Raw genomic sequence first — 563,630 nt, forward strand, 5'->3', positions numbered from 1 at the left:
TGTGTTCTGGTGCAGTTCCAGTGGAAGATGTGGGGTCCTCATCAGGCAATACCAAGCTGGGGAGAATCCGTCCTTTCTTCTCCACCTCACTGTTGCGTTCCCGCTCCCCGAGCTGCCTCCCTCACCTGGAAAACTGGCCGGCTCTGGACATTGGCGGGCTGAAGACAATTACTGTTTTGCCTCCAGCAAGGAACAGAACTGTTGTAACCCTGACTCCTCCTCCAAATAAAGAAAGAGTGAACAAGTGCACTTGGGCTTCTTCTCACAGAGCCGCCGGGCTGCCGGAGCCCGGGCTGACATTCCCAGACTCGCGGCCTCCGGGCTGGGCTCCGCGCACCCCCGCCCCCCACGGTCCCCCGCCCACCCCCACCCCCGCCCCCGCCCCCGCCCCCTTCCCCTTCCCCTTTGGTCTTACGGGCTCCTTTCCGGCTTTCTGGATTTTACCGGCTGTTCGCGAAACCGCGCTACACGCGATGGAGCTCCACGTCCTTTGGCAGGAAGTGCCCACGGACTGATACGGCAGACTTAGTCCCCCGGCAGAAGTGAGTACCCAGCGCGGGCTGAGCCGAGCGGCCAGGGGCGGCGCGGCGCGGCGCGGGGGCTGCGGGGTCGAGGCCGCGGGCGGGCGCGAGCGGAGCGCGGGCGGCTCTGGAAAACGCCAGAAACCCGCCGGAGCCGCCCGGAGGCGGCAGCCTGCCGAAGAGCCGGGGCTCTGACTGCACGGATGTCCCTTTTCAGAGGAACTGAAAATACTCTATCCGCCCTCCGTTCCCCTCCACCCGCTGTGGCTTTTACAACTGCACACATTAGTGGTTCTAAAAGACATCTTCAGATGCACCCTTGAGAATGAGTTTCGGCGGAGTTGTGGGATTCTCGGAAGGTACATTGCGTCGAATTGAAAAGAGGAAAATAGCGGGGAGAGGGAAGGGGCTCAGACAGGTGATGTGCAGACAGCGGGCTGGAGGACTCGCCCAGCAGCAGCGGTGCCGGCGGCAGCGGCCGCCGCCTGCCGGGTATCCGGCGTGCAAAGTTGAGTGGTACCCGCGCTGACCCGAAGGCGCGGCGCTCCCTCCCCTAAGGCAGTGGGGGTAGTGGCAGGTAAGCAGACTCCTGGCTCTAACCCGCAACCTGGAGCCGAACGGAGGCGCCTTGACCTCAGCAGAGCAATTCCAGCTGGAGAGGAAGGAAGCCGGGAGAATCCTCTGGAGAGGAGCAGAGGGGAAAGGAGGGGGAAGTCGGGCAAACTCAGGTAACCGGGGAGCCAGAGCGCTGCCAAGCGAGGGCTGGAGTTCTAGCTCTTTGAGTGGAGAGTATCCTTTTAGTGACCTCTACCTGTGTCCCGGAGAAGCAGCCCACGTTGCCCTAATAACAAACAAGTGAGGATTTTCGATGGTTGGACTTGAAAAATGGTTGCAAAACCTTATTATGAATCTGGAGGGTTTCATTTGTTTTCATTCATCAAGTTGGCTGGCGTAGATTTACCACCAGAGTCTCATGCTTCTCAGTCAGTGGAGTGCTGCTAATCCCAGCCCTGCCTCTGGCTGTGCAAATTTGGGCAAGACATTTACCCTCTCTGGGCCTCAGTTTTCCTTGCAACATTTAGGAGATGTGTGTGTGTGTGTGTGTGTGTATCCCATTAAACATTATATGTGTGTATACCTACACATACACTATATATATTTAGATCACTATATATATGATTCATATGAATATATATAATTAATGGGGTAAAAGTGTTGCTGAATAGTGTAAGGAAGAAGCTGATGATAATTTTAATTTTAGTGGTTCTTAAAAATTGGGGATCATACATCCTTTTGAGAATTAGCTGAGTCCTCCCCCAAGAGGGGAGGGAAATGTCCTTATGGAATGTACATAAAGTTTTGCAAGCAGTCCCCGAAGGCTTGCAGACACCTCCTGAAGACCTGAACCCCAGGTGAACATCCCTTGTCTTCCTTTTGAGGACCTGCATCAGCTATCCAGCCAAACCTCTGCTGGCAGCTGGGCTGGCTGGGGGAGTAGTCTGCAGCCTTCCCCAGGGGTCTGGAGTCAGTCATGCTGCCAAAGGAAAGAGCCCTCCTTTCCTGAGTGAGCTCCTGGGACACTGTGTCCCAAGGGCTTCACCAGTCTGTCTCGCTGGGAACCCTCCATACAAACTCTGTTAATGACTTTCCTATGGTGATAGTCCTCACCCCTGGAGTTTTCAATCCTACAAACAGTACAGGAGAGCCACCTGTAGAGGGTGATAGTCTCAAAGGGAGCTCTTCAGGTCCCCTAGCTGAATGTCAGACAGTGGGACCAAGCCTTGGCTTTGAAACTAAGTACTGTTCGCTCCCCAGTGCATAATAGGAATAGTAATGGCCTCTGCACTTTTCCTTTAAGATACTAGGGACTCACACCGTGTGGGACGTGAGTCTTCCATTGGTAATGCCAACAAGGTGTGGCAGAGAACACAGGGAGCTTTGGAGCCCAACAAACTGGACTTCAGATCTTGGCTCCCACACATTGGCAAGTCGCTGAACTTTGCTGAGCCTCACTTTTCCTGTTGGTAAAATGGGAAACACTACTGGCCTTCTTGCACGGTTGTTAGGAAAATGCAAAATGGAAATGCCTAGTCTATAGTCAATGATGAACTGCTATTATTGATATTAATACGAGATTATAACTAAGTGTTAAATAGTCTCCTGTTTTTTAGAGCAATTTCTTCTCTCTCTTATGGGGCTTTTGTCAACAAAAGAATGAGTGAAATCAGTTCTGGACTAGTTATTCTAAAAGATGAGTGGTGGGTTCAGAATACAGGGTTAGCTTTACTGTCTCACCTTTGTCAGGCAGAGCACTCTGTTATGCCAGCAGGTGAAATGTGTCCAGACTAGCATGGAGTCTCGACCTTTTCTCTCAATTCTCTTTTGGCCCATAACTTAGAGTACAAAACAGCTAGACCTGTGCCTGTAGCTACAAGCATCTTGGCGTGGAAACTGGAGAGGTCTGATGGCTGCATCCATCTCCAGATATGCCAGAAACTCTCTGTAAAGGGAAATGTCTCCATTGTCATCTTTCAGAGCTTGACACAAATTTATTTGACTCAGCTAATACCTGCAATCTTGATCTCTCCCTCTCTCTCCCTCTCTCTCCCTCTCTCTCCCTCTCTCTCCCTCTCTCTCCCTCTCTCTCTCTCTCTCTCTCTCTCTCTCTCTCTCTCTCTCTCTCTCTCTCTCTCGGAAATACTTCTCAAAGAAATATCAGAACCTTAAAAGGAAATGGGATTCCCTCAAAGTAGCCATTCCAAAGATAGATCAGGATATCCCAGCATCCTTGCATACAAAGATGACAATGTTGATACCTACTATTCATCAAGCCTTCAAGATGTACTGAGCACTTTCCTGCAATCCTTCAGTTAGTTCTCATAGCAACACTGTGGGGTACAGGTTATCACTTAAAGCTTTGCAGATAAGAAAACAGAGGATTAGAGACACTGACATGACTTGCCTGGTCTGCATAGCTGATAAAAGGCAGAACCAGGATCCAAGCCCTGGTTTGTCTGACTTTGACACTCACTCTTGTTCCACTGCCCAGTGCTGCCAGGCTCCCTGGGGTCATACATTTGCATACTGACAGCTGGGTCCCAACCCAGTTCTTCTCCTAAAGGGCAGGAATAACCAAAGCTTCTGGATGATTTAAGTGTCAGGAACACATACTTTGCATGTGATACACATCACCAGACAGCAGCAATGAAATCTCCTGTGAAGAATGATTTTCCCACCCCTTCCCAAGTCCAGCCCTTAGACTCAGAGATAAGTAATACTCATCCTCAGCAGGTGAGGCTGCTCTCGGCCACTGACTTCCTGAGCGATGCTTTTAAGTTCAAAAGAACTCTGGAATTTTCATTGTCTGTTACCTTTAGAATCAGGACACTGTTTCCATTTGCCTCCCTGTGTTAAGTGTTCCTTCGTTCATTCATTTAGTCCACAAATTCCTGCTGAGCTCTGAATAAGACAAGGTCGGGGCTTTCATGGAGCTTCTATGCTGGAGACGGTGACAAAGAGGCAGGTGAGCAAATACATAAATCAGATAATCTCAGGTATTGATAAATGTTATAAAGGAAGTAAAGAGGCTAGGGGCTAGAGAGTAACAGGGTTTGGGGACAACTTTAAATAGGGCAGCCACAGCGGTAGAGTGCATGCTTAGTCTGCTCGAGTCGGTCCTGGGTTCAATCCCTAGTACCCCATTAAAAAAAATAAATACAATAAATAAATAAACCTAATTACCTCTGCCCCCCCAAAAAAACTAAAAACCAAAACAAAAATTTGAAGAGTTATTTAAAAATTCAGTAAACTCATAAATAAATAAATAAATAAATAAATAAATAAATAAATAAGGCAAGCAGAGAAGATTTGCATAAGAAGGTCACCCTTAAACTTAATCCTGCCTAATAAGAGGGTACCAGCCCTGTGAAAGACTGGTGACAGGGCTGCCTGAGCAGAAGAAACTCTCCCTGGAGGGAAAGTTCTGGAAGCAGTAGAGCCTCCAATACAATGAGATGTCCCCTTACAAACCAAGCCGGGTTTTATAAAGGGGAATCATTGTTTGAATCCTGTTACACTCTTCTAGGCAGTTCTGTGTACTTGATACCCATCTTATTTAGTATTTCCCACAATCTGGTGAGTTAGCTATGTTGTCTTGATTTGATAAATGAAGAAGCATCTAGCCCAAAGTTATAAAGCTGGTGTTTGAATCCCATTGTCTGTTTTGCTCCAAGGGCCAAAACTGTTTGCTAATACAGCATGTGGCCAGTGAGACCATCTCTTCTAAGGGATAGCGAAAGAGCTACCAGAAAGACAATATTAAAAGTGTATTAGGCAGCTAGATGCGAGCAGTGATTCCTGCCTGGCGTCCCGGTTTCTGGTGAGCTTGTCCAGACCTGTTCTGTGCGGCGCAGTAGCACTTGCGCCGTGTGGCTGCTGCACGCTTGAAATGTGACCAGTCCAAACTGAGATGTGCCCTTATGTGTAAAATACACCCTAGATTTCAAGGACCTAGTACCAAAAAATACATCTCTATCTCAGTTTTTATACTGATTATAAGTTAGAGTGGTAATATTTTAGCTGTATTGGTTTAGACGAACTATTATGAAAATTAATCTTATGTGCTTCCTTTTAATTAATTTTAATGTTATTAATAAACCATTTTAAATCACACATGCGACTGGCATATTTCCATCAAACAGGACTGGGATAGACTAATCAGGTGAAAGAGATACAATAGGAAATTTTTCTTCCTTCTTCCTTACATAACTCTTCCTTTATTCTTATCTCAGACTCCTTCTCCAATCTGTCCCCAAATTCAGTTACTTGGTTAAGCAGTAGACAAGAGAGAAAGAGGTCCATCTGTGGCCTCCCTCACCCTTCTTTTTCTGCGGAGTGGGTGATCATTTGAAGTCTAGTACATCATGCCACTGTTGGATTTGATGAAATAGATGACTGAATGGTGCCTTTCATCACCAGGACCCATCCCCTCACTCATGCAAATCTCAAGAAGCTTTCAAACATTGTATGACCAAAGTGTCATTTTTGAATCTGGATTTAGTTTTATTTTAAAATCACTTCCCAGGACAATATTTTTGTCATTCTGGTACTTTGTAAATCAGCCTAGGAGACAGCCAGAGTTTCATGTCTGTGGGCAAAGCTCATTAAATAAATCATCTCACTGTGGTGATAAATGTTTCTCCATTTCTGTCCTTTGCTTAAAACAGCTTGAATAAGATACAGTCCAAGTTTCCAGAAGGACATTCCAAGGACATGACAGAAGGCCGCTTTGGTTTCTTTTGTCCACTAGTTAAAGTGGCCCTTGGATATATCAAAGAAGTAAAAATATGATTTTGTCTTGAAATTTCATTTATTCCAAAAGGAAGAACAGTCAGGTTCTGGTGTTGTTAGAGGAAGCCTCTGGCCGGAGAGATCAGAGGCCTGAATTCTACTTTTTTCTACTGGTTTGTTTGTGTGTGTCAGAGTTGATGAGCTAATACCACATAAATGGTGATGGGAAAATATACTATAAAAAGGTTGACTGTGAACTATAGACCTTTGCCCGCAGGGGAGTCTCCTTTCTGGGCTTGAACAAGGTATACAGGCATTCCTCAGAGAGCGTGGGTTTGGTTCCAGACAACTGCAGTAAAGCAGATAATCGCAATAGAATAAATCACAACTTTCTTGGTTTTCCAGTGTAAATAAAAGTTATGTTTACACTATACTGTAGTCTCTCAAGTGTGCAGTAGCATTATGTCTAAATGTACCTATCTTAAATTTAAAAACTTACTGCTAAAAAAAAAGGCTAACCATCATCTGACAACACAATTTGTAAAAACAAAATATCTGCAAAGTGCAATAAAGTCCAGTCCAATAGAATGAGGTCTGCCTGTACAAGATGCTCTCTGAGACAGACAAGTAGCATTTGTTCATTTCCACTCGAAATCTAAATCTGGGGGGAAATGGCAGTAAGAAGGTGCCAGGAATGAATTTTGGTGTGTCTACATCAACAGTAATACATATTTTTCAACATCTTCTAAGCCAAGAAGTCTGTGCCAGACTCCATGGGGAAAATGTAAAAATCCTAAAACAAGGATTTTAGGGGGAGCGTATTATCTAGTTGGGAAGATGAGCATAAACATGAAATGCCAGGAGCAACGTAAAATAACACTCTCTAAGCGTTACACGATCGGACGTTTATAGACTTGGGGGTTCCAGAGGGCAGTGAGCGTGTAAGCCCGAAAGTACATTGAAAAAGACCAGGGTAAGAGATGGACATTGTGGGTTGTAAGGCTAAGCTACAGACAAATGCAGAGGGGAAGAAAAGACGCCCCAAGTAAGGAAATTTGTACAACTGGTCTTGGTGATGGAAATGTGCATGGAGTATGTGGAGATGTGAAAAAGAGCAGCTGGAATCACCAGGGAAGCTTTTAAGAAGTCCTGATTTTTATTCATTTTCATTTAATTAATTTAGAAATGGGGCCTGAGGGCCAGTGTTATGGTCATCTTTGTTGTTTTTAATTCCCTTGGATATTCTAACGTGAAGCCAGAATTGAAAATTTACTGAGCAAGATCTTTGTCTTATAATAAAGGGAAATGAAATTAAAAGGGTAGTACTTTAAAGGAAGTGAAATGGACAGTCAAGAAGTATGGTCTTTATTTTGCGGAAATTTTATAATCATGTGTATTTCTATGTAGTCTTTTGAATTCACAGACAGTCGTTGTTTGTAGTCATTGTTTGCTGTTGACTTGGACTAGCTGAAACACGTAACCAGCTGCCCATTCCCGTACTCTGTGTGCTTTTGGGGTTCCCTGTAGTCAACCCTGGCTAAGCGTGGGCCAACTGGTATCTCATAGCTCCTTGTATTCACCAGGCTTTATGTAATCATTGCAAAGGGCTTCATTATCATACCCATTAGTGCCCACAGTAGCTATTTTATAACGATCTGTAACCTTCCCTCACCTCTCCAACTTTACAAATCGGGAAATGGAGTTTAATTACTTGCCTTGAGCCTGGAGGCTTGCTGTTGACAGAAGTGAAATTAGGATTCTCAGCCACTGAATTCCCTGTCATCTTTTTGGACTCCTAAAATGTGTGTGCCCAGTCTCCCATTGGTGTTAGAATGCTCTGTACCTAGCCATGTTATTTCTTCAATGAATGAATGAGTGTGACAGGTCAGTAGGTAAAAGATGACTCGTCCACTGGAGCTGCCAATGCTGTGATTCTGAGTGTTTGTGACCCACAGGCAGCCACTGAAGTCCCATCCCTACCATCTCAGAGTTTCCATTGGAATGAAAGCTTGGTCGTGCGTTCTTACAGCTCCCCCAGTCTTACCTCTGGATAGTGAAGTCTCCCTCGCCCCAGAGCTTTCAGGCTGTTCTGATTTCTCTCCTCTGAAGCTTCTTTTCACTGAAAGGATATTGATTTTTGCTACACACCCAAAAATAGAGACGAAAGCCCAGCGATTTTCACAGCTGCATTTTTAAAGAATTCTTTGTTTGTCTTAAGAACTTCTGAATTTATTGCCAATGATGAAGCTGGCAGGTCTTTATGAAGGGCAGTGGAAAAAGGCTCGGTCTTGCCACTACAGCCTCATTACGACAAGAAGATGTCAGTTTTGTTCCTTTCTACAGTGGTTATTTTCTTTTTCCCTGTCTTGAACTCCATTACTGATTTAAGAACAATTTCTAGTGTCTTTCAGCTATAGCCCAAATCAAGCCTCTAAAACAGTGGTCCTCAATTCTGACTGCACATGAAAATCATCTTGGGAGCTTTAAAAAATCCGGAGGCCCAGGCCCCCACTCATAAACCCATTAAATCAAGATTCTGGAAATGAAGCCTGGATTTCCTATTTATTTACAGTTCTCCACATGAGCTTCACTAAGAGCTGACCTAACTTCTCAGCTAAGATCCAGATCTTAATTATTTATTTCTGTTTCTTCTTTTGCCTTGTTTTAGATCTCATGGACCCAAGAGAACCATTCAAACATTATTTTCATGGGGTAGCAACTTCATCATTCTGCTCTTAGGAAAGGAGAATTTCTAGCATAATGTTAAGATTTCTTCCTACATAAACTACTTCATAGTCAGAGTGGCCCTGCATAACCTAGTGACTACAATTTCTGTATGTGCAGTTGGGAAAGCAAGTTGCCAGAAGCTTTGTAATTATGAGATTGAAAGATAAAAGTTAAACTTCCCTGCTACCGTGTACTAAATTTCCCAATTGCTATGTTGATCTTTAGTCAATCAACACTTGCTTTTGTGTCTCAGCCATTTTAAAGCCAATTAACTCTGTTCCTGTCCACACCCTTATTAAAAATATAATTATGGCAGTATTCTCTGTCACTGGGTAGACTTTACAAGGTGAATTAGCCAAGAACTAACTAGGTTGTGTAAAACCCTCTCAGTCTCAGGGAATGATTTGGTTGCGGAGGCCACCAGCATCAGACTGGGCTAGGGCAGTCAGGACTTTTGGTTTGGAAAGAGCTGATTACAGGTTGCCCCAATATGGAAGAACTTAGGATATGGAACATGATTCCAAAATCAATCTGAGAATGATTATCCAGGATCTGGTTAAGTCTAAAATGCCAACCCTTCTCAGGAGATTGTATTATTTTTTTTATTGAAATATAGCCGGTTTACAATGTTATGTCAATTTCTGACATACAGCATAATATTTCAGTCATACACATACATACATGTATTTCTTTTCATATTCTTTTTCATTATAGGTTACGACAAGATATTGAATAAAGTTCGCTGTGCTGTACTGTAGAAACTTTTTGTTTATCTATTTTATATATAGTAGTTAGTATCTGCAAATCTCAAACTCTAAATTTATTCCCTACCACTCCCTTTCTCCCCAGTAACCATAAGTTTGTTTTCTATGTCTGTGAGTTTGTTTCTGTTTTGTAAATAAATTCATTTGTGTCATTTAGGTTCTACATGTAAGTGATAACATACGGCATTTTTCTTTCTCTTTGGCTTACTTCACTTAGAATGACAATCTCCAGGGCCATCCATGTTGCTGCAAATGGCGTTATTTATTTTTTATGGCTGAGTAGTATTCCATTGTATAAATGTACCACAACTTCTCTATCCAGTCATCTGTCGATGGACATTTAGGTTGCTTCCATGTCTTGGCTGTTGTATATAGTGCTGCTGTGAACATTAGGGTGCATGTGTCTTTTCAAACTAGAGTTTCCTCCAGATATGTGCCCAGGAGTGGGATTGCTGGATCATATGGTAGGTCTATTTTCAGATTTTTAAGGAATCTCCATACTGTTTTCCATAATTGCTGCACCAAACTATATTCCCACCAAAAGTGTAGGAGGGTTCCCTTTTCCACACACCCTCTCCAGCATTTAGCATTTGTGGACCTTTTAGTGATGGTCATTCTGACTGGTGTGGGGTGATACCTCACTGTAGTTTTGATTTACATTTCTCTGATAATTAATGATATTGAGAATTTTTTCATGTGCCTATTGGCCATTTGTATGTCTTCATTGGAGAAATGCTTGTTTAGGTCTTCTGCCCATTTTTGGATTTGATTGTTTATTTTTTTGATATTGAGCTGTATGAACTGTTTTTATATTCTGGAAATTAAGCTGACAAGGAAGATTTTATTAATATTAAAAATCAACCAATTTTTGTACTAGGTTTTGGGTGGGAGAGGGGAAGGATAGACCACTGAAATTTTCTGGAGTGCTGAGATTGCAAGATTAGAAGATAAGCAATTATTAAGGAGATTGCAGGGAGATGGATGGGCAAAGGTCTAGCATTAGCCAAGCACTGGCCATTTTTATTCATTCAACTAATATTCATGGAGGGTCTGCTCTGCACCAGGGACCATTCCAGGAGCTAGAGATGGACTGATGTTCTTGCTCATGTGGAGTTTACATTCCAGTGAGAGGAAAGAGATATTCATAGTGAGAAACAAATACATACAATCAAATAAGGTAGTGCTATGGAGAAAAATGTAGTGAGGAAAGAGACTGATAAGAGCTGCTTTCGATAGACTCACAGGAGTTATCCTCTCTGAAGAGGTGGCGTGTGAGCTAGCTGATCGATGCTAAAGAGAGAGCCACACAGAGATCAGGAAGAAAGAAGACCAGCCGGAGGGAACAGCAAGAGCAAAGGCCCTGAGGTTGGAAAAAGTTTGACATGTTTAAGAAACAGAAAGGAGACCACTGTGGTTGGACCTTAGGAAGGAAGGGACAGAGTCAAGGAGGAAAACAGCCCAGAGGGCCCGCGATCATGGGATGGAGTTAGGATTAAGTGCTTTAAGGAAATCACTGGGAGGTTTTAAGTAGGGGAGTAATGTGTCTTACCCTGCATTTTAGAGCTTTCTTGGACTTCTGTGTGCAGAGTGGATTGTAGACTGGGAGCAGAGGGAGAACTTGGAAGGCTGATCAGGAGTCCATCAAGAGGTGATGATGGGTCAGCTAAGGGGTAGCAGTGGGTAGAAGTATTGGGTTCAGGAGTGAATGTGGAGGTGGGCCCAGCAGGACTTGCAGATGGATGGGGCCAGGAAAAGTGATGCCAGACCTAGTCCTGTCTGAGATCGCTGCTCCTGCCCTATCTCAACTTGGACCACTGGTTTTGAACCAAAATGGAAAAACATCTAGTGCTATTTGGAAACATTGGGGATTTTGACCTTAGCTTATTCAAGCTGGGGAAAAAACAAATTCCTGTCCAAGGAGAAATTTCTCTTTACTGGTTTGGGGTTTTTTTTTAATCTCTAATCATAAAAATTTCATCCTATCTCTTAAGACCATTCTGATGGGTTTTGATGTTTTTCATTACTGTGCTTTTCATAAGTGCTGGAAATGTCACAGTCATGTTGCTAGTTTATGTCTTTTCTGATTATTTTGACACTTGGGATGTGTTTACTGAGTGCTTGCTGTCAGACGTTTACATGTGGCCTTTCGTAGTTGGTTGGTTTTGCCATATAAACACTAACATCATAATAGCAAGCATTTAATAAGCATTTACTGTATCCAAGACATTGTTTTAACAATTTCACATTTTAATGCTTTATTCCTCCCAACCACCCTTTAATGAATAATCTTACCTATTATTGACTTATAAATAAAGAAACCAAGGCAAAAAAATAAAAGAGGGTAAGTCATTTGCCCAAGATCACACAGCTGGTGAGTAGCAAAGCCAGGTTTTGAAGAATCTGGCTGAGAGCACAGCTCCTAATCATTAAGCTGTGCCTCTTTCAACCCTTTCTTCCATCACTGAAGCTGCAAGTTCAGTGTTGAACTTGTTTCTCCTGCAAAAATCTCAAGGTATCGCTAGGAGTCCCTTCAGCTGGGCCAAGAATGCAGCAGAGGAAATGGAGAGGAAATGGCATAATTCAGAGGCTGGATGATCCCACCCCCTCCAGGAGGGCATCGCATCTAAGCCACCTGCCATCTGCTAGGTGGGAGGACAAACCCCCACCCAGGGAGCAGACTGGAAAAGATGCCAACACCAGAGGACTCTCAAGGAAATGCTCCCTCTTCTCCTCACCCCCCTTCTGCCCACCACACATAGTTCCTGTAGTTGAGCCCACCTGCCTGTCCCTTCTTAAAGGACTGAAAATATCCAAGTTACTCAATAAGCTGTGTAGCAAATTCTGGTTGTTCTCCAGGTCATCTGAGGCTGGCCTTTAGAAACTAACACAAGAAGAATCATTAATTCATGTTATCACATTTTTGCTTTAAAAAGATTGAAGATTCTCCTGAGTTTTTTTTTTTAATTCTTATTTTTATTGAAGTGTAGTTGACTTTCAATTTAGTTTCATGTGTACAACAAAGGGATTCAGTTATACATATACATACATATTTTTCTTTCAGATTCTTTATTATTAGAAGTTAAATGAGTCTGGGGAACACAATATGTCATGCTGTCTCCTCTACATTCTACTGCAGATCTTCTTCCAGAAAGTTCTCCTCTCAAGTGACTTGTTTTTCCAATAATTAGCATGAAAGTAACAGACTTTCCCCTCTTCCTAATGGTGGTAGCGATAATGCATTTAGCAGAATTAAGGCTTATACAAAGAAATTCATGAAAATTTCTTTAACTCCATTAGTGAATTCTCCAGCAATGACTGTAAAGGCAGTAATTGTGGTGATTCATCTTCTGTGCTATAAGTTTTAACTTGTTATGTATTTTCAATCAAGTAGAAGGCAATCTGTTTTGCTCCAGTTGCCCTGGGGTAATTTTCCACTGAGATTGATGTGCATTCATTGAAATTGTTGAATTTATCTAATCAAATCATCAATCTCTTCATTCAACACTTAGATTTTCAATAAGAGTGTTATTTTTAAATGTTATGCATGTCAGGGATTTCCTATGATTATATTAACTCCCAGATTCAGAACTACAAAAGAAACAAAGAACTATAGTTATACATGCATTAGATTATCATCTCATGGAAGTTAGGAAGATTGCAGTGGAACATCAATTAATTAAAGAAAGCTTGAAAGCCATTTCAAGTCTTTGAATATCCTCCACATAGCTCAGAATCCTATAAGTAGCTTAATTTAAAAAATTCATCTTCAAACCAGTAAGGTCAATTCCTCCTTTATTAGACGATTTTGATTAAATACTCAGCAGAGAGCAAGGGTGAGTACATATCAAATGTAGATACATCCAGAAACAAAGTCATTCAAACATCAGAGCAGTGTGATGGCAGCTGTTCGATCGCAGGGGTGACTCCATTTCTTCATTTGGAGTTTGACCAGAGGAGTTTTATTTTTCTTTCAGCAAAGTTTTCTGATTTTACTTTTCAAAGGACATCGCTGAAACCATAACACTGTTCCTATCTGTGACTTTTAAATGTTGATTTATCTTTGTACATGGTTTAAAATTCAAGGTACAAAAGAGAGTTCAACAAAAAATAGGTCTTCCCTCTCCTGTCCCACAGCCCCCCATTACCCCTAGGGGCCATCACTCTTATCAGATTATCATAAAAAATATCCTACACCTTTACAAAAATACACTATATGTGTAAATATGGGCTGGATGTCTTTTTTTAGTTCTTTCACATCTGAGATGCTGCGACTCTGGGAAAGCAGAGACTCTATTCTGTTGCTGACCTCCCAGTCTTACTAGCACCAATTCTTTATGGGTCCTGGAGCTCCCAGTCTCAACTCAAGTGTACTATTGAGGATGAACAGCAGTATGTTTAGAGAGGGGCTCATCTGCCAAGTACAAAGGAGAAGAGGAAATTACATGAGATGCCCACCTCTGGATATTGGTAGACATGAGCTTTCTTTTCAGTGGTGATTTTACAAATAATGCAGATGGAGGTAAGTATCAGGGTGAGGACCTGGGATCTAGGCCTCTTTGGGCTCAGACTTATGCAGGGATGTAGGGGTGTTGGGGTTCACTTGGACCCTAAAAGCTGCTGCATATACCCACTTTCAGGAGACCAGAGGTATTAGCTCCTCCCAGCATTCACTGAGGCTCAGCACCATCATGGGTCTCAGAAGTATGTCAGCAGGAGGGGGTTGCCCGGGTTGGATGTCCAGAAGGTTGGGTGGAGTGGAATATCAGTCAGTGGAGCTAGCTGCCTGTCAAGATTTGGGAGGAGTATGAGGGAGGACAAAACCTGTGACCCAAAGGAGAATTTGAGAATTCACTCATTCTACCTGCAACGTTACCCCCAGCACCTTTATTCATCACCTGGTGTAAGCTAGCCGTAGGTTTATTACTGATGGGCAGCACTATGTGATTCACCTTTGCTTCCCCTGCCTCAGAGCCTAGCAGTGTCTTTCAGATTGCAACATTCCACACTGCAAATCATCACAGATGACAGATGGTCAGAAACTGAATCCTTGCCTACTCCTATCAGTTGTAACTAAATTGCTGTCTATGTAGCCTGAAGAGATGGAAGTTTGGGGATTACCTGGTTAGGTCTGGACTCCAAGGATGTTAAGGTTAAGACTGTCTGGTGTTGACCTATGTCAGAGGTCGCCCATGGTCATCACGCACTAATGACCAGTTCTACGCATATCTCCTCTAGGGGTCACACAGGATAGCACGTAAGGGCTAAGAAATAAGTTCACCTCCTCCACTATCATTTTACTGTGTTCCGGAAAGGATTCCCTTTTGTCTCCTCTTACCACACTAAGATGTCCCACGTAAGACCCCAGATCCTTTTCTTGGCCCCACTCCCATTCTGTTGTCTGCTTTCTTCTGCCAAACACCTTCATCCTCTGAACTGAATGTGCCTAAGAAAGTGTTAAAGAACTTGATAAGCCATTCAGGCGCTCATAGTTCAAGAAATGAACACTCCCAGCATTTGCATTTTAATGACAATGGTTCAAACTAAGGTCTCTCCTGGTGGGAATCACCAGCAGCTAGGTAGGGAAAACATTACTGGGGCAAGCGAAGACCTCCAATCACATCTTACAGTGCCTTCTTCTGCTGCCGATGTATAAATCCCACCATTACAATCATGAGAAGCCTTGTTGGTATCCAGCTGAGTTAAAAGTAAGCCTTCACTGCCAGGGCCCTTACTCTTATTTCTGAACATCAATGAATTAGGGTCTTTTAAAGACCTGGAACTTGCCGTCAGGGTAAGAGTCATTGTGTGTCTTGCAAATGAGAGCATCACTGGGTTCAGACAGACTCAGCACAGATCTCAGCCATAACTTTTTAGGGGTGAAGCTGTGGAGCGAGTCAGTTACCTCTTGGTGCCTTATTTTCTCATCTGGACAATGTGGACATGAAAACATACATTGTAGGGTTGCTGGTAGAATAAGACAAAATGAGGTATGTAGAACACTGGCACCAAGGAAGCACTCAGTTCATGGGAGCTAGTGTCATCTTCATCAAAGAATTCATGACTTGGTGGGAAACCAACAAATGTACAGTCAGCAAGGCAAAATTCCAAGGGCATGGAGTAAGTGTTGAGTCTGAGCTTAGCGTGAATTGATAAGCCTGCAAGCCCCTCAGAAACCCTCTTACGGGCCACTTGTTTCAGCCCCTGCCCTAATTGTTGTGCTTTGCCAGCCAACCAAGGTGGCACCTGTGGTTGACAATCCTTATGAATGGGTTCTCTCTGAGCGTCTTCTTTTCTGCTGAATGTGCTTAGAGGCTGTGCCACTGAGGAGGTGCGTGACCCATGGAAAGTTTGCTTCACTTCTTTTGAGCCTTAGCCTCTCTATTCATAAAAACAAGATAATGAAGAAAATGCCTTTATTTCAGAATAATTTTGAGGATGGAGTAAGATAATGGATGAGAAGCACCTCATCTATAGTTGCCCTTAAAATGAGCTTGCTCCTTTCTCCCGTGACCCCGTATACTCGGATGGTTTGAGCAGTGTGTCACACATGGAGGGAAGGCTCTGGAATGATAACAAATAGTTTGTTGATTTGGTGCTTTGTAAACCCAGCCACACAAATGGCACACTTTCAAGGTCATCGTTCTTGCCAAATACTTAACTGGAAAGCCAGGTTATGAGTCTTTGGAACCCAGATCTGATAAGTATTCAGGGAAACTAGGGAAACTTCTCAAGAGAGATGAAGCAGGAAGATTCGCTGAATAGACCTTCTGCATTTGCCCTACATTCGACGCCACAGGCAAATCAGAGCCGGTTGGGCAGTGTGCAATTCTAAGAAATGAGGAGAAGGCAGAAACACCTGTTCTTCCTCTAGTAAAGCCAAGGCAAGTGGAAGTGCTCGAAAACACATCAGCACCTGGCAAGCACAATGGAGAAGGCAGGAAATGTGCTGCAAAAAATCACATTGCCGGTGAAGGCGCTGCTTCCTGCTGGTGCAAGAAAGCTTGTCATGCTGGCCTCCAACTGGGCAAAGACTTGGGTGGCCAGAGGCTGGGCTGTGCCCGAACTGGGCCCTGGGCACCGAGGATTGAAAACCAACCTCACAAAGCATGCCTACTTCCATTTTTGTGCAATGTAATTATACAGGATTTGTGACTCACTAATCTGCCTGGAAGGCCAAACAATTCCAAAAGCAAAATGCCTGGCTTCTTTTGGCCAAGAGGAGGGGGCTTTGGACTTGGTTGGCTGTGTGACACCACTCCTTGGTGACTATACCAGGAGAAACTGTCAGGTTTAGATGCTTGCTCTTATTCACTATCTAATTTTGGTTCTTGCCATTTATTTCTAATTTCTTAGACGTAATTGCAGTGAGTGATATAAAAAGGTAACTTGCATTTGTGAGCAATGTGTATAGGAAGAATCCAATAGTGAAAATCTGTAGGAGACTAAGATAGATATTGGAACTACAGAAATATGTGCTCCAAATATCCTGCATTAGGTCGTTAAGGTAAACATCAACAATGTACAGGGAATGGTTGGAAATCTAAGGCATAATCAAAATGTAATAACTTAAAAGGTTGTGGACTTCTTTTAAAACAGAAACCACATGTGGCTGAGGGGAATCTTCAACCAGAGCATAAGCAATGCATGTGGATTCTCACCAAAGTAATCAGGAGACTGAGTATGTAAGAACTTGACAGATGCATATTCAAATGTGAAACAACTTCTCCCAACAATGGTATTTCATGACGACCTACTTTACAGAGCAGCCAGTAATTGGGACCTTTTTAATGGTATTCTTTTGGGAGCAGACAGTGAATTTCAGATAGGACTGATTATTGTACAACGTGATTGGTAGCTCTGATTATCCAAGCAGCTAGGGTGTTATTCCTGGCAAAGCATCGAGCTTCTCTGGGAATCTTTCTTCTGTGTAGGTAGATGGCTGCTAGTGAGACTTCCTTTTTGTGGATGAATTGGCCCAACAAATGGCAAACATTCAATAGGAGTGGGAGAGTGACACTGATTATTACTGATGACAGTTGAAAACGAAATACCTCAATGAATCTCGTACTTGGACTTGGTGACTGAGTCAGCACCCTGTGCTTGAAGAGCTTAATCATGATGTCTCAAAATTAGATCTTCATCAACTGCTGTGGCTCTCTCCCCTTCTCTTTTGACAGGTAGCTTAAATGCTCTAGGGGACTCAATGTTTTAGAATATAGAAAAGCTCTTAGTAGTGCCAACACCAAAACAGCAACTCCCTGCCTTCTAGTTGATACCAACTTGTCAAGTATGAACTAGATTCAACTGTGAACTCCGCCTTTAACAATGGTCTCTATATTCTGAGCACTACTATCAGAAGAGGGGTCCCTGAGTGAAAATCTGTCCCCAGATGCGTTTTATTATGCAAAATGAGAACAAAAGAGCCCAAACCATGGAGTCGTTTTCCTAAGTTGTCCTCATATAACCGTTTTTGGGGGCAGTAGAACTATTGTGATTACCAAACTCATGTCGTAATGCACGTACACAAATTGACTTCATACTGGGGAACTTCACCAGAGAAAGGAAGTCACTATTTCTGAAGACTATGAGTTTAGTTTCTTTTGGGGTAAAATGCTGCTAATATATCTGGTGTACAGGAAAGTGCAATTTTCTTATCTCAAAATCAGAAGCCCTAATATTAGTTTCAGCTAACTTTATGACCTTACTTCTGTGACATTACTTCTATGGCATTTCTGTGTTTTGTTTCCAAACAATTGCATGATTCTTTGTGGATGAAGGGTCCAAAATTGAAAAGCATCAAAACAGCTAAATGTAGTCAGAAGCCTGTTTGCCCACCATATCCCTCAAATTCAGGAAGCATCCTTAACTTGGTTACTCCAAAGTTATGATGATCAGATGATTGGCAAATATGCATTTTTTTCAGACTCTTCATATAATTGTCAGAAATTTCTGTCCTAGCCAAAATTCTGCACCTACCAGGGGATGTTATCTCTAAGAATTTCTTTCATCCTGCTTAACATGGACCTCAGATATGAAAAATACCAGTATATTCCTAATACGTCCTAGACTGGAATCAGCAAAGTTTTTCTGTAAAGAGTCAGAGTGTAAATATTTAGAATTTGTGAATCATACAGCCTTTGTCACAATTACTCAACTCTGCCCTCTTCACACAAAAACAGCCATAGTCAATGCATAAATAAATATGTGGCTGTGTTCCAACAAAACTTTATTATCAAAAGCAGTCAATGGGTCAGATCTGGCCCATGGGCTATATTTTGCTGACCCCTGTTCTGTACTCTTAATGCCACTGTATCCGTCTGCTGTCGTAACACAGATTTAATTTATCCTAAATTCTGTTTAACCTATTACTATTTTAGTCCCAATTATATAATACATTGTGAATCTGTTGTCATACCACTAGTGAATTTATCTACCCATTGTTTGATCTATTAATATTTAGACATTATTACTATTACATCATGAATCTGTTGTCATGTCATGTATGAATTTTTTTAAATCTTTGTTTACACTATCAGTATCTATAGTCAACAACAAACATCCCTTGAGATAGCAAGTGTTTTAAGTGAACCACCTGTTGGCTATTATAGCAAATCCTTTCCCCAGTCCTTAACTTTTTCTGATGCAAAGGGATTTTACATAATTACAGTATTGGGAATAAGTCCATTTATCCTATCCCTTTCATGATATTAACCATGTCCTATGATAGCTTTTGTCTTTGCAGACTAAATAGTTCAGATCTTCATGTTATATCCTTAAATAACGCCCCCTCCCTCGTCTCCTTAATCATTTTAGGCATCACTGAGTCTCTTTGGGCTTTGTGAGTTCTTGAAATTTAGACACTAGACTGGAACACAGTGTTCCAGATTGGTCACATCCTCTCTTGCTAATGATGCCCAGCCACAGCTTTTGACTGCTGCAAGCAAAAAACAAAGTAAAAAGTGTGAAAGTAAGGAAGAAACTGAGAAAGCCCAGAGGATTTTTGGAAGAGCAAAAGGGACTACAAACAGAAAACATTGACTCTTGCAAAACACTCTGAACTGACTACTCGTGCGTTCCATAATTCATTTAAATCTTCCTTGTGACCACAATAAGCTTTCTGGAATTTTGAAAAGAGTAAGAACAAAGCCAACATCCTGCCTTGCCTGGGAATGATTCTATTGTAATTTGGAGTGAAGAGCTCTGGTGAGAATTTGCCTCTGATGGATACCAACAGTCAGAAGAGGTTACACAAACCACACTTCTAATGTGAGTTGAGAAAATCTGGAACCTAATTTAGCACAATGAAATGAGCTCTGCTGCTCAGACAGGACTCCACTACTAATCTGGAAAGTTCTCTCTTGGCGTTGAATTCTCTCCTCTGCCCTGACCTCATGGAAAAAGTTTACCTGAATCTAGTGAGATCAGTTATAGGGGGACTGTGTCATCATTGAAAGTCCTATGCAGAAGTTCCAATTAAAATTTATCATAATCGTCATTGGGCGTGATCCTGCAAAATTCACTAAACAAACACTGATCAAACTGTGCTAGGTATGCTAGGAAATAACAGTGAGCAGAGAGGTCTCTGCTTTGCAGAGAACAGGGAACAGATGTCAGTCAAATTCACGTACATTTGGGAATATGGAAGGACAGAAAAGGGGAGGCCTATTACTGTCTAAGAGAGCAACCCTGAGAAAGTGATCACTGACCTAAGGTCAAAATGGAAAGGAAGAGATTTCTCAGCAAAAGAAACAGCACATGCAAAGACACAGGAGAGAGCATGCCGAATATGGGGAATAGAAGAAACACGGTGTATCTGAGCCAAGTTGAAAAAAATGAGAAAGAGAGAAAAGCCAGATCACACAGAATCTCAAGGAGCCATAGGAAGCCTTTGAGGTGTTTGAAGAAGGATAGCATGACCTGATGTGTATTTTTTAAAAGAACCACACAGACTACACTATGGAGAATATTGTGGGAGGCAAGAGTAAATGCCTATGGACTTACTCAGAGGTTAAGGCAGTTGGTAAGAAAGATGAGCCATGATGGTGACTTGCCAGGTATGATTTTTATTTTATTTTATTTTTTTACATTTTTTTATTGAGTTATAGTTATGATTTTTAAATTATAGACTGGAAGGTGGCCCAAACCCATGGACCATTACACAGTTAAGATGTTTTCCTCTGGGAACATGTACAGGTGAATGTTGTGCCACACAGCTTAACTGACAGCTTCCTGTGAGTATTAATACTTTGGCACCTCAGGATGATATGATTTTTCTCAGAGTCTCTTTCTGCTTAGGATTTCCGTCTCAGCTAATCATTTCCAGCAATAAACCAACTAACTGATTTATCCTTCAAGTTTGGTCACTTCTGAACCATGGGACTTAATTACCCTCTTGGTCTTTGAAAGTTTGTTTGTTTGTTTGTTTGTTTGCTTACCTCTAGACACTCATTTTGCCCAGGAGAAGAATGTTTTTTTAGATGAATGGATTCTAAGAAAGTTTGATATTATTTGATACCTTAAAGAAATGGAAGAAAGTAATTTTGCATAAGAATATAAACGCTTGCTGTTCATATATTATAGAGTGATTTCCTGAAGTTGGTGAGAGGTTAGCTTAAAATATATGGGCTTAAAATGTTTATAACATTTTTCTGGCATTATAGAATGGAAAAATAGAATCATCCATAATTACACCACCTAGAAAGGAAATCCCTGTTTGTATATGGTGAAATTTTTTCCTCTCTTGTTCTTTGACAAATTAGGAATATATTGTGTATACATTTTTAAAACCTCTTTTTAAAACTTAATGTTATATGATAGTCTTATACCAGTAAATAGTTTCTGAAAACACATTTTTAAGCCTACATAATGTTCCCTCAAGTCAATGTACTATTTTTCCAATATAAGTCTAAAATAACATTAATTTTCATGTTTTTGAGTAGCAGGTGTAATTAATTTTTGATACATTTACCACCAAAAAATATTTCTTATTTTTTTTCTTATACTTTCATGTTGATTTATCAAAATTTGTATTTGATTCAATATTTTCTTCATTTTTCTTAATATTTCTTAATTTAAAAAAAAGAACTCTTTATATTTTGGGGATATCAATCTGTTTTCTATAATATTTGTTATAAGTATTTCCCCAAAGTTGGTGATTGTCTGTTAATTCTGTTTAAAATATGTTTGACAAATTCATAAGTTTTTGTGGCTCGAAGTCTGTCAGAACTCTTCCTTTATGATTACTTTTTAGCTGTTCATTCAATAGATATAGAGTGTCTAGTCACTGAGCAAGGTAGTAGGGATAAAACAGAAAACAAGACAGAGATGGCTTTTGGAGAGTTTACAGCCTAATGAGGCAGACAAGACAAACAAAATTCAAGCCATTATACTATAGCTCATTATAAGCTATGGGAGAGGAAGTATGGGGTGGCATGAGACACCTAATCTAGGCTTTAGGGCTAATGGACGGCTTCTGGAAGAAAGCAATTTCCTAGCTGGGCATGAAGAGATAAGGGTGATGTGAACTGAGGGAGAGGAAAGAGTATGTGCAAAGGTTCACTTACCTAAATGCTAAATGTGCTCTGTGCCTAGAACGTGGAGTGTATGTGTTTGTGCCATGGGATGGGGTCAGCAGTTTGAGCAGAAGACCCTTGAAGGGGGGCTGTTGCTGTGGTCCAAAGAGAGAGGTACTGATGATGGGCAGGAAATAGGCTTTGTGACTCATGCCTTTTCATTCGGTAAGCACTGCTTCAGTTATGGATTAAGTCCTTAGGCATAGCATGCTGTCTATTGCAGAATAGTTTATTTAGGTTTATTGTTAGGTCAGTTCTTGGCCCAACATCATGCTGGTTTTGAGTTTTGTGAAGCGTTAAACTGGTAGGGCATGCACCCTCTGATCCCTTTTTACTTTCAAATTGCTTTATCTACTCTTGCCAGTGTGTTCTCTTTGGATAAACTAAAATGATTTTGAAAAGTTAGAAAAGTATATGCATGTATATAATAATATGTGTGTAAATTCATGTGTGTGTGTGTATATATATATATATACTCATGTGTATGTGTGTGTGTATATATAGATATACACATTTGTATACATATACACACACAAGTATAATATCTCCCATTGGTAATTGGATTGGGACTGTGATAAACCTATAGGTCAGCTGTGGAAGAAATGGCATTCTTTTTACTTTTGAATCAGCCCGTCAAGAAGCATTGAACTTATTTGAATTTTCTCTTATATTTCTTGTTAAAACGTTGTAGTTTTTTTCATATGAGTCCTGCATATTTCTTTTTATTTATTCTACATATTTTATCATTTTAGTTTTTCATCATGAATGGATCTTTTTTCTGTATCTTCCGATGTTGCTGAAATACAGGAAAAAAATACTGAAATGTATGTTTTCTGTCTGACTATATAACTCATTGTAATTAATTATAAGAGTTTTAAGTTGATTCTAAGAGTTTATAACTGTGGTGTCTGTGAATAGTGATAATTTTCCTCTTTCCAATAGTTGCATCTAATCTATTTGATATCTACATTATTGATTATAATTTCTATTAAATAATGATGGTGAGTGAGTGTCCTATTCTAATATCAGTTTTAAGAAGAATACCTCTGTTTAACATTTTTCAAAAGTATTCTGTGAAAGCTAATAAATAAACTTGCGAAATGCTCCAAATAAAATGCTTTCTCCCCAGGATTCATAATTTATATTAATATATTAGGAGATCGCAATAAAAAAAGTGTTCCATTGAGTTTAGCTGAGCATTTCTAAAATTCATTTGACCACAGAAGCATTTTTCTCCCATTTGGAAATTTGTATCAGTTGTGACAGTCAAAATTATATTCATGTGATCTTTCTCTTTTGATACTGTGTGCATCCTCGTCTCTCTCTTTAGCCATATGGACTGTGGTTTGGTTTTGCTGTTATTTTTTTCCAATAATTTAGAAGGCAGTCATCTTTTTAAATTTTTTACAAGTTATTGTAATTAAAATTTTTCAACACACTCCTACCTGTACTTTGTATTTACCAAAGTCAAAGACATGACCGTCCACGTTTCTAATTAAGTTCAGTACAGATGTGAAATTTAATTCATTTTCTACCTCCTCCCAATCTTTTTCTCAGTATTTATAAGGATAATTTAACATTTTTATTCAGGTTACCATCAGTCAGTATTTTATATTAATTTTATATTACATGACTTCTTGTTCATGAATTATTTATCTACTCAGCAACTAACCATATTTACGATCCATTCCTGGACAGGTCAGTGGTTATCTGACTTCTGTGTCCATAGTAAATATCCTTTTATACCACAGATTTTTTACTTTTGACTTCTTATTTTAATTCATCTCTCCTGCAGCTAAAAGATGTCTTTGAGAACTGTCATAAGTAGGGCAAGTAGGTCATATATTTTTAATCTTGAATAAGCTTCTGTCTGATTTCAACATAATGATTTGTCTGGACTTAAAATTGTCTCACCGTGTTTCTTGCTTTTCGTATTTAGTCATATGATAGAAAAATCTGAGATCATCTATATTTTTGTTTCCTGGTAATCTGTTTTTCTTCCCAGATTTTTATAGGTTTTACTCTGACATTCAAATATCTTATCATAATGTATCTAGGTGTGAACACTTTCTACAGATTTTGCGTAGTAGTTGCTGAGTCATTTCAGTTTCCAGAGTCAGATCTTTCATTAGCACTGGGAAGGTTTTTAAAATTCTTTTATAATTTTGAATGTTTCTTTGGTTATATTTTCTTCATTCTCTTTTTTAAAGTATATTTTTAAAAATCTGAATTTTTTTAAGTTATTTTTTATTGAAGTACCATCAGTTACAATGTGTCAATTTTTGGTGTACAGCACAATGTCCCAGTCATGCGTGTATATACATATATTCATTTTCATATTGAATGGTTTTTTATGGGGATGTAATTTACATCTGATAAAATACAAAGACTCTAAAGTGTGTATGTAGTTGGAGCAGTTTTGCCAGCCAAATGCATATATCTGAGTAACCCACATCTCTATCAAGATATAGAACATTTCCATCACTCCAGAAAATACCCTCATGTTCCTTTCCAGGCAATTCCACTACCAGAAGCAACCACTGATCCGATTTCTATCACCATAGATTAGTTTTGCCTATTCTGAGTAGCATATAAATGGAATCTTACATTATTATGTATAAGAATTCTTTCACTTCTTTCTCATCTTTTTTGAGATTTGTCCATGTCGTTGCTTATATCAGTAGTTCATTTCACTTATTGCTGAGTCGAATTCTATTACTTGAGTACACTTCAGGTTGTTTATTGATTTTCCTTTATGTGGCTACCTGGACTGTTTCCAATTGGGGCTATCAAGGATAAAGCTGCTACTAATATTCTTGTAAGGTTTGTTGTGGACATATTTTTCATTCCTTTTGGATAACTAATTACCTAGGGGTGGAATTCTGAGGTCAAAGGATGGGAATATGTTGAACTGTTAAGAAACTACCTGCAGTTTTCCAAAGTGGTGGTGCCATTTGACACCCCTACCAGCAATGTGTGAATTTCAGTTGTCCTGTATACCCAGTAAATGGTGTGGTTACTCTCATTTGGGTCATCGTAGTTGGGTTGTAGTGCTGTCTCATTGTGATGACTGTTCTCTTTTTCATGAGTACAAATTAATGTTAATTTGATTCTGTTCCCCATTTTATGTATCTACCATCTCTTATGTCTTGTATTTCTTTCAGGGAGCACAATGTGGGGCTTCTGTGTTTTAGGGAGTGTCTGATTCTGTTTCCTATAGTGTCAGTTTTACCTCTTACTACCTTCAGTGGACATATTATTATTATTATTAATACAGTTCTTTTTTTGCTTCCCTACAATTTCTCCTTCTTACCCAGCACCTTTTATTTCTTCCTTCCTTTTACCTTATAATGGGTGTCTGTTCTTTTTCACAATATCCTCTATCTACATCAGTTGAGGATGAGAAACAGTTTTCTACAATTATCTTTGAGATGATGTTTAACTTGCCTTGTTAGGCACTTTTTCCGCTGGCTCTGCTGTTTATTTTTCATGTTTATGCAGCCTGGAATGAAAATCAATCTACTTAGACCCAGTATTTGTGAACACATAGCCTATGTGATATGTCAGGCGCATTCTACAAATGAGCCCTGTAGAGATGCGTAAGACATGGTCTCCTGCACTGCATAATTCAAGTTCTTCCTTTGATCTCTACTATTGCCATTTTGGGGACTAGTGAGTTCCAGTCCTTGGAGTTGTGAAGAGTCTCTTATATTGTTTAAAAATCGTTTGATTCTCATACAGATTTTTTTTTTAATCTCTTAGAATTATATCCTTCATGTTTACCAGGAAAGCTTTTGACTCTGGAATTATATTGCATTGTTCCATGGGGGCACTGAGACTGGGGAGGTGAAAGTCTTTGAAGAATAACACTAAAAAGCCCAGAAACTTAAGGCTGACCTCAGCACAGTTCTTAAGGCACTTTGTAGGTACCCTTTGCTATGTACAGTGAAAAATCCCTAAACCTGCTCCCTCAGGAAGTAAGTCTTCCCTCGCTGTAAGATTGAAAACATAGCTAAACATTTCATCGTCACTTATGAGTATGTATTATATACTCTCAGCCCAGAATACTTTTCCAATCCAGAAGTAATACAACAAAGCTAAATTCCAATCTTCTTTTGAGAGAAGAAGGTTCATATGATTAGCCTTTGAAGTACATATTCCCTAAAATACCATGAAAACATTGTTTCATAAAACGGTGATCCTAAGAAGCACGTATGTCCTCACCTTAATGATTTTTCTTATCACAAGCAATAAAAATAAGACCTGTGTTGTTCTTTTCATAACCCTCAAAAAATAAATCAATCTTGACTTTCTCAATATTGGCTTGCAACACCAAGGTTACCAAACAAAGAGAAAGGTTCAAGGAAAGAAAGATTAACTACCTACCCAAAATATTTAGTATAACAATTCTGAGCTTCTGAGAAAGGCTCCAAATGCCTATGTTTGAACACTCAATGAAAAGAGGATCTTTGTTATTAGGAGACTGTATTCAAAAAATTAGCCCCACTAATACTTTGTATGAATTATTGCTCTCTTGATGCAGATATTTACACATTATTAGCAAAGCTGCAGTAGACTAGCACAGAGCCCCCATCAGATCTATATTAACACCTCCAGCCACTGGTCTATCAACTTTACAAGAATGGTGGACAGTACTTCCCACCACTAATGGATAGAATAGTGTTGGATCCAAAGTTTTGGTACAACAGGATGCTCTCTGCCTCCTTTTGATGATTTTAGACCCAACATAATGACTCTTTTCCATGGTAGGACCTCAAGAAATCTTGGTTCCTCATCTCTTTTCTCCCATTAAGTGGGTCTTGCTAGTTACATACTCAGCAAAATGTCCTGCTGTTCAGGGCTTCTAACGTGGCCACTATCACCTTTGGCATAACCAGATATTTGATGGTACCTCAAGATGTTTTTAAACCATAGTTTGCCAAAAGCCCAAGCTCTATAGCACAAGAATCCATTTTCAGTGTTCTGCTGCCTGTAGAAAAGGACAGCTTAATCTTTCTGAAAGGATTGTTCTCAAACAAGGGAGCATGTGAGGTAATATGTCAACAAGGTAGCCTGGAAGATGTGGTTGACTCAGATCCTCTCCTGTCCCCAGTGCCATTTGGGAGCAGGATCTACCCAGGACACAGCTGACAATGAGAAGTCATCAAGGATTTAGAACATGTTTAAGAAGGCCAAGAATGGGATCATTGTACAACGCCCCCCATTCGATTGTCAGAGAACAGATGCTCCATTAACAGAGGAATTTCCACTGATACTTTCAAGTACACAAAGTAATTGCCACTTGAATGGCTTTTCAGGCCTTCAGAGGAGTGTAGGAGTAGCCTAAGGCTCTGCTGCATTCATGTCTTTAGTCAAGGTTTTATTCTTAGTACATCTTGTATTATTAGTTTATTTTCAAACAGATGCCCTCACATATTTTTCTAACATAGAACAGAGCCGTATTATAGTCACCATTCTTAAGAGCTTACATAAAATATATTCATTTATCCTCTCAGTCATTTTGCAATCAATTCTTGCTTGCCCACAATATTGGATACTGTGCTAGGCTCCAGTATGAACCAGATGACCATTCTCTGCCTTCAAAAAGCACACAGTTTAGTGGAGGAGAGAGTCATAATATGGTAACTGGCGGGAGTAGGGGCAGTTTTTTCAACCAGGAGGAAGAGAGTAAGGAGGAGATTCTGTAGAGGAAATAGCACACACAAACTGACAGTGATTCACATGTCCTTGATATTTTGGGCAATTGCAAACAGTCAGACAGGTATAACATACAGAAAAGAAGTAGGAAGTGACAGTAAATGTAGTTAAAAAACTAGATTGGGGTCAGATTGTAATGGACTTTGAATACTGTGCTAAGTGGTTTGATCTACAATTTGGAGTCACAGTTAGTAGAAGACTTGTAGTCAGGTCTCTTGATGCAGAGGCTTGGTGTTCTCTGCTAGATAACACTCATCTCTCCAAATGCTAGTGACCACCACACCAGATTTGGCTAGTGATCACCCAATGGAAATACATAAATTACCTTCTAGAAGCAATAGGTGAATTCTCTTATTATTATCTCCCTCTTACAGATGAGGAAACTAAAGCAAAAGAAGCTAAGTAACGCATCCAGGGTCACACAACTAGTTAGGTGATCCCAGAGTCTGAAGTATTAGCTCCAACACTTCATCTTCTCTTGATCTAGAGATCTTTATGCCTTTGTCTCTGGTCTGCTGATGCTAATGTCTGCAAGTAAAGGCTGCCTTCCAGAACAGAATTGATAACTGACCAATTGTGAAATAAAAAGGATGATGAATATACAGGTCATGGGGTCAAGGAATGAAGGATAATCCCTCATTGTGTCCCCAAACATCTTTTTCTTTACCCTCTCATGGCTGTTTGATACCAGATATCTGAAACTGGGCCACCTTGTTCTGTTAAGGGCAAAGAAGTAACAGAAAAGTCTTAAAGGAATGTAAACAGATTTGAGGAGACCCCTAAGCTGCTACAAATACTGAAATTATATTTGCTACCCAAAACACTGTAAAAGGCTGAAAATCTAAGAGACATATTATGTGCCAGATAGATTTTGGTTGTTTGGTTTTGTTTAAATATTCAGGGAATGAATAGAAGAGACATTGGAGTATAAGCTGAAGTCAGAGCAGGACAGACAGGTCCTGCAAGTATTTCTCTTTATGCATCGATATTACTAATATCCAGACAGGCCTTAGGGCTGTCTTCTTACTTTGCACTTACCAAAAGAGTAGAAGATCATTTTCCTTGGAAGCCCAGATGTAAAATATACTCTTATAACATGACTCAAACTTTATGATTTTACAGATCATCGACTGTATTCCCAAGATCTATAGGTTTTCATTACCTTACTAACAATTAGTATTTGCTGGAAGTTCATCATCAAAGATTTCTTGTGTGGGAGGAGGTCAAATTACTTTAAAGGCTAGAACCAGAACAATGGGAATTGTCTCAGCAGGACACATCTAGCAACATAAAGAAGAGCTTTCAGATTAACTAGTAGTGTGATACGTTGCAACTACTACGCGAAACCCTGATGTCCCTTTCCCCAGAAGTGTTTGAGCAGAGGTTGGATAATTATTGGAAGTCGGTGCTAAGGTGGAGTAAGAGCATGATGTCTGAGGCTAGACTGGAATGCTCTCTGAAGGTTTCTCTAGCTCTGAAGTATGAAAAAATTTACAAGCACTGGCCAGCCCCAAGACCTTCATGTTCTGTTTTAGCATGCTCACCCATATGGGAAAGAATATTCAGTCCACTTTTTAGAAGTAGTTGTCATCTTCATGTTTATTTTTATATTTCTGAAATTTTAGTACTTTGAATTACATGTGTATGTTATTTATATATCTGTATTTGTATGTGGCAAACACCTTTAATAGAATTTCATTAATCCTCTGATCATGTTTACAGAGTAGAACATGGAGAGGTATTTCTGTGGATTATACTGTAGATAAAGAACCTGGTGTGCAACATCCTTCCACATCCTCTTGTCTCTAGTGCTTGTTGCTAATGGCCCTTTGGATAGAGTCCTTTATTTTAGATGTGGACATTGTGTTCCCAGTTTTAAATATAATAAAAATTCCTTAAGGAAGGGGGCCATGGGGCATTTGGGTAGCTTTCATGGAGAGATTTGCTCTTTTGTTTTGTTACCCTAGAATGCATTGTTGATAATCCAGGATCCCCCTTCCTTGCATGTGGCTAACGTTTAAGAAGCACATGTGAAATTGAGTTTTTATACTAGGAGTCTCCCAATTTCTTGGGTCAGAGCAAAAGGAGACTATGCATTGTTTACATTTGATGAAGCAGCCACAAGTCCGAGTGTCCCAATAGCAAGACAAATTTCAGACAACGTGATGTTACTAGTAGTAACATGACGAAAACAACAAAATAAATGTGCGTGGGTGACTAAATAGCACTTCTCGCCATGAATCAGCTCTCACCTGGGTCGAATGAGATATTTCTTAGAAGTATGTGCCAAACTGAATCAGTACTTGTTGCCTTAGGGAGGCTGTATAAAGCAGAGATAACTGGTAGATTAAAAAGAGGGTTGGTTTTCTCTTTGCCATGTTGAGAGGTAGTAATGATGGTTTGGCTAGACCCTGCTGGAGAGCCTAAAAAAAGATTTGATGCCTTCTACTTGGAAATGAGCTCAACTGAAGAGTCAGCTTCTTTCTGTTTTGGCTTCTCTTCTACAGGAAATCTCGCTTGAGGATCAATTACACATTTTGGGGGATCATGGTTTTGCAAGAGAGTGGGCCATGTTCTCCCAAGTCAATGACTTCCCCAAGATCTGAATATCTTCTTACAACTGCCAAAATTCCTGACGCATCTTGGTAGACACGAGATCAAGTAAGCCCACTCCCTAGGGCCTGTCTGTGTTTCATGCCAGCACAGGTCTTATCTCTTGCCATAAAGTTTCTTTGGCAGGACTCATTAGTCATTCTTCAGGCTATTAACTTAGGCGAACACACAGCAGTACCAGCTGCCCTTCTGTTTCACTGCTGAGATGACCCCCACAACATTGGCCAAAAAATGTGCCAACTCTGCAGAAAATTCCACCCCTTTTTTTTGAATCCAGCCAGTTATCACTTCTGCCCTTTCATCTTACTCCCTTGCTCCAAAGCAGTGCTTCGTGTGCTTATGCCACTCTCTGACCTTCTCAAGATGGCACCAGGAGAGTGAGCGATTGAATGCCTGTCTCTGTTCTATGCAGCTTCCCTGAGTCACAAAAGATGGGTCCAAGTTTTCAGCTCCTCTTGTGAGACAGAAGGTTCTTCAACGACATACTTCATTGTTAACACATGGAGAAGAAGTAGAGAAGGTTTGCAGCAGGTGGATTGCTGCTCACTTCTACACACTGCTTTTCTCTGCAGAGGACTTCCAGGGGGTTTTATTTTTCATTCCATTCTCCCAGTGACTCAAGGGGACCTACATTATTAGCCTCATTTTTCGTACATGAAGAGACTAAGTCACAGCAGTGATGTGGCATGCCATGGCCACGTGGCTGAGAAACAGCCAGGCCAGGGCTCGGACTCTGGTCTTCTGACAGAGCCGCGTCCTGGGCTCTGTATTCTACTCCACGACTGCCTTCCCAGTTGCAGGAAGGGAATCAAAGCCTGCAAGGATAAATAATGACAGCAATAGTCGTAAAATGATTCATTGATATTTTTAGCACTTGCTCTGTGCTAGGTAGCACATGCATTACTTTATATGCATTATTACTTCTCCTCTTCATCGTTTCTCAGGGCTATCATTATTATCCCCACTGAAAGAGAAAACTGGGTTTCAGAGAACATAAGCGACTTGGTCAAAGTTATATATTGGTACAGACTGAGTCTATCTCCAGACCTGGGTGTTAAGCCATGGAATTTGCTAGTATCAAAAAGCTAAACCCTGAGAGAAGCAGCAGGACTTCGAGAAGGGCGAAAGGTCTGAGTTTGAGTTCTAACTGCTTCTGTACATCTGTGTGATCTTAGGCATGTCTGTTCATCCTTCAGGCTCTTGGCTTCTTGTTATAAAATAGGGCTGCGGTTATTTGGCCTGATATCTCACCACAGAGGATCCATCAGACTGGATATGCCTGGGGTCTCCCTAAACTGAACAGCATGAAGGCAAGGTGTTGTCCTTAGTGTCAGAGCTGAGACTGCAGCCCTGGTGTCCTGACACCTCACAGCAGTGCCCAGAAGGTTTGGGCTCTTCCCTCAGACCCGGGCTCCCTCCACAGCTGCCAGACCAGCTTAGTGAAGAAAACAGCTTTGTTCTTAGAGAATGTGTCCGTAAGAGTTATCTCCCTTTCCTTAGAGTATAAAAACCTCATGTCAAGTGTATTTTTGAGCATCCTCTCATTGGCTGCTGGGCATAGCAGTTGTCAGTCAGCAAACCAAGTGGACAGAGTCACTGCCCTGAGGATTTTTATCTTCTGAGAATGACTAGCCCTAGAGTAAACAGGGCTTTCAGAGGGAAGGTCCTGGGGCAGCCTGTGGCTGAGACAGAATTGATTTGTTCTTATGTTCAAGGTCATTGACTGTCACGAGAGCTGCCATCTACCATGTGCCTCCTGTGGGATGTGTGCACTAAGTGTATAATTTCTAAACCTCACCACAGCCCCATGAAGGATGTTTATTTCCATTTCACAAAAGGAGAAAGCGAGACTCTGGGAGACCTGCCCAGGACCGCAGAGCTAGCCAGTTTCACACTGGTCTCCCTCCTCTGTCCTCCGTTCCATGTCACCTACACAACCAACTGTTTTCAGAGCGCCACCCTCTCCTCATCCAGTGCCACCATTCCTTTCTCACTGATCGTGAGAACCACTCAGGGCTTGGAGGACCGAGCAGACAGGAAAGAAAGTCTGCCTTTTATAAAACTCATATCCCCACTTCGGGCCAAGACTGGGCTATGACCAACCCCAACTCTTGCTTTTTTTGGAGGGAGGGGGCTGGTTTATCAAAGCCTTCACTTCTCTTATATTCATTTAGCCTTGGGTTTCTATTTAGTTATGGTAATAGATACATTTTTGGAAATTTTAATGCCTCAGAGTACAAATTTGGAATTTATAGGGGAGAAGGAAGCTACAAAATGTAGCCTGGGAATTGAAATACACAAAATATTCATTTTAAGTCTCATTTGCAGGTCTACAATCACCTTCTTTTGGAATTTCAAAATGGGTTACATGGCTAGCGCATTGCTCATGTAATAGCCAGGTTTTATTTAGAGAATTATAATAGGTAAAATGTAAAGGAGGAGAACGTGTCTTAAGTGACTTGTCTTTTTTCAATTTTTTCAATTTTTGAAGGAAAGTTGTCAGAAGACACTTTTTAAAAATTTCCCTAAAATTCCATCTCCTTTAAGGTAAATTTATAGCTGTAAAAATGACACCTGAAACCCTTTCTGTCATAACTCTAATCACAGGAGATTAGTGGGAATGGTGATTATTTCTAGCCATTTGGTCTTCCTTTCAGACAATTTTTCAACCAAACACGTTGTCTCTCTCACAGTCATAACCACTGTCACATCTCTGATATCGGAAACTGAAAATGTCCACAAATGACACAGCCTGGCTTAGGGGAGAAAAGGAAGAGGATCTGTAGCAAATTCTGTCTTTTGGCTGGTCTTGCATTTGTCCTGTAGAATTGCTTTACACCGAAGAAAAAGCCCATTGACTTGTGAACCGTATGAACCTCTGTAAGGTTTTGGTGAGGTTAAGGGGCCTGAGGGCTACTTGTCTAGGCATCTTCTCTTACTTCTCCTGCTTCTGAGAAAAAGAAGCTCTATTCCAGGGCTGGAGCTTCCTGCCAAGGGACCCTGCTTTCTTTGTGGCCGGCTCTGGGGAGAACCAGGAACCCAGCCTGGAGGGGACAACCAAGGGCACAGGCGGATGACACGTAGTCAGCTCCATTGAACTTAGCTGTTGTTTTTGTGATGCTGGTTGTGATGTAGGGCACAGGCTTCAAAGGGGACAGATCGGCTGGCTGTAGCGAAGGTTGTAGGCTTCTTATCATAGGCAGATCGTCGCACTAACAAGTTACCTGTGGAGTGTGTCTGCAGTTCCCTGAGGACACCACGCTTGGAGCTGCTGTAAACACAGTCCATGTGACTGATTTTATAACCCAAACCACGTAGGTGTTACATACTTTTCAATGGCAAAGAAGAGGCAGGGAAGAAAGAGGGAAAAAAAGACCACATGGTGGAGTTTAGTAACGAAAGCAAAGCAGGAAACCAAAAGAATATTTCTTTCAGCAACCAAAATAGTTTTCTTTTTAGAGAACCACTGTCTCCTACTTAACCACAAATAACCAAAATGAAATTAAGATTAAAAGGCCAGTTTACTAAAGAGCAGGGGCAAGGAAATTAGAGTCAGGAATCCGGGCTCTAATCTTTGGGAAGGAGAGTGGCAAAGAGCAGTTGAAAAGGCCAGCGTCCGCTGGATGAAATAAAAAGAAACTGTCGTAAGCATCCTGCAGAAACACGCCTTTTGTCCGATGCCAGGGAAACCCATTGAAGGGCATCAGCTTTGCAGCTTCACTAGGGCCTGGAAGAATACGCCGTAGAGTCAAGGGCATAATATCACAGTGTTCTGTTCGCTTACTTTGGCAGGTGTAAGACAGCTTTACAAAGCCATTCTCTGATAGGGCCTGGGGCTGGCACCCTTTGAGCAGGAGAAGGAAATCCTTCTCTAGGACAAGATTATCTCAAGCTACCTGCTCTCAGGGGAGCCCTGAGATGTCTGCCGGAGGAGTATAAAATGTGTCAGCATCATTGCCCAGTTCCCCAGAGAGCTGGGCTACAAATAGGTCGCTCTGTCATCGGGGGATCTGAAGGGAGGGTGAAGAATGTTGTAAGAGGGACTGACGGGCTGCCTAGAGAAATGGTCCCATCAGCATCTATAGCAGAACAGCCCAGACTGCTCCACTGTCCTCAGGGCAGGTCTCAGAGGCTGCTTTTCCCGCTTGCCAGGACGGGCATTGCTCCTTCAGCTCACAAGCTCAGGCCTCACACCCTTTCCTGCCTGAGGAGCACCCTCGGGGAATGATACAGATGCGAGGTGGCAAACCACATGGTCAGGGACCCCTGAACGTGGCCTCTGAGGAGCTTTTCTCTGGTCCACACACCAAGTAAGGCTGCGTGCTGTGAGCAGCACTCCCTGGTGACGGAGGCTTCCCAGAGTGGGTGGGTCTCCACTGCTGGCGAGCGTGCTCTCTCAGGGATGCTGCCAGGTTAGTTGGCTGGTCTACCTTGAGTCTCCACCCAGACTTACACCCTGTAGGGCCTTCTCTCCAGCCTCAAAGACTGAAAGTACATGAGGAGGGGCCAGGCAGCTGTGGTTACAAGTGACAGACAGAAAAAGCTGAGCGGATAAGGGCAAGACCTATGTAGACTCAGCGAGGGGGACATGGGCTGAGTCTTAATCAATCACCTGCGCCCTCATCATTCACCGGAGTTGATGGCTCCCAGATCTGAGCCATGAGGGAACCCCCCTGCCAAGGGGAAGCCAGGCAGTTGGATAGACCTGGGGAAGCAGCCAGAAGGGGAGGAGTCAGCCCCACAGCTGATGAATGTACAAAGCAAGAAAAAAAGAAAACCCAAAACGGTTGTAGCTTCCAACACTTCTGAATGAGCCTGTGAATCCCTACAGGTGCTGGAGCAAAGCTCACGGGGAGAACTGGCCTCAGCCTTTTCCCTTCCCACTTGGGACAGTTTAGTTCTCACCATGGCTGAAGTTCTTGGCAAATGGATCAATCTTGGATATTAAAAAAAAAATGTTGAGGTCAAAGGAAAGTGGTTCCCAGAATTCTACACGCCTGACCCCAAGACCCATTCCCTCCAGGGAGGTCCTGACCAGCCTTCAGTTGGTCTGTTTGCAGATGCACTCGAGTGTCCTTCCCTGGCCTTTGGGCCACTGCCCAGGCTCCCAGGCAGGAGCTGCGAGCCTCCCTCCTGCACTGCGGTGCTCCTGGGTAGCCTGGGAGACCGAGGATCATCTCAGCAGAAACCATCTTCACGAGGAAGTGAGCCCCACTAGCTACAGCTTTGTCCTGCTTGTGTTCTCTGAGGTCCCAGCCTTCCCCCTGCCCTACATGTCCTTCTAACCCACCTCCAGAGAGCATTTCTCTCTTCCGTGCAAGACTCTTTCACCTTCAGGCAAAATAGGCCAAGCCCAAACCAGTTTCACATTTCAGAGTGTGGTTTTGTAAGAACCTCCAACTAGGGGAGTCATCAGCAACCTTTCCAAAGGAACAAAGGACCTCTCTCCTCCCAAATGCCATCACGAGGCCTTCCTTTGGTGGCCAGAGCCATGAACACAACCAGAACACACTGGGCATTTCTACTCTGATGAGCAAAACCCAGTTACTGCTTTTTTCTGTTTTTCCTTCAAGGATCCAGGGACTGGCCGCTGCTCACGCCCACTGCGGGGGGCCTGCTCCCTTGGCTGACTTCTGCTGGTGGGAGGAAGGAATAAGGCTCAAGGGTGCAAGGAGATGTTTCTCCTCAGGGGAGCTGGTCTTAAGAGAATTCCTTCAAGAGTCTCAGTTGGCCATAAACATCCCTAAATGTGCTTGCTCATTAAAGAAGCCCCCTTTGTCCATGTGTGTCCAGTCTCTGAGCAGGCAGACGGCCTGTGAATGAGAACTTCTAAGAAAGTAAGACTGTTCATTCCTTCACCCACTTTGGTTTTTTCTCCATTTAATTTCCTCTCTTCACTTCCTTCCTTTTATCCTGCCACATTCCCGTCACCTCCCAGAAAACGTCTTGCCTCCTCCCTGCCTTCAGGATTGGATTGAGCTCAGACTTCTCCACTTGGCCTGCCTTGGAGCGTGGGCTCAGTTTCGAACCGCTGAATGTAGTGTCAGAATGAGCCATTCTCTTGGTCTTTCTCCGTGCCCGTATTTCACAGGAGTGGATGGACTGCTTTTTCTGGAAACTCGAGGCTTAGTGCTTTCCTTCAAAATCAGCGTGTACTTTTCGCTCAGAACCTGTTAAAGCATAGGGTCCTCTCCCCGACCCCACACCCCCAGCCAGACCCAGCAGACGCACGTGAGCAAGCCTTCCCCTGACCCCAAGCTCTGACCCTTGGAACCTGCAGAAGCAAAGTGTGCTCTCGTGTTTTTCAGCAGAGATTGTCTTGTCCGCCTTATCCCCACAACTGAATAATGATTAACAACCCTCCGTACTTTAATATGGAGATAAATTATTAACAGTGAGCTGTGCCTTGTCCCAGGTTGTAAAAAGATGACTGTTAGAGTCCCCGTATTCTCCTTGTCAAGGCAGGAAACGTGGAGGACAACGTCATCTCAGGCCACTGGCCTCTAAGACTCAAAGATGTGGCGGGCTCCAGTCAGGAGTGGGAGCGGGGTAACAGACAGCAGCAAGGCCACAGGTGAGAGACTTGCCATTTTCTTTGTCAGTTTTGTTTCTTCCCTTTGGCTTTTCTCTTCTGGACTGGGAACAGGCAGGAGGCACGGACTATGATTACGATCTCAACGGCTGCATAGAAGTCTTAGGGAAAGGTCCGTGTTTTAAGAAGAGATGGACAAGGAGATGGGAATGGGACCATAATGACCAATGTGAGGGCCCACTCGAGACCTCCGGGGTTCCAGGGAGAAAATGTGGGCCTGGCCTGGGGGCGGAGATGAAGAGACCAGCAAGATGACACGGCAGCAGAGTCATGTGACAGACCAGTCCCGGGAGTGTGGGAAGGGGGAGCCACAGATGGTGGAGGCAAGGATGCATTGTATCAATGTTGTGTTAGTTTCTGGTGAACAGCAATGTGATTCAGTTATATGTGTATGTGTGTGTGTGTGTGTATATATATATATATATATATATATATTTACATACATATTCTTTTTCATATTCTTTTCTATTATAGGTTATTACAAAATATTGAATACAGTTCCCTATGCTATACAGGAGGTCCTTGCTGATTATCTGTTTTACGTAAAGTAGTGTGTATACGTTAATCCCAAACTCCTAACTTATCAGTGCCCCCTCTTTCCCCTTTGGTAAATGTAAGGTTGTTTTCTATATCTGTGAGTCTATTTTCTGTTTTATAAATAAGTTCATTTGTCTCTTTTTTTAGATTCCACATGTAAGCAATATCATATGATGTCTGTCTTTCTCTGTCTGACTTATTTCACTTAGTATGATAATCTCTAGGTCCATCCATGTTGCTGCAAATGGCATTGTTTTCTTTTTCGTGGCTGAGTAATATTCCATTGTCTGTATATAGAACATCTTCTTTATCTAATAATCTATCGATGGACATTTAGGTTGCCTGAAGGCTGTTTTGAACAGCATAACTCATCCAGAGACATAGATTTTACTCCTTGTCTTTCCTGTTACATAACTAGGGCAGTTGAGGGTCACAGAACAGTCAGTTAGATGCAGAGGGCAGAGGTAAGGGCAAGGAGGGCCTTCCCATTGAAGCCCCCTAAATGGCAGTCCCTGAAGAAGGGGGCATATCCATGGGGTGGATGACCCAGTGTTGGTTCTGTGTGTTCCCAGGGTGCTGGCCTCAGAACTCCTTCAACTACAGGAGTAGCCCTAACACCTCCATGTAACCAGGAAAGCAAGCAGAGCCAGGCTTTGATTCCAGAATAGCATCAGCTTTGGGACAGCTGGCCTCTCCTAACACATCAGCATCTGGCCACTTCTCCTGCTCCTGGCTGGTCTCTGGGGCATTTCTTGCACATATGGGCCTCAAAGAACTACCACTCTGTAGCCAGAATTTTCTGTGAGAAAGACCACACGTGCATCTCATCACGGTCTGTTTTCTCAGGGCGTCTGCTCTGTGGATGCTCACCAGCACAGAACTGTCACTTCGTTTTCTTGCTTAATGTGTTTGCCTTCATCAGGAGGACTGCTTGAGGAAATTCAGGGCAAAGTCTGACATTTGGTAACAGTGGAGAGAAAAAGAGGAGACAGCCCTGGGCTGGGTTACTCTGCCCTGGGAGTAAGAATCATTCACGACACAAATCCTCCCCACCCTCTTCTCCTCCTGCTCATGCTTTTTCTCCCTTCCTTTCAACAACACTCTTTTGACTTACCTCCTTCTCTCTTAGTCTACATCCTTTCTCCCCATCCACCCTGTGTTTCTCAGTCATTGGAATACATTTAAATTCCCACCCATAACAAAGGTAAAACCTCAACCAGTGGTCCCGGCTCCCCAGGAAACAGGGAGCTGGGGAGAGAGGAGGGCCCAGAGTTGTGAATGGCATGCAGAAGTCAGCACTAGCACCTTAACAAGGGGCCCTGAATTGCAGGGACACAGCAGAACAGACACTCATGACAGAGCCCAGGGCTGTTTCCTCACTATTTATAATAGTAAACCTTGGGTCTTTCATTTATTCATTTCTCAACAAATTACTCATTCTCTCAACCTTGATTGAGCATCAGTTATATAGCAGGAGAGGTCTTAACACAAAGATAGATGAAATACAGTCCTTGTCCCCAGGAAGCTGGTGGGTGACATGGCACATGGACCAGTAATGGCCATAACACGGGTGATGAAATTTGTGGTCCTGAAAGACCCGAGGGCAGGGGGTCTGCATGAGAAGACCTGGGACCCAACTGGGCTGATCAGGGAAGAATTCGTAAGGACTAAATGCCTGACTTGAGTCTTGAAGGTAAAGTCAGCAGGAGGGGGCCCTGGATAGCGTGTTCCTGGCAGAAGAAGATGCCCAGTGCAAGAGCAGAGGCACTGAGAAGGCAGGTGGAATTGGAAACTAGTGTGTAAAGTGGATGGAACACTGAGGGTTCAGCCTGGAGACAGGTGAGACCTGAGGCCAGAAGGCAGAGCCAGCTCAAGATGGACTTTGAGGCCAGTAAGAAGGCTGAGGCCACAGAAAATTACAGGAGGACTGTGGACAGGAGAGACGTGCCATCAGACTTACTGTTGTAGAAGGAAAGTCCTGGCTGAAATGTGGACAACAGCCTGGAAGGAACAAGGCCAGAGACACGGAGAACACTTAGGAGGCTGTTACGGTAAAATCACCTGGAAATGGTGTTCCTCGGAAGTCCCTTTCTCCGCAGCTGTGCACCTCGGGCTTCCTGCTGTGGGGGGGAAGGCAAGCTGGTAAAACAGCTGTCAGGAAAGTAACTCACTCGTTAATTGCGTCGTTTCTGTGCTGTCGGTGACTCTACTGCTTTGTTTTACAGTCTCCGTCGTGTAAAATCACCTTCGTGTAAATATTTCCTTCTGGTAAAAGCTAGCCTCCGGAACTGTTAGACAATACATTTCTGTTGTTTAAACTATTCCATTTGTAATACTTTGTTACAGCCACCCCAGCAAATGAATTCAGGTGGGCAGTGCAACGATCCTATGTTCCATTTGGAAACTGAGGCACAGAGAAAGTGAGTGAGACGCAGTTAATACATGGTGGACAGTTTGTTCCAGAATCTGCCTTTTTTAACTATAGTATTTAAAACAAATTCCGTTTTCGTCTAAACAATCAACTGCCTTTCCTTTGAAAGGAAGCTTACTCTGGGCATACTCCAGTAGTGAAGAGAAGGAGGTAAATGAACTCCTTGGCAGTCCATAAGCCCACCCATCTCATGCTGCCATCTTGTGCTAGAACAGGAGTCTTGACAATTGTGTCCCTGCTTATAATCCAGGAGGAGACTTCCTCCCAACAGAGGCTGTGAGAATATGCCAGGCAGCTGAGTCTCTGAGCCTGGCATGGACAAAGAACTTCTTCCAATGTAGGTAGGAAGACAGATTCTGGAACAAATTGCCCTCCGCGTGTGAGCTGTGTGGCATTAGGGAAGCACTTACCCTCTCTGTGCCTCAATTTCCACAAGTAACGTAGGATCATTGTATTGCCCACCTGTGTTACGGCAGCTGGGGCTGCCGTAACAAAAGTACCACAAGCTGAAAGGCTTCAGCAACAGAAATGTATTGTCTCACAGTTCTGGGGCCTCAGAACCTGAGATCAAGGTGTTGGCAGGGTTGGTTCCTTCTGAGGGCTGTGAGGGAGACCCTGTTCCATGCCTGTCACTTAGTTTCGGGTGACTTGCTGGCCATCTCTGGTGTTCCTTGGCTTCTAGATGCATGACTCCAATCTCTGCCTTCCTTTTCATGTGGCATCCTCTCCGAATGAGTCTCTGTGCCCAGACTTCCCCACCTTGTAAGGACGCCAGTCACACTGGATGAGGGTCTGCCTAATGACCTCATTGTGACTGGATTGCCTCTGTGATGAACCCATCTCCAAATACAGTCACCTTCAGAGGCACTGGGGGTTAGGACTTCAACATATGAATTTTGGGGGAGGAGACAATTTAGCCCATAACACCACCTAAATAGAATTTTCAAAGAAAATTAAATGAATTAATGCCTGTAAAACAGTGCCTGGCACTTAGAGACTCTCAATAATGTTAGATTATGCTAGATATAAATGAAAAGCCTCCCGGTTAGTGGATGGCAGTGTTGAAATTCAGCTGATTTGCACCAGTAAGGCCTCGCCAATTATTTATGACCTGTGTCTTTTTTATTTGTCCGGGCTGATACTGTACCAGATGAACATTCTGGATAATACTCCCAGCTAACAGATCCACAATGAAAAGGCGTAGATCGAGTAAGGTCTGTGATTTTTCTTCCCTGGTCTCTAAGCTGTGGATACTGAGCAATGCAACTAGCACAGAGGGGAAAAGAGCACCTGCCACTTCTTTTAAAAAAGAACCAGTGAAGCCCTCTCTTCCTGATGAGCCCACAAAGGCAAACTCCCCACTGTCGGTGGCTCCCTGCTGTGGGCTAGGGCAGGGCCAGCATGCTGGGCTCTGGAGATGAAGCTGATTGAAGTGTGTCCCAGATGGGCTGAACCCAGGCCACCAGGGGAGAGCGACTGACGTGAAGAACAGTGTTTGCTCACCTCAGTTCCCTTTAGAATCAGCTCTTTAAAAAATAAATAAGACTTGTTGATCTTTTGTGTGGGTGGTTAAACAAATCAGGTGGCCCCAAATGAATTCCAGGTAAAGACGAGTAAGAGGAACTATGAGAAAGCAAGCTGCTGTAACCAGCCAGGGCTGGACCTGGGGGACCCAGTGGCCTCTTTGTAGAGCTTTCTGGGCACTGCAAGGGTCTTCTTCTTAGCAAGCCCCCCGACCCATCTTGGTGGCTGCCCCATGACTGCAGTGGCAGGAGATTAAGGAGATAGCGTGGGCCTGAGAGAGGGGCAGCTGACACCTAGGCCAAAGTCAAACAGAGCTGCCAACGCAAAAGATCAGGGTTGTGTAGCTTCATTTGAAGGAGATACAGAAAGGTTGTTGTCCACAGGGAGGTTTTCAGGGGATGAACCTTACTGACTGACACCTATAACCAGCCCTCATCTGGGAAACGTGGACTCCCTGACCGCCAAGGCCAAGGCAAGGTCATTCTCTCCCCTTGGCCCCTCAAATTCCTCCCTTTTTTTCACTAGGTAAACAGGAAGGCTTCTGCGCTCCAGTAGGAAAACCCTACACTGGGATGTAGGATGCCTGCTGATTCTGCTGCCCTTCAAGCTGTGTGACCTTGGACAACTGGTTTAACCTTTCTGGGCTCAGTTTCATCATCTTTTATTTGAGGGGCTTGGAGACATGGAGGTCAGGGACTCTTCAAGTTAAAGGGATCTTGGGAATCCAGTGTGATCCATTTGGTAGATAAGGAACATAAGGCTACAAAGTTAAGTGACTGGCTCACAGTTACTGAATTTGTGAGGGGACAGGACCGTAGGAGTCAGGTGTCCCACCTGGGGCTCATTCCATTAACAACAGTGACCCCGCCTCTACTTATTGTGTCAGAGTGCTTACATTTCCCCCTGTAACAAACTTCTGAAATAGATCTTCTTATACCTATTTTACAGGTAGGGAAAGTGGCTTGCCCAAGATCTCCAGCTACTGAGTAGAAGAGCCAGGACTTTTACTGCTGGTTTGGTGTACTTCCTGCTGCCCACCAGTTGCCTCCAATTGCCCTTAGAAAATCCAGCCATGGGCCACCTCGGGTGCCCAGCCAGAGTGAGGGTCTGATTCTTGAGGGCAGATGGATCCATCCCAGGGTTGGGAACAGGCAAGCAAGAATATTTCTTCTAAACAGCTGCAGAAAAGCCATATTCATCTTCCCAGTGTGAATGACTCTGCAATGGATAAATGAGATTTTAAGTAAGAAAATGTTACAAATGTGACATTAGAAATAAACTTATCAAAGGCTGAAGCAAAATGGGTCAGCCAGGTCCACCCTCGGGTAGTGGGGTGGCAGCTGCCTCTCTACTCCACGGTGAGGTTTTTACACTGGCTCTCCTGCCCTCCCCACCTCCCTCACAGGTCCAGGTGCACCAGAATGCTGGTGTCCCAGGTAGTGCCAGCACCTCTCAGGTGCCCACTTCCTCAATTGAGGCATCACTGCTCCTCTGGGCGGAGAAGAGACACCCTCTAAGATCACTGAGGTCTCTAAGATCTCCCCAGGGCACGTCTGGATTTAGCTCGGTCCTGATGCTCGGCAGCACTAGCCAGCATCACGGCAAGTCTTGACGAGCATCAGGTCGGTACCGCGCTGGAAGAGAAGCTGGAGGTGAGGTTGTTTGTGCTCAGTACCCCCGCACCACCCAGCATAGATACATACACTGTACCAGTGTGGCTGGGAAGACTTTCCTCCTGCTCCCAGTGTTCTGAACAGAAACAGATGCTGCAGACATAGTCCCGACTCCCCTCGTCCCCCACCCGGCCTCTCAGAGGGGTCAACAGGCTGGTCTTAAGGGCACAAAGACACCTGGTCAAAGCGGAGACAGCTGTTCTTGTCCCTTGATAAGCCTTCACCTCAAGTTCTCAGCAGTGTGGACGTATAAACAGAATTTCTGCCTTCCACCACTGTGACTGCCCCCACTCAGAGTTCCAGAGTTAATTATTAACAGCCAGACAACTTCGCAGTGAGCCAGGACTTGTGCCTTTTCTAGAAGCACGTTTCCAAGAGGACTTCACCCCCACTGGATTCCTCCTCGGGGCCCAGGGTGGACAGAGAGACAAACAATTGGGCCTGTAATTTCAATTAGGATAGACCCAAGCCGAAAACCTCAGGGAACTCCTTTGGAAGATTTTTCTAGGAAAGTGGACTTCTTAATTTGACATCTCAAGCACACAAGGGTTTTGGGAGAATAAAATCACACGACCTTAGAAGGGCCTGCGGTCGTCTGGCCTGACTTGCAGGGTGTCCAAAGAGAACTTACTTCATCGTTCGAAGTAACTCTCAGTGATGAGATGCTCTCAGGAAATGTGATTTATTGGCTGCATATACCCGCCATGAAAGTAACACATCCTGGAATTTAGGTTGGAAGGGACGTGGGAATTCATTGTGTCTTTTCTTACTATGTGGAGGAGGCGTCTGAAATGAAAGGAAGTCCTAAATCTAGAGAGCAAGGCTAATGGCTCATACGCAGGTCAGTTTGCTTCCTTCCCGAGGAGATCTGAAAGCCAAGGCTACTGGATAATGTCTTATATAACAGTTGTTTCTCTAAAGTCCTTCAAACAGTCCCCTGAATTTTTTTTTATGTGAAACAAAACTTTCCTTTATTGATGTAATACCAAGGTGGACCTTGGCCTAATTCATACCAAAATATCATCCTTCTGAGTTATTAATAATACCTATGTTTGCTGAGTGTTTCCTATATGTGTAGCACCGTGCTGACAATATACAATAACAGTCAAGTGACTTACCCCAGAGGAGCCTCAGGGATCCCGTGTTATTCGGAAGACTAGATAAATACATGCAAAGTGCTTAGAACACCGCCATCCCCCATCTCACCTGCAGCAGGTAGGACCACTCCCTGCAAGGAAGGGAAGGAGATGATGTGCAGGCAGGCGGGATTGACCTTACAGGTAGACCCTGATAGGTGAGGGCTGTATGGTGGGACGGCCCCCATGCCCGTGCCTAATTCATTCTTGCCCACCAGGTTCAACTTTACGCTTAAGGGCGCCTCACTTTAAAAGCAGATTGTCTTTGGAGGCATAAGCTTTGAATCAGCCAACCATTATCAGAAGTTCTTTTACATCTTCCCAGGAATCGGAAAGAGGAAGGCCATATAGGTATAGGCAGAGAAAAGGCCAACCTTCGGAGGTGGCCTCAAATGGGATGCTGAGAATTCAGACCATAAGAGATGGTCCTTTGACATGACCTACTAGTCAGATCTGCTCCAGAGTGACTTTTTCTGTAAGAATAAATTCAGATCTTCTTGGGTTGCCTTCTTTCAGGTAGGAAAAATATTTTGAAAAACTCTTACGGCCCTGAGTGAGTGACTTGGCAAAAGAAGATGGTGGGGTCCTTCAAATACCATGTCTGTGTCATTTTTCTCAGAGACATATCAGTTCATAACCCCAAGATTTCAACACTCCACTCAGTTCTGGGCTCTCTATCTGAATCAGAACTATCCCATGCCCACTGCATGTGTGTCTGCAGCTGCCGTAGACTAACCAGCTCAGGACCAGGACTTCATTTACGCCCTGTGGCCCTTCTCTGTGTGTCAAATGAAAACACATGGTGTCTAAGGGACCTTGTTTTCTGTGTCTTGGAGACCCTTGGCCTAAATTAAGCAAATGTGATGGGATCCTCAGAGAGAGACGCAGGACCTGGGATAAGCCACACCTTCTGGCCGTTGGGAGGCATGCCATAGACCTGCCAGGTTCATTGGAGAACCCAAGGCTGAGAATCCTACACCCTATATGATACACTTTTGACAAGAGGTATTGGCAATACAATGTGTGTCCAGTAGGGGGCGACAAGGAAACAGATGGATGAGACCAGTGAAATGTGAGAAAGAATTGGGATGTTGTTTCCTGTAGAAGAGGAAGGCCTGGAGGAATGAGACGGCTGTCCACTCTTTAAAGCACTCAAAGAGAAGAGGACGGAGTACTCCTCTTTGTTCCAAATGTTAAAAATAGAAGCAGTGGAAGGGGAGTGTTGGACAACCAGGCTTTTCCGGCGATCAGTGCTGTCTGCAGGGAACTAACACTGTGCAGGCAGGTCGAGGGCTTTCTTGGTGTTTGATGTGTTGGTCCAGTGGTTGGGGGAAAAGGAGACACCAGTAGGGGAGGTTAAAGAGGGGTTGCCTTCCCTTGGGTGGGAGATTGAACTAGAGACTTACTCAGGCTGTTGTAGTTGTGAAGAGCATGGTTTTGTGATTTTTTTTAATGGATGAGCAATAAAGGGGTGTTTATGGTCTCTGTACTCCAGAAACAATGATTACCATCTTAACTATTCTGTGCATGGAAAACTTGTGAATCTGGAAAGCTAAGAAGTTTTCAGGGTAATTTAAACATACTTTCTGGGACACCCTTGGATCACACAAGGCACCGTGTGGTCATGTAAGAGCATGGCTGTGGGGCAGAACCCACAGGGGTCCAAATCCTGCCTCTGCCCTCCTGAAGCTCCACACCTGTGGACAGGTTACCTGACTTAGTTGTGCCTTCACTTTTGCAGCTGCAAGATGGAAACAATAACACTTGCCTTGTACTCCTGTTGTGAGCCTGAGGTCTGGGAACGCATCTAGAACATGAGAACTCTGCCCGGTACGCAGTGAGCACTCAGTCCGGATTAGTGATGCTGTTAGAGAAGGAGACGCCAGTATCATTTCCTAAGTCCATGAGAGAATTTAAGCAGCATGGCATCAGCTTGCAGCAAAAACGTGTATGTTTCTTTGATCTGTGCTATCACACAGAGGAGACGTTAAATATGGCTGCCTTTTTGGTAATAATGTACATTTTTTAGTGGCCAGTACAGGAGTGATAAATCCTATTGGTGGAGTGAACGACAGCTGAGTCCCATGAAGCAAAGGAAAAAATAGAGTCCAGTGATTTTTTTTTTTTTGAGTAGTGGATCCCGAAGAGAATGGGAGTGTAGCCAGGTACCTGGGATTTCCACTGTTTCTTGTGGCTGCGTCTTGGCTTCTTGGTTCCCCAAGAGAAATAAAAATCATGGCTTCCTCTAGACTACGCCTCTGCCCTCGTGTTGACAATGCAGGGACATCTGGTTGACAACCTAATTATCTCTACCCTACATTTTTTTTCTTATCCTAAGAGCACCTGTATGAGGAGGGGGGAAGGAGGAGAAAATGACACAAGAGGGCTTAGTTTCTCATCTTGATAATTGCCTGATAATTTGCACTGAGAGGTCTTGTTGGGGTATAGGAGCCATTCATTCCTCCTCCAGTCCTTTGAATTTCCCAGGCTCTCATCGCTGTATTAGGCTGGCAGCTAATGAAAGGGAGGGGAGAAAGATTTTAAATGTCCCTCTCAGGACAAATTATGCAGCTCTTGAGTTTCTGCCGGCTCATTTGTCCAAATGAAACAGATCTCTGGGGAAACAGCAGAGTCTGCTGTTGAGCAACGCGCTTTTCAGTCCTGGGAGTTACACCACTTTGTTTCTACGTGAAATCAGGCAGCCCTGTCCTGACTTTAAATGATCAATCGCGTATGGCAGAGTGAGATTATTTTTCATGCTCTCAGTAGATACAACAGCGAGAGTGCAGACAACTCCATATGGTCTCTTTGGAAACTGGATGGTGCCAAGCAGGAGCGCTTACGCTGGTTCCCTTTTTCTTGAATTGTCTATTAAACCAACATTATCGTAAGATGTTAAGAACTATTATGCTGCATTAGTGTGCTCCGGGGCAGCATCAGCGCTTGGGTAGCACGGGCTCATCCCCCACATAAGCACATCTCCTAGGACTCACCCAACTTGCAGGTTCATTCCTATCCTCAAATGTTGAGTGGGGATGAAACATGAGCTAGAATCAAATGTGAGATGAAAGGTGTTTCTCCTGTTTGCTTTGTTCTTTATTATTTCTTTCCCTTTTATTGCTTATGACACTAGCCATAAACATCTATCCACATGGAAATCTGTCTACTGTATGAGACATGACATCACTTAATCTACAGAGGAAACAATATCTCTGGCAATAACATTTAACTTCAAGAGGCACTGTTTGACCGGCTAACTTAGTGACTTAGAATCGGTGCCCTCGTTTCTTTAGGTCAGCCAATATTAGTTGTTCTGTTTGTTTGTTTGTTGTTTGTTTTCTTAAATTGAAGTATGCTTGATGTGCAATATTGTGTAAGTTATAGCTGTACAATATAGTGATTCACAATTTTTAAAGGTTATGCTCCATTTATAGTTATTATAAAATATTGGCTATGTTCCCCATGTTGTGCAGTATATCTTTGTAGCTTATTTTATACATAACAGGTCACACCTCTTCATCCGTTACCCCAAGTTGCCCCTCCTCCCTACCCTCGCCCCACTGGTAAACACTAGTTTGTTCTCTGTATCTGTGAGTCTGCTGCTTTTTTGTTCTATTCACTAGTTTGTTGTATTTTTTAGACTCCACGTGTAAGTGATATCATACAGAATTTGTCTTTCTCTGTTTGACTTATTTCGCTTAGTTCACTATTTGACCGAGCACTTATATAGATGGTGGTTAAACTCGGCAGAATTTTAATCTTCAGAAAGGTTTCACCTGTCCAGAAGATGCTGCATACTGATCTGTAAAGAATGCCCACAGAGCCTGTTGGCATGAGGTTGTAAACCAGCATGTTATGTTCTCCCAGGTAGAAAAATACATCGTCCAAACATGCAGGGGGTGACAGTAAACATGGGTCATATGTGGTGTGACATCTTCAAAATCCTCTCTCAGCCACATGTGATCGCTTGTCACCCCTGCCTAACAATAGTTGAAGACCTTAAAACAGCTGTCAGGAGCCCTTGGAAGAAGACCTCAGAAATAAGAGCCCAGAGGAAGATTCCAATGTGTGTGGACAGAGGAGGAGAGCAGTGGAGCCGATTAACTTCTTGCACACGCGGAACCTGTCGTGGCCACAGTGTTCTCTCCCTCCTCAGAGCCTTTCCCACTTAGGAAAGCTTTCAGATCTATTCCTTCTAATCATTAAAAAAAAAGGAGTTTACTGGGTCAAATTATTTTAGCCTCCACTTTATTCCTTACCTCACAAAGAATTGCACTTAATCTGTAGATGAGGTCTGATGCGTCGGGAATTGAGTACCGCAGATTGGGATTATTAAACTTATTAAGAGAGAGAGAAGGGCTCCTTTAGAAGAATAACACAGCCTGAGTGGAATCTCTCATTTAACAGGCATAGAAATGCCTATTAAGAAATTTTCTGTCTAGAAATGTGTCTGCAGTTAATGGTTACATTAAATAATTCAAAATTAATATACACGCACAGTATCTCTCCCTCACAACTTTACTGAATTTAAGGGAGCTAAATCATTCTTTCCTCACTGATACTACACCAGCTGGAAGGTCTGGGCTCACCCTTCTATTAGAGTAACTAGTAGCTGGACTCTGACACCTGACTAATTAGTGTACAGCAATGCCGGGGTTAGTAATCATGACTTTGATAAATTGCAGCTCCTAATGAGATCACTCTTGGTTAAACAGCTAGAATGTCTGGTGGAATTCCAATGTAAAAATGGTCAGCAGAGCTTAGCTGGTTGTTGGATTCAACTGCATATCCCAGTAAAGGTCCTAGGACAAATTGTCATTCCTGTGGACTCTCAAGACGTGAACATTTTAGGGCTTAGCTGAATGTGCTGCTCAGTACTTTTGCCCAAGGCCATCCAATCAACGGCACATTCTGAGTGCCTACCATCGGCCACTGCTCTCAAGCTTGAATTGATGTAGGAGGTATATATTTTCATTAAAAAAATTGAACAGCTGGACAGAATGATATGCAGCGTGTATCCAAATGAGAAGGGCAGAGGAGTGCCGGATGAGGTCACAGTGTGACACCCCGCACTCCCCAAGCACTGACAGTGACAGATAGCGCTTTACCTGCTCTCGAGTGTTCTTGTTCCACCACTCAAGCCTGGAAGCTCCATGAGGGCAAGGCTCGTATCTCTGCTGTTATACATCTGTTCTATTCACCTGGCCTGTAACCAGCAATCAGTGAAAGGCTGTAGCCTGATGAAGCTACATAGTGGAAGTCAGTATTGAAAGATGGGCAAATTTTTAACACACAAGGAAGTTTAATGGCGGGATGAACAGATGAGCCAAAATAAGTAGCAAGTATTACATGTCAAATATAGCTGTTCATTTTCCCAGCAGACATTCACAGATCCCTCACCACTGTGGATTACCGATACATACTATGACGTAGATGATCGCCAAAAACATTGTGCAGAACGAAAGAATACAACCACAAAAGACCATGTATTTGATCATTCTGTGTATATAAAATATCCCGAATAGGTAAATCCATAGAGACAAAAAGTAGATTACTGGTTCCCAGGGCCTGATGGGGGCGGGTAGTGGTGAGTGACTATTGATGTTACAGAGTTTCTTTTGGTTGTCATAAAAATATTCTGAAACTGATTGTGGTGCTCAACCTTGAGAACATATCAAAAAAAAAATGAATCGTGTGCTTTAAAGGGGTGAATTTTGCGGTATGTGAATTATTTCTTCATTATAAAAATCAAAAAAGGAGATTAAAAAATTAAACTTGGAATTGTTGATGATGTTTTGAAGCAGATTGCCACATAGTGAAATTAGTTCTTGGTTTGGGGGAAAGCCATGAAAAAATTATAATTGGGAGAAATTATAAGCAAAGAAAGGAATGTGTCAGAGAAGACTGGGGGAGAATTAGATGATAACAAGAGACAGTACAGAGAGACTAGGTTGAGGTTTATGAGAATGATCAATCAGATGTACATGAGGGTGTGTATGTATTTGCAATATATATGTACACATATAATATACTTTATATATCATAATATATAATAAATATATATATTCACATGAGAAAAATTCTCAAAGAATATACCACTAAATGTTAACATCAGTTGTCCTTGTTCAGTGGGATTTCTGGTGCTCTAAATCCTCTTCCTTTTGTTTCTTAATATTCTCTTACTTTGTGTGCAGTGATCACATAGTTATAGTTAAATCGAAAGGAGAAAAAAGTGAGGGTGGAAGGACATTGCTGAAGAAAGTGTACTCTCTGATCAGACCAAGAAAGTAGGGGTCTTTGTCAGTCTTACTAACAAGTAATGTCCTGCTGGAGGAGATCTGTCTTCACTTTGAGAGAAAACACATAGACTATGGTGAGCATCACTACAGAAAACCTGAGCATGGCTTAGCCTCTAAAATGCTAATGCTTGGAGGGCTTGTTCTAAAAAACACTGGAGGCAAAGCATACAAAGGCCTTTTCTCCTTGTGCAACAGATTCTCCCTCAAGTTGAGGCAACCACATGTATACTCTGTGTAAGTAACTAGGTATTAGGCATATTACAGATCAATATCTGTCTGTCTGTCTGTCTGCCTATCTATCTATTTATCAATCTTTAATCTGATTATGTCTACAAGACAGTTGACACCTAAAAGTAATGAAAATTGATTTGCTAAGTCACGAAATAACTTTAAAGTCACCCTTAAGATTAAACCAGTGCCAGGGGAGCAGGGGGAGGGTATAGCTTAGTGGTAGAGTCTGTGCTTAGCATGCAAGAGGTCCTGTGTTCAATCCCCAGTACCTTCACTAATAAATAAATAAGTAAAAATAAGTGAACCTAATTACCTCCCCACAAAGCTAACAAAAAATTAAATAAAAAAAAAAGAACCAGCTTTAAAGAAAGATTATACCAGTACTGGGCTTTGAGCCTGAGCCGAGCATCTATCACTGATGAAGCCAGACCCCTTCTTGCTTCCCTGGGCTTACAGTCTAGTCAGGCAGGAGCCAGGAGGGGGCTGGCCCAGGTATGATGAGCCCCACAGGCCCTGTGGTGCTCAGGTGGGGCCCTTACCCATCATTTTCAGCCTGAAGCTGGAGGGCAGAGACAAGAGCCCCAGCCTGGAGGAGACCTCAAGGGTACAGTTAAGTTGTCAGGTCCCAAAACAGGTTATGGAAGCAAGAGCCTGTCCAGCAACAGGAGCCAGGAGATGGAGCCCAAACAGAGTGGCTTGAACATGGGGCAGAAGAAGGGGATTCCCTGGAAAAGAAGGTGAAGGAAGGGAGTGACGGTGGAGGGGGCAAGGTGACGATGGAGGGAGCAAAGTGGCGGCGTCTCCGCGTTTGTGCCTGGCGTTGGGCTCGACAGTGTTCACAGCAGCAATGTCTGTAAGAAGAAAGTGTGGGAAACAGTTACCCATCACCAGGAATGGACAAGTTAATTGGGGGTTTTCAAATCATCAGATTTTCAGCAAAGAAAATTAATAAACCCGAGCAGCATGTGTCAACGTAGAAAATGAAGAACAACAAAAAACTACTTGCAAAAGGAACACATGCTGACAGTCATTCCCTCCTTTCCCATTTCTTTCACAAGTTGTTTGCTGAAACATCAGTTGAAATGTCTTGCAGTTGAGTGTGACTTGTCTTTTTAAAGAGGTGAGAGGCTGAAAAGTTTCAATTGCTTATTTTCAGTTGAAAATAAAAGATTAACAGGGCAGAATTTAACTTCTGAACTAGAAGGTGACTCTTGCCAGCGGCCTTTGAGGAAAGCAAGGTTCTGCGTTTTGTTTCCCAATTTTCTTCCTTAAATAAATGGACACAGATGTCAGGCCAGGCTTGCCCCTTGAGTTCTTAAATGATTCTTCCAGATCCTTTAGTACTGAGCTGTGCAGGGTCCTGCAGGCCTGCTTTGGCTATTTCTCCTCCACTGGAATGACACTCCCTAGAGAACCAGATCAAAGCTAAGGAAGAGAGAAGACAGGTAATGCATGGATCCTGTGCCCAAAATAATCATTTCATTTTCTCTGCCGGCCAGCCCATCACCACAGAGAAGGATTTCTAGATTGTAAGAGGCCCTCATAAAATGAACTCACCCCTGAAAGATAGTGAATTTTATAACATCCAACATCCTCTGTGGAATAGATCCTCCATTCTCTGGAGATCAAACCACGTAAGTAAACCAAAGATGGGATTGGGGGCGTGGGGAATGGAGAAGAAGGGTAGGAGCTGGTTAGAAGAAGGACAAAATGGCCAAAAAGTGTAGGGGCTCAGAGTGGAAATAAGAACTGCTTTGTCCACCAGTCAAGTTTTTTCAAGGCCCATTTTTCTGGAGACCAGCTTGAAAACAATCATAGCAACAAACCAAAACCAAACAAACTCCCCCCAAAATTTTAGGAAGCAAAATTGAAATTCTAAACCCAAAGCAGGAACTTTCCTCTTATCCATGAGGCTGAAGCAAAAATTGAACTTGTTACATTTTTCACAGAACCATTTCCTGAACCAGAACTCATTTCTGCTTAAATAAAAATACAAAATTAGCTTTTCCTCAGAATAAATCAAGCCTTATCCATCACCCTAGAAGAGAAAGTGCCTCCTGGAGTGAAAACAGACACCAAGTCTCCACAATTGGTCAGGGTTAGTGGGATCTGTCCTCTGTGAGGAGGGACCTCTTGCTGCTGCAGAAACTGTGGGGAGACTGGAGTTGTCCCCACAGTGCAGGGTCCCTGCAGGAAACAGCAGTTTGAGAAGGGCCTGATGAATGAGAAGGGTACTCAGAACCACATGGAGTATCAGGGGTGGGAAAGTCCCACCTCAACTCCCAGAGGGACAGTTGCGTTGAAGGGACCACCTTGCGGGAGGCAGTGACCTTCAGACAGCCCAAGGTGACCTCACAGCAAGGTGGCAGGTGGAGAAATGCCCCATCCACACTCCCTCTCTCCCTCCCTCTCCTGCCAAGCCTCCCTGTGGGCCAAATTCATCCCAGAAGCCAGAAGGCAGGAAATACTTGAAATAAGGGGGTGGATATAGCTCAGTGGTAGAGCTTTGTGCTGGAGATCAAACCACGTAAGTAAACCACCGATGGGATTAGGGGCGTGGGGAATGGAGAAGAGAGGTAGGAGCTGGTTAAAAGGACACTTTTCATGTTTCACAAAATAGTAATCCATTTGGGATTTTTTTTTCACATATTCAAAAAATATGAAAAGCATTCTTAGATCACCGTGGGCTAGATTTGGCCCAAGGGCCAGGATGTGTATCCATATTGCAGAGTAAGGTATCCCAGCCCAGGAGAGAACTGATTCCGAGTAGTCATCCTCTCTGGCTCTATTCCGCACCCCAGAACCTCAGATCTCACTCACTTTTCCTCTGCACGGATGCCGTCACGTTAGACACTACGGTCAGGTCACTTTTGCATTTTGTCTCTAAAGTGCCTTATTTAATAAAAGTCATTGTAGGTAAGACTGAAGTCATGGGACTCACTTAGAAAAAGGGCCAGGGGAAAGAAATCCTTCTGACACAGACCCAGCCACAAATGCCAGTTACATCCTTGGTGCGTGTTGGTGGCTTGGGTTACACTTAAAAACACAGGGTGAGAGAGAGTATGAATGTTGCTGGTTAACATGGCTTTAGTGAGAAATACAGAAAATGCCCCAAATTCCTTGCTCAGATCACTAACTCTGTATTTACCATGGAAGGAAATACTTGGGTTTGTGTATAAACTAGAGCCTCAGGAATTTGCCACATTCCTTGGATCAGAAGGAGCTCTGGTGGCCTATTCCCTGGACGGGCCTCCTTTGTTTGCTTACTTAACATAACAGCCAAACATCCCCTTGAAATCCAAGGGCTTTCTCTCCTGCTGACACTGTTTATTTATATCACTAGGGTGGACAGCCCTCTGGTAACACAGTCCAGTTTTTTCTGGGTTGAAAAGAAGCAGATGCGGGTCTGTGGTTTTTCTGCCCTGAATGAGGGTGATAGGTCTGAGCTAGGAATGAATGCTTTGTGCCCTTTTTCTTTTCTTGAATGGAGAGCCCTCTGAGGAAAAGAGTGGGCCATGAAGGTTTTCTGGAGGCAAGAGAAGGATGAAGGATGCCAAAGCAGATAGTTGCCACTGTAACTCCACTTCTGGCTGGAACCACCACAGAATGAAGGGACTGTAGGTGAACTACAATCTAGAACAGCAATTCAGATGCCTTCCATGGGCATCAGGCTCTGAGGACCACTCACTCACATTGCCTGTACAGTATTGTGGACCACAGTACGTCCCTGGAATCACTTATACTGGTACAATGTTGCCTGTTACAACATTCGTAGTTATCAAGACTTTCTGGTTGCAAGTGGTGGAATCTAAAGCAAACTGAACCAAAGAAAATTAAATACATTTAAAAAAATAAGTATCATTACTCAAAATCTGAAAAGAACTCTAGATTGATCTCCAGACATCACTGCATCCTGTATTCAAGCAGCAAGCATCATCTCGCTTCCCTTTCTTTCTCTTACCTAAGCTTCCGTCTGTGTTGGTTTTGTGCTCTGACAAACTTTCTCCACATGGCAGAGAAGACAGGCTGCAGCCTTTCCAGACTCAGAGGGTCCTTGCAGCTCATGATCTCAAAAGGAGAAAGCTCTCCACACACACGCACTTCAGCACCTGTTTCTGTCTCTGTGAGAAGACCTCGGTGTCCCCGCTTGAGTTGCATGCTCACCTTTGAACTTCTCAGTGAATCCGGGAGGCAGGATTACATTGACTGACTCGCTTGGGCCAGATGTCCACTGTTTGGTCTTACTAGAGGCATGAGGGGTGAGTGGGAGGCAGTTCTAAAAATGAAAGAAAGTGGGACAGATACAAAACTGAAAGCTGTGTGCTTCAGGTAAATTACCACACTGGTAAATTACTCATTTGTATTCAGTAAGAATGCGGTTTTCATAAACAGCAAATCAGAAAGACGCCTGGTGAATCATCAGTTATCTCTAGACCTTTCTTTACTCTTTCTTCCTTTCACTGGGTTATGAGCTGAAGTAACACAAATGAAAAAGACCCCATCCTTGCTCTCGATATTCCCATGGTCTAGTTCAGGAAGGTATCCCAGAAATAGCACACATCCAAGGAGTGGCAGGAGATTATGGTTATTTGCCCAAGGTGCTGATGATCCGCTCTGCCGTGGGTCAGAGACAGCAGAAATAGGATGGTCCATCTTCCTCTGCTGGTGTGAGGATTCAGACAGTGCAAAGACTTTGATGCCAGTGCTGAGGTCAGTGCCTTATGGAAGCCAGCACGAGTTCAGATGACTGGACTGTCATTTTCAGCACCACACATAGGGTCTCTGAATACCCAAAGCGTGGCACTAGCAAACAGTTGGTTTACAGAGGGAGCCTCATGTCATGGCAAGAACACAGCAAGAAAATAATGAATTTTCAGTCAGTGTTTTAATGGAAAATGAAGAATCAGTAGATTCCCCAACTGGGAAGGAGGTAGCAGATAAGACACACAATAAAAAAGTATTTTCCAGATATTGTTTGTGCTAAAACTCACCATAAGCAATGTGAAAATATGAAGATAGATGCCTTTTCAAGAAGGGAAATTATAGTCTGCAAGGGGAAAAGTGGTAAACTCATCAGGATGTCACTTCTTTGGGTCTTCTCTTAACCTTCTTCAGGCTTTCCAATGGCTTTATGTCCTCAAGAAGCCTGGGGGTTTTGGAACCTCAGACACTCATGAGTAGAATGAGGTGTTCGGATGAATGAAGGCCCACAGTTTTGTCCCGTGTGGATACTCTGTGATCCTGTGTCCACCTTCCTGATCTGTGTTCACCTTCCTGATCTGTGTTCTGAGCTTACACTGGATTCAGCATGAGAGTCACCAAGCTCTGCTCTGTTCAGGAAAGAGGTCAAGTCCTCTCCTGGACGAGACATCTCATCAACCAGGTAGTGGTTATTCAGACTGGCTATGATGACATCTACACCACAGCCCTCTGGAAGTGTCCATGAGGCTCCCTAAAATTCCATGCCTTGCATAGAAAGTCAAGCTATTGTGCTGTTAGAAATTTGGGCTGCCAGTGAGTTCTGTCCCCAGACCGGGTAGGAAGTGCATACTTCGGATCCAAGATTTTGCCTGTATGCCAGCCACATAAAGTCCCATTTACAGAAGGAAAAAGGAATTCGGTTTTTGACATTTTCAGGAAAGCTGAGTCTTAAGTAGCCTTCCATATCATTTCTTTTGCATCAGAAAGCCCAATTAATCTATCATGGTCCCTCCATAACGGTTGTTTTTTTGTCCATGTTAAGTCTGTTTTAAACACTGTGAATGTAGTGATTACAATTTATTTCAGGTTTTTGTTCCAGCCAGAACACATAGCACACGCTCAGTACATATACATAGAATGAATGAATACTCAGGCAGAGAGGCAAAGTTTTAAAAAATGGTAGGGAAGGTTGTTATTATACTATATACTATATATATGTATACACACACACACACACACATATACATATATAATGCTATATAATATAATAAACAAATATGGCATGGAAGGACTCGAAATAAAATAAGATCTTCTTTGAATCCAGAGAAAATTTGTGATTTCCAAAATTAGTCCAAAGGGCTGTGATTCAAAAGGAAAGCTTTAAAGGACAGTCTGTAAGAAAGGGGCAGCCTGGTGTCGATGTATCCAGGGGCAAGACCCTCAGGCAGAACATTTCTTGGATTATTTCCTGGAATGTGAGATTGGCTTTGAATTAGGAGCCAGATTGAGGATGTAATGAGACATCCAGTTTCTGCCTCTGTTCCAAAGAGCAGGCTATTTTACAGACCACTGACAATTGCCCTGCCACCACCTTGAATCGCTATGTAAGAACTCCATCTTGAACACACCTGACTAGTAGAAAACAGTTATTCTCCTTCTGAATATTTTCAGTCCAAGCACATTTTTGTGAATTTCCCCAACTAAATAAACATCATCACTACTTGTCCAGGCTGAACAAAGAAAGTAAATTAAATTCAAATTGTTGAGAGAAAAATTTTTCCATTTTCAAGTTCTCTGGTCAATTCAGTGCTCTCTTAAGTTTAAAGAGAGAGTCAGCTAGCCAGGCAAGTGGGATAGAAATCCTTGCATCACAAATCTTCTAAATCTAATATTGGCCTATCCGAAGACAATATGGTGGAGAAAACATGAGCTTTGGAGGTGGAGACCAGTGATCACATTCTAGCTCTTTTATTTGGAAACTGTGTGACCTCAGGGAAGTTATTTCAACCCTCTAAAAACTACACTGGAGAATGGAGATAATAATGGGGTTTATTATAATAGGCTCAGAGGGTTAGTTAGTCTGAAATGATGTAACACGTGTAAAATGGTAGGGTAGGTGCTCATTAGAAGATAACCATCAACCACTCATTCTCAAACCTTTACTGAGTGTCTACCATGTGGTAAGAGCTGTTCTTGGTGCTCGGGAAACAGCAATGAACAAAACAGGGAATAACTCCTGTCCTCGGCGGAGCTAACAGTCTCCGTGTGGGAGACAAACTAAACAAATAGCATGTCAGGTGGTGATAAGTGCTAAGGAGATAAACAAAAAGAAGAGAGGAATGATTTGGAGTGTCCAAGAGAAGGGAAGCGACTACAAATAGAGCAGTCATGAGAAGCCAGAATGCCCCTAATGTTTGCAGGGCTTGGGAGAAAAGCACAAATGAAGGACTGTGGGCCAAATGTCTGTGTAGTTGATAAACTGTGAAATCACTTATGGACCATCCTCCTACCTTAATAATAAACCTTCATTACACCGTACAAGGCCATGCTCTGACTTGGCATTCTCACACGCCTCCGAGTACTGCCCTGGAAAGTGAAGAGTTCTGCCCATGGCCAGGCTCCCTCCCTCCCTCTTGTTTTTTCCCCTCCCTACCACAAGGGCCCTCAAAAAATGCATGTGGAGAGGCAGGGAGTTGAGCCAGGAGGTGAATGCAGTACTCCAGGCAAATGGTGATCGCTTAGTCCAAGACGGTGGCCAGGTCGAACATAAGAGAAGTTGCCTTTTCTGTGTCCTGTAAAGGCAGAGTCAACAGGCTTTGCCAATGGACTGGTTGTGGCATAAAAGAGAGAGAGCAGAGGAGTGAAGAATGACTCCCAAGGCTTTTTAGCTTGAGCAACAGGAGACAGAAAGCCAATATTTTCATTTACTTTGCTATTCAGGAAAACATAAGGGTGAACGTAATGATAAACTATATTACTGAAGGCAGTTTAAAAAAAAAAAGCACCTGGATGATTTGAAGTACAGTAAAAATAAAAGTTTCTGAAAAAGAAGAGAGACCAATCTGTATTGCTCTGTCTGTGCAAGCAACGTGCAAAATGTGCATGTGTGTATCTTTCAAGACACTAATATTCACAGCCGGAAAGAATGATTTGCAAAAACATGAATAACCTTTTGTTCAAACTTCATTTTGTGCCTTTAATGAAAAGCTCAGCACCTAAAATTACTATGGTTCAGTAGGATGAGTCCTTGGTCTTAGCTTCAAGTCCTGGGCATAGCCCTTATTAAAGCTTTGGGATCTCCAGCAAGTTCTTTAATTCTTTTAAGCCTCAGTTCCTCCCACATCTTAAAAATGAGGATGATGGTTGCCCATTTTGTCAGCTCGGAAACAGCATCCAAACCCCAGGTGTCATTAAATACTAATGGCCTCTATTTAAGCAGAAGTTAGTTAAACAAATATTTGGACTTACCCTTATTATAATTTATACTCTCGTTCATTGTTCTTCCTTGTCATAAGCAATTAATGATGTTTTTCTTTTTTTTTTTTTTTGCTGCGGTTTATGTGAGCAAAGAGGTGAAACCAGTTAGCTCAATTGGTTATATTCTGAAATTAATGAGGTGCCCTTTTTGTGTGTTCACAAATTAGCTCACTCTATTTCCTGGCCACACATCTCACTCAGCGCCACAAATGAGTGGAACGGATTCCATATGAGTCAGACAAGAGAGTGTAAATCCATCACTGCTACTGAGGAAACAGCTCGGAAAACAAGCATCCCTGCTGATAGAAATACTTTCTTCCTCTTGGAAGGACGCAGCCTTGCATGCTTTGTGATGATGCCAAAGAAGAAATAAATACATTTAAAAAAAATGAGTAAAATGGAGGAAGGTGTGAGACTAAATAGCTATGAAGTTGAAAATGTGTCATGGGGTATTTAGGCACTGCGAAAGTTGAGACATGATTTTCATGGCCTCCAACAGTCTCTACACCTTAGATTATTTGAGTTTCCAGGTCTGGCTTCCAGAATCTTTGCCTCCTCAAACATCAGCCAAGAAGTTGGATTCTTTTACTTCAAAGAGATCTTCCAGCTAAAGGGGTCTGTAATTCTATCAGTCTTCTATCTGGAAACTGCTCCTTCCATTTGGCGTAGAAAATATATTCACATATATTTTATTTAATCCTAAATTTTAGAATCCAGTTTTGGTGAACTACAGCAATTTGTCAACAAATCCTCTGGGATCTGAGAAAATTATTATCAAACCCAGTGAAAGGAATCATCAATTCTGTGTGATGGATTTTGAAATCTGTCAGCAAGGCTCTCTCTGGAGACAAGGGATCTCACCATCAACAGGCTCTGCAGTAAATAAAACAAAGTAGGAGGGCACCTGGGACTTAGATACTGTTTCAGATGTAACCAAAAGGACAGCCATCACCCTTGGGTCCAGAAGACTGCATGAGGACAGGCAGCTGGCTTCCCGCAGTCTTGCAGAAATAATGACGTGTGTGTGTGTGTGTGTGTGTGTGTGTGTGTGTGTGTGTGTTGGGATAAAAGGATGGGAGACAGCTGGCAGAGAGATGAGGAAGAGATAGGAAAAGGAAAGACAATCACAGGAGCAGCAACCCACCCTGAGCAAATCAAAGAATTTCTTGGAAGGCAGCACTGGCTGTGTGTGAACAACTGGCTTGCAAATCACTTCCTGCCTTTGTTATATAATAATAATCATTTCGGTGTCACTGATGAAAGCCCAGAACAGAAGGGAATCACAGCGTACTGGCCAGTTTCCCATATGGCTTTTGTGTCGAATAAGGCTTCAAATGTGGGGGTCTGTATGTCTGACTCCACCGACCTGAAGAGGCAGATTTAAGACTGGTCATAACATAGCTTTTCGAGAGAGGAAGTCCCAGATGAGTTTGCCTTGGCAACAAAAGGAAAGGACAAAACAAGAGGACAATCCAAAACCTTTGCCTAAATTCAAATTGCAGCTCTCTTAGCAAATTACCAAGAAGCAAACTGACTGCTGGATTTTGTAATCCAAGGGACGACAAAACCCTTTTGTGCTGGAGAGATGGCTACTGATTATCTTTCCTATTGAAATCTGATCAGGATAACCACCCTTTACTAAGTGCTCACAATATATCAGGCATGGTATTTTATACGCATGATTTCTCCTCCTTAAAATAACCCTTTGTGATGGAAATTATTACCCCTATGTAAAAGATAAGGAAACTGAGACATAAAAAATTTATTTGCTCAAGCTTAAACAGCAAATTAAAGCAGAGCTACAATTTAATCTCAGGTCTTGCCAACAGCAAGCCCCATGCCCCTTCCAGTACCCTAATTCAACTTTATTTAATTGTGTGAGACTCAGCGAATGTGTACACGGCCCTAACGTGTAGGCCTTTATGTGCTTCTCATTCTGCCTGTCTTACTGCTCTGAGTGAGATACAAATGACACGAAGTCGTCATGTACATCAGCGTCTTCTGTGTGTAGTTGGTTCCTTGCTCTGGATTGGTCTGCTCCTGGGTTGAGACATTTCTTTTGCCTTCTCCACAAGCTAGTAATGTACATTTCCTGTTTCCTCTGGGACACGTCTCCCAGCACATCATGAATACTGAAAATCGGCTCGCAGGGTTTAATTAAGAAGCTGTGAAACAGACCTTACTCAGACAATGCTTGCAGTGGTGTGGATTTGTGATGTCCATTTGTCCCTGGAACTGTAGAATCTTAAAATTACGCTTATCAATCAGTGTAATTGTCGTGTGCAATGTTGGCGATTTTCTTCAATACTTTTCATTCCTAGTGTCCATGCTCCCTAATATATGATATAAATTCCTAAGTTATTTTAGTTGTTTTATTAAAATTTTTTGTACTAATACCAACAATTTGAAGGGGAGGAGCAAGATTTACTAAGTCTCCCAAACTTACATGGCAGTATTTGAAACTTACATATACCATGGTTGGCTTAGGTGACAACTGTTTCTGAAATGTCAACCAATCATCCCACAAATGAGCTTACCAGTTTCCTTCATAGCATTTTATCATGTGTACATATTTTTAATGTATCCTCTGTTTCCTTGAGGCACAGAAGGATATGGTTATTTGCAGAATAAATCTTGCCTGGATGAAGCAATAAAAATTGTTACTGTGTACCAGTAACTTCAGATTATTAAACCTTGCATACATAAATAAAGTACTGGGGATGTGACTTATAGTGAAGGAGAATGGATCCCAGATTAAGCGTGTATGACTCCCCTATTATGGTGGTACCATACAGGGCACTACTACCAAAAAACTGAAAATATTATTGTTCATCTTACTTTGTTATTTTGTGTCGTTTGACTTTCCAGAAAACATCTTTGTATTAGAATGGGCTAAATTATGGTTTGGTAGCAAATTCCATTGGTATGCTCCAGATACCGGTTATTTTATAACACAGCACATCAACTTAGCAGTGTAAAGTGACAATCTTATTATTATGCTCACAAATTCTGTACATCAGGAAATTAGACCCAACCCAGAGATGATGACTTGTATCTGGGGTCTCACATGAGAACTCTCAAATGGCTTAGGAGCTGAAATCACCTGGAAGCTTCTTCACTCACATGTTTGGTGCCTAGCTGAGATGACTCAGACTAGCTGGGACTCTTGACAAGAGCACCTATCTGTGAAGTGGGCTTGGGCTCACTGGCAGCTAGATTCTGACACGTGCAGAGAGCAGGTCTTCCAAGAGAGCAGATGCTCCAAGAGAAGCTGCCTGGCCCTGTCTGACCTCTCTTAGCCACCGTGCAGCATCACTTCCGCCACCCAAGTCGAAGGGAAGAGGAGACACAGTCTACCTCGTGCTGGGAGATTGGCAAATTCACACTGGAGCACGTTGGATGGGAGATGCTGTGGGCTATCTTGATCATCTTTGGAATACCCTAGTGGCCATGCATTGACTTATAACAACAAGGGTTTATTTTGTGCTCAAAGTCTGCTGTGGATACAGGCAATTCTGCAGAGCAGATGTCCTCCTGTTGGCATGGCTGCTGCTCCTCCATATCAACTCGGGATTCCACAACCACTGCTGCCAGGCATGAGCAGCGTGCGTGATCACACACCAACTCTTCGATACCACCACCTGGAAGGAGCAGAAGTCACTTCTACTCACATTTCACCGCTCGCATAGTCATTCTTAAATTCAGTGGAGCCCTGCTGTGTTCCCAGAAAGAAAAGAGAGCTCAAAATGTTGGCAAATGGCCGTGGTGTTCATCACCGCCTCGGAGATACTGCTCAAGTGGTGAAACCCCGTAATTCCCTTCAGGGCTGGTTTTTGTACTTTGTCCAGTCACTTCATTCGTCACTTCATCCAGCTAACACATCTGTTTTAAATGCCTATGTGCAACACATCAGTAGCTAGCTCCTGAAAGTAATTCAGCTGCCCCCACCAAAAGCATATAATTTTACATCAGAAAACTAACTGAAATTTCAGTTGCTTTGTCATTGACACCTATGGGAGGTGGGGAGGCGGTGGGGGGTCTCTCTCAAATCCCCTCCAAGGCATATGAAATCAGACTTTTTTTCTCTCCTGACCTCCCATGGTCATCAATTTTATCATTTTCATATACTAATGTAGTCAAAACCCTTTTTCTTTCAATATTCATCATCTTTCTTCCCCTTTTCAGGCCTTAATTTCATGACAGACTATTGAGGATGCAGCTGTATTTCCAGAAAATGCAGATGATAACTATTAATCAGACACTGCCATGGCAATAAACTGTATGATAAATTAAACGGCTGTAATCCAGTTTGGAGCTATCGCCCATCATTAATCTAACAGCATGAGTCCATTTGTTGTTGTTTTAAAGGAAATTTAGATATCAAGGCTGTGAGCGATGGATAACTCTGGCCAGAAGTCTCCTGCTTTCCAAAAGCAGATCTCATAAGCTGCATTTCAACAATGAAAGGAACAAAAACCATCAGGAGCTCTGTTTGGGGCTGGTTTGTGTTTCAGTCTTCAATTAGAAACTGTGTGTTTCTAGTGGAAAACCACAGTCCTCACTCTCTGGTGAGAAAGAATAAGAGGAAGAAATGAGCTCTGTAATAGACTGAAGTGAGGATGTCGTGTTTTAGCCTGGCTGGCTGTCTTCCTGGGTGACTTTGAGTATGTAGAAAATCTCTCATAGCCTTGGTTTATCCCTGCAGCAAATCATCCTATGGAATCTCCCACTGAAATTTTCTAATTCATCGAGAACTTAGGGCTGTTAAACTTATTTAACAGCAAGTAATAGGAAATGCAAACAGTGGAAATCGTTGGAGGTACACATGAAAAATGTCTCCAAGACATGTTTAAATAAATGTGTAGATAGTAAAATTAAAAATTAGGATTGCTAAAGCGTTTCAGTAGAGACTCCTCTTTTGAAGTGCACCCACAATAACAAGAACCCTTGTAGAAATGATAGAAGAAACTTAGTTGTCTGCTAGTCTATCCCAGTATCTTAGGTGTAAGCTAGGTTAAAACTGGTAATTTATAGGATTATTATCATAGGTTTTAATTTGCTGAAACTACGTGGCTTCCTTAAGTCTTCCAAACTAGGTCAACCAGTTAGCCCTCAGATCTAGCATGCCATATCTGGCTGAGCCAAAAGGAATAAACAGAGATATCATCAAAACCAAAAGCAAAACCAATAGGTAGCCTGTTGATGAACTTGCCTTTTAATGAAATCTCAGGTCTCTTAAGGTCAGTCAGGTGTAAGCTAAGTTAGATGATGATGATTATACTAAAAGGAAATTACTAAGCAGCTCAACATTTTGAATTCTAAGAATTTGAGTTACATCATGTTAGATACAGATCACCAACTTCATTTATTCTATGTTTTGGAAACCACTCTTTTACAGCCCACAGCTATACTTTTAAAGGTCACCTTCTTGTACTTTTCTAAAACTTTTGAAGGCTTACTTATTCTCAAACATTAAAGGAACTATCTACATGTGTATATTTGATGTATATGTCTTCCATCTGTAAAACTCTACATGTATGTATGTATACTTTGTAAAATTCCCAAACATACATGCTGCCTGTAATTTCTTTCTTTTCTATACTTAAATACTAATAATGGCATTTTAAAATCTGAAATTAGGATCTCCTTTGTTGGCAATATCAAATTCCCAGTAAAATGCTGAGTTTAAAAATTGTCTCCTTTAAAATCAAGATCTGAGCTAAATGGCTTCTAAGATCTGCCGCTTCTCTGAGAGAAGGAAAGGATCTAGTATTTATCGGGGATGCACGGTGCGCCCCATGCCACCTACAGCACCTTATTTAATACTCACAACAGTGCTCTCAGGTAGATGTTGTTGTTTGTCTCTTACAAATGAAAAACCCAAACCTCCTAAAGATGAAAGCTGGTTCAAGTTCACATGACCAGTCAGCAGGGAACCTGGAATTCCACCCCGAATCTGTCCGGTGTCCTTGCCCCTCCTCAGCTCACCTGGTAATTTGCAGTAAGCAGTGGCCATCTCCACCACAAAACATTAAGCCTTTTTTTTTTTTCTTATCAAGCGGGGCCAGCAGCCAAACATACTCCTTTTATTGGCATCACAAAAAGTATCACTAATTCCCAAAAACCCATACACAGGAAATTCAACCCAAATTGAAAAGTTGGAATATTGTTAGTGTGTAGAGGGTAGTTGTTCCACATCTGAAGATTGATTGCAACAATCTTCTAGATAATGAAGGTCAAAATAACTGCTATTCAGGAAAAGACAGTTTGAAATATTTGAGAGTGGGTTGTAAAATTGTCCAACTTAAGTCAGTACTGTATATTTAGAGAATTTAGCCAAAACGGCTTCCCAAGTTAATTCTTGAAAATGAGTGAAAAAATTAAACCTGTTGTTCCCTATCTGTATTACAAACATGAATATATCTTACATATTGTTCTCATAAAGTTTTAAAAAGCGTTTTCCCTCCAGTGCTACCATAGTAAATGCACTGACATGCCCCATCTATGATAATCTTTTTATCAAGTCGGTTCCATGAGAAGCACTATGTATGTTTGACAAATCTTTTTTGTTTTTCCTTTTCCACATTTCGTTGTCCTTTATTTTTTGAGCATTAAAATATATCTGTCTAAGAATAAACCAAGAGTTCTTTAATCGTGCTTTAAATTTCTTCTATATTCTGATTCTTCTAAATGTGGTTGTTTTAAGTTTGCCTCTCCTGATTTGGAATTTATCCTTTATTTTGGTTTTGAGTTTTACAAAAGCATTTTTCTCAAGAAACCCTGAGGATGTCAATCACAGCTTTAACTGCTGTGAGTCCCATTACCACTCAGCCTCCGGTAAATTCTGCGTCCCAAGACGTACATTCTGATTGGCAACATCTACTTTGAGTGAAAAGTGGCTGAACTGTCTCTCTGTTTCATTTCAACATAGGAAAGAAAGCTGCCTTTTAACACTGCACTTTAATCATTTCTGAAATGGGACGCTAGCGGACTCGTGTGAACCTTGAGGAAGCATTTTATCTTCCAGAGATGAGGGCAGAAGTGAAGCAATGATGCTGTCCAGGAGCGATCGAGGCAGCACTACTAGAGCGAGTGATAAATCTCTCGGGGAAGGGAAGGTTGAGCCACACAGGAACTGGCAGCAGGAAAGTGAGTCTCGTGGAGCAGGAACAGTCACAAGCCTGACCAGTCAGTTTCCCAGCTGTGGCTGGCCCCCGCCATGACTGCATGAAACCTTTGCTGTGCTTTCTAGCTGGGTTGATATAAGATACTGTGAGACAGAAAACTGTATGAAAAATCAATTACCTATGGTGAGAAAAAAGCTTGGCAGATGGGGTCGTGTTGGAAGGAGGGCTGGGGCTCACTTTAGCATCCTACTCTTCTCCGCAGCATCCATGCCTGTTCTGGGTCCCCAGAAGTTTAGGGACAGGAGTAGGGGTTTGGGGAGTGGGGAGCAGGGGTGAGGTGGTTGTAGGTTCTTTTTTGCTCCCAGGCTAGTTGGAAGCTCCACCTCCCTCTTCTTCTTTTCTTCTCAAATTCCTTTCCAAAGGAGTGAAAGAAGTCTTGGCTTCAGAAAGATTTAGGGAGACTAAATGTATAACCTAATTTTTCTTTTAAAAAAGAGCTGACTTGATTGCCCTGGTTAATTAAACAGTAGCTTTGGCTGCAGCACTATTCTTGAAAAAGCACTGGGGGTATCTTTCATCGCTCAAAGCCTATATATTCTGAGACCTCCATCCTTCCTGCAGAAAGAGGGAGTAAATTTCCACATTCTAAACCATTGACAGCATGTGTGGTGTCCCACCCTGGGCATGCGTCCCTGACTTCATAGTCTCACGAGGAGTTATCGTGATGATACACACATGGGGAAGACATTGAGGTGTTCCCCAAACCTCAATTAGGAAAGAAAGTTGCCATGCATATACTGAAAACTGTTGTGTTTAAGAAAGTGTATCTCTTCTTAGGAATGTAAAGGCCTTTATGGGAGGAATTTAACCCCCAATGTAATAAAATAATGTGCACATGGCCAAGAGATGCATGTTATTAAAAAAAAACTATAGGCAGAAACATACTTACAAACCTGTATTGCAAATGATTTGTTTACATGCCTGTTTCCCACTATTGTGTAGGCTCCTTGAAGGAGAGCACAATATTAATTACATCTGTATGTGCTCCTTGGTATGGCCCCCAACCAGTGGCCAGGGTAGTCCATTTTAAATGATTGGTACTAAACATGTCATGTTGATCACCTACATTGACTGACTGGTAGGTTGATAGAACCAGACTCTGTCAGTGACTTGGCACATGTAGCTTGGTGAGACTTCCATCATCCTAGGTGTGCAGATCATGATGAAGGATTTGTGGAGGCTCTGTTAACCAGTTCATACCATCAAAATAGCTTAAGGAAATTTTATGTGGTCTATTGTGAACAACCATGCTTGAAGCAATAAGTATCACCTAATTAATTTGAAGGAAATTCTCCCTCCACTAGACAGCATGTAACAACCATCTGCATTGGCTATATTTTGAAAAATATTTCAGTATGGAACCCAGCGTTTCTAACTCTCACTGAGCATGCTGGTTTGAGCATGACTTTTCCTCCTCTAGGCTCCACCTTCTGATAATTATTATCATGAGACGTTTAGTCAACATGTGTAGTACTTAGGACTAATTAGAGTTGGGAAGAATGAGTGATGAAGTAACCAGCCCACGGCAACTACTATTTCCTCCTTCTTTTTTGTTGTTTTATTTCACCGTGAACGTTTTCCTCAACCAGTCAGTGAGTCAACCAGACTCCAGTAGAACTCACCAAGAGCCTGGGCTACAAAACTTAAAATATCTGGGCTCTCTAACTCCCTTAGCAATGAGTTAACTGCACTGAGCATTGAATATAACCAAATTTGTTTTCAAAATTGAAGTGACTTCAAGACTGTTAAGACCTTTATGGGAGGAACTTAGTCTCCAATGTATTAAAACAATATGCACTTTACAAGGAGATGTAATTGTGAAGAAAATAAGTGTACTCAAAACACTATGAAGATTTTGAAGCCAGTCTTTACTAATGCTTCTTCTCTTTTATTGATGAATCAGAAATGAATGAACCTTAAACTAACAAGAAAGAAACAAAAGAAAGCTCAGATTTATTATGCCACTGTGTCCCAGGAAAAGCTAAAGGCAGTTGAAAAAGCTAACCTCATCAGGGAGGGTGTAGCTCAAATGGTAGAGTGCATGCTTATCATCTACGAGGTCCTGGGTTCAATCCTCAATACCTCCATTAAAAAAGTAATTAAATAAATAAACCTAATTACCTCCCCCCACCAGGAAAAAAAAAAAACCAACCTAGCATTGCAAGGCTACCATTGCATGATCAGACTTTTGGAACATAAAAATCCATGTAAATAACGAGTATGCTATAAGAGGGAAATTTTTGCAGTAAACTCCTATGTTAAAAAAAGAAGAAATCTCAAATGAACCACCTAATTTTACACCTCAAAGATCTATAAAAAAGAAGAACAAACTAAACACAAACTTAGCAGAAGAAAGGAAATAACAAAGATAAGAGCAGAAATAAATGAAATATAACATACCAAAATAATAGATAAAAATCAATGAAACTAAGAGTTGCTCTCTGGAAAAAATGAACAGAACTGACAAACCCATACCTAGACTGATTTTTTTAAAACAGAGAGAGAGAAGCTTTAAATAAATAAAATAAGAAATGAGAGATGATGGTACCACAGAAATGCAAAGGAGCATAAGAGAATACAGTGAGCAATTATACAGCAACTACTGGATAACCTGAAAGAAACTGATAAATTTCTGGAAACATACAATCTACCAAGATGAATCATGAAGAAATAGAAAGTCTGAACACAGATATAACTAGCATGGAGATTGAATCAGTAATCAAAAAACACCCAACAAAGAAAAGCCCAGGACCAAGTAGCTTCATTGGTAAATTCTACCAAACATTTAAAGATTAATGTCAATTCTCACAGTCCTCTTAAAAAGTGAAGAGAAGGGAACACTTCCAAACTCATGTTATGAGGCCAGCATTACCCTAATACCAAAGCCACCCGAAGACATCATAAGAAAATACTACAGGCCAATATCCCTGATGAATATGGGTGTAAAAATCCTCAACAAAAAAAAAGCAAACAGAATCCAACAGCACACTAAATGGATCATGCACCATGACCAAATGGGATTGATCACTTGGATGCAATGATGGCTCAATGTATGCAAATCAATTAACATGATACACTACATTGATAAAATAAAGGATAAAAACCACATGAGTTTTATCTCAATAGGTGTAATAAAAGTAGTTGACAAAATTCAACGTCCCTTCATGATAAAAACTCTCAAAAAACTGGAAATAGAAAGAAAGTACCTCAGCATAACTAAATCCATATATGAAAAACCTGCAGCTAACATCATAGTCAAAGGTGAAAAACTGAAAGCTTTTCCTCTAAGATCAAAGCTAGGACGCCCATTCTCACCACTTCTATTTAACATAGTACTGGAAGTCCTATGCAGAACAGTTAGGCAAGAAAAAGTAATAAAAGGCATCCAGGTTGGAAAGGAAGATGTGAAATTGCCCTTATTTGCAGATGACATGATCTTGCACATGGAAAAACCCTAAAAATTCTGTTGGAACTAGAAAGTGAATTCTGTACAGCTGCAGAATACAAATCAACACACAAAAAAATCAGTTGTATTTCTATATGCAAACAACAGACTATCTGTAAAGAAAATTAGGAAAATGATCCCATTCACAATAGCACCAAAAAGAATAAAATATGAGGAATGAACCTAAGCAAGAAGTAAAAGACTCATATATTGAAAACTACAAAACACTGATGAAAGAAATTAAAGAATACACAAACAAATGGTTTATGAGTTGGAAGATTTAATAGTATTAAAAATGTCCATACTACAGAAGCAAATCTATAGACTCAATGTAACCCTATCAAAATCCCAATAGCATTTTTAGAGAAATAGGAAAAAAAAACAGTTCTACAAAAATATGGAGCCACTAAAGACCATGAATAGCCAGATAAATCTTAAGAAGAATAAAGCTAAAGGTATCACACTTGTTGATTCCAAAATATATTACAAAGATAACAGTAATCAAAAGAGTATGGTACTGGCATAAAGATAGATATATAAACCAAAGAAACTGAATAGAGAGCCCAGAAGTAAATCCACACATACATAGTCAATCAGTCTTTGACAAGGGTCCCAAGAATACACACCAAGGCAAGGATAGTCTTCTTCAGCAAATGGGGTTGAGAAAAGTGGATATCCACATGCAAAAGAATGAAACTGGACCCTTATCTTATAGCATACACAAAACTCAACTCAAAATGGATTAAAGACTTATATGTAAGACGTGCAACTATAAAACTCCTGAAAGAACACATATGGGAAATGCTTCACGACATTGGTCTTGTCAGTGATTTCATGAATATGACATCAAAAGCACAGACAACAAAAATAAAAATAAACAAGTGGTACTACATCAAACTAAACACTTCTGTGCAGCAAAGGAAACAATTAACAGAATAAAAGAAGAAACTATGGAATAGGAGAAAATATTCCCATATATCTGGTAAGGAAATAATATCCAAAATTTGGAAGGAACTCCTACAATTCAAGAGCAAAAAAAACAAACAAACAAAAAAAAAACAACAGAACAGCTAGTAACAGATTTTAAAATGGGCTGAGGATTTGAATAGACATTTCTCCAAAGAAGACTTACAAATGGCCAAAAGATATATGAAAAAATGCTCAATGTCTCTAGTCGTCAGGGAAATGTAAATCAAAACCACAGTGAGATACCGTCTCACACCTGTCAGGATGGCTATTACCAAAAGCGGTGGGGGAGACAGGTATTGTTGAGAACGTGGAGAAATTGGTACCCCTGCAGACTATTGGTGGGAATGCCAAATGTTAACAGCTGCAATAGGAAATAGTATGAAGATTCCTCAAAAAAATTAAAAATAGAACTACTGTATAGATCCAAGGATCCCACTCCTGGGTATATATCCTGAAGAATGGAAATCCAGATCTTGAAGAGATATTAGCACTTCCATGTTGCTTGCAGCACTGTTCACAATATCCAAGACATGCAAACAACCTAAATGTTCATCAACAGATGAATGGCTAAAGAAAATGTTGTATATACACACAACGGAGTGCTATTCAGCCATCAAAAAGAGCCTGCAATATGCTACAATGCTGATAAACCTGGGCGACATTACATTAAGTGAAATAAGCCAGTCACAGGAAGATAAATACTGCATGAATCCCCTTATTTGAGGTATCTAAAACAATCTAATTCATAGAATCAAAAAATGGAAGTTAGTCCCTTGTCGGTTGTATCATTTGCAAATATTTTCTCCCATTCTGTAGGTTCTCTTTTTGTTTTGTTTATGGCATCCTTAGATGTGCAAAAGTTTTTAAGTTTAATTAGGTCCCATTTGTTAATTTTTGCTTTTATTTCAATTATTCTAGGAGCTGGTTCAAAAAAATATTGCTGCCATTTATGTCAAAGAGTGTTCTGCCTATGGTTTCCTCTAGGAGTTTTACAGCATCTGGGGTTAAAAAATGGCATGATGGTTGCCAGTACCTGGGTAGGGAGGAGGACTGGGGAGTCACTAATAAATGGGCATAAAGTTTCAGTTAAAGAAGATTAATAAATTCTAGAGGTCTGCTGTACAGCATTGTACTTACAGTTAGCAATAATGTATTGTACACTTAAAAAATTTTAAGAGGGTAAATCTCACATTAAGTGTTCGTACACAAAGTAAAATTTTTAAAAAATAACAAGTATGCTATGGTGAGGCTTAACTTTATTTTTCTATCTCAACTCTAGTTGCCTTAGTCACTGATAAATAGAAATGTAGTCTATTTCTTGTATTTTTATACCATTTTACTAAGAAGAAGTTTCCAAGCAGAGAAATGAATTTTGTGTTCAAATGGTAAGCTTTCATTTCTTGTTTTATTCAGTCAGCAAACATTTGTTGTGAGACTGCCATGAGCCAGGCACTCAGCAAAGTATTGGAGACACAAAAGTGGTGTAAGAACCCTGTCTTCAAGATACTCATGACCCTCAAGGCAAACTTTATCTTAGTTGCAATAATGCAATAATAACAACGTGTACAAAATAGAGTAGATGCGTAGAGAAAGTGATTGAAATGCTCAAGCAGAATTCAAAAACCCTCTAATATATGGGGTACCACCAAAAAGATGCTTTCAGGGTGCATTTGATAGGAACAGGCAACTTCCAAAGATTCATCCAACCCTGAGGTTCTAAGAGCTTTGTAAAGTGGGGACTTCTCCCCTTAACCACAAAGGAAGGCAACCAGTTAGTGTGCAGGTGACATAAGTGAGGTGTTGTCCACTTTTTCTTGCCATGAATTCTATCAGAGCAGATCCTGAAGACCAACATTTCTCTTCTTTATTTGGATTTTTCACTAAATTATCCTCAGATCAACTGGATGTTCCAGCAATAGGTGTCAGAAAAAAACAGATGGCTATTTCTGTGCAGTCGGAGAGAGCTTGTGCTCTGTCATCAGCATAATGTTTATGAAGTCGATTTTCAGTACCTGCTGGATGAGGCTAATGTGAGCACTAGCTTTCCGCAGCCCATCGGCGTCGTTCCTGGGTGGTTTGACAGGGGTGATATTTTATCACAAACACGAAGAAGGTGAGCTCTGTTCTCCTTGTGTATTCATTACTTGCTTCATCATGCTGGTAAATAATATGCATATGGTAATCTGAGAAACACAGTGTTCCCATTGCTCTTTTTTTAATCCCGGAGTACTGTCTTTCTTTTGTAAATACTACAAAAAAACTCAAAGGCAAGATTACCTCAAATTTGGATTTTACATTCCTCCTATTCTTACTTTCTGGTGCCCACACAACACATAGAGGATATTCCTCTATTGGACCAGTGTTTTTAGCCAGTAGATCCCCTTCTGCTCAGACTCTTACTGTAGAGTGTTCTGGAATAACTCAATAACTCATTCATTTGTTGATTTACAAGTACACATTAAGCACCCACTGTGTGCCTGGCACTACGCTCTGTCTTCAACACAGAACAATGAGAAGGATGAAAGCATCTGATACAGAGACTGTTTTTATTTTTTTTCCCCTAAACTTTTCCAAAAACTGTGACATCATCTAGAGACAATAAAAGACCATGAAATAAATGCCATCAATAGAAGTGGATTAATAATGAATGAGAGAACTCAAAAGCTCTCCAGATCACATATTTCAATCAACAGCCATGAGTAAACTGATAAGCTGAAAACAGCACGATCGCGCCCATGCATTTGGGGAAGAAAGCCTCATTTATAGACTTGGAATATTGAAACCAGAGGCACAGATCAGTTTACTTAGAATTGAGTTTAGTTACATAAGGGTGTTTTACTGAGAGTAGCACTTAATTTACATCAGTTTAAACTGTCAGAATGTTTTAGTCTTTTATGGCCAGGAACTCTTCCATTTATTGATTTATTAAACAAACATGTATTGATCTGCTTCTGTGGATCGATCAGTTGTTGTTCTAGGCACTGGAAATCAAGGGTCCTGAATCCTTAAGTTTATGCTTGGATAAGAGGATAATGAAAACAAACAAATAGACCAAAATTATGCCAGATATTAGAACTTGTGATATGTGATGTGCAAAAAAACAAATGGTAGGTGTGTGCGTGTGTGCGTGCATGTGTAAAAGTGTGCATTACATAAGGTGATCAGGTGGAGCCAATCATGCAAATCGGGGAGGAAAATAATTTCAGGCAGAAAACAGAATATTTACCTACTCTTTTCCAAAGATGGCTCTGCCTGGACAAAAGCAGTATGCAATTATCTAAATCAAGTGTTGGCAAATCCTCTTCTGCCATCTGTTTCCATTTTTTAAAAATTTAACCGTTTTTTTGTAAATAAAGTGTTTCTGGAACACAGCCAGGACTGTTTTATGTACTGTCTGTGGCTGTTTTCACACCACAACACTGGAGCTTTACGGTTGTAGGAAAGACCCTGCGGCCCACAAAGTTGAAAATATTTATCTGGCTCTTTACAGAAAAAATTTGCCAACACCTGATCTCAGTCACCAACTTGAATAATCATTATATACGGCCTTTTTTTATTCTTTAACTCTGTGAGCTCAAACCAACCATTTAGAGAAACTCTGATAAAATGCACCTAGTGATGATAGTTGACATTTATTGAGTGAAATTACATCCCTGGCACTGTTTTAAGCACTTCATGTGAATTGCATTACACTTAATGTTCACAGCAGCAGTATGTGGTGGGTAGGAGTATCACTCCAGGGTATGGATGAGGCAATTGAGACACAGAGAAGTTAAGTGATTCACTTGATTACACAGCAAGCAAGTGGTGGCACCAAGATTCAAAACCAGACAGCTTGGGTCATAAATACTGTCCTGAATTACCTTCATGATTTAGCATTCTGCGACTCCACCACCATAACAGACCCCATTGCTTAAAACTGCCTCTCTATTCCTAATTTGCACAAGTAAGCAAATATCTTGCTCCAGAGAATTTAGAACTTGCTTTAGAGCCAAATTTTACCACTCTTACTTGCTTAGCATTCAGAATAAAAAGACGGCTTCCGAGTGATTTCCTCTCAAGATTCATTGAGAAGCCCTGGAGAAATAATTTAGAAACATCCATACTGGAAATCCAGTCTGTTTCTTTAATTACCCAAATGAGCTCATTACTAAATGTACTAGATAATTCTGCAGCCTCTCCCTTGTTTTGACTGTAAGATGTTCATTAGAGCCATTGTCACTCTTCGTTTTCTAAGGATCCAACGTAACTTCAGCATCTCTTCCCTGGATTTCTGGATGATTTCCACTAAAATCCTACATATACTTGGTACAACTATGTGTAAACTCACCTGAAAAATCTATTTTGGAAAGTTCAAATTCTGCGATGTTTAGTCCAGTCTAGGCTCCTAACAGCCTTAACCCTGAAACTATATGTGTTCATCTCTATTAAAGATATCTATATCTCTATATCTATTTTTTGGCAGCCTAGTCACTTCTTAAGAGATTTCCCATAGGTTAATAAAAGCTTCCAAAAATCACTTGAACTTAAACTTACACATCTAATGAAAACACTAAACTTAACAGAATTCCCATTTTTCCCAAGTTCGAGTATGGGCTATGAATAGTTATTGAATAACCATAAAGTGCTAACCAGTACCTTATCACACAGGTGGTGATGGTTTCTGTCCTCATGGAACAGTGGGAAGAGGGAAAGTGGATATACAATGTAGTGAGTGTTACGTTGAACAATGAACAGGATGACAGAGCAGTCCAGACCCATGGCACCTAACTAGGAGTTGGGGGTGGAGAGCATAGTCAAGGAAGGCTTCCTAAAAGACAAAATTTAGAAGATATAGTTGATCAGAGTTGGAGTATAGAAAGAGAGAGGATTGGAAATAAAGGAGTCAAGGGTGACATCTGGTTTCATCACCAGCATTTTGTTGAATTATTAGCCTTTTCTCAGTATATATTTCTCCACACATCCAAAGCTGATACTCATCCATTCAAATCAGGACACCTTCTGCAATGTTTCATGGATGCTTTTTCTGCCTCAAGATAGTAAGAGAATCGATCCAGCCTCATTTTGCTAGTAACCAGTTGTGGGATTTTGGACAAGGAACTTAACTTTGCTCAGCCTGTCTTTTCATCCTTATAAGGAAATTGAACAAAATGATTTTTGTGGTTCCTTCTACCTCTAAAATTCTACCTTTTAAAGTCATGTCCTTTTCATAATGCTTCCCTAATCTCTGCGGCTTCGTGTGGAGTTTCCCAATTTTGGATCATAGGATGGTGTATCTGTTAGAATTGTATTACACTGTCTGTCATCCCAAACCTGACTAACCAGGAACTAAGCCAAGTGGGGTTTATTTTTCTCAATTATTAAGGAGTCCAGAGGCAGGCAGCCTATGGTTGATGAAATAGGTACATAAGGGCATCTGGGATTCAGGCTCCCTCAAAGTTTCTTCTTAGCCATCTGTGGTTCCAAGACAGCTGCTCCGTCTATAGCTTCAAGTCTGACATCCAGGCAAGAACAAGGGCTATCAAGAAGGGCAAGTCAGGGGCTGGCTGAATATGCTTTCTTTGAAAGAGCTTGCCCCATTGGCGTCTGCTTAAATCTCATTGGTCAGAACTGTGTCATATGGCCATGCCTAGGGGTAAGGAGGTCTGGGAAATGGTCTTTTTTTTTGACTACGGACATTGATGCACTAAACAGAATGAGGGTTGTGCTGATAAGGAGGAAAAGGAGAAAGGATATTGGATAGGCAGCTCACATCATTTGCTGAAGGTTATTCAGATGTAATATTCAAAATATTTTTAAACAGATCTGGGGTAGCCACGGAGCAATCAGAACAGATGCTGGCCAGCACCCTGGAGCAGCTCCTACAAGCTGAACAGCTGCCCTCGAGTTTTTCTACTTGGCATTATAGTCATTGCATCCCCCCTCCCCCCATGTAATAACCTGAAGTCCATCAAAGACTGGATTATATTTTTCATATATTCTTTCCGTTCTCCAGAAGAGTGACATTTACATAGAGGAAGTGTTCACTTTTGTTGAAAGGAGTTGAATTATTCATATTATAATCTAAGGATGAGACAACTAGGCAAAGAAATATTCAAGTTATTATCTGTTCAGTTTCTTCTCCTCTGCATGGTGACTGTATATCCTAAATGCCACAGTACAGTTGATTATAAAGGTGACAGATGAATATGGGCTTTGAAGGTTGTTTAGATCTCTTACAACTATTCAAAAGGATTATTATAGACTTAAAAAAAGGAGAGAAAAAAAATTGCCTGAAGCTTTTCACTTCAGAGATTCAGAAGACCTTTCCCTTCATTTATTAGGTTGAATAGAATTAATAAGGAGCCACCCCCACCCTGTTACAATAAAGAATTTTAAAAAATCATTTCCTTAAAGAATTACATCTGGTTCTTCCAGCCTGTAATAATCCTAATAGTGTATTATTTCTTTTCACTTGAATTTTGAGTAACTGGAATGCTGAGAGGTACAGATGGAGTGTTTTACTTAATTTTCTTATAAACTTGAGATTAACTCAGAAATTCATGTATCAATTCTTATTCTTGAAAAAAAGAGTTACGTATTTTTAATGTTCATAGTTTAATTTTCACTAATCAAATCTTTCCAAGTGCCTGTATTTCCTCTGCTACACTATATTTAAATGCTATTTCAGTTTCTGCTATACTTTTTTCATTTGCTCTTCTTCTCCAGTTTATTCTCGATTCTGTGTTTTTTTATGAAATACAAGTATAACCGAAATTATTTGAAAAAATCAATGGGCTACTAAGAAAAATATACATATGCAATATCCACTTTCCAGATTAGCTTGGCAAGACCTACCTTTGAATCATAATTTCCACTAAAACATCTCTGAAATGCAAATTATTCTATGAGGTAATAAAGGTTAGAATATAGTGGGTGCTTCGTTTCATTCCTTTATCTTTAATCTCTTGCTTTGGCGCCTTTTAATATTTGAGCTACATACTTACATCTTTTTTGGTCCTTTCAGGAAATCTCTTTACATTTTGCCTGGCTGATTTTTTAAATTAATAAAGTATGGTGGGTTATCTTCTTTATATCCTACACCTTCAATTCTGAGATGAACTTTTTTTGCACACACTTTATTATCTTTGAAATTGGGATACATCCTTAATTTTGGAAGGGGGCTGCATATTATGATTTAATCAGAAGGCTTTTTCCCCTTGGCAGTACATAAATTAACAGTAGGAAATAAAACAATTGATGGCTTCTCACATGCGTTGAAGTAAAATAATCTCTAACAGTAACAGTCTACTTTGAAGAACTTCTGAATGATCCAGGAACCTGCTCTGAACCATACAATTGTTTCTGACTTGTGCCGTCTTATTATATCCTAACCAGAATGAGGTTTAAGTCTTTGAAAATAGGAAATGCAAGTAAGGGTATAGATACTCGTCCTTATGAGTCTCTACATAGTATTTTTTCTCAACTGCAGTTTTTGAACCTTACTGACTATGCCTTGCAAGTGACTAACAAAACCAAAATGTAAAGCATGTCCTATTTTCTGTAAATTTCCAGTCCGCCTTCCACTCCTCCCCCACCACAATAGCAGACAAATCACTAAGTAACTTCCTGGTCACCTATCTACTCAATGAGAATATTGTAGTTATTGTGATACCTTCTTTTTTTAAAATTCTGATTAAATATACATAACATGAAGTTTACCATCTTAACCGTTTTTAGGAGTACAGTTCAGGAGTGTTAAGTAATTCACGTAGTTATGCAACCAATCTCTAGAACTCTCCCCATCTTGAAAAACTGGAATTCCTGTGATATCTTTTAAAAGGCAATTCTCTAATCTCCAGCTTTTAGCTACACAGCCCTTACAATTTTTGACAGAACAGTTTCAGATAATTCTAAGCCTCAACCCAGAGGGTTAGCCCCAGCCCAAGCCAGATTAGACCATTAAGACTTTTTTTCAAAGTTTCAAACTTTACTATCTTTAGATATGTGTGTGTAAGTTTGTTTGAATGACTATATCAGTCTATAAAGTGGAATTAAACATTTTAATATTTTAGCACTTTCATACTTCAAAACATTTCCTGCTGATTGGCTCCCACCAAAAAGGAATGTGTCCTTCCATTAAAGGACCTGACGCATTACAGTAATTGTTCCCAGATCTCTTTTCTTGTCTTACCTTGTTATTTAATGATAGTGTGCTTCTTTGAAGTCAGAAAATAGTCTTTCATGATCTGCACTCAAAGGTATGGTTGAATCAGATAACTGTATCCTTGTTGAAGGAGATTGTTTTGAAACATATGAACTAATGAGAAGGCAAATTGGTTCTCCTACTGAATTTCTAGGAGCCCTAGACCTCGGTGCTGGTGCCTCCAGAGGGAACACAGGGTACAAATAGGAGGCTAAATGAATGGAGCTGGCCACATGCTCGCTCTTCTCTGCTTTCAAATATTCCTATTTGGTGTATATATATATATAATATTATATATTTATACACACACAAAAATATCTATCTATATTTATACACACACACACACACACACACACACACACACGTGTATGTTTTAATCCTTCCCCACCTCTTTTCCCCTCTGATAACCGTAAGTTTGTTTCCTATGTCGGTGAGTCTCTCTGTTTTGTAGTGTTTTGAGATCTTGTATAGATTTTTCAGGATTTCCATAAAGAAAAGAAAGTCATGCTGCTTTAAAAAAATTCCTTGAAAAGTGGAGAAAATAGACACTTTTTATTTAAACAGATCTGGGTTCAAATTATAACTCAGACCTGTGCGGTCTTTAGACCAATCGCTAACCTCCAAGCTTCATTTTCTTTATGAGTAAAATGTTAGGTATTGTCATCACCAACCTGGTGAGAGGATTGTAAAATAGAGTATTAAGCATGTCTCGCATGAAGTTCACGTCCTCAGTGAATTCAGCTGGCTGATGGCAGCCAGCATCAGAAATTGCAGGGCATCAAGCATCGTTGGTTCACAATCATTGATGGGATGTCCCTTTTTTTCAGTCTGTCTCCTACCCACCTGCCTCTTCTATAAGAGGTCAAGAAAGAGTTTTAGATAAGTGCTTTATTCCCCCTGTAAGGCAAGTTCTCAAGGGTGGGCTTTGGGCGAGCAGCTTCAGCACCACCAGTGACTTTATCAGAATTATAAAATCTCAAGCCTCACCGCAAACCTATGAGTCAGAAACTCTGGGGGTGGATTTTAGCAATCTGTATTTTAATAAGCCTTCGAAGTGATTCTGATGCACACTGAAGTTTGAGTAAAGAAGCGACTCACATGGACTAACCAGCTAAAGTGGGAACAGGAGAGGTATGGGGTAGGCCAGTTTGTAGCAGAGACAGGAGTCTAATAATAACTGGTCTCTCAAGGACTGGAAACCAGATCCAGGGACCTTGGGAGCTGACGTTAGTAGGTCTTTACCCTGGTGCTGCCTTTCCCATCAGTCAGTCAACTTCTAGGGCAATAATTCTCAACCAGGGACAATTTTGCTTCCCAAAGCTATTTCCCACTATCTGGAGACATTTTTACTGTCATGACTGGGGAGGTGGTACCCGCATCTAGTGAGTAGAGTCCAGGGATGCTATTAAACATCCTACGATGCACAGGACAGCCCCACAACAAAAAACATCCAGCCCCAAATGTCAATAGTGCTGAAACTGAGAGACCCCACTCTCTGGAGGTCTTCCTCCTAATCTACTTGCATCTCTCCCCGCAACCAACTAACTTCTCTCCTTGTCACCTACAAGCTCTTAAACTGGCTTCTGTGAGCCCTCAGGGGGGTCCATGAATAGAACTCAGAAAGTCCATAAACTCCCACAAATGTTTACAAAATATTGTCTTTTTCTTTCTTTATTCATTAATTTATTTGTGTGTGTGTGTGGCAAGCTTTGGGAAGGCTGCAGTGCATGGTTTTCATGAAATTCTTAAGAGGCTTTTTCTACGTTAATTCTGTGTATTATTTCTCTGCCTCAGAGTTCTGCTCATTCACCACTTCAGTTTGCTGGTCGTTTCAGCTCACTCTAGGCTCACGGCCATTCTGCTGTCTCTACTTCATAACTTCTCAACTTCTACCCCTACTGCTGCTTCCTTTTTCTTGATTCATTTCCCAGCTCAAATCCCCAAGATGAGGCATCTGATTGACACTGCTGTTTCTTCTTTGGGAGGAGCTTTTCACACCAGACGCCCTCGTGGGCCCCTGACAATCCAGTGCAGTAGCTGCCCCGATCCTGGTCAGACCCACCGTGAGATGGAGAAAGCCGGAGGGGAGTCACGTCAGCTGGTCCTTGTATGACCGTTCAAGGCAGGCTCCCTCAGAACAGGCGCTGACTGGGGCAAGCATCAAGATGGTCCTAACTAAGATGATGAGGAGAAAATCCAGGGGTTGAGCTCTGGCTGGAGAAGCCACAGGTCGTCTGGAAAAGGGAAGAGCATGGAATCAACCTTCAACAGAAAGCAGGGTGCAGTAAGGACCAGCAAGTTCAGAAGCCTGTGATGAGGGTGGAGTCGAGCAGGGGAGGTAATCTGGGGTCCAGGAAGAAGGGACAGGGCTCAAGGGGTCCACATGATCAAAGAAAAAGCTCAGATGCAGAAGCAGGAACAAACCAATGCTATCGAACGATCAGCAAAAGTAAGGCACTTCTGTCTCTCTTGCTTTTACTCGCCACCTTCCTCAGCGGAAGCTAATCCACTTAACAGCTCAGTGAGGAGGCTTGTAGGACGAAACAGTGGAAATGCTGCATTTGCTGAGGAAGTCAAGGCACCACAGAGAGATTTGATTTGCCCTTTGTGCCACTCATCCCTTCACTCTCTGACCCCCTTCTAGCTCCTTTGCTTTTCTTTTAGTTCGTTTCATGACATCAGAATTTTGTTTGTCTAACTGAATAGAAAAGAAGTATTTATTTCCTACTTTTTAATTTTAAAAAGCAACAGAGTTAACTCTCTAAGGAAAATAACTCAAAACTCTAAACCGCATTAAATTAGATTTGTATTTAAGTAGACTTGAATGAACCATTCTTCTTTGGGTTAGTAGATCCAAAGGGGGAAAAAAATGTTCCTCCATCCAATGTTATTTGGTTTAGGTGACAGAGATGCATCCTACCAACCCCAAGAAATACCTTAAAACCAGGGAAGGGTATAGCTCAAGTGGTAGAGTGCTTGCTTAGCATGAATGAGGTCCTGGGTTCAATCCCCAGTACCTCCTTTAAAAATAAACCTAGTTACCTCTTCCCACCAAAATAAAGTAATTAAATAATATTATAATAAATAAAAGATAAGGTTTTTTTTAATTTAAAAAAAAAGAAACACCTTAGAACCATGGTTCACAAGCTTCGTCATCTATGAGAATTCCAAAAGTTCAAGTGTCACCCCACATCATTACATCAGAATGTTTGGTGGCAGGGAAGCCAAGAAGTCAATATGTTTTTAAGGTTTCCTAGGGAGTCCAATGTGCAACAGATTTGAGGAACCACGACTTTAGAGGATGTTTCACTAAAGTCCTGATATTGGATTGCTGTCTTGCCACTTTTTACCAAAAAGTGGAACGTGAAAGAGAATACGTTGTTTTTCAACTAATTGAATTAAATCTCAGTTAATCGAGGCTGTGCTCTAATTTATTCCCAGAAGTCAACTAGCTGAGATCAAATTAGCTGTCAGGCTAGCATTTTGGCCTCCTATAGTCAAAACAATCAACTTCACTGATTTGGGGTTGTTAGTTTAATCTTCAGCTTCATAACTTGGTGTTTTAACTTATCCAGACACAACTTGGGACCCTGGGGATTTTCTGACTTATTCACCACCGTGTTCCCAGAGTCAGTCGGGAGCACTAACATCTCCAAGGTACCGCATCCGGGTGTGATCATGTAAGGAGAAAGTAGCCATCAGAATCCCTCAAGCCGCAGCTCACCATCTCAGCCCGCACTTCCAGAGGCCTCCCAGTTCCGGCTCTGTCTCAGCTCCGTGGTTTCTGTTTCGTCTTCAAATGTGAAGAGTTGTGTTGTTTTTCAGTAAGCATAGCTGGAAAGACTCCAGGGCCTGTTTCAGAGGGCATTCTACTGTGATGGCCTGTTCTCATGACCATTTGTGGGACCTCGTTTGAGCGAGACCACTTTGTGCTCCTAGCAGCGGTGTCCTTTGCTAGTCCGGGCGCCTCATCTGCAGGTTCACAGCCTTTAAGGACAGAAAGCGAACCCTGTGAGGAAGGGATCAGACTCAGGGCTGCTCAGTCCCATAGGAAGAGCCCAAAACATCACTTAATGATGATCTCTGAAAGCATGACAGATGAGCAGAAAGAAAACTCAGGCTAAGAAAGAGAAAGAAAAATACCATATGAGATCACTCATATGTGGAATCTAAAAAAAAAACACAAATATAGAACAGAAACAGACTCATAGACATAGAATACAAACCTGCAGTTACCAAGGGGGAGCGGGTTGGGAAGGGACAGACTGGGAGTTCGAAATTTGTAGATACTGACAGGCATATGTAGAATAGATAAACAAGATTATACTGTATAGCACAGGGAAATATGTACAAGATCTTGTGGTAGCTCACAATGAAAAAAATGCAACAATAAATGTATGTATGTTCATGTATAACGGAAAAGTTGTGCTCTACACCGGAAATTGACACAACATTGTAAAATGACTATAACTCAAAAAAAAAAAACTGTTAAAAAAAATAAAAAAAGAAAACTCAGGCTGGTTGGTCACTATTTCCACAGAGGAAACAAGCTTAAAGTGCAGTTAATTGTCAGTTTAGTGAAACAGAGACAGTAACTTCAGGATTAAATAATAAATTTGACCATTGGAAGAAGCCAGTGGTATTTATTGCTAAAGAGACAGTCTGCTGTGAAACAGAGATCGAAGGACTGGGTCTCAATCCTACCTTGACCTCTAACTTGCCACGTGACCATGCCTGTAACATGAGTTTTCAGGCCCTCAGTGCCCTCGTCAGTCAGGTGAGAGGCCGAGCTGGGTAATCATCGAAGTCCCTTATTACACACTAACACACTGTGATATTTAAAAACAGGACATGGAGCCTTCTGCCTTGAGTGGGTATTAATAGAATCTTGATTAGATGAGGTTCCTGCTCAAGAATTGGCAGACTAATTCACTAATTTGTTTCCTATTTTGAATTGCAAAAATTTCAGGACCACATTAGATAACAAGAAACTATTATTACTTCTATTAGACAAGGAAAATAACACCATGGCTGTGTAAGAACACAGTCATGACTGCTCGATATACATACTGAAATAGGTAGTGGTCAAATAGCAGGATGTCTGGGATTTGCTTTTTTAAAAAATAATAAAATGAAGTAATATATCCAATAATATATCTAGATCTCACAAGATGCCTTTTGGTCTGGCACCTTTTCTGAATATGGAATCTAGGTTCTAGAAAAAGGAGTCAGGAGCCTGAAGAAGTAAGCAAATGGTCTTGAATGTTGTGGACAAAGAGCCAAGCTTTCGAGGCCACACAAAACTTTTCCTGAAAATCTGGAATATGAAGGTTGAATTAATTTACCTTTCCTTCTGGGTTATATGGATAGGATGGTAAGCTGAAAGCTTACCCTGGTGGGGGCGGGGGAAGAACGGAATGGAAGCCCTGAGAAGTTTTAGTGACTTTGCTGGGGACGCATACTAATTGCACCATCAAAGCCAGAACGAGGACTGCAGGGTGAGGTTCCTTGACTACCTCTCTTCTGTACCTCCTCCCCCTCCTGCTGGGGAAGTACCAAAAGTAGCAATATGCTTTGGGCACCATTTCCCCATTTTTTAATTTGTCCAGTATCCCAGTCTCCTTAATTGTTCTTGAAGCTCCTTCTAGTGGTTCAAGCTCTCCTTTAAATAAAAATTAACAAGACCTGAAAGCAGTGAATGCAGAACACCATCCTGGCTTCTTATGAGATATTAGCAACTCCCCACTGGAAGGGGCTTGGGTGCTGCCCTGGAATAGGATGTGGGCTGTGCCCACATTAGTCAGGCTGACCAAATGCTACACATTCCAGCTATTTTCACTTTTTAAAAATGCAATCAAAGTTTAAATTATTCATAAAAGAAGTGTGAATTGTTCACAGAGAAGGTCTTTACATAAGCACACCAGCTCACTCAGACACAAACCATCTGTATTAGTGTCTCAGGGCTTCTGTAACAAAGTGCCACAACTGAATGGCTTAAAATAACAAATTTATTTTCTCACACTTACGGAGAACGAAGGTTTCACCAGAGCCACATTCCCTCTGAGACTCTAGATAGACTCCTTCCGTGCCTCTTCCTGGCTCCCAGTGATGGCTAGCACGTCTTGGCATCCTCTGGCTTACAACTGCATCACTTCCGTCTCTGTTCTGTTACCACACGTCCTTTTCCTTGTGTGTCTCTTCTCCGCTTCTTACCAATGTGACCTCATCTTAACTAATTACATCTCCTGTGACCCTATTTCCAAATAAGGTCACATTCTGAGCTACTGGGGGATGGTAACATCTCTTTTGGGGGGGGACACGATTCAATCAACGAAACCACCCAAACCGATGACACTGTGAGGCTTCCACTTGCATTTACTGTTGTGGCTGGGCTCCTGACTTGACACATATCAGAGTGAAAAATCCAATTCCATCTGGAAAGTGATTTTTGGCAAGAAGGATTGAGAGAACAGCCCAAGCTCCGTGGCCAACGCCAGCCGCATGAGAAACACACGTCCCAACCTGCGTAACACACTCCACAGAACCCAAGTAGTGCTGCCAACGCAGTGATGGTAGAGGAGACGCAAGCTTGCAGTGGAAAGGGCCCCGAGGATTGATGACCTGCCCCCTGCTGCTTGCCATGCTGTCTTGGCCCTTACCCCTCTCAGTGCTTCCTCCCTCTGCCTGAGCTCATCCTCTCTGCTTGGCTGGGAAACAACAGCTGCTTTGAATCTAGCCATTTTGATTTGGTGGTGAGTGAGCTGTAAACCAAATCAAGCCAAACTGAGCAAATCCAGCCACTGTCACAAGCAAGTTATCCAGTTATTGCCTTTTTTTTTTCTTTTTGCAGTGAGGGGAGGGGCAGTAAGGGCCTTATGTATCACGAGGCAAATATTAATCTGCCTGAAGAGTCAGCTTGACAAGGGGTAATCAGCAAACAGGTTGGTGCTCATCAGAGCTGCACAGACCGGTCATTGAGGATGTTCAGAGCCAGGAACGAACCTACCAGGCACCTTGGCCAAATCTAGCAAATTTTGTGCCTTCGCCCTCTGCCTTCTGAAGCAAGGGTCCAAACTTCGCCTGGCTTGTGGCATGCCCAAGGTAAGTCACTGGACTTCTTGGATTCTGGCCAGATTTCCTGGTGCCACAAGCTCTCTTTCTCTCTGTCTCTGTCTCTCTCTCTCTCTCCCCCTCTCTCTGTTGGTGAGTATCAGGTCTTCTAGGGGTGGAGAGACAGTGAAAGTGTGTTTCCAGAATGCAAACCCTCCCACCCTTCTGCTTGGTATTTGACCAGCTTTCTGAGGTAGGGTAAACTACTCTGCCACTTACAGAGGATGGAAGGAGAAGGCAAGAGGAAAAAAAAAGAAGAAGAAGAAGAAAGGGGAAATATGTTTCAAAGAGGAAAGAAAACATTACCAGTGGGTAAAATGATCAGGACCTATCATGATACAATATAATGATCTCTGAATGATAGAGGAAGTGGATTTGGCCAAGATACTGGAATCTGTCCAGATTTCAGGACTTCCTCGTGTCTTAAAACCAGTTGAGCCCCGACTCCGCATTTGCCATGGTTAGTCCCTTGACCTTTGTGTAAGTCCTCCCTAACCTCCTTGGACCTGAGATGTGGAAGGCAGAGGAAGGGTTCTGTCAGACCGGCACAAATCCACATGGCCCATCTGCCGGCAGCTCCGCCAGGCACACGGGAAAGCTGAGTGGAGGACAGGATGCTCAAAATTTAGAAACTGGACTGGGAATTCAATCCATAGGGTAGGATTTTGCTGTTGCCTTAGTTGTTTGTACAGTAAATGGAACAAATCAAGAACACTAAGGCGAGAACTTTCTTCTCTTGATGCCTAAACGCCAATCATGATTTTTTGGATTTCTCTCAGTTGGCATCTCAGTTCCTATCCAGCTCCTGTAATAAAAGCTGCGTACATTTCCACCACCACCATTCAAAAGGATGAGACGTTATGGGTTTTGTTTTTTGTTTTTTGTTTTTTTTTTTTTGCTTCTTTCTTTCCCCACTGGATTCTATCTCTATGGCTTTGTATTGATTAACAATTGGTTCTGTTCCCTTTGCAATCTGGAGGCCCTGTTCTGGCTCAGCTCTGACTTGGAATACTGGATCCTCAGCAGCAAGGTTTTGGAAAGGAAGGAAAGAGAACACAGGGAAGGGGCAAAAGATGGAGGTAGATTTGAAGGTTCGGCCTGAAAGTTGTATTTAAATACAGGGCCAGTTATCTCTAGAACTCCGACTTCCCAGCTGTCAAATACTTGATGGACAGGTTAAAAGTGAGGACAAGACTAATTGTCAAGGCTCTTGGGGGGGAGGTGGACAGGATAACTGCTTTCATGTTCATCACTGTTTATTCAAAAAGAGTGTGGCTAATAATGAGTGTTGCTGAACATGAAAGGATATCTATTATCATTCTTTCAAGGAAGTAGGGGAACCAACACACTAACATTTCTTTTAAACAGCTTCATTTTAATATCATTTACATACCATAAACTTTCCCTCTTTAAAGTATACAACTCAGTGGTTTTTAGTGTATTTCCAGACCATTTTACCACCCCAAGAAGGAACTTTACACATCGGCAGTCATTCCCCATTCCCCTAGCTCCCCTACCCCCAGCCCCTGGCAACCGAAAATCTATTTTCCATCTCTGTAGATTTGCTTTTTCTAGATAATTCGTATAAATGGAATCATATTTTGTGCAGTCTTTTGTGACTGGCTTCTTTCACTTAAGATGATGTTTTTGAGGTTTGTCCATGTTGTAGTATGTATCAGTACTTCATTTTCTTTTTATTGCTAAATAAGATCTCATAAGGATATACCAAATTTTGTTTGATGGATAGATTTTATTTATTTTATTTTCATTAAAATATATTAGTATTTTAATACACTAGTATTTTAATGAACAGAGGAAATTTTGTCACAGTCTCTGCGATCTGAGTTAAACACCTTTTTAGCTGTAAGTATGAGCTCATAAAACCAATGCTGATCCTACTATCTTAGATTTCAGGGAATTTCATATTGATTGCAAAAATTATTTTTATTTTAATTTGTGGAGAGCGGATGTTTGCAGGATGACCTAATGATAATAATACAATAAGGTCATGATATTTATATTTGTGCTTCTCAATTATCTTAGTAGAATAGGTCTGTATTGAAGAGTGTTCGCTCCTCCCTTCTAACAAAATAACTTTGGAATGTGTGAAATCTTTTTACTGACATGCACAGGAAATAGAGCACTTTCCTTTGTGTTCAGCCAGCAAATTAACAGCTGAGTTTGAGGCTCAGCTCCATGGCTGGGCTGCCAGGGGTCTACTGGTCACACTGGACCATTGTGTCAGTTTCTGTCTGTCTCTGCTTCTGGCTCAGGGAAGAATGAGGAAACATGGAAAAGTGGAGAGAGAGGGAACAAATACGGTTGCACAGGTCTGAGAAGTTGCTCTGGGATCCATATTCAGACAGTCCTTTCTCAATGTGGCAAAATGCTTGCTGCCCACTCTCCTTATGTGGTCAGACCGAGAGCTATGGAATCCTGTCGTGGTCATTTCACATCTCTGTGACATTGGGCAAGTATTTAACCTGTCTCTTTTATCCTCTCAGCAAAGCGAAGATAATAATTGTTTTTATTTCCCAGAGATGCATTGGGGATTCCCTTAATTTCTGGCACATAGCAAATGTGCAGTTGATGTTAACTGTTAATATCATTAACATGTATTCATTACTTGCTAGTTCCTGGATACTGTACATCGAACTCTCACAACAATCCAAAAGTAGCTAAAGGTATTCCCACTTTACAGATGAAGAAACTGAGATTCCAGGAAGTTTTATGTCTTCCTCAAGGTCACGTGGCTAAAAAACGGCACAAGTCACTTTTATATACCTTTTGGTCCGGTTCAAGTTCTTCACCCATCCATTGAACCCAGGTGTCTATACGTAATGAACCATGTGCTGCATACTGGGATACAGCTATGCTAACACACACAAATTTGTTTTAATAAAAATAAAAGTGTAATGCCATTGCCCCTTTGGAAAATGATGTTACCAAAACCTATGGAGAGAAAACAGAAGTAAGAGCCTGAGATGAAGCTGTTGGAACAAACATGGAGCTAAGGAACCTCAGAGTAAAGCAAACTGTCTGGCTAGATGCTAATCCTCCTGACTCTGGGGAGCCAGGTCCCAGGTTTATGGGAAATAAAAGAACACTGAACATGGCACTCTTTGTACTAAAGAAGGTGTGTTGCCTTATTTCCATCGGCTGGGGAATAAGTCTGTTGTGCCCATGTTGATACTTGAGTTCTCAGCTTAATGATTTAAGATGTTCCCATTACCATCACCATTCACCCACCAACAGCACTTTTCAATTAGCCTTGGGAACAAAAGAGTAAACAGAAGCATAATTTATCATTCTGCCATGGTCAACTGCCTAAAAAAAGCATCAAGCCAATAACTAGACTGAAAAGCAGAAGTGTCAGCATTGACACATGCTAGTTATTTGTTGTAACACAAGGGTCATTAGCTGTGGTGCTCCAAGAGTCAGCGAGAAAACAGTTCAAGAGCCAGATGGCATTTAGATGGTCCCCAACTGGCTAGAGTAGCAGAAAAGCAAAAACAGATTTTCCTCCTAACATTCCCCTCTAAACAGCCTTCCTGATTACACAGTGTCAAATAGGAACGATTTTGGCTACTAATCCTAAATAATCCTGAACTTTGGATACTAAATCCAGGAAATATTTATTCTCTCCTATTTCTAGGTAAGAAGATGTTCTCAGTTCAGATTACCACAATCATAACAATATGCTATTTTAATTAAAAGAGTATGTTCTTTTCCCAATTATAGTATTAGTGGCTTCAGATGCATAAAGAACATTTTCGTGAACCCCTTCATGGGGATTTAAGCATCAGGACAAAGGTAACATTCCAAAAATGTTCTTAACGTTGCAATCAATTGGGGATTATCTTTTAAGCCAATTTCTTGAGAATTCTGGATAAGGTCTTTTCAGCACTGAGAGTTTGTTTTTTATTGTCCTTTTAATGAGGAGTGTAACCCTAGCTTATAGATGCTACAAGCTTCATTGGGAAGGTGGATTTACACTCGTGGCCTCTGAACTAAGATAAGCAGAAAGCTCTTTCGTTCAGATCCACTGCTGGTGGCCACCTCATCCAACCCATGGCCGCCCCAGTCAAAGTGACCATTGGCTGATTTATGCAGACTCACATTCATGCCGTGGCTACTCACCAGACTGGAACCCCCACCCTGCTTTTAAGTGATCCTGAGTTACTGCTATCAGGCTTGTAAAATCTAGCTCTAAACTCTACCCTTCCCTGCTAGTCAGTCAAGGAGATCTGGACTTTGGTTTTTGTTTGTTTGTTTGTTTGTTTGTTTTAAGTATTGCTAGTACTCTTTATTTACTTTACACTCATTCCCAAAAACTATTTAAGTAGCCTGTTTTACATACGGCTCTGCTGTACTGTGACCTGGGGCACATTATAACAATAATAAGACATCCAACCTTTCACAGTGTTTCACTCGTGAACAAAGAATACTGCAAACCATATCAGTAAACAAAGATTGCTGAAACCATCAAGTCATCAGCCACTGTAGGGCCCCGCCCCAGTGAAGACAAGCCTGCAGCCCAGTCTCTGCAGCCACTCACAATGGTGCACCCTGAGGGGACTCAGAATAAGAAAGGACAGAATATTGGCCCTAGATAGCTAGGTGCTTGTCAAAGGAATGAATTCAATGAACCCAAATGTTTGCCTCCTCCCTTGCATAGAAAAGCACTAAATTCTTTAACTTGAGATGCCTGGTTTTCTTTAGATAACAAGTAATCTTTTATTGTTCCAACTGTCTGGTCTTTGTTGTAAAGCTCCTATATATTCTAGCTCCTCCCCTACTTCTTTGGAGCAGTCCCTCAGAGTGATCTGAGAGGCTGTCATCCCGGCTCAAGTCCTCCCACCAAATAAAACATAACTGTCAACTTTTAGGCTGCGCATTTATTTCAGTCAACAAATTCTTCCAAAGCCCTTCCATGTACCTTCTCTTGTTAAAGTGATTACCCTCAGAATCCCGATTGCCTGATATGCTTCTGATAAAGCTAGCAGATGGAAAACATCTCGGAAAATAAGAGTATGGGACAAATGCAAGGGTCACCTTGTTAATCTGTGGACTGGTAGGACTAGCATTTCAATATGTTGGTCCAACACAGTGGTGTTTGGTTTCAACTCTGGCCTCCAGAGAAGTTCCCATCTTGGCTATTTCTTAAGAATGGGAGGTCAGTAACACCAAGACCAGGAGGTTATGCTGCCAAGGAGTCATGCAAGGAACTTCTTAGAAAGAAATGAATTGAGGAATTTGTCCTGAATGTTAGTAGCTGGAAAAGTGTCTCAGATTTTCCCCACAGATGACTGCAGGAAAGTCTATACTCTGGAGTAGGGATTATAGACTACAGCTTGAATTGTAAGAGTCCAGTCTCCAGAATCATAGCATTTCAGAGTTGGAAGACTGGTCTTCCAGGCCTGATCCAAGTCACTAACCCTTTTAGGGTCTCATGTGGTCTCTGTCTGAGCATCCGCAGTGACGAGGAGCTGGCCTCCTACCAAGGGGTCCATTTCATCGTTGGGGCATAATTTTCATTAAAAAGCTGTTTTTCCTCTTGAGTCCAGGGCTTTTACCCTATGACTTGACCCATTTATTGTAGTTCTGCTCAATGATGGACAAGTGGATTGTCCAGGGAGGCACTTCACTACCCTGTTGTTGAACTTAAACCTACCTCCATGTAATTTCCTCCAGTTAAAGAATTTCTCTTCTTGTGCCTTTGGATCCCTTCCTCAGCGATCATAGAGGCCCTAGATGGTTTCAGAGACAACACACAAAGCCCCACAGTGTTGGCACATCTTCCTGCTTGCAGCATCTCCTTGTCCTCTGTGTCTCCCAAATCTCTTCCTTTTCTTCTGATATCTGCACCCAGCTCTCTTACAATTCTTCTGGAAACTAAGCGTGAACTCACACACAGAAGGCAGCAAGTTCTTGTGAAAAGGGGAGAAGAACTTGGTTCAAGCCCTGACAAATTTCTCTAAAGCTTCATCATATTATTATTTACCTGATCAGGGGTTGGGGGGAGAGTATAATGATAGACTGTAAGTGGATGTTTATTATAAATTGCAATGTATATTATAATGCTACTGAATATTTGAACATTAAATTCTAAAAGACCTCAAGCATCATGTAGTCCTAGCTCCTCGTTTTAGACTTGACATTAAACAGAGAAGGAAACTGACATGTCCAGGGACCACAGGAACAATTAGAGGCAGGACTAAAACAGACCTGATATTTTCCCACTCACAATCCCTGGCTTCCTGTACCGCCTCTCTGTTGAACAATGAAGGGAATCAGTGAAATCACCCATACACAGACCAGACCCTAAACGGTACCCAGCATGTGTTAGATGCTCCATCACTAGTGGCTGAAGAAATATGCCAGTAAATGACTGGTACAATGACTAGTGCTTGTTTCTGATGACATGTTATGGTTGCCTCCAAATGTCACTTATATCTTTAATCATTTTTTAATTAAGTTTCTAATAAGGAGCTTGGTTCTCCAAATGTCTTGTGAAGATTAAAATGAGACAATGCATTAAGGTGCTTAAAAGCTGCGTCTGGCAGTCAATTAACGTTAACTAATTATTATCATTCTCTGTTTGCGTGCCATGTTTCTAAATAACAGTTTGCTGATGCTGTAAGGACTCACTAAACTGAAAATCACTTTGTAGTCTACTAACAAGAGGAATTTTGGAACTGCAGAAGTCTGACTGCTATTTGTCAGTTCCCATCCTATGCCTTTAACTAGGCCATCCATGCCCACCTCTGGTTGTTTGTACCAAAAAGACACAAACAAGGTCCTGAATTCTTTCACTTCCTCCTCTGGGCTTGTGTTTATTCAGCCCCTGACCTTCGGCTCTGTCTCCCACTCTAGTCAGCACTGGCCTATTGGACCTGACAGTCTGTTTGGCTTTGCGCTGTTTGAAGTTTCGCACTCTTGGTCCCTCTCCCAATCTCCATCTCCATCAAGGTTTTGGAATTTCCCTTTGGTTTCCCTCCACTCCCAGGCACCCTGGGAGCTTTACTCCTTCTGAATAAGCCCCATCCCCTTGACTCCAGTTGGTGTGTTTTCCTCTCCATATTATTGGGGGTCAGACATTCTCCATGTTGTAGCATTTGTTATAAGTATGGATTTCTTGATCCCTGGGGCTGGGCATTAGAATTTAGACTTTTCCTATTTCTGTGTTTCAGGAAAGGGAAAAAATAGAACATAGCCAAGAGTTATTTTTTTCTTCTTTATTTTTGTGTCAACTGAACTGGCTTTTTCATCTCTATTTTTTTTCTTTTTTTTTCTTTTTTTTCTTTTTTTCTTTTTGTTCTTTTTTCTCTTTTTTTTTTCTTTTTTTTCAGAATTTTTTTTTTGGAAACTTCTTTTTTGAAGTAGAGTCGGTTTACAATGTGCCAATTTCTGGTGTACAGCATGATGTTTCAGTCATACATATACATACATATATTCTTTTTCATATTCTTTTTCATTATAGGTTACTACAAATATTGAATATAGTTCCCTGAGCTATACAGACAAAACTTGTTGTTTATCTGTCTTATATATAGTAGTTAGTGTCTGCATTCACCTCTTTTCATCTGTTGCCTTTGGTCTCCCAGTTTGATGATGCTCAGATTTGACCTGCCCTTAAAGACTCCTAAGTGCTTTATCAGGTTATTTTCCCTTCAAGGGCTCCCTGCACATATCTACAGATGGCCGTAGGCATCTTATCAATTGCCAGAATGCTTGAATCTTCCTTCTGAATCTCTGAGTGCATCTGTTAATTTGACAAGACTAAAGACCAAACTTGAGCCAATGTCAGTAAATAAGAAAGAGCTTGGATAAACTCGTCAGTTGGGATAAACTTGTCAGTTCTGGTGTGGAAAGAAATATTGATTATCTTTTTAATCTTTGTGTCTTGTGATGAATTACCACTTAATATCTTCTCCTTTGCCAGTGCTGTGTCTGCCCTCAACATATCCCACCAAGAATTAAGTTCCTTCAGAGCCTGAACTTGATCTGATTATGATCACAACTCAGTCCTCAGCATCTAAAACAGTGCTTAGCCAGTAGCAGACAACCAGTCGATGTTTGTTGAATATTGAATGAATGAATGAATGAATGAGAAGCAGGATAGAGTTGTGGTTGGACCATAGCCTTTGACATCAAAGAGATCCCAGGTGACTTACTCGGTATGCCACTTTCCAGCTATGAGACTTCTCTGAATTTCAGTTTCTTCATCAATAAAATGAAGATGATGATAATATCCATCTCATAGATTTGGGGAGAATTAAATAAGATAATGCATGTAAAGTTCTTTGCACAGTAGCTGGCATGTTCTCAGAAGTTGATAAATGTTGACTATTATGTCTGTTCTTTTCAGTGAAAATCCTCAAGGTTTGAGGCTTATTTGAGTTAATTGAATGAATTTAATGCAACTAGTAGTGATAACTGCTAAAGACAAATTAGTTTAATTAATCTGTCAGCCAGATTTCACTCAAAGAGCCAAGTTGACAAAACATGTGTTGGTCACACCCACCATGTTTAAGGCAGGGTAGCAGTCTTTCAGGAGTGGGCAGGATGCAAAGATGGGTATGACACAGTATCTTCCTTCCAGGAATATAAAATCTAGAAACTAACTACCTGCATAGTGCTGTGCAGAGTATATATATATTTGAGGTGTTGCTGTCTCCCACATCATCTGATTTAGCCTCCATGCTTTGCAGAGCATTAGTCTACAACACTTGGCTCCTCCTTTGAATACTTTCAGTGACAAGAAACCCCTCACCTCATGAATGAGCTCATCCTATCCAGAACAGTCATCTCTTCGAAAGATCTGCTTCCCTATGATGTTTACACATTGATCTAACTTCTGCCTTCTGGATACATCCAGAATAAATCCATTTTCCCCTTTTTAACAGAAGTCAGCAAAGGAAGGCCTGCAGGCCAAATCTAGCCCACCATTTACTTCGTAAATCAAGTTTTATTAGAACATAGTCAGGACTGTTCATTCACACACTGTCTGTGACCACTTTTGCACGATAGCAGAGTAGTTGCAACAGAAATTGTATGGTCCACAGAGTCAAAATTATTTACTGTTTGGCCCTTAGAGAAAAAAATTGTTCAGCCTCTGCCCTACATGACAGACCTTAAACACTTAAAGACAACTAACATATCTCCTCTTGAAGTAGGGAGCCCAGAAGTGAGCCCAGAACTGTAAGTGGGAGCTAATGGAGGCAGAATGAAATAGTACTATCACCTCCCTTATTCTGGAGATCATACTTCCAATTATGTGGCCAGAGAGCAGGTCAGGCTTCAACTGACACACAACACTGGAGTCAAAAAGGACTAAACCTCTGGCTTGTTTTTCCCAGAGGCTTCTGTTAAGTTATGCCTCCCCACCCTACACTGGTGTAGCCTAGCGTCTGCAAAACTGTCTACAAAACTTTACATCTTTCTGGCCTGTCTAAAGCCATCAGAAAACAACTCAGCACGTAGTCGAAGGCTGTATCAGTCAGGGCCAGACAGGAGAAAGGTGAACTACTCAGCTAGGATTTTTAAGAGAATGTTATGTTACAGTTTACGTACCTGTGGGCAGAGTTGAGGAAACTAGCAAGGGAATTTGTCGCACTCTCTCTGCAGAAAGGGGAATGGGGAGGGAAGGGTTTACTGGCACCCAGTGATAGCTGGAGCCATGGAGAGAGGCTCCCCACTTGGAGCTGTGGCAGTGGAGACATAACCCCTGCCAGAACCCAGCTAGGAGGAAGGCAGAGAGATGGGGAAACAGATACCGTGATGGGCTCCTCTCCCATCCTCTGCCTACTGTGTGTGGGACCCAACCAGAAACTGGAGAAATTTGTGAGTCACAGGAGTCAGCCCCCAGGGCACAGAGCAGGACCGAGAGTAGGTGTGGGAGTTGGGGCAGAAAGTTCCAGGTGCTTTTTAAAAATTCTGAATGAATAAACAGATGAATGAATGAAGTGAGTGCAAGCCCTGGCACTCAGTCAATGTTTGTTCACCTGCAGAAATGAGTGAAAGGACCACGATGTCCTTTATGCGCTTTTGCCCCAAAGCCCCGACCACTGCTGTTAGCTAGTTGTTCCAGAGTTTCCACCCTCAGCACAGCCCTCCTCCCGTGTGCCCCTCCCCCCCAGCCTCTGCTGACCCCTCAGGGTTTCCCGCAAGGATGTAAAAAGAGTTGAGGTTTCACTTGGGAGGTAATAGAGCAGAGCAGAAATTGTTCTAAACAGAGTTAAAACATGATCAAAAGAGAGGGCTTTTAGTCCTGAAATGATTCCCAGAATCTGAAATACATTCTAGAATGTTTAGCATTTTAAAATGAAAAATTCAGCATCACAGGACCCTGTGAAGAAGAATTGGTGGCTTCTGAGAAAGCCCCCGGACAGTTGTGTTAGGAACTCTGGATTCACCAGACACCTCACTACCGCATGCCTTGGGGCTGGCCGCTTTATGCTCAGATGGCCCTTGTCACTTCACGCGCTTTTATTGCAAAGATGTCGGGGTCTCTGTTCATTATGCCAGTAGCCGTGATGTGGAGAAAGTGGGGTGTATGAGAGAGGTTCGGGGTGGCAGGAAGCCACGGTAGTAGTCCGCAGCTTCCCACCTGCCACTTCCTCCTCTGTGGGTTGAGTCAGTGTGGAGTATATTCAGCACTGGATTCCTCGAAGGATAATCCCCAGGATTCTGGATTTTGAAGACATAGAAATAATTTGAAAATATTGTGTGGTCTGCTACTCTGGTTAGACTGTTTTTTCATGGAATGTGCAAGAGAAAATTGAGCACTAAATTAGGAATTGTTGCCTGTATATCAAAGCACATTTTAAAAAGTGACTGCAGACACATAGCCTAATTTCCTGAATTCGTGTATTCAGGAATTTCCTGTATTCAAGTCCTGAGATCATTTTTGTTCTAACTCAGATCCATACTCTTAGCAGTTGTCACCCCACGCCTCACAGACCCAGGCCAGTCAGTCCCCAGAGTTTAGAATGTTTTAGACAAGACCTAGAGCCAGATCTGTTGGAAGGAACCAGGTGGAAACCACAAGCCCTGATGGGCACAGCCCAGCAGATGTAAGCGCATACCTGGCAGTCCAGGTCCCGTCACAACCAAAAATTATTCACATTTCCAAAAGCAGTCTTCTGCCAGTGCTCAGATGAACCCATGAGATAGAATCAAACTCCAGCTTGCAGTTGGAGTGGCCAAATTCTCAAGTCAGCCATGGCTATGACAGGATATGTCAGTAAATTTCATTCCAGGTCTCCAGGGCCAAATTCATAAAATCTAATCCCAATTAAGATAACTGGCAACATTTGAGTAAGATCTTTAGATTACATAATAGTACTGTAACAGTAATTTTCTGATTTTAATCATCGCACTGTGGTTATGTAAGACAATGCTCTCGTTCTTAGGGAGACACATTGAAATAATGAATGACGCAGAGGCATCATGATTTCTCAAATGATTCAGAGAAAAATAATAATTTGTGGATACAGAAAAGAAAAGGAATCATAAATCAAAGTTGCTATAAAACTAATTCAAAAAACAAAAACAAAACTAGCGCTGTCATATGCCTGTCACTGAAGCGCAGTAATTTCAGTCATGCTGTTGCTGTGAAGTGAGTCAGAAAGAGCATCTCTTGTTTCATCATCATTGAGCTAAACCAAGTCATTTCCTCTTTCAGCTACAGAACTCTTCTGTGCATGGAGATGAACACTAAGGATGCTTTCCACATGAACCTTGAAGGTAAGGGGAACTTGATGGCGAGCTCCCTTGCTTGTCACACCGCCCGTCTGTCCTGCTATCCGTTTCATCGAGGCACCGGCAAGGACTCAACTCTTTTGACTCATAGAGAGAATAAATCCAAACCAGTCAACATCCACTTTGTTGCATTGTGCTATTCTCAGAGACCTTTTCTAGCTCCCCCGCCTGTCCTACCTAGAAAACCCTTCTCTGTTTTTCTCAAAGAAAAATACCAAAACTATCTTTTTTATTGAAGTATAGTTGATCTACAATGTTGCACTGGTTTCTGGTGTACAGCAAAATGATTCAGTTATACATACATATACATACACATATTCTTTTTCAGATTCTTTTCAATTTAGGTTATTACAAGATAATGAATATAGTTCCATGTGCTATACAGTAGGACCTTGTTGCTGATTTTATATGAAGTAGTGTGTATATGTTAATCCCAAGCTTCTAATTTATCCCTCCTCCCCTTTCCCCTGATATTGGTAACCATAAATTTGTTTTCTATGTCTGTGTGCCTGTTTCTGTTTTGTAAATACGTTCATTTGTATCATTTTTTTTAGATTTCACATGTAAGTGATATTGTATGATATTTGTCTTTCTCTCTCTGACTTACTTCACTTAGTATGATAAACTCTAGATCCATCCAAGTTGCTGCAAATGGCATTATTTCATTCTTTTTTTATGGTTGAGTAATAAATAGATGTATCTTCTTTATCCATTCATCTGTCAACAGACACTTAGGTTGCTTCCATGTCTTGGCTGTTATAAATAGTGCTGCTATGAACACTGGGATGCACATATCTTTTCGCTTTAAAGTTTCCGTCTTTTCTGGATATTTGCCCAGGAGTGGGATTGCTGGATCATACAGTAATTCCATTTTTAGTTCTTTAAGGAACCTCCATACTGTTCTTCATAGTGGCTGTACCAATTTATATTCCCACCACTAGTATAGGAGGGTTCCCTTTTCTCCACACCCCCTCAAGCATTTATTATTTGTAGACTTTTTGATGATGGCCATTCTGACTGATGTAAGGCTATACCTCATTGTAGTTCTGATTTGCACTTCTCTAGTAATTAGCAGTGTTGAGCATCTTTTCATTTGCCTGTTGGCCATCTGTATGTCTTCTTTGGAGAAATTTCTATTTAGGTCTTCTGCCCTTTTCTTGATTGGACTCTTTGGTTTTTTTGATGTTGAGCTGTGTAAGCTGTTTGTATACTTTAGAAATCAGTCTCTTGTTGGTCACATCATTTGCAAATATTTTCTCCCATTCCATAGGTTGTCTTCATTTTGTTTATGGTTTCCTTTACTGTGCAAAACTTGTAAGTTAAGTAGGTTCTATTTGTTTATTTTTGCTTTTATTCCCTTTGCCTTGGGAGACTGACCTAAGAAAACATTGCTACATCTTATGTCAGAGAATGTTTTGCCTATGTTCTCTTCTAGGAGTTTTATGGTGTCCTGGCTTATATTTAAGTCTTTAAGCCATTTTGAGTTTATTTTTGTGTATGTTGTGAAGGAGCGTTCTAACTTCATTGATTTACATGTGGCTGTCCAGCTTTCCCAACACTGCTTGCTGAAGAGACCATCTTTTCTCCATTGTATATTCTTGCCTGCTTTGTCAAAGATTAATTGACTGTAAGTGTGTGGGTTTATTTCTGGGCTCTCTACTCTGTTCCACTGATCCATGTCTGTTTTTGTGACAATACCATGCTGTTTTGATTAATGTAGCTTTGTTGTATTGTCTGAAGTCTAAGAGGGTTGTGCCTCCAGCTTTGTTGTTTCCTCTGGATTGCTTTGGCAGTTCTGAGTCTTTTAAGTTTCTGTATAAATTTTAGGGTTATTTGTTCTAGTTCTTTGAAAAATGTCCTGGGTAATTTGATAGGAATCACATTAAATCTGTAGATTTCTTTGGGTAGTTGGGCCATTTTAACATTAATTCTTCTACTCCAAGAGCATGAGATATCTTTCCATTTTTTAAATCATCCTCAGTTTCCTTTATCAATGTTTTATATTTCTTAGCATATAAGTCTTTCACTTTCTTGGTCAAGTTTATTTCTAAGTATTTTATTTTTCTGATGCAATTTTAAAAGAAATTGTTTTTTCACTCTCTCTTTCTGATATTTTATTATTAAAGAAATGCAACAGATTTCTGTATGTTAATCTTGTATCCTGCTACCTTGCTGAATTTCATTATCAGTTCTAGTAGTTTTTGTGTGGAGTCTTTAGGGTTTTCTATATATAGCATCATGTTATCTGCATATAATGACAATTTTTCTTTGTTTCCAATTTGTATACCTTTTGGGTTTTTTTTTCCTTGTCTGATTGCTGTGGCTAGGACTTCCTATACTATGTTGAATAGAAGTAGTGAGAGTGGGTATCGTTGTCTTCTTCCAGATTTTAATAGGGCTGTTTTCAGCTTCTCATTGTTGAGTATTATGTTGGCTGTGGGTTTGTTATAAATAGCTTCTATTATGTTGAAATATTTTCCCTCTATACCTACTTTGGTAAGAGCTTTTATCACAAATGGATGTTGAATTTTATCAAATGCTTTTTCTGCAACTAGTGAGTGATCATGTGGTTTTCGTCTTTTCTTTTGTTGATGTGGTGTATCGCATTGATTGATTTGCATCTGTTGAACCAACCTTGTGACCCTGGGATGAATCTGACGTAATCATGTGTATGATTCTTTTTGTATGTTGTTGGATTCAGTTTGCTAATATTTTGTTGAGGATTTTTGATCTATATTCATCAAAGATATTGGCCTGTGATTTTCTTTTCTGGTGGTGTCTTTATCTGGTTTTTGTACCAGGGTGTTGGTGCTGCATAGAATGACTTTGAGGATGTTCCTTCCTCTTCAGTCTTTTGAAAAAGTTTGAGAAGGACTGATACAAGTTCTTCTTTATATGTTTCATACAGTTCTCCAGTGAAGCCATCTGGTCCTGGACTTTTGTTTGCATGGAGTTTTTTTTTTATTATAGATTCTGTCATACTTCTAGTGATCAGTCTGTTCAAATTATCTATTTCTTCTTGATTCAGTTTTGACAGTAGCAAAACTATTAACAGCTGACATCTTAGTAGTGAAATTATGGGAGATTTCAATTTTCTCCTTTTTTTTGTGCTTGAGAGTTTTTCAACAATGACTGTATTTTTTAATCAGAAAAAGAAACATTATGTTTGCTTTTATTTTCTTAAGCAGCTCTGCATAAATTCTTGCCAAAGCTTTCTGGCTGCTTCAGCCCCCAATATTGTCACTACTACACACCCCCTCCCTCCCAGCCCACTGACAGTCCTTATAGAACGGCTCATATATGGTGGGCTCTGCATCTTCCCCATCTACTATCGGCAAGGAAAATCACTTCATGGCCCCATGACCTACTGAGCCCCAGGCACAATCTCCTGGCTTGGCTCTCACACTTTGTTGATTACTTTTCCCCACCTACAATATTCTATTACTCTTTGGAGTTAAAGTTGTATGGAAGCACTTAACTCACATATTCCCCCTTTATGCCAACTCAAGTATCACGCCCCAATTTCATCTTCTTAGGATACTAGGCCCAGCTGATAACTAGGTCATGAAGTATTAAGAGTCAGCTTGACAGATGGAGAAACCAAGCCTCAGGGCTTGCCTCTGTATATACTACACAGTAAAATGGGATCTAGACCCTCTGAAACCAACTTGACACATGTAACCCTGAAGGTGAGCTCTTTCTTTCAGAGGAAGTTAAGGACTCATGAAGACATGAAACTAACTGGGTCATGGGTGGAAGAGAATTCTGGCCAAAATTACTTGAGGATTTCCTGAGGTCACTCCAGGGTACTTACTAGTCTTTCAACATTGAAAAGTGATAGTTCTTTGAGGACCATCTGACACTTCAGTGTCAAGAACCAAGCCTGAGCTTTCCCTCTGGGACAGAGTTTCTCAACTTCAGCACTGTTGGCATTCTAGAACAGATAACTCTTTGTTGTGGGGGCTGTTTTGTGCATTGTAGGAGTCTTAGCAGCACCCCTGGTCTCTACCCACTGAATGCCAGTAGTCCACCACCCCGCCCAACTTGTAACAGCCAACAGTGTCTTCAGATGTTGGCTACAGATCCAGGGAGGACAAAATCTCCTCCTACCCCAAGTAGTGACAATAAAATTATGTTTTCAGACATTGCCAAATGTCTCCTTGGTTGGGGAAGGCAAAATCACCCCCAAAGAAAATCCCTGCTCCAAAATTACCTCAACCCAGCAAGAACTTTTATTTTTCATGCAAATGTAATGTATAGTGTCCAGAGTAAACATTAGCAAGGACTGGCAGAAGGGGTGCCATAAATTGTCAAAATGCTTTGGCATGGCAGGGCCCTGTGGCTTAAAGCTCAGAAGTATTTGGTAATACTACCATCAAACCAGACCACCAGCTCCTCTGAGTTTCTTTCTTCTTCCTGGGTTTCTGCCCTTTCCTGGGTTTCTTCCTGGGCATGCCAAATGCCTCATGAGATTTGCTTGAATGAAAGGCAAATGAGAGAGAACAGGGCAACACTGAACACTCAAGCAGTCTTTTCCTTCATGAGGTCCAGAAAAGTACAGTGTGGTCGGAACTGCATTGCAAAGCCCCAGAGGGACTTGGCTACTCTTTTTTTAAAATTTATATGTGTACTTATTTATAAACTACATTGTTGCATGAAAGATTTGTGACTTAATTGTCTCATTTCCTTCATAAAATTGGATATTGTTTAAACAAATATGTGTGGGTTGTGGGCAGTGGCTTAACTGGAAATCCTTTTTCTATCCCTCAAAGAGTGTATGGTAAGTGAGGTGGCGGTAGCAGCTTTACCTGGGGACCAGTTGGCAAACCACAGCCCCGAAGGTAAATTCCAGAGCACCAGAATTGATCTTCACTCTTCCTGCTCATCTCCAAGTGTGCCTCTTCTGTCCCCAGCTGATCTTCCCCTGCATTCACACCTACTATCTTCCTCCCTTTACCCAACTTAGTATTTGGTGTGAAAGTATTTGCTTCTGATGCCAGTATGTATCTGTGAAAATACAGGCAAGAACTTGAGAGCAGTCTTGTGGTCATCCAAGAGAAGCAGAAACACCGCTCAGTGTCAGGGTAAAAGGAATATTCAGAGAGCAGTGTTCATAAAAGAATTCAGAGGGAAAATCTCTCCCTTAAAGGGGGGATTAGAATTAAGAATAGAATTGCAGTTCCTATCTGGGACCCTGCAACAGTGCCACAGTCCATGGTGTGGCTTCCAGTCTGGCTTCTGGTGTCTTTAAACTGTTAACCCTCCTATCCTGTCCCAGTGGTAATGATCTCTCCCTAACAACCACTCCCTGGCACCTCTTCCCCAGGGCGGAACAGAATGCCAGTCTGAATAGCATGCCAGGTTCTTTTGCAAGAGCTTGATATCCTTTGGGCTCTGCCCATTCCAACCCTCCTACCTCCAGCTCTTTCCCAGGCTCCCATCTGCATATCTTAGACCTTAACTCTCCCCAGATTGCAAGAAGCTAGGAGGAACTTTGAAGCAGCCCAGGGCACTGGGAAAGATGTGCCCATCCAGAGAGCATGTTTTGATGTGAATCTAAAGCTCCAAGCCCGTAATCTTTTCACCCACCATGCTGGCCTGTCAGAATCCTTCAGATGCCTATCATTTGAGCCTTTGCATTGACTGAACTATGGCATTGTTCAAAATCTGCATTTACCTAAGGGGGGAAGACCTTAATTTACAGATAGGAATTTGTTTATCAGATTAGCTTGTTGGTACTTCTCTAAGAAGAGGGCCTTGGAATTGGGGGCACAAGACAAGTTAATTTTGACTGGAGTGGAAAGACTAAAACAAGTGAGATACTGAGCTTGCTCTAGACTTGTGTTGTCCAATACACTGGCTACATGTGGCAATTTTAATGTAAATTCATTGAAATTAAATGATATTAAAAACTCAGTCTCAACCACATAAGTGGCTATGGCTGCCATATTGGACAGAGCAGACATAGACCATTTCCATCACTGTAGAAAGTTCTTCTGTGTGGCACTCATCTCGATGGAGGTGGTACTGCCAATGGAGAGTTCTGGGACACAGAGAGAGCCTAAAATCACCAGCTGTGTTGGGAAGGACAGAGAAGAGCAAGAGAGAGAAGAGAATTCCAAAGAGATAGCGAAAGGGCATCAAAGGCAAACTTCGTGTGCTTTGTCAAGGACCCAACCTTGAGCAAACGTGCATCAACCCCACCGCAAAACTTTTGATGTTGACATCTGCAAACACAGAAGCAACCGGGGTTGGCTTTGGGCTCCACTTCCTCCATTGTATGGCCCCTGGGATCTGTGGGCTCCTTGTGAAGAAGCAGGAGACCCTGTCCTGAACCCTGAGCTGAAAGAAGGGCAAAGGAGTCACTGGGCGACCAGCCAAAGGGAAATCATCACTCCGGTGGCACATGGCGGCCCCTCAGTATCCAAGAGTCTCCCCTTGGGAGTTCCTAAATTAAAAGACATTGGAGGGGAAAGGAGCACCTTCTCCATCTGGAATTCGACCTCTGCTCAGAGTCTGGGGGCATGGAGGATCTGAGGAGCTTTGCCCCCACTGCTGACTCTTTCTCACTCGCGTAGCACCTGCAGTCCCATGGAGCATTTTCACAGTATTAATTCATCTTGCCCTTACAATAGTTGGCTGAGGAAAGCAGGACAGATGGACCCTCTCAACAGTTTCTAGTAGAAGAAATGCATCTCAGAAAGAGGAAGAGAGGATCCAAAGTCATTCTGACTCAGAAATGGCAGAATGGGCTCTAGAAACCACCGTCCGATTCTTTCTGCAGCTTGCATTGCCTCTCAGGTAATGAGGGTTGCTTTGTACCCCTCCAGATCCCCAAGCATGCCAGCCCCAAAGGGTGTGACCTCCATCCGGATCATGCTGCAACTTCATTTCACATCCAGTCCCAAGCCCTGACTGTCTCCTGGATGCTTTGTTACCCAATGACCCTTGCAAGTGGCCAAGCAGAGGGCAAAGTGGACTCCTGGCTGGAATGAGAACACCGATGTGACTTTTCCCGGAAGACGCCGCCCAGAAAAATACTGATGGCACTAATGCACCAGAGCTGCTGAGTCTGTTTTCCAGTGCACAAGACACCAGAAGATACAGTTTTCCTGGCCCCCAAAACTCTAAGTCTGCAGTGGGAGACCTCGGAACGTGCCAACGGCTTTTGTTGGCTAGAAAAGGATCCAGTAAACTGAATTAGATTAGTCCATCTGTAGGACTTTCAAATAGTTTGTGGCCAAATGTTTATGACTTTTCTCAAATTTAAGAGGATTTCTCACTGTATGAGAACCATTTATATACATGGCTAAACAGCCAATCAGATTCCATGTTTCCTTTGACACAACAGGCATATAAATCAACAGATGTGCCGAGTAACCTTTGACTTCCACTCTTAGTGAGCTCTAGCACTAAATCAGAACTAAAAAGAAAAAATCTACAAGCTAATCAAATAGATAAAGCAATAGTGAGGATAGTGACAAAAACAAGATGGTTACTATGCATGTGCCTAATAAAGCAATCCCCCTGGCCACTCGCTACTTTGTGCCTTCCTTTTACACCAGCATCTTGATTCTTCTCAGTCAGTGCCCACTTTCTCCATCTCTAAGCCACTAGAGTTGAAAACATAACTATTTCATCGGTTAGACCAGGGAGCTGTCCAATCTTTGATGAAATCATCCCCCAAAGCCAGACGCCCGGCTAAAAATGAATTGAACAGTCGGCGTGTTACACTCACCATCCTGAGAAAACCAGTTCCAGGTTGCTGGCACCAGCTCCCAGTACCAGCAAGAACCCAGACTCTTTCCATTTGAGGAGATGTCTCCTCCCCACTCTCTCTTTCAACCGTGGACAAAAATCTTTCCCAGCAGACCCCAGAAGATTTCTGCCATATTTCAGTGGCCAAACTGGGTGGGATAACCACTCCCAAACCAATCACAGACAAACCAGAAATGAGATTACCACGGTTACCTTAGACTGATGACTCTTTATCCCCCAGACCAAGTAGCTGATAGCAGACAAAACTGTTTTGCTCTGTGCAAAAAAAAAGAGGGTGTGTGTGTAATAGTTGTTGGAAAAGCAACCAGCAGTGTCTACCATACCCAGTTCTACGCAGGGCAGTGAATGGAGAAAGAAGAGGGGCTTTGTACTCCTCATCCCTGAGGCAGACCCCCAGGGGAGCCCCGAACCACCCTGAGCAGGTCAGGTCTGCCCACTGTTGACTCTCCTGGCCCCTGAAGAGCCCCTTTTGGCCACTGCATCAAAATGCTCAAAATCAACATGCTATAAGTCACACCTTTCAGGCGAGATCATGTGCTATCCAGACAGCTCTGCCAAATCAGGGTCTCATAAGCTTATGCGTTTTTTACAAGTTTCTCTCTCCTCTACCAGACGAAGTACTAACGGGGTTGCTTTAGAGCAATGCTAGATTCTCAGGGCCCTGTCCGTGCCTGCTGCTCAGTGGACATTTGTTAAAAGTTGGATGGGTGAATGGATAGGTGTTTCAGCCACCAAACTAGGTCGACCCTGAATTTTTCTGAAAATGCATTAAAAGTAGGTAAATCCTAGTTTCTGTTCCTCTTACCATTTTCACTCTGCACTGGGAGTATTTATTGCTTTACTCCCAGGTCCAGCTTACCTGTGGTCCCTGGCCATTACGTCTTTGATTGGACAGGTTGCTTTTCTGCTAAGAGAGGGCTCCTGAGAGAAGCTGAGTAAAGGAGAAGGAAGAAAAAAAAAGAGTGAATATAAGCCAGTAAGAGAGACAAGTAATTATCTTGCTGGATAAGTAGCCCAGATGATTTGAATGAAGAAGGAATTTTGAAAGAACATATTGTAAATGAGTGAGAACAAGTAACTAAATCAGGTAGAGGCAGGCTGTGCTGGTACAAGATGGAGCAAGATGAGGGGAGAGAGAGGGGCTTGGCACTGATGTGGGTTCAAGATGGCACAGAGATGGGCAGACCTCCAGGCCATAGGCAAGGGGGTGGGGCTTTCCGCCAGCTGCCCTTCTTCCCCACCACCCTTTGGACTTTCAGATTTTCCCACTTTATCCACCCTTTTCCCCTCTTTTCCTCGCTTTAAACTTCCAGATCCTCTTGCTTTGTGTTTGAAGGATGAACAGAAACTGAGGGGCCAGGGCGAAGCAAGTCCCCAGCTTCCATGAGAGAATCCTACTGAACTTCTTAAACTCTCTTTAAAAAGATGACCCCCACCCTTCTCTGAGGCTCTGTAAGAGTTTTTCCATGAAATTGGCTTTCATCCACTTGTCAGAAGCTTAATGACAAATAATGGCTCATGGGCCCTGGGTATTTTAAATAACCCTAAAGTGGACATAGTAATGGAATTCGGAGAAGTGGAGGGAGGTCTTAAAGACATGTGAGCAGGACATCAAAAACTTGAAATCTTTATTGCTCGAGAGATGGGGCCCACTCTCAGCCACACACAGATGAACATTGGAGGCTGACTGTCAACAGCTGAAAATTTTGCCGTGACCCATATAAGCAATTTCTGTAACCCACCCTAATGGGGACTTTTTCCATGTATTTACACCACAAAAGTCCAGGTTTTCATTAAGGGATTGTTTTTATGGTGTTAACATTTTTGTTGAGAATTTTCCCCCTCAATTACAAAAGTAATAACTTTTTATTTTATTTAGGTATTTTAGTAATATTTTATTTTATTACAAAAGTAATTTTTTTAATTTTACAATCATCCTCCCAGAGATAATTGCTGCTAATACATTGGGGTAGGGTGTGTGTGTGTATATATATTCCGGTATATATATATGTCAACATATTTTATAAGTGTGTATATATACATATATATATATATATATATATTTATTTCCTTCCAGTGTATATATATTTCTTCTGTGCACATGTGGAGTTACCTATATTGGAATTGAAGTCAAACACATCCACTTTCTCTACCCAGTTATCATTTTTCTTTCATGTTTTCATATCTTTAAAATTTTTTATCACATTAGTTTAAAGATTAAATAATATTTTGTTGTAGATTTGTACCGTGATCTAGTTAAATAAGCCTTTATGATTCGATATTTAGATTTTTTACAATATTCTCTTTTTTTAAAGTAGCACTGGGGGGAATTTTGTGTGTGCACAGGATTCTTTTTGCACATCTCTGTTCTTTTGGGATAAATTTCTAGAAGTGTATTTTCTGATTCAAAGTGTGTCTACAGTCTTAAGGCTTTTAGTATGTATTACCAGGAAGATTGTATCCATTTACACTTAAACAGCAAGGTGCTGTTCCCGCCTCCACCTTCGAACAACAAGACACATTTGCAAACTCAGTGATACCATTGTGAAATCTCAAAGGGTTGGGAAAAGACTAAAATAAAATATTTTAATAAGAAAATACTTTGAAAATTGGAAATCCTATTAAAACCCACATTGCCCTTACTATCAGTTCTTAGACTACCCAAGATAGGTAAGATACCATCTGTCTCAACCACATGCACCAATGATTTACAGCCCATTAGAGACTATAATCCTTACCAGCTTTCCCCTAAATATGGCTGATACCCAACAAATGTCATTTATTTAAAATCATGTATTGAGTACTTTCTATGCATTGAGCTTTCTATTAAGTATGAGGAATATAGAGAAAAAAATAATCAACACAGATCGTGACATCACTGAGCTACTAGCCTGGGTGGGGTTTGGGAAGAAAGATAAGTAGGGATTCACTATCAGTTCTATGATAGGGTCAGGTCCTGGGTTCTCTGTAGACAAGCATCCCTCACTTTGGGGAAACCCAGGGAAGTTCCTGCCTGAGGGAAGGAAGCTGAAACTGAGGATAGGAGGCAGCGGGCTTCGGAGTGAGCAGCCATGTGCCAATCCTCATTGCTTCTGAAACAACATCTTCCCAGCATGTATACGTCTGCGTAGAAAGGGAGCCATTTCTGTGGGGCAAAGACTTTCACAAGCCACATGGTGGGGAGGACAAGACCCCCGAGGGGCATACTTTGAGAAACACTCGATGGTGTTAATTTCTTTAGCTATCAGCCTGGCGTTTTTAATCAACGAGACACACAAGCTGAGGCTGAGAGCAGGATGGTGTGGGACTGAAGAGGGGATTTGAGTGCAGGGTGGAAAGGAGATAAAGGGGCAAGACAAGGCAACTGGCAGGGAGAGGAACTACAGAGGAGAAGACAGAGACTCTTAACAAGGAATTTGGCCAAGTGTCTGCTTTGAAATGTGGTACCCGTCTACCCGCAAAATCCTTTCTCTTGTTAATACATGAAGTGATGAGGAGTTAAACGTGACCTCCCGATGGGTGAAGAGTGAGAACTAAGACTGCCTGTTGGAGGCTACACACTTGCTTTCCTCGTCCCTCATTCTGTAAGCATCTAAGTGCTACTGGAGACTTCTCTTAAGCAGGAATCCTCTCTTCTGAACTGCACAGGATATTAAAGTGAACATTATCTGCTATTCTTTCCATATTGGCTCACTGACCCCACTTGAGCTCTGCATGCCTGGTACATGCACACCGTTTGAAAGAAAAGGCAGGATTATAATGGGTCTTTTAAGCAATCAAGGACATTCAGAAATGCAGCTGAGAAATCCAGGTGTGATCAGACCCTCTGCTTAGGTACTCCTAGGAGAAACAGCCCAAGCCACTTACGTTTTGACCTGTAAACAAGCTGACAATTGGCAGAACTGGAGGAATCAGCAAAGCAGCAAACTTCCCTTCCAAATTATATTGTTCTTGTTGTAAAATTAAAGTTAATTTCTATCTCTGAAGCTGAGTTGAGAAGCATGGGAATGCAACAGTGGGATGTCTGCCACACCAAAAAATGAAAATTCCTTATGGGTAATATTCCAAGAAGATTGTTTACAAAGATAAGGAGAAATTGACTAAGATTCTAGATATTGACTTCCTAATCTTTTTTTTCCTTTGGTCTCAGATAGGGTTCTCTGGAAGACACACCATCAACTATATGTTGTGCAAAGAGGTGACATTATTACTGTAAAGCAGTGAGTCAACATGATTTACTGGGTTCTGCCAGGCCAGTGTTATGGTAGCCAAATATGTAGACATTTGCATAGACCTACTCCATTTGCCGTGTGCAGATAGATTGGCACAGGAGCCTAGCAGCCAGTTGGGAGCTAGGCCTACTGCTTGCTTATGTACACTAATGGGACGGTGGGCTTATTAAGAAATATGTGGAGGGATTCTTTGGTAATTGACAGTAGCACTTCCCTTTTGAAATGTTAAGCATAGGGTACCCTATTTTCCTAAGTGCAATTGTCTTGCTTTGGGTTACAGAAATGCTTCATTCTTCAAAGCTCACTTTTCCTGCAACCACATCTCAGTGGGCTTTGTCACTCATCTGTCCTCAAGTTCAAATTAATGAACACAAACAGCTTTATTGGAGGAGTCCATATAAGGTCTCAAGATATATCTTGCATGAATATGGTGGGCCTACTGATTAATGGGAAGAATATGTTGTAGAGTTCAAGGTCAAGTGCTTTTTCAGCAGATCTGTGAATCAAAATAATGTGTAATATATGGCTTTATTAAAATCTTCAGTTAGCCATCCGACAATTGGTGTTGAACACCTGCAGGCAAGTATAATTGTGACTGTTGTGTCGGGGCTGAAAATATAGGGAAAGCAAGGCAGGGGTGACTCCCAGACTTTGGTGATAGTATTCAATTTGGAACAGTAGGCTGGATGTCAGAGGCTTCCTTCTTATTAACAGCTCTTCTACTTGGTTAAAGATAGTAGTACCATCTAAACTAAGCTACACTGATTGTCCTAGAGTATCTGGATTAGTCGTGTTATATAAAGCTGGTCATTATAACATCCAAACTCTGTCTCAGAAGCTTAACAACCAAAGGTTTGTTTCTCACCCATTACAATCCAGTGGCATCAGCAGGGGATGCAGGATCCTTCCGTCCATGGGCTGTACTAAGCCTTTAAGACTGACATGCTCAATTTCATCTTCCTCTGGACAATAACGGATCAGAGAGACAGAGAGAATCTGAGAATGTGTGAATGTTTTAAAAACCAGAACTAGACAAGAAGTGTATCATTTCTGCCTACTTTCAGAGGCCCCAACTCAACACCTGATCCTGTCTAACCACAGGACAGTCAGTGAGGTAAACTACAGCTCTTGTGCCCAGAAAGAAAAGGAGAAGCAAATTCTGATGGACTCTAGAAGCTTCTGCTATGCCTGTGAATGGTCTCCCAGAGTTGTAGCTGAGGTGGTCCTGCAGGAAGCAGGAGTTAGAGAGGAAAAACGCTTTTGACACATTCTTGAGAATTTCTTCTTAGACACTGCAGCTTTCTCAGATGTGCACACAGCCACCCTCAAAGCTCTAAAGAGCCTCCCATCTGGTACTTGGCCAAAAAGCACCTCATCTCTTGAGGCTCCAGTTGCCCCACATGAAAAAGAGACGGGTTGGATCAGAATTCTTTCAAGTCTTTTGGCTCTTTTTATATATAAAATGCTATGATTCTAGAACTGTTGCTGTTCATTTCCTCCTGAGACAAATAAACAAAGAGCCAGGAAGCAATGCCAGTTGGTCAATAATTTTTTTATTTCATTTTTTAACTTTCCAAGCCCACATTTCTAAAATTGAAATATACATAATAGACAAGATTGTCACCAATATAATAGTGATTATTTTTATGGCAAAGCTGTTTTGCATTTGGATGAACAGCACATACACACACATATATAACACACACAGAGCTTCCTCTGTGAAATACAGTCTTGTTTTAACAGTCTTGCAAAACATATGTTCTCCTCCTCCTGCTCTTGCCCTGTGTTAGTCAGTTCTGCAGTGGTAACAAATGGTGCCATCTCAGTGGCTTACAACACATTTCCTTTTTGCGCCCTTTACATAAGGATTATGGATCAGCTGTAGGTTGACCATGGCTTTGCTGGGATTGGCTGGACTCAGCTGGTTCCACCTGTTTTCTCATTCTGGAGCCCTGACAGAGGGAATAGCCATTGTCTGGGATATCCCGAGGGCATACGGAGAATAAGAGCAAGAAGCCTTCAGGCAGTAAATACAGTCCCATGCAATTGTTCTTAAGGCTTCATTTGGACAGAAAAAACAGTCACACCCACTCATATTCCATTAACTAGAATTTTTCACATGGCAAGTTCAAAGTCACTGAGATGGCATGTAAACTCCTCACACAGGGTCCATGTGGTGACTTAAAGAAAAACACACAGTGTAAGAGTAGTGAGTTTTAGTTTTATTTGTGGACCCTACTGAGGACTATAGCCCAAAAGACAGGCTCTCAGTAGCTCGGAGGGAACTGTGCTGAAGAGGTAGGGGAGGAGACAGTTTATATATGATTTTTGGCTGGGGTACACATGCAATGGAGCATACCTCTTGTGAAAGATTACTGCTGGTCACAAAGAATGGCTATCTCAAGTTAATGATTTTAGTGCTTTCCTATGAATGCGAAGATGCACGAATCCGAGGCTATTAAAATTTTTCATGAGATATGCATCTTATTATCTGAGGGAACTGTTTTTCCAAGGCAGAGCGTCTCACCCTCTTTTTCATCCTAAATTCCTCTCAGGGTGCACTGTTAGTGAATACAGGCCGACTTAATCCTTGTAGAGTTGGGTGGTGAGCAAGCTCTTTGTTCTTCTTTGTTTACACATGAGTGTGTCCCATGACAGAAGGTGGTGGTTCGTAATCCTATGACTGGGAGGGAGTAAATCATTGGGGACTGTCATCCAGTCTACTCACACCTCCATTGCCTCCATTGAAATCCTAATTGCAACATTCCTCACGAGAGGAAGCCACTCTACCTTGGCTCTTAGTCCTTGTGCTGTGGGAAGTTCTTTGACTAGAGAGAGTTAGGACGGAGACGCAGTGAACAATGGGGGAGTGGAGGGATTTTAGCAAATGTTTATGTAGTCCTCATCGTAGACAGGGCAGTGTTTTAAGCGCATCACAAATACCAATTCATTAAATTCTCATCATAGCTCTGAGAGGTACACAGAGGCAGCAGGGCAGATGGAGCCTGACCAGGGCCCCCAGGAGGGCCAGGCTAGGGTAGCACAGGAGAGGGAGACAGATGAGAAGAAAAGGAGGAAGGAGGGGAGCCTGGGTTCACAGGTCCCCTCCCAGGTCTCTCCCAGTTGAAAAAGGCTCCCTGCAGACCTGCCTTCAGCTGGCCTGGAAGTTTCAATATCCCTCGTCTTCCTCTTACATGTGGGGACACTGAGCCCAGAGAGATGGAGCTAAGGATGTGCTGGTAAATGTTGAACAACTGCTCTCTCCAAAGAGGGGGAAAGGAAAGAAGAAGAAATTCCCGCTTACAGCATTTGCCAGTTCCCGTGGCATAAATACTCCCGCTATGGCTGATTTCAAGCCACCAACACCAAGCCAGCGGGCTTCCAGCTTCCTGCAAAGGTAACAGTTACTCCCCGTTGTGAGCCTGCACCCCTGGAGAGAGAGTCCCCTTGACCTCACAGCTCCTGAAGCGCAGAGCCCTCCGCACAAGAAATGCCCAGGTCAGGTCGGTCCTTTTAGGAAAACGCCCTTTCCAGGCCCAGAGGGTGGAGGAGCACCCCAGATTCTTGCATCTTCCCATTCATAGGAAAGCTGGGCTTTCAAACGTCAGCTTGCATAAGAATCACCTGAATGCTTGTTAGAAATGCCCCTTTAGGTACAGGCTTGCAACCAGTAGATAAGTAAGTCTTGGAGAGCTTAATGCACAGCGTAATGATTATAGACAACAGTGTATTATAAACATCAAAGTTTCTTAAAGACTAGATCCTAACTGTTCCCATCTCGAAAAAGAAATGATCATTATGTGACTTGATAGAGGTGTTAGCTAATGTAGTAATGTAGTAATATAATATATAAATATATCAAATCAACATGATGTGCACCTTAATCTTATGTAATTATGTCCCAATAATTGTTTTTAATTTTCTAATTAAAAGAATGCCTCTTCCTAGGCCCCACTCTCTAAGAATTTTGACCTGTTTTATCTGGGATGGGCAGTAGTGCCCAGAACATGCTCTGGAAGCAGTGCCTCAAGATATTCACTGCTGCTGAAGGACCGTCCTGGATTCCCCACAGCACCCTGCCTCAGAGCCACCCTTGGGAAAGGGGAGTGTGCTGAGAGAGCCCTTGATCAGAAAGACAGATGCCCTAGATGGCTCAGAAACCATGGTCTCAAGGTCCCTTGACGTGTCCACCAAGCCATGGGGTTCTGTATGTTGAAGCTTCCTGAAGGTAGGAGCCAGCCATGAGAAGTCAAAAGCATGGTGTTTAACGACACTGACAGTGGAGCCCAGCTGCAAAGTTTCTCCCCCTCCAGGCGCTGCTCGCTAGCTGTGGGACCTCGGACCACTCAGGGAGCCTCTCTGGTTCCCAGTCTCATCTGTAAAATGGACATATTCATGGTACTTACATCTCAGTGCCTGGCATGTAGTACGTCCTATACAAAGGTTTGCTGGCTTCATCACCAGACAGTTCTGAGCACACAGGAGGCTTTTAAGATAAGGTTGTTGGTTTAAACCACCTATCCCTTTGAGCTTCCATTTTCTCACCTTTGAAATGGGCGCAATGGTATAGTACTAGTGACAGTAATAGCTTTCCCGTCCACTGCACATGATTATTACAAGAGTCACGTGCGATCTGAAGACTGAGTTCCCATTGCTGCTTTGTTGCCTGTGCTGTGTGATAGTGGACAAAGCCAGTTACCTCTCTGAGCCTCCGTTTCCTCTCCCACCAAGGGGAGCCCCCCCACAGAGGTGGGATAGCATATGTATCAGGTGACCTCAGTGGATTCCAACGCTGGCTTTACACTGGTATCATCCAGAGAGCTTTTTTAAAATTCTCATGTGCCAGCGAGTCCAATTCTGAACCAATTAATCAGAATCTCTAGGGACTTAAGAGGTTCCCTGTGTGATTCTAATGTGAATTCTGGATTGAAAACCACTGACGTCTGTGGGACAGCTTGGTAAACTGCAAAACACAACGTCCAATTTATGGATGTTTTTTGTTCTTAATTGATAATCTTACAATGAACTAGTTCTTCTGAAATCAGGCCAAAGGGTACTTTCCACCATCTGTCTGAAGTGTGCATTGACTGGAGAGAATTAAAACTCACTCAGTTCCCATTCTGGCCTTCAGGCCAAGCAGGCTGAGTGAAAACAAGTGTCCCTCAGATCAAAGATGTTGCTGGCATGCTGTGGCCAGTGAGTGGAGTTGGCGTCATTGGCTTTGGAAGCCCTGCCTCCAGCCACAGGGAAGCATTCAGTGTTCTGTTTTATTAAGGTGACTCCAGTGCAAAGGCACACACATCACCGTGTGGTGATTTACCCCAGCTAGGTTAGGGGCCAGGAGATCTTTCTACTTAAGTCCCCACGTGGAATACCAACCCTGATTCAGCTCCAGTTTGGGCAAATGCAATCTCTGCTAACTGTCTACCTCTTAGAACACACAGCCTTCATCATGCACAGCACACTCCCTCCCCTTGGACACATCGTCACATAGCAGAGTCTTCAAGAAGTTCTTCCCTCTGTGAAATATCTGGGATTCACAAGAGAGAGGGAAGGGGCGTCCTGAATCAGAGGTAGATGTTTTCTATCAGGCTCTCTACTCTAATAACATCCACACAGCCATGGTGTTCTGATTAAACTGCTGGCTCTAAGGCGATGGTCGTTTTACATAGAAGTGATTCCCTTGTGGAAGGTGCCAGATGTTTCCCACTGAAGGATATCTCAAAACAAGGAATGAGGTGGAAACCTGTTTGAGAAGCAATAATATGTAAACTTGATCATTGCAATGGTTAAAAAAAATAGCAACAATGGATGACATATGAGCAAGTGTCCTGCTGTGAAATTCTGGACTATGCCTATGGACAGATAAAGATTTCGTGTCAGGTAAATATGTCTGCATGCAACACAGGAAGAGCTAGAACCTTCACTCCCCACCCTCGGGCCAGGGTTCTCCTCGCCCTGGGTCCCCAGCAGTCAAGGTCTACATTCAAGAGCAGCTGCCATGTCACTCATTCTTTCTGCAAACAGTCATCGACCATTGACCTTGGGCAGAGCTTGTACAGCAGTGAATGAAACAGCTCGTTCCCGCCGCTGCTCTGCCCACCCTGAGCAGATTAAGCCCTCTGTTTTCCAGACTAAATGTTGGCACTCTGTGTTGGAAAGACAAGCCAGATTCTTGGAAATCCAAGGGAACCTGTGGGGTTCTCTCCCTGTTGTTTTAGCCTCAGGCCATCTAACAGGTGGAGGAACAGGTAAGGAGACCCAGGCGACAGAGGACCCAACCCAGTAGACCCCAAAAGAAGCAGCCGACACAGGTCCTAACATTGAAAACAATGGGTGAATGTATTTAAAATCTGTTTGCAAGAAATGAGATTGTTCGCATTTTTAGGATGAGAAAGGCATTAGAAGTTTAATTTGCATTTACAGTCAGGAGCTATGGCAGGCAGTGTCCTAATCATTTATGGTAGAAATTGGGCAGAGGCATCAAGTGGGTGTGAGGCGTGCAGGGCTCTCCTGCCACCTGAGACTCGATCAGTCTTGGCCAAATCCAAGGTTTACCAAAACCTGGAAAACATAAATGTTCATCAAGGGGGTTGACTAGGTAAATAAATTATGATCTTTCATTCAATGTAGTATAAATGAAGATGAATGAGGTGACATGAAAAGGAATTCTGTAAAGGAACGTGTAGCAACAAGGATAAATCATCCAGCAACGTGAAGTGAAAGAAGCCAGGCACGCACACTCAGATGCCCGTTGTGTGATTCTATTTCTGTCAAGTCCAAAAGTAAACAAAACTAATCTGCTTAAGTGTTAGAGGTCAGAAGATGGCTTCTATTGGGAAGAGGTGGGCAGAGCCTGGGGGCAGATCCCCGGGGCCTTTCTGGGATGCCATTAGTGTTCTGCTTCTTGACCTGGTTGAAATGTAGACATATTCACTTTGTGATAATTCATTGATCAGAATACTTAGGATTTGTGCTTTTCACCCAGGTGACAATCTTTAAAGAAATCCAAGTCTTGGATGGGGTCCTGCTTGTCCATGGAAATTGGGTTTGCGAAAGCTAGGTAGGGTCCTGCCCAGCATGCTAGGTCCATTTCTAGACTCTGGGGAACTGAGTAAAAAAAATCTGAGCCAAGCATTGGGGCAGTCATAGCAGATGAGGCTACACCAGGTGAGGACTGCATTCGCTTCAGGACCACCTGATCCCAGGTCTTGGGAGCAAGTCCCACAAAATCATCGCACTGAGATTTCTGGCATTTGAGATTGGCTCAGGAGTGGGTGAGCCGGAATGTGCAGATGGAGTCTACCAGAGGAAGCTCAGATCTGTTCTTTTTAATTGTCAAGAGACCGCACTGCCCCCTCTCCTATGACGCGCCATCCCTACTAGGGACAGTGGGATCAGCCCAGGCTCTGGGACTGTGGCCCTGCTTTGGCATCCAGAGAGAGTGGCTCTTGTTTCTCAGAAGAGCAAGCTACTAGGACAAAACTTGCTAGAGTTCCTTCTCAACTGTTGGCCTGTGTAGAAGAGACTTGGTTTTAATAGAAGGGGATGATGAAGGGAAGTTTTTGGAGAGAATCTGAACAGAAACTACACTGATGAAAGGAGGAAGAAGGGGGCTTTGTGGGGTCACACCACAGTGGGACACAGCTCCGTGGGAAGGCATATTTGAATAGGATAATGGGAGGCGCACAAAGATGGGAGAGTCCCTGAGGGTGCAGAAGCAAAGAAGCCAAGACAGCTGGTCCTGGGCCAGGTGCGGGGGCTGCTGGCTTGCTAGAGACCTGCTCTTTAGTTTTAAGTCTTGCATTTTTAAACCACAGTCACACTCAGAGAGCTATTGAGGAATGAAGCCAAGATCATTGTCCTTCGATGGGGGTGTGGGGCTGACGTTTTCCTAATTGGTCTCCAAACATTTGGAGCCATTTACCACTATAAGCATCACTAAAAGCAGTCTGTGGATGCTCTTTGAAACCAGCCCCAGGTGGAGCAAGTACTCTTGATTAAGATCCTGCTTAGGAGTGGACTCAGAGAGACAGAAACCAAATTTATCCCCAGCTTAGTGTCCACTAGCCATAAAAAATGATCAGTGGACAGCAGGAAGGGTGCCTAGTGCTGGGAGAAACCACGGCAGATGACCAGGTTAGCATGCAGTGTAGCATCCTTAGGCGTGGGCAGCTGGGATTACCTTCCTCTCTGAAAGTTTACTTGCCCCACTGTGTTTGTCCTACTGGAGGGTAAGACGTAGTGTGAGGTGGGAATCATTATCAAAACACAGCAGTGAGACCACTATGAGTGTGTCCGGTGCTCTGACACAGGAGTTTCAAGGCATCAGAAAGTGCACATGGCTAGTTACCAGATTCTGGGATATCTCAGGACATCCAAGAGGAACTTATTTCTTTTTAGTTTATAAAATGCTTCCTGACAGCATTTTTATTGGAAAACTTAATGTAGGAGAGTTTCTTTGAGCCTGGACCAGGGTACCGGGAAGCATAAGTGATGGCAAAATCTGCTCCTGTCTGCCCCACCCTGCTCCCCATCCGGGTGTTTCTTTTGCAAAACACGCGGAACCCTTACTTGGCAGAGCTGTCTGGATAGCACATGACCTCACCCGGAAGGTATGATTTATAACATAAGGATCTCGAGCATTTCAGTCCAATGCCCAAAAGAGCAGGGACATCTCAGTAAAGGATATTACAGAACTTCAGCCAGTGGGTAAAATTCTCTTCCCCAAGCCAGGCTGAGATCACCAGATCTCCAGGACGAAGAACTCTTTCAGGCTTATATGGACCTAGTGAAGCGGGGTTAGAACAGCGGAGCTGAGTTCCTCGGGCACAAGTCTGGCGGGTGATCTCGCTGAGCCCCGGCTCTGCCTCCTTCACACCTGCTCAAGGCTGGGCGTGCTGCTCACCCCGGCTCCGCTGCTGCTGTCTCCCCCACGTCCCCCACAGAAGGGGGAGTAATCGCACATTCATCACACTGTCCACATAGCAGGATGATTTATCAGACGCTCGCAGATTTGCCAGATTTCTCTCCCCGAGTGTCACGCGGCTGATAATTTTCTAAACCTCTCTGCACTTTAATTTCCCTGTCTGTAAAAGGAGTTGGTAATAATCCATGCTACTCACCGGGCTATTGTGAGGGCTCAATGCAACTTTTTGGTATTGAAGTGTAGTCAGTTTACAATGTTGTGTCAGTCTCTGGTGTACAGCACGATGTTTCAGTTATACATGTACAGACATGCATTCCTTTTCATATTCTTTTTCACTATAGGTTACTACAAAATATTGAATATAGTTCCCTGTGCTATACAGTAGAAACTTGTTACCTATTTTATACATCGTAGTTAGTATCTGCACATTTCCAGCTCCTAATTTATCCCTTAACCACCCGCTAGGTGGTTAAGACACTCAGCACAGGGCCTGGCCTCTAGTAAGTGTTCCATACGTAGTAGAAGTGACTCGAAACCCAGTATGAGCCCTTAACCACTTGATTTAAGTTAGATTACCCTGAGCTTAGTATGTGCCACCTGGAAGGGCCTATGGAAGGAATCCGGGAAAAGCAACTGTAAGGTTCCCAAAGGACAACATCCTGGCTGCCACCCAGGAGCCCCAGTATAAGGGAGTCACTTGATGGTACCTTATACCCCAAATCTCTACTGCCACTAAGATTTTTATTTCCAAGAGGGAGTAGTAGCAGGTGGAGAAGCTTCAAGAAGTTCTCTGTTAGGTGGTGTCCGGCTGTCAGATGGAGACCTGCCCTCCGGCTGGTCTTTTCAGGGCTCATCAAACAACACTCAGTCATTTCAGAAGTCCCAAGATGGGCAGCCGTGCCACTGAATGCCCTTCCCCTGATTTAAAAAAACCATAACATTTAGAGGGAAAATGTAAGCCATGTGTTTCCTAGAATTTATCACATCTTTTGTTTTCAGAGAGGTGTTTGGAGTCCAACTAGACTAATGAACCTTTTTCAAGTGTCTTGAGGGGGAGGGCATAACTCAGTGGTACAGTGCATGCCTAGCATGCATGAGGTCCTGGGTTCAATTCCCAGTACCTCTACTAAATAAATAAACCCAATTACCTCCCTCCATTAAAAAAAATGTGTCTTGAAAAATCCTTTTTTCTTAGAAAGACATTTAGAGGCTTTGAAAGTTGCTCCAAGGGCAAAAAATAATCATATTAATAATAAATTGCTCAAAATGCTCAACCCCTGCAGGTTCAGAATTTGCTTAATACTCCAAACCCAAAGGACTTGAATTATTACCAGGATTTGTCATTTCTTGCTTATGGGGTTTTTCCAAAGAGGAGAAAAAAACTACATGGAGGTTCACTAGAGTTGACTGTGTGGTTCACGGCCGTGCCCATCGCCCAGAAGACTTCCAGCATCTTCTCAGCCTGAACCTTCAGGGGAAGCGCCCCCTTACTTGTGGCATCCGTGAGACCAGGCTGGAGTTAAACTGAACGCACTGACTTTTCAGCCTGGTTTATTTTTGGCTGGTGGATCATAGCTGCCCCAGAACAGTTCTCTTGTAGGGCGTACAATCTGCGTCACATAAAACGGGTGATATATTGTTAGGTGACTGAGATGTAGAGAGAGCAATTTTCCCTTGGGATGTGTGCAAAGAAGCCAGCAGCGGCCAGCTGCCCTTGAACGTGGTCATCTGGTGACCTCTAGTGGTGGAATTTTTCCCAGCATGTGTGCAGCTATGCTTCTGAGCCAAGCCATCCTTGTTACATTTTCCTGCATTCCTTTCCTCCTGTTTTGTTATTCACGTTCAGCAAGGAGCAAGAATCAGTTGCAAACACCCAGAATAAAGGGATGCATGTGCCTAATCAGACTTTCATTTCAAAAAAGTGCCTTCTCTTTCAGTGAATCTCTGATACGGTTCCTGTGGAAAGAGAAGGGAGCCAACATGAAGGAAAATGTGGCATCCACCCTGGTTTTCATTTTGCTACTTTTTCTCAACACCAACCTTCTGAATGGTAAGTACCAGCCCGTCCTGCTCTCTTTCATTCCCTTAGGTGTTTGTTGAGAGGAGGGGAGAATCCATCACAGTCCTCTTGCAATGCAGTTATGACAAAGGAAAATGCCCGTGTCATTTGCTGCTATTAAATTCGTGACAATATTTTGGCATTAAAATTAATGCAAAAATTAATGTAAGTTAATGAATGCAATTAATGCAGAATCCTGTCACTATCCTCTGACTTCCATCCTCGTTCTGGGAGTGCAAGGAAACAGCTCTATCAATGACAGACCAGAGTTTCAGTCCAGGTTCCTTCCCTTACTAGTTGTGCAATCTTCAGCCAATTACCTAACCTCTCTGGGTTTCCACATTTTCAAAGTGAAGATAGTGATGTTTCCTCCACCTTCAATGAAAATCTTTGACAAATCTATAGAGACAGTGGATTGCAGTTACCTGGTGGGAAACAGGTCCAGCCAACCCTGTTCTCTGTGCTAATGAAGGAAATGAAATTCACAGCTGAAGTGCAGTGTGTGAGCCTGTGTGTGTATGTTTCTGTGTATCTATCCTACGTATTTCTGGTTGTGTGTACTTGTGTGTTTTAACTTTCCTATGTACGTGCCTGATTGCAGATGCTTCTCTGTGTGTACCTATGTGCGTATACGTTTGTGTGTGTGTGTTTCTGTGTGTATACCTGTGTGGGGACCAGTGTGGACTTCTATAAGTATGCACCTGTCTATATTATTCCTCTGGTGTGTAGATGTGTTTCTGATATAGCTATATTTGAGCATGTGTGTGTGTGTATGTGTGTGTGTGTACCTGTGTGTGTAGTACCTATGTGTTCGTCTCTGTGTGTATTTTACAGAGATAAAGACACAGTTCATTAATTGTAACTGTCCAAAGTGGGTGAAAGGAACGTTCTACTAATTATAATTTCACAACTTTACCCTCCTCTCTTGAGTGTCCAAGAGATACTATTAATAACCAGCGATATGTGAAAAAGATAAGCTTTCAGGGAGAGAAGAGGGAAAGCAGACATCAGTCTAATCCACAGGGAACCTTTACTCAAATAATCAACTTGCCTTAATTAGCATCTGAATATGTTCATTATTGAGCGATAAGGTTTTTTGCTTTTTTTTTTAAATGAACTTTTCTTTCAACTTCACACACTCCTCCCCAGCCACAACAAAAAATAAACAAACAAACAAACAAAAATAACTTCACTCTGTGCAATTATCCTAAAGAAATGTTCCCTAGAGGATGAGCAATGGTACAAATATTGGCAGAGCTGGCCCCAGGCTGGCTGGCGTGGACGGTTTTAGGGGCCGGGAGCTGGCGTGGCTCCAGCTGACACTCAGCCTGCACACTGCATCATACTGTCATGCTGTTCCAATACATTCTTCTTTCTGGCCAGTTTCGCCCAATGCCCCCTCCTCCCATCTGTGTTCTCCTCCAAACTTGCTCTTTCTGATCTGTAGTTCAAGCCAGGAGCCAGCATAAGGGATGAAGGACAGTGTGGGAGAAAACAGAGAAGCCCCTGAGGTTTCGAGCCTGCCTCCTGGAAGCTCTCCTCTCTGCTCCCAACTTTCTGAACTAAATGTTGGGTGTCCAGCTCAGCCAGCAGGAGCGTCACCTGGGGTTACAGGGCTGGGCATGGTTGGGCCCCCCCCCCCCCGTCCCAGCAGCATCAGGACAAACTCAGGACCACTCTTTCCCTCCTTGGACCTAACAGATAAGGAACAAAAGGGAGGGCCAGTTCACTAAGAGTTCTGGGGATTAGGCAACTCAAAACTCCATCCACTCGACACTGGATTTTCCACATCACCTCTTGCAGCCCTTCTAGCTTCCAGCTGCAACTGGATACAGCTCACAGATAACGATGGTAGCTCGTAACCAGAAAGCGGCTACCGACTTCCCCACCTCTAGGCGCTCCCATGCCTCCTACCCCAAAAAGAGCCAAGAATTACAAGTGGGCCTTTGCCTCTTCACCACATAAAGACCCAAAGTGATGGGGGTTGGAAATATAAGAGAAAGTGGACTAAAAACCAAGATTCAGAAATGGAGACAGGAAAGATGGGGAGACATTGTGAGACTGAATCGTAGGCCAAAGCTGAATGGAATCAAGGAAGAGTGAAGAGCAGAGGGAAGGGATGGGGAAGATGGGGGAGGCAGCAGCTGAAGTAGGAGCATCAGTGATACAGTGAGAGAACAAAAGAGCAGAGATTGGGTTCACAGTGTGGGGAAGGCAGAACGATGGTGATTAGAGAGCAGACTAGAGTGGTCCAGAGAGCATTGTATCAACAAATGCCCACCAGGTGCTTGGGAAAAATTCTTTTTAGGGTCACTCTGATACTGTGGGGGGCAGGGGTATCAACTCTATAGACTCTGTAGGATTATGGAAGGGCCACGCCCTCGTTAGTCCATATGTATCCCTCATTTTAATGCTCACCGTTGTTAGAATTTTACAGCTAGTCACTGATCCTAGGTGGCTGGTATCTCTATCTTAAGGTCCACACTCACACACACACGCCCCACTGCAAAGCTCTCTCTGAATCCTGCCAACCTGAAGGCAGCCTTCAGAGGAGAGTGGCTGGATGTTGACACCTTGACACTTCTGAGTCCCCCCAACCCCTAAGCTTACTCACCCCAAGACCTCATCACTGGGCTGGTCCCATCAATCTTCTTCTGTCACCAGCAGAATGGTCAAGTGTGTGAATGAACCTTAACGTTGATTCCAGCGGCTTCTGGCTTTTTCTAGGACAGTCACCTCCAGAAAAACCTGAGATCTTTAAATGTCGTTCTCCTGAAAAGGAAACATTCACCTGCTGGTGGAAGCCCGGGGCAGATGGAGGACTTCCTACCAATTACACACTGACTTACCACAAGGAAGGGTAAATGTTCTCTTCTCTCCTGTCAAACCCTACGTGAGTGTTCTCACTCTCCGGACCAAAGGAACACTGATTCTGGGTTAGAGTTGCCACACTTCCCTGGATTGACACTGATAAGGCTCGTATTTTGGGAGAGAGGAGTCAAACATCCACGTCCATGTGTTCCTGTTAGTGTCCCTGCCACACTTTCAATGCACAGAAGCTTGGCCACCACCATGGCCACACAATATAGTCATGTTCCCATTGCCTGTCGTAAGCTTAGGTTGTAGCCCAAGATCACGTATAAGTGTTTCCTAAGTGCCTGTTAATTCTAGGTGCTTAGCTATCCACCTTGTGCCATTTATCATTTTTCCGTAATCATTACTTTTGCAACATAAGAGGATTATCTTGTAATCCTTGACCACCATGGTATGCTAGCTTCTCGAACTTGTTTCATGTGCAAGAAAGTATAAAGAGCCCTATGAGAAAGAGAAGGTGAGGACCTTTGCCTTAGGAAATTGCTGACCCAGGACCCATGATTTCCAGAAGGTGTATGTGGAGGTAAATTGTAGTGCAGACTAAAGAGGGTCATCTGTGGGCAAGGATTTTGTCACAGTTACAGTGCGACCCTCCTGGAAGTCCAGGACCAGGGAAGTCCTGCCCCAGGGAAGAAAGCTTGTAGTGAGAGGAACAGCTGGCCCACGTCCCAGGGACTGCTCTCTGTGTACACAAAGCTGTCATCCCTTCTGGGACCCAAAGGGGTGTCAAGCAGACAGATTGCAGGAACTCAAACTGGCAACCAAAGTGGAAAAAGCCTCCACACCTGTGTGGTGAATCTTGCCCTGGGGCCCCTGAATCTCAAAATGAGCAGCCTAATGAGCGCCTTGGGCCTGAAATAGCTCCCTTCACCGCCACTTTACTCTGTGGCTAACTTAGTGCGATCGAAAACATATTGACATCAGTTTTTATTCTCTTTAATCTTTCTTAATGACATGCAATTCAGCTCATTTGTGCAATGAATGCTGCACTGTGTATGGCCCCTCCCGGGTGTGTATGTATAGAGGAAAGTCCCAGTGACCTGAGATGACCCAGTGGTGGTTCCCTGGGCATGGCCGATGCCTGGGCCATGGAAAACTCAAGTGTTTATTGATGGGGGTACATATCCCCAAGTCCACAACAACATGTAGAAAGGACAGGTTGATGTGTTACAGTCACTGAGGCTCTGAAGTGACCCACCCCCTTCTCCAACACTCTCCTCCCTGTCTCACTCCCAGCTGACGTGCGCAGAGCGTAGGAGCTTGGGGAGCCCGTCTTCAGCTCTGGGTTTTGCATTTGAAATGCCTGTTTCCCCAAATCCAGTGGTATTGATCTGTTAAGAGAAAACCAGACCCTTTTTTTCTATCATTTTCTTACTCACTCCTAATATGTTACTCACTGCAGAGAGACAGTCACCCACGAATGTCCAGACTACAGAACTGGTGGCCCCAACTCCTGCTACTTTAACAAGAAGCACACCTCCATATGGACAATATACATCATCACAGTAAACGCCACCAACCAGATGGGAAGCAGTTCCTCGGAGCCACGCTACGTGGACGTGACTTACATAGGTAAGGGGAAGGGCGATGGGTGAGGAATTTGTTACTCCAGTATGAATCCGCCAATAGTCAAACTCAGTTCGACTCTTCCTGGCCTATGGATGAATCTCCAAAAAGAAAGGTGAGAAAATTCGCAATATCCTTGTCAACTGGATATTTTAAACCAATTTTTATTCATGACAGTAAGACAGTGAGATCCCTGTGCTCTTGTGCCTTCCTTTGACTCTTCTTCCCAATGTCTTGCACCCAACGGGAACGTACTATTTACGTTTCCCTTACCAACCTTCCCTACAGCCCTCCTCCTGCAATCAGTGTTGCCTTCCCCCTCGGCAAGCTGGAATTTCTTCTCTGAGATTTCTCTCCTTGGAAGACAGAGCTGCTTCACGGAGCAGCAACTCTTAAAGAAGCTTATCTGCTTCTTCTATACCTACAGGAATTGCTCCAACTGCTTTGCTGCAGATTCAGTTCTCAATATGCATATGTTTCTTAGCGACTGGAGCTATTCTTTTAGAATTAAAGAATTAGGGGAGTAAATAATGCTACTTGAACAGAAGGCTGAAGGCCAAGGTCACAACCACAGTGTTTGGAGAAGTCATTAGCAAAGTGAAACCAGTCAACCTGAGAGCTGCTTCTTGCTTTGCATGGTCAACATTGACCTGCAGGGCAATGAGCCATAAGTGCAGTGGCCTGGATGGTGTCACAGAGCAGAGATGGCAAAGGTTATCGCGGGACAAAAGATGGTTTGGCCAGGACGGGGTTCAGTCTTCCTAGTGGGTAGTAACTGAAGGAGTAACTAATTCGGTTCAAGGTCAGCCAAGTCTTTCTGATGCACCTAACACCAACCAACAAAGAAAAGCAGGCTAAGACTCAGAAGTATTCACTTGTCTTTCATCCCATTGGCACGTTATAGGTGACTGATCTTTAAAAACTAGAAAAGCTTCCAACATCAACTGGTACACATTTGAATATTTTCTCCCCTCAGCAAATCATTGTGGTGAGCATGGGAGTGGAAACAGAATGTGATCTTAGTTTAAGAAAATCAGAAAGGTAACCCCACTGACAAGTAGGCATAAGATAAATTTCCAGTCATATAAATTTACTTAAGATATGTAGTCTTTCAATGCCAAATACCAAATAATTCTGTTTTCATGGGCTCTTTCTTGAATTGCCTTGCCTTCAAATGATCTGCCCTCAAATGTTAAAATATTTAATACTTAAGGTGAAGACAGTAAAAGAAAGAGAAGTTAAAAATGTGCAACTACTATAATGAAGGGTATCTGCCAAAAGAAAAAAAATAGGATCGGTAAAGAAAAGTGGTATGTTTAAAAAGTGAAATCAATGAAGGTATCAAATTCATATTGACTCTGGTGAAAACAAATTCTCTAGTGAATGAATGTGTTGGACCAGACTTTTAAAAATAATAAAAGAAAGGTTCATAGAATTTTCACATGACCCTACAGCATATGGTGTTGGTGACAAGCCACAGAAGTTCATTCAAAACTCATTTTTAACCACAGCAAGGTCTACCAGCTTGACTCGCATCCAGTAATAACCTGCAGTGCAGAATCTTGGCAGATAACCTCCCAGAAATTAGATTTCATTGTTGTTGCTGTCCCTGAGAAATATTTCACTATGTTAAAGACACTTGAAAGCAGTGATTCTCATCTGGGTGCTCTTTTGCCTCCTGCAGGATATTTGGCAATGGCAGGGAATATTTTTGATGGTTGCAATTCAGGGAGGGTAGAGGCCGGAGATGCTGCTTAAAAACATCCTGCAAGGCCCAGCATGGCCCCCGCAACGAAGAGTTATCTGGTCCAAAATACACAGAAGGCTGAGGTTGAGAAACATTGCTTTCAAGGATTCATCTTGAACATTTTAGTTGCACTTTTGTACAAAGATTTCTTGATCAGAGGCATTTCTCGGTCTTCTGTTTAACTTGAAACTTTGCAGATACTAACTACAATATGTAAAATAGATATACAACAAGTTCCTTCTGAATAGCACAGAGAACTATATTGAAATCTTGTAGTAACCTATAATGAAAAAGAATGTGAAAATGAATATATGTATGTTCATGTATGACTGAATCACCATGCTGTACACCAGAAATTGACACAACATGGTAAACTGACTGTACTTAAATTTTTTTTAAACTTGCATTAAATAACTGATGTTTAGTTAGTAAGTTCATAGAAAATAATCTTTCTTAGTTATTTACTTACTAACATAGAAGCTTTAGAATTAGTGGCAAATTTTCTAAAGTTTGCTTTTTAGACAGCTGTAGGTTATAATGCCAAGTACACATAGTTAGCACACACTCTTCTCTTACCTGGAATGGACACTGACATGAGGAGGTAAGGAATGAACAGACAAAGTGTTACTGGCCAGCAAGACTGAGACCAGAGTCAGGCAAGCCAGCGCCCTAGGTATCTCCCTTTTAAGGAGATGCTCACGGACCTGTACTTGAAGGAACCTGAGAGTAAGTGCCTCTTCTGTTTGTTTGTGTGTGGTAAAATACATATAACATAAAATTTACTATTTTAACTATCTTAAAGCTCGCAGTTCAGTGGTCTGAGTTCATTCACAACATTATGCAACCATCACCACTTGTCTAGTTCCAGAACATCTTCATCGCTCATTCCCATTCATACCCATTCAGCAGCTTCTCTGGATTCTGCCCATTACCCCAGCCCCAGAGCAACCCTCATCTGCTTTCTGTCTCTACAGACTTGCCTGTTCTGGATATTTCATATACATGGAATCATATAGTATGTGGCGTTTTGTGTCTGGCTTCTCTCACTTAGCATAATGTTCTCAAGATTCCTCCATGTTGGAGCATGTAGCAGTACTTTCTTCTTTTTTATGGCTGAATAATGTTCCATTATGTGTATATTGTGTATCCATTCAGCAGTTGATGGGCATTTGGCTTGTTTTCACCCGTTGGCAATTGTGCTGCTATGAACATTCTTGTATGAGTTTTTGTTTGAACACCTGGTCTCAGTTCTTTTGGGTGTATACCTAGGAGTGAAATTGATGGGTGACATGATAATTTTAAGTTTCACTTTTTGAGCAACTGCTAGACTTTTTCCCACTGTGCCTGCATCATTTTACATTCCCACCAGCAATATATGAGGGTTCCAATTTCTCCAACATCCTTGCCAAAATGTTATTTTTTCCTTTTTTGAATTCTAGCCATCTTAGTGGGTGTGAAATGGTACCTCATTGTGGTTTTGATTTGTGTTCCTGAATGGCTGATGACACTGAGCATCTTTCATGTGCTTTCTGGACATTTGTGCCCCTTAAATTTTGCATCCTAGGTGTCTCATTTGCTTTGACCTAATTCTAATTCTGCTGACCAGCATCTGACATCAAATGCCAGGTGTCTCATAACCACAGTAGAGTGAAAAGGTAGAGATATGTGCCTTCAAGTCATATAGTTCTGGGTTCAGATACCACTTGGACTAAATATATAGTTTCTTTCATATCTACAGTTGAACCAGACCCACCTGTGAACCTGACTTTGGAATTAAAACAGCCAGAAGACAGAAAATCATATCTGTGGATGAAATGGTTTCCACCCACCCTGGTTGACGTCAGATCTGGTTGGCTCACACTCCAGTATGAAATTCGATTAAAACCTGAGAAAGCAGCTGAGTGGGAGGTGAGTCAACAGAAAGCTTTTGGAAGGAACCATGTCCTTCGGCAAAGATGAAGCCCTGTAACTGAGAACAGGCCATGCCTTCTAATTATGGGGCCACCATGTTGCTTCCCTGATGCTGATGTGACCCACCCTCATGTGGAAGGGCCTTCTCCCCTCCACTGGGATGGGTGGGGGCTCGTATCCACAGCTGTCCCACGGCCAGCTCCCTGGTACTGAGCCAGCTTCCAACCCACCTCCCTCAGGAGATCTTAGATCTAAATATCTATGAGAGTACATAAAAGACACCAGTGGGAGGAAAAGATCTCAGTGTAACCAGTCCCTGGCCAATGGCATTTTTATTTACTTTAAAATATTTCATTGTAAAGAAATAATGCAGTAAATTATAGGCATCATGATATTCTACTCTTAAATACTTTAGTATGTCTCTTTTAAACAGGGAATATTTCCAAACATAGCCAAAATAATAGGATCACATGTAGAAAATTAATTAAAATTCCTTAATATCATTTTTTAGTTCCTTAATATTATTTAACAGGCAGTCCATATTTTACTTCCCCTAATTACTTTGAAAAATATCTTTAACAGCTAGTTAGTGCAATCCAGAATCCACTTCAGGATCGCATACTGTGGCTGGCTGAGCTATCCCCTTACTCTCAATATGTTTGGGAGACTGGGCCACTTGTCCCAGAGAATGTCCCACCTTCTGCATTTGTCTGGTTAGTTCTTTGTGCGATCATTTAGCTAATTTCTCTGTCCCCATATTTTTCTGTAACCAGATATTAGATCTAAAGACTTGCTTAGATTCAGGTTGAACCATTTGGGTTAAAAATACTTCAGAGGTGATATTATATGCTTCATATTGCATCATAGTAAATCTGGTTGATATTACCATTAAACAATCTGGTTGACCTACCATAAATGATACTAAAATTGACTCCTGGATCAGAGAGGTCCCAACCTGATCCCTTGGTTGTAAAGTCATGTTTAATTTGTGCAGAGTTGCTTCAGTGTTCTGTGTCCTGTTCTCTTCCACCTAATGGCTTTACACCAATGAATAATCCTTGAATCAATTTATTATAGTTTACAAAATAATACAGTATTTAGAAGGCAGAATGTAGGAAGCAGAATATTTGTCTTTCTGAAATAGAGTTCCAAATGCAGAGATAGGAAACCTGTTGTTTTTGTGTGAGCTATGTTTTAGAGGAGGAAGGGATGGGCTGAGAGGGTAGAATGGTGTGAACAGGGGTATTTACTAAGTGTGATCATTTGGTCATACTCCTTCAATAGTTTATTATCTTAGGGAAGAGTCTCTTTCTTCTTAACACAAATCAAAGTGACTTCTGTTTCCCTTATTCCTCCTTAGACTCATTTCGCTGGGCAGCAGACTCAGTTTAAGATTCTCAGCTTATATCCAGGACAGAAATACCTTGTCCAGGTTCGCTGCAAGCCAGACCATGGATTCTGGAGTGAGTGGAGCCCAGAGAGCTCCATCCAGATACCTAACGGTGAGTATCTTGGCTACCTTTTGCTTATATTCCTAAATATTTTTCAAATGGAATGAGTTTAGTAAAATTGTATGTAGTAACTACTTAACGAGAAACTGTCTTGAGCCTTTGCCAGAAGAATGAGTAGAGGTGGGTTTATCAACTCTCCACTCAGCACAAAGGCATTTGGAAGTGTCGCGTTGCTCCCTGGGTCACTGTTGGTGAGGACCAGTTTCTAGGATAAGTCTGCAGACACGGGCTTGGAGTGTCTCACGTGGCTAGATGCTCAGTCATTCTGTGCCCCCCCACCATCTGCCCCATCCCTATCATTTAGTCAAGGCCATCATCTAGTTCTCCCAGAGTTTGTAAGGTTTTCTCTCATCTAAAAGGCGTGAACTAATTTTCAGTCCCTAATGTTAGTATATGTTGGGGTCTCTTAGTCGAGGCACAGAATGTAAAAGGCACTCAATTGTTTAAGTGCCGTTACACATGGTGGCTTGTCTTCTCTGCAAGAGAATGATTCATCTCGCTTTTCTAAAGTACTTTACAAAGTCTTTACCTTGCTTGGTCCTCTTGACCATCTCAGCTCTTCAGAGAGAATAGAATGGCCATTAGGAACTGAAAGTGAGGAAACTAAAGCTCAGTGGAGTTAGAAGTCTTGCCCAGAACTACATGGTGAAGCCTAGCTCGTGTGAAAACTTGCTGGCCAAAGTGTCAGGACTTGCGTTGGCATACTGGAGAGATCCCTGAACTACGGGTCCTAAGACTGTGCGTCTAGTCCAGCCCCGGCTCTTACTGAATAAAAGTACAGGGTCTCGAGGCAGAAGGCCTGGGTTCAAATCCCAGACTGCAATTGTATAGCGACATGCCTCTAGGTAAACCACTCTGTGAGTCTCAGTTCCTCATCTTTACATATGGGCCATATCTGTAAAGAGCTTAACACCATGTGGCTTTTACTAAAAACTTAATAAATATTAGATTTTTTAAGATGGTTAATGCAATGACCATGTACCCTTGAATTTCCTCTATTAAGTATCAAATAAAATATTATTTAAAAGGATTCTGAAAATTTTAGAGTATCATAAAATATATGCCACATATTGAAATTTAATAATATTGGAAAAGAACTAAACTCCTCATTAAGGCTACTCTGTTTGGATTGCTGTTCAACTCAGAAGAGGTGTAGGGAGGGGGAGAAAAACTTACGTTCAAAAGTTTTGTTTGTTTGTTTGTTTTTAATGATGCTGTGTGTGATCAGAGCTTTCTGGCTGTTTGCTTTTTAGACTTCTCAACAAAAGATACAACCGTGTGGATCTTTGTGGCCGTTCTTTCTGCTGTCGTCTGTTTGATTATGGTCTGGGCAGTGGCTTTGAAGGGCTATAGGTACTTCACTGTCTATCAACTCTCCTCCCAATCATGGTTGTCAGGCATAATGGCTAAAAAACATAATACAAAAATGATGGAAACCTACAGATAATTCAGGCACCTCATTTTAACCATTAGTCATAGTGTGTTCCATGAAGAACCTTTTATCGGTGCTATTGAGAGTAGAATAGACTCATTTGAAACTGAAGCTCTTTCCATCCAGTGGAGGCTCACAATTGTGAAACAGTAAAACTCTGGCAAGAGCAGCAAATAATCCACTAGCAATTTCAGAATCAGCCTCCTCCATGAGCCAGAGTTATTTTGATGTCGGCCTCTGTAATTAGTAATTGTCTTCACCACGGCTTGTTGGTTTCACGTAGCCTCGGAGCTCTAACTCCGTGGGGCAGCTATTAGAAGATAATGCTGATCTTTCAAACATTACAAAGTGGCAACGTGTGTCATTTGTCTTCTCTCTCAAATTATTTTGTAGCATGGTGACCTGCATCCTTCCACCGGTTCCTGGGCCAAAAATAAAAGGCTTTGATACCCATCTGCTGGAGGTAGGTGCCAGAGATGAAGGAGGTATTGTGATTCGCTGGTCTGCAGTCATTATCCTTCCCTGTGTACACACAGTCCCTATAAGTTCAGCCTGGCCAGCTCGGCCATCCCTGACCAGCTTCTCTTCAGCATGTATGTTTACGGAAAGATGTGGGTGGCTCAGGGGTGCTTCCTACCAGATACCAGATACTAGTGTCAGATGGCAGTGGAAAAAAGCCAAGAGGCCAGGAACACACATGGTCTGTTCATAAGCACAGTCATAAATATTTTGTACAAATAATCAATTTAGAAAGAGGGTGAATATTTTGATTAATACGAAAAAGGGAGCTCCCACCAGCCCCTCCATCATACTTTGGTGTAAGCTCCCAATGGAATGTTCTTTACATAAGGCCATAGTAACCAAATATGCTGTTGTGATTTTTGGTCAATTTGAATGCTCAGTTGAGACTAGATCAGTACAGGGCCCACTTAGACAGATTCGAGTGGGAATTAAACTAAAGTGTTTTGAATGAAAAGAGAGGTTAGAACAGTTTAAATTTTTCTGCAGGTTGACATACAGAGTTTCAACTTGACCTTCAGCTTAACACTGATGTGTATAAAAAGCAGTTACCTGCACGTGTTGTCACTTGGCCCAGCCACTAGGAGGCCAAAAGCATGAGAATGTGAAACAGGAGTCCCAGGGGATTTGGCTGGACTGCCTTCACCTTGATTGCAGATAGCAGAGCAAGAACTGGAGCCCCAGAATTTGAGTTCCTGCTCCAGTGCTCTTACCACCACTGTCCAGTCTCTCGCACTGACTTTTGTAGACTCAGTATGAACATCTTAACTGACAAAATTAATGATTGTCCAGCTGGCAGTTTGACCTTTTAGCCACAGAAACTTCATGAGAGAATAACTGCTTTTTGTGTTTAAAAAAAAAAAGTTCTTGGATTTTTAATGGCATTACCTCTGATCCACAAAGGAAATTTCCTAGATGGGGCTAGTATTCCCATTTGACAAATGGAGACACTGAGGATCACAGAGCAGCTTGTCCAAAGTCATAAACCCTTTAATAAGTGCTAGAGCCAAGATGTAGGCACCAGTCCCTGACCTAAGTCAGAGGATGGGATGAGGGAGAAGAGCTGAATGTAAGAAGAGGAGGCAGGAGAAGGAGGGGGAGGGGGAGGGAAGGATAGAGAGGAGGAGGAGGAGGGAGAGGAACAGAAGGAGAGGGGAGAATCTGGGTTGGTGGGAAGGGAGGGAAGGGGAGGGGAAATGGAGTAGGAAGAGAGAACAAGCAGGCCAGGAGGAGCAGGGAGGATGGGGGCAGCCAGAAGAGGAGAAGGAAAAGTCCAGGATCAACAAACCACTGCCAGGCTTTGGGGTGGGGGGACAGGGTTAGGAGGCTAACAGCCAGACCTCAGAGCCAGTGAGTCCCAGAGTGCCCAGTGCACACATGAGCACAGCGGTTTTAGATGCTTCCCAAGCTTTTCTATTTAATAGTTAGATTTTTTATTACGTGGGTATATACTACTGGCCCATTAAACTCATGATCATTACTGCTTAGAGAAAGACTAAGTTAAAATCATGAATTGACTTTAAAAAATTAGATGACTTGTCATCCAGGAGGTGATTATAGATGGCCTGGGACACAAAGGTTTGGGAAATTCTGCTAGGCCGTGACCACATCCCACCTGCCCACAGTCATGAACACAGGCTTGACTGTGATGTTGCTGCGGAGTCATACAAAGCTAAGCTAACAGCCTTTTCTGTCCTTGGGTCTGTGTTTTCATAGAAGGGCAAGTCCGAAGAGCTTCTGAGCGCCCTGGGATGCCAGGACTTTCCTCCCACTTCGGACTGCGAGGACTTGCTGGTGGAGTTCCTGGAAGTGGACGACAGCGAGGACCAGCAGCTGATGCCAGCGCACTCAAAGGAGCACCCAGGTCCAGGCACCAAGCCCACACACCTGGATCCGGACAGTGACTCGGGCCGGGGCAGCTGCGATAGCCCTTCCCTTTTGTCTGAAAAGTGTGATGAACCTCGAGCCCCTCCCCCCAAGTTCCACCCTCCTGAGGGCATGGAGAAGCCAGAGAATCCGGGAACGAACGTGACCCGCACCCGAGACCCTCAGAGCACAAGCGTGGAAGGCAAAATCCCCTACTTTCATGCCGATGGATCCAAATCTTCAACATGGCCTTTCTCTCAGCCCCCCGGCATGCACAACCCCAGATCTTCTTACCACAACCTTGCTGATGTGTGTAAGCTGTCCCTGGGCACGGCAGGTGCCTCAGCCACTTTGTGGGACAAAACAGACAAATATGCTTTAAAACCCTCGAAAACCACTGAGGCTGGTGGGGAAGGAAAGGCCGCCGAGCCGAGGGAGCTGGAAAGCTTCCATTCCAAGACTGATCAAGACGTGGTGTGGCTGCTGCCCCAGGACAAAACCCCCTTTATCTCTGCCAAGCCCTTGGAGTACGTGGAGATCCACAAGATCAGCAAAGACGGAGCGCTGTCCTTGCTCCCCAAACAGAACGAGAACAGCAACCAGGCGGACAAAGCTGGCGCTCCTGAAACCGGCAAGGAGTACTCGAAGGTGTCCCAGGTGATGGATGACAATATCCTGGTGTTAGTGCAGGATCCTCGAGCTCAAAACCTGGCTTTGTTTGAAGAGCCAGCCAAGGAGGTCCCGCACTCCCTGCCACAGAATGCAGCTGAGAAAGACCTGGCCCCCTTTCCCGTGGGGCCAGGCCACCGCAGACTCCAGCTGGGCGGCTTGGATTACCTGGATCCCGCGTGTTTTACGCACTCTTTTCAGTGATAGCTTGATTCACGAAAGGGTGGGTTAGAATGTGATTTCTCTTCAGGTAACACTACAGAGTCCGTGAAATGCACTCTACCAGAGAATGCTCCAGCATGGGGTTAGAAGGACACTACCAAAACTCAGAGTTCACTCCTTTTCACGCTCCATTTTCAACCGGTTGCCTTTCTCCAACAGCTGATTCCAGAACAAATCATTTTCGTTTCCTGTGATTTGTAGATTTACTTTTTGCTCTTAGTAACAAAATTATGTGTTCAGTGAAATACAAGCACATTGTCTAGTACTGTTTAGAGACAGTACCAATAGGTATAGCCTCTGAAACAGGCTTTCATGGTTCAGTACGTTGCAGAAGGAAATGAAATCGTCAAAATTGTTTACCACAGGAAGATGGTAGATACGAGGAAAACGCCATGAAAACTGCTTTTGAAAACCAGTTGCTCAACCTTTGCACTCCTCCTTCATTTTATTAGTTAACTAAATACGATCCATTTAAAGGAAGAGTGCATTCCAGAACACCTGACAAATTGTTTAATCAGTTCCTATTATCACAATGATGCATTGCCAATTTGTAAGTAAAAAGGATGCCTCCAATTTTTTCTTAAAATAGTTTGAATTTGTTGAGCATGGATTTCCCCCCTAAATTACATTCCATTCTAGAGCTTCTAGAGATTATAGTTTTAGAAAGTGAAATATCCTTACACAAGAGGCAAATGAGTTTCATGTGAAAAATCTTTCCAAAATATTTTCTTGCTTCATTTTAGCATGATAGATAATTTATTATACCCCCCTAGTCTTCTGTTAGTAAAAAAAAAAAAAATCCCAAAAGACTAACCTTAATTTAAAGAAGAATCACAGCAGGATCCTGATGGAAGTACTGCCTTACTGTATATACAAACTGCGCTTTAATATAAACCCGTAAGTTTAACAGTGTATTTTTGAAGACTATTTTTCTATCACTTAGGTAAAATAAAAGACTATTTTCTATCTTCCCAGTACAGCTGTTTACGTTTTCAGTGGGGGCAGGATTTTCTGCTACAAGGTGATAATGAGTATTTCCAGGACACAGTAGTATATGCAGTCCCTGTTTGTGGAATAAGATGCCATATCAACCCAAAGGCCACAGAGGAATAGGAAGTGGGTGACAATATTTAATTTCCTGCACAGTGCAGTTAGCTTATCTGAGTCTTACTCTTCAGGATACTTTAAGCAACAATCACCGACCCAGAGTTTCAGGGCTCTCCACAGACCACAAAATTACTTCTCCTGTGATTTGGGGCTTCTTGGGGCTTCTGCTCTTCTCTAGGTAGATACACATAAAGCTCCCATGAAAAGGGGGAGTGGTGACATCTAACATACTGTTTTAGAGAGAGGGATTTTGTTTTGTTTTTCTGAGCAATCTGGAGCAACAAAGACATTTTAAGTAAAGCCAGGAGTTTGTATCTCTTGGGAGCAGATCCATTTGCAGAATTTTGGCAGAAGCAGAGACAGCACTCATGTCAGAAGTGTCCAAATACAAGTTCCAAGAAACCAGGCATTTGTGGAACAGTGAGAACAGCTGCAAAGACCAGGGTCTGGTAGTTAGAACCTCCAAGTCAATTCCAAGGGCAGGCTCTCCAAGAGCAATCAAAAGCCTGGATCTCCATTTTAAAGAGAACATCCATGACTCATCCAGCTGTCCGCCTCTGTCTTTGATTTCACCTGATGTCAAGTCCATTTCGATGTCCACTCACTAGCTGGGACGTAGAGAATTTGAACTCTCTCTGTGAGTTAAATATTCCACCCCAATAAGTCCATGTTGATACAAGCTGGACTCAGAGGTAGCCTGATGTTTGAAAGTGAACACATTGCCAGGGCTTCCAGAGTTGCAGAAGTAGTAACTCTGAGCTCTAGTCTCCCAATATACAAACAACATGTGAAGAGTGACAGGAATATTTGTGAAAGTTGTCCAAGTTTATTCAGTCCCCAAGACCCTTGCTACTCAAAATATAGTCCAAGGGCCAGCTTTGTCACATCCCCTGGATGCTGCTTGGAAATGCAGAATCTCGGTCCCGTTGCCCCAAACCTACAGAATCAGGATCAGAATTTTCCTAAGATCCCCAGATGATTCATGTGCACAATGAAGTTTGAGAAGCATTGCCTAAATGATCAGTTCCACTACAGGTTTTTTAGTGTGTGGAGCGATCCTCTCCCAGAAAGTACAGGTCGAGTCTACATGATTTGCATTGAACAATACTGTGTGTTAGGAGAAGGCATGATTTTTTAAAAAATCTATTGGTGGTTTAGGATTCACATAATAGTAGAGAGTGATCCACAAAAGTACACATAACTTCAAAGAGGGGTGGGAAATATATTCCACCTTGAGAAGCATTGACCAAAGATTCTGCCCTTCAAAGCCAGGACAGCCTAAACCTTTCCCAGAATAGTCCAATCTCCTCCAGGATGTAAATCAATGACTCTGATAGTACAAACATTCAAAAATAATCTTCTCTTCACATATAATTTGGTATATATGGGGAAAAAATGTTATGGCTAAAAATTCACCTTGAACTGAATCCTTAAAAAAATGCCAATTAGCAAGTAAATTACTACCACTCATTCAGTAAAGCCAAGACCATAATTCTATGGTCAATTAGCACTCTTTATTAAATTATGATCTATTTTCGATTAAGGAGTCCTGTAGTCGGATGGAAGGATGCAGAGACCCAGATTCTAGTCCTAACTGTGTTGCCTCAGAGCAACTCCTTTCTCTGGGCCTCAGTTTCCTCTGAGGAAATGTTAGACCAAATAATCTCCAATGTCTTTTTAAACTCTGACTCTTTGATTCCACGACTCACTGAATAGTTTCCAACAGCGATTATTAACCGATGCTTTGTATCTTAATTCAGCTAACAAATTATCTCCCTTTGTTAAAGAAATACAAGTCCTCTTCAGTGGTGTGCTCATTTTATTTCACTTTTAAATCATCAGTTCCAATTGTTCCTAACATACTGCACATGCATTTGATCAATATTTTAGGTACAGACTCAAAGTCCGTTAGTAAATCCAGGCTATGTTGAAGACTTGGTCGTGGAGGTCTTAAGTAGAAACTTAGAAAGACAAAAAAGATTGCTTATGAGCTTATGATCTAACCAGAAGTTCTGTGTATAGTAATGGTCTGGACTTATGCTCAGCACATATATCGTATGCAAATCAAATAGGAGTTGTCTCCCTAGCTTTGAGTCTTTCAGGAAGGTGAATTTTGGTCTGAGACCATTATGGCATCTATTTCAATGAAAGGAAAAGAAAGAACGAAAGAAAAGATGTTTGCAGAGGTTTGAGCATCTCAGGAGTCCACAAAATGCTGAGAGTAGCCTGTTACCCCCAAATCTGATTGGAAGTAGTGACTCTAATCTGCTCGGTGTTTGAGTTTATGGCTAAGAGGTGTCCATAACTCACAGTGCCGTGTGCCCACCACCATTTGTCCACATCGATTCCTTTGATATATGCTCTGATCTCATGTCAGGAAGCACTTTGATGTGTAAAGTGGAAAAGCATACACTGTTCATGTGGTTGTGGTCAATGAAGAGAAAGACTTCTAGATAAGCAGAGTCTGTTAGTTAACTTTTTACCTGCTGCTGATTAAAAAGAAAAAATAACTCTATACACTTCAGTTACTGAAATAGTACTATGAAAAATAACCTTTAATGGTGATGGTCAAATTATACTTCACTTCCAAATACAGTCTTGAGTTTTTCCACGCAAATTTCACAAATCTTGAGGGGGGAGAATCTTGCCGTTAGGTTATTTGAAATTGAAAAACTATAGGGCCAGGATGCTCCTGAAGAAGAATTTGTTTTATAAAAATTTCTGATAAAATGATTTTGAAGTTTGAAAAGTAACTACCTCCCCATCTCATCTTAATGTCCTTCCTTCAAAGCTGCTGACCGTTTAGAAATGAAAGACGTCGCGCCTCACACTTTGACTATTTTCTGTGACAGAGTTTTGGTGTATTTGCCATGTAACATTTAAAGTAACTGCTCTAGAATTTTACATTGTCTTGCTTTCTGTGGTTCAAAAACTGTATGACACATTGAAATATCTAATCCTCGTATTGTGATACCCACCAAGTAATACAAAGGAAAATAATTGTTTAATGACTTAGAATCTATCCATGTGTATTTCATTGTGTCTGTGTCTGGAAAACAAAACTGACAAAAATATGTAATCATATATTTCTATTGAAATAGTGAATGTACTCATTTTTTTCACAATTTCTGTCTAGAGGTCAGTGTAATTTACCATCGTACAGCTGATCTGGGGGTAAATGTTTAAATTACAATCCAACAATTGTTTATATTCAGCAACCCCTCAGCTTTGCTTCATGTGACCTGTGATACTTCTTGGGTATTATTTGCACCATGAGGCTCGTTTAGGGGCTTCATCAGTCATTTCAGATAACTTCAGAATCTCACGTGGAAACCAAAGCAATCTAGAACCAGCCTGTTAGGAGAGCTGTGTCTTCTGTAAAGCCATATGGAAGTGAAGGCCATGGAATAGCAAGTTTCCATATTTTCAAAGCTATCACTACCTCTGCTTTTTTTCTCTCCCTAGAAAATGCCAAGCAAAACTCTTTAACATTATATGAGAGATTAGAAGTGAGTGTTACAGTAATTTGCGGGGGTTTGGTTTTGTTTTGTATTTACATGAGAAGACATCTTCTAATTCACCAGTTTGTAGGTTTACGCTAGATTTTCTCAGTAGCCATTTTTACATTTTCTAAAAACTGACTGACAAATAAGGGTCAGAAAATACATAGGAAGTCACCAGATGAAAAACCAGTAAAGCCATAGATGCAGATTTTTTCCTAACCATGAGTCACCGCAAGGTGGTCATCCAAAGCCATGAAAATGGTATTTCTCACAATTTGATTTCCCTAAAGGCCCTAGAAATCAATCTTTTCCTCATTTGATTTTAATCATCAAATATATTATGAGGTGGGAAAAGTCGGCCCTACATGAGAAATAACCTTGTCTTGATTTTAAAAACTCATTTCTACATGAACTTACTGTATTTTTTTTTTAGCCTTAAATAATCATAGACGACAATGGTCATCTGATTTATCTTGCATCTTTAATTCTGTAAATCTTTGGTTATTGCACATTATGCTTTCTGGTTTTCATGGATTTATTCATTTGTCTCCTCCGATTTTGATGGGACAACGTGGACACTTAAATCCTTACCAGCAGTATGGGAAATAATGCTAATTGCTATTACCACACATCTTCATTTTTACTGCACGCCAAAAACAATGCTTGCCAAACAAAATCATCCCAATATAATATGATCATTATATTTCTCTTCATGTTATTGAAAATAACCAAGCTCAGTGCCTGGCTCAATAAACTTTTATTCCCCTCGCCTTCCCTTCCTCCATTTATTTTTATTTGATATGTAAATAAGCAGAATAACACATATGTGTGGCCGGAAACAATTTTCTTGATGGCTTTTTGCTGCTAAAGGATCTATAAATCTAGAAATTGTTGTATAAATTGGACCAAAACAGTTTTCCTCCTTTATCTTCACCCCTCCATATGATTGCAAAACAGAATTTCCCTCCTTCATCCCACCCCTCACACAAGAAGCTGCTAAAAATTAAATGAGAGGGAACCAGGAACACAGGGATCAGATCAGAGAAGCTCATTTAAATGTGAAATAAAGGAAAGGCAAGCCATCAAAAATGCGGAATGCTTTTGAATAGTATGATTCATCCATATGACTAACAGCATTTTTTTGGACAAAATTCATCGGATTAAATGTAAAAGGATAACCCTTTACTTTTAATGGCTCTAGATCTAGAAATCTTTACCTACTGTTGATGCTTGTGTGACAGAATTATGAGGTGGTGTGGGGTTGGCTTTACAAATTCTTCTCTGCCTCCTAAATTCTCCTCTGCCTCCTAAATTCTCTACATGCCATGTCTTACAGGGGAATGAGAAATGTCTTATGTGAGCATAACGCCCTAAAACTTGGCTTCTGTCAAAGAAGCAATAACTCCTCCATGATTATGTTGGTGCCATCTGCCTTTAATTATTGGACACACTCTTTTGCTTTTAAACTGGAAAAATTGGACTGTCATTCACCAGACACAGCATTCATGTAATTCATGATGAGCTGGAAAAGTCAGATGTAGCTAATTTTCCAAATGGCTGCATGTACTTTCCTAAAAGAAAACCGAAATTTTACATTGCCATATCGTGCCAGAACTGTATCTGAAAACTTCAGCCCACCCAACTTTCTACAACTTACTAACCAAGTTTTACACATTCTAAACTCCCCGATTTTAAGGGACTGGGAAATATAGTATCCATTTAGTAGAAATCTTAAAACCTTGGGGATGGGGGTAAGGTGGGACTATAGGAAATGGGGTTATTGCGAAGCACCTAATAGGACCTTACCAGCCAGGGAAGCAGATTCTTGCCAGATTTTCCTGTGAAAATCCTTCCAAATGACGCAGGTGAGACTATAGCCATTCTTGATATTGTGAAGCATATTCTGCTTTGGAGGTCTTGACACCTAGATTGGAATTCTTTTGTCTACAACCTCGCCTACTCACCCCACCCTGCAGCTTCTGCTGCCCATACAAGTGTTAAGTATTTTTCTCTTGTTACGATCAGGTTCACAGTAAAACATATGCTTACAAATGGACTTGAAGCACAGATATTTTTATGAATGTGATAAAATATTTTTTTAAGTAAAGGCTAGAGGATGTCGGTCAAATAAAACACCTGGATGTCAGTTGGGGAACACTGGTATAAGAAAAAGGAGCTCAGGAATTTTTATTACTGTATTTATAAATGTGTTTGAAAGAATTTGTAAATGTCACAGGCACATTTTTAAGGTGACACACATTCGCTCCATAAATTATTAAAAATTACAAGATGAGCTTAAATGACATTTTCCAGTCGTTTTACTTCACATAATCAATATTGATATTGTTACTGAACTGTGTAAATTCATGATGTATTTTTCAATCCTTTTTCAGACCAACTGCTTTTGCAATGGTAGCAATGCTTAATTTAATTTGAATCAATAAATTACTTCCTAAGCAATGATTTTTGGTCTTTATATATATATATACATGAAACACATTATTTTATGAATAATGTAAGTTTGGGAAGTTTTTATTTGTTTTGATGAAATTTATTAGGACATATTTTTTGAAAGAAGAAAAGAACGGCATTCTAAGTTTCTCTGGAAATAAAACACGCAGACACATGCTAAAATATTTGGCTTAGAACACTCATCCCAGGCATTTTTTTTTCCAGGAACCCATTTTTATGCTCCCCTTTCAATGTATTCTCTGATTTTATTTTCCTACTAATTCTAAATCAAAACTGACATCTTGCTTCCAACCCAGCTAAACTCTACATCTTCTCTTTCCACTGCCCTCAAGTTCCCCCAAGTTTTAGCCATTTACCAGATCCAAGCCTTAAAAATGCTAACGTGCTTGGAAGGCACACAGATGTTCCCTGAGCCTTCTGGGAATAACCAAGATCAATCACAATGAGAGTTTCCAAATCTGATACACAACCAGCTTTCCCAGATGACGCTTAAGCCACAAATCTCAGCACCGAGGATGCACAATTTTTTTTTTGTTTGCTTCTTCCTACCTAGAATTATCCTATGACTTCACCTAAAATTCCAGCTGTAATTTAATCTTCCATTTATGATCTTTTATTTGTTACATAAAATATTTCGACACACTTGAAAATTATTATAGAGGATGGTAACAACAAAGATCCACTTACCAACACCAAAACTTCACAAATATTGACTTTTTACCATACCTGTTCTGTAATGAAACACGACAAACGCAGTCATTTGCATTCCTTAATAACCAATTCTCTAGCTCCCTCTCCAGTGGTAACCACAACCCTACAGCTGTTGAATAGCCTTCCTGGCCATTTAAAAAATGCATTTACTTCATATATATGTATCTATAAACAATATATAATTATTCTGGTATTTATGAATTTTACATAGATAATAGCATATATCATTAAGCATCTTGATATTTTCTTCAACCAGCTTTGGGCTTTTTAGACCCAAACAGCTCCAGGTTATTGGTTTTATCTGCTGTATGCAATTGTGCACATATATGCAATCTATTTGTTAACCCCTGTGTTAATCAATCTCCATTTCCACTATTATAAATGACTCTGTAATGAACATTTTTAAGCAAGTCTCACATTTTAAGTATTTGCAACACTTTCTCCAGGATACACATCTAGAGGGGAAATTATTGGATCATAGGGAACACATATCTCAACATCTTCTTGATACTGATAACTTGTTTTCCAAAGTGGTTGCACCAATGCATACCCCAGTCAGCAGTGTAATAGTTTTCATTCCCTTCTTAATCATTGCCAAGTGTTGTCAGATATTTAATTTTTGACAATTTGATGGACATAAAAGACTTCATCGCTGTTATTTCCATTTTCATTGTCCTAATGAATCTGCTCTGTATCTGAACAACTCACCCTTGACTTGCATATCTTTGATGCCATCTTTGTCATCTTCTGAGTTTCTACATAAGCCTTGAGACCACATCTGGGCTTCTGTTCCAGTCCAGTGGTCAGTTTGTCTGTCCCTGCTCTGATGTTTCTGTGTTTTATTACCCTAGTTTTATGCAGTCTTACTATCTAGTAAATTAATTCTTACACCCCCACAACTTCTTCAAATTTATTCTGACAATTCTGGGCCATTTATTCATTAGATGAATTTTGAGATAAGCCTATCAACTTTCCCAAAAACTTGTGCTGGTAATTAAATTGTTGTTAATAGAACTTATGTGTTAATTCTGGGAGAAGTTACATTTTTATGAGTGTGTCTTCCTAATCATGAACGTGGTATCACTTCATTTACTTTTGTCTTTAATAAAGCTTTATGCTATTCTTCATAAATGTTTACATGTGTTTTATTAGATTCATCCCTAGGCACCAAAAAGATCTCATTGCTACTGTAAATGGTATCTTTTTAAAAATTATCTTATTCTACTAAGCAGTTGTCTCTTATATATAGAAATCACTGATTTTTTTAATATTGATCCCATATCCTGGAACCTTATTGAAATCTAATTATTAGTACTTATAATCTGTAGGTTTTCTCAGATTTTCCATTTTTACAACTGTATCATCAGAATGTAACAACTTTGTTTCTTCTTTTCTGGTCCTTAGACCTCATTTCTTTTTTCTGATCTATTTCTTGGGGTTGGATTTCCAGTACAAGGTTGAATAGAAGCAGAATAGTGGACATTCTTTTTGTTCCTGACTTTAAAGAAAATACTACTAAAATGTCACCATTAAGTAAGTCTCCTGTAGGTTTTTACAGATACCCTTGGTTGTGTTAAGAAAACTTCTTTCCATTCCTTGTCTGTTAATAATTTTTTTATCTTGAATTGGTGTTAAAGGCTCTCAAAATTTTTTTCTACATCTATTGATATGTTAATGTGGCTCTTCTCCGTTATTCAGTTAATACACAAATTATTACAGAGAATTTATTGAGAGAAAATACTTCAATGTTAAGTTACCCTCGCATTCTTAGGGTGAATTCTACTTGGTCATGATGTGTTTTTGCAAACATTGCTGCATTCAATTTGCTAACATTTTATTTAAGAATTTTACATTTATGAGATTCATCTTTTGTGCTGCTTAAGATAGAGCTTTCTGAGGTGATTTGTAAACAAGGTAAACTCTTCTAAGATTATGGAAATTCCTCTTTCTCCTTGAAATTCTACCCATTTTTGCTTTATATATTTTGTGACTGTATTATTAGATATATATATACATTTAAATATTCAGTCTTCCTAACAAACTACTCCTTTCATCATTGAATACAATCCCCTTTACCCTTAATGATTCTCTTTGTCTTAAAACATTTTTTTTTCCTGGTGCCAATATTGCTACACTAGCTTGCTTTCAGGTGGTAGTTCTCTGATGAATCTCTTTTCATTCTTTTGCTTCAGTTGTTTTAAGTTATTGTTTTAAGTGTTTCTTTTATGAACAGGGTATAGCTAGATTTTGTTTTCTCATACGAATGGAGAATTTTTTTCTGTTAGGTGATAAATCAGTTCCCTTTTCCTCATTGGGAGCACCTTTTCTTCATTCTTTTGCAATCTGAATCTATTTGCAATTTAAATCAACCAACTCTGTGATAATCACTGTAGGAACAGGATATAATTAGAGGTCCTAGTCAGAGAATTCACTGTATCTGAGGGCCCGAGCTTAGGGGCAGCTCTTCTCCCATCCCTGTTTCAACCCTGGCCATAGGGAGCCAGATTCTAATGACTCTCCTCCTGATGCAACTGGAAGAGACAGTGAGCTTAGGTTGTGAAGTTCAAGGGAATGAACAACTGGAGAAATCCAACTGCTGAAGACCCTATACACAGAACTATTTCTGCCATACATTCTACCAAAAAGAAATTAATTTGGATGTTCAAGGCCTTCCTTTTAACTCTTCCTCAATTAAGTGATCTGTCAGTCACTCGACCACGCGCATTACTGAACAACACTTGACGAACACTGTGTTCCAGGCTCGGTGCTAGGATTCAGGAAGAATTAGGTACATGCTTTTTGTTCCCTTGGGAACTACAGTCTAGTGGGAAGGCTGAGATAGCCATTGTGTCTGGTCTCACTAGACCGACTTTTTATTTAAAAACTATTGTCTAATAATTCCAGGTGAGACTTGACCAAAGAGTTCACCATAATACACAAAGAACTTTGACTCTACACCATTTTTCAAGAAAATCAGTACTGCCCCAAAGTCTAAGAGTGTCTGAGCCACATCTCCTTGCAGATCTTCTCCCCAACACAACTGCCATTTCTGCACCTCAGTCCGAGCAGCCGCACACGCTCCCCTTCCGAATCCACTCACTGTGAAATAGAACACCTGTACAAGGCAGGCTCACATAAGCTGGGTTTTATCTGGAATCCTTACAAACTGTTTTCCTTTCCTTCAATCCATCACTCCTAAATGAGTTAGAAGAGGGGAAGAGTCACTTTGGAAAAGCTTTTATTTATCCTTAGTAACTCTTACAGACCCTGCTCTGTTATTGGCAGAAGGTTTGGGTCAAAGAGTAAAGTTCACTCAGGATTTAACTGATAAATCATTAGTGAAACTGTGTGCAAATAAAACCTCCCTATAATTATTAACATGATGACAGAATTTCCATCTCTCCTCGTTTGCCAATTATCTTTTTCAAGGAGAAATACCAATACTTTCCTGGCTAGTGAAATATATCTGTATCTTCAAAGTCATTCATTATCTGGGAAATAGAGAAAGCAAGTCTCTTAACTGACATCCTGTCCCTCCTATTTACCAGTCATCGGGTAGTGCTAGATAAAATGAAGAACATTACATCTGGCCTGCTTAAAGGAGAGAGAACAAAAAGAACCAGATGTTTCTTAAAGTCCCTGTAACTCAGAGATAATTTCTGTTTAATAGTAATTTTACCTGTGACCCTAGAGGAAGATCTTGGATTGCTATTTCAAATGACTCCTAGACCTGGGGGATCTATGTTTCCTCTTCATCCTAGTTTTCAGATTCAGTGGATATCACCGTAATTCTAAAAAGATCAAAAGACCCAACATCTTGAAAAAAAATTGTGTGCCATGTTAGTTGAATTATGAATTGATGCCATCTTATTAGAGTGCATTTAAAATACACATACTTTTTTATTGAAGTATAGCTGATTTATGTTGTGTTAGTTTTAATATACAGCATAGTGATACAGTTATATGTATACATTTATTCTTTTTCATATTCTTTTTCATTATAGGTTATTACAAACTATTGAATATAGTTCCTTATGTTAAACAGTAGATAAAATGTACATACATTTTGACTTAGAAATCCCTCTTCAAGGACTTGTCCAAGGAAAAGATCCAGTGCACAAAATTCTGTGTTCTAAGATGTTGGAGAAAATATTACTGTCCATCAATGAGGACTTACTAAATAAAATATATGGGCTTGTTAAATAAAATATATGGAGACTTCTGGCTTCTTCAATATGTAAAGAGCTTGGAAGATGTCACTCCCATTGAGGAAGATGGACAAACTGAAAACAAATGACTTTTCTTGAACCCAGCAAAGAAGTGAGGTTGCAGAGTGAAACATCACTCTGAAATCTAGAAATACAGGCAAATATTAAAATTCCCAGCCAAGATTTTCTTAACCTGGAGCCATAACTGGTAGAAATACTTAAATAGGAACTTTTGATAAACTGCTAGAGGCTGAGTGTAGACTAGCATGAGAAAGAGAAGCTCCCTGGTTGCCAGAATTTTAGGAGGTCCCTAAACTTTTATGGCATTACCTACAGGAACATCACCAGGTTGTCATGGTGATGATCCCTTTATTGCTCTGGCTGGGGAAGGGGGAGGGGAATCATCATGAAACAAACAGACTTCGCGTGAACAAAGATCTGTTCTCCAGGGAGACGACTCTGCCAGAGCCCTGTATCAGCTGTGTTTCATTCACACACCAGCCACCTATATGATTCCCACCTCACCTAAGGGAGAAAAAAGAACATACTCAAAAGGCATAAGGGCTTCAAAGAAACAGACTGGCAAACTGAAGCCAGGGGAGGGAATAGAAGCAGAAATTTTTTCAGTTTGTACTCATAGAGAATCACAGCCCAGTCCAGAGACATAGGCCCAATTAGACACTGAGATCTAATCATAAGATTTCAGGGCTCCACTCCTACACTGTGGGTGGAATGTAATTTGGAACAGCCTCTATGGAAAACAATATGAAGATTCCTTTAAAAAATAAAAATAGAATACCATATGATCCAGCAATCCCACTCCTGGGTGTGTACCTGGGAGAAACCCTAATTTGAAAAGATACATGCACCCCTATGTTCACAGCAGCACTATATACAATAGCCGAGACATGGAAGCAACCTAAATGTCCATCGACAGATGACTGAATAAATTAAGATGTGGTGTATATATATATATATATATAATGGAATACTACTCAGCCATAACAATGAATAAAATAATGTCATTTGCAGCAACATGAATGGACCTAGATATTATCATACTAAGTGAAGTAAGTCAAAGAAAGACAAACATCATATGATATCACTTATATATGGAATCTTAAAAAAATGATATAAATGAATTTATTTACAAAATAGAAACAGACTCATAGACACAGAAAACATAGTTACCAAAGGGGAAAGTGGAGGGGAGGGATAAGTTAGGAGTTTGGGGTTAGCAGATACACACTACTATGTATAAAATAGATAAACAACAAGGACCTATTGAATAGCACAGGAAACTATATTCAATATCTTGAAATAACCTATAATGGAAAAGAATATATGTACACATATAAAACGGAATCACTATGCTGTACACCAGAAACTAACACAACATTGTAAATCAAGTGTACTTCAACTTTTAAAAAAGGATTTTAGGGCTCCAGTATAATAATAGTGGGTTGCAGATCAAAGTGCTGCTCTGGCTCTATTTAAAGAGAAATCCTTAGGGAAGCCCTAAGATAACAGGAAACAAAAATAAGAACACTAGGGGAATTTGAATCCTCTGGCACCTACAACTACAGAAAACATTAAACACAACCCAGCTTCTAACCAGATTAACGTAAGACCTCACACTGAAGGCTTATTTACCTCAGGTCTTATTACCCAATATATCACGTGCAGCTTTCATCAAAAAGTTGCCAGAGATGCTAAAATGATAGGGAAAAAATCACAGTCTGAAGAGACAAAGTAAGCACCAGAATCAGACTCAAATACAGCACAAATATTGGAATTATCAGACAATTTAAAACAACTATGATCAATACATTAAGGGCCCTAATGGAAAAGGCAGGCATTATATAGTATCAAATGAGTCATGTAAAGAGAGAGATAAGAGACTCTCAGAAAGAACTGAAAGGAAATGCTAGAAATCAAAAACACGTAATAACAACAAAACATAAGAGAAATGAAAAATGTCTTTGATGGGCTCATGAGTAGACCGAATAAGGCTGAGGAAATAATTGGTGAACTCCAAAGACAGGTAATAGAAATTTCCCAGATTAAAATGCAGTGAGAAAATAAAGTGGAGGGAAAAAAACATACAGAATCTCCAAGAACTGTGGGACAGTTTCAACAGGTGTAATAAATGTGTAATTGAAATACAAGAGGAGAAGAAAGAACCGGGAAGATATAATCGCCAAGAATTTTCTAAAATTAAACATATCATGGAATACTATGAAAGAATTAAGAATGATAACTCAGATCTCTATATTTTGAATGAAAAGCTATATTATTGACTATAAGTAGTTTAGGAAACAGCCTGTATATATGCAGGCATACACAAGTATAAAAATTTTTCTGAAAAAATCTTTACAAAAATATAGGTTAGATTTGCTCTGATTTTTATTTTCTTCCTTATGTTTTTCTAAGCTTGAGTTTGTTATTTACACAAAAAGCATCTATTGTATTGTGGTAATCAAAATAAATGTTTTTCCTTTGAAATAAAGAAGGTACAACTTCTCGCTTTGAAGGTATTCAGATGCTGTGTTTGCTCCCTGACCCTAGTCAGCCCCTGATGCTGTGGGCTGCCTCTCACCATAACAATCTTTAAGCTTTCAGGCCAAGAAAAATCTCACATCAAAGGAGTTTATAACCTACAGTGTTCACAGAGACAAAACGGAGCCCAGTCCATTGGAGTTGAAGAAGGTATGCTAGACTCTAGGAACTCAACATTTTCTCACCCCAGTCCAACAGTGTGACAAACTGGCCACCCCCGGGGGGGGGCCGTGTCACCACTGGCCTCATTGATGTCGGTCACTCCCACAGTGGTTGACCAGCCATATCACAGACCCCAAGACATAAGGGGCTGGGAGCTGGAAGCCCATGCCAAAGGGGACAATTTACATTGAATTTAAAATACTTTTTGCACTTATCTGATGCCCTCACTACTTGTGGGAAGGTGGGGTAGAAGGTGGTTTCCCTGATGTTGATGGAGGATGTGGCCAAGCCAACTGTCCTCCCTGAAGGGTGATATAAGATGTCCACTTTGTACAGTGCTCACCCAAGCCCACGCTTGTTGGAGGAGATCATTGAAAGGATGTGACCCCTGGTTGACCCATGAGCTGCATCCAGACACTCAGAGGCTCCTCACCTCCTTTTCTGTCCTTGGAATATATGTTCTGCCCATCATTCCCACAATGGGAGCTGTTCCAAGGATTCAGCCTTGAGCAAGTAATGTGGACATTACTGGATGGTGTAGATGACTGAACCCAGCTCATCAGGGTTCAGTGTACATGGCTGACCCAGTTAAGCCCTCTATATAAAATTTTAAGAGTCCAGTGGGCAGGTGCAGACATTTACTTGCCCAATGCTCATATGTAAATTTCCATTTGTTAAATCTGCCCCCTACTCATCTGGAGTGGCCTGCCTCTTTCTTCTGTCTCTCCTCGCCCTCCATGTATGGGAGCCAGCTCTCAAACCAACATCCCCCAGTCTCCTAGCTCCAACTGTCTTTGTCACTGTCCCCTCTTAGGCACTGCCATGCGAGGGCACATGGACGCCCACTCCGGAGCAGTGGGAAACCCAGCAGAGATATAATCACAGCAACCTGGATGGATTTTAAAAACATGGCTCTGAGTTGGGAAAAAAAAAAAAGTACATATATTTACATAAAACAAGAATGCATTGGCCACAAACAATACACATACCAACAAAAAGTTATATATTCAACACACAAAATAGTTCCTGTGGAGATGAGGGATATCAGGGAGGCAGGAGTGACAAACGGTAATTTAAGAAATTAAAATGTAATAAAAATAAAGCACCCGAACTCCTCAGCTCTCAATGTCTTGCCCTGTTTGGACACCTAAGGGGATGCATAGCTTCCAGAGCAATCCCTAGCTGTTTGGTGCCCCTTCTCCTTCCCCAAGGACTACCTCCTTTGTCTGTCCCACTTCTTTTCCTCCAGGACCCCCAATGTCAATACCAATGCCTTTATCCGTTCACTCCACGCATATCCTCCTTCTCACTCTTACTCACACCTCTGGTTTCTCAGTCTCTGACTCCTTCAGTGGGATCTTGACCCCCCCCCCCCACACACACACACACACCTCCATCACCATCCTGATGAGACCCTGATAGGACAGAAAACTAACAATATAGCCCAAAGACTCCTTTGCCTGCTCGCCTGCCTTCTCTTTTTTTGTCTCCTCGCCTGCCTTGTCTTTTTTTGTCTACCACTCTCCTTCCCTCTCCCGGAGTCCTTTCCTCTTTCTCTCCCTTTAAGGCACTGTTGCCAGCCCTGGAAGCTCTGGGGCCTGCCGGAAGTGGAGGCAGTAACCACTCCAGGACGCCCCCCGGGAGCTCCTCCCCTTCCGTCCTAATCTCAAAGTCCAGCTGGTCAGTGAGCAGTGGAGCCCTTCCTCCGAATGGCTTCCGCAGGGATTTGCCTCCTGCCTGGGAGACATGACTCTAGCCTGGAGACATGTGCTCAGAGCTTTGCACCTGGAGACCTCATCGTCCAAGACCCCCAAGACGTGCCCTTCTCTGAGCCGTGAGTGGAAACCAGGGGGACATGGGTCAGCAAAGAGACAGTGGGAGGGCAAGGGCTGAGCTCTGGAGCCCAGAGCTCTGGAATGTTAGACCTGGATGGGGTCGTAGAGACAGGTCATCTAAGACCTGTGGGCTAGACCTCACCCTGTCAGACCCAGTGCCCCCTTCTCACGTCCAGTGTTTTGTAATGCTTTCTTTTGTCCTAAAATGAAATTTATGGGTAATAAAACCCAACTATACACAATTTCAAAGCAAAAACAGTCACTGTAATATAAAAAAGAAATAAAAGGAAAGCAATTCAAAATAAAGAATTAGCTGTAGTACGTGGATGCTTGAGGATAACTACTTTAAAAGCCATGAAGCATCCTCACAAATTTCCACCATGCCCTCAGGGGGTGGCACCACCCCCTCGATTACTGACAAGGAGATGGAGCCCCACAGAAGTACGGTCATTTGCCCAAAGTCACCCAAGTCAGGACTAGACCCCGAGCCCTCTTCTCCCACTCAGACTCTTCCTTTTTCTCCAGCAGGAACAGAAAATATGAGGAGACCTCTGTAGCCAGTCATTGGTGACTTCATATATTATTCATATATATATGTATACATGCATCCTACATGCTCGAGGTTTTCACATGTATCTGGTTTCACTAGCAGCCCCCGCCTCCTCACCAGCTACCCTGGTGCAGACACGAGCATCAGCATCTCCACGCTGATGTGCTGTCATGGGACCCTGTGCCCCACAGGCCCTAAACACACAGAGAGGACCCTTTTCCGTTCCTCAGCGTGATCAATTCTATCTTGATTTTTCTCCTCATCTTTCCTTTTCCTCTCTCCTTCCTTCCTCTTCCTTTTTTTTTTCTTAACATTTGCAATTCTTTGGAACCAAATACATATCTGATGCTTTCAATGCATTATCTCCTTTCATCTTCAACCAAACTTCTCAGGGAGTACTACTGTCTCATTTCACAGATGAGGAGACAGAAGAATAAAGGATAATTAAGAAATCTGCAGACTCATAGACATAGAATACAAACTTGTGGTTGCCAGGGGGATGGGGGGTGGGAAAGACTGGGATTTCAAAATGTAGAATAGATAAGCAAGATTGTACTGTATAGCACAGGGAAGTATATACAGGATCTTGTGGTGGCTCACAGCGAAAGAGAATGTGACAATTAATGTATGTATGTTCATGTATAACTGAAAAATTGGAATTTGGAATTTGACACAACATTGGAAAATGACTATAACTCAATTAAAAAAAATGTTTATATAATCTGGTCAAAGGCAGAAACAGAAGTGACAACTTGGAATTCAAAGCCAGTCTGTCTGACTCCGAAGTCAGCATGATTCCGCCAGGCCCTTTCTTACCTGCTCTTCTTCCAGTTCTGTTTGGACTTTTTTTTCCCCTCGGTCATGGGTCTTTTGCCAGAACATCATTAATTCTAACATTTTCTGAGAAGGAGCTAGAATTATACCCAGAGTCTTGTGCTCAGTAAGGAGGATGCTGCACTGAAAGTAACAGCTGTTGACAAAGCAAGATGAATATCCTCTCTGCTGGCCCTTTCCCCTTCCTACCCCAGCCCCAGGGGTTGTGGAGCTGGGCTGATGGTGGGAGTAGGTGTCTTAGAAATCTTAGAAATGGCACATGAGGTGCTTAGAGATCTTGATCGACTCACTGGGGCCCAGGCAGTTGTGGTGTGTGCATAAACACACCGTTTTGCTCTCATTTGCCTTCTCCCCTACAAGGGCTGCAGAGGCAGGCAGATTGATAGCAAATCCTGCCCATTTCCAGCTGAGAAACTTTCCAAGCCTCCTGCAAAGTCTCTTCTAAGAAAAACATTCAAATTAGCCCTAAAGGCAGGTGTTCCTTCTGTACCGCCAGGCCATCCTTGCTGATCTAAGCCCAGGGGGCCAGGAGGGGCTCAGGGAAGGCCTGCTCCCAAAAGTGCCAAAAGGAAGGATGGAGCCACCAGCCTTGGAATCAGGCAGAGCTCTTGCTTGTGAACAATGGCAACTGGCCCTGGGTTACTTAAGCAAAAGGACAGTCCTTGGAAGGAGATGTAGGGAGGGAGAGGGGGTGCTGTGAGAATCAGCAGGAAGGGGAAGGGGTGGGCAGGACTGGACGTGGAAATACACCCGGGAAGACCCTGCAGGAGTAGCAGGAACTCCAGGCAGGAACAGCCTCAGAAGGTCCTCATGGCTCTGATCAGAGCCTCCAGCTAGTCCCCTGATCCGGGACCTCTGCTCAAGACTGCAGATTCAAAGAGAGGACATCTGATTCACCCTTCAGAGGTCTCATGTCCATCTCTTGGCTTCCCTGGCGGGAGACAGGCACCTAGTATTATTATCCTATTGATGCAGGAAAAATGGATGTGAGGCGAGAGGAGGGCCATGTCCCAGGCTTCAGTTGAGCCCCCGGGACGTGCCCCGCCAAGTGTGGGTCCTTGGCTTCGTGCAGGAAAGAATTCAAGAGCGAGCCACAGTTGAATAAAGGTAGATTTATTTAGAAAGATACATCGAAAGGCAAGAGAAAGGCCACGAGATGTGGGGGTTCGGTGCTCAGATTAGAGTAAAAGTAAGTGCACACTCCATAGACAGAGAGTGGGCTGTCTCTGAAGGGGTAAGAGAGAGAAAGAGAGCTCGGCAGCCAGGAGGCGCCAGTTTTTGTGCTCAGTGGCTTCATATGCTAATAAATGGAACGGCCAGTCTAACTAGCCTGGGGAAGGGGCTGAGATTCCTAGGAAGTCAGCCACTTCCCACTCTTTGACCTTTTCTGACTAGCCTTGGGACTGTGGTGGTGCCTGTGGGCATGTTATTCACCGTGCTAACAGGTTACAGTGAGCATACAATGGAGCTCAAGGAAGTCAAATCTCCCACCATCTTGAGCCTCAAGGCCTACTGGGGGTTGAATCTTTTGCCATTCTGGTGTTAATTGTTGTGTTGTTCCTTGAATGGCTGTGCCCTGCCCTCTTCCTGTCTCACTATCACTCAGAGCACACAGTTCAATCAAGAACTAGCTTCCTCTGTGACTCCCTGCAGACTGTGGGACAGTTGATGAAGGGACAAAGGAGGTGGCTCTCAACCCTATTGGGGGGAGGGCGTTGAGGGGTGCTTGAAACTGCGAACTCCTCCCATTTAACCACAGCCTCGGCTCTAAGGTGAATGATAAAATTGTCATAAAAGGAAACCTTTCTTTCCTAATTCACTGGCTATCCTAGGTATCAAATGAGATACCCAAAGTGACAGGTTTTATTTAAGTTACCTAATACGCTGTGCAGAAATAAGGCATAATTAGCATTTTAATAAATCACCTTAATGTTCTACCTAGTATGTCCATTGTGTATTTTCAACTATTTTATAACTTTTTTTTTAATTTGAAAGAGTAAGCAAGCTCTTGATAAATACCCAGTCTCTGTTGAAAGCTGGTTGTGGATATTAGAAAAATCTTTATCGTTACAGAGACAATTTCCCCTAAAATTTTCAAATGCCCACAAAAGTGGATTTCTTTCACTTACTTTGCCCAACAGGTTTTCACTTTTCGATACTATGGTTTTGAGGGAAAGAAAACAAAGTTAAGGTTGTTGCCGGTGGATACAACTGGTGTTCCAGGTTCTTGTCCCATCCCAGAAAGAATGCAGAGACAAGATGTAGTGGTTTACAAAAGTAGAGTGAGGATTTATTAAAGGATGGATAGTACACTCTCAGGGGAGAGCGGTCAGGCTCAGGTGAGCAGCTGCCCTGTGTTTCTTTGGCAAGTTAGTTACATAGGGTATAAAAATGAATGGGCAGAATATTCACTGGGGAGGTAAGGGCTTGGGGTCGTATTCCCTGATTATCATTCCAACTCCACCTTCCCAAAGTGGGGAGGGATTTTTGTCCTTATTTAGTCTGGATCAGCAGTGTCATGGCATCGGTGCATGATAGGTCCTTCTGATCTGCAAGGCTAATTTTATTGAAATGAGGACAAAATGAGCAAAAGATTACATTTGGTCAGTAGAAACTCCTGCCTTTTCTCACCTTTCTTTATTGGTCTCCAGGCCACTTATCACCCCAAAAGGTGTGGCCCCTTATCAGCCCAAAGGTTCCTGCTTTTCTTTATCTGCCCAGGGACCCCTGCTGCTTACATGATGTGTGGTTTTCCTGCATTTGGTTTGTGCCCCTCCTTTCTGCCCAATTCCTGCCATTTGATCTGTGTCCCCTTTTCTCTGCTCCTATCTACGTATCTGCCTGCTCTAACAAGGTGACTTGTCTGTTGGTGAACATTAGGCAGCTGTTAAATCTAGTTACCCACTTGGCAAGAGTGGTGGTGGTCTCCAAATTGAATGCCATCTTTTTTTTTTTTTTGAAGAATAGTAGGCTTACAATATTGTCTTAGCTTCAAATGTACAGCAAAGAGATTCAGTTATACATATTTTTTCAGATTCTTTTCCATTATAGGTTATTGCAAGATATTGAATATATTTCCTGTGCTATGTATAGGTCTTTGTTGTGTATCTATTTCATATCTAGTTGTGTATCTGTTAATCCCATATTCCTAATTTATCCCTCCCCCGATGCCTTCTTTAAATGTCATGAGTTGTTTACATGAATTGAGTGGAAATTGTTAAATTTAATGAATTTAATGAAAATTATTAGCTGTCATCCATGTTTAGCATCAGGCTTAAAAAGGGAACATCAGACCAGCTAAAATGATAAAAGAAGAAATTTAAAAATGCCTATACAGGGGGAAGGGTATAGCTCAAGTGGTAGAGTGCATGCTTAGCATACACAAGGTCCTGGGTTCAATCCCCAGTACCTCCCCTAAGAATAAATAAATAAATTAACCTAATTGCCTCCTCCCCACAAAAAAACCCAAAACAAACAAACAAAAAAAACCTAAATAAATAAATGTTCACTGTTCAAAAAATTTTTAAATAAATAATAAATGTTTTTTAAATACCTATACAGAAATAGACTTCGGATTCAGTTTTATTAATCCAGAGCTCAGTTTTCCCTTCCCCAACCCCTCTTGGATATGTCTTCCCCCATACACACACACAGCCCCCACGCACACACAAACAGGCTTGTGCACGCATGCACACACACTATTTCCAGGAGCCCAAGAGAAGCTTTATGGACCCTCAACTTTTATGTCATCCTCAACATGCAGACTATTTTGAATAAAGAATGCAAGCAACTATGTACATCTTTAGATTTTGATTTTTTTTTCCTAAGCAAATCATGGAAACCAAAGCATTTTTGTTTCTTTTTATCCATCACTTATTGTTTTTACTGTTATTTTTGAGTTTGGGTTGTTTAGTGAGAGGATTTTCTAGATGTTTTGAGATGTAATCTGGACTTTTGTTTCTTTTTTTCTTATAGTTGATTTACAAAACTATATTAGTTTCAGGTGAACAACATAGTGATTCAGTATTTTTATAGATCATACTCCATTTAAAGTTATTATAAAATAATGCTACATGCCCTGTGCTGTACAATATATCCCTGTGTCTTATTTATTGTATACATAGCAGTTTGTACCTCTTAAACCCCTACCCTATCTTCTTGCCCCTCCTCCATTCCTCTCCCCACTGATAACCATGAGATTGTTCTGTGAGTCTGTTTCTGTTTTGTTATTTTTATTCATTTGTTTTATTTTTTAGATTCTCTATATAAGGATGAGATGTTATCTAGATTTATTTCACTTATTAAATAATTATATTTCCTACTTACTCACCAATCTTCCTTCCTCCCTTCCTTCCTTCCTTTGAGCAGAATTTTATGTATTTCATTTTGAGCCCTCCTTTCACTACCATATTCCCATCTGTTTGATGAATAAACGAATGAAAAAATGAATATACCTAACTTAACTATTTAAAATCCAGACTCTTCCTTTATCGAATCTTTCCAACTTTCTTTCTTACCCCTCCAACTTACTTTCATAATTCCTATAATTTTGGAGTCAAGAAGCTTTTCAGCCTCTTCAATGGGTAAGTCTAATTTTGCAGATAGGAAAGTGAGACTGAATGAGTAAAGAGAATTTGAATTCTCAGAAAAACTAGGAGATTTTTTCCCCATCTCAGAAGAGTAACTAATGTAAAGAGACACAATGAAAAGCTTTTCAAAGGGTGAAATTCTCAGAAAACTTAAGCTATCATTTTTTTGTCATTTCTATGCATGGATAGCCAAAAGCCACTTACTTTTAAAGTAAGAGCAAATTAATGACATTCGTGATTATTTAGAGCAGAAAAGTAAATGAGATCTCTCTGAAAGAAAACATACTCAGAGCTGTCACTTTCCAGCTTCATTTAAAAACACAATCGTTCATTGTGTTTCTCAGGACGGTGATTTCATAGTCACACAAAACACCAACATTAAGTCCGTGGATTCAAACCTTCATGCTCAACAAGAGACATCATTTCCTCAGCTCTCTCCACCTGTAAAAATTGTTTCAACACTGACCTTGAATCTTCAAAATTAGCAGCATTCTTTTCCAAGAGTACTTGTATAAGGTTTTTAGACACTCTTCCAGTTCTGTTGTTCTCTGTTTCCATTAGTCATCCCAGTGCTACAGAGGAGTCAAAATCTGTGCTGGAAAGGGGGTTGGGTGGAGGTGGCCAGTGAAGGAGCAAAAGGGTACCAGGCTGGGAACCAGAAATTCAGAGTTTCCCTCTTGTTCTGCCGCTAACTGGCTTGGTGACCCCGAACAAATTAATTTACCGCTTTAGGCTGGTTTCCTCATCTATAAAATGAGCATTTTGACAAAAAAAAAAAAAAATGTTTCCTTCTAGTTCCAAATTTTTTTTTCTAAACTTTGCTTTATGGGGTACTGGGGATTGAACCCAGGACCTTGTGCAAGCTAAGCTAAGCTAAGCTAAAGGCTGTACCACTGAGTTATACCCACCCCACATCTCCAAATATTTAATGATTCCTCCGGCTCAGCTTGTCTTGGCTTTGTTGTGGTCTTGTGCTGTCCTGGAGTTTGCATTGTGTTCTGCAGGAAGCTTTGTCTTCCAGATCTGTTTGCATATATTGATTATTACCTTGCGTTATCTAGCACCCATCTCTCCTCGTTCCCTATGAAAATAGTCAACAGCCATTCATACCTTTTTCACTGGAGCCAACCCAGTACCGGGAACCAGGATAGGTGCTGGGATTCAGGCACTAGACAGCTCACAGCTTAGAGAGCATCTCTATTAACACAGAGGATATAAGCCAGCAACACCTTGCGCTAGCAGAGTTTGGTCAACTGAACAGAGAATTGTAGTCGACATGTGGTGGAGAGGGGTGGGAGTGGGGGTTGGGGGGCGTGTTGAAGGAGGAGCTTCCCAAGATTGTGAGGGACCAAAAGGGGAGAATCCATAACTTCTCCCAACGTCCTCCATACCTTTCCTGACTAGATTCAAGATTCTCTCTTTCCTCCAGAAAATTCATTATTGCAGTATCTCAGTTTTTAAATCCAAGCTAAAGGCTGGTTTAAATGAATTTCTCAAAACTAAGAAATAAAGAAGATTGCCTGAGGACCTTGATTCAGGTTAACTGTAAGTTATTTTTACCAACGGGCCTGTGTGATGTTTAGTTGAGGATCCTAACCCACTTCACTCTTAGCAGGTGCTTTCTGGACGTCTGTAACCAAGCTCGGTCTTCATACTAAACCCAGCATGCCTCCGTGTGACTTCACACCTGAAAGATACCAGGTAAGAGTCAAAGGTTTAGGAAAAACCCAGGGAAGTGGTTCTTCCTGAGAAGGCTAAAGTAATTGTTTCCCCAAGAAAGACCCACAACAAATGGTCCTGCCTTCCACAGAGCCATCCACCTCAGATACCCTGTCCTTTAAATCACTGGGAGCATCTGAACTCTCTGACTCCATTCAGTGCTGTTGTGAGAGACGGTGTGTGAGAGAGATGGAGACAGAGGCAGAGATGGAGAGACACAACAGAGGGAGATGGAGAGTTCAAGGAACAGACTCTCCATGAAAATACATGTATCATAGGGACATAGGTATAGACACACACACGCAAATACACATATCACAAATTTGACGGCACACGTTTGCTTTAAAATGTTGTTTTTACTCTACCTCATATAACAATGCATGAGCTGACCTTCCTGAGTGCTCCACCAGAAAATATAAAGTTATCATTTTGTTCGCAGGCTAATAAATACTGAAATTGTTCCCCCCGCCAACTATGTCTCTCTCTCCAACCCCTTTATTCTATGAGATATTCGTAATTTAGAAATTGTAGAATCAGTAGAGTCAAGAGGGATCCATGACGAAGAGAGCTATAGGGCAGAGCTTAATAATTAAAGACACAAACACCACCAGTACTTTTTTTTAATTCTCAGAAAAAGCTACAGAGGAGAAAAAAAAAACATTACTTCAGGTATTGACTTTCAAAGTCTTTTTTTTTCCACAGCTAAAATCAGCTCAAAGCCAAGACTTTCCACGGAGAGGTGGAAAATTCCAGCCCCCTTCTTCATGTTTGATCTAGAAAGCGACTGAAGGGCCACATTAGTAACTCCCCCACTTGACAGGAAGGCCTCGGTGTCTGTCCTGCTAGAAGGTCACCGGGCAAATAGCCACCCCAGTGAGCGAGGGCAGCAGCCCTGGGCTGGGTCGGTGGAAAGGCCAGGCCCTGCCTTGTAGACCTGCTGTGGATTTTGTATGAAATGGTAGGATAAGGAAAAGGAAGACTTTAAATCCTTCAATCTTGCCTACCAACAGTCCCTTGCCTACAGCCGAGTCCTGGAGATCCACAAGCAACATCTTTCTCCTGTGCCGACAGCATATTTCCCAACACCTCTGTTGCTCTCCCAGGGTCACATGGAGTGGCTCTTTGACTATGAGGGAAACAGATACCTGGATTTCTTTTCTGGGATCGTCACTGTCAGTGTTGGTCACTGCCACCCGTGAGTATCCTTAAAATTCTGAGATTTTGCACTCCAGAAGAATCTATGGAAAACAGGCTAATGACCACGTTAGTGATTCTAAATTTCTATTAAAAACTGTCTCTCCTTAGGCACATCCCAGTTTATGGTTGACACGCTCCCTGCTATTTTCCTGGGTGACAAAAAACAAAAATCCTTGACATTATCCTTTTCCTTCTCTTGACAATGCAAGATTTCATCATTCTCATTGCACATGCAGTGGGGTGTGTACCATGTGACGGGAGTGTTGGCTCTGTGTGTTCTTCTCAGTAGTAACATCTTCCAAAGAGGAAACGCACTGAGGGACAGGCAGAGAGGAAGGGAAAGGCTAGCGGTTCTCAGAGAGCACAGGGCGGGTGTGTGGGGTGGGGGGCAATGAGAGATGAGAAATCACTTCTAGACTGAGGGTCTTCTTCATCGACTCAGTGATGGAGAGGATAGAAAGGATGATAGCAGATGTAACTCCAGCTGGAAATTTACATCGGAAATGGATGACTCCGTTAGTCTTGAGATTTCCTGCAACCTTGATCATCAATCCACAGATGCCCTGGGCAGATGCTTCTGGGGTCCTTTCTGTTTTGGTGCAGCCACCTCATTTTAACATCTATTCTCACTTGCCTTCAGCAGTCTGGCCAGGAAAGCTCACATTAAGTGGGACAAAAATAAAGCAACAAGTCTAAATAAATGGAGTAGGTTCGGGCTCTTCTGTCAAAGCAGGTGCAAAGGGTCTTCTCTGCAAGCAGCTGTCAGGTGGTGAGGAGGGAGTTGTACCCGGGTCCAGCCCTCGCCTGTTCCTCCCATAGCCTTCTCCTTCCCATTTCCATCTTCAGGAGGCACTAGTCCCATATGAAGTCGTGAGGAGCATGCAATGTAAATTTTAAATGCAATTTAAAGCATACGACAAACATGCATGAAAGAAGTAAAGAAAAATGAAGGACAGAAATTTTTTTAAATATTCACAATGATTCCTCCCAATAACATACCACTCTCACGACTTTGGTGCTTCTCCTGATCTCCCTTTGACCTTCCAGTCTGTCCCTCTGACCCTCTAACTCTGGGAGCCTCAGACTCTTTCCTGAGCCCCCCGCTTTTCTCTCTATACTCCCTTCATCTCTTATTATTCCCCCCCAGAATGGTCCCACCGCATCTCCCCACCTCTGCCCAGTTAACGGCTGCATTTTCGGCAGCCTTACCCAGCAGCCTTGGCCTCTCACCAAGCTGTGATAGTAGCTCTAAGACACCCGGGGTGGACACTAAAATGCCCCATATCGCTCACAGCCTCCGGGACACACCCTGCCCCATGATATTCCACCATCAGGAGAAATTCAGCATTACAGAGACCAAATCCACCATGCTCTCACAGTACTATTTCTATTCACGTATTCAAGGAGCACATATGAGCCACCTACTCTGTGAAAGTCCTTGCTAGGAGCTGAGGAGTTAACACAACTGGCTGTCCTTCTCAACCAATCCTGAGAGTTCCCCAGTATTACAGTCAAGAATATTGAAGTCATCTGTGACTCTTTTCTGCCTTTCGTTCCATATAACCAACCTGATACTAAGGTCTACTTCTCCCTCCATTGAAATGCCTCTTCTACCAGGCCCTCCCACTAATTCTCACTAACCCCAGTCTCCTAGCGTTACAAGGAAAAGGCAAATAAGAGTGACCTCAGTTCTTAGTCACCCGAAAAAAAAGAATTTTTAATGAGAGACAGAAAGCGTGACATAAGATTTTTATTAGTAAAGTAAAAAGATAATAAAAGATAGTACACTCCTGAGAACTGGAAACAGGCCAATCCGAGAGAGGAAAAATGGCAGCACTCCTTTGTTTTTCCTGTTTTTATATCCTGGCTTAGGGGCATTTTTACGATTGATTGATTGATTAATGGCTCAGGTTCTTTGAGTGATCAGGCTGATTGATAGCTCAGGTTCCTTGTGCTCAGGTTGACTGACAACTCAGATTCCTTGTGCCCTGGCACGCCCATCCCCTTTCGGGCAGGTTCATGGGTCAAGTTACCCCGGATCCTTCTCTTAGGTGCAGCTGCAGCGTTTTGATTTTAACTGGCTTCTTTTGCTGGCCCTCATTTAGGGAAAGTAAAAGTTTCTGGAGTCCCTTATCCTGAATGTAGACGTACTGTTATTTTCTTGGTTGGTTCCTCTCCCTCTGCCCAGTGCTCATTTCTTTCTAACTGCCTAACACTAGGAGCTCTTCTCTTCCCACACCCAGAAGCTACCATGCCCTCCTCGCTGTCCTCACTGTTACCAGTATCCCCGCTTCCATTCTACCCTCATGTGGCTCTCAGGTTTATTTTGCTAAACAATGCTCTTGTCAAGTGTCTCATCCACTTGAGAGCTTATTGATACTCCACAGTTCTAAAGTGAGTTCCATGGGACACCAAGCGCAGGAGAGGTTCATTGTTAAGGGTCTCACTAGAAAATAAGATTGGGAAACACTTTAAATTATCCTTCCTGGGGAAATACAGTATACGTTAACCTATTAAAGGTACTGACAAGTCCTGCAGTAAAGAAATCTGTTTGATCTGGTATTCCTCAAAATTGTTTAACCACTGAACTGATTTTGGGGGAGGGGGTGACAGCTATTAATAAATTAAATTAAATTAAATTAAACAGAATTGGTGTGTAACAGACTTTAGCAATTGCTGTCCTTTAGATTAAGTTCAAACACCATGGCCTGTCTTTTCAAGGCATGCCAAGTCAGGTCCCACGTACTTAGCTACACTTAGCTCTTTCCCTCCCTCAATGTGAACCTTTGGCTCTTTCACAGAATGTGGTTACAGAATCTTCACCAACACTGACCACTTATTATACTGGACCCAAATATTGGAATCTTCTTTAAAGAAAAAAACTGTTCATCGTATATGAATGTATTTGATGGATCTATAATTCTTTAGAATAAAATGGGAAGGCACCCAAGCTTACGTTTAGTCGTCTCTATTTCCCTAACTGTTCAAAAGGTAGTTAGTAAGAAAACCTAGTTAGAAGAGATTGTAAATTCGAACTTCCTCCTACACTAAGAATGTCTTTTCTGAAGTCTCCAGCAGAGAATCATTTAGTCTCCTTGTGAACACTTCCTTTGGTAAGGAATTCATGACCTTTTGAGGCAACTCATCCCATTGCCAGATACTTCTGGCAGTTAGAGAAACTTTTTCTTGTGTATGGATGAAATCAGCTTCTTGAAACTCTTGGAGAAACAGCCGTAGGTTTGAGCTCAATGGCCAGTGATGTGTTGGGAGGGACACGCCCGCTGCATGTGTGGTTAACTCGGCTCTCCCGTTCACCCAGGAAGGTGAACGCAGCGGCACAAAAGCAGATTGGCCGTCTGTGGCACACAAGTACCGTCTTCTTCCATCCTCCAATCCACGAATACGCAGAGAAGCTTTCAGCACTTCTTCCTGAGCCTCTGAAGGTATGATGCTCCCAGCTCACAGGGACAGGAGGCTCATGTTCCCCGGAAGCTGGCCTAGGAAGGGGGAGTATGGGCGGGGAATCTGGTCTGTGCATTGAACATCTGAAATGAGTGAGCTAGTAGCCATACTGAAAGCAACCAAGGAGAAGAAATAATTGAGGAACTGCTGGTGAAACCAGCCAGTGCGTACCTCATCAGCTCTAAGTGGCTGCCCCTCCTTGGTCACTCTCCTCGCCATCACGTCTTTGCAGAAATCACTCAGTGGGAGTCCCAGGCCTCCTGATCCTCCCCTCTCTGTTCCTCAGGAAGTTTCTGTCTCTTTGCTCCACAGCCCCTCTGCAAAGTCATCAGCATTTCTTCTTTAACAAAGATTGGAGCCATTTTTTAATAAAATTAATATACCATTCAGTTTATTTGGTCTGAGATGCAGTTAAATATTTTTGCCAAATGAGATGTTTTTCTGGATCTGAAATGACTGAATTTTTTTAACTGAATTGAGATGCAAAAATGTTGGCCAACGTTTGCGTTTCGGGATTCAGTGAGTTCATACATATATAGAGCAGTGTGCCGTACCCGGATCAGCTCTTACCATTATTTCACCATATTACTAGATGCATTATTTACTACATTATCTACAAGAGATGAAGGAAGTTGAAAGAGCTGCAACCCAAGTTCAGGGCAGGCAGGTTCAGGGAAGAGCTGATTCAGGGATGGCAGCCGGGGCACAAGGCAGCCGGGGCACAGCTCCTGCCCCTGGTCCCCGAGCCTGGTACCCTTTTCTTTCAGCCAGGATAAGCTGCATTTTTGGTTTGCTTGCTTGTTTTTTCAGCATTCACACATGCTGAAGAGGCAGGCTGGGGTACACTCTGGGGCTCCAGGATTAGGGAGGCTGCTTGGTCCAAGCTTTCAAGATCAGGTGGGGTGGTTCAGGTTCAGGTTCAGGTTCAGGAGACAAGAGACCCAGTCCTCAGAGCCACTCAACCACTAACCACCGGATATCTCAGCAAGTCTCCCATCTTAGCATTCTGCAGGGCATCAAGCAAAGCCAATGAACATCCAGAATGTTTCACAACTGGGACAATCCCTTTGCCGTATTTGTATCTCTAGTGTTTAGCATCTGCTCAATAAAAAGCTGTAGAATTAATAGTAATTAAAAGATGGGACTGCTGGTCAGAAGGGAACTTCTTAATAATCAGAGGCTGGGACACACTGTCTTCAGCCATTTTGAATTAATTGGATAATAATGCATCTCACGGCCATGTCTTCTTTTTTTCTCCAGGTCATTTTCTTGGTAAACAGTGGCTCAGAAGCCAATGACCTAGCCATGCTGATGGCCAGAGCACATTCAAATAACACAGACATCATTTCTTTCAGGTAATCAATCGCATCTTGGAATGTTTAACTTTAGTAACATGGATTCATCCTGACATTAAAGGTTTATCTTTAAAATACAGCCTACAGAAGGTGAGGGGCTTCCCCAGGGTTTTTTGTTTTGTTTTGGTTTGGTTTTGGTTTTGGGTTTTTTTTTTCTAATTTTAGGTTTTAGGGTAAGATCAGCCAAATGAATTTTATGGCTGAATAATGCAATCCAAATTGGCCTGATCCAGCATGGGGTCCCTGACTAAGATAACCAAGAGTTTGGAGTCCTAGTTATGTCATAGATCCTCTTATGGAATTCAAGAGAAGGTCATAAGATAGTTTTTAAACTTTTTTTTAATTGAAATATAGTCAGTTACAATGTGTCGATTTCTGGTGTAGAGAACAACATCTCAGTCATGCATACATATGTATTTGTTTTCATATTCTTTTTTATTAAAGGTTATTACAAGATATTGAATATAGTTCCCTGTGCTATACAGAAGAAATTTTGGGGTTTTTTAATCTATTTTTATATATAGTGGCTAACATTTGCAAATCTCAAACTCCCAAATTCACCCCTTCCCACTCCCTTTCTCCCAGTAACCGTAAGATTATTTACTATGGCTGCGAATCTGTTTCTGTTTTGTAGATGAGAGCTTTTTAACTTTGAAGATGTGGTATTGACTACAACATACACCAGGTGGTGAATTCTAGACCCCCAGAAGCTCATCACTTTGCCATGTGACGCTGGACCCACTTTAATCTCTCTTTATGATAAGGAGACATGTACTTATCTCATGGTGCTGGCTGCACCATTTTTCACCTTTTTTTTTTTTTTAAGTTCAGAGGATGCAGATCTAACCCTGTATATTTCTACTCCTTTGGGTGACTGTTGAGAATCAAATACATACACTTGATTTGGAAAGTTGCCAAAACTTATCTAAAACCAAGACTGGAGATTAGGATGACTTATATTAAATATGACTGTTTCAGGTTCAAAAGAAAACAAAACCTGTGTTTATTAGATTCAAGTAGGGTGGCTTATGAGACATGAAGAGAAGTCCGCAAAGATGGTGAGCAACAGCTGCATCACAGGAACAAATATTTGGCTTCTTAAAGGCAAACTGCTTTGCAGATTAATACTCATTGAATATGTGATTTCTAGCATGTTGCTATGAGTCGCACTGCTTTGGAGTAACAGAGTAGAGCAAACCTAAAGTCAGAGTCCTTGGCCAGATGGTCTCCAAAATGTCTTTCACAATTTCAGACCAATGACACCAGTAGGGAAGATAAATAAGTAAACTCATTTGACACAGGCTTAGAAGATTTCTTAGCGATCGTTGGAGTCGCATATCAATAATGTTCTCTTTCACCTCTGTAGCCTTTGTGGATTTTCTTTTTCGTCCTACCCAGTGTTCCACAGACCAGGGATCGAAGGAAAATAAACATAACTTAGTCCTACCACCATTTTCTCCCTGCAGAGGCGCCTACCACGGGTGCAGTCCTTACACACTTGGCTTGACAAACGTGGGGCTCTTCAAGATGGAACTCCCCAGTGGGATGGGCTGCCAATCAGTAGGTCTTGAGATTTTGTCTTATTTCTCTGAGGTCTGCTGGGTGTGTGGAATCACTGATCAGATTTCCCAGGCATTAGGATTAGAAACTAATATAGAGCCTATAATTAATCAGGGGCTCAATTTGATATAATTGAATTAAAGACCATTTAAAAGAAATGTTTCTTAGACCTTCAGAGCCTGAGTAATAGTTAATGATAGAGATTTTTGTTGTTGTTTTGTTTCTAAGTAAAATCAGGTAAACTGCAAATAAATGCGTTGAAATAAGTTCTCGGAGCCTTGAATGCATAAAATTTCCATAGGGTCATCCTTGTTCTCACCTTCTGTTCTCACTCGCTATGGTCACCTTTCAGCATTAAAATCAGATACCTAATTATTCTTATTCTTTCAGATGCCCTTACTCACCAAACTCTTGAGCAAATTGTTTCCAGGCTGATACTGAAATCAGTTTCCTTTGTAGAGTGCCCACATAATTGATTTCCAAGAAAAGAATTCTCTCTTCAAAGCAGAATATTAGTTTTTTGTTCTAAGTCGAGGAAGAGTAGAGGAGGAATCTCAGTATCAAATTAAGAAGCCCTCTTGTCTTGATTGGTACCATATGCTGCCCCAAATTGACTGTCTTGGGTTCACATCTTGCCAAACTCCCTCTTTTGTCATTTGCAGACAATGTGCCCAGATGTTTTCCGTGGGCCCTGGGGAGGAAGCCACTGCCGAGATTCTCCAGTGCAAACCACTCGGAAATGCAGCTGTGCACCAGGTCCAACTGGGCAGGGAGGGAGGCACAGGGCCGAAGGTCAGGAGGGGTAAGGAATGTGGAGAAAGACAGAACTGTTCCTGAGTGAACAGATTTGAAAAAGTGGGAAAGGGAGAAGCCGAGAGAAACACAACTAGGAAGTCACCCCTCATTGAACCAACATCTCTTATGCCTTCAGCCACCATGTGGTCAGAGCGTCCATCTCCTAGTAGGAAATGCACCCCGTGCTATCAGGGCTAAGCCAAAACCAGACTATCACCTGGTCCTTCATTAAAAGGGCTCTCTTACCTCTCTCAGCAATAACTCTGCTACCAATTTTAAAAGAAAACAAGTTTGGTGGGGATTATTTATCAAGTCCCAATGGAAGAAGGGGAAAGGGGAAAGAATGCTTTTAGCAATGTCAAAGCTGCAGCCGAGAAGCCCCCCTAGGGACTCAGAATACCAGCCAAGATGAGAGCACTTGTCAAAACATAAGTCCTTTCTTGAAGGCTGCTGACATCCCTTCAAAAGTTGTGAAGACATTCTCACAAGGAAAGCATCTCTTTATCAGCCGCATTGTCATTTGCAGTCTTGACCACTTCTCACCCTGAGGGAGAGGAGGCACGGAGACAGCATCTGTTCTTTGCTTATCAGCAAGTCCCACCTCGTGCTTGTCATCACAGTGCAGGGCCCTTTGAAGGAAAGGACTAAATGCTCCAGCCAAAAAACTTTAATGGAACAGGGTGAGTCACGGAGCTGAATGCAAATGGAAACCTGAAAACTCAGCCCTGAAGGGAAAGACTTTCACAGTCATCTGAAAATTCAGATGGGATAATGGCAAAACGGAGGTAGCAGGATGAAAGAATGAGCTTTAGAACAAGATGTCAGTCTCACAGAACCTAAAACCGTCAGGAAGTTTAGAGCTGTCTTTCAAACTCTCCATTTTAAAGATGAAGAAACAGAGGTCCACACCTAGGAAGCTGAGAGCTAGGACTTGACCCCAAGTCTTCTGACCCCAAAGCGCATGCCCCCTACCCAGGACCACCGTTGCTCACACTGGGGTGCCAGCCGGATGAACCCCAGCTTCAAAACGATTCCTGATCTGCTGGCCGGGATTGAGGAGACACACGAAGTCAGGAGACCTGGGTTGGACTCTCAGCCCTACCGTGGCTCAGCTGTGAGCAAAAGCCGCATCTTTTGCTTCTGTGTCTCTTCTGTGAAATGGAGACAGCAGTACCTACCCTCCCCGCACCCCACAGCTCCTGAATCCAGGCTCCCATGAGACCAAGGGAGAGAGCTCTTTGTAGGGAGGGGCAGGCAGGAAACAGCAACACCAAGGACAGCCACGCCTGCGTTTCATTCCCACGCGGCATCGAGAACCAAACTCAGGTGGGTGCACCTCACAGACATCGACCGGACTGCAAAACCACCAGTGCAGAGCCTTGGAGGCAGGAGCCTCAAGCCCTGGTCATGTCCTTCCCTCCCGGCTCTTGTCCCTCTCTGCCTCCATCCTCCCTGCCTCCTCCCTCTTTGAGGCCTTCTCCCCAGCATCAGGCCGACATGAAAGTACCAGAACCCCAGTGTCATCTCTCTAGTGGCATCTGGAGGCTAAATGATCACGACAGACATCCCTGCTTCTTGGAGCCATGGTCTTTGGCACAACTGAATTCAGCTGTTTTCTTAACTCGTATCTTCAAGAGACAAGACAAATAGCCTATCTTTATACAAACAGGGACTCCAGCCTCCTCTAGTGCTGTTAGGGCCTGAGAAGAGTTTGGCCTTTGTTGTAAAAAGGCACATTCATATCTGTTTACAAATGCATCCCCATGTGTAAATTACTCTGAGTGTGGAAGTTTCTGGTTCTCAATTCCTCTTAGAGGTCATTCACTGGGCACAAACAAGTGCCATTTTTGGTAAGGGGCTCTTTTTTCACCTCAGAAGTAAGTCATCACCCCCTCAGAGGGTCCATTTTTGAGCAAGGATCCATTTTTGAGCCAAATATAGATGTTTATGTGGTAGATTTCATTCTCTTCCTCCACCCCCTTCTTGGAATTTTTTTCTTTCCAAGTGTTCATTGCAGTGCCTGAATTTCAGATGTAACCTGTGATGAAACGCACTTCTCAACACCCACTGCCCCCACAATGTCCCAAACCTGGTGCTGATCATGTCATTTCTTTTCTTCCTTTTGCAAGACAAGTTGCCTTTTCCTTAAAAAAATTTTTCTTCTTGGCTCCTCAGTCTGCTTAACTCTTGCTATACGACCAGCTGGAGTAAAAGTGCTTCCATCTCTACTCTGTTGTTTGGAGAGCATCCAGGAGAGCATCTTTGCCCCCATGAAGTTGTCATGGTAACACCACTGCACCAAGTCTCTCCCCAGAGGTGGCCTGATCTGGAGTTACAGCAATGAGCTAATGAAAGAAATGAAGGAAAAAGCCGATGACAGTTGATGACCTCTCTCACCACTGAACTTGTGGGAAGTAGGGGGGAAATCCTGAAAGGTCTAGCACAGGTCCAAGCAAAACCTTCTTCATGGTTCAGTTTTGTCCAAATGTAAGTCATCAGGGTTGATTTGGCTCCACCTTTGATTTCTCTAGTTACAAATGAGTTTGCTAAATTCCCAAATTATGTCTTTTGAACATATGTCTCATCTATCCCTTAGGGTCATTTTACGTTTTTTTTCTCGTCCCTTCTTAATAAAAATAGGACATTTCAGTCTCTAGGGGCATAGGTTTATTTGTCTACCATATCCTGCCCATCAAACAACGTGAGTGATGCTAAAAAACAAAATGCACCTTCTGGGGTTGGTATTCAGTTCATTACTTCCTTCTTCAAACCCCCAATCCTCAGTTTCAACTAAGATCAGCTACCACTGTCAATCAAGCTTTCCCAAACATCACATGTAGCTTAAAAGTATGTTCAGGGCTAGGTAGTGTTTTTCCCACTTTTTAATGAAGATCCAAAGTATAAAATATATTTACACTTCCTTTTTTATGGTGATGACTGAAAGATTCTATTCCTTATGTCCAGCCTTCAGGTGACAGGGCTACATCCTTACCTCTAAGGTAAGGCATCATGATGGTAGACGCTTTCACTGTCACTGGGGCCAGGGACCCCCATCATCTCTCGCTCAGCATCCCTTCTGCCGTCCATGGATATGGGTGTGGTGCTGTTTAGAACCCAGTTACAGGTGTGGAGACCACTTCTGAAGCTTCAGTCATATGCGGATGCAGTAGATCTGGGACCTTGGGTATTCCAGAGGAGAAAGCTTCCTCTCCCTGGCTACAATGGGTGAAAGTTATCTGACTGTAATCCATTTTAGACTGAGTTCCAATTTTTCTATAAACATATTTACTAATTATAAAGACTGAGATACTTTGTAGCTTTAAAATTGTACATCAGATTAAGTGGCAATAAAACGTAAGTAGAGTTGTCTCTGAATAGATTAAATCCACACACCAATTACATCTGAATTAAATCTACCCAGTGGAGAGGATCCGTATCCTTAAGTGAAACAGCTGTCTATACACCAGCCTCAGTGGTACTTTGGGGCATGGCTTCTGGATGGAAACGACTGAAGTGGTTTGTTTATCCCTTTATGGCTACACGAGTCTTGCTGCTCGAACCAAAGTACAGGCCCTCCTGACAGAACGTTCCTCCTTCAGAAACGTACATCCTCATGTCCTGGTTTACTGTATCCTGAGGGACTGGTCAATTTATTATCGTGTTTTCTCTTTTTTTCCCATGTTTTCCCTCGTTCTTCCGAATGCCATTCTCAAATCTTCAAATGCTGTGTTCTGTTTGTTTGTTTTGTTGTTTGTTGCAGGCTGCTGCCAAGCTAAAGACCAGTACATTGAACAATTCAAAGATACTCTGAGCACTTCTGTGGCCAAATCAATTGCTGGATTTTTTGCGGAGCCGATTCAAGTGAGTGTATTAACTTCAAACACTGAGCTCAGTTTAAAGTGATCAGAGAGTTTTAACCCATACGTGCTAGAGAATTCCAAACTATCTGAGTGACCTTGCTAAGTCCCTCATCAAACTCAGTTCATTCTCTTGGTCTCCTTGGAAAAAGAGAGCCTCTGATTTTTAATTGAAAATTGAATGGCTTTAAAAAACCATCCCCTGTTTTCCCAGATCAAACAGAGAGACAGAGGGACCTACTGAATTCCTAAAATTCTATAAGAAAAGAAAACCCCAGTGGTATTTAGTTGTCTAGCATACACACTGTCACAGGGAGCCTTTCTATAATCACACTAAATCCCCTTAACCTGCTTTTTTCCTAATCTCAGGAAAGAATACATTTGCAACCATCCAGAAGATGTAAGAGTAATGGCCTCTGTTTTCACCCGTAGCTGAAACAGTTCTAGCGACTGTTTTAAAAATTGCTAGTGTTACTAATGATGAGCATGAGCTAGCTTCCTTTTTTTTTTTAATACTTTCAAGGGTTGTGCTGTTATCATAGGGCTTCTTGGTTTGGTCTTTTACAGGGGGTGAATGGAGTTGTTCAGTACCCCAAGGGATTTCTAACGGAAGCCTTCGAGCTGGTGCGAGAGCGGGGAGGCGTGTGCATTGCGGATGAAGTGAGTGGTCATGGAATAGGTGCCGTGTAGTGAGGCCGGGACAGGAAAAGTACAGGGAGAAACTGCTTTAAACCCTCCTCTGTGGTCCAGGCAGAAAGCATCCACAGTGGAAATTCCAAGACGTGGGTGTAAGTTAATGAAGCTTTTCCTAGTTGACTGGTTAGTTTGTTAGTGGATTAGTTGGTCCATTTAAACAAGGACAACAGAACTTAAACATCCACAATGAAGACCATCAGATAAGTTGCAAACAGGCATCGGTAAATGCTGCCATTACTCCACATGGAAAATTCCTACTTGGGGAGTGCATCAGGGACAGCTTAAATGTTATCAAATCTCATAACCAATATTCATCCTAATTTTTGCCAGAATAATATTAACCAGCTTGGTGGCATTCATTTTACCTTAATAACAAAACTTGTTTGGAAATGACAGTAAAAAGGAAGAAAAAAAATCCAGCCTCTACGTTAGAAGTGGGTCACCATCACAGATATTCAAAAACTAGTTCCAAAAAAAAAAAAATTATAAAATAGCTTGAGTTAAGGTAACATTTTTGGATATAGCACCTCTAGGGGACACTGAAGGGAATAAAATCCCTGGCTCCGTCAACTCCAGCCTGTGTCTTTCCTAAAGGGATTAATTTCCATTATAATCACACCTTGTACTGGAGTGCGTCAAAGAAAGCAGTCGTTTACCTCCTAAGAATAGCAATGGAGATGGAAAGACGGGAGGCTGGCCACCAGGGCCTCCGAAGTGGTCCCGGCTCATTTCTGGGTGGCCCACCATGAGTCTACTAACCGGTGGTTAGACCCCCAAGAACAGGTAGAGACCTTGTATGATTTATATCCATTTCAGTCCTGCCAGCTTTGCCTGGACAGTTTTTCTCAACTAAAACTTTCCTCAGAGAGGACATTGGGCTGTCCCCTTAGCAGAATTCTTTCGCAGTTTCTTTCACATGCAGCCAGGTGTCTGTGATCCCCACGATGGCTGGACGGCCCCTGGTGCCCTGCACGTGGAAGCGTGTGTGGTCCAGCTCCTCCTCCCTTCCCCCACCTGCCCGTACCAGTTTAGGGAATGTGAACCAATCGAAGTCCTGACAAAAGTTAACCTGCTGTTAAAACAAGAAAAAAAGTATATTCAGCCAGTCAGTTTACAATCAGCCCCATTGGTGAAGAGAATAAACTCTAACTTTTGGAAGCAGCACAGAATGAAGCTGCCACCGTTGGATTAATTAGGGGGAAGGTGGACTGAATTCAAAGAAAATAATGGATCTCAGAATTTCCTGTGATATGTGTTTTTACCATTTTCAAGAACCTAAATGGAAACTAACAAAGGGTGACCTTCAGAAGGACTGTCCTAATGACTAGATAAAGAACAGCTAGAACCTTCTGGTGTGCAGGCATTGTTTATAATGCTTAGTCTGTGTTAACTCAGTCAGTGCTCATAGCAATTCTATAAGGTTTGTCCTGTTGTCACCATGCCCATTTTACAGATGAGTGAATTTAAGTCCCAGATGGTTAATTTACCTGTCAAGATCATGCAGTGTATAGGGACAGAGCCAGAACTCAAACCCAGACTCCAACACCACACTAACCACTGGGAAAACTTGCCTCTCAAGAATGAGGGAACAGTGGTGCAGAAAGACAAAGGATGGCAGAAAATGCTGGAGCAGATGAAGAACTTGAGTGCGGGGCCAGTGCTGCCACCCAGTGATCATACATGTCATCTTAGTGAGCTAGCCTTGGCTTCCTCTTCCTTATTTTTTAAATTTTTTTTTAACTGAAACACAGTCAATTACAACGTGTCAGTCTCTGGCGTACAGCACACAATGTCCCAGTCATGCATATACATACATATATTCGTTTTCATATTTTTTTCCATTAAAGGTTATTACAAGATATTGAGCATAGTTCCCTGTGCTATACAAAAGGAACTTTTTAAAATCTATTTTTATATATAGTGGCTAACATTTATAAATCTCAAACTTCCAAATGTATCCCTTCCCACCCCCTTTCCCCGGTAACCATAAGATTGTTTACTACATCTGAGAGTCTGTTTCTGTTTTGTAGATGAGTTCATAGTATTCTGGCTCAGCTGGGCCCTCCTCATGACTAATTCTCAGGAAGAAAGGGACATCAAAGGGAAGAGAGTAACCAGCCTATCTGGCCCGGGTGGCGGGTGCCCCAGCGCCAATCTGCTTGCTGTAACCCTGGATTCATCCAGCCTGAGGCAAACGTAGCTTCCCCACCCTTCACCCCTATACACAGGAGATCCTTATTAAGGATTATTAATCATCATGATCTTTTTCACATGCATTGTCTATATAGCCCTCGCAGCAGCCCTGGGACATACTGCTTTTAGTGTTTCCATTCAACAGAGTTAACATAGGTCCAGAGAACTTAAGAAATGTGTCTATAGTCACACAATGCTAGTAAATGGCTCCTGGTGCCTAAAAGCTCAGGCACAGATTAAGTGGTTTGTTTGGAACAGTACAAGGATTAAGTGATGAAGATGGCTGGTGATAATGATATTAAGGAGGAGGAGGAGATGGAAGAGGAAAGAGAAGAGACCAAGGAGCCAGGAAAACCAACACTTCTTGAAACGTTTCCAGTGACTTTGGATTTGTTCCCATCAGGTGCAGACAGGATTTGGAAGGTTGGGCTCTCACTTCTGGGGCTTCCAAACCCATGACGTCCTGCCGGATATTGTCACCATGGCCAAAGGGATCGGGAATGGCTTTCCCATGGCAGCAGTTGTGACAACTCCAGGTGGGAACTACGGGCAGCTTGTGCCTGCTTCTGGGTCTCCTACATCAGCAATGGTAGAAAGCATGTGTACTGGGACTTGTGTGCGTTGGAGACAGTGATGGGAACTACACACGCACTTCCTAAGCAGTGGAAAGGGGAAACTGTCTGTCTGCCAGAGTGTGGAAGACGTGGAAGAAAAGTAGCCCTTTTTGCTCTTGCTGCAGGGAAGACTAATTCTCCCACCCCCATGATGAAACGCAGGGTTCTTCCACACCGACAGGGTCTAGGAAAACGTGCCGCAAAGACAAAACCAACAGGAGAGATCCTCGTTAACCAACCAGAAGCCAGCCCTCAAGTTTCCGAGGGAGTCATATCCTTGAAGGAGACTCTGACTTGGTCTTGCCACACTGATAAGCTATGAACACAAGGTCCGGAGTGACAGTTTTCTCTGTTGATCATCCACAGAACAGCTAAATACAGTACAATCTCACTTAACCAGAACATTCTATAAATTGAACATTAGAATTAGCTGTATTTCCCATTTCAGGGAGGTTTTACAGAAAACAATTTTATGAAATGTTTATTGTTGAAAACCTTAAAATTACTTCGTTTGTTTTCCCCACCATAGCAGGCACACTTCAGAGGCTCTAAAGGGTAATTAAGTGCCTGGTACTATCTCAGTGTTTTAATTGAATGCATAAAGGTGCTAAAATGTGGATGTAGAAGGTGAAGTATAATGAATATAACATAATGAAGAATATATTCATATACTCACCCTGAAACAGTCCAGAAATTATGTTACTAAACCCTCGAGATGATATTTTTCAAAAATATTTCCTTCTTAGTCTCAAGAGTGGAATACAGGAAAAAGGTTTAGCTAATGAAGGTTCCATGTAAATTCCCATGAATCAAGTTTTAAGGTACTTTTCAATTCACACAACACATTAAAGATTTTGTTATCAAACGTCTCACTGAGTAAATAGGCAATTTTTCCTTAGTCACTGTATTAGTCAGATTGGGCTACCATAACAAGATATCACAGGCTGGATGACTTACTTAAACAACAGACATTTATTTTCTCAGCGTTCTGGAGGCTGGAAGTCCAAGACCAAGGTTCCAGCAGGGCTGGGTTCTGGTGAGACCTCTCTTGTAGATGACCACCTTCTTCCTGTGTCCCCACAAGTCTTTTTCCACCGAGAAAGGCTCTGGTGTCTCTTCTTCTTATGAGGACACCAATCCTATTAGATTAGGGCCCCACCCTTATGACCTTATTGATTATTTTCCTCCCTAAATGTGCTATCTCCAATTACACTGACATCTCCAATTATACTCACATAACATTCACTATCTGGAGAGTGAAGAACGAATTGGATGTGATGCCATGAAATATATTAAACATACATGCACAACATGAAAGTAAATATAGTCCAGATGACATGATGGGAGATTATAGATAGGGGTGTGTCACTCTATATCCATCTTTTATTTTCTCCCCTAGAGATTGCCAAGTCTTTGGCTAGACGCCTGCATCATTTCAACACCTTTGGCGGGAACCCCATGGCCTGTGCCATTGGATCAGCAGTGCTTGAGGTAATTCCATCACTCATTCCACAAAAAGACTGCTCCAAAGCTACACACCCATTGGCAGAACTCTATCACATCGAATTATTAAAGTGAAGTCTTAATTACTAGTCTGTGAATTTAAGTTAGATTTCCAGTTATTATTCTGCCCTTTCCCCCTCTTTTTAAGATCTACTGTGAGAGCTTAACGTCTTGGATATGAAGTAATATATAATAAACCTCACAGACACAGGAAATATAAGAATTCCCCTGGCTAGCTGGTAGCACTGAAATTTCTTTGTGAGTTGAGTGGTATTTTATGGATGGTTACCAATGGCTGTCCTTGATTTCAGTTGAATTTTGGCCCTGACTTGTCTAGTCTTCCTTACTTTTGCTGTACCGTCATAAATTAAAGGACTAGAGAGCAAGTGAGTTCCATGCAATTACTCTCAGGTGATTCAGCTGTTTTTCAGCCCCAGGCCACTGATTTTGCCTGGGGTCTCAGCTGTTGAAAAAGATTTAAATGCCTTTGCTAACATGCATAATAGCATTTGCTTAAATGAGCACAACTATTTCTGGAAGAATGTTTGAGAAATTCATCACAGTGGTTGTTTGTAAAGAGGGAAACTTGGTGGCTAGGGGACAGGGGTCAGCGAGGCTCTTTCTTCTCTACACTTCCGTACTTTCTGATGTTTGAAATAGGTACATGATTCATTTATTCAAAAAATTAAATTTAAAAGTAAGGAAAGGCTGCCCTTGCTAGTTAAAAAGTATTTTCAAATATGATAAAATCTTGAAATGAGAAAACGTGGGTAGGGATGTGTTATTTATTTCATTTTCTAGACATTGCCAGCTTACTTTTTTTAAGTGCTGTGTCACCTCAACCAATTTAGAAGATAGAGAGGATTTAGATAAACAAATAATTCTTAAAAACATGAAGTTCTGTCTGGAGTCATGCAACCATTATCAGCTAGATATAAATGTAGGACACTGCACGAATCTGTCAAGAGTCACAAGGCTCTGCTGTGGGTGGAAGTAGGTGAAAATCCTTTTGTATCTTCAGGTGCCCTGACTCTGGGCCCACACAGAGCTCAACACTGAGAACTGTCTCCTGTTTTTCCTCAGTTTTTACCCAACCCTCAAGATAAGGGAGATACAGAGGAAGCATCCCCTCTGCCAAGACTTAGGACCACACTAGACTTTGAGTTCTATTGGTCTGGTACCGATTTTGTAAAGAGGGTCACGTGCATTTATTTCTCTCTGTTTCTGTCAAGTTTAAAACTTTTTTTAATGCAAGGTCATTTGGGGCTTCCTCTTAACAGGTGATTAAAGAAGAAAACCTGCAAGAAAACAGCCAAGAAGTGGGCACCTATATGCTACTGAAGTTTGCTAAGCTGCGGGATGAATTTGAAATTGTTGGAGATGTCCGAGGCAAAGGGCTCATGGTAGGAATAGAAATGGTGAAGGACAAGGTAGGTTCTGACCTGCTGCTCTCTCTGCCACTTCTTGGGGGCAGCAAGAGTTAAAGCAGGACCCCTCGGTCATTCTTTCTCAGCGAGAGAGCACACAAGGACTGCAAGGCTCAGCCAGGAGGAGTTAGGGATGAGCAGAGACGGGTGGGTATGAAGCAAAGGCTAGCATGCCATCAAGAGTTCTAGAGGAGTGAGGAAGAGCATTGGGAAGAGGGAGCTGATGCCATGCCTGCCAGACTAGGCAAAGGGCATCGGTGATGACTGAATATTTTGAGTTAGAAACATTAGGAAGGGAGGAAGTTGTCTGAGGAGGAGCAGGTGATCCAGAGAGCTCATGGAAGTAAGAGAGAAGGGCCAGGAGAAGGTTGTGGTGATGGTTCGGGGTGAGGATGATAAAAATCTATAGGGTTTTCTATTTGTTTGTTTGTGAATGGACTTCAGTCTCCCAAGTAGCCAGGGAGGAACGTGACCTCCTGATGACGTCACCACTGTGATGTCAGACTGAAATGACCACAGGTGAATTTAGCATTTTCCCTCAAGCCAGTTATTCTTCCCAAGTTCACTGTTTGTGTTACACCCTCCACCCTCCTCCCAATTCCTCAGCCTCAAAAGCACAAAATAATCTGTGGCTCCTTCTCTCCCCTTATTTCTAATGTCAAGTCCTGTTGAGTCTTTCCTTGCCATGTTTCTCAGATCTTTTCCACTGCTTCTACTGCTGCCCCTGAGGTCCACGGTAGTAGGAAATTGCCCCAATCCTCTGTCAAAACAAAGCCAAGATCCTCTGGGGAGAGTGACAGAGAGGGATCTCGGCACAGGGAGAGGTAGTCAGACCAGCCGCTTTACCCTAACTCCTGTGCGGGGAGACCCCGCTTTCCCTTTGGTGACTGCTTGCTGTTTGATCTCACCACATCACCCTAGTTTAGAAGGACTGATGCTCAATTCTTTCAATACTCAGACCAGACCATGGATATAAGACTCTCCTATTAATACCACACAGCACAGTCAGTACAAAGCTGGGATGCTTTAAACAAGACTTAAAAAATCAGGGATAGAGTGCATGCCTAGTATGCCTGAGGTCCTGGGTTCATTAAAAAAATGAATAACCTAATTACCTGCCCCCCAAAAAGATGAAATAAATAAATAAATAAAAATATAAAGGTTTTTTTAAAAATTAAAAAATCAGGGAAAACAATAGGAAAATAAGAGTGTTATGAGACTAGACCCTCTGGCTAGTAACAGCCGTAACATAGTTATCCTCAGCTTGAGGCCCCATCCAGGGCTGTTTTAAGGCTCAGAAGAGTCCATCCTAGTCCCCCGACCCAGGAGATCCCTCGAGGACATCTAGACTCCTCAGAGTCCAGACTCCTCCAAGGAAAGCCCACAAGAGAAGAGAGGGTCCTCCCTTCCCACTAATCCAGACCCAACCTCCGTGTGCTCGAAGACATATGAACAGAGATGTCCATCGAACTTGATTTGTCATGGTGAAACATCAGAATCCTCCTGTATGGCCGTGGATGTAGAACAAGCTAGACCGTGATACGTTCATACTACATGGCGTAGAAATATATGTGACACGGAAAGATGTGCAAAGTGTATGGTGGGAAAAATGAAACAGGCTATGAACTGATACGTGTAGAATGAGCTGTTTCCTCTTCCCGCTGCCCTCTGGTGGCTGCGGGCATGGGCTCTGAAGGAGCGTCCCCATCCCTTACTTCTATGCATTGTCCCTCAAGGCTGTTCACTTTCCCACTTCCAACTATTGCTCAGACTTTTCTCCAAGCAGGGGACACAGCCTCTCCTCTCTGTGTCTACCTACCTACAGGAATCCTCTCCTTTTTCAGGATCCAGCTCTTCATCACACCTCCTGTCTAAAGCTGGCCTTTCCTTCTCCCCTGGGGCTCCAGCCTTCAAAGAGTCCCTCCAGCACTCACTGTCTAAAGAGCTCCTTTGAAAGGATCATTCAAATAAGTCATGTATTTGCTGACTCAGTTTTCATGTATAAACATCTTCTCCTAAATAAATCGTACACTTTTGAGGCCAGGAAATATGCAGGTGGTGAGTGCTTTATAAGTGTTCATGTTGATTGACTTCAGGCCCCTGCAGCACTTCAGACCACGTTCATATAATTATAACAGCTCAAAACTTGGGTCTAATGCTGCCCAGCATAGCCCAAAATCAAAACTCCATGTGCTGTTGGTGAGGATGTGAATTGGTACAGCTCTTTGGAAAGAAATTTGTCTGTATCTACCAAAAAAATTTTTTTTCCTTTTTTGGGAGCAAATGTGTACATTGAATTTGCATAAATTAAATGCACTTAGAGATGTAACTTCAGTGTCAACAGCAGCTTTTTCCACCATCACAAGGGAACCAAATTCTTCCCATCTAGAACTGTCACGGAGGGTTTCTGAGGCGTGTCCTGTAAGGAGCGAATGCCCCATGGCCACCCTTCCCACAGGAGTAGGACATGGAGACATTTTGACCTAACAATTCTACTTCTAGAGATGTGTCCTAAGGAAATGCTCACAGAAGTGTGTAAAGATAGATGTGAGCAGGGATGTTTGCACCATTATTTATAATCACAAACAAAAACTTGAAAACAACATAAATGCCCAACAATAAGAGATTAAACAAATCTCTACCAACAAACAACAAAATACTGAGTAATCTTTAAGAAGGCACTGACATGGAAAGATGTTTGAGACACATTATAAATTTTTCAAAGCAAATTGCAAAAGATTATAAAGTACCACTTATTTTTTAAATATGCGTATAAGTGTATTTGCATACACAGAAAAGGTGTCTAGTGCACACCAAATTACCAACAGGCAGTGTCCCTAGAAGTGGGATCCAAGGAGGGGAAATTTTCCGTCTTTACTTCGTGTATTTCCATATTGCTTTAAGAGGTTTTCCCCAGTATCTGTAGATTATTTTTATAATTGTTTAAATGCAGGCTTACCCCTTCAAAAAAAGCCAAGAAACAAAATACGTAAACACAAAAGTACATTATACCCACAAGAAGAGGTCAATTACACACAGGACCTGGGTAGGCTGTCCTGTGGTTTTGCCTCGTTTGATTTCCCATGAGATGCATACAAGATGCTCAGTTAGAGCAGTGGAGGCCAGGGAGTGATAAGATAGCCAAAGGGGCAGGGAGGATGCTGGATCAGACCAGGGTAGGGCCGAGCAAGTCCACCTCTCCAAACCCTTGATATCCACCAAGACCCCACCAATCCCACCGGCCCTCGAGCACCCTTTCCGGACAGTGCTGGGACCCCTCTGACCCTCTGACCTCTTGTCCCCCAAACCATATCTGCGTTCTTCCCAGATCTCACAGCTTAGCCCCGGGTGATTTTGCTGTATTTTCATCTTCTCTCTCTAACGGATGAGAAGCCCGGGGGCAGGCAGGAGTGCGTGATGACATTTTATCCTCAGTGAGAAGACTGTAGTCTTCCGCGCCATCCCAGTTCCTCCCTTTGCTAGTAGTCTGAAAGTTTGAGTAGTATTTTCCTTATCTTAAAGCTTCTCAGCAGGTAAAGAACGCAAACATCTCTGGCGGTCCAGTTTGATTCTGTGCCGGTACACTGACACCTAACCAGGAATGAAGGATTGGGGGCTGGTGGGGGAGGGGCGTGGGTACCACAGCCCAGAGAGAGGGCAGGTAGGAAGCCCTGAGCAGAAGAATGAAGCTGGGAGCACCAGAGGGAGCCCTCCTCCACCTCACAAGGATCGCCGGGACTGGCCGTGAGCCAGGATCAGGCCTCATGTGTTTGAAACCAGAGAGCCAGGCCGGGCGCTGCTGCTCACAGACGTGCTGCAGAGAGACCAGCTGCCGCGATGGCACCCAGCGCTCACTGCTCACTGGTGCTCAGCCCGCTCACCTGAAGAGCATTTTACAAACCCATATGCCCAAGCCCTGCCCCAAATATTCTAATGCCATTGGCCTGTCACAGGGCCCAAATATCTGTAGTTGAAAAAGGCTTCCAAGTAACACAGACACTAAGTCAGACTTGCAACGCTAGGAGGAGTGTTTGTCACAGACTCAGAAGTCCCCGGGGCCAGTGTCATCAGAGCAGTCTTAAGTAGAGAACAGCTCCTGATGCCTAGCGACCCAAAACACCCTCTGGGCTCCAGAAACGCCTACCTTTCCTGATCCTGGGGGACTAAGTCTCGGGTGAGAAAGAGCAAATTCCACAAGCAGAGAAGGTGAGGACAAACAGTCCCACGCCTGGGACATGCTGTAGCCCAGGGAAAGCTTGGCCCATTCATGCCTTTGTGCAACTTCTGAGCCATTTCCTGGACTTTAAAATGAGCTCTTTACACGAACAAAACAAAGTGAAGAGTTGAGGACACTTTCCATATAAATAAAGCAGATTCCAAAGACGGCCATTCAAGAACCAAGTTCCCAGGGTAACCATTGGCAGGGCCAAGATTCACTGGCGATCTGCATTCAAATTCATCTTGTCTTTGGGAATTTGGGATGAACTGGAATAAAAACAAATATTTTTAATAACACCCACCCCCAACAAAAAAAAAACCTGATCCAGCAATTAGCAGCTTTATTCAATTACGGGGGAGAGAGAGATTGAGAGAGAAGAGCATTGATTGCTTGAGTTGCTTTTTATTTCTCTTGGAAATAATGTCTTTAATCATTCAAATGCCAAATATAAAAAAAAATTTTAATATATATACAGGCGAGCCGCCAGCCTCTTCCCTGTGAAGAAGTAAATCAAATCCACCAGGACTGCAAATACATGGGGCTTCTCATTGGCAGAGGCGGCATTTTTTCTCAGGTAAGAAAAAGGCTGATCTTTACCTATCACTTTAAGTAGGTGCCTCCCTGTTGTCCTAATGCTGGTCCTTTTACTTCGCCACTATGCTAGGGGACCCAGTTCCACCTCGTTTCGGTTTTAGTGCGCAGGTATTAAAAAAAGAAAAAGAAAAAGATAGTGATGCCATTAGGCCACGAGGGGGCGCTGTGTCTAAATAGTTTGGTTACTGCGGTTCTGTGGGGAATAAACACAGATTAACAGTCTAACAAGGTAGAAATCGGCCGTACAGACAAGCTAAAGGGTTTACAGGATAGGTCATAATAGTGTCATAACGGTCATGCCTAAGAAGTTTGTCTCATGTATGAATTAGCTTTAACCTCTGTAAGAGCGAGCCTGGTCGTTTTTAATTCAGCCCTGGGCTCTGACCTCATGAACCCCAAGCCTGCTAAGCCTTAGTGGCCCCCGTGGCCAGGAGCAACGTAATAGCGCTGGCAGGCCCGGGGGACTGCAGGAGAGGTGGGGGCTGAGTCCCACATGCAGAACTCAAAGTCAGCCACTCCCAGTGCTCTGCACCCTCGGGCGGGGAGAGGCGGAGATCAATCTCTCCCTGCCCCACTCCTGGGAAAACCAAGTCCAGCTCCACCATCGGGGCCCAGCGTGGCCCTGCCCCTGGGCACGGGCTGCTACTGCTTCTATAAGGAGATCTGCTTCTCAACCCCTTACACCAGCAGGACCCTCTCCAGGGATTAGCCCCGGGGCAGAGATTTAAGATTTAGGGTGACATCTGCTCCTCCCCTGATTTGTTTTTTGGCCTTTGTCATCTTTTTTTCTCATTTTAAACATAAGTCATTCTCCCCAGTTCCTCGGTTCCAGCCCTGCCTCTCCCTCTATGTCAGTGAACACTCTTGCCTCATTCTTCTCAGAGAAAGTGGAAGCTACTAGCTAAGGTATCTCATGAGCTCATCTGTCCCCAGAGCCACTTCTTACCTCTTTTCCTAAAGGTTCAGAGAGTTAGACATCTCTCCTGTTCAGACCTACATCTTCCACCCACACTCCTGACCCTCGACCCTCCCTCCCTTTAAGAAAACAGACCTGTGTCCTCTCGTATCTGCAGCTTTTCCTCAGCTTCCCCTCAGCCTGTAAACAGGTAGACTTAAAGTTCTCCCAGCCCAAACCAAACCACAGTAAACAAAACCAGAATGGGCACTTTTGCTGGGACATACTCGATGAGTCTTTTCTAGTCCTGGTCACAGATACTTTTCTGCACAGATCAGACAGAGTAATTTAATGATGAAAAATCCGGAGACAGGCAACTTAAAAAGACAGAAAATAATGAATTGTTTACTTGCTTAGTTATTCCTTAGTTCTCTGGCGGCACACACTCAAGTACTAAGCAGCAGTTGCTAAGCTGGGTCCTAGATAAATAAGATCTGTCCCTCTCTTCCTGGAGCTGGCAGAAGAGAGAGACATAAACAGAAAATCATAATACAAAATAGGAAGCTTATCTATAGCCATAAAAAGGGATATTAGAGGAGGAAAGAACAGGGACTCCTAGACCAGTCTTTCTGGCTAAGCTAAGCCTTAAAGAATGAGGTAAATACTCAAAGCACGTGCAGAAACACAGCAGCGTGCAAAGGGCTACACGCACACTGATTGGCTGGACCAGGAGCCTGGGGGCACTGAGTGGTAATGGTAAGAAGCCTTACTACTTGTCAGACTCTGTTCTAAACACTTTGCATGTATTGACAAATTTAATGCTCTCAACAAGCCTATGAAATAAGTACTATTATTATCCTTGTTTTACACATGGAAAAAAAAGGCACAGAGAGGTTAAGTGAATTGCCCAAGTCACACAGCTAGTAAGTGGCAAAGCCAGGATCAAACTCAGGCAGTCTGATTTCTGAATCTGTCCTCTGACAAGGATAAGCCTGAAGACACAAGACTGGAGGCTGGGGGTCCCAGTGGGGGCTGCTGATGCTCTATGAACTCGAACAGCAGCAGTAGAGAGAGAGGAGACTCTGGAAGTGAAATGCACAGGACTTGGGTGCGAAGGAAGAGGGAACATCGCGGATGAGCCCCTCATGCCTAATTTGGCTTAGGGAACTCGAGGGTGAGTTCAGCTTTGAACTTGCTCCGTTTGAGGTGTTTCTGGACATTTCTTTCTCTAGATAAGTTTGTAGCTCAGAGGAAAGGATTGAGGATCACAATTTGGGAGTCATCGGCTTAGAAGGGGTGAGAGGAGATCTCCCAGGAAGGGAGTCTAGATGTGAAACTCAGTGAGATGAGGCTAGACACCTGGGTCACGTCCACATTCAAAGGGCAGGTGGAATAAGAAGTGTCTGGATGGAGACAAAAAACAGGTGGAGACGTGAGGAGAGCGAGAAGAGGGTGGAGTCATGGAAGCAAGAGAGTGGAGAGACTCAGGAGGAGGGAGGGACCAGAGAGGCAAATGCAGCAGAGAAGGCCAGGCAACATAAGGGCTGGGACAAGCCCATTGGATTCCCGACTTAGCAGGTGACCAGCAGCTTTAGGCAGAGTGGGGTCAGTAGGTTGATGGGACGGAAGCCAGCCTGCACTGGGTTGAAATGTGAAGAGAGGGAGAGCAGAGTGAAAAATAATGGCCAATGCGCATCAACCAGTCTTTTTAGTTTTAGTAAGTTTGGTGAAAGGCAGGATAGCATTTGTATGGTGGCTAGAAGGGACCAGGAAGGTCGACACAGTTTTATTTGGTGCGGTTTGGATTTGGGTCACAAGAGCTTTAAGCCTGCTTGTTTATAAGTTGAGGGGAGGTGGAAGAGAAAGTGAAGATGCAAGAGAACACAGGATGTCTCCTGGAGGGAAGGTGATGGGATCTTCAAAGGCCAAGGGCACAGGAGGAAAATCTGGAGGTGACTAGTAGAGACACCTCATTCTCCGAGCCTTCAGGCAAGAAATTAAGAATGGCTGTGGGAGCAAGCAAAGTCTTACCTGACAGCTTTTGAGAAACATGAGGCAAGATTGTCTATGAAGTAATGTGAGGGGTGTAGGAGTTGAGTGAGGAATTTGAGAAGAAGAGAAATTAGAACAGGAAAGGAAGCTGACAGAGGACAAGATTTAGGGCACCAGAAGTTAGGACCCTGCGTTTCTGGCGGTGTCAGTCTGCCCAGCAGTGTGATTCTTTACCACTTCTCAGCTCTGTGGGTTGGAGCACAGCAGTTCAATTATAGTTTCAATCGGAACTAGGACTTCACTGTATGGGTGCAGCAGCAGAAGGGTAGAATTGCAAGCAAAGTGAGGGGGCAGGTGAGAGAGTGGTTCAGACAATCACCCATGTGCTCCAAGCTGGGCAGGAAAGGGAGGAAGAGATCTGAGTGGGGTGATAGACCAGAAGATAATGGAGAAACGAGGAGACTGAAGTTTTGGTAAAAAGGCAGATATAATGGGACTCAGAAATCAAAACATTCCTAGTGAAGAGGAGGCTCATGGCACCAGCCTCGGGTGTGCACAGATGCGGAGGAGCACAGATGAAGGTTCTGGGGATTGTGGCCATCAAGAAACTGAGACGTGAGTTTGTCACCCTGGGTGATGGTGGAAGTGGAGTGTAGATAGAAGCCTAAGAGCTCAGTGGAGGTGGTGGAAGGACCGGAAGGTCAGCAGATGACAAAGAGGAAAAGGGCCAGAGCAGATGGTGCCAGAATTTTTACAGGACTGGAGGATGAATGGCCTGGACACAGCACTGGGGAGGGAGGAGACCAACCCAAGAGGGAAATGTAAGGAATGTCATGAAAACAAGATTTTGGATTCTTAGTCTAGCGCATTTCCTTGAAGTCACATTTGATTCCCTGACGATCCATTGCTCTGTTCTCCTTTGTCTCCTCAGACATTCCGCATTGCACCCTCGATGTGCATCACTAAACCAGAAGTTGATTTTGCAGTGGAAGTATTCCGTTCTGCCTTAATCCAACACATGGAGAGAAGAGCTAAATAAATATATTTTTAATTAAAAAAAACAACCCAGAGCCTCAAGAACTTCCCACTCATGTTTAAGCAATAGTTTGAGAAATTCCAGAGCCCCTGGTATATGTTATAAAAGACATGGTTGACTGCCTACCAGCCATGTTTGTAAATGGAGCCCCTATTATCTTGAAAAATCCATCTTTGAGGAAAAGATCTCCATCCCTAGCTCAGAGAATAAATCCTAATTAGCCTAGGTTAGTTATGGTCATTTGATTCCCCTATGATATGTGACATGATTCCTGAAGGAAGCCCCTTTGGTGGAGATGTTTCAGGGGAAGGTTTCTTCATCTTTCCCTCTCAGTCTCCTAAAGTGATGTCTTCTTCTTGCACTGAAACATCCTGCGTCATGATAGAACTGCTCCAACCATGCCAGCCACTTTGCAGCCATGAAGACAAAGCTTATTTGCTGAAGCTGGAAGATGGAAGGAAGCCAAGTCCTTAGTGATGTCAATGTGCCACTGACTTAATCAATCCTGGAGCTACCATACCTTGGGGCTTCTTGTTAAATGAGATAATAAATTCAATGTATTGCACAAGCCTTTTTGATTTCAGTTTTCTATTACTACAGCCACAAGCATCCTGAGGAACGGTGCAGAAAATACCCCAGGTAGATAACTGTCCTCTTCTTTAACTCCCTTTAGATGTCTATCAGAGCCTTCTCTGTGTTCACTGCCATCAACCCAGCCTGGACTAAACCCTCCTTACTCCTATTGCAATAGTTTCCAAGACCAGAATTTCCCAAACTTTAGTCATTAGAATGCACATGTATAGTGTTTTTCCCCATTAGTGTACACCACCTGTATTAAAATTGACTTAATATTTTCCCTCAATTTGACTTTTTTTACTTCGATGTATTTGATAGTAACATTACTATAATTATAATAAATGAGAAATCAGTGCCACTTGTCACAACTGAAAAGTGATCAAAAAATAGAGCTAACACAAAGCAATGTAATTCAGTTCTAGCAAGATACAGTTGCTGGCAGATATTCTGAACCTAAGGCTTATTCTTTGTTCAAAAGGGAGCTTAGAGACTATTTGAAGAGTGGTAAAAGATACTGGCCCAGCCACTGTGTAAAACAGTATGGAGATTCCTCAAAAGACTAGGAATAGTCTTACCATATGACCCAGGAATTCCACTCCTGGGCATATATCCAGAAGGAACCCTACTTCAAAAAGCCACCTGCACCCCAATGTTCATAGCAGCACTATTTACAGTAGCCAAGACATGGAAACAGCCTAAATGTCCATCAACAGATGACTGGATAAAGAATAGGTGGTATATTTATACAATGGAATACTATTCAGCCATAAAAATGACAACATAACGCCATTTGCAGCAACATGGATGTCCCTGGAGAATGTCATTCTAAGTGAAGTAAGCCAAAAAGAGAAAGAAAAATACCATATGAGATCACTTATATGTGGAATCTTAAAAAAAGAACATAAGTACAAAACAGAAACAGACTCATAGACATAGAATATACACTTGTGATTGCCAAGGGGGCAGTGGGGTGGGAAGGGACAGACTGGGAGTACAAAATTTGTAGATACTGACCGGCATATGTAGAATAAATAAACAAGATTATACTGTATAGCACAGGGAAATATATACAAGATCTTGTGGTAACTCACAGTGAAAAAAAAAGTGACAATGAATATATGTATGTTCATGTGTAACTGAAAAATTGCGCTCTACACTGGAATTTGACACAACATTGTAAAATGACTATAACTCAATAAAGTACGTTTGAAAAAAAAAGATACTGGCCAACCAAGACCAGAACTGATTGGGAAGGAACTTTCTCAACATATATTTGATGTTTATTTAAGCTGTGCCCTTGTGCGAAGCGGTGTCCTAACGGCCTACCCCTGAGGTGTGTCTGTTCTGCTTAGACATCCTACACCTTCCTGATAAATTTCTCCCTCAGGAGTTGACTTGAACATGGCAGTCCCTTGTGCAAAAGCTTCCAGTGGCTCCTCAGTGTCCCCTGGATAAGATCAAAATCCTTTTAACAGGGAGCTCAATGCCCTTCAGGAGCAAACATTTTAGAAATGCTCTGTTTTGGCACAATAGAGAGATGATTGGATTAAGAGCCAAGTAACCTGAGTTCTAAACTCAGTTCTTCCATTTATTTGCTATAGAGGACCTTGGGCAAGACTTTTAACCTCGTTTTGTCCCCAGGTACATCAATACTTGCCCTTTCTACCTCCTGAATTGTCTTGGGAGTCAAGTAAGCTAGCAGATATAAAAGTGCTTGCAAACTGATTAACTATACAAATAGACATTTCTACCTTCAAGCTACATTTCCCTTCTTTCTTTCAGTACAAAATCTTCCAAGAGCAGCTTTTGTGCTCCAGTGTCCTTGCTGGCCTCCCACCCATGCTTCAACAACCAGAGTTTTGTTCTGGCCTCTCACTCCTTGGCAACTGTCTTCTCAAAAGGCCACCAGTGATTTCCTTATGGCCCAAACTTAATGTTTACTTAGGTTTTTCTTTCTAAACAATGGCTCCTTCTTGAAAACGATTTATTTGGCTTCTGCAATATGCTCTTTCTTTCTTAGATGGTACCTTCTCGGCCTTCCCTGGCAACTCCTCCACTACAAGGTTCTGTCCTGGGCCATCTCTTCCTCCATGCTATACTCTCTCCCTGTTGTCAACCTCATCTACTTTGGAAATTTCCCCTATCTTGACTATACTGATGATTTCCAAATATTTATCTTCCATTGCAACCTTTTTGCTGAGTCCCAACCCCAAGATGCTAGCTATCTGGACACCTTCATCTGGATGTCACAAGGACACTTCCACATTTCTAACACAAGACACACTAAAGCTCTCTCTTACAATGAATTCCTTCTTGATTAATACCCCTCTTGTTCAGGCTCATAATTTAGGGCATTATTTTTCCCCAAGTTATCTTTTTTCCTTTCACATGGCTAAGTCTATAAATACTTTCTCCAACATAAATTTTCAGATATGGCTCATTTATACCAAAACTGCTTTAATGTGGGCCATCATCTTCTCCCTTAAATTATTTAAAGTGCCCTCTTACCTGGTATTCTGGACTTTTCCCCAATCCATTCTCAACATTGATTCCAAAGTCACTTAATTCAAGGATAAGTGTGATCACATCTCTCATCTCTTGAAGCCTTTGAGGGCTCCCTGTTGCCCATGGAACAAAGCCCAACTCCAACTATCATGGCATTCAAGAGCCTTCACGATTCGTCCCCAGACCAAGTGTTCAAGCTTTACTCCATTGTTCTCTCCATGTCGTGCATGTTGATTCTTTGCTCCTATAGTTCACTCTACCTGGAACACTCGTCCTCTCTTCTTTGTCAGTGGAAATTATGGAATCAAGGAGACTGGACAGGAAAACCAACACTTACTTCTTTGTCATTCTTCAAAGTCTTCCCATTTTCAATAGTTCTTTTCTTTCAAGATAAAGTAAAAGGGGAAAACATTGAAAATTACATTTATGATAATCATTTAGAAATGTAGTAAAATGTGAAGAGAAAACAATAAAACACAAATTTGTTTTGCATTGTATTGCATTTTTTATTTTTTCAAAGCCCTTTACAACCATTATGCTGATTTATTCCTACAATTGCAAATGAGAGGGATGAAGAGTCCTTGGGCAGTTCCTTAGAATGGAGACAATGATGGGGATAAGGTACCAACATAGGAAAGTCTTACAGGAACAGATCCAGATAAATGTGTGTGTCAAGCTTAAACATGTGGATCTAAAGATGCTTCTGGCATTTAGCAGAGATTGCCCAGTAACTAGCTGTCTGTGCTAAACTCTAATAAAACAAAATTTGATACAATACAGAGACAAAAACAAAAGTTTTCATGTTCAGGCCAAGGTTCCTGCTAGGACATCCTCTCCAGGAAGAAGGGGCCTGAGGGATTTAATCATTCAGATGAATTCATAGAACACATTCCTCATGGCTTCCTGAGTCCTAGAGAATCTTGCGTACATCTATATATATCCTGTCCGTCTCCCATCACCAGGGTCATTGCAGAGTAAAAGCCAGCAATGGAACTCGGAAACGTAGCCAGGTCCCGGGTCTCACTTCTTAACTGTGAAGTTTGCATGGCTCTACCCAAGTGCCTGCTGATCAGAATAAACTCTTCCTCCTTGTTAACTAGCATTTGGGGATTAAGATGCATAAGCTATCAGAGGCACGGAGTAGGAAGGGCAAACACTGTGGCCTTGAGCATGTATTCGCTTCTTTCATTAGTTTATGCACATGATGGATTCCTACTTCTCTCTCCATTTGGAACTACGGGTAGGAGTTTGGCACCACCATTTCTTGCCCTTCCATTTTCTGCTCTACCCACAGGAGGTGGGCTGTAAGCCAGCTTACATAAGGCAAGAAGCCCACATGGTTGCCAAGCTCTTTTTTATTTCCTTTCTTGTTAAAACTGCCTAAAGTGAAGATAATGAACATTCTGCCCAAGTAAACTTTTTTCCACACAAGGAACATATTGACAGTTAATCATGTGATTAGAACATAACATTAAAATGTTGGCAACTCTTTAAAAACCCTTGAAATGACAATCTACTCAGGAGGGGATAATTTTTTTAAAAAAGTATCAAGCTTTGGTTATATGATTAATAATAATTATTATAAAGAGATGCAATGTAACACTGATAAATTGGTAATACTGTCATAAAGTATGCACTTATTTGTGTTCTAAAGCTGTCTTTTACAATCAGTGTAGTTTCTAACTTTTCAGTAATTCAACGTAACCTCAAAAGGTATCTTTAAACTATAGAAGGACTTGATTTTTCTTCTACTTTTAAATCCCACTTAAATCTCATCGACATTGGCCACTTCATCATCACTTAATGCCAGAGCATCGTAGTCATGGTTCAGAGGCAAGTCTGCGGGCTCTGGACCCTGCACGCAGCAGCAGGTTGCTCGGGGTAATTACAGCTGAGGCACAAACTGTAAAAATGGCGCAGCTTTGCCCATAGTAGAGTCCAACACCACAAAGTGTCTCAACAAAGACAAGAGGACCACCTACCTCAGTAAGAACAAAGACACAGAACCAAAGGCTCAGTTACAGCGATCCCTTCAGGTTTCATTCAGATAAAGGTGGGCCACTCTGATCTGATTGGTGGCAGATGTTAGGGAGGGTTCGGTAGAAGTGAAGGGGTTGTTAGTGCTAGTAATCCAGGACAGAGAACATAAAGAGACATCAAGAACACATTGGGGAGGGGAGGTATAGCTCACTGGTAAAGTGAGTGTTTAACATATACAAGGTCCTGGGTTCAATCCCATTAAACAAACAAACAAACCAAATCCTCCCTCCAAAAAAAGAATAAAAAAAAAACTTAAAAAAAAAAAAACAGAACACATTTAATCAAGAGCTAGTTGGGGAGGGTCACTGCTGACAGTAACTAAGGAAAACACAAACTTTTAATTAGATGCAGCAAAACAATGAAACGGAAGGAGCCCGCCCAAGCTCTCCACTTGATTTGGGCAAATGAACCTCTCTGAGCTGAAAGTTCCTTGGGTCCAAAGAGAGGATCGTATAACCCCATGGACCCCTTGGGAGGATTTAAATAAACAAATACACTGGCAGCTGCTTAATTAATATTAACTCTTTCCTTAGCGTCACTTTCCTTTTGATACAGGACTTCCTCAGCTGGCCCTTGGCTCTCACCATCGTGGGATAATGTTGACTTCTGTGTCTTACCTCCTAACCAGACTCTGAGCTCCTGGCAGGGTTACCTTGTCTTCTCCATCCTCATGTGCATCAGGCCTAATACAGTGCTCCCCATAGAAAGGCAAAAACTAACTCCCAGTGGTGCCGTGTGCATTTTATCCACAGACACATCCACAGGCTACGGTGTCACCGGCAGTTTAACACGGCAGTTAGCCCACCTGAAGTAGACGAACACATGGTATACACTGACAAGCACACACAATGAGAAATATATAATACATAAAGAAATATGTATTTACAAATTGAATGCTTCGTATATATACAATTTTGGTAATACAATACCACAGATAACTTTAGAAAGAAAAGGAAAGCACTCTTGGATGGATGATGAGGCCATAATAACCACAGAAGGAACCGAGCGTGTTCTCAGGAGTCAGAACCAATAGCTCCTATTGGTTCTCTCTTTCTCTGGAAACTCTGACTAATATAATCCCCCAGCTGCCAAATCCAACAGCCCTCCCCTTACTTGGCATCTCTGTGGCAGCTGACTCGGCCATCTTCTCCGTTTTTTTAACGGCTCCGCAGTCATTGTCTTACTACCCTTTTAGTCCTTCGCATTCTCATGCATTGGTCTTTGATTGGTTTGCTCCTTAAGGCTGGTTCCCCCCAGGAATTTTTATCTCAGCCTCTTTTTTTTCTTCCTCCTTCTCCCTATACTTAATCTGGGGGGGGGGGGTTCATCCATTATCCATGATGGCTTTACTATCTAAACGCATCTCCAGGGCCACCTCCTTCAGGCCTATACACTCACATTGTCAGCACCTCCTTGACCGTTTTCTGCTGGGTACCGAATGCGTTCTCTCCCTCCTCCCCAGAACACAAATGCTTTCCTGGCCTCAGGAGGTATTGATTGAGCCAACTACCTTCTTTCTGTAAGTGCCTAGTACTAAATCGCCTCCCCGCACAAGCCAGTCTTACCCAAACCTCTGCTTCTTGCTTGCCTCCCTGCCATCCTTTTGAGCTACCCTATCCCCCAGCACAGCTTTCCTGCCTCCTCTAACTGCCCCAGCCCTGGCTGTCATGGCTGAATGGGAGTTTCACCGCTGGCCCTTGGCACAGTCTTGGCCTTCCTTGTCCTACTCACTGCTCTGTTCCCTTCCCTGTCACGTTGCCCACGCTGACAGTCATCAACACATCCTTATCCATGCAAGAGTTAAGCAGTGAGCTGTTCCTGTTATCTCTTTCTCTGCTCCAGCTCAAAGTCCCAACTTGCAGGCATCACTGATTGGCACTTGCAGCAATTTTTTAAAAAGCAAAGAAGTAGGAGGAGACAGTGAAAAGTATGCCAGAAATAAAATATTTTAGAGACTTTTTTCTTCCTGTGATGGTACTGGGGACGAGGGATGTCACTGTAGGGAGTGAGCTCTAGCAGAGGGGTCATTAAAAACCACTGTCTGGCTGAGCGGGCCTCCAGCTAGCTTCATTTGGCACTGCCACGCACCGGGACCTGGCACAGGGGCCTGGCCCATGCTTCTCAGTGGTCCTGTGCTGATGCCACCAATCTGGGCAGGAGGGTCCTCTTTATTCTTGGTAACATCCCTAGAGTCAACTCCTAGACCCTGGGAGCCATCTCCGGTAAACCCCCTTCTTCCTTCTTTTCAGCAATATCCTCCCCTCCATCCTTTTTTCAGCAAGGAGCCCCTTCCCTTCCCAGGAGCATTGCCTTCCTCTACCCGTTCACCTCTTCTCGTGCTTCTTCAAGCGGCATCTTTACACCCAGAATCAACTCCTCCCTTACTCCTCTAACCCTTCCAGAGAGGCCGTAGGAAGAGGAGGTAGGTTTTGGTACAAAGAAGCAAGATGTATTTTCATTCAATCTTTTAGTGGGGCAAAGAAAGGTAGACCAAAAAGGTTAGTATCTGCTTCCAAGTTTTAAAGATTCAGATTTTGCCATTCTTGAAATATCTTTCAGAAATGCATACAACATAGGTGAGCAATTTTTTAAAAATATATTTGAAAAGGAAGAACAAAATTGGAGGACTCACATTTCTGGATTTCAAAACTTACTAGGAGGGAAACTACCATAATCAAAACAGTTGGTACTAGCATAAGGACAGACATTTAGACCAACAGAACACAACAGAGAGCTGAGCCAACAGTAAACCCATCCAAATATGGTCAATTAATTTTTGACAAGACCACTCAATGGAGAAAGAATCTTTTCAACACATTGTGCTGGAAAAACTGGTTATGCACATGCAAAAGAATGAAGTTGGACACTTCCCTTACAATATATACAAAAATTCACCCAATATGAATTAAAGACTTAAGCCTAAGAGAGAAATCTATAAAACTCTTGGAAGAAAATATAGGTAAACATCTTCATGACAGAGTTGGTAATAATTTCTTGGATAAGGCGAGGGAAGAAAAAGTAAGTAAGTTGGGTCTATTCAAAATTAAAACATTTTGTGCATCTCAGGGCACTGTCAAGAAAGTAAAAAATAGCCCACAGTAGGGGAGAATATGTTTGCAAACCATTTATCTGATAAGAGCTAAATATCCAGAATATATGAAGAACTCCTACAATTCAACAACAATTTAAAAAAAAAAAAACTTGGTGCAAAAATGGGCAAAGGTCTTGAATAGACATTTCTCCAAACATGATATACAAATGGCCAATAAGCACATGAAAAAATGTTCAACATCACTAGTCATTAGGGAAATGCAAATCAAAACCACAATGAGACACCACTTATACCCATTAGGATGGCTATTATATTAAAAAAATATATAGAAAGAATAATACCAGAAAATAACAAGTGTTGGCGAGGATATGTAAAGATTAGATATCTTATGCATTGCTGGTGGGAATGCTTCCATTGTGGAAAACATTCTGACAGTACTCCCAAAAGGTAAACATAGAAATACCTTATGAATCAGCAATTCCACCTTAGGGTATATATCCAAAAGAATTGGAAGCAGGAATTCAAAGAGATATCTGCACGAACACGTTGATAGCAGCGTAATACAGAAAAATCAAAAGATGGAAACAACACAAATGTTGTCAGTGGATTGATGGATAAATAAAATGTGGTCTACGGACACAATGAAATAGTATTCCATCTTAAAAAGGAAGGAAATTCGATACAAGCTGTCACATGGATGAACCGTGAAAACACCATGCTAACTGAAACAAGCCAGTCACGAAAGGATAACTGTTGTACAATATTGTATGCTTCCACTTACACGAGGCCCCTAGAGTAGGCAAACTCATAGAGACAGAAAATATAATAAAGGTTACCAAGAGTTGAGGGGAGGAGAGAATGGGAAATTATTGTGTAACAGATACAGTTGCTGTCTGGGATGATGAAAAAGTTCTGAAAGTGGGCTAGTGGTGACGACCACGCAACTTTGTGGATGTGCTTAATGCTAGTGAATTGTATACTTAAAAATGGTTAAGTTGGTAACTCTTACGACAATTTTCCAAAGATTTTTAAAGAACATAGTTATGTATGAGAATATTTCTTCCATTGAGGACAGAGTGAAGAATTAATAGGGATTTAGATTGCATAAATGAATGAATGACAAAGATTCAGTCGCATGAAAGCAAATAGGCCTCACTTACATAACTAGGTGAGAAAAATGTTCCCTGTAGCACAGAGAACTCATGTCTTTCCTTCATGGATGGGTTTCTTAATACCAGACATTTCTCAGATCCCTTCTTGGAACAAAGGAAGGAACAAAGCCCGCTCTCTCATCTGTAAAATGAGTACGTTGCACTGAATGGATGAGCTCGAAGGTCCCCATCAGCCCCAGCTTTCTGCTACTCTCCGAAATTGTGAAGGAGCAGCAGGGCGCTGTAAGACGGCTTTTGTGTATTTTTTCCCTGGAAACAGAGTGGAAGAAAGTGCGTTCTCAGAGAGTCTGAGCTCTGTGGCTTTGGGAGTTTGCAGACTCGTTCAGCCCCGGCTTCCAAGGTCTTCTGGCAGACAGGTTATGTTCCTAAGTGCCCGTAAGGATGCCAGAGTGTTGCTAACGATGTAGGAAATTGGAAAGCAAGTCTCACAGACCTTCATCCTATAGTGAAGTGTTTGGCACAGAAGTTGAACCCCAGACACAAATGACACATGATTCAGATGAAGGGGAAATTCTGCTTAATAAGGTAACTATACATTAAAAATAAATAATAAAGCTTTAGGCATTAAGGTTTCCATAGGGGTAATGAATCAATTCATAAACTTCCAAAATAAATTCATTTTTAAAATGTATAATGCTTTTATTAGGGCCCCCCTCTCCAAAAGGGTGATCACTTTGTGGGGAAGGCATCACTGCATTCTCTCCCGAGGTAGAGCAGAGCTAATACGGATAGGATGATAAAGAATTAAACTTGAGATCCATTACATTTTAAAGCAAATAAGACACTGGGACTAAGAAGCTGAAGGTTCCATTTGAAAATGGATCATGGGGTCAAAACAGATACCAGGCTTGACTAAGTATTTCCGTTTGCCTCTGGCTTTCCAGGGCAGAGTGGCTTCAGAGGCAGGCCCCCCCGCAATCAGGAATGGGGTGTATCTTCTAAAAGCTCCATTGATTTTCTTTTGAGGTAGCATATAGTATCAAATGTTGGAGGAGGTCAGAGGAAGAAAAACTTATTAAGACTGAGGAGACAGTGGGAAAACTTCATGGACAAGGAGTCAAATAATATTGCTCTAAAGCTCAGGCAATAGGGGCCCCTGCTCTGGGCCCTCCCATTCTGGCCTTCCTGTGGCCATGCCTTTCTCAAAGGAGTAAGGAATCCACAAGACCCTAAGGTCCAGATCATAATCCAGATACCCAGGCCCCCAGAATTCCAGCATCACCTGCCCAAATGGCTCCAAGCTCAGTTGCAGGGCCTACATGGATCTCCTCCTGATGCAGCTGGTGGCTGAGGTTTAGCTGGAGCTCGGAACATGAGAGCTGGGAGACCTACATGGATGCACACAAAGCGGAGTGGAGCTGAGGGGGGAAGTAGGGGGGTGAGAGTGCAGGTGTCAGTTCTTGCCATGCCACCACCCCTTTCTGGTAGGACAGGCAAGGAATCTGAGAACTCAAAAGTTCGCACCCGCCTGTCGGGTCCTTTGAGTTATAATGACCAAAGTAGGAGGATAAAGCAAGTTTAACTCAATCGCTTGTTAGCTTGCTTTATAACTCTGAAACATTTCAACATATGGTGCGTGGGTCTGCATTTGCTCTCCTCCCCCAGGCCCCAGGAATTCTAGGGGTGTGCCTGCACTTCGAGTGTGACTTGAAGGAAGGGTAGGATTTGGAGAAACAGATAGAAGGAGAGATCTCAGGCTGGTGAGGTGCAGCGAACAAAGCAGACTCCTACTTTGACTCCCCCGGGATGTCGTTTCTCCAGCCAAACATTGCGAAGTATCTTTGATCAATTTCCATCATATTCTGGAGTCAGTGTTCCTAAACCTTCCAATAATTCCTGCCGCGCCTGCTTGCAGTGCTCCTACCCAGAGTGCCTTCCTCTCAGTGCAGTGCCCAGAACTGAGCACGGCTGGGCAGAGCAGGACCTCCTGCACCCTGCGCTCTGCCCAGCTATGGACCCGTCCTAAGGCCAGCGGACGTTCCTCTTCACCCAGACTCGCATCGATGCTGCGGTCAACTCCCAGCCCCGCTTCATTTCCACATCTTGTGGTTAAGCCACCTCTTCCCTGTTCTGTTTTGCTCCAGTTGTATTTTTAATGTAAGTCATATATCTTTCATTTACCTTTTTATTTCTAGAACTCATCTGTGAGCACTTCTTTTGAATCCTGAGTCATCTCATAAAGTATGAGAGGGTCTGAGAAAAATATAAGGAAGCTAGTACATTTCAAATTTCCTTTAAAAGAAAACCATTATCAGATGCTTCCCTAACCTCAAAGCTGCGTGATTTCACTTTACAAGGGGCATCCCGTTTGCAGATGCTAACCACTGCTATGTAAAATAGATAAACAACAAGGTCCTACTGTCTAGCACAGGGAACTATATTCAATACCTATAATGAAAAATAATATGAAAAGAAATACATATATATGTGTGTATAAATGAACCACTATGCTGTACACCAGAAATTAACACAATATTGTAAACTGACTATACTTCAATTTAAAAAAAAATCAGAAAAGAAAAACAGAAGGGCCATCGATGGAGAACACTAGGCTAGCACAAAGCTCATGGGCTGGATACTCAGGAGGTTTTCCCAGTTCAGCTTCATCTCAAGTGTGCGTGGAGCGAGTGGAGGGGGTCTGTCTTTTGCTGTTGGAGAGGAGAGTGCTCTCATTAGATGCCTGTGTTGTTTCAACAGAGCCAGGACTTGGCTCCACGGAATGAGACTGCCTATCAGATCCGCCCCACCAGCACAGCGGCAAGTGGAACCACACTAGGATTCTGCATTTAAAACTGCCAAGTGGTTGGCCAGCTGATGCCCGTTTACTTTCCATGGAACACAACACAATGAGTGGCCAGAGCGCTCCGACCACAGCCTGCTTTCTCTGTGCCTACTCTGAGTTTGGCTTGGAATTCAGTTCAGGAAGCATTTCTTAAGCGTGGGCCATGGCTGCAGCACCAGACTCAGTTCGGTGGAAGACAGAAAAGGAGGCCAGAGCCCCTCTCTGCCCTCGGGAAGTTCACAGTCTAGCTGAAGCCCCAAGACTTGTCAGCACGCGGCTGTGCACCTGGCTGAGTGCTGCGTGTTCAAAGGCATCATCACTCAGTCCCTGCAACAGCCCCTTGAGTTAGGGGCTCTGGTAGGCAGCATAATGCACCTCCTGCCCCAAGGATGCCTACGCTCTCATCCCTGCGACCTGTGTTTCCTCATGTGGCAAAAAAGCCTTTGCAGAGTGATTAAGTTAAGGATCTTGGGAGGATTGTCCTGGATGGTCCAGGTGGGCCCAGTGTAAACTGCCAGGGTCTTTCTAAGTGGAAGAAGGAGATCAGAGTCCGAAGAGACACCACAGCCAACCACTGCTGGCTCTGAACATGGTAGAGCCCGCAAGCCAAGGAATGCAGGTGGCCTCTAGTGGCTGGAAAAGGCAAGGAAACAGATTCTCCCCTCAAGTCTCCAGAGGGAACCAGCCCCGCTGACTGACACCTGGACTTTAATCCAGTGAGACCTATTTCAGACTCCTGACCTGTAACATCTGTGTTGTTTCCAGTCGCCAAGTTTGTGGTCAGCAGCAATAGGAAATTAATACACTACCATTACCCTCATTTTCTCAGTGAGGTTAAGTAACTGCTTAAGGTCACACAGCTGGTGAGGGGAGAGCTGGGGTTCAAACCCAGATCCACTTACTTCCAAAGCTCAGGTCCTTCTCCCCGAAGTACCCAGCCCTCCCATCAATAGAGAACAGCTCAATGGACTACAGGATACACAAGGCAGCCTTACAGCAAATATTAAAGTAAAATGGACATTTCTTGGCTTTTCGATTTCTATTCTTGGCTGAGGATCTCGGGGAGTTGGTGACATTTCCAACAGCAAAAGAGCTTCCAAGTTCCTAGTGGAAGAAGCTCCCCATTCTCACACATTTCTCTCACTCCTGGCTCCTTCCACCCACGTTCCCCTTCCCTGGGGGCTACTGAGGCAGCTGCAGGTCTGGGGACTGGAGGTGGCCGTGTCTGCCTCTTACAGTTTCCCCAAGACAAGAGAACTCTCGAAATCCAGGAAGGTCACTGTTCCGGGTCCCCACAAAATGGTGAAGAAATTGAGACCCAGAGAGGAGAGCGCTCTGTACAGGGAGATCTGGGTGAAGATGGGCTGGCAACTAGATCCATGTTCCTCAGGGCACTTCCGGGGGAAAAGGAACAGAACGGGATGGGAACTAGGATTTACTAGGCATTTGTGTGGCAAGCACTCTGCAAGGCTCTTTGTATATATTTCGTCATTTTTTATGTTTTAACCACTGACATGAAATAGGTATTATCTCCATTTCACATTAAGGAAACAGGCTCAAGGCTTTGGCATGATAAATTTGAAGCTGGGATTTGAACCTAGGTAGCTCTAAGTACAAGACCTATACAAACTCTCTCCACACTGATCTTCTGAATAAGTGGAGGAAATACCTTCTCTGCCTTTTGGTTTTGAGGCACCTTAAAAGGCTCCCTCACATACCTACCTTGATTCTCACCATCTCTGAGGATTCACTCACTGTTGTCCAGGACCTCAGGAGGGCAGGGTCCTTGGGCAGCAGGACTAGGAAGGACCCCTCAGGAAGGAGCGACTGGATCTCTCTGGGCCCACCTGAGGGCACTGAACGCCAGAAGCCCAGGGGGCCTGAGTTAAAGGCATTTCCAGAGCAGGGAGTGTAGACCATCCAGCTGCACAGCGTTCTCTCAGGATGACCCAGGTCGCAGAACATGCCTATCTCAGCTAAAAATGTGCCTGCAGCTGGGCCAGCCCACTTCAGATAAGTTTTCTCCTCAAATCTTGCAGGGATTTGCTATCTGCATCCGCACTACCCTTTCAAATCCCAGCTCAGGTTTGGAGAGAAAGCATACACGTGCGGTGGTTTTCTAAGAGGCTGTTTGGTGAGACAGAGGGGACTTTGTTTCTGACTATCCCCTCCTCTCCACCCAGCTGGCAGCATCTCCAACCTCTCTGGGGGGAAAGCTCTTCGTGATGGCTCCATTTCACACAGACCACTAAAGGCAAACCGGGGCCAGGCCCCCAAGAGACGTCTCCAACGTTAGCTGAGGCTGACTTGTTTTTTGTTCAGCGAAGGTACTAAGTAGGACCAAAAGAGACCAAATCAAAACTTGAAATCATGAAGATGCTTCATCTTCTGAGTTAATAAAATATTCAGGAGTTACACTAAATGCCTAACTATGTGGCTGGTCTTGGAAATGGTGTTGAAAATTGTGTGAGGCAGCGGTGAGGCTCCCACGCTGTCAGAGTGCGGGACAGAACATGTCACAGCCCGTCCCCGACCAAAGTCCAACTGCGGCTGTCCTAGGGCGTGCGTCCTGATGTCGCTGGCAGATAAGCAACGACAAGCCTATTTGTTCAGAGGAAAATGGTGTCACTCAAAACTATTTTCATTTCTATCAAGTTTAAATCTAGGTGTATGTTTCTTTAAGCTGTGTTGTAGACAGTTTTATGGTGGCCTTGACGCACTGACATAAGCTGTTCTCTCATGCACTGTGAATAGAATATTAGCAGGTACACTTTTTGAGGAGGGCAGTCTGGCCACTGCAGATCAAAATTATACATAGGGCATCCCTTTGACTCAACACACTCCTGCTTCTAGAAATTTATCCTAAGGGGGAAAAATAAAATACAAGCATCATAAAGGTAAGGAAAAGGTCATCTATCAGAATGTCTGGTGAAAAATCAGAAAACCTAAATGACCATCAATTATATCGACCATACATATGATCATATATTATGCAGACTTTAAAATGATGTTGATACACGACAGTTGACGGAGAACCTGCGTACACTAGGTGGAAAGGCAAGTTGAAAAACACTATCTTATCTAGAGGACAAGTTCAGTTTTTTTAAAAAGTATCTCTGACTAGAAATAGTCTTGGGAGTACACGTTAAAATGCCGGTACGTGGGATTCCAGGTGATGCTTGTCTTCTTTGTATTATTCTGAATGTTTTGCAAAGAGAATTTTATAATTTCATTATTAAAACACACACAATTTTCAAACAAACATGAAATCAGTTTTCGAAAACCTGCTGTTCAGTGGGGAGGGTATAGCTCAGTGGTAGAGCACATGCTTAGCATGCACGAGGTGCTGGGTTCAATTCCCAGTATCTTCATTAAAAAAAAATAAACATAATTACTTCCCCCAAAATTAAAAAGAAAGAAAAAGGAAGGAAGGAAGAAAGAAAGAAAAAACAGAAAAACTGCTGTTCCTTTCTGGAAAATGGAGATTAAACTCAAAAGCAAAAATATGACAAATGGTCCCTGACGATCTTGCCAGCAACCTGGAGAATGACTTCTAAAACATGCAGAAAGCACTTCCCACCTGCTCAATCCAGCACAAGTGTCACTGCAGGAATTAAGAACAATGAAATCAGTACAGACACAGGTGTCCTAAAATCAATAAAGAGCTTCGAAGTGAGCCTGAGTGGCCAGGACAGGTGGAGAGTGGTGCGAGCTTGCTTGTCAGAGGCCTCACCAAGCTGCTGGGCTTCTCTGGAGCAGCAGGTAGCGAATCCCAGCCTGAGATGTTGCTGTCAGCCTGCGAACCCCTACCCACCCCTCCGGCATCTCTGACGGACAACCTGCCTGGATAGTCACGGGGACAGGGGGCTCGCCACATCGTAAGAGGCAGATTCCACTACTGGACAAAGTATTGGAAATTCTGCTTCACGTGTGCTGAGACTACTTACCTCACACACAACAGCTTGAGTCCTTCTTAAATCTGAAAATAACTATCTGAAGAGATGTATTAACTATATACCATCTTATCTAAATGCTGAGTGATACCATGATCTTTTCATTTTTAGGAATTATTAGAAACTTTCTCTAAGTGACATTCTAATGATTTATAGTGCAAAGGATAACTTACACCTTTTCTATTTTCAGAAGGTACTTTGTATCTGAAAGGACATCGATGATGCTGGGGCCCTGACTCATTTTAATGGCAAAGTAATTATCTGTACAAATACACTGAGTCAACATAATTAAAATCACTGATCGTCAAGACAGTGTCCGTTGAAGTCACAACCACATTGAAATCGTGTATTTTTAGCTTTAGCCTATACAAATTTTGTTCCATTTGGGCCAGAAAGAATTTCAATATATACAATAGTACTTTAATAAAAATATGCCACAGGATCAATATAATCATGGATTTCTCTCCAAATTACCACTCCACTGACTTATCTCAGAAATCAAAGGAAGAAGTTGAATAAAGCAAGGCGGTTATAAGCAGATGAGATGACTGCAAATAAGTAAAAGCTAACAGTTACTGAATGCCTACCATGTGCCAGGCTCAGTGCTCACATCTGAAAGCTTTCATCTTTACAGTTCTGCAAGGTTGATTTCACCTCTGTTTTACAGAGTGAAAAACAAAAAGGGCTTAAAGAGTTTAAATGACTTGCCCAAGACCGCAGTTACTGCTGCCATTGCAGCTTGGTCTCAGGTCTCAGGCAAGAGCCCAGTCCCCGCCAGCCGCTGTGTAGCTTCGCCTCCCACACGGGGAGGGAACGGACCCGTGCTGGGAGCAGCAGCAGTCGGGACCGGAGTCACCTGGACAGGATGCGCAAGACAACAGAGGCTTCGGGAACGCAGTTTTATTTCTCTCGAGTGCAGAGGCAGGTAGTGGGGGCTCGGGGCTCACAGGGTCCCTCTGAGTGGCAAGGGCTGACGCTCCTGTGCTTTTTTGTTGCTCTGCCCTGCGAGGATTCAGGCCCCAGGTCAGGGATAGAGCCCCGACCACTGCCGGTTCACTTAAGCTGGCGGAGGAAGGAGTAGGGCATTCCACATCTTCAAGGACATGTCCAGAATGGTGCTCAAGTCACTGGCCAGAACTTACTGGCATCTGGCTGCAAGGGAGGCTGGGAAGGTAATCTTAATAGTCTAGGTAGCTTTGTGCACAACTACAAATCAGAATTAGAAGGAAGGAGAGAATGAATACTGAGACAAGCAATAGCGTTTGCTGCAGTGAGCTTATGGAATACACCAAGAAGAAAATGAAGACCTGAAATCATTTATTTTGTGCAAGTGTATTTTCTGCTAGCAAGAAGTGGAACGTTAATTTGTATTCTCTGGATGTTTGAAGTATTTCATGAAAACCAGAGTAACAAACTCTCATTACCCACCACCCAGAATTAACAGACGCTAGCATCTTCCTTCAGATCTTAAAAAGAAGTCTTGACTCAGACAAGGCCCTTCACAACCACGCCCCCATTCCATTCCTCTCTTTCCAGAGGCAGCTACTCTTCTGAATGACATGTTTCCCACTGATGTTTGTTTTTCTCTCCATAAATAACAGTACTTAAAAAACTGTGTAAGTGGCATACATGCCACCTTCTGACAGCTTGTTTTTACTCAGTATTTTATCAGGGGCTGGCCCCTGATACTACATACCAAGTTCACTCATTTTACCTGCTTGTTTGCCACCTTCTAAGGTACAGTTTATCCATGTTCTTGTTCATGGACATTTAGGGCATCTCTGACTTTTCCTAAGTACAAGCAATTCACTTGTGAACTCCACTAAGTCTCCTCGTACACACGTGCATGTGTTATAGAGAGTTCTGCTTCTCAAGTATGAGGAGGGTGTGAGTCACCTGAGGGATCTTGTCAACCGCCAAGTTCTCATTCAGCAGACCCTGGGTGGGACCTGGGTGACAGTCCCCAGGGGGAGCCCAAGCTGTTGTTCTGCCAACACTGACAAGTGAGACTCCAGGTTTACACCTGGACTTGTCAGGTCATGGGGTACACACATCTTCAAACTTTCACAGACATTGTCAAATTGAATCAATTTGACTCCAGAACAAAAGCAATCATGTCTCCATCCTCACCAACACTTGGTCTTGTGAGACTTTCTGCCTTCTGCCAACCTGAAAGCATGAAACAATAAAGTTGTGCTTCCCTGATAATCTATGACAGTGATTAACTTTTCACGTTGTTTGACTATTCAAGCTTTTTCTGTTCGTGTATTTTATCCATTTCCCTGATGCAGCAGTCCTCAGTGTGGTCTGAAGACCCTGGGGGAGCCAGGAGGGTGCGTGAGGTCCTTCCTCTTCCAATTTCCTATCTGCGTGAGGCTCAGTTTTCTCCTCATACTTTAACCAAAACATACAGCGATAGACTGCTTGCAGACGCAGCTATGAGAATCCAGCTGTCTAATATTTAGCCAGACATTAGAGTTGCAAAAATGTAAAACAATGCCTCTCTTATCACTAAACTTTTATTTTGAAAGTTATTTTCCATAATTGTTATTTAGCATGTATCATCCTAAATAAATTAATACTTTAAAAATTCCTCTAATTTCTAATAGAGTAAATATCACTAGAAGAGAGTAAAGGGGTCTTGATACCAAAAAAGTCTGAGAACTGCTGTATTAATGCATGGCTGTCATTTGCTCACTTGACTGACAGGAAGTTGTTTTGCCTTTAATGTATTCTGGATATTAATCCTTTGTCAGTTGTATGTACTGTAAACGTTTTCTCCGAGGCTCATCTTTTTACTTACGGTGCCTGCTGTTCTACAGAAGTTTTCACCTTGATGCAGCCCTGTTTTCCTATAGCGTCGTCCTTTTGCTAAGGATACTGCTCCTATTCTGAAACAGACAAAATCTCACTGGACTTCATGGCGAACTCTAGCTTTGGTGCCACTGAATGAATTATGGAGGGATTTCCCCTAACCGTCTCCTCCCAGAACCCTCAAGCTATGCACCTTCCACACCTGAGCTAACTGCAATCAAGCTGGTAGTTACCACTGACCTCTGAGATCAGTGCAAAATATGTGCTCGTATATTTTCGAATATTCTGTTCTGCCTCAGACAAGCAAAATCGAATGTCCGTGATTCACCAAAAAAGAATATTTTACCCTCGGCATAATACATGTTTCTGTTTTCCTCTTCAGAAGTAGATTAGGAAGGAAATTCCCATGAAACTTAAAATTAAAGCATATTTAATTCAGCATGTACACTCTATCTGCAAATGCTTTAACGAAAGGATTTAACTCATTTAAATTCAACATTTTGTGTAAAGCTTTTGTATTTAAAAAGTACTTTCATATATACTATTTTATTTGATCTTCATAATAATCCTGTATGACAAACGGAGACAATACTACCACACTAAGAACCATGTCAGAGACAAGGAAAGTAAGTTCAGAGAAGTTAAATTTTGACTCATCACCATCGCACACACAGGATTAGAAATGAGATCTAACTTCCAATCACAACTGAAGATCTCTTAAAAACTACGGAAAACTTTTATCTACCAGAATAAAAGTGACAACCCCAATCAATCCTCACGTGAAGCAGGAATAGATTAAATACACCTGCATGGTTAGTACAAGGAGGGGCAAGGAAGGTCTGAAGGGCATTTGCAGGACACTCTCTGCCTTTCAAGACGACTTCCTGTTTTTTACTGGACAATAGAAGACATGTGACTGATATGCCCTCCTGTTCATAATGATGGCTAATACATCTAGTTCCAATTAGAGGAAGGGGGCGAGTGTTCAGATGAAGTCTGGGAGGAAGAGACCAAGGACAGAAATCTGGTATTTCCCCTGAAGGGACCAAGAAAGTGGGGAAAACGATTAGGAGGAATTAGCAACAGAAATCAGATGGAAATAGAATGGGAAGAAGGTAGAGAAAATATCCATCTCTTTAAAAGAAAAAAGTTAAAGATTAACGTATAAATGTATATTTTCAAGTCCATCATACAGAACGATCTCCCTCTTCAATACTGTCCATGCAGCTTTCAGAACAGACCCTGCCGTCGGGGACTCATGTTTCAGAACTGATGCACAACAATGAAGACTGCTTCATTTGACGATTCAAGGGTATAAGGAGAGAAACCACTTCAATGAATAGAAAGTATGCATCTCAAGCTGGTGAATTCAAAGTTACTTTCAAAACTAAAAGCTTTGCCTATTAAATCCGTCCTGAAAATGGACTCACCACTGATCCATATACTTGCACACTCACGTACAAAGATTCTCCATATTTCCTTTGATTTAACATTCATCTTTGTTACAGAATAGATGGCATAAACATCAGCCCTACTGAAAAAAATCTTTCATTAAAAAAGTTTCTCTCCACTGAATGATGGAAAAAACAAAATTAAAAATTTTCTGAAAATAGTGGGGAGGGAGAAAAAAAAAACCAAGGCAGAATATCCCTTGTTAAAGAGTCAGAATAAATTCTGCACCATCTGCTACCTTGATCCATCATGCTTTACAGCTGTCACCATGCCAAAGGAGGAAGCACCATGCGAATTAATTTGTTCCACCTCCACAATTCAAAAACCAGGAAGTTACATCTTATTGATAACTGCCAGTAAAATCGCAACTCTAATCAGTAAGTATACCTTGAAGGGATACTATTCTTGAAACACAACCATGTATGTTCACCTAGTTCCTACCTATCATTGTCCTTGAGGGGAAAAAAAATGCAGTAATCAACAATAGGTTATTTAGAAATAATTTTAAAATCAGAACTGGAGTCATGCTATCAGGTGGGAAAAAAAATCTATGACAATTTTAAAACATTCTGAGTCTTCAACAGACCATGAAGCATAATAAAACATAAAAGCACTGAATCATATAAAAATAAAGTGAAATTGACAAAATAAAACAGAAAGGAGCTTTTGTATGTGTTAAAATAATTTAATTCTCCCTGTACATTTCTGTCCACGTGAGGCAACAGAATCAAGAATGCATACTTTACAATATTTACCTGTTTGAGACATTCAAGTCAATTCAGATGGCAAAAGTAGAATTCAATCACTAATGAAATGTTTAAAAAATATATATTAAACAAAAAAAATGTTTTACAAGATAAAAAATAATCTTCCACAATGCAGTAAATTGCAGATCACTGAAATTTTAACTCTTTAGATGATTTCAGTTCGGTTTTTGGTTTCAAAATTTAGAGACAATCAAAAAGAAAAACCACTGGCAGAATTTCTATCTGTTTTTACGTTTGTCTTTCTTGCTTCTGCTACTGGTTACACTGTTTAAAGAAGATGATGAAGGTGCTCTTGCATGACCTGTGGCCTTTAGATGGTCAAAAAGCTTATTCCGGGACGGGAATTCACTATGGCAGGTTGTGCAGCTGATAAGAACATCACTCTGAGAAGGGAAAAAAAAAAATCATAAATAAGAACAAGTATTATTATTTGATAGAGGTGTTCTTATGTTGAGATTAAATATCAAATAATTGCAAAATAAAGACCTTTCAACAAAATGGACAGCTACCAAGACAGGCTCAACAGAGGCAGCTGTTCTTGGAAGCCTAGTGTCATTAACCAACATCATCACCTTAAAGGTCCTGAGACATTCAAGAGCTTGTACCACATGGACAAGGCTTTGGATTTCAGAGTAATGGAAAACAGAGTAGTAAATATTCTGGTACAATCGCATATGTCCAATATGCTTCTTTTTACTTTAAAGAAAACAAATATCAGTGGCACATATATAAATTCTGTTTTCAAGGAAAACCGCTGATGGATCTGCACCTATGGAGCAGGTGCAGAAGGGCTCACCAAACACACACATCTTTAGAATTAGAATTAAGAATTCAGATTACAGTGCTTAAACCACAAGGTCCACTGAAGAGCTGTCAATATAATTTTGACCTACCACTGTCTGTGGTTCAGCATGTACTTTGACAGATTTTTTCACATCTTTGGCTTTCTTTCCTTTGGGTTTAGGAACACTGGAAAATAAATAAAAGAATTCAGCATAATCCAATAATAATGCACCTCTTAACTGTCATCTTGCTCCCAAGAAGACTCAAAAGAGTAACATGCATTTTAAAGGCTAATCCATTCATTTTAATGGCCAAGTTAATACATTTTCATATCATAAATGAAGAGCTTTAGAAAGTAACTTTAGAGATCACATTAGATACCAAATTTAACACAAAAATTCAGGAATTTATTTAAAACAGTGAAAACACAAGCAAAAATAAGACTCCTAAAATATCTCTGAACTTTAATACAGTGTATTTTCATAAAAAGCAAAGCACTTAATGCTCCATTTACTGATGCAAACCATCTTGAGAGCCACCCAGCAACACTCACAAATAATCCACATGAACTGTGGTTCCCCAAAGGCAGTTCGCTGAACCTTTTCTGACAAACATTTCAACAGTTCCACAGTGAAAGGAGAAAACTAAAGACACTATAATGTGTTTTTCATAAAATTAAATTTGTCCAATGTAAAGTATTTTCCTACATTAGAAGATTATGTCCTTCCTGCTGATCTGGCAGGTTTTTCCCCCATATTCTTTAACCCAGAAACTGTCAGCCAGCACAGGCAGTTGCCTCCTATTCTGCTTTAACACCAGAACATTCCTCTCCTTAATCTTCTGTATGAATTTTCATTTTCCTTTGTCACTTCATACTTCTCATTTGTGCTAACCAAATTTTCAGGGTAAAATCTGAGTGCAACTACATCTGCAGAACAGATGGGATGGGTTACAACCAACAAGTCACAATGTGGCCAAGCGCCTCGTGAGGGTGCTTCTCTTCAAGCAGGACCCCAGAGTTTGCTTTCAGTTACGCGGCCTCTACATTTAAGGATGCTGACTACAACATTACGCCAGGGTTCAGCCAGCTTTGAAAGAAACAAGAAAAGGACACAACGGCATAAAAGGCAACAAATTAACATTTACTAACTTATAAAATATCATCACAGTTGTGCCACAAATATATCCAAGAAAATTTAGGATAATATTCCCAGAGAACAATTTACCATATTATGAAAGACAGCAGCTCTATCTCTGAAGTTATCATCTAAGCCCTTATTTTTAAAAAGAACTCTAGAGAGGGTGTAACGTACAGCATAGGAATATACCCATAATCCTGCAGTAACTTTGTACAGAGAAAGACAGTTACTAAACTTATTCTGATTGATGAGTAATGTAAATAAAAGTTGAACTGCTATGTTATACCCTTGAAACTAAAATAGCATCATACATCAACTCTACTTCAATTTAAAAAAAAAAAACTGTACCCTGCACATACACACACTTTTTAAGGAAGAGCCTCTCACTAGGTGGCTGGTGTCCATGCGCTCAGAGAAGGCAGAAAGGCCGGGGCATCAGGACACCTGGGAGGGGTGTCGACCCCAGCCTGCCACTCCTCAGCAGCGAAGAGGTCACTTGAGTTCTGGTTCTTTTCCTCACATCAGTAAAATGAGAAAGCTGGACTTTATCAATGGTAGCCAGTGTTTGACTGTGAGCAGTGAGAACCCTTTTTCTTCCCCAAATACACTCCCACGCCGAGGGAAGATGACTAATGAATGAAAACCTTTTTAGCTCTAGATGAAGGAGATGGTCAAGGGCCTGGAGACCCACTTTTCAGCCCACCCCTCATGTACCCAAGAAGCCCCCAAGAGGCCTGTGCAGGACACTGGGGCTACATAGAATGAGCTGAGCTGGGTCCTTCAAGTAGTCAGGCAGATGGGATTAAGTGACAGCTTTGGTTCTGGAGCAAGTCATTTAACCTGAGACTCAGTTTCCTCATGTGTAAACTGGGAACACACAGCGAGCAGCAGAGTAGTGTGTAACTTCCCCTTCCAGCCTTCCACTCTCCAGGCTTCAAGGCCTCCACATGGCCAGTTTGTGGAGGTCCTTGTCCTCACTTTCCTATAGCCGCAGGCCTCCTCCGGGCCTCCATGGCGTCTCTTCCCTCATTTATGCCACCTAAATGCCGCCACCCCTCACTGCTGCTCCAGTGCTGGGCATTTTCAACTCAGGCTCGCACCTTACTCTGTCATTTGAACTCTTTTTTCATAGTCCTGTGACAGGAACCCTTAGACCACCTACTGTTTAGATCTTTCCTCAAGGAGTAGGAAACCATTCTGCTCTAGAGGAACAGAGGAGGCTGGGGGCAAAGAGCCAGACCAGGAGAGGAAGGCAGGGGAAAAGAATGCCGCCTCCCCTGAGCGAGACCCTCCCCCGGCCAACGGTGGTGGCACATGCAGCTCCAGGACTCCAGGGCCCCTTCGAGCAGTAGGGCCCCAAGCTGCACACATGCACCCTGATGACCGCACTGGGGCTGACACAGGAGGACTGGCCCGAGCACGGAGGTTCGGTTAGTGATGCTCAGGCGAGTGGGGCATGGCCTCATCAGCAGCCTTGATCTCAGCTGAGGGCAAGGATTACTGATCCAGAGCAAAACAAGAATGTCAGCACGATGAGGGGAACAAGAACGGGTCCGAGCGACTTCTTTCCGCTTTGGGTCGCACTGCTGAAACGTCTGTGAGCACGTCATCCAGCATTCTCCCTCCAACACTGTCCTCTGCAGATGCATGTATGTTACGTAAGTCACAGGTGCATCTAACTCATGGTGTCAGTCATGGGAAAGGAGGCTTTATTCACTACACGAAGAGCCATCCTCACCACCAGTATTAAGTAAACAGGAAACAGCACGCGACTGACTTACCTTTTCGCTTCACTTTTGGTGTCATCACATAGTTTGACAGTCTCTGTGAGAGCCACATTTTCTTGGGGACCATCTCCCAATTCTTTGGCACTGTCCTGATTTAGTTTGTTATCTTCCAAATCAATCTTTACTCCTTCTCCAGTTCCATTTTCATTAAAATTATCATCATAACTCTAGGTAAGAAAACATACATGCCATTACAAAATAAATATCCTAGTAATACTGGCTTCTTATGTTCTGTTGCCAAATAGCTGTAATAAACAATGGTGATGTCCTGCACACTCTGGTAGGAGGGTATCCTCAGGAAACAAAAAGGACAGGCAGGGAATAATTTAAGAACATGAATATCCACTGCAGAAATATTAAATTGGGGGAACACTGGAAACAATCCCAATATTCAGTAAATGAATGGTTGGATATATGAAGAGAAATTATAAAACTCCCTAAAAATCATGTTTCCAAAGATATTGATTGAAATATGTGGAAAAATACAACATATCAGCAAAAATGGAGGAGAGAAAATGATATATAACATCTGATTACAATTTAATTCAACATTAAGTAATATCCAGAAGTGAAATTAGGGATGGTATTTATTATATTCTTCCATATTTTCCAGAGGATCTGCAATGAGCAACTATTTCGTAGTCAGGAAAAACAACACAACAACAGACATAAAAGAAACAACAACAGGCATTATGAAAGAAAAAACACCTGGCAAACACATCTTCACTACGTGCAACTGGTTTGTTTCCGTTTGGGGTAACATTTTGCCACACCTGCTTCTCCCTCTCTTCTTCCTTCCTGCCCTCTCTCTGCACAACACTCCCCACCACGAGCTGACAGTAAGCGGCAGGCAGATATTGCATCTCCTGAGAACAGAAACATTCTCCCACAGATCCGCAATACCCTCTTCGTGCTCAAGAATTTAACACTGACATTATTGTTACACAATCCATATTCATGTTCCAATAATGTCCTTTTTTGTAACCCCGACAGTGGATATAACCAAGCATCACACGTTGCATTTAGCTGTCGTATCTCTCTTATCTCCTTTATTTCAGAACAGTACTCCTCCATTTTTTTGTCTTTCATGATACTGACAATTTGATGGTGGTTTTGTAGAATGTCCCAGAGTTTGGCTTTGTCTGACTGTTTCCTTGCAATTAGATGCAGATTAAACATTTCTAAGCAGGAATACTGTAAAGATAATGCTGTGTCCTTCTCAGTGCGTTTTATCAGGAAACAAAATGTCAGGGCCCACTTTTCAGTGATTAAAGTCTCATCATTTGGTTAGGATGGTACTGCCAAATTTTTCTACTATAAAGTAACTTTCTCCTTTTTTAACTAATAAGTAATGTACAGAGTGATACTCTGAAATTGTGTCAATATCCAGTTCCCTAATAACTGTTTACCCAATGGACCTGGCATCTACTGATGATCCTCACGGGAACTAGTTATTACATTGGTGGATGCAGAACAGTGATTTTTCTGCTTCTGTCAGTCCAGTCACTTGCTTTTGTAGTAATCCACATTTTTGTAATGAAGCTTTTCTGTCTGCCTCCTTTCTCCAACTCTCTCTTTTTTTAGGCTCAATATAGATACTTTTTTTTTAATAAAGTCAATGCGTAAAACTCTATCATCACTATTCTTCCTGATGATTCAAACTTTCCCATATTTGACAAGCCCCTAGGCTGACTCCTGGGTACTTCTGACTTAACCCCATCAATTTTTGAATTACTCCCTTAATTTCTGGCATAGATAATCCGGGCTCATCTTGTACCTTTCCTGCCTCAGCCCTAGAATCAGCCATTTCTCCAAGGACCAAACCCTGCCTCCTTTTCCCAGGGAAGGAGATTTAGAAACAAAGATGCTCATTTGCTTCCAGGCCCTCAGTGTACTTTGCTCATGCATATATTATTTATTTTTTTATATTATGAGCTCAGACTGATACCTCCAATTCCACCCAACATCAGTGTTTTCCCTCTTTCCCTCAATCTAGTCTGTATTTCCTTTCTCCCACCAGAGAATCTGGTTCCCCAAAACGCTAATAGATCTATTCATTTGCTCTAGCTTACAATACATATAGAACAGTTTCAGAAATACTACTCCAATATCACCAAAATATCTACTAAGTTCAAGATTTTTTCTTTTGCAGTTAATTTTGTCTTTAGAGTATGTCGCATGGATGTTGTTCAGAATACTACGTTCAAAAGTTTCTGGGATTAATTCTTCCTTGCTGTCAGCCAGTGTGTTTTGTTTGTTTACCCTCAATTTTAGTTTTTTGGGTTTCCTTTCACGATCTTTGTTGGTTTAATGTAATTTTTTTTTGACAATACAAACAACTCCCAGCCTGAAGTTTCACGGCTCTCGGTATCTGCTGCTTCCTGCTCTTTAATCTACTCGTACATGTCTTCACACTACCGTCCCCTTCAAAGACAGCCTAGAAAATGTCAGGAAAAGTGCTATGTAACCCTAGGTCTGAAGTGGGGCTTTCCTCCTGATATAATCAGAAACCATAAAGAAGAGGCATCATCAAGGAACACATATGGTTCTGGAGGGGAAGAATGGGCTGGTAAACTGCAGCATTTTCACTGGTAAGAAAGACAAACACATGTGTTTGCTGTTGCCATCTTGGGGCCTATCCTGCATGACTGAGATGAGATGGGCTGGGTTAGGTATAGAACCCTCTCCGTTCTATTTTGTCTTCATCCTGGTGGTTCCGGCGCACACAGAAAAGAGAATGTGTTCTAAACTAATGACTGGAGAGTCTCTGGGTGGAAGGTGCTATGAGTCATTTTATAAAAGGAACATACAATTTGCTATGTGGTCTTACAGTTGAGGCAGAAAGTTCCAGTCACAGTTTTAATAGTGTCATGTGTCATGGATCATTTTTGGAATTGAAACAGATAAAAATTATCTAGTATATTATAACCATTTGCATAAATAAGTCAAACCTAAAGTTTTATGAAAAATTATTAGTGTTACCTAAGTTTTCTTAAAAACATTTCAATTAAAAACCAGTACACTTAGCATTTAATACTTAATCTAATAAACTGAGATTAAATTATTAAAATAGGGCAGAAATCAATTCCATTCCCTGTAGAACCACCAAATATCCTTAGTAAAATGGACAAGCTCATTTTGTTTTATAGGTTAAAAAAATCCTAAAGATTGTGTTACACATGTAGCAACATAAAACTTTACATTTAAAAATAATTCTTAAGATAGAAATTAAATTTGAACCCCCATGTGAAATATTTAAACTACTTAAATTTCTGAGTAATATAAACGTATTTTTCAAGAATCACAATCATTACAAGCTTCTAAACAAATGTTCCTTTTCCAAAATTTCATTTATGTGACTGGCAGAATAAACTTGGATACACAACGAGCAATCCCCAAAGTTTTATATCTGATTTTAATTGTTGTCTTGATTTCATCAAGAAATCTTGACAATCTTGTCATCACATGCATCCAGATTCTTTTTTTTAAATATGGGCCCTCAGCTAGTTTGTATTATGGGAATTCCACATACAAAATTTTTAAACACACAGACAATAGTAATTAGGTAAATCAGCCACATACAAATAACAGGGTAAAGCACTGAAAGACCAGAATATTTTCAACTCACTGTAATCTGTTTTACAATCAACATGAAATTAGGGAGCAAAAGTCCCTCTCCTTAATACAGATTATACTGAATAAACAGGAGCATCCAACTTTATACTTGATACTGAATGTTAATAAAACTTTCCCAACGTACCTGTGCTGGTTTCTGTTTCTTCTTCTTCTGTTTTTTAGAAAGCCTAAGAACAAATATAAATCAAAATGTCAAACACCTAAGTAAAAAGAAAAAAATACTGAAATATTAGTGATAAAAGAGAAGTAAAATATTAAAAAATAGTAATTCCATAAAGCATTAAAAGAAAAGGAAAGTATCCACATTATCACTTTAGAAAAATATAACTGGCTCAGTTAGTAGTAATTAACATGTCTGTTACCCAGGTGAAAAACGGCTTTTAATACAGGCATAATATATTCTGTAAAAACCGTATTTGACATTATCTCTTTACTCCCTTCAATACTATAAAGTTCCCTTAATTAGAAGAAATGCAGACAATATTAACATAACAGAAGAGCTTCTCTGAGATAACAGAGCATTTAAATGAAATCTCTGAATGTGCTAAACAGGTCTAGAGACATTTTTGGAAGTACTTTTGTTTTAGTGCATCCTCCATTTCTTCCTCCGAATTGGCATTCAGACTATTTTCATCGGTTTGAGGTCCTGAAAAATTTGCTTCCTCCTCCTCCAACTGTTGTTTTAACAGGGCAACCATCTCCCGGTGCTTCTTCGATTTCTCGTGATTCCTCAAGCTGAAAGGACAAGCTGGTGTGAGCAGCTGCAATGGGATTAATTCACGTGTCCAACTATGTTGCTGGGTGAGTGCAGCTAAGCTAAAATGAACTTTTTCCCATTAACTAAGCAAAACGTTAGTGACACTACGGGGCGGCCCAGAACCCTGTTGGGATTTCTGCAGCATCACGTGCAGCGGAAGCCCATGACTGTGCTCCTTCCTGTACCCCAGCACTCTCCACTTCTTCTGTCCTTTCATCTCCGTATTTTCTTCCTTTTTTTTGGTCAAATTCTCTATTATCTTTCTTTTCCAATTCTTAGAATTCAAGTCTTCCCCACTGTTTCCTCTTAATTCACTGAGTATTTGCTCCCTGGGAAATCACAAGACAAGATCCTAGCATTAAAAGGAAGAAGACCCCTTGGATCTGAGAACTGGTGAGCTGGGGCCTTGAAGCACAAGGGGAGTTTACTTCCTTTTGCTTTTTTCAAGAGGGGTCTCCCTTCTCACTCCCGCCACCCTAAATGTGAATTCAGACACATCTCTACCCTCTGTCTAAAACTCCATCAGCAGTGTCCCCATGGGCAACTAATTAACACCTCACAGAACAGAGCTGACAACAGTTCAGCTTTGAGGGTTAGATACACGAGAAAGCAGGAAACGTGTGTCTCTGTCCCCTTTGTCTCATCCTGCTCAGGTCTGGGTTTTCTAGTTGGGATTACTACTCCTCCTTCTACTAAAATTCTCCCTAAGGCCAAGGCTCCTTGGAGAAATTGGAACATCTTATGGCAGAAAGTAAGTAATTATAACAAAAGGACACAGGAGCCAGGATCAAGGAATTCTCATTCTCACTAACCATGTCTGGAAAACTCTGAGCACGAGAAGGGCAACAATGAATTATAAAACACAGAAAAGAGATTCATAAATTCGCACTGACAACAGGTAGATAAACGCTCCTGTGAACAGCAGAGGCCAACTGATGACCAGTGAGTGATGTCGGAGCTCTGGCACCAGAAAAGCCACATTTTCAGACAATTTCAGTGAAGACTGGTACAAGCTGAAATCATCTATGGATACTAAATCTAGGAAGGAAATTTTGATGAAGACCAAGATATCTGCATGGCTTTAAAGCGTCTCCCCACACATTAAACATGTTGCAAGGAAAAAAATACTAACTGTACAGTGGAAAAATTAAGATAACACCTTGACTTGGATGATCAAAACGATCACCACCAGTGAGGGGCAGACAGACGTCTGTGCCTCCAGATATGAAATCTCAAGAGCAACACGTGTTTATACAGTATTCCAGCAAGGAACACACAACCTGAATCTAACCACGAGGAAACGGACAAACCCAAAATGAGACATATTCTATTAAAAAAAATTTTAAAGGTCAGTATTCTTCCAAAATGTCAGCGGCAAAGACAAGGGAACTGGTCCAGATTAAATGAGATTAAATAAATAAACACAGTACATGATTCCAGACTAGATCCTGTATTGAAGTGGTGGAAAATGCCACGTAGGACATTAACAAGGGACTGACTGACAAAAGTGAATGAAGGGCAGTAACTGGAATAAAAGCACCGTATCAATGCTACACATTTCCGCAAGTGACAGCTGCACTGTGATTATGTAAGAGAAAGTCCTGATTCTTAAGGAATGCACACTGCAGTGTTTAGAGGTAAAGGAGCATTATGTATGTAACTTACTCTTAGACTGTTCCAGAAGAATCTTATCTGTGCATGAGAATGAGTGTACACAAATGGGGCAAAATGAGAGCAACAAGTGGACCTCTATATTCTATTCATGCAGCCTGTCTGTAAGTTTGACATTATTTCCAAATAAAAAATAATTTTAAAAAGCTCCTCCACTGTTGCTCCATCTCCTTGCTTGTTTCTCACCTGCCTGCCTCGCACCACCTCTCCCGCTGCCCCGCCGCCTTCCCCGGATTACACAGTAACACCACTTAGGACTCCACAGCCCATTTCACCCTTTCATCTCCTGTTCTTTACTGCACGTGTCCTGCTCCCTCTTCCCTTGCTAACTCTACTCTCATTCTCTCTTGTATCCCGCCCCCCCCACCACCACTTTATGACAGTATCCTTTTTAATGCTTCCCCTGTGGTCACTGCAGGCAGGGCAGGTGTGACGTTCTCGGGTGGGCGGCAGCAGCCTGCACGGGAGCGCGACAGCTGGCAGTGAGCTTGCCCCCAGCAGCGGAGAGAGATGACCAGCTAGCACTGGTTTAGCCTCCCTGCCGGTGTGACTCTGCCTTCCTCACCAAAACAAGTAACAGTTCTTTCTGGAGACAGCGTGCACGTTTAAAAAGCAGCTATTACACAGGAACATTGCATGAATGAAGATCAGCACGACAGGTTTTGCTGCTGGTACAGATCCTTCTCTCTCCCCTGCTGGGAAGCTATTCCCCCAAGATGACATGTGAGGGCTAGGGACCAACTGCTACAAGCCTTTCTTTCTTTCTTTCTTCTTTCCTTCCTTCCTTCCTTCCTCCTTCCTTCCTTCCTTCATTTCTTTCAGAACTTTAGAAGTGTTACACTTTGCCTCAAAAGAAGAGGTGAGTTCAGAGATATTAAACTTACGCCTTTTCCGTCTTGAAAGATTTATCACACGCTGGGCAGTACAGGTCATCGTAAAGCTCTGTGTCCTCTCCCTCATCACTCTCTTTACCTACGAGATGGAAGCTACAATCAGAATCCTGTCTGATTAGAACATAAATCTAAACATGGTAACCAGTTACATCTCCCTAGTAAGGATCAAAAATTGCACATAAATTAGAAACTAAAATTTTTGTTATTTCCTCACCCAAAAAACCCCAATGTTATCAGGATTTGAGTTGGCCTTTAAAAGCAGCACTGACTTACAATGGAAGGCATCTAAACAGATCACTTTACTTTTCACGTATTTTCACAAGTCTGCTTAGAAAAAGACTCAAAACATTCTCAGAGTCCGGGGTGTGAGCCCAGTTCAAAAACTCAAACGTCACTTTCACAGTTCCACTACAAAGTAGTTTTTTCCAACAAAGGTTTTTTAGTTTACTCGAACAAGATTTGGTGTAAACACATTTATAATTTGTTCTACTTTTAAATGCTTAAATAAACTTAGCTTATAACATTCCATCATTAGAAAGGTCATAAAATAGCATATTACATGTAAAGTTTAAAATTGCCTTTACAGACTTTTTATAAGCCTGAAGCTTTATTACAATGAAATAATTATCAACATAGACTATAAAATCTTAACAACTAAAAAGCTCAACTGAAAGTCCTTGCATAATCCCACATTCTACCTCTACACGAAATGAACAAACTGATTGCCACTGGGAATTTATTATGGATCAATAAAGATCCCAAGGCATTTCTTCTATATTCTACATTTTTTTCTAATAATAAGTAATGGTAATACAATTCTGAGGAACATTCTCATCTGAAATCATAAATGATCAAAATACATCCAATTTAGTATAAGACATTATTTTCCAATTATTTGTATACTTTCAAATAGTTTGATTAAACAGTTAATACAGAATGCTGGATTTGAAGTCAAAACCTGGATCTAAAACGCTCTCACACATTCTCAGACATCTCCCATAACTTCTCAGAGTCTTAGTTTCTTCATCAGTAAGATGGGGATGACTATATGAGCAAAAACCCACATTTAAGAAGCATTGTGTAAGGATTGTACAAGATCTTGTACGTAAAAGCACCTTATAAATTGTAAAACTACATAATTATGCCACCTCATGTTTATACAGCACTTTATAATTTTCAAAGCACCTTCACACATACTACTTCTAATTCATTAATACAACATTTCATTTCCTAATCATCTGGAAAAAATAAAAGTTTGTTATTCTATCATTTGGGCTATTCGTCTGAAAAACCACATTTGTTGATAAGGTAAAATTGATTAAATTATGTTTAGATCATTTAATTCTATTTCTCATGGAACAGCAAGAGACAGCGGGGGAAACTGGTGTATTGCTCTCCTCAATAATGCCCAGTCCTCGCCTGTTCAGGTAGTCACATGCCTGTGCTCTAGTGATAGAGGCAGAGGAAAGACACAGCCCGGTACACCAAGAGGAGCCCCTCTACAAGTCAGAAATGAGAGGAAGAATTTATATATACCACATAGACTCCTGCACAGTATCAGCTTTTCTGGAAAGAGTTGCTATTAAAACTTGACCTACTGCAGAACTGTATTTTTAAATAATAACCGGTTACACCTGACAACATGCCCACTTCTCAATATATTCATGCAGCCAGAAGCACAAATGGTTTAAAACATGGCCTGAAAAGAATCTGTTAATGAAATTACTGCAATCTTACTACTTCTACAGACTACTTTTGTTTGGCCATGCAAAATTGTTTTTCATTTCAATTATCTGCTATATTTAAAAGTTGGGAGACTGCATATAAAAATCCAGATTTCCAGCTTCACTTAAAAAACAAGCAAACGAACAAAACAAACGTGAGACTGGCAACAATCGGCTGGAACCTAGGTGATCTCCAGGTTTTCACCCTCTCCCATTCCTTGTTGTCTCTCACCTGAGCCCTTTAAAGTTTCCTGTAAGCACCGTGAGTGAACAACTCTTGCTCACAAAACACATTTATTTTCTACAGTTTCTTAAGGAATGGAAGAAATTACCATCCAGTCCATCTTTGAGCTCATGTTCTTCCATTTCGTCTTCACCTGATCCATCTCCAAACTCCTTTTCATACTGCGCCTCCATCTCCTTGAGCTCCTTCTCCAGATCGGCCACGGTCATCCAGCTCTGCTCTTTGTACTGCTCGGCCAGTCTAGACACACACAGCACAGTCTCTGTATTTGTTTTATTTACTTTTGGGACTTAAAAATCCATCCCCTAGAGAGCTTCTTCCTCACACATTGTCAGTGCTTACAAACTTAAAACCTGTGCTTGGTTGAAATGGGCAAAGTCACTTAAATCTGTTATTTGTTCTGTGGCTGATTTTAATTGCTCCACTAGATAATGAGTTTCCAAACATATAACTCTCAGTAACTTATTAAAAAGTCTTCAGGTGGTTTAAAATCATATGTATCAAGTAAAGTGCTAATATTCCAAAGATGAGGTGGGCAGAATTCTCAAGAAGTGAACAGTTTTTTTTAAAGAATGCTGTAATGCTCTGGACACAATGCTTTTACAGTGACTCACAACAACAATACTTTAAAGGCACTAAGATGAACTAAGTATCTAAGAGTACACTGACAAAGTGGAGTACTACAGGGTGCTGGACTGACTTCTTGGGTCCAGTTTCCACTTCTGCAGTTTACTAGCTATGTGACCCCGGGCCTGTCTGCCTCATTTCCTCAAAAGAAAGAGGATAAAAACCAGAACTTGCTTCACAGATTACTGTGAGAAAGGCACTCAGAACAGGGCCTTGTACAGAGTAAGAGTTCAATTAACATTAGTTATTATTAAATGTTAGAAGAGTCTGTAAAGAATCTCAAGTATAAAAAGCCTCTGAAAGAAAACACCCAAGTCAAAAGAAAAATCTTTTCATAGTAGATGAAGGTCTCATCCAATGCCAGGATGTAAAACAGAAGGATGGAGCCAGGATGAGACCTGAAGCCCCCACGCCAGGTACTCACTGATGCTCCCTGGGACGCACACCCCGTCAGGGCAGGGCCCAGCCGTGCACCCCATACCTGGCCTGCTTTAGCTTCTGCTGCCGCCTCATCTCCTCGGCCTTCCTCGCCTTCTCTGCGTTCTGTTCTTCCACCAGTTTCCGATGAGCCTGCACTCTTTTATCTCTTTTACGAATGAAAGCGACCAGCTGGCGGACAAGCTCGTTCTTCTCTTTCCTTGCTTTGTCTCGAATCTTTTTGTTCTCTTTTTCCATGGCTCGTTTCTCCCAGCGGTTTGAAGCTTGTCGTGTATCATATTCTTCTTTCCAAGCAAAGTTCTTCTGAGTGCAGAAACTCTGCCAGTAAGCGTAGAAAGGATGGACTACCTAGTGACAGAGAAAATGGGCATACTGCTGGGGTTTTTATTTAGTTTTTTTGGTAAGGCAGAGATACTGGTGCTGCAAACTATCTAACCTCCTTTTTTCAAATATATATTGAACATTACCATTTATCAACAAAGAAGACAGCCCTCTGAAGGCTTTCCAAAATAAATCGCTCTTCAGAATAAATCTGATGAAGAAATTAGTGGAATGGAACCATGATCAATAAATAAGGAAAAGCAAATAGGGGAGGCGACCAGGAAGGAAGAAAGAGGAGGAGAGTCCCAGGATAGGACCAAGATCTAGAATCCATTTTTTTAAATAAAGAAAAGGGGGGAAACGACACAGTGATGAATGCTAATCACAACGTGGCAACGCAGTTTTCTTTTACCGTGTCATAGTCACTCTGGGAGTCTCCAAAAGTTGGGAAGTCCTCGACATCCTCTTCTAAAGCACATTCTAGCTCTTCCTTCGCAATCATTTCAAAAACGTTACGATACACTGTATAAAAGCCCTAAAAAAAAGTAACAGAAACACGAAGTCTTAATACTTCTGTAGTCTAATCACAGAATAAGAGTTTAAAATGTAACATGGAAACCTCTGATGTTGAAGAATTGCAGCCCCAAGCTCTGTCCCTGCAAGAACGTTTAATTTCAACTCGTGGTTTTCACACGCTGACAGTTTAAACACAAAGGCGATGGGTTTTCAGTTTTCAAAATGAACACTGTTTCACTTTCTATTACAGAATAATTTTAAGAATCTCTTTGTATTTGAGAGTCTTACTTAAGCATTTGATTGGAAATTATGAGTGAGTTCATGTCTTACCTTTTCATCATCTCCATAACCAGAGTAACAGGTCACAGTGAAATAGTGAAGCAAGTCTAAGCTGTCATCTTGATATTCCCCGTCAAGCCCACCTTTAAGCAGAGCCTCTCTGTGATTATCATACCTAAACACAAACAATTAGCAACAAGAGGGAAGGCTGAATAAATGAGAATTCCAAAGAACTCCTTACTCTGAAACAGCCAAAAGATCATTATTGCACATTTTAATTGTGGCCAAGCCACAATCAAAACATTTTAAGAAAAATAACAATATGAAAAGACTCAGTCATCTTTCACAGGCTGCTGATTAAAAAGCTATGACTGCAACCTCTAATACAACACAGGCGTTACACAGGACTAGGCCGCACGGAGAGGGAAGTTTCATCAGCCAGGGAACTGCCCCGACTCTCCCAGAAAGGAGCTGCACTTTCACAGGGAAGAAACTGTACTGAGTGGGACAGCAGTGAACGTCATCTAGTCCACAGACCAGTTACACATTTGAGATCTGAAAATTTACCAACATGTACCACGATAAAGAAAGGCAGGGAAAATTTTCAAAGTTTCCAAAGGAAGGCAAAAGCATTTCTAAGGCCAGATCTCCAAATTTCTTAGGAGGAGAAAAACTGAGGATTCTCTGATTTTCATGTAAAAGACAATTTAATAAGAATCTTCTTTACAGCCTCTCTCTCTCGTCGGCCAGCCATGCTGTAGACTAACACGCAGAAGATGCGCATGGTTGATCTGAACACCCACCTGCTCCTTGTAACAGCAGGATCTCACACAGTTATGTCAGGGCTTAAAGCCTATTCCTTTGTAGCAAAAGTTCATCAAGAATCTGGAAACTCAGAACTCCAAATGTAGAAATGTTTGTGTCGAAATGTATTAAACGATCAGGTCATTATTAGTTAAAGTATCTGTCATAATGGAGAAGCTTAACTCAAATTCTTCATATAAAATAGTTCTTGGGAAAATATTACAATTCTTGATGAAAATAGTTTTTTCAAGGACAAGTCAACATTTTTCCTTTTCTGACATCAGTAAATTTGTCAGGCATCAAAGAGAACTTACTTAATGAGAAGTCACTTCATAAGTATCAAAATTAAAACTATCTAATATTGCCAAACTTCCTGTTTCATCATCTATAAAGCCAGAGTTGGAGTAATCATCTCTAAGGTACCCTCCTACCTAAATATTGCATTTTGTATAGTGAACAGGTGACTGGTGCTTCAGAACACACCCAAAACCATTTAACATATTTAAAAAATTTTTTTTAAAAACCCTACTGACAATTCCTTCCACCAAGACACACCGGGAGGGGCAGCGTGATGCTCACCATGCTCTCTCCTGAGGGTCACTCAACACATCATATGCTGCTTGGATTAGTTTAAATTGTTCAGCTGCTTCTGCGGCATTATCCAGATTTTTATCTGTTAAAATAAGGGCACAGAAATTCAGTCATCCAGAAAGTAGAGGACAGAATCTAAAAGGGACCTCTTTCATCACAACCTCCATAAATAGATGAGTGTACTAAACGAAGAAAAACCACCAGAGAAAAGCAGAGATAACAGATGACAGCTGATAATCAGATCTGCTATAAGTGTCAACTTGAGCAGAAATTTCATGTTTTTCCCTAAACCTCAGTGCATCACTGAACACTCAATCTGGATATCCACAAACAGAAAACTCTTGAGTAGTACACATTTTATTTCTAAAAGGATCGAAATATATACATTAAGTCAGTTATAGAAAAGCTGTTATTATGCAGTGCTAGACTGTGTTTGATCTGTCTTTACCGCTGTCCTTAAGGTTTTCTTTCTTATCAACACATCCCAAAAGCTCATAAATTTTTAAAAATATACACTACTGCCCCATAGCTGTGCTTCCTTAACCGTGGAATTCAGAGAGCATCTCTGCCTCAAAGTGGTAGCCAGCTTCCAAGATGGCCCCAAGGCCCTCACCTCGTGGCATTCACACCCTTGTGGGGTCCCCTCCCATGTCACTAGGGCTGGTCTGTGTGATCAAAAGCAGGCGGCAGAAGTGATGATGGTACAGGACATTATTTCCAAGATTACGTTATGTAAGACTGCAGTTTCCATCCTAGGTGCCCGCTCTCTCCCGGCTCACCCTGGGAGCAGCAGGCGCCACAGCAGGAGGACACCCCACGGTGAAGAACGGAGGCCTCTGGTCCACAGCTGACAAGCAGCAAGGCCTGCCATGCCCATGTGAGCGAGCTTGAAGACAGTGATGGTTCAGCTCTGTGAGGAACCTTGAGCCTAACCACCCAGCTATACTGTTCTGATTCTCATCCTCAGAAACTGTGTGAGTCCATACAGTGAATATATTTGCTGTTTATTTTAAGCCCTAAGTTTTTGGCAATTTGTTACACAGCAATAGATAACTCATACACTCAGAAGGTAAAATATCTTAAATCTACTATGGAATATATCAATGTTCCTTAAGCTACAACTCAATACTTGCCTTCTAAGAGGCAAGAATATATGACAGAAACAGCCTTAAAACAAGGCCTTCAGGGGCACCCTACCTCCTCTTTTCAGATACCATTATAACGTTCCAAGTCCTTCAAGTGGCCTTCTGCTCAAAAACTGACACTGACAACACCTTCTCAAATGTAGCAATTTGTACAGCTCTTTTTTTTTTGCCATATTTCATATTTTATTCAATTTTAATATGCCTTTCATTAACTTTTAAAACAAAATGAGTTTAGAAAACAATGCACTGACCACATAACTCCTTTTTTATTTTATACAGTTATATAAATATTCTAAATACACATTTCATGTTCAAGATGATGGCAAATAGGATTAACTGTATAGTACATAAGAAAATATTTTAAGCATTATATAGAAGAGAAATATCTATACAAAACAAGCAAACATGGGATAAAACTTTTTATTTTAAAAGTATTGCAACAGGTCCACAGGTTTGTAACAAAAATATCTTTGCACAGTTCCTCACAATGCTGCATTAATAGCAGCAGCAAGACAGCGGTTTTAGAAAATGTTTCAAAATGCTACACATGGTACTTTTGTTTGCACAGCTTAACCAAAATGACAACTTTATACTGAGTCAAGCAAAACCTAGAGGAAATATATCAAACAACTTGAAAATCATTTATATAAAATTCATTGCATATTATCTTACTCTGTTATTTAAAAAGTAAAAAAGTGTATTTACAAAATATTTCACAGTCAAAATTATAAAGCGATCAGATATCTCTAAGTAACAACTCTTGAAACAGACTGTTCAAGGAAAACACAAATGGTTTTTTTTTAAAGAGGTTTTCAGTGCTCCTTCCACAGGGAAATAAATATGATCTCCTCAATACAGCTGTTTTTGCTAAGATGCTTTTAACACAAAAAGCTCTAGGTATTTTAGAATCATGGTCCCTTGGAATTGAAAAGGGTAAAAACAACAACACTCCATCACAGGAGCCCAGCTGTATGTGAGGTAGTACAATGCAGGTCTGACTCCCCTTCCACAGAGCAGCCCATCTGAAGACAGCCAGTGGGTCATCTTCTAGCCTACCTCTTCTCTGGCCCAAAGCTCCCCTTTCTTACCGCACACCATGATACCTCTACTTCAAATGTAGTCAAGACACAAGCCTACGATCAAGGGGCCATTTATTAACTCCTCAACACTCTACTTCCATGCACTATAGCTAATTACATTAGCTTTAGCAACAGCAACACATTAAGTCATACTGAATTCACAGCTGGCGAAGTTTCAAGTATTTTTCATATTAATTACTGACAAGCTAATTAATGACTATATAACAAAACTTTAACTCAAATACAACACTTAATCCATTCTGCAGCAGACACTAAAGGTTATTAGATCATCCAACACCTCCCCCTCCTTTTTCTCTCATAGCCTTTACTGTGGAGGCTGGATAAGCTATAAAATAAGCAAGTATTTTAGCTCATCCAGCCTCCTTTGCTGCTAGAAATGGGCATGTGACACAGTTCTGACCAATGATATGAAAGCAGACGTCTATTGATGTATTTTCCTTCTTTCCTCTTCCTTCTTGTCTTGTATGTGGACATGACAGCTGGAGCCTCAGTAGCCATCTTGAGACTATGAAGGAAAAGTCAAGACCCTCACAGTGACATTACTTGGCCACTGAAACAATGTCAACAGGCACCACCTCCAGGACTTCTTGTGGTTGAGAAAAATAAATTCTTAATTTACTTAACCCACTGTAGCTAGGTCTTCTGCTATTTCCAACAAATATTATCAAATTCCACCCTGTGTCAGCCCTGCTGCGACTGGGTTCTAGGAACAAGACACCAGTATCCTACTGTAATTACATATTTTAGATTTTGCCTACCACTCTGTAACATATACTACTAATTGTATACCCGACATCTATCCTCCTCTTCTTCCTAACAAAACTCTGTTAATAGTGGTAATGTACCCAGTTAAAAATATTCATCTCCCCTTAGCTCATCCCTTGTGTCCTGCTCAAACCCAGGATATACTGCCTGCCGGCAGATTATGAAGACTGAGGCAGACACTGCTAGTTTATCCCCTTCTTCCAGTAACAACGGAATCCTAATTTTATGGGGGCATCTGGTCCCCAAATGAAGTTTCCATTCCCAGTCTCCTTTGAAGCTTGGCATGACCATGTGACTAAGCGCTGGTCAATAAAATCTACAAAAGTACTATGGCGGCTTTTAAGACTCTCCCTTAAAAGGCTACCAGCAAACACTGTGTCCCTGCTTTACCCTTTCCTCCTCCGCCCTGCTGCCTGGGATCCTGGGCTGCCATTTCAGAAGAGGAGGCCCCATGTGACAGGTGCTGAGCAGAGTCCAAGGACCTCACGGAGCAGAGCTGCTACACTGGGGCTCACCTGCCTCTCTGCACCTCGACATGACAGCAACAAACTTCTTTGAGGCTTAACTGCTTACACTTGATGTAAGGACTCGCCTTATGGCCAGGATGATGAAGCAGGTCTTTGACGGCTTTATCAAGCAGCTGGAGTGACCAAGATGGGCCACTTCTGGATTTCTTGTTAGAAAAATAAAATGACTATTTGGTTTGGCCACTATAGTTAGCTTCCTGTCACCTGCAGCTGAACACAATCGCGATTCACCTTCAAAGTGACAATCTAACTCATTATTTCTATATCTTCATCAAATCATTAATAACAGTTTTGTCAGATAAACAAACAAACAAAAAAACCCCACAGTTCAAATTCAATCAGAATGGCAGAAAAAGCCAGTAACAAGATCTTCTGCCACGAAACAAAGAAAAGGTGACTGTCTCGGGGTGGCAGGTGGGTGGTTCTTCTTCACCTTTTAATCTGTGCTGTACTTTGTCGTACTGTTTCTTCCCACTTCATTCCTCCCTCAAAGAAATCTGGAGAAAGCTAAAGCTTTACACATAAAATGCATCAACGTACCATGTGAAAGTAAGATCTAATCTCTTACTGAAACTTCTTTTTTACATAATTGTTTCAATCTGTCATATGGCTTTTTATTTCACTTAAATACGCCTATACCTGGTTGACAAGGAGGTTGAACTGAGATCTAAAAAGCCTGAGTGTAATAAACTAAAAATCAATCCCAAAAAATGGGAAGCCCACCTTAATTAGTAGCCACATGCAAAAGCCACAGGTATTGCAAATCCAGTCATTAGAGTTTAAAAGACATTCTTATACTATCTTTCGTACTTTTCTCTTGATCCACTCACGCCCTCTTCCAATTTCTCCCAAATCTTTTCACAGTACCTTCTAGAACATTTCATGGATCATGTCATTTAAGCCCTGCCTTGACTGAGACCAGGCTACCTGAGAACACCACTTCCCTGCAGGCCTCCTGGGCTCCTCCTGCTATAGTTTTCACAGGTCCGGTGGTAGAAATGACATCCTCCTGGTCACCAATCACTTACTCATCCTGAGTACAAACCAGCATTCTGTCCAGATGCAGACCTTTTGGCCATCCCACCTTCCTCCCCTCCTTTTCACTGTCCACAGACCTCCCAACCACTCCCCCTGCTCACTGAGGATTTTGGCACATGACTCAGAGTCTCCACCCCCAGGTCCTATCGTCGTCCTGGGTGACATCAGTGTCCCTGGACTTGCTGGTCTCCCCACCTCCAGCCTTGCCACTAATCAATTCAGTCTCCCCGTCATAGCCAGAGAAATACTTGAAAAACACAAACCTGTCATTTCCCCTGCTTCCAGCTCTTCAATGGGTTCTCAAAGCCCTTAAATTAAAATCCAGTCTACCTAATCCGGCTGACCACAACCTTCAGGACCTGGCTGGGCTCACCTCTTTCTGGTTCCTGGGCTCTGCCATGCTTCCTCTTGCCTCCCACGTCCTACATTCCCTGCATTCCCCCTTTGGCCTCAACTCAGATGTCACTTCTTCATGGATGCACATCTATCCCACCCACACAAAAACCCAGTCCAGGCTGGTACCTGTGTTCATAAGCACCTTGTGTTTGCCCTCACATAGCCCTGTCTTACCGGATTGAAACTGCCTAGTTTCCTCTCTGTGTCTTGCAGAAGACAGCTCAGGCCAGCAAGGCAGGGACCATTCTTGTCCCATTCACACAGCAAAGCTTTCGGGGAAGAGTCATCAGGTGCATTACTGAAAGCCTGACTTTCACAAGGAGCGACCTCGCTAGGCAGTGCTATTGACTCTACTGGAAATTATCCTCAGTCCCTCAATAAAAGAAATAAAGATCATTTCTTTCTTTTTTAACAATGAAACTAGGTAGCCTTTCTATTTGAGATACATATTAGCCTTAGAAGCCCAACCCACGTTAACCTTGGAAACTTCTAGTGCAGTACATTGCACACAGAATGAAATGAAACATTTGCTGAGTGACAGCCTTAAATTAATGAGCCAGCAAAGTATATCAAAATCAAGTGTCTCCTGGGAGAGTATTTATCCCTCAGATGTAGAGGCATCTTCAAACCAAGGTGTTTAGGATGCTATCAATTCTGATGAAATTCAAAGAAGTTATACACATTTAGCTCCTAACACGTTTGGTTTCAAAGTAGTTAACTGATATTTTAGCAACACTTGAACACTTCCTTTCTTCCCTGCACTGGTTTCCAATTAATCACCAAATCTGGTAATTTTCCTTTATAACATCTCTTCAACCCAGGCCTTACTCCTCCCACTGATCCCAAGCCTGATTTCAGCCCTTACTTTCCCACGGTGGGCTCTACCTGACTTTTGTCTCCATCCCTCCTCAATCCATGCAGCTGCCTTCATAGTTTTTCCCCAAAATATCTTAATAAAACCAGCCTCAACTCTTCATTATTAGAAAAATAAATTTCACAGTCCTTAGCCTAACATTCAAAGCCCTTTACAATCTAACCCCAAACTACCACTCAAAAAACGTTTTAATTTGGTCATCAAAATGATATCATTTGGTCACAAGCATTAATCCTCTTCCTCACCCTTTCCCACCCAGAGAGTCAAAGAATTCCTAACTCGTTTCTAACAGTAACCCCTATTACTCAAAAACATGCTTCTAAATGATTTTTGGATTTATTAATTTTGGATATAGCTAATGACTTTCTGCTGTGATGAACATTTAGCTCATTTACCTCTTCTGTTTCAGTATATACCAGATTTTTTTCAGTTCCTCGGTTGGTAATCATTGTAACTTTAAGCAACAAACTCATACCTTTATTTCCCTTTCCATTAACTACTTTAGGCCCAGTGCCCTTCCTTCGGCACTTCTCTCAAACCGTATTTTCAGACTTCCAATAAACACTGTCTTCAGTCAAACTGTCCCCTGGACCACCTGTCGTCCACCACGGTGCTCTTTCCCATACGGTTAAATTCTCTTCTTCCAATTCCATTCCTCCAGGACCCACCTAAAGTCCAGGTTCTTCTGCCAAAGGGAAGCCTCACTGCCTCTCAGTCCGTAGTGAAAATCCCCTCCCCTGAATTCCTGGGCGCATTTATTAGTTGTTCTGTTAATCCAACTACTAATTAGTATATGTCGTGCTATTTTGTTTGCACTCATATTTAACTTTATGTGTGTGTAAAGGAGTGTTTTCCAAGCAAGACGCTGAGGTCTCCGTCTTAGCATTTCAGAATCCACAGGGTGCTGATGGTACATATACTGGAGACTATAAACATGCTTATGGATTAGTACTAATATGAAAGCCCCTTAGAAACCTCAAAAAGCTGAGATTCAAATACTGTCTTAGTTTCCCTGTCCAGATGATCAGAATACTTCACCAAAGTCACACAGGCCTGGACTACAACCAAACAAAACACCCAAAGGAAGCACACTTCTAAGTAAACACATAAACTTCACTAGGGAAGACACTTAATGAAAACGCTTAATCTGCCGAACTCCCGAAGCGAAGTACAGGGTCACTTGGCCTACCAAAAGAGAAAGAAAGAAAGTACAGCTATTTAAAAGAATTTTTACTTGCTCTTTTGTCTTAATTACACTTAAGTGGATGGGATCCCTTGATGAAGTTAAGGGTAGCCGAGGAAAAGTTCGGCGAAGCCGAGCTGTAGGGGACTCAAACAAGGGACAAACCGGAGGCAGGACTGGGTTAAGAGCGCGAGACTCCTCCTTCCTCGGGGCTGTCTGCGATGGGGTGGGAGGAGCAGGTGAAGTCGCTGGGAGGTTATCTTTCCCCATCCAGTGGCAATGCGGGAAGCCGGGTGCGTTTGGGAAGGAATGGGGTGCTCGGGGCTGACTGAAGCCTAGGGGTGGAGGGCTGCGTCCGGCGAGGGGTGCAGAGGACGCTCGCCGCCAGGGCTGCGCAGGAGCCACCTGGCCAGGCGCCGGGAGGGGCGCGGGCACGGTGTCCAGGGGCGAGGGGAGTTACAGGGCCGGTAGGTCGGGGCACAGCCGGGTTCCCCGAGTTCCTCCGGGGAGAGGGGTGAGAAAGGTCGGGAGGGCCGAGGCTTTTGCCGGGGCCGCAGCGGTTCGGAGTACTTACCCGGGTGCCATTTCAGGGCCAGCTTCCGATAGGCCTTCTTGAGCTCCTCCTCGCTGGCGTCGCGCCGCACCCCCAGCGCCTCGTAGTGACACTTCATCGCCCGGCCGGGCGGGGGGCTCGGGCCGGGGCCCGGGGCGGGGCCGGTACCTGGGCCCGGGCCGAAGTGGTGGTGGCGGCGTGGACGATCCTCTCCTGCGGCGGGAGCCCGGCGCCCGCACCGGGCCAGCCAGCGAGCGCGGCGGCGGCGACGGCGGCGCGGGGCGACGGCGGCGCGCGGCGGCGAAAGGCGGCGCGGGTTGCGGCACGCGGCAGCGCGAAGGGGGCGGCGCCGGCGCCGGCGGCTCTGCATGGGCGGGGGGAGGGCTCTGTTCCGGAAATAGCCGCGCGGGAGGGAGGCGGGGCCGCGGCGGGGAGGAGGGGGGCACCGCGGCGGGGAGGAGGCGGGGCCGCGGCGGGAGGGGCGGGGCCTCGTGGGTATCATTGTGAGGAGTACAGATGGCAGTCAGGGTGACACCAAATGGGCAGGCAACCTGAGAGCTGAGATAGAAGTCTGATGGGATAAGATTCTGGAAAACATCTTGTAAGGTTTTGAAGAGAACTTCTCATTTTGAGCCCTGCCTTTACAGATGAGAAAACTCAGGCTTGAAGCAGTCAAGTGGTTTGCTCAAGCCTCCCTAACTAATCAATGGCAGGATTCGGCTGGATGAAACCAGGTTTTAAACTCTTTTCAGTTACCTTCAGTTACCACTTAATGAGATCTCTAATATTGCTTATCCTGGCCAGTTTGCATGAGAAATAACAGAAAATAAGATGACTTAAACTGAAACAATTTAAGAGGGAAGCATCAACACGCTTTAAAAAACACAGTACTAAATGTTTTACCACCAATGTGGATGAAATTGTGCTGACCCATCCATCCATTGCTCTTTAATCCTAACTTTGTGGCCTATAAACCTTCATATCCAAGATTGATTTAGGTTAAGAATGCAGTTAAGGGATTATATTTTAGCAGCAGGTTTTGGTTGATCTAAGTGATACATTGTATTATGGGAGGCAAAATCTGTACAACTGTTCCAAACAATTTGATAAGGTGTCAAAATTGTATCCTAGTTATTATTAAAATGCCTCGATACATCAATTTATTTCACTGTAATGTGAAATGTATATATATATCAGTTATTAGTTGTAGTTTATATTTGTCAACCACATATGGTTAGGTTTGGTTCTGTTGCTAACAAAATTTATCGTACAGGGTTAGGGTACCCAAAGTTTAGGAAGGTTGTCCCTTTCTTCTCTAGTAACCTGCCCCCTGCACAATCAAACCAACTCTAAACCTCATCAAGTTTCTAGGCACACAACACTGTCTAATCAACTCATTACTCAAAATTCAAACACCTGTCTCTTTTCCAAAGAGGGACGATACCATATGGCCTTGGCTTGTAAACTGGTAATGGGTGGGAATTGAGAAGTTTTGAGTGTAAGGAGAAACAGGACTTTGCACCATGAGAATGGAACTGGGGTAGTGGGGAGGGTGTTGAACAGAGTTAAAAAAAAAAATTGTTTTCTTCCTCCATCTGGTTTTGCTCCCTCTGAGATTTGCCTCTTTTTCCTCCTAGGGAAGAGGGATCTGTTTTTGCCTATAACATTGTATCAAAATTTAAACAGAAGTACACTGGATTTAAATTGTAGTCTAAAGGAAGATCTTTATGAAAACAGGTTGACTTTTTCCCCTTAATTTTTTAACTTTTTGGGGGGAGGGGGTAATTAGGTTTATTTATTTATTTATTCTTAGAGGAGATACTCAGGATTGAGCCCAGGACCTCATGCATGTTAAGTATGTGCTCTAGCACTTGAGCTATATCCTCCCCTGCAAAACAAGTTGACTTCTAAATGAATATGGACTTGGGAGATGAGGAATTCTCATTCAAATGAGGTATCTACATAAATGACTGTGAAAGTGAAATAACTGGGGACAAAAAAAAATCTTTACATGGAAACTGACAATTGTTAAATTATAAGTTCCATTAAAACTCTACAACAGACACTCAAAAAATACTAACTTTGGGTCTTCAAACTCACTTGTTGATCCAGTTTACGTTTACAACCTGTAATTAACTTCTTGAGATATGGGTGTTTAGCAATGAATTCTGAATACAGCTGTCTTATTTTCATCCTATATTCAATTGCTTAAATTGCCATTTTTTTCCTGGATTTAACCAGATTTGCCCTTCATTAGCCACATAAAAGTATTTACAGTGAACCTCTGATTTGAATTACCTACATAATCTGGATTTCAAGATAATTAGCCTAACAGGGTATTTCAAGATGAAGTAACCTAATTGTACACTCAAGAAATTCTTAGCAGAAAATTGAGAAAAACTGAAATGGAAAAACTGATCATTCTGCCTGCAGATGGATCTAAAGACAAAATTAAAATTCAAGTGACAAACTAGAAAAGATGTCTAGAAAAACTTTACTATATAAAAGAACTCACAAATTCATGTAACTACCACACAAAAACAAAAACCATTACCTAGCTCCCCCAAAAAGTATTCCTTTTTTTATCTATCAAATTGACAAAGATTATCTCAGTATTAGCAAGAGTACAAGGAAATGAAAATCAACCTCTGATGAAGTACAGTATTTAGGGGGACAATTAAAATGTCTTAATGTTCATAACCTTTGACCTGAGTCCTACTTATAGGAAACCACAAATACTGTACAAAATATAGGAATTGATGAAGTACAGTATTTAGGGGGACAATTAAAATGTCTTAATGTTCATAACTTTTGACCTGAGTCCTACTTATAGGAAACCACAAATACTGTACAAAATATAGGAATAGAAATGTTTGCTGCAAACACCTATACCAGAGAAAAACATAAAACTGAAAATACTCAAATATCCAACAATAGGGGACTGTTTAGATAGCTGTGACAGGGTAGAATGCCATGTAATTACTAATCATGTTGCAGAACAAAAGACATGGGGAAATGATCAGCCTGAAATAAAAATAAGGTGACAAAACACCACATGCATGACCCAATCCTGTCTAGGGCCACTTGGACCCAGAATTTTTTCTTTCTGTTACTAACCTAACCCAGGGTGGTAAGGCAAGTGCTCTCTTTGCTTCAAATAAAGTTCTTTCATAAGGGGAGAAATTCAAATGTTTTGGTGCACTCTTACAACTGTCCCATTTTTCTTCGTTTTAGTGTTAATTTGATAAGTAATTTACACCTGCTTCTAAATTAAATTTGTAATCTACAGAAAGCTTTCAACACATGTATTAACTTATTTGATTTGTAAAACCTAAGTATTTTTACACATTCTTTTTCAAGAGAAGAAACCAAGATAAGAAGTTGGCTTTTCCAGGGCCTCACTGACTTGTGACTCAGGGATTCAAACCTCAGTAACACGTTTTCCTTTCTACTAGGCTATCCCAACTTTACCATCTGAAACTAGGCTCTCAGAGTGTCTAATGCTGTTTTACAAGTAGTAATGACCCAAAAAATTTGTTGGAATTTCAGTCTTGCTAACCTCAAAATTTTAATCCAAGAGAACAGGCCTAAAACTTAAGTGTGCTAAGTTTTTAATAATACCAAACAAGCTTTGAAAAGAAAAACAGAAATTAACTGATGAGTTCTGGTGATATTTTATTTAGAAAAACACAGATGCCACTGAAGCCACAAGATCTTAATTTTCATTTTTCTTTTAAATGCCACACTAATTAGATATAAGACAGCCCTGGATAATAAAAGTATTTACACACTGAATAGAAAATAAATATAAAAACAACTGAAAACAAATTAGTTATCCATTGATTCACTTTGCATTCCCACTGTTCACCTTCTGTTTCATTTTTCTTTGCCTTTTGTAAATCCTTTTCTTTCTTGCTTTCAAATCGACTTTTGGCTCTGGTTTTACCCACTGTATTTCTATCGGCTTTTCCTCAGCTGGTGTAACAAAAACATCTGCAGTGGGATCGTGGGGAAGAATAGTCTTTGGTTCCTTCTTTCTCAGTTTCTGCACGTCTTTCACTTGCTGTTTCTCTTTGTATTTTGCAGCTGTGATGGATCTTATGATACGCCGATGCTAGAAACAAAACATTACAGGCATTTTTGAAATGAAAATAAGCATTTTATGTATGGCAAGGATATTCACTTATGAACCCTATTTCCCTTCACATCGTGTCATTAAAGAAAAAAAAAGTAATTTGCAAGACTCTATGCAGCAAAATCCAAATTCAGTTTCATAGCTCACAGAACAGTAATTCCTTGACAGAATTATCTTGGCCAAGAGTTCTGAGACATTGAGGGGGGACTGAACAACAGAAACAGCTTACCATGTTTGGTGACTGGTAGTGAGGATTTTCATACAAAGTTGGTCCTCCAAAACTTCCCTGGAAAATCTTTATGAGATTTAAGACAAAACGAGGTCCTATTTCTACCAGAGCAGCATCTTCTTCTATGATCTTTAATAAAAAGGAAACATTTCATTTTGGTTTGATTATACCATTCCTAAAAGGTATATATATCGATTATGACCTCATTACAAACGTGCCTAAAAGAACTGATAACCAATAAAATTTTTGTGGAAGTGAAACTTGGCAAGTGCAAAATCATCAATATTTTCTGAAATATAGTAGCTGTCATGGAAAAATATACATTTTTTTTTCAGTGTGTTCTTTCAAAATTGAGTCATTTCAATTTGGTCTGTATCTTGCTTCTACAATGCAAGTCTTCTTGAAAAAAACTGTGGTTAAGTGAATATTTAGAACTGCAACCACGATAACAAAATGTGATTTGCCTACGGGGCCCCCTTTCAAAATTTAAATCAACCCCTAAGTTGCTTTTATAAATCTAATTCAAATTAGATTAAAAGGTATATAAAAGAATACATGGTAAAATTTATTTTTGAATGGCTACTGATTGTGGAATTAAGAGGCAACTTCTGAACTACAAATATTAATACTGTTGGTTAAGGTATGCCTGCCCTCAGAGGTTAAGGGGGTATGTTTAACTCCCACCGCAAGGTATCCAACATAACAGCACATGCAGCACTTCACAAGCTGTCTGAAATTTTGTCCTGCTGTTCTCCTCCACCTCACCACCTCTCTGCGCTTATTATCTTGCCAAACTCCTGCTTCACGATTTCCAGAATCACCTCTCCTCCTGAATGAGTCACTGTATGACTCACCTAATAGTTCTCACTGAATGCTTTCTCCGGGTTATGTTTTTCTACATCTTAACCTCACCCCTCCCCCAGTAGATTCTAACCTCTTGGGAGAGAAACTTCTATTTTACTGAACATATAGTGGCTTGTTAGAAAACCCATACTCCACATCCGCTGATAGTCATGAACTTAAGCAGTAGTTATTTACTACAAGTCTGTGGGGGAAAGAAACCCATTTAAAAGAAAGGATTTATCGTTTGCATTTTCTATGTCTATAAACATCACATACCCTAACTTATTTCAAAGTACAGTTAAAAGTTAATAAAGCTAACCTGAAAGTTCCGAAACCATATCCTGTTATCCAAAATGCTGAAAGTAAACACATGGTCCACAAATGGTTGGCTTTTGGGGTGATAGCGTGGTGTACTGAAGATCTAGTGAGAAAAAGGACACGTCAGTTCTGTATTCTATGACATTCCATGTGCGTTCTGATAGCTAAGTTTAAAGGAAGACATTCATTTATAGTATTTTACTAAAAACTGTTTCTAGGAAAGATATTTACCTGAATTAAGAGTTCTTTTAACAAAGCATAATGTGGTAATTCATCAAAAGCCTGTAAAAAGAGAGTGAACGTGTTATTTGAAAATAGCAGTGTTTTGCTTAAAATTATTTTTGTGGGTTTTTTTATGTTAACTAAATTGAATTATACAACTATATACACTAAAAAACAACCATGCAGAGTAAGAAAATGAGACCTTATACACTAAATTAGAAACTTACAGGGTCAAAAGACAAGAGGGGCCGAGAACCTTTCAAACAGTTTCCAGTCATCTTCAGCTCAGCTAGAGTATGAACTAGAAAAATTATAACAACAAAAATAGTTATACTTTGGCACAATTATCTGAAAAGATTACTTTCAATTTTCTCACAAAAAAATTTAAATTGAATCAACTTACTATTTTGAACAAGGAATTTAGCAGATGGTCCATGAGGTGAATTTGAAAGCCTAAAAAATATAAACGGTTTTCCAACTAATTAGAATTTAGAATGCAGTAAATGCTTACTATCGATGCAGTTTAAAAGGCACCATAATGTGCTCACACATTCCCAAATATTACTACATTCTCTTACCACATATAGAGATCTTGTTTTTTCTTAGCTTCAAAATAGATACATTTATTGCAGTTTTTCATTTCACAAACCTAAATGGAGCAAAGTACAGAAAACTGAAGTAGATGAGAAAAATAACTAAAGCAATTCAATGCAATTAATATTTAGATGCCTCCAAAAATACTTGAGCAGGCTAACAGGCGACAAAGGTCTAAATATAGGTAAATTTATTCACAGAAAGAAACGTTTAAGTTCCTCTTAGGTTTTCTGCCCAAGGTAAACTAGATGCTCTGCCCGCCTCTTTGGTGAAAGCAGCCACTCTTTTTGGCTAGCATTTCAAAGCCAACTGGCCTCACTTCTGATTACTGGGAGCCTCTTCTCACCATAGTCCTGTATATCGCACAAAGGACTACGAAGCAGTACCAAAAAAACTACAAAGACTAAAAACTGATGCCCCAGGGATAAAGCAGACTACAAATAGCCTGACCAAGGCAGGAAAATACAGTCCTTAGAGAACCTAAAACATCCTTTACAATACTTACTCTGATTTTTAACTCTCTAGCTTTTTGACTTTAAGCTCAAGAAATTGACATTTCCCCCTCTTATCTGTACTACCATTTCTGCAATTGGTTCTGTAAAATTACTAAGGGATTGGTGAAAGGTTGAAGTATATAAAACCTATTTCAAGTTGAATTAAACTTCAACATCTTGAGGGTTTACAAAGTCACAACTGAGAAATACACAAAAGCAACAAAGAAACTATGTCCTGTATTATTATAGGATTCACAAACTAATACATATAGTAATTATAAACTCTAAACTACTAAGACTTAAAAAATTCTTCAGTCCAATGCTCTATTTCTTACTATTTCTTAGAATAAACATAACAATGCTAAGTTGGCTGTTTTCCAATTCAGTTTCAGTTGCTGGAAACCCATACCCTGTTTATTTCTCATACCTTCATTTGAAATTATACTACTTGTCTAGGGACTGTCACCCCCATTAGAATGTAGTCTTCACGACAACAGGGACATTGTTATTTAAGCAGTTTCCATATAATAACGCCACAACACAGCAGAGCTTCAAAATTTTTTGCTAAAAGAATAATAGAAGCTTTCTAACAGCTACAGAGTTTTTTTTTTTAAACAATTCTTCTAGGTTTTAAAAAATCTGCTTAAAATGTAAGCTTAATCTTCAACAATACTTTGCAAATTTAACCCACTACTAGTTTGCAACAACTTAAGAGCAACTATCACATACATCACTTTCAATACTGGCAAATACTATTCAATTTGAGCTTTTTAAAATAATGAGCTTTCAATATGCTTTTTGAGAGAAGACAAACATAAGGATGATCAAGAAATAATATATCCTGAAGCCCTAAACTGTGAGAGATAGACAATGAGTTCTATAAAAATTTGGAAGGCAAATTATTAAAGTTAATAAAATTTGTCTGAGTATGTTAAAACAACTTAACTCATGGAACAACATTTTTTTAAACATTTTTTATTGATTTATAATCATTTTAGATTTTTCAAATGATTTTTAGTGTTCCAAAATATTTTGTTCCTAAATACAATGTCGCTAGAATATTTTACTTTAATTACTTTCTAAAATTACCTCATTAATCACAAATAACTTATCTTTACGATCCATTTTAGTATCTAAAAAAAGAGAAAAAAGGCAAGTAAACAAAAGATTTCAAAGCTACTTCAATCAAATCACACATGTTCTAGGAAATTATATTAAGTATTTTTATAATCTTCAGTTTAAATGAGATGTTACTATTCTTCAAAATGATTAGACCTAAAAACACATGACTTCTTTAAAAAATCTTGTTTTTTCAAATGTGAAAGTGAGTGATTAAATAACAGTTCTCAGGAATTATTAAGCTGTCAGCAGTGTTCCTCAGACTTTGTGTACAGGCCTCAGAGATACTGCCAGGTCAGGTCCCCAGACCACCACAATAAAGCAAATATCTTAATAAAGTAAGTCACATGAATTTTTTGGTTTCCCAGTGCATATGAAAGTTATGTTTACACTATACCGTAGTCTATTAAGTGTGCAACAGCATTATGTCAAAAAAATGTAATACCTTAATTAAAAAATACTTTATTGCTAGAAAATGCTAACCATCATCTGAGCCCCAGGTGAGTCACAGTGGCTAACATCAAAAATCATTGATTGCAGATCACAACAACAAATAAAACAATAATAAAAGTTTGAAATATTCCAAGAATTACCAAAATGTGACACACACACAAAAAGTAAGCAAATGTCATTCGAAAAATGGCGCCAATAGACTTGTTCCATGTAGGGTTGCCATGAGCCTTCAATTTGTTTTAAAACGCAGTAACTAAAGTGCAATAAAATGGGCTTTGCCTGCATTCTATGAATCCTTTCCAAAAACAGAAAAATTTTCACAAACCACAAACTACGTTCTAGGACTCTGGTTCAAGGAGCACTCACTTAAGAAACAAAATAAATTAAAATTCTCTTAGTTTGTTTCAGAGATCTGAAGATGCAATAGCAGACCTCAATTTGAGGAACATTGGTCTAAAGAACTAAGTTATCACCTACAACTAAAATCAAAAGCACCTCCTAACACAGGCACAAAAACAGTCTCATGACAGCACTGCCATGGTTCTAAACCCCATGACTTTCAGTTGCCTCTAAGATACCACATTGCTAAAAAGAATAGGCTGGCATTTAGGAGTAGGCTGAGCCCCAACTTAAAGGTGCTTGAAATCCTACTCCAGGTCCATTAAATTTTTAATAAGAACACGTTTTTTTTCTTTTTTCTTTTTTTTTAAATGCAGAAAGTAATTCATAGCAGTCCTGAAATATTTAGTTGGACAAACAAGTTCTCTGAGAACATTACAATGAAGGCATTCCTGGACCTTCAAGAAATGTTTTGCTAATTAGGATATCTGTTTAAGAAAGTGAAGAGAATGTTTAATGAGTTTTGCAAAAGATCCTAAAAAATATTAATTGGAAAAATCTTGGCACTGAACAGAGAAATGTCTGAGAAGTCATGGCTCTTTACCTGACAAGGCTGAACAAATAAAGTGTGACACAAAGTGAAAACACATCAGTAAGCAAGTTTATAAACACTAATTTTTAAGTATATACATATATATACGCACCTGCTTTAGAATGAGGCATTAACATTCTCAAGTCTTGCATTAAATGTCTTGTTCTGAAATTTATTCCTCTGGAAGAAAAGATAAGAATCCGTTCCTTATTTTTCCACTTGCCCTAAAGGGGAAAAAAAAAAGAAGACTTCAAAATCTCATAGTGAAGCTACCTTGTTTATTTGTTTAAAGATAAAGCTTCCGAGTAGCGAGCCAAACAGTCCTGATTTTAACCTTTAAGTCAATCTCTCAGCAGCATTCTCTGACCCCATTTGCAAGCCAAAAATGCTTTCCTTGTTTTCTTATCTTTTCGGTTTTTTCCCTTAATCTCTCCAATTCTTTCTCTTGATTCTAAAGATTCGTTCTTAGCCCTGTTTTACTTCTGATCTTTCCAGAACAGTTCTCACAACCATTTCCACAGCTTCAACTGCCAACTCTATAGAAAGGTAAGGAACTTTTTCTAGCCTAATTTAACTTACCTCAAATTCAACTCTAGAATGCTAAAGCTTAAAATCCAGTAAATTTCCCTGCTGTTTATACTTCTGATGTCACCATCATTTCAGTCCCCCATGCTCTGAATCTTCCACTTGCCCTTATCCTCTCATATCATAAGCACTAGGAAATGTCAATTTCTTTTCAACAACTCTTAATCCTTTCCTAGTGATACTGCCTTCTTTCAGATTCTTATAATCTCGTATCAATTGCCGATCTCCTAAATTTTAGTCTTCCCAGCTAGGAGCTCCTACCGTAGGTAAAGCAGACTAGCACCTGCTTAACTTTTTAAAGCATTGCTCCAATCACATCTTTACCTTCCAGGCTTTTCTAAACAAGGTCCAAAATGACACAGCTTAACACTGAATTCTAAAATATTTATATTTCTACCTCACTATTGTCCCAAATCGACCCCACACTTTAGCCAATTTGGCTGTATTTTTTTAAACTTTCAGCATTTCCTCTACTTCAGCACCTTTGTTCAGTTTTGTTTTGTTTTTCTCTCTCTCCCTTGTATTGTTCTCTCTCATTTCTGAATATTGGAATTTTGCCCTTACCTTGGGATGCAGCTCAAAGGCTACATAAATTCTTCCTGATCTCTTACTTGGGTATCCCAGAGTAAAAGCAATCTTCATTTTCTGTACTTAAGTAGAATTTTTTATATTATGACTCAGATCATAAACACTATCATATTTCTATCCTTCTAGTTCCTAAGGGGAAAAGTGAGAGCAGTAACATCCACTGAAAATCTACTGGAAGTCCAGCTTATTCGTCACAAAAAGTAAATCACATTTTCTTCCTCTTAATTTGCAGAAAAAAGCTCAAAAAACATTTCCCTATTAATTAACAGCAGGGCTAGCATTCAAGCTCATCTTTCATTCCTCAGAGCTAACTCCTTTCCCAGTGCTTGCCACCCCACCACAGCACAAAGGGTCATTTATCTATCACTCACTACGTAGTAGAGATCTACTCTAAGCTGGGGAGATACAGAAATTAGTCAAACGCAGTTCTTGTCTCCACAGTCTTTGATCTAGCTTAACGAGCTCTCAGTTGAATGAAAGATCCAACAACTTGGGTTCACCTTCTTTTGAATAAAAACCATCAACTTATATATGAGTAGTTTCCTTCTAAAAGCCAACCATTTTAAGAGGCAGTGATCAAGTTCTAGTTTTGCAATTCCAAAACAGGGGAAACCTAACCTTTTACAGTGACTGGCACGATAAAACTTTGTCGAATACAAGTAAAGCTCATACTGTCTACTTCAGCTTTCGTTATCCCATGACAGTTAAAGATCAAACAAGTCAAAATCACAGTCCCAAGACCAGCAACTTTTTAAAGGACCGCATTACAAGCTTCAGTATCCCTAACTGACCTTAGCTAACTATGGCTGAATATGGGAATATTAATACCTGGAAGGGGTATAGTCAATAGCTAGAAGTAACTTTAGGGAAACGAACTTCTCTCCAACAACCACCCAACAAAACGTGGAACGACTAGAAGACGAAACACTGGAACTAGTCCCCTTAATTCCCTTCTCTGTGAGCCGCGTAAGAGCTCTGACGACCGGCCAGTTGCTCAGCCGACCGCCTCCAGGAGGGCGGCCACGTGCACGAGGAGAAGATGTAAACGCAGCACGGGTCCCGCCGGGAGAGCTGAGACTGAGCTCCCACAACAACCCAGCATCTCGGGAACCCGCAGAGCCGTTATCAGGTAGGTAGTCCCAAAGAAGGCCCGTGGAGCCGAGGCCGCAGAGCCCCCTCTACCTTGCAAACCGGGCCTGGGATACGATCTCTCTCTTCCCCTTCCGCCTTCTCTGCTACGTCGCTGGCCTTAGCAGGCGGCTTGGCATCTTTTTCGGTTCTTTTTAGCTTTTTTGCCTGACCCGCTGGGCCTCCACGCCGTTTCCTCTTGGTCGCCGCCATCTTGCTGCGCGCCTACGCTCTGGGCCTTCCTTCCGGCTCTGCCGCTCGCTCCGCATTCCCATCTCTATGGTCCCGGGGCTTCGCTCGGCGGTCCTCCTACAGCTCTATGGTGCCTGTTTCCCGTCTCTGTGGTACTGCACGCTCGACTCTCTAGGCCTCGTCTATCTCAGTGGTGACGGGGGCGGAGGTGGCCGGCCGATCTGAAAAGAGTGGCGGGAGTCTCCCACTTTCTCTCCAATTTCCCGGGAGCTGTTTCCGGGACGCGGCGTAGAGGTAGGGTTTGGGCTCGGGCTCTCCGGATCCCGAGACTAGTAACGCGTGCGGTCCCGCGGCGGGCTGGTGAGCCGTGCTGTCGGGGAGGACTGGGGCCTGCCTCCCATCGGCTGTTCTGTTAGGGGCAAATTTGGTGACAAAGGACAACTCCAAGCCGTCTCCTGGGATGCGTAGCCTCAGTTTGGCGTGAGGAACTGGCCCGAGTGAATGGCCGTGTTAGGAGCGTATTTTCATCCTTCACATCCTTTAGTGTGTTACTATTCCCATACTAGCGACGAGGAAACCGCAGCTTAGAGACATCAGTAGTTTCCCCCAGAGTTAGACAGTTACGTGGCAGAGGTGGAGTTCGGTCCCTGGTCGGCCGGGTTCTACCATCATCGTCCAGGCCTTTTGCACTTGGCTCCGCGCGGGTTGAGATCGCGGGCCTCGCCGGCATTGACGCGGAGTTTTATTGTCAAATCTCAGGTGTTTCGCGACCCGCGGGCGCGGGTGTTGGCACCGGGAGCATCCCCGGGAGCCGAATGCGCCGTGGACCATGCCCCTCCTAACCCAGCCGATCCCAGATGAGAGTGATTACAGTTTAGTGGCCAGCCTTGACAACGTCAGGAATCTCTCCACTATCTTGAAGGCCATTCATTTCCGAGAACATGCCACGTGTTTCGCTACTAAGAATGGAATCAAGGTGACAGTGGAAAACGCAAAATGTGTGCAAGCAAATGCTTTTATTCAGGTACGGAAGTAAGGCACCTTTAAGCCTGTGACATGTGATATTTTCACCGAGGTCAGTGAATAACGAACGTTTTACCAAACGTCATTTAAGTTGTAGAACATAATGTCATTATTTGAATTCTTTTCCCATCTTGTTTTACAGAGATAATGGTTAATAATAATGTCTAAAATATATTAAGCCAATGTATAGGCCAGTGTGAGGTCTGCGCAGGTCCCAACCTGTCTGTTAGAGGGTTTGTCTTCTGGGAGGATAAGGTCGTCTTCTCCTTTGATAAAACCTCTCATATAGTTGGCTTTGGCATCTTCCAGGAGGGAGGAGTTCAGAGATTGAGGCCTCCTGTGTTTGGGTTTTCAGCTGAGATAGAGAAGACAGTGGTTATGACCAGGAAGTCCAGAGTAGGGTAGAGCTCCCTTCAGGGCTTGCCACTGTTACCCAAGCCTGGGCTTCATAGAAGTCATAGAAGTGGATTCCTTAATAATAGTAAAATAATAACTCCCCCTCCAAATAAAAATAAAGTATAGGTCTGGCACTCACTCTGCTGAGTGTTTTATATGTTTATATATTTAATTCATTTAATCATCACAGTAGTCTTACAAGGTGGGTTCTGTTATTATTCCCACTTTACATACGTGAAAACGAAGACAGTTTTAGTGGATTTGTCAGTGGTCCTACAGCTGGCAAGTGGCTAAGTTGGGATGAAGACCTCAGAATATTTGTTTCCATAATAACACTTTCCCACTATCTCCCTATTATTAAAAAATTTTTCCTTGCATTGGTTATAATCTACTTGTTCTTACAATGTATTATTTGTATGATTCAGATAGGATTTCAGATTAATTCAGCATTTTTGGGGAACACCTAAGTGCACTGTATGACCTTAGGTATAGAGGGATAACTAAGACATGGTTCCTATCCTCAGAAGAAATTGAAAACCAGTATCACTCATTTATTGTCTAATTGTTTGGCTATTTTCCAAATGACTTTAGCTGAAGTGATGGGCACGAAAAGGAGACAAGAGAGTCACGTGGGGGATAGTTTAGATCCAAGCTAGATGAAGGATCCTTATAAAGTTTGGCATGGAATCGAAATCACTCTTACACCTTTAACTATTGAGTAGTGTTCTAATGGATCACAGTTGGAAAAGCGTAAGATGTTTTGATTGGTAATCAGAAATTACTTTAATGGGTTTAGCACAATATTGTTATTTTAAAACCATTTAAAAGGGAACTCTAGAGCCTTAGTGCTAAGTTTTCATTCTTTCATGTACGTACATTTTCACATTTACTTTTTTTCATAGGCTGGAATATTTCAAGAATTTACAGTTCAAGAAGAGTCTGTTACTTTTCGAATTAATTTAACCGTCCTCTTAGACTGTTTATCTATTTTTGGATCAAGTCCTACTCCAGGTGAACCATTTTATTATTATTATAACAACATAAAAGCATTATACAGAATGGTCAGAAAAATACAGGAAAAGTTATTAGAATATAAGTAATATAAACATTTCTTTAGAAAATTAATTGCTGATTCATTTTTCATTTGCCACAGTCATGGATTCTGATTTTTCATAATATTAACAGAACATATGCTTGTGGTTCTTTTCATATTTGCAAAAGTATTTACACCATCCATTTTTTTAAATTTACAAAGCTTTTAAGATTTTAAATTTAAACTAATCAAAAGAAGACTTTGAACATGTCTTAAATATCTTTAACATTGGGAAATATATTTTAATTGCTTCTTTTTTCTGACTTGTCCAGAATTACAGTTGGCGGCAGAGAAAAATGGAAACCAATTCTCCTGACTCCCAGTTTACTGTGTTCAAAATTTGTTTGCTTTTTTTCTTTAAGCCCTGTTTATGAATTATGTTTATTTTCCTAAATGCTTTCCTTTAAAATATTGATGTATTTTTAGGAATAGTGACTTTGGTTGCTATGGGTATAAAACTACAAGGAATCCCAAGACAAATGATTTCTTTTTCACAGGAAAGGAATCTGGATATTACTAGGGTAAATTCAGTTATGGTTCTCTAGAAAATATACTTTAATTTTGTACTGACAATTCCATTATTATTAGAATTGGCTAAAATTATAAATTTTTTTAATGCCGTGTTCCCCAGCTGGTTTTTCATAAAAGCCTCTGCCTTCCCTCATTCCTCACTGTGGTTCTCCATCCAGTAAGAGACAGGAGCTGGAAGGTCCTGTCATATTACTCCTCTAACGGCTTGCAGTGGTAAAACCCTGCCCACCATTAACCACTCTTTTTCTCCCAATTAGATCTTAAAATTTGAGGCAATGTAAAGACTGTCTCCCAATAGAAAAGGTTGGAGGGATCCTTATCACAGTGAATACAGTGAGGTTATAGGAAGACAGTATCGAAGCAATCCACTGTTGCACAAACTGAACCTTCAGCCATGGCAGAGCCTACTCTGCAGCAGTTCTATGACACACAGTATTGGACCACGTAGATTGTCCAGCCTGACGTTGTATATATAGAATCAACAAGCTATTTCGCAGGTGGTTTTTGGCAACCTGGAAAATGAGTTTCAAAGAGTTACATTACGTTTTGTTCTGGTTCCCCAATTTCTTAAAGTTATTTTTGGAATTGTCGACACACAGCTGTCATCAGGGAAGATGTGATCCCTTCTTATAAGGAGCTACATACATACATGCTAGAAATTGGACAGAATAAAATACTCTTGAGGAGGGAGTTTTTTGCATTATTTGAGGAGGAGCTGAACCCAGAGCTATAAAGCCAGGCCCAAAGTGTGATTTCTTTCCGTCGCAGGGACTTTAACTGCACTTCGGATGTGTTACCAAGGCTACGGTTACCCTTTGATGCTATTTCTGGAAGAAGGTGGAGTGGTGACAGTCTGTAAAATCAATACACAGGAGCCTGAGGAGACCCTGGACTTTGATTTCTGCAGCACCAATGTTATTAATAAAATTATTCTGCAGTCAGAGGGGCTCCGTGAAGCATTTTCCGAATTGGATATGACGAGCGAGGTCCTACAGATCACCATGTCTCCAGATAAGCCTTATTTCAGGTACTTGACAGCAGTTGATTCCATCTCCCTACTTACACATTTGCTTAAGATGCAGACCTTTTATTATCCAGGTTATTAGAATCTTGAGAACTTTAGAGAGCTTTTACCTTAGCTCGTACTAAGGTCAGGACCCTTAGGACCCAGGAAGATTAGCTCACTCTCCAAAGCTTCACAGGTAGTGTTGGTTATTCTGCAGTCAGAGGGGCTCCGTGAAGCATTTTCCGAATTGGATATGACGAGCGAGGTCCTACAGATCACCATGTCTCCAGATAAGCCTTATTTCAGGTACTTGACAGCAGTTGATTCCGTCTCCCTACTTACACATTTGCTTAAGATGCAGACCTTTTATTATCCAGGTTATTAGAATCTTGAGAACTTTAGAGAGCTTTTACCTTAGCTCATACTAAGGTCAGGACCCTTAGGACCCAGAAAGATTAGCTCACTCTCCAAAGCTTCACAGGTAGTGTTGGTTTCTAGGAGAGTAGCCTCGTCTCCAAATTCGCAAACTAGTGGTCTTTTCATTGTTGTCCTCCTTACTATTGTGGGTCAGGGGGCATCGTGAGGAAAACTGGGCTTAAACTTTTGGAAAAGGTGTTCATGTTACATGGCATCTCTTTCTTTCCTTTCAAGTTAGTACAGAATACCAAAGGAAGTAGGTATTTTCTAGACATGGTTCATTCACTAAGTATTTACTGATCACCTCCTGTGTGCATATTTGCCTTATTAAGCACAACAGGAAGGAACAGCTTAAAATCAAGGTGAAGAGGAAATATGTGAAACACCTCAGAGGGAACAAAATTACACGCCGTCAAATTCTAAAATAATATACATAGATCCCCTCAGGAACCAATAGATGAGTCCTTAGGGAGGAATGGTCAGGATGAGCATCCTAGGAGAGGGCAGTTTTCTGCAGGAATACATGTTAAAAGCTGTCAAGCTGCTTCTCATATTTTGGCCCAATAAATTATGAAGGGGCAGAACTCTTTTCAGGATTAGAATCAATTTGGAGAGAGAATTTAAATATTTCTTCTCTTTTGAAATATTTCATAATATTAAAGAGTAGGAAGTTAAATACACATGATATGAGAGGTGTAACTGTTCTTTTTGTATGTGCTATGGAAGAACGGCAGGCCCTTCTCATGGCTTAGGCAGTTAAAAATTTGGCTCAAGATTGGTTAAAATGTTAACCAAAAATAGAAATCAATGGAACCCTGCTTAAGCAGTGATATGAATTAAGATTCACTGAAACAAGAGTGTTCCAGAGGATCCCCATATTAAAGATCTCAGCATGGGTAACCAGTTGGGTCATGGTATCTGTCATCTCCCCTGTGGGAAACTGGTGGTGGGGAACTGGAAGTTGAAATACTGTTTCTGGATGTGTTAAATGTGAGGCACCTGTGACACTAGGCAGTAGCTGGACATACAGATCTAGAGCTCAGGAGAGAGTCTAGCCCAGAAATTTAGATTTGGGAACCATCGTCATGGCTGGGCATGGACGACTTGGCTCAGAGAAATAGGTTACGTTGTAAGAGAGAAAAGATGGGTCCTAGGGGAAATCAGCACAGAGGTCTTCTCTCTTGTGCGAGTAGAGTGCTCATCTGCCTCTTACCCCTATAGCAAGTGGTGAGTGCTTGCACGTTAAGTAAACATACAAACATTTATAAATTGCCTACAAACTGCTGGTATTACCAAGTGAGGAAAACCATAAAACAGCCTGATTGCAGTCTGGGATACAGAAAAGCCGTAACTGCTTAGTGTGGCAGTAAAGATAGGGAACAGGACCCCAGGCTGGCAGCTGACTTAGACCAGGGTCTTCGTCACTCGTCAGCTCTCCTGTTACATACTTCTCATTTAAGGGTGAGGAAAGGACAATGTCAGAGAAGAATTAAGGTAATGAAATTGAAGCAGCCCACCCCTCACCAATTCCTTTTGTGACTGATTTTTTTTCAAAGCTGTTTACTAGTTGCCAGCTCTCCTATACTCCCACAGCATCCTACAGGTATCTTCATTATGTAATTGTTACAGTGCATTTTCAGCATGTGTTTACATACCTGTTTCATTCAACAGAATGAGCTTTATTAAGCAAGTGTTGTCTTTATTTGGATTCTAATGTGGCTTATTGTTGGACCAATGAATAAATGAGTTGCTCGTTTTCTACTACAGGTTATCTACTTTTGGGAATGCAGGAAGCTCACACCTTGACTATCCCAAAGATTCTGATTTGATGGAATCATTTCAGTGTACTCAGACCCAGGTCAACAGGTCAGTTCTTACTATAAAGGCTGTCATTGGTGATGAAGGGGAGGTTAACTACCACATTTCTGTTAAATTTTTTAAAACTTTCAATGTGTTGATAAAAGTGTAGCATTTAAAAAGTAAATAGTGGACCAGAAATAGACACAACATTGTAAACTGATTATAATTCAGTCAATCAATCAACCAATCAATCAGTAAACAGTAGGTTGCTGGTTTACTTGGGGATTTTGGATTGTAATAAGGGATGAAATTTTTAAAATGAGAAAATACTAGTAAATTAGACAAGGATTTGATTTTATTCTTATATTTGCTACTTGGTAGTTGTTGGCTAATTTTTGTCCTTTCTTTGGAATTATGAGCACTGCTTAAAGTGTGTCCAAATAACAGCCTTTTATTTATTCTTCTACAGATACAAGATTTCTTTACTGAAGCCCTCTACAAAGGCATTAGTCCTGTCTTGTAAGGTGTCTATTCGCACAGATAACCGAGGATTCCTCTCATTACAGTATATGATTAGAAATGAAGACGGACAGATATGTTTTGTGGAATATTACTGCTGTCCTGATGAAGAAGTTCCTGAGTCTGAGTCTTAAGTCTGGCCGTTCCATGTGTGTGTTTACATACACGTTCCTGATAGGTCGTGTTCCTGCTCTGAGTGTGGTGCTCTTCATGATTTCTTACTGGATTTTCTAAGGCAAAGAAGCCTGGAAGAGACTGGAGCAAAGTCCCTGTCCCCTAACAGTTGTATTTTGTAAGTAATGTTTTCATGTGGTCACAGGTTTATCCAGTCCTGGACTGCCCTGTGGTTCTGTCTCTTGAACTCATGGGAATCGTTAAGGGCCAAGATGAGGAAGTTTTATGTTTTATTCTATTTACATTGGACCTTCCAAGAGTCTAAAAATTTAAAGTTTGATGAAGCCATATCTGAAATGTTCTTTTATGTATTTACTGTTAGAGAAAGCAATGGCAAAGGGGCATTGCTTATTAGTTGGAATTCTGGAGAATCTATCTTAGGGCAGTGGTTCTCAAAGTGCCTAGATCACCTGGAAACTTGTCAGGATCTCTAGGGGCAGGCCAGCAATCTGTAGTTTAAAAAACTTCCCTCCTGGAGATTCTGATGGATGCTAAAGTTTGAGAACCACTGTTTTAAAGAATCCGTTTTTAAAAATAGCATTTAATTGCATTGAAGTGACTACTTTTACATGTGATTTCTTCACAAATGTTAGGAAACTTAGGCATCACCAAACAAATCTGGATAATTATATGATTTATTTTTGAAGTGTGTATTTTGAAGACATCTATGTACAAGATATAACATAGTCTTCAGAGTTAGATTTTCATCTTGTTCTGAAAACTGTTCAGTGTAGTAAATACTTATTAGATACCTTCTGTTTGCCTATAGAAGTTTCTCAACCAAACTAAGGTGTACAAAACCAGTTACTGTTTTTACACTTTCTTGGATAGTTTTCAATGAAATAATGTTTGTGGTGTGCAGATATTTGATAAAATATAATGCTAAAATTATCTACCTTTTTTCTAGTAGAAAAAAATACGTAACTAAAATGAAGTTTCTGTACCAGGTGACAACAGCTCAGTGTGTCTCAGTGGGCAGGCACTGTTGGCCTTTGGAGAGTATTTCAGCCAAGCACTGAGGGAAAAGCTCCCCCACAACAGATGCAGGCGCTGCTCCCAGGCATGCGTCCAACTCGAGCAGTTCTGGGTATCTCGCCCAGGTTGAGTACCTGATAACTAGTAAGTTTCCCAGGCAATCTCAGGATGCCCAGCAAGTACAAAAGAGACTGGAGTTTTGTAGAGTATGTGTTTAAGGAGGAAATGATCGAATCTACTAAATGTCAGATTTCTTTTTTTGCCTAAATAAACACTAAGAACAGAACAAATCTAAAACAATTATGAAAATATTTAATCAGTAAACATTTCAAGGACTACATTTTTCTTTAAATTTAAAATAGGGCAGTTATTTTTGGTTTTTGTTCATTGGTATGTCTGGTACCTAGAACAGTGCCTAGGATACAAAAAATATTTGTTAGATGAAAGAACCTCTACTTACAGATTATTATTCACTATTTTATTCCAATTATTTAGTTATGAATTTATTTTGAATTTTGTATTTCTTAAGAGCTGAACCTATGAAGAATTTAAAATATGTATCGATTTGACTGACATTTTTGCACATTTAAGACTTGTTTTAGCTGCACATATCTTGAGTTATTTATAATTCAGAAGCTAATGAATTTAATTCTTTCTAAGTCTCCCTAACATCAAGGTATGATTTAATAAAGTTTTCTATTTATGTGCCATCCTATTTGACCTAGGAATTCGCTGGGTTTTGTTCAAGTGCCTATGAAAGGTCAGACCACTAGGGGGAGCACTTCCCCAGGCTAAGTTCATTTCCTGTGTCACAGAGAAGACTACAATCTTATTTTTAAGATTTTGCTTTGCCGTTTTGAAGTTTATCTCATATTCTTTCCAGTAAATTTGTGCTTACCACGACTGGGTAGGTAATCTTTTTTCGTTTTTAATTAGTTTACTCCCTTCTTGATGATGAGGTACTTCCACTTAGAATTAATGAGATGATTCAAAATAAATAAAAATAAAATGACTTGTTAAATTCTCCTGTTCTAATCAAAATAAGTCTTGTAATACAATCATTTTCGTAAGAATTAAGTAGTGCTGTGAAGAATCAGTGACAGGTGCCAAAAGGGCAGCATGGGCGTTCGCTACAGTTTAGGGCAGGGGGGTTTCCGAACGTGTAGTCTCCCTTCTCCCCCTGTCTTCACACTGCTGGCCCTTGTCCCCACCTGAAATAAAATCTGTGGGTCCTGCGAAACTGGGGACATTATATAGTATTTTCTCTTCCCCCAACCGTGCGTGAGTAGTGTTTTTATACGCACGTCAGGTTACACACATCCCTGCGGCAGCTGGCAGCTTTCACAGGGGTTTCCCGCTCCAGCAGCGGACAGCCAGTGCTCTAATCAGAAGTGCCACAGCACCGTTACAAGTGTGTCTGGCATCCATATCTCCGTCACCACCAGAGGTTTTGATAACTAGCAGAGCAAATGTTTGAAGGTTTTCTTTTTGAAATTAATAGCTCACCGATCAGTATAATAGTTAGAGTAGTGGCTTTCACTGGTAAAACTAGAGCTATTCAAGATATGTGAACTAAATTATTTCATAGTAGTTAGTTTCCCATCCTTGCATGGAAAGGATATAAGCACCTAGTGAGGCCGGTAGCCTGTACCCTTAGGCCTGGTGCCTGAGACTTAACCCCTAAGTGGTCTGTCTTCCTGCCATTTTGTCCAAGCATTTGCTGACTGGATTAGGGCAGTCCCATCTCTGGAATATTGTCAGGTTTGCCTTCAGTGGACCTTTCATGGAAAGTGGTGGGTGAGCAGCCAGGACAGAGACATGAGGCTTCACTAAGCCTGCAGAACAGGCCGCATAGATGTCCTGCGCGCTCACTAATGAGTGCTCATTCAAATTTGTATGTGGGACAGTTTGATCTGGGCTTGATTTTTTTCTAACGTGGTATATAGAGATTGAAAGAAAATAGCCAACCCTCATCCACCTCAGAAATTTCAGTGGACAATAGCTAATTTAAAAGAATTTAAAAGTGGGGATGACCTTGGTAGCTATGTCTGCTGGAAACATCAGGTGTTTGATTGGATTGATACCCAGATTGCTGCTTCCCACTGAATGATTTAGAAAGCAGCTTAGTTCTCGTCTACAGTTTTCCAAGAGTGAAGCTTCATATTAAGTCGTATTGTCCTGAACTTTTCAATGTGGTTTCATAAAACTTGGGAACTTTACAAAATAGTCAAATTTTTAAACTTTTGAGACCAACATAAGTAGTAACTTTCTATTTTGTCAGATATGAGGATATTAAAACTATAACTACCATTCATTCTCACTGCTGTTTCATAAGACATTTTAACATCAAAACCTCAGACAACTTTATAGCAATGTTAGCTTACTTAGCAACTATACTATCAATAAAGAAGAACTGGAAATACTAAAAATAATTGCAAGTGAAATAACAGGGTTACACCATAACATTTTATTTTACTATGTTATACTTTATGCTATTGTTTTCTTGATACAGATTTGTCGGTTTGGAGATCTCAAGATTTTGGGGTCTCACAAAATCATAAAATTTTTAAAATTTTAGGGCCACCCAAGACAGAGTCTGAAAGACCACTTCTTTCTGATACTTTGTTTTTATCACAGTCATTGTTGAAAATCTCTTTTCAACTGGATATGAGAAAATGAAAGCAAGTCTGAGGCTGCTTTGGTCAATTTAGAATATTCTGGGCAAGAACAGCAGTCCCATCTCCAGACGGGGTGACCGGTTCACACACACTGCAGAGAAGGTCAGCAGCATACCGCAGCCTTCAGCCAGGGCCGAAGCCCGAGACCCTGGTCCTGAGTGCCGTGCTTAAAGTGCTCTGCGAGTCAGCTAAGGGAGAGCGGCAGCTGCGGGGAGGAAGTCTGCGGGCCAACCGCTGGATTAATTGGTAATATGCGGAGCCCTGCTCGCTGCTACACCTCGGGTACTGGTTGATGTTTAGATTTTACAAACTGAACAAATGACTGAAATGAAAAAAGAACTTCCTGAATCAAGAACCAAAATGTGGTTCTAGAAGCACTGAGTGTCAGAGACACACTTGGCTCTCCAAAGATAGGTCTTTGAGCTTCGTTAAATGAGCTCAGGTAACTGAGGAACGATGAAAAGGAAAACTAAAAGTGCAAACTTGAATCTGATTTCTCCTCTGTCCCTGAATATACAAAGAGGAAAAGGAGGAATATAATTCAAGATTGTCAGTTTCCTAGATACACACTTGTTCAGGGCCTCAGGATTTAACAGCCTCAGCGAGCATGAGCGTTCCTCTCCTAAAAAAGCCTTTATCGTCCGGTTTGGTGGGGATGGCATGGGGGGATGGAAAGTAACTGTCCGGGATTCGGGAGGTCTGCTTTATTATCACCAGGCTGACCTTGAGTAGATCAGTTCCTCTTGTCCCTGGTTTCTTCACTTACAAGAATCAAACAGGCCTTTCTGACTCTAACACGCATGACTTCAGTAAGCCAGATAAGGCCAGTGTTTCACCAGATCAGACATTTCCTCACAAAGCAGTTGTAGTGAACTCTAACAGGTTATGACTAAAGATACTTACAAGTAGTATATTAAAATGTTCACCAATAAACTACTTAGGCATTGCAGAATTTTTCTAAAAGGTCAGAATTGAAAAGAATGGAATCGGAGTTAGAAGAAGGGAAATGGAGGGTAAAGGGAGTCCCAGTGGCATGAGAGACTAACTTAACGCACGTGCCTAAAAGATTTCTTCCTCTCAGGTAACGGGATCTTGGTTTCTAATGGCTCTCGGGTCTTTTACCTGTAATGCTGCTGCTGAGTGGACCTGTTCCCCCCAGAATTCTTGGTTCTGCTTCCGATTTGTCACTGCTGTGAGTGTTGGTGAATATATTTTGTGGTACAGAATTTTTGTTATCAACAAATTTGGCTTTATTGTTGGCTATCTTGTATAGAGGTTTTCTCTTTACTGATAACAGAAGACCTAGAGAAAAGGAGAAAACCATTTGTGCATTTGTGGGTTCGAGCCTTCTCTTCCTCCTTCTAGCCCTAAATCACTGCCTTATTAAGCCGGAAGGCTAAACTCAAGACTGAGGCAGCTATTTCCCCATGTGACCATCCCCCTAAAATGTGACTCCTCTAGTAGCCCTCCAAAATGGTACTAGAGTCTTGGGTTTTCTCCCTAAAGAGCAGGGAGGCCAAGGATACCTGGATTGCTTTTAACCACAGCTAAAAAAATTTATCTAATTTGGGGCCTTTTATACGGTTTGTGATTTTCAGGTGATTTCTCACGAGCAGAGAGATTTAGAGCCCAGAGGCACTATACAGTCCTAAAAAGAGGATTTATCTTCCCTGTTTCCAGCCATTAAGAGTTCCATTCTCTGGTTTCTTAATACTGGAGAGGTTGGGCTGGCGTTAGAGGTAATCTGGTCCAAAAGAATGTGATCCAGAAACCCGGTTTCTATTAAGTGTTCTTCAGTTACCTCCCATTTAGACCTCAAGCCCGCAACAAGTGTGGTTTTCATAGCCCCTGTTTGCCTGGAAAAAATTTTTTGTGTTCCACAGAAACATGAGATACAAAATTTTATGGGCAACTTGAGGTTTTTTTATATGCAAATCCCACCAAAGACTGATTAATCCTCCGTCTACTACTGGGCCATATAAAATACAGAAAGCTATCTGGCACTTTAACTTCCTTGTCAGTAAACCAAGAGATAATATGATTCCACATTTGAAGGAAAAATAGAAACAAATTAAGTCATTTGCTCAGGGGTCTCATGAAATCAGGGGTGGGCAAAGATCTGAGGGATGTCTGCCAGGGACCAGCTAGAAGTCAGCCTGCTTGCCCACCACAAGGTGGCGGCTCCCCAGCCTGAAGTCCTCAGGCCCCTGGAAGGACGTGAGTTCCACGGTGTGTGTATCATCTTCTTGGGATTTATGTAACTGTATCGGACTGTCTTGTCTATAACACTGTCCTTCCACAGGGTGAGAAGCTCTAGCACACTTTTGAGATGTTAACCAGGAAATGTTTTCCCCACACCAGCGGAGTGGTCGCTTTTCACAGTTACTAGCCCCTGTCTCATCTGGCTTCACTGCCAATGGTGCAGCTAGAAGGTAATAGTGAAAGCCGAGGTTTCAGTACAAATAAAAATAGCTGTTATTTATTACCTGTTACTGTGGGGCCAGGCACCCTGCTCACCACGTTACAGACGTGATCTCATTTATTGTCACAGCAACACTAAGAGATAAGTACTGTTCTCATCCCCATCCTGTGGACGAGACCAGGATGACACACAGCCAGGAGCGGTGGTTCTGGGGTTTGAGCCCAGGCTTGTCTGTCTGCAGACCCAGAGCTCTTAACCTCCATGAATCATAAAGAAAAAGTAGTTCATAAGGACGTGTTGACGTCATGTTTCCATGATCAGATAAAATAGTTCATTGGTGAGATAGTCATTGCTCATGAAGAATTTATTATGTCCTAAAGTGGGGCTCACATTCTTTACCAAACTACAAAAGTGTTCTTGTATCCTCGGTTCAGGCATGTGCTGTATATTCTTTTTGCTTTAAAGAAAACCAAGCCTAAGGTATTTTCTCTTTGGTTTTAAAGATAGTATAAGGTTTTATTTGCCAAAATGTAAATCACTATTTCAAAAATAATTCAAGTATATATAAATACAGTGACTTTTAAAAAACTAATTTGTTTCCAACATGCCAATAGGGAGGTTTAGTATCTAAAAAGTCCTGATGAGGGCAGGGTGTAGTTCAGTGGTAGAGCATGTGCTTAGCATTCATGAGGTCATGGGTTCAATCCCCAGTACCTCCACTAAAAAAATGAATACACTTAATTACCTCCTGCTACAAAAAAAAAGTCCTGAGAAGTCTCAGGAAATCAGCCTGTGTCACTTCGTTTAATCTATTTTTTTTTCCCTGAATTGAGTTCTGCCACAGAGTCTTTCTCATTCCTCCATCCCTTGAAATCAGCATTGATTGCAATACCTGTTAGGAAACGCTACCCCATCCAGCAGCCAGAGACCACTTACCATTCCTTCCATACGCTGCCCCCGTCACGCGCCTGTGCCTTTGCATAGAGAGTATCTTCCTGGAATGGCCTCTCTTCTCCATCTGGATGAACCGTTACTCACCCTTCAAGAAACAACTCAAGTGTAACCCTCTCTGTGAAGTCTTCCCCAGCATTCTTAGGTTTTCTCTCCTTTCTGCTTTTACTGCACTGAGACTTCTACAGAACTTACATTTCACATTTTCATTATTTTTCATGTTGGTCTCTTGCACTAGATTGTGGTCCCCTTAAGAGTAATGACCATGTTTGTTTATCTTATTTTATTACCACCTGCAGCTCTAACTACCTAGCACTTAGTAGGTGCTCACCAGATAAATTTGTTGAAGGAATGTTGAAGATGAGGAAAGAGAGGCTCAGAATGGTAAGCAACTTATGGTCACATAGCTACATCATAGCAGAATTGGGACTCACACACAGGTGCCTTGACTCCAAGTATCCTGCCCTTTGCACTATGCCTGAATAGCAAATTCATGGCAGAATTTAACTACTTCCCCACCCTACCCACGGCAGACAGTACTAATAAGTCAGGCTCCACCAAGCCCAGGCTTTTGCTCTGGAAACTCAAGCATCACTGAAGGAAACCACTAACAGAGCGGGCCCGTGAGATGAAATATACTTGCTCTCCTTGCACTATTCCGTGCTGTTCCCTCCTATCGATACATTTTGCGGGCACGGCAGAGAGGCTGTTGATTATAGAGTCCCCCCACCCACTGCTCTGCTAAAGACAAGGTGCCCTGAGCTGGCTCTGTGTGGCTTAGCAGCCTCTGTTCCCCTTCAGGGAGACCCTAGGGTGGAGAGCTAAAGGCAAGAATTGGGGCTTCTGGCACTGAACGTCCAGGGAGTGTTGTCACTGGGTTTCTGGAGGAGGCGGGGTAGGAAGCACGAGAGCACGTCGGGCAGCCAGCAGAGTTCCAGGACATCTGGGACTGATTATTCCAGTGAGATGCTCCAGCAAAGAGGACAACTTTTGTACTGGGTTTTTTGTGGGTTTGGGAGTATTTTTTTGTTTGTTTGTTTGTTTTTTAACATCCGGGCTTTGGCAGTTGCTGAGGGATAAGGTAAGGACTAGTTTCAGGGAAAGGAAAACCTTTAGTGACTCAACTTCTACAGCAGAGTCTCATCAAAACTCTTCCCCTTACGCGTACTTCCTTGGCAGGTCTAGGTCTCACTGCCATTTACAGAGAGAAGGACGTCTCCGAGAACCAGAAGAAACTCCCACGACCCAGGGTCTGAACTGGGTTATGCCAGCGTCTCCCAACTCCTCTCTTTCTTCCCCGATTCTTTTCAAATCAGGAACAAGGAACAGTAAAAGACTGAGAGGGAAAAGCAGCCTCAGGCTACTGAGGAAATGGATACACTCCAGCTATTCTGAAGTGTCTCTTTTAAATACAAGCTGAGTGGAAATTTTGTTCCACTTTTGAGGAAGCATGCATTTCTTGTCTGAAATTACATGTTTTGTTCTTTTAGTTTCACTGCTATTACCTTCAGAGTACAAAATGTACTTTAGATGTATTCAGAGATTCAAATTCTCAATCTAATTCTCGAACAAACATACTGTAATATTGCCTAACAATTATCCCTGATTTCAAATATTCTGACCTGCTGCCCTGGAAGCAAAGGGCCATGTGCTGCAGAAGAGGGCAGGAAGGGTGTTTTGCTAGCATTTTTTGAGTACTCTGCCAGGCATGGTCCTATGCATGTTATATACATTATTTTATTTAAAACTCACAAAAACTCCATGTGATACACTATTTGTCTGCATTTTAGTGATGAAGAAACCAAGACTCAGAGGTTAAGTGATTTTCCCAAGGTCACATATTTAGTAAGTGGCAGAGGTAGGTTAAGATGACAGGGCTGACTCCAGCAATACATACTTTTTACCCATCACTCTTAATATAAAATAATAATAGTCGGGGTGATATACAGAGCTTCTTATCTAAACATTCTGGCCTATTACCTCCAGCATCTCAGAAAGATAAGTCTTTCTGTTATTTTATTCTTATGCCAACATTCACTGAGTACAGAAGACCTGCCAGGCCCTGATCTAATGTGTATGTACGCTCATTAATTCTCAGAAAACCCACTTTTTGAGGAAGGTCCTGTTATTTTACTGATGAATAAACAGAGGCTTAGGGAGGTTAAGGGAACTTCACCTCAGTCAGAGAGCTGAGTGTTGGAGCCTGATTTAAAATCCACAGTCTGCCTTCAGAGGGTAAGCTGCGTAGCCTATAGCAAGCACATTCTGGAGTTAGGGAGCCCTGGGTTCAAGTCCCAGCTCTGCCTCCTCTTGGGTAATCTGACTTGAACATGTTAGTCCTGAGTTCCCCTGTATGTCAGATGAGGCGCTGGGGACCTGCCTGCTGACAGGTGTCCCTATAAAAGTTCTCAAATTCACCAATGTCAGAATCCCTATTATATCGTGAAAAGCAGTGCATTTTTAAACTATGACAGATCTGGGATCAGATTTATCACACTTACCAGCTAGATGTTAAACAAGATACTTAACCTTTCTGAGTCTCTGTTTCATCACCTGAACATGAAAGATAAGAACACCTACCAAATAATGTTATTTGTGAGTCAGAAGTAGTATATGTGCTGTAAAGTGCCAGGGAACTGGAAGGAGTTCTACATTATAGTTACCATTAATATTGTCATGGTTATTGAGTAAGAAAATACGCTTTCATGTTTGCCAGTAGGCAGGGAGCAGAGTTCCCCATATACCTCCTACCGTGGGCATCACAGAGAGAGACTTGAGAATGTGCTCTCCTGGATGAGGATGGAACAGGAGACCGTCTTCTGCTGGGCCCACCCTAGGTGTGACTCAGATTGAGGCGGGTGGGGACAGGGTGGGCTGAATGTATTCTCTGTGCTCATCTTGTCCCCCGCCTGTCCAGCCTGGTGAGAAAGTAGCAGTTTTGAGCCACCTCCCGGGAAATGCAGAGTCCTGACTCAGCCCATGATGATGCCCCTCTTCATTACAGCGGGAAAGCCTGTGGCCTTTAGAGTCACACTGGCTTGGGGCCAGACTTCCAAGACTAAGCGAGTTTAGACAGTTTCTCCTATACAGAACATCAGGCTCCCTTCTGTCAAATAAGAGCTATCATGCAGCATATTTGTGGGGACTAAACACTTCATAAGTAGGAGTTAGCTCGGTTTTAGGGATTTAGTATACACTCGACAGAAGAGATCAGCATCAACATTATTCTGAGATGAACAAACAGCAATAATGTGCCAAGGTTAGGACAAGGGCAGGTCTGCACGGAGCACTCTCTTTTGCTGAAATTCTTAACATTTTTTTTTAAAGACTCTGAAGAAGCTCTTTTATTGCTAACTATGGAAACTATTTCTCCCCAAAGTTTGCCATATGTTTAGGGACTTAGCTTTTGTATATTCAGCAGAAAAATAAATTTACTGTGTTCACTTACTTTGTTATAAATCTATATTATATCACAGGCTGTTACCCGAGACACTGCCTTGTAGGATTCGGTTATAATGCTCAGCATTGAAAGAGATATAAGTACTAAATATTGTTTCAGCAGACCTCTGTTGGGTTCTGAGAGACTACTAGAGATTGACTAGGTATCTCCAGTGCAGGATTTGGCCAAATCCATAGTACAAGTTGGTGTTTAGCCTCACTAGCAAGAACAACAGAGGTGAATCACCCCTAAATGAATGCATCTGGGAGAGGCCATGCTGCCCGCATATCCACACTGATAACCTGGTTGGTGACCAGAGTCAGAACTCACCTCTGCAGTAGGGTAAGGAGGTTTTCTGTATCTCTGCTTTTACTGTGCTCACTTCCATGTATAACGATCTGAATCATCAGACACTGTAGGTGAGTTGAGAAACAAAACAGGTTAAAGAAAACCAGATAGCAAGGCCCTTAATTACAAACCAAACTCAGGAGAGCACCTATGGACCCGAGATGTCACAGGTTTACAATTCTCGTGCCTGTGCTACACTGACATTTCCTCCCGGTTCCCCACCAAGGAGAAAGGAGTCTGAATTGAAGGCTCTGTCGCCCTCGTGCTGTACGTCTGTCACTCCACTGCAATGAAGCTTCCGCTACCACACGTGGCTGTGGGTAACCAAATTAAGGGCTGGGAATTGACAGCATTCCTGTTGAAAACACAGCTGCAGTACTAGTTTCCATCAGGATTTTCCAAATAACTGTAACCAAATGGATGGATATGAGTGAAATCAGTGTACGTGTACCAAATTTGCAGTGCATTCTCATGCCACATCAGTTTACTCGTAGGCAGTTTTCTGTTTTCAGTTCTACTGCTGACCTCTCTTTCCAGTCAAGGTGGAATGATAGGCACCAGATTTACCCTCCCACCTGAAACAACCAAAAAAGAAAAAGCAGGCAAAATATATTTGAAATAATCTTCAAGACACTGACCATCAGGCAACAAAGGACAATGTTCACTGAGAGAGGAAAATCAAGGGAAATAAACGCTATGATTGCCCCTGGTTACTGCTTTGAGAGCATCTCCAGGCTGTGATGCAGGGAAGTGGAGCTCAGCAGACTCCCTGAATTGAGGATATGGATCTGAGAGCCTCAGGAAACTCTCAGGCCTTAGTAACAGAGAGGAGACAGCTGCACAGCAAAAGAACAGGAATATCTATATCTGCAGTGCGTCCCCTTCAAGTACAGTTGGCCTTCAGTGTGGAAACCTGTGGATACAGAAAGCCAACTGTACTGTAGCATTTTATACTAGAGACTTCAGCATCTGCAGATCTGGTGTTGGCAGGGGGTCAGGGGAGTTGGTCCTGGAACCAATCCCCTGCAGATACTGAGGACAACTGTATTCAGCAGAGTACTGATTAACACAAACATGAACAAAAACTGCCCAAGGCTTGAGGAAAGAATCACCTGAAGGTACTGGAGGGAACAGTGCTTGGTGTTTACACAGAGCCAGATACAGTGCCTGGTCTCACCAGCCAAACTGGAAAGCCTCATTGTTGTGGAGCTTTGGGTGGGGTACTCAGAGGTACTGAGACCTTTGCTTCAGTAGTAGGGGATAATTGGCCCATGACTAAATGCTGCACTAGTCCCATCTAACAAACCTGAAAAACAAGACCAAAAAGGACCAAACTGTAATTTAACTGAGTTCCACAAAAAAGTAATTGAACTGAGTTCCAGAACAAAGTTCAAGAATACTTACAGGAACACAAAAATATCCAACACCCAGAAAAGTAACATACATGCCTAGCATCCAAACAAAGATTACAAAGCATCCAAAAAATAGAAAAGTGTGATCCATAATGGGAAAAATCTTCAATCAAAACCAATCTAGACCCGACAAAGACGTTAGTTAGAATTAGCAGAGAAGTATATTGAAATTACTGTACACCAGAAATTGACACAACATTGTAAACTGACTACACTTCAATTTTTTTAAATGTGCACATTAAAAAAAGAGAAAAGTAAACAAAAACAAAAAACCAAAAACCTTGTAACTTTATTCCATGTGTTAAAAAAGTTAACTGGGGACATGGAAAAAATATAGCTTGTTTTCAAGGAACCAAATCAAACTTCTGGAAATGAAAACTACAATGTCTGATAGGAAAAAGACTCTGGATGGGATTAATAGCAATTTTGACATTGGAGGAACAAAATGAGTGTAGCTGAAGACACAACGATAGGAACTATCCATAAAGAAAAACCACAGATCATCCCAACAGGAACAGAAAAAGAATTGTATGATATCCAACCTCCAGTTTTAAAAAATTGAACATCTATTCCTGGTTTAAAACAAAACAGAACAACAAAAACACCTCTCAGCAAACCAGAATTACAAGGGAGCTTCCTCAACCTGATAAAGGGTATCTATGAAAAGTCTACAGCTAACATCAAGCCAAATTATGAAAGACCAAATTCTTTTCACCTGAGATGAGGAACTAGACAAGGGTACCTGTCCTCACCACTTCTGTTCAACACTGTACTAGATATTCTAGCCAGTGCAATAAAGCAATAAAATGAAATAAAAAATATACAAATTAGAATGAAAGAAGTAAAACTGCAAAATTCACAAAAGAACTAACTGTTAAATTCAAATTTATTAAATTTTAAAACTGCTTTTCAAAAGACACTTAAGAAAATGAAAAGACAAACTACACACTGGGAGAAAAATATTTTCAAATCATACTTTATACAGAACTTGTATATAGAATATATTAACAATTTTAAATGTCAATTATAAGAAAAAACTAATAAAATATGCACAAAAGATCTGGACAAACACCTCACCAAAGAAAATATACAGATGAAAAATAAGTATATGAAAAGATGCTCAAGGAAAACACAAATTAAAACCACAATGAGATACCACTGCATACCTATTAGGATGGCTAAAACTAAGAACACTGGCCAAACCAAACATTGGTGAGAAAGTGGAAGAAACAGAGTTCTCATACCCTGCTGGTGGGAACATATAACATGATAAGAAGATTTTGGGAAACTGGCAGTTTCTTCTATAGGTAAACATACACCTATCATCTGATTCAGCCATTTTACTCCTAAATATTTACCCAAGGGGAAAAAAGCATACATCTATAGCCGTTTTATCTATAATAAACCCAAGCTGAAAACAGCCAAATATCCATCATCAGGTTAATGGATTAACAAATTGTGGTGTCCATATAATGTAATACTTAGCAATAAAAAGGAATGAACCACTGATAAACACAGTAACATGGATGAATCACAAGATAATTATGTTGAGTAAAACAGCCATTCAAAAATATGTAACTATATGATCCCACTTACACAAAATTGTAGAAAATGCAAATGTATCTATAGTAAAAAAAAAAAAAAGCAGATCTGTTGTTGCCTGGGAAGGGGGTAGAACTGATTAATTACAAAAAAGCATGAATAAACTTTTGGGGGTGACCGATATATTCATTATCCTGATTGTGGTTTCACAGGTGAATAGGGATGTCAAAACTGATCAAATTGTACATTTCAAAATGTGCGGTTTTTTGTAAGCCAATAAAAATAATTCCATCACAAGATCATCACTGTTTAATAACTGTCTTTCCTGTATCTTCTCACCTACACCCTACTACATCTAACTCTGATTCCTTTTACATGAAACCTGAACTGCCCAAGAGAAAAAGTTAGCCAGAAGCGTCACTAGGATTATGCCTGCATGACCCTCTTTCTACTGTATTGTGTCTGCCAAAGGGGCTTCCTCTCAGTGTCAAGTTTTGCTGAGGTCTCCTACTTTCTTTTTAGTTCCAGGAGCAGTTTCCAGCCCCCAGAGTGGCATCCATTACCATAGTCTATTTCAGAAACTTCATCACTAACATCTCATTGTTACTGAATATTCAGCATGAGGATGGATTTCAAACTCAAAAGGGCAGCTCTACCATCAGAATATCTTCCTATTCTTCTCCTTTCTTCTGGGCTAGGACATTGCAGTAGGAACGTATCTAAAGCCCTCAGGATAAAAGCTGATATCAAAGATGCAGACCTTCCCCACACTTACAGTATCCTAAATCTCCACGTTGAATCCCTATTCCAGATGGAGGATGTAGCCATTCCACCAAACATTCATTGCTAGGTGAAGTCTAGATGGGACTCTCCTTTCACTGATTTTGTGTGGAACATGGTAATAAGCCCTTATAATGTTTTTGCTGGGGCCTTTCTTCACTTCAGAAAAGTTATCTTCAATGAGTTCTATTCCAAGTATTACAGTCCCTCTTCAGAAATACATAGAATTCTTTGGCTGAACATCTACTTTGTCCTCCACATCAACTACTTTCTCACTATACCTGTCTCTCCTTTTCCCCTGAATTATGGGAGGGCTTTTGAAGTTTGTCATATAAATCAACAATTCTTTAAACTGACAGGATATTATACCTCTAGAAGTATTAAAAATACAGATTCTGGACACAACTGTTAGAACATCTGATTTGATGGTCTAGGGTGGGACTCAGGAATCTGTTTTCTGTTTGATTTTTGTTTTGTTTTTTACTGACTCCGTTGCAATTCTAGATTTGGGAAATATGGCTCAGCATCACTATGACATGTTAAAACTCTCTTCACTATTTTCAGTGTGGGTTTGAATTTTTTTAGATTTGTTGTTTCCCTGAAATTTCTTCTTATTTCTTCCTAATTCAACCTTACTAATCTCACCTCATCTTTTGGCCTCAAATTGTCATCCTTTTATTTTAAAATTTTCTCTCCTTATTTTACAGTTTTCTCTCCCATTACACAGCTGCCATCATGTGTCCTGCTTTCCTTGAAGAAGCGATTCTCATCCTTACAACTTATTTTCATAAAGTTTTCTTTTTCTCTGAAATCTTCAGAATGGAGTCCCCTTTCTCCTATTATTTACTATTTTCATACTTGTTTTCTGATTACGTTTAGTTAACCTGAAATGAGATAAAATCTCTCCAGACCTGATGTTTGCCAATGTACATGTGTAGACTGCTTTTGACTCCACCCTCTTGAAGATCAGTTGATCTTTACCAACTTTTCTTCTGATGTTGAGCAAATTTGGGTTTTATGTAGAGACATCACTACCAATCTCACCAAGTCTTTAGCTTGGTCTATTAGTACACTGACTGATTGAACAACTGCCACTCACACCTCTTGCCATGTCCTACTACTAGGGAGTGCACTTCCAGGGTCGTCTGAGCTCCTTGAAAGGGGACCTAGTACTTGGGTAAGGATAGTTATACAAGGTGTTCCTTGTCCTTGGGTGCTTTCACAAGACTCTGCCACTGCCACACCACGATTCCAGGATTAGGATGTTTCCCTCTTAAGACTGGTCCAGGCATGGACACAACAAAAATTTCTGTAGCCGTGTTCTCCCTCAGCACATCTAAGAATGTGAAGAGCTTTCAAAAGAGAACACTTTTTAAAAAAAGGAAAAAAGAGAGAAGGAAGGAAAGAGAAAGGGAAAGGAAGGGAAAACATACACATACATCACCCATCCATCCACCCATCCATCCATCCATCCATCCACCTATCCATCCATCAATACACACACACACACACACACACACACACACAGCTCTTCTCACACTGTGTTTACAGGCCCAGGAGCAAATGTAACAATACAAGCCGGTATTCACCTTCCTTAGCAGCTGAATTGCCTTTCTGAGCTCTCCTTTGGCAAAGCAGATCCTGCCCATGTTAAAAAAAGTTTCAGCCACTTTTTCACTATAGTCACCATAACTGATGACCTGAGACTTCAGGGACGCCTTTAGCAGTCTGTAAGCCTCCTAAGGGGATAAAAAATACATAGTTTTAAAATTAGCCTGGCAACTGTGAAGGAGCGTGCGGGCTGCTTTCTGTAGGAGGCATTCTACCCCACACTGGCGTAACCCACTAAGATCAGTGGTGATGCATAACCTAAGTAATGTGCCCACGAAGAGTTAAAGCTCCAAGCCTATAATTAATACAAATGAATTAGCTATTATTATGAATTAACTTTATGACTACCCTAAGAGAGAGGGATATTATTATAGTCTTCCTATAGAAGAAGGAATGGAGACTAATAAAGGGTAGGGATCTTCCTTAAGGTCACACAGCCTATAGTTAGCAGGTCAGGATTCAAACCAGTCTCAATTCCATAGAACTTGCACTCTTTTTTTTTTTTTTAATTATTATGTTTTAAAATTTCAAACCTGCAGAAAAACTGAAATAGAAGAATGAATACATATATTTTTACCTAAATTCACCAATGGCTACTAGCATTTTGCCACATTTACTTTATTGCATTTTCTCTTTAAAAAGTTACATACATATATAAAATATATATATTATACAGATAACATTTTTATATATATACATAAATGTATATACATATGTTCTTATTGAAAATAATCTGTACTTAAGATACTTTACCACTAAATATTTAAGCATGCTATCTTCTTAGAACAAGAACATCTTTCCATGTAACTACAAGAACATTATCACTCTCAAAAATTTATATATTGATGTCATATTAATATATCCTCTGTATTAGAATTTCTCAATTATCCAATAATGTTCTTTATAACTTAAAAAAACTAATATCCAATCAAGAGTCATATATTGAATTTAGTTTTCACAATTCTTTAGTCTTTTAAAATCTGTAACAGTTCTTCCCTTTGTGTCTTTCATAATATTGGTATTTTTTTTAAGTCCAGGCCAGTTGTCTTTCAGCGCAGCTCTGACTCCTAACTACTTACTATATCGCATGTGAGTCAGAGAAAAATTGAGTATACGTTGGAAGTTATTCCTGGAACAACACTGCTTGTAATTCATTGGATTTCCCAATGTGCTACCTTTAGAGAGAGTGAAGAGATGTAGTGACTGCTGGCACCCTCACCCTCTGCCTGCATCAGCTGTGCTGACATTTATAAACAGAACATTTCTCTGGAGCTGGGTGAACATGCAAGCAGCATCCTTCATATGTGGCACGTCAGCACAAACATAAAAACGATGTCAACTGTTGCTTTCCAGGAAACATTGCCAGTAATTGCCAATAACCTGGATTCAGACCCAGTCCAGCTGGCCCTAGAGGCTGAGTGCTTTACACTGTGCTGTACATTCTGAGTGACTTTACTCTGAAATAACTGAACAGGGTTTGCCCTGCCAAAGGTGGCAGCATTGGAGAGCTGCAGGACTTCCCTCTCTGGCTTCAGATTGTGTCTCCTGACATGGAACATGCCATTTATTGGTGCTGAGTAAATATGGACAAATTCAAACAACAACAAAAACCTTGCATTTTTCAAAATAGGAAAACATTCATATAATTAAATTATTTTCCTATTTTTTTCAGTGTACAAGCCTTTTGCCTCCTTGGTTAAGTTTATTTAGAAGTATTTTTTTTTGATACTACTGTAAATGGGAGGGTTTTCTTAATTTTGTTTTCAGATTGTTCATTGTTAGTGTATAGAAATGCAACTGATTCTTTTGTATGTTGATTTTGTATCCTAAATTTTGTTTTGTATCTTGCAATTTGTTTATTAGTTTTAGCAGGTTTGTTTGTTTGTTTTGGTATGGAATCTTTAGGGTTTTCTACATATAACATCATGTAATCTGCAAAGAGAATTAATTATATTTCTTCTTTTCCTATTTGGATGCCTTTTTGCATTCATGCTGAACTCAGTACACGACGTTCAGGTCAGAAGTTTTTTGCGTTTTTTTTAATATTTTTTTTTCTGAGGGAAGGTAATTAGGTTTATTATCATTTATTTTTTTTTTAATGGAGGTACCAGGGATTGAACCCATGACCTCATGCACCCTAAGCATATACTCTACCACTGAGCTATACACCCTCCCCGCTCAGGTCACAAGTTTTTGAGTAAAAGCTTAGACTCACGTGACTTCTAAGTAAAAAGGTCAGCAATCAAAAGCATTTTCTGGATTTTTTGCAAACAAAAAATTGGCTAATAAAGAACTGGAGACCAGAAGCTGAGAAGGAAAAAATATATCAAGAGAAAAAGGAAACCACCAGCTATATCCAAAGGTGAAAGCCCATTCTGACTTAAAATATTAAATTTACAGAACCAGAGATTGTATGTGTCCTGGATTTGAAGAACCTCATGTTTCAAGATACAAGGAAAATACTTTTTTCTTTTTTCACTAATATTGCAAGTGGCAGCAGCCCTATTTTTATCGCTGGCTTTACCTGAACCGTCTCTGAGCTCCAATTTCTGAATTATGAGATGAAAAAGATGTCCTGATCTAATAAACAATCTAGCAATTAGATTTATGAATCGATGATATTTACCTGTTTTCCCCCATTTTCGATAAGCCATTTACAAAAGTCTTCAATGGTCGTCAGTGTTTCATAACCCTCTGGGCCCAATGTTGTTTGATACGCAGTGATACTTTTTCTAAAATATATCTCAACAGCACCTGCAAAAAAGTGAAACAATTATTGCAGGCAAGCTGTAATTACTTAGACATTTTTTCATGCTTAAAGCTCCTGGAATTCAAGCTGGCTTGAGAGAACAGTGGAATGCCTTTTGAAGACTCAGTTACAGTGCCAGCTAGGTGGCAATACTTTGCAAGGCTGGGTCAAGATTCTCCAAAAGGCTATATATACTCTGAATCAGCATCCAATATATGGTGCTGTTTCTCCAATAGTCAAGATACACAGGTCTAGGAATGAAGGGGTGTAAATATGAGTAGCATCAGAATAGCATCAAATACACCTAGTGATCCACTAGCAAAATTTTTGCTTCCTGTTCCTGTAACTTTATGCTCTGCTGGGCTGGAGGTCTTAGTTCCAGAGGGAGGAGGGCTTCTACCAGGAGACACAACAATGATTCCATTGAACTGGAAGTTAATTAAGGCTGCCACCTGGCCATTTTGGGTTCCTCATGCCTTTGAATCAACAAGACAAGGAACGGAGTCATTGTGCTGACTAGGGTGATTGATCCTGACCACTAAGGGGAAACTGGAGTACTAATCCACAATGGAGGTAAGGAAGAGTATGCCTGGAAAACAGGAGATCCCACAGGGCTTCTCTCAGTATGGCCATGCCCTGTGATTAACATCCCAATCCAGGCCACATTAGTAATGGCCCAGAACATTCAGGAATAAAAATTTGGGTCATCCCACTAGGTAAAAAATCACTACAAACTGAGATGCTAGTTGAAGGGAAAAGGAATACAGAATGGGTAGTAGAAAAAGGTCGTTATAAATACCAGTTATGACCACATAACCAGTTACAGAAATATAATTTGAGTATTTCCTTATTTTGTTATGAATACGTTAGTGTGTGTGTGTGTGTGTGTGTGTGTGTGTGTGTATATGTGCATGCATATATATATACATATAGCAAATATCTTTGTTTTCTTTCCTCTTTTATTCCCTTATCATGTTATATAAGATGTACTGACTTTATGTCAGTATTTAAGTATCATTAATTTTACATCATAGCTTTCAAGTTATCGGATACCTGGAGATGAGTAACATCCTTGAAGACTTTTACCTCATCTTCTGGGGAAGGGATTGGTGCATTTTCAGTTGTATGCAGGATAGTTCTATCACATCAGGTGGAATTATGACCTTGTTATTTTCTTTATTTGGAGAGTATGTTTAAGGAGATGTGTATAGGTATCAAGTTGACAAGGAGTGGGTTTGTGATGGTTACTTCTGTGTCAGCTCGACTGGGCTAAAGGTTGCCCAAATAGCTGGTAAAACATTATTTCTGAGTATGTCTGTGAGGGTGTCTCTGGGAGAGATTAGCATCTGAATCAGCAGACTGAGTAAAGAAGATCCACCCTCACCAGTGTGGGTGGGCATCATCCAATCCACTGAGGGCCTAAATAGAACAAGTAGCAAAAAGAAAAAAAAAAGGTAGAGGAAGGGAGAATTCTCTCTTTCTCTCTTCTTGAGCTGTGCAGTCTATCTCTCTCCTGCCCTTGGACATCACACAGTTGTTTTAAATTCCCAGTCTGATAATTCTAACATCCTTGCCATATCTGAGTATGGTTCTGATGCTTGCGATTTCTCTTCAAACTGTGCTTTTGCCTTTTAGTATTCCTTGTAATTTTTTCCTGATAGCTGGGCATGATGAATTGGATAAAAGGATAAAAGGAATTGCTCTAAATAGGCCTTTAGTAATGTGGTGAGGCACTGGGGGAAGGGAAGCATTTTACAGTCCTATCATTAGGTCTCAGTCCTTTAGTGAGCCTATGCCTCTGGGCTATGAACTTCACAAGTGCTCCTCAGTCCCCGTCTCCCTTTGGTGGGGCAGGATGGAGGCGGCTGGAGTTGGGTGTTTCCATTTCTCCAGGCTGGTTCAGCTCAGGAAAAAAAACTCCAATAGTTAGGGCCTGGTAAAAAGTTTCTCTTGAGGACAGGCGTTGTTAAGCAGAATGCTCTGGTGTATTTTTAAATGGTTACTTATCCCCCCCTCTACCTGCTGGAAGTAAGGGGGATTTTTCTCCAATATTCACCTTAAGAACCTAGCCAAGCTCCCGGAGGTAAAACTCACAAAAATGTGGGGGCTCCCCTATGACTGAGTACCCTTGGAATTTTTAACTCTCAGACTTGCCCACACTGAGCTTCCAGAAATTCATCAACTACAGATCAGGTTTTCCTATCCCAGTACTGGTCCCTGTGAAGATGGGCATGTGTTCTGGTCAATTGTGAATCTCTGTATTCACCTGCCTCTTCAATTTCAGGGCCATCAGTATGCCCTGTGACCTCACTCCTCTGACAGGTCTAAGAAGAGTTGTCAATTTTTCAGTTTGTTCAGCTTTTTTCTTGTTGTTAGGATGGAGTGATGACTTCCAAGTCCCTGCATACTGGGCCAGAACTGAAAGTCTCTGCTCAGGTTTTAATGCTTATTTTTATTTTCAGTCTGGATTCTTGGGGGTGACCCTGTGCCTGCATAGCTTTGTGTTGACCCACTGGCTTGGGAAGAAGTTGTGCTCAAATACCTCCGGACTTTACGTCTTTCTTTCATCCTCCGTTGAGTAACCTGTATGTAGACTGGGGAGCGCATTCAAAGCTCTGCCGCACTTCGAGTCTCCTTCGGTTGTTACTTTCCACTGGACTCTCCAGTGTCCCCTGCATGTGTACGCAGTTTCCCAGTTGGCTAGGGATGCTGGGAGAGCTTCTCTAGCCTTTCTGTGGCTCTCTCAATTCCAGGTTCTTCTGGTTAAAATTTATGACCGGCCTGCAACTGACAACAACCAGGGCAGCAACTTCAGGCTAAAAGTTTCAGGCTTTCCCCAGTTCATTTCCTACTAAGTTGGCCACTCTTATCTGATAAATCTGCAGGTTTCTGCCCCTTGCTGTGAACTGAGTCAGCCTCCTCTGCCAGCAAAGCTGTTTCTCTTGGCTAGCCCCAGGCTGATAAAATTGCTTTCCTCCTGGACTGAGCTGGGGCAGTGGATGGATGGGAGCAGCCCCAGGCAAGATGGCCAAGATGACAGTCTTTACCTAAAGCTCTAACAGTATTTTGAAAATGAGTGCTCTTTGTTGTCAGCCTATCTATTTCCAGTGCCCTGAGATTTTTTTTTTAATTCAGTTTGAGTGTGTGTGTCTGTGTGTGTGTGTGTGTGTGTGCGCGCGCGCGCGCGCACGTGCGTGCGCGCACGCACTGTGTTTTGAGAGGGTTCACAGACCTATTCACAAAGCCATGGTCAGATGTCTCTGCCTCTGTTTACATATTGATGTACATTTTGATGCACTTTCACTTACTTGCAGTTCATTTTTCATGTTTACATATACATAACTATAAATAATAGTATTTTCTGTGTCCTAAAAATGCAAGTTATTTTTTTCTTAATGCTCTTTTTAAAAATTAACCTTTTCATTTATAAAATCTAGCCCTTTTAAACACTACAGAATTCTATCTAGGTAATACACCAAATTTTCCTCTCATTTATTGATGTTTGTTTCTAATTTTTCACGATTACAAACATTGCCACAGTGAACATCCTTATACATGTTTCCCCTCCAATTTTACTAGATATCAAATTGGCCCCAAATTTCATATCAATTTACACTATCACTCCCACCAGCTATGAATGAGCAGACCTGTTTATTCACAATCTGGCAAATGCTAGGTATTTTCAAATTTTTTAAATTTTCATATAGGATGGGTGAAGACTTGATCTCATTATAGTTGTAAAATATGTAGTTTTAAGATGTGTGACATCCTGCCAAATTGCTTTTCAGGGCATTTGTAATTCTAATTGCTCTCATCAATCCTAAGTGTTATCTTTTTAAAAATGTTGACAGTTTGACAGGAGAAAATTGGTCTCTTTGCTGTTTTATATTATTTCTTAATTATTGTAAAGTAAGTGTAAATTTTAGCTCTTACATTTAGAACAGTGATTCATTTTGAGTTAATGTTTATGTATGGTATGAGAGTGTTTGGGTTTTGCGTTTTTTTTGGCACGTGGATACCAACTGTTCCAATACTATTTGTTGAAAAGACTATCATTTAAATGTTGAATTGCTTGTGTACTTCTGTCAAAAATTGGCCAATAATTAATTAAGTCTATTTCTGGACTCTCTGTTGTGTTCCAATGATTCTGATCCTGTCTAGCCCTCCAACAATACCTCTCTCTTGGTAACTATTGCTTTACAGTAAATCTTAAAATCAAGTAGTGTGATTCCTCCAACTGTACTATTTTTAAAAAACGTTTTAGCTTCTTAGTTTGTTTGCTTTTCCACGTAAAGTTTAGAGTCAGCTTGTCTATATTTACAAAAATTCCTGCTGGAATTTTGACTGTAATTGAGTGAAATCCATAAATCAATTTGGGAAGAAGTGACACTGAGTCTTCCAATTCATGAACACAGTATGTCTTCATTTATTTAGGTCATCTCTGACATCTTTCAGGATTTTGTAGTTTTCAGTACACAGATCCTCTGTATATTTTGTTAGATTTATACCTAAGTGTTTCATTTGGGAGGAGAGGGCTATTATAAGTGATTTTTAAAAAAATTTTGGTTTCCTCTTGTACCTTGCTAATATAGAAATATGACTGGTTTTTGTGTGTTGATCTTGTACCCTTTGACTTTGCTAAGCTTAAACTCACTGACTAGTTCTCACAGCGTTACAGATTCCTTGGAATTGTAGATTCCTTGGACAGTCATGTTGTCTGCAAATAGAAACCATTTTATTTCTTCTAAGCTGTGTGTCTTTTTCTTGTCTATTGCACTGGCTAAGACTTCCAGCATTGTGTTGAATAAGAGTAGTGAGTGAACATCCTTCCCTTGTTCTTGATCTTAAGAGGAAACCATTCAGTCTTAAACCATTAAACATAATGTTAGCTGTAGGTTTTTTGTACATGCTTTTTTATCAGATTGAGGAAGTTCCCCTTCCATCATAAAAGGATGTTGAATTTTGTCACATGCTTTTTCTGCATCAATTGATAAGATTATTCGCTTTTTGTCTGTGGATTGTTTATACAGTAGAGTACACTGATTCAGGTTTTAATATTGAACCAGCCTGACATTCTCAAGGGAAAAATCTCACTTGATCAGGGTATATTATTCTTTTTTATACACTGCTATATATTTTGCTGAGAATTTTTTTACATCTATGCTCATGAAAGGTATTGGTCTATAGAGGCTTTTTTGTTTTGGTTTGGTTTTTTTCTTCTCATGTTTTTGCCCAATTTTAGTATCAGGGTAACGCTGGCCTCCTAAGATGAGTTGGGAAGTATTCTCATCTCTTCAATTTTCTGGAAAATATTATGTAGAATGGGTGTTATTCCTTCTTTAAATGTGAAGTAGAATTACCCAGTGAAATCATCTGGGCTTGGAGATTTCGTTCTCGGAATGCTAACTATATTTTTTTAAAAAATAATTAGGGCTTATTCAAATTATCTGTTCATCTTGGTTGAGTTTTTTATTTTATTTATGGTATTTCATGACAGGCACAAGTTTTAGATCTTTTTATAATTAAACCTATCAATCTCTTCTTTTCTGGTATATCCTTGTGAGCTCAAGAGTTCTTCTTTCCTCTAATTTTTAATTTTAGTATATTTTATTCCAGTACTATATTTTCTTCTAGCTAATTTATATTTTTTAGCTTTGATATAAAAATATTAATCCACCTGGCATTTAGTGGATGATATGAGGTGAAGATTCAGATTTTCTTTAATGTTAAAAATGAGTATTTAAGAAAAGAAGGTGGCCTTGGAATCTCCCAACTCTATAATCATAAACTTTTTCTCACTAAAAACAAATTTTACATAGCCACAGACTAAATTTCTTAACAACTATGAAGACTATTTTTAAAAACTCAAATATATAGATTGAATACAAGTACTGTGAGCATACACAAGGAAATTTTTTAAAGGAGCAAGATAATTAGCTAGAGAATACAGAAAATGAGTCTGCAATGAACATTCATGCTAAAGAAAACAATATTCAAAGTATCCAAATAACTTCTGAAAACTGAAAAAATGTTTAATCACATGGGGAAATACAAGAGTGGAAAAGAGTAGGATAAAAACTTGCCCTGTAATATCTCCCCTCTCTTTCTCTCTCTCATGTATGACTGGAAAATAATGTCCACCAAAATGGATTGCTTTTATAAGCAGAGAAAATCAACATTTTAAAAAGCTTTAAATTACATTCTTCATAAATTCCTCCTAATAAGCCACTAAATCCATTAGTGTCCATTAATCGGATCAAGCCAGCTGAGCATCAGTCACCAGCTCCTCTGTGTCTCCCCTAAAGCAGCCGCTATGGAAAGGATGACCCTGCCTGAGAAAGGACTGCTGCTGAAGGATGAGTTCATCACCTGGCTTTCCTCTAGAACCCCCAGTACCTCACTTATGAATACAGGTCAAGACAATTCTAGCTGCTACAAACATTCTCTCTCATAAGCCAGAGGAAGAGTCAAGGAGGTTGAGGGGGGAGGAGCCCATGTTTCCTCTTTTATCTCTGGATTTCCTCATCAACTGATACAACACAGGTCACATTCACAGCGGGTACCATCTCTACTCTTTATGCAGGTGAGTTTTTCTGAGACTCTAAGGGAATAAAGGAAACAGAAATCAAATGATCTTATTGGTTTTGATTTCCAACTAATCTGGGGAGATATTATTGTGCCTAAATTCACATGTAAATGATTTTGTACAAAATGGTATCCAGTCTTCTCTCTCCCTCACAGGCATGAATAGCTAGTTATAATCTCTCCATACTGACAGGTAGACCATTCACCAATGTGCTTCCCTCCTCTGACCGGGAAGCGATGATTTCTGCAAGGCCATCTCTTTTACCTACCCCTGTGCTGAGCCTCTCCAGACATGGCATACGCCTTGGCCAGTAACGCGCTTGCCTCTGCAGCTTGGGGGCTGACTTCAGTGAACAAAGAAACACAGATAGAATGAGCCTGGAATGGAGAAAATCATGACAAAGTAAGTACCCAAATGACAGTGTTTCACTGTGGACTGTATACCAGCTCTCGTAGAATTGCTAGCCGATTGAGAGCTGATATATATGTAATCATGGAGTTCCAAGAGAGATGAGTCTGCGTCCCCGCTCAGCTACTTCCTAGCCATGAGTCTTCAAGTAGTTTTACCTTCATATGTAGATGGAACAGTTTCCACCAATCAAGGTGTCGGGAAGATTAAATTAGATGGCATGTAAAGCACTGAGCATAGTACCCATCACTAGGTAAGTGCTCAACAAATGTTATCTATTACAATTTTTTATTAGGTTTCATAGCAAAAATAAAATTGTAACCTTAACTCAGCCTCTCAAAATTTCAGTATCAAAAAAAGTCTAGTAAAGCATGTATTCCAGAGTCACATTGCCTGGGTTCCCATCCTCGCTCAGCCATTTACTATGACATGAGGCAAATCACTAATTTCTTTGAATATAAAACAGGGGTGACGAAAATAGTATTTGTCACAAACAGCTATTGAAAAGACTGAATACACGTAAAGTGTTTAGAATATCACCTGGAGTGTAGTAAGTCCTAGAAAAGTGTAGATTTTATTATTATTATTACTATTATTATTATTATTATTATTATTATTATTATTATTATTATTATCTGAACTAGAGGAGGAACACTTTGGAAAGAGAAAGAAGAGAGTAAGTCCTGGACACAAAAACCAGGCTGGCTCTCTCTGCAAGCAGCAGACTCCCTGTCTTCAGAGCAGCATTCTTCAACATTCCTGCATTGTGTGAAGTTAACAGCCTAGGACTTCCGATTTACTGCAGTGCCTTTTCTTCAGTATCAGGCTGTTCTTACATACACTGCTGGATGGCACGGCACCTATGCTGTGACATAGGAAATCCAATATTGTCGTGGTTTTGACTTTGGAAGATTCCTGAAGGCCAGGCATGGTTCTCATTTGAGGAGGGAAAAGGTGAATTTAACTAGCAGTTTGAGAGAAGTTTCAAGTACCTGATACATAAAAGTGCCTACACTGTTTTCATTATGAGAGACTTAACATTCCTTTGTTTGTTTTGTTCTCCTCAGACATGTGTCAAGCGAAACACCCTCTTGTTAGTTTAACCTTAGACTTGGAAATACAACCAGCTAGACTAGTTCAAAGGACGAGTGACAGCATTACACCAAAATACCATAAATTTTCATTTAAAAAGCCCTTTGCGTTTGCTAAAACTTAAGTTCAGTTGCCCCTATGGCTTTTCTCGCTCAGAGTGGACTCACTCAGCTAGCCACCTCTTCCCAGCACAGTCAGGGTGAGGGAGGCTGGGGGTGTGGGTGGGGGGTGTTGCCTTAGGTCATGCAGCACAGCAGACATGCGCCCCTAAGAAGCATCCTCTGTCTGGGTCGTTTGAGGTTGAGGAAGGTCTCTTGTGTGGGTCTGGAGGAAAACCGATCCCACCTTCTGTTCTGAGGGAACTGGTCCTGGGGCCAAACAAGGCCACCTGGCCGGGGCTCCAGCCAGCCCACTTACCTGCTGCAGGTACTGGATGGCCTGCTCATGGTTCCTCCTCAGCTGCTCAATCTGAGCCATTTCCTCGTATAGAATGACCAAATCTGACGTCCTATCACCCTTGGCAGCAATAACATTGCCAATGGCCTTTTCAAAGTACGCCAGGGCTAGGTTTAGCCTGCGGTTGACCAAGGAGGCTCTGGAAAAAAAGGGATGAGGACCGAAAGTCACAGAGAAGTCACTTGCTTTGCAGACACAAAAGGAACTGATTCTAAGAACTAAACAATTTGGACTTCATAGGTCAATCATCTGAGTGGCTGGCTCAAAATCCAGCCTTGCTGAAAACGAAATCCTATTAACTTGTATTTTACCAACCAGATTCCACTGACAACCATTCATCAAGCCCATTAGTATATCATGCTATAGTCTAAATTTTATAAGAAAGCAAATGGAAAAAAAAAGGCTTCTAGTAATTCATAAGATGGGATAATTTACCCATAAAACAGATTTTTCTAAAATTAAAATAAAATTTTATTACCTCTGTCTCCTCTTTTAGGCCAAAGCAAAGGTTTTCCTTTATTTTGTTTGATTAAGTTTAGTTTTTCCCTCCTCAGTTAAAAATAAGAGAGGATAGACAAGACAATGTGAATATCTCCCCCAAAGGGGTGGTTAAATAAATTACGGCATGTCACATGATGAAATACTTCAGACATTAAACATCATGTTTTCTTTTTAGACTAACTCATATGGGGAGAAACTTAAAATGTGCTAAGTTTTATCTAGATTTGTATTTTCTGCGTGTGGTGGCAGGGAGGTGATTAGGTTTATTGAATTATGTTTTTAATGGATGTACTGGTCTTGAACCCAGGACCTCACGCATGCTGAGCACGCACTCTACCACTGAGCTATCCTTTCCCAAACAAAATGTGCTCAGCTTTAAAAATGTTATATAACTGTATTTAAAATATGATCCTGGCACGTATATATTATGTGTGTATGTGTGTATGTGTGTGTGTGTGTGTGTGTGTGTATATGTAGAAAGAGACAGAAGGATAACTCAACTGTTCACAGCAGTTACGTTTGGGTGGCAATATCACAACTGACTTTTATTTTCTTCTTCATATATGTTTGTATTTTCATATTTCCAAAACAAAATGGGGAATATAAATTTTTAATGATAATAAAATAGGATTCATTAAGGTTTATCTTTCTAGAGATAGCAAGACACAAGGAGAAGAACATGGCTAGTGCAAAGCTGGCTCTCAGTTATTAGCTTTATGGGCAAACTCCAGGAACCTATATTTCCTTCCAAATAAAACAAGGTTAAGAATACCTAAACTACAAGGTTGTTGTGAAGATTAGATTAAAATTATACATAAAATCGCCTATCATTTAGTAGATACACAATCAATATTTCTCCCCCCTCACACCTAGTCCCCACCTTTGTATTTCCAAGTTGAATTAAAAATATAAGTGTGTGTATAAAATTACTTTATATAAGGCATTATGCAGTAGTTACAATTTATTTTAAGCTGTTAAGATTTATTCCTCCTCTGAAGATTAGGATTTTCAATCAAAATAATATATAAAGCATGTTATCTGATAATCCTTTACAAAAAAAATTGGGGGGGTCAGTTAGACCACTATTTCCCTTGAATATACGAGCAGAAGTTACAGAATGATGCCTTTCATCTAGAGCTTATAGACAGATATTAGCCAAGTTGTCTGGCCTGAAGAATCTTGCCTCATTTTCTCCACCTTTAAAATGGGAAAAAACATTTGCCCTTACTAGGTATCTGGTTGGTATCAGACATAACTCAGTGTGGCATAGAAGTTATGCATTCAGATGACCCAGTGCTGGCTCTCTTATTAGTTGTGTCTCCTTGAGTTATTTAATCTTCCTGTGCCTTAATTTCCTTATCTGTAAGTTAAAAATAAAAATACCTACTTGTGGTAGAAAACTGAGTGAAATAAATTATGGAAAGCACTTAGAACAGCGTCTAGGATGTAGTTATACTTGGATGACCATTCCAACACTTAGAACAGTGCACGCACAAAGCAGGTACTCAACAGTGTGGATGGATGAATGAAACGTGCACTAGAATTTATTCTGAAAGTGGAACAAGGCCACCTTTCGCACAAACATGAAAACCTTAGTCACTGCCCCACGTGACAGCAGTAGACACTCACTAGACTCTAATTTACCTCCCCGTGGACTGAAGTCAATAGTCTGACTTAACTCTGGACTTTGGGACATCTCCCCATCATTTCCCATGTGACTTCTAGATTCATGGTTGTCTAGAGGAGATAGGCATGGCTCACATATTTCATTTACTTCCCATTCAGTTGTTTACACTATCAAGCCAAGTGCTTACAGTTCCGGAAATAGCCTGCTTTCAAGGATGTGAAGATGTCTGAAAAATCTAGGGAACTATAAGACCTTTTATTACTCTTTTTTTCTTCTGATAATCTGATGGGCCCACTCTCATAACTAAACGTTCTGATTCTCAGAGGATCCCTAACCCATCTGTAAAACAGCCAAGTCTTGTCCTGGCTTGAACCAACTACATGAACTTTGTTTCCATACGGAACAGAACTTTAAAAATGCTTGTGCTATGCGTAACTCCTGGACCGCCAATAAACTAACTGTCTTGATTAAGCGTTCCTTCTTCATCTTTTAAGTTGTCATACATATGTAATGACAAAAGTAGGTGGCAATTCGGGGAAAAAAAGGTAATTTTAGAAAAAGTATGAGTACCACAGGAGGGGCTAAGGGTCCCTAAGTTCAGATCAAGTTCAGATCCAACGCTTAAAGCTCGTCTCCTTGGACGGTCTGTTTAACCTCAGCCCAGTCCTTGCCCTCTCTCTGCTGAGATAATAATTGCGCCAATGCCCTGAGTGGTGGCTGTGACGACTAACTGGGGCAGAGCACACGAAGCTTAGACCACAGTGGATGCATATGGTAAATAGAGGCCTCTCTATCATTTGAGTCTCTGGTCCCTTTGCTCTGAATGTTTTTCTCCCCCTCTACAGAGACTACAGAACAACCATGTGCTTCCAGGCCTTATTCATAAAAGTCCAAGCTTCTCTAGGCACAGAGCTTACCTGCCCAAGGCAATCATTAGGTCTTTCTCTGAGACCTGTAATCCACAAACGCCTCCCTTGTATGATTCTTTCAGCTCCTTCATGTTTCTGTCTGACTTCTGCAGATTGAAATAAGCCTCCCTGCCAGTGAAACAGTCAAGGAAAATGCTGGGTACACACCCCACTCTATGAAGCAAGGACAGCAGCTAGTAAGCAAACAGAAGGGCCCCTTGGGAAAAGGAAGCAGTATTTGAAAACGGGCACTTCCCTGTGTTCTCTGTTTTCCATCTGTATATGTCATGTAGAAGGGATGCTTTAGAAAAGGAACAGGGCCCTGGGTGTCCTGTGGTGGTGTCTGAATCCAGGGCTGGGGTGGGTGGGGAGCATTCGGAGTGAACGGAAACCATAAATTAACACTAGATTTCCTTGGAGGCCTCTACTGCGTGACAACAGTTACTCATTTTTTCCCAAGTTGGTTTCTATGAATGGTAAAAGAGAGGAACTAATTCTGCTGAAAGGGACTTTCTGGGCCATTTAGAAAGTCCAAGCAAAGCAGGTTTTTGGCAAGAGGCAAATAGCAGCAAAGAAAATCCCCTTAATTCCCAAATATCCTTCTATTTCCCACATTTTTAATAGCCCTCTGCTAAGGGCAAAAGAGAGGAAGGAAACATACCAGATTTTGCAAGCTGAGCATCAAGAGGGGGAAAGCTTAGAGAGGAGAGACTGGGGACACATGGGCTCAAAGAGGGCTCAGGATTATTCATGAATAGTTTTCAAGTGCAGATGGTACCAAAAGGCTGTCAAAATCACAGCTTTTTGAGGAGAGGCATATATAACAGTTCCCCCTCTGGAAATACGGAGAACTCTTTCTTTTGTCTGTTTTGCTTGGCCTCCAGTTTCATGGGCAGTGTTTTCAACAGCATTTCAGAAAAACTAAAATGATCAAGAGTATATTAAATCAGAGGTTTTGGCTGTGTGCTACAATCACCTGGGGCTTTTAAAAATCTCAAGGAACAGATGCACCCCAGATCTACTAAATCAAACTCTCTGGGGTGGGACCCAAAGAGCAGTAATTCTTCAAACTCCCCAGGGGAATAGAACGTGCCTTGTTGGACAAACAGGGCTTTACATTTCCACCCATTCTCTGTCTTCCTACACTCCCCCGACTATCACCCATGTCCTCCTTGCTAATACTGATCAGCTTGAGTGTCCAATGAAGAGCAAGACAGACTCCAAAAATGAATTTCAACTGGCCAGAGGATGGATGTGTCCCCAGTGAGATCCCTCCCATGGCTCAAATCAGAGCTTACAGGAATAGACACAGGAGGAACACTCATACTTTTCTAGAAGGAGACTGGAGGCTCATGAAGGGCCTGGATGTTGGGACGGAACTATAGGGCCTTGGGTGCCTCTCCCGCCCCGTGTGGGACGACCCATCCGGCTTGGGCAGCCCCTGGCCTTGCTCACCAGACCCAGCTGGGAAGGGAAGGATATTGGTTCTGTAGGAGCCAGGCCACCCCCAGCGTGTAGTAGAGCACGACCAGAGCTTCCACGATTTCCTTTTTCTCCTTGTCTGAGGTCGTGTTTTCCTTCCAGGTCAGCAGTGTATTCTTGGCGGAATCAGCATGTTTCTTGGCCTGAGCTGGGAGGCCTGGGGAAGTTTGAGGGTGGGTGGGTAAGAAGAAAAACATTAAGAAGGCATGTTTCTGTCAAAGGCCTTCCTAGGGTGGGCTCGGAGGGCAGTGTGGCTGTCATACGGTCTTCAGATCGGTTTCCCAACTTGACAGTGCATCAGAATTATCTGGAGTGCTCATAAAGAATATAGGTTCTTGGGTCACGAATTATTGAGTTAAAAATCTCTAGAGGAATGGGGTCCAAGACTCTACATTTTGAATTAATCCCACAAGTGCTTCTTGAGCAGCCATTCTGGCCTCCGTCTGTGGACTCTGGAAATCACTGATACAGAAGGGGTGGAAGCTGAGTTACCACGCCCAACTCTACCACCAACGCCAGGTGACCTTTCCAACCCACAACTTCTCTATCCTCCAGATGGAGAACAACAACAAAATTAAAGAAGCTGCCCCTTTGTTAAACACATGGAGATCGTCCAGGAACAAACTAGGTTATGCTACAGAGTGCTAAGCTTTGAGCTTCTTGGACAAGGCGCTCTATAAAGACCAGGGCTTGTGGAAACAATTACTTCCATCTGGGGATTTTTCCAATCCAGGATGAAGCTAGTGACTGGTCACTCACACACACACACACACACACACACACACACACACACAGGATCCAATTGCTAAATGCAGTGAGGCCCCTCTCTTAGAAGATGAAGAGAATGCCAAACCCCCACTAGACAGAACCCAGGGGCATGTTTCCCCTCGTTTTCTAACTAAAAGATGGCATTCCTGGGCACTTCCTTGAACTGCTATTTGTCCAGTTAACAGAGGGAGACTAGAGAGAATTCAGTTTATAGAACTGTTTCTCATATCTAGTGATCCCTGATGGGAAAGGGAAGCCCTGGAGAAGAGAAAGGCCGGCAGAGAACAAGGTACCCTAGGAGTTCTCCTCCAGTCTGGTGTTCACGGCTCGTGTCCACTTTCATTACTCCTCTCTGCACACCCAGGGTCTGGGAAACATACTCACCCCCGCCAAGTAGGCCCACCGTGCCCCTGACTCTCACCTCACACTCACGCCCTTAGCGTGCTCTCCCTTTGACCCTTAGAGCCTGGTTTCACAGGCTGGCTGCAGTCAGTGGCAGCAGAGATGCTTGGAAAGGATACCTGCAGCCCTCCTGTGTGCCAGGTGTGCAGGTCCTTCTTCAGGAGTTCAACAATGAGAACAGTTTCTCTGGAAGAGCCCTAAAAGTGACCCAGAAGCCAAGAGGTCTCTGTAGAATACTCAGAGATGCCTGCTCTACAGGTCTCCACTGAAGAGAAAAACGGACTCTGGTGTGAGAGAGGGCTGCATCCTAAGTTCCCAGAGAACAGTGGTACTGACGCTGCACTGTGCCTCATAAGTCCCCTGTTAAATGCAGATTCCCGGGCCTCCAGTAGTACTGGCTCACAAGCTCTAAGGTGAGAACCAAGGATTCAGATTTATAGCACCCATCCTAGGTGATAGTGATGTAGGCCGTCTGAGGACCCCACTTGGAGAAACACTGAATTAGTGACGTCTTTATACAGGAGGCGGGACTCATCTCCTTTCTGAAGAGTAGGTGGAGTTTTGACTGATGGAGAAGAATGGAAAATGAGTTTTCACTTGGAGTAAACAGCTGAAGGTCATAAAGACAGAATAAGCATGTGTGTGGGCGCACATGTGCCCATGTGCACTGGTGGGGTGGGCTGAGAGGTGGGTGTCAGAGTATTAGGGAAGGCGGTAAGACGACCAGGCTGACTGAAGGGGGGTTTCAACTGCAAGACATGTAAGGAAAATGGAGTCTTGGATGCCAAGATGAGCAAGTTGGATTTGATCTGTTAGGTTAACAGGTTAGGTCAGGAAGAAGGCAGCAGCCACAAAAAAAAAACTCTACCAGCGATGGACAGTGGAAACGGAAAGAGTCTTTTTATCAAATAGGTTGTTATCCACCACTGGGTGGGCCCTTGGGAGTGTGTCAACAAGGAGTACAGGAGACACAACATTGCAAACTGACCATAACTCAATAGAAAAAAATAAATGAGGAGCACAGGAACCCCACTTAGATGCTTCTCCGGGTCTACAGGAATGAGAAAAGAAGGAAACTGGATGAGCTATTGAAAACCACCCCTGGGTCAGCACAGCACTGCTTCTGGGCTCCTGAATGGAAAACAAATCCAAAACTTGTTCTGAGGCTTTGCAAGTCTGCCCACTCCCCCCACTCCCCATCTCTAGGGGCCCGTGCTGGTTGTGAAATCCCCAAGAGGAATACTTTTCCTCTAAACTCAGCAGCTAATTCATTCCATAGTGCTTTGCCTCCACTTGACCATGCCCCACACTGTGGTCCTTCTGATGAAAAAGCTGAGCTGGTGACCACTTAAGTAAACTGAACAAGGATCTTGACTTAAAATAGCTTAGTAAACTTTAAAGACAATCCTAAAGACAAAATGACTTCTTTACCCTTCCCAGAATCCACTCTGGTCTCCAAAGTGGAGTGCGTGTACTTCTACAGGTGTGCAGATACCATGAGGGTGTGGGGAAAAAATCAAAACCCCACTGCTCTAAAAAAAAATCGTTTTTGTTTTCTATTTTTATGAATATTTATAATATTTCATAATATTTAATACTATTATATATAATTTATAATAAATGCATATTTATGTAGAGTGCTTAAAATTTTTTTAGTGATAAGGGAGCTAATTCTCAAGAATTTAGAAACCACTGCTCTGGACAAGTATTTTCCAACGTTTTCCAGTAAGAAAGAGCTCTTTTTATGTTTTAAAAAACTTCACTGTGTGATAATATTTTTGTAGCATGAGAAAAAATCAAAGATGACAAAAAGTATGATGAATCAGAATCAGGAATACTCTGAAATGTACTTGCTTTTTATTAATTGCAAGAACACTCTCTTTTATGTAAAAACAACACTCTGCCTATATGTATATGTACAAGACTTACTTTCTCTCTCTATGGAGGCTGCTCACAGATCAGTGATCTTGCTCCCTAACTCCAAGTTCCACCTCCCCAATTCCAATGTCTGCTCCGAGACCAAATCATTTTCCTTTACTTGCCCTTCCAAGGGCATCAGCCTTTTCCCTGCACCAACAGTGCAGCAACTACAAAAGAAAATCAGAGTGGCTGTAAGAGTCACTTCTGGAGCCTGAGAATCAGAAATCACATGGACATACTGATGAGCTGGAAATGGGGTCCAGAGATTGTCCACCAAATGTATCAATGATTTTGCTTTAGTTGGGATAAGATTTCACCACTGACGTCTGTTACTCTGACTCAGGTTACAGAGAATCTGCTCAGAGCTACTCAGTCTTTGGAGGCTGCTGCTGTCACCTTTGGTCATCGCCTCTAGTTAGGAAGCTCTCGTGGCACCGTGATTAAGAGAGTAGGATGGGGAGTAGGCTTCCAGGTACAGAACTGGCTTAGCCACTTACTGCTTGCCTGAGGTACGATTTCATCTATCTGTGCCTCAGTTTATTTACCTATCAAACTGAAACGAAAATACCCACCGCCTTTGTAGGATTGTTGCAAGGATCAACTTAATTAACTCATGAAAAAGATTAAATACTACCTGGCACACAGGAATGAAATCAGTTTGAATAAATATGAGCCAACATTATTATCATTACTACCAGAGTCTATTCCTCTTAAGCATTTTATTATACTTGTCCTTATGCACTTCAGGCATTTCTCAAAAAGCTGCTCACAGAATTTCTATAAAAGGCTGCCTTTTCAAATGCATACTCACTTCACGTAAGTACTAGGCTTCCTGCAGGTCAGATCACCTGGTTTTTATCATTCCCTGCTGTTCCTATACCGGATTTTTTTTTTTAACCAATTAGACAGAGAAGGTAGGGTTCATGACTGATGCTTCTCTTCCTATATTTTCCAACACTAATAATAGAGCCCCAGATACCTGGAAAGTTCCTGGTAGTAACAGGCTAACTGATTAATTCAATGCTTCATTAATAGCAGACAAAATATCATGAACCTGCTTGTCCACATTATGTCTTCTCCTTCCTGAACTCGTGGAGACAGTGTGCCCGAGGTGGCTTCTGCTTTGCAAAAGCCTTGTGCTCTCTCGTTAACTGCCTCCTGACCCTCATTCCATCAATTGCTCCATCTTTTTTAAACTCAAACTCTCTAACTAGCTCTCTCCTCGCTGCCTAAAATCTTCCTGAGTCTCCTCCTCTTAGGAAGTTCTCTTCAGGTGACTTTTCTGCCTTCCCTAGCAACCCTCCTCTTTGCCCTCCTTCCATCCAATATGCAGCACGTAGCTCACATAGCCTGGTCTACTGGCCCGCTCCCTCCCCTCATCCCTGGGATCTGGCGTCTGCTCCCACCATTCTGCAAAACAGTTCTTCTGAGCTGAGGTCCCCAAAGACCCACTACCCAGTAATGCAGTCATGGTTGCTTGCACCCCCACCTCGCGGCAGCATCAGACACCTTAGCTGCTTGGCTTCTCTTGGTGCCCAAGGCACTGCACCAACTCAGTTCTCTTTGATAAACCTTCTCTCATCGATTCTCTGCCCTCTCTTTACCAGGGCCCTCTGCTCCCTTCCATTAACATGTCCGGTCTCCAAGGGTCTGCCTTTCAGTTTCTTCCTTTCCTTCTCTTTCCTCCACGAACCTTTATCAACTCCTATAACTTTAACTTTGGCCAACAAGCTTACAATTGTCCATGTCCCCTCCCTAGTTCGGGTCTCAGCTATTCCCCTAGGCTCGTGACTCCCCTTCTCTCCCAAGTCCTGGTCCCAGCTTCCCGGCACCAAGCGAAAATATACTAGCAGACTTCTCTATCACAATTCAGACTCAGTATCTCAAAGCCAGACCCACCACTCCCCTCCTGCTCTGCTTCCTGCCCTGACCTGCTCATCTCTCACAATGGCACCTTGAAGGGCCTGAACTTCACAGTCATTTTGGGGCCTCATTTTCCCTCAACCACAAATCCAATACCACATCCTGCCAATTCTTCCTTCACAGTCTTTTTCCAACGATCATTTTTGAATAGGTAATACATTCCCAGAGTTCAAAACTTAAAACTATTTGAAAAGGAAAACGTCGAGGGGTCTCACTTCGAATGCTATTCCCTGTTGCCGCAAGCAACCTCCAGGTAACTTTCGTTTTCTTTCTTGTGTTTCCTTCAGTGTTTCTTTATGTGAATACAAGCACATATTCTCCTTTCTCTCCCCTCCTTCACACAAAAGGAGACGGGACAAACACTGTCCTACAGCGTGTGTTTTCTTTTGCCTGAAGCTGCGTCCAGGGGATCCTTCCCTCGTGGTTAGTATACAGCGCTTCCTCACGCTGTTTGTAAAGCTGCATGTACCCCCATTGTGTGTATTAGTCCTTCAGTGACGAGTACACTTGGTTGTTGCCAATCTTTTACCATCATAAACAAGGCTGCAAATACTAACCTCACCCATATGTTATTTTGTAAGTGTGTATTTAGGAAAGAGTCCCAGCAGCGGAATTTCTGGCTTAAAAGATAAATGCATCTGTCCTTCATAGACTCTTACATCCTTACCTTCCCACTCATGCCCCCGTCACCAGCCTGGCTTCGCACCCAGATGACTGAGAGCGCTCCCATTCACTGCTAGACTGACCTTGCCCAAAGCACACCTTGACGTGTTCACCCCCCTGCTGGAGAATCTCCAATTGTCCTCCTTGCCGACCAGCCAATGACAAATGCCTTAGCCCACGCAATGTGCCCCCTTCCAGGTTCACCTGAGCGGTCCCCACCTCAGCTAGACAAGGGCCGCCGACTGCTTTCTGAACACACACTGCACTTTCTTCCCTCCTGGCCTCTGCCCAGGCCTCCTTGTTCTTCATCAGAAATGTGCGCCCCTTCTTCTGCCTGCTCAACCCTACTCATTTTAAAGGGCCCTGCTGTATAGTACCTCTTCCTGAATCTGTCACTTACAAGCTTCAGCCAGAAATGATTTCACCCAGCTTCCCCAGGGCCCTGCACTCAGTCAGTTAACCGGCTTTTGCCTTCTGGTACCTTTATCAGAACTGTCTGTGCGGAGGTCACCTTCCACACAAGGCTGTAAGATCTTTGAAGGCAAAGACTGTGCCTTCTGTACTGATGGCTCCCAAAGCCCTCTTCACGGTACTTGGCATATACAAGTGTCTCGTTAAATACTTACTGGAAGACCGTTTATTGAGAGAAATTAGCCCTTTGGCTTGACCTCCCATCCCCCAATGAGGGAAAAGGCTCCCAGGGAAGTGAGGCAGGCAGGCAGGTCTGATGGCGGTAAAACACGCACGTGTGCAGCGAGGCATGAACACACCCAGACGCCTATGTCCTGCCTACACAGAAGCCTGGCTCATGAATTCTGTCCATTTTAAAGCATTTGCAGGATTCTTGACAACAAAACTGAGTGGAGTTCAGCAAGCACTTCATCCCTCTTGAAGGTCTGTGATTTTTCAAAGTTTTAGTTGTTTTATTCCAAGGACCACAGACTTTAAAAAAAGAGTTAAAATGAAGGCCTATCCCTGAAATAAGAGACCTTGGGCTATTCTCACGGAAAGGTCATGATCATAAACTATTCTAGAAAAACGCTAGGCTCGGCTTCAGGAAGGCTGGATTCAAGGCTGGGTATTCCATCTAATCAGGAAACGGTTTTTCCCATCTAGGGGATACAAGGACACAAAAAACCTTCCTTTACAGGAACCCTTTCTCCCCCTCCAACCTACTAACTGAACGTGGTTCTCTGTTCAGGTGGCAGGGAGGACTGTGAGTTAGAGAAAAGAGGGTGGTGTTGCTGTTTCCCTGTCTTGACTCAGCTTGGAATCTAACTGGAGAAGTAAAATTCAAAATCTGTTTGTGGCTATTCACAGAAAGGGTTGATTTCAGAAGATGAAGGCCAACCTCCTTCCACAGACCCACCACAGTCATCCTCCAAGGAAAGGGAGGCGGCATTTGGCCTGCCCCCGGTTCAGACAAATGTCCCCCTCAAATACTTCCAGTATCTTCCTCTCAGGTTCCAGCGGCCATCGCCTCCAGCCTGAATTTCAGAGAAAGTTTCCAGAGTTGTCTCCCTCATTCTAGGCTCTCCCAGGGCCCAAGAGGTATACTTGTTGGTGTCAAACCAAGTGTCAGTGACTTGCCAGTTGCCAAATCCATGGGTAGCTCTTCAGCCTTCACTGCATTTGACCTCTCCCCGCCATCTGCACCTGCTGGAACCATGCTGCACCTCTTTTTGAAACCCTTTCCCCTCCCTTGGCTTCCCTGACCCGGTGCCTCCTGATTCCTCTATTTTCGCGCTGCCTCGGCTTCTCCTAACGCTCCTGGTCCCAGTCCTCTGTCCTCTGCCCTCTTTCCCTCATTATTAGTTCTACTTCTAACATCCCTGTTTCACTGCCTGCCTCACCCATGGATTTTGCCTCCTCCTGACAAGGTGCGAGCTGGGGACAGGATGGACTGTGGCTGTGTGTGGGCTCAGTGTGGCCCTCCCAGGCTGGCCCGCCCAGACCCAGCCGGGAAAAACAAGTACCTCTCAGTGTCAGGTAGCCGTACGCCAGGCTGGCCAGAGCCTGTGCACACTTCCAGTGTTCTTCCCCAAAAATGATCCGAGACAGGATGACACAGCGAATCAGCTCCTTGTTTGCTTGGGTATTCTGTGGAGAGCGAACAAGTCATAACGCTTTTTGGAAAGGAAGAAAATTTCCAGCCCAGACTTCTCACTGGGCTGCTGGACTGAATCCAGTCATCGTTTTCTCTCCTCTTCCCTCCCCATCCCACATCCAATCTGACAAGTCCTGCCGGCTCCACCTTATTCCAAAACTAAAGCCAAGCTCTCCTCTTTCCTGCCACGTGTACCCGGTCCAAGACCCCCTCACCTTTTACCTGGGTGACAACAGCCCCTCCTAACTGCCACCACTCTTGGCCCCATGGTCTACTTTCTATATCACAGTCAGAGTGACTTCTTTTAACCTTTTATTGTGAAAAACTTTTAACAATATACAAAAATTGCATGGAGAATGACTCACTTAGCTTCACTGGGTTGACTCCTCACGGTCAATCTTGTTTCACATCTGTGCTCCTCACTCACCCACCCTCTCCCTCCATGATTCTGAAGCAAATCAAAGATGCTAAGCCATCTCCTATTTCCTAAGTAGCTCCAAAAAATACGGACTTAGAAATAAAACCACAAAATCATTCTCTCACCAAAATATTACCAATGATTCCTTACTATCAAATATCTAGTCTCATAAATCAAATAATTACTTTATAAATCTAATCTTTCTTTTGCAGTTGGATCCATGCACTGAGATCAGTCTCCTGAGTCTAGAGGTTCCACCTGCATTTCTAATTCTTTTTATTGCAATTTGTTGCAGAAATGGAATTACTTGGTTTACAGGATGTCCCAAAGGTGTATGTTTTGTTGATTGTCTCCTTATGGTGTCACTTGACATGTCCCTCCCTTTTCCGTTCTGCCTTTATACTGGTATTTGGATTGAGAAGTTTAGTTACCTTTAGCTTTCTTTTTTTAAGCAAAACTACTTCATGTGTTCTTTCATCAGAAGACACCCACCCTCTGTTTGTCTCTTTCTGATAAAAGCACAACTACATGAATTAATAAAAGATTATAAAGTGGTGATATCCTAATTCTACCATTTGTTCCTTATCTGTTAGCTAACTTTATAAAAAGAAATCTCTCCTGATCTACTTTCTGGTTACCCAATAGTACAGTTCATTTCAGAAAGACAGGCTACGTGATTTACCCTTTCCCTTTATTTACCAGCTTCCAAAGTAGCAAGTTCATACACAAGCATCCTCCCATGGTGGCCAAATAGCTGGTTTCTTATTATTATAAACTTAATGGATTTTTAAACACATCTGATGTTCCTGAACATGGCAAACTAACTTCTAACTCAGCGTTTACATCTACTATTCTCCCAGCTTGGCAACCTCTTACACACCACTCACTCTCTCATTTCATTTCCATTTTGTTCCTCTTGGAGAGAACTTCCTGGGCCACCTTATCTAAAGCAGCCTCTCACCCCATCATTTACTGTCCCATTATATATCTGATTTCTTTCTTCATGGCACTTACCTCTCTCTGATAGTGAATTAAGTATTTGTTTGTTTGTTTGTCTATTATCTGTCTCCCCAATTAGAAAGTAAATTCCTCAAGAACAGAAGTTTCTTTCTCATGTTCACTACTGTATGCCCAGTGCACAGAGGAGGGCCTCATTATTCATTAAGTATATCACTTCTCTATTGGCAAGGATAAAGATGGGGTGGGAAAAGAGCCCCCTGCCCCTGTAGAACTGACAGGGAGAGCTCTCTAAGAAATCACAGAATGGCATCTTCAAGTCATAGGTGTCAGTGGCTTTACAAACACAGTCATCAGCTGGCTGCACTAACTGACAAAGACAGGCATTTATCTCCTGGTGAGGGGAAAACGGCACTTCCCAGATTCAAAAGCCTGGCGCTTCAGCCCTGGTTCTATTGTTCACTAATTGCGGTATTTGGGGCAAGATTATCCTGAGTTCCAGCTTCCTTTTCTATTTGGAAATCTACACCGTCCACCTCATGGGAGTTACTGTAAGGGAAGTGAGTCAGCATCAGAGTGATCCAAATTTGTTACGTGCCGACCCATTTACACAGTTACACACAGACACAGTATCCAAGAACGCCTCCTCCCTAACCTGATGCTTCACCTGTTCCCAGCTCAAATACACACATGCAAACAATGTTAGAGGGACATTTCCCCTCACGCTTTAAAAACATCCACTCAGTCCGAATTTCTGAGGGTTCTCCCTGGGCTGACCACAGTAAATGCTGAGCTCTATTCTGAGGGAGGAGCAGAACACCATGGAAGATCGCTGGAATGGGGGTCCAAAGCCTTGAGTTGTGTCCTGGCTGGACGTTCTGTCCTCACCCATCCCCAGACTCCCTGCCCTGGGGAAACAGAGACAGTCCACGTGGGCTCCAGAGGTCAACCCAGCACTGCCACTGCCAACCCTCCTGCCCTTCGGGGCTGCCAGCACTGGGCTGGGCTAGATTCACTTGAACTCTGAATCTTTGTCGGTATCCAAGCTGGTCAAGTCATTGTCACGCCTCAAAAGCCCACCCCTGCACTCCACGGCAGTTGGTACTCGTCTTTGTAGAAGTGATCATTCTAGCCTGGATTCATGAAATCCTAGTGGGTCCAGGCCAGGATGACTGTCCTTTTCAAGTTTCTGGGTGATTTACAGAGATAAATTCAGAGATACATCCATTTAAGGGGGTATCAGCTTCTCTTATCTCCCTCTGAGGTGCCTCTCAGGCTTTCCTAAGCCATCTGCAGACTGTTCTTCACACATGTGCTTTAAGATCATGTTTTCCCCGTGGCCAGGAATGGCCGGCAAGTCAGTGTATGAGCTCCTCTGTTGGTGAAGTATGCTCTGGGTGCAGGCTAGTGTCTGTGTTTTAATAATGAGGGTCACTGTCATGCTGCTGCAGGTCCCTGGATTTTGAACCCTCTTGTAAACCCTTGCTCTGAGGTCCTAGTTCCCAAGTCCTTGCTGTGCTCTTACGGATGGATGCCCGGACTCTCTGAGCCCTGCTGCTACTGCCCACTTTCGGTCCTTTGCTTTGCTTATGATTCCACTGTCCCCGCAGGCATCTTACCACATCCTTGCCAGGCCTGAGCCTACACTCTGCCTGGCTCCCCTTGTTCCCAGCTTCCTGCCTCACTATTCTGGCCTTTTTGTTACCCAAAAGATATTACCCTGAAACCTTTCAGGAGGAATCAAAAACTGTTCTTTAATTAAAGGTAATCAAACAGCAACAGGAAGAACCAAATGTTAATGCTGAGTTTAAATCTCAGAGGGCAAATACTCAAGGAAGCACATGCGCAGTGCCCCAGTGTGGAGCCCGAAGGCGGGCTGGCTCCCCAGCTCTGCTCTGCTTGGTTTCTTCCCACTTACTAAGAAATAACACCTTCCTCTCCCTCATGTGCTGTAGTCTACAGTTAAGGAAGAGCTTCTCTAGTCATGGACATATTTTCAAATGGAAAAATCCAGTGAGTTTTTTGTTTTACCATTTTTCCCTTAATCAGTTGAGCTATTTTCCTCTGGGATTGAGCCAGTTGCTCTTTGGGAAGAGACATACAGTCTATGGCCTTCTTCGCCTTGGCGTTAGTGTCTTCTTCGCTCTCTCCAGACCCACTAATGGGACACAACCCATCTGTTCGCTGATGTGCTGGGATCTTGGTTTGCTTTGGCCTGTGGGTACCAGAGAGTGACAATGGAGTCAGATTTGACCTTTGCAGATCTCAAATAAGGTAGAACTGAAGGACAGAGCCCTCCCAACTAGGGGCTAGGGATATGATCTCTAAAACAAACCTGAGGAATAAAGCTAGGTGGTAAACCTATGTCACTCACAAAGCCCAGAATTCAGACAGCAATGTGGTGGTCCAAGTGAAACAGATGTGGTGAAACATCCACCTACAGCAGAGACACAGCTGTGCTGCCTTCTAACTACGTGACCTGAAACAAGTTATTAATTTGCTTTTCTGTAAAATCAAGTCAATATGAATTCCTACCTGATGAGGTCATGGGATTAAATCAGATAATACATATAAATCACTTAGCATAGTGCCTGCTATTTAGTAAGTGCTCTTTAACATTAGCTATTCTTATTTTATTAGCTCTATGACTTGAGGGTACTGAATTGGAAGATCTCAAAGATTCCTGATGTTCTAAAATTCTGGACCAAATCGGGGATGGGGGGGATGGATATAATGAAATAAGGTAAAGGGAAGCAACACTTTGCGGTCAGAACTTCACATGTCCTTGTTCATATTTCTTGACAGCTTCAACATATATAGTAACTAAAGAGGATGTGGTCCCACCACGGAGAGGAGAGGGAACCCACACTGGGTCAAGTGCAGATTCAGAAGAGAAATGTCCTTCGCAATTATGTTAGGAAAAAATGTGTTTGAAAAACAGCTGAGTGGTTGAAAATCTTCCCTCTCCTTCCCCAGCGCTCCCCACCACCCCCAATACACACACATACACACACACACACAATGTAGATCTCACACTTCAATGCTGAGCATAATTATGAATGGGTAATTGGTATGACACTGATAAAAGTCAAAAGAGCTAATACTATATAACAAAGGAGATAATCGATATCCTAACTCTACCAGAAAAATCAAAATAAAGTGAGCTAGAAGAAATAGAATTTTAAGATCTTAAGGGCAACCACAGAAATTTTAACTATAATCTAATCCCTGAAAGAATCGCCTTTGTATTCACAATAGCTTTTAAAAGTCCAACCATTGCATAGTTTTTAACATAAATGTATCTTCCTTTTCCACCTATTAGATAAGTCATAAATGTTCACTGTTAACAAAAAAAAAGAAAGGAAAATTCAGAAAGGAAAATAAATGTCAAGTGTAAACTTTTACACCAGGTTTGAAAAAATGACATGATTAATATCTATCCAGAGTCCTGTTCTAAATAACTGATATTTACTTAGGCACGTGGACAAACCAGGTTCTGTGGGTAGGAGAGCAACATTTCTTCAGGCTCAGACGCAGGCCCTGGCAGGATTGCCTTCTGCCCACCAACAAAGTGTGCTTTCAGAAGACACGCAAACTCCATAGAAGAGCCAGGGAAAGCAGATGACGCTGGCTGGTGATCAGGAGACTGGTGCTAACCTTGCCTCTTCTCTACCTGGTGAATTCCGTACTCCTCCTCCAAGACCCAACTTGAATGTCACCTCTGCTGGAAGTCTCACACTAGAGTAGCAGTAGCGACACCCTCCAAAGGGCTTGCAAAAATTTCCTCCAACATCTACTATGGTGTGAATCATATTATAGTCTCCTTTTCAAAATCTGTTTTGTTTCCGAGTCTTCTTTGCTTCCTAGCAAGTAAACTCCACCAGGGCTGGGGCTGCTAATTTGTGTCTGAAACCCTGATTCCTGGCTCACAGTCAAGGCAAATAAAGGCTTGTTAAATGATGAACAAATGAATGGAAAAAGAAAGTGTAAGGTCTTTAGAATGCCTGAAAAAGACTGAAGAGAGAGGAAATTTGTAGCAAGAGATCATAATTCAAGAAAACTAACTGAAAGAAAACTTAGCCCCTCAATAGAAGATTTTGTTTAGGCTGCATATTTCACAGACCCGGAGCAGAAGCTTAATCTACCAGGGTCACCAAGGAGATGGCTAATTATGGATATAAAAAATTATAAGCCCTAAATACTTAAAATTCAGCCTTGAATGAAATTAAGCTGATACCAAAGGCAGCAAGCTTCAACAGTAGGGCCTCAAAGAAGAAAAAACACTGAAGTCTTGACAAAGAACTTGAGACTGCAAAGCCCTGAACCAGCTTTGAACATCTTGCTATGAAAGGTAAGAAAGATACCTGGAGAATACTGACCAGTCAGATATCAGATCTAATAGTCAGAATAAAAAGACGAGGCTGGTTGAATGAAAGGTCTGCCTTGCCAGGTTTATGACTTAATCTATACATTGCCATCATACATAGGCATTCTGACTGGTAACAATAAATATGAATTATCTGATTATTTCCAAGACAGTCCACTGTGAACTTTACATTTTTAACTTCAATTGTTATGGTTATATAACCCTTAACCTTCAGATATTTTATGAGATGGTACAGAATTACACGAATAGTTTAACCACCAGTCACATGTGGTTACTAAGCACATGAAATGTAGCTAGCCTGAATTGAGATGTGTTGCAAGTGTAAATTACACACTGAATTTCCAAGACTTATTGTGAAGAAAAAAAATAAAATATGTCATCAATTATTCCATATAATATTTTAGATATCTTGAGATAAATATACTACTAAAATTAAATTTACCTGTTTCTTCTTACTTTTTAATATGGCTACTAAAAAATGTAATATTACGTACATAGCTCTCGTCTGTGGCCTGCATTATATTTCTATTCGACAGCACTGGTATAGAGCAATGGTTCTCAACCCAGGGTGATACTACCCCCAGGGGACATCTGGCAACGTCTGGAGACATTTTTGCTTGTCACAGCTGGGGCAGTGCTACTGACATCCAGCGGGTAGAGGCCAAGGATGTTGCTAAACATCCTACAATGCTCAGGACAGCCCCCTACCATAAAGAATTATCTGATCCAAAATGTCAACAGTGTCGAGGTTGAGAAACCCTGGTACAAAAGATGTGGTTAAAGAATGGACTCTGGAGTCAGACTGCCCAGTGTGGATAGGACTTACCAGCTGTGTGACTTTGGGCAAACTCCCTAACCTCTCTGATTCACATTTATTTTAAAAAAACAGGTAATAACGTACCTCCCTCAGGGATGTTGGGGGAATTAACTGAGTTAATATGTGTAAGTACTTAGAGCAGTGCCTGGCATAGAGGATTTGCTCAATCAGCATTAGCTATTAGAATGTGAATTTTTAATTAACTATTGTCTCTTTATTTCAGGAAACAATTTAAATTTGCTCATCAACTTTGTTATATTTAATTCTCTATGACTTTACCAATTTTGTTATAATTAACCTATCTTTATTAAAAAATTCAAATTTCCCTTAAGTTAGGAAAAAACATTTGTTTTCCACCTTGCATAGGTTACACTAGTACAAATGGATATGACAGAATCATTATTAGAACACATCACAGAAGCTCAACCTTCTCTTCAATATTATATGCCTGCAAAGCTTCTCACCAAGGTTTGCCTTAAGTGGTGGTCCCAGTGTTTCAGGGCAGTGAGTGAGTATGATGTCAAGGTTCTGTGATACTTACAGATGGAAGCAGAAGTTCCAGTCAGTGTCGTTGCTGACAGCTGGGATGCGGATGGGGCTGGCCCGCATCTTCTTCCTACCAAGAATCACATGTAAGGTCAGCTTTGGAAGTCTATTCTATTTTCTCTCTGTTGGATGCTAGTAGCATTAAACTGAAACTGCCCAAATACATAATCTTTCCTAAATCCACAAATACACTATACACACCCACTCATGTATGGAGACTCTGGAAAGCAGAAATTAAAGACATTTGCCAAATTAAATCTCTGAATTAAATTTCTTCAATTTTTACTCCCCATTACCTCCAAAATCGTTTATGGCTCCTGAATCATTAAAATTGTCATCTCCCACTCAAGTCAGATATTGTTTTTGCAGATAAGAGAGCAAGATGGATCCAAGCAAAGTAACCAGCTCTCACTACTAACTGTGTGTTGGTTAATTCTTGTCCATATCCCTAAGGCCATCTCATTATTTAGTAGGTGATCCTAGTTAAGGAGCTAACACGTGTCTATTTTAGTTGTGCCATTAACTTATGGCAGAGGAAATGGTTGAAACTCATGGCAAAAAAAACTGACTTACAACTGCTTGCTAAATTCAACCCTCACAGCTATTCCTGTCGCTTAAATCAAAACCAAATCAAACGCAGGTTTTGTTTGTTTGTTTGTTTTTAATTGAACACAAACACCCACCAGGTCGCTCCTCATTTCACCCTACAGGATGTCTCTCATTCCCACCTGAGCCTTCAGTAGCTCTCTGACTCAGGCTCCACAACATCCACAATCCAAAGACCAGAAGGGAAGATACACTCTTTCTAACCACTACTTTCAAATCTATGGCCAGGGCGAGGGCGTTTGCCTTCTTAACCTCCTAAATTCTGTTTCTATGAGGTTCCACATGGCCCTGAATTGTAACACCAAACGTTGGCCTCTCTCTCAAAGACTAATCGTTTCCTTCTTTTCTGCAGTTGTTTCGCCGTAATTTAGTAAGCCCGGATGCCACTTCCCAAGCAACCTGCGAGCTTCCCCCGGCTTCTTTCGTGCGGGCAGTGCCCAGCTCCAGAAGCTCTGGCCCGAAAAGCGGGCGGGGACGGCCGACACGCAAGCGTCGCGCGGCGTACCTGGCCGAGGTCAGAGGAGCCACGGCCAGGAACTAGCCTTCGCGGCTCCCTCAGCCTGGCAGCTCGGCTTCCTCGGGCGGCTTCAGTGTCCCGGTGTCGGTGGACCTCGTTCAGGGCGCCGCAGGGACACCTCACGGAAGCGAGACACCGTGAAGTCGATCTTTCCCGCCTGCCGCCGGAGTTCTGGCTCGGGAGACAATGGGGTTGCCGTGGGAACGGAACGCCGCGGGTGGCGCAGGGAGCGTGGGCGCCTGTAGCCATGGCGACGCGGCTCACTTCCGGCCCAGCAGAATCCCCGAGCAGCTCCCGCCCACCGCAGCTGACACCGCACCCGCGGGTTTCCGGTCCCCGCAGGCGACGTTAGGCTCGTCTCCACACTTTCCTCTGCGGCGGCTGAACCGTCCACGATTGTTTTTCTCAAAGGGACTTCGCCTTTCGGAGATACAGGAAGAGGAAATAAATCCCATCAAAGGATGGGAAGGAGCGCCCGGCTCCACGACCCTATTTATTTAAATTACGAGTACCCGGCTGTAATCAGGGATACGCCCGCGTGCCTCTCCGCTCTCCCTGCGTCCCCGCAGTTCCCGGGGTGTTCGGGCTCTCCGGACCCAGGAGGAAAGGCTCAGATAGAACTATTGATGGTGCTGGCACCGTCTGTGATACCTCTCCCGGTAAGATTTGAGCAATGCATGACTAAGGAGGCGGAGTGCAGGAAATGAGTAGTTTAAGAAATGGACCACTAATTCTGCTAATGATTAGCAGTTCAGAGAATATTTTTCGAGGGCAGAGGGCACATTCGGCAAACACCGCGAAGCCCTAAGTTATGCACCACGTATTTTTATCCTGTCCATCTTCAGTGGCCTGAAATACAGCGGTAACAGTAACACAGATCTGACAGGTTCAAGGGCAATTGCGGTCGATACCCAAACGAACAGCACAAGTACAGCAGCCTTGTGTTTAAGGGTGTTGACATGAACGCTGCCATGATTTGGGCGGGGGTGGGGGGTATGACAGGTCAAGTTGGAACTGGTATGTATGTCCCTCTTGTTTTCAAAAAAAAAAAAAATGCAGGCTCGGAAGACAGAGCAGGAAAATATTTACCAAGAACTTGACAGGTGGTGTTTACAGCTAGTTTGTTCTTTCCACTTGTAAGGTTGAAGTTTAATTGCTATTGATCCAAGACTGCCAAGACAGCCTTCCTGGAGTTAGGTTGGAGGAGCTATTTAAATGAGTTTGCTTTAATATCGCTTAAATAAAACTTGGATGACCTATTAAAAATTTAAATCTGTACCCTCAAGCTCCTGAGCAGAAATTTTAGAAAGACCCCACCCCCTTTATTCTCTTATTTCCTTTAAGAACCCTCAGCATGGACCAATGATGAGAGCCCTGAGCTGGGCTTCAGGATAACAGGGCCTGGTTTGGACTCTGTGTGCCCTGGGGCAAGTCACAGCCTAGGGGACCCAATTTTGCTTGTACAGTGAGAGTATTTGTACCACTTTCTAAAATCCTATTTCTAGTTCTAGGATTCTATGAGAGTAAACCACAGATTTGTGTGATTCTATAAACTGTATTTAACATGTATGGGGATGAAAAAGAACTGGTCTCCTGTTTATAACGCTTGTCTCCTTTACCCTTGTTACAAGTTTGTCTTCATCAAATTGAAAAGTTTTAACATTCTGTCATTCTAAGAAATGGCTAGGAGGGTGTTTCTGAGCGTATTAAATGTAGCTTCTCTTTTCTGAACACTTGCTTTGCTGATGACTGCAAAGGGAGGTGTGGTCCCAGAACAGGCACGGAATTCCCATTCCTAAAGTGTACACTCTAGTTCCATCTCCATTTAATTAGCTCTGACGGGAAGCATGTGGCCCTCATCTGTAAAATTAGAAAGCAAATTAAAAGAACTTCAAAGACTGTTAGAGTTCTACACCTCTGTGATATTTTTTTCTTTCCTTGCATCTTAACCTTGTCTGCCAATGTAAACTTAGTTACAGTAGGTGTGCTTTAGTTTTGTTCTCTAACTCTGGAATGGAATGCCAGTCATCTGGTTTTAAAGTGTGTTCATGCACACTCCCTCCCTGGGTCCCGAGGTAAGCATCACCGCTGCGGAAATCACACAGAGGAACCACTTGTAGAGGGCACTTCTGGACTCTTCCATCCCCTCATCAAATGTGATTATCTCCAAATTATTCCAAACCCAGGAACTGTGAGACTTAAGAACAAGGAAATCCAAATAAACTTTCTCTTGGACTGTGTAATTTCTTAAAACATGTTTTCCGGCCTGTCAAGGCAAGAGTAGATGCCTGCTTTCTGAGCTCCCACAATCCACAGTCTCATCATGACACAAGTCTATTGGCACTGTTTACTTGTGAGTTTCTCACACTCTCCATGCATCTGTCCATCCATCCAGGCAAAAATATCTATTGAATACTTACTATGTGCCCAACATTGTTCTAAGCATTAGGGAAGTGAAGGTGAACAAATCCACAAAGATTTTGCTCTCCTGGAGCTTCTGTTCTAGCAGGTGAAGAAAAACTTAGGGCTGCTAGTAAACAATGTGATCTCTCTGCAAGTTAGAAAAAGGCGTGTGGCTTAGGGAATAGACAGCACTTTTTGTGTATTAGGAAGAAGCCTCTTCCTCCAGCCAGACTCAGTCCCTGGCTAAGGGGTTTAGCTTTGGGAAGAGACAGTAGGCTAGATTGCTGGACTCCTTCCTTCCCTCTATCCCTCAGCTTGGTAAACCACCTTACATGGAAGTGACAAGTTCTATGGAGAAAAGTAAAGTCAAGTAAAGGATCTAGAAAGTGATGTGGGCACGTGGGGAGGGGTGTGCCAGCTTATACAGTGTAGTTAAGGAGGATGTCTCTGACAAGGTGGCATTCAAGAAAATAAAGGAAAAAATCATGCAAATATCGAGACCATTTTAAAACATCAATGGCAAATGCAAAGGCCCTGAAGCAGGAGCAAGTTTAATGGGTTCAAGGAACAGCAAAAGGACAGCAAAAGGTTCAATTAAAAATGAGAAGAAAGACCTAAACAAGCATTCTCCAATGAAGACATATAAATGGTCAATAGGCACATGGAAAAATACTCAATATTGCTAATTATTAGAGAAATGCACATCAAAAACTACAATGAGGTACCACCTCACACCAGTCAGAACAGCCATCATTCAAAAGTCCACATCAATAAATGCTGGAGAGGATGTGGAGAAAAGGGAACCCTCCTACACTATTGTTGGGAATGTAGTTAGTGTAGCCATTATGGAAAACAGTATGGAGATTCCTCAAAAGACTAAAAATAGACTTATTATATGACCCAGCAATCCCACTCTTGGGCATATATCCAGAGGGAACCTTAATTCAAAAAGATACATGCACTTAATGTTCACAGCAGCACTATTTACAATAGTCAAGACATGGAAACAAAGTAAATGTCCATTGACAGGTGACTGGATAAAGAACTTCTGGTATATTTATACAATAGAATACTACTCAGCCATAAAAAAGAATAAAATAATGCTGTTTGCAGCAACATGGATGGACCTGGAGAATGTGATTCTAGGTGAAGTAAGCCAGAAAGAGAAAAATACCACATGATATCACTTATATGTGGAATAAAAAAAAAGACAAAAAAACTCATTTACAAAACAGAAACAGACTCATAGGGATAAACTGGGAGTTCGAGATTTGCAGATACTAATATATATAAAATAGATAAACAACAAGTTCATACTGTATAGCCCAGGGGAATGTATTTAATATCCTGTAGTAACTTATGGTGAAAAAGAATATGAAAATGAATATATGTATTTTCACATATGACTGAAGCATTATGCTGTACACCAGAAATTGACACATTGTAAAGTGACTACACTTCAATAAAAAATATATATGTATGCCCCCCCCCAAAAAAAAGAATGAGAAGAAAGACCAGAGAATGGGTCAGCAAAAGAGCAGGTCGTTCAGGGTCTTATCAGCAATCATTCTAAGTCTCCACCCACCCACCAGTGATGCTGAGTGTCTGCTGGGTGGCGGGCCCTGTGTGATCAGCTCTGAGGTCTTGTGAACCGCAGCTCTACACTCACTACCAAGCCTTTAGCCTTCAGCACAGTGCCTGGCTTATTACTAATGTTCAGTAACAGTAAGCTGAGTTGTCTTCAGGAACTCACCAATAGTAGAGATTCTGGCCTCTCTCTGGATGTTGGTTTCCTATTGCTGCTGTAACGAGTCACCACAAACTTAGAGGCTTAAAACAACAGAAATTTATTATCTCCTCGTTCTGGAGATCAGAAGTCTAGAAACACGATGTTGGCAAGGCTGGTTCTTTCTGCAGGCTCTTGGGAAGAATTGTTTTCTGGCCCTTGCCAGATTCTAGAAACCACCTGTTTTCCTTAGTTCTCGGAAACATGTTCAAATCTCTGACTACTTCCACTTGAAAAGACCCTTCTGATTACATCAAGCCTCACCCAAGAAACCCACGATGAGCTTATTTTTTAAAAACAACTTTACTGTGGTATTTCTGTACACTACACATATTTCAGGTGTACAATCTGATGAATTTTGTTAGATGTATACACCTATGAAACGACCACCACAATCAAGATAGCTAACATTTCCATCACTCTCAAGAGGTGTAAATTTTCTAACTCCCAATTTATCCCTTCCCACCCCCTTTAACTCCTGGTAACCATAAGTTTGTTCTCTATGTGAGTCTGTTTCTGTTTTGTAAATAAGTTCATTTGTGTCTTTCTTTTTTTTTTTTTTTAGATTCCACATATGAGTAATATCATACGGCATTTTTCTTTCTGGATTATTTCACTTAGAATGACCATCTTCAGGTCCATGAGCTCCTTATTTTAAGGTCAGCTGATTAACAACCTTAATCTATCTGCTAATTTAATTCTCCTTTGCCACATAAAATATTTAAATTCCCTGGAATCAGGGCATGAACCTCTTTGAGGGGAGGGGAAGTATTCTTCTGCCTACCAGAGGGTGTTTAAGCTAATTTAAATGTACAGGTTTAGTGGGGGAGGATATAGCTCAGTGGTAGAGCACATGCTTAGCATGCATGAGGTCCTGGGTTCAATCCCCAGTACCTCCTCCAAGAATAAAAAAATTAACCTAATTACTTCCCCTCCACATTTAAAAACATCTGGAGGTGACACATAGGTAACTCTTACTACCACCTCCCTCCTTTGTTAAAAACGTACACTGACTATATCCTGCTCCTGTCTCCCCCTACACATCCTCCACTAACAGTCTGGTACATCCAGTCACAGTTCTGGAAATACTGTTTCTTCCCACTTTCAGGGCCTGGCTTATAGTGCAGAAATGTCTCTTCCCTTCCACTCACCTCCATCTCTGGGGAATTTACTCAAGGAAGCCTTTCCATCTGCTGGAACTCGCATCACTTGCTCCCTCAACCAGCTCTGATGGCCCTGATGGCCCTCTTACAGTGACCATCCTAGTTGAGCTATTATCCTTTGATTTTCACAAATACGCCACACACTCCCAAAATGTTTGACAGTTCTCTGCCCTCAGCTGGTGAACAGAAATTGCTACTCTGAATGCCTTGGTCTGTTGCTTTTCCCAGCTTTTTCTGCCTTGCAGTCTGCCTTTTAACCGTGCTCAGAAGGCATCACCCCCATCTTTGCTGGATGGTGTTTCTACTGCTGTCAGCACCCAGCATTCCGCAGTTATGCTGCACTGCAGAAGGTTGTGTCAACATGTTTTGGGAGCATTTTTCCCACATAGTATATCATGTGTCTATAGATGAGTGAGTTTAATTATTAAAGGCTTTGGAGTCTATCTGAAAGTTTACGTAAGAAAAACAAATTGATGACTCATGTAAACAGTGTGAAGTTCATTCTCATTCACTGTGATGATCAATAAATGATTTTTTTTCTCTCTGCATTCTTGCATCACATGATGGAAGCTAGTGTGAAAATGGGCAATCTGAAAATTATCCAAATAATCCTCATACATATGCATAAAGACATTTATACGTAGGATAGTCATATCATTTTGAGGGCTGTAAAATTCTGGAAGCAAATTAAATGCCCATCAATGAGGAACTAGGTTAATAAAATACAGCACAATCATACTATGAAATATTATGCAGCCATGGAAAAGGTTGAGATGTGTGTACTGACACCGGTCTCCTAGATTATTTTAAGTGGAAAAAGTATGATCAAGAAGAGTGTATACAGAGGGAGGGTATAGCTCAGTGGCAAACTGCATGCTTAGCATACACGAGGTCCTGAGTTTGATCCCCAGTACCTCCATTAAAATAAACAAACAAACCTAATTACCTATCCCCCAAAACAATAAAGTTTTAAAAATCACTAAGATAAGGAAAATTTAAAAAGTGTATCATTTCTATATTTAAAGGGGAATGTGAAATACATGCCTACATGTACATAGACACTGAATATCCTAGGGTCCCTCAAGACACTTAATAGCTGTTACCTCTGGGGAGTTAAAATAAGGATCTGGACCAGGAGATATTTTTTTTCAGTTTATTTATTCATACCCTGTGAGAATCTAATCATTGAGGTGTGACAGTTTCTTTTCATACTCCAACTTCGGCACTTGAGGCATTTCTTTCCATTTGAAGAAACTGGTTTGGATTTATCTAGGTTATGTGCTCAGTTGAATGTCCCTAAAGAAACCATCTTCTGAGTTGAATGGTTGCCTTCTGTGGAGGTAAGTTCTCTTTTCAGGGTGCGCGCACTTGATAATTTAAAAGAGTAATAACCTCATACACCATTTGCATTATTTTCATTGATTCCTTGTCCTTTTTGAGGGACTGAGGAGACTAAAGGTTCAAATAAGTACGTATGGTATGTAATGGCAGTGGGAGCTGAAGTCAAGGCACCAAAAACCGTGTTGTGAGTGAAGGGAAACGTCCTCAATGCGGGGAGATGACCTTTTTATGCGTTATGAAGAATAACGTGAGCTACTTAAATAACTGCACCCATTTCATTGTCATTTGGTGTTTTAATTATGATTTCAACCTGCAAGAATTCACCCTACAGGAGTTTTCTCAGGAATGAATTGTCCTTGTGGTAAGAGCATTATTTGATTTTTTTTTAAACCATGTGTATTACTGTTTCAAAAAAGAAAGAAAAAAATCTAATGGAGGCTTTTACATAGTTAAAAAGACTACAGATCAACTGAGAGGCAATTTTGAATGAAAAGAATTATGATGCAACTGCCCCAAAGTGGCTGATGCTTGGGGCAGAGTTCAAAATGGCCCCGGGAGCTAGAGTACAGAAATGACAGGACACATCACGTGAGTACCTGCAAACAGCTGGCACCACTGAGCTGAACACAGGGTATAAAAACCCTTGCTCCGAAAGGCTGCTGAGCCAATCTTCAGAAGCCATACCGGCGCACTGACGAAGATGCTTAAAATCCACACCAGAGATGCAAAATGAAACAGAAGTTTATTTTCTGCAATCCTGTCTGTAAATTACAAAGGCAAAAATGCTAAACTACAGCATTTTTTTTTTAACCAGAGTACTTGTAATAAATATGCATTCTGAAACAAGATAAAAGGCTACACTCTGTCAGGCATCCTATAAAATGTCTCAAGTTTTACCCTCTGCAGCATTTCGGTGGGGGGAGGGGGGCAGGTGGAGGGTGGCTATGTGTTTTCTTAAGTGCTGTGACAAAAGGTCCTTTCACATTTCTTTGGAGCATTGTCGAGAAGTTGCTGAACTCTAAACAACTTAAGGACAGTAACACCCAGCTCAAAAGCCATTTTTTGCTTCGCTGTCATTCCTCATCCAACACAGATGAACACGCCATCCACCGCTGCCAAGTGGCCCATGGGTCCTCTCAGAGCTGGCCTCCACTTTCGGTTATACACTTTAGAGATTTCTGTATTCCGTTTACACCCCTCAGTAAGATCAATGCCATAAGGGAAGGGAAGCTGCAAGCAAGTTAGAAACATTTTTCACCTGAAAGTAAAGTGAACAGAAATGTTTTCTGCCAAGACCTCGGCTAGGCACCATAATGCTTACCAGGATTTTTTTGTTTTAAAGTTGAAAAACAGTCCTTCCAGAGATAATTTACGAGTGCTGGTATTGCTGGGGCATTCAAAAATATTCAACAGGTTAAAGAGGACTTACTCCATTCAGAGATGTGCTACAGTTCTGAGCAAGAACATGACGGCAGAAAAATCTAGGAGTATCGGTGGCAGTTCATGAGTTTGGAGTATATAACCACCGTTTTCTATAGCTGAAAACTCTGAGGAAAAAGTTATATTAAAAAAAAAAGTCTTTAAGCATGACTACCTAAAAAAAATTTTGTTAATACAGTCTAATGTAAATTTCACCTATTTAGGGATTTAGATATGAAAACCTCTTTAAGAGCCAATAAAAATATGGTAGAGAAAAAAACACTTTAAAAAAACTGAGGTTAAAAACTATGAGGCATTTCTTTTGGCTGTAAACACGCAGTTTACTGTCCCTTGTTGAAACACAAATGTTTGGATTTCCTGAGCTTCGTGGGTAACAAACAGCAGGAGGCAAGTTTGCATAGAAAATTTGCAATATGTCAGCGATTTACTTAAAAAGAACTTTCAAGGGCAACTTGCTTTTGTTTTTTTAAACTTCATGTTTTAGTTAATAGTGCTCATCAAGCTAGGAGACTGACAAGCACAGTGATGAGATATCTAAGGCAGATTGAGGGGGAAAAGGATGGAACTAGAGATTTTAAATCCACAGGATATCACGATAAAGGGTCTTAGGCACGCACCAGTGCTGTACGTAGCACAACCAGTGCTGTACTAATTTGGTTAGAAATCAAATCATGTTTGGGGATTGGAAACCAAAGGCAAAAAGAGCCCTGCTGTGCTGAACGGCAGAGCCTGAGTGTGCGAATGGAGGCAGCCTTCACTGCGTGGCAGCGTCAGTATCACTCAGTGATGGGGAAGCCCCTCAGTTGGGCAGGTAGGGGAGGATTCCCACTGCCAGCACCAGGACCGGACTCCTGGGCATTGCCGATCCCAGCTCTGGAATCTGAAGGGCTGGCTTCACCTCTGCTGCTCTGAAGTCTCTAAGCAGTTCTCAGATCGACGGTCTTCTGGAACCAGTCTTCAGAAAGAAGCCTTTGGAAAGGAAGCAAGTCTATTATCAAGGTCACAGTGATACCACGAATGAGAACAATGGCAGTGGTTGCCAACAACTCTGGATCGAACACAAAGGTGGACAACAAGGGGCCAGCGTCCTGCCAAGGGATCTGCTTTACTTCTTCTGGGACTGGTTCTTACACATGGTAAGGATTTGCTTCAGTACTTTTTGGACATCTTCATCCATCTGGCCCTAGGAAATTCAAACAAAAGACACTGATCAGAACCTGAGTCCTGACACTGTCTCACCTAGGGAAGGAGATGGCTGGCTGGAATGAGCCCTTGGCTTCTCCCCAGTGATCTTCTAAAGGAATGTCAGCGCTGCCCATTCCCACATTTCTAGCAGGAACTGAGCCCAGGAGCGGGCCCTGCTCTTTTCCCTCTGGAGGATGGTGAGGCTGGGTTGCTTAGTACCTTCAGGTTTAGGCCTTACTTCTCACAGCTAGTTCTCTAAGACAGATTTTGTTTCTACCGCAGCCTGCACTGAAAGGAAAGCATGAAGCAGTGCATTTTGCAGGGATTCTTATTCATCCTTTTTGAGGGAAGAGATGTCCTTTTTTTGCATTAAAAATTCATATAGAGTGGGAAAAGTGTAGTTCAGTGGTAGAGCACATACTTAGCATGTGAAAGGTCCTGGGTTCAATCTTCAGTACCTCCATTAAAAATAAAATATAAATAAAAATAAATAAACCTAATTGCCTCTCCCCCCAAAAATCATATAGACTCAATATATTTTTAATGTCTTCTAGCCTTTAAACTACTGTTGTCTTAATACTCTTAAAATGAAATAATTATATCCATCAGTGATAATTGATGAAATATTTTTTTCTAAAGGGGAAAATAAAGTAAAAGGTTTCTAGTTTCTGCAAATGTGAGCCCAGCCAACCACAGCAGCCAACAGTCCCAGGAGTGACAGTGCTGATGGCTCTGAGAATACCGTGATGCCTGGAAAATAAATCTAGACTCCTCCTCTATTAGGAGGAGGAAGGGGTGGCGGGTGGCAGTCACATCCTCCTTCAGTTCTCAGCAAACGAGGCTGCTCCCGACACAAAATCCAAAGCAAAGCAAAAGGCATTTTTAAGCTTTCCAGTGAGAAGTTGTCTCTTCGAATCCTCATTGGTTCTGCTACCTTAATGAAGGGAGTCTTGGCAACACCTGCTGTGGAATTTCTTCAGGCTCCCCAGGTACCATACCTGCACAGCATACAGAAGGTGCATTCTGTACACCGATATGACTTCCTGGTGTTGTTTCTTGCATTCCTAGAAAGAGACAATCGGACATTGTTCAAGAGTTTAGGAGACCTTGAAAAAACAAAACCAACAAACTCAGAAAGCTGCGGCCAAAAGCGACCAAAGCAATCCCTTCCACCAACCAGTATAGGAAGCCTTTAAAATTGTCGTGGACTCAGTGGGTGTGCAATTTGGAACGCCTGTCAATCTTCTTAGGGGGAAAAAAAATCTACCTATTTCATACCTTGGTATGTAAACTCTCAAAGAAAATTCATGTAAAAAGTAGTTATTATACTTCAAAATGTGTTTTAAAACTATATGCACACATGTAAGTGTGGATTTATTCACACAGTCAATAGTGCAAGGAACTATATGAAACTATATGAAATGTAGACAGTTACTGTCTCTGAGTGGTGGGATTATAGGCCATTTTTCTTTATAGTAGCTTTTCCAGAGTTCTCTGTATCTTCCAGCTCTTCTACTGTGACCAAATATTTATTAATTTAAAATTCAAAATGTACTCTTTTATAGAGTGTGACTGATGACCTAGTGTTGTGTAACCCCTGGGGAATTCAATTATTTAGCTGTCTGTGTACCAAGGAGGTGAACAGGGTGACGGCACCAGTCTCAAATGGTTCCTCAGCACAGCTGTTAATGCTGTGATTTCTCCTTGTTGAGCTGTTAGTCCAGTTCCTCTCAGTGACTGTTTCAAGGATCTCAGCTCTTAAACTCTTCTAAAAAGAGGCCTTGCTTCCTACTTCATGATGCAAATTGAGACTCATACGGACCACTTGAAAAATTGATAAAAGTTCAGCAATACTCATTCACACCTCCTTCCCATCAGTGTCAGAATATGAAGTGTCTCCCCCATTCTAGGACAGCCTTTGGAACCTCTGTCTTTGAAGTTCATGCCATTAGAAGGTACGCTTGGCAGCTCTCAATCTGTGCTTGAGTTTCCTCCACCCTTTTGGTGACCTCCACGCCATCATTTATAACTGTGTCTCCTGATCACTGTCTTCTCTGCCATTCCCGCTTCTGTCATCACTTGGTTGATTCCAGTCTCCACATGGATGAGTCACTGACCAACCTGGCCTCAGTCCTTCAACCTCAGCTTCTTGACTTATTCCTCCTCCTTCCAGCCACTCGCTTATTGTCATAGCCCTGCCTCAGTCATCACCTCTGAAATCTCATCTGAAAGCAGCCCACTCCCTCACCACCACCTCCTATCTTTCCAGTAAACAGACTTGAGGCTTCCCCTGCCTCCTTCTGTGACCCTTCAGCCCCATCAGATACCCCAGCTCCTTAGTCACTTCTCCAGCAGTCAGCCCACTGCAGTCCACATCCCACCCCACACTCCACTGGAGCTGTGCTAGCCAAGGATAGCAGGAGCCATCAAAATGCCACATCTCAGTCCTTGCTGCCTCCTGCTTATCTCTTAGAGATTCAGCACAACCATCGCTTCCTGCAGGAAGCCCTCTGAGATTCACCCAGACTGGGTAAGCACATTGCCTCTCTACGCCCACAGCATGATAGTCATCTATCAGTGGACGCTTACTACACTGAGTCCATGGTAAGCCATTCTACTAAGTGTAAATTATGTGAGGACAGGGACTGTGTCTCATTCATTTTGCATCATCAGCACCTTGTACATCACTGATGCACAGGAGCTCATTAAACATATGATGAATAACTGTAAGAATGACTGTATAAACCATTAGTACTTTATCTCCAAGTCTGTGATGACCACTTTATCAGAAAAATGACCTGAAAAACACAGTCAAAAACATCTTCTCCTTCCTTGATTATTCCTCAACTGCTATAGCTGGGAACACACAGAAAGCTGGCTTTGTACTTTGCGGCCAGCTGGAGGAAGGACTGTAGAAACCTGAATTCACCAGTGTCGAATCTGCACGGAAGAAACCACAAAGTCCAGGTCCTGTTTATACATGGAAGCTAGACACAGTCCACGACAGATTGACCCTTGACTTCACGTGGAAAATGTAATCACACCCTTGTCAACTAAAACCTTAACGGATATTGTGGTGGCCAAAAATGGCCCTCCAAAGATGCCCACATCTGAATCCTTAGAACCTGGGAATGTTATCTCTAAGGCAAAGGGGACCTTCCAGACTAAGTTAAGGATCTTGAGCAGGAAAGAAAGATTATCTTGATTATCTGGGTAGACCTTAAATATAAACACCAGGGTCCTATAAAAGGGAGGCAAGAAGGTCAAAGGTGGGAGGAGACGGGAGGACAGAACCAGAGGCTGGAGTGACGTGCTTTGGAGATGGAGGAAGGGGTCACGAGCCAAGGAATTCAGGTGGTCTCTAAAAACTAGAAAAGACAAGGAAATGGATTCTTCCCTAGACCCTTGAGAAGGAAGCAGCCCTGCTGACACCTCGACTTTAGTCTTGTGAAACTGATTTCTTCAGACTTATGATCTCCTGAACTGTAGATAATAAATTCGTGTTGCTTAAAACCAAGTTTGTGGTGCTGTATTATGAAAGCCGTTGGAAACGCATACAGACATGCAATATGGCTTTTCTGGGTGAAATCACGAGAGGGGCCAAGGAACAGCTTCCGACGTGTAGATACACAACTCCCAGAGACCCTGGCCCCAAATAAGAGACAGCTCTTGCCACAGTCAGAGACTGCAGACGAATGGAGGAAGGGTAAGAAGTGAGTGGATGAGCAAACAAGAACAAAGGCCTCCGCCCACTGTCCCGTGGACTCCTCCCTTCCCAGCGCTACGTCTAACCCATCTCCTTGCAGGTAGTGACGGGAATTCCACCAGCTCCCTCTCTGGGCTTCACCCAAGATGTCTTTAGTCAAGCGCTCGCTGAGGTTCCCTCAGCCTGGGCGGCTTTTTGCTCGCGCCAACCTGCCCCAGCAGCGGGGCTGGGGCGCGAGCTGCCCGGCCCCCACCCCAGCCGGGCGGCGGGAACTCGCCCACTCACAGCCAGCTGGTTCTGCAGCTGTTTGACCTGCTGCTGCAGCGCGTCCAGCTGCTGGCTCTGCCGCTTGGACGAGCTGGCGGAGTAGGAGAGCTGCGAGAGGCTGTTCAGGGCCTCCTTCAACTTGGTGACTTCCTTCGACATCTCGTTTATCTAGTGAGAAAGGAAACGTCTATCAATAGGTTGGAACGTCCCTGAAGAAGCAGAACTCCCAGCCATCTCTCAACCTGGAAGGCAGCCTCTACTGGCCTCCGGGACTCGAGACTTTGAAGCAATCCCTTGTTTATTTTAAAAAGAAAACCCATAAAATGAAACAGATAAAAAACAGATAAAATCAGGCAAGCGAACAAAGCCCTCTAAGGCCATTACATGCAAACAAGAGCCCCTGAATTATAGACTGTGTTTAGGGGCATGAAGGTAACAAAAGCTGTGACGTTGACTTCCTTCTTTTACCCTTAAAAGGGGTACTGTCAAAAAAATAAATCAGAAACAGGATTTTGGGTTTTCTTTGTTTGGAGACAGCCATGCCTTGTTCAATGTTGCTGACATGGGTAACCAGGAATACATTGGAGGAGCCATGGTATCTCCGACATCTTGCTCTGTAGTGAAGGCAGTACCCTACCCTACCCCTACCCACTCTTGACCCCTGCCCCCCTGGCTTTAGAAGCTTGTTTGAAATATTCATTATAATAAAGGAATAAAAGATAAACAGTGCTCTAATGAATGCCATTCAGAACATCTGATCCAGAGGACCAGGGGTGCAGAGCAGATCCAGGTACGGGACCATCCTCCCCTCCCTTTCCTTTCCTCCTCCCTCCATGCCCCACCCCCAACATTCCTCTTTTCCTCTCCCACACACCTTTGAAAATGAGGGCCAGGGAGGGTTTTTATATGGACTCAGGGGAAAGCTTATGGAGTTGAGGAAATCTGTATCAAGTCTGGGAGTGCTGAGGTCTCCACATGACAGACGCATCTGTCTGCATTCCAAAAGAGCTCAAGTTTGAGATGGGTCACAAAGGCTTCTCAGTTGGTGGGCTCACTCCTGATCCCTGACCCTTGGCAGAGCTTCTGTAAAATTACTTTTAAAGGGAAAATGTGTACCACACATGTGAAAATGCTTCAGTATGAGGGAAGTGGTAGAAGATCAGTGTCTTTTTTTAAAAAATAAATGTCCAACCTTCTATTCTCAGTGTGCCCTTGGGGACAGATGGAGTCATGTGTGGAGCCTCTGAGCATTCCCAATAGGTTAGAGTTAACAAATGCTAAAAATGTTAATGATAGTAAATAAAAGTTGACGGCCTTAGGGTTTACTAGCTTGAAATCCATCAGCAACAGAGTCTCACCAACCTTCTTGTCTTTATCCTCCTCCAGTTTCGAAGAGCTCTCGGAGTATCTCTTCATTTCCGCGAGCTCTTCCTGAGCGTGCTGGAATTTTTGCAGGAGTTCATTTACTTCTTGCTCTTTGGATTTCAAGACAGTCTGAACGTTTTCCTTTTCCCTTTTCATCTGTGAGACCTCACTTCTAATCTGGGCCATCTCTGAATGGGCCTTCTCTTTCTCTTTTACGGAATCCTTTAACTTTGAAGCCAGCACACTCACTTCGCTTTCCAAAGACGACTGGAGCTTCTCATATGCAGACCTGGGCACCATCGCATCGGTCACGGCCGCCTTCTCTGCTAGGAGTTGTTTCTCCAGTTTGGCCACTTCCCCCTCCTTGCTTGCGAGGTGCTCTTTAAGACTGCTCATTTTCTCCTCCATCTCTTTGGCAGTGGTCCTCAGCGTGGTTATCACTTGCAAATGTTCTGAGATGGAGACAGAGTTCTCTTTCTGCGCATCCACCGACTGTTTGAGCTGGGTCAGCTCGCTCAGCACCTTGGCGTACTGCGACTTCATCTCAGACAGCGCCTCTTCTGCCTTAGCTCTGGATATATCCGTCACCTGCATCAGCTTCTCATGCTCTGCCTTGTGGATATATTCAGCTGTCACGTCTTCCAGAGATTTCCTCTTGCGGTAGTCCTCCAGCTCGGCCTGGGCTTCTTTGTACAGCTGGGACAGCTCACTCACCTGCTTGTTGAGTTCATCTATCATCCTGTTCATGGCCTCTTTCATGTCCTCAGCTTCGTCGCCGGCTTCCTGGGTCATCTGACTCTTGAGGGTATCCTTTAATTTCATGATTTCTTCTTGGGCCTCTTGGTATTTCTCAAACAAAAATGCCTTCTCCTTATTCATGTTCTCAATAACAGAGCAGTACGAGCTTTTCATCTCCTCGTACTCTTCCACGGGTGGCTTAAGAACCACACTTCTCTCCCTCTCCACAAGCTTTTCCTCTAACTCTCGCACTTTCTCCTTATTTCGTTCACTTTCTTCCAAGGCATCCTGGAGTTCCCGCCTTAGCACATCCATTTCCTCCTCAGTGACCCTTAGCTCACGGAGATGTGAGTAAGTATCCACGCTTTCCGGTGAGACCAGGCCCAGTTTCATCTGCTTCTGCACACTCAGGACTTCTTTCATAGCTTCCTCGTACTTGCTCTGCGTTTCTTTAAGTTTCTGGCTGAGGTCGGAGCCGTTCTCTGAAATCTCCGCGCTGTTTAAGCACACGGACTCCATCCTTCTGGCCTGGAGCTGTTTCCTTTCTGCTTCGGAGCTCTCCAGTCTCTTCTGCAAGTCCTGTACAACCTCCTGCAGCTGCTGGATTCTGACATCGCTGTCGATAGGAGATTTACTCAGGGAATGTGTAAGAACAGATGGAGATGATCTGGCGTCTGGGGGAGAGGTCTCACTAGGTTTGCCTGGGGATGGGGCCAAGTCTGTTTGAGTGGAATGGTAAGAGTCAAAGCTCAGGTCTGCTTCTGCCTCCTTGGGTGTTCTGGCCTAGGGGAAAGGCAAGAATGAAATGGCACCAAAAGTGTGGTTAGGTGAGCCAGCAACTGGACTGAGAGAACAATCCACACGTTACATACAGGAGAGCAGACGAATCTCTCTGCATGTGTCCTCCTGCCCCATGAAAAAATATGGTCTGGGACATGGGAGTCGCATTAAAGACACTAAGCTTATTCTGTGCTCTATTAGGGCAGATTATGTGAGCCTCTTTAAAAACACGAGATTTGTTTTGGCAGTAAAGCCTCTGACTCAAATTGTTCCTTTGTTTCTCATATTATTGTAGCTGCCAAGAGGGACAATGGGCTTTAGAACAGCAACTCCTTATCAAGTTCTTAAATCTGCTGAATGAACAACTTTACTGAATGAGTGACTAATCATATGTGTGTGTCATATTATACATATATTACTATGTATATTATATATTTACCAATTTAATTTTTATTTTAATTTTTAATTTATATAATTTACCAATTTGCCATTCTACAGAAATAGAGTTAATGAATAACTCAAGAGACAAATGATTTGAATCTATAAAATGCTTAAGGCTGATTATATTTTAAAAAGAAGAAGAAACTAATGTAGAGGTTTAAAACAAAATGCCACCTGGCTAACCCTGAAAAACCCAATAGCTTGACTCTACAGATTAGATGGTGGTAGCAACCTATTTACCTACCTGTAATTTATCTTGTAATTCCTTATTGTGTAAGGTAAGAGAAGCAACTTTTGCTTGCAGTAGGGCAAGAAGATCTTGCTGGTCAGCTTCAGAACTTATGTCCAATAAGCTATCGGCACCTTGGTAAGGAGAGGCAATTTAAATTATTTTAAAAATTAAGCTGTTAATTCTCTGACCTCTAACAAACTCACTTTCTACCCAATCCAGTTCTTCTTCCTAATTGGGACTATGAATGAAAGCACCCCCCCCCACAGCGGGACAGATGACCAGCAATTCTCAAGCACCGGGCTCTCCTTATTGGGGCATCCCAAGCACAATACTAGATGCCTGGATACAAATAAGCTCAACTGAAAACTGACGGACTTGGATACACATTTTCCATTCACTTAAATTAAGTGTCATAAAAACCTTGGCTGGTTTTTGTTCCTCCCATGCCTACTATATCCCATCATATGAATCCCTTTAGAAATATCTCTGGAATCTGGTTCACTTCTTACCCCCACCTCCATCACTCTAGTTCAAACTTTATCGCCATACTTGGTAACTCTGCAAACAGCCTTCAAATAAATCTCTCTTTCTCTCCTCTAGTGAAAATGTAGCCTGTACAATGCTGTCAGATTAATCTTCCTAAAACACACTTTGATAGGGTCATTCCTTTGGTTCAAGTGCTTTAATTGCTCTTCCTCCAAAAATCTCCAAATTCCTTTATCTGGAGTAGTAGGGTCCCTATGGTCTGGTTCCAATCCACTTTTTTTCCACCCAGGTTTATAACTCATGACTTCTTTCTCTAGAATTCCATTTTCATCAGATTCAAGATTTCCATGACACCCTCTATATTCTCAACACAGGGCTGCTGCTTTAATTCTTTATCCATACAACTGCTCTCGTTGCATCTCTGTGGCTAGATAATTCTTAAGCATTCTTCAAGACCGATGTCAAACTCTGCCTCTTCCTTAAAGCACTCGCTGACCATCCTGGCATGAAATAGCCTTTTCTCAATCCCACAGTAAACACTATTGGTAAACCACAATTGTTTGACATTCTACTGATTATCATGCTACAATAACATCTAAAGCTACGCTACTCAAAGTTCTCACTGAGACGAGACAAGAAACTTGTTCCTGGATGTAATTTAAAGTATTGCTTCCTTCATCCAGAAAGTTTTTCTATGAGAAAAAACAATGTCAGATGGACAAAACAGTGTACTTGACTGGATGACTTTCTGGTGCAAACTCCTTACCTACTGCAGACTGCCAGTAGTTCAGAGACCACACTCTGAATAGCACTGAGGCAAATTTTTACTGTTATTTAAAAATTTTTCCTCACAGCCATTTACTGCAAAGGTGAAAACTTTAATCTTAATTTGCAAGGATGCAAGATGATATTTCTTCATAGAAATGCTTACTTCTGAAGTCTGGTCTGGTCAGCTTGGAATGAACCAGGGGATTGGAAGCACGAGGGCAATTCTAAAGCAATAAAAATGACTTCTAAGACACAATGGATGGCTTTTAAAGTATCCAATGTAACAACTGTCAATTATCTCAATCAACATTGTTCCCTGCCAGGACTATATCTTAATATTTTAAAATTTTGTAAGGTGAGGGCTCCAAACATACATGAAATGATTAACAGACTAAGAACTGAATGCTGGAGCAACAAAGGGGCCTTTGAAATCATCTACTCTACATTTGGAGGAGGTGGAGATGATTAGGTTTATTTTTTTTTAATTAAAAAAAATTTTTTTAATGGAGGTAGTGGGGATTGAACCCAGGACCTCATGCATGCTAAGCACACACTCTACCACTGAGCTGTACCCTTTCCTACTCTACATTTTAAATTGATTCTGAAGATACTCTACTATATTCTTAGAGGGCAAAGGCAACAGGATGGACTCCCTACAACAAATTAAACCCTGTCTTGGTGAAGAAAACGTGATCACATGTGATGTCATTAACACTCTTTGCATGTGTCTTTAAAATCCAAAGCAGGAAAGTTCTATTGTGGCAGCCACGGAAGGGCTCATTTGGCTCTCCCTCCAGGAAATAGCCAGCTGCTCAGCTGCAAGGAGGGCCACTAATCCATATCCAAGATTGCAGTCTAAGGACCTCATCTCAAAACAATGTTTTAAAATGCATAAAATAGAATGTAGAGGCTACAGTCACTACAGAGCTTACTTTGTAACATGCCAAATAACAGGATCTGGCAGCAGCTCTAATAACTGCCATAATTTCTAGCAGAGATGCTCTAAATGATATTTCAAGATATCTGTAATAACAGTAAGGGGGTATGAGATCATCTGTGAATCCTCTTGGTGTCAAAACCACTGGTCTGCTAATACCACTGGGGCTAATTGCCTATATTCATAACTGGAGGAAGTGTTAACATTTAGTTAGGGACAGACGGAAACAGATATATTTTCACATCCAAGCTCAGGGACCCCTTAATCCAGGTGAAAGGCCCCTGAAGGAGAGAGTGCATCAGCCTATGCAGTACTGGTGGCGTTAGAGGGGCACACCAGGGTTCTACAACCCCCTCTACCCAGGGTAGCCCCACGTGACCTCTGCTCTCTTAAAGGGACATGAGAGGGAGATAAAAACAGGTGCCCCTTCATCTTACCCGTAGTACTGTCACTTAGTCTGTCTTTGTTCTCCCGTATAGAACTGATCTCAGCCTGTTGGAACACAAAAATGACTTCAAAGAATATTCCCAAATGTAAAGAATCAAGCAAGTTTTCCTCCTTGTATGTACACAGAACAGAGTTGCTGTTATCTTATTAGAAAACCAGAAAATCTCAAGGAAAGAAGATATTTGAAAACATAAGTGACAATTATCTCCTGAGGTATAATTTTTAAATCACTTAGAGGTTCCAGAGGGTATATTTGCAAAATATTTTCCAGAAATTTCTCTTAGTAAGTATAGTACAAGTATCTTTTAAGATTATAATAATTTTACATAATAGCTAATTTAGTGGGCTATATGCTCAACTTGAGATGATAAATGCTACTTTCATAATAAAGGCAAATAGAAGTTTTACCTATCTGGGTAATACACTGATTAAAGTACATGGATTAAAATACTTCTTAGCGTTATCATTTTATAAATTAACTTCTATTAATATATTGTTATTAATATTTCTAAGAGAAATGGTAGTAAATAAGACCTGTCAGGGAAGATAAAGTTAATTTTATAAAGGAATAAAAATTCTTATGGCCATATATTGACACTCTCCTTAAAGATTTATCTCTCAGCCTGCATCCCTGAATATGATGAAAAAAATTCTTATAACTTCAAAGCCAGAATCTCATTCCAAAACAAAATACAGTCACTTGCCAGAAATTACTATGTTTCACCTAGATAGGCCACAAACCATGGTAAGAGAGATTATTTTTCAGCAAAGGAACCTTTGTAAAGGCCCAAATACTAAAACTGGAGTGCCTCATTTTTGGCAAGTGCTTATCTTTACAAAAGCTGTACTTTCACTTAAAAATATATGCTTATTTTTATTTTTCAACTCTGTTAAGGTACAATACACTACATTCAATGAAAGGTTACAATTTGAAGAGCTTTGACAGATACACACCCACGGAACCACCACTATAATCAAGGTACGAAATATTCCCATTACCTCTTAAAGTTTCCTTATGCCTCACCACAGCCAATCCCTGCTCACCCCATTCCCAGGCAACCACTACTCTTCTTTCAGCATTTTGCAGCATTCTTATAAATGGAATGTCATAAGGGATGAATTTCTTTGAGTCTGGCTTCTTTCATTCAGCATGATGGATTTCAGATTGCTCTATAATGCTGCTTGGACAGCACTTCATTCTTTTTTATGGCTGAGTAATATTCCATTATAGCCATCTCATTACCTTTATCCATTCACTTGTTGGAGGACATCTGGATTGTTTCTAGTTTGGGAATATTTGAATAAAGCTGCTATAAACATTTGTGTATAAAATATTTTGAGACATATTTTAATTTAATCTTGGGTAAACATCAGTGAATGTAGGGCTAGATCATATGTCAGGTGTGTGTTGAACTTTTAAAGAAACTGTCAGACTGTTTTCCAAAGTAGTTATACCATTTTACATCCTCCCAATGGGGTATGAAAGTTCTAGTTCTTCCACATCACAGCCAACAATTGGTATTTTTAATCTTTTTAAATGTTAGCCATTCTAAATGGTGTCCTTTTAATCTTTTTATGATTTTTTTGAAAGAAATAAAAGTCTATTTACACTGTTTCTGAAAAACATTAATTTGTGCTATTACTCTTTGAAATGCATTGCCTCCTTTGAGCCATAACTGTATTAGAAGATACTAGGGTGCTAATTATAAGAGCATAACTTCCTTTCCCTGCCTTGTTTAGGTATTTATTAATAAAATCTCATTAGAGCAAGGAAAATGATAGATTGATAGAATCTTTTTCAGATTAATGTGCATCCAAGTTAAAAGAAAATTTATTTTTAGTAATTCTTAGATGAGGAAAAAAATATACAATTATACCACTGAAATTTCATTTTAACAATTAGAAATTTTACTTTCTTTCCAAGTATAATTTCCTAGTGATTATTACGTAAACAGATATTCAATTGAAATAGCCTTCCATTCCTTAAAATACTTTCCAACCACAAACTTAAAGAATCAGATGGAATAAGACCCAAAGGATTTCTTTTTTAATTTCTAAAATAAATACATATTTTATGGTGAGGAAAAAGTTTAATTAAAAATACACAATTACTTCTCAGTACAACATCAGAGAAAAACCAACATTTCTTTCAATTTGCTTGGTACTACATCAACTCAATTTGGCAAGATGCTTGACTGGTTATTAGGTAAGTTCTTATCCTTGTCCCTTTTTTCAAATGAATAAAATTAAATATTAGTGACTGTAATTTATTCACTCTACTCTTTTAGTATGGAGTCTATGCTAGCAAAAGTAATCAAAGGGTGTTTCATGATGAAAGAGCTGTGAACCAATCACTAAGAAGTATTTTCTATTTGCCTAGTGTTATCTAACTGAATCAAATCTATTATGTATCTTAAAATTCAACAGTAAGTTAGAAACAGAAAGGAAATACCTTGAACGGTGCTTCAGAAAAAAATACTGATTCTTTTCCCGAAAGAGGTGTTGAAGTTATTGATCTTGGGGAAGACACATCACTCGACTAAAAAAACAAAGTGAAACCCATAAATAAAGAATTCTTTTTCAAAGTCTAATATTTTCTGGTGCCAAAGAATTAGCCTATTTAACCCATGCAAAGAAATCTAACAGTGATTATCCTTCGTTTCAACTAAAATTCAAGGGTAACATATTTTCAGTGTAATTCAGCTACTTCAAATACTTCTTGAAAGTTTGCAGAGTACTATTAACTAAGGAACTTGACTCCTATATTCACTGGAATTAACTTAAAAGATCTATAAAACTTCTATTGCAGATTGAGAGTATTATTAATGAATATGCTAACATATTTATTAACATTGCTTACTGGATGAGATATTCCTCTCAAATATTTGGTATGGATTATTCTTTTTAAGGCCTATCATTCTTTTAATAGCAAACCCTGGCTTATTTTTATTTAACATTTCACGTCTGTTTAGTAATCACTATAAGCTCAGAAATGAAAGCTGCTTTTAACATTGGTCAACCTTAAATATAATTAGAAAGGCAAATATACTTTAACAATGTTTAATAAACCAACTAAAATTCATTTTCAACTCATGCCTCACCAGCTACGCATTCTATCCCCGCTTTGGTGTAGAGCTGTTAATGTGAGCTCTAAAAATAGACGAGCTTATTATCTTAAGGAAAAAGTTTCTGTCAGATTTTGAGAATTTTCTTTGAGGCTTTTAAAAAAGATATTATTTAATTTTTTAGTTTTGAAATATGTATGAATCAACATTATTTCCATACCATTAATCAAAATTCTTCATACCACTATTTGTAATTTAAATCCACTAAAGAAAATTTTAAATATGCATTTAAGGGTCAATTTTAAAATAGTTCTTTTTGGCCTAAACACAAAATGACAAAATTACAGCTTTGCTGTTATGTGTTTGTTCATTGTTGGTTTGCTTTTATTTTTACCTGGGTAGGACTGATAGGAGGTGGTGGAGCTTTGCGTTTTTTTGGAGTTCCACTTCTCTCTGAGCTTATTTTAGAGACTTGATCATGCTGAAAGTTATCACAGTCCAAAGAATGGAGGTGGGTTAGTTAGGTTAGTAAAGTCTGAGCAAATAGCTTCATCAAACAAATGAGAAAAACCTCAACAGTTCATGCATTTCTTACTTTGTCAAGATCTGAAATCTGCTACCAACATAAAAATAAGTAATATGCATGCTCCAAGTTTTCTTCTAGCAGCCCATGCTTTAATAGCAAGAAAAAAAAAAAAAAACACAAGACAAAACCAGATTAAGTTGGTGTGGAGAACTGGGAAAGTAGAGGATGAGGAGTTGTTTACACAATTTAGAACCCAGAATACATTCACAGTCTAGCTTCCATCTTAATGCAAAGCAGTGGTATCTCCCCAACCTTTTCATTATTTCCATTCCTTTTCTTAAAGAATGCACAATTGGCTTTCCATATCTGCAGGTTCCACATCCACAGATTCAACCACCTGCATATCCCAGAACCACAGATACAGAGAGCCAACTATACTACACAATTTTATATAAGAGACTTGAGCATCTGCAGGTTTTGGTTATCCCCTGCAGATATCAAGGAATGAAAAAAGGTAAACTTCATCTCTGAACGTTATGGAGAAATAAGTAACAGAATTAGTACAAAATAAATTAGGTAGTATTTGCTGTTTCTGATAATTTTTTTCAAGAATCTTGGCATATAAATAAATAAAACAGCCAAATATATACCTCATTAATAAATAATAGTGATTATATTTTTAGGGAAAATTCCAAAAATAACAGAGCAAACTTCTCAATTTCTACCTGTGTAACACTAATGACATTTTTAAAAAGCTCTAACTAAAATGAAAGAAAATGCCAAATCTCTTATTTTCATTAAATATCTAACATGAATAGAGTTCTATAATTTCATGTGATAGCAGTTAAGATACTGTTGTTCATTCTCAGAGTCAAAATCATATCAAATAGTTTCACACCAGTAGGAAATATTAGTACATTTCAGGAAAAGATGAATATATAAGTAGCAAGTTTAAAACTACATGCTTTGGAAATTGGGTAAATCATTATGAAAACATTTACCACCTTAACAGCAAATCATTTACTCCAAAGATATTTTACTCTTTTAGTAGTTTCAACATAAGTCTTTATCGCTAATGGACCACTGAACATTTTGAAATTCCCACAAGCAATGACGAAAAAAATCTCCTTCCCCAAAGATAAATACCTGCTTTGGTTTTGTTGGTGTCTTTAAATCTATAGAGAAAAAAGTGGGGGGAAAAAAAACAACATTATAAGAACCATAATGACTCATATCTCCACTTTGGGTCAGGGGATACAAACACACACACACACAACATACACACTATTTAACACTTCATTTTTCTTCAAGAGTATGTTTAAAAGAATAATAAAATATATTGCACAAATTCCTTTATCCTTTGGGGAAAATGGGGTGGATAACTTTAAAACAACACTGGCTATTTTCTTTCACATACCAGCATCCTGAGAGATTTTTGATAACAGAAGGCTTTGAATTCCTGCATTTTCTGAGAGTTTGGAATAATGTAAGGCATTGTGTCCAAGAGAATCTACAGGGTTTAGGTCTGCACCCTTTTTAATTAAGGCTTCCACGATGTTAGAGCTGCCGATCTCACAAGCCAGCATGAGAGCAGTTCTAAAAAAGGAGACAACAAATTAGTACTAACAAAATGTGAAAACTTTTTGCTAGAAAATCACTTCACTTGTCTTAGAAACAGAGATTAAATGTACTTAAACCTGTACTACACTTAGTCTTCTAGGAAATTTGAAATAAATGCTATCAAAATAAAATTGGATAGTTGTTTTATAAAACTTCAGATCAAATCAAAACATTAAACAATATTACATCAAAAAACATAGACATAATCTTCTAAACGTAATGGAATTTAATACGATTGGCACAAATCTTGTCTTTCAAATCAAGTATTTTGAAGAATCTACACCATGGTTAAAACAATTTTTTACAAAGCAACCCATATGTTTACTTTCATTTTGCATAAAAAGTCAAAGGAAATGGTCTATTCATTGTAGCATCTAATCTCATCACAGACACAGTCAGCAATGATACTCCCAGAGGTCTGGGGAAAATATTTTTTTAAGTCAAAACAGATTCTTAATTATCCAAAAAGGCAGAAAACAGTAAAGGAAAGAAGTTAAAACCACTTTAGAACCAATGATCCAAAATACAGCTATGGTATTTTGAAAGCTTCTCAGAATATGGGTATCATTGAAATCACATGATTTCTAATTCTGTGGTACCTTCCGTTCTTGTCCCTGGAATTTACATCTGCTCCGTGATCCAGGAGAAAGCGACTGACCTCGCTGTGGCCATTTTGTGCTGCAAGAAGCAGTGGTATATTCCCATCCTAGGAGACAAATTCAGATTAAGATTTTAACTTTGATGCCAAAGACTAGAATTGCAAAGGTCCTTATTCCATCTTCATTTACTCCAGAATTATCCTGCTGGTATTATATTTGACCCATCAGGACAGTCTGTGCCCCAACAGGGCAACATCACATTCCAGCACAATCTTCTCATGGAATTTCACTGACAGTTAGCTTTTCCTTAGGAGCCAGCCTCTTGAGCTGCCTGTCCCCTCAACTATCACTCACTCTGGTGATGATGTGAGAGAGTGGGACACAAAGTATGACAAGGCTCAAGGCAAGTCTACCAGGTTTACCGAGAAATGGTTCTCCACAGTTCTGGAGAAATGAGGATTGTTTCCGCTTGGCGTTCATAGGTCCCACTGCTCTCTAAGCAGTTCCTTTTGAGTGAACCCCACGTATCCTATATTCTACATCCACTGTCTTCTCAGAAAGCAGACCCTTCCATAATCTTACTAGGCACCAAAACATAACACAAAACTAAGAGTTTGTGTCTGTTACTGACACATGACTAGATAAAGAGACTGATGGAAAGAAGGGTTTAATATGTTATAATTGGCAATTCCTTTAGGAAAAAAATTAGCTTCCCAACTCACACAAACTATGTCAGATGAATTAAGAACCCTGACATTACAATATAAAACAAATGAAAAAAAAAATACTGGGAACACCACGTAGGTGACAATTTCCACAATCTTGTGATTTTCAAATTATGCCAGCCATAAAGAGAAGCATTCTTTCTGCTCTTTCCTTGAACATTCCCCACAAATGGGGTCTACAGTAATTTTAAGGTAGACGTAGCCAAGTAGGCAAAGGAAAAAAATAAGTTAAGAATACGTCCAATTATTTTAACATGGGTTTTTAAAACAATACAATGGCTGCTTAAAGATTAAGTATACACTTAAAGTAGAATTTCAGACACATTTCTAAAAAATTATCTTTGTGATGTTATAATACTTTCTGGGTATAAAGTACTGAGATTCAGGGAGTATGAATTCATTTATAGATTCGAAATAGTCACTTCACAATATCCACATCAGGGATAAGGTATACATACAAAGTCCCATGCTACAGCAGGAAATTGAAGCCTGTAACCAGGAGCAACAGGCATGTCAATTTATTCTCAAAATAGCCCAGCAAGGCTAAAATTGGCTAGAAGTGGTCTTTAAAGTTGAGAAACTCTATCCCGGAGTACTGAAGGTGATAAATAGGGTACAGAAAGAAAATAACAGGACGTCTACTTAGACTTACTTTTTATTTATAAAAAAAAAATCAAGAAATTAAGCCTTATTAATAATTAGGTTGATGACAGACCACATGTCTATTCCTAGAAACAAGTACAGGAAGTGCATGCTATAAAATGTTTTATTAATGGTTTAAGGACTGATGGGAATAATACTTAAAATCTGTTCTGCATAAGAGGATCCAGGTCAGAAAGCAACAGACTTCTGCCAAATGCCTGGGTCTCTAAGGTCTTAGTGACTCCCAGAAGAAGCCCATGGGGCTCCAGAAACCAGTGTCCATCTCCACCTCTGGGGCCACCTGGTACTTACCAAATCCTTGAGGTTTATGGGGCTTTTGTGCTCGCATAGAACCTGCACAGCTTGAAGGCAGCCTTGGGCCGCTGAGGAAAGACACAGAAACCACAGCCAATCACAAAGCAACTCTCACAACCCGGGGCACCAAACACTTCCAGGAAGGAAAAGTTCACGTTCTGCCCAGTTTGCCCACGTTACTCAGTTGTACTGAAGAGACATGGACTCAGGAAGGCTAGGTAAGCGGTGTTTTAAACTCCTGTTTAATTTCAGTGTCATCCAGACCTGACCTAAAGCCAGTGCCCGCCAGCTGCCTTTAGGCAAATTTGGTTTAGCTTTTTGTAGGACTTAGCTTTGCCACAACCAACTCTAAAAGAAATTTGTAAACCTAATCACCCCAGAGTTCCGTGTCCACGTGCTGTCGCTTGCAACGGTGTAAAGCCAAATGCTGATAAATAAAATTGACTGATGTTCCTTTTGATCCCCAAGTAAAAAAAAAGTATCACATGTTACCTGAAATCTACCAATGCTTATCAATCTCTCTTCAACAGGAAACTCACATAAATTAAAATACAATAACCATAACAATTTTTACTAGTTGTTTGGCAGGTGACTGATGACTTCCTCGGTAAAACCTGACGCATTTTGCCAACTGAGGAAAAGGGGAATGATGGCTAGGAGGGATGGCAGAAAACAGCACCAGGAATAACGTGGTAAGGCTAATGCCTTAAATGAGGAAAGTGAAAACTCTGCGTTTCTTGTGGCAGAAGAAGACAAATAGGAGAATGAAAATTACCTGCATAATGTAAAGCTGTTTTCCCAGAGCTGTCGACACTTTCCGCTGGGCATTTAGACTGTAAGACAAAAATCCATAAATACGTATGATAAAATTCAGTTCTATTCAGTTCGTCCTTTCCCTGCAAGGTACGATGCGACTTACTAGTTAGCGTCCTTTCTCTAAGCTCTCTTCCTCCGTCATCTCATCCACACCCACACCTTGAAATTCCATCCAGAAGCTAATGACCCCCCGATGCATATCTTAACAATGACAACGGTACCGCTGTGTGGATATTAGCTATGATGTGCCAGACACTGTTCAGGGAGTTGTTTTAAAGGCTCCTAACAACCTAGCTGGGGACTATGATTACCACCATTTACAGATGAGGAAACTGAAGCTCCAAAAGGTTAGTAATTTGCTAGGGTCACAGTGGCAAAGCCAGGATTCAAAACCAGAAGGGCTGGGCTAGAGCCCATATTCCTATCTATACCTGGACACAGCAGACGGCAGCTCTGAGCCCCAGGCTTGACAATTCACTGCCTGTCTCACATTTCCGTCCGATGTCTCACAAGCACCTGGAAGGTCGCACAGCCAAACTTCTGGGTTCCCCTCCCCGATTCTTCCCTATTTATCGTCAGTCTAGTCAGCCAGCCAGCAACCATCACATCATCCTTGATTTCTTCTCCTCTTCCCCCTCACACATCTAATCTACCACTGTGTCCTGTCAGTTCTGTCTCCAAAACACACCCCCATCTACCCTCTCCTCTTTCTCCATCACCACCACCTGGTCTCAGCCAGCACTTGCTCACCTGGACAGCTGCGACAGCCTCCCAGTAGGTCTCCACAGTTTGCTTTTTCCTTTTTCAATCGATTCTCTGTCAGAGTGATCTTTAAACTGGGGAGGTCACTCTTTACTTAAAAGCCCTTCACAGCTCCATGCTGTACTTGGATGAATCACGGTCTGCCTGTCAGGGCACACAGGCTGCACTCTGTGCCCTTCCCTATCGCTCTGCCCCAGGCCCACTCACTGGCTTTCCTCCTCCCTGACTAGTGCCTTTCTTCCCTCAGGTCTTTTGTACCTGCTGTTCTGTCTGCCTGGAGCGCTTTCCCCCTGGCTCTTTGTGTCACTGAGTTCTCAGCTTAAATATCACCTCCTCCAGGAAGCCTTCCCTGACCATACACCCCTCGCTCCAATCTCACAGTTCTCTGTTAGTTTCCTTCTTAGTGATGTGCAGTTTGTCATGTGTATTTGTGTCTTTGTTGACCACGTGGCAAGCCAGCGGGATGGGGGCTGCTCTGTTCGTGGGTAAATACTCACTGCTTGACACAGTGCACTGTGCCCAGGAACACTTGCTGGGAGAGAATGGGGGAATGGTGGGCTATCAGGGAAGGGAGAGAGCTCATCTGAATTTGAAGCATCTCACGAACCTCTTTTGGTGCTCACTGCCTTGAGGAGGGAGAACTTTGAAACGGAGCCACTGGCAGTCTCCCCAGTGGACGGACAGTATGAGCAAAGTCCCAGAGAGAGGAGTAAACGCAGAGGGTGCGGGGTGAGGGCTGGCAGGAGACGACAGGGGCCCCAACACAGACAGCAAACACAGTGAACGCAGAGGGTGTGGGATGCTCAGACGAGAAGTGAAGACCTGACCAGAGAGGTGCAGGACCCCAGGAGAGCGGCTCATGAGGAGGACATGAAAACCTCAGGTTTTAACAACTATCCAGAAAGGAGAACGGCCCTCAGACAATCTGCAGAGAACAGGCAGCGTCAGAGGGAAATGTCTGTCTGCCCCACGGCGGTGAGAAGAATGGAGATCAACTTACGACTTACCAGGCTTTGGCCTAATTTTAGAACAGCACAAGGAACTGTTTAAAGGCTTCAAAGATTCCAGAGAAAAACCAATCTATTTGCATAACCAGATATAAAATTACATGAGAGGCTAGAATATCTGCTCCTAGCCCATGAGGATTGCCAGCTTGTCAAGTTCATTCTTCCTTAAAGCCAGAGCCAGATGCAAAGTCTGGCTAGCCAAGCCAGGATGGGAATGAAGATTTAAAATAGAAAGAAGTTAACAAAAATGAAGGTCTAAGACCAAGGGTGTGGAAACAGGGCACTTGGGCAAGTCAGTGATTTTCATTTATGTCCAGAGTGCCCTGCACCAGAGGAGACAGGTAAGAAAAGTTCTATTGTAACTGTCTTTAGAGTGAAGCCTCATAATAAAAATCATCATCATCACCACCACAGATGTTGATCTATTTTTCTTGAATTTCACTTCAAAGATCTGTTAAGGGTAAGCATTCCTGGCATTAGTGGGAGTTTACATCATGTCATGCAAGACAAGAAGCTGTGTGATCAACAGAGCAGGACAAGTTGAAGAATGTGACCACATTTCTGCATTAGAATTGCAAAGCCAAATGAAAGCAAGATGCCGGGTCCCAAACAGTGCTCAGGAAGGCCAAGACAACAGCTCGGTAGAACAGACAGTACTCCAAGCACGTATTTTATTGCTCTGTGCTGTTCCTGAAAACAGCCAGCTTGCATTTTGTCTGGCAACAGCTGGAAGTTACTGTACAAACTGCCATTGGGATTTTATTAAATATTCATCTTAAGTGATTTACAGACGTTGTCACCCGAAGTGATCCTTATACACTTCCTGGCAAGGTGATCAAACCAGTGAGCTGACTTAAAATTATAAAGCAGAATAAAACCAAGAACTTGAACAAAAGCTACGAACTAAGAGCTCATCAAATCGTATACAAGGAAATAGTGGTTGAAACGCTGCTTCTCAAGACAAGCTGTGTCCTAATGACTGAGAGAGAACAAATACCAGAATACTGGAGATCTTGTGTTGTAAGGATCTCTAACAGCATGGAAAATAATTTTTTTAATCTGACTATTTAAAGGGTACAACTCTTTCAGATAAGAAAAGAAGAACTGAATAAAGAGAAAAAGGCTGCATCCCAGGATCCAAATTTTTATTAGGACCTTCTTCTCTACCTGCGTAATTGCTATGGAAGTAGCTGCATCCCAGGATCCAAATTTTTATTAGGACCCTCTTCTCTACCTGCGTAATTGCTATGGAAGTAGCTGCATCCCAGGATCCAAATTTTTATTAGGACCCTCTTCTCTACCTGCGTAATTGCTATGGAAGAAGCTCTCCTGGGCTGTCATTTTGATAATGAAGCTGCTTAGGAAAACCAGGTTCTGGGATAACATTTAAAGGGGAGAGAGAGAGCGAGGGGGAGAGAGAGAGCGAGGGGGTGAGAGAGAGAGAGCGAGGGGGAGGGAGAGAGAGAGAGAGAGAGAATGAATGTGTTCTTTCACAGATAAGTTACTTTTCGATGTTTAAAAAAAAGGCACATTTGTCATTTTAAGTGGTTCCGTTTTACCTGAAGGAGCTTCTTGATGCATTCGTGGTGGCTGTTCTTGGCTGCAAGGTGCAAAGCACTGTGCCCTAAATGGGTTTAAAAAAAAAAATTGTAAGAAAAAGACCACACGTTTAAAATCTCTTATCTCTGTAATGAAGGCAACTATGAGGAAATAAACTGTTCTCCAACAGAGACAGGATTGTTACTCTTGAGAGTCAGGCCTCAGCTTCTTATCTGCAAAGTTCAGGCTGACAAAAGCAGGGCGGACACAGAGCATCCTGTCCCCTGGATAACGTTCAGGGGCCCCGCCAGCCGCTGTCCTCTTAGGGTAAACTCCTGGCGAGCAGCTGGCGGGGGACCCAGGTCTGTGGCCCGGAAGTTCTGCTTTCAGCCGTCAGCCTGTGGGCCAAATGCCCCGCGTCCACAGCAGCCACCCGAGGCCACGACTGCCACCGGCCTAGGAACCCAGCAAAGGCGGTCAGCAAGCCTGCAGAGAACATACTGAACACCCACATGAAACCCTCACTCTGACCTCTCGTTTCTCTCTCCTCCAAACGTGCACCAGATCTGTGTGGAAGTTACCTGGAGTTCTCAGGTAGTCAGCGTTCTTACACAGAAGAAGGGAACGAGTAATAAAAACAATGCGCTGTCCAAGCAGCATCTCTTCACATTTCCTTCACAGAACACGAGGCTGACATGAGACTCTGACGTTTCTGTGGTCAGAGAACTTGAGGCATATACCCTGCCCTCCGTCCCCACCCCCACCTAGACGGCCTATAGCGTTCCTTAGGGAAGCTTAGGGGAGCCGCGGTGTGGCTACCAGACCAGCCGGCTCCCAGCCCAGGGCCTTGACAAATGGCTCTTTGCTCAGCCTGGGTTCTCTTCCTGCAGGATAACCATCCAGCTTGCCCTTCACCTCCCTCAGATGTCATAGAAACACTGCCTTCTAGATGAGGCCTTTCCTGACTTCTCCCCTTAAAACTCCAGTTCCTCCCCCATCCTATTTATCCCCACTCCCTGCTTCATTTCTTTGTCCTTCTTAGCAGCCAGCAGCTCCCAATACCTTTCCCACCCCACTCTCCACACACACACACACACACACACACACACACACACACACACACACACACACGGAGCTGGCTGTTCTTCTTTCTCCACTAGAATGTAAACCCCATGAGGACAGGAATTTGTCTTGTTCCCTGCTGTGTCCCAAGTACCTACAAGCACCGATCTCATTATGTACTTTTGTTAATTTGAATTAGAGGGTATGTTTATTACAAATGTTTGGAGAGAGGGGCTTGGAGGGAAAGAACCAAAGTTACCACTGCCAGCCAACCCAATTCACCTAGTAAACTCTTAAATCCTGCATTTCACAAATGATTTAGCCAAGACACCCCCAATGTTAACACCTGTAAGCAACCCACATTTTGGAACAGGCTTAAAGCGCGTTTCTCAGCCGCAGGGCTACTGACGTTTTAAGCTGTAGGGGGCTGTCCTACGCACTGGAGAATGCTGAGGGTCATCTCTGGTCTCCACCCAACGCATGTCCAGTTGGGATAGTCAGAAATGTCTCCAGACATTGCCAAGTAACTCCTGGGTAGGTGGGAGTCACCCTTAGTTGTGAACCACTGGCTAAGAGGAACAATTTCTTTTGTATGGTGGTTCGGTCTCCAAATACTGTTTGTCTTTTCTGAATTTGTCTTTACTGTATACACTGACCGGAAATCTACTAATCATTAAAGAATCATAAGGCTAGGAAATGCCACATTTAAAATTAGAGGGTTTGAGGACCACAGTGAGCTGCACAAAAGCATGTGTAAGGTCAAAAGATCAGAGTCCTCCTTTTCTGAGATCAGACGGACTGAGTGAGGGCGAGTTGTGTAATGGGAGAAGAACACTGAGAGGCAGGAGTTCCTTGACCGCCTCCCAAATGGATGAGGATGAGGAAGATCAGGAAATGAAGGAAAGAGACCCTTGGGAGTAGGAAGACAAAGATCTCTTCCTTTTCCTCCTTGTACTGCAGGAGACCCCCCTCCTTTCAGGATGTATAACACGTAACAGTGAGTTCAGTTACACTATGCATTAAACTGGCCTTGGCGCATTAGCCTGGCCCTCAACCATCATTTATACCAGTGTTTCTAAGGACAAGCACATTCTGTGTTTTAAACAAATGCCTTACAGATGAACTTTTGGAACCCATCCTGATTGTAAGTAGAAGACTGTTTATGTCGTGTGTGTGACTCATTAACTTTTGTCTATAATGTGGACAAAACTCTTCTACATAAACAGCACCCACTGGAAAAAGGCACTGTTCTCCAAAGACAAGAGGGGAGGGAGGTTTAAACAACTCATCATAAAACAAACTACAGGCTTTCATTTTCACTCCAAGAGTTCTATTCATACCTGGAAGTGAGAGCTGTGTTTCTAGAGAAACAAAATTCTTTTCTTTCTTGGCCTTATAATGTGTTTTCCTAACCAGGAGCACAAAAGTATTTTTCACTTAAAATAGCTCCCAAATCCAAATGATGCATCAGTCCCTGGACATTACACTGGAGTGAGATGTCCCTCACTGCTACCATTAAAACAAAATTCTCTTTCCAAATGCAACATTTTCCAGAGAGAATATATTATGTTAGTGACAGAACCTCACTGTAACGAGACAGTGCTTGAGTCTGGCCCCCATTTGGCTATGGATCTGTCTGGAATATCAGGAAGTAATTTCCCTACAGGCAAATAACAGGGCAAGCCTAATTCAAGTGCATTCCGGCATAACTTTGCCTGTTAAGTAAAACGACCTGTGCTATTTATAAGTCAAGAGCTGTGGGCTATTTCAAGTGGTTTAAGGATCCACAATCCTGTTATTGAAAGGACTCGAAGAAGGATGGCCCAGCCACTGAAGCCACGGAACACCTTCCTCTGAACTACCTCGGACAATAACCATTTATCCAACGACTGAAAATGACTGGAGAAACAGAGAAGAACTAACTCACATGGTAAAGGAATTACTGATGGGACTGGGGACATGGGGACATACTCTTCAAGTGCAGGTGATCAACTGTTAAACCAATGAGGTCGCAGGACACAAAGACATGGCTAACAACCACCAAAAGGCTAAACTTCGAGCATCTGTAGTTTCAGATCATAATATAGAGACATTTAGAAAAATAAAGAGAATTAAATGATACTCAAGTAGGTAAGTTTTAAAATATATCTACTAAAAAACCAAAGTTTCAGAATGCTGAATATAAACAATGAAAGTATAAATTAATTTGGTTCTCATTCAGAACTTTAAATACATTTAAATAACAGTGTTCTTAGAAATCCTCATCTTTACATCAACTTTTTATCACTGAATCACAAGACTGTTTATCCAGTTATAGTCCCAGGAGGAAGAAGATGAGAGTATAAAAGATGTTATTTCTAATAACTATTCTTACTATTAAATAAGGTTCTGAAATTATCCCATAATCTCCACAAAATAGATCTGCATAGTTTTTTTTACAGAGAATCAAAAGGGTTTTTTTGTGAGCTCATGTGTATATTTTCATGGTTTCAGGTTCTGCTGGTCATTGTATACAGTTGGCCCATCCGACGTCCCATACACATGCAGTAACAGTAAGTAAAGGGCTATAAATCATATGGTCGTTTTGGGTTTTCTTTATTCCAAAATAAAATACAAAATCCACTTAATGGGCTATAATCTGCAGTTACATTTTAAATGACCCATTCTCTACAGTGCCTGAGCTTTCAGATGAACAGCACCTTCTGCATCCTCACATGGTGTCGTATCTGAGTGGGATTAGGGGCACAATGGAACAGAGGGCCACCCAGAAATCCAAACAAAAGCTAAACAAGCACCTGAAACCCTAGAAAAGAAACAGGGTTCTCAAGTTCCCCCTCCTCAGGACTCTGCATTATAACATTTTTGTAGCTCAGTTCTCACTCTCCTAGGCCTCTCTTCTTCTATGAGAAAAGCAGCTTTGGATGCAAAGGGATCAGAGAAAATCTAAGATCTGAGAGTGTGACAGAAACCGCGCATCAGCCTTCCATCTGTTTCCACCTCCTTCAACAGCACAACCTTCTACGTTTTTAACATCAGTGAGATCGGAGTGTCTGTCGTGGGCTGGGATCGCTCTTCTGCTCACTAGTCCGGGGATGCGGGCGCAGGGGGCCGTCCTAGGCCATCAGGACCAAGGCCACACACCCCCTGGATGGTGGAGCAATAGGAGGCCGGGTCCCTCAGTGTGGACTCAGAGCTACAAACCGATTTGGGACTTTCAACTGAGAGAGAGAGAAAAGTCAATCTCATTCAAGCTGCCGTGTCACACTGTGTCAAATGCAACAAGTTCATTAATAAAAGGAGTGTGAAAACGAATGTTTGAGGCAAGCACTGATAACAAGCAGAAGATTCTGTGCTCTTCTTCAATCTTCTGTTAATGCTTCTGTTTACTCTTCTCTTGTTCTCCTGGGTGCTAACAGCTGGCATCCCCCCTGCCCCCTAAAAAAGCCTAGGAATCTGGAGAAGTGATTTCTAAAGAAACGGACAGAAATGCCACATCTCACATCAGTGAAACACAAGAGCAAACAGCAATGAGAAGTGCTGGACAAATAACGCTGGTCCGACTCAGAGAAGGCACCACAGGCTTAGGCGCGGCCTTCCCGGGCCGGCTGTCCACGTGCCTCCCGCACTGTCCGGCAGGCGGGGCATAGGGAAGGGGGGGAACCCCTAAATCAAAACAGAAGTCCAGTTTGGGGGTTTCTTTTTCTCATTTGTACTATGAGAAGAGTTGGCGTGGTGATGGTCAAAGCTTATTTCTTTTTTTTTTTTAATGTTTATTTTTAAAGGCGTGAAACCTTTTCACAAGCCTCATGTGGAAAAGAGAATAAAGGTGATGTGGACGAAGTAGCAATAATGGTGGTAACAAGGAGCCAAACGCAGCGGGCACTCAGCGTGCTGGACGCTCCTAAGGTGCCCGCACACGTCATCTCGCTCGAGCCTCCCAGGCCATCCAAAATGCCAATTACTGAGATGCTGTATTGTTACTACACCCAAGGCCTTATCTTCTGACACTGTTCTGCTCCCAAGGCTGTAAAGCATGCACGAAGAGTCTCTGGTCAGACTGCCAAGCAATTATGTGGGAGGAGAGTTGTTAAAAAGAGACTGATGCTAAAACTCCTTTGCTTCTTTAACTTAAATCCAATCAACAGTTTTAAAAGTAGAAAATTGTACCAATCTGACCATCCTATAGACTTTGTGGATAAAAAGAATAAAAAGGGTCACTGTAATAATATATTTTGGAAGCCGGTTTTGTTTTTCATTTTTTTTCCCAGAAACTCTGCAGGGCAGTTAGATTTATTGTGGATTTTTGTGCGAGCTCTCGGTGGGTGTTGGGGTTGAGGTGACTGTATCTTAGCAATGACGTGGCAATACTTAAGGTAGGGTTACTGAAAAGACAACCTCTGTAGGAGCTGCATCATTTAATTCATCCATTCATCAAATGGTTTGGACTGAGGATGACCTCTAAAGCATGGTGACTAATGTCCTTGCCCTTTCCTTGCATTCTCGGGAGGGAGAGATGGGAGTAGGTGATACAGCCAACAGGAAGGACATGAGCAATAAAGACATCACGTTTATCTTGCTTGTTGTGACAGAAAAAAGCTTGAGAAGCGTTGTTCTAGATAACACAACAGACTTGCCACGCCTTTTTATCCAGGCTGCTTTTCCTTCTTTTGTTCTTGCATTCTCTTTGCCTGCTTTCAAGAAATCTTGAGAAGTTAGTGCCTCACTCAGAGCGAAGTGAAACAATAAGCCCGAGGACCAGAGTGCTGACCTCACCGCTAAAAATATCAGGTGAGAGGGAACTGACCGACAGCTCTGAGATGTTCTCAGCTCATGGAATGTCTGGACAATATTCTGGGGCTAGAGAGCTGTGGATTCCACCAAATTCAATCTGGGCTGAAAAAAACAGACTGCAGCAGTTCCCACTGACCAGCACGGAGAAGCACCCAGGATGTGTCTGCAGGGTCCCCTCCAGTGTTGCGTCTGGGAGAGCATGGTCATCTCAGCCCACAAGGAAGCGGGCACAGCGCTGGGGTGTCCAGGTCTCACTGCCCAATGCACCAGGTTGTCAGAAGCTGAGTTAGGGCTCTGATGGTAAACACAAACTCTACCCACATGGTGTTAGATGGCCACAAAAAAGCTGCTTCTTAAGAGCTTTTAGTGAAGGAAATGATAATGGTAATGTTTTGGTGTGTGTGTTTTTTTTTTAAAGGCAGAATGTAAAATTTATGATATAATGTGATCTCAACTATACAAAAACGTGTCAGAAAAATCTGGTAGGAAATATAGCGAAACAGTAAAATTGTTTTCTTCTTGGTAGGAGTAGAAGCAGTCTTCGGTATTTCCCAAATTTTCTACAGTTGAGTGCGTATTAAAGAAACATTTTTTTCTCTTTAACAAAAACACAGTGGGGGGGAGAGACGTTTGGTTACGATGGAAATAACTAGGCTCCTGTCCAATCTATTTTTTAACATCAAATGCAGTGAAATAAAACTGTACTACAGCTCCAGTTTATTCATTCTAAGCAAATTCTTTTAGTTTATGATTTTCTTAGAAAAGAAGCTGTCTACTTAAAAGGATGTACATCTCATCAAGGGGACTTCAGCTAATCACGCTGCTCTATGTATATGCGGTATGGCTTTAAAAGTATTAACAATAAACTTTAAAAACAAAATAACTGGGTCTCGGGATTAAAGATGACTTTAATTAGCAGCATAAATCAGTGTTTTCCTCAAGGCAGTCATTTAAGGAAACCATTCATTCTTCTGTTGGTATTCATGTCTCAAAGTATTTTTTTTGGAGCTTTATGTGGCACTGCTTGGGAAAATCATCCTGTTACTTCAGTCACTCCCTATTTTTTTTTCACCAAAAATGGTTTTACCAGTTTGACACCTCATTTACCTGACCTGACTTCAAGTGGTTCTTGGCCTGTCCTAAAAAAAACAAATCTATTCTCAAAGAATAAAGATTCCCAAACACTGAGATGATTTTTTTTTAAAAAGTGCCATAGAGTTTTTGAAAACAGTTCTGAAACACAAGTTTTCCAGCCATATTTCGAGTAATAATTGCATTTGTCAATATCTGATTGATCAGTCTGCCCCCAAGATGACTGCTCTAAGGTGCCAGTATTTTGGGGGAAAGGGATAGGAATCCATTAACGGACTAACGAGAAGCCTCAAGAAAGCTATGGAGTAGGCTGATTTCACATTCCAGTAAAAACTGACAAAAGCCTATCGGAAGACAAAGATTTTTAAGCACAATAGAGAAAAGCAATCAGCAGTTGCTGTGGTCTCTCAGTGTGGTCAACAGGGGCAGAATCCCAGGCTGGAGACCCTGCAGTCCCAGGGGTTCCTTCCTGGAGAACAAGGTTCACAAAAGATAACACTGCATTTCTGTCTTGATCATCATTTGTTAACACTGGCTTCCGATCAGAATCACCCAGGGAGCTTCACAAAAGAAAACAACTGGTTGGAAATCTTCAGACAATAGAATTGGAATTTCTAACGGAAGAGCTTGGATATGTATGTGTGGAGCTGGCGTGTGTGTGTACTGTGTATTTTTTCCTTTCCCCTCTTTTCCCCCTCCCTTTCTCCCCACCAGTTCCCATGTGATTCAGGTGCACTAAGCGCACCGTAAGGGGTGTGAACCCTGGGAAGCTGGTCCACGTGAGGATCACGGCTCCTGTCATCTCAGCCAGTTGACAAAATGAGCACCTACACAACTCACTCCATTCATCAATTCATAGCATGACTTGTAAAATCAAAAATTAGGGAAGATGCGTGATCCACACATATAATCTTAGAAAATAAAATTTTAAATGGGGGATAAGAAGCATCTAGTTTCCAGGTGACTAACCACAGTACAAGATGAAAACACCTGGAAAGGCACAAAGGGTGAATCCATGTCAAAGCCTAGTCACTGGAGGAGATGCCATGTTCTTCTTTGGCTTATCTGTAGATTGGAAATTTTCCACAATGAATACGGATCACCTTTGTGATAGCAACTCCTGTGATGACCCGTTGACTTAAAAAGAGATAAAGACCACCTACCGGCAGTATCTTGGGCTGTCACATCCACGCCATGTGCGACCATGACCCTGAGGCATTCCACATGTCCTTTCGTAGCAGCAAGATGAAAACTGGAAAAGAAGTAACAGAGTCTCCTTAAGATTTCCACTCTGCACAGTTCACCTCCCACAATGTTTCTGTCTCTTCACATACAGCTTTCTCTCACTTGAGCTCCACAGCCACCTAGTGAGTAGCCATCATTATCAACCTCATTTTAAAGATGTGAAAACTGAGGCTCAAAGTGGTCTGATGATTTGCTCACTGACACTTTTTATTAAGTAATGAAGCAGGAGCCAGATCTTTGATCTTCCAAGTTAAAGACCAGGTTTGAGAAAAGTCATATCAAACTCATTGTCCCTTTAGGAAAAGAACATCCAAAGACTCCCAACTAGATTCGATTCCCAAATAACGAGTAACTTAGCAACTTTTCTGGTGTTGTCTAGTGCTTTCACCAAAGTCGTTATTTTTAAGTAATATGTTCTATAAAGAGAAATTTGTCAAAGCCAAACAATGGTCAAGGTTCTTGGACAGTATCAAGGTCAAACCCATTGTTGTGTTCTAACTGAATCACAATGGTTATACGCAACTATTGTTAAGTGACTAATGTGTGCCAAGCACTTTACTACCCACTTTAGTACGTTCTCTTTTCATTCTCATGACAGCCTTTTGGGGCGAGTCCCAGGACTGTCTCCATTAAATGGCAGGTGTCTACCCTCAGTCAGGTGCAAACAGCAGTAAGGCAAGCCCACAGTTAGGCTCCAGGACTGAAGGACACTTGGGATTACAAACCACGCTCGGCGTGCTTGGGCTTGCCATTAATAAGGGATAACATTCAAATGCCAAACCTATCATCCCGATAGCACCCAGGGGCGAAGGGCACTCTGCAGGCAGAAGGAAAGCACAATTCTACTGGCCGTTCAGACTCAAGAGGCTGAGAAGTGAAAACCATAGGAAGATCTCCACTAGGGAGGTCTTCCCTCTTCTGAGTCTCCTTCCTAGAGACGGAAGTTCATGAGCCTTCTCCTCCTGCCTTGGTTCCGTCTTAGGGCATTATCTTCTCAGGACACTTGCCGTGCAGGACCTCAGTGTTGGTCCCTGTGAACTAATACCTAGACAGTATTTTTTCACAGGACAGGACCTTTCACTGGGGCCCAGGGTCACCCACACCCAAGCAGCAAATCCAAGAGCTAAAGCCATTCAAACCCAAGTCAGCTAGACCCCACACCTCTGCTCCGGAGAACTAGGCTGAGTGAAGGTGGGCAGGTCAGCAAATGAGGATACTTCAGTTCTGGCTGCAAGTCAGCCATCCATTGGCTGTGTGTCTTTGGGAAGTCAGTTTGACCTCTCTGAGCCTAGATTTCCTCCATGGTAAAGCGTGGGGATTGAATCAGGCAATATCCGATGTTCCCTCCAGTGCTAACATTCTACTTTTTTTAGCTTAGCTGGCTCTTGTCCCACCAACTATTTCTGCATTTGTACAGCAATTTGTGTGCAATGTTTCTTCACAGTCAAAGTCCACTTGGTAGGTGATTACACATTACGGTGAAACTTCAATCACATAGAATAACTCGGGAATGTGGGGTCTTATAAATGGAATCCCCGATCAAATACGGCTTAACCAAAAGAACCACCCTAAAAGACAGTACAATAATACCTCTGTTTTTGGCATCATTGGGATAACTTCATTGTACAGTAAGTAAAGTTCGTCTTTAAATAGTCAATCGTTGGGTTGTAGTGGAAGATTTCTAAAATTTCCCCAGCCTTAGTTAAGTACGTGTCATGTAATTTAATTGTTCTTGAGGATGTGAAGTCACCACTAAGAGCCCCAGTGACTGAACTGTGCTTTCAAGGCTATTAACCTAAATCTCCCGGATGACTGAGGGCTAACGTTTATTAATATCGGTCTTCTTTTCTTCATGTCTATGTGTTTGCTTCCAAGCTGTTCACTCTGCTGCCTCCTGTGACCAGGGGGAACTCAATCAAAACGATCTGAACAAGAGGACAGCCACATCCTCTGCTAGAGAGAACAGCACCGGGATGGGAAATCAGCACGCGCACGTGCACATAGCGTATGAGTGTGTACAGAGGACTCTTGACTGGTGTTAAACACATATAAAACAGCTACATGTATCGTAATTGTAGAGCCTGCTAAAGCTTCCCAGATGGAACGTGCCCCTTTCACTTTTGTGCTAAAGAAACACAACACGACCAGAGGCCCCAAAGCCTCCTCCTGTCCTGCTAGCCCCTCAGAAGCTCTCCAGCTGCCCCTTCTGCTTACGGTTCGTAACCCTCCCCACGTGATATTTATATGTTTCCTTCTCTGAGGCTTCTCAGATTAACTCTGGAGTGCACACTATATTTACAGAGGACTGAAACTGCAGACTCATGTGACAATGAAGCATTCCTATAGGCTACTCCTGCACACTGATAAATCTGGTCTGGTGAACTTGACATGCTAGTCATGAACGACTTGGGAGCTGGAGGATTTCTGGGTCATTATTTGGAAGGTCAGTGATCACTACGGGGCAAGAGAAGTGAGGTGTTAGGAAGTTGGACTCAATATCCAGCCCAATCCAGTGAAAGTTTCTTAAACATTGCTTTTTAAAATGAAATCCCTCAAATCAACCTATATCAACCCATTTTTGATGGCTATAACACACTTCAATTATGGCCTTGCTGCATGTTTTAACAATTTGTGTGTGTGTGTGTGCGCGCGCACGCATGAGACTTTATTTTGCCGTCTCTCGAGTTTAGATAAGGAAGTGGGAAGTGATTTTTCCTTTATTCTGAGAACTAACTTTTCTCCTGCAGAGTATTGTATTCTGCTGAGAAGAGAGAAGGAGGGTCTTTTCCCATTTCATAGTTTTATCCTCTTATATTTTACCTAAAACTTCAGCACTCACTGCTTTTAAAGATAAAATGAACAAGCATAAATACAAGTAATTAGAAACAGCCGATTGTAAGGACAGCTATTCATGCCTGTAATTTTACACTGCATATCTAATATCCTATTGTTACCTAACAAAATCACTCTTAGTTGATGTGATTCAATTAAACATATTATTATTTCAAGATGTTTTTCAAAGATGATTCACGTCCAGGTGTTTGCTACATTCTAAAGTCACATAAAAGTTGCTGTTCTATTGTCTAAGCTATGTGAGCATGAAGATGGGCCAAAAGAGCAGGAAAGAGAAGATCTGATCATTTTACCCAGAAGTTTCTCATTCATTTTTCCAGACAGACAAAGAACTCCACTCTGCATCATCATTCTTTCTCTCCAAGTATGCATTTCCAGGAAACAGGAGCAAAGCCAAGAAAGATGATGTGTCAAGTCTGCTCTCAGGGGATATGATTCACTACGCTGTACATCTGTGCATCGTCTGTTTGCCCTGCCACCTTGACCTCTGGGTCTGTGGCCCTGGAGGCAGACTGGACAGGCAGACTGGGCTGCATCCATGAGCTGCCTTGTCCTTTGGCTTCTGGTTGGGTTCGACCAATGGGAGGCACTTACGCGAGATAGGAGAGGAGTATAAAGAGGTCGGGGCATTATCCCCTCCGCTCCCTCCCTGCCGGCCACACGTTGCCCACGGCTGCCTTCCTCCCTCTGCTTCCGCGGTGAAGTTCACAGCTCTGTGGGCCAGCTCCTCCAGAGCCACAGCTGCCGCTCTTTCTGGGTTTTGGTAACTGATCTCTCTCCTGGTTTCTTCAGGTGTGGGTGGTGCTGGTGGTGAAATACATTCCCCTTGTTACTAGCCAGGGCTGCTTTCCCAGCCTTGCTGGTTTACTCTGCCCACAAGTTTGTAAATAGTTCCTTTCTTAAGTGCTCATCAATTATCCTCTTTGAGAGTGCTACCTGCTGGGAACTTGGATGACATCAGAGTTAGGTATTTTGTGTGTGATCATCCACAGATGAACTCATAGGTTCCTGTGGATATTGTCTGACTGAATCACCAAAAGGCCAAATTCAGCCTTTAAAAATTTTTTTGATTAGAGAAGATGGTGGAGGAGGAAGACCCTGAGCTCACCTCCTCCCACAGGCACATGCAAATTACAACTATTTACAGAACAGCTATCAATGAAAGACGAGAAGACTAATAGAAAAGATCTTCTACAGCCAAAGATATAAAGATGGAACCACAACGAGACAGGAAGGGCAGAGATCGGTATAGTCAAGACCCACACCCCAGGTGGGCAACCCACAAATGGCAGGATAATTACAATTGCAAAGGTTCTCACCAAGGAGTGAGGGGTCCAAGCCCCAGATTGGGTTCCCCAGCTCAGAGGCCCTGCACCAGGAAGACAAGCCCCCAGAATGTTTGACTTTGAAGGCCAGTGGGGCTTAGTTTCAGGAGAGCCAGAGGGCTGTGGGAAAGACAGATTCCAGTCTTAAAGGGTACACACAAAATCCCCCATGCTCTGGGACCCAGGGCAGAAGTAGTCATTTGAAAGAAGCCTGGGTCAGAGACCCACTGCTGATCTTGGGGAGCCCCCTGGAGAAGCAGGAGGTGATGAGCTTATCCCGGGGACAGACACTGGCCATTTATACCCATATTTATATGGTCAATTAATTACTCTATGAGAAAGGAGGCAATATACACTGGGGAAAGACAGACTCTTCAACAAATGGTGCTGGGGAAATTGGACAGCTACAAGCAAAAGAATCAGTCTAGACGACTTGTCCACACCACATACAAAATGCAGCTCAAACTGGATTAAACACTTAAATATAAGACCTGACACTATAAAACTTCTAGAAGAAAACATAGGCGTGCTCTTTGATGTCCATCTTAGCAATATTTTTTGGATATGTCTCTTCAGGCAAGGGAAACAAAAGCAAAAATAAACAAATGGGACCTCATCAAACTAAAAAAACTTTTGTGGAGCAAAGAGAGCTATCAGCAAAACAAAAAGGCCATCTATGGAATGAAAGAAGATATTTGCCAACAATATATCTGACAAGGGGTTAATATTCAAAATATAAAAAGAACTCATACAATTCAATTTAAAAAAAAAACCATGAAAAATGGGCAGAGGATCTGAATAGACATTTTTCCAAAGAAGATATACAGGTGGCCAATAAGCACATGAAAAGATGTTCAACATTACTCATTAGGAAAATGCAAATGAAGCCCACAATGTGATATCACCTCACACCTGTCAGAATGGCTATTATCAAAATGACAACAAACAACAAATATTGGCAAGGATGTGGAACAAAGGAAACCCTAGTACGCTGTTGGTGGGAATATAAATTGGTGCAGCCTCTATGTAAAACAGTATGGTGATTCCTCAAAAAATTAAAAATATAACTACCATTCCTGGGTATTTATCCGAAGAAAATAAAAATACTAATTAGAAAAGATACATGTAGCCTTATGTTCATTGCAGCATTATCTGTAATAGCCAAGATATGGAAGCATCATCAGTGCCCATCAATAGATGAATGTGATATATATACATAAATATACACACAATGGAATATTACTCAGCCATAAAAGGATGACTGCTTGCCATTTGCTTCAACATGCACGAACCTACAGGGTATTATGCTAAGTTAAGTCAGAGGGAGACAAATGCTGTATGATTTCACTTATATATGAAATCTAAAAAAACAAATGAACAAACAAAACAGGAAGAGAGTTACAGATACAGAGAACAAACAGGGGGTTGCCAGAGGGGAGGGGGTGGAGGAGGAAAGAAATAGGTGAGGGAGATTGAGGTACAAATTTCCAGTTGTAAAATAAAAGATGAGTTATGGATATGAAATGTACAGTGTAGGGAATATAGTCAATAACTATGTAATATCTCTGGTGACATATTGTAATAGATTTATCATTGTGATCATTTTGGAATGTATACAAATATCAAATCACTATGTTGTATAACAAGAACTAACACAGTGTTGTAGGTATAATATACTTCAAAAACAAATGAACAAACAAATTCATAGAAAAAGAGATCAGATGTGTGGTTACCAGAGGCAGGGGGTTCGGGGGAAGGGGAACTGGATGAAGGCCATTAAAAGGTACAAACTTCCAGTTTAAAAAAAGTATCAGACAACTAGATATTTTGACTTCTTAGTTGTTCTATTCCTATGATTTTTTTAAAAGTTAATTCAGGCCACGAGTAATAACATTACAAAGAAGTGTATTAAAATATTGGCCAAGGGAAAAGAACCATTTAGGAGTAGAGGATAAAGAATTAAACACGGTCTTTTTTTAGTTTAAAGGAAAAAAAAAAAACCAACAACAACAACTCAAGGTCACAGATTTTATCTATAAACTCACCCTCTCTACCCTTCCCCACCACAGCTGGATTATTTTGAGGCAAACCTCACGTATCATATTTCATCTCTAAATTTTTCTACATGTATATTTAAAGGATAAGCACTTTAAAAAGTAGAGATAAGAGTGCAATGAAATGCTTTGTATCCAACCATGTCTAACTTCAATATGAACAACCTTGTTTCATCTACAACCTTACCAACCCTTACTATTTTGAAGCAAATCTCGTGTCCTATCATTCCATTCATAAATATTTCAATATGTGTTTCTAAAATAAAATCACTCTCTAGAAAAATGTAATAACAATACCATTATCACACCTGAAAAATTTTAACAATTCTTCAATAGTGCCAAATATTCAGGCATCGGTATTCATGTTTCCAACTGTTTCATAAATGTCATCACTTTTAAATAGTTTACGTGAATCAAAATTTCCAAAAGGTCAGTTAATAATGTTCCCTCTTTCTTTTTTGGTGCCTGTAATTTCTTTTCTGAAAAAGCCACGTGTCTGGGCCTGTAGCATCTTCAGTATCTGTATTTTTCTGTATCTCCCTCCCCACAGTATCTTTTAACATGTTCCTCGTGCCTCTATGTGTCCTGCAAACTTGTAGTTAGACCTAGAGCCTTGGTTTGATACAGGTTCCATTTTTTGGCAGGGCTGCTTCGTAAGTGGCACCGTGTACTTCCACTGGAGACACACAATATCAGCTGGCTCTCTTTTCAGTGATGTTCACCACCACTGAGCATCACCACTTGGATTCATCCTTCCACCTGGGGTTTGAAAATGGTGACATTCTAATCTATTATTTCTTTTCTATTCATTGGCTGGAATTCTTCTAGAGGAAAATAAAAAATTCCTTCAATGACAATTTAGTTTTCCTGAAATATAGTTCATACAGGAAAGAGAAATATTTGACCTTTTACTTTTGTGCAAATTTTTGTAAGATTGAGTTGGTTCCTTTGCACCCTCTAAAGGAGGGAGACCCATGTGAGGGAAGGAGGATTAATACATGTAAGTTAAATATATGTAAATGTATGCATGATACTCAACCAGTTCTATATATTTTTTTTTGCAGACAAATTTAAGCAGTTTCACCACTGTACATCCTAGTAACAAGCACACATCATATCCACTGCGATAAAAAAAAAGTTTCAACGCTGCTTTCAGTTGGCTTGTCTGCTTAAGATATTTGGGCATTTTGGCTAAAATGCTTTCATGGCAGAATGTGTCAAATTCCTTTAATTATACAGAATATGATAAGTGACTTCAAACGAGTTTTCTGATATAGTGTTAGGCCAAGGTAAGAGCCAGTTGGAAAGGTTTAAGATACACCACTCCAAAGATAAGAAAAACAACTGACAAATAAGAGCCGGCACTCAGTCTCCAATGCCCCATGATGCAAAAAAGAAATGTGATAATTCCGATTTTAAACAGTGAATTTGGTCTTGAAGAAAATAACAAATACCCCATCCACAACACATATGGGAACACACAGCTGTACACACTATAACACACTCAGCTGTTTAAAACTGGGAAACACACAGCTGTACACACTATAACACACTCAGCTGTTTAAAACTGGGAAAGCCTTTAAAAGCTCTATGGACACATGCTGTGGAATAACACAGGTTCTTCAGTAATAAAGCAGAAGTAAAAGAAGGTCCAGTAAAATCTTCAGTACCACCGACTATATTCTATATAAATACTGTGAACTACTCTATGCAATATATAAATATACCACCCTATACTGTGTTCTACTATTAAAAAAATCTGTAGGCTAACTGTGAAAAACAGTATGGAAGCTTCTCAAAAAACTAAAAATAGAACCACCATATGACCCAGCAATTCCACTCCTTGGTACCTATCCAAAAAAACAAAAACGAAAATTTAATTAGAAAAGATACAAGCATCCTAATGTTCATAGCAGCATTACTTCCAATTGCTCACATATGGAAGCAACCCAAGTGTCTATCAACAGATGAATGGATTAAGGAGATGTAGTATATACACTTACAACAGAAACTACTCAGACATAAAAAAGAATGAAATTTTGCCATTTGCAGTAACATGGATAAACATTTGGAGGGTATTATCCTAAGTGAAACAAGTCAGAGAAAAATACTGTATGATTATTCCCTCATTTGCGGAATCTAAAAAACATAACAAACTAGTGAATGTAACAAAAAAGAGCAGACTCACCAACAGAGAACAAATTAATGGTTACCAGCGGGGAGAGGAAAGGGGGATAGGGCAATATAAGGGTAGAGGATAAAGAGGTACAAATTATTATGTCTAAAATAAGCCTCAAGGATATATTATACAACATGGGGAATATAGACAATACTTTATAACAACTATAAGTGGAATATAACCTTTAAAAATTGTGAATCACTATATTGTACACCTGTAACTTATATAATATTGTACAGCAACTATACTTCAATAAAAAATTAATTTAAAAATTAGCATAAAGTGGCTAGTGAACAAAATCTGTGGGCTAGACTTAGAGAAAATATAAAGTAAGAAAATAACTATCAAGACATCCAGTTACTTTGGTGACTGTTGATCACTCTGATACTCAGAGTATCCTATCTTTTATTTAATAATCTATCATCGCTATAGAATTTTAGTCAGAAAATCATTTTACTGCTTAGGACAAAACATCTATTACCTGAGTTTGCTCAACCAGTTACCACATAAAAGAAAACCCAAAGGGTCAGTGTACTGTTTCAGCTTTGCCTTATTTTTAAGAAAGCTGTATAAAGTGGAAGAAATAAGGCACAAACCGGAAAAGGAGACAACTCCGTCAGCAAGTCCCTAACAAGCCATCTCCTTCCCAGCACAGCGGCACTTTTACAGTCAATCTACTGACCTTGCACATGAACTCAACCAACCACCACCGAACAAGCTGGGTCATTTTGTCAGTTCTCCTTCGGCTGCTGGAAGATAAAGGCCCATCTTTTCTTTCTCATCCCCTAGCCCTGCGCCTGGAGGAAACTCTTAATCAGGAGTGGAGTAAATTCCATTTAGCAGAAGGGCAAGGTGGGAAAATTAAATTGTTATTTTTTGTGTGCGTATTTAATTTGGATATCCAGTCATTTTAAGGCTTTAACATCAGCAAATCTGGTCCTTATTCCAAATTTCCATGATTTTGAAAAATTAAGCAAAACTCCCAACCTTGCATTTTATTAAAGCTTAGAGGAAGGACAAACACACGTAGTCAGATGAGAAAGTGTAACAAGAAGCAAGATACTGGGGAGGCAATACATATAATTTTTTAAGGGCTCAGACTAACCGTGTTTGAATCTGCACTTTGCCGCTTACACAACAAAGTACTGAATATAACAAACAAACAAACAAAAAGAGCAGACTCACAGAGAACAAAGTAGTGGTTACCAGCAGGGAGAGGGAAGGGGGAAGGGGCAAAACAGGGGTAAGGAATAAAGAAGTGCAAACTATTATTAGGTATAAAAAAACTATAAGGATATATTGGACAACATGGGGAATATAGCCAATATTTTATAATCATTTTAAATGGAACATAACCTTTAAAAATTTTGAATCACTATATTGTACACCTGTAACTTACATAACATTGTACAGCAATTATACTTCAGTTTAAAAAATTAATTAATTAAATGCAATCTTGGGCAAGAGCTCTCTGCACCTCAGTTTCCACATCTGTAAAATGGGCTGTGAGGGATAAATGAGCTATGTGTAAAAGCACTTAGCAACATGTGAAGCATGTAGTAAATACCCGAGAAAATTATTAGAGCCTCACCAACACAAGGCAAGGCACAGTCCCCGACATGCTGCTTAATAAAGGGATTTGTCTCAAGTGTTCAGAAGAGACAGGCTAGCAGAAGTTAGGTAAGAACCACCACTGCTTAAGACATGAAGAAAGAAGGAAAGAAAAGAGGAGGAGGAAAGCAAGAAGAAAGCAAGAAAGTTGACGACAGCAGCAGATGATAAAAAAAAAACAACAAAAAACCCCCCATCCAACCATCCAAGACCAGCCTTGTCAATTGCTCACACTTGAGCTGCTAACATTCTGGCACCTTTCAAGACGTGATAATCCCCAAAGCAGGGTTTGGCAGCAACAAGTCATTAGCATTTAGCCTCTGAATGTGAAAGAGCAGCAGAGCCAACTTGAATAAGATACTCAAGTGGAAAGTTGGCCTTGGTCGAGTGGGAAAGCAGGATTAGTCACTGACAGGACCTGGGTTTGTAAGTGACAGTGAGTAGGTCCTTTCTTATGTAGTGACTGAGAAACGAAGGCATCCTCAGGGCGGCAGTCCAGGTGACTGATGGGTGCTGGTCTGCACTGCAGGTGGGCACCTGTAGGGGGGAGGGGGCTCAGGCTCAGAGAGCAGACAGCGCCCAAGGTCACCACACAAGTAACTGAAGAGCATGGTTGGTGACTTCTAATGGCCTGTGTCCTGGGGAGCTGGTAAAAGAACACACCTCCAGATAAAGACAGTTTGCAGATGGGGGTGAGGTGAGCAGGCAAAGCAGTAGGCTGATTAACCACCCCCTCGCCCCAAAACATAAAGATTATTTTAACAACGTTAATTCTAGGGCACTGGAACTAACCCAAGTATGGGAAAATTTGGATATTTCTATAGTTGTATTTTTATACACTGTTGTAGCTAAATATATTAATTCACTCTTATTTACTATGATACAGACACTGTTCTAAGCACTGAGAAACACATGGCGAGTAAAACAAAGCCCTCCTGGATCTTGGCTTTTAGTAAGAAGACTAAAGATGAAACAGTGGTTCTCAACTGGGGGTGTTTTGCCCCACCAAGGGGACAGCTGGCAACATCTGGAGACATTTTTGATTATCCACGAGGTGGAGGTTGAGCAGATTCTACTGGCGTCTAATGTGTAGAGACCAGAGACCGCTGAACATCCTACAATGCACAGGACAGCTCCCCCAACAACAGAAATCCTCTGACGAGTCGACAATGTCAATAATATCAACATGTCAAAACAGCAATAGTGCCCAGGTTGAGAACTTGAGATAAACCATCAAAAACAAATGCACGACATAATTCTATTAAAACAAATTAAAGGCTGAAGAAACAAAGTGAGCAGATTCCAACCTTTTTATTGAGATATATTTTATGGCATGTGAGGTTACCGTTTTCAAATGGGTAACTCCGTTGTCTTTAGTATATTCACAAAGTTCTGCAACCACACATCACTAATTTCAGGACATTTCCATTGACTTAAAAAAATCCTCATCCCCATTAGTATCCACTCCCCATTCCCATGCCTGCCCTCGGCAATCACTAATTTACCTTCTGTCTCTATGGATTTGCCTATTCTGGACATTTCATCAAGATGGAATCATACATATGTGGTCTTCTGTGTTTGGCTTCTTTTATGTGGCATTTATGTGAACAAGGTTCATCCATGTTGTAGGAGGTACCAGGATATCATTCCTGCCACTGGGTGAACAGATCACATTTCATCTCTCCGTTCATCGGTTATGGGCACTGGTTTGTTTGTACTTTTTGGCTATTATGAATAATGCTGCTTAAACATTTGTGGCTGAACGCTTGTGCGCACACCTGTTTTCAATTCTAGTGGGTACAGACCTGGAAGTGAAATTGCCAAGCACTAATGTAAGCATGCTTAATTCTTTAAGGAAATGCTAAATTCTTTTCTAAAGCTCCTGTTCCATTTTACATGCCCAGCAACAACACGAAGGCTCCAACTTGTCCACATCCTAGCCAAGACTTGTTACTGTCTGGCAAATTTTAATTTAAGAGGTGAGAATTTTAATTACACCTAAATTTCCCACAGAAGAAACATGTAAGTCTTTCTTAATGAACCCTTTGAGGTAGTTATTTCAGTTAATTATAAGCTGAAAGCTCCCCTCAGAGGAATACAAGCGTGAATGCAAAATAAATTCAGAACATCCTTTGGCTTTGTCTCTTTTTGGGCTTTTCATCCCAATTAAACAGTGCGGCTTCTCCTTTTAAAGACAAGAAATGTCATTCGAGAGTCTACAGCAATATATTCTAGGAGAGATTCTATGGGCTTGTTTATATCTCCACTTAGACAGGTCAAGAATTCGGTGGAGGAGGGACGGGTATAAAAACCTTTATCCACGCCTCTACCAGGCCCAGTGACAGGGACTCTCTTCACTGCCCAGGGAAACAGCAGGATGTCTGGATTCTAGTGCAGACAAAGAGGCAGCACTTCACCAGCCCAAGTCTCGGATACTCAGAGTGGTCCAGGGTCCAGGAGCCCGTGAGAAAGGCAGGCTCTCAGACTCTGCTCCACATCTACTGAATCAGAAGCTGTGTTTTACAAGTTTCCCAGCTGATTCACATGCATGTTAAAGTTTGAGAAGCACAGCTCTAAACACAGGATGAGGTGAGAGCCTCACACTGTCATTTTCACCAAGGTACCTCTTGTTTCAAAGTTCTTCTGCGAACACAGTCCCCTTAGCCTTGAGAGCAGTCCTGTGGGTGTGCTCCACAAAAAAGGACTCTGCGCTGTTTTAAGTTTCACTATGATGGGAAGTGTTTCTCTTTGCTTATGAAACTCAGCTGGGCCCTTTCACAGAGGGGTAACTAAAAGGCACCCATACAGCAGCCTGAAGATTTACATCAGGCTCCTTTGATCCCTCTGCTGCTGATGGAGATTTGGAATTTCTCTGCTTTTATCGCTTGGAAAGTTCCCAAGGTTTCTGTGATTAAGTTTTGTGGCTCCCAAACTCCCCTCCCCCTTTCTTATTCCCCCTCCTCTTCCCTCCATCCCTCCCCTGCCCTCCTCCTCCCTCTCTTTGTGCCCTGCCCTCCAGCCCCTAAGAAAAGACCAACTCAGTGAGGGTCCCCAGACAGTAGCAGGGAAGCAGCCTGAAGGCGCAGAGGAAGAACCCGCATAAAGAGAGCAGGGAGCCCGGGAGGCCAGGGTACCACAGCTGGGTTTGCTGCCTTGCTGCTGTTCCATCCTGGCTGGGGTGCTTAACTTCACTTCCCTCACCTCTAAACCAAGTTTGGGCAACTAAAAAACATCCACATCCTTCAAATGCCAGCTTTATCTGCTGAAACACAACGCACCAGATATGTTTCAATTCATTACGTCCCCCAGCCAGCCTCTGGGAGGGGTCATTAGTATCAACCCCATGTTACAGCAGAGAAAGCGGAGGCACAGAGAAGTTGAAATAAGCCTGCCCAAAGTCCCAGAACTATTAAGCAGGGGAGCCTGGATTCTGACCGAGGCTTTCTGCCTGCAGAGTTGACACTTCACCACTGCGCTGAGAAATTGCACCGTTTGTTAAAATCACTCTGCAAAGTGTGGAACGCTGTATAATATAAGGTACTGGCTGTGCCGCTTTTTAAGAAATAAAGTTTACACTAAAAGAATGGAAGTATTTAGCCAAAAAGCAAATACAGGCTTCTCACAGGGGCAGATTAGGGTTGCCAGTGGTCTCAAGCGGAGAGGAATGCAATCTGAGCAGGAAAGCAAACGGAGCCTACAACAGAGGTTTCATTCCCTACCAAACCGCTCAGCGAAGTTGTGCAAACCTTCCCTTGGGACAAGGTCAGGATATTACTCAAGGCTGTCAACCCTACGGGCATTTGAACTGTTGCTGTTCAAAAGCCCATGAGTGATGGCCTGGAAAGTTCTCCAATCTTTCGAAGTAATAACAAACACAATTCTTCTGGTTTCTGATTGCCAGCTGAAATATACATAGGGAGGAAATACAAACTCACAAGGCTACATTAAGAAGCTTGGATTTTTGAGGTGTATTCATTCATAGAAACCTTCACTCAAACCAAACTTTCTTGCGCCTCCATGAGCATCCCAGGTCCTGACACCAACAGCCTCGTGGGGTCAGGATGCGACAGGGTGGCTATCAACTCTCCAGTCCCTTCCATTGCCCCTGCAACCAATTTCCACCCCACCCAAATCAAGCAAGCCACAGAGAGAAGACTGTCCATCAAATCCTACAGGCAGTAGAGTTTTAGAAGGTTCCAGAAGGATAAACTGGCCTGACATCCTCCTTTCACAGATGAAGACACTGAGGCCCAGAGAGGTCAGGAAATGTGTAAAACATCAGGACTTGAATTCACTGCCCTGACTCTAAGAGTAGTTCCTCCCGGCTAAACCCACCTCTCCCTTCTTTCCTCTTAAAGCCCTTTACTTCCAAGAGAGGGGTCACGATGGACTGAGAGACTCAAATACTTCCTGATAATAACCAGCTTCAGCATTTCCCAGACACCTAACACCGCCTATGCTTTAACTGCATTCCTTTTGTAAGCCTCTTTCTGGAGGAGGGGGAAATGACACTAAATCATATTAAGACAAATCAGGGAAATTAAGTATTTATTATTAGGATTGAATCCAAAATCCTCCCCATGCCCTCCAGGCTCTACATGAGGATGTCCTGGCTCCCGTTCTGACCTCAGCTTCTAGCTCTTCCCAGTTCACTGAGCACATCAGGGACCCTTCCACCTCGGGGCACCTGCCCCGCTGGTCCCTCCACCAGGACAGCAGTTCAAGAAAAGTGCGCAGCTCGACCCCTCAATTCCATTCAAGAATCTGCTCACCTAAAGGGCGCTGCTCAGAGAGGCCTTTCTTTCCTAGGTTCATTCAAAGTGGCCCCTGGCTTTTTCATTTTCTTCAGTGCACCTGATGTTACATTAGAGAGGTATGTGGTTATTGTCCGTCTGTCCACTAGGCTATACCTTCCATGAGGGCAGAGACCTTGTCTTGCCTACTGCAAGTTTCCTAGGACACACAACTGAATTTTTTTTTTTTGGATAATGCAAATCTTTAGTTTTGAATTTGTTCTTTTCACCTGAAGTTTCTATTTTGAGTTTCCATAAACTGGGACATGCCCACCAACTGGCAATAACCAGGCTTTTCTCAGGTTGTAATGTAAGTTCTTAAGAGAGACACTGGGGCCTCTTTGTTATTTATAGGTTTGATTTCGCTTCCCAGCATCATGTCATTCAGTGGTTCTCAAAGTGTGGTCCCCAGACCACCAGCAGCAGCAGCAGCAGAGCTGGTAAGAAATGCAGACTCAAGATCCTGCCAAGACTCAGGGAAGGAGCCCAGCAATCTGCGTCTTAACAAGCCTCCTACGTGATTCTGATGCATGTCCAATTTTTAGGACCACTGGCAGTAGTAGGAAGAAGCACGATCTCTAAGCCAGTATTCTTTGGTTTTGGTTAACTCCGCCATCCCCAAGGATGGGACAATAAAGTCACTCACATCCATTGGCCTTCATCTGGTCCATACGATCACTGATGCCTTGTTCAGCCCTAAACATCTATGATTCCAACCCAGCCTATCAGTGGTTTCATGGCACTCATCTGCTGCAACATCTAAATTCTAACGAGGCCACGAAGCTCAAATGAGGCTCAGCCACACTGAGTATTTCAGCGGGGCAATCCTTAATCCAAAAAGATCTAGATTCCCATTTCAGATTATCACCTGAGGGTAGGGAAGGCATCATTGTCTAGTTCTAGTCAAAAAAGCCTTGAAAAACTGAATTCTGCTTTACCAGCAGGGATGAGCTCCCTGCGCCCAGGAGAAACTGCCTCAGGTAGGGTAGTGCCGCCTGGCTTTCAGCTATTTCAAAGGCAGCTGCAACAGGGTCTCTGATCATGCTTCTATTAGGAGCTGAGGTGGCAGTCTGAGAAATGGAGACACTGGTTGCCTTCTCCTGCTCAACTTTCTAGGTAGATATAATTAAAGATGACCAGCATAAAAGAAAGACTTAAAAACAGGATTACTGTCCTTTAAGTGCCCACAATGTGCTAATGGAATCAGCCGTGTTCCTTCTGGGGACAGAGACCTCCTGGGGATGGGAGGGAGGAAACGCCAAGAAGAAAGATCGCATGCTCAGAGCTACGAAGCCCCGTGGCATGTAAGCTGAGCATCCACTCTTGTCTTTCAGGATGGTTTGGTTTCACAAATGCAGTGTGGATGGAGCACTTGGCGTTATAAGATCTCCTTTAGGGCAAATGACTGGTCTCATATTTACGATAGACCCCCAGATTCTAGTACCTAGAGCCTAGAACAGCTGAACCTTCCTGACCCACACTTCCCTCTTCACGAACTACTCCAGGGTGATTGACAGCACCAGATGAGAAAGACCTGGAGGAAACAGACAGTCTTTAAAATGGGTGGGAAAATGAACTATCTGTTGAATGAATAACACACGTGAAAGCCCCAGCCCAGTGCTGGGCAGGCACTCAACAGAACATGATTAATAACAATTCCTTTCTTATTTAATTGGGTAAGATTGAGCCCTAACTCCTAATAGTCTGAAAAAAGGGATAAGTACATAGGTAACCAAGACCCATGAAATCCTAAGTGGTTAAAGAGAGGCAGTGGTGAGAGCAAGCTCACCCACTTCGGAAATTAGAAAAGGCTTCATTAACTGGGCCTTGCATGACCCCCAAAACTCGGCAGCATGAGAGGTGGTAGTGGCATTTGAGAAGGTGTGAATTTCAGGGATGCAGGAAAGGAAGCAGAATGTTTTGAAGGGACAGACACGTGCTGAGTGATCTAAGGGGCCTCAGCCCTTGAACTGTCGGGCTGCTGCCAGCGTGAGAACCTTCCGCCCCAGGTGCCCCCTGTCGTGGGGTTAGGCTGGGTGGAGGTCACTGCCCGTGTGTGTGCTGACAGCCACGCCCATCCGCCCCTGTCCTCTCTCCGTCACAGTGAGGTCCATTTCCCAGGCTCTCCTGACCTCTGCGTGTGGGGGCAGGTCCAGCAGGTCTGGCCGGTGGAGGGCCCGGCCAGAGGCCCAGAGGGTGGGACAAAGCCAGACTGCTTCAACCCTGAGCAGCAAGAAGCGGTCTGAGTTTCTAAAATCCCTCCTTTGCAATATACTTAATTAAGCTTTGCAAACAGTTTTAAAATGAAAAAGCCTGTGAGCCCACCAATATTTTTTATCAATGTGGTTCTCTATCCCCAAATCTCTTCTCATCAATGTGCACCACTTCCCTGGTTCCAAGTCTTCCTCGTAAAGCACAGTTTTGCAACACGATCTGTTGAGCTTTAACCTACAACGCTATTTCCCCTTTAAGAAAATGCTTGTGCACAAGCATTACATGTACACATATGTACATGCACATGTGCTAGAAAAAAACCCACCTGACTCCATGGGCCTTCCTCGGCCCGTATGTAGCCTGTCATGGGGTAAACTCTGCCAGGAAGCTTGCAGCTAAGAAACCTGGGGTCTCACTGTGCAGTGTCCAGTGCCGTGATTCTTGGTTTGGGCTGAATATTCAAATCACCTGGGTGTTTTAAACAGCCCCATGCCCAGACTGCACCCCATACCAACTAAACAGGTACCTCTGAGGGTGACACCCAGCACTTGGCAAAGCTGTCCGGGTGATTCGAAAGGGAGTTAAGTTGCAAACCACTAATCTAGCATCCAGCAGGCCCCTGAACCTGAACTGTTATGATGAGCTCTGGAGGAAGGAAAGGAAACAATGACCAGTGTCGTTTCTTCTTCTCAGTTTGGGATGGCCTCCATCCACACTGTTACGAACACCCACTCTGTCCTCCGCTGCCCGTTCCCCGCCCAAATCCTCCCCTCCATTCTTTCAGGCCCAGCTGACAGAACACCTCAAGCAGGAAGCATTCCTTTGCTACTCCAGTGCTTTCCCATCTCTTCCCACCTTGAACCCCTTACAGTTAGTACTTTATGATTTAACAATTGTTCTCCAGTACTTCCACTGGTCTTGTCTTCTTGGCCAGATGCTATGCATCTTGTAGGTGAGGACCGTATCTTCTTCTTTTATATGTGCTTACGATAGAGTCTGGAACATTTTAGACACAAGGAGTACCTCCTGACTAGAAGCAAACATTTGGGCACATTTACAAGGTAGGAACAGATGTGACATCACCTTCAAAAATCTACCTGACCAGTGGGGAAGGGTATAGCTCCACGGTAGAGTGCACGCCTAGCATGCATGAGGTCCTGGGTTCAATCTCCCTTACCTCCATTAAATAAAGTAAAGAAATAAATAGATAGATAGATAAAGCTGATTACCTCCCTTTCTCCAAACAAAACAAAAAAGACCTACCTGACCAAAAGCAGAACAGATATGCATTACAGCAATTATATTCTTCAATTTATCCCTCCACCAAACTAACAGGCTTTAGACAAGACATAGGGAGATTTTGCCTGGAAGGGGATTTTGCTGGCAAGAAGGCTGTAATTATGCATAAAGCATATAGCAGTTTTAGGTAAATGAGTTTGGCAGCCAAGCGTGAGAGGGACTGGAGGAAGGCAGCCAGGTGGTATGATTTGAGTTCCAAGAGTGAACCGCTTCATCCCTATTCCGAGAAAACAGGAAGAGACAGGATGCAACAAGCCACCAGGCAGGGAAGTCCCTTCTCATACTGACTCGCAGAATTCAAGGACCACTGCCACCATCTTATATGTAAGCTCCACCGAGTCATCTAAAAATACTCACACAAGTTCTTTTCAAAGCCAAAAAGATCAGGTTTCTGAAACGTGGGTTATGGATGCAGACAATATACACATACATCCACACATGCCTGGGTGGTATTTCTTCAAATACGAAAGCCCCAGCCGTGATTTTATTTAGTCTGGTTGTTCCTAAAACAAACACACATAACTTTAATTAAATGCACATCCAACCGTAGGGGAAACCATCTTGAAACAATTAGACTGTTCCATGGTGAGAGGTTTCGGGGCGGCAGCACCCTCCCTCTTCCTCACCTCCGTCTCGGAAAGAGAACAGAGGGCTGAGGGAGGCCAGGCTTGACTCCATAAACACAGCCTGCAGCTAGAACTCTCTGCCCTGCTCTATTTCGTTCTCTTGTGACCCTAGATGCCACCCTTCTTTTACCCTTTCCTAAATGAATTCCAGTCATTCCATTGCTTTCACTTTTTTAACTCTTCTTTGATCAGCTTTAGAGGGAGGAGATTTTCCAACAAGGTTCTTATCTCTCCCTGAAGGAATCATTCCCAGGAGAAACTGAAAAGCCTGAAGAGCTACCAAACCACCCATCTGGTTATTGACCTTGGGTTATGGAGGCTCTGGAGAATGTCTGCCGAGATGGCTGCCTCATTCTTGGGATGTTCTGGGTTGTCTGGTTCTCTAGGTAAGAAGGCTGAGTATTTCTCTACTTAAATTGCACGAGAAGCTAGGAGAGACAAGTGTTGTGATGTTTACCAGGATAGCCTTTTCCCCCTTGAACCTCAAGTTAATCCACCCCTAATTACTTTACCCATGAAGTATTACCAGCAACGAGAGTGTGCTTTCCCCATGAGTACCACGCTGAAAAGTCACTTTCAGATACCAGCCAAATGCCCCCCGATGCCTGGAACAGGGGGAGAGACCAACAAAGCCACCAAAATCAGAGGACCCCTTTCCTCAGGGAGCTTCTGTGTTGTGAAGGATTCAAGTCTTTCAGAAGACAAAGATCCCACTTAAGCTGCAGAGATTTTTCTGTGTTGTAACAACATCAAGTTCTAAGTCAAGATTCTAGTATTTCAAAGAGAAGCGAAATTAAAAAAGAAAGGATTGGGATATCAGGGAGGAAGGCATTCTGGACCACAGAACTTGGGGCAAACATGTGGATGGTCTTATGGGGGTGGGGGTGGGGGGGTGGGGGGCAGACAGTGCAACCTCCAGCAGAAGGGAGTGTGACTTACAGTTAGCTAAGTAAGGGCTGGGCCACCGAAAGGCCCTTGAAAGCCAAAATCAGGACTCCAGGCTGTCAGGCAATAGGAAAACACTGTGCATCACTGAGCACAATGACAAAAGTGGGTTATCATAAAAGCTCGCTGGAAAAGAGGCCTCCAGATTAATTTTGATATGGAGGTGCATATAAATCAAAGGGTAAACCCTAATGAGCAGGGCAGAGAATGAGACCAAGTGCTCCCAAGGATTTTTCAAGTGTGTGAGCTTGTGTTACCCTTTGGAGATAAATGCAAAGCATTACCTACACCCCCACGAACAAATGCTGACCCTGCAAGCTCCACGGGGCTGGAGGCACCAAGAGCTCCAGCAGGAAGGACACCCTGCACTGGTCTGTTATGAATTCAGAATTGCTCCTTGGGAGTTCCCCGTTCACATGCTCCCAAACCAAATGCACGTGGAAGGAGCAGGAACAAGAAAAGCCAAGTGTCCACAGCTCGAGGGAGACACATACACACTCAGGCAGAAAGGCACAAATCAGGCTCACCCAAATCCAGAAATGCAGACTTCCAAGGTAGGCAGGCTGACGCCAAGGGACCAGTGCTGCTCGGGGCTCACTGTTACAACAGAAACACCTGGTCCTGCAGAATTACATGGTACCAAGGGGACAGGAGAGACAGTTTCCAACCCCACAGCATCCCACCTCAATTTCAAGACAAAGACCATTAGATTTGAAGGCATATACAAAGCCAGACACATTTAATTCTATGGTGCCTCTGACAATTAAATTCTTAGAGTGATCAGTTAATAACTTCAGACATCAACAAGAATAGTCCAGGCGGCAAAGTTAAATGTCAGCAGATGATTCCTTACGGAAAATCTTGCACTGAAAGAAGAATTACTTCCTCTCTTCCTTTCCCATATAGTTCCTCCAACTTTCTACCTAAGAGTCACTGAAGGGGAAGACGGTAGACTTGCGAGCGCAGAGGTAGACGTGTTAGAAATGGTTCTCGAGATAATTCAGGGAGAGCTGTATATCATGTGAGTCTTAGTTTTATCATCTTCCAAATGGAGGGAGTGGGTTGTTCTTGTTTTTTTTTTTTATTAATAACTGCTGGGTGCATTTCTACAGGATAGAATGATTCAGGCTACAGTAAGGATGAACCTGCAAAACATTACACTAAGTGAAAGAAGCCAGAGACAAAGAGCCCCAGATAGTATGATTCTATGCACATGAAACATCCAGAATAGGCAAATTCAGAGACAGAAAGCAGATTAGTGACTGCCAGGGAGAGTGGGAGGGGAAGGTGAGGAGTGTCTCTTTTTAAAGGGTACGGGTTTCCTCTTGGGGATGATGAAAAATTTCTAGAAGGAGATGACGACAATGGTTGCACAACATCATGAATGTACTTACTGCCACTGAAATGTACATGTTAAAATGGTTCAAATGGTCAATTGTATATGTGTATTTTACAATTGAAAAAGAGAGACTAGAAAGTAACAATCTGGCCTTCTATTCCATACATAATAAATGTCTTATTAACGAAAGGCACAAAAGGATGAAGGTGATCACAACTGTGGCGAAGTTGCTCATCTAAATTTTCTGTCTTCTGAGTGAGTACTATCTTGGACAAAATAATCACCAACAGTTCCTTCCCCTTTCCCTGGGTTGGCTCAACAAAGGTGTCTTGTCCAGACACCTGCAAAGCCAGGCTGGGAAGAAGAGGAGCCAGGAAAGCTGCAGAGTGGGACATGAAGTAATGCAAAAGCACCATGTCTACCACCAGAAATCTCAGAACAGGCTTAGAAGCATGACCTCGGCCAGCAGAGCTCAGACAGCACTGACTCTCAGTGTGGCACATGGGAAAAGGTTAACCGACTCATTCAACAAATATTTATTGAATATCTACTACAAACTGAGCCGCCGGCTAAGAGGATATAATCATAGCAGCGAACTAGAAGGTCACGGTCCCTTCCATCAAGGAAATTACCATCTAGAGTGCAAGAGAGATAAGAACTGAAACTTGCATAAGGCTGAGTGGGCCACTGACGCCACAAAATATGAACCAATGACCAAAGCCCGCCTACTATGGGGCGTCCCGGCTACCGAGCCAGAGCTCACGGGGATGTGGCTCTGGGCCCCACACCTAAGAGACAGGCTTCTGCAAAGGAGGAAGTCCTCCCGAGGCTGTGAGGTGGAGCTTAACCTGGGGTAACTGGCAGAGAGGGCAAGCCCTGCCCCTAGAGAACCAGACTCTGACGCGGGAAGGCTTCCCTCTTCTCTGTGTACCAGTCAGCCTAGTCCCCATAAAACTCAGCCCCTTAAGCTGTCCTGTGGCTCCCAAGACAACAGGGTTGGTGTCTGTGCCATGGGAGTCTGTGGATGCTCGGGAGAGAGTTTAACTGGCAAAATATGCTAAAATGTGACACTCTTCTGATAACTGCCTTTTATGCCTGATACCTATCCTTCAATCTCGAGTCCAGCTAGGTCTAGAGGATGGTTCTCTCTGGTTGAACCTACATAACATACTTCGAAAAAATAATGATTCCTGGGCCTCTGCCGAGACCAAATGATCCAGAACATCTGGAGTGGGTGGAGCGTCAGCATTTTTTCAAAGCACTCCGGGAGAGGCTCATGCAGGAGCTGCCAGGGCTGAGAACCACTAACCCAGGACAAGGAGGGCAGGGCAGGGGGTTTGCTTTATAAGGATGCCTACTGTGGGCTGGGTACCGTGCTAGCTCTTTACATACGGGATCTATAGCAGTAGGTGCCCCTCCCTCATCGCCCTGGATGTGTTCTGGCCAGGAGCATTATGGCCCCTACGAATAGCACTCAACTTTGGAGGGACAGGAGATTAGGAATAGATACCCCGAGCGCCTGACCCCTTGGGCGGGCTAGTGGCGAGGCGTACTTTAAACCTGGGGTAGTGAACTTGTCCTGTGAGCAAACTAGTTAATACATTAGGCTCTGTGGGCCAGTCCCCGTCTTACTACTCAAATCTACCTCTGTGGTGCAGAAGCAGTCAGGGACATTACTAAATGAATAGGTGTGGCCGAATTCCAATAAAACTTTATTTACAAAGATAGACAGTGGGCCATAGGTGGCCATCCCTGGTCTAAGGCTAAACAGACTCCCAGAGGTCCTCAGTGGGAATGTTGCCCATAGCAGTAACCTGTCAACACCATGCTACGTAGGCTTCATTCTCTTACTGTGCACTTCCTGGGATCGTGGGCTATAAAAAACTACTGGCACCCAAATCCTCAACTCACAGCCTGCTTCTGGGGACACTCAACCAATGTCAGGATCTCGTTTTGGTCTCATAACTACCCTAGTAGTTGAATTCTGTCATCTCCACTGCACAGTGAAGAAACTGAGATTCAAGGACTACACAGCTCCTAAGTGACAGAGTCCAGATTAGAAGTCTAAAGTCAGAGGTCTCTCTACAATAGGACCAGAGTATCCTTACATGGATACAAACAAACAGGCAAACACACACACACACACAAATACTTAAATATATAGTTTTCACTACGGCTGGCAAGAGTACCACATATGGCAAATCATAAAGCAAAATTCATACTACTTATGTGATTACAGATCTATGTTAAGAAAGGGGTTTTAAAAGGACTAACACTATAAACAATAAGGTTTGAGAGTTATGGAAAAAATTACTTTCTCTTTTATGCTGTTTCTAATCCGGGATAGAATTCATTTCCCGCCTCTCAATGAAGGGGTTGCAAGCCTGCTGCTACCTCTTCTCCGGCCAAATCTTTGGTCGTACCTGGGAGCAAATGGTGCCATTCAAGGTAACGCCCAAATGTGTAATTTGGAACTGGAAGAGGAAGGATCTAGATTAAAATATCCTCTTATGTATTTTAACATGGCTGGGGTGGGGGGACAAGTAGGCAGGCAGTAATTTCACAAAGTCCCCAGAGAGGCGCTTGCAAAGTTCCCCTCGGGATGCTGAGAACTGCAGAGAGCACGGTGAGAACCCAGAACTGGCAGTCAGAAGCCAGTCTCCTTTGCTTACGCAGTCTTGCCCTCGCTGTCCTGCTTGGTGGCACTGGTCCCCTTCTTGCCCAGCAGCGAGGCCACCTTCTCGGCATCTCCGTTCTCCACGGCCTGCAGCAGCCGGTCATCATTCTTGTTCCACTCGTTGGTCTGCAGAGCAAAGGCGAGATGCAGAGCTAGTGAGTGACAGTGGCCTCGGCCACCAACCAGCAGGACCATGGTCCTCCCATTCCCCCCGCCCCCATCAGAACCTGCCCCCAAATGGGCAACTTTAAAGATACCTTTCCTTTCACCATGGAGACACCCAAAGAGACTGGTTTCCCAAAAGAAAACATCCACAGGTCAATCAAATAGCAGCCGGTCATGCAACTCTGAAATAGAGCCACTTCTTTTAACTGAAATGGGGAAGATGAAGCAACTTAAAAAGACCAAGAGGTCAGTTTACACATTAGCTTATTTCCAGCTAAACCTGATGGCTGGCTCCCCGGAACACTGACCTTTGACCTGGTCCATAGCTCACTAGGCTCATGATGTTACAGAACCAACCAGCCACCAGCCTAAGGTTACCTGCATGTTTACACACGTGCAATTCTCCACCTGCATTTGTTGCCGCTTCCTCTGGCCTGTTTACTGGACTCGGATTTTTGAGCTGGACACTGATTTTATGTAGTTGTCTAGGCTTCTGACTCAATAGAGTGTCACCAGAAACCAAATTTCCTCCTGAACAAGCTATTACACATCAAGTGGCCCTGAGCAAATCGTCCCCCACCATGAACCTCCGCCCCAGCAGAGTAACTCTGCAAGCCACAGTAACAGGAAAGCTTTCAGAGGCACAAAAACTAGTTTCCACTCTCACGAAGGAAAGAGAGGCTCTCAATAGAGGAGCAGAAAGAGCCTTGAGTACTAAGAAGTGTCCAATGTGAAGAGGCAGCAGTGAGCCACTGACGATTTTAGAGCAGAGGGGAGAAAAAAATCAGTGATGGCAGAGGAGTCATCGGGAGATGTCTCCTGCATGTGGGGTCGATGGAGGGAGAAAAGATGCTGGGACCCATCAGAGCCCTGGGAGACTGCAGGCCCCGCCTGCCCTCCAGACACACCCCAACCCCTTGCTAAGCCTCCTCTCTGGCCCCTCCAGCTGTGGACACCACCCCCCTGAAGGAGAATCTTCCTCCTTCCCCAACACTTTCTACAGACAGGTCTCCAGGGATGGCTGCTTCCTTGAGATCCCAAAGATAAGGATCTCCAGGCAATTCATATGCAAGGCTTCTCCATGGACCACTTCCGGGAAGATGCAGAGGGGAGACTGTAGACTTAAAAGCTAACAGGAGGGACTCTTTAAAAAACGATAGTCTTCCATGGGTGCAGGGTTGTGTTCCCATCCCTCTGCACTGGTAGAACTGGGAAACCCCACAGGACTGTGCCCTCTCATAGAGCAAGGAGACGGGGGCACCAGACGTCCCCAGCACCCCTCCAACCCTGGCTTAAGAGGCTTTAGAGAAAGCCACAGGCCACGGAGGAGTAAAACACCTGTACTCAGGGCTCAAGTAAGGACTTTGCTTCTCTGAGAGTCTCAGGACTGGACCTCTCCCATTTCTTAGGACCCCCTTCGTCCCCCATGGCCATCATTGAGTGCAAGCACTCAGTAAGAATGAGGCAGGTTTCAATGAAAATCAGAAGTCTGTCCTCTAGGCTACGGGAAGCCCAGAACACCAGACAGACACTTACATGCTACAGACCTTATGTCACACAAAACCTCTCTGTGCTGCCGATTCCCAAGGCTTTGAACGGGATGACCACTGCAATTCTTCTAAACCTTAAAAGGTTTAATCTATAAAATGCCCTAAACCAAACTTTGTTAAGAATTACTCTAGAACAGTATTGTCTGCAATCGTGGAAAAGTTCTGTTATCTGCATTGTCCAAAACTGTGGTCACCGGGCCACTGGTTGTCAACCGGGGGCGAAACTACCCCTCAGGGGACGTTCGGCCATCTCTACTGACAGTTCTGACGGTCATGACCAGCGAATGCTAATGACATCTAGCAGGTAGAGGCCGGGGTGCTACTAAAGTCTACAATGCATAAGACAGGCTCCTCCCTTCAACAAAGAATTATCTGGCCCCAAATACCAATCTCAGATTAGATACATGTGGCCACCGAGCGCTGGAAATGTGGCTAGTGTGACTTAGGAACTGAATTAACAAAACTAATTAATTATTTATTTAACTGAAATATAGTCAGTTCTAATGTGTCAATTTCTAGTGTCCCATGTCCCAGTCATGCATATACATGCATATATTTGTTTTCATATTTTTTCATTAAAGGTTATTACAAGATATTAAATACAGTTGTCTGTGCTATACAGAAGAAATTTGTTTTTTTAATCTATTTTTATATGAATTAATTTTAATTTTAGACTTCAAAGGCCAGCAGCTAGTGGCTGTCATACAGAACAGTGCAGCTCTACATTAAGGCTCTCAAAATATTTACCAAAGACAGAATGTGTCTGGGCCAAATCATCCACAATTTTCCTACAACAATCAATTTACTCATAAAGACGACATCAGGTTTTACCTTCAATTATAAATCAAGCCTCCTACAGAAGGGGACTGAAATACATATACTATCCAAGGCTCAAGCATTTGTTAGTGGAACAGCAAGCTTCGCTTAATAACAAAACGTCGCACACACCAAGAAAGACTGCAGCTTATTTCCCCCAGGCTGCATTTTACAAGCCACAACAAAACAAAAAAAGTTACTGAAGCACATTTAGGACCAGTTATTCCTAGCAAATTACCCCAAATGCTGCATTATTAGCGTTGCCTAAAATCCTCCCCTAACTTAAACTAACCAAATTAAAACTGGATTGGGAAGATCAAAAGAGTATTAAATCTCCAAAGACAGGATTCAAAGTACTTAAGCAAAGAAAGGCCACATGAAAGGATTTTCCTTTTCAGTGCTGGTAAGGCACTCAATCGGGTAGATAAAAATCTGATTGTAGGGGCTCCTAAAATTGGTTACATGTGTATCCTCAGGGAGTTCAGTTTCCATAGGACACAGGAAGAATGATGTCCCCCCACCCCCACCCCCTGTACTCTTCAGAAGACAAGGTCAACAAACACATCCCTTGAGGTCTAAAATTCCCTTTTAGTCATGTTGTCAAACTCAAATCCTGTGCCCAACACAGAATGAGGCCAAACAAGCCGAAACATCAAAATATTGGAGTTTAGAGCAGAGAAAGGTTTATTGCAGGGCCAAGCAAGGAGACTGGGCAGCTCATGCTCAAAAGCCCTGAACTCCCAATGGCTTTCAGGGAAGTTTTTATAGGTAACATTTGGGGTGAGGGCTGCAGAGGGGCATGACTTTCCTCTGATTTGTTGGTGGGGAGGTAACAGGGGGGTGCTCCAGGAAACTCAATCATCAACCTTCTAGTTCCAACCAGTCTGGGTTCTCAGCAGGTGATCACCGTCCTCCACGTGGGTGGGTGGGGGGCCTTAGTTCCTGCAGAGCAACTCAGAGACACATATCAGACTGCTCTGTATGTCCCATGAGGCGGAACTAAGACTGTTTTATCGCTGAACTATTTCTTGACTGCTTTTCCTTCGTTTCTGCATTCCCTCACTTCCTTAATTAGTAACTGCTTGAGTCTGCTCTTTGGGACTCAGGAAAGGTCTAGGAGACTGTGAATGAAAAATACTGCCAGCCATATGAGTAAACAGAGGATGCTGTAGCCAGCAAGTCATCAGCCGCTACCACCACCCTGGACAGTGAGAGGAGGGAACTCAGGATGCGAACAGGCAGGCAGCCTCTGCTGCCACCCACAATGGTGTCCCCTGAGGGGACTCAGGATGTGAAAGAACAGGATACTGGCCCTAGACAGCTAGGTGCATATCAAAGGAATGATTTCAATGAGCCCATACCATTGCGCCTTCCCATACACAGAAAAGCACTGAATTCCTTTAGCTCAGATATTTTATCTTATTATTCTTTAAATAAACAGTAATCTTTTGATGTTCTGACTACCTGGTTTTTGTTGCAAAAACTATATATCCAGGCTCCTCCCTTGTCTGGGTGGAACAGTCTCTCAGAGGGATCTGAGAGGCTGCCTCCAGGGTTCGAGTCCTCAGAAGGTCCGCTGAATAAAACTTAACTCTCAACGTGTAGGTTGTTCATTTTATTGTGCAACGAGACAAGCCTTTTTCTACAAACAGGAACAGTGACCTTGTGGAAGGGCTTTGGTACACGGGAGGGCCCACAGGGTCCTGCTCGGTTTCAATCCCTGGCCTTTGATAGTCCCCAATCCTCAGGGGAACAGCAGTGGGACAAGAAAGAGGATAAAGTTTTGGATAGAGAAGTTAATCATAAACTCAGCAGAGGACCTCGGTTTTAGGGGGACTCAATTTCATCTAGAGTCTCTCCAGAGCGCAGGCCAGAAGTTACTTTTCTCTTAGAGCAGATGAGGCAAAGAGAACATGGCAGCCCACACACAAATATTCAGTAAAGAAAGTAAATTTACTCAAGTAATAGATGTATTAAGCCCAAATCTGTCCATGAAGATATTCTCTATGTCTTCTCCTAGATAACTCTTCTATCTAGCACTGCATTCGATACCAAAAGTGCTATGGCCAGTCACAAAGTGAGACAAGACATGCATTTAATAAACACTTTGAATGTCATGGCTCTTGGGAATCCAGAAGCAGATTCCTCTCCCACCAGCTCCATCAAGCATCAGAAGGAATTGCTTAAAATGTTATCTTGGTCAATCTACTATCTAAAGGTAGTGCTGGTCAGTGAAATAGGTTGTGTTGTTGTGATACATGTATTTGGTCTTTGTCCCAGGTTCCTGGCACAAAAGCTCCTAAACCCATGGAATGCCCTGAGTGACAGGGGTGAGAAGGATCCTTTGTTATAATAAGCCCCTTTCAACCTTACCTGAGTTTAGGTTAATGAGGAGATGACTGGTGGCTGGAAGGTTGCCAGAGGAACCAACCACGTGATTAGAGGGTATGAACTCTCAGCTCCCCCCCATCTTCGGGGGGGGAAAGTGGGGCCAGAGATTGAGCCAGTCACCAATGGCCAATGATTTAATGAATCACCCCTAATGGAACCTGAATAAAAACGCCTAGAGCACATGGTTCCAAGAACACATCAAGCTTCTAGGAGGGTGGTGTTGCTAGAGAGGGCATGAAAGCTTTACACTCACACTCGGGTGTACACACACACACCCCATTCCTTGCCCTATGCATTTATTTGAAACTGTCTTCTGAAGTAGGGGCAATCTTGTGGCACCGAGACCTTAACCTGTGGGGCCTGATGCTAACTCCAGGATGTTAGTGTCAAAACTGAAACACTGGACACTGAATTTTTGTTGTGAGAGTTGGATTATTGGTTGTTGGTATGAAGGAAATCACCCCACATCTGGTGTCAAAAGGGTTTTGTGTCAGACGTAGATCACACAATGGGTAAAGTATGAGATTTCGCCATAACATTCCAAAGTAATTCACTTATACTCCGGAATCAAGGAAGGCTGCTGGAGACCACCATCACACCAACATCCCCTCTCACCTCTTCCCATGGGAACCCCCTCCTCTTATTGGCACTCCCTCCACGTGTGGGGCAGGCTCAGCTCTACCACCACCCTGGGCTCCTGAGCCCCTTAGAACAGTGCTTTCAACCTATTAGTGGGTTAATCCAACATTGAAAAATAAAGTAAAATAGAAAAAAATTTAAGCATCAGATGCATAATATTTAATAAGGTTATACAAGCTATGAAACTTTGGTTTGTGTGTACTGGCTGGTGATATGAAATACATTTCTTACTGGGGAATCACAATAAAAAGCGATGGACCCACTGCTTCAGAATGCCATTATCCCACCTGCCTTGGGAAAGGCTGCCTTCTAAAGCCCGGCTCAAACCCTGCAGGCTCTTCAAGCCTTTCCTGGTGACCTCCCCTCCCCTCCATCGGTCCCGGAGGGCCCGCCCACTCATCTCCACTGAAGCCCACAGTCTAGACTTGATGAAATACCACGTCCCAGCGTTTGTTCATCAGCTCAGTGTGTGCTCCTTTTGTCTCTCTGTCTTCAGCTCCTCAAGGCACTGCCAACAGCCTTTATTTCTTACTCCTGTGGTGCCTAGTAAATGCTCACTGTCTGCTGATTTAGCAGAAGTTTTTTCTTCTCGATGAGCCTAGATCTCTGACTTGGCAAATATTTCTTTTTTCATTTCTAAAACTTTTTCATCCTTTTGCACACAACTATTTAATCATGTTTCAGTTTTTTTTTAAAGCAGGCTAAACGAATCCCACTCCCTTAACTTCTCTACTCCATTAACTTTCCCAAGATCAATGTGTCAAGATTTTAATCATATGTACACCTTCTCCAAATCTCTTCCCAACACCAAGGATCCATGCCTTACCAATTTATCAGGGTGAACCCACCGTCTCCCAGTCAGGGGACCTGCCTGGATACTTGTGACATACACAGACTCCCAGGCCCCTTCCTGGAGATTCCAATCCCAGGGATCTGGGGTGGGGAGAGGGTGCAGGACTCATCCAGGTTCAACAGGTGTTCCCTTGGATTCTTATTGCACATTTGGGGACAACTGAAAACTATGCTAAGGATAAGCATATAACTGAAAGAATCTTCTTCCTCCATGAGGCGTTATTAAGGACAGGGATGGGAAATGAGAAAAATTCTTCACTTTTTCCATATGGAACTAGGTATTTTGCCTCTTACAAAAGCTTCATAAATATTTGGCTTCCACGAGGAGTTGCATGTGCAGCCTACATATAAGACATGGATAAAGGTGTTAACGAGGAGGGTATAGCTCAGTGGTAGAGCATGTGCTTTGGTATGCATGAGGTCCCAGGTTCAAGCCCCAGTTCCTCCATTAAAAAAAAAAGTTAACAAAAGCATTGCTCATCATAGGCAAAAATTACAGATAATTAAAGATCCAATAATAGAAGGTGGATAAATAAACTACAATATAATCAAGCAATGGAAAACCACACAGCAGTGAAAATGAACAAACTACAACTGCATGCAACAACACAGACAAATACATAAAACAACACTGGTGAAAGCAGCAGGACACAAAAGAACAGTATGACCACACGTACATAAAGATGAAAACAGGCAAGGTGGATCCATATTGCTTAGGGGTGCATACACAGACGGTAAAACCATAAAGAAAAGGACAGTGGTTAGGGGTGGGGGTGTGGCACTTGACCAGGAAGGGACACTTGGGTACATTCTAGAGTCCTGCTCAATTTCATGACCTGGTTAGTGGCTCCACAGATGTTCATGAGTTAAAGGTGACACTTGATTTGTGCACTCTTCTCTATATGTGATTTATTTCACACATGCATACAAGCAGTTTTGAAAGAATTCTTGTGGTTCATTTTCAGGTCAAATCAATTCCAGGCCAAGTGCCTTGATGGTTTGCATTTACACTTGCTGTTTCCTTGTCTCTAAAACGAAGGCAGCGTGATGCCAAAATATGGTTCTCAGGAGGCCTCACAAACCCCCTGCAGAATCTGATGAACTTACATTACAGACTTTCCTTAGAATAATGCACAAATACACAAAAGCTTGTATACAAAAGAGGTTCGTATCAGCCTGTACCCCCAACCCATCCATAAGCCCAAGTGAAGAATTCCTGGTGTAGAAAAAGAGACCGGCGTCAGATCTTAGGGCTTCCTAGCTGAAATTCCAGCTCCGCTGCCTCCCACTGAGGTAGTCTCAGGCAGGTCACCCTGCTCCGAGTCCATTTCCTCATCCGTGAAGTGGGAGAAATCCTACCTACTTGCAAATTACCCTGGGAATTAAGTGTGATGCACATAAAGGGCCAGGCACACATTAGGCACCCACAAATGGTGATTATGATTAGGCTTGAATTAGATGATCTGCACGGTTCCTTTTTTTGATTCATCCTCTATGAGTCTTTGAATATTTACAATTTAGGACGGATGGTCCACTACCCTTTCAGAGGCAGATAATGTGTTAAACTGGCAAATTTTCTACTATGCTCCTTCAAAATCACATTTTAAAGGGCTCCAGAGAAAACATTCACAGACATGAAATTACCCATTTTAGTGAATATGGCTCACTTTTCCAGGAGACTGTTTAAACAGACGCTATTTCAACAGAGCACATTCGGCCACATTCGCAAGTTCAGGAAGCCATATGTTATGCTCCGGAGACATGTGTAATGTGTCAGCTATGAAGGGCAGCATGTGGGAAAGGCAGACCTTACCTTCCATGTGGGCTCCAAACATTCCTGCTAATATATCACAAATGGGATTTTCAATGGCTGGCCTGTAAGTGTCTTATTCATCAAATCATTTCCAAATGACACTCACTTGCTTCAGAGCTTTCCCATGAAGCTTGGCCTTTGGAAGGACCTGCCCGCCTCCTGCAAGGGTAACAGACATCATGTCCACTGTGTGATGAACGCTGCGGCTTTGGCAACTGGCAACGTCTGCCCTTGGCCAGACGTGGCATCACCTTCTTTTATTTTGGTTTTAATCACCAGCACTTAAAAAACCAGTGGAAACTCAGTGGTCACAGACATCTGGCTAGTGGGCAGGTTTGAGTTCTGGAATATACCAACCCAACCAAAATAATCCAGTGGCACAGAACAACCCAGGAAGAGAAAGAGTTTTCTTTGACCTTTTTTTTTAGGAGAGATGCTAAAAGCCTAAGGATCAAAACCTCGCACAGCTCCTGCTGGATGGAGGCTGGGCAGTCCGCGGGAGGAGTCTGAGACATTATCTTTGGAAAGACTGCATCGCTCTCTCTAGTTTACAGAGAGTGGGCTGTTTTGCCAAGATAATCAGTAAGGCTAAAATGAAAGTTAGACAGAGTAGACAGTGTTTTCACCACTGGGAAGGTTTCAGAGTCATACCATCCAGAAAAAAAAAAAAAAAAAAGAGCACACACCTCATGTTTTAAGACAGAGGACAGGAAACCAACAAGATTTGGGCCAGATGGCATTTTCCCCTGTTGACTGTACCAGCAGTACTTATTAGATATTCATCTATAGGTACAAAGTAATTTTAAATTCTATAGATATGCCATTCATGTATTTGTTCGTTCATTCATTCAAATATATACTTACTGCCTTTTACATGATTGGCATAGTTTTTACTGAATTTTCTAGGTAGGTGAGATCAAACAGAGCAATGTGAGAAGTATGCCAACAAGACCAGACCTCAGAGTGCTCAACAGAGTAAAACAGGGAATCAGCACAATAAAAGGGAGGGACACCTCTCACGGGGGCAGGCAGGGAAGGCTCTCGACTGGATCATGAACTAGGCCTTAACAATGCATAATATTTAGATTAATGGAGAGAAGACACAACAGTTGAAAAATGCAGGATGTATTTAGTAAGAGTGTTAATAGTCAGTAGATCCAAGTGAGGTCTTATAAGACTGTTCTCTTTAGCATCCATAGTAAACCCAGGAAATTGCCATCACATTAGGACTTAAAAATCTGACAATTCTCGTTTTAAACAAGCCCCGCACTTCAGAAAGAGCTTTCCATATAATGCCAGTAACTTACATATACATATAATGTCAGAACACACAAGTTCACCTAAAATGCGTCCCCCCCCCATGTTTTTATGTCAGATTATCCACACACACAGGTTACAGTGTCTCTGCGAATCACCCCAGAATCAACCTGCCAGCCTCCCTTTAGTGGACTGTGCCCGAGATCGCTGAGGTCTTTTCCACATCAATGCCGACTGCTGTGTCACAGGCATAAGCCATAATTATAAACACCTCCATCCAGACACAGGCTGTTTCCGCTGCTCGACCCACCAAGAAAACACCCTACCCACTGCTGCCTGCCCCCCTCCCCTCACTGCTAATCACCTGGACCAGGTTCCTTCTCCCGGCCAGGCTCTCCCCTGCTTTTCTTCCACAGCATTTGGCACCCCTGTATTTCTAAACCATCTTTTTAAAGGTCTGTCAACCTCTCACTGGCCTAGGAGTCCCAGGGCATGGCCAATGGCCAATGGCCAGCATCTGCCTTGTTCATTATAAAGCCTTGGCCCCTGGCCCACAGCCTGCCAGATGGCAGGAGCTCGATTCGGAGCTGTGCACGAACAACTTTGTTTTTCTTCCTTCTCCCTTGGGAGCCAGTGCTAATTAACCCCTTCTCCATTGATGACTTCGTCTCAGTCTACAAATGTAGGTACAGGCTCCATAATGCTATCCAATTCCTTCCTCTGACTATGCTGATCAGCATTAAAACATCACTCTAGATCTAAAAACCATGTCAAATGAGGTTAGAAAAAAAAAAAAACAGTCTCATGGGAGCAGAAGTAAGTCTGGGAATAGGTCCAGCCAACTTTACCCTACAGGTTCCATCCAACTCAACTGGGCTCAAGCACCCATTTATTTATCTGTATCAACTAGGTGTATGTGATACATACAAATATCAGGCACCATGCAAAGTCCTAGGAATAAAAAGATGGATATGAAGTAATGTTGACCCTTAAGGAGTTCACTTACTTCTGAAGACAGAAACACACCCAATACCTACTTACATTAGCATTTGTCAGTGCTCGGCCAGTGTTGTGAACGAAGTCCCATCAAAGCCCAGAGAGGGTACAATTACTACCAAAGATAACTAAAAATGTTATCATTCTAGGAAGTATACTACAGTTCCTATTTAAAATTACACAACTGTGATTACACAGATGTAACAACATTACATAATAATATAAACACAATTTTATAGTAATGTTAGTCTACGTGTTAAGTACCATCATTGGTTTATTTTACAGATGAGGAAACTGAGGCACAGAGAAGTTAAGAAACACTGAAAGTTACTCTTGGTTCTCTCAAGAGAAGAAAGCTAAAGCAGTTCAATTTCAAGAAGATGAAGGGACTTCCTAGGATGCGCAAGATGTAAGTGTGTTTATAGACTGAGGCAAGAAAGGAGTCAGCGGAGAAAGGAGGAGGGAAAAATAAAAGGGGGGCGGGGGGAAGAAGTGGGCATTCAACCCAGACAGAAAGCTGATCTTTGTAAATGAGCCAAGTTCTGCCTGGGATATGGTACGAAGGAAGAGGAGCGTGAGCAGAGATCTGGTGGTAGAGAGGTCAGTTCATGTTTTAAGGCTTCTGTTTCCCCGGGAAAAGCAGGAGGTAAAGTAGGCAGGGTCCGTGGTGGGCTGAGGAGCTTGAAAAATGTTCCCAGTAGCTAACGTTCCCAACAGCTCCTGGGGGAATGGAGAAAGGAAACCCACTTGGAATGAGTAAAGGGGTTTTCAAGCAGCCCTGAACGCCCAGCTGAGAGTAGGAATTATAACTCCATAAAGAAACCATTTAGTGGTGTCGTGTGATTTTTCACTAGAAGCATTAGTAGGATGGGGGCAAGGGGTGGTAGCTTGACCCACGACTGGGGATGAAAAGACAAGTAGAGCAGAGATTCCAGGGTCAGGAGGATGGGAGGTGCCAGTGGGCAGGTATCTAAAAAGATCAGGGAATAAGGTTAAGGTCTAGGGCACAGTCCTATAGACCAGAGACAGGGTGTCGGATGGTAACTTAGATGAATGTTAGAGTTCCCAGAATGATGGCAGAAAGGAAAAACAGGGGGTGGCAGCCAAATTCCAGGAGAAATAGCCCTCAAAAGATGGTGAAGAAAGTGAGATGAGAGTGGCCCAGCATAACCCAAAAGAATGTTAAGAGAGAAAGGCGTAATGTGGTTGTAGAGCAAGTAGGTCAAGCCTTATAAAGAAGTGGTTTCCTGTAATTTACTGAGTTTCTACCATGTGCTAGTCCCTTCCAGGTGCCCTAAAGAATTGATTTCATTTAAGTCACTCTAAGCACCTATACAGCCTTGAATAGTGTCCCTACAAAATTCATGTTCCCCCAGAATGTGACCTTATTTTGAAACAGGGTCTTTGCACAGGTAATCAAGGTAAGAGGAAGTCATTCTGGATTAGGGACCTGGGCCCCTGGTCCAATGGCTGGCAAACTTACAAGGAGAGAGAGATGAAGACATGGAGGAAACAGGAGGAAGAGTGTGTGATGACAGAAGCAGAGACTGGGGTTATGCTGCCATTAGCCAAGCATGGCTGGCAAGGACCAGAACCTAGAAGACGTAAGGAAGGATTCTTCCCCAGAGCCTTTGGAGGGAATATGGCCCTGTCCACACGTTAATCTTGGGCTTCTAGCCTCCAGATCTGCGAGTGAACACATTTCTGCTATTTAAAGCCACTTGGTTTATGGGAGTTTATTATGGCAGCTATAGGAAATTAACACACCATCCAGTGGTGTATCATTATCCTCATTTTTACTGCCGAGGAAACTGGTGCTGGGAAGATTATGTATTTCGTACAAAGTCCCAAGGCCAGAAAGTAGACAAATCAGGATTCAAACCCAGACCTTTGTCCCTTTTCCACTGCACAGTCCTGCCCCTCACATACGCTCACAGCACCAGGGAAGACCAGGCAGACAGAGGGCAATGAGGGGGGAACGTGAGGCAGAGGGACAGACCTCAGCCTGGTGGTACTGAGATCAGAAACTCTGAGCTCAAAGTCCCTTTTAAACACAGGAACCACATCTAAAGCAAACTCAATATGAAACTCAGTATGTGAAATTTAGTCATACAAGAGCAGATAAAGTATGATTATTTATAAGCATGTTCATAGGAAGGTCTCTTTGGATAGTAAGCATATATATATGAGATTTGATTTACTCAAAGAAACATTCATTGCTTAAAGGGAGATACACAGGTAATAATGAATATCTTAAGGTCTGAGCAAGGCTCTCCCCACACACAGACAGGACCCTTGGGGACGTGTCTGGCTATAATCCAAGCACACACCACAAGTATTTTTGGCATGTACTTGAGCATAATGGGCAGCCATGACCCCTAAGCTTTGCTCTTTACCCAAGGGGCAAAGGATAGATTTCACATCAAGTATCCAGATGAAATGATTTCATCCACAAAGCCTTAAGCCAAATGCTCGAGTGCACTTTAAGTGCCTAAATGGTCAGAGTAAGGGATTGGTGTGGTCTCGTGCCCTGATCATGCCCGGGCATCATTCCCTTTACAGATGGCAAATGATTACCAAGGAACAAAATGACAGCTAAAGAAATCTACAAGCAGTGGAAACAGTCCTTGAAGTTACAAATCCTGGGAGAGATCTGACTGCTCTGTATTTTCTGCTGCCCTCCCCACTTGCTGCACCCCTCTTCCCTACATGCCCCCCACCCCATACATACTCTCCTTTCTGGAACAAGTCAGCTCCACAGGTGAAAGCTGGAACCTTTAATGGCGTAGGTGTAGTATGACTCCAGGTCCAGGGTATCTCAACTGCCAATGATTTGTTTCCTTGCTTGGGGGCTAAGAGAACATTTGAGGACTCCAAGTTTAGGGAAGGAGGCCAAGGTAGCTCCCCCGACTTAGCGTCCCCTGACACAAGCCATGTGTAAGTGGTAAACGACTACAATGATTCAAATCCTACCCCCATTCCTGTCCACATAGGATCTCAGAATGAGACCTTAATTGAAAATAGGATTTTGAGATAAGAATGGGCCCCAAATCCAATGAGTGGGTATCCTTATAAGAAGTAAGAGACAAGGAGAAGACGACGTGAAGATGGAGGCAGAGATTAAAGTGATGTGTCTACAAGCCAAGGAACACCACAGACTGCCAACAGCCACCAGAAGTTAGGGGAAAGGCATGGGACAGTTTCTCCATCAGAACTCCCAGAAGGAACCAACACTGCCTATGCCTTGACTTTGGACTTCTGGTCTCTGGAACTGTAAGAGAATATATTCCTGTTGTTTTCAGCCAACCAGTTTGTGGGAGTCCTAAGAATCTAATACAACGACACATGGAAAGAGGGTTGCTCAGCCAGCAAAAATGGCCCGCAGAGTACTCCTTCACCCTTGACTGGGGTCAATGGCAATCTTCTGCAGGACCCACAGATGACAAGGATTCGGCTCCTATTTATTCAAAGTCACCAGGGTACAGACCCAGAAATGGTGAACCGGCGGTAAGGTGGCCGTGTAGAGCATCCAGGCTGGTGGGACTGCCAAATTTATTTTAAAAATCTACTTCTCTACGTTTTTCAAATTCTTTAAGAGGAAAAAGTTTTTATGATTAAAAAAAATTAACTGTTTAACCCAATGTTTTTCAAGGAGCACGGCTAGGTGGCTGCATAGAATCACCTAAGTCTCTTGGAAAAAATGAGTGCTAACTTTAAAAAATTCTCCAAGTGATTCTGTTGTCAGCCAGACTTATTCTTCCCTTGACAACAATGAAGATGACAAGTTAGCCTGATAGTAACCGCATCTGTATCTGCCATCAAGCTGGACTAGACGAGAGGGTGAATTCAATATTCATCACCTTCTTGCACAGAAAGATAGAGTAAGTACCAACAGGCAGTCAAGATGCCCCACAAAGAGAGAAGGACCTTAACCAAACTCATGGTACCCGCCTTCAGGTGAGTCCCCTGTCTTGATGCCCACACCTTGGTTAGTGATAAACTCAACTGTGATATTGTAAAATACAGTAAGAAATACATATATATCTGATCTCTTTCTCCATTTCTGCACAGAGCTCCCAAAGCCCTTGGAATTTTCTAAGTGATGAAACGGGGTGGGGGGAGTATCTTTTGTTATATTAATGAGGTGGCTTTTGGACCACAACTAAGGATGGGAGCTGACTGCCAGGAGAAACAATCATGTGATCAGAGGGTGGGAACCGACGTCAGGGGAGGGGAGGGGGGCTGGAAGTTCAATCCACTGCCAATGGTAAATGACTTCATCAATCACGCCAACGTAAGGAAGTCTCGGTAAAAACCCAGAAGGACAGAGTCTGGAGGGCTTCTGGGTTAGTGAACACCTGGAGGTGTGGAGAGGGCCTGGAAGCTCTGTGCCTATTTCCCACAACTCACCCCATGCTTCTCTTCCGTCTGGCTGATTCTGACCTATATCCTTTTATAATAAACCAGAGATCTAGTAAAGAAAATGTTTCTCTGAGTTCTACGAGCTGCTCTAGCAAATTCATCGAATCCAAAGGGAAGGTACTCATGGGAACCTCTGATTTATAGCCAGACATTCAAAAGAACAGTTGATGACCTGGACTTGTGACTGGCATCTAAAGCAGGGGGCAGGCTTGTGGGACTGAGTCCGTAACCTGTGGATCTGATGTTATTTCCAGGTAGATAGTGTCAGAGTTGGGTTAAATAGTAGGATACCCAGCTGGTGTCAAGGAATTGCTTGAAGGTGTGTGGAAAACCCCCCTTTTTCTCATCGGTACTAGAGTCTATCATCAGCCAAGCCAGAGACCCTGGCTTTTCTCCTCCGCCACCTCCCCAGCCAGTTACTCACCAACAACTGTTGACAACTGCTTCTCCAGTTTCTCTTGCACTGACTTGTTTTCCAGCCTACAATCGATGCCTTTAATTAATCCAGTTCAGATCAACAAACACCTTTCTGGTTCCTGCTATTGCCAGGCATCATGCTAGACACTGCAGAAGGGGGCCTCCTCTTCCCCAAGCTCCGGGGCACAGTGACAGGTTCAGATACTGAGAGACCCAGGGAAGAGGTTCTGCCACTGATCACTGTTTATCTAGGGCATTTCAATAGCCTCTTAACCTTTCAACTTCTAGTCCTGTTCCTCTCCACCTGCTTCTCCCACACCAACTTCCCTAGTGGTTAAGTACTCTTGCCTACTGCCCTGGCTCACTTTTTTACACAAAATCATCCACGGCTGTCTCTGGCCAAGAAGAGACCCCATACTCTTTAGCACCCCTCCATATATACACACAATTCAAGGTTTTTCTTCATCTGGTTTCAAATCCACTTTGCCCAGCTCTCCCTCTGGCCCCTGTCACAACCCCACACAAATGCTCCACTCCAGCCAAGCTTCTGGGCTCCAGAATCCAAGCTGTTCTTTCCCCTTCTACATGAAAATACTCAAGGGGTGTTTTTCTCTCATTTTTACCTTGCCATCTCTCACCACCAAGGAGGCATAAAGTGGCTCCATGCCTTCCATTTTAATGAAGGTTTTTTTTGGTTATTAATTGAAGTATAGTTGATTTACAATGTTGTGTTAGTTTCTGAGGTACAGCTTAGTGACTCAGTTATACATATAAATATTCCTTTTTATATTTTTTTTCATTATAGGTTGTTACAAGATATTGAATATAGTTCCCCATGCTATACAGTATGATCTTGTTTATTTATTTTATATATAGTAGTTAGTATCTGCAAATCTCAAACTCCCAATCTATCCCTCCCCATCCCCTCTTTCTCTCATAACCATAAGTTTGTTTTCTATGTCTGAGTCTGTTTCTGTTTTGTAAATAAGTTCATTTGTGTGGTTTTTTTTTTAATATTCTACATGTAAGTGATAGATGATATTTGTCTTTCTCTTTCTGGCTTACTTCACTTAGTATGATAATCTCTAGGTCCATCCATGTTGCTGCAAATGACATTATTTCATTCTTTTTTAATGGCTGAGTAGTATTTCATCATGTGTGTGTGTGCATGTATGTATATACAAACTACATTCCCACCAACAGTGTAGAAGGGTTCCCTTTTCTCCACAGCCTCTCTAGCAACTTTTGTTTGTGGACTTTTTAATGATGGCCATTCTGACTGGTGTGAGGCAATACCTTACTGTAGTTCTGATTTGCATTTCTCTGGTAATTAGAGATATTGAGCATCTTTTCATGTGCCTATTTGCCACCTGTATGTCTTTCATTGGAGAAATGTCTGTTTAGGTCTTCCACCCATTTTTTGATTGGGTTGTTTGTTTTTTCTTGCATCATATAAGCTGCATTTTAACAAAGTTCACACTAGTAGGCGAAGTATATAATTTTCTCATTTCATGTCTTCGGACAGGCAGGCAATAGAGTGCAGGGCTAGGAGCCTGGATTCTAGGTTCCTGGGTCCAAACCCCGGCTCTATCACTTACTAGCTGTGTAGCCTGGAGAGGTCATTTGACTCCCTATGTCTCAGTTTCCTCATTTGTAAAATAGAAGGCAACAACACATTTAAAAATATTTGACTCCCCAAATAGATTATATTTGATGGCAGAAAGTTTTGTAGTCTTCCATGGTGCCCACGCTGGTAGTTATCTAGATATTTTTAAATGAATCAATATATTAAAATAAATCTTCTCCAGTTTGGAGGAAACATTCCAGTGCTCCAATTCATCTTCACTATTTCAAATTTCTATCTACGCCACAACTGGGTTTGGAAGCCTCAAAAACCGGAAAGTGACTTAAATAATCAAAACACTACATACACGTAAGCACATCGTCTAATGTTACCAGAGGTTAACTTAAAATAGGCTGGATATTTTAATATATTTGAGACAAGAGATACCACTGACTTATTTATATCAAAATTCTTGTAGTTCTCAAGAAAGGGCATATCTGTTATAGCCTTCCTACACTCCAATAATAGCCAACCCAAAATAAACTCCAATATCCACCCACAGGGGAAAAAATCTGGTTCCAAGACATTATTTCTGCCTGACGTCTAAAGGCAGAGGGCAGCGATTTTTAAGAGCGCAAGACGAGGGGCCGTGACGTTTATCACCAGTCTACTCTTTCTGAGGTTTTCCATGAGCATGTGCACAGGAGGCCCTCCTGCACCACTATCTCCCCAGTCCCCTAAGACAAAGGGCCCCATAAAAAGCCCAAGGAGACTTAACCCTGCAACTGCACGTTTTCTAACAAAAGCAACAGACAAGCCAAAACCAAGGACACTGATAGACACAGAGAGTTTTGGAAACTCATCGAGGTTCCCATATGTGAAGCTTCATTCATTATCCTTTTAGAGCCCACAAGGGACTCCTCCAAAAATGTCATAAGAGTTTTATGATTCAGCTAAATGCCGACTGCCCAGTAAACACAGACAAAAATCACCAAAAGAGGGAAAATTCTAGTCAAGCAATATTGGAACTCTAACGTGTGGTCCTGGGCTATGGATTTTGACCTTGATCTAATAAAGATGTCAGGAATCTGCAGCTTGGACATACACACTGAAAATGAGTCTACTGCTAAAACAATGAAATGATAATTAACAACATGGATGTTTTCAGAATTCCGAAACTCCATTTTTCAGGACATGCTACATACAACTTATTATCACTTACAGTCAATTTCTACAGAAAGTCACTTGGTGTACACCGAGTGGTGTCCCACAGGTTGTGAGTCCAAGGGCAGGGGCCATGGCTTTCACATCTGTACCCCAGGCACCTAGCACCAGGGCTGACACGTGGCCAGTGATGAATAAATGTTCGTGGAGTGAATGATTGTCTGCATGACTAAAAGGCTCCAGCCAAGCACGGGCTTTTTTAAAAGACAATGTTGCCACTGAAAAGCACCGAGGAAATAGCCAGCCCTCACAATGCTCCCAAGACAGTCTTTCATCTTCAATGCAACTACTTAAATATTATCTTGACGTTTTCATCTTGACACCTCCCTGCACTACTGGCCGTCAACTGACTCCCTTCTATCTATTCTAACAAATCCAAACTCTTTACATTATCAGATCCCCAATCTCATGCCCCCTTATTGAAACGCAGTATAATGCAGTGCTTTAAAGCATGGTCTCATAAGCCAGGCTGCCTAGGGTCAAAGCCTGGTTCCAGCACGTGACCTTGGGCAAGTTCCAACTCCTGTGTGCCTCAACTGTAAAACAAGAGACAACAAGAGTCACTTCTACCATAGAGTTGTTGTGAGAATTAAATGAATCAAATATTTGCAAGACATTCAGAACAGGGTCTGGCACATAGGAAGCATTCAGTATGCATTAGCTCATATGATTATTAATCACACTCCTAAGGGAATGTCCTTTCTGTTATTTTGAACAGCGGATCTTTTCCTCTAGGATTATTGGCTGATGTTCACATTCACAATATACTCCCACAGCCAAACCCCAACTGACTGACCGGCTACAGCACAGATGAGGGACGCTGTAGACCAGAGAGACGTTCCAAAGCTCCAGCTGCAACTCTACTCTAAGCTAAGCTACTAAAGTGGTTTGGACCTCGTGAAAAGTCGTCAATGTCTTAAATATCTTGAACGATCTATCAATGTCCCATTAAAATGAACTGCAGAATATAAAATTAAGGGGAAACTTGTATCTGCACAAGAAGCTATGGAAAGATGATATCCACAAGCCAGAAACTTCAGGGAATTTTTTGTAAGTTTAGGTCAGATGGGACAAGTTTGAAAAATGGCCAGTTGGGCCAATGATGATGATGAGCTGCCCTCCTGCCTGCCAGGAAGATGCCAGAAGAGAACCCAACAAATTCCATTCATGGTGCCTAATTCAGAGGGACAGAGGGAGACGGTAAGGGTGACCACTCGGTATCACCACCCAGCGAACCACACGCCAACAGGACACTTGACAAAACATGGGAGGCCAACAGTGCAGACAGGTGTGGCAAGCACCCCGGGCAGGCAACTCTGCCCTGCCCAGAAGCAGGCACTGGCCCACGGAACTCCAGGCTGCCCGACACTGAACTCTGGCACACACGAGAGCTTCCTGCTGCAACCACCTCAGATTCACCTGCTACTCTGGCTGCTGGACTTCGGAAACGGCCAAGAGCGGAATGACAACTGTAGATTTTCTCCTTATATTCTGGATTGAAATATTTGCACCAGAGTCTTACAATATCTGATAGAACCCATCTTTTCCCACAATTCGGGATGAGCAATGCCCTTCTTCTATAAATAATAGCTGACAGAAACAGCACAGCTCCAGCAAGTCCCACAGAGGGGAATTTCTTTGAGGACTCATAGCACATTTGTTCCTGTGAAGCAGAATTAATCTTTAAGAAACCAGAGAGCTTTTCTAATGTGTGCTTTCAACTAGATTCAGGAGAAAAATATGTCTATGAAACTGCTTCATAGAACAATCTGGCATCAAAGGCGACTGCATGAAGATGCCAAATTTAAAATGTGTTGGAAACAGTGAGAAGACTGAGGAATCTAGGAAATTTGGAGTTAAAGGAAAAGACAAGTTTAACTCAAAGGGGAAGAAAAAAGACAATACAAAGGAGAGGGGAAAAAAGATATGAAAAAAGGATCCAGGCAATATATGATGTAGAAAGCTAAGCGAAATAAAGAAATAAAAGAACTAATAAAAGAAAACTACCCTGAGCTAAAGAAAAGCTGGTCCATAAAATGAAATGCCTCTCCAAGTTGTAGTGAGAATTAATGAGAGGGGAGGGCAGAGGGGAAAGGGAGCAGTATCTTGAGACACATTTTGCTGAACTTTTTTTCAATTCGAAGGATGAAGAAAAGCACTACTGGTATCCAGATAAGAAACAGATTATTTTCAAAGGCTCCTCAAATCAGCCTAGCTCAGATTTCTTCAGAACACTCAACACCAGGAGGCAGTGGCCCACCACCACCACCAATTTTGAGAGGATCCAAGCATCATGCAGCAATTCTATCTGACAAAGAGTCCTTCAGATGTGCGGAAAACAAACTCATTCTCACACACCCAGAGTTTACACGTGCACTTACTAAATGCTCTTTAAGTTTTCAAAGCCAGGGTCTACTTGACCAAGAAATGAATCAAAATCAGAACCCCCAAATCTAGAAAATTTGGTTGACGTAAATGTTGTAAAGCAAAAGGGGGAAAATTGTTAACATAGCTATAAAACAATGAGGTTCTAAGTCATCTTGGAACTTGAAAACGAGGATGCAATGTTGATTGCCACCACTCTATACTAAACATCTAGGCTTGACATTTCAAAGTTCAAGACACCGTATTTTCCTCCAATACACTCTCCTGACATAAAGAGTGGTAATCTTCTTGGAATGAATGACGGGTATTAATTCAGATAACCAAATGATTCCCCATAGTATTTTAAAAAGCCTAACCATTCTCAAGATTTGCCTCCAAGATTTTATGCCAGTAGTACCACCTTCCTTAACTTGTCAAAAATCCTACAAGCCCAGCATAAATGCCACCACCTTTAACCCCAGCACATCCTGAACTATGTTAGAATCATTCACCTGCTACCTCTGAATCACTCTGTTTAGTATCCTGACTATACCAATTACAGTACTCAGAACATACAGGGTATTCTACCAATTTTAATAAAGTAAAATGTGGCAACCATAAAGAAGAACACATTTAAAGTTTTCCCGTAACACTAAAGAATTATTTTTTGTGCCTTCTCTCACTGTTGTCGCAGTTTATTCAAACCCACATTGTATACAGACATTTATAAAAATGATTTAATTTAACCCAAGTTCAATCTACTTAATCAAAAGCCTTTCCAAAGTGTGTCCATAACTATGGCCAGCTGGGAATCCAAAACACTTGCATTTTTTCATACATCATAATATGAATAGTCCAGCTCTGCACCTCCCCACCCTTTTTAAAAAAGGTTAAAAATCATCTACTTCAGAGACTTGTTTCGAAGGCTCAACAGGATAATGCATGAAAACCACACAGTAGTATGCTCTGCACATACGAGGCGCTGAGTAAAGGCTACTACCACAATCACCTGTATCATGTACGCACATTGTGCTCGGCCTGGGGGACCCCCAGGAAATCAAACCCTTAGCCAGGTTCCCAGCCCGCAGAGCTTGATTCAGATAGGTGAAGAGATGCAGGCGTGTGACTCAACATCTCTCTGCCTGCTAAAACACCATTCCAATTTATTAAGCCCTCAGCACTTAAACAAACACGGTGGAATTAATTTTCCTGAAACACTTCAGTGATTCCAATAAATCACAGAACAGTCAAGATGTAAGACAAATAGCATTTGGAGGCTCTCTCTACAAGTTGGAGTGTTCACATTTTCTGGTCTTCAAAATGAAGGTTACAACATAATTTTTTAAGTTACTTGGAAGATTTATATTGTAATAAAGGCATTTTTCCTAATTACCATATGCCTTTATAAATGCCAAGTAATATTTAGGACATTCAGTTGTTGAAATATAAGCCAGATTGTGGAATGAAGTAATAGTTATTAGGCCACGAGAAAAAAACTGACTAAAAGCCTTAAAGTTCAGAAGTTATAAGAAATGTATAAATTCTTCAGTAACTAGTGACATAGAAGAAGTAAAAGATAAAAGAGCTGATGCAAGTATATATTCAAGCTTTTCATTAATAGAACCTCCTTAAAAACATTTTTATATCACTGTCAAAAAGTCTACAAATAATAAATGGAAAGGATGTGGTGAATAGGGAACCATCCTATACTGTTGGCAGCATTATAAATTGGTGCAGCCACTATGGAAAATAGTATGGAGGTTCCTTTAAAACTAAAAATAGAGTTACATATGATCCAGCAATCCCACTCCTGGGCATATATCTGGAGGAAACTCTAATTCAAAAAGATACATGCACCTCAGTATTCATAGCAGCACTATTTACAATAGCCAAGACATGGAAACAACCTAAATGTCCATCCACAGATGACTGGATAAAGAAGTTGTGGCATATACATATACGACGGAATATTACTCAGCCATAAAAAGAATGAAATAATGCCAATGGCAGTGACATGGATGGACCTAGAGATTAGAATACTAAGTGAAGTGAAGTCAGAGAAAGACAAATATATGATATCACTCACATGTGGAATCTAAAAAAAAAAAAATGAGACAAATGAACTTACTTACAAAACAGAAATAGGCTCACAGACATAGAAAACATAGTTAAGTTGGGGATGGATAAATTAGGAGTTAGCGATTGGCAGATACAAACTACTATATATAAAACAGATAAACAAGGACCTACTGTATAGCACAGGGAATTATATTCAATATCTTGTAATAACCTATAATGGAAAAGAATCTAAAAAAGAAGAGATATATATAACTGAATCACTTTGCTGTACCTCTGAAATACTGTAAATCAATTAATACTTTAATTTAAAATTCTATATATGTAAACAAGATTCATTGCAGAAAGTTCAGACTACAGAGAGTTAAAAAGAATAAAATTAACAGAATCACTTTCAATCTTATCATTCAAAAACCAAACCTGTTAAAATTGTTGTACCAGTCCATATTTTTTCTATGCCTATAGAAAATATTTTGTTCTTTGACCTGTTTTTCTCACCAGGTACTATATGCTGAACATTTTCCCATATCAATATCGAGCTATAGCACAAGTTTTTACCACTAAAATGGTATGGACCATCTAGGTTGTTATCAGGTTTTCATGATTATAAACAGTTCTGCCTTGAACATCTTTGAACATTCATGTCTGTATAGTATAGTGTGACTTTAAGAATAAATGAGATAAGGCACAAATGCTGCTGGAATCTTCCCAGCCTGACAATCTCATAAGTTTACAATTTTTTTTAATCCTTCAGACCATTAAGGGTGTCACTTGTCATAAATGTTTTTCCTTCTACCAAAATGTCTTTCACACCTAAGTGTCTAGGATAAAATCTTGACACGATTTTCCCTACTGCTTCAGCATTAGAGACAAAGCCCACTGCTGAGGATAAAAAAACCACTAAGGGACCCAACGTCTAAAAAAATTGGGGTTATATTACTTCTCCAGAAGTAACTAAAAGGGAACAGAGCCAGCCCTGTTAATCCCAGTTTCCTGGTCTCTATGAGCACTAGGGGAGGAGGGAGAACAAGTGTCCCCTGGGGGGAGTGCAGCTCGCATGCTTCCAGGCACCCCAGCTGCCCAGCTCACTCCCCATCCCGACAATGGGTAGGGTATCAAGGGAATCATACAGAGACTAGGGGTGCCTGCAAGAAGCAAAACCAACACCCCTTTCACTGGTTGCCCATCTATTTAGGCAGTGGATTGGCCAGTTTCCCTGTGTCCTGAGCAAAAGAACAGAGAAGAGAAGAGGAGAGAAAGGAAAGGAAAGGGGACTGGGCAGGAGAGGGGAGAGGGAGCACCAGGGAAGCAACCGCCACACCCACAGTTTGGAGATGCAAGGACCAGGGAGTTTCCTGGATTCTAATGGATATCACATTAGGGAGCCTTACTTGAGCCACCTTGCTGGTACTCTGACTGAGAAGGCTGTCCTGGGGTGGGAGGACCCCAGCAGTCAGAGGGCAGTGAGAGGAGCCTAGAAAAGGGCCAGCTGGAGGCAGAGCCCCTGAGTCAGGGAGCTGAGACCTGGAATGTGCTCTGAGCAAGCTGTTAGCCAGAGACATCGCCTGGACCAGCAGCAAGAGGACAGCAGCTGCACCTAGCTAAGTTGGTATGTTCCCCTTGCCTGCCACCCCCATGCTTCTCCATCCCTGACCCTGTCAGGGGGAGGCAGGGGTTGGGGTGAGATCCCCAAGAGCAAGCGGTGGGAGTGAAAGGGCAGAATACCCAAGTTTCCCTCACTTTCAGTGCTCTGAGTCAGGGTCAAGTTGCACTGGGGGAAAGAGAGAAGACTGAAATGTTTGAGATTGATTTTTTTTTTAAACTGGATTCATCTCTGGAAGTTTATGGAGGTCATGAAGAGGTAAGAAAGGGGGATGCAGCCTGGCATGGTTGATGGCAAGGACTGAAGGGAAGGGGACACTTTCAGTGTCCCACCTTACGGATTTGAGACAGTTCAGTAGATCAATTACAGTTCCAACAGAAAAATGCACATATTCAGTGGGGGCACTGCAGTGCTGACGCAGGCCTGGGCTCGGATCCTGGCATGGCCCATGTATTCATTCATTCAGCAGATACTTACTGAGCACCTCCAGGGTGCTGGACAAAGCTGTGAACAAGACCCACAAGGGCCCTGTGCTGTGTGGAGTTAAATTCCAGGAACATGAGCGATTCCAGGGAACTTTCTTAACCTTCTTGGGCCTCAGATTCCTCAGAGAATCTTGTTCTCATATTCCACCTGCCTCCTTAATAGATGTCCAAGAAGCCTGGACATTAAGTGTAATAAAACAATCTTTTAAAAAAATTTTAGCATCACACACTTTAGACAACTAAACTGAGATGAACAGCTTGTGTTTCAGAAACCCAAGCACAAGCCACATGGAGGCTTCTAAACCCAGAGAAGTCACTCCAGGCTCTCAGAAGAGAGGAGGGCAAGTGGCCTTGGAGGAAGCCGGTAACAGCTCGCCTTGTGTGGGCCAACTGCAACCTCATTATCCTTGTTTCCAGATCCAAAGGGGGGGATATCCTCTAAGCACCAAAAACTCTATATTAATGACTTTAAAATATCAAGCAGTGTAAATATTTTGCAGAATTAATGGTAAGTGCCAGTACTTTAGAAGGGAGGAGAAACCCAGAAGAAGTGTCTTGGTAAAATGAGCAGTGGGAATTCAAGTCATCCAGGACTAGTGCTGTATCTACGTATACTATGCAATCCATGAACCAATTCTTTCTGGGCACTGGTAGAGAGTCAGTCAGGCCCCTCCTCCTGGTCCATGAGCAATAGCTCAGCATCCCTGTGGAGCAGTAGAGAACCCACCATGTGGCCAAAGGCGGCTGTCCCGCAGCAGGGGAGCCCCGCCAGCTACACCTTCCAGCCGCAGGCCCTTGGCAGTCCCTGAATGGCTGGTTCCTGAGCACACGCAGGCTGGCCCCATGCACCTCTGCTTTTTCTTACTAAGTCATCTCCCAGGACCTCTGATTCACTCCTCGCCAAGGCTTTAGAAGCAGAAAACAGACAGCGTGGAGGGGGCGGGGGGGTCTGGCAGGCATTTCACTATCCCCCCAACCTTAGGGCTTTAGTACGAAGGCAGCCTGGCCGCGTCCAGACGTGTCTGGACGTCAGGAAGGTCAGGCCACCCGTCATTTGGTTAATTCTCAACTTTCCTGCTGTGAATCCACGTAAACTTCACCCAGATGGTGCCATTCCAGTGCTTTCAACTGTCTTCTAACAAAACAGGGGTTGAGATGACAACATTTACAAAGAAAGCTTACCAGATTCTTGGCGACTTAACTGGTGATTTTCTTAAATTCTTTTCCCCAAACTATTACAAGACACCACTGGCTATTCCCCCACCGCCCTTTTTTAAACTTTTTTCTTTTGAGTCCTGCAAAAGGGAAGCACTCAGTAGCAGAGTGCCAGGAAACCAGAAAATGGAAAAGCAATCTGTAAGGCAACCTTGCCAACACCCTCCACGTACCACCAGGTCAGAAAATGCAAAAACCTCCCACAGGTCAAAAGTGCCAAGGCCACATCCTCTTGTTTATTCTACAATAAATAGGTAAATGGACAAACATGCAAATAAATAAACACCTCATAGAAGAGTTTTCTAGGGCATACAACTACAAAATAATTTAACTATTCACTATAAAATATAAAATAACCCCCCAAGATACGACTTTCTTAAAGACAGTACCTTTGTTTTAGGGGCAGATAAATAATGAAGTTTAAATATACATATAGAGTATACTTTTTCAATTTACAACATTTTAATCTGTTTACCTTAAGGTTTTAAAAGCAAAATATAACCACATAACAGAAAACTACAGAGACCACACCCATAATTTGATCGTCTGCTAACCACAAAGGTAAACACTGAAGCTTTATTTCTTTTTAGTCTATTTCCCTATCTCTTTTCTAGCATCACTGATTTATGTCCTGCTTTCTTTCTCTCTAACGTATAAACAGCAACTTACAGGGCAATGCATTGTTATTTTATAGGATACATAAAATTCCATAAAGTATTTTGAAAAACTTCATTAACTTAACATTCCTCTGTTAATATTTAGGGCTTTTTTTTTTTCAGGAAAGTGACATAAAAAACACAGCCAAAAACACGTCAGTGCATACAGTTTTCAAAAATATCTTAGATAAAATTGCTTTCCATAAAGGACACCAGCAAAGTGTGAGGGCACTGGATATCATCACTGTAGAAAATGTTTACAACTATATAACAATGAGCAAAAACTGGTATTTTTTAAATTATGGAAATCTTTAAACATAGTCAAGAGTAGAGAAAATAATTATATAATCCTCTTCCATGACTATCAGCTAGTGCTTGTCTTGTTTCTGTTATTCCCCCACTTTAAATACTTCCCTCACTAGATTATCTGAATTACATCCCAGACCACAGAGTGTAGCTTCAAAAAATATTTCAGTGTCTGTCTGTAGATGATAAGAACTCTTTTTTTTAAGAACACGAACAAAATACATCACATCTTAAAAAAAAAAAGTCACACTAATGCCTGAATGCATCGAACATCCAGACAAAATCCAAATTTTCCCAACTGTCTTGTAAATTTTTCTTGGTTTGTTGGAATCGGGATACAAATAAGGTCCTAATGTTGTAAATGACAGTTCCATCTCTTCAGCCTCTTAATCTGTAGGTTTCCCTCCCTTCCCATCCCTCTTTTTCTTTTATTTACTTGTTGAAGAAATGAGGTTAACTGTCCGACTTTGTACTGACTTTGTACTAACACATCTCATAATGGTATGTTCCACTATCTCCTTATTTCCTGTTAATCGGTAGTAGGATCTAAAGGCTTGATCAGATTCAAGTTCGATGTTTTGGCAGTAATAAATACATCATAGAAAGTGCTGTGTACTTTCCATCAGAAGGCACAAAAATGTCCGGTTGTCTTTTTTTTTTTTTTGAAGTTAGTATAATCTTTGGTCTTTTTTTTAACTTTTTATTATAAACAATTTAAACTATTTTACTTTTTAAAAATTCAAACAAAAGGAGAGAAAGGAACATAAAGAATTCCTATGTAACCATCACCTGGCTTTAACTCATACCAACTCACTAGCTTCTCTCTCCCTTATTCTATTTTATCCACGTCCTTACTCACTGGCCTGTCTTCCCAATCTAGACTATCTTGAAGCAGATCCCAGACATCATGTAATTTCATCTCTCACTATTTCCGTTCATCTCTCTAAAAGACAGCAATTTTTTAAAAATACCATATGACATCTAAGACTTAAAAATGACACCTTAATGTTATCAAATATCTGATCAGTAGTCACATTTCCTCCATTGTATTCTGAGATATTTTTGGCGTTTGATTTTAATTTGCAGCATTTGATTCTTGATGAGTGACAACATTGCTGCTGTGTTCAGTTACTGGCTGTTAATTTATCTTCTGGTGTCCTCTGCTTGTTTTGAATTGAATTGATAGGCTGACAATAATAAAGACTGATAACCAATTTTTTGCTACAATTTTTTCCCAGTCCGTTATTTGCCTACTAACAGGAGGTGCAGTGAGGCAGTCCATCTCCTGCCCAGTGAACTTAAGCTTCCTAATTTACGTATACTTTGTGATTCCTTCTACTGCTTCTAAGCTCAGAATGCCTCCCTTCCTTCAAAGATATAATGAATATTCAATTCTTTCTTTTTTTTCTAGTTTCTCTAATCTGTGTTGTGAAGTACATTCAGCTTATATATCTAGAAAGCTATTTAGGTTCTATAAACCTCAGGATTTATCTCCATGACCCCTAAGTCAGTCACTGAAAGAAAATGGAATTTTTATAGTAGTGGTGTATTTCTCAATGATTTGAATCCTTTTGTAAACTACCCATAGATTCATTTTCACTTGCTCCAGAAGAAAAACTCCAATCCCTTTTAGAGAAGGGGGGGGGGGGAATCCTGTCACCTGGTTTTAAAGCACTCTAACTAATTAGGGTGTTAATTAGTTCTATGCAAGAATGAAAAGCAGGGATTAATTTAAATCACAATGAAGTTGGTTGGGGGGGTTAATGGTTTCTTCTTTAACAGTTACCATCCCATTTTAAACAGACCCAGGCCCTTTTAAAAGGAGGGCATTGATGCTGCACAAGTTTGGTTGCCTAGGAGACCCCACCTCTCCCTTCTACCAGGGCCTGTCACCTCAGAAAAGCAGCTTCAGTTACCAGCCGGCCACTTTTCTAAGCCTCAATCGAATGGACAGTAGAAGTAACACACAAAAAAGTAAAATTCCAATATTACTTCAACTACAGCTTAGATTTTTTTTTTTCCAAGTAGGAATTTCCCACGGTAGCAAAGTAGGATTATGATGCAAAGTCCCAGGGAAAATTAAGCTACAAGTCTCATCAGTTTTCTATACTCCATTTAAGACACCAAGGCAAAAAAAAAAAAAAAAAAAGTGTAGACCAAGTGATTTATGAAACAAGTGTAGCACGAGTATTGAAATTCTGAAGCATTGTGTAACTACCAGTCCAGAGTCTATACCACACTTACTGCTTGTATCATCAACAGAAATTTAGGGGTAAGGAGTACATTATGGTTGCGTATATTCATGTATTAAATCAAGAGGCCAGATGATGGGTGTTCACAAAACTTCTCGTGGTCATCATTTCATTATGTAAATCAAATCATGATGCTGTACACCTTAAACTTAACACACTACTGTACATCAATTAGATCTCAATAAAACTGGAAGGGAAAAAAAGTTTGGTTGAAGGAATCAAGGGAGGTTATCCATGGCAAAAGCATATTAGTAGTAGTAATATCATTTGAAAGTTAGCGTCTAGCATATTAGTAGTAGTAATATCATTTGAAAGTTAGCGTCTATTAAATCAGCTTCTGAAATCTGACTTTAAAAAAATTTTTGTTGAAGTGTAGTTGATTTACAATGTTAGTTTCAGGTATACAGCAAAGTGATTCAGTTATATATATACATACTTTTTTTTCAGATTCTTTTCCATTATAGCTTATTACAGGCAACTGAACATAGTTCCCTGTGCTATACAGTAGGCCCTTGTTGTTAGTATATTTTATATATAGTAATGTGTATCTGTTCCACTTTTCTTACAATGCGAGCCAGGCTACTACTTTGGCATTACCACCATGTGATGGTTAACTTCTTGTGTCAACTTGCTAGGCTGCAGTACCCCCACTGTTTAGGTCAAACACTAGTCTAGATGTTGCTATGAAGGTATTTTTCAGATGTGATTAACATTTAGATCAGTAGACTTTGAGTAAAGCAGATTATCCCCCATGTCAGTGAGCCTCACCCAAACAGTTGAAGACCATAAAAGGCAAGGCTGAGATTCTCCCCAAAGAGGAATTCTGCCTCCCGACTGGCTTCAGACTTGGAACTGCAACATCCACTCTTCCCTGGGTCTCCAGCCTGCCATCCTGCCCTGCAGATTTTGGACTTGCCAGCCCCACAGCTGTGTGAGCTCCTTCCCTAGAATTTCTAGATAGACAGATACAAACATATACATACATACACATTTATACTCATACACAGAGAGATCCTATCAATTCTGGTTCTCTGGAGAACTCTAATGTGCACCATCACCATCACTCTACAGCTGTTCTATAAAAAAGTGAAATTAAGCTGATATTTATCTGGTTGTTTACACATTGCACAAGCTTGGCTCTGCAAATCTTCACTAAAATTGGAGGGCATGTTAGTTTGCTAGGGCTGCTATGACAGAATGCCATTGGCTGGGGGGTTTAAACCACAGAAATTCATTCTCTCACAGCCCTGGAGGCTGAGAAGTCAGAGGTCAAGGTGCCAGCAGGTTTGGTTTCTTCTGAAGCTTCTCTCCTCGGCTGGCAGTGTCCCCACGTGGTCTTTCCTCTGTGTGCCTGCATCCCTGGTGTCCCCTCGTGTGTCCAAATTTTTGACAATAGTCAGATTGGTTTAGGGTCCACCCTAAAGGCCTCATTTTAACTTAGTCACCTCTATAAAGGCCCTATCTCCAAATACAGCCACATTCTGAAGTTCAGGGGGGTAAGGCTTCAACATATGAATGGAGGGAGGACGCACAATTCAGCCCATAACAGAGGGTCTATCTGAAAAAAAATCTGACTTACTCTACAGGATACACAGCATACATAAAACTCACTTGTGGGGGAAGGCATCCAGAGGGGTGGCTTTCCTCTAGGTCAGCCAAAAGCATCCAATCAAGAAAAACATGCAAATACATTTAAACACTGGTTGGCAGTGAAAATAAAGAGATAATTTTAAATAAGAGCCCCAAATCCAAGGCATCAAGGCAGACACAATTTTAGGCACCAATCTGTCACAGGGACGATACGCTGCGTCTTGCTCAGGTGTAGGAAGCAGCAAGGACTTAGTTGTTTGAGCCTAGCCAATGATTCGTCCCCACAGGCTAGACAGTCATCACAAAGTCTGTTACCAAACCCTCTTAAGCCTGGGGCGAGGCATGATGTGAAATCCTTGTAAATATATATTAAAGACATAAGTTCTGACCACCAGCTGGTCGGTGCTTAATCTGACAGCCAATATCTGCAGGCATCAGTAGAGATGGAAGGCCTTAGAGAAGACAGAGGAAGGGAAAAAAGGCAGCAAGACGACAAAGAAGAAAACAGAAAAGAGGTAAGAGGATGGATGGAAGAAAGAGGGGAACAAGAAACAGGAAGGGAAAAGTGTGGGAAGGCAGGTCTCCGTCCCTCCTCTCTCAGCAGCCCTGCACTATGTCGGGCCCCATCCCTGACTAGTAACAAAAATGCCAGAACTTTCCATGTGAATTCCAAAGACTTTTCACCTCTGTTATCCCTCATGTATCCCAGACAGCCTAGTGAGACCTCACGGAACTATTATTTTTATTGGACAAATTTTTTAAAATCTGAGACAGTCCCTGAAGTGACTTAAGGACTCTGGAAGCAACTGAATGTTTTACAGACGAACTTGACTCCGTCGAAATGACAAACAACTACAATTTTTTTTCTCACCCCATCCTCCCTCCCTTAAACTTTCTAGTTTACACATAACCAGACTATGGGATCTATGTGTATTTTTAAAATTCTGCATCCACTCTTTTTGGCTTCATACTTTTGAGAGTTTAGTTTGTTTAGCTCTGAGGATTATCTCACTTGCAAACAAGATTTGAGAGAAAAGTGATTGACAAATGATCACTTACCAGGAAAAAATGAGTGATAATACTCAGATAATACTCGGAAGAACTCTTTTCCCAGAGTCGACGTCAACTCTTCCCCTCCAGAGGTGACCTTCCAAATGCTACAACTTTTCTAGAACCATCTAAATGAGTTTAAGATAAATCTCAGGGGAAAAGCTGATGAACTGCTATCAATGGGGACACGGTACAGGTAACTCAGCTCCTGTCTGGAAATGAAATAAGGTTATGGCAGTCGGAGAAGAGAAGGGTCAGCCTCTGGCTTCCTGAGTGTATCTTACACCTTTGAGTTCAGTTTTAACATGCCGTTGGCAGCCAGACATTTCAGTGGCTTTTAGATGAAAATCCAGGCTCAGGTTCAAAGCTGGAAGGTGATACCTGTCCTACAGAGTTGAAAGTCCTGAATTCCAGGCCCTTAGGTTCAGGTCTTGGGTTTTGGTCAGTGCACCTGCCGGGGGTGGGGGGTGCGCTACTGCAGTAACCCAAAGAACACCAGTGCTAGAACATTCTGGGGGCTCCTCTGCCTATAAATTTATAAACTGCTCATATACTGTGACAGATGATCTTCTCCAAAAATGGCACCACAAGATTGCTGGTCCCATAGGCTCTTCCAGAACATTGCCACCTGCACCAATGGCAGAGTCTATTGCTCCTCCCCTTGAATCTGGGCAGGACTTTGAGATGGTTTCAACTGATGGAATGTGGCAGAATTATCACCACGGAACTCCCAGGGCTAGGTCATCAAGGGTGATGTGGCTTCCATCTGGGTCCCTCCTGGGATGTTTCTCCTGGAACCCAGCTGCCATGCTGTGAGGAAGCCCAGGCCACATAGAAGGGACAGAAGTGTTCTGGCAAAAGTCTCAGCTGAGATCTTCAGTGAGAACCAGCATCAGCCATCAAATGATGAGTTAATGAGCTACCAGGGGGTTCCCACCCACAGCCCTTGAGTCTCCCCAGCTAAGTCCCACATGGTGGATCAGAGCCAGCTGCCCCATTGTACCCAGTCCAGAGAATCTGTGAGTGTAATGTTTGCTTTATGTCACGAAGTTTAGTAGTCATTTTTTAAACAGCCCTAGTAACTGGAATGTACGTTAATGCCCAGAGGCAGAACTAACTGATTCATTTTGACCTTAGACATGTCTGACTTTGGGTCTGTCTTGTAGGTGGGAAAGAGAAGGCAGGAAGCGGAGACATGGTGCCTGCCAGGCACCATGTCGGGTATGAGAAAACTTCAATTCCTCCAAAATCTCTATGAGGTTTAAGTGTGATTTCCATTGACAGATGAGGAAGCGGAAGCACGGAAAGGTTTAGTTACTTATTCAGGATCACACAGGCAGCGGTAGAGCTGAAGTCTGATTCCATGTCTGCCTGACTCTAGAACTCACCATCGTTTTGCTCTCCCTGGGGGCTTTGGCCCTGGGTGGGGACAAGGAGTAGGGGAAGGAGTCTCAATCTGTGGCAAAGAGAAATGTCCATTAGTCCATGAACTCTTGTCATTGTGTGCAGTATGCCCCCATCCACGCCACACACACACACTTTTCAAATAAAGTAAATTCCATAATAATTATAATTTAAATTCATCTCACACATTATTGATCTTGATTTTTATTATGATTTGGGTATTGAATATGTATCTTCTCAGCTAACAGATGATAACTGTAGAACAGCTATTAGAAGTTAAAGGTCTATAAACTTTCCATACATATATTAGAACAGGGTTTTCATGCTTAAAGATGCTGGGAACCATGAACCATACATCTCTACGTGAGTAACAGACATTCATGCTAGGTGAGCTGGACAACTGTGTTGCCACAGGAAAACACAAGAGTTGCGAAGGACCGACATTGCATCTGTGTTGATCTAATAAAGGCGACCTAATAAACGGATCTAGGGACTGTTCTTAAACAGTGGGCGCTGAGAGGAGAGGTCCCCTCAGCCACAATTCATTAATTGGTAAATTGTTCTTCCCGTTGTGCACTGGCCAGCATCCTATCTTTGGTTAATGATGATGTATATGCCTTCCCACTTTCCATACACAGGCAAGTGACAAGGATGACAGTCAGAGAAAGGACCTTTTCTCTGTGATCTCCTTGCTTTGCCTCCGCCCTTCAGGATATCCTACTGAACAAGTATTCTGCTCCCCTTAGGGGTGCAATGGGAGGGGGTGATGGTGATAGATTGGGGAACAAGTTTATTACCCATTAAGAATGTAGAGCAAGTACACTGCCTCCTTGAGAAATGGTAGCGGGCTCCATTCAGATCTGTGCTAAAGAGGCAAGAATGCTGGTACTTAATATGCCTTAGAAAGGCTTCTTTCAGCAAAGACAGACAGTTTCACCAGAGTCCTTTGCTATCACATTCACAGGGGATGCTGAGTAAAAGGCACAGGGCCACATCCAGCCTGCGACAAACAGGCAAGCATGCAGGGGGTGGGTGGGGTGCACTTTCTCTTCCCAGGACTCTTTTCTTTAGCTGCGGTAATCAGCATTCATACCCTTAAGAAGGCCCTGCTTTGGGAGGCAAGTCCTCCCATGTGACCACCCCCAGGCTACTTTCCCCACTGCCCTAAGCTCTTAAATCTCTGCATTCCACAAGGATTTCTTTCTTCCCCAAACGGGGGAGAAAAGGGGGGGAAATTACAATATCTAATGAAGTCTGTTGGTGCCAAACCAACTAAGAAATTCCAATTCATAAAACTACATTTTATTAAAGCTGCATGTTGATTTTTTTGTTAAGACTATGTGCCCATATGCCAAACCCCATGATTTCTGCTTGTGAGCTGTTCAGCTCTGGGTTAAGTGGGGAAAGAAGAAAATAAGAAATGTGCTTTCAAATATCTTGAGGCTTATTAGCATTAACTTCAGGTATGTGAACAGTTTAAAGATTTTTTTTGTGGTGACTATTTCAAAATAAACAGTCTTAAAATGAACTACCAATTAATCACTGTTTAATTCATAAATGATAGAAACATATGTCCGTCATCTTAAGAACACAACTAGGATCCATTACACACATCAACACACGCGTCCACCTTTAAGTTCACATACTGGCCACCAGCTGTCAGAACGTTTCTTCCAAACACGGAGAAGCAGCTTTAGCCCAAAGGGTCCTCCATTCCCTCCCAGAACCTCACTGTCTCCCAACCTTGGCAGAAGGCAGTAGAGGAAGACAGTCTCACAGACAGACATCTGGTCTACCCAGGCTCTCCCCTTTTCCTTTCAAAGAAAAAGAACTTAGAAAGAGGAGGAAGTAGAAAGGCAGAAGCAGTGGGAGAGAGGATATTTAAGGAATTAACACCGATTCATAATTAACCACGTGACAAGAACTGTTGACCTCTCTGACTTTCAGCACTTCATTTTCTGAATGGACGCAGGACTGCTGACCCAGGAGGTACAAGGGGCCCCAGTGGACCTGGTCACAGCCAGGGAGCTTCTGCGTCTCCCAGGATTATCACCTCCAAATTCCCACTTATCTCAAAAGATGTGGGCATGTGAATCTACCCAAACTTATCCTTTAAAACCTATGCCTTTCCTATTATACAGAATACTTGTCTATTTGCCTCATCCTTTGCCAGAAACAACTCCAGATGTGTACTATCAGGCATTTCCAAGGTCAGAGTTCTTTACAGATTGCAAATTCCTAGAGGACAGGAAGTAGGGCTGTTTCTCTTGTACTGCACTGCAACTACCCAAATACTGCATACAAAGTAATACATTTCTGCCAGGAATCTTTTTTTTTTAAGTCTCATTTCCTTCCTTCAAAGTGTCTGACCTTATAAAAATTCTGGGAAGGCGAATGATAACATCCTTAATTTATAACTGAGGTAATTGTGATTCATTCATCCATTTATTCATTCATTCAACAGAGATTTATCAAGCAGCTTGTATATGCCAGGCTGGGGATTCAGCAGTGAACTAGCTAAAGCCTGTGTCCTCCCAGGCATGCTGTTCTCAGGGAAGAAACAGGTCAGGCACAAAGGAGACAATTACCGATAAGCAGGTGTAATATTAAGGGTAATAAATGCGTAAAAATGGAAGTGAGGACAGGCAGTGACAGGAGTGTGTGATTTGGGGGGAGGGGTAATCAGGGAAGATCTCTCTGGGTGACATCCGAGCAGACAGCCCTGAGGATTCCTGGGGAGGAGCATTCCAGGCTGGGAACAGCAAGTGAAAGGCTGAGGTGGGCTGGGTGGGCTTGAGGAACTACAAGCAAGCCTGGAAGAGAATGAACAAGAGGACTGTGTGGTCAGAGGGGCTGAGCACAGGTGGCTTGTGGACCTGGGAAGGACTCTTTCCTGAGTGGAATGGGAAGCTACCAAAAGGACTCTGAGCACAGGAGTGACGAAAGGATCTCCAGAGCTGCAGGGAGTTGAGTAGAAGCAGGGAGACCTATTCTGGCAAGATGGGGTGGTAGCAGTCAGGACAGTGAGAGGCAGTCCATTTGTGGACCTATTTTGAAGATAAAACTAGTATACTCTGGTGATGTGACACAGAGATCAGGGCATTTGCATTACACAGGTGTGGAGTCAAAGCCCAGCTCTGCCACCTGGGCAGATAGACATCAGGTCTACCAAGGCTCTCCCACTTTCCTTTTAAAGAAAAGATAAATTTAATAGCATCTTGGGGAAAAGTTTTAAATTCCCTGAGTCTCAGCTTCTTCTGTAAAATGGGGATAATACCACCTTCACTGCAAAGGTGAAACACTATATATAAGCACCTGTTATAATACTGGGGTGCTTTTTTAGAAAAATCCTTTTATCTCTGGTTAACCCTAATACCTCTGCCCCCCTAGAGAACACTCTTGTAGGGAGATGTCAGAAGAATTTTCATGGCCTTAAGGTCCCCTTCGCTGGTCCACCTTTTCTTGGGTGGCTGGAGTTGACTTTCATCACACATTTGTTATTTTCAAGGTTGGCTTATTGCGGCTCTAATCTAAGTAGAACCAGCAAATGCATCCATGCCCCTGATCCCAGAGGTGGACAGAAAGAGTAAATGAAAAACAGAATCCCCAGGCTAAGAATTTCTGACAATGCCAGGAAGGCATTTGGGCACAGTATTGCTAATTGCATGTCAAACACTCCTGGCTCTGGTACTCAACAAAAGAGGGTTAATTATTATTATTTGTTATTAGATTTCTAAAGCTGGGAGTTGTTGCTTCCTTTCCTGTCCAATAATTAGTTAGGCCAGCATTTCTTACTCATGGCAACATATGATCACAATCATATGACCTTGAGCTCCGGAAGGAGTGAAGCCACTCAGCCCTGAAAATGAAACTGAAAATCATTCTTCTGGCTTCTTGGCTGGAATGGCCACTAGAAAGTACATGTATTTATTTTGGTTCCTTCCACTTTCCTATCCCGGTTAACCCAATGCCACATTTACATGGCTGCCTCTCTAAAAATTTGAAATTATTTTGCAAATCTCATTTGTGTTTAATGTGACTTTTTAAAAAGCAATTCTAAAGAACAGCAGGTTGAGGGATAGAAACTGTCAATAAGATTAAAACGACTTATTAACGGATGCTTAAAAATGATGGAGAAATCTGGTAATGGAACCTTTATAACTGAAACTTACAAATCTAGCTCAAGAATGTAAATACAGTTTTAACAGAACAATTGCTGATTACTCAGGAAAAAAATAAAATTCAAACAGAGCACCTTAGCATCTTCTGGAGCACTTATTGAAGGTCCTCAAAAATGCTATTAAATTCTTAAAATTCCCCTCTACAAGATAATACCTTCCTCTGAACTTCTAAAACCTGTATTTCATATCACTCATGCACCGCTTAGATTCTGTCCTAAGTATGCTTCTTCTACATGTAAATGTCCTGTCTCCCCAGTGAAAAGTGCAGGTTCCCCAAAGGCAAGAATCACGCCTCCCATTTTATGTATGGACCCGGGACCTCGCACCTGGGAGGTACTTAATGTGTTCTTAACATTATTATGTAATTTCCCCATAAAGCTGCATTTCTCCAAGGTTGTTCTGTTCCTCAAGATGCACCCCCAAGGGTTGTGAAGTAAAAAATATTACCATGTGGCATACTCCCCACTCCCCATACCCAACCTTCCCCTTCCTCAAAGCTTTACAATGTACATTAACAGCGTTAAGGCATCAAGCTGTCCTGCAATAAAGAAACCTATTTATTTTGCTGAACAGGACATTTTCTGAATTTATTTGACACAAGGAAACTTTTCTTGCCTATAATACCTGTTAACATCCAGCAGCACTGCTTGGGGAATCTGAAACAACATCCTATATATAACTAAGTGCTCAGTAAATAACACATGTAAGACCCTTTACAGTTTATAAGGCACTTTCAATGTGTCATTACGATTGAACTCCCACAAAAGACAGACTTATAAAGAAAGACATTAAGAAGAAGGGAAACTCACTGTCTTCCTTTCCTCCCACCCCCTCCACTTCTCACTCACATCCCTTCCTTAATGCATCCATCAGCTGAAAACTCCTTTTCTTTCAGACTGTGAGTCAGGATACAATGTGACTCGACCTATTCCTCCCAACAAGGGACTGCCTCTTGGAACTAAGAAGGTCCTTAGATATAAACTTTAAGTTGTTCCCTTTACTCTTGGGGGGGGGGTAGGTTTTAGGTTCAGGAAATCTACCTTGAAGACTCAGAGAAATTAGGTGACTTGATTAGTAATATGACTTTGGCTTAGAGGAAACAAAGTTCCAAATTTAGAGATATATCAGTAAGGACTAGGTTCAACTGTATATGGAAGTAAACCCAAAATAACAGTGGCTTAACTAAGACAGAAGTCTCTACGTATAAACAGGGTCTGAGGGGAGTCAGACCAGAGCTAACAAGACAGCCCCATGGACAGTTAAAATTGAGGCAACCTCTGTTTCACCATCTTAATACAAGGCTTCCATCTTTGAGGTCACCTCAGGACCCAAAAAGGCAGCTGGAATGTTAACCATCACATCCTCATCCCAGGCAGAAAAATAAAAGACAGAATAGGCAAAAAACACGTAGCTTTCAGCAGAGCGATAAGATCCCTTATGGAGACTTTCCTCAATCACCCATATCAACATCTCATTGCCCAGACCTGGTCACACAGCCAAAATCAGCCCAAAATAGGCTGATAAATGTGGTCTTTTAGCTGAGTACACTGAATTCCAAATTTTAAAAATGAAGTCCTATCACTAAGAAAGAATAGGAAAATGGATATTGGGTAGTCTCCTAGCAATCTCTGCCAAGAAGGAAGAATAAAGATGTAAGACTCTTACTGTGTTAAAATTCTGGTCAGAAGTCATTTAGTCCAGCATTTCTCAAGCTCACTCACTGATAAGAATCATGTGTGGAGGGTGAGCGGTGGAGGGGTAAGAGGGAAGATCTTCACTGAAATAAGATTCCCAGGCTCCACCCAGACCTACTGAACCAGAACCACCATGGGGAGGAGGTAACGATCTCTGTTTTTAACAAGCACCCTAGGTGATTCTTATCATCAAGCAAGTTTGGGAAACACTGAAATCTAATCTTCCACCCAATTTGGCAGTCTCAGCAAATTCCTGAGCCTTGGGGCCCCAGAGGCACTCGGTCCACCTTCAAGCAGCAAGAGACATGAAAGTTCTTTCTTTTACTGATGCAACTTCCATCAGAGAACCTGCCCGACAGGAAGAGACCAAGGGGGCCTCACCATTAAGGAATTATACCAAAGTTATCATGAATTGGGCGACCAAATGCTTTAACTAACCAGCTTCATCACATGAGCAAATATGACTGCTAAAGAGAAAAACTACAGGCCCAAAATGGCATCACTTGCTCTAAAGCCCATGACACCAAATCTAGATTTAATACCCAACCAAACAGCAGTTTGGACCTTCACCAGAAATGTAATCTTAATCAACCAGCCTGGAATCTTCTGATCAGCACCAATGAGGTAATCTGGGCCACCTGGGCCTCTCTCATCCCCCAAAGGAAGAAGAAGCAATTTGCATGATAAAGACCCCTGCCCTTCCCTTTCCCCGCAAAAAGATGTTCTTACCTAAAAATAATTCTTTCTTCCCTTTGCTAATAGCTCCCCTGCCCCACCTTCCTATAAAAACTTCCCATTTTGGACAATCTCTGAGCACCCTTCTGGTCGCTGAATGGGATGCTGCCCTGTTCATGAATCACCTAATAAAGCCAATTAGATCATTGAAGGTCCTTGGTCAAATTTTGTTTCTTAACATGATCATGTAAATTCAGACCACTCCTTACAGAAAGCTTTAGAATGATTCTCTTCCAATTTTTTCAATTGTACTTTTACCAACTGGTATGTAAGTCTGACAAGCGTCAGAGTCCCTCAGCCTCCGTGGTACCCCGCGGTGCATTAGGGAGCACTCCAGGAAGGTTGCCCGAAGTTGGTTGAAGGCCTTTAGCCTACGGGCGGATGGGTTTCCCTTTGAGGATTAAAGTAGCTCCAGATCAAAGGTGTAGTGCACTTCGTAACATTCTGAAGTCAGTTCTTCCTGATTTGTACTCTTGCTTCTCCATCCATTGCAGCATTTATTTCCTCCAAACAAATGTATTGAGGACCGTATAGTCTACCATCCTAGCAGTTCTGGAACCGTAGGGTACCCCAGGACGAAGTTGCTGTGATGAATGAATCCTAGGGCTGATGGGGATTCTGATTTTGTTGATGGAGAATATAGGTTCTTCTCTTGCACATGGAAGAAATCAAGAGCAAGCCATAGTAAAGTGAAAGCAGATTTATTCTGGGAGGTAACACACTCCATAGACAGAGTGTGAGTCATCTCAGAAGGCAAGAGAGGTGGCCCCGGAGCATGGGGTCATCTGAGAAAGTGAAAGCAGCCTTAGAAGACAGATACACACTCCACAGACAGAATGCAAGCTGTCTCAAAAGGCAAAAGGTGGCCCCCGAGGAAGGGGTCCTCTAGGAAAGTGAGATCAGCCACGAGATGTGGGGTGGTTAGTTTCTGTGGGCTGGGTAATTGCATATGCTAACAAGCAGGAGGATTATTCCAACTGTTTCGGGAAAGACGGGTGTGTGTGTGTGGGGGGGGTGTGATTTCCAGAAATTGGGCCACTGTCTTTTTGGCCTTTTTATGACCAGCCTCAGAGCTGTCGTGACACCTGTGGGTGTGCCATTTAGCATGCTAAGACACTATGTTGATCGTATAATGAGGATCAAGGTCCATTGGAAGTCAGATCCTCTGCCATCTTGGGATGAGTTGGTTCTAAATAGTTTATGTCGTATCCTCAACTGTTGTGTCATCGTTTTAATGGTTGTGCCCTGCCCCCTTCCCTCCTGTCTCCATTTCATTTGCCATCCATCCCAGGCTAAAACTGAGACAATCTGCTGAGGCGAAGGCACCCTAATTATACCAGAAACTTCTTCTATCTGCCATGACCTTTCCACAGAAGAAAATGATTCCAACTTATATTTGGCCTTCACTTTATGAGTGAAGAACTGTACTTTCAGAATATAATGAATACAAGAATGAAATAAATATGTTAAAGGAAGATTATTTTTCATGTTCTGGTGTTATGGTTTGAATTATGTTCTCCTCCCCAAAAAATACATTGATGTCCTAATCTCCAGTACCTCAGAATGTGACCTTATTTGGAAATAGGGTCTTTACAGAGGTAATTAAGTTAAACTGAGGTCAAAAGAATGAACTCTAATCCAATGGACTGATGTCCTTATGAATAGGGGAAATTTGGACACAGACACCTGGACAGAAGACAGAGGATTGGAATATATACTGATAAGGCAAAGAATGCAAAAGATTGTGTGCAAACTCCCAGACACCGGAAAGAAACAAGACAAGTTTCAGAGGGGCCATAATCTTGCAGACCTTGATTTCAGACTTCTAGCCTCCAGGACCGTGAGACAATAAATTTTTGTTGTTCTAAGTCAGTCCATTTACGGTACTCTGCTATAGCAGCCCTAGCCAATGACTGCAATCGGTTAGTGAATGTATTTCATCATCAAGGTCAAATTCAACGTCCCTGATCTAAGACTGAAGCTATCTGCCTGCACAACTCAGTCTGAAAGCAGAACACAGAAACTGCAAAAGTCCACTTGAGAATAATTTAAATTGCATTTAAATGCAGGCTTTAAATTGCATTTGCTTTCTCCAGGATGCTTTGAAAACCAGGTTTTTCTACTTCTCATCATTGAGGGGTGGGTGTAAGTGAAGATGGAGGGGATTCATTCTGACGCCTCTCAGATCAGGAATATCTACAATACTACTTCCTTGGTACGTGAGCACTTGCTACCCTGGATCAGTGGTTCTAAACGCTTTCTGCTAAGGACAGTCTCCCAAGGAGACTTAAAGACACCCAGCCCTGACTCCTCTCCAGAAATGTTGATTCAGTTGGTTTAGGGCCGGGGCATGAGAAGCAGAAATTGCTTTGGCTTTTAAGCTCCCCAGGCAATATTAATGTACAGGAGGAGGCAAGAACAACTGCCCAAGATTACATGCGTGAAGTTTCTTCCCCCTCCCAAATATCAATGGGGGGAACCCCTTTCAAATTCAGAAATAATAGGAAAACCCATCCTGTGTGAAATTGACATTAAGTAGCCATAAACTTTGAAAGCCGACTTTAGAAATCTAATTTCCATATGAATAATTGTTCCATCCTGTGTTAGATTAGCTATGTTTTAACTAAATGGCTCCACCCAGGCTCTCAGACATCTAATTTATGGCATAATAGTCTCAGATATTCAATCCCACCCTCCATAGTTTTAACAGAAAGTAAAATTTTGTCTTAGTCTTTTTTTTTAAGCTACTGATATTTTTCACTATTGCAAGTTAGTAAAATATCCAAATATCTAAATCCAAAGCTACCCACCACCTATGAAATATGTTCTGAATAAATTTAAGTTTTTTTCTGTTTTGTTTTGGTAAAAGGGCAAGGTAATTTACTTGACAACTGTTTAACAGCTGGCGTGTTTGATCAGAACTCTGCAGACGTCTTCAAAACATTTCAATTTCTTTCTACTTAGCTGCTTTATTACTTTAAATTATGGCTCTAAAGACTGTTTTAAATTATGTCTTCAATTAAGCGTATATAAAAAACACAGAAGGAGCTTAGCTTTTATACTACTTAATTTCTTGACAAGATAACGTCTCATTACTCCACTTCAGAAACAAGACAAATTCATCAATACAGTAGACATAAGACAGAAAGAGCCTTTTTCTTAAACCTTTTTCTCTCTTTCTCTTCCTGCCTATCACAAATCTCAAAGCTTTGATTTTTCCCCTTGGAAAGAAGGTCAGAGACAGAGATTTCCTGTCTACAGCTCTGCTTTGTGCTTAAGGAAACGTGAAAAAAGACCTGCATATTTCAAAAGAAGGTCATTATAACCACTACATACAAAAGGGTCACATTCTTCCCTCCCTGTTTGTTCTTAATTAGCAGAGATTACAAGAAATGCCACGGGCGAGAGGAACAAGAGGATACATTCTGACTAGGTACTAGTGGAGACTTGAACACACTGCAATTAAGATGTGTGTTCTTTTTTTCCAGATACCCGTGGGACTTTGCACAACTCCAGTAAAAAGAAATGTACTGCTTTCTGACTCTCTTACAGAAGCAATTACCAGTGGATGCAGAGATGAATGGGAGCAGAGGGGGTTGGAAAAGAGACCTGAACAGGAAACATAGAACTTTAAAGCTTAATGAGACTTTTGAGAGCATCTTATTTTACCCAGGTGGAAACCCGGGGAGGTGAACTGACTTGTAGGAGCCTCGCACATGTAACTGGCAGAATTAAGATCAGTAAATGAAGCCCACAGTTCCGTCCACAAAATCGGCTGCCAAGTCTTGACGCCATTCAGAAGACACAGTAAAAGGCTGAGCCAACCTCTTTGCCTCTCTGGCCTCATGCTTTACATATTTATCATCCTTTAATATTCTGTAATTGATGGGGGGTGGTGAGAGCTGGAGATCTTGACTGAGTTACCACCTCCTGTTAAGATGAAAAGCTGTTCTGGAGTGGGAAGAGGATATTTCCCACGACACGCAATTCACAGTACAAAGTTCGAGGTCAAAGAACCATGTGTGGCAGAAGGGTGGGGGGAGGGTGTGGGGGTATTCTGTGCTCACAGGATGGCAAGGATAACCTGGCGTTTCAAGCTGAGAAAAAAACACTCCTTGGGGGAAGGTATAGCTCCGTGGTAGAGTGTATGCTTAGCATGCACAAGGTCCTGGGTTCAATCCCCAGTACCTCCATTAAAAATAAAATTAAAAAATAAAGTTATCCATTAAAAAAAACAAAAGACATGTAACAGGAGCCACCAACAAAGAAGGCACTACACAGATCAGGAACAAAAAGCTTGAAAGACCTTGTGATGTAGCATAGTGATGCAATAGGCAAAACACCAGCGCAATGATGTTCTGAAATGAAAAATTTCCTCACAAGCTCAGAACTCCATGGCTCCAGTGTCATCTTTAAAATGTCATCGTAAGTGTCTAAATATCAACCTCGAATCCATTACTCAGAGATACTGAGTAAGGGCCTCCCCAGATACGACAAAAGCCACATAAAGGCAGAAAATAATCCTTCAGTGACATCGCATGTATGTTTACCTTATAAGAAATCTTCACTGTGCTCAGTTTAACTTAACAAGCAACTTTCAATACAGGAAGATACACACATTCCATGCGTTATATAAAGCCAAGGCTGAAGTGGGTGATTTAACATCTCAAGGAAAAAAGTATGAATTATGTGAAGGTCAAGTCCATTTTTAAAAGCGTATTAGGAGGCATTACAAAAATAAGGAAGTGGTTATAAATCTGAGCTCCAAAGATGGTAACTCCCTTGTATGGAGAGAGATAAAACACTGGGGCAGAACAATTACATTCCTATGCTAACAGAACACTTAACAGGAAAAAAAAAGGCCGGAATTACAGTATTTAAAAAATGCATTTCATTGAGAGGCTCCATATTGAAATGAGTGGGGTTGGACCAGCAGCTCAAATTCCTCTTAAGTTCAGAGGGCAAATGGTAGGCTATCGCTTTTTCAAATACAGAGGTTATTACCATACGTCAAAAGAAAAGGAAAAGGGCTATAAATCAGTCCCCCAAAGGTGAATTTAAGTGGGCTGGGTGCTCCCAAGCATGAAGACTCAGAGCCCATGGTGCTAATGTAAAGAAATGATGGGTGATCAGCTCCATCATTTTATTTTGTCCTATAGGTGTGTGGCTTTTGCAATTTTGTTGTTTTATTAGTGTCTAACACTGCTGTCCAAGAGAAATATAATGCAAGTCACATTTTATATTTTCTGATAGCCACATTTAAAAATGTAAAAAAGTAGACAAAATTAATTCTAATGTTTCATATAAACCAATATAACCCAAATATTATCATTTCAGCATGAAACCAACATGAAAACTGTTAACGGGATATTTTACACTTTTTTCCACACTAAGATTTCAAAATCCTGTACGTTACACTACATCTCAATTCTGCTGCTACATTTTTGTCTGAAATACTTGTCATGTATTTCAACTTCATGAAATTCACACATGAACAAGTAAATTTGCATACTCCATTTGTTTCAAACTTAAAAGTTTCCAACATCTGAACTGAGAATTCATTTTAAAATTTAAATTAAAATTTAAAATTCCATTCCTTAGTTGCTCTAGCCTGTTTCAAGTGACTACAGGAGGGGACAGCACAGTCTCATACATATATCCCTCCCTGTTCCATCCTCCCAGGAGCTGTTTCTCTTTTCAAGAGGCTACATCTTCCATGGAATACAAAAGACAGGCAATAAACAAAACTTGAAGTCAGTCCATAGGGTGATAAATATAATTCCTTCATCACCCAAAACCTTTATGAAATTCACCTTATAGAATACAGAAATGGAAGAAATATTGAGTTTTTTGTAAGTAGATTTGATAGGTGAGTTTATTACTGGGGATAGAATCAGAAAGAATTTGGAAAAGCGGTTTGACTATCTTGAGCATTTCAATCTTATTTAATATCTTCATATTATCCTAGGAGGGAGGCACTTTTCTCATATTCCCATTTTACTGAATAGGAAACATAGGCTCAGATTAGAGATAATAAGTGGGCAACAGAAATTGTGCTTAACTAATGAAAGAAGCTAACTTTCAGGAGATAACTTTCTGGATTCTGTGCACAAAACACCACCCAGCCAGTCAAGTAATTAGGGATACTGAATCCCTCGTAGAGTTTAGGAAAAGACAGGACAAATCACAGAATGGAAGTGTTCATCTACACAGCTCTCCTTTTTGTTCAAAGTGCCATGAAACTATAAATCTTTCACCTTTAGTGGTGATGCAACACCCTCTCCCATTGGACAAAGAATCTCTGGAGGTGCATTCTAGTAATTATCAGGTGCAAAGGCTTTCAAGGCGGTTTTCATGTACAGTGAGGGGTGGCAACTACAGAGACAGATTGGATCTCCAACTTTAGTTTGCACCAGAACTGCCTGGGATCGGGGACTGGCTGGGCTCCACTCCCAGAATTTCTGGTTAGGTAGGCCTAGGGGTGAACCCAAGAATCTGCATCTCTAACAAGTTCCCCAGGAACCCGGATGCTGATGGTCACCTGGGGAACAACTGAACGCTAAGAAAGAGAAATGCACTTAAAGGTAGAGAAAAGAACCACCACAAATTCTCTTAAGAACCTTGTTCTTTAGGGCAATTTACTAGGCTCACGACTACCTCAGAGGAGGGCCTAGACGGTAACTGCTGGGATCTGAGATGGGCTGGATGTCACGGCTTATAGCCTCCTCCTCCTCCTTTCAGGTCAGAAGATGGAAAAATGCAGACTTTACCCAGAAGCTACTGCAACTCAAACCTCAGGGACCCCTCACTAGTATGGGTCCCTTCCAGGGGCTGGCAACAGCATGCTCATAGAGCACACACATAACTTACTTGTTTTTTGTTTTTGTAAAACTTATAAAGTGAAATTGTTTGGAATTTTTTTTAAAGGAACAACTCCCCCATGTATTTTTGTATAAACCTCAGGCTCCGTAAAACTTGGCTGTATCCTTGGAGGCCTCTTAAAATGTTTGTATCTTCCAGATTTTTTTCTAGGACGAGAAAAACGTTAAAAAAATTTTAAACATCACAAATGTGTTTAAGAACTTGCTTTTATCTCTTAATAATAACATACAAAACAGCTCTCGTAAATAGATCTTTGCAACATGCTTAATGGCTTTGTAATACGTACCCAAAAATATACTCAGCCAACTTTTTTACTAGAACACTTAAGTGGTTTTGAGTTTTTATATATTTAAGTATCACCATGGTGAATATCCTTAAAGCTAAATATTTTTGCTCATCCTTATTTCCAAAGTATTCCTAAGTGTTGATATGTACCATATGCATTTGCTTTCCATTTGCTGTAATTATAATGTAATATAATCTTGTAACTTGAATCTCCACTTAATTTATCAAATGCACTTTCCCTGCTGCTACATGATTTTTTAAGCTTAGTATTTTTAATAACTCTAGAACATTCCTGTCTGTGGATGTAACATCATTTATTTTATCTGCCTACTCCTCCAAAATATGGGTTACTCTCCAATTTTATTACTGTAAATAATACAACAAAAAAACTCCATATTTTAGGTCATTTCCTTCACAAAGCTTCTCTTAAGCAGTGCCTAACCCAATAGTATTATTTATAAAACAGGTTTGTGGTAGAGAAATGAAATGTATGAACAGGGTTCACAATGGACTTGAAAGTAACAGAGCCTCGAAGATGAGTAACAGTCACCACACTATACCTAGACCGTAAACTGAATCCGGTGACTGTCTTGAGGGATTACTTGACTATTCTAGAGAATTCTTCCCCAGCAAGGAGCAAGTTGTCCAGACTCTTTTTGACCAACTTTGGCTAAAGGACTCAGAAATGTATAAAACATTGAAAAATAATGATACTGTGGCCTCCTTTAAATGAGGCTGAAATAGATGCCCCATCCTTAACCAGGACCTAAGCACTGTTTTCTTTCCAGTGATGAGTGGTCGTGCTTCTAATCCGTAACAGTCAGGTTCTCTTGTGAGCAAAGAGACACAAGATGCCAGTCAGTAAATCGGGTCTAAATTTAGATAATTTTGGCCCATGAGACACACGCTAGTTAATTAGCCTCCACCAGGTCTAAGTTCATGACTGGTCTCATCAGTATGGTTCTCCAACCTCTTCAGCTAATTAGCTACAGACACCAAATAATTTCACAGCCTGAGTACAAAACCCAGGAGGGTGCTGTACATAACAAGCCATGCCCTCCTATGACTCCTGTTAATGTCACGTAACACAATCGGAAGTGGCCAAGAGGACATCCAGATCACCCTAAAGGAAACCCACCCAGAAAACCCCTCTGCCCTTTTGTTTCCGTCCATGATATGGGGAGAGTAGTAAATACTGAGCAAAGTGGGGCCAGAGGAATGAGAGGTGACAATGAACTGTCAGTTCACGCTGTTCTTAGTCATTCATTCATTCATTCATTCACTCAACACAGCGGATGCTGCAGACAGAGAAGGGGCAATGATCTCAACCTGCCTACCATGCCCAGATCCACCAGATCCACCCAAATCCACCAGTTCACTGTGGGGAAAGGGCAGAGGTGGCTTTCCAGATGCACTGGAAAAGGCAGGACTCAACAGTTCCAGGGTCCTAGGGCCGTGGGACTTACTTGCCAAACACTCAGCAGAACTTAGCAAACAACCCATCTCCCAGCTATTCACGGGGCACAGCCAACACCCTAAGACCTATCCCAGTGGCGCCAGAACCACCACTCGGGACAACTGTGCCCCAAATGTCATAGCACAGCCAGGTCAGTGAAAGTTCTGTCCTTTGTTATTTTGAAAACAGAAAACAAGACAAACATTCCTTAAGTCTCAGGTCCCAATTTGCATTTTAGGTCCTCCTTTCCACCTGCCCCACCCCTCTGAAAACAAGTCTAACTGCTCTGCTCTCCATATTCTCTGCCCTCCTCTTATCTCTGGCACCAAAGACTTTCACACCCATCAGGGTGAATCTGGCTCAGAGGCTTCACCAAAACACCCTGTGGCCCCATTTTATCCATAATTACCAGCTGCCACTGGACAATGGAAAGAATTTAAAACCCAATTCCAGGCCTTTACTTGGTTGGCTGGAATCATGCCTGTGCATAGCAGTGATCACAGACACAGTGGGCAAGGCGGGGCTTCTGGACCCAGATCCCCAAGCACAAGTCCTGGTTCCTCCGTCGCCTTTGTGATCTGGACAAGCGTTACACGGAATGGAGTCCTCCCATAATTCATGTTGAAGTCCTAACCCCAGGCACCAATGAGTGTGATCTTATTTGGCAACAGGGTGGCAGGAGACACGTTTCATTCTGAAGAAAGGTGGGCCCCCTAATCTAGTAATACTGGTGTCCTTACAAAAGGGGGAAATTTGGACAGGGAGACCCACACACAGAGAACACCATGTGAAGATAAAGACAGTGATCTGGGTGACGCATCTATAAGCCAAGGAAACACCAAAGATCACAGCAAATCACTGGAAGCGAGGAACGGGGTAAGGAACAGATTCTCCTTCGCAGCCCTCAGACCTGCAGACATCTTGATCTCAAGTCTTATGTGAAATGATATATTTCTGTGGTTTAAGCCACTCCATTTACATCACTTTATTTCAGTCATGCTAACAATCTAACACAGCAAGTTACTATGTCACAATTTTCATATCTGCAAAATGGGAATAAGAATGGTACTCCTCTAAGAGAGGAATAAACAAATTACCATTTGTTGTTTAGAATAATGTCTGGCAGAGAAGTACATCTGAATGTTAATATTCTCCATTCTTTTTTTAATTAAGTGGATTCTCACTTTTTTTTTTTTAACGTCTCTTCCCACCCAGTTGCTTAGTAAAAGGCCAGCGCAATAATTATAATAATAATCGCCCACACCAGATTTCTCAGGAGATGAGGGGCACTGTTCTTGGCTGCCATGCCCAGGGCAGGGTGCAGCTTTTGTGTAGCAACAGGAATCACAATTTCCTCCCTGCTCTGCTTCCCACACCCTTTCTATCCCGACAGCAGCCACCACCCTAGCCTTGGCCCTAGCCCTGGCCCTTTCCTCTTGTTGGTCTTTCAAAACCCCCAATCGCCTTACTACCAAATTTAACCATCTTCCAACCTCATTCTTCCATTTTACCCACACCACCAGCCCCCAGCCTCCGATGCCAGGCAGAAGTCCAGCCCTCCCATCTAACTATCACTCCCTCTTCTATTTGTCTCCTCACCCCCAATTCTTCTCTTGATATTCCTTCACCCGTACTGGCTTCCTGTTAATCCTAACCCACCCAATCAAGAAGACCAAGCCCCAATCTCACCTTTTCAATGAAGCCCTCTCAAAACTCCTGTAGTTATTTATCAGCTGGACTCCTGACTGTTTTGAATAACACAAGCCTTGTTTTGCTGTAACTGTTTCATGTCGGTCAATCAACTAGACAGTCAACTTTGTGATTTGTGATTCATGCATCTCACACATGCACTACTGAAGACCAACATGTGCCAGGCACCAGGCAAGGCATCAGGGTAACTATTAACATTTGTTGCCATTTATTGAGGATTTGCTGTGTGCCTGATTTTATCCTAATCTTCATGCTGATGCTGGAAGGGGGTAAGTGCTGGCATCACCCTATGTTACAGATGAGAAAATAAAAAATGAGAGATTATGTAACTTGCCCAATATCGCATAGGTAGTAAGGGATAAAACTGGGACATGATAGAAAACAGGGCTGAGAAATAGTATAATGAGTCAGCTATAACCAGACCCCAAAGACCAAGGCATTGTCCATTTGGAAGGCTGTCAATAAGTATCACACACAGGCATACATCAGAGATATTACGGGTTCAGTTCCAGACCACTGCAATAAAGCAAATACTGCAATAAAGCAAGTCAAGAATGTTTTGGTTTCCCAGTGCATATAAGTCATGTTTACACTATACCACAGTCTATTAAGTATGCAATAATTATGCCTAAGAGCAGTATATATACCTTAATTAAAAATTACAAAACAAAAAACAACCTAATTACAATAGTATCGTAAAAGATCACTGATCACAGATCATAACAATATAACAATAATAAAGAAGTTTGAAATATTACGAAAATTACCAAAATGTGACACAGAGACACCAAGTGAGCAAATGCTGCTGGAAAAATGGTGCCAATAGACTTGCTCGATGCAGGGTTGCTGCAAACCTTCAATGTGCAAAAAATAAAATACCTGTGGAGCACAATAAAAATGAGGTATGCCTATATATGACATATATAATGTACGACAATGCCATATACATAAAATACATAACATACATTATATACATATAAAATAACTACTGACATCCTTCCAAACAGACAATGCCTTAATTCACGTTCTTTGGGATCTGGTTATATATACACGTATCTGAAGACAGAGCTGTTCAATACACACATTAATGACTTAGATTAAATAGACAAGCCTACCAAGTTTGTGGATGACTCAATGTGATTACAGTCAGAGTCAGAATTTAAAACGATGCAACAACCAGAGCAACAGATATATTGAGCAAAATGCAACTGAACAAATTTAACTGAAAAACTAAAATTTAACTGGGTTGATTATAGTGTCCTGCATTCAGGTTCAAATATCCAAACAGGCAAGCACACCAAGAGACAGACAGGGCTTTGCAAGCAACAGTGGTAGAAAAGAATCCACAATAAACCCAACATGAATGAAGAGGGAAACGTGGGTAAAGAAAGTCTGATCTCAGGTTATAACTAAGCCATGTCTGGGGAATAGAAATGCCACTATTTTAGTTCTTTTGCAACAAACCTAATGCTTTGCTCAGAATTCTAAGCCCCAGTTTGAAAGTAAGTCAAACTGGCATATATGTTCAAATGAAATTGAAATAATAAAGAATCCTCACATTTCACAATTTCATAAACTGCACGTTGACTAAATGAATGCATGCACGTGGTTTAACCTAAAACTTAGTTTACAACGTATAATTGTAGGCTGACATCATTCCCAAACTTTCCTGTGAAGGTGTGTGATCAGGTCGTGACAGTTCCCACCTGTGTAAACAAATGATGTGCTTAACTCAGGCCCTATTGATTCCACATCTTATTAAGTCAGATCACCCAACACATTACTGGACTAAAAGGAAAAGCCTGATTGATAACCTAATGTCACCAGCAGGGAACACTCAGGAGCAGTTTCCACTTCAAACGTAGAAAAGACATTTAACTTCACCTGAGCACCGAGCTCCAACAGGCTTCCACCAACACAACAATGGGGAACTGGGTAGACAGCAACCAATGTTCACTTCTAGGGTAAAAGTAACCAAAACTAAGAGTATCTGGCACACCTTTATCATCGAACTCTCAGTGGAGACTCACTGTGGAAACTGCCTGTGGCTGACTGTACGCGTTTCCTGGGGCTGCCACCATCAAGTACCACTAACTGGAAGGCTTAAACATCAGGAATTTATTGCCTCCCAGTCCTGGAGGCTGGCAGCTCAAGATCAAGGTGTGGACAGGGTTGGTTCCTTCTGCGCCGGGAGGGTGAATCTGTTCTGCATCTCTCCTCACTTCTGGTGGTGGGAAGGCAATCTCTGGTGTTTCCTTGGTTTATAGATGCATCGCCCAGGGCTCTGCCTGCATCTTCCCTGTCTTCTCCTGTCTTCCCAGTGTCTCTTCACACAGCTTTCTCTCTGTGCAGGTCTGTCAGGGTTCCCACTTTTCATAAAGACACCAGTCATACTGGATTAGAGCTCACACTAATGACCTCATTCTAACTTGATTACCTCTACAAAGACCCGATTTCCAAAAAAAGGTCACATTCTGAGATACTAGGGGTTAGGACTTCAATATGTCTTTGGTGGGGCAGGCAGCAATTCAACCCGTAACACTGAGTTAATCTCCAGTACCCACTCCTCCTGCCCCATGAGTTTAGCTGGTTTCATGGCTACCACCTACAGAAAGTGTTTTCCTGCCTCCCTTGCAGCTACATAGGAGCACATGACCATGTAAGGGTGAGATTTGTGCATCTCCAAGGTCACACAGTTTAAAAAGAAAGATGCTTGTGTTTCATTCTCCCTCCTTCTGGTCTCTTGAGAATTAAATACAGAATCTGCAACATGCACATTCTAGACCGGCACTGTCCAGAAGAATTACAATGCAAGTAATTTTAAGTAAGTCATTTTAAAGTTTCTAGCAGCCACATTAAAAATATAAAAAGGAACAAGGGAAATGAAGTTTTAACTTATTTAATCCACTATGTCCAGAATATTAGCATTTCAATATGTAATGATAAAAAATTATTAATAAGGTATTTTATAAACATCCTTTATTTGGTACTAAGTCACTGAAATCTTGTGGTGCACGTCACACTTACGGAATCTCTCCACTCAGATGAGCCACATTTCAAATGCACAAGGGCCCCAGGTGGCAACTGGCTACTGCAATACACCAGGCAGCTCTGGAGGGCACGAGAAAGACATCACAGAAGAACCAAGGTCCTGGGATGAATCCATGGAGCAGACCTGTCCTGCTGGCTCTGAAGTGCTTGAAGCTTTTACTTAAGAAAACAACTTCTATTGTATTTGATTTCAGGGTACTTTGTTACCACAGCTTATCCAGTATCACAATAAATGTGCCCTCTGGAATTTCACAGAAGGACCCTGCAGCTTCTCAGTTATGAAACAGTCCTTCAAAGGATGGACACTGACTCCCATGAAAAAAAAAAAACCCTCTAAAAACGTAGCTCAAGTTTGAAAAATTACCATAGAAACATGCTCAGGATAGAGAAATACATTTCAAAATAAACCCAACCCAGGAGAACGTGTGGTTCCTCAGACTTCTTGTTCTTTTCCCACATTATAAATCTCTACACTTCCCAGTCAGTCAGCCCATGGACAGCCCAGGAGGAAGGAGGGAGGGAGAGACCAGATCATTCAGCCTCCTGAGAAAAATAAAAAATGAAATCCTTTCAGGAAGCACCTCCCCAAAAGTGAAAATATTTTCATTGGATAAAAGCTAAGAGTTGGACAATCGAGTAGATCAGAACACACTGACTCTCCTTGCTGGAGAGGAGGTGAGGGCTCAGAAGGAAAGTCAAGGCTGATCCCTCACATCATCTTTACAGACGGCCTGGGTCTTCGACTCACGCTGACACCTACAACCACAGAAATGAAAATAACCACCTCTTACAGCAAAGATCTTTGGATAGAAATTCAGCTGAAAATCCACAGAATGAATTCAGAAGCAACTCCTATTTCACTCCCAAGGAGAAGCTACGTACAGGAAATTGTCAAACAAAAAAACCTCAGCAACAGCTCAAAATAATTAGGTAATTAATTCAGAATAAAGAGATAAGAGGTAATAATTGAGATGATTCACTACTTGGGTAGATGATCACATTTCTCCAAGTTTAGGGGCCAGGTTCTGAGTTTCATATCAGTTTCCAGCTGCAGCTGGAATGGTATCAGGTTTAATTAAAAATTCCCGGAGTTATGGTCTGAGGGAACTAGAATGATGCTGTGGTCTAGTTAGCCAGCAATAGGGCTCCATGTAGCATCAGAATTAGTTTTCTTAACTGCAGCCAAAGAGCAGAGGGAAGGAGCATCTGGTCCCAAGCTGTACAAGTTCAAGATCTTCCCAGATCCTCCCCTGCCTGGGGGGTGGGGGGGTGACACTAATGTTGGTGAGCCTTGCCACTGTGCGTAGTGCTGATAATGATAAAGTCATTCTGAGTCTTTACCCTCAGGGCAACAGAGCAGAATTCACTTCACGCAGGTTGAAGCTTTGTAACTTAGACATGAATGCCCTGTGTCCGCAAGCGTGTACAGCAGCTGCCAGGAAGCTCAGGTGTTAGGGAAAACCAGGGTTCAGATCTCTCGGCCATTTATCAAATTGTGCCTTTGGCCAACCTACTTCACTTCCCTCAACCTTCATTTCTCCCTCTGTAAACTGCTATGATAGCAATGGTCCTTACTGGGTAGAATTTTGTAAGCAACACACGTAAAGGGTCTGGTCCAGTACCCGGCACGTGGTGAGCATGCAGTCAATGAGGACTCCCCTTCTAATAGTGAAGGAGGATTAATAAAATGACCGCACTTGGGCTAACAGATTGCTGACTCCTACGCTTGCCCTTAAAAGGGTCAACTGACCTGACTGACCCGTTGCTACTCACAGTTCCAGGCCCACTGTTAAAACTAACACTATTGATCTTACTGTTTCTACTTTATTCCAGTAATTGAAAGTAATAATCAAGCTTGGTCTCTTGAGTCCTTCTCCAAGGTCACAGGACTGTAACTTTACAAAACAGCCTGAATTACCAAGAAGACCACACCTTGAGTGCTTACGAGATAGAGATCGAACCGCTGGCCTCTATAGAATTGGTCACCTGGAGGCATCATGTCACCATTCTAAGTCTTTTAATGAGAAAATCATTCTTTTGCATCTTATCGATTCTTTATTGTTTGAGCTCTGGTTATAGAACCACCCCACCCCATCCCCAAGGTGGGGTCACAGTTTTGAAGGCACCCGATCTTTCAGCAACAATTCCTGCGGCAGTTAGGTCAGTGATCAATATATGTTTACTCGTGCGATTCATGTTATATGTTAGGCACTGACTCCCACTAAAACCTTGTGATACTCTAGGCTCACTTTTAGACCCTGAAAATAGTCCAAAAGGTGAGGAAACTGTGGAGCTGAAGTCTATGAGCGTGCATTTTTCAGCAGGGAGATGCTAGGGCTTTGGACAAACTGTTCTCAGATGCAAAGGGGTGGAGGTGTGTTTTGGGTTGAATCGTATCTTTCCCACCCCCGCCCACTGCAAAATTGATAAGCTGAAATCTCAAGTACCTCGGAATGTGACTGATCTGCAGACAGGGTCTTTACAAAGGTAACCAAGTTAAAATGAGTTCATTAGAGTGGGCTCTAATCCCCTATGACTGGTGTCCTAACAAAAAGGAGAAATTTGAAGACACGCGCACAGGTGGAACACCGCGTGAGGATGAAGGCAGAGATGGGGGAGACGCATCTACAAGCCAGTGATGGCCAGAAAACCACCAGAAGCAGCTGGGGGGTCATGGGTCAGATTCACCTTCCCAGCCCTAGGAGGAAGCTCCTGCCAACACCCTGATCTCCAACTTCCAGTCACCAGAACTGTAAGACCATACACCTCTGTGCTTTAAGTCGCTCCACCGGTGTGTAGGGCCACCCCAGGACGCTAACACAAGGTGAAATCAGGCAGCAAGCACATTCTCTCTTTAAGAAGGGCTGACAAGACCTGGAAACTATGCAGCGTGACACAAACCTGATCAAATTCTCTGCAGAAGTTTACAAGAGTCTCATACCTCCACCCTAAAAAGGTCATCTCTGATGTATTTTAAAATCATGTCTATGCGGGGGGAAAAAAAAAAAGAGGCTTTGCTTTAGAACAGATTTAGCCAAGGTGCCTCTGTCAAGAGAGGCTTGGATTTTAAATACCTCCCCTGTCACCTTTTTTTTTTTTGCATGTGTGGTGGGGGAGGGGAGGGAGGCTTGAGCATCTGTAAAAATTTATTATAAATGACTAAAAACTCCTTGGAAGAAACACCTTGGCAGAGATGTCGACCGTCGACCTTGTGAGAGCTATTCTCTCAACAGGCAACAAATTTAAGCTCCTGTCTGAGCAGGATGTGTCTGGTTCCCCAAGATTCCCGGGCTGTGTGCGTTCTTTGGCTGAAAGCGGCAACCATTAATAGCTGCTACATAAAGAAACATCATCAATTTAATCTCTTGTGGAGCCATCCATTTTGAACTGGTTGTCTTTCTTCTTTTTTTTTTTAATGGAATGTCCACTGCTTCCCTCTTACAATGGAAAACATAATTGGGAACAAATCTTTCATAAAATTAAACACACACCCACAAAGTAAACTCTAAAAGCCTCAACCACGTTTGAGAGGCATTTCTCAAGATCTGGTACAAAGATCTTTCAACCCTCATTCCCATGCCTCAACCTCTCACTCAGGGCCTAAAAACTGGCATTTACAAAGAAATTCCAGAAGCCTAAGCATTTTTTTAGCAGAAGGAAATCCCAACCTTCTTGGCCTCATTTCTCATGATGACAGCTCATTTTTCCATGTGGAACCACGTACTAGTTGCTGCAAATGTTTAAAAAGGTAAAGAAGCTACTTTCAAACTATGGTCATAAAAGAAATAAATAATGATGATTTAGAACTCGGTGCTTACTTTATAAGCATAAAAAGTCAAGCATATCCATTTTCAAAACTAGAATGAAAAAAAAAATTACAGTGTTCTGATTAAAAGACTCAGAATGGGGCCACAGGTGCTCTCCTGGGCTCTTCAAGTATTACTATTCCACAAGTCAAGGGCAATTTTTAGAAGGCGAGTCCACCCACTGTGCTTCACGGCTGGCTCCCCTGTGTTACTCCTTCCTCCTCTCCTAACCATCGTTCCAAATCCTGGCCATCCCAATGCCTGCAAGAAGCTTCACCTCCATAAAACTTCCCCCAACCTTCCCATTTCCAGTGACTCGCCGCTCTCTGAAAATCTGCACCATTTATCATCCAGATCTCACAGTTGAACAACTCGTTATATCATCCTGGAGATCCCTTTAGTATCTGCAGTCTACACGATTTGTATTTTGCCTTGGTTATTTCCTGCATGTAGTTTTCCTCCTCCCGGCGTGGTTTATGAGCTTCCTAAAGACAAGAGGCGCGCTGCACACTTCTTTTACATCTTTTACAATCTCTAACCCAGGTTTAAGGATGCCCAAAATAAAGTTACAAATGGGAACTGAAAAATGTCATCCACAGTGGAAGGACACATGTTTAGCTCCATAACCTTCTTTAGCCCCTGTTGTTATCCGCAGGCTCCCAAGTATGTTTAGAGATCCAGGCAACTAGACAGGGACAGTGTCTAACCACAGCCCAGAGAACCGGGCTCATTCCCCAGTTCACGCACGTAAACCACCCGACTTGGTAGCCATCTGGGTCAAGTGTTCCAGAAGGGATGCTCAGATGAAATCTCTGATAATCACATACTGGTCCTGGAGTAGCACAATGACCTTAAGGCCATCTAAGGGAAGCTCCTTTGGGCCATCCTGGTCCTTTCTCACTCCTAGGTTTTGCTCCCCAAGGCCACAAACCGATCTGGCGGCAGACCTCCCAGGCACAGGCGGGCTGAAACATGATCCTGCCAGCAGGTCACCTGCCTCCTCTTTATGAGAGCACGAATGTGATCTGCTGTCCCTCTCTTCCTACCCCCCAGAAACACAAAGAGCCCTTTCTTCCCCTTTCTCCTTTCAGCCTCACACAAAGACAAGCAGGAAAATTTGACGGCTGAGGGTTTAGGGTTGTTCTTTGAGAGAGACCACTCAGTTCACGTAAAGCAGATTAAGAGTTTGGCTCACTGAACTGAATATAAACAGTTCAAAACTTGCTTTTCTTGTAACAAGTCATACATGTCGATGCACACACGTATACCCAAAACTGGAAACCCGAAGGCACACAGTGAAAGAAGACTTTCTCCACCACCCCCCCAGCTCTCAGTTTCCCTCCTCAGAGGCAGTAACTGTTAGCAGATTATTCCACCCCCTCCCCAGACCACGTACACTTTTCAGTTGACTTCTTATCGTGGCTTTCTAATTAAAGAGAAAGGAATAAATATTTACCAAGCAGCTCCTGAGCACCAGGCCCGACATGCGTGTCTTACACGCATCAGCACATTTAACCTTCACAACAAACTTGTGAGTCTAATACTATTTTCTCCACTGTCAGGTGAGGAACCTGAGGGTTCAGGAGAAGGAAGAGACTTACCCAAGGCCACCACGGACCTATGTCGCTTTTCCACGCTACCGCCTGGACTGTCCTGTTTCATAACATCAAAACCTCCATCCAAATGTCCTCTTTCAGGAAACCTGGGCTCTGGAATCAGGCTACTTTGGCACAAAAACTGGCTGTACCACTCGGAGCTCTGAGAACCCAGGCCAGGGACCGGGGCTCCCTAGCTCCCAGTTTCTTCATCTGTGAAATGAGTCTGGCAACAATACCCGCCGCACGATAAGGTTTGCGGCAAGATTAAATGAAGCTCACATCGTGAGCTTGGCCTGACGCCTGACGTACAGTAAATACTTCATAGGGGTTACCTATGATCATTGTACAGCCGATGAGCAAGAAATAGTTTTCTTTTCTGGTTCTGTCCCTTCCACCTGGGAGTACAGCGGTGGAGCTTTGGGAAGCAATTTGGGATGAATTTGGGGAACCATCTGATGCTGTCTGGCCCCATAACACCAATTTCTTCTGCTCCCCTCCCTCAAGCTTGTTCCTTTAACATCTCTTCCCTTCGTGCTAACTGCCAAAATCACAGCCTTTCTGCTGCCAAACCCCAGAAGCTTTTAATAGTGCTATTTCTGTGATTTTTTTAAAACCATGGAAATATTTCAGTCTTTATTTAAAAACTAGATTTCAGCTACAACACTCTCCCTACTGTCACCAGTTTTTAGTTTTTAAACCATAAATTTACACTATCATTTCTCCCTGCCTGCCCCTGTTCATACAGTATGGAACTCAAGACTGAATACATTTTGCTAAAATAATCTCAACTTGTACAAATGGAAGCTGCCCAAATTCCCTTGGAAAAGATATGTTAACCTGGTCACACAACTTACAAACCCCTATCTGCTCAACTGAGCATTTTCCATTAATTGCCTTTTCTTTCTTAAATGGAAGTTAAACGAGGTCTCTAGGCTATAATATCATCGGGCCAGCAAATGAGGAAGCTGAAGGTTTCTCAGGAAGTCAGATGACCCAGGCTCACTCCGGCCAAAGGCCCATTGGATGACTTCGGCCAGGTCACTCCACAGTCTCTGAGTTTCAGGTAAAATCACCTGAAGAATGAGAAGGCGAGGCTAACTTTCTCCAAAAAATCCTTTTTTGCTCTAATTTTTTTTCAGTGGGCCCAGACTTTGCAGTCATCCCACAAGCATCTCATCCGGTCTGGGCCTTATCAGGGCAGTAAGTTACATGTCATGATGCAGCCTCAGGAGATAAACCTCAGCCAAAAGGAGGTGTGCGTGTGTGACGTGTCAGCCTTAGAAGACGCAGCCTCTATTTATTGCAAAAATGCAGCCATGCCAAGCTGTCACATAATTCACGGCAAAGCAATAAAATCCAGGTTCCCCTTTAATTACCTAATGTGAAATGACAGCCAAGCAAGCCCACTAGGAGGGTGACATATCTGTGCTTCCATCTAATCCTCTTCCACGGATCTCTCCCATTCAACAACTCTGCTCCAAGCATCTGGAGCGCAGCTAGTCCGAGGCTGGAATCTCGGCGGGGCTTATGAGGCGAACTTTTGTTACAATAGTGTCGTGTATAATCCCGCTGCTATGTTGTTCTTCTCCATTTTCTCTTCTGGGAGACTTTGTTTCATGGTTCTGACATCATAACTGGTGCCTCCAATCCAAAGGCTTTTATGATGAATAACAAAATGAGGAAGAAGCCCAGGAATGCAGGGGGAGTTAAAGGTGCAGGAGGCAAGAGATAGTGTTGTTTTCCCACACAAGCCTTAACAGAATTAAAAACAGTTCTCTACACGCCAAAACAAACCAAGCTAATATGTAATTCCTTAACCATTCTCATGAGGCTGGCTTTCTCTAAAAATGACATTCTGAATCAGATTTGGGGGACGTTAGAAATGCTGAGGTAGTTTACTGATTTTTTTTGTTAAGAGGTTTAATTGGATCGTTCCTTTCTCTGCAAGGCACAGATGCCAGAAACTTTTTTCAAATGTCGTTGTGGGCAGTTATACAAACAAACAGCAAGGAGCCGGGGGCATGCCATTCACAAAAGCCACCCTGAGCGGGGACCCAGAGCGAACCCGGCGCCTTATCACTGTGCGGGGGGAGGGGTGTTTCTGCAGCCCCAGGAACACGGGTGGGACAGCCAGGCGTGAGTCACGGGTACTTACGTCACTCTTCCTGAACTTGGCTTTCAAGCTCTTCATGTTTAGTCCATTCAGCCTTCCAGAGCTCTAGAGGAGACGTTCAGCACCTAAGCAGAGAAGAAAAAAAAGAAATTCAGTATCTAGGTTTCCAAATCACACGACAGATGCTCCCTCCTGATTGGATGATGACTTTGGGTAGGAGACTGGGGTCCAGTTAGGAAGGTGGTCAGGGTTAAGGGCTGGGAACTCGGTAAAGAACACGTTATTCCCATTCGCAATATCCCTAGAACCTTCTGACGTCATCAAGTTAAAGGAAACTTTAAATCCTATCCCAACCTGTCGAACGTTAAAAGTAGAACAAGCTTAAGTAACTGAACTGTCATCGCGCACAATACAGCGTCCCTACCGAACTCATCCTCTAACCAGCCTTCGAGTTATAGCTCTACCATCCGCCTCCTCTTCAAGGACCACAGCCGCGAAGCACGGAAAGGAAAATTGTCCATGTTCCAGATGCCAGGCATTCCCTGTTTTTCTCAGTGTGGTTTCTTTTTTTTCCCCTCCCCTCCTAGATGCACAGGGCAGAGTGAAAAATGCAAGAAACAACAAAACCTCCCTCATCAAAATAACTCAGTCCTCAGGAGGCCACTCAAAACACTGAAAGAACCCCCCACCCCACCCCGAGGTCCCATGGGACCCAGCAATTCCAAGTTGGTCCTGGAAAAGTCTTAAGAAACCACCTCACTTAGAAGGGGTCTGTGGTCCCTTTAGAAAGTGGAGGTGATTTTCCTGAATGGCAACAGTTCCTGTTTTCATCAGATTCCGCTAGGGGGTTGTCACCCTTCAAAAGTTAAAGCTAGTCATCTAAGTCCCTCATCTTTCAGAGGGAGAGACAGAACCTCAGAGGTGAAGAAACCCCTCTGAATTCACAAAACCTCTAAGCAAAAGTCAGAACCAGACCCAGTCTGACTGATGGGCAAGTGCCTTTTCCACTGCCCTATGGCTTTCAAAACTAAAACCCACAAGTGAAATCCTGTGCTAAAATATGGTGCAAACTACCTTTTCCATCTTTAAACCTGGAAAAGGCACAAAGGGTAGAACCCTTGCGTTCAGGTCAAAAAGGCCAGATAAATGTATGTTCGAGTTCCCACCACACAGTAAGCACTGAAGAAACGTAACTTCCAGCTCACCGGCCAGGCGGTGCCAACAGGGGAGCATTAACAGTCCCGTCCATTTGGGAACTAAGGCAGAGTGGTTAGATGCTGACCGCAGTTGACTACTATTTTTCAAAGGCCTTTCAAGGTCATCTTGTTCCTCCACCATCTTTATTATTCTTAAACTAAACTGATTTGAGGAGAAAAAGCAGGGGAAAATGCAAGCAACGGAATGGCTGGGCTCATCCCTTCAGGTCTTCATCGCTGCCTCCAGAAGTTGTCCAGCGACTCCCCGGTCTCTAATTTGTTGACTTTCATTATTGCTGGCACCACGAAGCAGGGCCTTTGGATGAATGGTACCAAAACCTGGTCATCTTAAGGCACTTCAGTGACATTAACCTGGAGGCCACAATACTAGTGCAGCCTCTCTGTGGTCCCTTTCAATCTTTCCAGCCTCGGCAGGAGTGACAGAGTGTGTTGCCTTGGAAACTGCATGCACTGTAATTACACCTTGTTAATTGCCATGTTATTTAACCACAGGGAAGTCTGGGCTGGTCCCCAAAAGGCAAAGTGCAAACTCCAGGATGGTGTTTCTCGAAGGTGGCCCCTCCTTAATCTGAATCAGAAGGGCATGGGGACAGGCTGCTAAATGCAAAATCCTAGTTCATAGCCTGTGGAAACTGAATCTCAGGAGCGGGGCCCAGGACTCTGTTTGGTTAAATCTTGGCACACAAGTCTGAGAAATGGGGCATGTGGAATGGGGAGTACCCTTGTCAAAAATGGCACTGGTTTAGAAAACAGTCTTTCTTCAATTCAAAACAAACCACTTTTTTTGTTTTTTGCAGTTGGCACTGTTTTATTCGTGTGGGTATACTAAAACAATAAACTTGTACTGGCATACAACTTATTTAAATAACTTTGTTCAAATTTTGAATCAGACATTGTTTTATTACAATAATGAAGTAATTTCTCCCTAGGAAACCTGCAAGCACCAAACAAAGGGACCATAAAATTCAATAAACAGATTCGAGTGTATCCTACAAATAGACACACTGCAATTAGAAAACATAATATGAATTCTTCCATTTCTTTTTAGTATTAAAAAAAAAAAACACCTTTTGATGAATCCAAGCAGAAATATTGACAGTCAGCTGTGGTTCTCCACCAATTGTAGCTAGAAAACGAAATCATCCTTTGAGTTCAGCAACTTCCACCCTCTGGCTGAAGTGCTGATAACCAAGAAAAGAGATCAAATCCATGCAGCAGGAAAGGGAGAAAAGAGAAATCCAGACTTGGATAATCCACAAACTGTGTAGCCCACCAAGGCGGAACCAATCAAAGCGCTGTTTCAGGTGAGAACACAATGTTCTTAGGCAAAGGTGGATACGATTTTTATTTGAGGTCACGGAGGTTTTCATGGGTGTGGCGCTGGTTTTTTGGTGTGTTAAGTCTTTGGCTCTCTCCCCCGCCCCTCCCAGCATGGCAGTGAGAAGTATGCAAACTCTCAATTAAAGAGGATTAAGTAAATAAAGCACCAATTCCAAAAATTCCCAGGAAGAAGTATTAGCTGTGAAATGAATGCTTTCCTGGAGTCAAGGCTCTGGGTGTGTGAGAGCTGGGTGGTCCATGGGTATCACGCCAGGGGGTCAAAGGTAAAGAAGTTCTGGAAGGCTACAGAATAGTAAGTAACTTCAGAAACAAGAACTGTAGCTGGGGGTGAAGTTACTAACAGATCACTGCTTTCCCAGTATTGATAAAAAGGAGGCTCTAACACTTGGAAGCCATGTAGTGGGAAATCACCCATCCCTGAAATGATGCTGGGCTCCCTCCGCCTCCGTACCTCCTCCTCCCCAAGAGAACCCACAAGTAAATCAGAGACTTGCCTTCCTTGGGTCAGCTGGAATCTTATCGCTCCAATTCCCAAATCCAAACTTCCAAAGCCCAGGCTGGATACACTGACATCTACCAATTTAGTGACGTGACACTAGCAGCATTCCTTGGAAAAGTCACTTAATCAAGGCGCTCAGTTCAAAAGAGCTATGGTGAAGCTGAACTGACTGCACAGCAATTTAGTTTGAACGGTACAAAAAGGGGAGGAAATGGTACATATATATGGGAAAAGGTGTGTGAATTAAGTTCTCCCATTTCAAGCAGAATAAAGCATATCTCCCCACGAAGCAGAAATGGTAGTCAGTTTACCCCCTGCTCAAATCAAAATAAGTCACTGACACCTAGCCTCCATCACTGGTTCCCAGGCATCCTGTGACACCGAGTCCATTGGTGAGGATGCAACAGGGCAGAGATGCAAAGGCTTATTGCCCTCTCATCTGAAAGACTAGATCTAAACAGGGCTTACTTATGAATCCATTTTCCCTTTCAAAATAATGTAAATCTCAATCAAAGCTTAACATGAGCTACTCTTATCTAATTCTAGCCTGAATCAAAACACTTTGATACTAGCCTATAGAGCTTTATTAAGAACTAACAAGTTAGACCTCTTTGAATATTAAAAATAACTTACAATGGATACTGAGTTTCCTTTCGGGGTGGTGAAAATGTTCTAAATGTACTGTCGTGATGGCTGCACAACCTGCGAACATACCAAAAGCCATTCAAATGTACACTTCAAATGGGAAAACTGGATAGGATGTGACTTGTATCTCAACAAAGCTTTTTTTTTTTTAATAGTTTAATACCCTACATTATCTTCTCCAATCCTTAGAATTAGGAAAATTCCAGGTTAGAAACCTCTGGACTGATTGAGAAAGAACTTCGAGGAAACAACAGTTAATAAGCAACGCCCTCGGTGCTAACGCATGGTTGCTCTTAGACTCTCCTGTTTAGCTGCTCCTCTCCCGAAAGCCACCCCCGACGGAAATGGCTGGGAAGAAGTTCCTCTCCTCCAGCTTCAAACCACTCCTACCCCAACCCAGCCCCTATTCCCCCCACCATATATGACCCAAAGATTATTTCATAAGACGTTGCCAATTATGTCAACACCTAAGGGCCCTTGTGGCGCCCCAGCCAGGTATTTAGATTCTGTAATCAGTGGTGAGGCTCAGAAATCTGTAATTATATTTTATTTTATTTTATTTTATTTTTTAACTCCCCAGGTGATCTGGATGCCCAACTGGATCGGGAACCGCCATTTTAGACTCAGTGACCCCGTATCAGTACTTGACACCTTCATTAAAAATAATCTAGAGACACTGTCTAACTAGATATGCTAAATCAGTATTTTCAAGCATTGACTGAATCTTTCACAATATTGTAGGGGGTGAGAGGAGAGCCCTCTACACTAAAATCTAGGCGAGGAATCAGCTGGTTACCTGTGGCCACTAAGAAACAATATTAACTCACAAAGAGAGGAAGACGGTAGCTGCACACATGTACATTTCCCTGAGTCACAAGAATATATTAGCATCCAAGACATCATACCACAGGATTCAAGGGTAGTGGCTTAAAATAATTCCCTCTGAATCATCCAGCAGAGGAAAATAAATAACAGAATAATAACAATGTCTTCACCCTAATCCTTCCATCCACGGAATCTCAGCAACAGCAGAGCACAAGCGCGCGTCCCAGACAGGCTTCAGAATATTTTCAAGTGAAAAGAATCCAAAGCACTGAAGAAGACACTGAACAAATCTAAGAAACTAAAATTGAAATACTCCTCTCCTCGCCAGCATCTACCTCTTCTCCCGCGAGTACTTGTTTCCGCAGACAACCATCTCTCTGCAACAAACATGGCATTTCAACCGAAAGCTGTAAAAACACTCAGTTCTCTCAATCTGGCAAAACAAATACATGCTGTCAAAGGTCTCTCCAGACCGACCTTCCCGACAAAGATGTCCCTGACGACAAAGCACGTCACGCCACGCAAGCTGCTCCTAGGGGTAGAAGCTGCTTCCAGACTCTGCCTCTCAGACAGGGCCGTGCCTGCGACAGGGTCATTGCTTCTGGAATAAAGACTATAACCTGGGAAGCAGAGGCCAGTGAGTGCTGACCCCTCCCCCACCTCACCCAATCGATTTTATCTACAGCAGATCTGTTCTTGTCTTGGTAAGACAGGATCTTAAACATTTAGATCTCTGAGCAGACACTACAGAGAATTTAAAACTGACCAAGGTTATGAGTAGAGAATGATACAAAATCCTCTTTAATTAGGTGTCAAATACCGCAGACATTCAAAAAAAGTGGGAATCTTTGAGAGCTGGGAAAAATCAGAGATGTCTTCACCATAGGGGTAGGAGCTCTAACTGGCTTTAGAAACTCAGGATTGGGGCAAGCTGGTGAGGAAAGGGCATCCTGTCAGGCCTTTCAGAGCACAGCCATCTGAGATCCTCCAGGCAAGGGTCAGACACCTGTCCCATCGCGGTCAGCAGTCCTATGAGCTTCACTCGGAAGGCTGAGTAGCCGTGGTGGGAATCACCGCATAGCTCTCTCTGAAGAAAGATCCTGCCCCCAAATTCACACTCTCTCATCCTTTCAGACCTTGGACATGAGTAAGGGGTTCAAGGAGTCCCAATATCAGTTTTCAGCATATTTGAAAATGGACATCTCTGCCTGTTGACTTTGCAACAGAGAATTTTCATCTTGCTTATTACTTGGGTCCTGGCCATTGGCATAAAATCAATACATGTTTCCTGAAAGAATTGAAAGAATCTGTAGAACAGAGATACGGGTTAGGTGCCTGGATAGCCTTTAGGCTTCATCTTTGACCTCGGCAAGGCTCTTGGGCCCCAAATGGACAGGGTTAGCAGCACTGGGATCTGAGTGAATGAAAGGTGATCAGATTTCACATGTGCATATGAAAGCGCTTAGAAAAAACCACCAGCTTATCTGGCCTAGGAATCCTGCTAGGTGGCCCTGCCCTCCCCTCCCGCCTGCCCTCTCCTCTCCTTGCTGGGCTCCTCCCGCTGTATCTCCCTAACCCCAGGCCGAGCTTCTAATGGAATGTAAATCAACAGAGAGCCAGGACTATCAGATAGCACTCTGGGGCGAGTGTTCAGGCTAGAGATTTTATCAGCCTGATGCAAGGCAGGACAAGGTCTGTTATCGTGTATGAGATTCTACCACTTCTAGTCAAGGAGGAGTCCAGCGTGGGTGGACCCAGGTCTTCACCTCTAACCTCAGTTAAGGCTCGCCCCAGGGTCAACGCTCAGTGGACGGGTTTATGGCTGAGGGAAAGGATGAGCGAAGAATGAGTAAGCACTGAGGGTCAGATTGGAAGCACAGCGATACAACAGACATTTCATTCCAAAGGAAATGGCCAGTCCAAGATGCACAATTTCAAAGGATTTAGCTAGAAACTGGTAACAGGAGGCTGGAACCATCACTCACAGCCAGGGTTTAAAGGGGGCTGAGCACACGGAGATTGGGGAAGGATCTTCCTTCGAGAGAACTATGCAATGATTCCCATCTTGCCTCCTCAGCCTCATGAGAAAGACCTACAGGACCCCCTGGAGAGACCAGGCAGATGTCTGATCCTCTCCTGGAAAATCTAAAAGGTGGGAGAGAAACTGGCCTCTGCCATAAGCATGGGAATGAAGGAGCAGTGGCTGCTGAGTTGTGATGAGCCTGAATGCTGGGATGTATCTGAGCACTGGTGTATGTTTCCTGTAAACCAGATGGAGACAGGTCACAAGAGAGGGTAGCAAGCTGGCTCGGATCCCATCTTACAGAGTGGATTACAGGGTGAAGGGGGCAGAGAGCAGCTGATGCCCAGACAGAGAAGCAACAAAGCAAAGGTGTGTACCTCACCTGCATCAGGGACTCAGAGGGGTCCCCAGTGATGGTCCAGGAGTGGAACATGGAGGGGAGAGGTTTGCGAGGGCTGCCATAACAGAGCATCACCCCCTGGTGATTTACACAACAGAAATGTGTGTCCTCACGGTTCTGGAGGCCACAAGTCCAAGACCAGGGTAACACAGGGTTGATTCTGACTTTATTCTGAGGCCTCTCTCCCAGGCTGCAGATGGTTGTCCTCTCCCTTTGTTTTCACATGATCTTCCTCTTTGTGTGTCTGTGTCTTAATGTCTTCTTATAAGGACACGAGGCACACCCCTATAACCTTATTTACTTTTTAATCACCTCTTTAAAGGCCCTATCCAAAAACAATTACATTCCGAGGCACTGGGTGTTGGGACTTCAACATATGAATTTTTTGAGAAAAGAAACCCAAGAGCAAGCGTCAGCTCGACACATCTGTCGGGCTCAGAGAGCCAGCACTGTCCCGCGAGGTACCAAGTAACAATGTTCTTGCCCCTCTTACCTCTCCCCTCCCCCATCCCACCCTCAGCTTTACCAGTGTGACTCTGGAGGGGACACAAACCATGACAGAGGAAGGTGGCAGAATGGAGGAAAAAGTGGGGGAAAAGAGAAAAAGAAAGATACTTTCTTTCAAATCAAATTTGAAGTTTTCATCTTTATCTGAAATCCGGCATTCCAAGTTCTATAAGAATCTTTAGCAACTGAAGTTGACTGTAGAATTTTTTTAATCTAAGAAGAATCAGAAAAGGTACAGATCTCATCCAAAGGCAAGAGATATATGAATTTCCCTGAATAAATTTTAAAGAGTCAGTGGGACACAAAACAAAAATCTTAGGTGTCTTATTTACTCAGCAGACTAGATACAAATAAATAAATAAATGAAGGACTAAACATGCAAGCTTTCCTAAAGCATTAATTATGAGCTGAGTACTTTAATACTAATGTCATCTCTTATTTATTAACCAAGGTGCAGGTTTGTTAAAAGATTGCCCAGATGATAAAAGATGGGAGGAAGATAGGAGGGGGAGAAGAAAAGATATAAGCAATGAATCCTTTCTAAAATGCTCTAATATTTCACTTCCCTCCCCACCTCAAAAATGATCACATTCTTTTAAAACTGTAAATGCCATTTAGGTATTGTATCATAACAATCATGCAGTAAAACTCTTTTGAGAAAGTTAATCTTCCTCCCTATATTGATAACTTGCCTTTATCCAGAGGATGACGTTTCTTTTGAGAAATGGACACATCATTCTGTTTTAAGAATAAAATCTACCATCAACTAGGACCAATCTTGGTCCATGAATCAGTCTGAGCCACCAGCACTGATACAAAATTGGCCGGGGCTCTGGTAACATGACTATCTGGTCTGTCAAATCTGCTATTCACATGCTCCAATGAACCTACCAAACAAAAAAAGCCCCAAGGTTATCTCGTGCCCTAAATCCATCCAATTTAAAAAGCACAGTCTTAATCAAAACAAGCTACCTCTGGAATATAAAAATCACTCTAGGACTAAGAAACTCCATGTGATTATCCCTCACGTTGAGGTTATTTTTAAGATGATCTCTAAGACACTGTTCCTAGTCTTACGTTTCCAGATCTTTGATGCTCTGTCTAAACACACCACTGTGTCCAGGTCTCAAAGCAGAAAAGCTGCCCTGCACATACCTAGTAATCAACCCCAAATGGCAAGGCTTAAGTGCCAATAAGCGCCTTATCTTCTTTATCTCAAATCCATTCCTTAGATTTCACTCATCTAAAAATCCAAAAGGAACCAATCAAGTTCAAAAGCACAGGTCCAATCCTCCAACGTCACTGGTGAAAACATAAAACGTGGAAAGCAAGTCATTGTGGCCAGCAGTTTGGCAGTTTCTTAAGAAGTTAAATATAAATTTACCATTCAACCTAGCAACTCCACTCCTACGTGTCTTGCTAAGAGACATGAAAACACATGTCCACACAGAGATTTGTATGTGAATGTTTATAGCAGCCATACTTGTAATTGGGAAAACGGGAAAACGAATGAAATACCCATCAACTACGTAAACCAAATGTGGCATTTCCAGACAGGAGTGTGTCTCAGCCAGCACAAAAAAGGAACAAAGCATCGACACATGTGCAGCACAAAACCACTATATGAAGTGAAGGTTGGACACAGAGACTGTAAGATTCCATTTGTAGGACTTGTCCAAAATAGGCAAATTTATAGACAGGAAGTAGATAAGCAGCTGTCTAGGGCTGGGAATGATAACAGAGAAGGATTGCACATGAGCAGGAGGGCTCTTGCTGGAGTGAGGGAGATGTTTTAAAACTCAACTGTGGTGATGATTATACATCTCTATAAATCAAAAATTACTGAACTGTATTGTACACTAAAATTGGTAAATTTTATGGAATGTAAATCATACCTCAATGAAGCTATTTTTAAAAAGATCAAATACAAAAAGTGAAAAGGAGGTCCCTGTGCAAAGTTGTCAGGTAGTTAGAAATAGCTTTGGAGTGAGAGGGTAGCTCCACTGATGGTTATATTTGATTTTTGATCTTGCTCTAGAAAGATTTAATTGCCAAATGTTGGTTACCAGGATGTCACTGGTCCTTGACTTGGCTTTAAAGTGGGGCAACTTGGACTCTCCACATGCTGGAATGTGGGAAATGTCATTTATGATGATCACAATGGTTCTCTTTGGCTGCTGAATCCTTACCCAGGCTTCCAGCGCCTCCAGCAGTTTTCACAATAAGGAGTAAATAAGTTAATAAAATGGATTCTGTGAACTCTGATGCCCTAGGAGCAGAAGTGGGGGAGTAGGCTGAGAGCAGAGAAATCATTTCTGCTGCCCCCGCTATCATGTTTGGATGTCCTTTGGACATCATGTGTTCAAACCGTACCTTGGCATCTCTGGTCCAGCAGAGAGGGGGTCCCTGCCCCCTTGAAGACAGCTCTCTGCATTTTCTCTAACATGTTACTGTGCATGCTGTCTGACCTGGGGTCCTCACAGCCTGCACTCCTCTTCTTCTAGAAAACTGCCCTTCTCTCCTCCCCTACTCCCCCGTCCAGCCAGGTTATATTCTGACTGTAGCTGTCCCCAAGAGATGTGTCCTCAGCAAGGCTATTCAGAGACCCTCCCTGGCATTTTCGGAGTTGTGGGAGGGGAGAGGGGAAAGGGCAGTAGAGAAGGGAAAGGAGTGGAAGGGGGAAGGGAAGATCTTCCTCTCTGGTGGAGAAACTGGGAAATCCATCAGCCTGACGGCTGCCCACAACCCAATCCAACCCCAGCACAGAGAACTGGTTTGAGGGAAGGAACCAGGGAGGCCTGATTCCAGGGATTCCTGAGGCCCTGACACCTTTTTAGCACAGGACTTGGAGTCATATGCGCCAAGGCACCCCACTTCGAGCCTCAGCTATTTCAAGCGGAGTTTCCATCGCTTGCAGTCTAAGCGTGCTGACGTGTTCTTTGGTGCCGTCTCACCTGGTCGGTCCTGCTCAGCCTGTCCCCTCAGATGTCACAGTAAAAGAGGGGCCTAGAACTTGGACAGCCCTGCTGCAGCCTGCCTTTCTGTCTGTCCAGCTCATTTCTGAAGTCAGTAGCTAAACTCACTTTAGGAACCTGCAGAAATGAAATATACACGCTCCAGAGTCTCCCTGGGCTGAATACAGGGGTGACCTAAAAGGTCCCTCTGAACCTGCAGGTAAGGGAGGGCACACTTATCATTCACTTGTCTAGCTATTAGCTGCTCCCTGATCAGCTCTGCCCCAAGCCGCACACTCTCGCCCAGCCCCACCTCCAAGCATTCCGTTCTTTATTCACCACAGAAGACCTGGCCAGCAAGCCCCATCTTCTGGGCCGTCTCCATTCTGAAAATATGTTCTGGCTCTTTGGCTCTCCTACAGGAACCAGCCAACAATGAAAACAACTATGATTAACTGGAAATGAATGGCATTAGACTTTTAAAAACCCTCCTGAAATAAAATGCCATTGTGACAGTTGGGCCCAGGAAGGACCCTGTGCCGCAGCTAAGGATGAATAGGGCAACTCTTTAGGATAGGTGGGGACAAGGAGAGAGGGGCAGACAGTGGGAGAGCTGCCCTGGAGGAGGGGGTGGAATGCTGGGGTTCAGCTGGACCAGGAGACCTCGGGGCCCAAGGATAATTCTCCGAGCAGTTAGTTTAATCCTTCAATATTGCTGAAGATATGATACACAAACATGCTCTCACTTACCCTAATTTATTCTAAACAAAACACCGGGAAGAGAAACCCAACACAGAGGCTCAGTCACCAAGGCATCACCCCCCAGGGGCTACGCCAGCCTGGATTTGCCACAATACTGTCCTGGCAGCGCAAATGGAAAAGCCTCTCAGATCCTTTCCATTAGAAGCCCCAGGCTGCTCCACACCTGTGCTATGTGGGGGGCCCATAACCGCCTCCCCAGTGAAGACCAACTCCTGTTAACTGAATTTGGTACCCTGGACATTCTGTCTCAATTTTCAACCATTTTCTGTGTTTTGGGACAAGAAGAAAACAGCATTAACATAAAGGATGCAGAATGCTTCCATCATCTGTAACAAAGACTTAAAGATTTAATACACACTTACCCAGTCCTGTGCCCACAAATCCACATACCTTGTACCTTAATCTACAAAGGTTTACAGAGTAAAGATATCATAGCTACTTGAATTTGCATATCAAGAACTTGCAATTTAAGAGAAAAAATAGATTGTATTTAGTAATATACACCGAATACCAACTATGGGCCAAGTACATAGGGGATGTAGAAATGTGGACCATACATAATCCTTGCCTACAAGAAAGGAAAAAAAAAAAAAAAAGGTCCACGTAGATGAATGCACCTGCATGAAAGCAGAGAGATACAGGTTTGTAAACCAAAAACACAGGTGACCATTATACTCTGTGGCATCAATTTGGGATGAAGCTACTGTACTTCCCTAAGGAAATGTGGAAAGCTAAGGGCAAAATTCCAGGTAACTGGGTAAAGATGCGGGGAAGCTTAATCAAACAGGCATCTATTGAGGGCGCTCTAGGTGTCAGGCGATACTGAAGTGGCAGGACCTACAACATGACATACTACTTAGACCAGTGCTGTCCAGTACTGTAGACATTAGCCACACGTGGCCTGTGAGCATTTGAAACATGGCCAGTGCAAACTGACATGCACTGCTGAAGTACAAAATACACAATGGATTTCAAAGACTTCCTACGGAAAAAGAATGTCAACCATATCATTAATAGGTTGACTGAATACATGTTGATAGTATTTCAGATATACTAGATAAAATATATTATTACAATTAATTTCATTTGGTTCATTTTCCTTTTTGGGCCTACTGGAAACTTTTAATTGACTTACAGTGGCTTGTATTTGTAGCTTGCTTATGTTCTGTTAGACAGTGATGCTTTAGATTTTCCGTTTGAAGAATGTCATGACAGCATCCACTTAACAGTAACAGTATGTTATTACTTACAAGGCAGGCACAAAATTTAGCAAAAAAAAAAGTATATGTTATCATTTGGCCAAAGTGGTACAATTTATCGGTGGAGGAGGCTAGATCGACAATCAGGCTCAGCTCCTGAGCCCAAAATACAACGCGGGACTGCATATTGGACAACACCAGTAGTAAGAATAACAATTAAAAAAAAAGATCTGGCCAACAGACCAACCTTTTTACAACTTAAAAAAAAAGATCAGTCACCTTCAAAAATGGACTGTCCTCACATTGGCAGCTGGCAGGACACAGCTCCTTGAAGAAGGATGAATGGACCAATGTGAAAAAGGCCATTCCCCCTGGCTGTCTGCCCTGCCTCATTCCAGGGGAGGGTAGCATTCTTCTTTCTTTGTTCTTTTAATACATGGAGCATATATATAATGAATAAATCTAAAGAACTCACCAGTCAAACAGATCCTTTTCCATATAGCTTTGCTAAAGATACCAAGTTGATAACAGAAAATGTGAAGATAAGTATAGACAAGCGAAGTGGCTATTTTTATACTCGGCTGAGCTGGCAAACTACAGACTGGGGCGGAGGTTTCCATGCTTTCACGACAACATGGAAAAGCAGAACTATTAGATATTTCGATGCTTCCCCATCATTAGGATCCTTCTGTTCCTTAAGAGATTATTCTAATAGCCCGCAGAACAACTCTCTCCAAGCTATAAAAAAGATGAAATATTACAGTTCTTCAGGACAATGAAAAGCGCCAATATAATAATAAAAGCGTATCCTAGAACAATCACCAGTGAAGCGGGAAGGGGCAGGCAGTGCAGGTGAAATCTGGTCTGGGAGCCACACACAGAAGCACCCACGGCCGGCAGGCTGCCACCTGGGCCTGAAGCAGATCTCACCGGGATAGGGTGAGCGGCTCTTTGTTTCTTTCACAGTCGTAGATATAAACACCCACTTTCAATGCAATGAGAATCAAATGCACTTTGTTCCAAGAGGTATGTGCTTTAAATAATCAGGGGTTGTTTCAGAGAAGAAGCAAGCAAGCTTGTTGCCAAACAAGGCACAGAGGTAACAGAGCCTCAGTAGATGGGTCAGGAGATGGGCTGGGACAGGAGTCATTCTGAGAAAATCTCTTTCTAAGAGACTCTAGAGGAAAAGCAATAGAAAAAGTAAACAAACAGCACACCCAACATGGTCTAAAGTTGTGGAGCGCAGAAGGAATCTAATTACTGAGGAGCTGATCAAGACTGCTGACTGGGTGTGTACGTAAAGCGAGTGGCAGAAATGAGTTTTTCCTTTGAAAAAAAAAAACAAAAAACCTAGGAAATCCTGAATGGTATACAGATAGTGTCCATGCCTTTATTTTCAATTTTTTTTGCTATTAAAAAAAAGCTCATCGAAAAGAAATGTGAAACTTTTTTTCTCAGAAGAGAAAAATGGTATAATCCCAAAGAAAATTAAGGATTTTTTAAAGCAAAACTTCAGGAAGGCTCTGAGAGCATTCAAAGCAACTTTGTATCCATGATGAATGTGGACTGGGTCTGAAGCAAGATTCACTTGAGGGGAGGGTATAGCTCAAATGGTAGAGTGCATGCTTAGCATACACGACGTCGGTTCAATCCCTGGTACCTCCTCTAAAAATATATAAATGAATAAATCTAATTACCTGCCCCCTCAAAAAAAAAATAAAAAACAAACAAAAAAAGATTCACTTGGAGAGAGAATGGCAGGCCACTCACCACCCAGCCCTGGTGAGGCCTTCAGTGCAGGACCTCAGGGCCCGGCGTCTGTTTGTGGCTCTGGAACATGGGTTTGAACGGTGCGAGTCCATTCATATGTGAATTTTTTTCAATAAATATATTGGAAAAAAATTTTGGAGATGTGAAACAACTTGAAAAAACTCAGATGAACCGTGTAAGCCTAGAAATATAAAAAAAAAATTAAGAAAAAGATACGTCATGAGTGCAGAAACTACAAGTAGCCTATCTTCACATGGGCATAAGGTGAGTGATGTTGAATATAAAATCAATAACGTGTTAGTTTTCTTACTGTCTGGTGACTTGCTTTCAGACAACTACATTACTGTAAAGGATGCCTGCCTACTTCCCTCCCTCCCTCCCTCTCATAATTGGAAAAACTGCTTATCAGCCTATCATCATAGGTAAGTGGTCTTTTTAAAAATGTAACAATGTTTCCATTAGTATATTATAAATATGACTGTAATATGTATGCCATAAAAATTTTATCACCATTCATCCATTAGTGTATAGGCCAGGCTACCTCGAAGCAACGGCATCACTTACACGAGGCTACCATCAAGCAATCACATTGCTGCTGCTTCGTTTTAATGTGTGAATCGTTATCCCTATAAATATGAATTTCTTTTTCGCATCGTCTCATTTTTGACGTCTAGTGTTAGTAACACGTATGACATCTACCATGTTTTGCATCACCTAAGACAATACTGATGGGGGCTCTGACAGACAATTCATCTTGCAAACAGACAACATAAACTTACGGTATCAATAAATACGGTACATCCTGGAATTGTGTTTTCTCTTTTCAGCTTACTTCACTGTGCGACTACAACATATAACACATAAAACATACGAAACCTCTGTTAATCGCCTGTTATCAGGAAGGCTTCCAGCCAACAGGAGGCTATTAGTAGTAAAGTTTTGGGGGAGTCAAAAGTTACACACGGATTTTTCAACTTTGTGGGCAGTAGGGGGGTGCCCCTAACCCCCATGTTGTTCAAGGGCCAATGGTATTTTTCTTCTTTGCCAAAGGCAGCTGGAAGGAAGAAAAAGCCACCCACAGGCCAAGAGCCTCCTGGCCAAAGTTCCCATGTCCTCTGGGGTGGCTGGGAAGGGGCCACTGGGAAGGGGCCGCTCCTCCCAACAGTGAGATGACTATAGGTCCCCATCACCCTCTGGAAATTAGCACTCCCTTTCATTTTTGAAAAAGGATCAATCACCAACAGGTCAACTCTCATAGGAGGAGACAGGCAAGTTCTGGAAGCATTCTTGTCAAATTAAGAGGCAGAGCACAGAATTTGTCAACTCACTGATAAAGCCTGACCAATGGATCTATTTCTGTGGTTCCCGCCCAGGAGGATGCTGAGGCCCTGCATTCCAGGTCCTTTTCTGACCTCTGTGCCATGTGCCTCACCTGGGACTCCCCACTGGTCTCCAGTACAGCTTTTCTGAGTCACCACCCGTCTTCTTCACTGATAACAAAGGTACAGGTCACTGTCTACATCTGAGAGAAAGAGACAAACACAACAGCTTCTATAGAAGCCTGGTGCCAAGAGCAGCCAGCACTAATGGTCACGTCTAGCTCCGCCCCTTACTAACCAGGCCACTTTCGGAGGGGTCGTTTCTCTTCCCTAGACCTCAATCTCAGATGTATAATGAGTTCCCCCCCACCACTCCAACCGTTAATGGTTGCCTTGTGCTCCAGTGGAATGTAAATGTGTCAACCTCGTTACAAGTCTAAGCTCCATGGAGGCAGGCAGTGCTGTTCATCCTCAGTCCTCTGCTACTCAAGGGCTCTCGGAGCATGTACTGCTCAGGGGGGATCTGCCCGGAAGCTGCCAGCCTAGGAACAGACTGACTGGTGCAGAGAAGGCACTCAGTTCAATTAAACTGTCTTGCTGAAGGAGCCAGAATCAGTTGCCCTTTGTGACAGGTAGGTCCACATTCCTTTTGGCCCAATTATTGACTGAAGAGGTGGAGGATGCCACCGAAGATGGACAGTGACAGAACAAGCTCCTGAGTGTGGCTCCCAATGGCCGTCCCTTCCCCCAGTGTCTGCCACTCCCCACAGAAGGGCGAGTTCCTCTGGAAGAGCAGGCTTCTGGCTGAGGGCCAGCTCCCCAGCGAGGAACTGCGGTCCCATCTTCCTCAGGTCCCCTTGGAGGCAGCCCCAGAGGCTAGGAGGCCAAGATGAGAAGGACAGGACGAGAGCAAGTGGGGGATATCCCTCCTCTCCAGGCTGAACAGTCAGAGATGCACCCCCGTGAGCTTCGAAGCATCACAGATTAGACCAGGGACATCTCAGTTCCCTCCTGCAACAGCAATGAGGACACTGCTCCCAGCTGGATCCTTGGGATGAGAAATAAAAAGACCCATCCTTAGAATTCATCACATCTCTGTGAAACAACAGTCTTACTACAGCTTCACTTTTTATCACTTCTAAATAGCATCTTATTGCATCCACTAGAAATAGTTTCTAAAAATGGTCAATGGTACATAGGCTGCTGGGTGTGGCAACTAGTGACCGGTTTTCTTACTGCGGGGTATAAAACCCACAATTAGTACTTTTCACTCCTGTGTGATAGGTTATCTGGGGAACAGCGGCACACGATAGAAAACAGACCCCCTGTCATTGTACTCTTGATCCTGAAGAGGTAGCTGTTAAAGGCAAACAGGACAAATGCAACAAGATTTTCTGGGTTAACCTGGGGATTCCAAAGTGGTTCATAAGTGGGCCTAGCACAGGGAGTTCCATGAACCTCTCGAAAGTGACAAAGATTCCAAATGCAGAGCATCACTGCATACAAGCGCATTTCCCCTAGGACAAAAGGTCCAACCCTTGCAACCTGATTTGCGAAAGTATTCACCTATGACTCAAAAATATTTAACAATCACTGCTCAGTGGCCTGCCTCAGTTTGCAAGACGAACTCCACTTGGAGGAAACCCTTGACTCTGCACTGCCCTAGAGTAAAGGAAGCTTCTCGGCCTTTTATTCCCCACCCATGAGCTCTGTCAGAACTTTCTCTTCTGGCTGGGTTTCTGTCAATTCAGCCAGCAAGAGGAACCAGACAGATGTATGACAGTGAGAAGAGACAGGTATGCTGCTGTGGCTGTTAAAATTTTAGAGTCATTTAGCTCTTTAAAAAGAAAACATTCCAGATTAAGCAAACTGAATTCATCTAGAAAGCAAAGGGGGAAAAAAAAGATTGATATTGCTGTTACCAACTCAATATCTAATAAGGATAAGAAAAGTCGAACTGATGTTTTAAAAAGCAATGTAATAACTGATGGTAAGGGAAATTCACATGGTAGAGGATGAACTGTGTTACGTTACTTGATCAACTTTGATGTTCACTAAATGTCAGTTTAAGGGAAAAAAAGGAAAAAGTCTACATATTTTCTACTGTGCCATAAACTTCTTGGACTACAACCAACTTTTCTCACAACTGGATTCTGTTCACTTCGAAGCAGGGATGTTCAAAGCATGAACTCCCAAAGGTTGCCCCTTACCCAGGGGTGACCAATGGTCATGGAATTTACAAGGCAGGACACTATTTCCAGTGAACACAACTTACTACAGAAAGAACTGGAGTAGCTCACAGGTAAGGTTAGATGAGGTGGGACCCATCATACAAAATCAGCTGGTGAAGCAATCAAGACAGTGAGTTCTCCAAAGGGTGGATGGGGAGCAAAGGTGTTTCTTAACTACAGATAAGAAAATTAAGATTTAGGGAGGTGACATGACTTGCCTAAGGAGAAATGACACCTTCTGAGCTTCAGCCTGCATTTTGCTACCTCCACTACCTCTGCCTTTTGATTACTGTGTAAATTCTCCTCTAGACTAGGAAAGCTCACTCTCTGATGACCACCATGAAGGGCTTTTATGACCCCTGGGACAGGTTGTTGTTGTTCAATGTTAACCACCTACTATGTGACGGACACTCTACTGGACACAGAAAATAGAGAACTGAAGAATGAGGCACACTTCATTCAAAGAGAAAAATGTTTGGTTTTAAAACACATGGTCAAGCCTGCAAAGTTTTATTAAAACACTGACTAAATTTACCGATACCCATCAGCAAGTCTGATGTTAAAGACTAGACCAGTCTGTCCATCGTATATAGTCAAACATTAATTTCCCAATTCCAGCTAACAATCTTTCTCTTTCATGAAACCACCTGTACTTTTCAGCTCATGGGTAGCGATAAAAAAGAAATCTCTAAATCATGTAGCATCTTAACGATTTTTTTGAAGAAAGGATACCATCCATTTCATATACCTAGGTAAACAATGGGGGGGAAAATCTAGAATCCTTTTTCCTATCGCCCATTTAAAATATACCCAAGAGGCCTTTGATATATTTAGCTTTGTTTTGTCAACTCCTATATTCATCATTTCTCCTACATGGAGAAAATTCAGTTGGCTTCTAACAAAATAACACACAGCACTAACAGTGTATGTTCTTAGTACCATGAATTAAGGATTTTATGACGTGACAGTTTAAGTGTTCCTGGGCATACTAGTATAGCTATTGGTTGCTCCTGGATCTTCAGATCAAGGTCACTACTCCCCCCAACCACAAAACAAAAACTTCAGGATAAATGCACTAAGTCAGCAATGATGAGTAAACCTTCTGCAGCAATTCAGAGAAATACATTTTCTGTTCTTAGAAATTCAGTGTGTCACTCAAGACCATTGCCAGCCTGTCTGTCTGGATCCTGTAGGGGATGGAGAGTGAGCATCACTTGGTTATGCATTTTCCACATTTAAAGTGCTGGAAAGTTAAGGTACCAGGAAAAGGAAAGATGGGTGTTCTTGTGAGCATCGTGGTACTTATGCTTTCCTCTGAATTCTGGTTTAGGCAAATGTTGGCAGAAAAAAATCTGAAGACACAAGTGCTTTGTGGGATAGATCACATAGATTGAAATAGAGTGCTTTCTTTATAAGCACATGGGTTTTCATCCTGATGGAACCTGTAAATATGACAACTGGGGCCCTCAAGTTACAGCTGTGGGAATAGTCAGCACCATTTAGGATATCCAATATGTGCTAAAAGAGAAACTCTAAGCAGAAAATCACAACAAAAAGCATGAAATTCATTCAACAAACATTTGAGGACTTACTGAACATGGACATTAGATATTTAACAGGAAACAAAAGAGATAAAACCCTGGTCTTCATGAATCATACATTCTAGTACAGACCGACAGACTACTAATATAAACTATCTGGCAATTTAGAGGGTGCCATGGAGGAAAATAAAGGAGAAAAGAGGGGCAGTGCATGCTGGAAGGGGATGGCAAGGGAAGATAGGCTAAGAAGGGGACTGACGTCTGCGTAAAGAGCTGAGGGGCTGAGGGGCTGAGGGGCACAGCCCTGGGCATATCTCGGGGAAGAGCAGTCCAGACAATGAGAACAGTAAATGCAATGGCTCTGAGGCAGGAATGTGCCTGGAAATTTGAAGGAATAATCAGGAAGCCAATGTGTTTCAACACCTCTAACTGCTTCCAGATTAAGGGGTTGCCATTAGGGGGGAAATGACATGAACACAGCCATATTTTCACACACACTTAGAGCAGGAACGTGCTTTTGTAAATGCTTACTTGAGCCCCTTAATCTTACCACGCTGGAAGAAATGGGGAAGAGAGGCTGGGTGAGTGATCCAGGGTTACACCGCCAGGGACTGGCCAAGAAAGGGCTTCAACACAAGTATCCCAAACTCAGCACCACGTTTGTCTCATGCTCCAACTTTATAATTCAGAGGCTCTATTTTTGTTAAAAAAATTGAAAAACAAAAGAATTCAGCCAACTAACATAATTTTAGAGCTAAAAACTGATCAATTCCACTTTTCATTCAACAAGTAACCTACATATGCCCTACATAATTGTTGAGGAGTGAAATAATTAACGCATCATTACCAAGATCTCATTACCCAGCAGTCAGTTGTATATGTGACAGAGAAACTGCACAAGGAGACAGGTCTCAGATGTTTACTGCTGCACTTTTATAGTAAAAAGGTAGAAAAAGATCAAGTGTCCTCAGCAGAAAAAGTGTAACAATGAAAAACTGGAAACACTCTAAGGCAAGGGAATCAGTATCCTATAATTTATAATTTATTCATAGACTGGAATTCTCCACAGCAGCTAAAGTAAATAAGATCTACATATATCTCAAATACAGGGACAAATTTAAAAATGCAAGCAGTATGTATATAGAGTTATATCATTTATGTAAAATGTTAAACACACAAGCTCGCAGATATTGCCTGTGGAAATGTAATACAGAGGTACTAAAACATATCTGGACACTTTGAACACTAACTTCACATCAGTGGTTACCTGAGGATGGAGGCAGAGGAGGGGGGATAGAGAACACATTTAATTGGGGTTGCAGTTTATTTTCAATTGGGGAGGGGAGACACGAAGAAAATATGGAAGGATTACCAACTCAGACATAAGTAGTGGGACAATGGAAACCCTAACTATATTCTCTTTATGTATATTTGAAACATTTCATACTTTTATTTTGAAAAATTGAGAGAAGGAAGGGAGAAAGCGAGAGACAAAACTCCACCATCACATTCTAGTAACTCCAAGTCCAAGTTTCCCTAACTTCCAAAGCTCAGTTCCTTCACCTTTAAAACATGAGTGATACTAGGTGTGCCTGCCTCAAAGAAGCTATGGAAGTGTCAGTCTGGAAACAGAACTTCATTGTCAGATACTAGCAGACAGAGACACTATATCATGCCCTCAATGAATCTCCAGGGCCCAGTATCCATTCTTTGTTTTCAAATTTCACAGACAATAGTAATAAGATTTTTTAACAGGGTTATAACCTCCTGCCCACCCCCAAAAAAGCCATAAAACAAATCTAAGGACTGTAAATGATACAATAAATTCACTGATGAAGCATCTCAATGAATGGAGACAGCCCAAACGGGGGGGGGGCAACCTCTTCAAATCCAAGTTATGCCAACACTGGTTCAAAATTACAATAAGTGGGTAAATTTCCTCACATAAAATCTATTATTTTACAAGCCAAAGGGGAAAAAATATGACACTAGTTAAGCATCATCAAGAAACGATGATCAGATTACATCCATCAGCAATAAAATTTCCAGCCACACCTGTGAACAGGACTGCAAGCTGGAGACAGAGCAATCAAAACCCAGCCTCCCTATGATGCACTCTCTTCCAACTTCGTTCAGGCCTCAAGGAGGTGAGACTCTCCTCACTAAGATAAGCTTCTGCTGCGTCTTACTGATCGATAAAACTAATTCCTCCCTCTGCTAGGCCCTGACGGTCTTAAGATCACATTCTCCAGGGAACTAGCAATGTTTCGCCATCCCAGGATGCTTCCTCTCGCGGAAGGAAAGCCAGGAGACCAATCTAAATCACCTGTGAGCCTGCGGCCAAGGAAAGCCGCCAGTCCAGGTAGGCGGCCTTGAGTCCACAGGTGTGTCCCAATCTTTGGAAACAAAGCTGAGCTGAGCTGGGCTCCTTGGAGAAGCTAAGCCTTGCTATACAGCCCAGGCCCTGGGAGGTCACTTGTAATGCCTCCACTTTACCCTGGACTCCATCTGCCGCGCCTGCTGCCCCTCCTGGCTCTGAGCACCCCTTCCACAGACGCGGGGTACGAGGTCCAAACTCAAAGAAGAGCATAAGCCAGGGGTTAGCAGACAAACTCTGCAAACTGCAGAAACAAAACCGCGGACACAAAAACCTGCGTAAGGCAGCAGCGACGGGAGGGTAGGTTCGGGAGGGTACCCACCCTCCTGACAGAGGTTGGAGTAGATGGCGGGCGGGCGCCCCTCTCGCGGCTCCACATCCTCCCTCCTCCCGAAGTCCCAGCTGCCCAGAGTCAGCCCGAACTCCAGCATCTCTCCTCTCGGCCCTCCCCAAAGCTGCGATGGAGAAAAGGACAAGGAAGACGGTGAGCGAGGGGCAGTCGCGGGCCCGGAGTGGCCTCGCCTGCATCCTTGAACCAGCTGAGGGCTCCTGGAGTTAGAAAAGGAACAATAGCGGACCCTCGGTCGCCCGAGCCCTCGGAGTCTCCCGCTCGCGCCTTCCTCCCCAGCTCCCCCAAGTTCAGCGCGGAGGCGGGTCGAGCCCAGAAGCCGGGACCTGGGGGAGCCAGGCACCCGGCGGGCCAGGCAGGTGGGCCAGGGAACTGACTTCGTGCGCCCAGAACGCCCCGCCGGGGGCTGGTCATTCATTCCCAGCCGCGCTCCCTCCGCAGCTCCCCCGGCCCCTAGGGAAGAAAAGCCCTCTCCTAACTTGGCTCGTCCTCTTTCTGTGCTCCGACCCCCACCAGCCTCCTCTGCCTCCGTTTCTCAATCTGCCCCTTGCAGACAGTTGGCGGCCGGCGGGGACAAGGGAGCAGTGGCGGGACCCTCGCTGCCACCCCGCCAAGCCACTCTGCCCCGCGCGCCGTCCGCGCCGCCTCCTTCCCCTGCCGAGCCCCAGACACAAAGGCGGGGACCGGAGCGGGGGACCCCGCTCCGGCGAGCCTCCCAACTCTCCGCGCCGCGCACTCACCCCATCCAGGCGGCGGCGGCTCCCGCTCCCTGCTGGCTGCGCCACCCTGCCGGCCGCTTCCCCAGGAAAACGCGGCCGCCGGGCTCGCTTCCTGCTCGGCTTCCTGCGCCTCAGTCCCTCCTCCTCCCCCGCTGCGGGGGTCAGTGGGCGCCGCGGCTCCCGGGCTGGGCCGGCGGGGCGGGGGCAGCCGCAGCACCACCACGTGGCCGCCCGGCGCCGGCCCCCGCCGGCCCGGATCCCGCGGGAGCGGGAAGGGAGGTGCTAACCATTCCCCTCCCCTTCCACCCCGCGCGGCCCCAAATTCCGCGAGTCAGGTGATCCGGCCCCGCGCTCCGGCCGGGACCTGCGGGAGGTGCTCCCGGCCCGGCAGCCGCCCCCTCCCGGGGCCTGCGCGCCCTCGGCGTCCGCGTCTTGCTTTCAGTTTTCCACAGATCGTAGGACTCTCCCGCGTGGATCTGTTTCATCGTCATCACCTGAAGTTAGTGGAAACCACCAGTGCTCTGACCCCCGGCTTTAGGACGGATGAGATCCTGAATAGTATTCATTTCTGGTTAACGTCCAAAGTCGTTTGTGGTCGTGAGGGTGTTAAAGTCACTGATCCAAGCGCCCTCTAATCAAATCGGTTGTATTTTCCAAAATTATCGAACAGAAAGTAAACTAGAATATGCTCACAGTCTCCGGACTGAACCAGTTGGTTGGAGTGACTGTTTCCTAACGCTCATCAGGTGGCAGGCGAAAACTCCCAGCGTTAAGTGTAGCTCAGGATTTAGGAAGGAGAACCCTACAGCTTAACCTGAGAGGCACAATGTGGGGGACGCCCTCTCTGCAGGGTCTGGGATGCAAATGGGAACGGCCTTGCTCCTCAAGCCCCCTAGAGCTCCTCGGCCTTCCACAGCCGGCTGAGGCCAGAGTTTGAACCGTGATGGACTCCTTTAACTCCTAGGATTTCAAAGCTCTCCACCTTTCATTTAATTTGGGAAGGCTTTGCCATTCATTCTGGTCGTGCTAACTAGCTATGGCTTAGAAAGTCTCTATTCACCAAAGCCCCCGTGTTCTGCCTGTGAACTCTTGGTTCTTTGCACAGGGCAGGAAGCTTTCTAGCATAAATAAGTGGTATGAGTCCTTTTTTGGTGGGATCCACTCTAAATCAATTGAACTTCAAAAAAGAAAATCCAACAAAAATGAAATTTGCCTTAACAGAGTTTAGTTTACAAGATCTTGGCCAGATCTCCACCGTACCGCTACCTCCCCCACCCATCACCAAGCCAAGGAAACAACCTGTCTTAGCTTGAACAGGTGACTTACAAACAGGGAGCAAAAGCCATATAACTAATTGCATGGTCTTCCCTTCCTAAATCAAGATTTCTTAGAGAAGTGAGGAATAGCTCGTTTAAAGCAAGATGTACAACTCCTCTTCCAGTCGTTAATCCCTCGCAAATAAAATCACCCTCTAAAAGAAATGTGAACTGGTAAAGTTTTTGGTTTAATGCTGGCAATTTCCACAATACAGTTTTTCATTGTGGTTCATATGAATGGTGTACTTTAGAGTACTTACTGGGAACAATACTGCCTCCTGTGAGATTTCTGTTCCGTTTTGAGGTCGTCCGTCTCCTTCAAGCAACGGCAGCTGGGAAGGTGGAAATCGGAGCGTGGTCCAGAGTGTTACTCTGCTTCCTTGCAAAGTTAACATGTGCATATTCTGTAGTGGAAGGAGTTAAAATATCAAACAATAATTGGGTCAGGCAGGGTCATCAGCCTTTTATTCATAGAAGCCCTGTCCCTCTCCTTTTTTTTTTTTTTCCTTTTACATGGCCAGGTCCTGTCCCAGCCACCTGCCTGTGAGCCCACCCATATCTGTCAGCCCTGTGGCTCCCTTAGGTGGCTTGTATGCTTATTCTCCTTAATTTATAATCCTACTTTATACATCTGCAAGTCCAGCTCTGGGTGAGAGATTGTTGTGGCGGGAAGGACTCTGTACCAAGTCCAATGTGCCAAGATTCTTTTCCCGACCCCCAACTTAAAACTCAAACCACCTGTCCACAGCTTCAGTCCACAGCTGAAGTTCTGCCACCTGCGAGGGGGATCGGTGGTCAAATACCAGACTGAACGCTGTCTTCTCATTGGTTTTTTGTTTTTGTTTTGTTTTGTTTTGTTTTTGCCTAGGCCTTTTAGAAAATGCTAATTAGGTTCAGAATACATTGATTACCACCTCTTGATGGAGATCTGACCCAGGTGAAAAGGTTGGAGAGATGGCAGCAAGGATAAAATGACCATCTAAACTGCATGAAGTTGGTATAACCTTTTGGGGATGAACAGCATGTTGAACTTCAATTGGAGAATTACCCCCAAATCAAAGTAACCATGATGTGATGTATAGCACTAGGAGTAATTAGCCCAAAGGGACCACATTTCCCAATCCCTTTGTTTTACTAAATTGCCATTTGAACTTCACCACGTGTTCGGATCTCTCCTGGCCCACTTTCCCCATCAGTAAAAGACAATGTTGAATTACATGGCCCCTAACATCCTAAAACCATTCTCCTACTTTGAAGAGCTTTCACAAGCAATATTATCCCCACATGATATAGCAAAGCATCTGTTCTAGCAGGTCAGTCTTGTCGTACCAAAAAGATTGTAAATGCCTAAGAGTGTTGCCATCCAGGACTTAGGATCTGTAAATGAAATTCATTGATCAGTAGGGCTCAATTTCCATTTTTGAAATTAAGTAATATCACATCCCTTCTTTCTTGCTCTCTCTCTCTCATCCATACCAGTTCTCCCATATTAGGAACTCCTTAAGTCTGAGGAACCAAAGCTAAGACTTGTTGAGATAAAAAGAAACTCTCCCTACACAACATTGTAAACTGACTATACTTCAATAAAAATATGTATATATAAAAAAGAAACTATCCCTGAAGGAGGAAATAGAGATAGCCAAAAAGTACCCCTCCCAGTCTATCTGGTGTTTGGTCAGGATCTGACTGCACTTCTGGGTCTAGTTCAAGGCAGCATCATTTAGAGGAATGTGGTGATATTGGACCTGGTCCAGAGAATGGAACAAAAACAGTCAGAAGACTGGAGAGAGAGAATCTATGGGGAAAAGGCCCAAATATTCATAGAAAAGTCACCTTTTGTGTTTTCTTGGTGATATTTTCAAATAGGAGGAAACTGTGACATGGGAGAAATTAATAAAGTAACTTTGGCATTGCTTTTCATAATTTCATAGAACCATTGTAATAAAGTAGTCCACAAACACTGATTAGCCCATGGTTTTTCCACTTGCCAGGAAGCCAGCAGAAATTTCTCCAAGAGTGGGTTACTACCCTTTCCTTCTCAGTGACGTTGGGCACCTGCTCGGGAGGTGAGGCTGAGATGCTTGGTAAAAATACATTCCATAGCCCTGCATCAGAGCCCTGCTTGTAGGAGATGGGCAGAGAAGCTAAGCATCTGAACCCTGACACTACAGACCTGAAAATGTCATAGGACCATCTGGTCCATCGTTTCATGTGAGGAATGGAGAGTCTGCAGAACTGTGCTGTCCAGTATGGTATCCGCAAGCACCTGGGATGTCACTATCCAAACCGAGATGGGCAGTAAATGCAAAATACACACCAAATTTCAAAGATTAGAAAAAAGAGACATGTCTCACATATTTTTTATATTGATTACCCATTGAAACACTGATATTTTGGCTATAGCATTGTAGGTTCAATATATCGTTGACACTAATTTCAGTTATTTCTTTTTACTTTTGAAAATGTGGCTTTAAAAATTACTATCTGGCATACACTGTATTTCTATTGAGTAGAACTGCTCTGAGGGCTAATACACACTTAGCATTTATTCTGTACCAGGGACTCTTTTAAGTGATATATTCATTAACTTCAGTGGCCATATACTTGATTGTCCAATCTGGGACACTTCTGAGAGTGAAGTAGGGCAGGCAAATGCTAAACCAGCCAGGACACCAGGACAAAAGAGATAAACTGATACTGTCTTAAGCAAACTGAGATGTCAGGCCACCCTAATGTTAGGTCAATTCAATGCTTATGTCAAACCTACAAGTACCATGATTATCCCCTTTGGGTACATGAGGGAAGTGGGGCACAGAGAGATTAAGTAATTTGCCCAAAGTCACACAGCTGGGACATGGCAGTGTTGGGATTCAAACTAGGGCAGTCTGACTCTAGAGCCTTCACTCTTAACTGCTGTGCACCACTGTCCACTTAAGAGCTAATGTGGATGGAGGATTCAGTAGATGCAGCTTTTCTTAATTCTTACCGCAACTTGGACCGAGTATTATCTTGTTTTTACAGTGCAGAAACTGAGTTTTAAATAGATCCAGCAAGTCGTCCAAATCCTTGAACCATAAAGAGTGGAGCCAAGAATTGTAGTTTGGGGTGCTTAACTCCAGAGTGGTCCCCTCGACCAGCAGTTTGCCTTGCTTTCAGGCCCCTCTATTTATAAACTACTCTCCTATGGATCTCCTTACTTCTCCCAGCTCTGGCAGAGGACTGCGTAAGGAAGACTAGAACCTGGGTGTCATCACCTTGGAACAGGCTACAAACACCCAAAGCTCAATCTTGTTGGCCTCTCCTTTCTCAGAAGGAGTACTCTAAGAGCCAACCATGCTGCCAAGTTGATTTTTCTACTGTGTATGTCAGAAATGCCAAAAAATGTCTGTCATAGAGTGATGGAGGAGGCCATTAAGAGGAGCTCACAAACATCAGGAAGGCAGTTGATTGTCAGAAAGCTCAGAGAAGGGGCTTTCACCAAGCTCCACAGTCAGAAACAATAACATGGCGTGTCATTCCCTGAATGTGCCAGGGGCAGCTTTTCTGGCTTCCTCTGCAGTGGGTCGCCATCTTGGCAGCCCATTAAAAATCACTAGTTGCCTCGGCCCCACACACTAGAACACTAGTTAAAGTGGTCTGGTGTGGGGCTCGGGCATTGGCACTTTATACTCTCCCCCCAGATTATCATGAAATGTGGCCACAGCTTCCTTGGCTCTCCCAACCGTGCCGGGAGCATCTGGTTCTTGATTTAGCACTGCAAGCAAAGTGACGTTAGGTGAAGAGGGTGAGGTGGTTCTTGCATTGGGCCTTGTGAAAGTTGATGCTCCAGAATGATTCCTTGATAGAATGATTCTAAACCGAGGTGCTGTTTTTGTTGGCCTGGTCCTCTTGTTTTCTGTTATGGCACTAAACCTCAGCTCCGGATTTTTGTCTTCTCCATTGAGATCAACTTCTGCTTATGAGGTATTTTAATTCGTGTTCCTTCCTTATCCAAATAGTGCACCCATAATAAATCTGTGTCCTACTTTGACTGATGAGTTACTTCGCATCCATGATGGCTTCTTGTTTATGTTTTTCAAAGGCTTCGTAGCTATTTGGCTTTTGTTACTCATTTTCACATTTCCGTCCTTGTTGCTTTCTTTACCATCCTTAGAAGACTACATGGAATAGTTTGATTCTTGTTTTCAAAATTGGTCTTTCGACTCTGTGAGGGAACACATTTTTAAGAAACACCTTCCACAGCAGACTGTGGAAGATATATGACTGGCCTAGTGTGAAGACATGTAACGGAATTCCACAAGTCCCTTGTTTGTTTCGCCTTAACACAAATTTCTCAATGATCCAAATATGTGCCTTAAGCAAGTTTCTCACATTCGAGGTGGAAGTTCTCCTAAGGTTAAGTTATTCTTCCTTCACCTTTTCCTTCAAGGAGAGTCCTGTAATTTCTTTTTCTAGGTTTCCTGTTTGTGTTTCAGCACAAAAAGATTAAGGCCGTGAAAATGGTCCTGGCTGTCCTGTGACATGCCACAGAGAAGAGGCACAACCGGGTAGAGCCAGAAAGATCACTGTGGAAAGAGACCTTCCACGGAGCTGATGCGGGACGTGGAAGGTGCACAGAAGCCAGCAGAAGCAGGGAAAGAGGCCACGGTGACTTCCTGCCATGGATTCCTAGAACCCTCGGAACACAAATGCCAAGAAGACAGATTGGCTTCACGATAATAGACCAGAGGGAGGAGGGCAGGGTTCTGGGGTTAAGGATTTCCAGGTCACCGTTGGCCAAGCAGAGGGGAGTTTGTCCTTTCAAATTATGTGATAGGGAAGGGAATTTTGAAGGCCATTTAGGAGAACCAGAGAACGAGGTTGGCACTGAGTTAGTCTGGGAAACTTGCCACCCAAAGACCGAGGTCTCAGGATCAAAGAGAGGGAGGAGGAGGTCTGAGTGGGTCTCTTATTTGCCTTGTGGGCCCTGGGGAGTATTTTTAAACATTTTATTTAAACTGTGTGCCTTAAGAGGCCTCTCCACTCACACCCACCATAACACGCTCATGTTAAGAAACAAATTATAAGGACATTCAGCGTGTTCCTTCCCATCCCAATTCGCCCTCTGACCGCACAGCCTTCTGCTCCAAGTATGTGGATTCTTACGTGCCTGTTCAGTTCAGAGGGACGGAAAACAATTCGTCTCGGAGAACTTTTAGAATAGTGCATGTGAGGCTAGTTCTGTACAAGAAGACCGGTGAGAACAGAGAAGCTGGATCATGGCAGGAGCCGTCCCAGCGTGGCCTAGACAGTGGGCTTCTCGGCGCAAAGCAGTTGTCAGCTCTGGGGCAGCAGCCATGATTGACCGCCTGTTTTCTCTTTGTTTTTAAACATGCAGTAAAGATGAGAAATGAGAGAGTTTTCTTAAAAATACAAAAACAAAGAAGAAATACTACCAGGTTGTGGGGTTGAGCCCTGTCTTCCCCACTTCCTAGTGCAATTTGGGGCAGATCACTTAGTGTCTCTTGGCCTTAATTTCTTCACCTGCAACATACGGGTAATATTAGTACCTGCCTGAAGTTACTTTGGAGATTAAATAATTAATACATATAAGAGGGTGTGGTGAAAAAGGAACCCTCCTTTTGGTAATGTAAATTGGTGCAGCCACTATGGAAGACAGTATGGAGTTTCCTTAAAAAAATAAAAATAGAGTTGCCGTATGATCCAGCAATCCCATTCCTGTGCATCTGTCCAGAGAAAACTCTAATTCAAAAAGATATATGCACCCCAATGTTCATAGTAGCACTATTTAAAATAGCCAAGACGTGGGAGCAACCTAAATGTCCCTCGTCAGATGAAGGGATAAAGAAGATGTGGTACACACACACACACACACACACACACACACACATACACACACACAATGGAATACTACTCAGTCATAAAAAAGAATGAAATAATGCCATTTGCAGCAACATGGATGGACCTAGAAATGATCATATTAAGTGAAGTAGGTCAGAGAGAGAAAGACAAATATATATAACTTTTATGTAGACTTTATCAAAATGATACAAGTGAACTTATTTGCAAACCAGAAATAGATTCAGACATAGAAAACAAACTTATGGTTACTAAAGGAGAAAGTGGGGGTGAAGGGGGCAATAAATCAGGAATTTGGGATTAACATATCACACTACTATATATAAAATAGACAAACAGCAAGGACCCACTATATAGCACAGGGAACTGTATTCAACATCTTGTAATAACTTATAATGAAAAAGAATCTGAAAAAGCACTTACATATATATGTAAATAACTGAATCACTGTATACCTGAAACTAACACAACATTCTAAATCAATTATACTTCAATAAATTAAAAAAAATTAATACATATGCAGCATGTACAATAGTCCCTGGCACAGAGTAAGAACTAAATAGATAATATCAATAATTATTACTATTGTGGTATATATGGAAATCAATTCAACTGTTATTAAAAATGTCATCGGATCTAATTTAAACACTTCTGGGGTACAATTTGCTAAATCCTTATGGAAACTTTATCAACTAATATATAAGGTACAGCATTGAACCCACATAGAAAGAAGAAATACGAGATGTCGCTGACTTCCAAGGAGCTTCCAACCGATTTGGAGATATGACCTGCAGACATATGTGGTCCAAGAGTCACAAAAGAAGACAGCAGACGCCTTTGCGTTGCTCCCTAGTTCTTTAGCACTGTTCTGTGGCTTTGCCAAGCCGTGTTGCTGGGCCAGCTGTGCCCTTGAAAATGCGAGGCGTATTATTCTGCTGAAATATCGTGGAGCAGTGGGAACCAAAACATAAGTAAACTCATCTCCACCCACAGGGATTCCAAGTCTAATGTGCAGCTCGGGTTGAGAATGACTATAGTAGGCAGCTTCCATGCTAGTAAATACTGCTGTATTGAGGCATCATGGGCATTGGGATGAGCTGCCTGTTCCAGGGATAACGGTGCCTGTTGTAAAACAGTGGCTTTAGCAAAATAGGGACGTCTTTTTCTCATATTCCGAGAAGCTGCTTGGTTTAGATCAGTGGCTCAAGGTTGTCAGGTCTGAGGTCTTTGTGATTCTCCAGATTTTCCCCACTTTGTTAGAAGACAGCTTACCCACCTACAGCACTAATTCTGTGTTCCAGACAAGCAGAAGGGGAGGAGTGGACAGTCAGTATGGCCTGGCACCTCTTAGGGAGATTTTCTGAAAGCCCCATCCAACTTCTTAATTTTATTGGTCAAAACTGTATCACATGGCCACCCCCATTGGAAAGGAAGGGAAAGAAATACAGATTTTTTGCTGGGTACATTGTACATCAAATAAAATGGGAGTCCTACTAATATGAAAATGGGGAGAATGGATATTGGGTTTATCTGTTGCTGTAAAAGAAACAACCTCAAAACTTAGTGGCTTAAAACAACAATATAATCTAATATTTCTCAAGATTCTGTGGGTTGACCAGTTGGTTCTTCTGCTTCACATGGTATATTGCTGGGCCACTGGAATAGCCAAATGATCTGAAATGGCCTTACTTCTGTAGTTAGTGTTGGTCCTTGGCTGGGAGTTCAGCTAGGCTTTGTTGGCTGAGATGTTGGCTCTCCTTTACATGATTTCTTGGGCTTCCTTGTGGACTGTGGCTGGGTTCCAAGAAGGAATGTTCCAAGGGGATACACCTCAATATGCAAGTGCTTCTCAAGACTCCACTTATACCAGGCTTGCTGTGGCCCCATTGGCCAAAGCTAACAGCATGGCCAAGCCCGAAGTCAAAGTGGGAGGCAATTACACAAAGGCACGAGGGCCAGTGAAGGAGGACTGATAAAATGGCCGCACTTGGGCTAACAGATTGCTTATTCTTGTGCTTGCCCTTAGAACGGTCAACTGACCTGACTGACCGGTTGCTACTCACAGTTCTAGGCCCATTGTTAAAACTACAGCTATTGATCTTACTGTTTCTACTTTATTCCAGTAATTAAAAGTAATAATCATGCTTGGTCTCTGAGTCGATCTCCAGGGAGAAGGTCACAGAACTGTAACCTTACAAAGGAGACACACAAAGTAGGCTAAATACCAAGAAGACCACACCTTGAGCGCTTACGAGATAAAGAGATCAAAAAAGTGACAACCACTAGCCTCTATAGAATTGGTCACCTGGAGGCATCATGATGCCACTCTAAGTCTTCTGTTGATTATTATTGAAGCTTTATTGTTTGAGCTCTGACTATATAGCCACCCCACCCCATCCCCAAGGCGGGCTCACGGTTTTGAAGGCACCAGCCTGCTGTGAGTCCCCTTTGCCTGGCAAAGTAATAAAGCTGCCTCTTTTCTTCTAAGTTCCAAGACTTGGTCTCTGAGTTATTTGGCTTGTCAGAGACGGGGGCCAATCTTTCAGCAACACCAGGAAGGATGGTTCATTGGGGACCAGCAAAGTACCAGTCCAACACAGGTGGGCATCTAGCTATCTCTGCCAAAGCATCTTTTTTGATAATTTGTTAAAGTTTATCAATGCTTGTTTTGCAGAAAACATAGAACAATATTGTGTAAGCATTAGTTCTGAAAACCCTCACAACAACTTTAGGGGGTAAACACTCTTATTATTTCCATTTAGACATAGGAAATAGATTAGGGAAGCTTAAGAAAGTTGCTCAAGGTCACATAGTAAGAAAACACCAGGGTTGGAATTTGAACCCAGCCTGAATACTCATTTTGGATGGGGATTTGTGAGCACATTCTGGTTGCAGGAAATGGAAGGAAATCAAGTGACAGGGATCTAATAAAATAGCCATTACAAAAAATTTACCACATGTTTTTCATGCTATTCTCTTTTCTCCCCACCTGCAGCAGGTACAGAGAGAAAAGGGAAATGTCCCTGCCCATCACAGTCAAGGCAGAACTGCTGTACTGAGAGGATGCTCCCCTACTTCCTCAGCAGGTGACCTAATGCACACTGGCCCCGTCTTCACCAAGTACACACAGCCAGAAGGCAGAGGGTAAGACACATATGCCAGTTAAAGCTGGGGATGGCTCCAGAAGCCCTGGGGAAAACTGAGGGAGAAATCTGAACATCTAGGAGCCTTGACTAAGGAATTCTTCAAGGAGTTTTCTGAAAGGGAAAAAAACAAAGTTTACTGGACTTATACTTGGACAAGCATGTCAAAAGTGAATCATCCTAATGACACAGGATGGAAGGGGGCAGGGCACAGCCACTCAAGGAATGACAGCAATTTAACACCAAAATGGTGAAAGATTCTACTCCCATTTGGCCTTGAGGATTATGTTGGCGGGAGATTTGACTCCTAGTAGACCTTGAGCTTCATTACTTGCTCATTGTAACAGCAAGATAAATAACATGCCCGCAGGCACCATGACAGTCCCAAGGCTAACCGCAAAAGGCCAAAGAATGGGCGGTGGCCCAGTTCCTGGGAATCCCAGCCCCTTCCCCAGGGCAGTTGGAATGGTTCCACTTGTAGGTGTGTGAAGCTACTGAGCTCATTAAAAACTGGCAACACCACGCCTAGACGCCCTTTTTGGACCCTCCTCTTTGGAGATGGCCTGCACTCTATCTGTGGAGTGTGTGCCTACTTTTACTTTAACCTGAGCACCCGATTCCCACACCTCTTTCCTTGCCTTTCTCTTGCCTTACCCTCTGTGCAGTATGTATCTCTCTAAATAAATCTACCTTTACTCAACTGTGGCTTGCACTTGAATTCTTTCCTGCATGAAGCCAAGGACACACGCCTGGCGGGGCACATCCCAGGGGCTCAAGTGAGACCTGGGACATGGGCCTCCTCACACCCCACATCAATTTTCCTGCATCACTAACATGCTAGAAACACCTTAAAGTGATGAAAAGTCCAGTGAAGATGCTATACTTTTTCCGTTTAAAGGTATGTTTTTCCAAGTGTGTTCTATGCACTAGTTGGTCCACAGAAATACTGACCCAGGATCTCTCCTTTGGGTGGATCAGAAAATTTGCATGTTTAAGGAGCATCCCAAGTGACTCTTAGACACAATACATTTGCAAATTATTGCTTTAAAACTGTTCTTTCAGTGTGATGATTTTTTAAATAGTGCTTTTCAAACTTTAATGTGCCCACAAATCCCCTGAAATTTCTTTAAAAAGGCAACTTCTGATTCAGTAGTTCTGAAGGAGGGCTCAGATTCTGCATTTTTAACAAGTTCCCAGCCACACTGCTGGACTGAAGAACCATACCTTGGAGCAAAGCTTTAACACATGGGAGGGGAAAAAACCTTTCTGGGTTGTAAAATAAACAGACAAACACAATGGCAGTGGAGATAGGGGTGCCCACTGCCCATCCACAGGAGAAGTCAGAATGTCACTGCCCTTTCCCAAGGGACAGGTCACTGATAAAAGACACAGACATGGTAGTGAAAGAGGGAACTGAGAGATATCCAGAGTGGGTGTCCCTGGTCAAGACGAGACAGATGGGCAGTTTGTTTGCTGTTGGGTTATATGAGTTCTTTAAATATTTTTGGTATTAATCCTTTATCAGATATAAGATTTGCAGATATTTTCATTCATTTCATAGGTGGTGTTTTCGTTTTGTTGACTGTTTCTCTGGCTGTACAGAAGCTTTTTAGTTTGATGTGGTCCCATTTACTGATTTTTGTTTCTGTTACTTGTGCTTTTGGTGTGAGATCCAAAAAATCACTGTGAAAACCAATATCAAGGAAATTTTCCCCTATGGTTTTTCTAGAAGTATATACTTTGGAGTCTTGCATTTAAGTCTTTAATCCACTTTGAGTTAAGTTTTGTGAGTGGTGTCGATAGGGGTCCTGTTTCATTCTGCATGTAGCTATCCAGTTTCCTCAGTACCATTTATTGACAAGATTATTCTTTCCCCATTGAGTATTCCTGGTTGCCTTGTTAGGTAGTTTAGATAGAAATGAGCACTGGGCAGGGGGAGAGGAAGGGGAAAGGAACAACCCAGAAAATGGCAGTGTGTCTGCAGTCAGGAAAAGAGACTCCAGAAAGTTTTACTTTCTCTAAGTGAGGGCCAGTAAAAGAAGCCAGTTATAATCAAGGAGCTGCAGCTGCGCATGGGAGGGGGCCCTCGTATAACTTGACCCAATGAACCTGCCCAAAAGGGGATGGGTGTGCCGGAGCACAGGGAACCTGAGTTGTCAATCACTCAATCAGTCAATCACGAAACCAGGATAAAAAAACAGGAAAAACAAAGGAACAGCGCCACTTTTCCACTCCTGAATCGGCCGGCTCCCAGTTCGCGGGAGTGTACTAGCTTTTACTATTTTTTTACTTCACTAATAAAAATCTTGTTTATATAATGCTTTCTGTCTCTCGTCAAAAATTCTTTTTTTTTCAGATGACTAAGAACCAAGGTAATTCTTATTTTCCTTTTTCTGGTAACACCCTTGACAAATACTAGTTGATCTTAAGCGTCCTGCCAAACACTCTTTTTAAAAAGCTTATTTTAAAATTTATTTTTCTTCCAGTTTTATTGAGATATGATTGACATACAGCAGTGTATATGTTTAAGGTGTACAGCATCATGATTCGACTTACATCATGAAATGATGACCCCAAGAAGTTTAATGAGCATCCATTATCTCATACAAAATTAAATAGAAAAATTTTTTTTTTTGTCATGAGAACTCTTAGGATTTACTCTGCCAACCACTTTCAAGGACTAAATCAGTCAGTCAAATATATTCATTCATTCACTCATTCACCTGCTCATTCATTCATCCATTGAACATGATCCTGTGAGAGCCTTCTATGTTCTAGCTCTAGCCAGTGTGTTAGGCCCTGGGGACAGAGCAGAAAACAAAATTTGACAAGATCTCTGCTCTCACAATGCTCAGAGAAAAGTGTAGGTGAGACATACTATAAAGAAATAAACAAGAGGATTTATAGTAATGGTAAGTGCTATTAATAAAATATTACAGTTTAAGGTAACAGAGAGCTGACAGTATCTCTAGCGTCATCAAAGGGCTCTCTGAAGAGGTGACATTTGAACTGAGACTTTTGGGGTCAGCTAGACAAGCAGGCCGAGGTGACTCTAGGCTCCCCTTCTTCCTCTTAAAATCTATGTAGTTGTATCTGAAACTTCTTATCCATATTTGGAAGAAATAGACTTAAAATTCAAATGCATAAGGGAGGTCACATTTGAGTGTGAATGAGCTTTGTCTGAACTGTCATTGGCCAATCCATTTATCAGTGTGAATGATGATCATACTCTGACGGACCAGGGAAGTGGGGAGAGGAGAGTGATAGGATTTATGTTAAGTCCTCACTAGAATTGTAGCTTCATAGTGGGATCTAGTTCCTCACTGCATCCCCAGCTTCTAGGCAGAGACGCGGGGAGCCTACCAGCCTACTGAGTGGAAGAGAATGTGAAGCGATTTGAGAGAGGCTATTTCTCCCCGAGGGGGAAAGGACCCCCAAAGACTTGGCAAGAAAGGACCAGCTTCATAATTCCTCATCCCTTTAATGGTTTTTCCTTCCCTCAGGCAGCTTTGCTTGCACAGTTTACATAGAAACGTGTGCTTTTTGTTTTTACAATGTTTAGTTCCCAGGGATCTTTTAACTAAGCTCTTACTGCTCTTATTTTCTATCCCACACCGCGAGGCACTTAGTAAGTGCTCAATAAATGCCTGCCCCTTGCTCGCTCTCCTTGGTAATTATGTTCCAGAAATAGAAGTCTGAGACTGAGCTGGATGATTATTTTCCTCCCCACCAGGGGCTTTGTGCCTCACAGACATTTCTGGTTAACCTAAAAAAAGGAGAATCGAGTGTAATTTTTTGGTTTTTCTCTAAGCATATTTTTTAAAGTCTGTCCGAATGCATGTGAAAAAAGATATTTGATGAAAGCATTTTGCTTGGAAAATGAGGAGAGAATCTTTTCCATAGGGTCTCATTCACTTTCCACGTTTTACCAATTCTGCTCCAAAGAAAGAAAGAGCAGCAATGAACACTTCAGTCAACCGCTAAGGAGAGACCAACTTGTGGATGGAGAATTCCTGCCTTCTTTCCAAATCTCTGCTAGTTTAGATAAGGAAACCTACCATTGATTTATGGGACAAAAGACGTTTTGAGAGTCTGAGACTTTCCTGAGACATGACGCTGCTAAGGTTTTGGGCTGGCCATTCTGGAAAACATGGACTATTCATACATGCTGAGGACCCTGAAATTATTACTTATTCTTCCTTTTATTTTAATTTTTTATTTTTATTCCATTTTAAAGGTTACTTTCCATTTACAGTTGTTACAAAATATTGGCTTCATTTCCTGTGTTATATAATCCATCCCCGTGACCTGTCTTATACCCAATATTTTGTGCCTCCCATTCCCTTATTTCTATATTCACCCTCCACTGGTAACCGCTAGTTTGTCCTCTGGAACTGTAAGTCCACTTCTTTTACGTTATATTCACTAGTTTGTTGGGGGTTTTTTAGATTCCAGATATAAGCGATATCATATAATATTTATCTTTCTATCTGACTTATCTCACTTAGCATAATGCCCTCCAAGTCCATCCATGTTGCTGCCAATGGCAAACTTTGTTTCTTTTTTTATACCTTCATACTACTCATTGTTAACAGAGCCTGCAGTTCCAATGAGATCCTTTTCCAACCACTCCCCAATATAGGTCATGAGGTTATCTTCTGCTTTGGAAAAACTGTTTTTAGGAAATCATATTAAGCAGTCAGAAGCAGGCCAGCACAGGCCTTCGCAAGGATGAAGACTGAAGCTGGGCTCTATGGCTTTGAATCCCACTTGCTGGTTGTAGGACCCTGAGCTAGTCAGTTAGTCTCCCTGAGCCTTGGTTTCTCATCTGTATAATGGGACCAATAAGAATGCCTGCCTCATTAGAGATTTTTCGAGGATCAAATGAGAAGATGTAAGTCAAGCGCTCCGCCCACTGTGTGACATATGGGGAGCCCTCTGTAAGCGTCAGCATAGGTTCCAATCTACTATTTGTCATTAACTGCACTGCTTTTGATGATGTATTTCTGGAAAGACGATTATTTCCTCTTTCCTTCCTAAAACACAAGGGAGTTACTGAACACTACACACTGTGGCTGAGGGGCAATTTAGGAATGAAAAAAATCTCTAGACTTCATCATTTTAAACCTCTAAGTTTTATCCACAGTTTTCCAAAACCACTTTTAAATCATTTGGCATTTCAGTTGTAGCAACATATGCAATATTTTAAAAAGCAGATATTTAAAAAGTAATATCTTTTAAATGGGAGATTAGATTACATGTAAAGTACAGAAAGAAACTCTATTCTTTTTCAGGGGTTTGGTTCTATTCCTAGTTTATAAATCAATTTCCTCTTCCTATTTCAATCCAAAGAGCTCACATTCCTGCATAACTTTATGGTTACTGGTGTTTCTGTGGAAACAACCACCTCGGAAGTGGTATTTCTCAACCTAAGTGCTTCTCCTTAAGTTTTCTTGGCAAGAGGTGAGAAGGGCGGTTCATGTCCATAAAACCCATAATTTCAGCATAATTGTCAGATAATAAGGATAATAATAGAGTTGTAGAACTTCAGAGCTAGAACATTAGATCTCATCTAGGCCAACCCCCTCATTTTACAGATGAGTAAATACCGTGCGCGCAAACTTTGTTTTACTGTCCTAAAAGGATTTTCATATAGTTCAGTCATTTGCCTTCCCAACAACCCCTTGAGGTAATCAGAGGGTAGGTTAATTTAGCCCCTCTTTGCAGATGAAGAAACTGAGTTTTTGAAAGGATAAATGACTTGCCCAAGCTGTGGACGGTGTCAGTCAACAGATACATCTACAACGCAAGTTTTCAACAGCCTTGCTGGTACTCTTTCCCCCAACAAGCGGGGTGCTATTCAGGACTTTGTATACCTACCAGACTGTTTAGACTGCAGATCTCCCAGGCTTGATACTTTTGGACTGTGAAACCCTGCCATGTGTAGAACTAACCCCAAATCCCTCAACATGATAGTGAGGGCCCCTCACGCCTGGCCTTTGCTCATTTCTTCAGCCTCATCTTCTACCATGCCTGGGTTCCACTTTTTGTTCTAGCAACTCTACAAGCAGTATTTCTGCTTCTATCCTTTCATCTTAGTTTTTTTTTTTTTTTGCTTAACCCAAACCCACTTCCTTTAAGAATGAGCCTGAGATGCTTATTATTTCTGTCTTGCCCCTGCGTCCCCTTCCTGAGAACCTTCCCCAGCCAGAGTTCTTCAAAAGACAGGTCTACACGCTACCTGACTTCACCTGAATCTGATTGTACCTGAGATGACCATGAAGTCTGGAGAGAGAGAGAATGGAGAGATGTCTGTACGTAAGAAAAGATAAGCATGCACGTGGCTCTGGAGAGACTGACAAAAACATAGACAGAAGTTATGTCTGTTCCTGACAACTTTACATGACCTGGTTCTGAACCCTAGCAAGGCTTCCATGAGATACTCCTGCATAATCCACAAATCCCCACTTTGGCAGTAACAGGCTGGTGAACCAGCTCTTAGAAGACAAACAACAAAGCCCTGATTTATAGCGATTGCCAATTGCCAAGGTGTAAATACTCCCACCATGGACTATTTTGAGCTATGGTGATGTCACTGAATGCAGAGTGGGGGAGACGTGCACATACGTTTTGCCTTTTGTGAGCTTGTATGAGCTGGCTTTAGCTCACTACTGCCTTGGGTGTGAGCTAAAGTAAGTGGGTTTCTGTTCCTCGCAACCAAATACTATATTATATTCAATGAAAATATCATTGATTGGCTAGTTCTACTTTTAAAACTATGCCATAATGCTTTAAGGGCAGTCTCGATTTCTTCCAGATCGTAATTCTTGTTCTCCTTTCTAAGTGTATCTCAGTCTCCTCTATTTATTTTCAAAACGCCCCCAAATAAAAGTTACTTCTGAGATTTGATTTTCTCACAACACTCTTTCTTCCACGCATAGCTTGACCTTCCAAGGTCTAACCTAAATGAGGAAAGTTGAAGAAGGAAATACTAGTTGTAGGTATCAATTAAATAAACAACAGCAATTCAAAAAATTACATCCAGCTTTCCTGGATTTTGGTGTCTAGGTAGGAATATCAAAGGATTGGAAAGTGGGGCCCTATCCAACTTCTAGAGCCTGTTGATTAAATGTTCAGACAGAGGTGGGTGGGGGGACCTCTCCCCTGCTTTGCAAAGACAGAAATAAGCCTCTGATAACTTGTGTTCTACAGGGAGGCTCTGTGGATGCAGAACTTTGAGAATGAAACGCTTAATTATAACCAAACATGGAGCGAACAAAGGAATGAGGTTCTGAGTTGGGCTGTTTTATGTGGATCCTGCCTACAAAAGGAGCAGCTTCTTCCAAATTTTGTAAGAGATCAGTGACAAGCTGGAATTTTTCATTTCTGGGCACAGTGAGAAGTGAAACTTAAAGAACCATCCTCGTTTATGTTTCAAAAGCAAAGAAGTTCCAGCTCGCCACCCTGGTGTGCTTTGAGGCTGCTGAATGTTCTTGGAACTTCCGTATGGACAATAATTTCACGACTGGGGAAAAATATTTCAGTCATTTCCCTAACTCTTATAGTTTCCATCCATCACCTCAAAAAGGAAGGTAGAAAATAACAAATGGGCATGAGGAGAGTGTTGCTCCTGAGTCTTTGTCGATGCTGAGTAATGCCAATGACAGGGACATGGGAAGAGTCTGAGCCCACTCATCCTCTCTCCCCAGTACCTCTTTTGTGTAACCCCTTGTGTACATCAGGGCTTATACAATCTGCGGAGATGGGAAAGAGGTTTCTTTTCTTTCCTTTCCTTTTCTTTTTTATAGGCTCTCTATTTCATATGAGAAAGAAATCCTTGTCCTTGGCCCTATGATTGATATTTATCAAGTGTCTATCAGGGACCAGAAAATTACAACTATTCCTCCTTGTCCTTGGCCCTATGATTGATATTTATCAAGTGTCTATCAGGGACCAGAAAATTACAACTATTCCTTATAATCCTTACAACTCCCATTACACAGATGTGAAAACTGAGACTAAGGACATTCAAATGACTTAACCAAGACAATAGAGCTTGAACACGGCTGAGCCAGGCTTGGAACACATCTTCTCTGACTCCAAAATGTACATTCTTTGCATCATACAGTGCAGCCAAGTCCACTCACCAGCCTATGTTGGAATAAGGACTTAGAAAGGTATATTGGAAATAGAGAAAGGAATGAGAATTTTATCATTTTACTGGTTTAGAAATGACTGTATATAGTGTCTCTGGGGGGTCTACAAACCACTAAAAATAGATTCGAGTTAATTATAAAAGAAAACTGAAGGTATCATCAGCACACAGTCACTTCCAGATAGGTTCAAATCACCTCTCTATACAGATATTGCTATGGCCCCGCCCCATCTCCTCTGCACCTCAAAATTTCCTACAGAGACCCCTCATGTTGGCTCTGATTTATGTGTTGACCTCAGAACTTCATACTGTGAATCTCTAGTCTGGAGACCCTGTCATATTCCTCTCCCTGACCCCTTGGGCTTCTAGAATTCTCCAGCTTGAAGAGGTGCTCAAGTTGTAGCCACACCTTGTCCATTATTCCCCTTAATGGCCTTTCTTAGCAACCAGCAGTCTCTTCCAGATACACATTGCCAACATGATCCAGTTTGGGGAAGTGATCAGGGAAGGACTGGGTATCCCTACAGAGGAGCCTTCGCTCCACAGGGAGGCTAACAGCTTTAGTGCAGAGCAGATTTCACACAGCATGTGGCTGGCTTCTAAGAAACTCTACCTTCCATATCTACACTCACTTGGGCTACTGCACAGCTTCCCACTGGTCTCTTTGCTTTCCCTCTTTCCTGTGCCCCTCTCTCCTGCCCAACCACCAAAGCCACTGTAATCTTCCAATGCTGTAAATGCTTCAAACATTTCAGTGGCTTCCCATCATGCTTAGAACCAAACCTACGCTCCTTACCCCAGACTGCAAGATCTGACTCTCGCAAGATCGGGCCACTGTCTCCCCTCCAGCTCATCTCACAGCCGTCTCTTCCCTGTTGACCTGCTCCAGCCAGAGTTATATTCTCTCTCTTCCCTCAACATGCCAAGCCCTTCTGTCCTCAGGGCCTTGGCATTTGCTATTCCTTCTGCCTGGAGACTTCACTATTTTCATCCTTCAGCCTCAACCCTCCTCAGGTAGCCCTTACCAGGAGAATCCACTGGATGTGGCTAACGCCCTCCCCCAGTCACTCTCCGCCATCTTTCCTGATCATTTCTTTGTAGCACTTACCACTAATTGCAATTCTTTCACTGTCTTGTTGATTTTTCCTGGTTTAGTGTTCTATCTACCCTTATAGAATGTAAGGTCATGAGGGTGGGGACTTTTTTTTGATCAGCACTCGGTCCTTAGCAATAAATATTAGTTGAGCCACTGGGTCCCTTAAATTATGTGGCCCTTTGTCTTTCAGGGCGCTGGCCCCTTCTCCCTTAGGACCTGACTCGATAAATCCACGCCTCCTGGGAAGTCCTCCCACTTCCAGTCCCATTAGTCCTAAATCCCTTCTGTAAATTTGTCCCAGCTTTCTTGAGAGGCGTGTGTTCTAAACAGGGCCTAATACAATCTGAGAACTTCCAAATGTCAAATGATAAACGTGAAACAATGGAAAATGTTATTACTATGGAAGTTTGCCATTTTATGAGTTCAGTTGTGACATCCATATGTTACTGTTCGGCCACGTCACTAGCAGCAACATGTATTTTACATCTCTGTAATTACTTTTGTGGTGGCTTGTTTTGTTTCGTTTTGGATAGTGGACTTTAAGTTTGTCTCAAGTTTACTACTCTTGCTCTGGCTTCTCTTTTATTTCTTAAGACAGGATATTCCATATGCTTAGAATTCCAAACTAGGTCCCTCTGAGATTTATGACCAGAAACACCAAGTTCTAAGAATGCAGTTCACCTTAAGAGGAATTTAAATTGCTTTTACTCATATAGTGCTTTTGCAACCATCAAATATGAGTCTCTTTTCCCTCCTTACAGTTTGCAAAACATGATTGCATTACTGATCTCATTTAATCATTGCAGCCTGTGGAATCATTAAAGAAGAAATGAGCCCTATTTCACAGAGAAGGAAACCAGCTCAGAGTGGTTGGGAATCCCAAATTTCATCCCAGTTGCCATCCTCAGGTCTTTGGGGATGAAGGCCTCACCTCGTCACTGTCACGATGTGGTTTTCGTAATGAACTTGAGTAACCTTTAAAACAGAACCATCAAATCTCAAACTCCAAATTTATCCCTTCCCACCACCCTTCCTCCTGGTAACCATAAGTTTGTTTTTCTATGTCTGTTTCTGTTTTGTAAATAAGTTCATTTGTGTCTTTTTTTTTTAAGATATATATGAGTGATATCATATGATATTTTTCTTTCTCTTTTTGGCTTACTTCAAATAGATATACAAGAAGTTTCTTCTGTACAGCACAGGGAACTATATTTAATATCTTGTAGTAAGCTATAATGAAAAAGAATATGAAAACAAATGTATGTATGAACATGCATGACCGAAACATTATGTTGTACACCAGAAATTGACACATTGTAACTGACTATACTTCAATAAAACAAGCAAAAAAAGAATAAAGAAAACTACAAAACAAAACAAAAAAATAGAATCATCAAAAGGTGAATTAAACCAAGTTATGTGTAAGTGAGTACAGTTCACAAACCACTGAAGAGTCAGATGCTTTTCATCTAGAACAGTGATTTTTGAAGTTCTCCTCACAAAGATCCTTCTTCATTTTTTTCCCAGTGTGGATTCCTCAGACATGGAGGCTCTAATGGCCAACCAGTTTTTGATCCTTTTTAGATAATTAACATCTTTGTGTGGAATTCATTAAATTCCAGTCGAAAGCAGTGAATCTTTATGCTTCACTTCCGTGTGTAGCATTATCCTGGGCAGATTTAGTTGCTTTCCCCTACAGGTTGTAAAATGTTGACAATAGCACAATCCTCCCTCCCTTAACAGCACTTTGAGGATCCACAGTGACCCAGGGATAATCTGTGGATAGGCTCTGAGTGTGTGTCATCTAGGTTTGTCCTAGGGGAAAGGCATTTGTGAAAATCAGATAAAGTGCAAGTTAAGTTATATTTCAAGGTTCATCCAAAACCATCTATCATGATGCAGTTCGAAGCATAAAATATTACTTAAAATAAACAAGCTACAACTATGGGCAGGCAGTCTTCCACTAATCCATCATTTATTATAATGATACTTAAAATGGAGGAATTATTAGGTTTGTCCAATTTCCAGAACAAAAGGCCATCACATACCTTTGGCTGAAGGATACAAGGGATGGATGATATTTTTCTTTTTAAAGAAACATTCCTTTACACCTCTGAGTCTGCAGCTTTTTACCATTCCAGCCCAAGACTGTTTTGGGGACAGAAGACTAACAGCAGGCACGCCCAGCGTTTATAGCTGGGGGCCTGGGTCATTGCTAAAACCTCAAGGCAGTTACTAAGCACGTCTTCTTTAAGGAGGTAAGTGGCTGGGATCTGTTACAATTTGTTAACCCAATCATGGGCTCCCACAGGCCCTCATATACCTTTGGCTGAAGGATACAAGGGATGATATTTTCCTTTTTAAAGAAACGTTCTGTACGGATGTAGACTTTGAACTAGACACAGGAAAGCAAACTATTTCCTTCTAAAGGAAAACAGGATATCTATTTAGCACCTGATCACTTCCCTCTTGTCTCATATCCCAATGGTGGTCACTTAGGATAATGATTGGCTAATAATTATGATCTATGTATAGGCTTTAAAAAAATTTGCAAAGTTCTTCGTATTATTTTTATTTTATTCTCCCAACAGCTCTGTGATTGTTGTTATCTTTGCTTACAGTTGAGGAGACCGAGGCACAGAGCAATTAAGTCTTTGGTCTCAGATCACCCAGAGCACCAGTAACAGAGGAAGAACTCAAATTGTGCTTTCAAACCCCACAGACAACCTTCTACTGACAGCAGTTGGCGCCGCCCCAACAGGCTCAGCGCGTGCATCATGAAATCCTTTTGGTGGAGTTTTCTGAAATGTTCAAGTTGTAGGAAGGGAAAGCGCCAATCACACAATATCATGTTTGAGCCCTAAGTGCCACTACATTTCTGGGAACAAATTTCTAATTTGAGTTGTTAATGAATCAGCCAAGATAATCCTCCCATTGGATAACAAGCTGCCAAACAATTGGGAGTTAATTGTTTTTATTTCATGGGTGTGTGAAATCTATGGTTGGCCATTCTAGGGGGAAAAAGGAAGCTGATTTGATAGTTGCAAGGTTTTCCTTGTCTCCACGCCCCTTTCATTTGGACACAGACACACCCTGCAACAATGTGGCCATTATTACAACATGGTGATAGGGAATTTGGTCCCTGGATATTTGAAGATAAATTATGTTAGTCTGACAATCATCTAGGCCCTAAGTTGCCTCTCTTTCTGGGGTCACATTTTCAGGGTTAAGAATAAACTGACTTGCCCATACTTAATAGTTGAACATACTTGATAAGAAACAAGAGGGAGGCTGGTGCCAGGAGGTGCTCCAGGGTAAGTGATGTTAGGGCCCACTCTTAGTTTATGATCTGCAGCCGCCATCTTGGAATTCTTAATAAGTTTTAAACAAGGGCTCTGCATTTTCATTTTGCCTTGAGTCCTGCCAGTTATGCTGCCGGTCCTGCTTGGTGTCTCAGGATATTAGCTGCAGAGACAGTGATCCAGCCAGGTCAGAGTGCTGCCAAGATTTTAGGTCTCCCAAGAGAACTTTGGGGATAAGCCAACGCACTGCTGACAGATCCAAGAGTGCAGGGTCAGGACTGAACAGGGGCCACAGAGCCCCAGTCTTCGACAGGGACAGAAGGTGCTGCCCACCTCTTGGCAGGAGGTTCCATCTTAAGTGAAGCCAATGAGGCAGAGGCCTGGTGCCCGACCCCAAATGCCAAGAAGATATGGAATGCCCCCAAGAATAACACTGGTCTGTTGTCTGGGGCCCTTTTCCTACATACTTACTTAATCTACTAAACAGACTGTTGGGCACGGTCAGATGGGAAACGGGTTCAACGTTCAACAGGCTTCAAGCCTTTGGATTTTTAAAAACCCTTTTTATTTTAGAAACCATTTTTATTTTTTTGATGTTACCCTTTTGACTTATTATACAGTAATATTCATTGAGAAATATAGTATTTCATTACTGATGAGCAGAAGAAAATGTAAATATCACCTTGAGTCCTACTCCCCAGAGATGATTATTATTGATTTTTAATGTGCATTGACAGATATACATACTTTAAAAAAACATAATGGGATTATACTGTAAATGGAATCATTTAGCTGCTTTTTTTAAATTTACTGTTTTGATAACATGCTCTCATGTCATTATACTACTGCATCACATTAAATCTACTGTGATTTTTAACCAAATTAGTTTATGGAACCAACCTCTATGGTTTGATATTTAGATTGATTCTCATTCCTCGCTGTTTTAAACGGTGCTGAGATGAACAGGCATGTAGCTATTTTTGCAATCATCCATGACGACCATTTTAGAATAATTTTCTAGAAGTGTGTTTTCTGAGTTAAAGATGTGAACATATTGAGACATCCTTGTTCAATTGCCTCAAAGAACTGTTACACCAATCTCTATTCCCATCAGCGGTGTAGATGAGTTTGGGATGGATTCTTAGAGTCCTATGGACACTCAGTTTTGTTGATGGGTGAGAGGTTGTGATTCACACCTAGAAAAAGCCCCTTCTGGACTCTCATGGAATTTCTAGAATTGCAAATGGATGGGAGTGTACCTGGTGATAGTTTTTATGATTTTTGTAGTCTAGACAACCAGTATGGGTGAAAATTATCTTAAAGAGATTACTGCCAAGAGATCACCCAAATATTCTATTTACCTATAATTACATCTTCTAGTTATATGGAACAGTGTAATCACATGGCGTTGAATCAAGAATTTATAAAAATTGCACTAAACCCATGTTCTGTACTTGGAAAAAACAGAATAAAATAAGACTTTGGGTTGTTGTTGTGTGTGTGTTTTTTTTCTCCTTATTCCATCATTAGTAATTTTCAGTTTGTTTGGATTCCCTGCACCTCTCCCCTTCCAGCTACCTTTAAGAGTTCCTCTTTTTGTCCCTTATAGAAGCAGAGATAATATACTAAGTCTGACTATTCAAAAGTGAATAGCCGGCTTCCTTTGTAAATAATAATTTCAGCTCAAATCTCCTTACTCATAAACACCGGGCTTCCTGATCCCCAGGTCCCTTTTTGTATCAGATTTCTCTTTAGGGAATCCATTCGTAATCCTTCTCCAGAAAGCAGTTCTACTTCTGGAAAAATATCAGTCAGAGGGAAGCACAAGTCAATCTACCAGAAATGCAGCTGGAATTTAGATGCTGTTTCAATCAGAGGAGCCTTCATGTTTATTTTATGTTTTTCAGTCAACAAAGATTCTATGATTGTACTTTAAGGGCAAAAGGTACACAATAGAATCAGAATTCTTAAGAATTATTCCAAGCCACACAGAGACTTTCTAGTGAGTGAATGTGTGATGTACAACATCCCCTGAAGACAAATCTCCACTGTGGGTTATGGACGATGCTCCAGGAATATGTTCTCACGTCAGGAAGAGCCATTACGCACCAATATGCTGGTACTCATTTTCAGGGGCTAGTGGTTTGAGTCTGTGATGTGTTTATTTTCCTACACAAAAATGCAGTGGGTTACATAACCTCTGCAGTGGGCAGTCTTAGAATTCCCATGGTACAATGGCTCATTCTTTTAAAAATGCATTAAATATGAATTAACCACTTCTCATTAATAACAGTATACATTATTTTCTTGCTACCCTCTATTCTTTTCCTTTCTCCTCCATGTAGTTCTGTTTTCTGTTTCCGGCCCCTTGCCTACATTAATTTTCATTGCTTTTAGGGCTTACTCACACAGCTCTTTTTAGTCCCCTTTGTAACAACTCCAACACATTTCCTTTTACATTTGTGACTGTTGCAACTTTCCTCCCTTGTTTTTTCTACCAGAACTTGTTTATTTTTGTTTTTCTCCCAGTGGTCTAATTTCTCTCCCTGCTGATCACATTTAATTGAGGTTTGCTGCGTGGTTAAGATGGAGAAAGTCTTTTCTTCTCATGCCCAAAAAGGAAATGTTATTTTCAGTTTGTATAGTTTTAGTTTATCTTAGATTACTGCCTCTGTTGTATAGAACTCTCAGCTCTTTTTTTTTTTTTTTAAATAAACCCCATCAAGGAACAGTTTGCTTTCTTAAACATTGGGGAACAATCTGATCACTAGCTTCACCCCCTTTTTCTCTCTCCCTGCTTCTGCTCTTTATGGATGTTTTGAGCTAGAATTCACCCTTCTGGTCAAAGGGGAACTTGGTGGCCCTAAATTCACTAATCCGAATGCAAAAGATGTTTAAAGAGAGGTGTTAATCTCAAATGATCACCCTGAGAGGTTTTCTCATTTGTGGAATAAGAACCCCAAGTGGCATTGAAAGGAATTCTGGAACAGTGAACAGCTGTGAGATGTGGTTTGCATGGGGAACAGTTCACTCTGCCGGTGAGTCTGCCTCACTAGACGTGTGTCTCTCTTTCACAGGCTCTTTGGAACCTAGCTACCCCTGTGAGGGGAACATCTTACACTTTTTTAAGGTCTTGCTTAAGTCCATCCTTAAATGAGTGCGTGTGAGGGATCATATGAATTCGAAAATGTAGAGTATCTCAGACTCTCCACTGAGTCATTTCCTTATTTTTATTAATTGGCTTAAACCCAACTACAGAATGGAAAGCTATTTTTATGCATTTGCTCACTACTGAGAGATCTAACACAAGACTTAAGCAACACAATCTGCCAGTTTAAAACAGAAAAAAAAATGCCTTACTATATTCCTTTTAATGAGGCTGACAATATGTTTCACATTTTGAGATCATCTTTGCCTTCTAAAACATTCATAGGTAGGTTACAGAACACCTTCGGGGGATGTATTAGTGCTTGCAGATAAAGGGAACATTCTCTCTATCATTTCCCCTCTGTGGAGGCTTCCTTGGGGGTATTTTTTGCTTAATTTCATGGTCTGATGGATGGAAGCTCTATCAAGCACAAGTGCTCTGTAAAAAAATGTGATTCATCTCTTTACTCCATTGTCAAAACCGTAAAGGCAGTCACTCAGGTGAGTGACTGACTCAGTAACTGCCCAACATGTTCTTTATTGAAATTATCCGGCAATTGAGAAATTTGAAGTAAAATAACCCATGAAGTCATCCTGACCCAGCTATTCTTTTTTTTTTTCTTCTTTTGACTTCTTTTTTATGGAAGTCAGTTACAATGTGTCAATTTCTGGTGTACGGCATTATGTTTGCTTTCATGGTCTTTTTCATTATAGGTTACTACAAGATTTTGAGTATATATAGTTCCCTGTGCTATACAGAAAAAACTTGTTGTCTGCCCTAGCTATTCTGGGCCAGGGTAAGGGTCTTTTCTGGGAGTATTTTTCTATCAATTTAGTTTTGTAACCATCAGTCATACAACAACTCTGATCATTAATTCGGCAAATTTCTATTCTAACAAGCTGCAGAACAACAGAACATATCACTCAGTCTTAAGCATAGCACATCTCCTGAGATGAAATAGCATTTATTTTTCAAAGAAATAAGAGATTTGGAGGCCAGTCCGTAAAACTCAGGAAAACCTATGAGGTGATGAAGGAAGTTATTCATGAAGTCTAAGCTTGTCTGTGTCTGGGCATGGAGTAGCAAGGTTTATCAGGGGATGGAATTTGTCCAGGCATGGTGCCCAGGGCAGTGAAAAAAGATCCGTATGTCTGAGGGAAAGGACTGCCCACTGAGCCTTCTTCTCCCTTCTAACTGTGAATGGTTGCTGAGCACGCGAAGGCTAGAAGCGGACGGGGAGGGGACCTGGTTAGATAGATTCAAATGGGCATCAGTTCTACAAATGCAGGTCTCTTTGTTGTCGTTGTTGCTTGTTTTGTTTTTTGTTTCTTTGTTTTAATTTATACTCTATACTGTCTTTTTTGTTTCGTTTGTGTTTTTTAGAAACGCAGGTCTGATTGTGACTCTCATCCTCTACAAGATGATCCCCAAATTTCTTAGTACGGCAAAAGCATGGCCATCAAGGTTCCACTCAGCCTCAGTGTTTGTTTCATGCCCGATTCCATGACCATCCTGCTCCCTCTCTCTGGAGTACCCTCTTCCCCTGCCTACTTGGAATATTTGAATTGGTTTTTTAAATCAAACTCAGCTTAGCTCTTATTTTCTTCAGCAAGATTTCACTGACTCCAGAGTTCATAACTCTTTCCCCCACGTGCACGCTCCAATTCTTTTACTTATCCAAAGCCATGTAATTTACTTCTCTACTTAATTTTTTGGTCTGCTCCCTCTAAGGGTTTATGAGCTCCCTGAGGACAAACTTGTATCTTTATTCTTGTTTGTGTCTGCTGTGCCTAACATGGAACCCAGCACGTAGCAGGAGCTCATGACATTTATGTAGCATGAATGAATGAGTGAATGCGTGAATGAGTGAATGAGAGAAGAGGCACCATTTGGGGATTAGGAATCTAGAAGGCAGAGCATCCACAGATACCACAGGGTGTTTCTGTATTGTGGTAGAGCTTGGATTGAAAGTTTTCTAAGAAAATGCCATTCATCAAATAGCTTTCCTGGCTTTTGAGGGATGACAGATTCAGCATGAAGGAAAATTAGAAATCATCTGGTCCAACAAACCACTTCAAGAGAGAAGTCTTTTCCACGGCATCATTGATGGAGGAGCCGCTGGCTTCATTGGAATACCCTGGAGGCAGCAATTTACCAGGGAGTCCACTCCAGGCTCAGATGGCTGTGTTTGTCTTTCACAATTAGGCATAATTTGCTGCTTTGAAATCTTCATCTGTGTCAGCTCTCAGTAAAATTTAGCTATTATCATTGTCATTTGCTTTTTTTCCTTTGTGAAAAATATCTAAATGTAGTTATCCAGGTTTTCATCTCTTTTCCGGGCTGATTGTTCCTGATGGCTTAAACCCAAGGCTTGGTTCCCAGATCCCTCACCCTCCTGGCCCCTCTCCTCTCACTTGCCGCAAGTCTCACCAGCCACCGGCGCATGACCAGTGCTTCTTGTGATCTGTTCTCTTCGACATCTCCTGGCTCAATTCATTCCAGAGAAAGGCCTCTTTCATCCCTCTGCTCCATGCTCACCAGAGACAAATGCCCAAAGCAGAAGGCTGAAGTTGGATTGATAGATGTGGGTGAAAAATATCTATGGGCACATAAATAAGAATGAAATCCAGAATAGTATTCATTTGCCAAAGGAGAGCTGGGGTAGGGACAGTGATTTTAAATAGGTGGTCAGGAACATAGCAAGGTCATATTTAGAAAAAAATTGATAATAAGCAGAAATTATTTAAAAAAGCAAATTTTCTTTCTGTATTATTTATCCCACATTGCTGCTTGCTCATCAAAAAGCAAAACAAAATAATCTTTATTTCTTAGCAGCAAAGCTATTTTGACCTCAAATAAACAAATTGAATTGTCAGAAAATAAGAGACTCTTGGAAGATTAAAAATAGATGGTGGGTTTTCATTGCTCTTACTAGATTCTTAAGTTCTTCTTGAATGGTTTGGGGGGAAAACAGAGCAGAAGAATCTCCTTTAAAAATTATATGAATTTATGATATCTTTTAATATTAGCTACCATAAGTAAATGTGTTTTTAACATCACAAATATTTGTAGATGTAGTCATAACTTATTTTAATATTTAGTAAAATTTAACTCTTTGTTTTTCTTCTTTTGACTGTTTTGTATTTTTTATTGAAATGTATTTGACATATAACATTTTGTAAATGTAAGATGTACAAGTTAATTTGATACATTTATGTATTGTAATATGATTGTGATAATTAACACCTCTATCACATTACATAATTTTTGTTAGTGGCTGGAATAATTAAGCTCTAGTCTCTTAGCAAGTTTGATGATTATAATGCAATACTGTTGTCTATATTCACTACACAGGGCATTAGATCTCTAGGGCTTTTTCACTACTCGTTGTAAGTTTGTACCCTTAAAACATCTTTCCTACACCCCTCCCCATTCTCCCTTTTTGATGCAAGTAATTCAAGAATAAGAAAGTAGAAGGCCCTTCTAAACCCAATTAAGTTATGAGCAATAAAGGAATAATTTTTGAAGGATATTGATAACGAACTCTGTGTTAAACAACACATGTAAATGATGTTCCAACTGGCAACCTGCTATTTGTGTGACATAATTTTCAAGTTATTTTCTTTCTATTAGTGATGAGTTTGTGCTGAGTGATCCCTATTCTCTTGTCTATGTCCTCTTGTTCTCAGTGATGCATGCTTGCACAATGGCTAGCTAGGGAGAGGGCTCTCACATCTCCTGCACTGAAACTGAGATCTGGGTTGCTAGTTGAAAAGAAGATGCTGCTTGTATCAAAAAGACTCAGCTAAACATGGGGTGGCATCTTGCATTTGGGGAAGAGAAGATACAAGCTGCTGGAGACTGCCCACTCCAGGTGAGTCAGCCCAGGGAAACTGATAGTTCTTAACTGGGCTCTTTACTGCAGGTGCAAAGATTGACTTGGTAAATTTCAGCTCCTAGACTGAAAATCACCAGGGTCTACAGTCATGGTGAAAATTCAGGGACACGGTCCACGGGAAGCAAGAGGGCAAACTGTTGCAGCAGACAGTGCTGGTTTTCAAGGCTCCCTTCCTTCAGCACTGTACTTCCTGGGAGGCTGGGGATGAAATGTGACCAGACCAAGCTAATCACGGCAGCCTCTCTCACTCTTGCTCTTGCTGGTGACTAGTTTAAGCATGTGCCCATAAAAAAATTCTGGCCCGTGACAAACGAGAAGTCTACACTGGGTCGTTTTGAATAGGATTATAAACAGACACACACAAGAAGAGACAGTTTATTATTCTACTAGGCATAGCCCATCTGGATGTGATGCCCCGCCCTGCAGCAGCCATTGTTGACATGAGGGGAGCCAGCCTGAGAATCAGACCTGCATGCTGAAGATGAGTGAGCCAAGAGGCTGAGGCCTGAGGCCTGAGGCTGTACCTGAAACACTGAATTAACCAAACACAGAGCTGCCTGTTACGGACTGAATCACGCCTCTCCAAAATTCATATGTTGAAATCAACTCTCAATACTTTAAAATATGACCATATTTGGAAATGCAGCCTTTAAAGGGGTAACTAAGGTCCAAGGAAGTCATATGGGTGGGGTCTAATCCAAACTGACTAGTGTCTTGATATGAAGAGGAGAGTAAATCAGAGACACAGAGATGCTTTGCAAAGAGACGGTGGCCATCTGCAAGCCACGGAGAGAGGCCTCAAGAGAAACCAAAGCTCCCACACCTTGATCTCAGACTTTTAGCTTCCAGAACTAGGAGATAATAAATTTTTGCTGTTGAAGCCACCCAGTCTGTGCTATTTTGTTAGAGCAGCTCTCACAAACCAATACCCTGCCCTACCTTCGGCCTTCTTGATATATAAGGTGGAACAATTTTTCATCCAGAAAAACACAGAGGATCATCCCAAGAAACACTGTCATAAACACAAGGAGTAGAGGGTCATCTAGTGACCAGGAGGAAGCTGAAGATGTCTGAGGAGTGGTAGCATTAAAAATTTGTTTCCAAACACCAGAGCAGGGCTTTGGTCTCTGCTCTCCCAACCCTCCCGTAGCTGGACCTGAGGATGGAGCCTCTGGTTTGTGGCCAAGGGACAGAGTAACGCTGACTGTCCCATGTGTGGACTTAGACTAAGGACTGTGACCTCAGCTAACCAATCAAATTAACTAGCGACAGATGAAAACCAAATTTTCACCAGCTTCAGAGAATGAGAATTTACAAAGTCCTATGTGGTAGTTAGAGTAGGACAGCATGGAACCAGTGTCATTTATGGGTTTTCCCCTACTAATTTAGTTATCCCAAGTTCTATCTTCAAAGCAGGAAGTTGGGTAACCACTGGATAAAGAGAGACCAACTGCCAACGTATAACAGTACTTGTGTATTTTATCAAATAGCTCAGGCTTGGCCCTGAGCTATGAAATAAAACATACTCCTCTCACGACCAAACACAAAGTGGTATTTGTTGAACCAAATATATTTTTCTAGAGAGTAGTGGTCAAGTTGACGATAGCCACATTATTTCCAATTTTCAAGGCTTAGATTCAAATAGCTCCTCTTTGGTTTTCCTGCCTCAGGAATCTTCACTCTAAACCCATTCATCTCCCTGGTAAAGCTTCCCAACATCACTTCCATTATTCCCTCCTCTGCCTACAAATACATTCATTTGGCTCTAAAACTATCGAAGACATCCTTTAGTGCATCTGCCCAGTCTGCAGTCCCATATTCCTTCTCTGGGTGCTGCTTCATCCTGGAGGTGGGACCCAGAAACCATGTGTACTCAATATGACATCACTTCTTATCGCACTAGGAAGAGACAATCAGACTCTCTTTCACAGAAACTTGAATTGAAAGTCAAAGATGCTGGTGGCCTCTGCTGGTCATTTGAACTAAGAAATGGAAGCATGTGAATTGTGGGAAGGATTGTCTTATACCCCCATTTACAGGGAACAGAAAAATCTATTGTGCAGAGAGAAAAAGTTGAGGCAGGTAGGCAGAGAGAAGCCGAGGTGAGGGTGGATTGAGGGATCACCACTAGGAGACTTACATCATTAGCTCCTAATATATTTTCATTCCTAGTTCCATGCATTAGGGAGACTCAGCTGTCCATTCAGCCCTTGAGTTCCTCCAGATTCCTTTGTTCAAAAAAAAAATTATTTTTCCTTTTCTTTTAATGGAGGTACTGGGGATGGAACCCAGGACCTCATTCATGCTACGCATGCGCTCTACCACTGAGCTATAACCCTACCCATCCCACTCCCAGATCCCTTTGTTTTTAAGTTACCTCACTCCCTGGGGCTTACACTAGTTTGCATGGTTTTCTGTTAATTGTATCCAAAGTCACCTTGGCCAAGGCAAAGCTGAAAGTTCAGCCCTTGGCTTGGTATTCAACACCATCCCCAACGTAGCCATCCTGTGCCAGGTTCATCTCCATGTCCTCCACCTCCTACAGGGAGCTGCATTCACAGCAGTCTGCTTTCTTCCCTCCTCTCACATCTCACATTTCTTATATTTCTGTCTTATCCTTGTTTCACATCATTTCTTCTGCTGAAAAGCTCTCTTCCTCTTCTTGGCCTATTTGAATGCTACACATTTTCAAGGGTCAAGCTCAGTTTGCCCTTCTACGAAAGGCTGCTACAAGCTTCCCAGCCTACAATTCCTCCTCCTTTTAAACATCTATCATGCTTGTTCTTTCCATTAAAAACTACTTTCTGATTGCAATAGCTTACAGTAATGGAGAAGAATAGGTTGGTTTCGGAGAAATAACTTCAATGACAGAAGTTCTAACACCAGAGTTTGGAAATAATGTGAAACCAAGGAATATATCCCAGGATGTCAGGACAGGAGGGTGGTGGCAAAAATATACTTAAGTATTACCATAAATATAATAATATCCAATCTGTTGGAAAACATGAAATGTGTATGTTCGTATGGATTTTATTATTTAGCTTTTTCAACAACACCTACATTGAGTATGATGAAGCAGTTAGATAGGAGGAGATAGAGATGGAAAAATAAGAGGATATAAAGGAGAACGTGGACACTGTGGTGTTGGAGAAGGTGGAGATGGTAGGGATCGGAGTGAACAGGACAGAACGGATGGAAAAGAGGTGAGGAGATGGTGGTGAGTCCTCCTTCCTCCTCCTTCAGGCAAAATAAACTTTAACCCTGATCCTCTGACACTACTTCCTCTCTCAGGAAGGAGAAGGGATAGGAGCAGAAGTTATGAGGGTGAAGTAAATAAAGAACAGTAGGATGACAAAGAGGACTGGGACAACCTAGTATGGGACATTCCAGTCTTTATGACAAGAATGAATCTATAGTAACAAATTAGTATTTTTAATAATGACTATGTGAATCCTTAAAGCCCCGCCCACTCAACAGCATTCACTCAACAAATATTTATAGTACTCTCTATTATCAGATGGTTCATTAGCATATGGATTAGTCACGCCCCTCTCCCATTGCATATTACAGAAATCCACAATGTCTGATAACACTGGCAGGAAACATCACTCGTCCATAGGCAACGTAATGTGGCTGCCTCTTTGACTCACCACTGACCTTTGGTCCAGGAGAGCTTCCCACCCCTGCCTGCCTCTGGGGTATTCCAAATCTGCTGCTCCCTGACTTGCAGCTGGGCTGGGTCCTTTTCTTCTCTCAGGAGAGCTTTCAAAGGTTGTTTAAGACAACAGCAGGAGCTTGCTTAGGCTTAACCCCTGATTGCCATCTAGAGACAGCACTCCAGGGAGTTCAAAGCTCAGAACATATCACACTTTGTGTCTATTTCTCCTCTTCCAACACCTTTGTTCAGCTGTATCAGAATATCAACTCTGAAGGGAAAAGATGCTCCACCCTGGTTGCAGCCCTGTTCGTGGAAAGTTGAAAAGATCACTGCATTCCATTTGTTCTTTCTTCTAGTCTAAACCCATGTGGAGACCAACTCTGTAGCAAGTGTGGACCTTGAATATCCCATTGCCTAATGGAAAAGCAACCTGGATAACTTATTAATCATATGGATGACTACTAGTCTCTTTGTTTTTAGAACCACTTATACAAATAGAGAACTGCCTTCTCTGTCGGCTCCCTATTTCCCACCCCTTATATCTGTCCTAATTCTTTTACCTCACTGTATTTTAGAGATGGCATTAACTAGTGTTATGAAGGTGGACATACTGGCTCTGAAGGGGGGTGTATGTGTGTGTATGTGTGTGTGTGATAACATGTAAACAAGAGAGAAGTGCTCTAATTTGATGGTTCATTTTTAAGAAAGCCTGTCCCTTAGCACAGAGCTTCTAGATTCTACTCCATTTCATCCCTTTAGATTGCAGACAAACACGTAAGGCCCATTTCTTAGCCTTCGTTCTTCCCCCTGGGGAATCAGCACGTGTTGCCTGTTGTTGCTGGGAGGCACCTTTCCCTCAGGCTATGCCTCTGCCTGAGGAATGAACAAGAAGCATTTCCAGGGTTGCACATATGTATTATTAGGCTACCATCAGGATATGTTGGGAGCAGTCCTGCCTTTCCTGATGGCTGGAAGCGTCATTTTTTCCCTTAAAATGGACAGATCTACGTTCTGTTTCTAACCCTTCACCTTCCATCAAGGTCACAGCACACCTACTGGGTGTACTGTTATCTTGAGGAGGTAATCTTTCTGGGTGCTTCTTTGCATTTTCAGTTTTGTAGACTTGGGATCCTGGAAGTTACACTTCATCCCTCAAGTCATACCAAATTTGGTACGGTGTTCCTGGACTTTAAAATCCTTTAATTGGAGGATTTTTGCTGCCAGTTCATCTAATTGAGTTTATATGATTCACTTTCCAAATCCAACTCACAGTTCTGTGATGAAATAAGAAACTAATTTTTTTCCCCAAGCCTCGGATACCACAGATATGACTGAAAGGTTCACAGAAAGGTCAGTTCCAATCCTGTCCCATGTTGATCAACTCAGCCTGGAATCGCAAAGCAGGAAATCTTAGGCTCAAAGAGGTATCAGCACTATGCCTAACACACACCACCTCTTTTGTAGATATTTGTTAATTGATTAATACAGTCTTAACACTTAATTAATTAAGAGTCTCATTTTCCTTTAGCTAGATGTTGATGAATTCATGTTTGACCCAAAAAGAAATTGTCAGTTACAGAGTGACACCAATGATTTGAAAAATAAAAATCAACTCTCCCTCCCAGACTGGCAACGTAAATTGTGGAGCCCAGAACAAGATGAAGATGCAGGACTCCTTGTTCAAAAATTGCCAAGAATTTCAAAATGGCAACTGCAGAGCATTAAACCAAGTGTGGGGTCCCTACTAAGTACAGATCACACACCTGTGAAGCTGGCCCAATCCCTCCTGCCCCTTTTGATTGACACGTATGAGTGCCTACACTTTATCAGGCATTTTGACTATCTTTTCATCTACATTATCTTCTGCCATTCCCAAAGAAGCCACAGGAGTCTGGAAGATTTTTCTTTTTTTTCAATTGAAGTATAGTTGATTTACAATGTTGTGCTTGCTTCGAGTATAAGCAAAGTTATTCAATTATACATAGACAGATTCCATTATAGGTTATTAAAATATATTTAATATCACTCTCTGTGCTATATTAGTGAGTCCTTGTTGCTTATCTATTTTATATATAGTCATGTATATATTAATTCCAAATTCCCAATTTGTCCATCCCCCCAACTCTTTTCCACTGTGGTAACCATAGTTTGTTATCTATGCCTGTGAGTCTATTTCTGGTTTGTAAATAAGTTCATTTGTGTCTTTTTTTTAGATTCCATATATAAGAGATATCATATGATATTTGTCTTTCTCTGTCTGACATACTTCACTTAATATGATAATCTCTAGGTCTATCCATGTTGCTGCAAATGGCATTGTTTCATTGTTTTTGTATGGCTGAGTAATATTCCATTGTATATATACCACATCTTCTTTATCTGATCATTTGCTGATGAACATCTAGGTTGTTTCCATGTCTTGGCTACTGTAAATAATGCTGCTATGAACATTGGGGAGCAGGTATATTTTCAAATTATAGTTTTCTCCAGATATATGCCCAGGAGTGGGATGGCTAGATCATATGGCAGCTTTATTTTTATTTTTTTAAGGAATCTCCATACTGTTCTCCATAGTGACTGCACCAATTTACAGTACCAGCACCAAAGAGGGTTCTTTTTCTCCACACCCTCTCAACCATTTATTATTTGTAGACTTTTTAATGATGGCCATTCTGACTGGTATAAGGTGATACCTCATTGTAGTTTTGATTTACATTTCTGTAATAATTAGCAACGTTGAGCATCTTTTCATGTGCCTGTTGGCCATGACCTGGAGATTGTCATTCTGAGTGAAGTAAGCCAGAAAGAGAAAGAAAAATACCATATGACATCACTTATATGTGGAATCTAAAAAAAAAGACACAAATGAACCTTTTTACAAAACAGAAACAATCTCACAGGCATAGAGCATAAACTGTGGCTACCAGGTGGAAAGTGGATGGGAAGCAATAAATTTGGAGTTCGAGATTTGCAGATACTAACTATTATATATAAAATAGATAAACGTTTATATTGTATAGCACAGGGAACTATGTTCAATATCTTGTAGTAACCTATAATGAAAAAGAATATGAAAAGGAATATACACACACACACATATGACTGGGACATTATGCTATACGCCAGAAATTGACACAACATTGTAAACTGACTATATTTTAATAAAAAATAAAAAAGAAAGTAGAGGGGTGGTTTGTAGTAAGCTGCATTAATTTCAAACCACATGAGCAATTCTGAAATGGTGTCAAGAGCACTTAAAAAGTTTGATTTCTTAATAGGGTACATATTCTTCCCAAATTATATTCTTTGTAGCTTGTTGATATCATGCATTAATTCAAGGGCTGTATATTGAGAGCCTCCTACGTGTCTGGCATTGTTCTAGGTACTGGGACACAGCTACGGACACAACAAATGAAATCTCTACTCTGGAGGCACTTAAACTCTAGTGGCAGGAGACAGACGATAAACACAGAATGGATAAATATCTGATAGTGCAATGAAGAAGAATAAAACATGTAAGAAGACAGAGAGTGACAAGGAAAGGAGAGAGATGCTATTTAATACAGAATTTTCAAGAAAGCACTAACAAGGACACATTTGAGCAGGGAATTGAAGGAAACATCTGTTTCATTGATGGTGCAAAAATGAACTTTAGCCCAATTCCATAGAAGAGGATTTTAGATTTGGAAGGGACCAGAGATGCTTGAGTCCTATTCATGATGAAACTGAGGCCCAGGGGTATGTCCTTTATCCAGACCCATCTTGTAAATAATTATCAATGATGCTTGGGTCAAAAAATCACATACTGGGACTCTCATTCTGTCATTCAATAAATATTACTAGGCCCATATCATGTGCCAGGCACCCAGTATTCATGCTTTTTCATTGGATCCTATTATTTACTGATTCAGAATTAATTTCAAATTAATGGGTTTTTACTGTGATTTTTCAGCTACTCTCAGGTGTGGGTGGGTTCCCTTCATGTGGTATGTCCAGATGCCCTGGAAGAAAAGGAAGTCCTAGCAGCCATGGCTGGTGGAACGAGACTTACAAACTATATCTTAACCCTTCTTTCAATTGAAGTATTATTTCTGTGTGTGTAACTTGAGAATTACACTCTGGTGGTACAAGTGGGCTGGTTAAAAATCATACTCCCTCATATAGGATCCAGAAGATAAAAAATGGGTAACAATAAGTTATTGTCCTAGTGTGGGAGGTTGGCAAAGGAAGAAGAACTCAGGCAGGAAAAGAAACAGGACATTCAAGTTCAAATCAGAGGATAAATCTGGAGCCTCAAGGGAGAAGCAGTGTCTGAATGTGACTCAAGATGTTCCCAGGGTGTTACACCAAATGCAGGGTACAAATGTAGGAATGGGGCCAGTGGCCAGAGTGAGGGAATGAAGATCTGGACAGCACCCAGGGGAGGTAGCTAATGGGAAGAAGAAAGACATGAGTTTAGCCAGGCCAGGTATCATGGACCAGGGTGAAAACCAGAGGCTAGTGCCAGAGATGATTCTCACCGATGCATTTCCCCAACAGCTGGATCCAAAGGCCCAGAACTGACAATTATTTTTAATACAGGCTTATTTTAAATAGCATTTTTAACTTAAAAATCTTTCATACATACACACCATCTTATTTAATCCAAGGAATGTATGAAGATATTACATTCGTATTCTGTAGATGAGAGAATTGAGGTCCAGAGAGGTTGAGAACAGAACCCAATGTTTGATGATGGGTTGACAGCAGAGCAGGGATGAGAACTCAAGTCTTCCAACCTCCATCTCTCATACAGCTTTGATCCAGGCTACAGGTCCCTGAGATGGGAAGATAGAAATTATCAGTGATGAGACTAGGAAATGTACACCAATGTTGTGGGACCTGTCCCACAGTGGAAATTTATACATCTTAATAGTGATTTGCTGTGTAATTTCCCCCACCCCACCTTTTTTTCTGGGAGACCAGTCACCTGAGTTGCAAAGGAAGACAACCTCATGGCTTTGGCCCTTAACTTGAAGCATTCAACCTAGTTGATCTCCAGAACTTCCAAAGGCTGTCTTATCTTGGGCTCCATCAAGTGAAGGCTCCCATAAAGGTCTGAATGTAAATCCTAAAAGAGAGTATTTACCATCGTGAGCAACAGTAGCAACGATCATTTATTGATTGCTCAGTATGGCAGGTGCCGTTCTACACATTCTAGAACTTTCCAGTTAGTCTTCAATATGACCCTCTTTAGTGGCTACTATTGTTATCTTTAGATAGAGAAACTGAGGCAGGAGGACAATGAGTAACTTGACCAAAGTCAGACAGGTCATTGCTGCCTCTGCCTTATCCCCACCACCCTCAGTTCCCACACATGACAGCAGCTTCCTACTGGGAGCTCCTGGACTCTCCACCTGAGGGCTTTCTCTGGCCACAGGACCATGTTCTGCCCAAGCACAGGGTGGGTTGGAAGTTTCAGAGAATTAATGCCCCTGAGGACAGATCTCAACCAATGAAGCTGGAGGATGAACACCCCAGCATCCTTCTCCCTGGAGTAGGACATTTCTGCAGTGCAGTCTTCATGGTCTTCCAGAAGTCTCCATTGGGATTGTGTCCACAATGCCTACAACGTTAAAATGCTCCTTAACACACGCTGTGTTTGCTTTCTTCCACTGCATCTATCACTCCCTAACTGATGCCTCCTGGTTTTATCTCCCAAATAAAATATTTACACTCAAATCATTGTCTCAGAATCTGTTTCTGGAAACTCAAACCAAGACAAGTAGATGAACTGGAAGCAGTCCTAGAAAACAGACCCACGAATGGTATTTGGAACCTGCAATTCACTGGCCAGAAGGCAATAAGCATCCTTTGTTGGTGGTAAGTGAGGTGGTGAAAAACCCCTGGTGTGTGGAGCAGTATGGTTACTAAGACTCTGCTGTGTGATTGGGATGGAGGACCAATGGAAAGGGCTGCCTTGGCTTATGTCATAGCTGTTGCATTTGAAAGACTGGGAGCAATAATAATACAGAGATTGGGGAGTTGGTTGTGTGTTGTTAACTGCAGTAGTAACTCTGAGAAAAGAAGACAACAGGCTTGTGGCAGTGAAGTAGGACAAGATAAGGAAGGTGACCTCTACGCTGGCAGATAAGGAGACTCATATTTTCTGCAGCTGGAGGGCAGACTGCTGAGAACCTGGTGTATAATTCTATTGTAAGAGTGACAGAGATGGAGGCACCAGCGTGGGATCCCTTTATCAGAGCTGACCTAGCTACTCCTGCATCTAAATGCCTGACCTAGTAATGAGGGGGACTGACACTGAGCTCTCAGTTTTGTAGCATCCCTCAAGGAGTAAGCTCACCACTGGTTGAAAGTTGATTAGATTCGACCCATCCCACTTGGAAGGAGACACAGACTCATGCTTACTGGGGTGGATTCACCTTCTCTTCCCGTAGTGCCTCTGCCAGCACCTTTATCCAAGGATTCACAGAACGTGTGATTTACCAAACACAAGCATCCACATAACATCATCTGAGACCACTTTATAGTGAAGTTGAGACCATGGTCACACAACCACAGGCTTTCCTGATCCTACCACACACCACATCATCTGGAGGCTGCTGGGGGTTGAATTTTGGAATGGCCTCGTAAGGACTTAGCTACGATACCAGCTAGGGAGGACACACCATGGGCCTGAAACACTGGTCTTCAAGGTACAGTACATACATCCAGTCATTATTTAGGGCTTGTGTCCCTGGTGGGTCGAATTCACAGACTCAGGAAATAAAAGTAGGAAGTGGCCCTCTCACTATCATGGCTGGTGACCCACTTAGTGAGTTGTGCTTCCCATTTCTGCAACTTTGGTTTCTTCTAGACTAAAATCTTGTCTCCTGAAGTAAATGGGCGGGTGGGAGGAATGTCCACACAAATTTAGTCAGGGCTTCACTAAATTAAGTTAAGCCTGTCACCCGGTCATTTAAAACTCCTGGATCAGTAGTCCAGTAAGCATCCCCCTGCTACTCCCCTGCCAAAAAAAAGTTTGTATACTGCAGGGATAATTGACCCTGATTATCCCAAAGGATCAGGCTGATTTCTACACAGTAGGACCAGGACGGAGTGTGTCTGGAGCTCAGAGGACATCCTAGGTCACTGCTTGATGCTTCTAGACTGTGGGTGGACAACTGCGGCAACCCCAGCCTGACGAAGACATGGAAACCTGGGGCTCAGGCCCTCAGCAGTGGAGGTCGAGATTATCCTGCTTGGAACACAACCTAGAACGGCGGAAGGACCGGCTGAGGGCCAGGGGAATTCAGGATGAGGGGTGGAAGAACCGTGAGGAGCAGAATTAGAGCCTTAGGACTAACTGCAGCAGAAGGGACCATGGCTTAGCTCACTAATGGGCCTATTAAACTGTTTTTTCCCCTTGGAAATTGTGATGTGCCACTTTCAAAACTCAGCGACAAGACAGGTGCGTGAGTAGATCTGTGTGATGACAGGGCTGGATGGGAGCAGATGCTGTGGGTCCTCCACCCATATCCTTTGGTTCTCACGGGTCGCATGCAGGCAAGCAGGTCCCCGCTCTTAGCAGAGGGCGTCTGTGGCCACAGAAACAAGCTTGGCTTGTAAGGGGGAAGGTCAGAAATCCCAGGAATTCACATGGTAGAAGGTAGCCCTCGACCAGTGAAGGACGGGAGCTGGTAGATAAATGCTCAGCTTCCGTGACCCTTGGGTGGGATGCCTCTGAAGCATGTTCTCTGTAGTTTTCCAGGGAACACCATCAGAATAGATACCCAGACATCCCTAGGGACCCTCCTCTTCATGCACACTGTATTGTCTCTCTTCCCTTTCCTGAATCACTTCCCAGCTCCCTCACTGGTGCTTCCTGGCCTTACCTTCCAAATAAGTCACTTATACCCAAATCCTCATTGCAGGTCCAGCTTCTGAGTGAACCCAAGCTCGGGGAGTGGCCCATGCAGAATACGAATCCAGACAGTTTGGCTCCAGAGTCCATGCTTTTAACCACAGCATGTGAATTAAAGAATTATCCCATACATATAATGGATGCCAAAGGGGAGGAAAAGGATCCAAAAACCCTCAAAGGCAGCCTCAGAACCAAAGTATTCCAACTTTACAAGCCTTATGGCCAAGGGTTGATTTTTTACAGAAGGGTACTTGGTATCAGTGTCTGTGGGAAAGTTAGTGAACACTCATCTGGATGTCTCTTTTCTTTCCTTTTCTCTTCTTTTCTTTTCTTTCTTTCCTTTTCTTTGCTCTTCTCTTTTCTTTTTCAGTAAGATGTGGATCTAATCTATAAACTGATCCATGTAATATTTTATTTGCTTCTTCACATTTGCAAAAAGTGTGATAGCATGCTACTCTTAGAGGAGCCCCTACCCCTTAAAAAATGGGGAGCCTGTGAAGCAAAATTGTGTATATTTTTTAGTTGTTTCTACCAACTGAATTAAATGTTGCTCCCACTCCAGAGCCAAAGTCTTGGCTGACTTCACCTCCAAAGTTTCATTAGGATCTTTGTGAATTGTCCTCATCCTCAGAAGGAGGGAAAGGGTATAAAGAAACCACATGCCCTGTCTCTTTGCAATAAACCTGAGAGGCTGCAGCATCTTTTCTCTCCATCCACTGCTTTCCAAAGTCTTCGATCCAGTTTGGAGTCAGAACTGACATAAACAAAACCCATTCTGAATAGGCAATGGCCAGGGAAGAGGTTTGCATATTTCTTAGAGGAGGAGGCAAGGGCTAGTGAGTTAGTACATCCGGAATGTGAGCCTAGTGGCCTGGAGTACTGAGAACTGGCCAGACTCACCTGTGGAGGGAGCCTGGGAGGCTGAGAAAGTACAAAGCTACAATCGCGGGTCTTTCATTGGTTACATCATAGTTATTATCTCCATAAGCGATGTTGGCACTAAAATGTAGGGCCCCGCTCTGAGACCAGGTTGTCTAGGTGCCTGGTTTGAGTCCCAGCCCCACCCCTTACTTGGTATTGCTCAACTTTCCTGGGATTCAGTGTCATCATCTGTAAAAGAGGGTCCTGGCAAGAAACAGATGTATTCTCAAATTGAGGAGAGTTTAATAAAGAGACTGCTAACCAAAAGTGGGCAGGATTAGGGGAAACCAACAAGAAGCAGTGAAGGAACGTCAGGCAGCCAGCACTGCCCCTAGGCTGTGGAGTGTTACCAGAGTGCAGAGTAACAACCGATCTGCCCGTGGGAGAGGACTGTGTGACAGCAGCTGTGGCTTCCAGGGGAAGAACTGCCACCCAACAGCCCTTATGTTGTTATTCCCATCCCTGGATGTTGGTGCCTACTGCTGGAGCCCCCAGTGGTTGAATTTAACTGGAATCCAGAGGGCAAAGGAGCCAGGCCGAGGCTGTCCGTAATAGCTAGCCTCCCAGGTACAGAGCAGAGTGCAAAAGGGCAGAGCCTGTCAGGTGGGCAGACAGACAATTCGTCTCACAGATAGCAACTACCTCATAGGGCGGTTGTGAAAATTAAATAAGTTGCTACAGAGAAATGCTTAGAGCAATGCAGGGACATGGTTAATCCTATTTAAGAGTCCACTACTATTATTCTATCCCTTGTATTTCTCGGTGCCTTTTAGCATCCAGGTTGCTGCAGGGTTGATTGAGCCATTCCTTATGTGTCTAGTGCCAGCCTAGCTCCTGTTGCCTGGAGACTCTCTCTGCCAAGGCTGAATATCTGCTTCTTGTCTCCAGGGCATTGCTCTTGGATGACAATGCTGACGTCTACACCTGGGCCTGCATTATTTCTGGGCTAAGGAGATTCTGAACTGGGCCCAGGGAATGAGTCTGAACTGGGCCCAGGGAATAAGCCTTGGGTATGCTGGTCCCATCTGGAAAGACTTGCATTCTCACCTTATAAAGTAAATCTCCTTTAGTTAGACACAAGTCAACCACGTCCGGGCTGAGCAGATGGTAAACCTACACTTGCTTCCTCTCCACCTATCAGTTAAGGATCAATAGTCAAGGGCCTCCTACAGTGAGTCCCACTCACTTCCAGAATTGAATCTCCAGAGTTCAATAATAACAGAAATTGCTACCATCTCCTGGACATCTAATTATGGACCAAACAGTATGTGTAGGAAGCCTAATATATTTTATGACATTTAATGCTCATAGCAACTCTACCAAGTATTACTGTCCCCATTTTACAGGTGAGGAAACTGAGACTCAGGGGTTTCACTTACATGGTGAGGAGGTGGCAGCTTCAAGATTAGTCTATCTGACCCCGAAGTCCTTTCCACCATGCAATGATGTCAATGGATCCATCCATCTTGAATCATGTATTTTCTTCTGAACTGTTTCTGAAGTCATAAAATACATGTAAGCAGAAGAGGTGGATTTCTGCCATTGAAAAACGTATCATATTGTTGGAAGATGAGATTCACACAAACGGAGCAGCTGGAAAATGGTCAGTCAAATTAGGTGCTAAACTGAGCACCACAAACTCAACGTGCTTTGAGAAAGGGAAGACTATGAGGGTGATCAAGAAGCAGAGCTTGGGTGGGGAGGTGTGGAGAGAGGTAAAGAATGCCCATGGAGGGCAACATCTGTGGAGAAGAGAAGGAAGACAGAAGGAAGCCCAGCCAGTGGAAGAGGAAACTGATGGAACTAGAGGAGGGAGGATGAGGGGACAGCAGATCGTCATTGGGAGGTTGTCTGAGGAAGAACGAGAAGCCTTTGAGAGCTCTGAAGAGGAGCTTAGACTCAGTGTGGAAGCCAAAGGAACGCATGGTAGCTGTGGATCGGCAGTAGGAAATGAAAGAAAAAGTGTTAGGAAGGTTTAGATTTTAGGACTAAAGAAATGCTGTTAAAACACACTCTTGCAAAGTAACAAGGACCAAGATAAGTGAGAGAAAGTTGGAGCCACACTTCAGAAGGACTGGCCAGACTTGGTGAGTAAATAGGGTGGATGAGATGAGGATGACTTCATTTGTTTTCGTCGTGCTCAAAAGCGGGGACTGGGGAACAGATCTGGAGAAGGGTCACCCATCCATCCAGCTGAATGGAATCTTCCCTAAAGGAAATGAAAATGATCAGAGAAGCAAATTCCCCACCCCCTTGCCTTTTTTTTTTTTTTGCTGAGGAGTGGGATATCTAGTTTTGCAAAAAGCTCCTAGAGCTCCCCATCTGATAGTTAGAAGAAAGCTTTGAATAAAGATCTCTCAACTTAGCGGTTCCCCATCTGTACGTCCTGAGCTGTGTGTGACTTCAGGGCTTCTAAGAATAGGGGAAGGAGACGCCCTCCCCTTCTCCCAGTGGCGGAGGTGTGTCCAAGTGTTCTTGCTGCTCCAAAGGAGAAATCTAAACAAATCCAATTTGTTGACTTGTTAAATCTCAAGGAATTCAAAATACATCCTTATTAATCAACCAAGCAAACACAATTTACTCATTGAGCAGAAGTACTGACCCTGAAAAGGTTTTATACTCATAGCTTCTCTTGGCCTAAGTTCATTACAATACACACTTTCATTCTGGTTAAGATGTTGAAGGAATTGTTCCCAATAAACTGTTGCCACCAGTAAACTGTGGACTCCATCCTCTTTCCAGGAAGATCTTGTATTTCCCTGATATCTAGACCTTTTTAATTTAGGGGCCTACCCTCAAAACAAGTAAATCAATGAATTAATGCAACCAAACACTAAGCTTTGCTTCTCTGATCAGATGAGCAGTTTTCATTTCCTTTTGGGGAAGCCATGATTCAAGTTGTTAAATGCACTTCATTTATAGATGACTCTTTTTAACTGTTCCTCTCTTCCCCATTGACTGAGCACCAGATGAGCGCTGAATTTATTTGTTCTCACAAGCCTTTAAAATATTTCTATTTCTTATCAATCAAGGGAAACAAACAACATACTTCAGTCTAAAGTATACCTCATGTTGTGTGATGTTTCTTCCGAAGAATGTGTGTGGGGTGTGTGTATGTGTGTGTGTGTTGGCAGTGGGGGTGGGGGGACAGGAGGGGGCAGAGGAAGAGGAGGGGATGCTGTTTTCTCAGAACTCGGTGGTGGTGAGCGTGTGGCGTTAGCCTTTGCAGAGATAACAAGTGCTCACTTTTAAGTGATTGCACCCATGTAGCCTCCATCAAAGTTTTGAAGAGGCTTTACAAGACCAGACATAAAAAACGGCATTTCCTGATTAGCTGTCAGGAATACTATGTGTCTACAGACATGAATCACATCCCTTGTTTGTACATTCCATTTCACAACAGGAACATGAGACGTACCCGCCCAGTCCTTAGCAGCTTCTGGGAGGAGGAGGAGCTAACTAGCCTCCCTCCCATGGGATGTTGGCACCAAGACAAGAGAAGATAAGGTATCTTGTTGGATTGATGGCGTAGACAGCCCGGTAGAGAGACATGGTGAAAGGGGAAATAAAAGAAAGGGCTGTGGATTTTCCCCATGTGCTAGGGCTTTTGAAGCCACTGGAATCATTTCACTCAAAGAGCATGCCCAGTGCTCTATAACCTTTCTGTCAGAATTAGTCAGCCTACACCCCACTTCTCTCCTTTTCCTACCAGATGCCGCCATGTGCCTTTCTTCCTTCCCATGATGGGTGGTGGGGCAGCTTCCTGTTTCAGCAGGAAGTGAATAAAGAGCTTCTAACTGGACCGGAAACTTATCTCGGTTTCACGCTCACTTTATGGTTCCTTTGTTTGTGTAGCCTTGAGCTGTTTACCATCCAGATTTCTGAGCCTTTGCTTCCTAGTGTCATGTAGCTATTCTGTATGACTTACTGGTTTGGATCCTGACCCACCACGTTGGCAGGATTTCTGGAACGTTGCTTTCTACTGCCACCTGCCTAGTTGTCTCTCTTGCCATTTCCCGCTTCTTCCTCTCTCTCTCTCTCTCTCCTTCCCTTTCTTTTTCACATATATGTTTATTGATCATTTCATATGTGCCAGCTGTAAACGTGTGCTGAGGGCCTCACAGCTTTAGCAGAGGAGATGGACAGAGAAAAGTAATTACGATGAAGTGAGGTAAGTGTTATGCCAGGATCAGTATAGAGAGCAGTGTCAGGCTTTAAGAAACTGAAAGTTCCAGAGGGCTGGAGTGTCTGTGTGAGACAGAGAAGGGGAGAGATGAGACGAGGAAAGACGGGCCAGATGTTGCCAGTCGTATTACAGAGGATGGACTTTGTCCCAAAGACCCCCAGAAACTCTGAGAAGACAAATAATGGCTCATACCTATTCAGCAGTTACTACCTACACTATGCGCAGTTTTTCTACATTGATATTCTCACAAAATCCTTCAGGGATAAAGTGTTCTTTGTCACCTTTGTTTTATAGATGAGGAAACCAGGGCTTAGAGAATACGTCAGTCCGGGTCCAAAGAAGAAACAGAAGCCATGTAAGTATTTAAAACAAAGGACATTTAATCTAGGGAACTGGTTGGACAGGTGGCGGAAGAGGTGAGACCCAGACAGCTCCGGCGAGCAACCGAGAGCAGCATCAGCAGGAGGCAAAAGGAAACGGGTCGTGTTATTGACACTCAGAGGCCAGTCACAGGGTGGAAGCCGGAACCACAGGGGCACCGCTGAAAGCAGAGAAGGACACGCATCGGCACGCCCCTGCCTTCTGCCATCCAGCATTCACTACTGGCCTTATTGGCTGAACTCACCTGGAAGTTAGCTGACCTGGGGATTGTAGCTCGCTGTGATACAGAGAAAAGCAGGGGAAGGACTTTGTATTAGCGTGGGTCCCAACAGGAATCAGATATGCCGAAGAAAAGTAGGGTAATTTGAGGAGGGTTTATTTACTAAGGGCTTAATTACAAAAGTATATGGGGGCAATAGGGGAGCTACAAGGGAGAGTGCCAAGGATCTGAGGGCTAGCAGCACCAGAGCTGTTAGCATCCCTGGGGCCAAAGGGATGCCGGGAAAGGGAAGTTACTGGAACCTGGAGGGAAAGCCAGTGCTGCAGAGGAGGCCACCTGGAGAAGAGCCATGGCCCCCTTCGAGGGTCTCAGTCACAGCCTCACGGGAAGGGAGGAGACCAGCTTTCTCTCTATTCCCTCCTTCTCACCAGTGGGCGCTCCCACCGGCCAAATCCTAAAGGAAACCTGAGGACACAGGAGCCCTGTCAAGGCAGTAACATTCACAGCTTCCATTTTAGAGACAAGACATTAAGGTTTGGACAGTTTCAGCGACTTTTTCAAGGTCACACACCACTTGTAGAGCTGGAAACTGAATCTAGAAACATGTGACGCCAAAGCCATGCTTGTTGACCTCTCTACTAGACTTATCGTCTACAGAATAATTTCTTGCTTTAATCTTCAAATCTGACATTTTAACGTTTTGCTCACCTACCTCATTACAGAGTGCAGTTTGCACAGAACTTTCTACATCTCGTGACTACTTCCTGTTGTTTGGATCCTTGCCCCCAGCATTACCCTGATTCTCCGTGTCTTAGTGGCTGAACATCTGTTCATCATTTAACACCACTTGTGTCACTAACATTTCCTGTGGAAAAGGGATAGTTCTTTTTGGAATCAAGGGTGTGGCACACACAAGTCGTGGAGACAGACTGTCCCTGCCCACAGGGTACCCCTGACTTGGTACTGCAGATGCGCAAAGCTGCAGGTTGTGTCCACTACTTGGGAACTACAGCTGTGCACTCAGGCAGCCGAGATCCCTGTGCTGGTTGTGCAAGCCCCTCGTCCCTCCTCCATTGCAGTCCGATTCCCGGTGGTTGAGCCCCACAGATTCTCCTGAAATCCCGCTGGGGCGAGGTCAGAGTAGGAGGCTCTGCAAAGCGACCCGTGATTCTAGGGGTGGCTGGTTGCCCCTGCTGGTTCTCTTCCCACTGGAGGAACCGAAGGCTGCACTGGCCTGGGGGAGGGGCAGGGCAGTCAGTGTGTAGCCCTTTCTCCTACCTTCTGGTGCAGTCTGTCTTGGTGTCTCTGGTGCAGGGGGTGGGGGAGGGGTGCTTCAGCCTCACCCCCATGTTCTAGGATTCTCTCAGTGGTGTCTTGTTCTTGAATAACTGTTAGTTGTTCTTGTGAAAGGGAGCAAACTCACAACAACCCATGTCACAACCTCGATGATGTCACTCTGGGACGGCTTCAGGGCTTCTTTTTATCATCAGACTGGTTAGAGCTAGATGTTTGAAGGAAAGAGTGTAACTTAAGAAAAAGTGGCCAAGAACGATTGGTTCTCTTTGAGTATAGTTTTAGAGCAGAGCCATCAGAAGAGTCCTTAGGACTCACATATGTCCCACTCCGCTCACCCCAGGTGGGCTCTGAGGCCAACGCCGTAGTAGTTGAGTATTTCTTTGCCCGATGTGGTTCATCTCACAGCTTTCCTAGAGTAGCAGTTCTTAAGTTATCATCTACAGACCCTTGTAGGGGGTCTCTGGGATGCTTTCAGGAAGTTTGCAAGCTCAAACCATCTTCATAAAAATACTATGATGGTATTTGCATTTTTTTACCGAATGGTGCAAAAGCAATTGTGGACTAAATTATTGGCACCACAACATGAATTAAAGTGCTGACTTTATGCCTTAACAGAGTATGGTATTAAGACTATTTTTTTTATCACCACATACCATTTTTTTTTCAAAAAGAGTCAAGTTCATATAAGAACATTGTTTTAATATCCTGTGCGATGTTAACCTAAGGACGCTGGAAACCTAAGAACACTGCGGTCATAAGGAAAAGCGCTTGTGCAGTTGACTGACTTACAAGCTGACCTAATTGCATTTTTCACGGAGCACCGTTTTTATTTGACAGAATAACTGACAGACTATGGCTCTTCAGATGAGAGTGTTTGGCAGACATTTTTTCAAAAAAGGATACAGTGAGTCTGTCAGTTCAAGGAAAACAACTGATAGTATGTGTTGCTCATGATAAAATTTGAGCTTCTAAGGGAAAAAAAATTATTCTTGGAAAATTTGTGTTCTCACTACAAACTTGAGAGCTTCCCAATACTTAAAGACTTTTCTGATGAGCTGAGTGGTGATAGGAGCAAATGTGATTTTAAAAAAACTTTATAATAAAATATGTCAACATTAGGAAACTCTATAACTCAGTGAACCGATAGCTTCCAAATGACCGATGTATGATGTTTCAAAATCCTGCCTAAGGAAATGCGCCATCCCAAGTGCACGATAAACAAATAAATTTTTATGTAACAGATATAAAAATTTATCGATATCATTTCAAGTCCCACATGACAACTAGTCTTTAATAAACTCCCGCTTGTCAAGATTTGGGTAGGAACAAAGAAGAACATCCCCAATTATTTGAAAAGTCTATTAAAATACTCCTCCTTTTTCCAGTTACACATCTGGATGAGGCTGGATTTTCTTCATATATTTCAACCAAAACCATATTTTACAAAGATTGAATGCAGAAGCAGTTATGAAGAATCCAGATGTCCTTGATTAAGCCAGACTTTCAAGACATTTGCAAAAATTCAAAACAAGGCCAATCTTGTCACTAAATTTTCCTTTGGTTTGAAAAGTATAGTTACTTTTTCATAAACACATGTTATTTATGATGATGTGTAATGGCATTATTATTTTTTAAATGAATATATAAACAAGTATTTTTTAAATTTCACAGTTTTAATTTCTACTCTAGCAAATTTTTTAAACTGAAGGATAGTTGATTTACAACGTGTTAATTTCTAGTGTACAGCATAGTGATTAAGTTATACATACATATTCTTTTTCGTATTATTTTTCATTATAGGTTATTACAAGCTTTTGAATATAGTTTCCTGTGCCATACAGTAGGACCTTGTTGTTTATCTTTTTTGTATACAGTAGTTTGTATCTGCCAATCCCAAAGTCCTAATTTATCCCTCCCCTCTCTCTTCCCCTTTGGTAACCATAAGTTTGTTTTCTATGTCTGTGAGTCTGTTTCTGTTTTATAAATAAGTTCATTTGTGTTCTTTTTTTAGATTCCACGTATAAGTGTTATCAAATGATACTTGATGTTCTCTGTCTGATTTATTTCACTTAGTATGAAAATCTCTAGGTCTCTCCCGGTTGTTGCAAATGGCATTATTTCATTCTTTTTTATGACTGGGTAGCATTGCATTGTGTGTATGTATGTGTGTACATATCACATCTTCTTTATCCAATCTTCTGTTAATGAACACTTAGGTCGTACTCTAGCAAATATTGATACCTATAATCCACACAAACAAAAGCTCTTTGAGAGCCTCAATAATTTTTTAAGAGTGTAATGAGGTCACAAAGCCAAAGGTTTGAGAACTGCCGTGCTAAGGCATTTGGTTGAGCCCAGGATAGGGTGGCAGTGGGAGCAACATACGGCTGGTTGATGGATGAGGGGTTCTCTTCCATCTTCTCTCACACCTTATCTTTTAGAGAATATAATAAAGCATTAGTCACTAGACTTAGAAAGATTTTTTAAACATCTTTTATAAAGAAAAAATACTTTAGACACAGAGTACAAACTGCATGTGGAATATGACCATAATGGCACAATGATGTATGGATGGATGGGGAAGGACAGGAAAAGGACTTTGGAAAATGGAAACTGTAATGTTAGGTTGGTGGGATGGAGTTTGATGGATTTTCTTTGGTGTTTTTATAATAATATTTTAACAATTAAAAAAATCAAATGAAAAACACTCATACACAACAACAACAACATTTTTTTGGGAGATTCAAAAGTAGGAATTCTTTAGGTTTTCCCCCAGTTGGTAGTAAACCAAAGTGTCTGTTAAGTTGATGGGACCAGGAAAGTCCCCATGTTGTTTTGCAAGAGAGGAAGTTTCAGCTTGCGCCATCTCAAATGTGATGGCAGTGAGGACTGTGTTTCTCTCCCACATCTCCTGAAGGACGGGTAGGGGCTGCACAGAGGGCACTTGAGGCTCAGGGTTGAGCTAAGTGTCTGAAAATCGCTACTAGGCAGGAAGCAGTTAGCACCTGGCTTTGTTTACAGTGCCCTGACCAGCTGTTCCCCTGGGGCGGGGAAGGGATCTGGACCACGTCCACCGATGGCGGTGAGTGAAGTTAGAGCTGTGAGTGAAATCTCAGGTGCTGCCGGCTTCTGTACACACAGCGTAAAGAACAGGATGGGCAGGGAACACCGCAGGCCACTGTGCAAATTGGTTGGTGGTAATATCACCCGGGGATGTGGTGCTGAGATAGCAAATACCTTTTCCCAAGCTGATAGGGACACCTGAGTCATGGAGTGGCAGTGTCCTCTCCGGGTCTTCCTTAGTAGAAGAGGTGGCCTATGATGTTTGCTTATGAAAATGACCTGTTTTTCCCTTGAGTTCAACTATTGCATTCATTCATTCAACAAACTGAGTGCTTACTATCTGTTCTAGGGTCTAGGAATATAGGACTGAACAAAACCGGCAGTAATCTCGCCCTCCCAGAATTTCCACTCTAGAGAGACAGAAAATCACTGAAATAATTATTGGATGGTGATATTGCCCTGGAGAAATATAAACAGGAGTCTGAGGGTGTGAGTTATGAGAGTGGGTGTAAGGGTCTTAGGGAAGCCTTAACGTGAGGTGAAATTTGAGCAAAGACTTATTCCAGATGATTGTTGAAATTTTAAAAAAGTATATCCAGGTATAAATTTGAGGAAAAAACTACAACAGAAAGCACCTATTCTCCCATTTTAATATTAATATTTTGTTGGTATCCTTTTACACTACTATCCACGCATGTATGGACATACACCATTTTTTCAAATATAGATGTGTGCTTGCATGCACGTGCATGGAAGTCTTATTTTCTCACTTTGCAGTGCATCCCGAATGGCTTTCTATGTTTGTCCCTAAGTGTGCACCATCTCTTTAGTGGGCTGCAGAAGATGGGGAAGGGTCAAGCATAACAGGGACCTGGGGGTCTTGCCCCAGATCTGCCACTTAAGTAAGCTCTCTGTGCTTCAATTTCTTCATTCTAAGATAAGGACGTAAGATTTAACTCATAGGGTCATTTAATGAAATGACTCCTATGAAACGAGATATATAAAGCAGACTGTTTCAGTAACTTAGACAAGAGAAAGGATGGCTTGAAGTGGAAGATGGTGATGAAGGTCATTAGAAGGGATCCGATTCAGGATCTCTTTTGAAAATAGGGCTGATGGTGTTTAACTCCTTTGAGCAAAAGGATTCCTGGATTAGGGGATAGTGGTGGTGTTCCTTGGATGGGGAGAGTCAGGAGAACCCATTCCAGGGTAGGTGGATGGGTGGATGATTCTCATTGGGCCATATTAACTCTACTACCATTTCCCTTCATCCTTATTACATCACTTTAGTTTATTTAGGACTTGTCCTCTCAAAACCAGGCTGTGGCAATATCGTATCCTCCACAGACCTCCTGATTCCTTTCCCTCCCTTCGAGCAACTGGCTTTCTCGCTAACTCTCTCCTGTGCCTTTCCCCCTTTCTTCCTTAACCCTCCCATCCACCACCCCAACCTCTGTTTCCCTAAGTCTGGCTCACCTTTCAAGGTCAAATCCAAGTACCACCTTCTTCCTCATAAAACACTTGCCCTCCTGAATTTCGATACAAATTAGGTGCATCTCTCATTTGGTTTTTAGTATGTTATTCACCTTTTCTGTTACAAATGTGTTCATTTTCCTTCACTGTTCCCTGAACCCTTCCTGACAGGACCCTCAAGATGGGGACAGCATCGGGCACTGCAGGTTGCGGTCTGGGGACTTTGGTGCAGTAGGGTGGGGGTGAGAAGGGGCTCTGAGAGGACAAGAGAGACACAGAGGAAAACCGCACACACCTTACGGGGGCTTGGGGCTGGCCCCACACAGCACCTGATTTATGCCCAGCTCCACTGAGACTGCCACTCCCACTTCCAAAGGATGATATCGTCAAGGCTTTTTACTGCTGGTGAATAATTTGAGACCATTTTCTCTGGACAATGATCTCAAATTAATGGATAAACTATCCAGAGTCAGGATGGCTGAACAGCAGTCGTTGGGATAATCGGCCACTTGTCCTCATTTCCTACCTTCCTTATCCTGTGCTCAGTCAAGTTCAGTGGCTACACAGAGGCTGACCCCTCCTCCCTAGAGCTCATTTTAGGCCATCCCACTGTGTTTATAAAGGGCTTGAGCTGTTTTGTTTAATTGGTCTTGGTCTCCTGCCCCTGCCTATTGGCAAATTTACCTAACTAAAGGTTTCCTCCTCTTGGGCCTCTCCAGGGCCTGAAATTACTTTATTTGTTCAAACTACGTATTGAGATTCTGCATGCCAGCATTAAAGGTGACCCCCGTCTTGGCTCAAATCTATTTACCGTATTAGTCAAATAGGCAAAATCAGGTCTTGGGGCCACCCCCTCCCTCTTCTCTCCCTCCTCTGAATGTTGGGTTTACAGGTATATCCTGGAGAAGGTGGGGAAGGGGGCCCTGCAGAGGTGTGGACTGACTGCCAGGGCCCTCTGGAGTTTAGGCCCTGGGTGGGGAGTCTCAGGGAGGGAGGCCCCAGAGCAGGCCGGGGCAGCAGGGAGACCCTAGGCTTCTCGGGCAGAGGACCAACTTTCACAACAGTCCCAGTGGTAGCCTGAATAATGGCCCCCAAAGACAGCCACGTTTAAATCCTTGCAACTAGTGAATGTTACCTTATATGGCAAAAGGGACTTTGCAGAGGTGATTCAATTAAGAATCTTGAGATGGAGAAATTGTCCAGGTGACCCCTAAATGTAATCACAAGCGTCCTTATACGAGGGAGGTAGAGAGGAATTTACTACAGAAACGAGGGAGACATTGTGACCACAGGTCCGAGGCAGGAATGAGGAGGCCAGTTGATGAACCAAGCTGGCCGGCTTCACGAGAAGGTGGAAGAGGTAATGACTGGATTCCCTTCTGGAGCCTACAGACACCTTGATTTTAGCCCAGGAAGACTGAGTTCAGACTTTGGTATACAGAACTAGAAGAGGGTACATCTGTGTTGTTTTAAGCATCCCAGTTTGTGGGAAAGTGGTGACAACAGTCATAGGAAATGAATACAGTGCCCCAGCCCGCCCTAATTCTGGTCCTCTAAGGAGGCTCCTGTTACATGGTACCACTCCTGAGATGTGGTAACAGGGTGTAACAGGTATTCAGGACGCGGCCTGGGTAGTACGGGGGCTCAGAGTGGACACCGACCGAACAAAGACCTTTGATCTAGGACAGATTTGCTCTCCCAGAGGACGCCCAGCCAGTTCCAAACGGAACCTGGGGGTGAGCCTGGTTCCTGGTGAGCCTGGGTACCCCGGGGGGACTCTGGCTTGTAGCCGTACATCTGAGGTGGCCACTTTCTCCCCTGAGCTCCCTCTTTGTCCTCTGAGGACATCAGAAGGAACTTCTTAGGAAGCAGACCAGCTGGCCAGAAACAGATGCAGAATGTGTGAGGTCTAGCACAAAATGAAAAGGCCGAGGCCCTTCTTCAAAACTTAAAGAATTTCAAGACGGTGATCACCAGGCATAAACCCAGTGTGGTGCCTCTGAGGGCGGGACCCTGTGCAACCCACAAAGGGGGCCTCCTTCCTTTGGCCTCTGTTCCTGTCTTAGGTGGACTTCCATCTCCAACACCATTTTTCTTTCTACAGTCCATGGTACTTTTTTAGAAAAGTCATTTCTTTTTGGCTCTTTTCCCCTTTCATGAGGAGGCTCTGATCTCCAAGTTGCCAGGCCAAAAACCAGGCCTGCTTGAAGAGTGAGGTGAAACCCTTTCAGCATCCAGCTGATAACTCCCACGTTTTCAAAACAAACAAGGACAGCTATAAAGATAATTTATGGGCCCATTAAAAATCCCCAACCACAGCATCAGCCACGGGACAGAGAGCATCATTTGAGGGAAACTCTGTAATGCTTTCCTGCAGCTCCCCAGTGGCCCGGGGCCTGAGGCTGGGCTGAGATGCTTTGCAGAGTGAGCAGGGAATGGTGATGCCCAGAGGCTGTGATGGAGAAAGGGGACCCCAGAGGGTGTCCAGGCAGCCAGAGGGTATACCTCTTTAGTGGCTGGTCCAGAGCCTGCCTCCTGTCTCTTTCTCCTCCAATTTTATGCTGCCCAAGGGTAGACGGAAAGAAAGGGGAAGCAGGTCCTGTCCTGAGACTCTGCCCTTCACGAGGACTTTCCTGATCAACCTGAATTTTCTCTAGCAGTTCTTGCATGTCCTGGTACCTGAGTCCCCAAACTCTATTACATCACACTTGGCTTTAGATGAGTTGTTCTATATCCCTGATTCTGGCATCCAAAGCCGACTGTGAATGTCTGATTGGCTGTTAGCTGAGTTTTGAGTTCTTTTTTAGGTAAAATCCACAAGCAGTAGAGACGAGATTCAAAAGCTGCTAACCAGTTGGCTGATCAATGGCCCCATGGGACCACTGCTGAGAAGGAACAGCCTAATTGGCTACTTTTACTTTTAGCTGTGACGGGAGGTGACCTGCAGTGATCCAGAGACTGTGCCTTGCTAGCTTCCCCTGAGAGACTCAATGATCCCTAGGATGTCAGAGCTGAGAGGGCTTTTCCTTATCAGGAAAGTGTTCTAGGTGGTGGCAAGGACTTTTCCAGCCTGGGGAGGTTGTTCCCCATGCTGGCCTCTCCTCTCGCCCTTATCCCTTTGTGGGGCTATGCTGTCGGCAGCCAGAGCCCACGCTTACCTGGCCCAGCTGGGACCACCTCCCCTAGGGAAGCCCAGCTTCCATTAGGGCAGACGGGCACCAGTCTTCTCTGAGTAACAGGCTGTCCCTATTCGGAGTATTTGAGCTACATGAGAGGCCAGGAATTCTGGGAGAGGCAGGGAAGGAGCAATGACATGCAGGACGAGCTCAGGGACAGCATCTCGTGGAGGTATCACTCTCCCCCACCCTACCCAAGGCTGCCTGCCAAGAATACGCTCCCCTGTGACATATAAGGTCACCCAGTGTGAGATTTCATGGATTGCAGATCCATTTGTGCAAACTCGGATTCTCTTTCGAAAGTACAAGTCCTCAGGGAGGGTGTAAAGTTCTCCATCAGTCATAGGTTGAAGGCAAGGGGGCTGATCGCATTTGGCCCAGCTGGGATGAGCTGCACCTGGAGGAGGGGCACTCTGTCGGGGGAAGGGAGCAAACAGGAAGGTGGGACTCTTTTATGGGGTAGGACCCCCTGTGGATGGGTGTCTTATTGAAGGTCTTAGGATAGCATGGGATGCTGGATACCCTGAAGCTCAGAGGTTGGTGATAAATGATGTTAGAAATAAAAATATTCATCTGCCTCAAAAGTCTATCTTGGAGTCACTATTTAACTGCTTTGACTGCAGTTTCTTGTCCCTTCCATTCAGCTTGCACATTCTTGCCAATTTTCCTCTCCTAAATGGTACTTCATGTCGCTCCCCTGCTGAAGGATACACAATGGCTCCTTTTTACCTGTTGGACCAAGTTCATAGTCCTGATTAGCTTCTAAAAATTATCTGACTCCAATTTACCTTCATTTTGGACTCTATGGGTAGAATTTCAAAGTCAAGGTAAATTTCACCTAATGATTTCTTTCCACTTTATAAGGATGGCAACCCTGAGGAGGGGATCATATTCCTAAGACACGTGTCTTTGTGTGCTTTAAAACTGTTATAGGTGAATCACTCAAAAATTGTGGAGAACGCTAGTTTTCAAAATGAATTCACCAAACACGAAGAAGGTCTTTTTCAAAATATAATAAAGACACAGTCAACAAACAAAAACAAAGCATAAATACAGGACAGAAATAGACTCACAGACAGAGAATACAGACTTGTGGTTGCCAGGGGGGTGGAGGGTGGGAAGGGATAGACTGGGATTTCAAAATTGTAGAATAGATAAACAAGATTACACTGTATAGCACAGGGAAATACACACAAAATGTTATGATAAATCACAGAGAAAAAAATGTGACAATGAGTGTGTATATGTCCATGAATGACTGAAAAATTGTGCTGAACACTGGAATTTGACACAACATTGTAAAATGATTATAAATCAATAAAAATGTTTAAAAAAATATAATAAAGACACAGTCCATTTGAGCAGAAAAATTCTACTTTTCCAGGCACTTCTTTTTCATCTCCATTACATCTTCACAGCTTCATAATAACTGGATAATCTCCATTTTTATAAATAAGGCTGAGGCTTGCTGGGGCCTCCCTTCATAGAGAAAGGGAGCAGGACCTGACTCCCTCCACTCTGACCAATGTTCTTTCCTTTCTTCACACAAGCGCACAGCCATTTATGGTTTCTGACCAGCATTGTCTGTCTGTCCCTACCGGGTCCTGCTCTGCAATTAAAATGCAAGATGAGTGGTCATCATTTGTAATGTATAGAAATATTGAATCATGATGTCCAATAAATGAATCATTATAACATAGTGTTGTAGGTCAATGATGCTTTAAAAATGAGCAAACTCATAGAAAAAGAGATCAGATTTGTGGTCACCAAGAGTGGGGAATGGGTGGAGGGGAAATTGAATGAAGACGGTCAAAAGACACAAGCTTCTAGTTACAAGATAAATAAGAACTAGGGATGTAATGGACAACATGATAACTGTATTAACACGGCGTGTGTTATATATGAAAGCTGTAACGAGAATAAATCCCAAGAGTTCTCATCACAAGGAAAAGACTCCTTTTTCTCTTATTTTGTACGTATATGAGAGATCACTAAACTTACGATGGTCATCAGTAATGATGTATGAGGTCAAATCATTATGCTGCACACCTTAAACTCATACAGCACTCTCAATTATCTCTCAATAAAACTGGAAGAAAATATATATATAAATAAAAATTTTAAGTGTGAGATGAAGAAGTCAGGTCTGCTGGTCTTCAGGCCACAGCTCACTTTTGTCCGAGGCAGCACCACTCTGGGGCATGAAGATCCCAGGATGCCAGGCCTCCCTCTTGTAAGTGTTTCGAGAGCTGGTCTCCAGCCCTAAGCACTGCCAGACGCATGGCCTCCATCCCAGAGCCCTGGGTTGCATCTGTTGCACTTTATATCCTTGGGCTTTTAGTCAAGTTGCTCCTATTCACCAATCCAGAAACTCCGGGCCTCGACCTCCTGCCAAACTCATTCCTTTCAGGAAACAGAGGATGAGCCTCACCAACGGCAACTCTTTCAGGAAAGTTCCTGAAATCATAAGATCAGAGAAGGCCGAGGGAAGGCTGTAGGAAAAGGGAGAGAGAGGAGGCAAAAAGCGCGGCAAAAAGGGAAGCCAGCTCTAAGGGCTTTAATTTTAAAGCCATGGGCCCTCTTAAAAGAAGTACGGCCCCCTCAGCTTTTCGATGCGTCAGCCACACTTTGACCATAAAGGCAGTATATTTCTGTGCATTAACTTTTAAAATCTGGTCAGGTGTCATTTATGGAATCAAAGGTCTAGTGAACTCATGATGAACGTTAACTGAGAGGCCTCCCACAAAAGCTTAATTCCAGCATGGTTCATCTGTGTGGCAGTGAAGGCGTGCCGCGTGCTGGGGAGCTCCGTGGCTGACTTAAGTAGACGCAGGCCTCCCGGCTTAGTGGAGTCGCAGATGGGGAAGTAGCTGGCCGCCGCCCTTAAATGAACCTGCTGCCTGCTGTGCCACCAGCGTAGCTTCCTTCTTCTGCGCTTTGAAGGCATTTCTGGTACTTCCGAACTCCAAATGAGCATTCCCACAGCCCTCTGAGGGGCCACATTTTACATGCTTATTAAGCAATGCTATACTTCTAGTTTATATTTTAGGAAGACTTACCAGAAATGGAGCCCAGGGTAGTGCCTGGGGGTAGGGAAGGGGTCAGGGCAGCTCAGAGATGGACAAAAAGAAGTTGTGCATGAGCTGAGGGAAGGAAGGTGTGCTGTTGATGGGCAGGAGGACCAGGAACAGGCCCACCAGGAGGCCCTGCTGTGGGGTCCTTGTCTTTATTTGTGCCCTGGCTCCCTGGCAGCCTGGTGAAGCCCACAGATATTTTGTCAGAATAATGTTTTCCAATGCATAAAATAAAACTCCTAGGATTACAAAGCAGACCACACTTAATGTTGAACTATGGTTATCAAAATGCTTCATAGACAAATCTGTGGTATAATCCTACATGTGCTTTTTCTGGCTAATTTGTTCAATGAGATCTAGTGGGGGTTCTGTAATTATCTTATTTTAGAGGTAGTGATGTTTGTAAATGTTATTTAAAGATACAACTTGAACAACTTGCAACAGCTTTCCATTGATTGGAAAATATCTTTGATTTTTCCTGGTAAAAGAGTTGTAGGGACTTCTGTAAGTACTGTGATTATAGTCAATCTTTATAAGGAAAGGAAATACAACATATCCATTCGAGATTAGTGAAAATTAAGTTGTAATTTTTTCCGTCCACCATTGTGAACGTGCTGAATTCTGCCTACGGAACACTTGTGGGTCTGTCAGCCCCGAGGTGAAGAAGCTCTCTGTAGAGGTTCAAAATTATCTGGGCAGACTCGGGAGGTAGAAGAAGGATCTGGTCCTTAAACCCTGTAAATCATACAGGCAGTTTGCCTGATGTTTGCTGATTGCTGTGGATAAAAGTCTCAAACAGAGGTTTCTCATTTAATTTCTGACACTGGTTTTATAAAAATTATTATTTAAAGTTCATTGAAACGTGTTGGTGGCTCATGAATTGCACACAGCTGAATTCACTAAAAGGATGGTTAATTAAGAAGCTGCCGAAGAAGAGGGATGAGGGTCATCATGGGCGCGTCTGCATGGTGTTCAGTAGGCGAGCCCACTGCTCCTTAAGTGCATCTCGCTGAGCTCACCTCCAGCCGCCCTGGAGACGAATGTTTGGCTGTTGGCAGGCTTCCAAGAGTGTTTCATCAGGATATTGCTTCCCTGTGGATGTGGAGGGCATGGTAGCCAAACAACCTCAAAGGGCAAAGTCTCAGGTTGGGATGATTTTCTTCTCACATTATTTTTGCCCCGCCCCCCCCCCCCCCCGTTTTGGTTCTTCCAACACTAAACAAATAATATTTCAAGTCAGCTCTGCAAACCACCTGATTCCATGTGCCTATCAGTGGTACGGGGAAGGGTGTGGAGCCAGGCAGCGCTCACAAAAGTCCTCAAGTCAACAACTATTGCTCCAACGTTGCCAAGGCAATTGGCTTCTGCTGACAACACTGGTGACAGCGAAGGGGAAGAAGAGAGGAAGCACGCTACCTCCATTTGGGAAAACTCCAGGACCTATCGAGTTGGATGAATTCCTTATATATTTTAGATATGAACCCCATATTGGATATGTGGCTTGCAAATATTTTCTCCCATTCTGTAGGTTGGCTTTCCATTTTGTTGGTTATTTCCTTTGCTGTGCAGAAGATTTTTAGTTTGACAGAGTCCCACTTGTTGACTTTTGCTTTTGCTGCTTGTGCTGTAAGTGTCATATCTGAAAAATCATTACCAAGACTTATGCTAAGGAGCTTTCCCCCTGTTTTCTTCTAGGAGTTTTATGGTTTCAGGTCTTACATATAAGTCTTTAAATCATTTCAAGTTAATTTTTGTGAGTGATAAAAGCTAGGGATCCAGTTCCGTTGTTTTGCATGTGGATATCCAATTTTACCAGCATCATTTATTGAAGGGACTATCTTTATAAAGTATTCTTGGCTCTGTTGTCAAACATTAATTGACTATACATGCCAGGGTTTCTTTCTGGGCTCTCAATTCTGTTCTAGTGGTCTATTTGCCTGTTTTTATGCCAGTACCAAACTGTTTTGATTACTATAGCTTTGTAATAGAGCTTGAAATCAGGAAGTGTTATGCCTTCAGCTTTGTTCTTTTTCAGGACTGCTTGGTCTATCGTGGTACTATACAAATTTTATGATCAGTAAACCACGACCTGCAATAAAATCTAACATTTGATTGACCATAAATAAAGCACTGTTGTAAGCCTATATATAGCACCTTTAATTTTTAAATTTAATATCAAAGAGGTAGATATTATTCTTTCTATTTTATAGATAAAGAAAAATTCACGTAAGTTGCCAGAGTGAAGGAGCTGGGGCTTGAACCTATGTGGTCGAGGTTAGTGTATTATGGACAGATTCTTACATTTATTCAACAACCTTCCTTTCTTCAAAGACCAGTGTCCTTTGTACTTTCAGTAGCTTGTTTATAGATCATCAATGACTGGAAAGCATGAATATAAAAGAGCTTAAAGTTAAATTTTGAAGGATTGGTCCTCAAATCTGGAGGAAGAGTTTCTTAGGAAGATAATCTGATGTTCAAAATCACTTGCATCTAACTTTTCAAGCAAAGCTCCATGATGTAAAGGCAGGTATAGTGATTAGCACCCCTCTCCCCGTGGCCAGGATGCACTTCGTATTAAATGGTTTAGCCGTGACAGCACTTTTTATTCCATAACAAGATGAGCAGCCAAGTTCAGTTGGAAACCTATTTTTAAAGTTTTCTCAGCCACTCCCAAGCCCCTTTTAAAATCTCAGGATGAAGACAAACCAAGGCACGACCTTGTCTTTGTCAGATTAGTCATCATCGTCATTATCAGGAGATGCAGCATTCCTGGAGCCGGTGACGTCTCCTCCTTTAAGGCAGCTGTCAGGTTAATCAGCCAAGGGCGTGTCCAGCTGAGTAATTTGTTGCATCGGACAAAGAGCACTGGCTTTGAGACCGCGATCTGCTGGGTGCCCTTGGAGAAATCGCTTATGAACCTGTTTGACTCTCATTTTTCTCCGCTTGTAAAATGAGACCAGCACCCCCTGAGGTCGTTGTGAGGATTGCTTGAGATGATCGTGGAGAAGCATTCGTCTCTGAGTGAGTGTTTTATATTGTTTGAGTATCCCCGTGAGGCCTGAAAATCATTGCTCCTTGTAGAAAGAGCTTCTCCAATTCTGTCCCCAGAGGGGACACAGGCTGCCAAGACACAGGCTGTCCTCCTTCTCAGTTACCAGCAGAGCCACCCGCCCTTAGGCATTAGCATATACAAGTTCATATCATTTGCCTTGTTAAAGTCTTCACTATTAAATGGCCGGGACCTTTGGGGCAGAAGTTTTGCTTAAGTCATTTTTGATCCCTAATACCTCCAATGGCTCCTGCAAGCAAAAAACACTCAGAAAATATAGGCAGCTGGTAACATTTATTGAGCACAAACCACGTGCCAGGAACTGTTCCAAGTATTCCACCCGGATTAATGCACATGATCTTCATGACAAGCTTTTGAAGTAAGGACTGTTATTTTCCCTGTTTTATAGGTGAGGAGACAGAAGCAAAGAAAGAGAAGAAACTCACACATGGTCAAGGCAGGGTTGCCATGCGCACACAGACACTGACCGAGCCTGGACTCTAAACCACTCTGCTGTGTCGCTTTTTTAGTGCATCTTCAGGATGGGCACCAGCTGGTGGGAAAGGAGAGAGGGCTCCTGCAGTCTGCCAGCCGTGCCCACACCCTCTTTCTCTTCTGTACTGGGTTGAATAATGTCTCCCTCCATCAAATTCCCGTCCACCCAGAACCTCAGAATGGAAATGGGTCTGTTTGGAAATACGATCTTTGCAGATGTAGTAATTAGTTAAGATGAGATCATACTAGTTTAGGGTGGGCCTTAAATTCAATATGATTTGTGTTCTTATAAGAAGAGGGCAATTTGGACACAGACACATATGCGGGAGGAAGGCACGTGAAGACAGGGGCAGAGACGGGAGTGTTGCCTCAACAAGCCCGGGAAAGCCAAGGACTGCCAGCCAACCAACCGCAGGGAGCCAGGAGAGAGGCCTGGACCAGATTTTCCCTTGGAGCCCGCAGAAGGACTCAACCTAGCTGACATCTTGATTTCACACTTTTGGCCTCTGGAACTGGAAAAATAAATTCCTCTTGTTTGAAGTGACCCAATCTGTGACACTTTGTTATAGCCACACTAGGAAACCAACATACCCTCCTCTTCCCTGTTCTCTGCTTTCCAGCAACGTGAAGGAAAGCGTTGTACAGATGACTCAAAAACCTAAGAACTCGAGGCTTTGGGGGTTTAGTTTTGCATTAGCTCATTTCCTCTTTCTCTGATTAAACCTCACAGAAAAACAGCCCACTTGGATGGTCCCCTGGGCCATTATCTCTTGGTAAAGTAAAACCAGTCCCCAAAGATGGACTACTTGGTCAGCGCATCTGCATTAGTCAACCAATAATGCTGCAAAGTGCAGACGTGCCCTTTTTTTTTGGTGGGGGTGGTGCGTAGGGGTTGGAGAGAGGTCATCCCAGACTAAGAATTTGAATTGGTCCATGAAAAAAGAGGGAACTATGATTTCAAACATCTGCTCTGATGCTCAGTGGTGCTCTCCTGGCTCAAATCGCCTGTTCAGCAAAGCATTTGATTGACTGTTATCAAAGTTACCGGCTGGAGTCTGGGCTTAGGAAGAGGCTGGCATGACTAAGCCTGAGACATTTTGCTTAGAGATTGCTGAGGGGTGGAGAAAGAGGAGCCCATGAGATAGGAGGGGTCCAGACTCTACCTCGAGAGGCCACCCTGCAGACGGCCTTTGACAGTGGAATTGACCCAGGGTCTTTTAAGACAAAGCATGGTTGATGTTCCACTTCAAGTCAGGCTGTGTGAGATTGTGATGAAACTGCCCCCTTGGTTGCATCAAACCATCAAAAAAGCCCTGTGTTAGTTTTCCTTTGAGGGAAAGAACCAAGTAAGGAAGCACCCTCAGAGGCACAGAAAAGAGATGTGCAGAGGGGACAACATGGAAGAGGGAGCAGAATTCAGAGGAGCCAGGGAACATAAACCTTTCTTAGCCTTCACCTACCTCCATCCCTTCCCACTATGTGAGCTTGGAGTTCATGTCCATATTGATTAAATCCTAAAGGCCAGCAAGCTAGAGGACTTGAAGACCTACTCTCAGGCTGCTGACATCTTGGTCTCACTTCTACCGAGGGCCAACTATGGGAAAATTCACTGGAACACAAAGGCTTATAGGACCTAACCCTGTCCCCCAAGAGCTGACAATACTAAGAGGCAAAATCAAGACTAACTGTAGTAGGAATACCTTAATAGGAGAACAAATGAGGACCTTCATAACTTCAGAAAGAAGAATAAAAGAGAAAGAGAAGAGCACTTCTGGCCAAACTTATGGAGGAAGCAAAGTGTGATACATTGTTAGGGCAGGTGGATAGCTAGATATGAGCAGAGAAAGGGGGATGCAGGCCAAATGGCAGGAATTGGGCAGAAAGGAGGGGCACGGGCCAAATGCAGGAAACCATATATCATGTAAGCACCAGGGGTCCCTGGGCAAAGAAGGAAAGGCAGGATCCTCTGTGCTGATAAGTGGTCACACTTTTTGGGGTGGCAAGCAGCCTGGAAGCCAACAAAGAAAAGTGGGAAAAGGTAGGAATCTCCAGTATCTGAATGTAACCTTTTGCTCATTATGCCCTCATTTCAATAAAATTATCCTTGCATATTAGAAATACCCATCATGCACCAATGCCATCACACTTCCGAACCAGACTAAATAAGGACAAAAATCCCTCCTCCCTTTGGGAAGGTGGAGTTGGGATAAAAATCAGGAAATATGACCCCAAAACTTTCCCTCCCCAATAAATATTCTGCCCTTAATTTTTTGCACTTTATGTAACCAACTTGCCGAAGAAACTCAGTGCAGCCGCTCACCTGAGCCTGCCGGCTCTCCCTTTGACACCCCTTAATAAATCCCCACTTTACTTTCTTAACCACCCTGTCTCATCTCTGAATTCTTTCAGCAGCAGACAAGAACCTGGACACTGGTAACAATATAAGCTAGAATTCCAACAGGTAGACTAGAGGAGTGTGTGTGTGTTTGTGTGTGTGTCCTCCAGGTGAGCCACAGAGGACACCGTTCACACAGACTATAATGTGAATGGTGCCCCCTGGAGTTGTGCAATGAGCAGTTCTCTTCCAGGCGTAGCTCCTGATGCTAATCAAAAGGTGGGGAGGAAACTACCTGAGGAACTCAAGCCTGGCAGCTCCACTCTTTCTGCTAAAGCAGTGAAGGAGCAGTGATGAGGTGGTCTGGCAACCTGAAGGCAGGAAAAGGATTTGTGAGAAAATGGGGGTGATAAAAATAAAAGCAGTATAAGCAACCTGGAATGGGGAGATACAGGAGGAGCTCCAACGGACCTGCCCTGAGGAGAAAAGGATGAGGACTTGAGCATTTCCTAGAGGGGTCCTATGGCTGCCATAACAAATTACCACAACTTACCCAGTTGGCTTAAACAACGGAAATGTATTCTTTCACTGTTCTAGAGACAGGAAGTTCAAAATCAGTTTCACTGGGCTAAGATCGTGGTATCAGCAGGGTCGGGCGCCCTCTGGAAGCTCTAAGGGAAAATCTGTTCTTTGCCTCTTGTGGCTTCTGGTGGCTGCCAGCATTCCTTGGCTTGTGCCCACATCACTTCAGTCTCTGTCTCCATGGTTACATTGCCTCCTATTCCTCTGTGCATAGTAAAAGCTCTATCTCCCTCTTAGAAGGATACTTGTGATTGCATTTAAGGCCACACAGATAATCCAGAGTAATATTACCACCTCAACATCCTTGAGCCAATCACAGCTATGAAGATCCTTTTTTGCTTCATATGTTAACAATGATAGTTTCCAGGGATTAGGACCTAATACATTTGGGGCCATTATTAAGTCCATTGTAGGGACTTTGGAGGCAAGGGTAACAAGAAAGTGAAAGCCATGGGAAGAGGTGGAGAAGGGCCCTTGGATTTGGTATCTAGGCTGAGGGGAAGCCACTGGAAACAAACCTTCACAATGGACTGTACGTGGGCACAGGTAGGCAATGTCGCCAACCCCAGCCTTCCAGGCACCTGGAATTGTGGTCATCCTACCTTTTCTGAATTCCTAAAAGGGCCGTTCCCTTTAAATTCCTCGCCAGTTTCACAAGGCACATTTATGCAAAATGGAGAGGAAGATGCAGAAAAAGCAGTCCCGTTTGGTCATGAATTTGAAAGGCTTAGCTACAAATGTGGTGTGAAATTGTCTGAAATTCCTGGCAGCAGACATGAGTCACACACTACTGTCTGACATTTATAGAACATTCTTCAGAGCAGTTTCTAGACTTTGTTAAGAGAGAGATACTGACTTTGTTGGGTAATAGAATCAGTATGCAGAGACCGTTCTGTTAGAGCTGTGGGTCAAATCCAAGAAGATGAAATGTTATAGTCATAAATTAAAGGCCCTGTACTCAGCCCACAGAGCCAACGGAACATATTCTACAAGAAGGAGGAGACTTGGTTGAATTACAGCAGCACAAATGCTTGTTATCAGTAATAAGGTCATACTTAACCCAGAAAATGTGACGAGGGGGCCTTAAAAATGGGGTGCCTATAAAGCCAATGTGATCTTGGGCTACATTAATTAAAAAAATAGAATCTAAAACAGGGAAGATAATTCCAAAATTGCCAAGGTGAGAACAAATGAACTGAGTAGACAAATCCACTGCTTCTAAGAATGTTCTCAAATCTGGAGTTAATGCTGCTTTTGGAAACACAAATGCTATCTTATAATGGCTTCAGGAAGCTGTCTTTGAAGAGGAATAATTCTGGTGGGAAGTTGAAAATGAAATTGAAGATATGAATGGATTCAGGGTAGATTGGGGAAGAAATATCTAAAAGAGGATAATATCTTATGGTGGTCTTTATACGCTCATTGTAAAAGTATTTTTACAGTAAATATATATTACCTTTGTCACTAAAACTAGATTAACTTAAAATAAGGGAAGCAGTAGTTGGGTTCTATGCAACACTGGTCAAACCAAACTGGAAGCCTGCATTTAGTGGGCACCAGGCAGAAAAATTGGGGGACATTTGTAGAAGATGGGCTAATGTGGTGCAAGTTTTCAAAACCATATGGTGAAGAATGGAGAAGAATTGGCTATATTTAACTTTGGAGAAAAAAGCTTTACAGTGATTGGAACAGCCACCTTTTGGAAGAGAAAAGTCCACTTATTCTAGACGACCCAAGCAACACAAAGAAGACTTTAGAATTAATTCATAAAGAATAATTTAAAGGATAAACTTTCTTTTTTTCTGAAAGATAAACTTTCTAACAGTTTCTGGGAGAACAGTGTCCCCATTTGTTCTAGTAGAGCATTGAAACATTGATCATTGGAAAGCTGGTTAGGTTACATCAAATTTAAAGTGACTGTGAATTCTAAGTTCCTGTGGCAGATACTGTCCATGTCTATGCACAGCCATTCTCCCTTCTTCTTTGGCAGCATGTCCAGGGAAGAAAGACTCATCCCCTAACCCAGGGGGCAGGGGGTCTGGTCAGAGGAGGACACACCCTAATGGGTCTCAGTCAAGTATGTAACCTAATTCCTGCTACCAGTGACTGATTTAGTGTCCAGCATACAACTAGTTATGGCCAATAAGGCAAATGGGAAAATCAGCTGGGGTAACTTCTAAGAAGGATTTTTCTCCCTGATAAAGAGAGGGAGAGTGAGGAGGCCTGCCTCTTTTTGTTGTCTTCAATGTGAGTGTATTAGAATACACACACACACACAAGAATTTACATACAATAATATTACACTTTTAGAAGTACAACAACTATTTCACCACCATGCAGACAAAACCAGCATCTGTGATGGACATTGTTGAGCCCCTCATCAAACGCAAATCACCAGTCTCTGACTACACGTCTCATTTTGTGAGATGATTAAAGATCTTTATTTCTTACACCATTGTTAGTTGGGTACTTCATCACTGCAGCCAGGTGTGTGCTAACACGATCAAACCCTGTGAGTCTAAGAAAATCTCTCATTTGCAGTGCCATGATATATTTAATATACAAACATCTTGCTGATCTGATAGGTGTAAATGAAGTTGCTGTAAGTTGAATATTGTTTTGAATGCATGAATGGAATTATTATCTAGACAGCATCATGAATATTGGCCCTACATTTAAAGATGAAGCTAGAAGTTTCCTGGAGGAAAGCAACCAGGATGATGGAGAATCTGGAACTTTATGTGAAAAGGGGATTAGGAAAGGTTAGCCTGAAAATGGAAACCTGGTGTTTGGTGTTTGGTGGCGGGAGGGAGTGATATTTTGAAAGTTTTTCACATAAAACAAAACTTGAAAGTATTTTTTATGGAAACTTAAGGCAGAACTAGGTCCAGTGGTAGAAAGTGAGGTAAATTCCAGTTTGCTATAAAGAAGAACTTTCGAAGAACTAGAGCATCAGGGCTAGAATGATGTCCACAAGCCTTTGAGGATGCAGGGCTAGCTCTTTGAGCACCTTGGGGACTTTGGAGTCTGGACTTTGCAGGGCTTTGCACTTTGTTTCAGACACCAGAGACAGCTAGACACCTAAGTGTTGTAGACTCGTGACGGAAATTCAGGAAGCTACCCTGAAAGGCTTCAGGCCATTGTAAAGATGCTTAAGCAAGGGTAATATCAAAATATGATACTACTGGCATTGAAAAGTCAGAAGGAACCCGGCCTGGAGACAGCACTTGGCGGCGGGCGGGGGGAAGGGGGAGAGGTCCCAGTTCCTGAATAGCCTTGCCAAAGTCTTGTGGACCTGGAAGTAGAAAAAGGTCCTTCTGGTGCTACTCCTGAACCACTGCCTCATCCTCACTTGAGCCAACCCTCGCTGCAGAGGAGGTTTTGAGAGGCTCCGGGCAGCCACACTGGTGAAGGTTGGAGTCTCCAAGAAACAGACCCTGAGCCTCTGAACTTAGTCTGCAGGTTTAATGGAGACTACTTTGGGAAGAGCTCCCGTTGAGGGGTGAGGGGACTCAGGTTGGGCAAAGGGGAAAGTTGAGCTGTGACAGAGTCCTCAGCTGGTCCCATGGAGAGTGCCAGAGCATATGCAGGGACGGCCCTGCAGAGCTGTCCCAACTGAGGCTGGGGGCGTGGGGCTCTGTATCCCATGTTGATGAGTCTTTGGATGCAGGCTGCTCCTAGAGGATAGACCTTTAGCAGAAGGCAGTTCCTGAAGGGGGGCCAGGCTGTGAGCTGTCAGCAGCCAACATTCCCTGCCATTGGGGAAAGTAGTGCACGGGTCCTGAAGGAGGCAGCTGGACGGCATATCATGGCGCTGCCAAAGGGAACCACTCCCCTCTTCCAGCTGAATGCTGTGGCGGGCTGCCAGGCAAAATACTTCCATTTCCTCTGGGGGAACACTTCTGGCGTATGATGAGGTCCCTGTGGCTAAATTAATGCTCCAAAGCACACACTCTATCTGCGGAAGGAAGAGGAGATGCAAGGGGCATCTGGCAGGACTGGCTTTGTCCCCACCCGCAGCCTGGACAGCTCTGCTGGTCCTCAGGCAGGTCCCCGCCAAGGAGGGGAAAGCAAAGGCTTCTTTCAAGCTGTCTACCCGGGCACCTCAAAGGAGAACCAGGTGGGTGGCTGCTGCTGTGAGAAGGGGACACTGTCAGAAGGAAACACTCATGTGTTATCAAAGCTGGTCAAGGTCTGAGTCACGGATTTTGAAAGTCTGGTGATTCCCCAGCCAAAAAATGTGCGTCAGACCTGATGACCAGACACGCTCAGGATCAACATCCTCTGGGAAAGAGAAAAAACCCATCAGGATGCTCTTGGAGTCCTTGACTAGGCGGGACGTGTTCTGGCCAGGATGTGGCCGCCAGACCGCTTCAAGGAACCTCTCTCTCAGCCAGCTCCATTTGGCCCGGCGCAATCCAGCACCTAAGTGCACATGGTGCTGTCCTGTCCCTGAACTGTGTGGTTGGAATTGTGTCCCCGTCTCACCTGTAAACTCCGTGTCACTGGGAATGTCCCTCATGCTTCTTTGCATCCACCCAGCACCTAACACCCCTTTGGAGACTGATTTCAAACGCTGTTCGCAGATTTTCTGTTTTTATATCCCCTCCCTCCCATGCAGGGTAGCTATTCTTAGTTGCGAGGAAACAGATTTTGTCTTCTTGAAGTCGAGTGATGGGAAAACAAGCACAAAACCCTCCCTTGCCCCACATACTCCTCTTTCCTGAGGAGGCACTACTAGAGGCGAGGGAATGGAGAGTCTTGTCATCCAGGCCATGGCTTGTTCGTGGAGGGAGAGGCTGTGCCCAGCCAGCCTTTCCGGTCGGCCCAGGCCGCCGGGACTAGATGCAGAGATAAGAACCAGGGCCACTCACCCAGCAGTGTAAACCCACCTTCATGTCGTGTGAACCATGCAGCTCCACGAGGGAGGGCCTCTTGGCATTTTATTTTCCAGATGAGCCAAGTGAGGCACAGAGAACGTGGGGTGATGCAGCCAGTGAGAGGTGGAGCTGGGGGTGGCCCCAAATCTGTGCTCAGAGCCACAACCCTGCACTGGGGTTTGGGATCACCTGCTAGTGACCTGATGGAGCCGTGGGTTCATTCATGGGCTGTTGGCAGAATGACCAGAGTGGAAGCAGCAGGGCAGTGGGAAGGAAGGCACCGAGGACTAACTCCTTCACTAAGTGAAACCAGTTTATGAAACGAGCACAGTTTGAAAGGGAACAAGACAAAATGACTTAACTCTTTCTTACCTTCCTCGGGAAACTTGGCCAGGGTGTTCTCCACCCTGCAGGAAATCTCAGGCAGTTCTCATTGCTTTTCCAGAAAATTTTCAATAACAAAAAGTGAACTCTGGAGTAATATCTGAACTCGAAACTTTACTTAGAACAGCCTCTTATTCCCCCGGTGTTATTTAGTGTCCCATGCTTGCTGTAACAAATTATCACAAATTTGGTGACTTAAAATAACAGATACTTATTTTCTCCCAGTTCTGAAGGCTGTAAGTCCCAGATCAAAGTGCCAGTAGATTCTGCTCCTGGGGAGGCCTTCGCTCTGACTTGTAGACACCACCTTCTCCCTGCATCTCACATAACAGAGAGAGGGAGAGAGAGAAGAGAGGGAGAGGAAAGAGACAAAGGAGAGCTCACGAGAGTTTGGTGTCTCTTTCTCTTCCTTTAAAAGGCACTAATCCCATCATGGGGGCCCCATCCCGCTGACCTCGTCTGAACCCAATGACTTCCCAAAGGCCCCGTCTCCAAATACCATCACATCAGGGGTTAAGGTTTCTACATTTGAGTTTGGGGGAGGACACAAACATTCAGTCCATAACAGTAACCCTATATGATAAGATCATTATTGACAAATATGAGGACAACAGCAACCCTAGGAACAGCTTGCTTCAGCAAACATCTGTCGTCTGCCTCTAGGTGCAGAGGGTGGGAGGCTGGTGGTGGGGATGTGAGGAGAAAGGATGCAAAGATACACTCAATGTTGCTTCCCCTTCCTGAGACTTTTCTGCTCCTGATTTCCTCATTTCTGAAAATCCACTGTTACAGGTTTGCCCCAACATCGAAGCTTTTGTGCGGCCCTTGCTCGAGTTCCCGTATCCCAGGAGAGGTTCCTTGTTGAGGCCTGACCAGTGTGGCTGTTTCCCAGTTGAGCCGAGCCTCCAGCAGCTCTGCGGGAGGGCTCACCTAAGTGTCAGCTCCTGCCCAGGCCCTCTCCCTCTGCCTTGGTCCAGTTTCCCGCCTGCATCATCTTCAGCTGGGAGGACTGGAACGACGGCATGACGGCCACTCCTGAGCGCCGTCTCACGCCCTGGCAACCTTAGCTTTGCAGGCAGAATAACCTGTCTGTGTGAGGGTCCCAGCAGGAAGCAGAGTCCCACTCAGTTGGCTCAACAGAAGGACTTAAACACAGGAAGTGTTTACGGAAGCGGAACAGGGCCCAGGGCGCGGACAGGAGTTGTGGGCACAGAGATTAGCATGGGAGGAAGATCTCTTCTAGGCCTAAAAAGGAAAACAAATAAGAAGGGAGGCCCTGAAGCTGTAAAGGAGAGAGTGGCCCCGCAGAAACCAAGTTTGGCATGTGCAGCAGACACTTCAGTGTCCCTGTCACATCCTCTCAGCCTCCCGGGGACGTCAGCTGCAGCTGAGGTCCCACCCTGACAGCGAGGCCAGTGTCCTGCTGATTTGTTCTGAAGGGTCTTCTCTGAAGCTGCATCTGCCTGGTTTGCTGAGAAGTGCAGCTGGAAAGAAAACAGGGAGCTGATGCCCTGGTGGGGGGGTGGGGGCGGGAGGACCCAGCAACCTGGGTAGGGCACAGGGGCCTCCGCCCTCTGACAGAAATCCCAGAGGCATCCTGTCCCCGTCCCAGAGTCCCCGAAGAGGCTCTGCAGTCACTCCCAGCGGTGATCTCAACCACCCTCTCCGTTCGTCCCTCCCCCGTCTGAGCCTACCTGCTCCTTCAGGCCTGAAATTTCCTTCCAGATAAATTTCTGGAGCCCGAGTCCTCTCCTCAGGCCCAGTGTCCAGAGGAGCCCATCCAGGGCCTGGAGGACCACAGCCCCGACCAGAGGAGCTGCCCGGAATCTGGGGGAGCCACCGGAAGAAATACCCCAAACTCCTGCTTGTGCCTCCTATCGACTCAACCAGCAAGAGGTCAGGAGGCAAGAGAGCCTGGAGGTGCAGTCTGGGGGTTAGCCTTCCAGGACACAACAGGGCAGGGAAAGGAAGAAGAAGGATTTGGTGGGGCAAGCGGAGAATAATCAGTAGATATTTTAAAACACGAAGCTTGCTGACTCCCTCCTTTAATAGTAGTGATGATGAAGGTAATAATAACAACAACGATGCTAATGAACGGCTTTGCTTAGCCTTACGCGCTGTAGCTTTTGCATTGACAGTGTTATTCAATCTGCACAACTGCCCCGAGGTGGATATACTATAATTCTCATTTCACAATGAGAAAGTTGATGTATGGTGACGTTAATCAATTTATCTAAGGCCGTGCCACTGGGACAAGCAGGTGGGGGCAGTCTGATTTGACTCCACGACCTTCACAGTTAAGTTTCAGTTCCATAGTGTATAATTGGGGCCCTATCTTCAGCCTGATGACTTTTCTTCTCCCAGGTGCCCACGGTTACACCAATCCTAAGCCACCCCCAAGGGACCTGATGTTTCCTGAGTGTCACTTGCATCCTCTGCCCCCTGGTTAGCCTGTCTCAGTGGACCTTAAAGTCTCAGCTCAAGTATCACCTCCTATTGGATGCTTCCGTTGCCTGCCTTGCCTCCAGCCTCTGATCCCTGCACACCCATCAGCCTTCCCCACGCTGCCACAGCTCTCGGGACCCAGCAAGTCCCCAGCATTCGTGGGACTGACAGATATTTAATTTGCTGCTCCGTCTCTCCCACCACTGTGAGCTCTTGGAACAAATGCATCTGAATCTGTTTTTGTTTCGATCCACAGAACATGGCATGGTGTAAGTATTGAGCAAAGACTGGTAAAGGGGACAGAGGAGAGGTGAGGGTCTGGAACACAGGGCATTGCCAGCAAGATGGCCTGATCAGGGAGGAGCCCCAACTTTTGGCAGCTGGGAGCAGCAAGTGGGAAAACCAAGGTGGTTGCGAGCACAGAAGTCCCACTCCCTTTTCACTGAGTGTCAAGGTCTTGACCCACACGCAGCGTTTAGACACTGGGACCGTGTCCTGCAGGTGGGTGAGGTGGTGGTGGATCCCGGGACTGGGCTTTGTTTCTGATCTGGACAAAGCTGTAAAGCCTGTCTCAGAGGGTTGACGGGAAGGTCAACGGACGCAGGCAGGTGAAGGCTCTGGGCAGTCGGAGCTCTCACAGCTCTCAGGTTGTAAGCAGTGCGGAGGGAGGGTGCCCTGGGGACACTTCCCTAGAAGGTGGGTCCCTCTGGGGGCTGCACTCCCTCACTCCACAGGTCTCACCCCTTCAGGCAGTGCTTCAAGCCACATAGGGATTTAAATACGTATATATACACTTACATACATACACACATATAGGCACATATATATAATTTTAAAAATTGAAATATATATAGGATTCAAGCCCTCATAGGAATTCCCTTGAAGTTCCTGTTTCCTATCACAGTTTATTTGCATTTACCACCCCATACTTACTGATTTTTAATTTAAAGTTCAAGGTGAGTGAACATGCATTTTCTTTCCATCTTGAAACTCTCCATGTCCTTTGTCATTCCTGAGATACCCCAGGGTGAGCAAAGTTGGATTTAGTTCACTTCATTGCAGACCTTGCTGACTGTGGCTGGGCATCCCTGTGAAGCACTGCGCTGACTTTCCTCTGGTGCTCATTTGAAAGAAACAGGAACTGGTGTCCCATGGCACCTGTGGTTGAGGTGCCAACTGCTCCCTCTGGCCACCAAGGAATCAGTGCAGGGTCCTACTGCTTCTGCCACTCCTTGGATGATGATCCAACCGTGACAAATTGATGGATTTGCCTAGGACTGCAGAAATCATCTAGGGCACTTTCTCTCTCTTCATTCGACTTTGAAAGATCAGATAGCCAGAGAGGGTAGGAAAGATGCCCAAGGTCTTTTAACCAGTAGATAACCATGCTGGGGCAGGAAGCCAGTTCTCAGGATTCTTCATCTAGTTGCTTCTGCCAGTCCTCTTTTATTTCTGATCCCACAGACTTCCTACGACCAATGATTCCTGTTTCGATCTGAATTCTGTTCCCCTCCCCCATTCTTAGGTTGAAGTTCCAGTCCCCAATACCTCAGAATATGACTGTATTTGGAGGTGGAATCTTTAAAGAGGTAACTAAGTTAAAATAAGGTCATTAGAGTGGGCCCTATTCCAGTATGGCTGGTGTCCTTATAAGAAGAGGAAATCGGGACACAGAAACACACACACGGAGGGAAGACCATGCGAGGACACACGGAGAAGATGGCTGGCTGCAAGTCAAAGAGCGAGGCCTCAGAAGAAACCAAGCCTGCCGACACCTTGATCTTGAACTTCTACCTTTCAGGACTGTGAGAAAATGAATTTCTGTTAAGCCACCCAATCTGTGGTACTGTGTTTATGGCAGCTCGAGCAAACTAATACAATTCCTTATAAAAAACTAATTGGGGGGGAGGAAGGAAAAACAAAAACAAAGATAAAAAAACTTTAGCTCTCTGTCTTATATCACTAGCCCTACCTAGGGAGCTAACAAATAAATAAAATAAAAATGATACATTTCTTTGATTTTAAAGCAAATTTCTTCCATATGTGAAATAGGTATACTAGGACACAAAAAGGGAATGGAAATTTGGTACAGAGAGCACCCTGTTTTTTTTACTTGCAGTGTGTGTTGGGGAGGGATTAACAATTACTAACTTTTCAGCATCCCTAACTCTAGGTATTTTTTGATTAATGTAGGCATCTGACTTGTTTCTCTATTAAGAAAGACCATTTCATTAACTACCAACTGCCTTCGTATCCCAGTCAAAAGAAGAGGCAGTCTCTGCTTCCCGAAAATGTGAGCTTCCGCTGTGCCAGTAACTTTCCAAAATCTTTCCTAACCCTGATTTCTATGGACAGAAATCCAAAAGGTTCTTGCCAAAAGAACCAGAAAGTAAAATCCTGCCGTTGTGAACACAAAAAGGAAGATGAAGTTCATTGGGAAATCTCTCCTCCCGGGAACGGGAAGCTTCTGGGCGAGCACCCAAGCGCAGCAGTGCCTGCAACCATCATTGTTGTATTTTCAGAGACCTCACCAGTCGGAATTTCCATGATCGCGATGCGTTCTTTGTCCTCATTACCTCCCTTACAGTTGATTCCAACAGGTGAGAGTGCTCCAGAGACTCAGGGGAGAGGGGCCATTTCAGGTTTCTGACAACAATTTCACACAGAGCGTTTGCAGTAGATGACATCCTTGAGCTGTTAGCACCAAGGGTTGACGAAATCTTGAAAATGACCTTGAGCTCAAAAGGAAAAGGAGTCCAACCCACAAGCCGTTGCTGCCTCCCGTCTTCTCCCTTCATCCTTCTCTCTTTTCCTCCTCCTCTCTTGGCCTCTAGGAAGAGCGCGGGTGACCCCGAAGAGGACACCGAACATTTTAATGAGAGACACGGGGTCAGAAGGACTGGATGCACACAGTCCTGGTTGGCATCCGCCATCCAAGGCTAATGGGAGGCTGGGGTATCAAAGGGAACACTGTCAAGGGAAGGAGGAAGAGGGATGGTTTGGTGCTAACTGTGCATTAGAGGTGCTGTCTCACCGCCAGGCTGGGGTGATGTGAAAGATGGAAGCCTTACCCTCCAATGCCCTAGAGGCTGTCTCCAGTCCTCATGTTTGGTGGGAACTTGGCAGTTCTTGAGTCCTGGCTGTTGCTTCCTGGGGCTGCGGATGTCCCGAGAGAAGAGCAGGCACTGGTTTAGACAGACACGTGGACACGGTGCATGTGAGTAGGTAGATGAGCCACAGCATCGCTTCCGTGTGTCCTTTCTGCCTTCCTTCCCCTCACCTTCCTCGCCCCTCATTTTTATCTTCTCTTTCTGGTGCATCACTGGCCCAAGAGCCCAGCCAGAGTCTGCATTCAGTGCCAGCTCTGAAATTTCCTGGCTAAGGGATTCAGGGAGTCATTTCATCTATCTGAGCCCTAACTTCATAACCTAGGAAGGTAGGTAACCAGATCTTGACTGCTTTATAAGGTTTTTTTAGGGATAAACTGAGATAACATATTTGAAGGAGGTAATACATATTTCAATGCTTTGTACACTGAAAGAGCTGGGGAGGTTTGGGTATTGAATCTGGATTCTCTTCTAATCACTGTTACTTCCTGTCTGTGCCAGCCTTCAGCATTTCGTGTGTACATCTAGCACATATAGACTTCTTGAGATAGGGGCCAGTGTGTCTCAGTCTGCTCAGAGACTATGCGGTGCCTGAGATGCTGTCCTTAAGGAATTATAGCTTTGAGGGTGAGCTACTGCTTCTCCAAATAATATTAGGGAAATCTTTTCTTGAGGGTGGGATGGGTGATTGTCCTCTGTGCACACGGTTTCTTTAGCTGTTCTATGAAGTAACAGAGGCCTCTTTTTCTTTGGGAACTCTCAGAACCGGTAACAAGCTAAATTGCTCTAACCAAGAGGGGGGATTTAGTCTTCAGTGTTTCTCAAAATTATTTGACCAATAAAACTATTCATACCTTTTGCAATTAGGAACACCTTTTAAAATTCCTATGCAGGTGAAACATAAGGCTTTGTGTTTATTATTTTTATTCATTTATTAGATAATCTCTAAATTAATAGCACTGACAGCACTAACCCAAGATATGAAAATTGACAGCAAATATTTGGTCAAAGATGGGGTGGAAGCTGGTAAGCCTGGCCAGGCCTGCCTGATTCTAGGAAAACCCAGGACCCTAGGGGGCTGGAGCAAGGCTCTGTGGGAGCAGGGCTCTGTGGGAGCAGACTGGAGTTGTGGGGGAAAGAAAAGGCACCAGGAGTGAGGATTTCCTTACACAGTTTCATTTACTCTTTCCAACAGCTTTCTGAAGAAGACAGGATTGTAGTCATATTTCCAGTTGGGAAACAGAGGCTGAGAGAGGTTATGTTAGTTGCACACAGTTACACAGTTTGTCGGTGGTGGAACTGGGGTTTGAATTCAGGCCAGCCTGCTCTAAAACCCATCCTCCTTCCAGAGTAAGATCCAGCCCCTCCAAGAAGTGGAAAGGAGAGAGGACAAGCCTTGTTTACCATCCGAATCTGCAGTGATGACTGTGCAGAAGCAGCTGTTGTGCTTGCTCTAGGCCACCTTCAAGCTCAGAAAATATGGGCCTCCAAGTTCCTCTTGGGGAAAAAAAATCCTCTTACTCTGGTGTGTGCAGTGTAAATTCAGGGAGAGCAGAAAGGGAACTGGGTGGAGTTGGGCTCCATAAAAATCACTACCTTTCTGGTTAAAGATTTATTAAGTGACCACAATGTGCTGGGCAGATAAACAGACTTGACCTTTGCCCTTAGGGAACCCAGAGTAAACACACAAGATTTACAGCCAGAGTGCTTCATGGCAGACTAGATGTTTTAGGACTTCAAGCATTCCAGGATCCTACCCAGCAGAGCTGAAGAATGTGACCTGGAAGAAAGTTTGAAATGCAGGAAGTTGGAATTTGCAGTCTTCCTCTAGCTGACTTCCTTTCCCTTTGCTAGCTGTGTGACTTAAGGCAACTTTCTTAACTTCTCTGAGCCTCAGCTTCCTTTTCCACCAAATGAGGATGGTAATACTTGCCTCATAGGATTAATATAAAGAGTTAATTAAATAATGTGTTCAGAATGCCAGGCACACCATAGGTGCTAAATAAATGAGAGCTATGGTTTTGAAAGTTTCCTAATTGTGCATGGGATAATATTCAAGCTCTACCCCCAGGTATTTAAGGCTTTCCAGAGTTCAGCATCTACTCATCTTGCCAGCCTTTACCTTGGCTTCCTTCCACTCACTAAGCGGCCAGCACCCACGGGCATTCATTTCCTGTTGACTTGTCAAAGACTTCCCTTCCTTCCAGTTTTACAGCAGTTCTCAGAGTATGTCTGTGGATCTCTGAGGGGGTCCCTAGGCTCTTCCAGAGAGTCCTGAGGTCAAAATTAATTTCATAATAATGCTGAGATGTTGTTTGTTTTTTTCACTGTATTAACAGTTGCACCAAGGGTGTAGGAGTATTGATGGGTGAAAGTGAACGAGAGCGAGTGATCATTGTATTTATTACCACCACCCAATGGTAGGGGGGAAAAGTACCAGTTTCACAGAAGAATGTGCTTAACGAAACAAAAATTACTGATTTTATTAAGCATTGACCTTTGAGTACACATCTTTTTAATACTCTGCGTGATGAAATGGGAAACTTGCACAAAGCACTTTTGCTGCTTGTGGATAGTCGTCTAGAGGAAACGCATCTGTGCAATTGAATTGGGAGATGAACTGTCACTTTTTTTCGTGGAACAGCGTTTTTATTTGAAAGAATACTGATGAACAAATTATAGTTATTCAAATTTAGATATTTGGCAAACATTTTCTCCAAAATGAACTGCATCTGTCACTTCAAGGGAAACAACTGACGAGATCTGTTGCCAATGATAAAATCTGGGCTTTGCAGCAAAAATTAGAATTTTGGAAAACTTGTATCCACTACGGTGAGCTTGACAGATTCTGAATAAGTGAAGCCTTTATGGATATCTCTGGTAATATTTAAAAATGTGATTTTCGGGATAGTATATAATAGAGTATGTCAACGTTTTGAAGATCAAAATTTCCAAATGACCCAATGCACGAGGTTACAAAATCATGCATGGGTAAAAGATCTGTTCAAAGTACCTGCAGACAAATAGGTTTTAATAGAACAGTGAGCAAACATTTATTGATGTGGTTTCGAATTCCACCTTGCAACTAACTTTTAAGAGATTACTACTTGTTGAGATTTGGTGTCTATTAAAGAAAAAAATCCATAATTATCTGAAAAAGGTTAAGTACTCTCCTTTTTCCCAACTACTTGTCTATATGCAGCTGTATTTTATTCATATACTTCATCCCAAACAACTTGACTCAACAGATTGAATACAAAAGCAAACGTAAGAATCCAGCTGTCTTCTACTCAACCAGTCATTCAAAAAATTTGCAAAATAGAGAATACCATTCTTCTTTCTTTTGTTTTAGAAAATATAGTTATTGTTCACAAAAATGTATTATTTTAGCATGTAATTGGGTTTATTATTTTTATTTTAAATTATGTGATAAATTTTTTTTTAATTTCTGTTTTACTTTCCAGTTGGGTAAATCTCTGTATAACTTACACAAATAAAAGCTCTTTGGTGTCTTCAATAATTCTCAAGGGTATAAAGAAGTTCTGAAGTGAACCACTGGCTTAGAGTAAAGTCCAACAACTACCTTCAAGAAAACTGTCCAACCATTCGATTGTGGTGAGCAATCTTTTCTTGAATTCCTGTGGACTTTGAGTATGTATTGCTCACCTGTCATTTGGCATTATCTTATCTTGTCATTCTCTGTTTTAAAATACATTTAAAAAAAACCACAGTAGGTCCTGCCAGCTTCTCACAGGTGAGAATCCTGCCTTACTGCATTCGGGAGAGAGCATGAAGGACGCTCTCCTCATACATGCCTGTTGTTAGGATGTAGTGAAGTGTCCTAATTTATCAGCATCACTGTCTTCATCTACTCTCGCAAATACGACTGAACCTCACTAACCTGCAAATATTGGTGGGGGAATAGTCTGAATTAGTGAAAAATCAGAATTCCAAACATATTTATATGTTTTATGTTTTCAACATTTTTCCTTAAGGTAAGACTAATGCATACTTATTGCAGAAAATGTTTCAATTGCACAAACTAAATAAAATCAAATGTATCTGCAAAATAAATAGGACTTAGCTTTCCCTAGCTTTAAAAAATTAAAAAGCCCCTGCAATTTCATAATGGCTATCAATGTTTTGATCTATCACCTTCAGGGATATATATCATCCATATTAAGTGAGAGTTTTAAGAGTTTTACAGAAAATTGAGATTTCATGTTTTATGAAGTTTTGTATCCTCCTCATGATCTTACTTGCTCTTTGAAATGCACAGGGTACTTGGTTTGATTCCCAGTACCTCCATTTCAAAAAGAAAAAAACAAGAAAGAAAACATTATCTTTAGTAACTCTGCTATGTTTCAATGATGCACATTTAGGTTGTTTCTGATTTATTGTTTTTATTGATAACATTGTGATGGACATCCTTAAGGTGAAACAGTTACTGATTTGTTCAGGATAGACTCCTAGAAATGGGATTCCTGGATCAATGGGAATTCCAAGATATAGTCTGATTAGCTTTAAATTACGTAACTTGAAAAATGATGATTGGTTACAAAATCATGCGTGGGTAAAAGATCCATTCAAAGTACATGTAGACCATTAGGTTTTAATATACCACCAAGGACGAACGTTAATTTCGTCCTGATATACCTTTCTATTTATTATAGAAGAACAGCCCAGTCTGACCTGTCATCATTGTCTAGTGCCTAGGAGTATGCAATAAGCATTTCTTGATTGAATAATGAATGAATGAATAATTAGTCACTGCTGGTGGAAATGGATGCTGTCCATTAGGGAGGATGCTGGCACTATACTCCATTCCATTTCAACGGATGCCATCACTGGGAGTGGAATATAGAGTCAGGCTGGAGACACCCATTGTCCCACGGTCTTCACCTTCCATCCCATCTATTTTGGGGGGAGGGGGTATCAAAAGATAAACTCAGGTATATTAAAATATTTCAGCATATATTTGAGCAAACATCAATTCCAACTGACAGTGTCAAACCAGAAGTGGTTAGTAGCTCTCCACCCAAGGGCTAGGGGCAAGACTTACAGAGGAGATTCGGGAAGCAAATAAGGCTACCGCGTAAGCAGCTGCCTTATTTGGGAAAGCCTAGTTGGCTGATTGTGATAGGTTGTCCTTGGGTTTCAGTTTCATAACCTTGGGCTCTCGCAGGCTTCCTTCTGGTTTGCTTGTACAGGCTTCTCAGGCATCAGAACCCCCTCAGTCTCATGGCCTCCTTTTTAATTAATTTAACAGGGAAAATAATCCGGGCCACACTATCGCTGTCTTTTTAATTCTCCAAAAGGGAATTGGTTTTTAAGTACATTCTCTCACAAGATGAGAAACAATCATTTCCAGATTAAAAAAAAAAAAAAAGTCAACAGTTCTGAACATCTAAGACACCTGGGTAGAAAGGCAAGGCTTTTCTGCAGGATGTCTTCAGGCAGAGAGGGTGACAAATGCAAACAAAAGGCATTCTGGATGAATATTTCTGCATATATTGTCTTTGACCCCTTTTATATCACCCCACGATGGCCCACTCTTTAAAAATAAAATAACTTTTAAAGTTGAGGCTATAGATGAGAGAGAATGGTTTGAATAAGCGGCTGATTCTGAGTGATTACAATTTTTCCAAGTCTGATTTCCATTATTAGCAAAGGGGAACACAGTAACAGATGATGTCATCATTGGAACCACAGAAGCATGAGGACAGTCGAGGCGCTGTCTTGCCTCATTCCCACTTTTGCCAAGTGTTGAAGTGAAACCTCGGAGATCGATAGCCTGGGAGTATTTTTGGCAAGACCTCTGAATGTCAGAGCTCGTTTTCCAGGACCCTGAAGACTATTCCCCTTAAAGACACCCAGGTCTCTCTCATATTCTGTAATTATTTTTTTCCAAGCTGCAGATATCACAAATACAAATTACAATTCATTCACACATCTGCAAGGCCATATGCTAACTCACAGCAGTACTTGGAGTAAAAAAAGCAGCAAAGTAAAAAACTTCCTTCTCTGGCTCACTAGGACGCCCACGAAGTCTCACTCAGCAGGACCGTTTAGGATGGAGAACAGCTTGCCTAACACCAACGCACCTCCAGTCCCATACGGAGTTGACATGTTCTCACAGCATGCCATTCTCTCACTACTCTGCAGCTATTAACCACTCTGCCTTCCCACAGATTTTTCAAGTAATTAGTTGCTTGCTGCCAGCAAACCCAACCACTTTTGAGGTACAACACGTGTCATCCTCCTAGTCAATCTTGTAGTTTCTGGAGTTGCTGCCAATTTCATTTCTCCTGGGAGCAGGCAGATGGGTGATATCTCCTTCTGCTGATGAAGACGTAGATGCTCACAGCTCGGAGTTAGAATCCAACAAGATCTCCTAGGTCTCTTCCAGACCGAATCTTCCCAGTATTCCCTGAGGTTCTAGCACGTAGCCCTAGCCATAGGGCACACATTGTAAGTCTTAGTAACTGCGTGTGTTGATAAGGATGAATGCCTTGAAACACAGTGACGTGTGGCAGACATTTGCTGAGTGCTTACCAGGTACCAGGACCTTCCTAATTAGCACCTTGAATGTCTGATCCCAGTCAGTTCCCATAGCAACTCCAGGAGGAAGGTATTATTATCACTCCTATTTCAGAGACGGGGAAATTGAGGCAGCGGGTGGTTTAAGCTACTTGCCCAAGGCTGCAGTTAGTAAGAATTAGAGCTGCGGTGTGAGCCACAGCTGTCCCACTTCAAAGCTCATGTTCCTTGGAGTAAGAATGACAACAATAATAATAATAATAATAATAATAAAAAAACAAAAAACCCTACACTTCTTTAGCATGCCAGGCATTAATCTGAGATTCTATGTAAATCAGCTCCTCTCATTTTCACAATAGGAGCCAAGTAGTAATATTAGCCCACCTTTTACAGGTGAGCAAACTGAAACACAGAGACATTAAGGAGCTTGCTCTAGGTCACACAGCTCTCAAGTAGCAGAGCTGGGATATGAATCTAGGCTTCAGAGTATGTGCTCATAATCACATGCTGTTGGGGAGCACGTTTCTGAATTTAGTTACAGATTATGAGAAAGCTACGCCTCCTCACCCACCCAAGGAGGATGCGGCTTCCTCTCAGGAGTTCTTTCAGGCTGATTCTGCGCTCCATGGTTTTGGATAACACTACCAGCACCTGCGTGGACATTTCCCCTCCTCCCACACACAGATGGCTTTCATGGGTGGTCCAAAGGTCTAAATCATTTCATGCATATTTCCAAGAAAGTAAAGAGAATGTAGCTTGTCTTTAAATGGGGATACTTCCACAAGGGAGGAGCAAGTGGTCCCAAGTCCAAGAGTTCTGCTGGGGACAGTGTATGGGTCCCAGAGCATCTAGGAGGTTGGGATTGCCTTGCCTGGCACACCCCCCACCTCCACTCCTTAGGCTGGTACTGCTCTTACTAAACACCACACAGGTGCATTTGTGACCTGGCTGGGTCAAACAGAACCCTCTACAGAGATTTTCCTGGCTTCAGCTGATAGGAAAAAGGCTGCTTTTTGTCCCTTGGTGCCCAGAGCTGTTGGGGGTGGCCTGGGGCCGTACTCCTTGCACGTGGGTAGAAAAGAAGGATGCTCACTGCAGAGAAGAGTGATGGACAGAGGGTCCTGGAGAACTTGGACCCAGACTCCAGTCTTCCCCAGATGCTTCTCTGCCCCTCCTGCTTGGGGAGACAATAAAACTGTGCCGTTGGGTTTACAACTGGCAATTGACCAGAAACCATCTAAGAGGACTTAATTACTGAATCTTTGAAAGGGCTCTGTGGCTTGGAATTCTGTGGCTCTTTCCACCCATTTTCCAGCTCAACGGTATGCATTTCTCTGCAATGATGTCCCAGGACCCTCACTACCTTACTCACCTCAGTGACGACACACTTGTGACCACCCATGCAATGCACCGACAATTCACCATTTACCAAGCTCACTAGTTTCCCAGGGCTGCCATAACAGATACCACAAATTGAGTGGCTTAAACAACAGAAATGTATTGTCTCACAGCTCTGAAGACTGGAAGTCCAAGATCAAGATCCATAAAGCCAGTTCCCTCTGAGGCTGTGAGGGAGAATCTGTCCCAGGCCTTTCCCCTAGCTTTTGGTGATTTGCTGGCCATCTTGGGGATTTCTTGGCTTGTAGATGCGTTGCCTCAATCCTGGCCTCTGTCTCCACATGGTGTTTGCCCTGTGTGCATCTGTCTCCAAATTTCCCCTTTTTATAAGGAAGGACACCCATCATATTGGATCAGGGCCCAACTTAATGACCTCCTCTTATGACCAACTAATTGGATCTGCAACAACTCTGTTTTTAAATGGGGTCTCAATTCTGGGGCCCTGGGAATTAGGACTTCAACATAGGAGTTCTGGATTGAGGACACAATTCAACTCAGGCCACTAGGGGATGAAGCAGGGGGAAAAAGGACAAGGTGCTGCCTCCTGTTCACCCAGATGAAGGCTTTGGGAAGTAGACACAGAGAAGGCACTGACCTTGCATTTGAATACCGCTTTATGAGTTACTCTAGCTTACTGGTTTTGAACAAGTTGTTTACCCTTTCTGGGTTTGAAAGATAAGCCAACTGGGTGGGATTGGTGGTTTTCAAAACACGTTCCATGGAACCACTGGGGCTTGTTCGGGTTGGAGGGTCAGGAGGAAAGTTGGTAGATCATTGACCTCCCACATTCACATCACTCAGTGGTGTGCCGGGTGGTCCACCTGGGCAGACGGGAGTATTCTGTTGTTGCAGAAAAGAGTGTGACAGCTCAGTGTTACAGCTCAGTGTTATAGCTCAGTTGTGACAGCAACCTGGATCCGGGCGAGAGACCAAGCACCACTCGGAGAGTTGGAGAACTCAGGTTTATTACGCCAGCGGGCCCAGACGAGTTAACACTCCAAGCTCTGGACCCCGTCTGTACGTTTACACAGGCTTTTATAGGCTGCCAGTTTACACTTTGCAACATCATATGCGAATACGGTATAACAAAATTTGACTAATTAGGAGCAAGCTTTGTGGAAACGGACCAATCAGGAGAGAAAGAAATGATCAATCAGAAGTGAGCTCCATACAAATGAAGCACTACAAGTGGACCAATCAGAAGTTAGCTCAGGGAACCAATAGAATTTTAGGGGTAAGTTCCACTTTCCTAGAAGTTAGCCGTTTCAGAGGCAAAAAAGTGAGATAACGCCGCTGGCCCAGAGAACTGGATGGTGCGGGCAGAAGAGTAGTGGCCCTGCTTAGGGTCCTGCTGGTCTTTTTTTATGGGGCTTCCCACCTCACTATCACTGATGCTGCTTAGAAATGTCAGTGCACAGCAGTGACACAAAGTAGACCAACTATTATTGCTTTTATTGTTGTTTGTCAATTCTCCACAAATAACACATTCCCCTTTTGCCTATACCCTGGGTGGACAATTCAGACAGATGACTCCACCATTTCCACTTTTGTACCCACTGCTTCCCCTCAAAGTGTTTTCTGTTCTTATCTGTTGTATGTATAAAGATTCCAAGAACATTTTTGTTTGATTAAAGGACTCTGCTAAAAAAATATTTTCAGTCTGGAAAACAGCAAAAGAGTCTCTTAGTTTCCTTCCAGTTTTAAGATTCTGTGTGTCTCTAAAAAAGTAGTCTCCATCTTTTTATAATTTTCATTCTCTACCCTTCAGAAAGTTAATTTTATTAACAATTAATTAAACATTGCACTAAAGATCACTCAAGGCATGGCAAATATTTTCAGTTTTCACTGAGAGTGGGCTCCAAACGGAAGAACGTAAGTTGCAGCGTGAACACTTGCATCTTAATGGGGGTGGGACAGGAGAGGGGCTGGCTCCACAGAGATACGGCCTTTTATATGGAAAATTGTTTTTTCTTGTTGTTGTTACTGAGTCCAAACTTGTTCTGATCGCCACATAACAGGCCAATAACTTGCGAGATGAGGTGTTGGGGCAAGGAATAACGACTTTATTCAGAGAGCCAGCCAGCCAAGAAGATGGCAGACTGATGTCCTGGAGAACCATCTTACCCAAGTCAGAATTCAGGCTCCTTTTACATTAAAAGGGGGAGGGGGTGTGGCTGGTTGCTGCAGACTTCTTGGAGTCCAAATCCTTTGTTTCTGCAGCCGTCCACATAGGTCAGGTCATGATGTTCTTGTAAACCTACAGCAAGACAAATGTTATTCTCTGTTCTGCAACTTTTTATCTCTATATGAATGGAAAACCTTTATGCCTTTAAAGGTCAAAGCCTTGAGAATGGGCTATCCTGTATATTTCAGGCTGCAGGCAACATGCTTTTACAAAAGACGCAGAACCAGCATGACTAAGCACGGGAACCAGAGCACTGGTTAGAGCTAAAGGAACAGATCTAATACGGAGTCAGATTTTGTTCTTCCCTGTTCCATTTTCTCTTGAATCTCTTATTTAAACAACCTGGAACATCTCACACGTACAACTTCTGCAGAGCAGGAGTTTGTTTTTTGTATACCTGTATCTGGAGTGGTGGGTTTTGTCAGCCAGCAGAGACACCAATTGTTACATCACGGAGTCCTGGACAGCTGTGATACCAAACCTGGTTTGTTGTGGGCCAGTGGCCCCTCCACTTGGCACCTCCTCCCCAAAGGCTCCCCCGCACTCGACTGCAGTAGTCATCCCCTTTCTTCCTCACCCCCCAGCATCCCTATGCTGCCCCTGCCTGCAGGGCAGAATCACCGCCCTGCTGACATTTCCTCTCACCTACTGCTGTTCTGAATATTTTGCATATATAATAATAATTGCTAATGTTTATTAAGCCCTTACTACAAGCCAGGCACTGATCCAAGTGCTTTACATGTATTAACCTAATTCTCCTAACAGCTCTGTGAGGCAGGTAGCATCATCTTCCCCATGTACTAATGAGGAAGCGGCACAGAGAGGTTAAGTCACTGGCTTGAAGAAGTGGCCCAGCTAGGGTCTGAATCGAGACAGCCTTTGCTATTAACCACTGAGCACAGGTTACATTTTACATGTGCCACTGGATGACAGGTATTAGAACTGCATCCTCTTTCTTGCCATTGAAGAAATCCTGACAGAGCTGGAAATGGAGTGTAATGGCGTTTCGAGAGCTAGGAACTAGTATATTCTGGGAATCCAGAACAGAACTGCTGTTTATCCCTTCGGTCCTTTGGGGAGCAGGAGTTGAAGTCAGCATGCCAGTGACACTGTATTCTGTTCCTGCAATGTGGGTAAAGGCGCCTCCCTCCATCCCTTCCTGCCCCGGCTGGGGAAGAGGAATTTCCCTGGTTTCCTGGTTTCCCTGGAGCAGGGCAGGTCTGGAAACAAGGGAAAGTCACCATCAATGAAGGAGGTGTAGGAGTAGACCGGAGAAAACAATTGCTTTGAGGGGGAAAAAAGTACTTGTTCCTACTCTAGAGTCTGCCTGCATTTAATTTGTACTCATTTGGTCTCTGCCACAGTTCAAGGCCTATATTGCATTAACTTTATAACCCATTTCCTTACTTCCAGAGACTCCCCTCTCCAATTCATTCTCTGTGCTGCTGCCAGGATTATGCATCTAAAAATAGGAATCTGATTGATTCCCTTCATACACAAAACGCTGCATTATTTTTCTCCTTGTCTAGGAATCAGCTCTGGAACCCACCTGTCTTCCCAGCTGTACAAGTCACATCCTGCTCATCTTAGGTCCTTTCCTCACTTTCCTGCCCCTCAAAATCCTCCCCATCCTTTACAACCTCTACCATTGGCTAACGCTGCTTATAAAGCCTCTCCTGGTACCCCCAGCAGAATGCACTTTCTCCTCCAGCTCCATCCTGGTGTGTCTGTCTCCGTTATTCTCCATCTGGCCAGAGCAGCATCCAACAGACCCTCAGGTTGTTTTGGAGACAGTACTGAATTCTTCATGTTACAATTTCAAGTTTACTCTGTTTACAGTCTTTGGGCATGTGGACCCAGATAGATGATGAAAAGAAAAAACGTGAAAAAATTCCTTCCTTCTTACGTTGGTCCTGATGCTTATACAACACCTTCTCTCCATCATGTACAGCAATCTGCTGCCCAGCAATCCTCTATTATGTGTAGCTGGATGTGTTACAATGTGGTCAGATGGTTCTCAGATGATTTTAAGTTCTTTTGAGGCATTTAATTATGACCACATGGATGCAGGTTCAATTTGAGGGTAGGCTGATTTTTTTCCTGAAACTGAGAACTAAAAATCTAGGGTTATTTATTTATTTAAGAATACAATCTCAAAACTTTAAAAGTTTGTCAAATAGGCAAACAAACTTTACACAAAACACTGCAATTACTGAAGACCGTTCTCTTTTCCTTAGAAAAGCCAAGGTCCTTCAATGTAATTGAAGAATTTTGTTTTGTTTTGTTTTGTTTGAGCAGGATCAAATACTGTGGCTAATTCACCAGCTGCTTCCTTGGAGCTCATAAAAACTGGCCACGTAATTCCCACCCTACCCACTGCCCCCACCCCCAAGTGTACGTTTGTTTTAGAAATAATTTCTATTTCCTCTTTCTTGAAAGAGTTGCTAGCTTTGCATGGTAGCTTTCTTCAGTGGTGTGAGGGGGAAAAGCTAATAGACTCTGCTGTCCTACCTGGTCCAGAAGGCTTCTGACTATGTCTTCAAGGTAAAGATTAAATGGTGTCATTTGAATGGTTTTATATGGGTCATTTGTGCAACTCGTTTAACAAGTTATTTTCATCATAGAGAATATAAAAAGAGAAATAGCCCTTTCCCTGCCAAAACAAAAACAGAGAAATAGAAGCTGTAGGATTAAAAAGCACAGTGGCTTTCCTCTTGACGATAAAAGGGGCAGCAGGACTCACAGTTGCCATTCGGGCACTGGGGTCACCGTGAACCTGCCCGTGGATATCGAAGCGGATAAATCACATCAGGAGGGTACTCTGCACACATTGGGGAGGGCCCTGGACACATCAAATGACGTAACCAACTGATTTTGATAAGGGCTACTGCCTAGAATCCTACTGGGTTATTCAGGGCCACTAAAATGTGGTTAAGATGTCTTTTTTTATATAAATGAAACATCAGTCTCATTTTAGGAGTAATTTCATTTTTGTGCCTCTCTTTCCTGTTTCAGTTTTTGCCCCTAAGAAAGAGGGGATGGATGGGTCTCACAGCTAAAAACTGTGAGAACATCACTTTTAAACCTGCCATGCAGGATCAAGGCCATAGGACAGGGCAGGAAACTTTGAGCTAAAACCCTGCACTTCCCCCCTATACATCAAGTCTCTTTCCAGTAGGACCCCTTTCACTGAATCCCTCCATGACCATGCCTTTGTCTGTTCCCCTCCGACAGAATCAATTCCTTTGTCCTCTGGGCTCCTGTAGCACTGTTAAACAAATCTCTCTCTCCCCTGTCACGTGGTACTGTGGTTTCTTATTGGTTTGTTCTTGTACATCCTCAGGCTGGTCTAGAATGGTTCTGGGGCAGTGGACTGTATTGTATCTGTCTCCATTGCTAGACCGTGTGAGCAGAATCCATCTTATCCATCCCTCTTTCATCACCACCATTTGCACATACACATCCCTCTATTGTGACATCATCTTATAAAGGCTTAATAAATGAATAAATGATTGAGCATTTGGGGAAAATATCCTCTAACATTTGTCAACCCAAATAGGCTGACTCTACCCCAATCAGACTATGACCAACCAGTCACTACTTTCAGCACCAAAATGATAGAGTGGTCTCTGCCAGATGTCTATATGAGGGTCATGATTTTGTCTTTTTCAAAAAAATTAATTATTTTTTAACAAATTAAATGCTACTGGGCACTGTTTCGCAAACAGCTTAGAAGTTATGTTGAGATCATCGTGGTTTTGCCCTCTGGGACAATGGTCTCTAAACCACTGTCTCTTTTAAACCAATGGCCTTTTGGTTTTGCACCTTTGTCAGCAAATATTTTTGGCCACCCTGCATTGATATATAGATATAGTATACTATATACTCTATATAGACGAACATATATAAACCTAACACAGAATTGAAAAATAAAGAATTTCTAATAGTTTCTTTGCATATCCCAATGGATCTTCTTCCTAATACCTTGGGAGACCACTTTTCCGGACAATAGGGAACCAAAAATATTAACTACTTGGAAAAAAAATATCTGAGTCAACCCCAATAACACACCACCAAGGCACACTGCTGTGACAGCTAATGATAATCTGGGTTGACTGACTCAAGGAGATGGCAGAGTTCCCCCTAAGGAGAGAGCTGCACCTTTGTTCTGGAAAACAGCCGATTGGAACTGATTGGTTATGAGAGGTGAGTCCAGGCGGTCATAGTCTAGATGGAAGCAGCTTCAACTTGAAGAGTTAAATTGTTTGCTAAAAGACATAGGAATTTCAGTATCATCTGCTGGAGCTGGGGGTGAGGGCCATTAGGACTCTGACAGAGAAGATGGGAAGAGATTTTGCTCTAAAGAGGGACAGTCTTGAGTAACATGGTGGAGTGTGAGATCGTGGCTTTGAGTGGATCATGGCCAGTGAGACACAGAACATGCCAGAGAAGTATCTTTAAACCATGGTGTTGATGATCCCTTTGACAATACCATCATGATACTCTACCATTTCCAGAGGTCCAGTAAACATCTGTGTTTGCCTGACAGAATGGAACATGTGGGAAGCAGATAGTCATTCTGAAATTCTTTAAGGTGACCAGAGGCAAAGCGAACCAAGATCTGAGCCTGAGCTGGGAGTGAAGCTGAGGAGCCAGAGTGGGGAAAGAAGCAGAGAAAGAGCTGGTTGCAAGAAGAGCAGAGTCGGAGTGTAGCCTAGAGGACTGTGACCCTTAAAAGCGTGATGGGGGAGACCACATCCAGCAGCAGTGCAGGCTGAGGGCTTGACAGCGTCATTTCATAATCAAGGAACGATGGCCTCTGAGCACTGGAGTGTTAGAGAATTTTTCAGGAGCAGACTATTTGGTTCCCTGTCTTGAAAATTATGGTGACGGATTGAAGAGCTAAGACATTAGGAATAGGAAACCAGTTAAAAGGTTGCTAGAACACCAGGCAAGGATGATGGAATGAAGTGGGGCAGAGAGAGTGTTTATTCTAGAGGTATTTTAAAGGTAAAATCAACAGGACTGCGTGATGTTTCCCTATCGGGGAAAAGAGGGGAGCCAATAAGAAATAACATTTATAAAGCTTGGGCAGTTGGGTGTCTGGTGACATGCCATTCACTGAATTAGGAAACCTATGAGGAATAGGTTTTCAGGAAAGATAACGGGTTCATAGCGGGATATGCTCAATTTGCGATGCCCAGGAAACCTGGTGGAGACCAGGTATAAAGAGTAGAGAATACAGGTGGGTATCTCCAGAGACTGGTTAAGGCTAAAGACATCTTTGGGAATTGTCCTCTGATAGGTGTTATGATTTTTATTTATTGCCCTTTGATAAATATTAGGAAAACAACACTCTTACTTTATTTACTCATTCATTCAAACTTATTTGATGAGTGGGCAAACCATATGCGGGATTCTAGGGATAAATGATTAAGAAGATCCTTTAGAAACTCACAGTCTTGGCACAGGATTAGCAGTCTTATCATGAAATTACAGCAGAGCTGCAAGTGTGAAGACCCACTCAGATCCCCAGAGTTGGTACAAAGATGATTTTAAACCGAAGACATTTGAGATTCAACAGATGCCGAAAGAAGCCTTCTCAGAGCTTCCCTTATCTGACTAAAAGCAGAAACTTCTGAGAAATGAGGGTTGCCGTAAATTCTCTCTTTGGGGGCATGTCTGCCCCCAAGAGTGACTAAGAGTAAACCTACTATAAATCTCTTCTCTGGGGGCAGTTTTCGGCTCTGAAAAGGAAAGACTACTCAGTCCTGTATAGACAAACATCATCAGAAACTTTCTTATCTCTGGTTTGTTCTCCTAAAATAAAATCCATTTGTCTTTTGTAAAAGAACCTATTCTTCCAATAGGAGCCTTTCTCCTCCATCCTTTTTCCTACTACTCTACTAATTCTAACAACCTTTTGAGTTACTAGTCACTGAGCACTCCTATGTTTATTCACATTAGACATGTAAATAACTTTTTTCTCCTGCTAATTTGTCTTTTGTTAGTTTAATTCACAGGCCCTATTCACTGAACATAAAAGAGTCACAGAAAAGCTTTTTCTCTTCTACACAAGGAAGAGAGAAATTTCCATTCTCTCTTGGAATGGCTGCCATAATGAATACGGCATTAAATAAATGGGCAACGTAGAAAGATGACCAGGCTTGGAAGAAACTGGCAGAGGCCACTCATCCCATTTTGGACTTTTTATGTACATAAGAGTAGTGAAGGAGTTAATTTACCTTGTGATTTATATCCACCCAATCTTCTCAGATATCATTCACCTCTCACCACTAGGCTCTTCTCCTTCCTCATCCTAGACTCTCATACTCTCCCTGACAATATCTCCTCCAAGGACAGGCAGGAAGCAAAGATAAATTGGCCGAGACATGGGCTCTGGCACTCTGCCACAGCTAATTACCCACATGGGCTGACCCTCCTTCTTTTCCACTGGGTTTACAATCTTCTCACGTTGGGGCTTTCCAGTCCTTGGAGCAGCTCAAATTCATCTAAGAGCTGGGTCTTGTCTCATTCTTTTTCACTTGACCACTTCCCAAATTCTCCTTGAGACAAGTTCTGTTTAGATTTATCTTAGTTCAGAGCAAAGTCACCTACATTAGCATTAGATCAGAATCCTTCCAAACCCTACCCAAACTTCAAGGACTGTTTCAATAACTTTTTCTCCCATTGGTAGTTTTCTACCTGTTTGCCTTCCCTGTTCTTTCTATTGTTCACTGTTTACCAGGTTTAATGTCAGTAATGTGCTTCAGATTATTTCCCCTTGCTTGGCTCTCTAAGTATCTCACATGCTTAATATTTGCCTCTCTTACCCTTCAAGAAGTGGAATTATTTCATATAGTTCTATTGTATTTCCTACAATCTAACTCAGCACTGGGAACATAATAGGAGCTCAATTAACAATATTTGTTTGAGTTAAATTAGGTGGAGTTATGTGGATTTTTACATTTAACCAAGGGTTTTGTTGTTGTTGTTGTTAATTCAAGCGATAAACTCAAAGTTTCTATCTTCATGACTTTTTGTTGTTGTTGTCTTTCATGGTCTGTGTTCAGGGAGAACCCATGGGTATATAAGAAAGAATGGAGGCTCTGATGCCACAATGGGATTTTTGTTGTTGGCTATGACTTTGGAAATCAGGAATGTTCAGTCGAAACACATTCCAGAATTCCAGGCCTACACATGCTGGCTTATTTCCAGCATGTTGACTCTGTTAATGGGTACTTGAAACATACACCATTTCCCACTCTTCATGCAATTGTCTTGGGGAGGAATTTTCCTTTCTCCTCCCACCAGCCTCTCAGTGTTGCTTCAGCTCCCAATGTGTACTTACACGATGCTTTGTAAAACAGAGGGTTCTAGTATTTCCTGAACTTTGACCACTGGACTCCTCCAGGACTGAGTTCCTTCTGGGCCTTCTCCTTCTCTGATCAGGCAGGTGCACAAGCAAGGTGGAAAGTTTTAGTGTTTAAAAAAAAGAGAGAAAGATTTGAACCATAAAATAAATATAAATATACAAGTGTGAGAGCACCTGGGAGAAAGTCTGGGTTTCAGGATTCAGTGCAAACCATGGGGTTTACCTCTAGTTTATTCAAAGAACCTTGAGGTTTTAAAGGCTGTCCGGGAATCTAGGGACTAGCTGATGACTTCATATTGGAATCATGCAAAACCAATGAGCTCATGAGCTGGGAGATGAAACCCGATGAGACAAAAATGGCTTCAAGTGGAATGGCTGTAAGTCTGTATAAGATCATTCAAAGCTGAAGAGGCAGCAGTAGATAAAACCAGGCCACTGGAATTTGGAGACTTTCTTGCCTGGACTTGTAGTAAAATGAAACTGGTTTCACCCAAGCCCTTGAAAGACTCTCAGGGAAACTACAGGAGAAGAATTTGAAAGCCAAGGAACTCCTTGTGTTTGCTTTTGCAGTCTCTGATTTCAGTGAGAGCCATTCTCAGTACTTAACGAGGTCACCAAGGTCAAGCCTATCTCCATAGTCCTTCCTGCCCCCTCTTCAAGTGCACTCTCTTCCCGTGCAGTCCCAGTGACCATCGTCAAATGGCTCTCACCGAGCTCTGCTGCGTACCGCTTTGACGTACATTTGTCTGATCTTTCATCTCAGACAGCAGGCCCGCGACCTGCTGCTGGAACTGGCCTGGGCCCCCAGGAGCCCAGGTCAGGGAGAGGGTGGTGCTGGGATTGGCCGCTGGGCTTTGATGGCACCAAGGAGGACCTGAGAGACAATGACCAGGAACCATACTGTCCAATTCAGGAAGACGGAGATTTGAAGAAAGAATCAGAGAGGCTAAATCCCGGTATAGAACCAAGCTGAGAAAACCTCACCAAAGAGCCAGTTCAGTGGAGCAATGAGGTCCCAGAATGTAGCTAAAGGCACGTTTCCTTAGGTATCAGACTCTCAGTCATGAAAGGCAGGCTGTGAATTGTCCTGTATGGGTCCATTACATAGAGCAGATTTCATTCAAGTTGTTTCATGCAGAAAGGATTTATTTCAGGAATTTGGGTGGTTTAGAGAAGTCACTGAGAGGGCTGAAGAAACAGGCTCAAATTAAGGTTCAAGAACAACTCCCTAAAGTGACACCAAACCGCCAGGCCACCAAGGTAGCTGTGGTTTCCCCTGCATCTGGAGGCTGCCTTCTCAATTAGGGAGCTGGCCCTGGAGCGCCTGCCATTGCCAAGATCAGGTGGTGGCTCTGGTCAGGGGCCAGTGCCCCCCACCCCAGCCCTTACTGGGCCTGCTGTTACCAGCACCACTGCGTGAATGCAAAGCCCCTGTCCTGACCTCAGGAAGTCAGTGACGGACAGCTGGGGCCTTTGCTCCCACCAACACCTGACAACAGATGTGGCCTGCCTGCAGAAGAAGTGAAAACTGAAGCAAGGAAGCCTCACGTTCACCAAATCCACCCAGGGCACTGGGCAAAAGTACAAACGGAGGCCGACTCACCGTGTCTACTAAGTGTTGCAATCACAAATCAGGCTACACGTGTGTTCTACTCTCCAACCTTGACAAACGTACCTTCATAGCAATGTGGATACTCAGAGTCAAATTTGGGTTCCTGAACACCTCTGAGGAATGTGCGGGAATGAGGCAGAGGGGGAGAGCTGGCCTCTGGCCCCAGTCTCTTTCCACCATTGGCTCATCCCGCACTGCTTTGTGCCCACGTGTGCAGATGCTCCAGCCCACATGTCTGAGCTCTGTTCGGACTGCAGACTCCCCTCTCCTGCCCGTTAGCCACCTCTCAGGGAACTTGCTTTGTTCAGCTTTACTCTTGGCACCTACTCCTCTCTGTTGATTTCAAGGCTTTGGGAAAATAAGAAATGATCCTTCTTACAAAGGATTGAAGACCCATTGGTCTACGGCCTCGGAGGGAGTATAGTGAGGTGGCGGGTGGGGGTGGGGCGGTCTGTGGGCTTTGGCAGGATCAGGCTGCATCTGACAGGTTTCCTAAATTCTCAAAACCTCAGTTCCTTCATCTCTGAAATGGGAATGATAGGATTTACTTTTTAGGAAAATGTATGTAAGTAAAGTGCTTACAATGGTGCCCCAGTACATAGTAAGTGCTCAGAAAGAGTTAACCCTTGTTATTGTCACTGTGGTTACACATTAACAGGCAAGACTGACTATGTGGGAACAGCCACAGGATTAGGGTCTTTTTGAGTCTTGAACCAGATTTCTAATCAGGTGAGTTTCACCCCACACTAGGTCTCTGTGCCTTGGGCCAGTTGTAGGCACTGCTTAGAGCAGGCTGGAAGGTCGTCTTCATCTTGCTGGCCTGTTGTAGCTGAGGCTGGTTACCTGGAGAACTGTGCTGAGGAGGAACCTGGCCAAATCTGGGCACAGGGCTGTGATGGATTAACGTTTGCCCAGGGTGTGGGGCAGATAGGGCTGTGTGTGTGCCAGGTATTTGCCATTCCTGGACTTGATCCCATTCCTGAGCAGTAGGAAAAAGATGGGCTTACAGAGGAACACAGGGCCTGAGCCCTGCTTCTCCCAAGCCCTGGCTCTGTGACGAGTGGTCAGGCATTTAACCCGCTTTTGCTTAGATGCTTCATCTGTAAAATGAGGATAACGAGGTTTAACATGCCTTCCTTATAGGGTTATTTGTAAGGATCAAATGAGATCATGCTTGTGAGAACACTGTCCGTTGAGGGGCGTTGCCTGGATGCAAGGTGTTTTGCTATTAGCATGTGGTATTTGGCCAGTTCATACTTGACAAGGAGGAAAAGCCGAGTCAGTGATCGCTTTGGTCTGCCTGTGCCTGCACCGCCTTAGCCTGACTCTGCATCCTCCTGCAGTTTCTGAGTGCCCGTCTATTGGGAGGGAGCCTGTTAGGGCAGAAGGAACTTGTACTTAAAGCCAGATGCTGCTTCACTTACCACCTGCGTGATTTAGGTCGAATTTCGTAGCCTGGGTGAGTCTCAGTTTCTCCATCTGTAATGTGGAGATTGGATAAAGATAATCATGGCATCTGTCTCAACAGTCTTCCAGGTGCTTGTACAACCCGAGGTGGTACACATCAGAGTACCAGGGGAAGCCTGAGTGTGAGTGGTCATGGTCCTTTCCTATGATCTGAGCAAATGCATCCTGACTTTATAAACCCTGTTCCCTGCTCCCGCCACCATGATCCCTAAACAACCTCTAACGTCCTCGTCCTAGCATCAGTTTGAATTGGGGCACAGCCTCCATGGGCTCTCAGTACCACGTCAAGGTCAGGGCTGGGCCAGAAATTGGAGGTTGGGAGATTATACCATGAAGCTAAAACCTAGTCTTCAGAACAGAGGTGGAGTGGAACTGTGGCCTGGATTGGGTATAGGAGGAGCTGGGAGGCCCAAGGATAGACCCCAAATCCACGAGGAACAAGGAGGCACTGGTGAAGAGGGTCAGTGGAGTGTGTGTGAGATGAGAACGAACCAGCATCCATAAACAAGTTCGGCCCGAAGCACCAGCCCTCGGCAGTTCTTCAGACCCTGCCTCAGTCTTTGCAACTCGCCGCAAAGCTCTGAGCCTCTGAACCAAGAGCTCAGAGTGCTGGAGGCCCGGTGTTCGGAGGCTGCTATGAAACACAGCCCCCTACTAATAACCAGTTCGTCTCTCCACCCTCCGTGTTTTCCTTCTTTGTGCTCCTGCCAACCTTAAGCAAAGAGAAGAGCACCGCTCGCTCAAGGATTTCTGTGTCAGTTTCCTAGCGCTCCCGTAACAAAGTACCATGAACAGATTGGCTTAAACAACAGAGTTTTATGGTCTCAGAGTCTGGAGGCTGGAAACCCAAGGGTTGCAGGGTTGGCTCCTTCTGAGGCTGCAAGGGAGACTCCATGCCTGCCTCCTTGCTTCTCGCGGTTTGCCGGCAATCTGGTGTTCCTTGGCTGCTAGATGCGTCACGAGGATCCCCCCTTTTCACAAGGCACTCTCTCTGTGTGCGTGTCTCTGTGTCCACATTTCCCCCTTTTATAAAGACACAGTTATATTGGATTAGGATCCACCCTCATGACGTTGTCTAGATCATCTATGCAGACCCTATTTCCAAATAAAGTCACATTCTGAGGGACTGGGGACTAGGGCTTCACTGTATCATGAATTTGTGGGGGACACTGTCCCTCCTTCTCTGGCGATGATTCCAACCAAGGTGGTTGGGTGAGGATGGGGAATGAGGTAGAGCAAAACTCCAGAGTGACATGGATCTGCTTTTGCTCAGTTAGCAATGGGAGGAGCAGTTATGCCACGTGGACTTTCCTCGTATTCTGCTGATAGAGGGGAAAGGGCTTTCTGCGCTGTGTCTTCAGAGCTTAGCATGATCCTGGCATGGAGTGGATGCTCAATAAATGTTTGTTGAATTAGTAATGAATGAGGGAAGTTCAGCCCATACCAGCAGCCTTATAGCTTGTACTCTGGTGCCCAGACTTTGCCTGGCCTGGAGAGAGGACGCATTGAACGGTTACTGAATTTAGCATTAATTTCTCCCGTAGAGCACACATGGCCTTACTCCTAAGAGCTGGGCCTTTCCAGGAGCGGAAATGAGGAGCTTCCAGCTGTGGGTGTCAGAGAGCTGGGCTCTTCCTTAGCGCTGTGTCCCTTGCTGCTCCTTCATGATCTCAGCCCATCCCCTGTCACCCTAGTGCCCCATTCTAAAGGAAATCTTGAGACCTGAACTGAGCTTACAGTGTCTAACCTGTCACAGGATCCTTTCCCTTACCAAAGCTTACTGGTCCTGCATCTCCCGCGTTTATCAGCATTACTGAGTTGGAAGGGCTCCATGATCATTGGGTTCTACCTCTTAATTCATAAATGAGGGAGAAAAAGTGCCACTAAATCCACACAGCTAGAACTCCTGGCTCCAGTCTATGGCTTCTTCTTTTTTTTTTTTAATTTTTTTTTTAATGGAAGTATTGGGAATGGAACCCAGGACCTGGTACACACTAAGCAGGCGCTCCATCACTGGGCTATTATCCCCCTATGGCTCCTCCTTTATCCTGAGCCATCTCTTCTGTTGTCTATTAGTAAATAACTTGCCAGACAGAGGTATTCCTCCAAATGTGTTTGTTAGACAGGAGAATGCTGTCATCTGGTTCAAACATCAAGGGCCCCTGAGGGTGAGGCCACCAGTGGGTAGTTGAGGCATTTGGCTGATTGCCAAGAGGCATTGGGTCAGGCCCTTCATACTCCCAGTCTACCAGCTCTGCCACCCGGCTGGCTGTTTGCGTCACCTTCAGGGAAGTCTGACTTGCCGTCCCAGATTCTCTTGCATCAACTCTTCCACCCTCCAGAGACAAGAGCGTCCTTGTGGAAAGTCAGGCCGTGGCCCAATCTTGACCTCGCGCTGGGCTGCCCTTTCTTGTTTCTCCCGTCTTTCCTTGCCCCCGGCAAGTTTCTCTGGGTCCCAACAATGGTGCAAGGAGCGGATTGCCTATTGTAGGTGCTGATTTTGCACAATGGCCAGGCCAGACGAACTAGGAGGTGGCCCTAGCAGTCACTCTTAGAGCCCTTTACAGTTTACAGTGTCCTGCGAGAAGGCGGATGGGAGCCCTGACAGCCCCCTCGTGCTTCCCCAGCACCCAGCCAGCCCCTCCACGGACGCTGCTGAGACGGCCTCTCCTTGTGTATTGTGTGCCAGCCTTCCCTGCGGCTGTGCCTACCTGAAATGCTCAGGACCTATTTCTAAAACCTAAACTTCCATTATGTAGCCGAGTTTAACAAGCAAAAACCAACCAACCAGCCAAAGTGGACGGGAAGGCTGAAAGTTCCCCGTTAGGGTTACCAGGTTGAACAAGTAAAAATGCAGGATGCTCAGTTAAACTGGAATTTCAGATAAATAGCAAATCATTTTTTAATATAAGGATATCCTGTGCAATATTTGGGACATACACTAGAAATTATTTGCTGTTTATCTCTCTCTGAAATTCAAATTTAACCTGGGTGTCCCGTGTTTTAGCTGACAACCCTGGTTGCTGGAATTCTGTGGTCAGGATATCCTACGAAACACATCTGGACTCGACTGCTGGAACAAAGTCAGGGACTCTTCCAGTCTTGACTTCAGCAGCTGTTGGATTGTTATTATTCACGAGCCCTGGACCAGGGACAGGGGCGTTTCACAGGAAGACTCCTGCACAGCCTCTCCTGGTGGGGGTTCCCTGTAATAGGAGGTGCACAGCCAGCTCTGGAAAGTACCTGAAGTGAGTCAGCACGTTTCACGTGGGCAGTCTAGTTACGAGGAGCTTTCCTAGAACTTTCTCATTTGATGATGCAACATTCCTGAATAGGATCAGGTGCAGGCTGTCACTTCTGCTTAAGATGAGGAAACACTCAGGTAAAATTGGCCAAGTCAGCACCTGGTAAACAAAGACCTGAGAGTCAACCTGGCTGTCAGGCTCTAGGACCAATCGCCCCTTTCCTTTTTTATTGGAACATACTGCTTTATTATTATAGTTGAATATATTTTTCCAAAAGCCCTTTGCATTATCTTTTTTTTCTATCTGTAAAAGTAGTATTTGATTATTATAGCAAATTTGGAAAAAAAAGAGAAATCAGCAAAGGAAGCAATTCTACAGCTGCGTGGTAATTCTCATTGACAGGTGTATGGCCTTCCATTCTGTGTTCTCTTTATACATGTCAACGTATTATGTCTTAGTCAGCTTGCAGTGCTGTAGCAGAATGCCATAGACCGGGTGGCTTAAAGCACAGACATTTCTTCTCACGGCTCTGGAGGCTGGAAATTCCAAGATCAAGGTGCCGGCAGATTCGGTTTTTGATGGGGAGCCTCTTCCTGGCTTGCAGATAGCCACCTTCTCCCTGTCTCCCTCCTGGAGAGAGGAAATGCTGGTGTCTCTTCCTCTTGGGGCTCTACTCTCATGACTTCATCTAAATTTAATTACCTCCCAAAGGCCCCCACCTCCTAATACCATCATATTGGGGGCTAGGGCGTTAACATATGAATCAGCAGGAGGACACACACATTTAATCCATAACATATTCTAAGTTTTAAGTAAAAAGGCCAAATCCTTTTATACACGTGCATTCATATTAAGTGACATAGATATAAACGTGTGAATAGTTTTACATGTGAAGATAATCATACGTGTATATGCTCAAACATACCTGTATATAGTATGCACTTAAATGATTTTGAAATTACATGGTTCATTTTTGGCATTAACCAGGACTTCAGACTAAGTACAGAACGAGGGTGAAAAGTACTAAATAAACTCCTGATAAAGAACAAAGAGTGGGCAGTGAAGGACACAGGGCAAGATTCTACCACCATGAGGGGTGGAACTGTCTTCCTAGTCAAGAATAAGTGTTTGGTGGTGGGGAGGGTAGAGCTAAAAATGTCTATTCCTAATGCTTTCCCACTGAAATATTGACTTACACTAACTACTACTCCCCAACAACTGGCTTCCCCTTTGGACATAGGCACTAGTAAAACACAATCCAGAGATAAAGAAGTTGTGGTATATAGATGGAATACTACTCAGCCATAAAAAAGAATGAAATAATGCCATTTTCAGCAACGTGGAAGGACGTAGAGATTATCATACTAAGTAAAGTGTCAGACAGAGAAAGAAAAATATCACGTGATATCACTTATATGTGTAATCTAAAGCAAGGACACAAATGAACTTATTTACAAAACAGAAACAGACTCACAGCCATAGAAAACAAACTTAAGGTTACCAAAGGGGAAAAGGAGAGGGGAAGGATAAATTAGGAGTTTGGGATTAGCAAATACAAACTACTCTATACAAAATAGGTAAACAACAAGGTCTGACTGTATAGCACAGGAAACTATATTCAATACCTTATAATAAGCTATAATAAAAAAGAATGTGTGTGTGTGTGTGTATATATATATATATATATATATGAATGAATCACTATGCTGTACACCACAAACTAATACAACATTGTAAATCAGCTATACTTCAATAAAACAAAACAAAATAAAATAAGCAAATTTAAAAAACCATAATCCAGAGTCAATGTTATTGTGAGTTCAATGGCGTTTAGGACTCAGCTGTAACGTGCTCTGTAATCAGTATAAATATAAATGACTCATGCTTATATATAACCTTAGAACAACTTATTGTTTTAGAGTTTGGAGGACATTTTTCATTTGGGGAGGTTGATACTGTGCAACTGGGAACTTCTTTATCTTACACAGCAGCTAAAATGGCTTGTTTTTGCAGGCAGCTGCCAGACATGGTGACTTAGGACAACACAGTCTGATGATGGCCTGGGGCCAGAGTCAGAGACATTTGCAGAGAGAAGGGCTCCTGTGGACTCTAGGCGAGGAGTGACCCATAACCGACATTTGATTCACTGGCCTTGCTGCAGGCACAGTCAGATGAAATAGTGGTTTATCATGTTTTTCCATCATATGACGTGGGAAGTCTCAGAGAGACTTCTTTCTCCCACAAAATGAACCTCCAAACACCCAGCTCCCCTTGTAAGTGCAGCTACTCAGAGCTTGGCTGCTCACTCTCCAGCATGGCGGCAGATCCTGTGAAAAATGACAGGGGACGTCCTGGGGGCTGAAGATGACTCACCACCTCATTCAAAGAGTCCATCTGACCCTCTGGGTCTCCACTGGGCATTCTTTCTTAGGAAGAAACACTGGCATATGCCACTCAAGTAATATATGGCTGTCAAAGTCTAGATCATTGTATTTGGTTAATTTTAGTTATATACATATATGTAAACACTCTATACACAGTGTTCTTTGTTTTAACAAAACTTTTTTTAAAAAGATACAAATTTTATTTACAAACCAGAAATAGACTCACAGACATAGAAAACAAACTGTGGTTATCAGTGGGAAAGGACAAGTGGGGAGGGATAGATTAGGAGTTTGGGATTAACAGGAACACATTATTATTTTTAAAAGAGATAAACAACAAGGACCTACTGTATAGCACAGGGAACTATATTCAATTTCCTGTAATGAGCTGTAATGGAAGAGAATCTGAAAAATATGTCTATATATATGTGTAACTGAATTGCTATGCTGTACACCTGAAACTAACACTGTAAATCAACTACACTTCAATGAAAAATAAGAATTAAAAAAAACATTTATAAAGGGATCATATTTGTATTTCTTATAGCTCTTGCTAGGCAAACTCAGAGACTTACACGCATATTAAATAGAATGAAAACCTACAACGGAAGGACCTACGAAAATATATAGCATCTCTTATCATTGTAATCTAACATGGCTTGCTCAATGTTAGTCTTGCTTGGAAAAGAAAATGTAGTTAAGCTGTGTTTAAATCTACCAAACAAGAAAACCAAAGCAAACCCCCAACTGGCCAAGTTCTTGTTCTACTCATTCGTTTTGTGAGAAACATTTACCTGGGACATAATTCATGAACATTTCTAAGGCAGATAGTGTCAAGTTCCTAAGGAGAGAAAAATAAGAATGAGCTCTAAGTGTAAATTCTTAAATAAGGGAAGGAAAACCACACACCCATTCAACAATGGTAACTACTTTGAGCCATGATTTCGATCAGTCGTCATGAGCACTGACAAACTGCATGGAATACTAAAATGATCCCAAAGCAGAATCTGAAATGAGAATGGTGGACCGAGGAAGCAACCAGTAAGGCTAATGGCTGTCTGCGATGTCCCGGGTTATTCTAAACGTGTGAATGCCACCTGCTGGCCAACGTGAACTTTCCTTAGCGGGTCCAGGAATTCTGCAGCCTACCTTGTCCAATGTCGCTGACAGCAGCATCGTGCTCTGCTAGTGCTGACCTCAATTCAAATTCCTTTTACTTTTCTTTTTTATTGTACCTCCCCTTAGTTCAGTTTTTAAGTTAATGCAAAGTCACTCATTTATTTTCTCTAACACCTTTTCCCTTCACTTCTCCATGCCACTAGTCCAAGAGAGCCCAAGCACGTACTGCAAAACCCCCTCCTTATCCCAGATGACTCTACTCCATCCCTTTCTATTTCCTCACATGGGATGCAAGTGTTTCTTGAGAAGCCTGAACAACAGCTTGGTAAGAGCAGCTGAAGAGTTGATAACAGTGGCACAGCATGACTTAATTAAGGGATTAATTAAGTAAACATTTCTACTATTACGATGACTTCCAAGCTTCAATAATAGTAATGCTGATAATAGCAGCTCTTTGTGGTGAAGAGATATGAAAAAAATCTCATGCATTTTCCCTCCTATTTTCAGTTAAGGATGGATATGTGTATATCCTTATGCTATAAGGGAAACACTCAGTCAGCATACATCTGGGTAAGGATGCATAATGACAAGGCAGTGGTGAACAGAGGTGGCGTATTCCTGAAGCCCTGGCACACGTGGGAGGGGCTGCACAAACAGGGGAAGTTGGAATTGCAGAGGTTGGAGGATACACACAAAGTCACGCTTAAAGTGTTAATACATTTTTAATGGTGATCTGTCAGGTTTCTGTCTGCTCCTCTGTGTGTGCATTTTTTTTTAAGTTTAAACATTTTATAAAATCTCACAAAAGCTAATATGGGTCTGCAAGCCCCTTCTTGAAAGGTGAAAGATCACCTAATTCGTGGAAAATGTACGTATATATATAAATGAAGAGGAAGGATGACATCGTTTTGCCTGGGCCCCTTATGAGAACCAAAATACCTCCAAATAACCCCTAGTTGAAGAAATGAGATAGTATCTTGATCAACCAGCCTGGGAGGGCCGTGCCTTGAGTGTCAGTACCCGGGTTTCAGGGCTGGATTTGGCTACCGTATCAGTTGATGTCCTAGCAAACCGCTAGCACATTCAGACTAGGTGTTTTGAGGAAAGCTTTATGAAAGAATGACAGAGTGGTGTAATGGGTAACTTTGCCAGTCCCAAGCCTAAAGAAAGGAAAAGAGGGAGCAGTTACAGAGAGAGAGAAAGAGAAAGATTGGAGAGAGAGATGGAGAAGGAAAGAGAGAGGGAAAAAGAGCAAGAGCTGTGTGGAGAGGACAGCGTGACAGCAGCCGGGACCTTAGGTGAAGGACGCAGCCAGCCCTACGGGCTGTGGCTGGGAGGGAGCTGGGGAACCTACACTCCACCCTTTTTCCTCCCCTCTTCCTGATCTCCCAGCATTGCTCCCTGCTGGCAGAACCCAACGATGCAGCCAGGAGCCGCAGAGAAGGGTTGGGGAGGGGGGTTGGTGGACAACCCAAAGGTAAGCTGGTCAATTGATTTTCAAAGATGAAAAAACAGAAATAACGTGAGCTCTGTCTTCTGGGAAGTAATAACAGCAAAAGCACGACTTTCTTTCTCCACAAAATGTAAACAATTTATGTCATCCCATAACAAAGTGGCACATCACACACAAACAGCTTAGCAGTCTGCTCATAATGTTTAAAACAAACAAACAAACAAGAATCCTTGTAGACGGACAAGGTTCTACCTACACAGTCTGTACTCAAGTCCTCAGCATCATCTTCCCCTTCAGTCATGGTATCCAAGACAAAAAGACTGTGCAGGCTGCTCGCCTGCCTGAGGCTCCTCAGCCCGTGGCTCGCAGGCCTCCTCTGCACGGGACATATCTGGCTTCTTTCAGTCACCTTCCTGATCAACACTTCCCTCGTCAGTGTCAACATCTTCAAAGTCCTCCCCCTCCTCCCGCTCCCTTTATTTCTCTTTAGCAATTCTTTTCAGATATGTCCTTTTCTGCTATTCCATTTGTCAGACCCCAAGACTGGAAAAGGATGCTGCTGGCTAAATGAGGGCCCCTGATGGTAAAGCACGACTTTTAAAAACTGGAAATGGGGGAAAGATTCTCCTTCGATGTGAAAATTAAAGTGAAAATTGTGTTTGTCTATAGAATCTACATTTTTCTGTGGATACACACACTCATACGAACTCAGACACACACATCACACACATGCAGGCAGTCTATGTAAGTGTTTTGACTGGAGAATTACAGGGAGCGGTGAAGGATACACTCAGGAAGCAGGCCATCGGACAACGAGAGGCTACATCTCGGCCCGATTCCTGTCCCTGAGACATTTTTATGATGACTCCAAAACTTTTGGAAAACACAGAGTACAAGTTTAACTTTAACAATTTGTCATCAGCTGCTTTGGAAAACATGCCCCCCAGAGTGTGACCCAGACTAGCGCTGGGCCTGTTTTCAGCATCACCCAGGGGACTTAGTGGATCCTTATAAAAGCACTCAGTCCAGACACCCTAAGATGCCAGTTGTACCTTATCAGGCATCAGCACCCCAGCCATGTACAATCCTTAAGGCCATCTTGCATGCATTTAGCTCTTCACAGTCTCCAAAGAGATGTAAGAGCACACCGGCACCCAATTGTATTCCTTGGCTATTTTCGGAGCCAGGAACATGATTGTCTGATTTGTTTCTCTAACTCATGGCTCAGTAAACACAAAGTACCCAGCTTATAGCTGAGTAAATATTTGCCAAGTTGAACTGACCTAAAAAACTCCAACAGACAGAGGAACGCTGGTAAATTGAGCATGTGAAGTTCGGTTTCTTCTCTGTGATGAAATAGCTTTAAAAAGAGAAATGGAGGCTGCTGGTTTCGAACCAGAACATAAAGGAAAAGCCTGGAAGAACTGACCTCTGATTCTACGGAGCACAGACCTAGTGGACTCAGGGATAGTGACTAGCTTTGAGTGGGAGTAGTGACCGAAATGGTGACAGTGGGGGACTTTGGGGTTCTGGTCATTTTCCTTTTTTGTTCTGGGTGCTGGTTATCCCCATGTGTTCAGTGTGTGAAAATTTAGAATCATATACTCACGTGCACTTTTCTGTACGTGTATTAGATGTCAAAAATTTTTATATAACAGCAATCCTTTATAGGCAATCCAACCTCAAACAACAGAATCCCTAAAGAGACTGAAGTTGTGTTTACCCTTGAACTTAATTAATTCATTAAGAGTCTGGGATCCAGACCAAACGTCTTGGGTTGGAATCCTGGCCCTACCACTCAGTGACTGCGAGATCTTGGCCGTGTTACGTAACATCTCTAAGATTCTGTTTTCTCATCCAACAGTCGGCAAGTATTAATACCATCATAACTGAGGTGTTGAGAACACTCAGTCAGCTCTCAACAAATTACTGCTGGTCCTCTTATAATTGCTGGAGTGCGAACAAATCTCAGTTGCCAAATTCAGACACGCAAGACATTCAACTTTCTGCTTCTATACTTGGCCTTACATATTTTTAAAATCTTTATTTGGGAGGGTCACAGAAACCTGGTCTCTGCCATTTCAGATCTCCTACCCTCGCCCTGGGATTACGTCTGAGATTCGGCTCAGCTGCATCTCCCCACACTGTATCTGCCCTGCTGCTCTTACTCCCATCTGACGTGGGGCGGTGTCCGCACAGATTCTAACCACCAGGCTCCTCTTGGTTCCCACAGCTGCTCCTGTGCTTCTCTGGGGAACATGGGGTTATTGTACAGCTTCTGCTCCTGGCCAGGGTGACGGTGCTACGCGGGGCTCTCTTTAGGTTATCTGTCTAGACGTGTGCACATTTTCTGCTCTGAGGTCTTGACTCACCAGCACTGCATCTGAGAAAGTGGTTTGTCTTCCCCCCAACCCTACTGCCTGCCCATCCCGCCTCAGCCAACAGAAGGAGCAGGTCGCAGGGATGCCGGTATTAGTAGAATGGCTGAGCAAGTATAACACAGAGACTCTGAAATCCAAGAGAAGTTTACTTCCTTGTCTCTCTCGCTCTCTCGCAACTGTCTGGCCTGTCAGGGCTGCTGGGAAACCTGCTTTATGAGGTCACTTAGGGAGCCACGCTTTTTCCATTTGATTATTCCACCATCCTTTAAAGTATGTATGTCTTCCTCTCCACGGTCAAAGTCAGTCTCGAGCCCACTCACGTTCCAGATCACAGGTTGGAGACAAGAGGGTAAGTCCAAGCAAGTCATTGCCTTCAAGCAGATGAGGCAGAAGTTACTCAAAGTATTTCCACCCGCAGTCTTCTGAGGAGTCCTATCACACGACCACACCACCGGCTTCTCCAAGCCTCCCTCCCGACTCTGCTCAGCACTCTTCTTCTGTAGCTGCAGTTCCTTCATGGTTCGCAGTGGTGTTTATTTTCCCACTTCCACTACTTGGTGCCCATAGAGAACGTGGCCCACTCCTTAACTGGCTTTGAGACTGAAAAGATAATGGAAACTATGGAGGTAGAATCAACAAAACTTGACACCAATTATAACTAGCTGGTGACTCTTTTAGACTCCACATGTAAGTGAGTTCGTGCACTATGTGTCTTCTGTGTCTGGTTTGCTTCACTTAGTATATGTCCCCCAAGTATATCCATGTTGTTGAAGTGGCAGGATTTCTTTCTTTTAAACACTGAATAATATTTTATTGTATATATGCACTACATTTCCTATATCCATTCACCTGTCAACAGGCATTTAGGTTGTTTCCACGTTTTGGCTATTGTGAATGATGCTGCAAAGAGCCGAAATAGCCAAACTCATAGAAGCAGGGAGTACAATGGTGGTTGCCAAGGGCTGGGGGGTGGAGGAAATGGGGAGATATTGGTCAAAGGGTACTAAGTTTCAGTTATGCAAGATTAATAAGTTCTGGAGATACTAATGTACAGCAATGTGACTATAGTTAATAATACCACATTGTATACTTGAAATTCGCTAAGAGGATAGATCTTAAATTTCTCATCATACACACACGCACAAAAGACATTGGTAACTATGTGGGGTGATGGGTATGTTAATTAACTTCATTGTGGTGTTATATGTATATCAAATATCCAGTTGTATACTTTAAATATACATAATTTTATGTGTCAATTATATCGCAATAAAGCCATAAAAACAGTTGGTGAAATAGGAGGAACTGAAATCTTTTTTATTTTTTTTCCAAATGTTGAGCCTGGAGTGACATGAGCTGATATGGGAAATACTGAAAGAGAAACAGATTTAATGAGAATTAAAAAATAACAACAACAAAAATAATAATATCTGGCACACATTATATACTGAGAACTTTGAATTTATTTCTCCATTCAGTCTTCAAAAACCACTTACTTATTTACAGTCATCTCTCTCTATCTGTAAAGCCCCGTGGATACCAAAATCCATGGAGGCTCAAGTCCCTTACAATTGGCCCTGTGCGTACTCAGGAGTTCTGCATCCATGGATACAAAGGGCCGCCTGTACTCATCTTCCTAACGTGGGTATGAGGCACCCTGAGCACGGAGAGCTAACACAAATTGCCTAAGGTCACGTGGCTTGAAGCAGCAGAGCAGAGAGTGGATCCTGGCCCTGGAAATCCAGAGCCCCTGAATGTAATCACCGGGCTATACTGTCTCACCTTCTACACTGAGAAGAATCTGATTTTAGAATTAGGGACAACCTATGGCTGGGAAGCTGGGAAAATTCAACAGCTTGGAGACATGATGGCTGAAGGTGTCTCAACAATCGAAAGCTGGAATCATCTGCAAGCATCTATTCATCTTTCTTGCATTGATGTTGACCGCTTGCTGGGACCTAGGCTGGGCTGTCAACTGGTGAGCCAATGGGTCTTTGCGTGTGGGCTGGGCTTCCTCACAGCATGGCAGCCTTGGACTCTGTGGATGTTTTACATGGCAGCTTATGGAGGAAGTGTTCTGTGCAACTTCTGCCTAACCAGCGAACTGCACGGATGCTGCATCACTTTTTCTGAAAGGTACGTTGATGTTAAAATAGGTCCACATATATTTGATACTCCTTCCTTCAAGTAGTGACACCTAATTCCCCTCCCTTGAGCTTGGAATATACTTAGCAACTCACTTCTAATAATAGGATGTTGTAGAAGGGATGGTGTGTGATTTTTGAGACTGAGACATAAACGCATCGTGCCTTCCTCCTTGCTCTCTCTCTCAAGTTACTTGCTCTGGGGGAAGCCAGCCACCATGACTCTCAAGCACCGAGGCTCCTGCCAGCAGCCAGTGAGTGAGCCAATTTAGAAACAGATCCTCCAGCCCCCATCAAGCTTTCAGATGACTGTAGCCCTGGCTGATAACTTGACTGAGACCTCATAAGAGACCCAGCGGCAAAAATCACCAGTTAAGTCACGCCCAAATTCCTGACTCAGAGACTATTCATAATAAATCTTGTTATCTTAAGTGACTGATTTTGGGGGTAATTTGTTGTGAAACTACATGTGACTGATATACCTAACCTCAGAGGTCACATAGCATCATTTGCTGACTATTGGTTAAGAGCCCAGATTCAAGGGAAGGGGACACTGACCTAAGCACTCAAGTAGGAAGAGGGTCCAATATTTGCAGTCATGGTGTTAACTGCCACAGAATGTTCAGTTTAGTGAACTTATAAAATGTAACTGGGGAGATGGCCACTAACTCTAGAAATGCAAGTCCTTTGCAGCCCGTGTAATATTTGTAATTAAGTAATCATCTGTGTAATTTCTCGTTGGATCTCTGCTATTCCACTGGACTGTGGATGTGCATCTATTTTGTTCATCCTGTATCCCCAGAGCTCTGCACAATGCTTAACTAATACTGCATGCTCACGAGGTATCTGTTGAACAAATGTACAAACTTGTAGGTAATCAGGATGTTTTGAACATATATATCTGGCCTTGGAAGTTTTTTTTTTGAATAGTTATCCCCCAAATAAAATTTCTGAATAATGCTTGAAAGTATATAACTCAGTCATGACACTTGTATAGGATATTCTGCTACTTATTATGTTTTGATTATCTCAGTTCCAAAAAAACAGCATGTGAGATGATTTTGGAATTACATAGAGGGAGATAAACTTTTTAATAGCTATGTGATTATTTTATTGTGCATTAAAAAGTGAAAAAATTATGAAATGTTAAAGGAAAATATTAGGTAAATAGTAGAATAGGTAACAGGCGGTTCCATGGTATAATGGTGAGCACTCTGGACTCTGAATCCAGTAACAGGCAGATATGATGAAAACAACAGAAGTGGTACTTGGATAACTCAGGTTGGGTAAATATCACTAGACTGATCTGCAGAAAGACCCATAATCCGTGATGGAGGTCATTTCATCTCTGTTTTATAGAAGGTGAAACTGAAGCTTTGAAATTATAACGTAATGCTTTTTCCAGTACACCACTATGACTTGTAAAATATTACACAAATGAATTTAACTTTGCACCTACCAAGTGAAAACAATACACTCCATGGCTTTAGATTTTAAACCCAGATTTAAAACTCCAGTGGTCACGTGCAATGACGGAATTGAAGTAACCCTAGTTTAGTGTTTCTTCTTTACAAACATTGTGCTGACATGGACTGTTTTGAATTTACTATTTAAATACAGACATGTGTCATAATCCAGGCTTTTGGAGAAATGAGCCTTGAAAATTCAGAGCCCTTGCATGTAATCACTGGGCTGCAGTTCAGCTTTCAGCTCCAACAGTTTTAAACTGTGAAACTTTATCCTTGAAATGAATACGTGTAGCTGAGTCGACATGTGTTAGGACTGGCCGCTAACTAGAATTCCTCTGAATTAACTTCTGTGTAGAACATAGTGTTTCTTAAAGGGTTAGTTATGAAAAGCATGCTAATTCAGAGCTTCCACATATATTATTAAAACTCAACAATAACTTCAGCAATAGTTTGGAACTTAGATCAACAAAAGATTGCTTTACTGACCTTGTTTAGATTTGGCAGGGCACGGTGATGGTAAAAGCAGGTCAATTAGGGGTGGGTTTCACTATCACTTTTAAAAAATTTTTTATTTTTATTGAGGTATAGTTGAATTACAATGTTGTGTTAGTTTCTACTGTACAACAAAGAGATTCAGTTATACATATATATTCTTTTTTATATTCTTTTTCATTAGAGGTTATTACAAGACCACTTTTAAACTCTGTCCAGGTAATGCTTGCACTGGGCTGGCTCCTCCCACTGCCCTGATCTTGGCGCATGAGCCCAACTTCTCTGCTTCACATGTGCTTTCTCTGCATCACAACCTCCGCTTCTCATAGTTTCCACTTCCTCATAAATTTAGCTCACACAAGACCCTTCCCAAGGCTTATCACCATCCTGAACTTCCCACTTCAGCTCCACTGTTTCCGTTCTCAATCTCCCAGAGCCACCTAGTTCAAATTCCTACAACAGAAATCCTTATTTGGCCAACTCATCTTTTCTGGAGCAGACCAAGTCATGGGCTTTTGGCCAGTCTGTGCATTGACACTATTGGGTCAAGGACTTAATGTCTGGTCCCTAGAAGATGATGGGGTCACCTGATTCAAATCGTGGCTTCCTGGAAGGGGCTCTGAGCAATGCACATTTGGTGGTTGGCAGGTGTAATGCCAAGAAAACTAAATATACGTAGAAGTCCCTGTAGGCAAGGGAAGAATTCTTCTTCGTGAAGGAGCACTGGAGGCAGATTCAGGTGAATTGGGGTTTAAATCTCCTTTCGGTAAATCTGATATCTTTTCATCTTCAGTTTGCTCAGAGTGTAATAGGCGAATTCTTTATGAAGAGCATAGAAGTAATAGAATTCTCAGTAACAGAAATGACTGAAATGAATGAGTTTACCTCCCATCCCCATAACCAGTCTAGCTATGGGTGGCTGCCGGCACTGGTTTGGGGCCAGCTTCTCAGTCTCTTGTCTTTTCCTCTAAGCTTGTTATATCACAGTTGCACGATGGCTCTTGTAGCTACGGACATCATGTCCCTTTCCAGTTAGAGAGGAAGAGAAAGTGGTGATGGACCCACATTTATGCCTCTTGTTGGAAAAAGTAAAAGGCTTCCCAGAGCACCCAGCAAATTTCCACTGATGTCTCATTGACCAGTAAAGTGTACACTGCCATCCTTGGTCACGGGGCAGCCTGAGACAGAGGGTGCTTGCCGGGGCTGGATGCATGGCCTCCCAGAACAGAACTGAGGTGTCTGTAGCTTTAACAAAGGAAGGGGAATGGGTATAAAAGAGGTGTGGGGAGAAGTCACTAAAGGGTTCATTTGATCCATTTTCTTACAGGGTGGTTGGGAGGATGAAGCATATGTGAAAAGTGCAACAGGGCCCTTTTCAAAATGAAAACTTGCAGCTTCCCTACGTGATCATTCTATTTGATATGCTTGCTTTCTTAAAGACAAACCACCCCCCATTCTCTTTTACATTACCTCGGAAACTTCCAAATGACACTGAGTACTGCTTGACCTTGCCTGCCCTCCAGCCTCGTCTCTCCGCATCACGCCCTCCGCTGCTCCCACCTCCCTCTGACAGCACTGACCCCCTTCCAAGGTGTGTGATTCACCGAGGCTTTTCTCACCCTAGGGCTTTGCTTTTGCAATTTTCTCTCTTGGATTAGACTTCCTCTTTCTGTCACCACTTCAGAGAAATCCACCCTGACTCCCAACCTCTGTGAAATATCCCCTCTTTGTTCTTTCCAAGCACTAAGCAGACTCTTCATACTCATGTAGTCTATAGGTTTGCATTTATCTGTGTAATGGTGTAAACTTTGAGGGCATGGGTGCTAGAGCCAGACTGCCTGCAACTAACTTCTTCCTAACTGTGGTTCTGGGCAGGTTACTTTATTGTCTTGGTGCCTCTGTTTTCTCTTCTGTAAAATGGGAATATTATTATCACCTATTTCATGGGACTGTGAAGAGGACTGAATGTGTTAGGTGCTTAAAACAGTGCCCTGTGCATAGCAGAGACTATGTGAGTGTGAACTAAATCAAAGAGATCGCCTATATTTCCTCCATCAAACAGTTGCTCTAGGAAGACAGTGTCCACCCCTGTTCTGTCACTACAGCAGCCACCACAGCGCCAGACCACGTCACCATTATTGTCCTCATGGCAGTTGTTTTATATCGCTTAGGGATGGAGTATTTCTTGAATGAATGAATACAGAAATGAATAACCAAGTGGTGCTCTAAATGGGGGAGGGGAGGAAAAGAGTAACCTGCTCACTCAAACTAGCACATGACAAGAGCACAGGCTTCCAGAAAATTCTGACCATACAAGTCTCTGGCTCAGGTGGGAGTTGTGGGGTTTGTTAGCACCGAATCCTCCGTGGCAAAGCATGGGACCTGCATGGACCATCCCCTAGAAGGTCCTCCTCTTGCTTCCCAGCCAACAGACACAGTGATGGCCCCCTCTGGGAGGACTCCTGGGTCTCAGGCTCTCTGTGAGGGACCATGGTGCACCCACCCTTCTGGAAATCTGCAGCCCTGATTAGGTGTCTTACTCACTGACCCTGACATCCTGGTGACAGCTGCTCCCCTGGCTGAGCTTTGGGGGCCCTGGTCACCTCTTGGGGCTGTCCTGACTCTCTGAAGAAGATTTTTCCAGACCCCGAAGTATGGCAGTTTTATGGGCCATCTGCACTGCGTTCCCTTTCCGAGGCAACCGAGGCTCTTAAATCACAGGGAAAGCACATCTAAGTTGCGCTGGGGGACTCAATCAGGCAGCCGGCGGCTCTACTAGTTCTTCTCCAGCGCTGGGTCTCAGAGGAGCCATTAGAGACCCAGTAAAGCAGACCTCGCTCACCCTGGCTGCCTTCCACAGCCTGACGCTCGCCTGCGTCCGAAGCCTCTGCGGAGCCCTGACCATGTCCCGTGGCCCCTGGGCTCCCCAGCCCTCAGGTTAGCGCTCAGCCCCCGAGTCTTCGGAGGACCAGTTGTTTTTCCTTTTCTGTTTGGTGCATGGCCTCAGGGTTTCTCCCTTTCCTGCTCCAGCCCAGCTGGAAGCCCCTGTATTAACAGTTTGTTTGTAAGCTCATGGTGGTCTGTGAACTTGTCTGAAACTTCCTGGAAGGGTAAAGGACTACTGCATCCGAATGTGAGTCCCAGCGGAGCACGCTGGCCAGGCTCTCTGGCCATCCCTCCCTCCCTCCCCCACACTCTGCACGTGCCTCGAGAACATCGTACTCCAGCAAAACCTTCCAGAGAGAAGGCTTCTCCCCTGAAAACGCGAGGCTTGTAATGGCACCTCTTACGTGAGGGATGTTGGGGTCCATGAGGCTCCTTAAGGAGAGTTTGAGGGAAAAATTTAGGTCAGCCTCTTAGAAGCTATTTGCTGTTTGTCTGCTTATCAAGGAAAATTCCTGCCCCCCCCCCCCGCCCCGAGGTCTGATTGTGAGAGCCATTGGCTGAGGAGGAGGGAGACGAGTCACCTTGACAAAGGTTTGTTTTGGCAACCGTGCCTCCAGCAGAGCCCATCCCTGTCCATCAGGGCTGGCGGTCACTCTGAGCCCTTCCCCCCAGGCTGCCGAGAGCCAGGCAACCAGCTCCAGGCATCTGCCCCCTAATCGGCTCCTCTGATTTCTGCTCCCCCTGTTGCCCTCAACAGCTGCATCTCCCGGGACAGGCCCGTCCTGAGGGAGGAGGAGCCTAGCTTCACCTGCTGCCTCCTGGGTGGGTCTTGGCTAGAAGTGTGGGTGGTGACAAAGCCCATATAAGTTACCAACATGCCCTTACATTTTCTTAAGGCTGATGCTGATAGCTTTTTGACGCGGATGGAAATTCAGAAATGATCCAGGTTACTGGGATTCAGGCCTACCTTAGCATGCAGCAAACTCCTCTCCATGAATCTCTCTGAGAAGCCCTGGGACTGCCCATGCTGTGGACAAGGGTCCAGGCCCTACAGGCTAGCCCCCTCATTTTCCTGGAAGTCCCTGAGACTCTTATTCCAAATGCCTAGGACTCTCTAGAACCCGCGGTGAAAGTTATTCATTACCATGGAGCCCAGCGTGGCCCGCTGAACGCAACTGGCTGGCCCAACATGACAGTTTTTTGGGGACCTGGGTACAAGTGGAGCCCAGGTCACTTAAAGCCAGATGTATATTGCTTACAAGTGTTCGGCCGATGTGTAACACATTGCTCACATTTGTATTAGACTTAGACTTAGTGTGAAATGGTTCAACGCTCATCCCATTTCTTTTTTCAAATTTTAGTAATTTTTTTTAGCTGGTGTATTATATTTCTAAAGCTGTCATAACAGAGGCACAGACTGGGTGGCTTAAAGAACAGAAATGTATTGTCTCATAGTCCTGGAGGTGAGAAGTCTGAGAACAAGGTGTCCACAGGGCTGGTTCCTTCTGAGGCCTCTCCTTGGCTCCTAGATGACAAGTTTCTCCCTGTATCTGCCCCTTGTCTTCCCTCTGTGTATGTCTGTGTCCAAATTTCCTCTTCTTATAGGGATTCCAGTCATACTGAATTTGGGCCCACCCTAATGATCTCATTTTAGCTTAATTACCTCTTTAAAGACCCAGTCTCCAAACACAGTCACATTCTGGGGCACTAGGGGACGAGGACTTTGACATGTGAATATTGGGTGGGGGGCATACACAATCCAGCCCATAACAGTTGGCTAAACTTCACCTTTTAGTGATTAATTCAAAGAAAGCATATGGAAGCTATATTCCCTGAATTCTTGTACATTTAAAAACATTTTTCTGGAGCCTTATTTTCAGGTCACTTTTTTCCTTTTAACACTTGGAAAGCATTGCTCTTTTAACTTCTAGTCTTGCACATAGTTATGGAGAAAGTTTGAAGCTGGCAGAACTCCTTGAATTTCTTTTTCAGCTCCCACTGCCAGACACACAAGGGAGGCCATCCTGGCCCAGCCCCAGCCGAACGACAGGAAGACTTCTGCCCCATGACTGACCCCAGGAGAGACCACCCAGAGACCTGTCCAGCTGAACCCAGAGAAAACTGCTGACCCTCAGGGTCTTCAGCAAATAAAATAGCTATTCTTTTAAGCTACTACGTTGGGATTGTTTCTTACTCAGCAACTGATATCTGACATACTGAGCTGGCAGGGATTCTCCCTGCGTCACAGTGCAGTTTCTAAAGACTCAAGCTTATTTGAGTGGATGAGTAGTGACTTTGTTTCTGTCTAGCTAGCAGATAGCCACAGCTGCGGGGCCGCTCATACTGCAATGTGGAAACTCTCCCATCCTGGCTCACCGACAGCCTGCTTCCTGCAAATATGGGGACTCTGAGTGAATCCTGTCCCAGCATCCCAGTCTCAACTTCTTTTTTTACCCCTCATCTTCCTGTAAGGGCCAAACCTGGCTCTGCTGATTCTGGTCCCGCCATCTCTGTAAGCATCTCTGTGCACTCATGTTTGAATAGCAGCAGATTGGTAGCCTTTCCCCAGATACCGCAGCTAGGATCATAGATGCTGCTTAGTTTCATCACAGATGAAGTTGCATTTCTGTTTCTTGACTTTGGGGGGTGTGGGGTGGTGGTGGTGATTTCCTAAGAAGAAAGAAGCAGTTACATATTTGCTCTGCCATTTAAACACTAAATTTTTAGATTTATAATAGTAATTAATAATAATACTATAATATTATTATATAGTAAGTTATATATTATATAATAAAATAATATAATAATAGTATTATTATATTACTAATAATATTTTAGAATAATAAAAATTTAAGAACGAAGATTAACATAGGATTGTCACCTTTTTATTTTCTCACACTAGGATATTTTAAAAAGCAGCTATTTTTTATTATCATCATATTTTCAAAACAGAAAGTTGTTGTAACACCTAACTAATTGCAAAGCATATAAACTCAGAAAGAAGAGTGGCTCTCCTTACAGGAGAACTGACATATAGATGTACATTTTAGCATTTCTGTTTACGGGAAATACTACTTCTTGGAGACGCAGAAAAATTACAACTTAAAATCAGATTTTACACAATTTTCCTTTAAGCGGCCTGTCAAGAATGTGGGCTTACAAACTGTACACGGAAACTATCTTTATGTTTCGGAAGAAACTCATCTCCCACCCCCCCAAAACGAAATAATCATTACTGCCTTAAAGTCATGATGATTATTTGGTGCTGCATCCGGCTTCGTACTTTCTTATCTTAACACAGTAAACTTTCATAATCTCCTCTGGCTCAAATCTCCTCTGACTTGAGGCCTCTGTCTGGATAAACTCCGTTGTTTATTTGCAGGAAGACATTCAACAGAGTTGGGGTCTTTTGGGAGGCAGGGAAAGGGCTTTGTGGCAGGATGAGGTTCACCAGCACCGTCGATTTGGTTTCCCCTTTCTCCCCATCACTGCCTGCCCCGTCTGCAGTGGCTGCTGGGACCTGTGGGGCAGGCCCAGACTCTGAGATTTACCTCTGGATCCAGTCCCCAGAATCCAGTGCGGTCAGGTCACATCTCTCTCTAGCACTCAGTAGCTCTCCAGTAAACGCTTGTGGAATAAGAACTGAGTGGCTCATTGCAGGGATCACCAAAGTGTCCTGGGGGCCACGTGCTGAGATGGTCGCCCTGACATCCCACGCAGGGCGGGGCCCACCACAGGGGGCCTCAACAGCTCAGGAGCACAGACACATTAGTGCACACAGAGCCCCCAGACAGCAGACACCCACACAGTGCAGTTGAAGATATTCTTTTCTTCTTCCCAGAGAAAAGGAATAAGGAGACATTTAGAAACCCAAGGAGAAGGTCTGGGAGGGGCTGATGGCAGAGAGTGGCCTGTGATGCCCAAGGACTGTCTTCGTCAGAGACTCTGGGCCATTTTGTGGGAGCCCTGGGACTCCACTGTATCCTGGATCCAGTGCCCCTTCCCACTCACACACAAAACCCTAGAAAGGCAAACCCTGCTCTCCAGGGCGGGCCTTATGGCTGCCCCTCTGACCAGTGGCCCACCAGGAAAACAAAGTCTGTGGCTAAAAACACGAGCGTGCACACTCCTGCGGGAAAACAGGCCGGGCTTCTTGCAGCCCCTCCCAAAAGCCCAGCGTTGGCTCAGTGGGGCCAGCCCACCCTGCTGCCGGCTTCTCTTCTCCCTGCTGATTTTATTTCTAGCTCCATTCACTTGCCACTGCTTTCCCTCCCTTGAAATCAGACCCCAAGGAGAGTGCTGTCAAATCCCCCA

At 42.5% G+C, this 563,630-nt stretch overlaps 7 protein-coding genes and 2 long non-coding RNA genes across 23 annotated transcripts; 4 read left to right on the forward strand and 5 right to left on the reverse strand.

The window, feature by feature from the left end:
- The first annotated feature begins 409 nt into the window (after positions 1-409).
- PRLR (prolactin receptor) lies at positions 410-138,901 on the forward strand. 4 transcript variants are annotated; one of them, XM_072958785.1, is made up of 10 exons: positions 411-542; positions 97,391-97,452; positions 120,345-120,457; positions 123,194-123,326; positions 124,743-124,912; positions 128,392-128,561; positions 129,925-130,066; positions 131,329-131,428; positions 131,901-131,970; positions 133,743-138,901. In XM_072958785.1, the coding sequence occupies exons 3-10, from the start codon at positions 120,388-120,390 to the stop codon at positions 134,763-134,765; spliced, it is 1,878 nt and encodes a 625-aa protein (XP_072814886.1). In that variant the 5' UTR covers positions 411-542; positions 97,391-97,452; positions 120,345-120,387; the 3' UTR covers positions 134,766-138,901. The 4 variants fall into 4 exon arrangements, with proteins under 4 accessions (XP_072814888.1, XP_072814886.1, XP_072814889.1 ...); XM_072958786.1 differs by lacking the exon at positions 411-542 and adding an exon at positions 85,521-85,692; XM_072958787.1 differs by lacking the exon at positions 97,391-97,452 and having other exon boundaries at positions 410-542.
- A 1,905-nt stretch (positions 138,902-140,806) lies between these two features.
- On the reverse strand, positions 140,807-147,094 carry LOC140695707 (uncharacterized). The gene is made up of 2 exons (XR_012071535.1): positions 146,640-147,094; positions 140,807-141,317 (listed from the first exon to the last, which is right to left on the reverse strand). It is a non-coding gene; the product is annotated as an uncharacterized lncRNA (long non-coding RNA).
- A 4,088-nt stretch (positions 147,095-151,182) lies between these two features.
- Positions 151,183-186,995, forward strand: AGXT2 (alanine--glyoxylate aminotransferase 2). Of its 3 annotated transcripts, none has more exons than XM_072951196.1 (14): positions 151,183-151,336; positions 158,926-159,014; positions 160,043-160,227; positions 163,549-163,672; positions 164,952-165,046; positions 166,513-166,606; positions 167,269-167,362; positions 171,162-171,262; positions 171,826-171,918; positions 174,551-174,683; positions 176,161-176,252; positions 177,545-177,694; positions 182,386-182,484; positions 186,323-186,995. In XM_072951196.1, the coding sequence occupies exons 1-14, from the start codon at positions 151,252-151,254 to the stop codon at positions 186,428-186,430; spliced, it is 1,542 nt and encodes a 513-aa protein (XP_072807297.1). In that variant the 5' UTR covers positions 151,183-151,251; the 3' UTR covers positions 186,431-186,995. The 3 variants fall into 3 exon arrangements, with proteins under 3 accessions (XP_072807297.1, XP_006199720.1, XP_072807298.1); XM_006199658.4 differs by having other exon boundaries at positions 151,252-151,339; positions 186,323-186,657; XM_072951197.1 differs by lacking the exons at positions 174,551-174,683; positions 176,161-176,252 and having other exon boundaries at positions 151,252-151,339; positions 186,323-186,430.
- A 20,589-nt stretch (positions 186,996-207,584) lies between these two features.
- On the reverse strand, positions 207,585-231,662 carry DNAJC21 (DnaJ heat shock protein family (Hsp40) member C21). The gene is made up of 12 exons (XM_006199656.3): positions 231,353-231,662; positions 223,739-223,832; positions 222,407-222,530; positions 221,973-222,095; positions 221,283-221,587; positions 220,263-220,414; positions 218,198-218,285; positions 215,462-215,620; positions 215,010-215,052; positions 211,244-211,416; positions 208,434-208,509; positions 207,585-207,923 (listed from the first exon to the last, which is right to left on the reverse strand). The coding sequence occupies exons 1-12, from the start codon at positions 231,447-231,449 to the stop codon at positions 207,759-207,761; spliced, it is 1,599 nt and encodes a 532-aa protein (XP_006199718.2). The 5' UTR covers positions 231,450-231,662; the 3' UTR covers positions 207,585-207,758.
- Positions 231,663-234,989: 3,327 nt separating this feature from the next.
- BRIX1 (biogenesis of ribosomes BRX1) lies at positions 234,990-243,430 on the reverse strand. Of its 2 annotated transcripts, none has more exons than XM_072958792.1 (10): positions 243,025-243,430; positions 240,782-240,893; positions 239,256-239,299; positions 237,657-237,727; positions 237,482-237,531; positions 237,306-237,379; positions 237,088-237,138; positions 236,858-236,959; positions 235,696-235,824; positions 234,990-235,445 (listed from the first exon to the last, which is right to left on the reverse strand). In XM_072958792.1, the coding sequence occupies exons 1-10, from the start codon at positions 243,181-243,183 to the stop codon at positions 235,176-235,178; spliced, it is 1,062 nt and encodes a 353-aa protein (XP_072814893.1). In that variant the 5' UTR covers positions 243,184-243,430; the 3' UTR covers positions 234,990-235,175. The 2 variants fall into 2 exon arrangements, with proteins under 2 accessions (XP_072814893.1, XP_072814894.1); XM_072958793.1 differs by lacking the exon at positions 243,025-243,430 and adding an exon at positions 241,819-242,095.
- Positions 243,319-251,999, forward strand: RAD1 (RAD1 checkpoint DNA exonuclease). Its single transcript, XM_072958794.1, has 6 exons — positions 243,319-243,456; positions 243,922-244,186; positions 245,484-245,592; positions 246,974-247,232; positions 249,396-249,494; positions 249,898-251,999. Exons 2-6 carry the CDS (start codon positions 243,992-243,994, stop codon positions 250,079-250,081), a joined length of 846 nt encoding a protein of 281 aa, XP_072814895.1. The 5' UTR covers positions 243,319-243,456; positions 243,922-243,991; the 3' UTR covers positions 250,082-251,999.
- Positions 244,160-298,311, reverse strand: TTC23L (tetratricopeptide repeat domain 23 like). 5 transcript variants are annotated; one of them, XR_012071536.1, is made up of 14 exons: positions 298,108-298,309; positions 296,992-297,066; positions 293,278-293,461; positions 289,741-289,864; positions 282,089-282,245; positions 280,616-280,741; positions 277,532-277,709; positions 275,883-275,991; positions 268,906-269,033; positions 266,258-266,407; positions 260,917-260,999; positions 257,133-257,235; positions 254,897-255,076; positions 244,160-244,540 (listed from the first exon to the last, which is right to left on the reverse strand). XR_012071536.1 is itself a non-coding variant. In XM_072958789.1 (13 exons), exons 2-12 carry the CDS (start codon positions 297,057-297,059, stop codon positions 257,157-257,159), a joined length of 1,386 nt encoding a protein of 461 aa, XP_072814890.1. In that variant the 5' UTR covers positions 297,060-297,066; positions 298,108-298,310; the 3' UTR covers positions 244,160-244,540; positions 257,133-257,156. The 5 variants fall into 5 exon arrangements, 4 of the variants coding, with proteins under 4 accessions (XP_072814890.1, XP_072814891.1, XP_072814892.1 ...); XM_072958789.1 differs by lacking the exon at positions 254,897-255,076 and having other exon boundaries at positions 298,108-298,310; XM_072958790.1 differs by lacking the exon at positions 244,160-244,540 and having other exon boundaries at positions 255,001-256,361; positions 298,108-298,310.
- Positions 298,312-305,535: 7,224 nt separating this feature from the next.
- Positions 305,536-445,066, reverse strand: RAI14 (retinoic acid induced 14). Of its 5 annotated transcripts, none has more exons than XM_072958796.1 (19): positions 444,643-445,066; positions 421,986-422,068; positions 361,321-361,451; positions 337,329-337,417; positions 329,241-329,305; positions 325,872-325,929; positions 325,094-325,164; positions 323,415-323,521; positions 322,613-322,791; positions 322,342-322,370; positions 321,064-321,150; positions 320,057-320,143; positions 318,848-318,886; positions 317,595-317,649; positions 314,979-315,097; positions 312,773-314,296; positions 311,456-311,578; positions 308,436-308,501; positions 305,536-307,435 (listed from the first exon to the last, which is right to left on the reverse strand). In XM_072958796.1, exons 2-19 carry the CDS (start codon positions 422,019-422,021, stop codon positions 307,358-307,360), a joined length of 2,943 nt encoding a protein of 980 aa, XP_072814897.1. In that variant the 5' UTR covers positions 422,022-422,068; positions 444,643-445,066; the 3' UTR covers positions 305,536-307,357. The 5 variants fall into 5 exon arrangements, with proteins under 5 accessions (XP_072814897.1, XP_072814896.1, XP_072814899.1 ...); XM_072958795.1 differs by having other exon boundaries at positions 311,429-311,578; positions 444,643-445,041; XM_072958798.1 differs by lacking the exon at positions 321,064-321,150 and having other exon boundaries at positions 311,429-311,578; positions 444,643-445,039.
- Positions 445,067-552,595: 107,529 nt separating this feature from the next.
- On the forward strand, positions 552,596-561,939 carry LOC140695711 (uncharacterized). The gene is made up of 3 exons (XR_012071542.1): positions 552,596-552,674; positions 553,666-554,461; positions 561,309-561,939. It is a non-coding gene; the product is annotated as an uncharacterized lncRNA (long non-coding RNA).
- The last annotated feature ends 1,691 nt before the right edge of the window (positions 561,940-563,630 follow it).

Source organism: Vicugna pacos, chromosome 3 (genome assembly GCF_048564905.1).
Source record: "Vicugna pacos chromosome 3, VicPac4, whole genome shotgun sequence".
Lineage (NCBI taxonomy): Eukaryota > Metazoa > Chordata > Mammalia > Artiodactyla > Camelidae > Vicugna > Vicugna pacos.

Excerpts from the sequence above, each read along its gene's own strand:
- TTC23L (XM_072958789.1), bottom strand. The coding sequence starts at position 297,059 with ATGCGGGCCAGCCCCATCCGCATCCCAGCTGTCAGCAACGACACTGAC. Across the intron at positions 282,246-289,740 it reads CGGCTACCTGACACTGAGAG|GCCTCCCAGCTCAGGCCAAG; the intron begins GTACTTGTTTTT and ends AAACTTCCCCAG. Across the intron at positions 257,236-260,916 it reads CTCCTTACCCTACTGCAGAG|GGTGAGTAACGGTTCATCCA; the intron begins GTGAGTTCTGAC and ends TGTTTCTTGAAG.
- RAI14 (XM_072958795.1), bottom strand. The coding sequence starts at position 422,021 with ATGAAGAGCTTGAAAGCCAAGTTCAGGAAGAGTGAC. Across the intron at positions 322,792-323,414 it reads TCCAGGGACAAGAACGGAAG|AACTGCTCTCATGCTGGCTT; the intron begins GTACCACAGAAT and ends CTCCTTTTTTAG. Across the intron at positions 318,887-320,056 it reads TTTCTGAAGCACCGTTCAAG|AAACAATCCAGATGTCCTCC; the intron begins GTATTTCCTTTC and ends TTCCCAAACTAG.
- RAD1 (XM_072958794.1), top strand. The coding sequence starts at position 243,992 with ATGCCCCTCCTAACCCAGCCGATCCCAGATGAGAGTGATTACAGTTTA. Across the intron at positions 244,187-245,483 it reads AAGCAAATGCTTTTATTCAG|GCTGGAATATTTCAAGAATT; the intron begins GTACGGAAGTAA and ends TTTTTTTCATAG. Across the intron at positions 245,593-246,973 it reads TGGATCAAGTCCTACTCCAG|GGACTTTAACTGCACTTCGG; the intron begins GTGAACCATTTT and ends TTTCCGTCGCAG.
- PRLR (XM_072958787.1), top strand. The coding sequence starts at position 120,388 with ATGAAGGAAAATGTGGCATCCACCCTGGTTTTCATTTTGCTACTTTTT. Across the intron at positions 124,913-128,391 it reads CGTGGACGTGACTTACATAG|TTGAACCAGACCCACCTGTG; the intron begins GTAAGGGGAAGG and ends TCATATCTACAG. Across the intron at positions 128,562-129,924 it reads AGAAAGCAGCTGAGTGGGAG|ACTCATTTCGCTGGGCAGCA; the intron begins GTGAGTCAACAG and ends ATTCCTCCTTAG.
- AGXT2 (XM_006199658.4), top strand. The coding sequence starts at position 151,252 with ATGACTCTAGCCTGGAGACATGTGCTCAGAGCTTTGCACCTGGAGACC. Across the intron at positions 165,047-166,512 it reads ACAGACATCATTTCTTTCAG|AGGCGCCTACCACGGGTGCA; the intron begins GTAATCAATCGC and ends TTCTCCCTGCAG. Across the intron at positions 176,253-177,544 it reads TTGGATCAGCAGTGCTTGAG|GTGATTAAAGAAGAAAACCT; the intron begins GTAATTCCATCA and ends TCCTCTTAACAG.
- BRIX1 (XM_072958792.1), bottom strand. The coding sequence starts at position 243,183 with ATGGCGGCGACCAAGAGGAAACGGCGTGGAGGCCCAGCGGGTCAGGCA. Across the intron at positions 239,300-240,781 it reads AATGCCTCATTCTAAAGCAG|ATACTAAAATGGATCGTAAA; the intron begins GTGCGTATATAT and ends CTCTTTTTTTAG. Across the intron at positions 237,532-237,656 it reads AAACAAGATCTCTATATGTG|GCTTTCAAATTCACCTCATG; the intron begins GTAAGAGAATGT and ends TATATTTTTTAG.
- DNAJC21 (XM_006199656.3), bottom strand. The coding sequence starts at position 231,449 with ATGAAGTGTCACTACGAGGCGCTGGGGGTGCGGCGCGACGCCAGCGAG. Across the intron at positions 215,053-215,461 it reads GAGGATGCACTAAAACAAAA|GCTTTCTAAAAAACAGAAGA; the intron begins GTACTTCCAAAA and ends ATTTGTTCTTAG. Across the intron at positions 207,924-208,433 it reads ATGCTGAACCACAGACAGTG|AGTGATGTTCTTATCAGCTG; the intron begins GTAGGTCAAAAT and ends TTCCCTTCTCAG.